General features: G+C 42.9%; 7 protein-coding genes, 3 long non-coding RNA genes and 3 pseudogenes across 73 annotated transcripts, besides 27 other annotated features; 6 read left to right on the top strand and 7 right to left on the bottom strand.

The window, feature by feature from the left end:
- Positions 6,465-6,665: a silencer, noted in NCBI's record as "peak204 fragment used in MPRA reporter construct". NCBI's record gives its function as "represses an SCP1 promoter by STARR-seq MPRAs in K562 erythroleukemia cells {active_cell/tissue: K562}" and the evidence as "EXISTENCE:reporter gene assay evidence [ECO:0000049][PMID:32103011]".
- On the bottom strand, positions 24,352-42,274 carry LURAP1 (leucine rich adaptor protein 1). The gene is made up of 2 exons (NM_001013615.3): positions 41,984-42,274; positions 24,352-25,909 (listed from the first exon to the last, which is right to left on the bottom strand). Exons 1-2 carry the CDS (start codon positions 42,179-42,181, stop codon positions 25,388-25,390), a joined length of 720 nt encoding a protein of 239 aa, NP_001013633.1. The 5' UTR covers positions 42,182-42,274; the 3' UTR covers positions 24,352-25,387.
- POMGNT1 (protein O-linked mannose N-acetylglucosaminyltransferase 1 (beta 1,2-)) lies at positions 25,303-56,925 on the top strand. Of its 12 annotated transcripts, NM_001290129.3 has the most exons (24): positions 47,174-47,272; positions 47,737-47,906; positions 48,059-48,300; positions 48,524-48,638; positions 48,759-48,877; positions 49,531-49,596; positions 49,684-49,797; positions 50,647-50,764; positions 50,957-51,055; positions 51,207-51,334; positions 51,683-51,753; positions 51,969-52,044; positions 52,220-52,303; positions 52,393-52,434; positions 52,650-52,708; positions 53,018-53,090; positions 53,172-53,300; positions 53,385-53,510; positions 54,824-54,888; positions 55,091-55,135; positions 55,619-55,754; positions 56,041-56,150; positions 56,251-56,366; positions 56,628-56,925. In NM_001290129.3, the coding sequence occupies exons 3-23, from the start codon at positions 48,247-48,249 to the stop codon at positions 56,336-56,338; spliced, it is 1,917 nt and encodes a 638-aa protein (NP_001277058.2). In that variant the 5' UTR covers positions 47,174-47,272; positions 47,737-47,906; positions 48,059-48,246; the 3' UTR covers positions 56,339-56,366; positions 56,628-56,925. The 12 variants fall into 12 exon arrangements, with proteins under 12 accessions (NP_001230695.2, NP_001277058.2, XP_006710819.1 ...); NM_001243766.2 differs by lacking the exons at positions 47,174-47,272; positions 48,059-48,300 and adding an exon at positions 25,303-25,903 and having other exon boundaries at positions 56,041-56,124; XM_006710756.2 differs by lacking the exon at positions 48,059-48,300 and having other exon boundaries at positions 56,041-56,124.
- Positions 25,678-26,178: an enhancer, noted in NCBI's record as "H3K4me1 hESC enhancer chr1:46685102-46685602 (GRCh37/hg19 assembly coordinates)". NCBI's record gives its function as "activates a minimal SCP1, AML or CMV promoter by ChIP-STARR-seq in naive H9 embryonic stem cells {active_cell/tissue: H9 hESC(naive)}" and the evidence as "EXISTENCE:reporter gene assay evidence [ECO:0000049][PMID:30033119]".
- Positions 26,952-27,453: an enhancer, noted in NCBI's record as "NANOG-H3K4me1 hESC enhancer chr1:46683827-46684328 (GRCh37/hg19 assembly coordinates)". NCBI's record gives its function as "activates a minimal SCP1, AML or CMV promoter by ChIP-STARR-seq in primed H9 embryonic stem cells {active_cell/tissue: H9 hESC(primed)}" and the evidence as "EXISTENCE:reporter gene assay evidence [ECO:0000049][PMID:30033119]".
- Positions 42,234-42,353: a silencer, noted in NCBI's record as "silent region_838". NCBI's record gives its function as "represses an Ori minimal core promoter by ATAC-STARR-seq in GM12878 lymphoblastoid cells {active_cell/tissue: GM12878}" and the evidence as "EXISTENCE:reporter gene assay evidence [ECO:0000049][PMID:35858748]".
- Positions 47,046-47,245: a silencer, noted in NCBI's record as "silent region_837". NCBI's record gives its function as "represses an Ori minimal core promoter by ATAC-STARR-seq in GM12878 lymphoblastoid cells {active_cell/tissue: GM12878}" and the evidence as "EXISTENCE:reporter gene assay evidence [ECO:0000049][PMID:35858748]".
- On the bottom strand, positions 49,119-70,521 carry TSPAN1 (tetraspanin 1). Of its 7 annotated transcripts, none has more exons than XM_047421003.1 (10): positions 70,199-70,521; positions 69,761-69,879; positions 64,950-65,082; positions 64,444-64,508; positions 61,211-61,417; positions 60,940-61,014; positions 60,725-60,823; positions 60,493-60,648; positions 60,300-60,383; positions 49,119-49,406 (listed from the first exon to the last, which is right to left on the bottom strand). In XM_047421003.1, the coding sequence occupies exons 4-10, from the start codon at positions 64,498-64,500 to the stop codon at positions 49,308-49,310; spliced, it is 777 nt and encodes a 258-aa protein (XP_047276959.1). In that variant the 5' UTR covers positions 64,501-64,508; positions 64,950-65,082; positions 69,761-69,879; positions 70,199-70,521; the 3' UTR covers positions 49,119-49,307. The 7 variants fall into 7 exon arrangements, with proteins under 7 accessions (XP_047276959.1, XP_047276878.1, XP_047276938.1 ...); XM_047420922.1 differs by lacking the exon at positions 69,761-69,879 and adding an exon at positions 67,787-67,949; XM_047420982.1 differs by lacking the exon at positions 69,761-69,879 and adding an exon at positions 67,787-67,922.
- Positions 60,962-61,011: an enhancer, noted in NCBI's record as "active region_995". NCBI's record gives its function as "activates an Ori minimal core promoter by ATAC-STARR-seq in GM12878 lymphoblastoid cells {active_cell/tissue: GM12878}" and the evidence as "EXISTENCE:reporter gene assay evidence [ECO:0000049][PMID:35858748]".
- Positions 66,002-66,101: an enhancer, noted in NCBI's record as "active region_994". NCBI's record gives its function as "activates an Ori minimal core promoter by ATAC-STARR-seq in GM12878 lymphoblastoid cells {active_cell/tissue: GM12878}" and the evidence as "EXISTENCE:reporter gene assay evidence [ECO:0000049][PMID:35858748]".
- On the top strand, positions 69,120-70,122 carry P3R3URF (PIK3R3 upstream open reading frame). The gene is made up of 2 exons (NM_001328655.2): positions 69,120-69,380; positions 69,979-70,122. Exons 1-2 carry the CDS (start codon positions 69,137-69,139, stop codon positions 70,020-70,022), a joined length of 288 nt encoding a protein of 95 aa, NP_001315584.1. The 5' UTR covers positions 69,120-69,136; the 3' UTR covers positions 70,023-70,122.
- Positions 69,120-205,468, top strand: P3R3URF-PIK3R3 (P3R3URF-PIK3R3 readthrough). The gene is made up of 10 exons (NM_001303427.2): positions 69,120-69,380; positions 164,858-164,966; positions 167,995-168,093; positions 178,517-178,697; positions 179,429-179,554; positions 183,537-183,679; positions 189,637-189,813; positions 198,983-199,057; positions 199,520-199,690; positions 201,737-205,468. Exons 1-10 carry the CDS (start codon positions 69,137-69,139, stop codon positions 201,933-201,935), a joined length of 1,524 nt encoding a protein of 507 aa, NP_001290356.1. The 5' UTR covers positions 69,120-69,136; the 3' UTR covers positions 201,936-205,468.
- On the top strand, positions 70,707-205,468 carry PIK3R3 (phosphoinositide-3-kinase regulatory subunit 3). 12 transcript variants are annotated; one of them, NM_001114172.1, is made up of 11 exons: positions 112,572-112,824; positions 113,652-113,761; positions 164,858-164,966; positions 167,995-168,093; positions 178,517-178,697; positions 179,429-179,554; positions 183,537-183,679; positions 189,637-189,813; positions 198,983-199,057; positions 199,520-199,690; positions 201,737-205,468. In NM_001114172.1, exons 2-11 carry the CDS (start codon positions 113,656-113,658, stop codon positions 201,933-201,935), a joined length of 1,386 nt encoding a protein of 461 aa, NP_001107644.1. In that variant the 5' UTR covers positions 112,572-112,824; positions 113,652-113,655; the 3' UTR covers positions 201,936-205,468. The 12 variants fall into 12 exon arrangements, 11 of the variants coding, with proteins under 11 accessions (NP_001315577.1, NP_001107644.1, NP_001315578.1 ...); NM_001303428.1 differs by having other exon boundaries at positions 112,813-112,909; NM_001328648.1 differs by lacking the exons at positions 112,572-112,824; positions 113,652-113,761 and adding an exon at positions 70,707-70,771.
- Positions 78,526-78,595: an enhancer, noted in NCBI's record as "active region_993". NCBI's record gives its function as "activates an Ori minimal core promoter by ATAC-STARR-seq in GM12878 lymphoblastoid cells {active_cell/tissue: GM12878}" and the evidence as "EXISTENCE:reporter gene assay evidence [ECO:0000049][PMID:35858748]".
- LOC101929626 (uncharacterized) lies at positions 106,527-112,237 on the bottom strand. The gene is made up of 3 exons (NR_125987.1): positions 112,218-112,237; positions 110,954-111,077; positions 106,527-106,741 (listed from the first exon to the last, which is right to left on the bottom strand). It is a non-coding gene; the product is annotated as an uncharacterized LOC101929626 (long non-coding RNA).
- Positions 112,197-112,426: an enhancer, noted in NCBI's record as "active region_992". NCBI's record gives its function as "activates an Ori minimal core promoter by ATAC-STARR-seq in GM12878 lymphoblastoid cells {active_cell/tissue: GM12878}" and the evidence as "EXISTENCE:reporter gene assay evidence [ECO:0000049][PMID:35858748]".
- Positions 113,667-113,716: an enhancer, noted in NCBI's record as "active region_991". NCBI's record gives its function as "activates an Ori minimal core promoter by ATAC-STARR-seq in GM12878 lymphoblastoid cells {active_cell/tissue: GM12878}" and the evidence as "EXISTENCE:reporter gene assay evidence [ECO:0000049][PMID:35858748]".
- Positions 140,433-140,658, bottom strand: COX7BP4 (COX7B pseudogene 4; annotated as a pseudogene).
- Positions 179,965-180,014: an enhancer, noted in NCBI's record as "active region_990". NCBI's record gives its function as "activates an Ori minimal core promoter by ATAC-STARR-seq in GM12878 lymphoblastoid cells {active_cell/tissue: GM12878}" and the evidence as "EXISTENCE:reporter gene assay evidence [ECO:0000049][PMID:35858748]".
- Positions 182,367-183,566: an enhancer, noted in NCBI's record as "MED14-independent group 3 enhancer chr1:46527714-46528913 (GRCh37/hg19 assembly coordinates)". NCBI's record gives its function as "activates an origin of replication core promoter dependent on BRD2, BRD4, P300/CBP and CDK7 cofactors, and independent of MED14, by STARR-seq in HCT116 cells {active_cell/tissue: HCT116}" and the evidence as "EXISTENCE:reporter gene assay evidence [ECO:0000049][PMID:35650434]".
- Positions 191,679-193,379, bottom strand: LOC124904171 (uncharacterized). The gene is made up of 3 exons (XR_007066061.1): positions 193,254-193,379; positions 192,461-192,603; positions 191,679-191,788 (listed from the first exon to the last, which is right to left on the bottom strand). It is a non-coding gene; the product is annotated as an uncharacterized LOC124904171 (long non-coding RNA).
- Positions 200,874-201,717: an enhancer, noted in NCBI's record as "OCT4-NANOG-H3K27ac hESC enhancer chr1:46509563-46510406 (GRCh37/hg19 assembly coordinates)". NCBI's record gives its function as "activates a minimal SCP1, AML or CMV promoter by ChIP-STARR-seq in naive and primed H9 embryonic stem cells {active_cell/tissue: H9 hESC(naive and primed)}" and the evidence as "EXISTENCE:reporter gene assay evidence [ECO:0000049][PMID:30033119]".
- Positions 201,718-202,562: an enhancer, noted in NCBI's record as "OCT4-NANOG-H3K27ac hESC enhancer chr1:46508718-46509562 (GRCh37/hg19 assembly coordinates)". NCBI's record gives its function as "activates a minimal SCP1, AML or CMV promoter by ChIP-STARR-seq in naive and primed H9 embryonic stem cells {active_cell/tissue: H9 hESC(naive and primed)}" and the evidence as "EXISTENCE:reporter gene assay evidence [ECO:0000049][PMID:30033119]".
- Positions 201,932-201,991: an enhancer, noted in NCBI's record as "active region_989". NCBI's record gives its function as "activates an Ori minimal core promoter by ATAC-STARR-seq in GM12878 lymphoblastoid cells {active_cell/tissue: GM12878}" and the evidence as "EXISTENCE:reporter gene assay evidence [ECO:0000049][PMID:35858748]".
- Positions 208,144-208,645: an enhancer, noted in NCBI's record as "OCT4 hESC enhancer chr1:46502635-46503136 (GRCh37/hg19 assembly coordinates)". NCBI's record gives its function as "activates a minimal SCP1, AML or CMV promoter by ChIP-STARR-seq in primed H9 embryonic stem cells {active_cell/tissue: H9 hESC(primed)}" and the evidence as "EXISTENCE:reporter gene assay evidence [ECO:0000049][PMID:30033119]".
- Positions 208,485-208,534: an enhancer, noted in NCBI's record as "active region_988". NCBI's record gives its function as "activates an Ori minimal core promoter by ATAC-STARR-seq in GM12878 lymphoblastoid cells {active_cell/tissue: GM12878}" and the evidence as "EXISTENCE:reporter gene assay evidence [ECO:0000049][PMID:35858748]".
- On the bottom strand, positions 209,486-441,996 carry MAST2 (microtubule associated serine/threonine kinase 2). 34 transcript variants are annotated; one of them, XM_011541059.3, is made up of 31 exons: positions 441,536-441,996; positions 421,028-421,175; positions 416,027-416,169; positions 363,213-363,244; positions 328,075-328,269; positions 286,131-286,222; positions 247,809-247,884; positions 244,629-244,649; positions 242,725-242,803; positions 239,213-239,367; positions 237,237-237,312; positions 234,669-234,878; positions 225,911-226,012; positions 223,526-223,658; positions 222,637-222,698; positions 222,290-222,375; positions 221,628-221,836; positions 219,793-219,931; positions 217,745-217,877; positions 216,675-216,840; positions 216,041-216,142; positions 215,655-215,777; positions 215,370-215,479; positions 214,847-215,001; positions 214,318-214,601; positions 214,023-214,217; positions 213,204-213,430; positions 212,890-213,012; positions 211,670-211,806; positions 211,342-211,535; positions 209,486-211,070 (listed from the first exon to the last, which is right to left on the bottom strand). In XM_011541059.3, the coding sequence occupies exons 1-31, from the start codon at positions 441,710-441,712 to the stop codon at positions 209,542-209,544; spliced, it is 5,613 nt and encodes a 1,870-aa protein (XP_011539361.1). In that variant the 5' UTR covers positions 441,713-441,996; the 3' UTR covers positions 209,486-209,541. The 34 variants fall into 34 exon arrangements, with proteins under 34 accessions (XP_011539361.1, XP_011539371.1, XP_011539363.1 ...); XM_011541069.3 differs by having other exon boundaries at positions 209,486-210,781; XM_011541061.3 differs by having other exon boundaries at positions 211,342-211,532.
- Positions 232,884-233,084: a silencer, noted in NCBI's record as "peak202 fragment used in MPRA reporter construct". NCBI's record gives its function as "represses an SCP1 promoter by STARR-seq MPRAs in K562 erythroleukemia cells {active_cell/tissue: K562}" and the evidence as "EXISTENCE:reporter gene assay evidence [ECO:0000049][PMID:32103011]".
- Positions 269,928-270,047: a silencer, noted in NCBI's record as "silent region_836". NCBI's record gives its function as "represses an Ori minimal core promoter by ATAC-STARR-seq in GM12878 lymphoblastoid cells {active_cell/tissue: GM12878}" and the evidence as "EXISTENCE:reporter gene assay evidence [ECO:0000049][PMID:35858748]".
- Positions 303,620-304,119: an enhancer, noted in NCBI's record as "H3K4me1 hESC enhancer chr1:46407161-46407660 (GRCh37/hg19 assembly coordinates)". NCBI's record gives its function as "activates a minimal SCP1, AML or CMV promoter by ChIP-STARR-seq in naive H9 embryonic stem cells {active_cell/tissue: H9 hESC(naive)}" and the evidence as "EXISTENCE:reporter gene assay evidence [ECO:0000049][PMID:30033119]".
- Positions 304,120-304,621: an enhancer, noted in NCBI's record as "H3K4me1 hESC enhancer chr1:46406659-46407160 (GRCh37/hg19 assembly coordinates)". NCBI's record gives its function as "activates a minimal SCP1, AML or CMV promoter by ChIP-STARR-seq in naive H9 embryonic stem cells {active_cell/tissue: H9 hESC(naive)}" and the evidence as "EXISTENCE:reporter gene assay evidence [ECO:0000049][PMID:30033119]".
- Positions 317,719-318,412: an enhancer, noted in NCBI's record as "OCT4-NANOG-H3K27ac hESC enhancer chr1:46392868-46393561 (GRCh37/hg19 assembly coordinates)". NCBI's record gives its function as "activates a minimal SCP1, AML or CMV promoter by ChIP-STARR-seq in naive and primed H9 embryonic stem cells {active_cell/tissue: H9 hESC(naive and primed)}" and the evidence as "EXISTENCE:reporter gene assay evidence [ECO:0000049][PMID:30033119]".
- Positions 319,997-320,291: a silencer, noted in NCBI's record as "tiled region #5403; HepG2 Repressive non-DNase unmatched - State 23:Low". NCBI's record gives its function as "represses a minimal TATA promoter and a strong SV40 promoter by Sharpr-MPRA in HepG2 cells {active_cell/tissue: HepG2}" and the evidence as "EXISTENCE:reporter gene assay evidence [ECO:0000049][PMID:27701403]".
- Positions 336,374-377,724, top strand: LOC105378694 (uncharacterized). 3 transcript variants are annotated; one of them, XR_007066060.1, is made up of 6 exons: positions 338,582-338,661; positions 349,968-350,073; positions 350,477-350,577; positions 368,769-368,915; positions 370,855-370,969; positions 377,637-377,724. It is a non-coding gene; the product is annotated as an uncharacterized LOC105378694 (long non-coding RNA). The 3 variants fall into 3 exon arrangements; XR_001738038.2 differs by lacking the exon at positions 350,477-350,577 and having other exon boundaries at positions 336,374-338,661; XR_001738037.3 differs by lacking the exon at positions 349,968-350,073 and having other exon boundaries at positions 338,581-338,661.
- Positions 377,577-377,871: a silencer, noted in NCBI's record as "tiled region #10352; HepG2 Repressive DNase matched - State 5:Enh". NCBI's record gives its function as "represses a minimal TATA promoter and a strong SV40 promoter by Sharpr-MPRA in HepG2 cells {active_cell/tissue: HepG2}" and the evidence as "EXISTENCE:reporter gene assay evidence [ECO:0000049][PMID:27701403]".
- Positions 397,889-400,265, top strand: TMA16P2 (translation machinery associated 16 homolog pseudogene 2; annotated as a pseudogene).
- Positions 406,280-406,781: an enhancer, noted in NCBI's record as "H3K4me1 hESC enhancer chr1:46304499-46305000 (GRCh37/hg19 assembly coordinates)". NCBI's record gives its function as "activates a minimal SCP1, AML or CMV promoter by ChIP-STARR-seq in primed H9 embryonic stem cells {active_cell/tissue: H9 hESC(primed)}" and the evidence as "EXISTENCE:reporter gene assay evidence [ECO:0000049][PMID:30033119]".
- Positions 422,964-423,164: a silencer, noted in NCBI's record as "peak201 fragment used in MPRA reporter construct". NCBI's record gives its function as "represses an SCP1 promoter by STARR-seq MPRAs in K562 erythroleukemia cells {active_cell/tissue: K562}" and the evidence as "EXISTENCE:reporter gene assay evidence [ECO:0000049][PMID:32103011]".
- Positions 441,729-442,168: a silencer, noted in NCBI's record as "silent region_835". NCBI's record gives its function as "represses an Ori minimal core promoter by ATAC-STARR-seq in GM12878 lymphoblastoid cells {active_cell/tissue: GM12878}" and the evidence as "EXISTENCE:reporter gene assay evidence [ECO:0000049][PMID:35858748]".
- On the bottom strand, positions 463,650-464,347 carry RPL6P1 (ribosomal protein L6 pseudogene 1; annotated as a pseudogene).

The raw sequence follows: 465,023 nt of genomic DNA, 5'->3' as shown, positions 1-465,023 counted from the left end.
CACAAATAACAATTACAAACTCTAGGGAAAAAAATATTTTGAAAAACCAATTATTCCAGGGCACTGGACAGTGGCCAAATTTAAGCAGGCTCCAGAAGGAAGTCTACCTACCCTTAAAGAACAACTGCAACTGGTGAGATTAGAAAAGCTGTGGCCTCTTACTTAGGGCATTCCCCAATCTGCAAGGAACTCTTGGGTGACACAGAGTTACTACCTGTGTGGGAACTCTGGTGGGAAGACACAGCTTTACTACCTTGAGGTGTCAGGAAACAGAGTTTGAGGCAGGTCAGGGAACAGAGTTTGAGGCAGGCAGAGCAACCAAAAAGTTACAGGAGAAATCCTAAAAAGGAGAGTATTGCAGAGGGGGTGAGCCCCAACATTTGGGTAAGACAAGTCCTCCCAATTCCTTGGTTGACTGCTTACGTATACATGTGTAGGGGTAACAAGAAACCCAGCAAAAAAAGAAAAAAAAAAAAAAGCAGCAGCTAGAAGGTAGAACTGGGTGAAGATTTTGGCTTCTGCCCTCTGCTGGAGATGATTGATTTGGAATTAAAAATCTAGCCAAATTAGCTGCCTGCCAGAACAAAAGCTGTTCTTCAGAGAAAAATTCTGCAAAGGGCATAAGAAAAAATTTTTGAGACAGAGTCTCACTGTGTTGTCCAGCCTGGAGTTCAGTGGCACTATCACAGCTCACTGCAGCCTTGACCTCCCAGGCTCAGTCTCCCACCTCAGCCTCTCAAGTAGCTGGAACCATAGGCATGTGCCACCATTCCCGACTAATTTTGTGAATTATTTGTAGAGTTGGGGGTCTCACTATGTTGCCCAGGATGGTTTCAAACTCCTGAGCTAATCTTTCTGCCTCAGCCTCCCGAAGTGCTGGGATTATAGGAATTAGCCACCATGCCCAACCTGGGATGAAAACATTCTATATATTGAGATGATGGGTTACATTGAGATGATGTGGCATTACAGTAGGTCTTTTTTTTTTTTTTTTTTTCAAACAGGATCTTGCTCTGTCATCCAGGCTGGAGTGCAGTGGTGCCATCACAGCTCACTGTAGCCTTGACCTCCTGGGCTCAAGCAAGCCTCCCACCTCAGCTTCCCAAGTAGCTGGGACCACGAGCATGCACCACCATGCCCAGTTAATTTTTTGATTGTTTGTAGAGACAAGGTCTCAGTATGTTACCCAGGGTGGTCTCAAACTCCTGGGCTTAAGCAATCCTCCCACCTTAGCCTCCCAAAGTGCTGGGATTATAGGGGTCAGCCACTGTGCCCAGCCTTTAATTAAAAAAAAAAAAAATGACAACAAAATACAATTTAAAATCAACAAAAACAGTAGATTCATCCCCACCAAACTTGAAATACTAAGGAAAATTCTTCACACTAAAGAAAATAACAGACTAGGCTTGGTGGCTCATCCCTATGATTCCAGCACTTTGGGAGGCAGAGGTGGGCAGATCGCTTGAACCCAGGAGCAGCCTGGGTAACATGGTGAAACCCCGTCTCTACAAAAAATACAAAAAATAGCCAGGCATGGTGGGTGTGCCTGTAGTCCCACCTACTAGGGAGGCTGAGGTGGGAGGATTGCTTGACCCCAGGAAGTGGAGGTTGCAGTGAGCTGAGATCATGCTCTTGTACTCCAACCTGGGTGACAGAGCAAGATCCTGTCTTAAAAAAAAAAAAAAATTAGCTGGGCGTGGTGGTGTGTGCCTGTAGTCCCAGCTATTCAGGAGGCTGAGGTAAGGAGGATCAATGAGCCCAGGAGGTTGAAGCTGCAGTGAGCTGTGATTGTACCACTGTACTCCAGCCTAGGTGACAGAGTGAGACCCTGTGCCAAAAAATAAAAATAGGCCGGGCGTGGTGGATCACACCCGTAATCCCAGCACTTTGAGAGGCCAAGGCGGGTGGATCACAAGGTCAGGAGTTCAAGACCAGCCTGGCCAACATAGTGAAACCCCGTCTCTACTAAAAATACAAAAATTAGCCGGGCATGGTGGCGCGCACCTGTAGTCCCAGCTACTTGGGAGGCTGAGGTGGTAGAATCACTTGAACCCAGGAGGTGGAGATTGCAGTGAGCAGAGACCACCCCATTGCACTCCAGCATGGGTGACAGAGTGAGACTCCATCTAAAAAAATAAATAAATACATAAAAATAAAAATAAATGACACCCAACAATCTATAGGAAGGAATGAGGATCACCAAAAATGGTAAATATGTGAATGTGGTAGACAGAATAACAGCATCTAAAAGACATTCATAGGCTGGGTGGCTCACACCTGTAATCCCAGCACTTTAGGAGGCCAGGCAGGAGAATTGCATGAGTCCAGGAATTCAAGACCACCCTGGGCAACATAGTGAGACCTCATCTCTACAAAAAATGAACAAAAGTTATCCAAGTGTGGTGGTGTGGGCTGTTCCTGTAGTCCCAGCTGCTTGGGAGGTACAGTAGGAGGATCTCTTGAGCCCCGGAGGTTGAGCCTGCAGTGAGCCAAGATCACACCACTGCACTCCAGCCTGGGCAACAGAGAGAGATCCTGTCTCAAAAAAAAAAAAAGTCATGCCTCAATCTCCAGAATCTGGAAGATGATAGGTTACCTAGCAAAGAAGAATTAAGACTGCAGATGGAATTAGGTTGTTAATTGTCTGACTTTCTTTTTTTTTTTTTTTTTTTTTTTATTGATAATTCTTGGGTGTTTCTCACAGAGGGGGATTTGGCAGGGTCATGGGACAATAGTGGAGGGAAGGTCAGCAGATAAACAAGTGAACAAAGGTCTCTGGTTTTCCTAGGCAGAGGACCCTGCGGCCTTCCGCAGTGTTTGTGTCCCTGATTACTTGAGATTAGGGATTGGTGATGACTCTTAACGAGCATGCTGCCTTCAAGCATCTGTTTAACAAAGCACATCTTGCACCGCCCTTAATCCATTTAACCCTGAGTGGACACAGCACATGTTTCAGAGAGCACAGGGTTGGGGGTAAGGTCACAGATCAACAGGATCCCAAGGCAGAGGAATTTTTCTTAGTGCAGAACAAAATGAAAAGTCTCCCATGTCTACTTCTTTCTACACAGACACGGCAACCATCCGATTTCTCAATCTTTTCCCCACCTTTCCCGCCTTTCTATTCCACAAAGCCGCCATTGTCATCCTGGCCCGTTCTCAATGAGCTGTTGGGCACACCTCCCAGACGGGGTGGTGGCCGGGCAGAGGGGCTCCTCACTTCCCAGTAGGGGCGGCCAGGCAGAGGCGCCCCTCACCTCCCGGACGGGGCGGCTGGCCGGGCAGGGGGGCTGACCCCCCCCACCTCCCTCCTGGACGGGGCGGCTGGCCGGGCGGGGGGCTGACCCCCCCACCTCCCTCCCGGACGGGGCGGCTGGCCGGGCAGAGGGGCTCCTCACTTCCCAGTAGGGGCGGCCGGGCAGAGGCGCCCCTCAACTCCCGGACGGGGCGGCTGGCCGGGCAGGGGGGCCGACCCCCCCCACCTCCCTCCCGGACAGGGCGGCTGGCCGGGCGGGGGGCCGACCCCCCCACCTCCCTCCCGGACGGGGCGGCTGGCCGGGCGGGGGGCCGACCCCCCCACCTCCCTCCCGGACGGGGCGGCTGGCCGGGCAGAGGGGCTCCTCACTTCCCAGTAGGGGCGGCCGGGCAGAGGCGCCCCTCACCTCCCGGACAGGGCGGCTGGCTGGGCGGGGGGGCTGACCCCCCCCAACCTCCCTCCCGGACGGGGCGGCTGGCCGGGCGGGGGGCTGACCCCCCCACCTCCCTCCCGGACGGGGCGGCTGGCCGGGCAGAGGGGCTCCTCACTTCCCAGTAGGGGCGGCCGGGCAGAGGCGCCCCTCACCTCCCGGACGGGGCGGCTGGCCGGGCAGGGGGGCCGACCCCCCCACCTCCCTCCCGGACGGGGCGGCTGGCCGGGCAGAGGGGCTCCTCACTTCCCAGTAGGGGCGGCCGGGCAGAGGCGCCCCTCACCTCCCAGACGGGGCGGCTGGCCGGGCGGAGGGCTGACCTCCCCACCTCCCTCCCGGACGGGGCGGCTGGCCGGGCGGGGGGCTGACCCCCCCACCTCCCTCCCGGACGGGGCGGCTGGCCGGGCAGAGGGGCTCCTCACTTCCCAGTAGGGGCGGCTGGGCAGAGGCGCCCCTCACCTCCCAGACGGGGCGGCTGGCCGGGCGGAGGGCTGACCCCCCCACCTCCCTCCCGGACGGGGCGGCTGGCCAGGCGGGGGGCTGACCCCCCCACCTCCCTACCGGACGGGGCGGCTGGCCGGGTGGGGGGGCTGACCCCCCCATCTCCCTCCCGGACGGGGTGGCTGGCCGGGCTGAGGGGCTCCTCACTTCCCAGTAGGGGCGGCCGGGCAGAGGCGCCCCTCACCTCCCGGACGGGGCGGCTGGCCGGGCGGGGGGCTGACCCCCCCACCTCCCTCCCGGATGGCACGGCTGGCCAGGCGGGGGGCTGACCCCCCCACCTCCCTCCCGGATGGCACGGCTGGCCGGGCGGGGGGGCTGACCCCCACCTCCCTCCCGGATGGGGCGGCTGGCCGGGCGGGGGCTGACCCCCCCCCACCTCCCTCCCGGACGGGGTGGCTGCCGGGCGGAGACGCTCCTCACTTCCCAGATGGGGCGGCTGCCGGGCGGAGAGGCTCCTCACTTCTCAGACGGGGCAGCTGCCGGGCGGAGGGGCTCCTCACTTCTCAGACGGGGTGGTTGCCAGGCAGAGGGTCTCCTCACTTCTCAGACGGGGCGGCCGGGCAGAGACGCTCCTCACCTCCCAGACGGGGTCTCGGCCGGGCAGAGGCGCTCCTCACATCCCAGATGGGGCGGCGGGGCAGAGGCGCTCCCCACATCTCAGACGATGGGCGGCCGGGCAGAGACGCTCCTCACTTCCTAGATGTGATGGCGGCTGGGAAGAGGCGCTCCTCCCTTCCTAGATGGGATGGCGGCCGGGCGGAGACGCTCCTCACTTTCCAGACTGGGCAGCCAGGCAGAGGGGCTCCTCACATCCCAGACGATGGGCGGCCAGGCAGAGACACTCCTCACTTCCCAGACGGGGTGGCAGCCGGGCAGAGGCTGCAATCTCGGCACTTTGGGAGGCCAAGGCAGGCGGCTGCTCCTTGCCCTCGGGCCCCGCGGGGCCCGTCCGCTCCTCCAGCCGCTGCCTCCCGGGCGGCGCTCGCCGGCGCGGCGGCAAAGACTGAGACAGCTCCGCTGCCCGCTGAACTCCATCCTCCCGGCGGTCGGGCGGCGGCGGCTGCGGTCGGTCGCGGCAGCGGCTCCGCTTCATATCTGCAGCTGGGGCCCGCGGGCGTCAGCGCCGCGACTGTCCTGGCTCCGCACTGCCCCGGGCCGCAGCGCAGCCGCGCCAACCACCAGCCGCGGCCACCATGGCCAGACAGGCTCCCTAATTGTCTGACTTTCATTTTATTTTATTTTATTTTATTTTTTTGAGATGGAATCTCACTCTGTTGCCCAGGCTGGAGTGCAGTGGTACAATCTCGGCTCACTGCAACCTCTGCCTCCCAGGTTCAAGCGATCCTCCTGCCTTAGCCCCGCTAGTAGCTGGACTTACAGGCACATGCCACCATGCCCAGCTAATTTTTGTATTTTTAGTAGAGACAGGGTTTCATCATGTTGGCCAGGCTGGTCTCGAACTCCTGACCTCAGGTGATCCACCTGCCTTGGCTTCCTAAAGTGCTGGGATTACAGGCATGAGCCACCACACCCAGCCAATTGTCTGACTTTTTGATGGGGAGATTATCCTGGGTTATCTGGATGGGCCCACTGTAATCACAAGGGTCCTCATCAATGGAAGAGGGAGGCAGAGGAGTCAGTGTCACCTGGAAAATTAAAGGAAATGGATTATCCATTAGAGCCTCCAAAAAAGAACACAACCCTGCCAGCATCTTGATTTTACCCTAATAAGACGTATTTTAGACCTCTGACCTCCAAAACTCAAATACATTTGTGTTGTTTTCCACCACTAATTTGTGTCAATTTGTTACAGCAGATATAGGAAACATCTGTTGGTTAATATAAAAGTCTGGCTTAAAAAAATAATTATTTTTAAAAGACATATGACATGTTAAAACAAACACTATAACTATATTCTGGTGTTTATAACATATGTAGGTGTAGTACATCTGAGAGCAATAACTCAAAGGACTAGGCCAGAGTGAAACCGCCTTTGCAAAAATTATAACTGACGGAGTTATGACAGTGAGAGATATCAGACCTAACCAACTCCATCTCACTTCTAACCTTTAATCTGTCCTTGTTCATTCCTGGGCATTGGCCAAACCAACTTTGGGAAGGAATTCAGTTCATGGTTTGACTCTGAAACAAAATTGATAATAGCCCTTTCTCAAAAAGACCCCCTTCATGCCTGGGGATAAGTCTGCCTTTGAGGGGTAATATGGTTTGGCTATGTTCCCACCCAAATCTCATCTTGAATTCCCACATGTTATGGGAGGGACCCAGTGGGAGGTAACTGAATCATGAGAGCAGCATCTTTCCCATACTGATCTCATGATAGTGAATAAGTCTCATGGGATCTGATGGTTTTATCTGGGGGAATTTCCCTGCACAAGCTCTCTCTCTTTGCCTGCTGCCATCCATGTAAAACATGACTCACTCCTCCTTGCCTTCCACCATGATTGTGAGGCCTCCCCAGCCATGTGGAACTGTAAGTCCATTAAACCTCTTACTTTTGTAAATTTCCCATTCGTGGGTATGTCTTTATAAGTAGTGTGAAAATGGAGTAATACACAGGACTAACAAATTAGCTACCAGATTAGAAATTATGGTTTAGGGATTGTGCAACTTCTGGTTCCAAGAGTCTGAACCTCCTCAAATTGTTCCTAGGGATAACATCACTATTGTAAAACCTAAGATCAGTGCCTGACATATTTTGCAGGCCCTGCACTGGATGGATCAGCTGACACTACCCAGACCAGTAATCTGGCTCACCCAGTTCTGCCATCCCACCCAGAAGCAAAACACAGCAAGAAAACCTCATTTTGACCCCCTATAATTCCATCTCCAACCTGACCAATCAGCACTCCCCACTTCCCAAGTCCCTACCTACCAAATTATCTTTAAAAACTCTGATCCTCGAATGCTTAGGGAGACTGATTTGAATAATAATAAAACTCCAACTCCAGTCTCTGGGTGTATTACTTTTTTTTTTTTTTTTTTTTTTTGAGACAGTCTTGCTCTGTCACCCAGGCTGGAGTACAGTGGTGCAACTCCACTCACTGCAACCTCTGCCTCCCTGGTTCAAGCGATTCTCCTGCCTTAGCCTCCCGAGTAGCTGGGATTACAGGTGTGTGCCACCATGCCTGGCTAATTTTTTTTTTTTTTTTTGAGACGGAGTTTCGCTCTTGTTAACCAGGCTGCAGTGCAATGGTGCAATCTCAGCTCACTGCAACCTCCGCCTCCCCGATTCAAGCAATTCTTCTGCCTCAGCCCAGCCTCCTGAGTAGCTGGGGTTACAGGGATGCACCACCACACCCAGCTAATTTTTTTTTTTTGAGATGGAGTCTCGCCCTGTCACCCAGGCTAGAGTGCAATGGCATGATCTCAGCTCACTGCAACCTCCGCCTCCTGGGTTCAAACAATTCTCCTGCCTCAGCCTCCCAAGTAGCTGGGATTACAGGTGCCCACCACCATATCCAGCTAATTTTTGTATTTTTAGTAGAGACAGGGCTTCACCATGTTGGCCAGGCTAGTCTCGAACTCCTGACCTGAGGGGATCCGCCCACCTTGGCCTCCCAAAGTGCTGGGATTACAGGTGTGAGCCTCTGTGCCAGGCCTAATTTTGTATTTTTAGTAGAGATGGGGTATCACCATGTTGGTCAGGCTGGTCTTGAACTCCTGATCTCAGGTGATTCACCTGCCTCAGCCTCTCAAAGTGCTGGGATTACAGGCATGTCCCACTGTACCCAGCCCATAAAGTTTAAATTTTTAAGTATTTTTCATGTATTGGTCCTTTTATCATTTTAAAATGTCCCTCTTTTTCTCTGGTAATACTCCTTGTCTTGAAGTTTATTTTCCTGGATACTAATTTCCCACATTTCTTTGATTAGTGTTTACATGATATATTTCCCCAACCATCTACCTTCAATTTATTTGTATTTTTGTATTTAAAATTAATCTCTTGACCAGGCAGGGTGGCTTATCCCTGTAATCCCAACACTTTGCAAGGCCAAGGCAGGTGGATTGCTTTAGCCCAGGATTTCAAGACCAGTCGGGGCAACACGGTGAAACCTCAACTCTATAAAAAAATACAAAAATCAGCCAGGTGATGGTGTGCACCTGTAGTCCCAGCCACTTGGGGGTCTGATGTAGGAGGATCACTTGAGCCCAGGAGGTCGAAGTTGCAGTAAGCCATCATTGCACCATCGCACTCCAGGCTGGGTGACAGAGTGAGACACTGCCTCAAAAAACTAAAACTAAAAATAAAATCCCTCTTGTAGACAGCACATGAATCTAGCTCTTTTTTCAGTCTGACAGTCTCTGTTTTTTAACTGTAGCGTTTAGTCCACTTACATTTAGTGTAATTATTGATATGTTTAAATTTAAGGCTCCATTTGCTACTTGTTTTCTGTTTGTTTCATCTGTTGACAGAACAAGTAGACAAAAATTCAGCAAATACATAGAAGACTTGAACAATACTATCAAACATTTGATCAAAGTGATACTTACAGAATACCCAACAACCGAAGAATTGATGTTCTTTTCAAGAGGGTATGCAACATTCCCCAGATGGGCCACATTCTGGGCTATAAAACACGTCTCAATAAATTTTTAAAAATCTTACAGAATATGTTCTCTGAATTACATGAGAAATCAGTAAGAATAGGCTTTCTAGAAAAGTCTCAAATATTTGGTAGTTAAACAATATACTTCTAGGCTGGGTGCAGTGGCTCATGTCTGTAATCCCAGCACTTTGGGAGGCCAAGGCAGGAGGATTTCTTGAGTCTGGGAGTTCGAGATCAGCCTGGGCAACATGGTGAGACCCTGTCTCTGCAAATAATAAAAAATTAGCTAGGAGTGGTGGCACATGCCTGTAGTCCTAGCTACTCAGGAGGCTGAAGTGGGAGGATCACTTGAGCCCAGGAGGTTGAGGCTGCAGTGAGCTGTGATCATGTCACTGCACACCATTCTGGGCTACGGAGCAAGACCCTGACTCAAAAAAAAGAAAAAAAGACTTCTAATTAACCCACAAGACAAAGAAGAAATAACAAAGGAAATTATAAGAATTTTATTTTATTTTTGTTTTTTTAAAAATTTGAGGCTGGGTGTGATGGCTCATGCCTGTAATCCCAGCACTTTGGGAGGCCAAGGCAGGTGGATCACCTGAGGTCAGGAATTCGAGACCAGCCTGGCCAACATGATGAAACCCCGTCTCTACTAAATACAAAAAAATCAGCTGGGCATGGCGGCGCATGCCTGTAATCCCAGCTACTCGGGAGGCTGAAGCAGGATAATCACTGGAACCTGGGAGGTTGAGGTTGTAGTGAGCCGAGATTGCACCACTGCACTCCAGCCTGGGCAACAAGAGCAAAACTCCGTCTCAAAAAAAAAAAAAAAAAAATTGAGACAGGGTCTTGCTCTGTTGCCCAGGGTGGAGTACAGTGGCTTGATCATGGCTTACTGCAGCCTCCAACTCCTGGACTCAAGTGATCCTCCCACCTCAGCCTCCTGAATAGTTGGGACCACAGGTGTGCACCACCATGTTTTGTTATTAATAATTTTTTTTTTTTTTTTTTGAGGTGGAGTCTTGCTCTGTCTCCCAGGCTGGAGTGCAGTGGTGCGATCTCGGCTCACTGCAAGTTCCGCCTCCCAGGTTCATGCCATTCTCCTGCCTCAGCCTCCTGAGTAGCTGGGACTACAGGTGTCCGCCACCATGCCCAGCTAATTTTTTTTGTATTTTTAGTGGAGACAGGGTTTCACTGTGTTAGCCAGGAAGGTCTTGATCTCCTGACCTTGTGATCTGCCCACCTCGGCCTCCCAAAGTGCTGGGATTACAGGCATGAGCCACCGCTCCTGCCCAATAATTTTTTAAATTTAATATTACTTTTTAGTAGAGCCAAGGCCTTGCTTTGTTGCCCAGGCTGGTCTCGAACTCGTGGCCGTCTGCCTCAGCCTCCCAAAGTGCTGGTATTACAGGCATGAGACACCACTCCTGGCCATAAGACATTTTTATCTGAGCAATAATAAAATACAATAGTCAAAATGTATACAGTGTAGATAAAGAGTGCTTAGAGATAAATTTATAGCTTACAAGAGAATAGAGGCTTAAAATCAATTATCTAATGATCTAAGTTTCTACCTTAAGAAGCTGGAGGGCCAGGCATAGTGGCTCACTCCTGTAATCCCGGCACTTTGGGAGGCTGAGGCAGGTGGATCACTTGAATCCAGGAGTTCAAGACCAGCCTGGACAAGATAGCAAAACCCTGTCTCTACAAAAAAAAAAAAAAAAAAAAAAAATTAGTTGGGCATGGTGACATGCGCCTGTAGTCCCAGCTACTCAGGAGGCTGAGGTGGGAGGATCGCATCAGCCCAGGAGGCGGAGGTTGCAGTGAGCCAAGATCACACCGCTGCCTGGGTGACAGAGTGAGACCCTCTCTCAAAAAATAAAATAAAATAAGCTGGGCATGGTGCCTTACACCTGTAATCCCAGCACTTTGGGAGGCTGAGGTGGGTGGATCATTTGAGGTCAAGAGTTCAAGACCAGGTTGGCCAACATGGTGAGACCCCATCTCTACTAAAAATACAAAAATTAGCTGGGTGTGGTGGGGCACGCCTGTAGTCCCAGCTACTCAGGGAGGCTGAGGCAGGAGAATCACTTGAACCCAGGAGGCAGAGGTTGCAGTGAGCTGAGATCACACCACTGCACTGTAGCCTGGGCGACAGAGTGAGACTCTGTCCCAAAAATAAATAAATAAATAAATAAATAAATGTGAAAAAAATAAAAATAAAATAAAAAACAGAAGCTGGAGGAAGCTGAGCAAATTAAATATAAAGTAGAAGGAAGGAGGCTGGGCATGGTGGCTCACGTCTGTAATCCCAGCACTTTGGGAGGCTGAGGCAGAAGGATCACTTGAGGCCAGGAGTTTGAGACCAGCCTGGGCAACATAGCAAGACCCTGTCCATACAAAATAAAAAATTAGCTGGAAGTGGTGGTGCATACCTATAATCTGAGCTACTAAGGAGGCTAAGGTGAGAGGATCCCTTGAGCCCAAGAAGTGGAGGCTGCAGTCAGCTGTGATTACACCACTAAACTCCAGCCTGGGTGACAGAGTAAGACCCTTCCTCAAAACAAAACAAAACAAAAACAAAAACAACAAAAAAACCAAAGTAGAAGGAAGGAAATAATAAAGATCAAGTAAAATCCAATGAAACGGAAAAGAGAGAAACACTAAGAAAATTAACAAAGCCAATAGATGGTCTTTTAAAAAGATAAAGAAAATAGATACACTTCTAGCAAGATAATCAAGAATAAAATGAAGAAGCATAAAGTATATATCAGGAATGAGAGGATGCCACTATAGATCCTATAGACAGACATCAAAGGACAAAGGGAGGAGAACTGGAAAGATGATGGCTATGTTAGCAGCTTTTCAATCTCTTTGAATTCCCAAATAAAAACTGAGAGACAGCAAATGTATAGTTAAGAAAAAAAACAATAGGCCAGGTGCAGTGGCTCATGCCTGTAATCCCAGCACTTTGGGAGGCTGAAGTGGGCGGATCACCTGAGGTCAGGAGTTTAAGACCAGTCTGGTCAACAGAATGAAAACCCCATCCCTACTAAAAATAAAAAAAATTAGCCAGGTTTGGTGGTGCATCCCTGTAATCTCAGCTACTCGGGAGGCTGAGACATGAGAATTGCTTGAACCCAGGAGGCAGAAGTTGCAGTGAGCCGAGATCACACCATTGCACTCCAGCCTGGGAAACAGAGTGAGACTCTGTCTCCAAAATAAAATAAAATAAAATAATTAATTAATTAATTTTAAAAATAAAATGAGGCTGGACGTGGTGGCTCATGCCTGTCATCCCAGCACTTTGGGAGGCCAAGGTGGGCTTGATCACGAGGTCAGGAGATCGAGATCATCCTGGCTAACACAGTGAAACCCCGTCTCTACTAAAAATACTAAAAATTAGCCAGGCGTGGTGGCGGGCGACTGTAGTCCCAGCTAGTCAGTAGGCGGAGGCAGGAGAATGGTGTGAACCCGGGAGGCGGAGGTTGCAGTGAGCCAAGATCGGGCCACTGCACTCCAGCCTGGGTGACAGAGCAAGACTCCATCATGAAAAAATAATAATAATAAAATAAATAAAAAATAAAATAAAATGAAATAGCAAGTGAGTGAAAGGAGCCCACAGTGAGAAGGACTAAAGGGCAGGAGCAGGTCTGGTTCCCTATAAACTGTCAAAACTGACCCATGAGGGCTTCCTTCTATTACCATGCCCCACACTGAGGATAAATTCCTGGGAGAGAGGATGTGCACAGTGGCTCATGCCTGTAATCCCAGCTCTTTGGGAGGCCAAGGCAGAAGGATCACTTGAGCCCTGTAGTGTGAGACTAGCCCAGGCAACATAGCAAGACCCCGTCTCTACAAAAATTAAAAAAACTAACTGGGTGTGGTGGCACACGCCTGTGGTCCCGGCTACTCAGGAGGCTGAGGTGAGAGGATCACTTGAACCCAGGAGGTCGAGGCTGCAGTGAGCAGAGATAGTGCTACTTGCACTTCAGCCTGGGTGACAGAATGAGACACTGTATCAAAAAATAAAAGAAAGAAAGAAAGCAATAGCTTTGAGTGGAATCAATATGTAGTAGGATGAGGACAACAGAGGAAAAATGAGGAGCTAAAGACCAACATGGAGGAGGGGAACAGAGCCAGGAAATTGCAGAAAGCTGCCACAGGAAACAACAGACAAGGGAGCTCTACAATGTTGTAAAAACTCTCCTGAACCCCACCTCATTCTTTCACTTCAGATAATTTCACATAAAATGAGCAACAGAAAAGTAACAAAGTCAAGGCTGGGCACAGTGGCTCAGGCCTGTAATCCCAGCACTTTGGGAGGCTTAGGTGAGCGGATCACTTGAGGTCAGGAGTTCGAGACCAGCCTGGCCAACATGGTGAAATTCCGTCTCTACTAAAAATACAAAAATTAGCCGGGCATGGTGGCTACTTGGGTCCCAGCTACTCGGGAGGCTGAGGCAGGAGAATCGCTTAAACCCGGGAGGCAGAGGTTGCAGTGAACTGAGATCTTGCCACTGCACTCCAGCCTGGGCAACAGAGTGAGACTGTCTACAAAAAGGCTGGGCGTGGTGGCTCACCCTGTAATCTCAGCACTTTGGGAGGCCGAGTCGGGTGGATCACGAGGTCAAGAGATCAAGACCATCCTGGCCAGCGTGGTGAAACCCTGTCTCTACTAAAAATACAAAAATTAGCTGGGCGTGGTGACACACGCCTGTGGTCCAGCTACTCAAGAGGCTGAGGTGGGAAGATCACTTGAACCCGGGAGGTCGAGACTGCAGTGAGCTGTGATCATGCCACTGTACTCCAGCCTGTCTTAAAAAATAAAATGACCAGAAGAATAACATTACTACAGACAATGAAAGTACACCAAAAAGATGTGCAACAAAACATATCAAAATACAAACAAGCTAAAGGACACCAAAAAAATGATATAATATATTCATGAAAGAACATAAATCAGAACTAGAAAAACTCAGAAATGAGATGACAGAACTAATTCTGAAAGGAATCAGGAAAGAACTGGAAATACAAGAAAAAAAGCATTGTAGAAATGAAGACTAGGGCTGGGTGCGGTGGCTCATGCCTGTAATCCCAGCACTTTGGGAGGCCGAGGCAGGAAGATCACTTTGAGCTCAGGAGTTCAAGACCAGCCTGGCTAACATGGCAAAACCCCATCTCTACAAAAGAAAAAAAAAATTAGCTGGGTGTGGTGGCTCGTGCCTGTGGTCCCAGCTACTCAGGAGGCTGAGGTAGGAGGATCGCCTGAGCCCTGGAGGTAGAGGCTGCAGTGAGCTGGGATCATACCACTGCACTCAAGCCTGGGTGACAGAGCAAGGCCCTGTCTCAAAATAAATAAGATAAAATAAAATAAAGTTATAGAATTAAGAACACCATTTTGCAATCTCCAATGAATTAATAAATACACGCAACACTTGAAAAAAATCCCAAGCATAGAGACAACTAGATTTATATGCCTTCTTTTTTTTTTTTTTTTTTTTTGAGATGGAATCTCACTCTGTCACCCAGGCTGAAGTGCAATGGTGTGATCTTGGCTCACTGCAACCTCCACCTCCCAGGTTCAGCGATTCTCATGCCTCAGCCTCCCCAGTAGCTAGGATTACAGGAACCTGCTGCCACACCTGGCTAATTTTTGTATTTTTATTTGAGACAGGGTTTTGCCATGTTTGGCAGCCTGGTCTCGAACTCCTGACTTTAGGTGATCCACCTGCCTCGGCCTTCCAAAATGCTGGGATTACAGGTATGAGCCACTGTGCCCCACTGATTCATATGCCTTCCAATGTCTTGCCAAAGTGATCAAATCAGAGTTTAATCCAGCCTCTGGATCCAACTACTAATTTGCAGGACATAGCAAGGACACAGAACATTTAGAACTGCATCATGAGTATGTAATCAGCAAAATCCAGACTGCAGTAAATTCTGTAAGTCAGATAGCCCAGAATCTTCAACAAACAAATTGTAAGAAATTAAGAGGCTGGGCACAGTGGCTCACGCCTGTAATCCAAGCACGTTGGGAGGTCAAGGCTGGCAGATTGCCTGAGGTCAGGAGTTTGAGACTAGCCTGGCCAACACGGCAAAACCCGGTCTCTACTAAAACTACAAAAAAAAAAAAAAATTAGGCAGGCATGGTGGCATGCACCTGTAATCTAGCTACTCAGGAGGCTGAGGCAGGAGAATCGCTCGAACGTGGGAGGCAGAGGTTGCGGTGAGCCAAGATCACACCACTGCACTCCAGCCTGGGTGACAGAGTGAGGCTCTGTCTCAAAAAAAAAAAAAAAAAAAAAAAAAATCCCACAAAAATTAGCCAGGCATGGTGGCACGCACCTGTAGTCCCAGCTACTCGGGTGGCTGAGGTGGGAGGATGGCTTGAGCCTGGAAGGCAGAGACTGCAGAGAGTCAAGATCATGCCACTGCTCTCCAGCCTGGACGTCAGAGTAAGACTCTGTTTCCAAATAAACAAATAAATAACAAAAAGAAAATTGTAAGAAATTAAGAAAAGGATGAAAGTGGAACCTTAAAAGTTAAGAGATTTGGCCGGGCGCGGTGGCTCACACTTGTAATCGCAGCACTTTGGGAGGCCGAGGTGGGTGGATCACCTGAGGTCAGGAGTTCGAAACCAGCCTGGCCAACATGGCGAAACCCCGTCTCTACTAAAAATACAAAAATTAGCCAGGCGCGGTGGTGGGCACCTGTGATCCCAGCTACTCAGGAGGCTGAGGCAGGAGAATCGCTTGAACCCAGGAGGCAGAGGTTGCAGTGAGCCGAGATCACGCCATTGCACTCAGCCTGGGCAACAGAGACTCCGTCTAAAAAAAAAAAATTAAGAGACTTGGCTGGGTGCGGTCGGTGACTCATGTCTGTAATCCCAGCATGTTGGGAGGCCAAGGTGGGCAGATCACTTGAGGTCAGGAGTTCGAGACCAGCATGGCCAACATGGTAAGACCCCCGTCTCTACTAAAAATAAAAAATTAGTTGGGTGTGGTGGTGTGCCCCTGTAATCCCAGCTATTCCAGAGGGTAAGGCAGGAGAATCACCTCAGAATCAAGAGATAGAGGTTGCAGTGAGCCGAGATCTCACCACCACACTCCAGCCTGGGCGACAGAGCAAGATCCTGTCTCAAAAAAAAAAAAAAAGAATAACAAGGAAATGTTACGATTTTTTTTTTTATATACAGGGTCTCACTCTGTCACCCAGGCTGGAGTGTGGTGGCACGATCTCAGCTCACTGCAACCTCCGCTTCCCAGGCTCAAGCAATTCTCCTGCCTCAGCCTCCTCAGTAGCTGGGATTACTGGCACCTGCCACCACGCCCGGCTAATTTTTCTTTTTTTTGAGACAAAGTCTGGCTCTATCACCAGGCTGGAGTGCAGTGGCGAGATCCCGGCTCACTGCAACCTCTGCCTCCTGGGTTCAGGAGATTCTCCTGCCTCAGTCTCCCGAGTAGCTGGGACTACAGGCGCACACCACCATGCCCAGCTAATTTTCGCATTTTTAGTAGAGACGGGGTTTCACCCTGTTGGCCAGGATGGTCTCGATCTCTTGACCTCATGATCTGCCTGCCTCGGCCTCCCAAAGTGCTGGGATTACAGGCGTGAGCAACCATGCCCAACTTAATTTTTTGATTTTTTGTAAGAATGAGGTCTCACTGTGTTGCCCACACTGGTCTTGAACTCCTGAGCTCAAACGATCCTCCTGCCTCGGCCTCCCAAAGTGTTAGGATTACAGGCATGAGCCACAACGCCTGGCCAGAAATGTTGTGAATAATATTATGCCAAAAACATCGACAATTTAGATAAAATGGACACATTTTTTGAAAAAAAAAAAAACCTACCAAAACTAAATCAAAATGAAAGTAAAAGTCTAAATAGCCTTATATCTACTAAAGGAAACTGTTATCAAAAACATCCCCCATACCAGTCTAGGCCACGTGGCAAAACTCTGGCTCTACAAAAAAAATACAAATTAGCCAGGCATGGTGTCACGCCTGTAGTACCAGCTACTCAGGAGCCTGAGGTCGGGGGATCACCTGAGCCTGGGGAGGTCAAGGCTGCAGTGAGCCATGATCGTGTCACTGCGCTCCAGTCTGGGCATCACTGTAAGACCCCGCCTCAAAAAACCAAAAAACGTCCCCGTAAAGAAAACTCTAGGCCCAGATGATTTCACTAAGTAAATTATGTCAAGTACTAAATACTACTACCAACCTTACACAAAGATAAAGCAAAGGAGGAGGAAACATTACTTCACTCTTTTTAGGAGGCCAGCATAACCCTGGTACCAAAATTTTTTTTTTTTTTTTTGAGACAGAGTTTCACTCCTTTTGCCCAGGCTGGAGTGCAATGGCACGATCTCGGCTCACTGCAACCTCTGCCTCCCGGGTTCAAGCGATTCTCGTGCCTCAGCCTCCCAAGTAGCTGGAATTACAGGTGCCTACCACCATGCCCGGCTTTTTTTGTATTTTTAGTAGAGATGGGGTTTCACCATGTTGGCCAGGGTGGTCTCGATCTCTCAACCTCATGATCCGCCCACCTCGGCCTCCCAAAGTGCTGGGATTACAGGCGTGAGCCACCGCGCCCGGCCCCAAAACTTTTAAAAATTAAGTCTGTGGGAAAATTAAACACCAACTATATTTTATTATACTGACAATTTATTAACTTTTTAGGTGCAATAATGGTAATAAAAATCCTTATCTTTTAGAGATACATGCTAAAACATTTACAGATTAAATTGGTATGATATCTGGTTTTGCTTCAAAATAATCTTGGTTAGGGGGAAAGTAGTTGAGGGAATAAATAAACCAAGATTGGCCATGAATTGATAATTATTGAAGCTGGGTCCCTGGGAATTCATTACACTATTTTCTCTATTTTTGTATATGCTTGATACTTTATATAATATAAAGCAAAAAATAATGGCAAATGATTAAACGACATTAAATGCATAAGAACTACAGGTTGTTTGAGATCATTTAAAAAGAGAGTGAAACAAAAAAATCATTGAACACCATTAGAAGTTGTTAGGACATAACTACTTTGAAAACGGTAAGGGAAGAGATTTAAGCATTTATCTTGCCATTCTGGTATGAATTTTATTTCGGAGTAATCAAATGGTCCTAGAGGATGTGAAAAAGGTTTTCTGTACAGAATTAGAGCTAATAAATGAGGAAAAATTAATAGCCTTAGAAAATCACCATTCTGTAATCCCTAGTGAAACAAGCAATTCATAAAATGATAATCAACGGATAGTAAAACAACTTGGTGAAAAATTGACCGGAAACTTTATGATGCTGGGATGAGGCTATCACCATCTGAAAATAAAAGAAGCCTGGGAGCTGGAGTGGACAGTGGAGGAGAGCTGTCCAACCAGAAACACCCGTGCCATGTAGAATAAGTTAAAAATAAATCTGTGGTGTTAAATCACTGAAATATGGGAGCAATTCATTACAGAAGTTGGCTTACCATAAAAGTATACCATTTATATATATTAAAACACATAGGCACATAATTACATATATTTTCAAAGATACATACATATCCAAACATATACTGACACAGGGAGAGGAATGAGAATAGGGATGAGGGATCAAAAGAAGAGGCCAGGCACAGTGGCTCACACCTGTAATCCCAGCACTATGGGAGGCTGATGCAGGAAGACTTCTCAAGGCCAGGAGTTCAAGACCAGGCTGAGCAACACAGTAAGACCCAATCTCTAAAAAAAATTTTTTTTTAATTAGCTGGACATGCTCGTGTGCACTTGTAGTCCTACTCAGAAGGCTGAGGTGGGAGCATTGCTTGAGCCCAGGAGGTCAAAGTTACAGTGAGCCAAGATCACATCACTGTCCTCCAGCCTGGGTGACAGTGAGACCCAGTCTCTTAAAAAAATAATAATTTTTTTTTTTGACACGGAGTCTCGCTCTGTCGCCCAGGCTGGAGTGCAGTGGCATGATCTCGGTTCACTGCAACCTCTGCCTCCTGGGTTCAAGCAATTCTCTTGCCTCAGCCTCCTGAGCAGCTGGGACTACAGGCATGCGCCACCATGCCCAGATAATTTTTGTATTTTTAGTAGAGATGGGGTTTCACCATGTTGGCCAGGCTGGTCTCGAACTCCCGACCTCAGGTGATCCACCTTCCTCGGCCTCCCAAAGTGCTGGGATTACAGGCATGAGCCACCGTGCCCAGTCTAAAATTTTTTTAAAAAAGAAGAAAATAAAATAAGAAAGGGGCCTGGTGATGGAATTCACTATGCTATGAGAAGCATGGTTTAACTATTAAATAATTAAAAATAACAATTTAAAAAGAAGACAACTAATCAATCTGCCCTTTCCAGAGAGAACCCAGGTTAGTTCACTGGGAATATAATTATCTTCAGCCTTGGGGAATAGGAGCACAGAATGGTTCTGGAGAGGAGACAGTGTTGAGGAATCCTCCACTGTGGTTACCAGGAAGGTCTCAGGTCTAAAACGATTCCTAAACTGAGGCTTTCTCCTAAGCCTGATCTTCATCTTTGGCTCTCCCTGGTGGTGATGGTACAGGAGGCATTTGACATTCTCTAGACATGGGGTCTGGACCTGCCACCTCCGCCTTGGTACCACCTCTCATTCCAGGCTAGGGGAGGCTGGACAAAGCACAGAGGTTCATTCTGGGCCTGGGTGCATCCTCCTGCCCACTTTCCACCCTGCCTGTGTCAGGCTAAAAGCCCCTCTCCCAAAGATGTCCAATTCCTAATCCCCAGGACCTGAGGATAAATATAAATTTTCTTTTAAGAGAAGAGTCTTACTATATTGCCCAGGCTGGCCTGAACTCCTGGGCTCAAGTGATCCTCCAGCCTCAGCCCCCTGAGTAGCTGGGACTACAGACACTCACCAGCTGCTTAACCTGTGAACATTTTATCTTAAATGGTAAAAGGGACTTTGAAGGCAGGATTTAATTAAGGATCTTGCCAATGGGAAGATGATACTGAATTATCCCAGTAGACCCAATGTAATCCTTACAAGTGAGAGGCAGTAGAATTAGAGAGATGTAGGGATGGAAACAGAGGTTAGAGAGGAGAGAAGATGCTCTGCTGCTGGCTTTGAAGATGGTGAAAAGAGCCACGAATCAAGCACTGCAAGCAGCATCTAGAAGCTGGAAAAAGCAAGGAAACATTCTTCCCTGGAGCCCACGGAAGGAGTGTAGACCTGTCAACACTTTGACTTTAGCCTGGTGAAGCTGATTTTGGACTTCTGAACTGTAACATAATAATTTTGTTTTTTGAGCCACTTTGTGGTAATTCATTACAGTGACAATAGGAAACTAATGTCCTGCCCCAGCTTCTGGGCAGCACTAATCTGTTCTCCTAGGAGAGTAGGGTCTAAGTGAGTGTATGGCATGGGTAGGGAATCAGAGGAGGCTTCCTGGAAGCCCCTGCAGTCAGGTTGATCTGGGTTATTACAGCTCATTTGTTACTTAACTGACCTTGAGCAAATTTATAAGTAAGACTATTGTTAACAATGCACTGTTTATAGGATTGCTAAAAAGTAAATTTAAAAATATTTTCAATTATCTAATTTGTAAATTAGCAACTTTTTTTTTCAGTCACATCTCCTTGTGGGCTTACACATATTCATTCTTCCATTCACTGAACAGGTGTCACGGAACACCCAGTGTGTGCCTGGCACCATACACACAATGAGCTTGTGTCTGCTACAACTCTCAAGCATTTCTCACTGAAGCTGTCACTGAGCTTCCAGTTAGCTCAGTGCTCAACCTCAATGCCTCCATCCTAAATGCAGGCCTCAGCCGGGCATGGTGGCTCAAGCCTGTAATCCTAGCACTTTGAGAGACCGAGGCGAGTGAATCACTTGAGGTTAGGAGTTTGAGACCAGCCTGGCCAACATGGTGAAACCCCATCTCTACTAGAAATACAGAAATTAGCTGGGTGGTAGTGGCGTGTGCCTGTAGTCCCAGCCACTCAGGAGGCTGAGGCAGGAGAATCGCTCGAGCCTGGTAGGCGGAGGTTGCGGTGAGCCGAGATCATGCCACTGCGCTCCAGTCTGGGCGACAGAGTGAGACCCTGTCTCAAAATAAATAAATAAATAAATAAAATAAATAAATGCAGGTCTTTACAATGCCCACTCCCATGGTCTCTTGTCTCAGCCAGCACCGCCCCCGCTTATCCCCCCAGGCACTGTTTCTGCAGCTTTCATGAGCAGCCTCTTCTTTGTCTTTACTCTGACCCCGGACAAAAGCCCCCAGTGCACTTGAGGGCAGTATGCGCCCTCTGATATTTTCCACACCCCGTTTTCATCCCATCCTCTCCTCTCTCTGCATTTCTGCCCTTTTTCTTACCTTCTCCTTCTTTGAGCTCCCAAACAGCTGTACCCTATAAGCCAGAAAAGTCTAGTTAGAGAGAAGCTGAGCCTCAACCAGCCAAGTTAGAGGCAGGTAGAAGGGACCAAAGATATGTGTTTACTGGAGTTTCCGGGCTTCTCTGGTGGTGAACTGAAATCTAAGGTATTCAGCCAGGATGCCTAGACCTAAGCGGAATACCCAGGCAGCCTCACTCACCCCAGCTTTCCAGCCCCACAACACTCTCAGGTGCTATCCAATTGACCCGTAATTCCCTGACCTGTGGAGCCACACCTACTTCTGCAAGACCCATCTAAGTTTCCTAATTTCACAGCTCCCCACCCCCACCTCTGCTTCTAACCTCCAGGTCTGAAATGCTGAGCTCTGTTCCTATGATGTCTGGAGCTACTAGCCCTCCTTCCCAGAAAAATGGTGGGTCCAGGATTGATTTTTCCTCCTATCTGTGATCCAGACTAGTGCATCCTTCACCCCTTCATCCAGTCCAGGCCCAGGGTTTTCTTTCCTGCAGCTCTTCCTCTAAAGACTAAGCTGCCTCTTTAGGAAGAGGTGAGAACGCAAACATTGTAACAGGGGCAAAATTGCTTTCAGTCCCTTTGGGCTTCAGTGGTGTTGACTGGCCAGGTGATGGAGCTGTGGGCATGTGGGCTTGTGATCTGGGTTTTCTGACCTGGACGTCGCCACAACTTTACAATGGGTGATGCTGGGCAAGTCTATGCCCTCTTTAGGTCTGACTCACTAGCCTTTCTGCGCACTGACGGGGGCTGGTCTTTAGAAGGCCATGTTTTATTTGAGCTTGGAGGTTCCACACAGCAACTCCAGCAGTGGTGCATAATGGCCACAAGAGGGCGGGCAACCTCTTCAGCTCATAAGTGTGTAGACTGAACAAGTGAACCTCAAATAAGAATACTATACAGTGTCTTCCAAGAAGGGTATAATTCCATGAACAATGTTGCTGAAGAGAAAAAAAAAAGAAATAAAGGCTGGGCATGGTGGCTCAGGCCTGTAATCTCAGCACTTTGGGACGCTGAGGTGGGAGGATTGTTTGAGCCCAGGAGTTTGAGACCAGCCTAGGCAACATGACAAAACCCTGTCTCTAGAAAAAATACAAAAAGTAACCCGGGCATGGTGATGCGTGCCTGTAGTCGCAGCTACTTAGGAGGCTGAGGAGGATCACTTCAGCCCAGTAGGCAGAGGCTGCAGTGACCCGAGATCGCACCACTGCGCTCCCGCCTGGGCGACAGAGTGAGACCCTGTCTTAAAAATAAAACAACAGGCCAGGCAGGTGGCTCACACCTGTAATCCCAGCACTTTGGAAGGCTGAGATGGGCGGATCACTTGAGGTCAGGAGTTCAAGACCAACCTGGTCAACATGGCAAAACCTCGTCTCTACTAAAAATACAAAAATTAGCCAGGCATGGTGGTGCACGTCTGTAATACCAGCCATTTAGGAGGCTGAGACAGGAGAATCGCTTGAACCCGGAAGGCAGAGGTTGCAGTGAGCCGAGATCGCGTCACTGCACTCCAGCGTGGATGACAGAGCGAGACTCCATCTCAAAAACAAAACAAAACACAAAACAAAACAAACAAACAAAAAAAAACAGGAAGGGTAATTAACCGAGGGCACACTACAAAATGACTACAGAGTAGGGACTGGAATAGGAGATTCAAATTCCCAGTCTGAGGGGAAGTCAGGAGTCCCAAGACCATAGGAGTGGTATGGAGAGGTCTTGTGAGCAGTGGAAGAAGCTGAGAATATACTTTGGACATTTCAATCATTTGAGGGGGTGGGAGGGGAAGAGAGGGTGTTTAGGGACAAGCCATGGACTGAATATTGCTCCAGAAGGACCGGGGTGGGAGTTTCAAAATGAGACTTGAGGAATTTAGGGAAGCAGAGATGATCAATTTGGCTTCCTTCCCTTCCCCAACACAGAATACAAAATAGAGAAATGGCACGAGTTATTCCAGGATTTGAGGAGGACGCCTCTTTTGCAGGAGGATGCAGTGAACAGCCAAAGTCATCTGACATCCTTTTCCATCTTTTTCCTTCTAGTATCCCAGTTTCAAGGCCCAGGAAAGGCAGGGACTAACATATGGAGCAGTTACCCCAGAGTTCAAAGGGTTAATCTCTAAGAATTCATTCTCTGACACCAGCCACAGCTCTTGTCCCCATCTCTGGGACCGTCCCCTCTGAGCCCCAGGTTGGCAGCTTCCCTGAATTCCTTCTATGATATAATTTGTAATTCGGCAGGGCTCTGGGACCCAGGCTCAGAGACCCAGGCTCTGCTCTCTCCTCAGTTTCCGGGAGTCAGGGCTTGCTCTAAGGGAGGAAGTAAACAGGCCTTTCCCTTGCTCCCTCTCCTTTTCCAGGATGGGGCCCCGGGACCAAAGAGCTTCTGTCTTTCCCTGCCACGCCCCCACGCTGCAGCCTAGACAAGGAGATTCCTTGTGTCCCGACCTCAGGCAGGCATCCTTGTGACCAAATGGTGGAAGGCTGGGGACAGGGTGGGGGAAGGGCAGTCACAAAGTCAGAAAGGATGACACCTCCCCTATCCAAGATTCTGGTACACCCCCAGAGCTCTGAGACCTTGAGGTTCTCTCTCCCTGGCTCCCATCAACAAAGGGCAGAGGAGGCCAGGACTCATTTGCATATAAAAGGCCTGGAGAAACTGAAAAGGCATGGACACACAGAAGCTGAACCTCCTGGAAGGGAGATATGGAGTCAGAATACAGGAATAGGGCCAGACACAGCAGCTCATGCCTGTAATCTCAGTAATTTAAGAGGCTGAGGCGGAAGGACTGCTTGAGCCCAGGAGTTCAAGTGCACCCTAGGCAACATGGTGAAACCCTGTCTCTGGAAAAAAATACAAAAATTAGCCAGGCATGGTGATGCATGCCTGTAGTCTTAGCTCCTTGGGAGGCTGAGGAAGGAGGATCATTTGAGTCCAGGAGGTCGAGCCTGCAGTGAGCACTACTGCACTCCAGCCTGGGCAACAGAGGGAGACCCTGTCACCCTATCTCAAAAAAAACAACAAAACAAAACAAAAAAATGGAATACAGGAATAGGGGCAACACAGGGACAGGGTAAGACAGGGGACCATGGCAGGGTGAGCCAAACAGACTTGAGAGAAATAAATGGAGGCCCCTGAAAGCTTCTCTCCCTAAAAGCAGTCAGGAGTGCTGGCCCAGACAGGGATGCAGGGATGGAGCCACAGAGGAAGTGAGATCCCCTAGGATAAAATGAGAACACTCTATTTAAAAAGTAAGACCTGAAAAGAAGCACAAACATCTGACAATGAGAAACTTTCCTGCCAGGAGGAGTGACATGTTACTGTTCACAAGAAGTAATGGTATGGACGATAAATAATGTGATCTCACTTAGCAGCAGGGGCTCAGATGCCCCTATATGACCTACTACCATCCAAGGACCCGTACAAAGGGCTACCCATCCTGGCAGGAAATGACATCACTCAGCAGGTAGGAAGGGGTGGGTCTACCAGCCCAAACGCTTCTGGGAGGGCCAATCCATAGAGGGTTAGTCCTGAAGGTCCATGTCCCTCCTCAATCCTCCATCTTGGCCAAGAGAGAGGCCAAGGCTTCTAGACTTTGGGTGAAGTAATTATGCCCCCATCTCTTCATCTGTTAACTCCAGGGAGTCCTAAATTCCTTAAATCCTTACTTAGCTGGGGGGAGTAGTGAGAGATACTAAATACCAAAAGCCATAGGTCAATCCTTTAGAGTCAATATCTCTATAGAAGTATCTCTAGGGGCTGGGCATAATCCCAGCACTTTGGGAGGCTGAGGCGGGAGGATCCCTTGAGCCCAGGAGTTTGAGACCAGCCTGGGCAACACAGGGAAACCCTATCTCTACAAAAAAAAAATAAATAAATAAACAATTAGCTGGGCATGGTGGTGCATGCCTGTGGTCCTAACTATGGGGGAGGCTGAAATAGGAGGATCGCTTGAGCCCAGGAGGTCAAGGCTGCAGTGAGCTGTGATCATGCCACTGCTCTCTATCTTGGGTAACAGCATAAGACCCTGTCTCAAAAAAAGAAAGAAAGAAAGAAAGAGCAAGCTAGCTCTAGGGACCCAATAATTGAGGGATAAAGGCAGAGACTCCCTAGGGACTAGAGAAATGATGAGCCAGGTTTCCATGGTAACTGATTTCAGTGCAGCCTCTTCCTAGTCTCAGACTGAGGGAGAATCAATTTTGGGGGAGACCACATCTAATGGATAAAAGAGCCACAGGATTACAAAAGGGTGGAATAGTTGTTACAAGAAGGTCACATCATCCTGGCACTGCTCCCAGAACCAGTGGGCCTCGAAGCCCAGCTTGGCACTCTCATCCTCTGGTGACTCAGGTGGTCCACCTTGAAGCCTCTCCCCTGGGGGCTTCCACACAGCTCTCAAGCTCCCTAGCCTGGTGGCTGCCACATCCACCTCAGTCCTGGCCCTCTCTCCACCAGCTATAACTTTTGCCCAGTCCATCTCGGAACGTGGAGCCCCAGGTGGGCCCTGTTCATCCAGCTCGCTGGGGGCCACTGTGTCCAGGAAGCTGCCAATAGAGACACTGTCCAGCCGGTCGGTGGTGCTGGTGTCTGGCAGGCTGTCCCAGCTGCCTCGCCTTGAGCGGCCTGGGCTCCCGCCTGTCAGGCTATATTGACTGCTGGTGAGGCTGCTGCAATGACTGGTCAACGTCCCCCGCTCCTCCAACAGCCAGCGCACTGCCTCGATGCCCTCATTCAAGGTCACCAGCTGCTGCAGGATCTTCACATCGATGGCTCGCAGGTAAGCCTGGGGGAGTGGGAGAAGGAATTAGTCCCAGTTCTGGGGCATGGGTTTCCCCAGCGTTTCCACAGGCCACTACCTTGTGGTTCAGCCAACCATGTTTCACTTTAAGACGGATGGAATTATAACGGCTTGCAGTGTAGGCTTCAGAAGCAGACAGACTGCTGCCTAACATTTCAGCTCTACCACTGATTAGACATATCTTCTTTGAGCCTCAGTCTCTTTGTTTGTAAAACAGGATTAAATCACTTACCTCACAGGGTAGCTGTGAGGATTCTGAAATGCTGTCTATTAAGTACTCAGCACAGTGCCTAGCACAGAGGAAGGTCTCAGTAAATGTTAAGTATTAAAATCCAATCCTATTAAGCTTTGAACTTCATATTTAGGGTACTTCTTTTTTTTTTTTTTTGAAATGGAGTTTCGCTCTTGTTGTCCAGGATGGAGTGCAATGGCGCGATCTCAGCTCACCGCAACCTCCGCCTCCTGGGTTCAAGCGATTCTCCTGCCTCAGTCTCCCAATTAGCTGGGATTACAGGCGTGTACCACCACACCCAGCTAATTTTGTATTTTTAGTAGAGACAGGTTTCACCATGTTGGTCAGGCTGGTCTCAAACCCTTGACCTTAGGTGATCCGCCCACCTCAGCCTCCCAAAGTGCTGGAATTACAGGCATGAGCCACCATGCCCAGCCACAGGGTACTGACTATTGAGCCTGCCCATATTCACCAGAAAGACATAGAAACAAAGAATAGCAAGATAGGGTGTTAATCAGGAAGTAGATTGGGCCAAAAGGAGGCAGGAGCTGGGGAATAAAGAGAGCTAACCTGGTTCCCTAGTCTTTTCAGGGCATTGGTAGCAGCCACCGAGAGGGGAAAGGGTTGGCCAGAGCTTAGAAGGATCAGAATCCCACTGGCTGGGCATTCAGGCCTTCTTGCCTGTACACACCAGTCTACCTGTCTGTACTGGAAGTAAATTTGACTTACAGGGTAATCTCAAGCGTCCGTTCCAGCTCAGATGCACTGTTACCTTCCCTAAGCACAAGTCTGAACCTGTCTCTCCCTGCTCAAGAGCCTTTATAGGCATTGCACTGCTCTTAGAGAGTGCCGAATCCGAACATCTACAATAGCAGGGAACTCCGCCCTCCTCTTAGAGAATGAAATCTAAACATTTTAGCAACTGGCATTCAAAAGCCTGTAACATGTGGCTCTCGCCCATCTCTATAGTTTCGCCTCTAGCATTCTGCTCTGTGAACCCAAGGTGCTGCCACAAATGACTTTTTAAAACTAGTTTTATTTAGTTTTACTTTTATTATTATTTTTTGAGACAGGGTCTTGTTCTGTCACTCAGGCTAGAGTGCAGTGGCACAGTCATGGCTCACTACAGCCTCCATCTCCTGGTCTCAAGCGATTCTCTCACCTCAACCTCCCAAGGAGCTAAGACCACAGGCGTGCACCACACCTGGCTAATTTTATTTTTTGTACAGACAAGGTCTCACCTTGTTGCCCAGGTTGGTCTCAAACTCCTAGGCTCAAAGCAATTCTTCCAAAAGTGCTGGGATTACAGGTGTGAGCCACCACACCCAGCCCAGTTTTATTTCTAATCAAAGTAACAGATGCACAGAGATTAAAGAGGCAAACAGTTCCACAAGATTATGAACATGAACAGTTCTCCCATCCTGGTCCTACTTCCCAGAAACAACTATTATTATTTATTTAGTTGTTTATTTTGGTATTTACCTCCTAATCTCCATATTTATATTGCTATTTCTTGGTATTTAAATTTCAGGCATTTTCTATTGATTTCCCACACTATATAAGATTAGGGACTTAACTTTCTTTTTTCTTTTTTGAGACAGAGTTTCTCTCTTGTTGCCCAGGCTGGAGTGCAATGGCGCCATCTTAGCTCACTGCAACCTCCGCCTCCAGGGTTCAAGCGATTCTCTTGCCTCAGCCTGCTGAGTAGCTGGGATTACAAGTATCACCTACCACGCCTGGCTAATTTTTGTATTTTTAGTAGAGACAGGGCATCACCAGGTTAGCCAGGCTGGTCTCAAACTCCTGACCTCAAATAATCTGCCCACCTTGGACTTCCAAAGTGCCGGGATTACAAGGCGTGAACCACCACGCCCAGGCAGGATTTAACTTTCATCCCACTCCCCACTCCCCTGCCATACAGATACCCTTCCCATCTTCCATCCTCCTAATAGGCAATAAAATTACTCAGTGTTTACTTTATTAGGATTTGGAAATGCTCTTCACAGCTAAGCCATGTAGTTTACTATAGTTACTTTTTATTTCTTACAACATTTTATCCTTAGAATTATTATTATTATTATATTGCCTAGTTTGCTATGTAGTTATCAGCAAGTCAACCTCAAACACTCCCTCAATTCTCTGAATTTCCCTCTCCAGGCTTTTGAATGCATGACACGTTCTATCTATTCCATCTTCTGAGAGGCATCTCTTAAGGAGCCCTCTGCTCTGCTTCCATCTGTCCTTGCTGCACAATTGCCCTCCAGGGATCTCCCTCCATTATCATCTTGGTAATTCCTTTGCCTCTTTCCTTAGCTGGATCCCTCGTTTCTTAGATTCCATATCTTCTTTTTTCATTTACTCCTTCATTTGGGTGAATGGTTCTTTCCCTCTAGTAGCATCCTGAGAAAGTTGGCATAAGAGGTAAATTTATTGAAGCTTTGCATGTTTTAAAATGTTATTACACATCCATAAGATATAATGAAATCATGTCCTTTGCAGCAACATGTATGCAACTGGAGGCTATAATCCTAAGTGAATTAATGCAAGAGCAGAAAACCAAATACTGCATGTTCTAACTTATAAATGGGAGCTAAACATTGGGTATATGAACATAAAGATGGTAATGATAGACACTGGGGACTGTTGGAGGAGGGAGAGAGGTGGGGGCAAGGATTGAAAAATTATTTGTTGGGTACTATGCTCACTTCCTGGGTGATGGGTTCAACAGTATCCCAAATCTCAGAATCATGTGATATACCCATGTAACAAACCTGCGCAGGTACCCCCCTCCGAATCTAAAATAAAAGTTGGGCTGGGCATGGTGGCTCTTGCCTGTAATTCCAGCACTTGGAGAGGCCAAGAGAGGAGGATCACTTGAGTCTAGGAGTTTGAGATCAGCCTAGGTAACAGAGTGAGACACTGTCTCTACAAAAAATTTAAAAATTAGTCAGGTGTGGTGGTATGTGCCTGTAGACCCAGCTCCTCGGGAGGCTGAGGTGAGAGGATTGCTTGAGCCTGGGGGGTCAAGGCTGCAGTGATCCATGGTGGTGCCACTGCACCCAGCCTGGGTGACAGAATGAGATTTCTCTCAAATAAGATAAAATAGGGCCGAGCGTGGTGGCTCATGCCTGTAATCCCAGCACTTTGGGAGGCCGAGGCGGGTGGATCACGAGGTCAGGAGATAGAGACCATCCTGGCTAACACGGTGAAACCCCGTCTCTACTAAAAATACAAAAAATTAGCTGGGCGAGGTGGCGGGCGCCTGTAGTCTCAGCTACTCGGGAGGTTGAGGCAGGAGAATGGCGTGAACCTGGGGGGCGGAGCCTGCAGTGAGCCGAGATCGCGCCACTGCACTCCAGCCTGGGCAACAGCGAGACTCCGTCACAAAAAAAAAAAAAAAAAAAAAAAGATAAAATAAAAGTTGAAATTATTTTTAAAAAGTTATTAATCTTTCCTCACACTATTGATAGTTTGGCAGGATATAGAATTCCAGGTTGAAAATAATTCTTCCTCAGGGGTTAAGGCATTGTTCCATTGTCGTATTTTATTTTTGAGACAGGGTCTTACTCTATAGCCCAGGCTGGAGTGCAGTGGTGGCACAATCATGGTTGACTACAGCCTTGATCCCCTGAGCTCAAGCAACCCTCCTGCCTCAGCCTCCTAAGTAGCTGGACTACAGGCATGTACCTACACCTGGCTAATTTTTAAATTTTTTTTTGTAGATGGGGTCTCACTATGTTGCCCAGGCTGGTCTCAAACTCCTGAGCTCAAGGGATCTGCCCATCTTGGCCTCCCAGAGTGCTGGGATTAGAGGCATGTGCCATGGCACCCAGCCTCCATGTCTTTTAATTTTCAGTGTTAGCCTTTAAAAATCTAATGCCATTCCAATCCCTGATCCTTTGTATGTGACCCTTTTCCCATTCTTGCTGAAAGCTTTTAGGATCTTCTCTTTGTTCCCAGTGTTCTGTTTTTACAGCAATTTGCCATGGTGTGGGTTATTTTCATCTATTGAGTTAGCCACTTGATGGGCCTTTTCAATCTGGAAACTGACGTTCTTCAGTTCTGGGAGATTTTTTAAAATTATTTCTTTGATGATTATCCTCCAGTATTTTTCTGTTCTTTCTGGGAATCCTATTACTTGGACAGAGGGTGTCCTGAACTGATGATCCTCTATGTTTTTGTTTTTGTTTTTTTCACTCTTGCATCTCTTTTTTTTTTTTTTTTTTGAGACAGAGTTTTGTTGTGTCGCCCAGGCTAGAGTGCAATGGTGCGATCTTGGCTTACTGCAAGCTCCACCTCCCGGGTTCACGCCATTCTCCTGCCTCAGCCTCCCAAGCAGCTGGGACTACAGGTGCCCACCACCACACCCGGCTAATTTTTTGTATCTTTAGTACAGACAGGGTTTCACCATGTTAGCCAGGATGGTTTCAATCTCCTGACCTTGTGATCCACCTGCCTTGGCCTCTCAAAGTGCTGGGATTACAGGCGTGAGCCACAGCACCCAGTCACATCTATTTCTATACTTGCTCTAGTTTCTGAAATATTTCAACTTGATCAACTCCTCTTTTTTTTTTTTTTTTTTTTGAGATGGAGTCTCACTCTTGTCCCCCAGGCTGGAGTGCAATGGCGCACATCTTGGCTCACTGCAGCCTCTGCCTCTCGGGTTCAAGTGATTCTCATGACTCAGGCTCCCAAGTAACTGGAATTACAGGTGTCTGCCACCACATCTGGCTGATTTTTGTATTTTTAGTAGAGATGGGGTTTCACCATGTTGGTCAGGCTGCTATTGAACTCCTGACCTCAGGTGATCCACTGCCTTGGCCTCCCAAGTGCTGGGATTACAGGCATGAGCCACCACACCTGGCCTATTATCAACTCTTTGGTTTTTCTTTTTTCTTTTCCCCGCCATGATGTGTTTATTTCCAAGTGCTGTTTCTAGTTCTCTGAATGTTTACCTTTTTACACCTTCTTGTTTTTGTTCATGGCTACAGTATTATCTTTTATCTCTTTAAGGATATGCTTAATGATTTTTATAAGTTCGTATCTCTCTGTATTATCTCCATTTCATTCAAGTTGCTTTTTCTTTTCCTTTTTTTTTTTCTTTTTGAGACAGAATGTCATTCTGTCACCCAGGCTGGAGTGCAGTGGCACGATCTCGGCTCACTGCAACCTCTACCTCCCAGGTTCAAGCGATTCTCATGCCTCAACCTTCTGAATAGCTGGGATTACAGGTGCCCGCTACCACAACCAGCTAATTTTTGTATTTTCAGTAGGGATGGGGTTTCATCATGTTGGCCAGGCTGGTCTCAAATTCCTGACCTCAAGTGATCATCCAGCCTCGGCCTTCCAAAGTATTGGGATTACAGGCCTGAGCCACCATGCCCGGCCTCAAGTTGCTTTTTCCTATTTATTTAGGTCTATATAGAGGGTCAGATGTCTATCATCTTTAACTGCTGCTCACCCTTCAGAGTGGATCTCTACAATGACTAGAAACCGTGTATGTATGAAGCTTGCCAACTCTGAGCCTCACTACAGGATGATCTGATTGGGCTGTTTAATTGGAGGTCTAAAGTCTGTATCTTTTTTTTTTTTCTTGAGTTAATCATATTCCCCATATTATACCACTCTAGAGAGTATAACGTAAGCAAGGCTGTCAGTATCCTAGGAGCCAAGTAGGGGTAAAGGCTTGGAGAGGTATTTCATGATATTTAGTACTTTTTAAAGTTTTTGTAGAGACAAAGTCTCGCTACGTTGTCCAGGCTGGAGTGCAGTGGCATGATCATAGCTCACTGTAGCCTCAAACTCCCAGGCTCAAACTCCTCACCTCAGCCTCCCAGAGTGCTGTGATTACAGGCGTAAGCCATTGTGCCTGGCCGTATTTAGTGTATTTTTATTTAGTCCCTCTTGTCCTCAACTATGCTCAGTGTCTTTTAATCTAGAGACCTTCTGTTCTATTCTCCATATATAAAGTCATTTGTCACGTAACAATGGGGATATGCTTAGAGAAATACACCAGCAGGAGGTTTTACTGCCGTGCAAATATGACAGGGTAAATGCACAAACTAGATGACATTTTAAAAAATTTATATACTTTTTAAAATATGGAAAACAAAATGTCCCAGCACAATTACTGAATATCAATCCCTACTTGATCTGCTATGCCAATATCAAGTGCCATATATCATATTTGTGTATATGCTGTGTTATAATCTTATGAAATCACTATGGTATATGCTGTTCATCGAAACATCGTATGTTTTGGTCGTATGATGACTGAAACATCATATAAATATTTGTGTATGTGTACACACTTATATACACATAAATGTTTATATATATGTGCATATATACACACATGATAAATGTTTATTTGACATATGTAGTCTATCATTGATCAAAATGTTTATATGGTAATCCCAGCACTTTGGGAAGCTGAGGAGGACAGATCACTAGAGGTCAGGAGATCGAGACCATCCTGGCTAACACGGTGAAACCCCGTCTCTACTAAAAATTACAAAAAAAATTTTTGCCAGGTGTGGTGGTGGACACCTGTAGTCCCAGCTACTCAGGAGGCTGAGGCAAGAGAATGGTGTGAACTCGGGAGGTGGAGCTTGCAGTGAGCTGGGATCATGCCACTGCACTCCAGCCTGGGCGACAGAGCGAGACTCTGTCTCAAAAAAATAAAATAAAATAAAATAAAATAAAAAATTAGCCAAGCATGGTGGCTCTTGCCTGTAATCCCAGCTACTCGGGAGGCTCAGGCAGGAGAATCACTTGAACCCGGGAGGCAGAGGTTACAGTGAGCTGAGATGGTGCCACTGTACTATAGCTTGGGTGACAGAGCGAGACTCTGATTCAAAAAAAAAAATTTGGCCGGGTGCAGTGGCTCACGCCTGTAATCCCAGCACTTTGGGAGGCCAAGGCGGGCGGATCACGAGGTCAGGAGATCAAGACCATCCTGGCTAACACGGTGAAACCCCGTCTCTGTTAAAAATACAAAAAAATTCGCTGGGCGTGGCAGTGTACGCCTGTAGTCCCAGCTGCTGGGGAGGCTGAGGCAGGAGAATGGCATGAACCCGGGAGGCGGAGCTTGCAGTGAGCTGAGATCGCGCCACTGCACTCCAGCCTGGATGACATAGCAAGACTCCGTCTCAAAAAAAAAAAAAAAAATTTACATGGTTGTTTATGTTATACATGGTCTGACATTGACCAAAACGTCATTATGTGTGTATGTGTATTTACATATACAGGTCAGATCCCGCAGGTCACACAAACACAGTAAATGTTTTTTGTATTTGAAAAATGTTTATTGAATTATTCAGGAAATAACTGCTTTATTCACATCTATGATAAACCAGAGTAAGACCATGCATTAATATTTGTACATTGAGGCCAGGTGTGGTAGCTCACTCCTGTAATCCCGGCACTTTGGGAGGTCGAGGTGGGAAGATCACCTGAGATCAGGAATTTGAGACCAGCCTGGCCAACATGGTGAAACCCCGTCTCTAATAAAAATACAAAAATTGGCCAGGCGTTGTGGCGCACGCCTGTAAGCCCAGCTACTCAGGAGGCTGAGGCAGGAGAATCACTTGAACCGAGGCAGAGGTTGTAGTGAGCCGAGATCACACCACTGCACTCCAGCTTGGGCAACAGAGCAAGACTCCGTCTCAAAAAAATATATATATATATTTGTACATTGAGAAAATTAGACACTGGAATTAAATGGACCTAGATTTGAGTTCCAGTTTTGCCATTAATGAGCCATATGAAATTAAAATTGATTTCTTTAAACCTTCATTTCTTTATTATAATATGAGGTACTATCTAAAGGTTTGTCATGAGACATCGAAGGAACATATTAACATGCATAGCATACCATCTGACAAGTATAATACTGTAAATCAATAAATGGTAGGCTATTTGGCTCTACATATTACTATGGTCGACTTATTTACTAGTTGTGATATTACTGTGTGTGTGTGTGTGTGTGTGTGTGTGTGTGTGTGTGTGTGCAGGTTTTCATCCAGTTTTTGGCTCATAAGCCCCATAGCCATTGTTACAGTGTTTGTTATAATGCTGGGGCACTCAGAAATAGGCTTCAGGAAACAGTCTCTTTCTGACCTTCTCCTGCTCTCCTCTCACCTTCCCAGAGTAGAACTCTAATCTGATTGTGGGTCATAAGACCCTCATTCCAGAGAAGGTCCTGACTCATACCCTGGAGGAAGGAATGCCGCAGAGAGAGGCCAATAAGAATCTAAACAGACAGGCTTTGCTGGGTTTTGATCAGACCCTTTTTGTCCAATAACATTTTGATATGGTTGTCCATGTTTCAATCGTGGACAACCAATAAAGTCTCTTTAAAAGGCCCAAAGGACCAGGCACAGTGGCTTAAGCCTGTAATCCCAACACTCTAGGGGACTGAGGTGGGAGGATCGCTTGATCCCAGGAGTTCAAGACCAGCCTGGGCAACACAGGGAAACCCTGTCTCTACCAAAAAAAAAAAAAAAAAATTAGGTGAGTGTGGTATTGCACACCTGTAGTGCCAGCTACTTAGGAGGCTGAACTGGGAGGATTGATTGAGCCAGAGAAGTACAGGCTGCAGTGAGCTGTGATTGAGCCACTGTACTCCAACCTGGGCAACAGAACCAGACCTTGTCTCAAAAAATAAAAAAAGGTCCCCACAACAGGATTCAGAGAGCGTCCAAGTAGCTGAACAGATGGAGGGTGGTGCACCCAGGGAGAGCACAGAAGTTCCGCACCCCTTCCCGTATGCCTTGCCCCATGCATCTCTTCATCTATATCCTTTGTAATATCCTTATAATAAACCAGTAAATGTGTTTCCCTGAGTTCTGTGAGCCACACCAGCAAACCAATCAAACCCAAGGAGGGGGTCATAGGAACCCCAATTTGAAGCTGGTTGGTCAGAAGGTCAGGAGGCCCAGATTTACGACTAGTGTCTGAAGAGGGGGACAGTCTTGGGGACTGAGCCCTCAACCTGTGGGATGTGACACTGTCTCCAGGTAGACAGAGTTGAAATTAAATTAGTAGACACCCAGCTGGTATCTGCTGCAGAACTGATTGCTTGCTTGCTGGTGGGAAGAAATCCTCATATATTTTGGGGTCTTCTGTATTAATGATTATTGTTGTGTTGCATTAAGTGAAAAAATTAAAAAAACACACACACACAGTTTAGGGTTTTCTAAACACTATGGCAAAAGCATAGAAAAAAATTTTATACCTGAAATTATTTGTGTTTTTGGAAGAATATCACAACTCTAATTCAATTGAACAAATGACTATTGGGTACATGGATTTGCTAATAATTACAAAGATAATGGAGAAATTGTTCCTGCTTAATAGAAGCTTGCAGTCTCAATAAGGGGAGATGAACATAAATAACTGCAATATCAGACTGTACAGACTATTAACTTGATAAAGGAGATTATCTTCAATTATTTCATCCTGGAGACAAATATATGAACAGTGAAGACAACTGTCCTAGTCCATGACCAAACTAAATACATTAAACAAAGCTCCTCATACTAAAAACACTTGTCCTGCTGTTTTCCCCTCCCTCCTTTCCTTCCTTTCTGCCTCCCTCCATCCCTCCCTTCCTTCCTCTTTCCAAAATTTACATCTACAGCCGTGCATGGTGGCTCATGCTTGTAATCCCAGCACTTTGGGAGGCTGAGGCAAGTGGATTACCCGAGGTCAGGAGTTCAAGACCAGCCTGGCCAACATGGCAAAACCCCGTCTCTACTAAAAATACAAAAATTAGCTGTGTGGTGGCGGGTGCATGTAATCCCAGCTACTCGGGAGGCTGAGGCTGCAGTGAGCTGAGATTGGGCCACTGCACTCTAGCCTGGGCAACAGAGCGAGACTCCATCTCAAAAAAAAAAAAAGAAAAAAAAAAAGAAAACAACAACAGAACTTACATCTCCAGTCTTCTGCTAGATAAAGAATTAGGTGGCACCTGGTTGCACAGTTAGGGAGGGGATCTTAGAATATGACTTTTAAACATTCAACCAGCCCTTTTGTTTTCAGCCCCACTTGTGCCCCCAGTTCCAGAAATACCTGGTGCTTCCAACCCCTAAGACCTTTAAGGGTTTTTGCAGTATAAAATGTGTTGCTTTGGCAGGGGGCGGTGGCTCTGTAATCCCAGCACTTTGGGAGGCCAAGGCGGATGGATCACCTGAGTTCGGGAGTTCGAGACCAGCCTGACCAACATGGAGCAACCCCATCTCTACGAAAAATACAAAATTAGCTGGGCATGGTGTCACATGCCTGTAATCCCAGCTACTTGGGAAGCTGAGGCAGGAGAATTGCTTGAATCCAGGAGGCGGAGGTTGCGGTGAGCCAAGATTGCGCCATTGCACTCCAGCCTGGGCAACAAGAGCAAAACTCTATCCCCCACAAAATAAAAAAGTGTTGCTTTTCAGCTTTCCCCACTGCTGGCTCGGGACTGAGCATTTTTTAGGTCTGAGTTAGTTACCACTCTTCCTTCTGAATTTCAGTTTCCAAAATTTTGTTCCTATTACCTTGTCTCTTATTCTCATTGTCATAACGGCTTCATGCCTTTTATTTATTTTATTTATTTATTTTTCTCTTTTTGAGACAGAGTTTTGCACAGTCGTCCAGGCTGGAGTGCAGTGGCACGATCTTGGCTCATTGCAACCTCCGCCTCCAGGGTTCAAGCGATTTTCCTGCCTCAGCTTCCCTAGTAGCTGGGATTACAGGTGCACCACCACGTCCAGCTAATTTTTGTATTTTTAGTAGAGATGGGGTTTCACCATGTTGGTCAGGCTGGTCTCGAACTCCTGACCTCAGGTGATCCGCCCGCCTCGGCCTCCCAAAATGCTGGGATTACAGGCATGAGCCACCGTGCCGGCCCTCAATCTGGTATCTTGAACTGGAATTCCCACTGACTTTATTCATTCTTCAAGCCCCAGCTCAAATGTCACCTCCTCGAGGAAGTCTTCCTTGCCCTTCCTCGAGATGGAATTAATCCATTCAGTTATGGAACCAATATTTATTGTTTCTTATTGGTGTGGCACTATGTTCGATGAAGAAAGAAAAGGCATCATTTCTTACCTTCAGAAGGTTCATAATCTAGTGGGTAAGATAAGACAATGAAGCAAGCACTTAAAATTCAGTGTGGTTGGCTTGGCATTGTGGCTCAGCCTGCAATCCCAGAACTTCGGGAGGCTGACACAAACGGACTGCTTGAGGCCAGGAGTTTGAGACTGGCCTGGGCAACATAGCAAGACCCTGTCTCTATTAAAAAAATAAATAAGGCTGGTGGGGTGGCTCACACCTGTAATCCCAGCACTTTGGGAGGCCAAAGCAGGCAGATCACTTGAGGCCAGGAGTTCAAGACCAGCCTGGCCAACGTGGTGAAACCCCATCTCTACTAAAAATACAAAAATTAACTAGGCGGGTGCCTGTAATCCCAGCTACTCAGGAAGCTGAGGCAGGAGAATCGCTTGAACCCGGGAGGCAGAGGTTGCAGTGAGCCGAGATCACGCCATTGCACTCCAGCCTGGACGCCAAGAACGAAACTCCGTGTCAAAAAAAATAATGATAATAAATAAATAATTTAAAAATGAAAAGTTCAGGCCAGGTGCAGTGGCTCATGCCTGTAATCCCAGCACTTTGGGAGGCCGAGGCAGGCAGATCACGAGGTCAGGAGATCGAGACCATCCTGGCTAACATGGTGAAACCCCGTCTCTACTAAAAATACAAAAAATTAGCTGGGTGTGTTTGCAGGTGCCTGTAGTCCCAGCTACTCGGGAGGCTGAGGCAGGAGAATGGGCTGAACCCAGGAGGCGGAGCTTGCAGTGAGCCGAGATCGCACCACTGCACTCCAGCCTGGGCGACAGAGCGAGACTCCATCTCAAAAAAAAAAAAGAAAGAAAGAAAGAAAGAAAAGTTCAGTGTGGCAAACGCTAGTGGAAACAACTGCTATACAGAGGACTGTAGATACCTAGAGGGCCATAACCTAACCAGGTCAGGAAATGCTTCCTAGGATAAGGGACATGAGCTGAAAATTTAAGGTTAAGAAGGACTCAGCTAGGATGGGCGCAGTGGCTCACACCTGTAATCCCAGCACTTTGGGAGGCTGAGGCAGAAGATCACTTGAGGTCAGGACTTCGAAACCAGCCTGGCCAACATGGCAAAATCCCGTCTCTACTAAAAATACAAAAGCTAGCTAGGTGTGGTGGCACATGCCCATAGTCCCAGCTACTCAGGAAGCTGAGGCAGGAGAACCGCTTGAGCTTGGAAGGCAGAGGTTGCAGTGAACCGACATTGTACCATTGCACTCCAGCCTGGGTGATGGGAGTGAAACCCTGTGTCAAAAAAAAAAAAATAGAAGGACTCAGCCAGACAAAGAGGTGGAGAGAAGCATTTCAAGCAGAGGAAACAGCCTGTGCCTCCTTCCAATTTGAAATCGACTTTCTAGAGCACAAACCCAACCACATCACTCTACAGTGAAGACTCTTCCAGGAGGCCCTTCCTGGGTTCTACCAGCACTTATCATCCTGTACTAGAAATGTTCTTCTGTCTCCTCCTTCCCTAACCAGACTGTGAGCTCCCTGAGAGCAGATCCTGCCCAATCCATTTCTGGTGCTTGGCCCAGTGCTAAGGAGGTCACATTCAGTTCTGTGATTCTCTTGCCTTTACTATCCTTGACCCCTTTGATGGTTCCCAGGATTCAGGGGTCTGGGTTGTAGTGTGTTGCTGGGAAATAAATCTGAGAGCAGATTCTATAATCCTGTGGCAGTGGGATTCCCTGACTGTGACAGCATCACTCCCAGAATAGAAGAAAGCAAGGTTTTCTTGCCAGAAAAAGAAACACTCTTTTCACACCATCTCTTGAAGAAAATAGAGTATAGGATAAACAGCTCAGGAGAGATGCAGCCTCAGAGGCGACTCCAAACCCAATTCTCCTTCCAAGGAGATTCAGGCTCCCTACTCCTCTCCTTAACATCTACATACCAGACTCTCTGCCCAGCGCTGGGGTCCTGTATGGTTTCCTCATTGCTCAATATAAATCAGGCCCTAGGGTAAAAGCCTGGAAATCCCAGTCCGAGCTCCCAGAGCGGGGACTATCAGAATATTGTTACTATAAAGGTTCTTAACAATCATCTGGTTTCACAGTCCCCATCTCCCTCTACCCCCTCCACCAAAAGGAGGAAAAACTGAGGCCAGGAGAGAGACAGAGTGCTGCTCAAGACCACAAAACGTTTCAGAAGCAGAGCCAAGACTTGAACCCGTGCATTCTTCCTTGCCTAAAGCTTTTTCTCAAACTGCCTCTGTGGAGGTGGGTTGTCATAGCAACAGTTCTTTGGGTGGGAGAACTAAGAAGAAGTTGCCACTGTTTCCCATTCCCACATATCCCAGTCTGGCTTGTTCACTCAACCTTTGAATGGAGGGTAGAGGAAGAAAGCAGGAGGGACGAGGCCTAGAGGCAGGACTGACCTTGGCCTCAAGGGTAGGCCTTCCCCCTTTGTGCAAGGAGAGCTGGGAGAGGAACAATTGAAGGACAGTCCTTAGAGGGCTTGAACCAGTCCTGCCTTCAGTAGCCCGAAGGCAAATCCCTTGCCCCACCCCTTGTCCTTCCTGGGTGCAACCCAGTAGGCAGGGCAGAGCACAAGAAGAGATTAATATTAATAACATCCTGGCCTGAGGAAGGAGAAAAAATAGGATGGGGATCTCTCCTCATTCTGGCCCCAGAAGGCTCCCTCCCTTGTGCCCTTTCTCGGGCAGCCTCAGGCCCCAGGCAAGCTGGGTCAAGAATACAGAGAGACAAAATCAAAAGTTAAATGCAGCCCCTTAAAGTTTACAGATAGTTTCCACCAAGGCAGAGAAGAGAGCCAGAGACTGGGCGTGGCTCTTCCACTGACTCCCTATGTGAGTTCAGAATCTGCAAGCACGTTTTATCTGTAAGATGGGAGAAATGATGACCAGTTTTCTCATTTCAATGACATAAAATGTTCAGACTATCTGGCACAAAGCAGGTCTCAAAGTAAAGATGCAAAGTGCAGTCAGATGATCTGGGTTCAAATCATGGCCCTGCTTTTTGCGTGATGTTGGGCAGTTATTAAACTCCCTGTGCCTCTGTTTTCTTTTCTTTTCTCCTCCCTCCCTCCCTTCCTCCCTTCCTCCCCTTCTTCCCCTTCTTTTTTTGAGACAGGGTCTAGCTCTGAGCTCTGTCACCCAGGCTGGAGTGCAGTGGTGCGATTTCAGCTCACTGCAACCTCCTCTTCCTGGGCTCAAGTGATCCTCCTGCCTCTGCCTCCAGAGTAGCTAGGACTACAGGCACACACCACAACACCCATCTAATTTTTGTATTTTTTGTAGAGACAGGGTCTTGCTTTGTTGCCCAGGCTGGTCTCAAACTCCTGGGCTCAAGCGATCTGCCTGCCTCGGCCTCCCAAAGTGCTGGGATTACAGGCGTGAGCCACCATGCCCACCCTGTGCCTCAGTTTCTCCATCTATAAAATATCACTTAACAGGGTTACTGTGGAGATGAAGAGAGCATCATGTAAAGTGCTCAGCAAGCTGCCTGGCACATGCACTGGGTGAAAGTTTTCAAAGCAAGTAGACAGTCTAGATAGGCTCTTACTAGGCCTTGAGCTAAAGTTTGTACAGTGAGGCAAAGGCAAGCCCCCGCTTAGGTGGGTACAGTCACAGCCTTGCTCTGGAGAATTGGGCACTCACCTCCAACCTTCAAGGCCAAGTGCACACTTGGCATTCAAGTCCTTCTCCCAGGGGGCCTTTCCTGACTGCTCCACCCACCAGACTCTCTTCCCAGCCTCTCAGCTCAGGCGTCGGAGCCCTGGCTGGTCTCAGAGCCCCCATGATTTCCTTCCCCTTCTCCTTCACAGACCAGCTTGGCACAGGCTGGGCACACAGGAAGACTTTAGCTGACGTACTCACTGTGGGCTCCTGGTTGTGAGCCAGGAAGCCGATGGCAATTCCTCAGTTCCCCAGAACTGGCTGCAAAGTAGTGGCAGGTGTAAATCACCCACTTCACCGGAATCAGGGCCCTGGGGAACCTGCCAGGGCCTCGGCTGCCCTTTTGGCTCTGAATCTAGACCAGCAGCAATAGAGAAAGGGGAGGGTTGCTGTTTCCTCTTCTCCCCAAGAATGTACAGATGAGATCCAAATATCCAGTTTACCTGGAAGACTGGCTGGGAGGAGACTGAGTCTGAGGCGAGGGAATCAGCACCAGTGGTGCTGCTACTCTCTGTCCCTGCTATGGGTCTAGGAACTTTCCATTATTTTAAGTAGGGCTGGGGGATGTAGAGGAAACGGAGAAGGTTTTCAGTGCCCCTGGTCCAGGTAGTTTTCAGCAGATAGGCCCCTTTACCCACTTCTTTTCTGTGCGGAACACTGCGGCCTCACAGGAACTTAAACCCTTTCCCGGTTAGCAGAAGGAGAAAAAACCGGTTGCCTTACAACGGGGACTGGCGGGGAATAGGTGGCCCATACAGGCGGGGGGAATTTGTGCTGCGTTGGGTTCTCAGTACTTCCCAGTCCTCATCTCTCTCCTCCCAATTATTTGGCAGGAATAACTTCCAAAACCCACTGCTCCCAACCCAAGTCCTCAGGACCATCAACACCCCACTCACTCTTGGGGGACAAGTAATGGACGTCACTCCATCTCCACCCCAGCGTTTACGGATTGATCTGGGAGGGATTCTGAGCAGTTAGGTGGAGAGTTTTAACTACCTCCTCTCCAGCTTAACTCTGGGAGCATGAGTTCGTCCCTCCCGGCCCTACACTAGGGACTCGTCCCCTTGGCCCATGGATTCAGCACTCACCAGCTCCATCTTCAGCGCCATGATCTTGTCCCCCAAGTCGTGGCCGGTGCTAGACGCCCCTGGGAGCAGCAGGGCGCCAGAGGTTCCCAGCTCACACTCGCCTCGCAGCCCGCGGAGCAGCCCTTCAGGGGTCTTCCTGCCCACCTTACCCTCCACATCCCGCAGGTCAGGCGTCTGGGACTCCACGGTCCCCTCCATGCGGGCCCAAGCCTGAAAAGGGCTGGGCGACCGGACGCCGGGGACCGGCTCCCGGGGGTCCTCCCTTCGCCGCTGCTAAAGCGGAGCAAAACCGGTGGGTCCCCGCCCGCGCGGCGCGGGGGCGGGAGGAGGGCGCCGTAACACTCAGAAAAGCCGCGCAGCACCGTCTGTGGATGTATTCGAGTGCTGCGCACACAACCTCTGGCCCTGGATTGCGTGGGGCTGGGCGATTCTGGAGTTGGACCTGAAAGAGCACTCGGAGACCTCAGCGCCTTCGCCCCACCCTGGCACTGAATCCAGCCAGGCACACAGCAGGCGCCCAATACATGTTTGCAGAATGAAGTCTAAGCAGCTTCAGTCAGAGATGTGGGAGTTTAAGGAACAGCGGTAACAGAGAGCTGCAGAGGGCTTGGAAGTCTTCCTGGAGCAGAGGAATTGGGTATAAAACGATGACTGGATTTTAGCTAGACACACACACACACACACACACACACACACACACACACCACCCCCCCCCCCCAGGGGCTAGAATTCAGGCTAACGGAGTAGAAAAGGGCAACCAGTACTGAAGCTGAAGAGGTCCACGTTGGGCTTACAAGCAAGATGCTCCTTAAGCTTGACTGTGCGTATGAATTATCTGCGGATCTTGTTAAAATGTAGGTTCTGATTTTGTAAATCTGGGGTGGGGCTTGAGATCCTGCATTTTTTTTTTTTTTTTTTTTTTTTTTTTGAGACAGAGTCTCGCTCTGTCGCCCAGGATGTAGCGTGGTGGCGCGATCTTGGCTCACTACAAACCTCTGCCTCCCTGGGTTCAAGCAATTCTCCTGCCTCTGCCTCCTGAGTAGCTGGGATTACAGGCATGCGCCACCATGCCCAGCTAATATTTTTGTATTTTTAGTAGAGACAGGGTTTCACCATGTTGGCCAGGCTGGTCTTGAACTCCTGACTTCAAGTGATCCGCCTGCCTTGGCCTCCCAAAGTGCTGGGATTACAGGTGTGAGCCACTGCGCCCAGCCAAGATCCTGCATTTCTAATAAGCTCCCAGGTGATGGCCATGCTGCTGGTCCACACTTCAAGTAATAAGGGACCACACTTTGAGTAACAAGGTTACAGAAAATGGTTCTGAGATGTTTGGGTTTTATTTAACAGGTAATGAACAGCCATGAAAACTCTGGTTTGTTTAGGCTTTTAATTCAAGTAATTCCAGCCCATGGTTGCAGAAGGATTTACAATGAGAAGATAGTTACCCCTACCCTACCCTTTCACACCTCTAGGCCCACTCCCAATTGGCAAAAAATAACTTTTAGTTTTTTTTTTTCTTTTGGTGTTCATACCCATAACGTTATTGTTTAGAGTTAACTAAAAGTGGTTGCCAATTGGGAGTGGGCCTAGAGGTGTGAAAGGGTAGGGTAGGAGTAACTATCCTCTTATTGTAAATCCTACCACTATTTTTTCTTTTTTAGAGACAGGGTCTTCCTACATTGCCCAGGCTGGACTCAAACTCCTGGGCTCAAGCAATCCTCCTGCCTCCCAAGCAGCTGTGACTACAGGAGTATGCCACCATGCCCAGCCACACTACTTCTCAATTTTAAACATTCATCTGCTGTTTATTGTCCTATTCAGATAAATATGGATATATGGGTTTAACTCACACTCTGTAGTTCCTTTCCCCCATTGGCAATATATATTTCTTTTCTTTTCTTTCTTTTTTCTTTTTTTTTTTTTTTTTGAGATGGAGTCTCACTCTGTCGCCCAGGCTGGAGTGCAGTGGCACGATCTTGACTCACTGCAACCTGCCCTCCTGGGTTCAAGCGATTCTCCTGCCTCAGCCTCCTGAGTAGCTGGGATTACAGGCACGTGCCACCATGCCCGACTAATTTTTGTATTTTTAGTAGAGACGGGGGTTTCACCATGTTGGTCAGGCTGGTCTCGAACTCTTGACCTCGTGATCTGCCTGCCTCAGCCTCCCAAAGTGCTGGGATTACAGGTGTGAGCCACTGCGCCCGGCCTGGCACTACATATTTCTATCACTCTTTTTAGTTCATCTAAGGTTACCTTTGTAATTAACTTTTTTTAAAATTTAGATAGAGTCTCGCTATGTTGCCCAGGCTGGTCTCGAACTCCTGGCCTCAAGCAATCCTCCCACCTTAGCCTCCCAAAGTGCTGGGATTACAGGCATGAGCCACCATGCCTGGCCTACCTTTATAATTTTAAGTAACATCATTTTCCTTGGTACTTTTTGATCCATGGAAGGGTTTTAAGTTAGAGATAGACAAAACATTTGTCTTTTTTTTTTGAGACAGAGTCCGGCTCTGTTGCCCAGGCTGGAGTGCAGTGGCACCATCTTGGCTCATTGCAACTTCTGCCTCCCAGGTTCAAGCCATTCTCCTGCCTCAGCCTCCTGAGTAACTGGAATTACAGGCACCTGCCACAACACCCAGCTAATTCTTGTATTTTTAGTAGAGACGGGGTTTCACCATGTTGGCCAGGCGGATCCATCCGCCTCAGGTGATCCACCCGCCTTGGCCTCCCAAAGTGCCGGGATTACAGGCATGAGCCACCGAACCCGGCAACATTTGCCTTAAAGAAAATCACTCTGGATTTTGCAAGGAGAAAAGGATAGGAGGAGTAAAAATCTAGAGTCAAGGAGACTGGCTGGAAAGCAAGAAACTGAAATGGCCTGCACTGGGGCTGATTGTGAGGTCAAAGAAGAATTAGACTAGAATGGAAGGCTCTTTAGGAGGTAAGACTGACAGGACTAGGTGACTGGTTACATTCATTTATAGTGGCATTCAATAAAAATTTGTTAAAAAATACAAATGAATGATTTCAACAAATGTTACGGAGAGCTTACTATGTGCCAGCCTTTGTGTGTGGTGTAGAGAATACAATGGTGAGCAAGACATACCTGGACTGGTCACTGGAGACAGACAAGGAGTCAAGGGTGACTCCCAGCTGTTTGGCCTGGTGCAGTTCACTGAGGAGGGGAACCCACAGGAAATCTAGGAGTGAAAGGAAATGATTCCAGAAGTTGTGCTGTTGCGTTAGAGGGGCCTGTGAAGATGTCCTGCTGGACATCAGGCAGCCTGGAGCTCAGGAAAGAGGTTAGAACTGCCAATGTCAGTTTGGGCATCTAGATTGGTAACAGAGGTCATGAGAGAATGAGATCATCCATGAAGAGTCAGTTTGAGGAGAAAAGAGGGTCAGGAAGGAACCCTGAGGGACATCTTTTAATTATTTATTTTTATTTTTTTATTTTTTGAGACGGAGTCTTGCTCTGTCACTCAGGCTGGAGTGCAGTGGTGCAATCTCAACTGCAACTTCTGTCTCCCAGGTTCAAGCGATTCTCCTGCTTCAGCCTCCTGAGTAGCTACGATTATAGGCGCCTGTCACCACGCCCAGCTAACTTTTGTATTTTTAGTAGAGACGGGGTTTCACCGCGTTGGGCAGGCTGGTCTCAAACTCCTGACCTCAACTGACCACCCCACCTCGGCCTCCCAACCTGCTGGGATTACGTGAGTCATGGTGCCCAGCCGGGACATCTTTTCAAATGTAATAAAATGTGTTGGGTTTTCTTCCATTCTTATACATACTTACTAGGAAAAATCATGTATTTCTTTAACTCCTAAGACAAGTACTGTTAACATTTCATTTTGGGGGATATTACCCCACCATTCAGGAAGCAGATGGAATACAGAAAGCTCAAAAAAATCTAACTGGTCTTCTGGCTTCCTCTGTCTGCTTCCAACCCATTCTCCACAAAAAAAGTAAAGGTTCTCTTAAAACAGAAATTGGATTATATTGCTCCCCTGCCTAAAACTGTTCTATGGCTATCCACTTCAAACAAGCATCAACATCACCTAGAAACTTCTCAGGAATGCAAAATCCCACCCTGCCCCAGACCACTGAATCTAAAACTCTAGGGATGGGGCCCAGCACCTCTGTTTTAAGAAGTCATCCAGGTGATTCTGACGCAAGCTAAAGTTTGAGAACCATTGTGTTAAGCTAACTGCTTTCTATGTATGATGTTATTTAAACCTGGCAATTCTTATGTATTGTTGCCAGCAGAGTGCAGTGGTTAAGAGCAGAATCTGGAGCTAGGCTGAGTTTCAATTCCACCTCTCCTAGCTTTGTGATATTAGGTCTTATTTCTTTATCTGCGACAGGGATAGTAATAGCGCCTATAGCCAGCACGGTGGCTCACTGCCCATAATCCCAGCACTTTGGGAGGCCAAGGCGGGCGGATCACTTGAGGTCAGAAGTTCAAGACCAGCCTGGCCAACATGGTGAAACCCCGTCTCTACTAAAAATATAAAAATTAGCTGGGTGTGGTGGCGCACGACCGTAGTCCCAGCTACTCAGGAGGCTGAGGCAGGAGAATCGCTTGAACCCAGAAGGCGGAGGTTGCAGCGAGCCGAGATGGTGCCACTGCACTCCAGCCTGGGCGACAGAGCGAGACTCCGTCTCAATTAAAAAAAAAACAATAATAATGATAATAGCGCCTACCTCATGGGGTTGTTGTGGAATTAAACATCATCAGTAAGGTGCTTAGAACAGTGACAGAACCTGGATTTTAATCTCCCTTGGCCTCCAATAGCTGTGCATGCCCCAGGACTAGGTAACGGCCTTGCCCAGGACGGGTATGGGGCGGGTGGTGTGTGCCCTGTGTCCAAGGGTTGCAGCCCCTCTGACCCTGGCGTGCCCTGTGATCTGGTCCAAGGTGCTAGGCCTCTGACTGGAGTCGGGCTTGCCATCGGCGGTGCTGGGGAGCGGGCTGCTCTCGTGCAGGCAGCCCCACCAGCCAGCCGGGCTGCGAAGCTGCCTAGCACGGTCTGAGCATTCGCCTTACTCGCTGGCTGCTTACACCCCGACGCCGCTGCCGCCACCGCCGCCGCCGCCGCCGCCGCCCTAAGCACCGCCCGTCGCCCTCTCACCCCGCGGCAGCGGCGGCGGCGGCGGCGGCGGAAGCGGGGGGGCGGGCCAGGCCGGGGCGGGGCCGCAAGCGGCATGGAGGAGGCGGAGGCCGCGGCGAGCCGGGCCGAGCAGTGAGGGCCCTAGCGGGGCCCGAGCGGGGCCCGGGGCCCCTAAGCCGTGAGTGCCTCCGCGTGGGTGTCCGGAACGGGTAGCGCTGCCGGTGCAGGTCTCCTGAGCCCTCGGGCGGCTCCGGGCCCTGGGAGGAGGAGAGAAGCTGGGGCAGATAGGATGGGACGAGGGTTGAAGACTGGGGCAGGAGAGGTCGCTCTTTGCTCACCACAGGCTTGGGAAGGCCTGGAACTTGGTCCTTGTAGGGGCTAACGAACTTTGAGCCGATTATTTGGCCTCCACCCTTGGACAGCCTTGATTCAGAGAGTTACTCCAGTCTCAGGGAATTTCCAGGTGATCCAACCCCACTGAAGGGTTTCCTGCCAGCCCAGAGAAGTTGAGCCACTTTCCCCATGTCACACAGTATGGGTGCTTGCAGGGAAGAGTTGCTGGGAGGTCCTCCCTCATCTCCCCAGAAGGCATCAGACTTTGGGAGGAGCATCTTACCCCATGTGGCCCTCTGGTCCCTTCAGATTCCTGAAGTCATGGGCTGGCCAGGACATTGGTGACCCGCCAATCCGGTATGGACGACTGGAAGCCCAGCCCCCTCATCAAGCCCTTTGGGGCTCGGAAGAAGCGGAGCTGGTACCTTACCTGGAAGTATAAACTGACAAACCAGCGGGCCCTGCGGAGATTCTGTCAGGTATAGAGATGTCCCAAACCCTCCCCACCGAGCGCTCCCTCCCAGCTTCCTCCCCACCTAAATCAGGCACTGGGACCCCTGTTGGCCAGCCCCAGTGGGAAAGGGGCAGCAGGTTCCTAGAGGGGAGACCTCTATGTGTCATGTCCCTATAGGTAATGATTTGAACCCAAAGTTCTGGAATCGGAACCCAAGTACAACTTCTAAGCTTCTGACGGAAGCCTGAAGTCTGATCAGGCTGGCTTTGCAGAGAGGCACACCCCTGTGAGGCAGTTAGGGCCAGGACCCAGGTCTGATCCCCCGCTTGGGTCCCTGGGCCTGGCTCCATCTCTAGAAACCAACAATGGAGGGGACCAAGGAAATCAAGGTCTCAAATAGAAGAATACAGGAGCACTGGGTAGGGAGGGCCCTAATGGAGGGGGAAGTGTCAGGGGAGGTTCCCTGGGGAAAGTGGCTGTGAAACTAGGCCCTGGTCAGGGGAGTAGAGCTAGGCAGACAGAGGAAGGGACAGGACCCAGTTTCTCTGGATGTCTTCACTGCAGCCAGGGCCCTCCTTTCAGAAAGACCCTCTAGGATCTGAAGGAGGTGCTCCTCTTAATCATCCCTACCCCTCCCCTCAGACAGGGGCCGTGCTTTTCCTGCTGGTGACTGTCATTGTCAATATCAAGTTGATCCTGGACACTCGGCGAGCCATCAGTGAAGCCAATGAAGACCCAGAGCCAGAGCAAGACTATGGTAGGGCTAGGCTAAGGATGGGGTAGGGGGCCTTGGATCTCACAGCTGGAGTGGCAGGCAGACCCTAAGCGGTGAGACTCTGCTGAGGAGACTATCTCCATGACCTGTTGTACCCCACAGATGAGGCCCTAGGCCGCCTGGAGCCCCCACGGCGCAGAGGCAGTGGTCCCCGGCGGGTCCTGGACGTAGAGGTGTATTCAAGTCGCAGCAAAGTATATGTGGCAGTGGATGGCACCACGGTCAGTGGGCCAGGGTCTGGTGTACAGTCACTCTATTCTGCTCAGGGCATGGTCCACTGGCAGCAGGGTCTACTGCCTAAGTGGGAACTGCAACTCTGCCAGTTTCTAGCTGTGTGACTTTGGAGTCCTCGATTCCTTATCTATAGACTGGGACTAATGATTTCTACTTGTCAGGATTCAATGAAAAGTTTGTGAAGTGTCTTGTATGTAGTGGGATCTCAAAAGTAATCATTCATAATAGTAGGCAGTCAATTCATTGATTTATTTTATAACCATCCCCTGGTCCTTTCTTTGGCCTCAGCCTTGTGCTGGGCACTGGGGACCTGAAAGTAATCAGACCTGGCCCTACCTTGAGGGGTTCAGTGTGGTGGAGGATTGTGATACTTCCAGGATGAAGCAGAGACAGCAGAGGCTCTAAGAGCCATGAAAGTCATGGAGGGGAGGGTTGTAGAAAGACGTGATCTCTTCTGATGGGAGTGCTATAGAGGCTTTCTGGAAGAGGTGGCCTTCGAGCTGAGTTGGAAAAGAACTGTGTGAACAGAAACATAGGCAGGAGGTGATGTTTCAAGCAGCTGGTGTTTTAAGTACCCCTAAGACAGAGACACCTTGAATGCCAGAGTGAAAAGCTGGACTTTGTCTCTGCCACTGTGTAGGTGCTGGAGGATGAGGCCCGGGAGCAGGGCCGGGGCATCCATGTCATTGTCCTCAACCAGGCCACGGTGAGTTTCTAGGGGTGGGTGACCCAGAGGGCTGGAGCTGGGCTCTTGCTGATGACACCAACTCACCAGAAGTATATCCCCTGCCAGGGCCACGTGATGGCAAAACGTGTGTTTGACACGTACTCACCTCATGAGGATGAGGCCATGGTGCTATTCCTCAACATGGTAGCGCCCGGCCGAGTGCTCATCTGCACTGTCAAGGTCAGTTATTCTGTCCTGACCCTGACCCCTACTCCCTAGCTCCAACCCTGCTTCTAGCCCCGGCTTCTCTGCCCCTCATATAACATAGTGGGAAGATTCTCTGAAGGAAGGTTACTCAGGTTCCAATCTCAGCCTTAACATTTGTATTAATTCAGCAAATAGTTATTGAGCAACAGCTGTATGCCAGGTACTTCTCTGGGTGCTGAAGATACAATGGGAAACAAGACAGAGTCCCCACCCTCATGGAGCTTATATTCCAGCAGTGGGAGGTCAACAGAAACAGCCAAGTAAATGTGGATAATGCTAGTAAATGATAACTTGTATAAAGAAGAAAATAAAGCAGGGGATAATGAATGATAGAGGGGAGGGGACATTTTAGAAAGAGAAGGCCCCTGCAAGGAGATGATATGTGAGCAGAAAGCTGAGGAATTGAGGAGTGAGCCAGGTGAGTATCTGGAGGAAGAGCATTCCAGGTGGAAAGAATGGCAAGTGCAAAGCCCCTATAGTGGGAAGGTACACGGCATATTTGAGGAACAGCAAAGATGCTAGTCGAGGTGGAGCAGAATAAGGGAGGAGAGTAGGAGAGTGGTTGGAAAAGAAGGCAGAGAGTGGCGGGAGAGAGAGGTGCAGATCGTGTGGGTTTGTGGAAAGGACTTATTAGCTGGATGACCTTAGAATCTCTAAGCCTTCAGTTATTATTTTATCTGTGAAAGAGAGTAACCATAGAGGGTTATTGCAATAATGTAATGAGCTATTTTAAGTAAAAGGTTGCTACATAGTTCGTGCTCTGTGAGGCCAGGTCTCCTGGAACCATGCCAGTCAGGCTAACTGCCTTCTCTGGTCCCCCAGGATGAGGGCTCCTTCCACCTCAAGGACACAGCCAAGGCTCTGCTGAGGAGCCTGGGCAGCCAGGCTGGCCCTGCCCTGGGCTGGAGGGACACATGGGCCTTCGTGGGACGAAAAGGAGGTGCCGGCATCAGAGGCCATCCACTCTGTAGTATCAAGAGCCTGGGAGGAGCAGAACCCTAGGAGATGGGGTGGGGTGGGGAACAAATAGGAGCCAGTGGCAGTGGGTTGGATGAAAGTAGGCAGGGAGATGGGAAAAAGCCCCCAAACTGGTGTCTGGGCCCCCATGGCCCTCATTCCTGCCTCCTGCCAGGTCCTGTCTTCGGGGAGAAACATTCTAAATCACCTGCCCTCTCTTCCTGGGGGGACCCAGTCCTGCTGAAGACAGATGTGCCATTGAGCTCAGCAGAAGGTGGAGTTAGTGGAGCATGGATGGGGCAGGGCCTGGGCTGGGGGTGGGCATTTAGATCTCTCTGTGGAGCTTTATTCCTTTGATTGTGTGCCTGGGGCTCTTCAAACCTTGCTGGCCCCATGCCTCCATGACAACCGCATCCTTCCCTCAGAGGCAGAGTGCCACTGGGCAGACACAGAGCTGAACCGTCGCCGCCGGCGCTTCTGCAGCAAAGTTGAGGGCTATGGAAGTGTATGCAGCTGCAAGGACCCCACACCCATCGAGTTCAGCCCTGACCCAGTGAGTGGGGCCTTAAGACAGTGAGGTTTGGACTCCTTCCCAGCTCAGCAGGGGGGCCCCAGGAATGATCTAGGTTGGGCTTTCCCTACCTGAGCCTGGGAGAGAACCAGGGGCAGGATTTACACTGCGCTCTGAAAGACAGGGCTGGGGTGAAGGGGCAGGCCATGTGAGTAAAGCTCAGCGCTAGAGTTGGGCTGAGTGTGTGGAGAGCCCAGAACAGGGAAGATCCTCTATCCCTTCCCTGTCTACTCCAGTCTGCACCTACCCTCACCTGAGAAGTCTTCCCTAGGTGGGGATCCCAGTTTGAAGGGGGAATAAGGCAAGAGCTAAACGCTATTTCTCCCACAGCTCCCAGACAACAAGGTCCTCAATGTGCCTGTGGCTGTCATTGCAGGGAACCGACCCAATTACCTGTACAGGTAAGCCTGGGAATGGGCTATACCCAGCACTGAACAGGAGGGTGCTTAGGTCATCTACCTCCAGGAGGAACTCTTGAGGTGGGCAGAAAGGCAATAGATTCTAGACGCATTCACCTCTGTGGGTAAGCATAGGGACTCTGGGCCCAGCTGTAAACACAGGGGAACCTGAGTTGAGGGGTGATGAAGTGACCCTAACCTATCCCTGGGCTCCCCAGGATGCTGCGCTCTCTGCTTTCAGCCCAGGGGGTGTCTCCTCAGATGATAACAGTTTTCATTGACGGCTACTATGAGGTGAGCAGGACTTGGGGGGTGCCTCGGGTGGAGTACAACATGGAGCAGCAGTGATTGCCAGGGACGGGCAAGGGAGACCGCCCAGGCAAGGGCTGTGAAATGTGAAGGCCTTGGATTGCAGAGGTGGGCAGAGGGAAAGTGACCTCACATGGTGAGCAGTGGCCATGTCCCCCAGGAACCCATGGATGTGGTGGCACTGTTTGGTCTGAGGGGCATCCAGCATACTCCCATCAGCATCAAGAATGCCCGCGTGTCTCAGGTACTGCATAGGCAAGTGGGGATGGGGCAGACACCTGGCTCTGCCTTCTACCCTAAAGCTCATGTGCCCTATTCCCACCCCACTCCCAGCACTACAAGGCCAGCCTCACTGCCACTTTCAACCTGTTTCCGGTGAGTACTAAGGATACAACTCTTGGGCCTGGGAGGGGGGAAACATGGGCATAAGGTCTGGGCCTGTTACGTGGCAAGCTCTTCCCCTCACTGGGCCTCATCCTTCACATCTGGAAAATGGGGGTAATGCTGCCTGCAAGAAGAGGGTTGGGGGCAAAGGAGATCACAGGATGGAGAGACCCCTTTGGGACCATGATGTCCCATTCCCCTTCTAGGAGGCCAAGTTTGCTGTGGTTCTGGAAGAGGACCTGGACATTGCTGTGGATTTTTTCAGGTGAGGGGAGTCTCTAGGTTTCAGTTGAGGTCCCTCAGTCTGCAGGGAAAGAGTCAGTGAGGTGTCCTAGAGAGCTTTCTGGAGGACATGAGCTCACAAGTGGGGGCGAAGCCTGGGCAAAGGTAGGATGGCAGGTGTTGGGGCTGCTGTTGAAGGTACAGTGGATGAATGGAGACAGTGGGGATTTGGGGGAAGGAGGTACTCCAGGAAGGAGGTGCTCCTGAGACCCAGCTCCAGCAATTCTAGCATCTCTGTGTGACTAGATTTATCCTTGTCCCTCCCTGAACTCTTTGACCCTGCCTCTCTCAGTTTCCTGAGCCAATCCATCCACCTACTGGAGGAGGATGACAGCCTGTACTGCATCTCTGCCTGGAATGACCAGGTAGGCTGGAATGACCAGGGTTTAGCAGGCGAGTTTATGAGGCCTCAGCTAATACCTCCCACTATGGCACCCTGTCCCCAGGGGTATGAACACACGGCTGAGGACCCAGCACTACTGTACCGTGTGGAGACCATGCCTGGGCTGGGCTGGGTGCTCAGGAGGTCCTTGTACAAGGAGGAGCTTGAGCCCAAGTGGCCTACACCGGAAAAGGTAACTGTCAGGGTAGGGTGAGGGGGCTGGAGTCCCCTACCAACTCGAAACATCTTAACCTTCATCGTGGTCCATGTCTGCCAGCTCTGGGATTGGGACATGTGGATGCGGATGCCTGAACAACGCCGGGGCCGAGAGTGCATCATCCCTGACGTTTCCCGATCCTACCACTTTGGCATCGTCGGCCTCAACATGAATGGCTACTTTCACGTGAGTGGGAGGCAGGGAGCAGGGCACAGTGTGGCATGACAGTCAAGAACAAGAACATGGACTCTGAAGCAATCTTAGCTCTGCTACTTGCTAGCCATGTAACCTTGGGGAAAGAGCTATCCTATTTTTGCCTCAGTTTCTTTATCTGAAAAATGAGGATAAAGGGCTGGGCGCGGTGGCTCACGCCTGTAATCCCAGCACTTTGGGAGGCCGATGCGGGTGGATCACAAGGTCAGGAGATCGAGACCATCCTGGCTAACATGGTGAAACCCCATCTCTACTAAAAATACAAAAAATTAGCCGGGCCTGGTGATGGGCGCCTGTAGTCCCAGCTACTTGGGAGGCTGAGGCAGGAGAATGGCGTGAACCCAGGAGGCGAAGCTTGCTGTGAGCCAAGATCACGCCACTGCACTCCAGCCTAGGTGACAGAGCGAGACTCCATCTCAAAAAAAAAGAGGATAAAATACTACTACCTCACTGGGTTACGATATTTTGAGGTTTAAATGAGTCAATATATGTAAAGTGCTTTGAATTATAAACATATATAAGGGTCAGCTGGTATTGTTTTTATTTTTACTATTTTTAGCACTAGACTGTGGGTGTCTGGGGAGAGTATTTCTGCCTCTAAGTACTGGTCCAGCCCTGCAATCTCTGCCCTTTCCTGTTTTGGCAAGTGCTGGAGCCTATGCTTCAGCCTGAGGAGAACAGGGAAGTCCTTAGGTACCGCCAACCCACCTGGCTGCATTCAGAGGACCATTCCCCAGTTACAGCAAGGGAGGCCTTGAGCCAGCCCAGCCCAAAGGAATGAATAGCGTCCAGCTTGGAACCTCCTAGAAGCCAGAGGTCCCTCAGAGGCTGACTAATACGCGAGCCCCATTCCTCTCCCAGAGAGGGGCAGGCGCTTCCCTCAGGTCACTCTCAGTACCAGAGTCAAAGTAGTTTTTTCCTTCCCAGCCCAGCCCGTCCCTTTGCCCACCACCTCCTGCAGGGCCTGTTTCTGACATCTGTGGCTCTAGAACAGCAGGCCCAGGGAGAACTACAAGAGGCAGGGACTGCTAGTTCATGGGTCTGTGGTGCAGTAGTGTGAGCTGCCGTGACAGCATGAGCTCTCCAGCAATGGTGGAGGCCAAATTAAAGCTAGTAAGAGCTTGCTGAGGATGCTGCAAAGAGGATGGAGAAGACGGTGGGAAATTAGAGGGCTCTTTACAGGTCTAGGACTTCATTTGTGTGTCTTATAGATGTCTGGCTGGTCAGCAAGTGGGTGTGGGCCAGACAATGTGAGGTGCTGATTTTCACTCTCATACCCACTCCAGGAGGCCTACTTCAAGAAGCACAAGTTCAACACGGTTCCAGGTGTCCAGCTCAGGAATGTGGACAGGTTGGGGCTGGCAGCAGGGCAAGGGGTGGATATCTAGGAGATTTGGAGGCCAGTCCCTGAAAGTCCCTTCCAATGCTGGGCCTGTGTGTTTACTCCAGCCCTGCGGCTACAGATTCCCATGTGACCCCTTGCCCTGCTCAGTGCTACCCATGGGACCTGAGGGCCTGCCCACTCCCCTGACCCATTTCTCCCTCCTCTTCAGTCTGAAGAAAGAAGCTTATGAAGTGGAAGTTCACAGGCTGCTCAGGTATGGCCTAGGACAATTGGGGTGTAGCAGGGAGCAAAGAGTCAAATACTGGGGATCTTGGCCCCATAATTTACAGGGTCCTGTGCAAAATGAAAATCAGGGCCCTCATCTCAAACATTAGGAACTTCAGGCCGGGCGCGGTGGCTCACGCCTGTAATCCCAGCACTTTGGGAGGCCGAGGTGGGTGGATCATGAGGTCAGGAGATCGAGACCATCCTGGCTAACACGGTGAAACCCTGTCTCTACTAAAAATACAAAAAATTAGCCGGGCGTGGTGGCAGGCGCCTGTAGTCCCAGCTACTTGGGAGGCTGAGGCAGGAGACTCCAGCCTGGGCGACAGAGCAAGACTCCATCTCAAAAAAAAAAAAAAAAAAAGAACTTCAAGGTGGCAACAGCAGAGCATTCAACCAAGTACAGGGTCCTGTGGGACACACCCATGAAGTGGGCCCTGTCTTGGCTATATTCTCCCACCCTCTACTGCAGTGAGGCTGAGGTTCTGGACCACAGCAAGAACCCTTGTGAAGACTCTTTCCTGCCAGACACAGAGGGCCACACCTACGTGGCCTTTATTCGAATGGAGAAAGATGATGACTTCACCACCTGGACCCAGCTTGCCAAGGTGCTCCAATACCATGCCCACCCTGGAGAACCCCTCCCCCTCACACACATACTGCCCCAAGATCCAGGGAGCCTTTGCTCTGGAATCTTCAACCTCAGAACCTCCTCTTTATACTCTTAGAACACCTCTTCCAACCTCCTTGTCCAAATTCATATTCTAAAAGATGCTATCTCTTACAAATTGAGGTGGTTTCTGAGGAGGGGTGGGGGCTGGGCCAAAGGGTCGTCAGTGACCCCTCCCTACAGCTCTCTGACCCATGTCTCTGTCTCCATCCCACCCTCACTAGTGCCTCCATATCTGGGACCTGGATGTGCGTGGCAACCATCGGGGCCTGTGGAGATTGTTTCGGAAGAAGAACCACTTCCTGATGGTGGGGGTCCCGGCTTCCCCCTACTCGTGAGTGACCCTTTTCTGCCCTGGGAAACAGGAGGCCTAGTGAGATCCAGGGATATAGCTAATGGCTTCTTCTCTATACATTCTTGTATTATTTTCCCAGAGTGAAGAAGCCACCCTCAGTCACCCCAATTTTCCTGGAGCCACCCCCAAAGGAGGAGGGAGCCCCAGGAGCCCCAGAACAGACATGAGACCTCCTCCAGGACCCTGCGGGGCTGGGTACTGTGTACCCCCAGGCTGGCTAGCCCTTCCCTCCATCCTGTAGGATTTTGTAGATGCTGGTAGGGGCTGGGGCTACCTTGTTTTTAACATGAGACTTAATTACTAACTCCAAGGGGAGGGTTCCCCTGCTCCAACACCCCGTTCCTGAGTTAAAAGTCTATTTATTTACTTCCTTGTTGGAGAAGGGCAGGAGAGTACCTGGGAATCATTACGATCCCTAGCAGCTCATCCTGCCCTTTGAATACCCTCACTTTCCAGGCCTGGCTCAGAATCTAACCTATTTATTGACTGTCCTGAGGGCCTTGAAAACAGGCCGAACCTGGAGGGCCTGGATTTCTTTTTGGGCTGGAATGCTGCCCTGAGGGTGGGGCTGGCTCTTACTCAGGAAACTGCTGTGCCCAACCCATGGACAGGCCCAGCTGGGGCCCACATGCTGACACAGACTCACTCAGAGACCCTTAGACACTGGACCAGGCCTCCTCTCAGCCTTCTCTTTGTCCAGATTTCCAAAGCTGGATAAGTTGGTCATTGATTAAAAAAGGAGAAGCCCTCTGGGGATGTCTTGTGATTGTGATTTTGTGTGTCAGGGGGGTGCTGGAGGGAAGTGGTGGAGAGAATACTTGTGTTGGATGGTGAGTTTTCCTTACTGTCCTCCACAGAGTTTATCTTCCATTTGGGGCCATTTGGCCACCAGGGGATGCCTGAGTCTCAAACTCCAAGGTTTTTCCCCAACTCTACCCTAGGACAGCTTGACTTTAGCCCCGCCCTACTTGAGGCTTGGAGCAGCCACCCTACCTCTTCCCCACCGTTTAACCACCAGCCGGGTTCCTGCTTATCTTGCCTGGGCCGGGCACCTGTCCCCAGAGACAGAGCAGGAGAGAACAAAAAGGGATACTGGGGAGTTGGAAGAGGAAATGAGAGAGCAGGTGTGCATAGTAGGGGTGGGAAGGAAGTGGATGGGACAGGACTGGGCAGGCATCATTCAAGAGACGGGCTAGGGTGCAGATGGAGATGTAGGAGCAAGGGTGTCTATGGCCCTTAGAGCACTTTGCTATTCAGAATTCTCTATCTGGGCATTTTTGTGGAGAAATGGGTCATGGTCTTCATCAGATTCTCACATAGCCAGTAACCCAAAGAGGTTAGGAAGATCTAAGTTAGTCATAGGGGCACCAGAAAATGGATGGGATTGTCCAGAGGGAGTGAATGAGAAAGCCTACGGCAGGGAAAAGAACATTTAAGGGATCTGTGAAGGGCCTAATGTCAGGAGGATGAGTGTGGAGCACCTCTTCAGAAAGGGTCTGCCTGCCTCTGTACAAGTACAGAACTCCAGCTGGAACTCCAGCCCTCCTGCCTGCTCTCTGCCCTGCCTCTTTCACAGGTGCTTGGAGCCCAACTCGGTGACAGCATGGGTGGTATGTCGCTTGGACATATCTCGCCACCCTGACGCCTTCAGTGTTTGTTGGAGCTGGATATAGTGCCTGAGGTGGCACAACAGCCAGGTTGAGCAGCAATTAGCCCATGATGAGGTAGAGGCCCGCCCTGGGCAAACAAATCCCATGCAGCCTCCACACAGGCACACGGCAGAGGAGAAGTGTGAGAGGCACAGTATGGTGGTGAAGGGGTGAGGCAGGCTAGCTCCTCCCCCTGTCCCGCACCCTAGCAGGCTCCTGGTCTGGCCCTCACAGACCAGCTCTAAGGCACTGTTTGGTTCTGGCCAGGTCCCTCTTCCTTTCTGGGCTCAGCAAGGGGGTGGTGGTTCTGGGCTGCCCTGGAAAAGCTCAGGAAGAGAGTTACAGGGGTCAAAGGGAAGTAAGGAGGGGGACTGGTTTGTTAGGCTGGGCTTTGCTTGGTAGCAGACACTGTACCCTCTTGCCATAGCCTCCCTCAGGCCTCTCACTCCTGGCTCAACAGTGATCAGGTCTATATCAGACATTCTGGCCAGCTGCCCCTTCAAGTGGAACTAGTACCATGTCAGCCAGGACTACACCAGGTGCTGGAGTTCTGGGCCCAAATCTAGGCTGAGCTCTTCACAGAAGCCTGTGGGACTGGGGCAAGTATCTTGGCCTTTCCGATCCCTAGTTTCCTACCTGGAGCATAGGGATAGTTAGGGCTAAAGAAGAGATGAGGTCTAGGTCAGGTGAGGTGGCTCACGCCTGTAATCCCAGCTCTTTGGGAGGCTGAGGCATGTGGATCACCTGAGGTCAGGAGTTCGAGACCAGCCTGGCCAACATGGTGAAACCCTGTCTCTACTAAAAATATAAAAAGTTAGCCGGGCGTGGCCGGGCACGGTGGCTCATGCCTGTAATCCCAGCACTTTGGGAGGCCGAGGTGAGTGGATCACGAGGTCAGGAGATCAAGACCATCCTGGCTAACACAGTGAAACCCCGTCTCTACTAAAAATTCAAAAAATTACCCGGGCGAGGTGGCGGGCGCCTGTAGTGCCAGCTACTCGGGAGGCTGAGGCAGGAGAATGGCGTGAACCCCAGGGGGCGGAGCCTGCAGTGAGCCGAGATCGCGCCACTGCACTCCAGCCTGGGCGACAGCGAGACTCTCTCAAAAAAAAAAAAAAAAAAACACAAAAATTAGCCGGGCATGGTGGCAGGTGCCTGTAATCCCAGCTACTCAGGAGGCTGAGGCAGGAGAACTGCTTGAACCCGGAGGCAGAGTCCGCAGTGAGCCGAGATCACACCATTGCACTCCAGCCTGGGCAACAAGAGCGAAACTCTGTCCCAAAAAAAAAAAAAAAAAAAGAAAAGAAAAGAAAAAGAGGTGAGGTCTGAAGAACACCAGGTAGGCCAGCAGCAACGAAAAAATGAAGTGCTTGCTGAGATCCCAGAAGCAGGGACAGATCTGGGGTTTTGCCTGAGTGGGAAAGGCAGGCAGCCTGGACCCTAGGAAGGGGGCTCCTGAAGGGCTTCCCAGAACCTAAGGAGTGACCCTTTCCCATTGCCCTGGTAAGAATTCGTCACAAGCTTGTTATTTTCATAGCTTTCCAGTCCAGTGCCCCTACCCAGGAGGGGGTAGTTTCAGTCCAAAGTTCTCCCCTTTATAAGGAGGCAGACTGGCCTAACCCAACTGTACTTCTTCATGCCCTCTCAGCCATCCCTCTTAGTTTCCCTCCAAGGCCTGGAACCCAAATGAAGGGGAGAAATAACCACTTCTGACCCCCAACCCCACCCTACTTCCCTCCTTTCCAGGGCCTTCTGAGTTGGCAGCCCCACAGGAATCCGTGGCCAGTTTAGGCCCCTCTCCCCAAGGATACATGAAGAGTCCAACTGGCAACATTGTAACAGGTTTATGCATTTTGAAGTGCCTTCTACACATCCACCCAGAGGCTCTGCTGATTTCACTTATGCCCAGGCTATAAAATGCCTTTCTCTCATCCCCCAGTAGAGCACTGGGATCACCACTAGGCCTAGGGGGCATATCAAGGGTTTAATAGACTGGGGGAATGGGCAACAGAACTGGCTACCTTAGAGGCTCTGGAATGCCCCCCACCCATCCACCCACCAATGGAAGGAAAGTCAGGCATCGCCTAAAAGGAGTGGTCCCTATCTAGCCCCAAGTCTGGAGCAGAAAGGGCAGGTCCATTCTGGCCCAAGTGACATTGTTAGATCCTGTCCCCTCCCCCAATCACTGCTGCTTGCCAGGGTGCCTCTTCACAGTTCCCATGTGGCAGCAGTAGTGGCAGAGGCAGAAGTGGACTTATTGTAGATTGCAGTACAGATACATGGACACAATCATGGCAGCCAGCTGGAGAGGGAGGAACAGGGAGAGATGAGGGAACATGATAGGGATCCTGAAGCCTGTCCCACAGACACCCTACCTGAGGCCCAGTTAGAAGTCTGTTTCCTCCAGAGAGGCCTCAGATGGGTTGAGCAGCCCTGGTCTCATGCCCATGTCCCAGTCCCAGCCTCCTCATCTGCTTACCTCGAGGCCCCCAATTCCAGCTGCCACACCACCCACGGTGACTGCATTAGTTCGGATGTCATACAAAAGCTGATTGAAGCAACCCTTCAGGAAGAGAAAAGAGCATTTATAGTTGGCAGCTGCCCTACTCCCATCCCCGTTTGCCACTCTGAGGCCATGAAAACAGTCCCCACCCACTCATGCCAGCCCACACCTCTACTTTTTGGTCGTGAGCCTTTTGCTTGGTGCAGGTTTCATTGGCTGTGTTGGTGACGTTGTCATTGCAACAGAATGGGGGAAAGGCACTGTTCTCTTTGAAGTAGGGTGAGTCCTCAAAATCCGTATAGTTGGTGAAGCCACAGCACTTGAGCTGGAGACAAGATGAGGGTGGAGGTGGGGCCTTGCTTCTTTCTCTCCACCCTAAAACCTCCCCCAGCCAACCTTACCCCTTTCATGGTGGTGTTCCACACTTGAGTGAAGTCTTCCTGGGAACCATAATCTTTCTTGATGGCAGGCACTACCAGCAACGTCAGGAAGTGCTCAGCCTGGGTGAGGCAGGCCAGTGTTTAGGGGCTGGTACAGAAGGTGGCCATTCACAGGCCACAGCCCACTCCCAGGGTTTTGCCCAATCTTCTTCCCTTCCTCCATCCCAGTGTCTCACCATTGTGGTGTACACCAAGGCGACCACAGCAGCTGCAACCTCAGCAATGAAGATGAGGAGGAGGATGAAGAAGAACTGAGTGGGGAACAGGGGTCTGGGTTTTAGGGAGAGACAGTCCCTCATGCCCTCCTTGCCCTAATCCCCCCCCCGGAAAAGTGAGACAGAAGCCTGAGCCTAGGGGGGTCCAAAGCAGGGTTTGGGAATCCCAGGGCCTGGTGTCAAGGGCGAGGGGACTCTTGGTCATCAGCCTGTGGAGCTGGGTTTCACACACCGTCACGAGGGCACACTTGCTCTCAGTCTTAGCACCATAGCAGCCCAGGAAACCAAGAGCAAAGACCACAACGCCGGCTGCGATGAGGAAGTAGCCCACGTTGACAAACTGCATGGCACTGGACGACAGTGGCCCGAAGATCTTCAGAAAGGATGCCCCATCGATTGACACCCAGATGCCCACTGCCAACAGGGCTGCACCACACAGCTGGGGAGAGAGAGGTCAGGCAGGCCTTAAACAGTGCTGGCAAGTAGCTTACTACCACACAGCTGAGTAAGAAGGATGGGAGCCGAGAAACTTCCCTCTTTATTGGCTAGGGAGTCTAAAACCTCATCCTGTAAGGAGGGAAACATCCTCTAGAGCCAGAAAAATGGGAGCTGGGATATGCATAGCTAGGACCAGGCTGCACACCTGGGCAGATATAAAGGAGATCAGGGGTTCTAGAAATATCCTCAGGGTGGGCAGAGGGGCAAGACTTTCCCTCACTGCTGCCAGGGTCCTGCCACATAGCTAGGATTGAAAACAGGCAGGTGAGGGCCCAGCCTCCTATTTCCTTTCTGGGCTATGGGTGCCTAGAACACCTCTGTCCTCTGATAGGTGGAGACGGGGGTGGTAGCAGAACAGGCTCAATAGTCACCATAGTAATGGAGGCGAGGCTGAGGTTCCACCTGCTGGCAACCTTGGAGAGGGAGGAGGTTGAGAAGGTTCACCCACCTGAGGCCCCATTTGGCTCCCCTCCAGAATCCAACTTCAGGCCCGCCCCTCATGTAGACAAGACCTCCTTGCCTCACAAGAGGAAAGTGAGGTACCAGTGGGAATACAGCCAGAGCTTCTCTTAAAGGCTGTCTAGCTCAACTCCAAACCTCAGGGGGAATTCTGAGGCCTAGATTGAGGAGGGCCCTGCGCAGTTCCCACAGATCTTAGAGGAAAGCCTCCCGGCCCAGGGCTTCAGTGGATGAATCAGCCTGACACCACCTTGGTGACTAGTCCTCACTTGCCAGCTATAAAAACTGAGGCTAGAACGGGAAGTGAGGTGGCAGATTGTGGCTGGATTCCAGGCATGTTTGCCCAAGGACAGAAAGCTGGACTTCTAGCCTGCAGGGTCAAATTTCATGGAGCTGGAGGTCTGCCCTATCCTGCTTTGCCCAGCCTGGCAAGGTCTGGGTAACAGAGGCCAGAAATCAAACCGGATTTGCCTTTAACCCTCTCAGGGCAGAGCCTCTCCTGTCCAAATCCCTGGAATCCTATTGCTTCCTCCAGATACAGGGATAAAGACTAGTTCAGGACTGGCACAGTGGCTCATGCCTGTAATCCCCGCACTTTGGGAGGCAGAGGTGGGAGAATCACTTAAGTCCAGGAGTTCGAGACCAGCCTGGGCAATATAGTGAGACCGCCTCTACAAAAAAAATTTTTTTTAATTAGCTGAGCATGGTGGCACACTCCTGTAGTCCTAGATACTCAGGAGGCTGAGTGAGGTAGGGGAATCCCTTGAGCCCAGGAGGTTGACGCTGCAGTAAGCCATGATCATGCCACTGCACTCCAGCTTTGGTGACAAAGCAAGATCCTGTCTCAAAGAAACAAACAACAACAACAACAACAACAAAAACACAAGTTCCCTGCAGCCGAAGGAAGCCCAAGGCACAGACCACATCAGAACTAGAGAGTCTACCCACGCTTCTAAACTAATCAATACATACATAAACTCTGTCGCCCAGGCTGGAGTGCAGTGGTGTGATCTTGGCTCACTGCAACCTCCGCCTCCTGGGTTCAAGTGATTGTCCTTCCTCAGCCTCCCAAGTAGCTGGGATTACAGGCATGCGCCACCACATCCAGCTAATTTTTGTATTTTTAGTAGAGACGGGGTTTCACCATATTGGCCAGGCTGGTCTCGAACTCCTGAGCTCAACTAATCTGCCCGCCTCAGCTTCCCAGAGTGCTGGGATTACAGTTGTGAGCTACTGCACCTGGCCCACTTCCTCACTTTCACTTACACTAACCTACTCTAATGTGGTTAGTGTACTACTCTCCTTGTTTTCCTCTCCCCCTCCCACTGCTCCTTCTCCATCTCCTTCACAGTGGCTTTTTTTTTTTTTGCTTATCCCTAATAAATTGGGTTTCCCAGAGTTCACTTTCCAAGTGTTCTCATCCACTCCCATGGCTTCAGTGGCTACCTGTGCGCACATGATTTTCAAATACCCATGGCCAGCTCCAATCTGAGCTGCACCTCCACTGGGTACACATCTGCTAGTGGGACACCCCTTCCCACAAACCAGGCCCCACCCCCTGCCATCTGGGTTGCTCATGCCAGAGATATGGGCGTCATCTCCAAGACCTCTGTCTCCCTTGCCCCTTCTTCTACCCCTCAGCCATCATCCTAGAGCTTTGTCCTTTGTCCACTTTGTCCGTTTCTCCCTATCTCCACCACCATCTCCAGGATTTACGCCTCATGGCTCAGCTTCTCAAACATGCCCTATGCAATCTGTTTCTGGTTTTCTGAACGATATCAAGTTTCACTACTTCTGGCCCTTTATGCATGCTTTATAACTCCCCCACCAAGTGCAATTTCCCAGCTTCAGCTATTTCCTCCAGGAAGTATTCTCCAACCAGGCTGAGTTCAGGCTCCCATAACCTCCGTCCTAAGCCCAAACACACTGTGTTGTTATTATCTGCCTATCTGGCTTATCGGAGCTGAGATCCTTCAGGGCAGAGAAAGGCTTTGCTTACCTGCCACCCCAGCACCCATCATGGTATCCTAGACAATGAATGTTTGTCGAATGAATAAGGACTGTTGCTCTGATGAGAGGTAGGCCCTCCCTCCTTTCAGCTCCCCGTCATACAGAAGAATTTCCTCTGTACTGAATTTCCTTCTGTGGTAGGTAAACTTGGGTGGAGCCCTTCTATTTTCTGGGCCCCCAGTGCCTATAAAGGGTGGAGAATCATTCCTGGTAGCTTACTCTGCCCTGCCTGAAGCCTAGGCTAAAGCTTTGTAGGAGAGAGGGGGTGCCCCTAGCTTCTCCATCCCCTTTTTCACACACGCACCTGTATGGCAGCCTGGCTGCTGCTGGGACTAGGAATCAGCAGCATTTGGGGAGACCTTTGCATCCCACTCATAAGGGGACACATGCAGGACGAAGCCTGGGCATAGCAGTCTCCCATTCCCCAGCTTAGTCTCTACTCAGCTTGTGACCTGCTCCTATAGGGAGCCCCAAAGAGTCCACAATGTCCGTACTTACAAAGATGAGCAAATTGAAGAGGATCATCATGGTCTTAATGAAGCTGAAGCACTGCATGGTGGCTCCTGGGAGGTAGACATGTGCAAGTTAGGGCCTTGTTTCCCCTGGGCCCACCTGGGCTGGCCCTGGCTTCAGATATTCAGCCAGATATGCCAGACCCCAGGATCCTGAACCCATATCTCACCAAGCTTCTCCTGTACCTGGTCTGACACAGACCTTTTCCCAGTTTCTATCCTAACACCCTTACCCCTCTATACTACCCAGGACCTCCACCAGCACCTGACACTCTGAGATCCTAACACCCCAGGTTCCTCCACCTGCACACCCAGCCTGACTCCCACACTGCAGGTCACTCCATGCTCTTTCCTAGCACCTGTATATCCTGTGCTCCCCCCCACACTAACCCCAGACCCTCCCAGAACCCTCACTAGAGCCCCTCCAGCTCCCCAGACCTGTTTCCAGATCGATATCACTTCACAGGATAATCTGTATCCCTATCCCATTACCTGTTCAGGGCTCTTGGCAGTGAGTTCTGAAAGAGGGAACTGCTGAGGCTCCACAAAGGACAAAACAGCTCCCGGGTGTTGCCACTGAGTGGGCAGGCAGAGGGACGCCTGGCTCTCACACACCACTGCTCACCTGCAGGCAGGGTAGGCGCTTTAAAGCCTCCTTCTGCCCGCCTGCTGGCCCCACCCGTGGCCAGTTAGCCTCTCCTTGACCCTGCTGCCCCCTGCTGCCTGGAGACCGATCCCCACAACCACTGCCTCAGCAGGCCTCCACCTGGCAACACCAGCCCTGGGCAACGCCCCTCCTGATCTCAAGAAGAAGCAGCCCAGGGGTGGGGCAAGTGGCTTCCCAGAATGTCTGCGTGCCCTCCACCACAACAGTGTAATGTGCTTCTTACCCTGCATCTGCTGATACACTCATACATACCCTCTGTGCTCATGCTCACATGCACATGCATCTGCTCATGCTGCCATCCATATGTTCATACAGCAAGCACCCAGTTACATACATAAACATGTGCTAGTGTTCCTGAATGCATGTGTGTGTGTGCGTCCGTGCGCACACACGCACACTAAATTCTTTGTGGACTGACTCCCAGCAACTAACAAACAACAGAATAATATCTGATGTACGTACTTAAGTATCTCTTTCACTCACACACACACACAAACACACACACACACACACACACACTCCCTCTTTCTCTTTCTCTGTCTCTCACTCACTTTCAAGGAAATGACTGAGATTTGGCAGCTTCCGCTCTCTCCTGCGAGTAGCAAATAGTTCCTAATCCTCTTCCCTCCATGAAACCTCACATTCCCCATTTTTCCCCTCCCTTCATCTTTCCATCTCCTCTCCTTCCCCATCTTTTTCTTTTTCTCCTTCCCAGTCTTCTCTTAGCGCTCTGTGTACACCCCTTCTCTTTCTGCCAGTAGGTGGCACCATGGTCTCATGAAGGAGCCACCCCCAGTTCCAAGGCTCTGTGATCCCATCTTTGTTACTCCTAGTGGGGCTGCCTGACCGCTTCCTGCTCCAGCACGCCTGATGTAGAGGTGCGGGGGAAAAGTCCTGGCTTCTGGGTCATTCAGACCAGGTGCTGGAATCCTGGCTCTGTCGCTTATGAACTGTGTGACCCTGGGGACTTTTCTTAGACTTGGTTTTAAACTTCTCTTTCCTGGTCTTCTGTGTAACAGAATAGTTCTGGGCTTTTCAAATGAGATTTTCTTCCTGCTCTAGAAGGAAGGGACAGTAGGGAATGAGCACAGAGCAAGAAGGTCAAAGTCGAGAGAGTCACAGGCAGTGGGGCTATGAGATGGAGGAAGTTGATTTTTTTTTTTTTTTTTCTGAGACAGGGTCTTGCTCTGTTGCCCAGGTTGGAGTGTAGTGGCAACATCACAGCTCACTGCAGCCTTGACCTCCTGAGCTCAAATGATCCTCAGCCTCCCAAGTAGCTGGGACCACAGGTATTTGCCGGCACTCAAGCAAATTTTTTTTTTTTAAACAGATGAGGTCTTGCTATGCTATCCAGGCTGGTCTTGAACTGGGCTCAAGTAATCCTCTGCCTCAGCCTCCCAAAGTGATGGGATTACAGGCATCAGCCACTGTGCCTAGCTGAGGAAGTGGATTTCTAAGTTTGTTTTGTTTTTATAGTGAAAGGAGGCAGCTGAAGAGACAGAAGAGAGAGGGGCTAATAGTATTACAGACTACACTAATAATACTGATCTTATTTTAAATGTCTTGCATATATTAAGGCTTTTTTTCCTCTTCACAACCATCCCATGAGATAGACTTTCTGATCTCCATTTTTAAATATGGGGAAATAGAAGCACCAAAGGGTCAGGTACTTGCCATGATCACAAAGCCTGTAAGTGGCAGAGCCAGGATTCAATCCCAGTTAGTCTGGCACCAGAGTCTACATCTTAACCACCAAGCAGACTGTCTACACTGATGGAATCTCTAAAGAGGCAGACAAGGCTGGCTTCCATAAAGAGCAAGGGAAGAGGCCTTGGTCTGACCTGAGGAAGAGGAGGAGCAGGGGCAGGTCGGTTTATAGTTACAGTTGCTAGAAGTTGGTGGAAGCAAGGTCATATTTTAAGACTGAGGATGGCAAGAGTAGAGGCTGGAGGAGGGGATGGGGGAAAGATGAGGTTTGTGAGGGTGGTACTAAGGGTGCCACAGAGTCCTCCACAAACAGAAAGGAGGATGAAGTTGGGAAGGGGGCATTTGAGGAGCAGAGTAAGGGGGAAAGGAAGAAGGGACTGAGGAGTGGAAGGAGAAGGAGAAGGTCTATTTTTTTTTTTTTTGACAGAATCTCACTCTGTTGCCCAGGCTGGAATGCAGTGGCGCAATCTTGGCTCACTGCAACCTCCGCCTCCCAGTTTCAAGCGATTCTCCTGCCTCAGCCTCCTGAGTAGCTGGTATTATAGGTGCACACCACCACACCCAGCTAATTTTTGTATTTTTAGTAGAGACAGGGTTTCACCATGTTGACCAGGCTGCTCTCGAGCTCCTGACCTCAAGTCATCCACCCACCTCGGGCTCCCAAAGTGCTGGGATTACAGGCGTGAGCCACCGCACCTGGAACCTTTCTGTTTCATTCTCAGGAAGAATTGGGACCAGATTACATTCATCTATGGCCCTGGTGCTTGGCACATAAGAAGTTGTCAGTGAACATTTCCTGAGTGAATGAGTGCAGAATAATGAGAGTTAAGTGCTCTGGGTTTTGGATCTTGATCATCATGGATTTGCTTCCTGCCTGCCTCTAATTGTGTGACTTCACCTCACTGAGCCCCAGTTTCCTTATACAGTGGATCCTCCTTATTCACAGATTCCATACCTGTGAATTTGCCTGCTTACTGAAATTTATTTGTAATTCCCAAACCAGTACTTGTGGTACTTTTGCAGTCATTCATGGACATGAGCAGAAAGGCAAAAAATTTCAGCCGTCCAACACACGTATTTCCAGCTGAGGTCTGTTGAGCAAGAGGACTCTCTGTCTTCTTATTTCAGTTTTCATAGAGTAAACAAATGTGCTTTTTGGTGGTCTATTTAGTGACGCATATTCTCACATTTTTTGGTGTTTTTTGCTGGTGATTTTACTGTCTAAAATGGTCCCCAGTTGTAGTGCTGAAGTGCTCTCTAGTCTTTCTAAGTGCAAGAAGGCTGTGATGTGCCTTATAGGGGAAATATGTGCTTTAGATAAGTTTCATTCAGGCACAAGTTATAATGCTGTTGGCTGTGAGTTCAATGTCAATGACTCAAATATAGATAGATAGTTAGATAGATAGATAGATAGATAGATAGATATATTTTTTTTTTTTTTGAGACAGAGTTTCACTCTTGTTGCCCAGGCTGGAGTGCAATGGTGCAATCTGGGCTCACTGCAATCTCCACCTCCTGGGTTCAAGCTATTCTCCTGTCTCAGCCTCCTGAGTAGCTGGGACTACAGGCACCCACCACCACACCCAGCTAATTTTTGTATTTTTAGTAGAGATGGGGTTTTGCCATGTTAACCAGGCTAGTCTTGAACTCCTGACCTCAGGTGATCTGCCCACCTCGGCCTCCCAAAGTGCTGGGATTACAGGCTTGAGCCACCATGCCTGGCCAACAATATATATTAAATAAGGTGTCTCCACACATAAAATCAGGTTATATGTATAGATCAGTTGACAAAAATATTGTGACCAGAGGGTTTCAGGAACCTAACCTTGCATTTACCCTTTGTTCAGTATTTAGTGTTTGTGGCGACTTTATAGAACATTACTGGGAATAATGAGAATTGACTGTATATAAATAGGTATAATGATGGCATATCCTTGTAAAGTAGCTGAGATTAAATGAGATAACGTTGGTAAAGTGCTCAGCACAGTGTCTGGCACGTAGTAAGTGCTCAAAAAACATTGTTAATATTGTTACTATATGGATAAGTGAGAAAGTGAGGAAGTGAGTTCCGCCTCTAGGGCCTCTTTTCCCAAGGGGCCAAACTGAGGCTGTCTGGCTCTTGGGCTGGCTTTTAGGCCAGACCCAATAAAGAAGATTGTGAAGGAGCCTGACCCATGAGGAGGGGCCAGGGCCCACGACTTGTAATAAAGGGCCCTGCCCTTATGCAGACTTTGTATGTCATAGAGGCCTCAGCTACCCTGGCCAACAGCACCCCCCAGGCACACTGCAGAAGCTCCCTGTGCCCATGGGGCCATCTCGGCTTGTCCGTGGCCCTCGGCCCCAGGGCATGCGTTCCCCCTACCGCAGGCCAGGTATGGGCTGGCCCAGGCCCCGATTTCCCAGGATGTTCAAGTGTAGCCGCAGAAGATATCAACAGGGTCTCCGAGGTCGAACTGCCAGCAGTGCAGCCATCAATCCTGCCACCAGGGCCATGGGTATCAACAACACCCACACTGACACCACCATAGTGTGGATCTTCCCACCTCAAGGTTAGCCAGGGGGCCTGTGAGCCAGGGTGGGGTTTTAAAAAACAGAGCCACTAGGCTGGGTGCGGTGGCTCATGCCTGTAATCCCGGCACTTTGGGAGGCCAAGGCGGGCAGATCACAAGGTCAGGAGATCGAGACCATCCTGGCTAACACGGTGAAATCCCATCTCTACTAAAAATACAAAAAAAAATTAGCCGGGCGTGGTGGCACACGCCTTTAGTCCCAGCTACTTGGGAGGCTGAGGCAGGAGAATTGCTTGAACCCGGGAGGCAGAGGTTGCAGTGAGCCAAGATCGCGCCACTGCACTCCAGCCTGGGTGACAGAGCTAGACTCTGTCTCAAGAAAAAAAAAAAAAAACCAGAGCCAGTGAAGATTTCCCTACCTGGTTCTGTTTAGGCACGCCAAAGGATGATCTCTGTGAAATAGCACCCCTACATATATGGGGGACTCCTGATGGCAGGCACCCCAAAGTGCTGACAGCCTTAATGGAGGATGGATTGGCTGGAAGCAGAGGGTTTGGGGAGGGGCTGAATCCAAGAGGCAGGGAACTTCCAGAACTGCTTCCTTCCTCAAACTCTTCCCTCTCCTTCCTCTCCTCAGTTCTCAGACATCTCAGGCAACCTGGGATTTTTCTGATCCTCTAGAAGTGCCCAGAAGCTAGCCCAGAAGCTTGGTTTGCCCTGGACCTGCATCTCCTAGGGGCCGTGTGGGTGGTGAACAACAAATACAGTCATTCTGCTCAAACTGCCTTATTCCACACAGAGGTGTTAACCAGCTGACTATGCAGGGCGTGAGGGGAGGGTTATGGCTGAATACTTACAGGGAAAGGCTTCAGTGACCGCAGCAGGGATCATAGTTTAAGACAGCAGGAGGACAGGACAAGGTCAGCAACATAGACCATCTTTGGTCTCAGCTCTTGATCTGCCCCATGAAGTAGGGGCTCTCTTGCCTTACACTCCTAACTGCACAGGGAGAAGGGTCTCTGTAAACATCTTGGAAGGTATTGGGAGGCACAGATCAGAGAGGGATAGGATGAAAGACTGAACCCTGAGAGTACACAAGTATGAGGTGGATGTGAGGTGGATGTGCCTCTGTGTGCCTGTGATGGTCAGCGTGTAGGTGTAGCTGCTGGTGTGTGTGTCTGAGGCCGGGAGAATAGGAGTATCAGTAGATGTGGCTGAATGTGCCTTTGTGATTTAATGTGCCTCTGTGACTGACTGTGAGTGTCAAGGAGCGTTTGTGAGGGTATGGGTGTGCCGGAGAGGACATCAGCCCTGGTAAGAAAAGTGAAGGTCAGGAGGGGGATGGGGAACAGCCTAAAGGAGGAGAACATGGAGAAGGGTGAGATTCTGAGAAAGGCATACTACCTTCGGCCCTTCAACCATTCTCTGAGGTCAGTGTTTTCCAGAACTGGCAGCTGAGCTGGGGTGCTTAGGGGTGGGGCAAGACTGAGTTTGAGCCCAGAAAGTAGGGAGGGTGCTAAGCTCTCTGGCCTGGGGATTTTCCATTTGGATTTCTGAGTGTGTGCTCATGTGTCACTGGCTGTAACCGGGTTTCTGTGGGGTTGTGTCTTAGTCGCTGGGAACATTTTGTAGGACTCTGTCTCGAATATGTTGCATCATGCATGGGCTAATACGTGTTGCACCGGTCCGAGATCTGGCTGCATTTCCAGGCTACCTTCCCAAGGGGCTAGGGAAGGGAGTGAACCCTGAGACCTTTGGTGGCCTGGCCCCCTGGGGTTCAGGAAGTGTGGCTAATGTCCTTTGCTGCCTGTGAAGGGAAAGTGAATTGTGCTTATGTCTATCTACCCCAACTCTTGCCAGAGACTGGGACCCTGAGGGGGGTTGAGGCAGAGAATTCACTGACACACCATGCCCAGACGGTGCTGGGCTCCTCAGGTTATGGGATGGGGGTTGCTGAACATCAGTCAAAGCTAGAAGGTGCTTGGGCCATGCTCAAGGGCCCAAGAGGGGCCATACATATAAAGATACATGACACAGTTCACAAACACATGCAGACATGTAAATATAAGTGAACTCATAGACACATACTGCAACAACCACACACATGCATGCAAGCACATACTATAAGCAGATATACGCAGACACAAATGCATAGATCCCCACACGATATATGTAACAACACATACGCATGCCTCTAAATGAACACAGACAGAAACATGCATGCACCCAGACACAAGCACACAAGCACCCAGATGCAGACACATGCCTTCACACTCATGCAAACCCAGGCACACACAGACATACACGCATGCAGACACACTCACCAGACTTCCCTGCCCCTGCGGCCCTGGGACCCAGAAGCCTCCCTCCCCTATATGAGTGTGTAGTATGTGTGTGTGCATGCACTCATGCCCACACTTGTGTCTGTGTGTATCTGTGTCTGTGAGAGTGTGTGTTTGTGCTCGAGTGTGTGTATGATGGGGGTGCTAAGCTGTGGGAACCAGATGACATCATCTCTTCCAGCTATTTTTAGCTGTATCTGCGATGATGGCTTCTTCACTGCCCCTCCCCCTTCAGGTTCCTAATTCTCCTCCCCATCTAGGCTCCCAGAGGCAGCAGCAGCCAGAGGGCACCCACCACCTCAGTTTAGGTGGCTCCCGGATGAGCGGGTGCAGCCCACTCTCTCCCACCCTGCCAGAGTTCCCTGGTGGCTGAGAACACCAGGCTCTCAGGCTGGAAGGGCCTGGGTTAGCTGAGCTGACCTAGATGGTCTCCACCCCTTAAGGTGCCTCTGCTTCTGCTTTTCAATCTGCAACTCTGTGTCAGTCAACAGTGCCTGCTATGTGCCAGGGATGGTACTAAATTCTGGAGATACAGCAGTGAGCAAGGCAGTGGGAGTTCTTTCCCAGAGGAATTATAGCTCAGTGAGAGGCACATTACACAGATTACACAAGCTCTTCATTAAATCGTGAGGAGGTCTCTGAGTACTTGTAACAGGGGCTCCGTTTGCGATGATGTTCTCTGCCTCTCTCTGTTCTTCCTTCTCCCATAGGTGAGATAACCTGAGGAAATCAGAGGGAATACAGCCCTTACCTTGCACCCTTCATCCTAACAACCATATCTCCAGAATTCCACAGAGCAGTGCTTCCTTCTCACACCCTAGGCTGTGCTCCCAACATGGCACTAACACACCATCCAACTAATTGGTGGCCCATGATACTCATATCTCCTTTTTCTTTGTTTGTTTGTTTCTTTTTTCTTTTCTTTTTTTTTTGAGACAGCGCCTGGCTCTGTTGCCCAGGATAGAGTGCAGTGGCGCAATCTTGTCTCACTGCAACCGTCTTCTCCCAGAGTCAAGTGATTCTCGTGCCTCAGCCTCCCTAGTAGCTGGGACTACAGGCATGTGCCACCATGCCTGGCTAATTTTTGTATTTTTAGTAGAGATGGGGTTTTGCCATGTGGGCTAGGCTGGTCTTGAACTCCTGGCCTAAAGTGATCCATCTACCTCAGTCTTCCAAAGTGCAGGGATTACAGGCATGAGCCACCTGGCTCAGCCCTTTCCCCTGCCTAGTTTTTAGGGACAGGGTCTCTCTCTGTCACTCATACTGGAGTGCAGTGACCTGACCTTAGCTCACTGCAGCCTCAGTCTCCTGGGCACAATCTATCCTCCCACCTCAGTCCCACAAGTAGCTGGTACTACAGGTGCAGGCCACCACGCCTAGATAATTAAAACATTTTTTTTGTAGAAACAGGTTCTCCCAGCTACTCAGGAGGCTGAGGCACGAGAATTACTTAAACCTGGGAAGTGGAGGTTGCAGCCAAGATCATGCCACTGCACTCCAGTTCTTGGGCTCAAGTGATCCTCCCGCCTCAGCCTCCCAAAATGTTGGGATTACAGACGTGAGCTACTGCTTGCCCCCTACCACCTCACTTTTCTTTGAAATCTTCCTGTAGTCAATCCCTGGGAGGCAGGCCACTATTCCTCATCTATAGATGAGAAAACCGAGGCTCAGAAATGGACAGCTCTGGACCACACCTCACAGTGCCTGGGGAGCAGCCCAGGGGAGATGGCAGGCAGGTGGAGAAGGAAGTGGTGGCACACTGGGACAGTTGGCACAGGTGCAGGAGGAGCAGGCCAGGCCAAGCCACCGAATCGGGAGGTGAGGGGGAGGAGGATGATGGCCTGAGGGTTCATGCCAGGAGGAGGGCTTCCCGCTCCAGCCAGCCTCAGGCAGCCACTGGAAAATCGGGTTTGGCAGCTTCAGCCATGTGCTGCAGGACTGGAAGAAGGTCCAGGCTGCTCCTGGGAGGCAGCCTAGCACGGGCTCTTCCTCTAGCCCTGAGTTTCACCACCTGGCTAGTTGGGGGAGTATTACTTTATAATTCTGGGACCCTTTGGACCGTGAAGAGAACAGCTCTGGGCTAGAGGCAGGAGCCCGGAGCTTCAGTCTTGGTTCTGCCCCAAGCCCTGATCTGATCCTTGGAGTGTCCTGGCCCCTCTCTTCGCCTCTGTGGCTCCGCTCTAGAGAAATAGGTTCCCCAGACCCCAACTCCTGCCCCCGAGATTTTCCTGGGAGTCTGACTCAGGCACAGGAACACAGAGTCAGTGGGTAAGGGCACGAACAGACAGCCCCTGGGGCGCCAGGCTGGAGGTCGCTTGTCACTAATAGGTCAATGGCCGGAAGCCCAGCTCCAACCCCACAATGCAATACCGGTCACCCCACCCTTACCAGTGCCCTCACCCACACCCCCACTTCCGGCCTCTGTTCCTTCCTCACCTCTGGGGAAGGCTGCAGGGCTCCCTAGGGAATGTCCCCTGGTTCCTCCACTGGCTCTCTGCCCAGTGCTTAACCCTTCTTCCCACACCTACCCATTCAGCCAGGGCAGTCTCCCACAAAACTTTCTCTCCCTGGACCATGGGGCAGTGCAAGGAGGACAGGAAGCTGGGTGGAAGGACTGCAAAGGAGACTGCTTTTCCTGCTACCCTCAGGTACTGAAGCCCAAGTAAGAGTTTTCAGTAGAGAGGGAGTAGACTGAGTGTTGGGCCCTAGGACTGGGCTTCCCTGGGTACTATCCCAACCCCTGAGCCTCGGGAGAGGTGGAAATGACCTTCCTCTGCACCGGCATGCCCAGAGAAGAGAGCCTGGAGCTGAGACTTGCAACTTCTAGAAAACAAACACAAAACTGAGGCCAAGAGAGTGCTGACTACTATTACCAACAAAATTCATTAAACACAATTTTAAAAAATCATGAAATTCTAGATTCATGGAGTTCACAGTTATGGAATCTTAGCATCACAGAATTCCAGCATGGTAAAATCTGGGTTATAGAAACTAAGAAATTCAGAATTGTGGCATTACTGAGTTCCAGATGACAAAATTAGAATATCCTTGAAATGGACATCTTGAGAAATCAATTAATAAAGCCCTTACATTCAGGTGGCTGTCTAAACTAGAGGATTTCCTGCTGGGGATAGGCAAAGGTGTCCACACATGAACACTGAGGGGAGGTAGGGAGCCTGGGACACATAAGCTTAAACCAGGCAGGGCCAGGCGCGGTGGCTCGCGCCTGTAATCCCAGCACTTTGGGAGGCTGAGGCTGGTGGATCACCTGAGGTCAGGAGTTTGAGACCAGCCTGGCCAATATGGTGAAGCCCCGTCTCTACTAAAAATACAAAAATTAGCCAGGCTTGGTGGCAGGTACCTGTAATCCCAGCTATTTGGGAGGCTGAGGCAAGAGAATCGCTTGAACCTGGGAGGCAGAGGTTGCAGTGAGCCGAGATCATGCCATTGCACTCCAGCCTGGGGGACGAGAGCTAGACTTTGTCTCAAAACAAACAAACAAACAAACAAACACCAAACCAGACAGAAGACAGACTTTGTCCATGAGAACACATTTCTGGTTCCTGAAGATGAGGGGCAGGGGGCAGCAGGTGGGGATAGAGAAAGCAGAATTATACAAACAAAGAAAACATAACCTAAAGAAAGAATCATCAAGTAGCATAATATGCTGACCCCAGCATCTCCAGCTTCCCCATAACTGCAGTTACCATCAGCCCAGGACATTTCCTTCCAAAGGTTAGTAAGACTTCTTATCATATTGGAATGGCTATCTTTTTTGGGAAGAAAGGTACCGAACAGAAAATACTCCATGCTTTTCTCGGGGTGGCTGGGAGGAATAGACTGTCTTCAAAGGTGCTAAGCCCTGAGCCACATGATGCACACCGAAGCCACTCCATGTGGTGGGGTTCAGAGCTCCCAGCAAGGCCCTGATAGAGGACCCTGTGGAGAGCACCTGGGTGGGGTTGTGCCTAGGGGGGCTGATCATCTCTATAGAAGGAGCCAATCTTGAGGCAAAATTTGTATGGGGACCCTTGTCCAATCTTTGGGGCTGGTTATTCAGCAAACAACAAAGGTATTTACCTAGCACTTCTGGGAAACTACTGCAAACTCAGGAACCCAGAAGGAGCAGTTCCAAAGACAGGCAAATGCCAGGCCCTGCTGGGCATGGGAAATGGGGCAATGTCAGCTGAAGGTCTTCTTGCTCAGCTGTCTGTCCTTGGATTCAGCTCAATACCTCAGCCCTGACCTCTACTCACACGCCCATTTGCCTCCCTCTCCTTGCTTGCCTGCTGTTCTACCTACTTATACCTGCTGTGTGAACTTTGGCAAGTTCTATCCCATCTCTGGGCCTCAAATCTCCTTTGCTGTCTTTTGAAGTCTAAAATTGTGTTTAAGTGCAGCTTTTAGGATTGTATATTCCTGCTTTTGTCCAGAGAAGTTTTAGCTTCAGGTATCTCCATTCCCAGCTTCCAGAAAAAGTATCAGGCAGCTTCAGGGGAGAATGCAGGGAATAGGGAATAAAAATAATGCCCACATTTGACATCCTAAATGTGTCAATGCCTATGATGGGTGTTTTCATAAATCTTACGCCCACAACCACCACTCTTTGTGTATAAATCATTGCTCCCATTTTATAGATGAAGGAACAGAGGTCCAGGGAGGGTAGATAAGATGCCTAAGATCATCCAGCTAGGGAGTAACAGAACTGGAATCTCAACTAAGTCTGTCTAAATCTGAGGGCTGTGGTTTCAGATTAGCATTACTCCATGAGGCTTCAATAGGTAAAATGTAAGTCCATGGATGAGAGTTTCAGGAAGAAGTGGTCCATGCAGCCCTGAGAGGCAGTGAGTTCCATTCGTAAGTGCAATAGGGGCTGACAGCTTTTTGTGCTGTGAAAAAAGCTGAACCAAGGTTCCTTCTATTTGGGAACTCTGGGTAGTCTCAGCTCAGATTGGAGATAGCTGGGCTGAACTGGGGGTGAGGAGGTTGGAGTGGAGAGTGGAATGGTCCTGAACTGGTCTTCAGGGAGTTGAGGGGCTATGCCACTGTTCCTGGAGATAGTGTGTGTGTGTTGAGGAGGGGGTGTAAAGGGGGCTTCTTCACTTTCTGGGATGTGCCAGTTCACCCTCCCCACCATCCCCAGCTGGAGCTAGTTGTCAGGCCTCCAGAGCCAGGGGCAGGGGGACTTTCCAGCTGGGATAGCATCATGATGTGTTGACACCAGATTCACTGCCTTGAGGTTCCCAGCAATCTTGCACAATTGCCTCAGTTAACTGATCCAAGGGAGGTGGGAGGATTTCAGATCCCCTGATTCCAGCCCGGCTCTGCCCTGCCCAAGGTTGGGTTATGATAAGGAGGCTGGGTAATCCAGCCACTGGCTGATAGGGTCACTGGCTCATAGGGTCAGGGCTGGAGGCAGCCCTGGGGGTCATCTCATTTAGCTCCCTCACTGGAAGGGTGAAGGAGTCTGAGGTCCAGAGAGGGAACAGGCCCTTCCAAGGGTCACACAGAACCACTGCTGTCCCCAACACTCCCCTTGGCACCAAGGACACAGAACTGAATCAGTCGTGGTCCTTGTTCTTGAGAGCTTGCACCCTAATGGAGAAAACAGACTAGCAGACACACCAAGAAAAATGTCAGGGCTAAAAGAGAGGCTTGGACTTAGTATACTAAGAGCTTAGAGAAGTAGGGACACAGACCTCCTAGAGGCTCCACAGAAGATAGCATAGGTATTTTTTTTTAAATTTAATTTAATTTAATTAATTTATTTTTTTGAGATGGAGTCTCGCTCTGTCGCCCTGGTTGGAGTGCAGTGGTGTGATCTAGGCTCACTGCAACTTCCGCCTCCCAGATTCAAGTGCATGCGTCAGCCTCCCAAGTAGCTGAGGTTACAAGCATGCGCCACCACACACAGCTAATTTTGGTATTTTTAGTAGAGACAGGGTTTCACCATGTTGGCCAGGCTGGTCTCAAACTCCTGATTTCAAGTGATCTGCTGTCCTCAGCCTCCCAAAGTGCTGGGATTACAGGCATGAGTCACTGCACCCGGCCACAGGTAGTTTTTAAATTGGGCTTAAAGAATGGGCAAAATTTTAGCTAATGCAAAGGGGAAAGAACTTTCTTGATTGAGAAACAGCGTGAGTGGAAGCCCAGAGCGGGCACTGATTGGCCGTGTGAGATGACTGAAGGGCAGCAGTATAGCCAGGGCCAGGACTTGAGGTCAGGATGCCTGTGCTCTGTGAGCACACAGTAGTCACCAAGGTGCAGGCCTCAGGGATATGAGGACCCCAGAAGGAGCAGGTAGGGGGAACCTGGTGAGACTACAGCTGGGAGATTCTTAACAGTAGAGGTGGGGGCTGTTATACTCACCACCTCCAGGCTGGCAGTTTCCTTTAATCCAAGACACACATACACACAAAGCCTTTACCCTTATCTCCCTCCACGAGAACCCAGGCCCACCTCGAGATCTGGCCTAGAGGAGGAGGCTGCTCCTCACCTAGCTAGCTGCGCCTCCACCCAGGTTTCAAGGCCAGGGTGCACACCCCCTCCTTGCAGTAGCTTCCTCCCCACTGCCCCATTTCCCATCCCCCCACACCCTCGTCTCTGGACCAGGAAGGGATGGGGACATCCAGAGCTTCGGAGCTTTGGCAGCAGCTAGCCTTCTCGCGGCTGCTGTGATGCAAATCCGCTCCGGATTTATTCGCGGGGCGTTCTTTCCGTAAAGCGAGGCGCACCCGGCGCCAGCGCTTGGCTGGAAGTGCCTTTCCTGGCCCTGACCCAAGGTCGCCAGGGCCCAGAATTGGGGGTGCCTTCCCCGCTAGAGTCCCGCAGCTAGGGTCCTGGGCGCGCGGGTGGGAGCGAAGCAGGTAGTCGCGGGGTGGGGCTATAATTAACCGCGCCGGGCGCGGAGTCAGGAAAAGGAAGCCAAGATCTTGAAGGACCTCCTGAGCCTGGTTGAACGCAGCTAGAAGTGCGGGGTCTGGGGAGCTCCTTAAACAGGCTGGACCCTGGTCTCGAGGTCTGAGCCTGGGTTTTGGTAAAGAAAATTTGAAGGTTTGAGGCTGGCAAGCATGTTTAAGGTTGGGGGCGTGGGGTGGAGGATGTAGAATCCACGTCCCCTATCCGGAAAGCGGCTCCATTGTCTTGCTTGTCCCTGTCTAAACGCAGTTTGGACACGACTAGCGAATTCGACCGATTACTGTTCTCATCCTCGAGGTACCCTCGCAAGGAAGCGAAGTGGGCTCACTAGCAGTTACTACTCAAGGGCCTGACAGCCTGAAGCTTCTGGGGACCGGAAGGAGGGGTGGGGGAAGGGCATGCCGAACTAGGGGTGTGCTGTGTACTTCCAGAGGCTCCAGCTTCAGAAAAGAGAACTGCAGTTTGTGGTGTAAAAAGCTTGTATGACCTGGCCAGGTGTGGTGGCTCACGCCTCCCAGCACTTTGGGAGGCAGAGGCGGGCAGATCACTTGAGGCCAGGAGTTGGAGAACAGCCCGGCCAACATGGTGAAACCCCGTCTCTACTAAAAATACAAAAATTAGCCAGGCATGGAGGCGCACACCTGTAATCCCAACTACTCGGGGGCTGAAGCACAAGAGTCGCTTGAACCTGGGAGGCTGAGGTTGCACTGAGCCAAGATCATGTCACTGCACTCCAGCCTGGGCGACAGAGCGAGACTCTGTCTCAGAAAAAAAAAGAAAAGAAAAGAAAAGAAAAGAAAAAAGCCTATAAGCATAGGAATAGACAGATGGTATTATTGAGTGCCTATGCATACCAGATGAAGTGTGTTCACCAAATTGACCAAAAAAAGAGTGCTTCTTATTTTTTCTTGGTACCTTCATAATAAAAGGACAGGCCGGGCACGGTGGCTCACGCCTGTAATCCCAGCACTTTGGGAGGCCGAGGCGGGCGAATCACGAGGTCAGGAGATCGAGACCATCCTGGCTAACACAGGTGAAACCCCGTCTCTACTAAAAAAAATACAAAAAATTAGCCGGGTGCGGTGGCGGGCGCCTGTAGTCCCAGCTACTCGGGAGGCTGAGGCAGGAGAATGGGTGAACCCAGGAGGCGGAGCTTACAGTGAGCCGAGATCGCGCCACTGCACTCCAACCTGGGCTACAGAGTGAGACTCAGTCTCAAAAAAAAAAAAAAAAAAAAAAAAAAAAAAAAAAAAAAGGACAAAGCAGCAGTTTAAATTAAAAATAAACAAATAAATAGACCTGGGTTTCAACACTGCTGAACCACTTACGGTTTGGCCCTGGAAAATTTGCTTCAACTTCTCCAAGCCTCAGTTTTCTTATCTGTAAAGTAAGAATAATAGGGGCCAGGCGCAGTGGCTCACGCTTGTAATCCCAGCACTTTGGGAGGCTGAGAACGGCGGATCATCTGAGGTCGGGAGTTCGAGACCAGCCTGACCAACATGGAGTAAACCCCGTCTCTACTAAAAATACAAAATTAGCCAGGCATGGTGGCACATGCCTGTAATCCCAGCTACGCAGGAGGCTGAGGCAGGAGAATCACTTGAACCTGGGAGGGGGAAGTTGTGGTGAGCCGAGATCACACCATTGCATTCCAGCCTGGGCAACAAGAGTGAAACTCCATCTCAAAAAAAAAAAAAAAAAGAAGAAGAAGAATAGAAATACCTAGGTGTTGTGAGGGTTGAGTTAAGGCATCAGAGGTGTTTGAATAGTGCTCCCTAAATGGCAGCAATAAGAACACATAGCCTAGTTTGGGGGTATGTGTGGCAAACTGGGGAGCAAAAAGTCTTCTGGAAGAGTAGAAATCTGAGCTAAATCTCAAAATATGAGTAGGAGCTGGTCTGGGGGAAACAAAGGGAGGAAGTTACTCGGGAGACTGAGACGGGAAGATTGCTTGAGACCCGTCTGGGCAACATAGTGAGATCCTATCTCTAAAAAAAAGTAGAAAACTTAATTGGGCATAGTGATGCACCTGTAGTCCCAGCTACTTGGGAGGCTCAGGCAGGAGGATACTGTGAGCCCAGGAGTTTGAGGTTGCAACGAGATATGATCATGCCACTGCACTCCAGCCTGGAACACACAGTGAGAACCCCATCTCAAAAAAAGGGATGGGGGAGTGGGGAGGAAGAGAAGGATGTTAATGACAGAGGGAATAGCATAAGCAAAACCAGGTAGGTAAGAGCCAGGACAGAAAATCTGGGGAAACTACAGGTGTAAGACAGGAAGTAGAAAGAGACGAGGTTAGAAAGGTAAGCAGGGACCAGACTGGGGCAAGGTGGGGGGCTTGGAGTTATTGAGGCCAGTTTTTTTTGTTGTTGTTGAGACGGAGTTTCGCTCTTGTTGCCCAGGCTGTAGTGCAATGGCGCAATCTCGGCTCACTGCAATCTCCGCCTCCCGGGTTCAAGCGATTCTCCTGTTGAAGCTGGTTTTTATCCTGAGAGCCCTTGAGGGGTTTTCAGCAGAAGCAGGAGATAAGCTCCCTGTGGGGCAGTGGGGAGTCAAGGAGACCTGTGAAGAGGAGGCTGTGGTAATGCCTCAGGGGAGAGGGATCGTGGTATGAACCACAGTGTTGGCCCTGGGATGGAAAGAAATGGATGGAGCTGAGAGGTAAAAGTGACAGGTCTTGGTGATGAATTGAATGGGAATTGAGTGAGAGGGAGGTATGAGGATGATATCCTAATTTCCAGCTTGGGTCCTGGGTGGTGCTATTCACTGAGACAGGGAGCAGGAAGAATAACATATTTGGCAGGAGGCTTGAGTTCAGTTTTGGACATGCCTATGACCACACCCCTAGATAGATCCTCAATAATTGGAGTCCTGTAATCCTCCTACCTGTTAACTACTCTGTCCAGAGATGGGAGAGGTATTATTCGTCAGTGCTGGTTGTTTGTTCCCTGGCTGTGGCTCACTGGAGGTCTGACTGGCAAGGCCTTAGAGGTAGGGGGTGCCCCTGCTACCACTGGGCTGGTCCTAGTGCATCTCCCTTTGTGGTCTGGTCAGCCAGGCAGTTTCTCTGGGCACAATCATGTTATATGAGCTCAAGGACTGGGTTGTCAGACTGTTCCCAAAGAGAATCCAAGGAGGGGGACAGTGCTCTGTGCTGTGGAGATTACCGTCTCTATTTTACAGCTGAGGAAACTGAGGCTCAGGAATTGAGTGGCAGAGCCAGGAGGTGAATGAAGGTCTGTGTGACGTCTTCTCACAGTACCAGTTGCCACATCATCAATGGTGACATCTGCTCTAAGAGGGCAGGGAAAGCACCAGGGCCATGGTTCCTTGGGGGAGGAATGCCATCTGGGGAGTAGTAGGGATCAGGAAGGAGACAGGGAAAGCTTCCTGGAGGTGGTACCATTTGTGTTGTCCTAGAAGCATCATCTTGTTTTCTGTCTCTCTAGCTAGTAATCATTGACAATCACTTGTTTCCTGCAGTGAGGGAGACCTTTTTGTCTGAAGGACCTCTAGGCAGAATGTGTCCTTGGACCTCAAAAAGTGGCAAGCTGGAATTCCTGCAGACAGCTCCCACAGGCAAGCCTGACATGGGGGCACTTCTACCTCAGTCTCTGGCATTGGTCAGCTGGGGCATCCCTTTTGCACTGGTACTTCACTAGCAGCTGGAAACCCAGTTGTCTATTCATTTTCATATCAGGGTCAGCACAAGTTTATGTTCTGTTCTCCAGTTTTATTTTACTTTTTAAAAAAGCATCATGTTATGAAGTGATAGATTCTGTCTAAAGAAGGACTGGCAATTATGAGAAAAACTTTCTGTGGATAATTGAGGGAAGGTTTTAAGACATAAAAGAAATGTCGCTAACCTTCATCTGTCATCCATCAAGCATTTTCCCTCAGGTGTCCAAAAGGCTGAAGCAGCCTGATGTGGTATAAAGGGGTGGCCATATTCTTCATAGGTAAGAACAGGTGACTTCCAAAATAATGTTTAAGTAATGTTTGTTCATTGTAGAAAACTTGAAAAATACAGGCAAATAAAAAGAAAAAATATATAAAGTATCCTTTAAGAAATAAACAGTGCGGTCGGGCATGGTGGCTCGTGCCTGTAATCCCAGCACTTTGGAAAGCTGAGGTGGGTGGATCACTTGAGGTCAAGAGTTTGAGACCAGCTTAACTAACATGGTGAAACCTCATCTCTACTAAAAATACAAAATATTAGCCGGGTGTGGTGGTGCACGCCTGTAATCCCAGGTACTTCGGAGGCTGAGGCAGGAGAATCACTTGAACCTCGGAGGTGGAAGTCGCAGTGAGTCGAGATTGTGTCACTGTACTCCAGCCTGGGCGACAGAGCAAGACTCTGTCTCGGAAAAATAAAAATAAATAAACACTGCTCTAATTTTTTATATATGGAAATCAGAGTATCATGTATTTTTAAATTTTGGGGTATATGTGGTTTTCTTTTACATTATTAATATTATACCACATAGACAGTTTTGTATCTCGCTTTAATTTAATTAATTAATTTATTTATTTGAGATGGAGTCTCACTCTGTCACCCAGGCTGGAGTGCAGTGGGACGATCTCGGTTCACTGCAACCTCTGCTTCCTGGGCTCAAGTGATCCTCCTGAGTAGCTGGAACTACAGGCACACACCGTCACTCCCAGCTAATTTTTATATTTTTTTGTAGAGATGGGGTTTTGCCATGTTGTCCAGGCTGGTCTCTAACTCCTGGGCTCAAGTGGTCCCCCACCTGGGCCTCCCAAAGTGCTGGGATTACAGGCATGAGCCACCCCACTCAAGCCACCATGCTTAGCCTATTTTACCAAACTCTTACCCTTAGACGTATAAATTGTTTCTAATTTTTTGCTATTCTAAAAATACTATGAAGAAAATCTTTTTTTTTTTTTTTTTGAGACGGAGTCTCACTCTGTCGCCCAGGCTGGAGTGCGGTGGCGCGATCTCGGCTCACTGCAAGCTCCGCCTCCCGGGTTCACACCATTCTCCTGCCTCAGCCTCCCAAGCAGCTGGGACTACAGGTGCCCGCCACCACGCCCAGCTAATTTTTTGTATTTTTAGTAGAGACAGGGTTTCACCATGTTAGCCAGGATGGTCTCGATCTCCTGACCTCGTGATCCGCCCACCTTGGCCTCCCAAAATGCTGGGATTACAGGCTTGAGCCACCGTGCCTGGCCTGAAGAAAATCTTTATGCATGAATCTTTGTTGATATTTTGGCTTACATTCTTTCCTTCTTTTTCTGAAATTGGGTCTTGTTCTGTTGCCCAGACAGGAGTGCAGTGGCTATTCACAGGTGAAGTCATAGCACATTATAGCCTCAAACTCCTGGGCTCCAGTGATATTCCTGGCTCAGCCTCCCAAGTAGCTGGGACTATAGGTGCATGCCACCATGCCTGGCTTGGATTATTTTCTTACAATTTTTTCTGGAAGTGAAATTACTGGATCAGAGGATCAAAATATTTTTAAGGATCTTGACATATATTGCCAAAATGCTTTCCAGAAAGGTTGTGCCAATTACATGCCATCACCCTGATATTAATGTACCTGTTTTATGACATAGCACTGAGTATTAACATTTTAAAAATCCTTGGCTGGGTGCAGTGGCTCATGCCTGTAATCTCAGCACTTTGGGAGGCCAAGGCAAGAGGATCACTTGAGGCCAGGAGTTTGAGACCAGCCTAGGCAACATAGTGAGACATTGTCTCTACAAAAAAAAAAAAAAAATTAGCTAGGTATGGTGGGACATGCCTGCAGTCCCAGCTACTAAGGGAGGCTGAGGTTGGGGGATCATTTGAGCCCAGGAGTTCAAGGCTGCAGTGAGCTATGATTGTGCCACTGTACTCTGAGTGACAGAGTGAGACCCTGACAAAAAAAAAATCCTTGCAAATTTGATAAGTGAATCATTACTTTTTGGGTGTTTAGTAGTTTCTTGGAGGACCAAGAGGCATAGTTTCATCAGGTCAATGATGTGGTCCAATCTGACTGGTGAATTCCTCTACTGATCAGACTATCTCCTTAACTACATTGATGCGGTTTGGCCATTATTGTTTTTTACACTCCTGGGAGTCTCTCCTCCTTTTGGTTACGGTCTCCCCATTTTCCTTTGGGGAACACTCCTCCCCATCTTGGTCCATGTGTTCCAACTGGGCCTAGTCCACACCTGAATTCCAGGGATGGGCACTGAAATCCTATCTTGGCCAATCATGACAAAAATTGGTTTAGTGATGGGCATTTCACCCAAGTGGGGCAATGAGTGCCTTTTGCTGGAATAAATGGGACAGACGCCCTCTCTCCTATTACGGGATTAAGGATAGAGGACTGAAGCTGAAAAATGTAGTTCTGGAGATGGCTGTTGGTCATCTTTGCCATTCAAGGGGACAGCCTATACTTGAGATGGAAGTCAACATTAGTTAAGAGATGCCAAGAAATGGAGAAGACACATACCTGAAGATTTTTTTGAGCTCCTGGGTTCAGCTGCCTGGGTTTTCTGTTAATGAGGCAACAAATCCTCCCTTTTAAAAAGACAGTTTGAGCTAGGTTTCTATTATATGCAACTGAAAAAGTCCTGTGGTTTTGCATGGTGTTCAGAAAAGGCAAATGTGCCTAATTTGTTACAGAATCGTAGGTTCTGAAAGTTGAAGAATCTTCACCATCTTCTTCTTCCATGTTTTATACACAGACCTACATGTATTTTAGTTAGATATCAGTCCAGTCTTTGCTTGCTTAAATCCAAGGATGGAGTACTCACTGTCTTAAGAGGTCATCTGTCCCATCACTGGAGAGTCAGTGCTGAAGGAGAGATTTTTGGTTTTTGTTTTCTCATAAACTGGAAGAACTAAATAAATTATCCCCATGCCTGAAAATAAGACAAAGGATAAGAATAACCTAATCTGATGAACCAACTATTTTGGACAAATCATTGGCTGTGCAAAAGGAGAGGCTAAAGAACTAAGTTTAGGGACAGAACAGAGCTACATGATTTGAATAAAAAAATGAGGTTTTTGTTTGCTTGTGTGTTTTTGCTTTTGAGAATCTGGGAGTCAGGAAGAGAGGGCTGGAGAGTAAAAGAGGAGGAAAAGGAAAGTAAAAAACAACACGGCATAGCAGAAAGGTAATGACAAGAATTTAGTATTAAATTTGGGTAGTTTCCTTTGGCTATGCTAAATCTCATGACAGTGAAGTTTGGTAACAAATGCCCCTGGTAAGTGATTTGTTTTTCTGTGTGTGTGTGTGTGTGTGTGTGTGTGTATGGTACTCATAGAGAGGGTTGAGAACCAGGTGCAGGACGGGGATAACACATGTGGCATGTGTGGTGATCTACAAGCTAAATTCAGATAGTGGAAGCTGAAACTTAGAGCCGGAGGTGATGATGACAATGTAATTGTCCTGGGGATTTTCTGTAATCTCTGGAAATATTTTGGGGAATCTTTGGGAATGAGGGCTTGAGCCAGTCTTATCTGGTCCTTAAGGGGCAGAGAGAGCCCCAGCTAACAACTGGATCATGCTCAAAATCCAGTCTTATTATAATATAATTTTGTCTTATATTAAGGCAAAATTAGCCTCTCTAAAGCCTTCCTATGATGAAAGGTATTTGCCTTTAAGGGCCATGGAGAGTCTGTTCCCTTTGTTCCACATGACTGTAACTTTATCATCTGACTTTGGAGTCAGAACTGAGTTTGAATCTGGGCTTTGCCCCTGACTGTGTGACCATGGAATTTATAATCTAGTGGAAAGAGACTGAAAATAAACAAATGAATAAAATAGGTAGTATTACAGATGGAGATAAGTGCTATGGAGTTAAAGCAGGTAACGGGGAGACAAAGTAGGTAAGGAGAGTGCCATGGGGATTATTTGCCATTTTATTTTATTTATTTATTTATTTATTTATTTATTTATTTTTGAGATGGAGTCTCACTTTGCTGCCCAGGCTGGAGTGCAGTGGTGCCATCTCGGCTCACTGCAACTTCTGTCTCCCAGATTCAAGCAATTCTCCTGCCTCAGCCTCCTGAGTAGCTGGGATAGCAGGCACGCGCCACCACGCCTGGCTAATTTTTTGTATTTTTAGTAGAGACGGGGTGTCACCATATTGGTTAGGCTGGTCTCGAACTCCTGACCTCGTGATCCACCCGTCTTGGCCTCCCAAAGTGCTGGGATTACAGGCGTTAGCCACTGTGCCTGGCTGTAATCTATTGTTATTAAGATGACAACTTAGTCTTCAACCTTGTCAACCATTCTTTTTTGATAATGATTTGTGATTCTCCCTCCATCCCAGTTCTGTTTCTCTGACTCATGATCTTTTTAGCTTATCTTTCTTCTGCAGTTTGTTAATCAGTCACTAAATGTACCAGCACCTGCTATATGCTACACACTAGGTTGTAGGACTTTCTTAAGATGCCTACTGTCCCATGGGGGAGAGAACAGCTGTACATTAGTAGCCACTGTATAAAGCAGAGCAGGCCCAAGAGAATAACAAGTGCAGTGCTCTAGGAGTTCAGAGGTGAGCTCATGGAAGGCTTTCTGGAAGAGGTGGCACTTGGACTGACCTCTGAGGGTGGATGAAGATGAAGTGGAGAGGGCATTCCAGGAAGAAGGAAAGGCGTGAGACGCTAGCATGCGCAAGTCACAAGTGGGGTGGGGGAAACTGCCTGATAGAGTACAAGCATGGTATGTTGGAAGGTGAGAAGTGGAGAGCAGACTCTAAAGTGAGTTAATTAAGTTAGGGAGTTTGGATGTATTCTGAGAATGATAGAGAGCCATTGGACACTTTTAGACAGGGAGTGAAATAGGCACAATTGTGTTTTCAAATGATTTCTCTCACTGCAGTGGAGGAGGACAGCTTAGATCAGCAGGAATGGGGGTGAGAAGGAGTGGGATGGGGTGACCCAGGAGGCTGTAACAGCTGTCATAGTGAGTACTGATGAAGCCTTAGGAATGGAAATGGAGAGAAGTGATGATAGAAATGCAGGGAGAAACAAAGGATGTGCTACCTGCTCCCCAAGGATTATCAGGGAGCATGTAGGAATTGCCCAAATACGATTGCAATAAAAATGTGCTGTTAACTCTTCTGAAATTGGGCTTTAGATGGTTGAGGTCAGCTATTTTCAGTCCCCTCCATAAAGGTATTATGAAATACCTTTCAGAAGGGAAGATAGAAGGGAATAACATGTGTCTGCCCTGGGCACCTTCTTGTTTTGGTGTCTGATAACTACACAAAGCTTCAGCACCCTTGGGCACTTCGGCCATCACCCAGTCCTTCAAAGACCAACTTTCTGAACAGGGATTTCTCTTGGAGTCCCTGCTGACTCTAAGCTTTCCTCCTTCACTGCAGCGAGAGGAGCTTGAATTGAGAGACGAAGAATTGAGTTTTGGCCCTGGGAATATAAGGTTTAAAGTGAATAAGGCTGATTTCCACATAATCATTCCAAAAGGCTGTTTTGACTTTCTAAATGGGCCATCCAGCTGAAGAAATTAAAAATCATCCCAAATTTGATAATTTGGGGAACTCTGGATCTGCTGAGCCACTAGTTCCTTTTAAAGAGGAAAGCCAATCTATGGTCAGGCACAGTGGCTCATGTCTTGTAATCCCAGCAGCTTGGGAGGCCGAGGTGGGCACGTTGCTTGAGCTTATGAGTTCGAGACCACCCTGGGCAACATGGCAAAACCCTGTCTCTACAAAAAATACGAAAATTAGCTGGCGTGGTGGTATGTGCCTGTAGTCCCAGCTACTTGGGTGGCTGAGGTGGGAGGATGGCTTGAGCCCAGGAGGCAGAAGTTTCAGTGAGCTGAGGTTACACCACTGCACTCCAGCCTAGGCGATAGAGTCAGACCTTGCCTAAAATAAATAGGAAAGCCAATCCAAACCTCAGGCCCTGGGATTTATGATTCTAGTTGCCTGAATCCATAGCAGCAACGTCAGGAGGATTGAGAGGCTTTGGCCTTGAACATAGGTGACTGTTCCATCACTTCCTGTGTAATTTTCCTATTGACAGATAGAAGGAGTCCTGTGGGCAGACTTTGGAGTGGAGGGAGTTGCAGGGAGTTGAGGATCAGGAGACAAATATCATAATAGCCCAGCTGAGCATTTTTTTAGCTTCAAGTGTTTTGTTCACATTAGCTAATTAACTGACAGTTTGTCCAAGTGGAGTTGAGGCATGGTAGGAGATGGGAACTCATGGCCGATCATGCTTCCAGGGTCTGGAGGGAACTGATAACGTGACTGCAGTACCAGGGCCAGAGTGTGGGTTTGGACAGCTAATGGACAGAAGCTAATTGACAGGCGCTTGGGCCTGTGTGCATGATGGTCAGCTGGTTTGTCCACAACAGTGTGATAAATGCCCCATTCAGTCCAGGGGCAGTTGTGGCTCAGAGAGACCCGGTCAGGCTCTGTTATTGATCTGATAACAAGTGCATGGGGTATTAGCTACTTCACCACAGATGTCTTCTCTGGATAACTGTCTCTGTGTCCAGGAGACTGAATGAGATTCTTCATGGTCAGAAATGTCACATACCTTTTTTTTTTTTTTTTTTTGAGACAGAGTCTCACTCTGTTGCCCAGGCTGGAGTACAGTGGCACGATCTTGGCTCACTGGAACCTCCGTCTCCAGGGTTCAAACGATTCTCCTGTCTGCCTCTGGGAGTAGCTGGGATTACAGGTGTGCACCACCATGCTCGGCTAATTTTTGTATTTTTAGTAGAGACGGGGTTTCACCATGTTGGCCAGGCTGACAATTTTTTTTTTAAACAGGAAATTTTTGCATCAAAACCCAGCCAGCAATGAATTCCTATTATTCACTGTCTATGTTCTATGAGAAAAACCAGGAAGAACATGCACATTTATAGAAATGTGTATGCCAGCACAGCTCATAATAACTCAGTGTAGGCATCTATAGTTTCACATTTTAAGATACACGTTTTACAACTTATATAAGTAAATTTTACTCTTTTTCATGTACATTACTATTACTAAACCAGGGGTCGACAAACTTTTACTGTAAAGAGCCAGATAGTAAATATCTTAGGCCTTGTGGACATACAGTTTCTGTTATAAATACTCAGATCTGCCAGGCCTCCACAGACAATACGTAAATGAATGAGTATGACTTTATTTATGGATACCGAAATCTGAATTTATAATTTTCACAAGATATTATGCTTCTTGAGATTTTTTCCCAATCGTTAAAAAATGTAGATGTACCCATAACAATTAAAATTTTTTAAAAAAATTAGGCTGGGCATGGTGGCTCACACCTGTAATCTCAGCACTTTGGGAGGCCAAGGTGGGCAGATAGCTTGAGCCAAGGAGTTTAGGACCAGCCTGGGCAACTTGACAAAACCCCATCTCTACAAAAACAAACAAACAAAAAATATAAAAATTAGCTGGGTGTGCTGGCACGTGCCTGTAGTCACAGCTGCTCAGGAGGCTGAGGTGGGAGGATCACCTGAGCTTTGGTAGATTGAGGCTGCATTGAGCTGAGATTGTGCCACTGCATTCCAGCCTGGGTGACAGAGTGAGATCTTGTCTCAAAAAAAAAAAGGAAAAAAAGAAAAAGGAAACAAAACTTGTGGAGCAGCATTCTAGGCACTGGCTATACAGAGATGTAAACCATATATCTGACTCCGCAGAGTTTCCTGTTTTTTGTTTTTTTTTTTCTTTTTTGTTGTTGTTGAGACAGGGTCTCCTCTGTCATCTAGGCTGGAGTGCATAGTATGATGATCATGGCTCACTGTAGCCTTGAATGCCTGGGCTCAAGTGATCCTCCTACCTCAGCTTCTGGAGTAGGCGGGACCACAGGTGCATGGCACCACCCACAGCTAATTTTTTGTATTTTTTGTAGAGATGGGGTTTCGCCATGTTACCCAGGCTGGTCTTCAACTCCTGGGTTCAAGTGATTCTCCCACCTTGGCCTCCCAAATTGCAAGGATTTCAGGTAGGAGCCACTGTGCCTGGGCAGAATTTACTTTCTAGATCAAGATATAGGCATTGAACAAAAAACATAAGTAAAGTTATTTCAGATTGTGATACATCCTAGTAAGACATTAAAATAGGAATAAAAGTTGATATGGAGAGGGCTTCTTTGGCTAGCACTGTGAGGGAAGGTCATTTTGAGGAGGTGAAATTTGAGCTGAGACCTGAATGAAGAGAAGGAGACAGTTATAGTGAAGATCTGGGGGAAAGAACATTCTAGGTAGAGGGAGAGCAGGTACCTATAAAGAACCTGAGGCCTATCAAATCCTGACAGATAAAAGGCTGAAGCAGATGTGAATGAGTGGTTGTGTGTTGGGAGGGTGAGGGTTAAAAGGAGATGAGGTGAGAGACAGGGGAGCTTCAAAATGAGGCCTCCACTTATCTCTATTCCTCATTTCCTCAGTTCTGTCTCTCACACTTTAGTTCCTAGGATTCTGAACTTAACTTTTCTTTTGAGACAGGTATTGCTCTGTCACCCAGGCTGGAGTGCAGTGGCATGACTATGGCTCACTGCAGCCTTAACCTCCCAGGCTCAAGCAATCCTCCCACCTCAGCCTCCCAAGTAGCTAGGACTACAGGTGTGTGCCACCACGTCTGGTTAATTTTTTTATTTTTTTGTGGAGTTGGGGTCTCGCTGTGTTGCTAGTTCTGGTCTCGAACTGCTGGGCTCAAGCAATCTGCCTGCCTCAGCCTCCCAAAGTGCTGGGATTACAGGCGTGCACCACCATGCTCAACAGGATTCTGAACTTTTCTGTTCTCCAAACAAGCTGTTCTTTTTTATATTCATGAGTTTTGCATAGGCCTCAAGCTGGAATGCATGGCTGTAACCACTGTCTCCTTCTTCCTTTCAGCAATAGAATTTCCCCATGTTTTAACAGGGCCTATGTTTAGAGCTTCCTACCTAACCTGAACTACCTGCTTATTTCTGGACTGTTACATGACAAGAAAACAAACTTCTGTCTTGTTTGACACACTGTACATGCAGTGTCTTTATTATGTGACTTACCCTTTACTCTCACTTTCGCTTATCTGCCTAGTGAATTCTTACTTATCCTTCTAGATCAAGTCCTAAGTACTGCTTTTCCTATCCTCTCCAGGAAAAGTTATCTGATCCTGACAGATGATTTTCTTTATTGCCTCATGGTACTTTGTATGTCTATCATAGTATTCCACTAGTTAAGCAGCACTGACTAGGAGTCTAAGTCATGCACTGTGTGGTAAATAAGGAGTTTGTGGTTTAGAGGGAAAGACAGACATGTGGCAAATAATTGTGAATGGTGATAGTACACTCTCTGTGAGAAGTGAGTTGGGGGGAGTACAGACATCCTTCATTTTTCCTTTCTCCTCAATTCCCACATCCGATTCTAACAAGATGAAAAAGTCTGTATTGCCCAGATCTTGGGAAAAACATTGGGAAAGAGAGGAGGAAGTCAGGTAGTATCAGGACAGCAGTTACAAGTCACACCAGCCTTAAGGAGGCAGATTTCAGCCCCATCAGCAGAGGTGGCAGCAGCCAGGACAGAAAACATTGTCCCCGCTGGAAGCCAAAATAGGTTGCTGCTTGTGGTCACTATTGGAGATGCAGCAAGCTCCTGGGAGCCATCTGCTATAGAAGCTGAACAAGTAGTATGCTGGCAAGATGACTAGCCATTCAAGAACTTATTCTCAACTCAAGAGGCCCTGGAGAAACTCTTTAAAATGGCTGAAGGACACTTTGAGGTAGGGTTAATTCCTACAAGTAGGAAAGTGGGTGCTCATCCTAGAGTAAGTTGGGTAAAAAAACTTATTAAATAATATCTAATTTTGTCTTTACAGGCAAATGAGGCTGAGGATATATGGATTATATTTTGAATTATTTTGAATCTTATTGAATTTTATATCCATTCCATGGACTCATCATTACCTCTAGAAATAAAGCCAATTGATATTTAGGGCAAGGATGAAGATAACATTGGAAAATTTGCACGTGGAGGTAGATATAGACTTCCAGAAGCCTCTAAGAATTGTGAGATTCAAAATAACTGTGAAAAAATAAACACACATAAAATTGAAAAGACCGTGCAAATTCTCTTAAGTTCCTGAACAAATAAAGAGAGCCCAGCAAGGTCTTCAGGAGGGGGAAAACACAGCCTTACTTAAGTTTGCTAAAGATGTTAATCAGGCTGGGCGCGGTGGCTCATGCCTGTAATCCCAGCACTGGGGAGGCCGAGGAGGGCAGATCACGAGGTCAGGAGATCGAGACCATCCTGACTAACACGGTGAAACCCCATCTCCACTAAAAATCCAAAAAAATTAGCCAGGCGTGGTGGCAGGCACCTGTAGTCCCAGCTACTCGGGAGGCTGAGGCAGGAGAATGGCGTGATCCCAGGAGGCGGAGCTTGCAGTGAGCAGAGATCACGCCACTGCACTCCAGCCTGGGCGACAGAGTGAGACTCCATCTCAAAAAAAAAAAAAAAAAAAAGATGTTAATCAGCGTACAATCCAAGGGAGATACCAGGGAATGGAGTTGTTGTGTTAGATATGGTTAGACAATCTCCATAAGAAAACAACCCAATTGCCACTAAAATCGTTGGCCTAGTTATTGGGGGAGAGGTGAAGGAAAGACTATTTAGTTAATCTAGAGACTTATGAGGATCTGAAAGTTGAGGGTATTTTTAGGAAAGGTCACCCCTAGCATGGGGAAAGAGTGCTCTTGGCTGGGGTACTACTCTACTGAGATGCTGTGGGCGGTAGATACCCGATATGGAGAAGTGATGGCAGAACCTCTTAGTCTGGCAAGGGGAATTTTCAAGCCTCAGTGTTAGTTGGCTGAGTGTTGAATGCTCTGACAAAGCTAGCAGTGGGGAGGGTTTATAACCACAGGGATGTTCTGAATTTTTCTCTGTTGTATCAGAGGGTGAGAGAAAAGATACTTCTGAACCAGGACTAAAGAAACTCTTATAGAAGGCAGAGGAAACAGGAGCTAGAGATGCGAACAGCATGAATCAGGTCTCCTGTATAACAGGTGAGTTTTAGTGCTGTTCCAGGATAAGACTTTGGGGTTTTCCCAGCTGCCAAACCCAGGGTGGTCTTTTAGATTCTTCTACTTTTTGAAACTAACATGAAAAATGGAGGAGGAGAGGCAGCTCAAGCTATGGAGTAGAGAAAACTCAATCAATTGAGGTGATTGTAGATACCCAGCAAGGACTCCAATGACTACTATACATGAAGACTTCATGGGACAGATGAAAGGGCTAATGGAGGCCCTTTAGGTTTTGGGGAAAGAGATATAACCATGGACACCTCTGAGTCCCTAAAAAGCAGAACACTGGATAAGCTGGGGATGAGAAGGCTCCTGGCCAAGAAGAAATCCCAGCTATAGCATTCCTAAAGTTGAAGAGCATCAGGGAACAAGAGACCAGGAATGGGCCTAGAGCTTGATCTGTCTTTATTATTATTATTTGCAGAAATGGGGTTTCATTATGTTGCCCAGGCTGGTCTCAAACTCCTGGCCCAAGTGACCCTCCCACCTTGGCCTCTCAAAGTATTGGGATTACAGATGTGAACCACTGTGCCTGGCTGGGGTTTAACTGTCTTCAACCTGCAAAAGAGGAGGCCTCTGCCAGGCAAAGATCCCATCTTTTTCTTGTGGAGGGATAATCCTAGAAAGAGGGGCAGCCATAAAAGCACCAACTCTCAAGAGGTGCTTAATGACAAATTCACAAGTAGCAAGCACCCAAGCCACCTCCCATCACAAAAATGGAATGGATCAGATGTGGTTTTGGGACAAATTGTCAGGCTTGAGTTTCCTATAGGACTTGTGGAGATGGGGGAAGAGATGAAAAATCTGTGGGTATATGTTGGCAATGTTCAGGAGAGGTAGGTACATTGGTGGGGATCAAGTCTAGACTCTTTAAAAAATGTTTACCAGCAGCCGAGCACAGTTGCTCACGCCTGTAACTTCAGCACTTTGGGAGGCCAAGGAGGGTGGATCACCTGAGGTCAGGAGTTCGAGACCAGCCTGACCAACATAGTGAAACCTCGACTCTACTAAAATACAAAAAAAATTAGCTGGGCACAGTGGTGCATGCCTGTAATCCCAGTTACTCCTGAGGCTGAGGCAGGAGAATCGCTTGAACTCGGGAGGCGGAAGTTGCAGTGAGCCGAGATCACACCATTGCATTCCAGCCTGGGCAACAAAAACAAAACTCTGTCTCAAAAAAAAAAAAAAAAAAAAAAGAGTGTTTACCAGAAGCATGTAGGAATAGAGTATCTAGATGTTTTATCCTTATCCAGGTGTGGAAGCCACAGCAAAATAAAGGGAGGGAAGAGCCAATAATTCCCATTTTCTCTGCTTCCACTCTGGGTTCTCTAACTTAGAGTTTTAATTTGGGGGATTCCCCAAAATTCAAAAAGTAGAAAGAGAAGTTGTCATGGAAGGGCCAAACCAGGAGTAGTTTTCTCTCTCCAAGAATGGGGCTTAGTATAATGGGTTTAGGGTAAGCAGCATAAGTTAAAGTACGGGAAACCCAGACTCTTTAGAAAATGGTACAGAAAGTCTGTGTTATCTTAGATGGATGATTTTTGAAATCACCTCAAAGACCTACTGATTAACTACATTAACTCTGGATTCCATATCCTATATATTCCATTTAGTGATAGTGAAGGGAAAAAATCAGGTAAGATCTGAGTTTGTGTGGATTTCCTGGCTCTCAACAGACATTCCACAATAGCCCAGCACACTGTGTTCCACATACAGGATAGCTTAGCCACTTCCTATGGAGTGAGTTGTTTCCAGCAATGAGCGTCAGAGAAGGTATTATAATATCCCTACAACTGCATAAGAGGACATAGACGGGGGATTTTGTCTGTCTTGTATAGGTCATCAATATGAAGGGATGGGGGTTTCAGGAATCCATGTTGTTACCAGAAAGGGGTTCTGATCCAGACCCCAAAAGGGGGTTCTTGGATTTCGTGCAAACAGCTACTGATTAATGGCATTATCTTTGGATAACAGAAGCTGTCTTACTTTATTAAGAAAGTAAAGGGATAAAAGAATGGCTACTCCATAGGCAGAGCAGTAGTATGTGCTGCTTGACTGAGTATACTTTTGGTTATTTCTTGATTATATGCTAAATAAGGAGTGGATTATTCTTGAGTTTACACGGATTTCCTGGAAATCTTCCTTTTAGAACATATAAGGTAACTTCTTGGCCGGGTGCGGAGGCTTAGGCCTGTAATCCCAGCATTTTGGGAGGCTGAGGCAGGTGGATCCCTTGACGTCAGGAGTTTGAGATCAGCCTGGCCAACTTGGCGAAATCCCGCCTCTGCTAAAAGTACAAAAAATAGCTGGGTGTGGTGGTGCATGCCTGTAGTCCCAGTTACTTGGGAGGCTGAGGCAAGAGAATCGCTTAGACCCAGCAGGCTGCAGTGAGCTGAGATCGCGCCACTGCACTCCAGCCTGGGTGACAAAGCAAGACTCAGTCTCAAACAGAAACAAAAACAAAAACAAAAACCACACACACACAAAGAACATATAGAGTAACTTCTGGATGTTGCCATGGTATTTATAAACTGTTATGGCACTGCTGGGAGTGTCTTTTTTTTTTTTTTTTTTTTTTGAGACAGAGTCTTGCTCTGTCGCCCAGGCTGGAGTGCAGTGGCACAATCTCGGCTTACTGCAACCTCTACCTCCTGGGTTCAAGCAATTCTCCCGCCTCAGCCTCCCAAGTATTTGGGATTACAGGCACCTGCTATCACGCTCGGCTAATTTTTGTATTTTTGTAAAGATGGGGTTTCACTATGTTGCCCAGGCTGGTCTTCAACTCCTGACCTCAGGTGATCCACCTGCCTCAGCCTCCCAAAGTGCTGGGATTACAGGCGTGAGCCACTTCCGCCCAGCCGGGAGTATCTTTTAGCATGCTAATACATTATAATTAGCATAAAATGAGCAGTGAGGGACCAGAGGTCATTTTCATAGCCATCTTGGTTTTGATGGGTTTTGGCCAGCTTCTTTACTGCATCCTGTTTTATCAGTGGAGTCTTTGTGACCTGTGTCTTGTGCTGCCCTCCTGTCTCATTCTATGACTAAGAATCCCCTCCTGGGGATGCAGCCCAGCAGGTCTCAGCCTAATTTCACCCAGCCCTTATTTAAGATGGAGTTGATCTGGTTTCAATGCCTAAAGGTTGATGGAGAAAGTCATTTATCATTTGAATTTATCTGGAGGCATTTTTTTTTCATTTATATATTCATTCTCTCTTCATGTCTCTCTCTCTCTCTCTCTCTCTCTCTCTCTCTCCAAAATCTTGGAGAAGCACGAACAATGGTTCTTCAAGAGTAGTAAATATGTTTTGTTCTGCTCAGATTTTATTTGAGAAATGCTCTTCTCCAATTCTCAGTCTCTGTAGCTTGAGTGCAACTGATCCCTGCACTCTGCTTCCAAGGGTGGCTACATGACCTAGGCCTGGCCAATTAAAACATTCCACCTAACTGGACTCTGATTGGTTCAGGAGTAAGCATGTGATCCAAGCTAGGCTGATGAGATTCAACTCCAGAACTTCGCAGTTATATGGAGAAACTTGCACTCTGCTGGAAAGAGTTGCTAGTTGGATGCAATGTAACCCTGGAACTGCCTGACAGGATCCTTGTGACCTCTTGGGGAAACAACAGAGGGAAGGAGAACTGGGAACGAGTCTGGTTCTTGCTAACATTGTTTGAGCACCTCCACTCAGCTGTTCCTGAAGTGAGACTACCCCTTTATTTGTCTTAAGCTAGTTTTCTGTCACTTGCAACTGAAAAGTCATGCTAATACCACAGTGATACTGGACCATATGGAAGACTCGAGCCTGAAGTTGTCCCTTTACAGCTTCAGTAAATTTGCTTGATCTCAGTGAAAGGTGTAATATCACCAAGTGGGTAAGCACAGGCCATGAGAAGACCTCCATTATTAACACTGGTCCCTCTCCATCACTGAAAATTAGAAGCATTCATAATGTTTACGAAAAACTCTTCCAAGATTGCAAAATTCTTTAGTGTTTTAACTTGGCATTATCAGTGCAGATCCAGGGCACCAATTTAGAAGTCAGCTTAAAATCCAGAAGGAAGTCAATTTTCTTACTCCCTTTTTTTTTGAGAGTTCAATGCCTTGGTAGTTTTGGTGAGTTACTTGGTTGAAGCTTCTCCTAGCAATTGCTGACCCACATGGATGTTTGGAAGGCATCATGTTAGAAAAGTGCGGAAGAGCGAAAATCTGTTGTTTTCATTAGCACAAATCTGTCTGATAGTGAGGTGCAACACTATTTAAAAAAACAGAGTTCTGGCTGGGCATGGTGGCTCACGCCTGTAATCTCAGCACTTTGGGAGGCCAAGGTGGGCGGATCACGAGGTCAGGAGATCGAGATCGAGACCGTCCCGGCTAACACAGTGAAACTCCGTCTCTACTAAAAATACAAAAAAAATTAGCCAGGCGTGGTGGTGGGCGCCTGTAGTCCCAGCTACTCGGGAGGCTGAGGCAGGAGAATGGCGTGCACTCGGGAGGCAGAGCTTGTAGTGAGCCGAGATCGCACCACTGCGCTCCAGCCTGGTGACAGAGCGAGACTCCGTCTCAAAACAACAATAACAACAAAAACAGAGTTCCTGGCCGGGCGTGGTGGCTCACGCCTGTAATCCCAGCATTTTGGGAAGCTGAGGCAGGTGGATCACTTGAGGTCAGGAGTTCAAGACCAGCCTGGCCAACATTGGTGAAACCCAGTCTCTACTAAAAATACAAAAATTAGCTGGGCCTTGTGGCAGGCACCTGTAGTCCCAGCTACAGGCTGAGGCAGGAGAATCGCTTGAACCTTGGAGCAGGGGGTTGCAGTGAGCCGAGATCATGTCAATGCACTCCAAAGTCTGGGCGACAGAGCGTGATTCCATCTCAAAAAATAAATAAAATAAAATAAAAAACAGAGTTCCTGCTGCAAAAGTAGGAAATCACAGGTAAGTTCTGAGAAAGCAGGAGTGTCAGGTGCTAGATTACCCTCCCTCCAGTCCCTGCCCATTTGTTTCCCAGTGCTAGGCTGGTTGCTTCTAGTAGAGGCTACTATAGGTCCGTGAGGGTACAGATGTTTTCTCTTCACTGGTATACTCAGGCCACTGAGAGTGAGGCTCTGAGGCAGGTCTAGCAGGAAGCTCCTGTCTTGAATACCAGGCTTATGGTGGCATTTGACTGTGTGGTCCATGGCAGATCATTACTACCCCAACCATGAGTATAGAATTGGAGAGAGGAGAGATGGGCAGGACCAAAGCTGTGTGTGTGTGTGTGTGTGTGTGTGTGTGTGTGTGTGTGTGTGTGTGTGTGTGTGTGTGTGTGTGTGTAGAGTTGGAGGGGAGGGGGGCTGTCCCTAAAATACTCAAGGCTTCCCAAGGGAGAGAACTGGAGCCTCCTCCAAGGGAGATAGCTTCAAGACCTGATCGATGAGGTTGTAGGGAACATTTGACATTTTTGGCTGCCTAGCATCTGAACACCTTTCCCATTTTGGAGGACTTCCAAATCAGATGGGAGGCAGGGCCCTTAAACTCTGATATGATATTGAGTATGTTGCCAGAAGATGCAAGAATAAAATAAAGTATGATTTTTAGAGTTTGTGGCTGCCTATTAAGTTCAAAATCTCTAATTGGAGGTAAAATGTATAGACTGTAAGTGGGTGAGGAAAGTCACAGTGATTGACCAAAATAATTTACCACTGATAGCACAGCCCATGAAAAAAGCTGCATCCCTGCTTCTGTCACATTTGGTCAGCATTAGAGTTCACGAGGAAGCCCTCTCCCAGGTACTACTCTGGGATCTTTGGGGAGCAGAGAGAAAACTGGACAGTGGTTCAGAGGGTAAAGGGAACTTAGGATTCTTGGGCTGCAAGTAACAGAATGTAGTTGGAGTCTCCTTAAATAAATAATACATTTGTATAAGCAGCCCCGTTAGACATGAAAAAGAGGGACTCCTGCCCTGGGCCCCATGTCTAGAGGGCCCGGCTTTGGCTCTTCTCTGAGCCTACCTCTCTTCATAGGATGAGAAATCCATATGGCCAAGGGTGCTTCTCCACCCAGATAAGTATTCCGCTTATCTCACCTCCCTCTTCTCAACTATGCTTAGTATCCTGAGTCCTGGAATTCTCTGCCCAAATGGACTTTAGCCTGTTTCTAGGAACTGCATGGGCCTTTTCCCTGGATCTGTTCTCCTAAGGAGAGCATTGTCAGTATCAGCACCTTTAGAACCAAGAGGTGGTCAAGGAACAGCTATTTGTAAGGCGATTGCTATGGTTTGTATGTGGTTTATTCCCATCAAAACTCATGTTGAAAATTGATCCCCAACGTGGCAGTGTTGGGAGGTAGGGACTAGTGGGAGGTGTTTGGGTCATGGAGGAGGATGGGTCACAAATATATTAATGCCTTCCTATAGGGGTGAGTGAGGTCTTGAATTCATGGGAATAGATGAGTTAAAAGAGCCTTGTTTCCTTGGTTGCTTTCTCTTGTGTCCTCTCTCACCATGTGATCTCTGCACATGCCAGCTCCCCTTCCACTCTGCACCATGAATGGAAGCAGCATGAGGCTCTCACCAGATGTGGCTGCCCAATTTTGGACTCTTCCAGCCAACAGAATCATGAGTCAAAATAAATATCTTTTTTTTTTTTTTAAAAAGTTATCCAGCCTCAGGTATTCTGTTATAGCAACACAAAATGGACTAAGACAGGGATGGATGGAAGCAGCTTGGACATGTATACAAAGACTCCCTTGACAGTCTCACAGTGCAGGATAGAGCCAAGGGTAGGAAGAAAAAGGGGTCAGTTCTCTCCCTCCCATCTCCCCCATGTTTTGTCAGAACTCTAAGGATCTGTGAATTCTAAATTTTAACCCAGTCTTCTTCTTTTTTTTTTTTTTTTTGAGGTGGAGTTTCATTCTTGTTGCCCAGGCTGGAGTGCAATGGCGCGATCTTAGCTCACTACAACCTCCGCCTTCTGGGTTCAAGCGATTCTCCTGCCTCAGCCTCCCGAGTAGCTGGTATTACAGGCATGCGCCATCACACCTGGCTAATTTTGTATTTTTAGTAGAGATGGGGTTTCTCCATGTTGGTCAAGTTGGTCTCAAACTCCCGACCTCGGTGATCTACCCGCCTCAGCCTTCCAAAGTACTGGGATTACAGCCATGAGCCGCCGTGCCCAGCCTCAACCCAGTCTTCTAAGTTTGCATGAAGATATATTTGGCAAGATAGGAGAATTGAGTCGTTTTTTTTTTTTTTTTGAGATGGAGTCTCGGTCTGTCATCAGGCTGGAGTGCAGTGGCACGATCTTGGCTCACTGCAACCTCTACCTCCCGGGTTCAAGTGATTCTCCTGCCTCAGCCTCCTAAGTAGCTGGGACTACAGGTGCGTGCCACCATGCCCAGTTAACTTTTGTATTCTTAGTAGAGACAGGGTTTCACCACGATGGCGAGGATGGTCTCAATCTCTTGACCTTGCGATTCGCCCGCCTCGGCCTCCCAAAGTGCTGGGATTGCAGGCATGAGCCACCGCACCTGGCCGAGGATTGAGTATTTTTTATTTAATGGTTGGCCTGATTTGTAACTTTCAAGTATTTTGACATATGGTATATGGCTCTCCATTTATATTCTCATCCTGGGCCCTGCAAATGTTAGGTGTAGGCCTGACCTTAGTATAGGAACCAAGCTGGGCCTTAAGAAGCTCTATACTCAGGAAATTGATTACTGCTCGTATTCTTTCCATTCCTCACCTCTGCTCCTTTCAGAGCATTTCTTTCATCCTTCCTTGGCTTTCTGAAGACCGGCTTCCTTTGCAACTCAGCCTTCAGGGTGAACATGGCCATAATACCTCCAGAGATTGATTCCGTGTTATAGGTCCAAACCCCTGAAGAGCCTAGATCTTGTTTTGGGTACTATTTCCAAATATTTATGAAAGAAACTCTAATCAATTTAGCCTAGGCCCTACCAGCTATGGCCAGGGACACAGTCATGTACAAATTGAGAAGGGGGACATCATGGTGAACTGGCCAGAGGTACTAAAAAGTATCCACTACAATGATAGATACCAGAGACTGGGAAAGGGTGTGTGGGTGGGAGAGGGGGATGAAGGGAGGTTGGTTAACAGTGAGATAGAAAATGTAAGTTCTAATGTTCAACAGCAGAGTAGAGATGCAAGTATTATGTATTTCAAAGTAGCTAGAAGACTTTAAATGTTCCCAACACATAAAAATGATAAATACTCAAGGTGGTCAGGCATAGCAGCTCACATCCATAATCCCAGAACTTTGGGAGGCCAAAGTGGGAGGATTGCTTGAGTCCAGAAATTTGATACTGGCCTGGGCAACATGGTGAGACCCTGTCTCTAAAAAAAAAAATTTTTTTTCTTAGTTAGCTGGGCATGGTGGCATGTGCTATAGTCCCAGCTACTGGCACTGAAGAGCAGGGGTGGTGGTGGGGAGGGCAGAGGTGGGGGGATCACTTGAGCTTATGAAGTCAAGGTCGAGGCTGCAGTGAGCTGTGATTACACCACTGCACTCCAGCCTGGGCGACACAGTGAGACCCTGTCTCAAAAAACACAAAACAAAACACTCAAACCTAATGGATACACCAAATACCCTGACTTGATCATCTCACATTGTATATACTAAAAAAAATCACATGTAACCCATAAATATGTAAAGTATTCTGTATCAATTAAAAAAATAAACACAAAAAAGGTATCTACTACAATGGAGCAATTGACTGACCAGCCTGGGTCATTGATCCACTCACACCTTTAGGCCTTAACCCATTAGCAGTGATCTTGGAGCTAGCTGATCTACCCAGTGAGGTCCTGGAAATGAATGAATCACACGCAGAAGCGAAGGAGAAAAATACTACCAATGAAGGGAGAGATTCTCCACAAGAAAGGCTGTAATTTCATTATTGAGTGGCCCATTCTTTAGGGTGGAGACATGCTGGTTACCTAATCACTCATTTAGTGTGGCCTTGTCTACCTCCTAAGCATCTCTCACATCTACACAAATCTACACAGGACTCTTGATCGTTTGCCCACGTTGTTGCAACAATGTTTTCCAAGTCTTCAAAGTTTGCCCCTTCAATCCATTTTGCAATCTGATGATTCTCAAATGCAAATCTCATCACAACACTCCTCTGCTTAAAACTCCTAAACTCCCCCCATTGCTTGAGCATAAAGTACACATTCCTATCTTGACTTATAAGCCTCTTCATGCCTACCCTGTAGCTTCATCCCCACCACCCTTTACCTCCTTTAACATTAGGCCAGCCTGCAATTACTTTCTTTTTTTTTCTTTTCTTTTTTTTTTTATTTTGAGACGGAGTCTTGCTGTGTCGCCCAGGCTGGAGTGCAGTGGCGTGATCTTGGCTCACTGCAAGCTCCGCCTCCCGGGTTCACACCATTCTCCTGCCTCAGCCTCCCGAGTAGCTGGGACTACAGGCGCCCGCCACCACGCTTGGCTAATTTTTTGCATTTTTAGTAGAGACGGGGTTTCACCGTGTTAGCCAGGATGGTCTCGATCTCCTGACCTCGTGATCCACCTGCCTTGGCCTCCCAAAGTGCTGGGATTACAGGCGTGAGCCACCGCGCCCGGCCTCTGTAATTAATTTCAATGTCCTCAAAGAGCGATGTGCTCTCCTCTGGGGTTTTGTACATGTTTTCTTCCTGTCTGGCCTATATTTTCATCTGGCCCTGTCACCTAACTAGAAAAGGAACTAGCTCAGATATGATGATTTTGAAACATTTGTGTGGCATCCAGTAGGCATTTGGATAGACAGGAGAGGGGGTAGGACTGGTTTTAGGAGGCTGAAGAGGGTGCCATCCAGAGGTCAAATCTAGTGATTAGCTTTCAACTCCAGGAAAGACATGCTTCTTCAGAAAGGAAGGCAAGGAAGCAAGAATGGGTACAGGTTTACAGGCTTTTGAAGGGATGAATACAGGAAGGGAGTATTATGCCTGTTGATTTCTGTCAAGTAAAAGGAGAGGTCACATTTACTGATCTGACAGTGGAAGGTAGTCACTTGAGATGAGTAGTGAAGGTTTGGAGTATCAGAATAAGCAGATACAGAATGAGCCAAAGGAATCCCAATTATGACCAGAGACCAGCCCAGAGCTAAGTTGGTAAACTTGGTTTTCTTTACCTAAGCCCAACTACCTGGGCATAAGAGCAGAAGTAGACTGTTGTTTTGGCCTGGGATTTGGCTTTGGCTGGCTGACTCTTTTGGAAAGACAGGAGAGAGACATTTGATGACACTGGGAGAAAATGGTTAAGATTCACGTTGGGATTAGGTTTCTGGTTTCTAGGACTAGAGCTAGTCTATGACAAAGTTTTATAGGTTTGAGCACTATATTTAATGTGACTTACAGTCATTCATTGGGAAAGATGATCCTTTATTCTAAAATTATATGATCTCTACATATTGATTTCAAAATGTGTTTGAAGGCTGGACGCGGTGGCTCACGCCTGTAATCCCAGCACTTTGGGAGGCCGAGGCAGGTGGATCCCCTGAGGTCAGGAGTTCAAGACCAGCCTGGCCAAGATGGTGAAACCCCATCTCTACTAAAAATACAAAAATTAGCTGGGCGTGGTGGTGGGCGCCTGTAATCCCAGCTACTCGGGAGGCTGAGGCAATGAATTGCTTGAACCCGGGAGGCGGAAGGTTGCAGTGAGCTGAGATCATGCCACTGTACTCCAGCCTGGGTGACAGAGTGAGACTCTGTCTCAAAAATAAATAAATAAAATAAAGTAAAATAAAATGTGCTTGAAAAAAATTAAATTATGGTGGTTGTATCATTTCCTAGGGCTGCCATAATGAATTACCACAAACTGGGTAGCTTAAAACAACAGAAATCGGCCAGGTGCAGTGGCTCACGCCTGTAATCCCAGCACCTTGGGAGGCCAAGGTGGGACGACCCCTTGAGCACAGGAGTTCAAGACCAGCCTGGGAAACAGTGAGACCTCGTCTCTACAAAAAGAAAAAAAAATTAGCCAGGTGTGGTGGTGCACACCTGTGATCCCAGTTACTCAGGAGGCTGAGGTGGGAGGACTGTTTGAGCCTGGGAGTTCAAGGCTCCAGTAAGCTGTGAACATGCCACTGCATTCCAGCCTGAGTGACAAAGCAAGACTCTGTCTCAAAAACAAAAAAACAAAAAAACAAAAAACAAAAAAACAAAAAACAAAGAACAAAAAAAACCACAAGTTTATTCTCTCACAATTTTGGAGGCCAGAAGTCCAAAACAAGGTGTTGGCAGGGTTGGTTTCTTCTGAGGCTCTGAAGGAGAATCCACTCCATGTTTCTTTCTTAGTTTCTGGGGGTTGCAAGCAATTCTTAGTGTTCCTTGCCTTATAGATATATCACTCCAATCTCTATTACTGTCTTCACATTGCCTTCTCATCTATGTCTATGTCTCCAATCTCCCTCTGTTTTTCTTATAAGGACACACTGATCATTAGATCTAGGATCCACCTTAAATCCAGGATGATCTTATCTCAAGATCTTTAATTTAATTATATCTGCAAAGACCCTCTTCCAAATAAGTTCACATTCAGAGCTTCCAGGGTTTAGGAGTTGGACATATCTTTTTTGGGTATCACTATTCAGCTCATTAAAATAGTATTAGTGGTAATTTTTCCCCAATGTCTGTGCTTGGCCAGAAAAAAAAAATGGTGGGGGTTGGCATAGGTCAAAGAGAGTCATCTATTAAAGATTTCAGAGAGGGGACACGGTGTGGTGGCTCATGCCTGTAATCCTAGCACATGGGAGGCTGCGGCAGGAGGATAGCTTGAAGCCAGGAGTTTCAGGCCAGCCTGGACAACATAGGGAGACCCTGTCTCTACAAAAAATAAAAATAAAAAATTAGCCAGGCATGGTGGTGTGCATCTGTGGTCCCAGCTACTCGGGAGGCTGAAGCAGGAGGATTGCTTGAGCCCAGGAGGTCAAGGCTGCAGTGGGCCATGATCACACCAGTGCATTCCAGCTTGGGTGACAGAGCGAGACGCCATTCCTCTTGTCCCTCAAAAAAATTTCAGATGGGGAGCAGTTCATAGGTATGACAGATTTGTCTGGTTCTTGTTTGCAGGGTCCTGGGAAACTCAGCAGAAACACCAACCACATGCCCCTATGTCAGGGTAGGATACTGAGCTAGATTCCTCCATTGTCTTGGAAAAGAAGATAGGATCCAAGTGGTATGTGTGAGTTGTATTTAGGGAACAGAGTCAGAAGTCAATGCTGCAAGAACAGAATCAGTGAGAAGTGTGAGGTTAATACTCAGCAGTCGAGGATGCCAGGAAGAAGCTGAGAAAGAGTGTAAGGCTGTTGAAGAGGAAAGACGAGGAGGATGGGAATTCTCTTGTCCTGATCTTATGGTCTTAGGGAGAGTTAGTCCGTTTAGAAGCACATGGGTAAGGCCGGGCACAGTGGCACATGCCTGTAATCCCAGCACTTTGGTAGGCCAAGGTGGGTGGATCCCCTGAGGTCAGGAGTTCAAGACCAGCCTGGTCAACATGGTGAAACCCCATCTCTACTAAAAATAGAAAAAATTAGCCAGGCATGGTGGTGGGCACCTGTAATCCCAGCTTCTCAGGAGGCTGAGGCAGGAGAATTGCTTGAACCGGGGAGGCAGAGGTTCCAGTGAGCCCAGATCATGCCATTGTACTCCAGCCTGGGCAGCAAGAGTGAAACTCCGTCTCAAAAAGAAAAAAAAAAAAAGAAGCACGTGGGTCAGCAAAAGTGTTCTCATAAGTCTCCCTTAGTAGGTGGTGGGTTCATAAAGGGCAGAAATAGTGTCTTATGGGGTACTGAGCAAAAGATCTGACCCACGGGAGGGACTCAGTTGAATTAAACTGAAAGAGCTTGTCATTTTGAACTGTTCTTCCTGTTTACCATTAACATTTAATTAATCTACTTTAGGCACAATTATCATATTGCATATTTGGTATATGTGATGGCCAATTATATTTTTTGTTTATTTGAAAATATATTGCTTTTGAACGTATACACCCATGACATAATTTAGAATTTCACACACTGACATCAACAGGGAAGGAATAGGGTCCCGAATGAAGTTTGGAGAATAGTAGTGATCTTCACCGAATGTCTCCTTTCCAAGAAGTGTAAGATGAGCAGAATGGAAGGTAGCCTCTACCCTGGAAGAAAATCACTGTAAGTGTATCATTTTCAATCAAATGCTCAAAGCTGAGGACACAAACAATCATGTTCATGCCTTTTACATTCCATGCTTATACTTTCTTACCCAAGTGGTGATCTTTAAACCCTAGAAGTCACACCATTTTCCCAGATTTCAAGAATGATGCCCCTGCAGAAGTGTTTGGGGAGGCTGCAGGACTTTGTTTTTGAGACAAGGTCTCACTCTGTGCCCAGGCTGGGAGCAGTGGCACTATCTTGGCTCACTGCAGCCTTGACCTTCTGGGCTAAAGCGATCCTCTGGCCTCAGCCTCCCAAGTAGCTGGGACTACAGGAGCACACCACCACACCTAGCTGATTTTTTTAATTTTGTAGAGACAGGGATCTCCATATGCTACTCAGGCTGGTCTTGAACTCCTGAGCTCAAGTGATCCTCCTGCCTCAGCCTCCCAAAGTGTTAGGATTATGGGCGTGAGCCACCATGCCTGGTCTTTTTATCTTTTTAAACCAAAATTATCCAATAAGGGAACTGGACTGATATTGCCCTCTAACAATGAAACGTATAAAATGGTTTTTAGATTTGAGACCTGTGGAATTACAGGGCAATTATTGGACATTCCAGAAAGAAGGCATAAACTACAAGTTGCTCAAAGCTATTGAAATAATGACCACAGGAAGTGAGCATGCTTTAAAGCCCTATATGGTGTTATATTTCAGAAAAAAGCTGAGCTGGAAAATGAAACCAGTTTCTCTTCTAGCTGCTGAATTTTCCTGAATTTCCTACAAACTGCTTGGAATTTTGCAAACAATTCACAGCTGATAAAATAAAAGGGCAGCGGAACTCAGCGTCTGTGGTGAAGACCCTAGGGTCAGCCAGAGGGAGGGAAAGGTCATTGTCTGCCCCTCTTGGTTCCTGTAGCCAAAGAACTGTACAAGTTTTTGGTTTTCTTTTCCTCCGTTTAAATAAACAAAGTCAGCTGAATACCTACAGAAAGGATTACTAGGATAATTTGAACTTAGACTCCCCAGAGCCTTCCTGGAGAGTTTACTTGCACTTTTGCTTATTCGCTCGAAGAATATTCACTGGCTACCCACTGTGTGCCAGGCCTTGGGCTGGGCATTGATGGTTAAAGGACCATGAGGAACCACTGTTGTCCAACATGAGGAACTCTAAAGAGTGATAGGAGAGAGAACTGGAAGCAAACACTTTGAACATGGTGTGCCAAGGGCTGTGCAGAGGCCAGCACAGGGGTCTGTGTGAGCACAATGTATAAGATCAGATGCAGAGAAGTAGGAGTTTGCCACTTTCTAATGGAATCAGCTTTCGACGAAACTTTTTCAGGCTTAGAGTTAATTGTGAATTGCGAAAACTGAGAAGTAAAGGACCACACATTTAAAGCAGGTGCATGCAAGTCTGGGGCAGCCAAATGTCACCTCTTCCAGGAAGCTTCTACTCACCTGCACATGGTTAGAGATCAGCACTGTTTTTGGGGCTCCCCCAACACACTTTGTCAAATTCTTGATTATAGCGCTTATTGTGTCTTTAATTATTTATTCCTTTGTTGGTCCCTCCTCTATGAATTCTGGACTCAATGTTAGGGACTCAGTCTTATTCACTTTTGTATCTTCAGTGTTTGGAAGCACCAACAAACATTTGCTAAGTGAGTGAATGGGAGAGGAAGGCTGTGTGGTGCAGCGGGAAAGGCAATGAACTGGTAGTCAGGACATGGGGCTCTAATCCTGACTCTGCTACTAGTGACTGCATGACTTTGAACAAATCCCCTCATTGCTCTGGGTCTCAATTTCCTCATCTGTAAAATGAGAATAAAAATACAGCCTTCCACCCCAGGGTTATGGAGATTAAATGAGGTAACAGAGCTTCACCAGCTGCCTGCCCTGTTTGTGCCCTGTCCTCCTGAAACAGCCTGGACTATTGTTCCTGCCATTTGGATCTAATTTGTGCTCTCTCCCCTGGTGAGAGCTGAGCTGAAATCTGTTGCCTTGTTGGAGGGGAAGTTTGCAGCAATGGCATACATATTATCCAGTTGGCCCCTGTGTTACTACAAGGGCAGACATCAAAAGTGAGGAAGATGTCAAGCTAGAGAGATTTGCTTCTTTTGTTACCCCTAAACCTAAATGAGGACCCAAAGTGGGAAGAGTGAGGCAGAGCAGATCTACATCACATGCTGAGGTGTATAAGTGAGGCCTCAAACATTGTCCCCTAAGCCCTGGAATTCAGCAGCATCTAGGGGAATGCCACTTTAATGAAGTCTACTCATTCATATAATGTCATAATTTCTCAGTGCCTTGGGTTAAATGATTAACTCTATCATGGGTATTCAAGTGCTAAGAAAGATGAGGAAAGGTAAAAAATTGCAAATGCCAAATACAAGGAATACCATTTGGAAAAAATGGAAAATCACGATTTTAGACACTGCTGTCTCAAGAGATGACTATTGATTTTCAGGTGAGATGTCTTTCCAGAAGATCCACTAACATGGTTCTTTGTACATTGTGAAGGCAAACTTTTCCATCAAAACTTGATATATCTTCTACTTACAAGTCAAGTGTCTGGGGAGGCCCTAAAAATCTGCAACTGATAATTTGTAGGGCTTTCTGGGAGTCATATTTGTTAAATGAGTTTATTTAATTGCATGGACTGGGCCTTATCACAAGACAAGTGGTCAAGGGAAAATGGTGAGAGAAGAAAAAGAAGGTATTGAGGCTGGTAGAATCCCTACCCAAAGTCTAAAGTCAGTTCTGGTGCTAATGCTAGTGATCAAAAAAAAAAAAAAAAAGTATATTTCCATTTTGCAAGGCTTTTTTTTTTTTTTTTTTTGAGACTGAGTCTCGCCCTGTTGTCCAGGCTGGAGTGCAATGGCGTGATGTCGGCTCACTGCAACCTCTGCCTCCTGCATTCAAATGATTCTCCTGCCTCAGCCTCCCGAGTAGCTGGGATTACAAGCGCTTGCCAACATGCCCAGCTAATTTTTTTATTTTTAGTATAGACGGAGTTTCACCACGTGGGCCAGGCTGGTCTCAAACTCCCGACCTCGTGATCTGCCCACCTCAGCCTCCCAAAGTGCTGGGATTACAGGCATGAGCCACCGTGCCCGGCCCCATTTTGCAAGGCTTTTAAAAAAATATTGTGCGCTCAGATGGCACCTTTAATCACGAAGAACTTCTGGCTGAGTTCCAGACTGATTCTGCTGGCACAGAGAGCTCTGAGATCATACCCTATATTCAGAGCACAGAAGAAATATTTCATCCATCTCTGAAATAAAGAGGAAGAAATGAAGCATATTTGAACAGTTGCAGAAAAAAACCATACCAGGGTGAAAAGTGAAGGGCATCCTAGCCATTTGGAGTTACAGAAAAGTACTATTAATCCTAAATACTTAAGTGGCATATTTTTTCATTCTAAGTGTTTCACTATAAACTAAGCAGCTTGCATAAATCTATTTCATAGATATATAAATGAAAGCAGATTTCATGATTTACCTAAGACTACTTTAAATTAAAAAAAGAAAGGGAGAGGGCAAAGGAAAACAAGCAGCTCCCAAAGTAGCAGGTTGTGACCCAGGAGCTTGAGTGCTTAGAGCTGAATTTAATCCACACCCAGGTCAAATATAATTCTCCAACTTGGAAGTGGTCCAGGACACCCGAGCTAACATTTTTTACCTTTGCCAAAGAGCCTGGGGCAGTTTGGTGACAAGCAATCACAACCTCACTTCTATTTCTCAACTGAAAGAAAGACCAGAATCATCTCACAGGTGCTTTCCCCCATGGCAGGGCACTGGTTTAAGCTCAAGGACTAAGAAAGTTTGCTTCCCCTTGATTCATCATTGCCTCTTGCATCACTTATTCTCTGGAGATATATTCAAAGGTCTATTTAAGTTGGAGAGTTGGGTCATACAATTTTAGGTGGAAAGACTGAATCACAGCTTTACTCCATGTGTCAGCCTTGACCACTTGATTATATACTGTGCTTGGACGTCACTTCATCTCTCAAAGCCTTAGCTGTGGGAAAAGCCTGGGTGATTGCTCTGTGTATTAGAAACTGAAACCCCACCACTAAATGCTGAAAAGTGGTCCAGGCAAAAGGTGCTGTGGAAATCTGAAAGCCATTATCTTTTCCACACTTCCTCTCTCTTCACCCTCATTTTGTTTGGGAATGCACATGAACACCCGTGAACAAAAATAAACCAACCCACCCTTGACTGATTGTTCTGTCTTTTGAGTTATCAAACTTGAGTGCTTCTGGCTCCCAGATATGCTGAAGTAGAGACTGCTGGGAAGGCAGCCACAAATTAGAGTTGATCTTCCAGTATCTTCTACCTGTAAGGAATGGTTCAGGAAATTATAATTAATGAGTCCTGCCCCAAAGTTGAAATCATATTTGGATTTCAGAAATAATAAGAAAGCATATAAGAATCCTGGTGTCTTTTCTTAGCTCAACCATGTCCATCCATACTTTCTGGCCCTTTTAAACCAGTTACTCTATACCCAGTCCATATACATTTTGACTGTCTGCCCTCAGGAACTGTCTCAACTCAGGGCATCTTTAAGGAAGGCAGAACCACCTTAGGAGGTAGAGGGTGAAACGTGGCAACTCTTCCATAGGCGAATCAATATAGCAGACATGCTCAAGGTAGGAGGTTTTGCTAGGGCTTAAATCAGGCTGTCAACTCAAACACAATGGGCTTTGTTACTCCTGTGTAAAGAGGAAATGGAGCAGTTTTTGGCCTCCTCAGACTGTATTGTAGGGTATACAGGATGGCAATTCCAGGCACAATCTTCAGGAGACACAAATCTGCTTTTAGCTATTCAGTGTTCCCCAGCAAGTTAATTAGCTGTTTCTGAAATGCATGGAAATATTCAGCATTTTCATAGTGAAGCCAATCTCCCAGATTTAAGCTTTGGGGGTGGGAATGAGTATGTGAGGAAGAGGGTCTGTCAGGGAAACAGAATAGAGCCCTTTTGGTGAGAGATTCCAACACCTGTGACTTATCTTAGAAATTACACATGCACTGTAATTCCAAGACTTTTTTTTTTTTTAATTGGTTTGAGCACTCGAGCAGGAGGGCTTGCTGAGACCTCTCACTATTTTAGGCGTGGGGAGTTACCTCTGGGTTCAAAAGTCTTTGGGTGGGAAGCACAGAGGAACTGCGAAATGCCTCCCTCAGAAATGTCCAATTGCTCAAGGGGAGAAGCAGGGAGTGGGGTCAGGTAGCAGCCAGGAAGGTTGCAGGGGCCACGGGCACATCCTCTCCCTGAGTGGTAAGGTGGCAAGTGGGTTTGGGGACCATTGCTTTGACAACTTGTCAAGGGTGCGGAGAGGGCTGTCCCAGCAAGGTGAAGAGGTCTGTAGGAAAGGAGTCTCCCCAGAGACCTCCTAAGGACCAGAAGAGCGCGCACCCCGCCAAGTGACAGAACGTGCCCCCTCTGTGTCCGCTCCCTTCCCCCGCGGCCAATCACCGGGCAGAGGCGTCTCACGCCAGCAGGTCCTCCCTGGCTCCTCTCCTTACTCGTCCGGGCGGACCAAGCCTCAGCAGGAGCCCCGCCTGTCTCCAGGCAGTTTGAGCCCCCGAGCGCTCGCCCAGCCTGTCAGTAACCGCCGTTTGCGTTTTCTTCCTTTCTTTCTTTCTTTTTTTTCCTCCTCTTTTCTTTTCCCCTTCTGCCTTTGTCCCGCTTAGTAACTGGGCTCTGACCAATCGCCGCCTTACCGGCCGGCGCCGGCTGTCTCCTGATTGGCCCGCTTGGGGCGCGCAGCCGTCTCCCGCTCCTTCGCAGGAGCAAGGCAGACAAAAGACGCAGGCTCCAGGCTCCGGCAACCGGCCTCAGCCAATCACCACCCACCTTGCCTCTCTTCCCTCGCCCCACTCCCTCCTCGCCTGGCTCGCGTGCTCCCGGCACTGACTCCTGGAGTGCGGCCAGCGCCCGGATCGTACCATTCTGATTGAGGCTGGGGGAGAGCGCGGATGGCTGATTGGGGAGCCGAAGCCTAGAGAGCGGTGGGGAGACGTGAAAGTCGAGATGGAGAGCAGCTTTTTGAACATGTTCTCAGGCACTTGACAGAATCCCGGTACATCGAGGCGGGACGGCGTGGAAGGGGCGGTGGTGATGCCTGCTGTCCCCCCTCCCGGCGCGGTTGGGTGGCGCCTCAGCGGGTGGGCAGCATGGGGCGGGGAGGGTGTCCCCTCCGCGCCGTTAAAATGAAACTCTAGTGGCTGGAGTCCGGGCAGAGCTTGAGGGCAGTTGGTGCGGTCGGGTTGGTTCTTACACCCCGGCGGGAGCGCCCAGACAAGCCGAGCTGACTGGACTTCTCCGGCCGGCCCCATTCCCGAGGCTGCGGCAGCTTCGGTTCCGAGACCGACCGGAGAGGAGCCCGAGTCCCGGCCTCTGGGGGATTCGCTCTCTGCAGACCAGTGGGACCCCGAAACTTGAACGCAATCTCCAGCCCCCTTTTTTGCCTTCCTTTGTCACTTGCCCGGGTTTCTCCCAACGTGTTCTTTTTTTTCCTCTTCATTCTCCCTCCTTCGAAGGACACAAAAGTGGCTTCCGCGGAAAGATTTGGAGGCGGTGGGAGCTTTTCTCCCCGGAGAGCGACTGTGTAGAAAGGATTTTTGGGAAGCCGCTTTTTAACACCTCTGCTCTCCGTCCCCCAAGCCTCTGTGTAATCCTCTGAGGAGAAAAGCCCATAGCTTGAAAGTTCGGGGGCATTTTGTTGTGTTCTGTAGGAGAGAGGGGGAGGACCCTGTTCGGGTAGTTTGGCCGGACTGGTACTGGCCGTTGGAAAACCCGAAGTACATTTCCGTGTGGAACTTTTGCAGATATATATTTTTAGATTTTTAAATACCAGATAAAAAATATATGCCTTCTATATATCTCCTGGCGACCTGCCCCTGACAGCGCGATGTACAATACGGTGTGGAGTATGGACCGCGATGACGCAGACTGGAGGGAGGTGATGATGCCCTATTCGACAGAACTGATATTTTATATTGAAATGGATCCTCCAGGTACTTGGGAGAAAAAAAAAAAGAATCTCGTGATGGGTCTGATTTGTATTTACCAAGAGCTTGCTGATGTTTTCAGGGCAGAAGTATTCCTGGGTGCGCTAGGTTCGGGATGAGGAGATTTGCAGTTACAGCTGCGGTAAAACTGCTTCTGGTTTACACGTTTAAAGTTTGCAGTTAGGACCCTGATCCTATTGTCCTGCGAAGGTGGGGGTGGGGGCTGGAAGTGGGGGTGGGAGGAGAGACCCCTTTTTAAAATTATCATTATTTTTTACTTTGCCTTTGCGTGTCGTTCAGGTTTTTCTTGTGCCCGCCACTTTATTTTATTTTTTTCTTTTTCAATTAAAGACTCTTCTACCTGCAAAGGATGTTTTATATCCCGGGGTTAAAACCAGTCTTTCACTTTGGGCGAATTCTTGAAAGCTTGTCCTTTCATACATTTGTCTAATTTGGTTCGTTGTGTTTTACCCCGGTTAACTTCTGAAACTGAGTTATGTGATTATTCATTGTAAGACTCCCTTTTTCTCTTGCAGAAACAAATGCCGGTTAGTGATTTTTTTTAGGGATTGGGCGTTCGTATTCAGCCATGGTCTTAGTCTGAGGTTTTCCTTCTCAGAAGATAGTCGCTCAGAGAAATCTACGTGCAATATTTTATTACTCTTTAATTTAATGATGATTTAACTTAATTTATGGGATAGGGTTTAATGTAACTTCAATTCCTAGAATAAAGAAAAAGCAAAAACAAAAACGAGGGAACCTTTCTGTTTCCTGTGAACGTGTGATATATACATATGTGTTCCTATACACGTAATGTAAAGTATACATATATAGCACTATATTTTTATTTTAAAGCTCTGTCTGACGCTATTACAGACATTTTGTGTATCTGGTAGGAAAGGAAAAGGAAAGCAAAATGGAAAAGTTGGCTTTTTTTTCCTTTAAAGTCTACCCCATTTTATGATTATTAGCTGTCAGATTTTCTCAAACCCTGTTTGCAGTTACAGATGGTGTTTTATGTAATGATTCTGAATAAGTAGAGAGCCTTTGTGACTCCTTGTTTCTGTCGAGGATGAATTCTTTATGTATTTTAAAACGTGTTATGGCTAAGTCTACAGAATAAAATGTGTGTCATTGGGGAACCTCGTTTATTATAAGACTGTATTTTTGGAAACGTTTGAAAGGATTTGAGCCATGCAAGTGTGAAGAAGTGTAACTGTCTTATAGAAGGTATGTAGAAATTGTTTCCTGTGTCCTTGCAAACGGTGAATTATCCTGTTTTTTTTTTCAATTAGTCAGTGTTAAATGGTGCTGTACTAAAAACTAGTATTGAATAAACCTTTTTCACTCTTGATGATCACTTAGAATTTTTTTCTTTTCCTTTATTTCAGAGCTTTATTTGCTTTTATAATTGTGACTGCAATCCAGATGCAGCTTTTCAGTGTTTTGTAAAGTTTGTAAGATTTGCCACCCATCTATTGTGTCTTTCCCCCTTTGTTTCCCCCTAACGGTAAAGCATGTTAGATACATTTGTCATACATATGAATAGAAATTTAGTACATCACTGGTACTTTTATTGTAAAAAGTAAGGTTAATAATTCTAGATTCCTGTTATAAGAATTATATATTCAAACTGCCTTAGAATTATACTGCATTATATAGTACCTTGCCTTGCAGACATACAAAGGGAATTTGTTGGGTGGGAGGTGAGTAGGGAGGAGGGGAGAAAATGAAGAATGCACTTATGGTTGAAATATATTAGCCTAGTAGAAAAATACTGGTCAAGTTGAGTTGAGTTGTCCAAAAATAATTTTAAGAAAAGTTGACTGTTATAACTATATGGAGACGTGGGTCTTATAAGGTTGTATAGAAAATTCTGATCCAAACTTTATTTTCCATGGAAATAAACATTTGAGTTTAAAATGTTCATCCTTGAATGAAATTGTGCATACTGAGATTCTATTGAGAATACTGAAAAATACATATGCTGTTCTTTATTACCCCTTTTGTAGCTTTAATGTAGAATATGGTTAGTTATTCCTAACAGCTTTTTGAAAACGAAGCACACTTGAGTATGCTGAAACATTGCCTATGAAGTGAATGGTTTTTCATGGAAATAGTGTGAATGTCAACCTTGTTTTATGTGATAAATTAAGTTTTCAAAACATTTAAAACTGTATCATTAGTGAAGTGGTTGCAGCATGTTTTGTAGGTTTTTCCTAGCTCCCACCCCACATCAAGCTCTTATTATTTCCTTCCTGGACTGCTGTGATAGCGTACTAACTGCTCTCCCATTTCTATCCTGTTCAAGCCACGGTAATGTTAAGAGTATCATCTGATGATTTATCTTACAATGATAAATCTTCCAATGGGTTTAAAAACCTCTGAATGGCTTCCCTTTGCCTACAAAATAAATAAATAAATAAATAAATAAATAAATAAATAAATAAAATCCCCCAATTGCTTACCCTCTCATATAAGTCCCTCTAATTTTTGCTTCCAACTTAATTTTCTAGTTAATTCTCCTCCTGGAGTGCATCATAAATTCTATAGAAGCAATTTTGTATTTGCTGTTACTTGAATGTATGCTTTTTTTCCTCTTCCTGGGATGCCTTTCACTCACAATAGTTACATGTTGAAATCTTATATGTATGTGTTTTTAGGACCCAGGTCAGATACCTTTGGTGTCAGAATATGTTCTCTAAACCCTTCTGTTAAAAGTCATCCCTCCTTCCTCTTGCCTCCCTCTTCTAGCACTTCTTCTTCTTTTTTTTTTTTTCCTGAGGCAGAGTCTCACTCTGTTGCCCAGGCTGGAGTGCAGTGGCGCCATCTTGGCTCACTGCAATCTCCGCCTCCTGAGTTCAAGTGATTCTCCTGCCTCAGCCTCCCAAGTAGCTGGGATTATAGGCATGTACCACCACACCAGCTAATTTTTGTATTGTTAGTAGAGACAGGGTTTCACCAGGCTGATATCGAACTCCTGACCTCAGGTGATCTGCCTGCCTCGGCCTCCCAAAGTGCTGGGATTACAGGCGTGAGACCCCGCGCCTGGCCTACTCTTGTAGCACTTCTCAGATGAAATTTTTTCCATTCTGTCTAGAGAAGCTACTGTACTATTTATGTATGCTTCTCCCTATGAAATTGGCTTCCCACCTGGTCATGAGCTGCTTAGCTTGCCCAGGGTCTTGCAAGTAGTAGACAATTTAGTCAGTATATGTTTAATTAGTAAATAAGGAACATTGTTTCCTTCTAGTCTTTAGGTGCCTTTCTACTTAAGGTCCTTGCTCAACTCATTGCTTGGCTATTGTAGTAGCCTAGGGCTAAATAACTTTTGAATTAGACATTTGTTGACTTAGGGCCCTTAACTGTAATGGTGCCAATATTTTTATATGTTTTTTCATCTTTATTTTATTTTCAAGACAGAGTCTCGCTGTGTCGCCCAGTCTGGAGTGCAGTGGCTCTATCTCGGCTCACTGCAACCTCCACATCCTGGGTTCAAAGGATTCTTGTCCCTGAGCCTCCCGAGTAGCTGGGACTACACAGGCGCATGCTACCATGCCTGGCTAATTTTAGTATTTTTAGTAGAAATGGGGTTTTGCCATGTTGGCCAGGCTGGTCCTGAGCTCCTTGCCTCAAGTGATCTGCCCACCTCGGACTCCCAATGTGTTGGGATTACAGACGTGAGCCACTATGCCTAGCCTTTCATCTTAATTTTAGACTGAGCCATAAATGCCAAGTTTTATCTATTATTGCTTCTAGTGGCCTCAAAAACTATTTTTCAAAGATGTTTCCCTCTAGCCTATCTTTTCAATAACTAACATTGTTGTGCATCCTGAAGGTTCCTAATAACTGCATGGATTGGTGTATCTACAGTCATAGTAATGTAAAAGTTGAATCCAAATGGGAGTTTAATGTCTTAATGTTTGTGTATTTCCTGGCAGCAGTAGATATACTGAACTGTTCAGATGAAACATAAAACTTTTTATTTTTGGCTAGGTGTGGTGGCTAATGCCTGTAATCCCAGTGTGCTTTGGAAGCCCAAAGCAGGAGGATCGTTTGAGGCCAGGAGGTCTAGACCAGAACAGCTTTGTAGAGATGCCATTTCTACAAAAAACAACAACAACAAAACTTTTATTGTAGAAATGTTAAGATTGTAGTACAGAGAATCGCCTATAAGCATCTTGGTTAGTCTTGCTATGACTTCGGGAATTGGGATTATTCTGTAGCAAAGCTGGATAGAGGCCTCTCAAAGAGCGTCACCTTTGGTCTTTTGAGGATTACCTATACACAACTGATTATAACTCATACACAAAAGGTTGTAGCTAGTGGTCTGTTAGCTCAGCACTTTAGTTTTGACGTTGTTATTGTTTTCATTTTAGGAAAATGTAATAAATAACTTCCTTTTTAAATTAATGGACAATTCTTTTTTAAAAATTGTTGGCTTTTTTTTGTTCTTATCAAGACAGACTTCTGAAATTATGTATATATATATATATTTTTTTTTTTTTTTGAGGCAGGGTCTCACCTTTGTTGCTCAGGCTAGAGTACAGTGGCATGATCATGGCTCACTGCAGCCTCAACCTCCTGGGCTCAAATGATCCTTCCACTTCAGCCTCTCTAGGAGATGGGACTGTAGGTGCTTGCCACCACACCCAGCTAATGTTTTAAAAATTATTTTTTGGTAGAGACAGGGTTTTGCCATGTTGCCTAGGCTGGCCTTGAACTCCTGGGCTCAAGTGATCTGTCTGCTTCAGCCTCCCAAAATGCTGGGATTACAGGCATGAGCCACCGTGCCCAGCCTAAAATTATCTTTAGGGCAGCAACGTCTCTTCCTTAGATAATTAGAAAATGAAAAGTTTTGTTTTGCAAAACATGAATATAGGAAAGTCTAGAAAAGTGGTTCTCAATTTTTTTTGGTCTCAGTACCCCTTTTAGACTTAAAAAATTAGAAGACCTCAAAGGGCTTCTCTTTAAGTGGATTATATCTATTGATATTTGTAGTATTAGAATATAACTGAGAAATTAAAATATATTTAATTCATTAAAAAATAATAAAGCATTATACATATGGCTTTTTTTTTTGAGACAGGGTCTTGCTTTGTTGCCCCAGGCTGGCCTTGAACCCCTGGGCTCAAGTGATCCTTCTGCCTCAGCATCCCTCTGCGCCACCATGCCTGGCAAACATGTTAGCATAATTTTTCTAAATGAAAAAATAACTATATTTTCTAAAAGCAAAAAGAGTTAGTGGGAAGAATGGCATTGACATCTTTACTATCCAGCTTCATAGAAGACTTATTTGGTTTTTTTTTTTTTTTGAGACAGGGTCTCACTCTTTTGCCCAGAGTGGAGTGCAGTGGCGTGATCTCAGCTCACTGGAACCTCCATCTCCCAGGCTCATGCAATTCTCCTGCCTCAGCCACCTGAGTAGCTGGGGTTACAGGTGCCTACCACCATGCCTGGCTAATTTTTGTATTTTTAGTAGAGACGGGGTTTTATCATGTTGGCCAGGCTGGTCTTGAACTCCTGACCTCAAATGATCCACCCGAGTCGGCCTCCCAAAGTGCTGGGATTATAGGTGTGAGCCACCATGCCTGGCCAATAGAAGACATTTAAATTCTCATCTCTGCTGCTGCATTGAGTCTACTGAGATATTACAGGTTATAACCTCTGGAAAACACCCCTGTACAGTTATAAGAGAATGAGAGTGAAAATGGCCAATAGTATCTTAGTGATACTATGAAAATAGTTCTGACCTCTTGGACCCTCTGAAGGGTCTTAGAAACTCTAGATTGCGGCAAAGCGCGGTGGCTCATGCCTGTAATCCCAGCACTTTGGGAGGCCGAGGCAGGCGGATTACGAGGTCAGGAGATCGAGACCATCCTGGCTAACATGGTGAAACCCTATCTCTACTAAAAATACAAAAAGTTAGCTGGGTGTGGTGGCGGGCGCCTGTAGTCCCAGCTACTCGGGAGGTTGAGGCAGGAGAATGGCATGAACCCGGGAGGCGGAGCTTGCAGTGAGCCAAGATGGTGCCACTGCACTCCAGCCTGGGCAACAGAGTAAGACTCTGTCTCAAGAAAAAAAAAAAAAAGAAACTCTAGATCGCATTTTGAGACCTACTAGTCTAGAAATTAGACTATATAGTTTGGTGGACAACCTAGTAAAGTATCTTCTGACTTTGAAGCCAGACACAAAGGTGGTTTCGAAGAAGCTTATTTGCTTACCTTGACATACTTGGTATTTTCAACCTGGCACAATTTAGATTAAGTAACATTTTGGTGGAAAACTGGTACACTGGCCCTATGGTTGGGGAAAATATCTGCTGAGAGCTACATAGAATAAATAGGTCATCTGCCACTTCATGATCCTTACTGTTAACAGGTTAAGCAGCCTTATGTGGTTGAATTTTTATTTTTAACCCTGCACATTTGGATTCATCTTATATAAATACTTCTCCTGTGTGTAGTAAGATGTTTCTTTTATGATCTAGTTGTCAGTTTTTAATGATATTGTCGTTTGGGACAAATGCTTATATAATCAAATGATGTAAAAGCCATGCCAGTTTTTTTGTCTTCTTATTGAAAAAGATTAGTCATTGCTTTCATTTAATATATTATAATGTATAGTGTATCCAACTATGTTTCACTAGAAGTATGGTGATTCTCCCATTTGATAATGCTTTTAAAATTTATTCTCATTGTTTTGATGCTGAATGCTTTTTTAATTTTAATTTTAATTTTTAAAATTTTTTTTGAGACAAAGTCTCGCTCTTGTCCCCCAGTCTGGAGTACAGTGGCATGATTTCTGCTCACTGCAATCTCCGACTCCTGTGTTCAGGCAATTCTCCTGCCTCAGCCTCCCGAGTAGCTGGGATTACAGGTGTGTACCACCACACCCAGCTTATTTTTCGTATTTTAAGTAGAGACGGGGTTTCACCATGTTGGCCAGACTGGTCTCAAACTCCTGACCTCAGGCAATCCACCCGCCTCGGCCTCCCAAAGTGCTAGGATTACAGGTGTGAGCCACCACGCCCGGCCTTTTTTTTTTTTTTTTTTTGAAAAAGAGTTTCACCCTTATTGCCCAGGCTGGAGTGCAATGGTGCGAGCTCGGCTCACCGCAACCTCCGCCTCCTGGGTTCCAGCGATTCTCCTGCCTCAGGCTCCCAAGTAGCTGGGATTACAGGCATGTGCCACCACGCCCAGCTGATTTTGTATTTTTAGTAGAGATGGGGTTTCTCCATGTTGGTCAGGCTGGTCTCGAACTCCCAACCTCAGGTGGTCTTCCCGCCTCGGCCTCCCAAAGTGCTGGGATTACAGGTGTGAGCCACTGCACCCAGCTGATCATGAATACTTTTATATTTTTCTTAGAATGTAGAAAAGATAGGACGTGTTTATGATTGCCATATTTAACAAGATAGGTAGAAAAATATAAATGTATCTATGTGATATGATATAATTTTTTATTGGTATTAAAGGGGGAGACAGCCTGAGTGTAGTAGAAAGAACACAGGCTTTGGAAATAGATGACATAGATTACAAAACTAGCTTTGCTTCTTATCCTGCCCAGAGAAAACCTCTCTGTGCATCTGTTTTCTGTAAAATTGAACTCTTACCTTTGTAGAGTTGTGGGGATTAAATGTACCATATCAATATCTAGTATAGTATTTGACATATATTGTGTACCAAATAAGTGTAGCTTGTATTTAGAGCTTCTTATTGAAAACATGTAATTATCCCATGTCTACCTCTTTGGGTACTCTTGCAGTCAAAACCTTTGAGCTATTTTGCCCCATTCTTTTCTTCCTTCCCAGTGTTTACTGGGGCCACATTTTATCCATTTTGGGTTTTGGAATTGTTCTCTAGGGTCTTTTCTAGTTATAACGTTTCATGAGTCTATGGAAATGTCAACCCAAGTCATCTTTTCCTTTTAGTTTCTATTGCCTCTTGTCCAGTTCCTCAATACCTCACCTTAGAAATGATTTGTAATGAAGGTAATAGTTGCTAACATTTGTTGAAGAAATTATTATAGTCCAAGCACTATGTTAAATGCTTTTATATGTATTCTTTTAGCCACACAACAACCTTATAAAATTGGCATTGTTATTATCCCACTCTACAGACAGGAAACTGAGACTTAGGTTTAGTAACTTACCAAGTAGCAGAGCAGGTCCATCTGCCTAACTAAAGCCCAGGTTCTTAACCAGTACCTCTAAACTGGTTGCTCTGTTTCCGATTTCTTCTACCCCTCACTATAAGTTTGTCCCAAATTCTTCAGACAGGTTAGTTCTACTGAAATGTTATTTTCATTGTTTTACTGTTCTTTTCAAAAATAATCAGCTCTTCATTTCTTTTAAGTAGAGATAATATTCTTAAACTTGGTATACATAGTCTTTAGTAATATGGCACCTAACTTACATATTTATAACTTTATTACTAATTTTCTATTCATACTTCTAGTCGAATTCCTTCTAGCCCAATACCCTGATTGCTCATTCCTATCTCAAGCTTTTGCTTAAGCTGCTTCCTATGTAGAATATGCCCGTCTCACCTCCATCTTTAAATCAAGAGCCTGTCTGCGTCCCCTTTCCTTCTTAAAACTTTCTCCAAAAATTCTAGCACTGTACCCTTTTATATGTAGGGCTGTCTCTGTTATTTTGACTTGGAATCATGTGTTATATTATGATAATTATTTCATGAATATAATTCACCTCCCAAACAAGATAAGTTTCTTGAGGTCAGGCTGTTGTATTTCCTTCATATCTTTTTTTCTTTTTTCTTTTTTTGAGACAGGGTCTCATTTTGTCACTGAGGGGTGCAGTGGCTCACTGCAGCCTAAACTCTTGGGCTCAGGTGATCCTCCCACCTTAGCCTCCTGAGTAACTGGGACTACAGTCATGTGTCACCATGCCCAGCTTGTATCTTTTTTCCCTAAACATCCAGTGCCCAAGTATTTTGTTAAATTTTAGGCCCATGGATCCAACTAGCTTCATTTTGTGACTTAAGCTTTAAAATGTTAATATTATTTATTATCAGCATGTGACCTCTAAACTTATGAAGATAATTGGCTGGGCACTTATTGTAACAAAGGGAATAATGAAAAAAAATGCAATACTTAATGTTATTAGCAAGATTTATATAGCTCTGAGTAAAATTGTGTTTGAAACTTTGAACAATTAGAAATGAATAGGCCGGGCGCGGTGGCTCACACCTGTAATCCCAGCACTTTGAGGTGCCGAGGTGGGTGGATCACTTGAGGTCAGGAGTTCGAGACCAGCCTGGCCAACATGGTGAAACCCTATCTCTACTAAAAATAAAAAAATTAGCCAGGCGTGGTGGCGCGCCTGTAGTCCCAGCTAGTCAGGAGGCTGAGGCAGGAGAATCGCTTGATCCCTGGAGGCAGAGGTTGCAGCAAGCTGAGATCGCGCCACTGCACTCCAGCCTGGGTGACAGAGCGAGACTCTGTCTCAAAAAAGAAATGAGTAGTAAGTTTTTCACAGTGTATTAGGTTAGTTTTAAATAACACAGGGCCAAACGGAGAGTTTTAAGTTATCCAGTGTGTTATTATACCACTTAATTTTACTGTGTGTAAGACTTGACTTTTAACAAGTAAAGTGAGCCATCAAGCCTTATTAAAGATCAATTTCCACATTGCTTGCCCATATATGTTGTATGTATTGTTCCTTGTGCATATTTGTAAATTCACATAAAGTAAAAGGGTTATCTTATTGTTTTCTTTTTCTTTTATTTATTTATTTTATTTTATTTTATTTTATTTTTGAGATGGAGTCTCGCTCTGTTGCCCAGGCTGGAGTGCATTGGCATGATCACAAGTTACTGTAGCCTTCCCACCTCAGCCTCCCAAGTATCTGGGGCTACAGGCATGCACCACCACACCTGGCTAATTTTTAAAGTTCATTATTTTAATAAAAGAGGCAGTAGGCTACGTCCAGCCTGCCAAATCATACCATTTTGCATGTCGCATATCAGTATGAAAACTGCCCTATGAGTTGGTATTGATGAGCCAACACAAAGCCAAAGTCAATACCATCTACCCTTATCCATACTTGGACTTCCTGTTTCATGTTCTGTTTGTGGGCCAGATTGCCTATCCTTACCTGAGGATATGTAACAACAAATCCAGAGCATGCAACTGTGTAATCTTAAATATTGTGATAATTTTTATTTATTAACTATTTATTTTTAAATATTTATTATTTTTTAAATAGAGGTAGAGTCTTTCCAGGTTGCCCAAGCTTGTCTCGAACTCCTGGGCTCAAGCAATCCTCCCACCGCAGCCTCCCAAAATGCTGGGATTACAGGTGTGAGCCACCGTGCCCAACCCGTATTTATTTATAAACTTAAGAAAAATTCAATTATGAATCAAAATTAAAAATCTGAATGAAAATTGCTCTGAAAAAGGTCTTGCTGAAAGGAATTGTTGTGCTGGAAATATATTGCTTTAGATTCTGTTCTTACATATGTATTAAGCTTTTTTTTCCATAGAGGATAGAGTGACCTTTTTACAACAGGGTCACTCAATATGGTCTAATTTATGTTGAACTTCTAATAGACATTTATAGAATTAACCACAACCTTTTTTTCTGATATTAGTTCTGGGATGTATTTTATAAAAAGTGTTTAATTCATATGTTTTCAGCTGCAAGCAACAGAACTAATTCAAAATGGCTTTAAAAATAATAAATTTTATCTTCTCATTTAATAGAGTTAGTTGATTTCAGTAGTTCAACAATGTCAGTATAAACCCATATTTTGCTTAGCCATATATTGCTCAATTCTGCCATCCTTGGGACTGGCTTCATCCTCAGGCTAGTAGCAAAATGGTTGCGGTGATTCCAGGCATCATATCATATCCATAAATAACAACTTCCAAAAGAAGAGGAAAAGTATCTCTTCCTGTGCCACTGTTTTTGGATAGAGGAAACTTTCTACAAAAACCTCTAGCAAACTTCTTTCCCATCTTTTTGGCCAGAATTGGGTCATAGGCTAGTTCCTGAACCAGTCACCAGTAAATAACCCTTAGGTTAATCACGTTTCTCAATCTGGAATGGTGTTGGCTTCTACTGAGGTATATGGTTGTATTGGGGAGAGATTCTGTTAAAGAGGAAGAGGGAGAGAATTGATGCTAGGAAAGTAATTTGGAAAACCATAACTCTCTTCAGTGTTATTGTCTTTGTCAATAAACAGTATTAGCAAGTTATTTTTTACTTTTTCAAAGTTAAAATCTAGCTGTGGGAAATGCATTCTCATTTTCTATTTTTTTTGAGACGGAGGCTCCCTCTGTCGCCAGGCTGGAATGCAGTGGCACGATCTCAGCTCATTGCAACCTCCACCTCCCGGGTTCAAGCGATTCTCCTGCCTCAGCCTCCTGAGTAGCTGGGATTACAGGCGCCCACCACCACGCCTGGCTAATTTTGTCTTTAGTAGAGATGTGGTTTCACCATGTTGGTCAGGATGGTCTCGATCTCTTGACCTTGTGATCCACCCACCTTGGCCTCCCAAAGTGCTGGGATTACAGGCGTGAGCCACCGCGCCCAGCCACATTTTCATTTTCTAAGTTGGACTTCATAGGGTCACATAGTATTGAGTTAATATAAGACAGACCTTTTTCTATCTTGTTGGTTGCTTACTAGAAGATGAGGAAGCTAACATCTCTGGTTTACAGTTAACTAATTTGAGGAATATAGGCATTGGAATAGTGTTAGTGTAGCAAGTAAATGAGTGTAAGAGAACATTTTGCAAAACTATACACTTAAAATTCTAAAGTTCAGTAAATTAAGTAAACTTGGGACCTGTGGAATGATTTATGATTTGAAAGCTAGCCTGAAAAATTAGGAGCCGTCCAGACTGGGCAACATGAAGAAACCTCGTCTTTACAAAAAATACAAAAATTAGCTGTGCATGGTGGTGCATTCTTATAGTCCCAGCTACTTGGGAGGCTGAGGTGGGAGGATCACTTGAGCCCTGGAAGTCGAGGCTGCGCTGAGCTGTGATTATACCACTGTACTCCAGCCTGGGTGACAGAGCGAGACCCTGTCTCAAAAAAAAAAAAAAAAAAAAAATTAGGAGTTGGTTACAATGGCACATACCTGTAGTCTCAGCTACTTACAAGGCCAAGGTGGAGTTTTGCTTGAGACCAAGAGTTGGAGATCAGCCTGGGCAGCATAGTGAGGCTATCTCAAAAAAAACAAAAAAATGGAATACTACTTTAAAGTAACCTGTAGATTATATCTTTCAATTAAAATGTATGATGTGCCTAAGTATTGATTTTTCTCAGTATGTTAGAAATCTAGAGGCAGTATAGTGGAGTAGTTAAGAGAGGGGTCTCTGGAATCAGAACGCCTGAGTTCAGATTGTGCCTCTGCCACTTCTTAACATGTGTCCTTTGGCAATTTACTTACCTTTTCTGTGTTGTGGTTTCCTCACCCAAAAAGTAGGGTGATAATGGTCATTCAATAGGGTTATGAGGATTTAGTAGATTAATAACTGTCAAGTACTTAGTGTGGTACCTAGAACATAGTAAACACCTGTAAATTTTTTTTGTTTGTGTGTTAATTCATGTTTTTCAACAAATATTTGACTGCCAGGCACTATTCTAAGTGTAGTAGTGAACAAAACAGCAAAAATGCTTCATGGACTGTACATTTCTAAGGGAGTGAGGAGAGCAGAGAATAAACAAATTCATAAGTAAAATACCTAGTGATGGTGTTAAATGCTGTGGAGAAAGAAACAGAGGATAAAAATAGAGTACAGGGTGAGAGATCTGCTATTTTAAATAGGAGGCCAGGGAGGGCCTGACCTAAAGCAATGGGAGAGCAGGTCATATGGAAATATAACAGGTGTGAGGATGGGGGTTCCAGGTAGAGGATATCAGATGACCTACCCTGAGGCAGGAGCATCTCTGTGATATATTCAGGGATCATCTAGGAGGCCAGTATGGCTAGAATGGAATGAGGGGAAAGTAGTAAAAAAAGACAAGTGGCTGGGCGTGGTGGCTCATGCCTGTAATCCCAGCACTGTGAGAGGTCGAGGTGGGCAGATCACCTGAGGTCAGGAGTTTGAGACCAGCCTGGCCAACATGACAAAACCCTGTCTCTACTAATAATATAAAAATTAGCTGGGTGTGGTGGTGGGCGCCTATAATCCCAGGTACTTGGGAGGCTGAGGCAGCAGAATCGCTTGAACCCGGGAGGCAGAGGTTGCAGTGAGCTGAGATCGTGCCACTGCATTCCAGCCTGGGTGGCAGAGGGAGACTCCATCTCAAAAAAAAAAAAAAAAAAAGACAAGTAATGGTATGGGTGGTGGGGCTTTCCCACCATGTATGCCATTGTAAGCCATTGTAAGAACTTTGGCTTTTAAAACTCGTATAAGATGAGAAGCCATCAAAGTGTATTGAACAGTGATGTACTATGATTCTTGGCTTAAAGAATCATTCTGGCTGCTGGTGGAAAGAGGGAAAGGTAGAATTAGAGAAACTGGTTAGGAGGCTATTGCAACAGTCAAGCTGAGGGGATGATGGTGGCTTGGACAAGGGTAGAAGCTGTGAGGTTGTAAAAAGTGGTTGCGTTCTGAATGTTACTAGTTATATAGCTTGTCATTTCCAAACTGACTTACTCACTTTATTTTCTAATTTCTTAGCTTTGTATTTCTCCATATGCTATATATGCTTTAATAATTAATAAGTCTAACTTTTAAAGTAATGCCAAAGCTATTTATATATATTTTGATGTATTTTTCTGTGTGGGTTTTTTTGTGTGTGCGTGACTGGGTCTTGCTGTGTTGCCCAGGCTGGAGTGCAGTGTCACCAACAGCTCACTGTAGCCTTGACCTCCTGGGCTCAAGTGGTCCTCCCACCTTAGCCTTCTGAGTAGCTAGGACCAACTACAGGCGTGCACTACCACACCTGGCTAATTAAAACAAATTTATTTTTGTAGAGACACGATCTTGCTGTGTTGTCCAGACTGGCCTTGAACTCCTGGCCTCAGGCAATTCCCTTACCCTGGCCTCCCAAGTGCTGGGGTTACAGGCCTGAGCCATTATGCCTGACCTATTTTTCTCTCTTTCTTTCTCTTTCTTTCTTTCTTTCTTTCGAGACAGGTTTCACTCTGTTGCCCAGGCTGGAGTGCAGTGGCATGATCTTGGTTCACTACAGCCTTAACCTCCTAGGCTCAAGCAATCCTCTTACCTCAGCCTCCCGAGTAGCTGGGACTACAAGTGCATGCCACCATGCCCAGCTAATTTTTCTCTTTTTTGAAGTGTTAAGTGATTCAGATCTCTGACATCCAGTTGCCAACTAACAGTATATGTGGCCTTAGTTGTTTGATGAAAGCTTGTTCATGAGTTACTTTTTAAATAAACATTAGTTGATAAATTTAGATTGTACTATAATTTACTTTTTTTTTTTGGATACAAGATCTTGCTGTCACCCAGACTGGAATGCAGTGGCACAAACATGGCTCACTGTAGCCGTGACCTCCTGGGCTCAAGTGATCCTCCTGCCCCAGCCTCCTGAGTAGCTAGGACTATAGGTGCGTGCCACCATACCTAGCTAATTTTTTGATTTTTTGTAGGGATGAGGTCTTACTGTGTGGCCCATGCTGGTCTTGAACTCCTGAGCTCAAAGGATCCTCCTGCCTTGGCGTCCCAAAGTGCTGGGATTATAGATGTGAGCCACCACACCCAGCCAATTTACTTTCAGAAGTAACTTTGGAAAAGAAAATTTCCTGATGTTCTTAATTTTTTTGGTGGGCTGTGAAGGGGAGAAGAAACTAAAGAGAACGAAGCCATGCCATACATGTTTCATTTTACTTTATGTGCTGAAGTTCTTGCTTTCTGAGAATAATTAATAGAGATTTATGTTATTTTCTTTTTGGCATAATGTTTAAGTGCTTGAGTATAGATAGATATTGATATAAAATGGGTAAAGTATCTGTGTTTAAGAGCTCCAGACTCAGGTTGTTGGGATTTCCTATTCTAGCCCTGCCTATTTCTAGTTTGTGACCTTGGGCAGTTTTCTAATCTGTATAGCATAGAAAAGAATATTAATCCTGCTGTAGGGTTATTGTGAGAATTATATGGAATAGTACACATAAGACACTTAGGGCAGGTATCTGTTATTGTTGTTGTTATTTTTATTATTTATTTATTTATTTAAAACAAAATTTTTTTTTTTTTTGGATGGAGTTTCGCTCTGTCACCCAGGCTGGAGTGCAGTGGTGTGATCTCGGCTCACTGCAACCTCTGCCTCCCGGGTTCAAGCAATTCTCCTGCCTCAGCCTCCCGAGTAGCTGGGACTGCAAAAACACATTTTTGAAAAAGAGATAAGGCTTTAACTCTGTCACCCAAGCTAGCATGCGGTGCCCTGATCATAGCTCACTGCAGCCTTGAGCTGCTGGGTTCAAGGGATCCTCCTCCCTCAGCCTCCCAAGTAGGTGAGACTACAGGTATGCACTACCATGCCTGGCTAATTTTTTTTATTTTTAATTTTTGTAGAGACGGCGTCTCACTGTGTTTCCCAGGATGGTCTCAAACTCCTGTCCTCAAGTGATCCTCCTGCCTCAGGCTCCCAAAGCAGTGGGATTATAGGCATGAGCCACTGTGCCTGGCCTATTTTCATTATTATTGATAAAACTGGGATGCTTTGTGGCTCATCTCCATAGCGTCCCATTCAGAGGAAGAACCAGCCTAATATTCAAATTAAATTGAAAAGTAATTTAAGTATTTATTCCATCCTCTCAAAAATGCCAAAGGGGTTTACATTCATAAAACTACAATACTACTTAAAATCCTATTTCTTCATGTTTGGCATGGTTAATCCCAAACTTTCTTCTCTCTTAAAACTTACCAACTCATGACAACTTGAGCAGTCTTATTTTTGCGTTTCTTTTGTAACCCTTCTCAAACCTATTAAGTTTCTATTCCGTGAGTACCTGTCTCCCATTAAACTCTCTCCTTTGCCCGTGTCATTATTCTGATCTGTACAATAAGGGCCAGGAACCAAGAGAGCAAAGAAAAGAAGCTATGAATACTCAAATATAGCAACATTTTTGTTTCTGTCACACTTATCTGTGGTAGAGGATATAATATGTTTTGGCTTTTGGAAAAAAAGTCTGTTTAGTTTTAGAAGGACAACGAGGTGGTTCAGACCTGTTGCAGGACATTAATTCGGGACTTGGAATTTAGTTTTTCTCCAGATAGTCATAAACTATATAAGAGCTGCTATCATATCTCTCTAACTGGGACTGGTTCCTAGTGTTCAGCCCTTGAAATTTAGTATTGCCAGATAAAATATATGCAGTATGGACCATGCAGTATTATTCATTGTTTATTTGAAATTCAAATTTAACTGTGTGTCCTATATTTTTATTTGCTAAATCTAGCAACCTTAATTTAGAGAGAGGATGCTGACTAGGCTGTATTTTCTAGTACATTTTCTATGGTGTTTAAGAGTACATGTGTAACTTGATGTGGTGGATATGAGGATACTTTCAGTTTTGATAACAGAAAATGCAACTCAAATTAGTTAAAACAAAGGGAATTTGAATTTGAATTACATACGCTTATGTAATTGAAAAGACCAAAGGGAGTGAGGGCCCCTGGCATGGTTTGATGAAGGGTACAGGCTTTGGCCCTGTTTTTCTATAATTCTCTTGGCTTTACCCTGTATTAGCTTTTTTTTCTCAAACGGGCTTCCCCAGTAGTACAAGATGGCTGCCTTTGTATGTTTCCTCATTCCTGGAGAGAAAGTAGATGCTTCCTACAAATACAGTGCAAAATCCTAAGCTTGACACTAATTGAACCATCTTGTGCTCCAAAGGATCACTGTCTTAAAATCTGGGTAGCTTTCTGTGTCTAGACCAGTGGCTTTTAAACTTGAGTGTGCATTAGAACTACCTGGAGGACTTGTTAAATTACAGATTGCAGCCAGGCACTGTGGCTCATGCCTGTAATCCCAGCACTGTTGGAGGACCAGGCGGGAGGATTACGTGAGTCCAGGAATTCAAGATCAGCCTGGGCAACATGGTGAAACTCTGTCTCTACCAAAAAAAAAAAAAAAAAAAAAAATTAGTGAGGCTTGGTGGTGTATGCCTGTAGTCTCGGCTACTTGGGAGGCTGAGATGGGAGGATTGCTTGAACCTGGGAGGTCGAGGCTACACTGAGCTGTGATTATGCCACTGCACTCCAGCCTAGATGACAGAGAAGATGCTATCTCAAAAAACAAAAACAAAACACACAAATTGCTAGGTCCTACCCCCAAAATGTCTAGTTGAGTAGGTTCCGTAGGCTTGGTTCCAAGAAGTTATATTTGTAACACGTTCCCAGATGTTACTGATTTTGCTGGTCACAAACCACACTTTAAGAACCACTGTTATGTCAAATCAGGGCCTACTTCTGGAGCTGAGGAAGGGGTCAATCCCACTTAAACTTTTTACCAGTGAGGGGAGGCGGTAAGATGTTTTGGAAGATAACAACAATGTCCACTGAAGAGAGGACTGCTGGTTTTTTTGCATATCTACTTTCTCTTCCCTCTTCCCTCTTATTTAGGTAAGAACTTCCTGATTTTTCTCTTGGAACCACTCCTCCTTCATTTGGAATGATGTGGCTTGGGTGGTTGGCCTAACCCATTGGTTTAAGGGTGGGCACGTGATCTAGGCCTCGTCAATGAGAGCACTTGCATAGTCACAGTGATCAGCCCAGGAGTGAATAGGGCAGTGATCTTTGTAGTTTAGTCAGTGTACGTTACTATACGTTGCTGTTTACTGTCCTGGCTAGGGATATGAAGATTACATAATCCCTGTCCTCAAGAAGCTCAGACTGTAATTATGAAAGACATATCTGTAAATATACCCATGCATCGCTCCTCTTTATAATTCCTTCTCTTTCTCCTGTCATCTAAGATATATTTTTAATAGATACTGTACTACCTACCACCTTTATAATCCTTAACCATACTTATTATCGTTTAGTGTCTTTAGTCCTCATTAAATTATAAATTCCATCAGGATAAGGACTGAGTCCATAATTAGTTGCTGGATCTTCAATACCTAGCCCTGTCTCTGGCACATACAAAGTATTCAGTAAATATTGATTGAATGAATGTCAAAGTATAGCAATAGAAGAATATATAAATGAAATAGGGAATGATTGGTTTACTGGTGGAGTAGGAGACGTAACAGCCTGAATAAATGCATAAAGTTATTAAAACACCTTAAGTTTTGTTGAAGACAATGTATGAGATAGGACGTGGCCTGCGCATGGTGGCTCATGCCTATAATTCTGGCACTTTGGGAGGCTGTGGTGGGAGGATCTCTTGAGCTGAGGAGTTTGATACCAGCCTGGGCAACATAGTGAGACCCCCATCTCTTTAAAAAAAATCTGGCTGGGTGTGGTGGCACATGACTGTAGTCCCAGCTACTTGGGAGGCTGAAGTGGGAGGATTCCTTGAGCCCAGGAGGCTGCAGTGAACTATGATTGGGTCATTGCACTCCAGCCTGGGCAACAGAGCATAACCTTGTCTCAAAAAAAAAAAAAAAAAAAATTGAGAGATAGGAAGTGGTATTAGATGAATCTGGACCACTAGGTGCGGTCCAGATCATGAAAGGCCCCGAAGGCTATATTTAGGGGTTGAATTTTATCCTGCAGGCATTTGGGAAGCCACTGATTGGTTTTAAGTAGGGAAGAGAGTACAGTGGCTGTAAGGTAAAAAATAGATTGGAGGAGAATAAGATTAAAGAAGGAAAACTGGTTAGGAGGCTATTTTAGTACAGAAGAAAGATGTTATGAAAGCCTAAGGCTAAGATTGTAGCAGTGAGAATGAATAGTAGAGTTGTTTAAAAAGTAGGATTGGTGGGCTTCGAGGCTATTCTGAGGAAAATGAAATAATCTAGAATGACTTTTGGTTTTCTAGCTTGGTAGATGGTGGTAGTATAAACCAAGAGAAGCAAGTTGAGGAAGAAGGACAGATTTGGATTATATGGCCTCTTACATAAAAATGAGGGAATGGTGAAATGGCCCAGGTTCTCTCCTTTTGGTGGGATTCTTTTTCTCTTAGGCTTCACTTGGGCAGGAGAGGAGAGTGGCTTCTGCTACTTCTAGGTTTGGGGACTAGAGCGGATGATAGTAAATCAGATATTACTGAGTTCGTAGGGTGGGGGAGAGATCACAGTGAGAATGGAATGCTTCCAGGTTTTAGTTGCTAAAGTAATTTTTAGTTTTCAGATGTTTAAACTGCCTCATCCTTTTTGAAAGCAAGTGTATAAATTATAAGAAAATTAACTCTTAAGATTCATGAATTAGCTTCACTATTGGTGGAGATGTGAATTGCTGCAGCTGTTTTGGAAAGTTTGTCAATATATAGTAAAATAGCTCTTCTGGGAATCTGTTCTGTAGAAATAAAAGTATCAACATATAAAGGTATATGTATGGATATTTTTATAATGTTTCCAATATTTGCTACTAAAAACAGCCTGAATATCCATCAATAGTAGGAAGTATAAATTGTCATTTACCTGTACTGTGGAATATTTCGCAACTCAGAGAATGTGTTATAAGTCTGTATGTATTTACCTGGAGGGATGTCTGTAATAGATTGTAGAGTAAGACAAACAAGTTATAAAGAAATGTGTATAATAAGATCCCATTTTTATAAAAAACCAAAAACAATGTTTCACATTCTTTTTTAGGATTATAGGAACCTGAAGAAAGGTGTAAAGGTGTATTTTATTTCAGGTTCTCTTTCCATGGCATATCACAGTGAACAAAACAAAGTCCTTGTTTTACGTAGGAGGACATGTGACAATAAATAAGAAGTGAATATATAGTATGTTAGGTGGAGATAAATATTATAGAGAAAACAACTACTGGCTTAAGGGGGATGGAGGACAGAGATGGAATTGCTATTTTATTTTGGGTAGTCAGAGGAGGCCTCACTGATATGGTGACTTAACTTTCTTTTTGTGAAATACAATAATACTAAAAAGTGTAGGAAACATAAACATACAGTTTGTTGACTTCATATAAATTGAACAGCTACTTAACCACCACCTAGATAAAGATTTTATAGATAGCCAGCTTCTCAGAGACCCAAAACATGCCCCCCCACCCTTTTTTTTGAGACAGAGTCTGGCTCTGTCACCCAGGCTGAAGTGCAGTGGTGTGATCTCAGCTCACTGCAATCTCTGCCTCTGGGTTCAAGCAATTCTCATGCCTCAGCCTCCTGAGTAGCTGGGATTACAGGTGCACACAGCTACACGCGGCTAATTTTTGTATTTTTAGTAGAGATGGGGTTTTATCATGTTGGCCAGGCTGGTCTTGAATTCCTGGCCTCAAGTGATCTGCCCGCCTCAGTCTCCCAAGGTGCTGGGGTTACAGGTATGAGCACTGCATGGAGCCTAAAACATGCCCTTTTCTAATTATATTCCCCTTCTTACCCCCAGAGGTAAGAAGGCAGCGGTGGGGCATGTTTTGGGTTTCTGAGAAGCTTTGTGTACATGCTGCCTTGAGAGGAAGAAGTATTGTTAGAAGACTGGTTTGAATTTGGTCTGCTTACCAACTATGTGACATTGAATGGTTGTCATATAAAATGGAAGTAATAATACTTAATTCACAAGGATTTTTAAATAAGAATTATAATATTTATGTGCCCATATATATATATTCACATATATATGTAATGAAATAACACCCAGTATCTGGCATATAGCAGGTACTCTATACATCTTTTGTGAAGGTCAGTGTTTTCGTGATATAGTAATAGGGAAATGTGTAGAGCTTGTGCTAGAGATTTTGTTAGAGGCAGCTACGTATCTTACTTGCTAGAGGCTACTTGGCTCTAGTATGTTTGGCTCTAAGATCAGGATGGGTAAAATCTTGGGACAAGAGAAGCAATGTAGCAAGTGTGAGTGACCATCTTTCTTTTTTTATGGGTCATTTCAACTTTTTCTATGGGAAAATTAAAAAAAAAAAACCAACTTTTTCTGTTCCCAGGCTGACCCTCCCCCCTCCGCTTTTTTTCATTTTGTGTCTCAGTAAAATTCCACTGCTGTTCAGCATAATTACTTCTTGGATCTTCACTTCCTCTCTATGGTAAGCCTAAATGCTGACCATCTCAAGCAGTAATTCAACAAATATTTATTGAATGGCTTCTATGTGTGAAACACTTGGCACTGGAGATACAAAGATGGGTAAGAAAATATGTGCCCTAAAGGAGCTCATAGTCTTTGAGTACAAAGATAGGGTTCAACAACTAAACTATAATCACTAAACTTTAGATTAGAAGGTTGAGAAGAGCTCTGTAGAATCAAAGAAGAGGTATTACTTAACAAGGCCTGAGAATATGAGGGAAAGTTTCATGGAAAAAAACATGCATAATTTGAGTCTTAAAAAAAAAGTAGCTGGGCTGGGCGTGGTGGCTCAGGCTGAGCCTGGTGGCTCACACCTGTAATCTCGGCACTTTGGGAGGCAAAGGTGGGTGCATAACTTGAGGTCAGGAGTTCGAGACCAGCCTGGCCAACATGGTGAAACCTCAACTCTACTACTAAAAAAAAAAAAAAAAAAAAAAAGCCAAGCCTGGTGGCATGTGCCTGTAGTCTCAGCTACTCGGGAGGCTGAGCCAGGAGAATCACTTGAACCTGCGAGGTAGAGGTTGCAGTGAGCTGAGATCGTGCCACTGCACTCCAGCTTGGGCAACAGAGTGAGACCCCATCTCAAAAAGAAAAAAAAAAAAGTGGATGAGGCAGGTTGGTAAAAGAGATAGGGATGGGCATTTTATGAGGTACAGGATATGTGCAAAGGCATGAGAAAGAGTTGTGTGTTTGGATGAGCTGCAGGTATTGGTGTATCTAGGGTGAAAGGTGCCTGTGGGAAAGTAATAGGAAAATGAGCTTGGAAGAGTAAGCAGAGACTGGACCATGTAGGGCCTTCTATGCCATGCTGAAGAGTTTGAACTTTATCCTGTATGTGGTGGTGGAACTCTTGAAACATAGTGTGCTAAACCATTATGGTTAGATTTGAAACTCAAAAGAAGCAGAGAAGGGTGGAAAAGAACCAGGAGATTGGTCGGGCGTGGTAGCTCACGCCTGTAATCCCAGAACTTTGGGAGGCTGAGGTGGGCGGATCATGGGGTCAGAAGTTCGAGACCAGCCTGGCCAATATGGTGAACACATCTCTACTAAAAAGGCAAAAAAACTAGCCGGGGGTGTTGGCGGGCGCCTGTAATCCCAGCTACTCGGGAGGTTGAGGCAGGAGAATCGCTTGAACCCAGGAGGCAGAGGTTGCAGTGAGCTGAGATTGCGTCACTGTACTTCAGCCTGGGCAACAGGCGGAGACTCCATCTCAAAAAAAAACAAAACAAAAAACCAGCACATTGGTCTCTGGTAAGCCGGGTAGAGATTTTTCAAGAAGGAAAAAATGGCTAACAGTGTACAATTTAAAGTGATTAAGTGAAATAATGATACAAAAGCTACTGCTGGACTTTGCTATTGAGACAACCTTAACAAGATACATATTTATGTAGTGATTAGGGTAGAAGCCAAATTCCAATAGAAGAGTAACTGGGAGGTGAGAAAACAGACTGCAAATGTAGACCATTTTTAGAAAACTTGCTGTGAAGCAAAAGTAAGAGGTAGTTAGAGAAGTAGAGCAGAGAAACATAATTTTTTTTTTTTTTTTTTTTTGAGACAGAGTCTCGCTTTGTCACCCAGGCTGGATGGAGTGCAGTGGCGTGATCTTGGCTTACTGCAAGCTCCACCTCCCGGGTTCATGCCATTCTCCTGCCTCAGCCTCCCCAGTAGCTGGGACTATAGGCGCTCACTACCATGCCCGGCTAATTTTTTGTATTTTTAGTAGAGACACGGTTTCACCGTGTTAGCCAGGATAGTCTCGATCTCCTGACCTCGTGATCCGCCCGCCTTGGCCTCCCAAAGTGCTGGGATTACAGGCGTGAGCCACCGCGCCTGGCCGAGAAACATAATTTTTTTGAAGATGAAAGTTAAGCATGTGTTATGTTTTGGTGGAGTAGAATAGAGTTAAGACTGAATATTTAGGGCTGTGTGATTTGATGGAACAGGAAGGTGGTGGGTGTGGAGGCAAGAAGGGATTACTGTGCTAGCTCAGGGAAGGAGGAGATAAACCTTTGCCTAACATTTAGAATGAAGGATATGGGTATGACGAAGAGTGTAGGCTGGAAAATGGGGTGAGGTCAGATTTATTTTTTCTGGTAAAGGGCAATTGTGAGAGAAGAGATGTATAGAGTGTTTGGCTTGAGATTTAGAGTACCCATTGATTACTGTCTGGGATGGAAAAGGTCACTGATCCTGAGGCATGTGGATGAATTACCAACAGGATAGTAATCTCAGTTAGGATTAGAAACTGTAAATTTGTAGTGGAATGAATTCCTAACCTGTTATGATTTTCTTCAGCAGGACTCAGTAGCTGTGGTATGGGAATAGAGGAAGCAGGCAGTTGGATTGATCCTCCTCGTTCAGAGATTTACTAGCTAGTGTGGCAAAAGAACCATAGGGAGCTGGAGAGATCCTGGCAAGAGAGTGGGTGATGTTCAACATTAAGTGAATAATTAAGTAAATGATGATACATTCATATAAAAAGCTGTGTTTCTGCTATTAACATTTATGTTTATGAAGAGTTTATAAAAGTACTTATTTTATAATGTTAAGGTAATAAAAGTGCTGTATATTGTACAAAGGGTTAGTAATAACTGTAATATTCAAGAGATTGTTTAGGGCATAATGATGAAAAGATACAAAACCATTGTATTGGTCACACCTATTCACATGAAGACAATTATTTGACAGAGATTATTAGTTCTTCTTTATAGGTGAAGAAAATGAGCTTTAGTAAGGGTGAATTGTTCAGGGTCACAGATTTGGTAAATGGCAAAGAGAACTATTATAATTTATGGAATAGTTACTGTGTCAGGCATTGTTTTATCTATGTAGTATTAATATTTTTCTCACATATTGCTCTAATTTTAATTTTTAGTTAAAAAAGCACACTCAAAGGAGAGTAACAATATAAGCAATAGATAACTAAGTATGAATTATCTAAATAGTGGATTCCAACTAACTTTGCAAGTTGCAAAGAGTGATACCAAGTGCTAGAGAAGTTCAAAAGAAAGATGTAGGCTAGAGTCGAAGAAAGACTTTGGAGATAATCATATTTGAACTTGGACTGTGAAGGATAGGTAGGATGGTCTTTTTAAGTAAATGATGATACAGTCATATAGAAAGCTGTGTTTCTGTTTTTGTTTTGTTTTGTTTTGTTTTGAGATGGAGTCTCGCTCTGTCACCCAGGCTGGAGTGCAGTGGCGTGATCTTGGCTCACTGTAACCTCCGCTTCCTGGTCTCTTTGATTTATTCCTTTCCATATTAAAAAAATAATAGTACTCTGTAATAGTCTAGTATCTCATGTATCTGGAGCCTTTGCTTAGATAAAAAGTCTTGCTTTTTTATTTTATTTTTTTGAGACAGAGTCTCACTCTGTCACCCAGGCTGGAGTGCAGTGGCATGATCTCAGTGGTGCAATCTAGGCTTACTGCAACCTCCCAGGTTCAAGCAATTCTCATGCCTCAGCCTCCGGAGTAGCTGGGATTACAGGCACCTGCCACCATGCCTGGCTAATTTTTGTATTTTTAGTAGGCTTTCACCATGTTGGCCAGGCCGGTCTGGAATTCCTGACCTCAAGTGATCCACTCGCCTTGGCCTCCCAAAGTGTTGAGATTACAGGCATGAGCTGCTTATTGTTTTTAAAAGACTAAGGCAGCCGGGCACGGTGGCTCACGCCTGTAATCCCAGCACTTTGGGAGGCTGAGGCGGGTGGATCATCTGAGGTCAGGAGTTTGAGACCAGCCTGACCCCGTTTGTACTGAAAATACAAAATTAGCCAGGCGTGGTTGCACGTGCTTGTAATCCCAGCTACTTGGGAGGCTGAGGCAGGAGAATTGCTTGAACCCAGGCGGCAGAGGTTGCAGTGAGCCGAGATCACGCCATTGCACTCCATCCTGGGCAACAAGAGTGAAACTCTGTCAAAAAAAGAAAAAAAAGACTAAGGCAATCAATCTGTGGATATCATAAAGGACTCAACATTATTTGCTGATCCCTGGGGTATCATTTAAGATTGCTTTGGAAGGAATGGAAGAAATATGAGTTCCAACTAACTTTCCAAGTTGAGTCATGAACTCCTTGATAGGCCTTCTAGAATATATTTAAAGTGTAAATATAATGTATCTATCCATCCATTATCTAAAGTTATTTTTCTGCTAAGTCGTTTATATTTGATTATTATTTTTTACTATGGTTAGTGGAAGAAAAGCAATTTGAAATAACTACTAAAAACCATTGAAACCAAAGATTGAGATTTTTGAGGGGGCAGGGAGATAATCATCAAGAATATATCAGAAAGGATTTAATGGTTGAGGCTTGGTATGATAGCTTATGCCTGTAATCCCAGAACTTTGGGAGGCCAAGGTGGGTCTATCCACTTGAGCCCAGGATTTTGAGACCAGCCTGGGCAACATACCGAAAACTTGTCTCTACACACACACACACAAAATTAGCTGGGTGTGGTGGCATGCACCTGTAGTTCCAGCTGCTAGGGAGGCTGAGGTGGGAGGATCATTTGAGCCTGGAAGGTCAAGGCTGCAGTAAGCCATAGTCGTCCATTGTACTCCATCCTGGGCAACAGAGCAAGACTGTGTCTCAATAAATAAATAAATAAACAAATGATTGCCCTGTACTCAAGGTTAAAATAGGGAATGCTGTATGTGGATTTATTATTCATCAGTTTTTATATTTGAGATGCCTATAATTGCCATGTGTAAGTTAATTTCCACAAGAAGCAGTCATCATTGTAATTTTTTTGAAGGTTTCAAATATACTTTATTTCTTCATTTATGCCATATCTTAATGGGTACACAGTGCTTTTACTTGGCTTCAATTATGAGCTGTTTTTTATTTAATTAATTAATTTATTTTTTTGAGGCGGAGTTTTGCTCTTTTGGCTAGGCTGGAGTGAAGTGGCGCAATCTTGGCTCACTGCAACCTCTGCCCCCACCTCCCCCTTCCACCCCAGCCCCGGGGTTCAAGCGATTCTCATGCCTCAGCCTTCTGAGTAGCTGGGATTGTAGGTACCCGTGACCACACCCTACTGATTTTTCTATCTTTAGTAGAGATGGGGTTTCGCTGTGTTGGCCAGGCTAGACTGGTCTCGAACTTCTGACCTCAGGTGATCCACCTGCCTCAGCCTTCCAAAGTGCTAGGATTATAGGCATGAGCCACTGTTTCCAGCTGATGAGCTGTTTTTTGTTTTGTTTTGTTTTGAGACAGAGTCTCACTCTGTCACCCAGGCTGGAGTGCAGTGGCGTGATCTTGGCTTACCGTAACCTCCGCTTCCTGGGTTCAGTTCGAGCGATTCTCCTGCCTCAGCCTCCCAAGTAGCTAGGATTACAGGTGCAAGTCGCCATGTCAGCTAATTTTTGTATTTTTAGTAGAGACGGGGTTTCACCATGTTGGCCAGGTTGGTCTCGAACTTGACCTCGTGATCTGCCCTCCTCGGCCTCCCAAAGTTCTGGGATTACAGGTGTGAGCCACCGTGCCCAGCTGATGAGCTGTTTTTTAAACAATTCAGTATTACACCAGCTGGGATGATTACTGATCTCTCCATTCCTTCGGAGTGACTCTCCCATCAGGGGACAGGTTCCATTCTATTCCAATTTGAGTTGCTACATAAGTCCATACAGCAATAGAGAAAGTGGCTCCACTAGCTAATACAGCATTACTGTATTTGTCATGAAAATCAGGTGTATGTTTCTGGTGGCTCTGCCTTGCGATTGTTTGCAGAATGCTTTGAACTTGGAGATGACTTAGTGTGTGTTTTTTTTTTTTTTTTTTTTTTTTTGATGGAGTCTTACTCTGTCACCCAGGCTGGAGTGCAGTGGCGCAATCTTGGCTCACTGCAACCTCCACATCCCGGGTTCAAGTTCCCTGCCTTAGCTTCCTGAGTAGCTGGGATTACAGGCGCTTGCCACCATGCCCAGCTAATTTTTTTGTAATTTTTAGTAGAGACAGGGTTTCTCCATGTTGGTCAGGCTGGTCTCGAACTCCTGACCTCAAATGATCCACCTGCCTCAGCCTTCCAAAGTGCTGGGATTACAGGTGTGCGCCACTGTGCCTGGCCATTAGTGCATTTTCAACCAAGGGAAACATTGTGAAGGTGAAGATAGAACTGTGGTAATGCAACTGCTGCTTTGGTGCAAATTCTTATGATTGTAATCTGTCTCGTTTGTAGATGTTTCATTTAATGGATTATGGCTTCAAATGGGTATTTGATACTTTCTGATAGGATTTACATGGTAACTACACAGAATTAAATATTAGACAATTTAGTGAGCTATGAAAAGATAGCTTTAATAGGGAAAGCACTTTTTAAAAATAACTAAGCAAATCTTACCAAAACTGACTTGAAAAGAAGTTGAAAATCTTTTTAATTTTGTCACCATAAAAGAAATTTAATTAGTGATTTAAAAAATCTACCAGAACAATTCTAGGCCCGTACGATTTCCTTTTTTTTATCATTGCAGTTTTAAAAAACTTCATGTCCAGGCGTGGTGGCTCACGCCTGTAATCTCAACACTTTGGAAGTCCGAGGCGAGTGGATCACCTGAGGTCAGGAGTTTGAGACCAACCTGGCCAACATAGTGAAACTCTGCCTCTACTAAAAATACAAAAAAAACTAGCCAGGCATGGTGGTGCATCCTGTAATCCCAGCTATGCAGGAGGCTGAGGCAGGAGAATTGCTTGAACCCGGGGAGCAGAGGTTGCAGTGAGCTGAGATCACGTCACTTCACCCCAGCTTGGGCAAAAGAGTGAGACTCCATCTCAAAAAAACAACAAAAAAAAGACCTTCACATAATATAAAATATACCATCATGGCCGGGCGTGGTGGTTCATGCCTGTAATCCCAGCACTTTGGGAGGCCGAGGCAGGTGGATCACAAGGTCAGGAGTTTGAGACCAGCCTGGCCAACATGGTGAAACCCCATCTGTACTAAAAATACAAAAAATTAGCTGGGCGTGGTGGCAGGCACCTGTAATCCCAGCTACTTGGGAGGCTGAGGCAGGAGAATCACTTGAACCTGGGAGGTGGAGGTTGCAGTGAGCCGAGATCGTGCTATTGCACTTAAGCCTGGACAACAGTGCAAGACTCTGTCTGTAAATAAGTAAATAAATAAATAATACCATCATAAACTTTTTTTGAGGCGGAGTCTCGCTCTTGTTGCCCAGGCTAGAGTGCAGTAGCACGGTCTTGGCTCATGCAACCTCCACCTCCCGGGTTCAAACAATTCTCGTGCCTCAGCCTCCTGAGTAGCTGGGATTACAGGCACCTGCCACTGTGCCTGGCCAATTTTTTGTATTTTAGTAAAGACGGGGTTTCACCATGTTTCCCAGGCTGGTCTCCAACTCTGGAGCTCAGGCAGTCTGCCTTCACAAAGTGCTAGGATTACAGGTGTGAGTCACCGTGCCTGGCCCATCATAACCATTTTCAAGTGTATTGTTAAGTGATACTAAGCATATTAACATTGTTTTGAAGCAGATCTCCAGATTTCATCTTGCACATCTGAAACTCTGTACCCATTAAACAGTGACTCGTCGTTTCCCCTATCACGCAACCCCTGGTAACCAACCTTTACTTTGTTTCTATGATTTTGTCTACTTCAGTTACCTCGTATAAGTAAGTGGGATCATGCAATATTTGTCTTTGGCTTATTTCACTCAGTATAATGTCTTCAAGTTTCAGTTATATTGTAGCATATGAAAGGATTTTCTTCCTTTTTAAGGCTGAATAATATTCCCTTTATGTATATACCACATTTTGTTTATCCATTAATCTGTTGATAGACTTTGGGTTGCTTCCACCTCTTAGCTATTGTGAATGGTGCTCCTGTGAACATAGGTCTGCTACTATAATGTCTCTTTGAGACTCTGCTTTCAGGTTTTTTTTTTTTTTTTTTTTTTTTTTTTAAGATATATACCCAGAATAAGAAGGATTGCTGGATCATATGGTATTTTAAAAATTTTTTTTGAGGAACCTCCATACTGTTTTCCATAGCAGTTGCACCATTTTACAATCTCACCAACAGTGCTCAAGGGTTCCAGTTACTCCACTTCCTTACCAACACTCTTCTTTTCTTTCTTTTTTCTTTTAGTAGCCATCTTAATCCGGCCCATATAGATTTATAAATGAGTTCTACCAAACATTTATAGACAATCATAATTTCATATAAATTCTTCCTAAATCAAGAAAAAGAAGAAACATTCTCATTCTCATTTAAGTATTTAATGGGTTATTCTAAGATAAATACTGTATAAAAAGCTAAAGATAATTTGCTGATATATATGAAATAAGGTTGTTGGATCCAAGACCACTATACAGTTGGATTCCTTTATACAAGTAGCAGATAACAAATGTAATTTTTAAAAAGCTTTATTGAGATATAATTCACATACCATACAAATCACCAATTTTAAGTATACAATTCAGGCCGGGCGCTGTGGCTCACGCCTGTAATCCCAGCACTTTGGGAGGCCGAGGCGGGCGGATCACGAGGTCAGGAGATCGAGACCATCCTGGCTAACACGGTGAAACCCCGTCTCTACTAAAAATACAAAAAATTAGCCGGGCGAGGTGGTGGGCGCCTGTAGTCCCAGCTACTCGGGAGGCTGAGGCAGAAGAATGGCGTGAACCCCAGGGGGCGGAGCCTGCAGTGAGCCGAGATTGCGCCACTGCACTCCAGCCTGGGCGACAGCGAGACTCCGTCTCAAAAAAAAAAAAAAAAAAAAAAAAGTATACAATTCAATGTTTTGATACATTACATTGTTAATTTTTTAAAGTTATAAAATACGAATGACAAAATTTTTCATTTTAACTGTTTGAAGTGTACAATTCAGTGGCATTAATTACTTTTACAGTGTTGTGCAGCTGTATTCATCTTCCATATAGAAACTCTATAACCATTAAGCAATAACTCCCTCATTCTCCCTTCACTTTCAGCTCCTGGTAAATTCTGTTCAACTTCCTGTATGAATTTGCCTATTCTAGATATTTCATGTAAATTGAATCATACAATATTTGTCCTTTTGTGTCTTCTTATTTCATTTAGCATAATGTTGGTGTTCATCCATATTGCGGCATGTATCAGAACGTTACTCATTTTTATGGCTGAATAATACCGCATTGTACATATAGACCACATTTTGTTTATTCAGTCATCTGTTGGTGGACATTTGGGTTTTTTTTGTGTTGTTGTTTGTTTGCTTCTTTGAAACAGAGTCTTGCTGTGTTGCAAGGCTGGAGTGCAGTGGCGTGGTCTGGGCTCACTGCAACCTCCGCCTCCAGGTTCAAGCGATTCTCCTGCCTCAGCCTCCCTCAGCCTCCCGAGTAGCTGTGACTACAGGCGCATGCCACCACACCCAGTTACTTTTTTTGTATTTTTAGTAGAGATGGGGTTTCACCATGTTGGTGAGGATGGTCTCCATCTCTTGACCTTGTGATCCGCCCACCTCAGCCTCCCAAAGTGCTGGGATTACAGGCGTGAGCCACCACGCCCAGCGCACTTGGGATGTTTTTACAAATTTTTTTTTTTTTTTTTTTTTGAGACGGAGTCTTGCTTTGTTTCCCAGGCTGGAGTGCAGTGGTGTGATCTCAGCTTGCTGCAACCTCTGCCTTCTGGGTTCAGACGATTCTCATGCCTCAGCCACCCGAGTAGCTGGGATTACAGATGTGCCACCACACCCAGCTAATTTTTGTATTTTTAGTAGAGACAGTGTTTTGCCATGTTGACTAGGCTAGTCTTGAACTCCTAGCCTACCTCAGCCTCCCAAAGTGCTAGGATTACATGCATGAGCCACAGTTCCTGGCCTACAAAATATATTTTTAAAAAGATACTCATTATAGCAGCAACAGCTACAATGACAACAATTGAAAGGTACCAGTGAACAAAATCAGCAAAAGATGCACATGACTTTTTATGTTGAAAAGTATACAATTTCCATTAAAAGACATGAGAAGAGATGTAATTGGGATACCATATTAACTGATAGGAAGACCCAGTGACATAAACATGTCAGTTCTTTCCAAATTAATTTATAAGTTCAATACACTTCTGTTTAATATAATGACAGGGTATTTCATATAACTTGACAAGCTCTAAAATGTATGTAGGAGAGTAAACTGTCAAGAAAAATTAGGAAGGAGCACTTAGTCTTTCACATAGCATTATTTATAAAGCCATATTATTAATATTTAAGGCAATGTGGTATTGGCACAGGATAGACCAACCTCTGGGAAGAATAAAGAGCCCAGAAATAGAACCCCCGAATATAAAGAAACTTAATACATGACAGTGAGCATTGAAGATGAGTAAGGAGATGATGGACTGACTAAACAGTAAATGATAATGGAACAATTGGTTATTTATATGGAAAATAAAATGAGATTTCTACTTACCATATTAAAAAATGTATGTGATGATTAAAGATGTTAATGTGAAAAGTTAAACTTTTAGAAAAAAGTGGGAGAATGTTTTTATGATACTAGGGCAGGGAAGGTAGAAAGGATTTCTTCAACAAGACTTGAAATTTGAACTGTAAAAGAAAAAGATTGATAAATATGTCTAGATTAAAATAAAAAATGTACAGTTATTGAAATTCAGCATGAGATAGATAACCCATCTGGGAGAAAATATTTGCAGGAAAAATAACTAAAAAGGATTAATAATCAGGATATATGAAGAATATTTTACCAACCAGTAATAATAATAAGACAGTAGATTGGAAATTCATAGAAGATGAAATACAAATGTCCTGCAGACATGAAAAGGTGTTCAACTTCTTTAGTAGCCATGGAAATGCAAATTAAAACTTCAATGGAATAATATTTTACACTCACCATTTTGGTGAGGATGTAGAATAAGGAAAACTCTCTTATACTTAAGTGGACAGTGGAGTATCAACTAGAACCTCATTGTAGAGAGCAACTTAGCAATATCTAGTAAAGTGTATACCCTAGGGAAACTCTAGAAGATGGACAAGAGTTTGTACCTGGGACAAGTACCGTTAAGTTCATAGCAACATTGTTTGTAAAAGCAGAAAACTACAAGCAGCTGAAATGTCCATCATTAAGAAAATGAAGAAATTATAGAATATTCATGTAATGGTAGAGAACGGTGAGAAAATAAAAATACCTACTTGTATCAACATAAATTAATCTAAAGATGTAATGCAGAATGAAATGCTGTGGAAAGATTCCTCCTGTATAAAGTTCATAAAGATACAAAATATGTTAGGAGATGGAACCCCTGGGGAAAAATAAGGGAATTTGGGAGGGGTAAAAAGCAGTGGTGGAGGAAGAAAAGCCTGAGGGAAAACCAACCTTGCATTCCAAGGAATCTAAAAAGGAGCAGCCAGAGATTAGAACCAGGTAGTTTTTCTGTCATATAAAAAATTGTACTAGGTTGAAGTAAGTCCTGAATTGAAACATCTAATTCTCTCTGATTGATCTTTGTGTATGTATTTTTGTGTTTTATTACAACTTAAAAAGATCTGATAAAATTCTGTTTTAAATTAGGTAGAATTTTGAAAGTACCTTTGACTACTTTTTCTGTTATGATATAATTCACATGCCATATATCCACCTTTTAAAAGTGTTTTTAACCACATCAGTGGTTTTTAATATAGTCAAATAGTTGTGCAACTATTACAACTATCTTATTCCAGAACATTCTTATCACCCCAAAAGAAGTCCTGTAACCATCAAGAGTCACTCTAGGCTGGGTGGGGTGGCTCATGCCCATAATCCCAGCTCTGGGAGACTGAGGTGGGAGGATCAATTGAAGCCAGGAGTTCAAGACCAGCTTGGGCAATTTAGCGAGACCCTGTCTCTACAAAAATAAAAAAAAATTAGCTAAGCATGGTGTCGTGTGCCTGTAGTCCCAGTTACTTGGAAGGCCAATGTGGGAGGATCGCTTGAACTCAGTAGTTTGAGGTTGTCAGCTATGATAGTGCCACTGCACTCCAGCCTGGGTGGATAAGTAAGATCCTGTCTCAAAAAAAAGAAAAAGTCATTCCCCATTCTTCTTAGCCTCAGTCTGTGGCAACTATTAATCTACTTTCTGTCTCTATAAGTTTGCCTATTATGGACATTTCATGTAAATGGAATGACATGGTATATGGCCTTTTGTGTTTGACTTCTTTCACTTAGCATAATGTTTTCAAGGTTTATCCAATTGTGGTATGTATCATTACTTCATTCCTTTTTATGGCTAAACAATATTCCACTCTGTGGATATTTGTTTTCCCATTCACCAGTTAATGGATATTTGGGTTGTTTCCACATTTAGCTATTTTGAATAATGCTGCCATGAACATTCATTGCAAGTTTTCATGTGAACTTAGTTTTCAGTTCTGTTGCGTATACATGTAAGAGTAGAATTACTGGGTCATATTTTACTTTCATGACAGCAGTGTGTTATGGTTTCACTTTTTCCACATTGTCACCAAGACTTGTTCGTTATGTATCTTTTTGATTATAGCTATCCTAGTGGATGTGAGGTAGTATGTCACTGTGGTTTCGATTTGCATTTTCCTAATGACTAATGATGCTGAGTATCTTTTTCATGTGCTTGTTGGAATGGGATTTTTTTTACATTTCATTTTTGGATTGTTCATTGCTAGTGTGTAGAAATACTCTTGATTTTTGCATATTCCTTGTATTCTGCAACCTTGTTGAACTCTTTTATTAGCTTTAGTAGTTTTTTGAGTATTTCTTATGATTGAGTATGCAAATAGAGATCGTCATTTTCCTTTTCTCTCTGGATGCTTTTTATTTATTTTACTTCCCTAATAGCCCTGGCTAGAATCTTTTTTTTTTTTTTTTTTGAGATGGAGTTTCCCTCTTGTTGCCCTGGCTGGAGTGCAATGGTGTGATCTCAGCTCACTGCAACCTCCCCCTCCTGGGTTCAAGTGATTCTCCTGCCTCAGCCTCCTGAGTAGCTGGGATTACAGGCGTCCACCACCACACCTGGCTGATTTCTTGTATTTTTAGTAAAGACGGGGTTTCACCATGTTGGCCAGGCTGGTCTTGAACTCCTGACCTCAGGTGATCCACCCGCCTCGGCCTCCCAAAGTGCTGGGATTACAGGTATGAGCCACCACGCCCAGCCCCTGGCTAGAATCTTAATTATAGTGTTGAATAGACGTGGTGAGAGCAGACATCCTTGTGCTGTTTTTGATTGTAGGGGAAAGCATTCAGTTTGTCATCATGAATTATGATGCTAGATGTGGGTTTTCTGTAGATACTCTTTATCAGGTGAGGAAATTCCCTTTAATCTAGTTTTTGAGTATTTTTATCATGAGTAGGTGTTTAATTTTTGAATTATTATTTTTTTGTGGAGGCAGGGTTTCACAATGTTGACCAGGCTGGTCTTGAACTCTTGGCCTCAAGGTGTCCTCTCGCCATGGCCTCCCAAAGTGCTAGGATTATAGATGTGAGCTACTGCACCTGGTAGGGTGTTTAATTTTGTCACATGATTTTTCTGCATCTGTTGAGATGATTATGCTGGTCTTTGTCCTTTATTCTGTTAATACAGTGTGTTACCTTGATTGATTTTTGTTTGTTGAGCCAATCTTGCATTCCTGGAAGCAAATCTCGCTTGGTCATGATATATAATCCTATTTATATGTTGCTGGAGTTGGTTTGCTAGTATTTTGTTGAGGATTTTTTTGTCCGTGTTCATAAAGGATATTGGCCTGTAGTTTTTTCCTCCTGTTTTTTTTTTTTTTGTTTGTTTTCTTTTTCTGGTTTTGGTATCGGGAAGACTGGCCTCACAGAATGAGTTGAGAAGTTCCCTGAATACTTATCTGATCTTAGTTTTCTTCAGTTTTGTTATTGACTTCCTCTTCTTTTTTCTTTCTTTTTTTTTTTTTTTAAGACAGAGTCTCGCTCTGTTGCCCAGGATGGAGTGCAGTGACACTATCTGTGCTCACTGCAACCTCCACCTCACAGGTTCAAGCGATCCTCCCACCTCAGCCTTCCAAGTAGCTGGGATTTCACCATGTTGGCCAGGCTGCTCTCTAACTGTTGACCTCGGGTGATCGGCCTGCCCGTCTCCCTAAGTGTTGGGATTACAGACGTAAGCCACTGCACCTGGCCAGTTTTATTACTGCCTTCTAAAAATATATTAATGCTGTTCTTTTGTTCCAGTTATTCTTTTTAAGAACACACAGAAATACTTTGTTAGATTCTAATTTAATTTAGCTTACCTGTGAGGAATGACTTGTGGCACCCAGCAGAATATTACGAAATTTCTGGTATTCCAGTGAAATCTGCCTAGTATACTGTCTTTCAGATGGCTGAATATAAAAGTCCATAAAAATTAGAGATGAGAGAGACTATGGTGATATAATCAACCATTTTACAGATAAATGGACCAGATTGTCCAAAGTTACACTGCTAGGTTACCTGGCTGAGCCAGGAGATTTTACTTTGGTAGTTTTTACTCACCAATGATTAGTAGTGTGTGAAAAGGATAGGTTTTTTAAAAAAAAGTTTAATTTCATCTGTGTGTTTGTGAACAATGCTAAGAAACAAATACAGTATTTATTTGAATGACGTAAGTGTATATGCGTGCCCACTCATTCTATACTCCAGCTGGAGAAGCCCTAGAACATATAATTAATCCATTGTGTCGGGCACGGTGGCTCACGCCTGTAATCCCAGCGCTTTAGGAGGCCAAGGCAGGAGGATCATTTGAGTCTGGGAGTTCAATACCATCCTGGGTAACACAGCGAGACCCTGTCTCCATAAAAAATGAAAAATATACATATAATTCATTGCTATCAGGAGGAAATTTATTATTAATATCAACAGCATTTTGGGAAGTCTTCAAAGCAATTAACTTTTAACTGAAGAAACTATTTACCCAAATTATATCATATGAGTGGGTGGTATCAAAATGAATTGAAATCTTGAAGAAACTGTCTCCAACTTGGAAAGAGATATAGAGGGAGAATCACATTAATGTATCAATCTAATATATCAACCTAAATGTGTCAACCTTTAACTTTTAATTAATTGTTCCCTTCTAATTGTTTTTTTCCTTCTACTTTTAAGTTCAGGGGTACATGTGCAGGATGTGCACGTTTGTTACATAGGTAAACATGTGCCATGGTGATTTGCTACACAGATCATCCCATCACCTAGGTATTAAGCCCAGCATCCATTAGCTATTCCTCCTGATGCTCTCTCTCCCCCTACCACCCCGCGACAGGCCCCAGAGTGTGTTGTTCCCTGCCATGTTGTCCATGTGTTCTCATCATTTAGTTCCCACTTATAAGTGAGGATAAGCAGTGTTTGGTTTTCTGTTCCTGCGATCCTCCTGCCTTGGCCTCTCAAAGTTAGTTTGCTGAGGATAATGGCTTCCAACTCCATCCATGTCCCTGCAAAGGACATTATCTTGTTCCTTTTTATGGCTGCATAGTATTCCATGCTGTATATATACCACATTTTCTTTATCCAGTCTATCATTGATGGGCATTTAGATTGATTTTGTGCCTTTGCTATTGTGTATAGTGCTGCAATGAACATACACATGCATGTATCTTAATAATAGGATGATTTATATTCTTTTTGGTATATACCCAGTAGTGAGATTACTGGGTCAAATAGTATTTCTGCCTTTAGGTCTTTGAGGAATCGCCACACTCTAGTTGTTGAAGTAATTGTTTATTTTGATTGTGAAACAGTTTTTAAAAAATGTATTTTCAGAGAGAAATAGTAGTATAATTTTATGAAAATATCATATGTGTCTCCAAAGATAAAATCATCGTTTAATTTTGCTGAGCCAAGAAACTCAACTAAAACTACCTGCTGGAAATGGCACAGTTTTCTCTCTCAACGTCAGTAACATACGATCCAAATTCTACGTTGTGATTGGCTGTTGTACCATTTTCATTCAGAGATTAGTTTTGCCAACAGTGTCTGATTTGGGATTGGGATTTAGCTCACAAAGCAGTTGGTTGTTGGGGTATAGGAAGGGGTTAGTGTTACTAATGAGCACACTACAGAGAAATCATTCCACTGGGGAAAAATAGCATTTGTCCATGCATGAGCAAAGTTGTTGTGTAATTCAATGCTGGATGCCAAATAGTCAGTGAAGTTTGGATTTGGATGTGGCAGCTCACTGATGCTGGGGGGAAATTTTGTTTAATCATTGTCTTTTAAAATGAACTTGGTAAAAGCTGTCAGTTTTTTCCCTTTTAGAAAGATGAAATGTTTTTTGTCTTTTTTCTCTTTTCCTGTTTCCATAATTTTATTTTTAGGCTTTCAAAAAGCTGAAGATTTAATTAAAATAAATGTTTTCCCCTTGGTTAGCTTGATTAGTCTTTTTTTCCTAAGCATTATTCTGCATCTAAGATTATATCCTAACATCCAAGATAGTTCTAATTCACTTCATTTTTTGTTCCTCTAAAATAAAATAGATTTGTGAATTTTAGGAAGTATATATTATCACATTATTTTGTTTTATTTTGTATTTTGAACCTTTTATAATATCTAGTTATCACAAATAGATATCTTTGGGATTTTTTTCTTGTTTCTTGGTTCTTTAACAGATAGTCAGAATTTAATATCTGATGGAATATTTTAGGTTTGTTTTGTGTCTTTGATAACATCGTTCATCTTCGACACTTTTTTTTTTTTTGAGACAGGGTCTCACTCTGTTGCCCAGTCTGGAGTGCAGTGGTGCAATCTTGGCTCACTGTAGCCTCGACATCCTGGGCTCAGGTGATCCTCCCACCTCAGCCTCCTAAACAGCTGGGACTACAGGCACACACCACCATACCCGGCTGATTGCTGTATTTTTTGTAGAGACAGTTTCTCCATATGTTGCCTAGGATGTTTTTTTTTTTTTTTTTGAGATGGAGTCTCACTCTGTCACCCAGACTGGAGTGCAGTGGCATTATCTTGGCTCACTGCAAACTCTGCCTCCTGGGTTCAAGCGATTCTCCTGCCTCAGCCTCCCAAATAGCTGGGATTACAGGCACCTGCCACCACGCATGGCTAATTTGCCTAGGCTGGTCTTAAACTCCTGGACTCAAGTGATCTGCCCGCGTAGGCCTCCCAAAGTGCTAGGATTACATGCATGAGCCACCACACTTGGCTGACAACATTTAACATAATAATTTATGTTCTTAGTATTTAAATGCCCTCAATACTATATAGCAAAGATTTATGTGACTGAAACATTTTTCTTAAACTGAGCATTTTCATATCAAAGATATTTGTAGAAGATTGCATTTACTATTTGGAAGGTAAATATTAAGAATTTTTTAGAAAGCAAATGTGAGAAGTTGACAGAGAAGGAGAAATTAGGGGGCATTGCAAATCCCTTACAGTATTTCTTTTCAGTAGATTGACCAAAATGAGTAACTAAATATAGCTTAAATGAGTTAACTGCAAACCAGAAACATGAATTAGTAATAGTGTCTTTATTTCTTCCTAATGAAACTTAAAGGCAAATTCTGATCTACTAGTTTATGATCTCTAGGATACTAAACTACCAGTACCAGCTAATTAAGCTGGAAGTACTGGGGACTTTTTCCTAACACAAGAATAATACTTTTATGTTTGCCGTTTTTGGTTCTACATATGTTACTTAGGGCTGGTTCAGGGAGGTAGAATATGATTTTGAAGTAGCTTATAGTGAAGAATGGGAGAGAGGTAAATTTAGGGTAAGATTTTTGGATTGTTTTGAGGGTCCACTTATGGTTGGAGACCATTACTGGTGAAACCAATTGAAGATGATGTAACTTTTTCCCTCTTTATTAGCCGAGAGAGAGAGCAGTAAAAGCATGAAAATGGATTGAGCTATAGTCGGGGTCTTGCCAGACAGGTACAGTGGGAGGATAAGAGAGCAAAAGAGATGATAGTATTAGTTGAGAGAGAGAGAAATGAAGACCAGTATGGGATAGAAAGAAAGTACTAAGTTTGAGGAATTAGAGGTCTTACTGAGGTGAAAGAACAGTGGTAGTATTGCTGTAAATTGGAGGTCTCATTGAGGTGAAAGAACTGGGATTATTGGAGTAAGTGGTAAAGATGTAGAGAGAGGGCCAAGCGCGGTGGCTCACTCCTGTAATCCCAGCACTTTGAGAGGCCGAGGCAGGCGGATCACGAGTTCAGGAGATGGAGACCAGCCTGGCTAACATGATGAAACCCCTTCTCTACTAAAAATACAAAAAATTAGCCGGGCGTGGTGGCACGTGCCTGTAGTACCAGCTACTCGGGAGGCTGAGGCAGGAGAATTGCTTGAATCTGGGAGGTGGAGGTTGCAGTGAGTCGAGATAGCACCACTGCACTCCAGCCTGGGCGACAGAGCGAGACTCCGTCTCAAAAACAAAACAAAACAAAACAAAACAGAAGTCAAGGAGTACGTTTGTGAGGTTAGGAATGTGATTCTTATTCTAGTTTTATACCAGAATTACCAATTGCCTTTTTTAAAAAAACATAGTTGCCCAGGTCTCATTCTGGATCAATGGAATCAGAATCTGTAGGGAGTTGGGCTAAGGCGCCTTCATTTAAGATGTTATACAGCTGATTAAAAAATACTTCAAAATTTGCATACAGTAAAGTTTATACTCTTTGGTGTACAGTTCTTTGAGTTTTGACAAATGCATAGTGGTGCCCTTTATCAGGATAGGGTGGATAGGACAGGTGAGGAAATATGGTGGGCCCGCTGTATTCACAGATTCTGCATTCTCGGATTGAAATAACAAACAACTGTGGATTAGAAATATTCAGGGTGTGTGTGAAAAAAACCAATAAAAATAACAATACAACAACAAAAATAATACAAATAAAAATATAGTATAACAATTATTTACATAGCCTTTACATTGTATTAGATACAAGTAATCTAGAGATGACTTAAAGTATATGGGAGGATGTGCATAAGCTATATGCAAATATTACGTCATTTTATAAAATGGACTTTGAACATCCTTGGATTTTGGTATCTGCAGGGGTCCTGGAAGCAATCCTATGAGGATACTGAGGGATGATTATATATGTTTGGTTTTGAATACCCTCAAATTTGCTCGTTGCACTAAAGCTACAGCCATAGAATTCAGAAGAGTGGAGATTATTACAATGAATTAATATTTTCTCTACCATTTCCTTAAGTCTAGATCTGGAATTGACATTTTTTCTGTAAAGAGCCATATAGTAACTACTTTAGGCTTTGCAGGCCACAAATGGTCTCTTTCACATTCTCTGTGTGTGTGTGTGTGTATGTGTGTGTGTGTGTTTATAACCATTTAAAAATGTAAAAATGGGCCAGGCATGGTGGCTCATACCTGTAATCCCAGCACTTTGGGAGGCCGAGGCAGGTGGATCACCTCAGGTCAGGAGTTCAAGACCAGCCTGGCCAACATGGGGAAACCCCGTCTTTACTACAAATACAAAAATTAGCTGGGCGTGATAGCACGTGCCTATAGTCCCAGCTCCTTGGGAGGCTGAGACAGGAGAATTGCTTGAATCCGGGAGGTGGAGGTTGCAGTGAGCCGAGATTGCACCATTGCACTCCAGTCTGGGTAACAGAGTGAGACTCTGTCTCAAAAAAAAAAAAAAAAAAAAGTTAAAATGCTGGTCACAGTGGTGCATGCCTTTAGTTCCACAGCTACTCAGGAGGGTGAGGCGAGAAGATGACTTGAACCCAGGAGTTTGAGACCAGCCTGGGCAACATAGTGAGACCCTCCTCTCAAAATAATAAAAAAAGTAAAAACTATTTTTTGCACCTTGGAAAACAGGCAGAGGGCCATAGTTTGCTAACCCCAGGCAGATCATCAATACCACAATAAATCAAGCTCTGATTTGTAGTATTTGCTGATTTCCAAAGTATAAATACTCCCACTGTGGCTGATTTCAGTCTACTAGTGTGACTGACATACCAAATGCAGAATTTGAAAGAAATCCTCAGTAGCACACAGTATTTCCATTATATAAATACAATAGATGTTTCTTAAAAGCATAGTTAAATACAGTATTAATGAAGCAATGAGTTTTGAGTATTTTTAACTTTATTTTTAATATAATTTAATTGTGAACTTACATGGTTTAATATTTAATAATGACTGTGTGGAGGCTGGGCATGGTGGCTCACGCCTGTAATCCCAATACTTTGGGAGGCCAAGGCAGGTGGATCATGAGGTCAGGAGTTTGAGACCAGCCTGGCCAGTATGGTGAAACCCCCATCTCTACTAAAAATACAAAAAAACTAGCCGGGCATGGTGGCACACACCTGTAGTTCCAGCTACCCGGGAGGCTGAGGGAGGAGAATCGCCTGAACCTAGGAGGTGGAGGTTGCAGTGAGCCGAGATTGCGCCACCGCACTCCATCCTGAGCAATAGAGGGAGACTGTCTCAAAAAAATAAATAAATAAATAAATAAATAAATAAATAAAAAAGACTGCGTAGAACAGCAGTTTGCAAAATTCCTGAAAATACAACAATCAGCTCTCACTAGCCTGTACAAGTTGAATTCAACATAGCATGAAACTTAAGGTTCAGAGAGGTGAGATAATTTACCAAATCTAGTTTAAGTGGTGGAATCAGAATAAACTCTAGGTTTCTTTTTATTTTTATCTTAAAACAATATGGGTTTATAGTTTAAAAAGTCAAAAAGTACTACAAGGTTTATAGTACAAAATCATCAGTTGCCTGTCCTACCCTCTCTTCTGCCACTTTCTAGCCCCTAGGGGCAACACTTAACTCTTCCGGCCTTTTCTTCTGGTGTTTTACCTCCCTATTTTTTGTAATACGGTAATACTGCTATTTATAATTTTTCACTTTTTGATGTTATTTATTCCTTCTAAGGAAGATAGTGATTTACTTCTCTTATGCCATACACTCTTTCCTTCTATGCATTTTTCCAGTGTATTTATATCACAATTATAACTTTCTTAAATTATCTTCCAATATTTACACTATTATTACTGTACAGTGTTCACAGCTAAGCCATTAGTATACTATAATTGCATCCTTTCTTTTTTTTTTTTTTTTGAGATGGAGTCTCACTCTGTTGCCTAGGCTGGAGTGCAGTGGCGTGATCTCGGCTCACTGCAACCTCTGCCTCCCAGGTTCAAGCAATTCTCCGGTCTCAGCCTCCCGAGTCGCTGGAACTACAGGCACACACCACCACACTTGGCTAATTTTTTACATTTTTAGTAGAGATGGGGTTTCACTGTGTTAGCCAGGATGGTCTTGATCTCCTGACCTCGTGATCCGCCCACCTTGGCCTCCCAAAGTGCTGGGATTACAGGCGTGAGCCACCACACCTGGCCTCATTTCCTTTCTTTATATAAATTTAAAGACAGAATTTTATGGTTCTGACAGAGCCATATAACAGAACCATAAAATTCATCACAGTATGGTTAAACATCAAATAATTTACCATTTCCATTCTTTTCTTAAACATACCCTCTAAACTGCCCTTCATCCTCCTGTTTGAATTCTAACTTGTTTTCAGCTGTCATCCTAGTACTGCATTCAGCATTATGCTGGGCATTGCCATTGCTTCTCTCTTGTGTTGGCATCCATTTTCCTGCATTTTACACCGCCTGGTTTCCTAGTTTATTTCTTCATTTTGGTGGAGCACATCATTCAGGAGCTTCCTAAGAAAGGATGCTGAGAGATAAGTTGGTTGAGATCTTGTATATCTGAAAATATCTATTCTACCATCATATGTAATTGATAATTTGGCAGGATATATCATTCTAGCTTGAAAAATCATTTTCCCTCAGATTTGGAAGGTTTATCTTCAGTGTTGCTAGTCTCCAGTGTTGTTGAGCAACCCAAAGACATTCTTTAGTCCTTTGTGACCTTTTTTTTTTTTTTTCCCCTTGTGATAGATTTTAGGACCTTCTCTTTTCCCCCAGTGTTGTGAAATTCCACAGGGGTGTAGCTTGATATGGATCTTTTTCATTCATTGTGTGGCATACTCTGTGGGCATTTTCATTCAGGAAATGTGTGTCCTTCAGTTCTGAAAATTTTTTCTTATTTATTTTAATGTTTCTCTTCCTGCTTTCTGGAACTTCTATTAGTTTGATGCTGGATCTTCTGAGTTGATCCTCTGATTCTCTTATCTTTCTCCTATTTTTTCATTACTTTCTCTCTTTGTTCCACTTCCTGGGAGATTTCAGCTTTACCTGCCAGATTGTGAACAACTTAAAAATTTTTCTAGCATAATTTTAATATATAAGGGCTCTTGTTCTTTGAATGTTACTTTGATATAGATCTTGTTTGTCTTTCATAGATGCAGTCTTTCCTTTTATATATCTGAGATATTATGCTGTCTTTGTGTGTCTGTGAAGTTTTTTTTCCCTTTAATTCTCTGGTTACTCCCAAGTTTCTTCTTGTTTTGGTCACCTTTAATGTAATGGCTTTCCTCAAATGTCTGTTGTTTTTTTATTTTAAGTTGTGGTAAATATATGTAACATGTAATTTATCATTTTAACCATTTTATCTGTTTCTTTTAAAATATTTATTTATTTATTTTAGAGATGGGATCTTGCTCTGTTGCCCAGGCTGGTCTCAAACTCTTGGGCTCAAGCAATACTCCTGTCTTGGCCTCCCAGAATGTTGAGATCAGAGGCATGAGCCATCACACTCAGCTGTTTTTAACCATTTAAAAATGTTTAAATTCTGTGGCATTAAGTACATTCATACTGTTGTGCAACCATCACCACCATCCACCTCCAGAACTTTTTCATTTTCCCCAGTTGAAACTCTATACCCATTAAATACTAACTTCTATTCCATCCTTCCCTCAGCCCTTGGCCAACAGCATTCTACTTTCTGTCTCTACGGATTTGACACTTTAGTAGCCTCATGTAGGAAGAATCATAATACTTGTCTTTTTGTGACTGGCTTATTTCACTTAGCATAATATTTTCAATGTTCATCCATTTTGAAGCTCCATGTGAGTGGGCAGGAACTTGTTAACTGGAGGCCTTCACTGAGAAGTGATAAGGTGATGAATACCTGCCAGGTGCAGTGGCTCACACCTGTACTCCAGCACTTTGGGAGGCCAAGGCAGGAAGATCATTTGAGCCCAGGAATTCGAGACCACCCTTGGCAATATAGTGAGACCCTGTGTCTACCAAAAAAAAAAAAAAAAAAAAAAGATGAATATGTTTTTCATTGGGTAACCCTAGAATATCTGTATTTTTAGATGCTTTTTAGGGTCCTGTCAGTTTCTGTGGAAAAAATCTCCCAACTCCTGACTGGGGGTATATGCTTGACAGCTCATTGTTTAGGTAACCAGAAAGGGATAGGGGAATCTACCTGTTTGGTAAACTTTTCTTTAGTTATGCCGTTTTCAATATAGGGCTCACCCCTATTCTCAGCGAGCTTGGTGTTCCCTGAGTCCAGAGCCTTTCTTTTTTCTTTCTTTTTTTTTTTACATTCTAAAACACAGCACTGAGCATGCTGTATCTTTCTTTTTTTTATTATTATACTTTAAGTTCTAGAGTACATGTGCACAACGTGCAGTTTTGTTACATATGTATACATGTGCCATGTTGGTGTGCTGCACCCATCAACTTGTCATTTACATTAGGTATATCTCCTAATGCTATCCCTCCACCATTCCCCCACACACGACGGGCCCTGGTGTGTGATGTTCCCCACCCTGTGTCCAAGTATTCTCATTGTTCAGTTCCCACCTATGAGTGAGAACATGCAGTGTTTGGTTTTTCTGTCCTTGCGATAGTTCGCTCAGAATGATGGTTTATGTCCTTTGTAGGGACATGGATGAAGAGTCCAGAGCCTTTCTGATTGTTTCTCTGGACTGGTGAGTTGACAGGCAGCCTTTATCTAGGGTGGAGGATGGGTAGTTGCCTGGTTGCTTGGGCAGGTAGGGAGGAGAACTAAGGACTTAACTGCTCTTTCTATAGATTGTCAGCCAACTCTTCTGTTTCTGGCCACATGACTCAATCCTCCCTTCAGAGATGCATTGTGCTTCCAGTTCCTGGCCTTTCCAGAGTACAGTGGTGTGAATCAGATTGCTTTTTTTTTCTTAGACAGTCTCACTTTGTTGCCTAGGCTGGAGTGCAATGGCACGATCTCGGCTCACTGTAACCTCTGCCTCCCGGGGTCAAGCGAGTCTCCTGCCTCAGCCTTCCGAGTAGCTGGGATTACAGGTGCTTGCCACCACTCTCAGCTAATTTTTGTATTTTTAGTAGAGACAGGGTTTCACCGTGTTGGCCAGGCTGGTCTCAAACTCCTTACCTCAGGTGATCCACCTGCCTCGACCTCCCAAAGTTCAGGGATTACAAGTTGGAGTGCAGTGGCTATTCACATGTGCAATCATAGCACACTGTGGGTTCGAACTTCTGGCTTCAAGCAATCCTCCCATCTCAGCCTCCCGAGTAGCTGGGGGTATAGGTGCACACCACTGCACCTGGCACCATTTTTGTTGTTAAAACATATAAAGAAAACATATACAATATACATACATACCTACAGTGTTCTCTGCTGTTCCCCATCCCTATTGTATTCACTATTAACAGTTTGTGTACTCTTCATATGTTTCTATGCACACATATCTATATGCACACATACACACACTTAAAACATCTATATGTCTCTATGTTTCTTCATATAGCTACATATTAATTAAAACGGAATTGAAAATATCTTTCTGTATTGCTAATATTTTAAAACTTGTTAATATAGGCCAGGCGTGAGTGGCCCATGCATATAATCCCAGCACTTTGGGAGGCCAAGGCGGAAGGATTACTTGAGGCCAGGAGATCGAGACCAGCTTGGGCAACGTAATGAGACCCTGTCTCACAATTTTGAAAAAAACCCAAACTTGTAATATAGTTTCTAAAAATGGAAAGAGAAATATTTTTCATTGTCTACTAAATGGAAATAAAAGTGCTATATATTTTATGGATACTCATTTCAGAAGGTATTTGCTTAGGTGCACCTAACTTATCACTCAGCATTGCAGTGCTCACCTAATGCAAGAACTACTTTGTCAAGGAGTTGAAAAGATAACTAATGTATCCTAATCAGTTTTTCCCTCAAGATAGTCCTTTTGAACTACTTAAAAGCTTAATGATTTGGAATTATTTTACCTTTATTTATAATATCACAACCTGGAAGATAGATATAAATCTGCTTATCTTCATGCAATTAGGAGGTTATTAGGAGATAAATTTTTATTCACATTTGCCCAGTATATTCTACAATCTACATGGGAGGGTGGGGAGCAACTCTCAGAGAAGGTAAAACATTTAGATGGAAGATTCAGTTTAGTTTGATAGAGCTACATTTGAGTGTACTCACAATTTTAGGAACAATGAATTATCTTGAAATTTATCCTTTTGGATTATAAAGTCCATATGTATGGAGACTGTGTCTATCTAATCTAGTTCATTGTTATGTTCACAGCTTCTGGAACATGGGAGGTGTTCAATACATATTTGCCTATGTATGTGTGGAGTGATTATAGATAGTAGGAATGTAGAAATAGGCCAGTATTGCATTCAGTTCAGATCTTATGATTGTGTTCTTTTAGCAACTTTATGTAGCAACTGCCTTTATAATAATTTCATTCTTCTTACATTTCTGTAGTTGAGAACAGCAAGATACAAGGAGGCAGCCCTCTGTAATAGATGTGAAATGGTCATTACATGTTTGTTGGTGGTAGAGCTGTCTGTGAACTATCATTATCCATAAATAGCAGCTTCCTCATGCAGTCTGGTCAGCTCAACTCATCTCAATATAGAGCTCCTCCAGTGAAGGGATGTAGAAAAGTCTCCATAACACCGTTTGAAGGTGATTAGAGTGTAACCCACCTGCTGATACAATGAAGCACATTGGTTCTTGAGCCCTGTTGGTCATGTACTCAAATCACTAAGGACTAGATTTGAGAAGCTTAGTGTTTGACCTTAAAGTTTCCCTTTTGCTGGGTTTCTGTTACAATTTGCTTTTTACCCCATTCTGATGAGTATTATAGTTAGGTATTTCTATGTGTCATTCTCTCTGGATTTGTTCTTTTGAGTGCAGGGAACACCTTGTCTTTGTAACTTTTCATAGCTATAGTGCAGTGCTTTGTATAGCACAAGTTTACACTGTTAATTCTTGTGTTAAGTGGGTAAGTAGAAGAATTATAAATTTTGCTAAGTTATAGTTCAAACTGTAGCTACTTTTATAAGTCACATAAAATCCTTTTCAAACAAGATGGTTATTTAGCTACTTTGAAAAAAAGTATGGATTATAGCAAATCCACCCCCATCTGGTAATGTCAGAAGCCTGATATTTATTTATTTTAAAACAGCTTTATTGAGATATAATTCACATGCCATGCAGTTCACCCACATTGTATAACTCAGTGATTTTTAGTATCTTCACAGAGTTGTACAACCATCATGATAGCCAATTTTGGAATATTTTCATTACCCTGAAAGAAATCCTTTATACATTAGCAGTCACTCCCTATTTCCCACTTTACTCCCCAGCCCTAGCCAACCATTGATTTACTTTCCGTCTCTATAGATTTGCCTATTCTGGACAATGGGATTATATAATATTTGGCCTTTCATGACAGGCTTCTTTCACTCAGCAAAATGTTTTCAGATTCGTCCATGTTGTAACATATCAGTACCTCATTCCTTTCTATTGCTGAATAATCTATTGTATGGATATATACCTCATTTTATTTATCTATTCGTCTGTTGATAGATATTTGGGTTGTTTTCCATTTTTGGGCCATTATAAATAAAGCTACTATGAACATTCATGTGCAAGTTTTTGTGTAGATACATGCTTCTTTTTTCTTGGGTATATGTAAGAGTGAAATTGCTGGGCAACTCTGCATTTAACCTTTTGAGGAGGTTAGACTGTTTTCCAAGCAGCAGCATCATTTTACATTCCCACCAGCAGTCTATGAGTATTCCAATTTCTCTACATCCTCACCAACACTTGTTATTATCTGTCTTTTTTATTATAGTCATCCTAGTGGGTGTGAAGTGGTATTTCACTGTGGTTTTGATGTGCATTTCTCTGTTGGCTGATTATGTTCAGTATCTTTTCATGTGCTTATTGGCCACTTGTTTGTCTTTTGGAGAAATATATATTCAGATCCTTTCCCCATATTTAATTGGGTCATTTGTCTTTTATTGAATTGAAAGGATTCTTTTATGTATTTAGATACAAGTACAAAAATATATTTATAGATACATTTACAAATATTTACAAAAATATATTTTATCATTTCTACTTACAAAAACGTTCTCCCATGCTATAGGTTGTCTCTTCACTTTCTTGGTGATGTCCTTTGAAGTACAGAAGTTTTTAATTTTGATGCAGTTAATCTATTTTTTTCTTGTTTGTTATTTTCAGTGTCATATTTAAGAAACCATTACCTAATCTAAAGTCACAAAGATTTAAGCCTATTTTTTCTTGTAAGAATTTTATAGTTTTAGGTCTTGATATTTAGGTCTTTGATCAATTTTTAGTTAATTTTGGTGTGAGGCAGGGATCCAACTTCATTCTTTTTGCATGTGGATATCTGCTTGTTCCAGAACAATTTGTTAAAAAGAATATTCTTTCCCTCATTGAATTATTTTGACATCCATGTTGAAAATCAGTTGACTAAGGGACTTTATTTCTTTATTTGTTTATTTTTGAGACAAAATCTCACTCTGTCTCCAGGCTGGAGTGCAGTGGTGCAATCTCGGCTCACTGCAACCTCTGCCTCCCGGGTTCTAGCAATTCTCCTGCTTCAGCCTCCCGAGTAGCTGGGATTACAGGTGTGCACCACCACGCCCAGCTAATATTTGTATTTTTAGTAGAGATGGGGTTTAATCATGTTGGCCAGGCTGGTCTCAAACTCCTGACCTCGAACTCCTGACCTCAGCTGATCTGTCCGCCTCCACCTCTCAAAGTGCTGGGATTACAGGTGTGAGCCACCGTACCCGGCCAACTAAGGGACTTCTCTTTGGGGGGAAATATTCACATTGTTCTCCTTCCCCCCAAGATTGCTTACAATTTTTTGGTTAAATTAAGAAAAAAGAAACAATCTCAAAAAAGTTACAAGTACAGTTCAAAGAACATAATTTTTTTGAATCATTTGAAAGTAGATTGTCAACGTGATGCCATATGATGACCATGTTGTGTGTATTTCCCACAAACAAGAACATTTTCCTACAGAAGCACAATATAACCATCAAAATCAGAAAACTAACACTGCTGTACTACTACTATGTCATACTCAGATCCCATTCAAGTTTTGCCCATTGTCGCAGTGTTGTCCTTAATAGCAAAAAATATCCAGTCCAGAATTACACATTGCATTTAATTGTCAGGATTCTTTAGTCTTCTTCAATCTGAAACATTTCCTCAGTCTTTCCTTGACCCTCATGACCTGTACATTGTTGAAGATTACAGGTAAGTTATTTTGTAGAATACCCCTCAATCATGGTTTGTCTGATGTTTCTTTATGATTAGATTCAGTTTATACATATTTGGCAGGAATGTCACAGAAGTGATGTTACATCCTTTTTAGTGTATTGTATTGGGGCCCACAGTTTTGCCATTATTTCTAATATTAACCTTGATTCTTGATTAAGGTGGTATTTGCCAGGCTTTTTCACTATTATTGTTTTTCCTTTTGCAGTTAGGATTTTGTGGGACAGTATATTGAGATAACAGTAATCTTGGTCCTCATCGATCTTTGTTTCTTTTATTTATTTATTTATTTATTTATATCTGCATGAACACATATATTCCTATTTTGTTTAATGAGTTATATTTCTTTACTATTATTATTTGTATTGATATGCCAGCTGTTCCAGATTTGGTCAGTGAGAGCCCCTTCCAGTTCGCTGTTTTGTTCTTTTAACATAGCCTCTCCCATTCTTTGAGCACTTCCTTCCTTTTTGGCACATGATGATGTTCAGGCTCATTTGGTACTTGCTCTATTCTGTCCCTGGAATCAGCAATTTCTTCAAAGAGCCCTGGTTCCTTTTAGTAGAGAATGGTATTAGAAAGCAAGGTCTAGGTGCTCAGTGTACATATTGGGGTGTTGTTGCCCCCAGGACCTCTCAGGGCAGCAGTCCCCAACCTTTCTGGCACCAGGGACCAGTTTCATTGCTGGGGTGGGGTTAGGCTGGGGGTATTGGTTTCAGGATGAAACTATACCACCTCAGATCATCAGGCATTAGTTAGATTTTCATAAGGATCACACAACCTCGATCCCTCACATGTGCAGTTCACAGTAGGGTTTGTGCTTCTATGAGAATCTAATGCCGAAGCTCAGGCAGTAATGTTCACTTGCCCACTGCTCACTTCCTGCTGTGTGGCGCTTTTCCTAACAGGCCGTGGACCAGTGCCAGTCCGCAGCCCGGGGGTTAGGGAATCTCTGTCTCGGGACAGAGCTAGGGAATATATGTATTCTGTGTATAGACATTTACATATTTATGTTTATATACATTGAAATTCATGAGTTGATATCTGTAGCTCTAATTCTAGTCCAAGACAAGGGGGTTCATTCTATTACAGTTGAGCAAATTATTAATAACATAACCATCATTTCATAGTTACCCTTTTTTTTGGTAGTAAGAATACCTAAAATTTACTCACTTGGCAGATTACCAGTATATAATACAATGTTATTAACTATAATCCTCATGTTGTACATTGGTCACTTAGTGGCTTTTGGACTGAGTTGTTTGGAAAAGGGGTTGCATGTTGTCTTTTGAGAGATGTGAATGAAGTTTTACAGACTTAGAAGTCAATGTTTCATAAGAAGGAAAAAAACAAATATCTTGACGTTTTCACTTTTTAGGCAATCAAAAGGATTCCTTCTGTTGCTAACATTTAACATAAAATAATACTCAATTTGATTGATAATTATTAGAATCTTAACATACCTTGGTTAGTGAGCTGCTCCTGAGGAAATTAGAAAACAGTAAATAATTTACATCTACAGAGTAATATTCATTTCTCTTCTAGCTCTTCCACCAAAGCCACCTAAGCCAATGACTTCAGCAGTTCCAAATGGAATGAAGGACAGTTCTGTTTCTCTTCAGGATGCAGAATGGTACTGGGGGGATATTTCAAGGTAACTAGAATGCTACTGTAATTGAATGCAGTTTTTTAAAAAGTCATTTTTGAGAATTAGTAGTTAAAGTAAACCATTTTAAGCTGGGCATGGTGGCTCATGCCTATAATCCCAGCAACTCAGGAGGCTGAGGCTGAAGAATCACATGATACCAGGAGTTCGAGGCTGTAGAGAGCACTCTGTTGCACTCCAGCCTGGGCAACAGAGTAAGACCCCCAACTCTCAAAAAAAAAGAGCATTGTAATGCTCTACTAATTGTTATTTAAAGATTACCATTTAAGGCCGGGTGCAGTGGCTCACACCTGTAAGCCATGCACTTTGGGAGGCTGAGGTGGGTGGATTGCCCGAGCTCAGGAGTTTGAGACCAGCCTGGGCAACACAGTGAAACCCTGTCTCTACTAAAATACAAAAAATTAGCTGGGCATGTTGGCATGCGCCTGTAATCCCAGCTACTTGGGAGGCTGAGGCAGGAGAATTGCTACAACCTGGGAGGCGGAGGTTGCAGTGAGCCGAGATAGTGCCACTGCACTCCAGCCTGGGCGACAGAGTGAGACTCTGTCTCTTAAAAAAAAAAAAAGAAAAGAAAAAGCTCACTTAAAAAATTTTGCATGGGAACGCTTCATTAGTGTCTTAATACTTTTCTTCCCATGAAAAAGTGACAAGAAAATCTTCATTATTTATTTGTTTTGAGATGGAGTCTCACTCTGTTGCCCAGGCTGGAGTGCAGTGGCATGATCTCAGCTTACTGCAACCTCCGCCTCTTGGGTTCAAGCGATTCTCCTGCCTCAGCCTCCCAAGTAGCTGGGATTACAGTCATGCATCACCATACCCTGCTAGTTTTTGTATTTTTAGTAGAGACAGGGTTTCACCATGTTGGCTAGGCTGGTCTCGAACTCCTGACCTCAGGTGATCCACCTACCTTGGCCTCCCAAAGTGCTGGGATTACAGGTGTAAGCCACTGCACCTGGCTGAAAATCTTTAAATTATGGGTGTGATTATTACTTCTAATACTATATTGAGGATGGATTTCTAAATAAGTGACATGTAGACATTTAGGATAGTTACATGTGTTTTAGAATTAAAAATATTTGTGGGTACTTAACATTTCTGTACCTTTCTTTCTCTTAAGCCAGTGGTTCCAAAGTCTTTGCATGCACAAAAATCAATTGAGGTGGAGCCCAGGAATCTGCATTTAATAGATTCCCTGGGTGAATTTGATGCAGTCTCTTTACACACCCCAGTTTGATAAACAGGACTCTAGGACAGATTTGTTTTCTGGGTAAAGTGTAGTTTTAGGTAATTTTGAACCTAAAGAGGGAATTATATACATTTAATTTGAATATTGTATTTTCTTACTAAATTTTTTTCTTGTTAAACTTGCTTTAGTGGGTCTCAGATGTATTTTCTTTTTAAAGCCCTATCCATTTCTGTCAAATCAGTTTCCAGGTTGATGCTGTATTCCTCAGAACACTTACCTATCCCTTTCTCTTCTCTGTTCTCTTCCTCTACCAAAATGGTATTTATTTAATTTTTTTTTACCCTTACGATTTCAACTATTTTAAGAGTACATTTGCATTGTTGTGCAGCTATCATCACCATCCATCTCCAGAACTTTTTCATTTTCCCTAACAGAAATTCTGTACCCATTAAACAATAACCCCCCATTCTCCCCTCCCTCAGCTCATGGCAACCACCATTCTGCTTTCTGTCTTATGAATTCAATTGTAGGTACTTTGCATAAGTGTAATCATATAATAATTGTACTTTTGTGACTGGCTTATTTCACTTTCTTCATACGTCTTCAAGGTTCATTCATGTTGTAGCATGTGTCAGAATTTCATTCCTTCTTAAGGCTAATATATGTATATGTTATATATTTTTTTAATCCATTCATCTGGACATTTAGATTGTTTCTAATTTATGGCTGTTGTAAATAATGCTGCAATTAATATTGGTGCACACATATCTGAGTCCCTGCTTTCAGTTATTTTGGGTATATACCCAGTAGTGGAATGGAATTGCCAGGTCATATGGTAGGTAATTCTGTGTTTAACTTTTTGAAGAGGACTTAATATGTTTTATTAAAAAAATTTTTTTTTTGAGATAGAGTCTCGTTCAGTCCCCCAGGCTGGCGTGCAGTGGTGCAGTCTCAGCCCACTGCAACCTCCGCCTCCCAGGTTCAAGTGATTCCCCTGTCTCAGCCTCCCAAGTAGCTGGGATTACAGGCGCTTGCCCTGCCACCACGTCCGGCTAATTTTGTATTTTTAGTAGAGACAGGGTTTCATCATGTTGGCCAGGTTGGTCTCGAACCCGTGACCTCAAGTGACCTCTCTGCTTCAGCCTCCTAAAGTGCTGGGATTATAGGCGTGAGCCACTGCACCCAGCCATTTTATTTTAAAATTGGTTAGAATATTTCTATTTTAATATTGTACAATAAAAGTCTTTTTTTAAATTTTAAGATCATGTGGTTCTGATATGATTCAAGGGTCTTTTATGCCCTGCCATTTCCTTTAAGTGTTCTAGTGTTGTGCCTTAAAGTCCTAAATCAACTCTACAGAAGGAATTTGTTATCGGGACAAATTCAAACTAGGAGACTATCCTATTGAAAGGTTATGAACTTAGTGAATTTTCCCCCTTCTGTTCAGAAACAGCTGCCACTGTTGCTTAAATATAACCTTCTTTCTAAACAGCCACTGTTTTTTTCCTGAAACTTTACAAGTTCAGACCTGCCTAAGGAAACCCTTAAAGGCTTGATGGAAACAGTATCTCTTACACACATTTGAAATCTGGAAGAGTTTAAAAATCAAATAGCTCTTCTGTAGATTGCGTAACACCAAAAATCAAAACAGAAAGAGCATATTTAATGCAGGGAAGAACTAAATGACCTCTAAATGGCTCCGTTATTCTATAACCTCAGGCACACCTACTGCCGAAGCTGCCTTAGTAGTAACATGTAAAGAAGGCACACCTACTGCCGAAGCCACCAGTGTTGACATTTTTTCATTTTTCTTATAATTCTGTTCTTCAGGGAGGAGGTAAATGACAAATTGCGGGATATGCCAGATGGGACCTTCTTGGTCCGAGATGCCTCAACAAAAATGCAGGGAGATTATACTTTGACTTTGCGGTAAGTACTTTTCAGTCTTTTGGCTAGTTCTCTACTGATGTTATTTTAGTTCTGGGTATACAGATATTTCTGTATTTAAATCTTTATCTATACAATTTTTCATATTTTCATTTAATTTATGTACATAATTTCCAGTCTGGCTAATTCTTTTTTCTATACATTAAGTATTTAAACATTTTGTATAAAAATGGCAACTTAAAAAAATGTAGAAAGAAAATGAAAAGGTTAAAATCCCAAAATGTAAGGGAGTAGGAAGCATACTGTTGACCTTATAAAGGAAGTAGAAGTCATGGGCATATTCTAAGGGTAAAAATGAATCTATCCTTTGAATAACCCTATTATCTTCCTTAATGCAGACTTTAGAAAGCAGAACTCAACATAATTTTGGTTGATGAGGATATGCTGAAGATAAAGCAGTTCCTAGCGTATATCATGCTTTTCATATGGGCATATTTAGAGTCTTTTAAGTGATGGATATATGATTTTTTAATATTTGCACATATTTTTAAAAGGTTAAGAAAACTGCATGAGAAATTTCCACATTTAATTTTAATAATTAAAGTAGCCCAGTTACAATAAAGCCTTATGATTTTTTTTAAAAAGGAAATATTTAACAAAAAGAAAATAACAGTAACAATAACAATGACTAACTTTCTTGTACTAAGGCCTTTACATGCAATAGATCATTTATTCTTCACAACAACCTTATGAGGTAGGTATTATTACTATTCCCATTTTATAGATGAGGTAACTAAGGGTTAACATGGTTAAGGAACTTGCCTAAAGTCACATAGTTAGAAAGTGGTAGAGGAAGAGTTTAAATCCAGATTCATCTGGCTGTTTGCTGCCTTTCCAGCCTAATATCTTTAGGAAAAATAATGCCTCATTTTATGCTAGTATGGCATAAATTTGGAGGCACTATTTTAGTTTCTGGTAAAGAGCTAAAGAAATTAATACCTTTGCACTTGAATTGTGCTGACTAATCAGTGTTCTACAGTAATTCATTGAACACAATTTTTCCTCTACTCCACTCAGGCTTCTGTCTCCACCACTCCACGGAGACTGCTAAACACTTTTCTCTTCTTACCTTACTTGACCTCTTAGCAGCATTGGTCATAGACACTTCTTCTTAGAAGCAGTTTATTGTTTTGGCTGTTAAGACGTCACACTTTCCTGATTTTCTTCCTAACTTTAAGCTATTTTGCTCAATATCTAAATTTTAAGTGTTCCAGGGCTTGGGACCTGGGCCTCTTTTTCTTCTCTGTATTCATTCTCTTAAGGTGAGCTTGTCCTGTCCCATGGCCTTAATATATGTGATGATTAATTTAAGTGTCAATTTGGCTGGATTACCTAGAGAACTGGTAAAGCATTATTTTGGATGTGTCTGTGAGGGTGTTTCCAGAGCAGATTAGCATTTGAGTCAGTGGACTGAGTAAGGAAGATCGCCCCTCAGTGTGAGCACCATCCAATTGGCTGAGGATAGAACAAAAAGAAAGAAAAAAATTTTATCTCTCTGTCTTGGAGCTGGAGCACACTCTTATTCTGTCCTTGGAAATCAGAACTCCAGCCTTTGGACTCCAGGACTTATACCAATCCTCCTCACCCCCTATGGGTTCTCAAGGCCTTCAGTCTTGGACTGAGAGTTATACCATTGGCTTCCTGGGTTCTGAGGCTTTAGGAATTGGACTGAGCCACACTACTGGCATGCCAGCTTGCAGATGGCCTGTAATGGGACTTCTCAGCCTCCATAAACATGTGAGCCAATTCCCCTGATAAATCCCCTCATATTTATCTTTGTCTCTCTCCTATTGGTTCTGTCTCTCTGGAGAACTCTGATTAACACAGATTTGGTACCAGGAATGATTCTAGAGGAAGGTAATTTTTTTTTTTTTTAACACAGGTTATTGCTCTGTCTCCTAGGCTGGAGTGCAGTGGCATGGTCATGGCTCACTGCAACCTTAACCTCCCAGGCCTAAGTGATCCTCCTACCTCAGCCTCCTGGGTAGCTGGGACCAAAGGCGCATGCCACCACACCCAGCTAGTTTTTGTGTTTTTTATTTTTTGTAGAGATGGAGTCTCCCTGTGTTGCCCAGGCTGGTCTCAAAACTCCTGGGCTCAAGCAGTCCTCCTGCCTCGACCTTCCAGTGCTGGGATTACAGGCGTGAGCCACTGTGCCCAGCCTGAGGAAGAGAATTTTAAGGATGAGTTTCCTTAATTAATTTTGGGGTTCCCGGAATTGGCTCTCTTAATTTGATGAGACTTAAAAATGCTAAGGACCCTACTTCTAATAGTACAGAGAGCACTGACAGTCCATGCTGTGAACTGTTTATATAGCGATATGCTAAATATCTGCATTTGATACTTCTAATTTACCACCTATAAGAGGCAAGGAACTTGGCAACCCTGTATTTGATACTGTCAAACGTTTGTAGAAAACCAAGGTTTTCTAATATTGCTGGACGAAGTGATGAAAGAAAAGGGTGAGCTCAGGGTTTTGATTTCCTGGCCCCAGCTCTGCCATAAATAGCCCAAGAGCTTCTAAATATGCCCTAAGTCAGAATCTTCTCTTCTGTTGCCAAAGGTCTGAAATTGCACAAAATCAAACACATACTCTCATCATGTGATTAGCTGAATTACAATCAAAGGTGAAATATCAGCCTTGTAAGGTATCTGCTGTTAAAATGAGGGCATTGGTTGGGAAAGATGGAATTCTATACGTTTGGATGGGGATGTGTGGGAAGACCCTGATGAGGCTGGGGACGTTGAGCTCCTAAATTCTGATGAGTCTTGTTTGCCAGCAGAAATGGCCTCCCACCCCCAGTAACAGCATCCCCCCTACACTGGCCTTTCCACCTTTGTCTGAGGGGATTGACTCTGCATTGCCTGAGGAAACCATAATGGCCTTCCTCTAGGCAGCTGCTAAGCCAGAGGATGCTGAGTCTTCTCAGGACCCACCCCCACCACACCTCTTTGCTTCTAGACCTATAGCTAGACTTGAGTCCCAGCAGCCCCTAAAGATGAGGTACAAAGTTTTACTCATGAGGAGATGTGCTACATGGTAAAAAAGCTACTTGAGGTTTCTAATTTATACAAGGAGAAATCTGGAAAATATGTATGGGAATAGATATTTAGGGTGTATTTAGGGTGTGAGATAATGGTGGAAGGAACATAAAGTTGAGTCAGGCTGAATTTATTGGTTTTTTTTTTTTTTTTTTTTTTTTTTTTTTTGACGGAGTCTAGCTCTGTCGCCCAGGCTGGAGTGCAGTGGCTGATCTTGGCTCACTGCAAGCTCCGCCTCCCAGGTTCCCACCATTCTCCTGCCTCAGCCTGCTGAGTAGCTGGGACTACAGGCGCCCGCCACCACGCCCAGCTAATTTTTTATATTTTTAGTAGAGGCGGGGTTTCACCTGTGTTAGCCAGGATGATCTCGATCTCCTGACCTCGTGATCCGCCCGCCTCGGCCTCCCAAAGTGCTGGGATTACAGGCATGAGCCACCGCGCCCAGCTGAATTTGTTTTTGGCCCACCAAACACATTCTGCATTTAATATTGTGGCTCAGGGAGTTAGAAAAGGCAACAGTTGGCCGGTCATGGTGGCTCACTCCTGTAATCCCAGCACTTTGGGAGGCCAAGGCAGGCGGATCATGAGATCAGGAGTTAGAGACTAGCCTGGCCAACATGGTGAAACCCCGTCTCTACTAAAAATACTAAAAAAAAAAAAAAAAAAAATTAACTGAATGTGGTGGCATGCGCCTATGGTCCCAGCTACTTGGGAGGCTGAGGCAGAGGAATCGCTTGAACCTGGGAGGTGGAGGTTGCAGTGAGCCAAGATCGCGCCACTGCACTCCGGCCTGGGTGACAGAGCAAGACTCCATCTCAAAGAAAAAAGAAAGGCAACGGTTTATTTGGTTAGTTGGCTGAAACATGGATGAAAAGATGGCCTACTGTGAGCCAGCTGGAAGTGTCTGATCTACCTTGGTTAACACAGAGGAAGAGATTCAAAGGCTTAGGCAGGAGACTGGGTTGCTACAGTGGATTTGTCACTTAAAATCTACTTATTTACACTGGGTGAGTCCAGATCACATACTTTTCAGCAGTACTTTGAGAAACAGATTTGTGAGGAGAACCCCATCATCCCTAAATGCCATGATTGCCCTTCTCTGTAGGCCGGACCTTAAAATGGAAACTGCAGTCACTCAATTGAAAAATTTAAATGCAATGGGAATAACTGGATTCCAGGGTAGCAGAGGCCAAGTGAAGGGACTCATTTGACAAAGGCAAGGTGGACATGGTTATCATAACAGACAGCAGAAGCAAAGCAACAGTCAGAATAGTCTGACTCATGTAGACCTGTGGCATTGACTAATTCACTGTATGGGCAGCTCACTGTCTATTTTCTTCTCCCTTCCCACCTAGTCTGTCTTGGCCTACTACAATTTAAATTATCTGAGGTTGGGGATTTTGTTTAATGATTGCTGTATCTCCAGTGTCTAGATTAGTGCCTGATACTGGGTAAGCATTAGAGAATGGATGCCTAATATATATATATATATATATTTATTTATATTTGTATTTTTGAGACAGGGTCTCTCTCTGTCACTCAGGCTAGAGTACAGTGATGTGATCATAGCTCACTGAAGCCTTGAGGCTCCTGCCTCAGCCTCCCGAGTGGCTGAGACTACAGGGGTGTGCCACCATGCCTGGTGGCTAATTTTGTAAAAATTTCTTTGTAGAGATGAGGTCTCACTATGTTGCCCAGGCTGGTCTCACGCTAAGGGTCTCAAGTGATCCTCCCACCTTGGCCTCCCCAGTCCTGGGATTACAGGCATGAGCCACCATGCCCAGCTTATAAATACTTATTTAATAGATGAATATGCTTCTTATTTATCTGGAAAATGGTTTTAATCCCACACTAAGTTGTGGAATTTCATTCCTTTTAAGGCTGAATAATAGTCTGCTATATGTATATACTACATTTTGTTTATCCATTTATCACTTGATAGCATTAGCAAGAATGTTTGAAAGTTTTCATGTATCTATCACAAGGTCTGACATACAGTAGGTGTTTGATAGGTGTTGAGTAAATGTTTGAATGAAAGAATTAATGAGAGAAAGACAGAGAGAAAGTTTCTCGCAGGAAATGACAGTTGAGCTAGGCCTTGATAGATTTTTGCAAGGCAGAAGAGTGATGATCTTAATTCAATTTAATAAATAGTTGCAACTTAGTGCTAATTACTCTGCAGGGTATCTAACAATGAGTTAAAACTTTTGTCTCTGGGAATGTATAATCTAGTGAGGACAAAGGGAATGAGAAAATGGCTTTGAGTGAAAGTTTAATAGCAGGAGAGTTTCACAAAATATGCTTTGGTGACTGAAAGGAGGAAAAGAGATATCTTTGTTAAGAGAATGTAGAAAACTGACCTTCACAGAAGAGATTACATTTGCAGAATATCTTGAAGGGGATAGGTTTGGACATGTAGAAAGTGGGAGGGGAGTAGCAGGAATAGATAACAATAGGAGCAAATATACGGAGGTGAGATTTTATAGCTGCTTTCTGTGAGATGTAGTCCTGTTTGGCTAAAAGATAAAGTTTGTGAAGAAGAAGTGGTAGGGGATAGGAGGTAGGAAAGGGGTCATGTTTAAGAGGGCCTTGAATTCCAAAACTTGGGAGTTTGTATTTAATGTATTTAATGTTGTAGGTAGGTGGGGAGAACCACTGCATTTTTTCGGCAGGGAAATTGTGATCAGGCGCGCGCTCTCTCTCTCTCTCTCTCTCTCTCTCTCTATATATATATATATATATTTTTTTTTTTTTTTTTGGAGACAGAGTCTTGCTCTGTTGCTCAGGCTAGAGTGTAATGGCGCGCAATCTTGGCTCATTGCAACCTCCGCCTCCCAGGTTCAAGTGATTCTCCTGCCTCAGCCTCCTGAGTCTGGGATTACAGTCGTGTGCCACCACGCCCAGCTAATTTTTGTATTTTTGGTAGAGGCAGGGTTTCACCATGTTGGCCAGGTTGGTCTTGAACTCCTGACCTCAGGTGATCTGCCCGCCTCGGCCTCCCAAAATGCTGGGATTATAGGCGTGAGCTACCGCGGGGATAGATGTTGACTTCTAGCTGCTCCAGAACCGCAAGGTAAAAATGTATCTAGGATATAGCTAGAAATTTAGGTTTAATGCTTAGGAGAGAGTACAGGACCAGAGAAAGAGTCAAGCTACCATATGCATAAATGGGATTTTTATGGAAAAAAATATATAAAATTTAAAAGGTGGAGGCTGAAGGCAAAATTTTTTTTTAGGGAATAACTAGGGTTGGAGGAGACAGGAAGAGTGGTTTGAGAGGTTGAAAGAAAATAATAATTTCATCAAAGTTATGGAAGGATGAAATATTAAGAAGGGAGAGAGTGAGGGAGAAGGAGGGCCTGGGATAAAGGAAGGGGACAGAGTCTGAATTTGTTCAAAGTCATTGGTGACTCTTAAATGAGAGGAATGAGAGTAAAACCAGACTGCAGAGAGTAGTAGGTAGTGAAGAAATAGAGATTTTTCAGTTCAATAGCTCTTATTTTTTAAATTGGTAAATAGTATTTGTTGTAGAAAATCTGGATACTTAACAAATCTTTAAGAATCTGCTATCTGCCAGGCATTGGACTAGGTGCTGAGATACAAGGAGGACTAGCATGACCTTCAGTTCCTTTCCTTCTCTCATCTCTGCTTAGAGTCCATGTACATTATTATTAAAATTACCCATGTGAATATATCCTTAACAAACTTGCTCCTCTCTTCCTCCAGTGTAGTCACCAGACTAAATTCCAACACGGTATTAAATTCAGTTCTCCACTTAGTCCTTCCCTATACTTGAGCTGCTGAATGTGGAGAAGGGGACGTGACCACATGGACTGGTTTCACATTAATTATGACCACTAACCTTAAGTGACCTTTAAAACTGCCCAGCTTAACTTCTGCATTTCCACAATGCATTCATCCTGCTTCCTCGTCAGTTTCGTAAATGACAATTTCACATGTTCTTTTTTTCTCTTTTAAAGGACAGCCTTTCTTCCCACTTTTAACTATAGAACTTGCTTTTAATTTCACTGATATATGGACACAGTCAGACGAGAACTCCTTCATGCTCCTATTACCACAGCTATCAACATATTTACACATTAATGTGAATAGTCTGCCGCTTTTCTGTTCCAGTGGATGACTGTTCATGTCCTTGTCCAGGGTCTGCTTCTCTGTTTGTAGACTGGATCCCATCCCATCCCTCTAATCTACTCAAGGACATCACTCTAGGAATAATCTTGTCCTCTTTGTTGGATCAACAATTTTTGTCTATTGAGTCATTCCCATCAGCATATAAATATACTCTATTATCTCCCATTTAAGAATAGTAAATAATTGACCCTATATCTCTTTCTAGATACTTCCCTATTTCTCTGCCCTTATTTATAGCAGTGTTCCTCGAGACACTTGTCTATGGGCATTTCTATCTTCTTTCATTTTCTTGAATCCATTCCAGTCAGGGTTCTATCCTTACCATTTCACTGAAACCATTTAGTCAGTTCATTTAGTGCTATCTACTTTGCCAAACCTAATTATCATTGGACTTGGTTGATAATTTCCTCTTTGTTGAAGTGCTTTTGTACGTATTGGTTTTTAGGATATCACACTCTTAGTTCTCCTCTCACTTCATTAATTGCTCCCTTTTGGTTTCCTTTGCTGATTCTTCCTTCCATGTCTCTGACCACCAAACATTGGCATACCCCAGTGCTTAGGCCTTGGACCTCTTTTTCTGTCCAGCTATGCTCACCATCAAATAACATACATCGGCTGGTAACTCCTGAATTTCTATCTTTAGCCCAGACCTTTCTCCTGAACTTTAGATTCTTTAAGTAGCCTGCTGGATCATCTGCTTTTGAATGTTTAGGAGGCATCTCAAACTTAAAGTGTCTAAAACCAAACTTTTTCCCCCTTTAAACATATTCTTTTTTTTTTTTTTGAGATGGCATCTTACTCTGTACCCCTGGCTGGAGTGCAGTGGCGTGATCTCGGCTCACTGCAACCTCTGCCTCCTGGATTCAAGCAATTCTTCTGCCTCAGGCTCCTGAATAGCTGGGATTACAGGTGCCCTCCACCACGCCAGGCTAATTTTTGTATTTTAGTAGAGACGGGGTTTCACTACATTGGTCAGGCTGGTCTCGAACTCCTGATTTCAAGTGATCTGCCTGCCTTGGCCTCCCAAAGTGCTGGGATTACAGGCGTGAGCCACCGTGCCTGGTCTAAACACATTCTTTTTAAATAGCCTTCTTCATGTCAATAAATGACAATTCCATTCTTCTGATTGCTTATGACAAAAACCTTGAAATCATCTTTATCTTGTCTCTCTGTCATATTTGTATCCAAGCCATCAGCAAATCCTGTCAGCTCTATCTTCAAAATATGTTAAGAATCTCACTATTTCTCATGACCTCTACTACTGCTACCCTCATCCAAGACACCATCATGCCTTGCCTAGATTATTATAAAAGTTTCACAAGTGATCTTTCCACTTCTACTGCTGCCTCCTTTGAACAGTCTTTTCTCAACTCAGCAGCTAGAGTGAATCTTTTAAGCCACAAGATAGATTATATGATTCTACTGAAAACCTTTTTGTGCCTCCCCTTCTCACTCAGTAAAAGCTAAAGCCCTTACAGTAACCTACAGACTGTTATTACATAATCTAAGCTCCTTTTACATGTCTTACCTAGTCTCCTATTACTCTCCCTTTTGGTCATTCAGGCCCAGCATCACTGGCCTTCTTGCTGTTCCTCGAACATGCCAAGCATGCCCTTACCGCACCTCTCTCTAGGAAACTTCCCGTACATATCTGCTGTACTAGCTCCCTCACTTCACTTAGAACTCTGTTCAAATGTCACCTGAACAGAGAGGTTTTCCTTGAGCAGTACAAACAATTCCTCCATCACAAGAACTCCTTTCCCTTTACTCTGCTTTATTTTTTTTCCCAACAGACTTATTACTATTTGGTATATTTAGTTGTTTATTTTTGTGTTCTATCTTGAGAAGTTTGTTATCTTCCTTAATAAACTGAAAGACAGAGATATGTTCCTTATGCTGTTAAACTGGAAGCTCCATGAGAGCATGGACTGTGTCTGGCTTGTTTATCATATATCTGTAGTGCATTGTGTAATTCCTGGCACATAGATATTCAGCACATAATTTTAAATGAATGAATGTCTTTTAACTTTAACAGAGAGGCCAGCTTGCAATTATTGTATGTGTGAGTGTACACATTTATAGTAACTGTATATGATTAGATGGTCCTTCTCATGTATATTTAATAGAAATAATTTATCATCCATCTAAAAACTGACCTAAACATTGTTTAAATCAGCTTATAGGGTCAATCTTACTGTGTTTGACCTTTTACAAAAAGGTCATTTATATAAAATGGTCATTTATGTAAATGCTATTTATATAAAATGGCATGGCATAAAGAGAGTTAGGGGCATAAGCCTGCGTGCTGCTGTAAGAATGGTTGAATGGGAATGGTACAGCATTTTGCTATGAATCAACCTGCTGTGGTTTTAGATTATGCCTTATGGGACTTGCAAAACATTGCTATTTTAAACTTTAGTTATAAATTATCTTTTAAGGGTCCATTTAGATATGACTCAGTAAACAAAGGTGGCCTGAACTGTCCAAGCATGAAATTACATTCATCTAATATACATAGCTCTTCAAAAGCTATACTTTGTAAAACAGTTGAATGACTTGAATCATTTACATGTTGTGATTGCCTGAACAGTCATTTCTGAGAATTATAAGCAAGTGTAAAAGACAAAATAGTATAAGGTTCTAGATTAATTATGCAGCTATAAATCATAGATTAAGGAGCTCAGTTATGTTTGTGCATTAACAACAAAACCTTGAGTATGTTGGTGATTGTGTGACAAATGTTTATCATTCCCTTCATATAGAGATGGCTTCTGCTCCCCCCACAGAGACATACAACCACATATCTTTAGGTCCTTAAGAGATTTTTTCTGTTCTTCCTGATAAAAATATTGATAGAATTTAAATTTGAAAATTCATTCAGAATATAAACAAAAATAGAATTTACTTCTGTTTTATTTTTCTTAAGTGATTTTTTTTGCTACATTTGTTCATACTGAATGCTGTGTAGATATGTTGACCTTTAATAACCAAAGTATTTTATGGACAAAACAATGCAAAATGAATTATATATATATATATATATATATATGTTCACACACAGAATAACATGCCTTTTCACTCCTTCCAGCCTCATTAACATAGTAAAACTTGTTTATCATGTGACACCAAGCTTTCACGTCTCCATATGAAAGCAGTAGTTCAGTTGAATTTGGGGGAAAAAAATCCACAGTTGTTGTCTTGTTGTTCACAGGAAGGGAGGCAATAATAAGTTAATAAAGATCTATCACCGGGATGGTAAATATGGCTTTTCTGATCCTCTGACATTTAATTCCGTGGTGGAGCTCATTAACCACTATCACCATGAATCTCTTGCTCAGTACAATCCCAAACTTGATGTGAAGCTGATGTACCCAGTGTCCAGATACCAACAGGTATGATTATGGAAATCCTTGCTAGCTATTGAGCAAGTGATTATTTAACAGCCTTATTTGATTTTATTTACCAGGCTTATCAGTTTTAAAAAACTAGCCATTTTGTTATTTATTTATTTACTTTGAGACAGGGTCTCTGTTGCCCAGGCTGGATTGCAGTGGCATGAATATGGCTCACTGCAGTCTTGACCTTCTGGGCTCAAGTGGTCCTCCTGCCTCAGCCTCCCCGGTAGCTGGGATCACAGGTGCATGCCACAACTTCAGGGTCTTGCCATGTTGCCCAGGCTAGTCTTGAACTCCTGGGCTCAAGCAGTCATCTCACTTTGACCACCCAAAGTGTTGGGATTATAGGCATGAGTCATTGCGCCTAGTGCATACTTAAGATTTTAGATATTTTTGGAACTTATTTTGTGGCTACCCTTCTGTAATATCTTATTGCATGTACTTGTTACCTTTATATAAAAATACTTATGTTTATGTCTCCCACTTCATTTCTTAATTTTTAAAGTATTAATCATTTTGATGTGACTTAAAGGCTGATCTTAATATTATCAAAGGATTTGGTACATTTGTGTGCTTGATATTAATACAGTGGCTTAAAGTTGTACAGTTGAAATATAGTTTAATAGATGGTTGAGGTGATATTTTCCTTTAAAAAATAGATGTGGAAAATCTATTTCCACATATGTCAGAATTGTTAACATTCTTTATTTTTTTCTTTACCTGTATAGGATCAGTTGGTAAAAGAAGATAATATTGATGCAGTAGGTAAAAAACTGCAAGAATACCACTCTCAGTATCAGGAGAAGAGTAAAGAGTATGATAGGCTGTATGAAGAATATACTAGAACATCCCAGGTTGGTATATTATGTTGTTTTTGACTAATATGTGTGCAATGTTTTAGTTACATCAAATTTTCGATCATTCACTTGATGATCTTTAGCTGTTTTAATGTCTTAAAGGCTTAAACAGCCTTTTTGAAACTTTAATGATATAAATTCCCCTCCCTTCTTAATTGGTTAAGGATATAATTTGTATCAGTTAATATTAACTGGTCACAAGTGACAAAATAAAACCAAAGGCTTCAGATAGAAATTTAGTTTTCTTTCATGTGTATATAGGCACTACAGGGGTGTTAGGGTAACTCCACCATCCTCAGAACTTATAGACATTTTCTGTCTTGATGCTTTGCTATCTGTGGAAGAGGGCTTACTCTAATATCAGCCATCACAACCATATTCTAGTAAACAGGAAGTAAGAATAGGAAGGAGAAAGGAAGGTTCTCTATCTTTAAGACAACTTCCTAGAAGGAGCACACTCTGCTTTCACTTTTATCCCACTGGCTAGAACTAAGTCACATGGGCATACCTAGCTACAGGTCACAGCTAGCTGTAGGGGAGGCTGAGAAATCTAGTTTTTATTTGGTCAGGTGTGTTCAGCTAATGTGGGGATTTACTGAGGAAGAAGGAGCTGATGGATGGAAATTGTGGGCTTACTAGTAGACTTAGTTAGCTACACAGTTTTTAGATCATTAACTTTAATAGCCAGTAATACTTTTCATATTTATGATATAGAGCAAAATTCTGTTGAATAATCTAGTTTCTTTCCTAGGACTTCTTAGGCCTGACTACTTTTTAGATTGTTTTTTAGCTAGACTTGGATTGGTTTAATTTGCCCTAAGTTGTTACATAGTTTGTCAAAAGTGTTTGGAATTTTGATGAAGGTGAATATCTTCAGAGAAGTTTACCTTTTATAATATTTGGGTAGAAGTGGCTTAGGAAAATGTATTTAACTGTATTTCTCATGTACATTGTCTTGGAACACAGGTTATTATTTTGAATATCAAATGATTTATAGAAGCATTAGTCTATGTTGATTCGACTTAATTCCTAGTGAATTCTTAGTGCAACAATAACTTACCTTGGGCTCTTTCTAGTAGATAACAATAATGGATTTTTTTAGTGTTTACTTTCTGTTTCATGAATTTCTGCTCTTTCTAATTTTTTTCTGCTTGCTTTCAGTTTAATTTTCTCTTTTCCTAGCTTCTTAAGGTGGAAATTTTGTTCATTGGTTTAAAAACTTTCTCTTTTCTAAAATAAGCATTTAAAGCAATACATTTTCCTTTAAGCACTGTGTATATGCATCTCACAAATTTTATCATACTGTTTTCCTTATTATTCAGTTTTTAATATTTTCTATTTTTTGTGATTTCTTCTTTTGCCCCTTGTGTTTTTAATTTCTAAATATTTGGGACTTTCAAATATTTATTTCTAATTTAAATTAGTTTTGTTGTTAGTAAATATATTCATTAAAGTTATATTCTTTTGACATTTATTGACCTAAATTTTATTTTATTATTGATATTTTTATGAGACAGAATCTTGCTCTGTCGCCCAGGCTGGAGTGAAGTGGCACCATCTCAGCTCACTGCAACCTCCGCCTCCCGGGTTCAAGCAATTCTCCTGCCTCAGCCTCCCGAATAGCTGGGATTACAGGCGTGCACCACCATGCCCGGCAAATTGTTGTATTTTTAGTAGAGACAGGGGTTCATCATGTTGGCCAGGCTGGTATCAAACTCCTGACCTCAGGTGATCCGCCCATCTCGGCCTCCCAAAGTGCTGGGATTACAGGCGTGAGCCACCGTGCCTGGCCAGCTCTTTTTTTATTTTTATTTTTTATTTTACTTACTTATTTTTTTGAGACAGAGTCTCACTCTATTGCCCAGGCTGGAGTGTAGTGGCACGATCTCGGCTCACTGTGACCTCCATCTCCCAGATTCAAGTGATTCTCTTGCCTCAGCCTCCTGAGTAGCTGGGATTACAGGCATCCACCACCATATCTGGCTAATTTTTGTATTTTTAGTAGAGATGGGATTTCGCCATGTTGGTCAGGCTGGTCTTGAACCCCTGACTTGAAGTGATCGACCCGACTCAGCCTCCCAAAGTGTTGGGATTACAGGCGTAAGCCACCGGTGCCCAGCCATAAACAACTCTTTAAGAAGCTTATCTGTGATTTGAAGAGAGTTTTGGAATAAGAATGCTTTTTTTTCAAAGTGTTGTTACCAGAGCTTGTTTATATGCTGCTAAGAAGGAACCATTAGACTGGGAGAGTTAATGATGTAAAAGGGGTTAGCTGATACGATAGAGTGAAGTACCCAGAAAGGAAGGGGAGCTGAGACCCAGAGCACATGTAAATAAAGGGAGGGGAAGGAAGAGAGGAGGTGAACAGGTAGGTTTATAGTTTTGGTGGCAGGTGTAGTGGTATAGTGGCATTGTTGATGGGGGAGGTGCTGACTTAGTAGTGATATCAAATACTTTTCCCTTTGCTGTTCTACTTACCAATATATCTACCAGTGTTAATAAAGTCTAAATTATTAGTGTTTTCTTTGAAGATCCAGGGCCAGAACTTTATAGGTAATTTCTAACTTGGCAAGGGAGCTAAAGCTCTCCACTATAATTTAAGAGTTGTAGAATTAGTACCAAGATATTTGGCATATGGGAATTCTAGTTACTTTTTAGTATTAAGATACATATGATGTAATCTTAACTGTATGGACTATCACAAGGTTCCAGCCTCCCTCATCTGCTAATCCTCTAATGTTCTAGCCCTACTGGGCAATTACTAATCCTTGAACATGCCTTGTTATTTTATGTATACATTATACCATGCCTCCTTTGTGCAGTGCTGTATTTTCTTCCTCTATCTCAGTTCTTTAAGACCTAGCTTAAGTGTCACCTCCTCTGTGAAGTCTCTGTAAAGCAATAAATAACTAGTTAATAAATAACTGGTTGCCTCTTCCATGACATGAAACCAAACCTTATTAGAGTTCAGAAATCTGTTCCACCTGTATATTCTGAGTCCTGGAGGGCAGACTTCACGTTTCACAAATCTCTATCACCAGATGGTAATTTCTGTATAGTGGATTCTCAGTAATCAATTGCCGAAAGTGACAAATGCTTAAGCTAGGTGTGTGGTGCCCCCCTAAAGTCTCAACTAGTTGGGAAGCTGAGGTGGAATGATCCCTTAAGCCCAGGATTTCAAGTCCAGCTTAGGCAACAGTTTTAAAAAAACCAATCCACCCACCCACCCACCAACCAAAACTGAAACCGAAACCGAAACCAAAGCCAAAACCAAAACCAAACACCCCAGCCTAGTAAGTGCTAGATAATGTAGGAATTATCCCATAAACATCAAAACTTCTAGAATTGTAAACATTCAGGACAGCAGTTTTTCTAGACCCTTATGCATATTTATTGCCTTTCTAAAAAGCAAACTGAACAAAATTTAACCTGAAGATTTTTGGGGAATTGTGATTCAGATGCCTTTTTGTTTTTTTGAGACAAAGTCTTGCCCTGTCGCCCAGGCTGGAGTGCAGTGGCACAATTTCAGCTCACTGCAACCTCTGCCTTCCGGGTTCAAGCAATTCTCCTGCCTCGGCCTCCTGAGTAGCTGGGATTACAGGCGCCCGCCACCACGCCTGGCTAATTTTTGTATTTTTAGTAGAGACGGGGTTTTGCCATGTTGGCCAGGCTGTCTTGAACTCCTGACCTCAAGTGATCTGCCTGCCTCGGCCTCCCAAAGTGCTGAGATCACAGGTGTAAGCCACCACGCCTGGCCTATTTTATAGTTTAAATGATGTATTTTACATACAAGTAATAGAGTAGGGGTTGAATAAAAGCTCTTGTTTTAGTCCTCCTAAACAAGGAGAAGACTTTTGAAAGACTAGGTGTTATATGGGATTACATTAATAACTGGAATTACAAAATTTGTTTAAGACCAAGGTTAGAAGAAAATAATAAAGATAATGAAGCCTGTGTTTTTTCTTTTTCTCTCCTGTAGGAAATACAGATGAAGAGGACTGCAATAGAAGCTTTTAATGAAACAATTAAAATATTTGAAGAGCAGTGTCACACACAAGAACAACATAGCAAAGAATATATTGAGCGATTTCGCAGAGAGGGGAATGAAAAGGAGATTGAACGGTAAGTCTACTTAGTACCTCCAAGGGCATCAGTGAGACAGGATTTCTTTTCTTCCCCAATAATTTCTGTCTTGTTTTCTTTTACCCCCTCAAACTGCACAGCCCTACTATTGGAACCACTTGCTGTTTCCACTAATGGCACCAAATTGAACTTCCTCTCTCCTCTGCTCTTTGTTCATTCTCCCAAACGGATAAACTCCTGCTTATCCGTTAGGACTTCAGGTTAGATATCATCTTTTCTAGAAACTGTTCCCTGATTCCGGAGACCAATTTAGGGGCTGTATTTTGGGTCCCTACAGTGCCTGGTCCTGATCCCTAGTGTAACATTTACTGAATGCCACGCCCACTCAACTGTAAACTCATTGAGAGTAGGCATGGTGGCTTATTTTCCCTGGTAGCCCTAGTACCTACTTATGTATGGGAGTACATAATGGGTGCTCATCGAATATTTTTTTGAATTGAATATCAACTTTGGCAGCAGTCTGAGAATAAATTGTAGTAGAACAAGACTGTAGGCAGGAACACCAGCCTGACTTGCACATGACTGCAACAGTTGTGGTCATCAGGTTAAACGATAATGAGGGCCTGGACTAGAGAAATAGCAGAAAAGAAGCGGGAGGTCATGGGAATGCTAAGGACTTCATGCCTGACCAGATATGGTAGGTGTGGGAGAAGTCAAAGATTATTCCTAGATTTCTGGTGTGAGAGACTGGAAGATGGTGTTTTTCACCAAAATAAGAAGTACATGAGGAGAGTTTAGGGTTGGAACCAGTGAGTTTGAGGTTCCTGTGAGAACACAAATGGAGCTCACTAGGGGGCAGGCAGCTGATTATTTGGATTTGGAACTTGGTATAGAAAGGATTTGGGAGGCATAGGTGTGTAGTTGATGGTAGATGCTAAGAATGAAATTACACAGAAAGGATGTGGCAGGAGAAGTAATGGATTTGATAACTAAAAGGATATTGAAATCCTATCAAAGCAAATTTAGTGGAGTATTGGAAGACTAAGCTAGATTATAGTGGGTTGAGTGCTAAAGTGGATAATAAATACAAGTAATTAATATGCAATGGAAAAGCAAAATTATTTCTCATATTAGGACCACAGTATTAGTGTATTTCTGTGTGCATGAGTTTAGAGCTAAGCACTGTGAGGCAGTGTAGCTTAATGGTTAAAGTGCTGTGAGACAGTGTAGCTTAATGGCATGAGTTTAGAGCTAAGTGCTGTGAGGCAGTGTAGCTTAAATGGTTAAAACTATGGGCTTGAATTCTGAATTAGCCATTTATTAGCTGTATAAACTTGGGTGAATTACTTAACTTTTCTCAGTCTGTTTTCTCTTCCATAAACTGAATAATATCTTGTTGGAATGCTAGAGAATTAAGTAATATATATCCTGGCACATGATGTGCTTTCAGTAAATGATAATTATTTATTTATTTATTTATTTGAGACGGAGTCTCTGTTGCCCAGGCTGGAGTGCAGTGGTGCCATCTTGGCTCACTGCAACCTCTGTCTCCTGGGTTCAAGCGATTCTTGTATCTCAGCCTCCTGAGTCGCTGGGATTACAGGCACCCCCCACCATGCCCGGCTAATTTTTGGTACTTTTTAGTAGAGATGGGGTTTTGCCAAATTGGCCAGGCTGGCCTTGAACTGCTGACCTCAGGTGATCCACCTGCCTTGGCCTCCCAAAGTGCTGGGATTACAGGCTTGAGCTACTGCGCCTGGCCTAATTATAATTATTATTAACGATGAAGAAACAGAAAAGGATTTGTAGTTTTGTTGCAGAGGGAAGTAAAGTAGCATGATAACGTTTTGTTTTATTTATTTATTTTTGAGACGGAGTCTCGCTCTGTCGCCCACGCTGGAGTGCAGTGGTGCGATTTCGGCTCACTGCACCCTCCGCCTCCTGGGTTCAAGTGATTATCCTGCCTCAGCCTCCCAAGTAGCTGGGATTATAGGTGCATGCCACCACACCCGGCTGATTTTTGTATTTTTAGTAGAGATAGGGTTTCATCAAGTTGGCCAGGCTGGTCCTGAGCTCCTGACCCCAGGTGATCTGCCCGCCTTGGCCTCCCAAAGTGCTGGGATTACAGGCATGAGCCACCGCGCCCAGCCTATTTTTAATTTTTTTTATTTTTTGAGGTAGGGTTTTGCTCTGTTGCCCAGGCTGGAATGAAGTGGCATGATCATGGCTCACTGCAGCCTCAACCTCCTGGGCTCACGGGATCCACTTGCCTCAGCCTCCCGAGTTGCTAGGACTACAGGCAAGTGCCACTGCATTGGCTAATTTTTAAAAATCTTTTTGTAGAGATGGGGTCCTGAACTCCTGGACTCAAGCAATCCTCCCCGCTCAGCTTCCCAAAGTGCTGGGATTACAGGTGTGTGTCCAGCATATGAAGTTTTAATAGTAATATAAAGCCACATATTGAGTGACAAGGGAATAATGTAGACAGTCATTACCATAAGGGTTCAGAGTATAGCAAAACGTTGTGTGTTGGAAAAGCTTATAGCTGTCATCTGTTGCGTGCTTACCAAGATAATGTCAGGGAATGTTTTTGTCCTTTACATGTATTGTCACATTTAATTAACAGAAAAACCCAGTGAAGTAAGTACTGTTGTAGGTACCCATTTGTATTAGTCCATTTTCATGCTGCTGATAAAGACATACCTGAGACTGGGGTAGTTTACAGAAAGAAGAGATTTAATTGGACTTACAGTTCCACGTGACTAGGGAAGCCTCACAATCATGGTGGAAGGGAAGGAAGAGCAAATCACGTCTTACATGGATGGCAGCAGGCAAAGAGAGAATGAGGAAGATGCAAAAGCAGAAATCCCTGATAAAACCATCAGATCTCGTGAAACTTACTCACTACAATGAGAACAGTAGTGGGGAAACCGCCTCCATGATTCAGTTGTTTCACCTTGGTCCCTCCCACAGCATGTGGGAATTATGGGAGTACAATTCAAGAGGAGATTCGGGTGGGGACACAGCCAAACCATATTATTCTGCCCCTGGCCCCTCCCAAATCCTTTATCTTTACATTTCAGAACCAATCATGCATTCCCAACAGTCCCCCAAAGTCTTAACTCATTTCAGCATTAACTCAAAAGTCCACAGTCCAAAGTCTCATCTGAGACAAGGCAAGTCTCTTCTGCCTATAAGCCTGTAAAATCAAAAGCAAGCTAGTTATTTCCTAGATACAGTGGGGGTACAGACATTGGGTAAATACACCTGTTCCAAATGGAAGAAATTGGCCAGAACAAAGGGGCTACAGGGTCCATGCAAGTCTGAAATCCAGCAGGACAGTCAAATCTTAAAGCTCCAAAATGGTCTCCTTTGACTCCATGTCTCACATCCAGGACATGCTGACGCAAGAGATGGGTTCCCATGGTCTGGGGCAGCTCCGCCCCTGTGGCTTTGCAGGGTACAGCCTCCCTCCTGGCTGCTTTCACAGGGTGGCCTTGAGTGTCTGCGGCTTTTCCAGGCACACGGTGTAAGCTGTCAATGAATCTACAATTCTGGGGTCTGGAGGACAGTGGCCTTCTTCTCACAGTGCCACTAGGCGGTGCCCCAGTAGGAACTCTGTGTGGCGGCTTCGACCCCGCATTTCCCTTCCACACTGCCCCAGCAGAGGTTCTCCATGAGAGCCCCGCCCCTGCAGCAAACTTCTGCCTGGGCATCCAGGTGTTTCCATACGTCTGAAATCTAGGTGGAGGTTCCCAATTCTTGACTTCTGTGCACCTGCAGGCTCAATGCCACATGGAAGCTGCCAAGACTTGGGGCTTGTACCATCTGAATCCATGGCCTGAGCCCTATGTTGGCCCCTTTCAGCCATGGCTGGAGTGGCTAGGACGCAGGGCACCAAGTCTCTAGGCTGCACACAGCTCAGGGACCCTGGGCCCAGCTCACGAAACTCCTTTTTCCTCTAGGCCTCCAGGGCTTGATGGGAGGGGCTGCCTTGAAGACCTCTGACATGCCCTGAAGACATTTCCCCCATTGTCTTGGGGATTAACTTTTGGCTTTTTGTTACTTATGCAAATTTCTGCAGCCGGCTTGAATTTCTCCTCAGAAAATGGAATTTTATTTTCTATTGCATTGTCAGGCTGCAAATTTTTCAAACTTTTATGCTGTTTCTCTTTTAAAACTGAATGCTTTTAAGAGCACCCACGTCACCTCTTGAATGCTTTGCTGCTTAGAAATTTCTTCCGCCAGATATCCTAAATCATCTCCCTCAAGTTCAAAGTTCCACAAATCTCTAGGGCAGGGGCAAAATGCTATCAATCTCTTTGCTAAAACGTAACAAGAGTCACCTTTGCTCCAGTTCACAACAAGTTCCTCATCTCCATCTGAGACCACCTCAGCCTGGACCTTATTGTCCATATGACTATCAGCATTTTGGGCAAAGCCATTCAACACTAGGAAGTTCCAAACTTTCCCACATTTTCCTGTCTTCTTCTGAGCCCTCCAAACTGTTCCAACCTCTGCCTGTTACCCAGTTTTAAGGTCACTTCCCCATTTTCGGGTATCTTTTCAGCAGTGCCCCATTCTACTAGTACTAATTTACTAAATTAGTCCGTTTTCATGCTGCTGATAAGGAAATACCCAAGACAGGGCAATTTACAAAAGGAAGAGGCTTAATTAGGCTTACAGTTCCACGTGGCTTGGGAAGCCTCACAATCATGGTGGAAGGCAAGGAGAGGAGCAAGTCCCGTCTTACATGGATGGCAGCAGGCAAAGAGAGAATGAGGAAGATGCAAAAGCAGAAACCCCTGATAAAACCATCAGATCTTGTGAGACCTATTCACTACCACGAGAACAGTATGGGGGAACCGCCCCCATGATTCAGTTATCTATTCCCGGGTCCTTCCTACAACATGTGGGAATTATGGGAGTACAATTCAAGATGAGATTTGGGTGAGGGCACAGCCAAACCATATCACCATTTTAAACAGATGAGGAAATGAAGGCACTGAGAAGTTAAATAACTTGCCCATGGCCCCACAGCAAGTGACAGCAGAGATTCAGATGTAGGTAGGCTAATTGCAAAACCATTGTTCTTAACTGTTGTGTTATGCTACCTCTGGAATATCAAATGTATAGCTTTACTTGTTCAGTCATTGCTGGATTCAGGGCCCAAACAAGGTTATTGGGATTCTCTCTCATGTTGTATTTTGGCTCAGTTTTTCTCTGGGTTGATTTTATCCTCAGGCAGGCATTGCCGGTGAAGTGACAGTATAGCTGCTGGGATGAGAACTGCATATTCATAATTTAGCAATTTGTGTGGAAAGAGAGAATTTATTTTAACAATACAGTTCTAGCAAATGTTCTAGAATTGACTCTCATTGGGTCAGTTTGAGTTTTATTCCTATTCCTGAACCGTCACTGTGGCCTGAGGGTAGGGATGGGATAGAGTGGAATATTCTTATTGGCCAGTCTGGGCCATGTGTGTTTCCATCCCTGGATCTGAGACGGGGGAATGAATCCTTACCTCCAGGGAACATCAGGGTGCTAATACCAGAAATGGGAATGGATATGGGCCAGGCAAAAACAAATGTTCACCACGCTTAAGATATTAGGACCTCACTGGGTGCAATGGCTCACGCCTGTAATCCCAGTACTTTGGGAGACTGAGGCAGGCAGATCACCTGAGGTTAGAAGTTTGAGACCAGCCTGGTCAACATGGCAAAACCCCATCTCTACTAAAAATACAAAAATTAGCCGGGTGTGGTGGCATGCGCCTGTAATCCCAGCTACTGGGGAGGCTGAGGCAGGAGAATTGCTTGAACCCGGGAGGCGGAGGTTGCAGTGAGCCGAGATCATGCCACTACACTCCAGCCTGGGTGACAGAGCGAGACTCAATCTCAAGGGAAAAAAAAAAAGGATATTAGGACCGTGCTCACCCAGTAGGATCTGTCTGCTTGATTTCTATTTTAGCCTTAACATGTCAAATATTTTTACAGAATTATGATGAATTATGATAAATTGAAATCACGTCTGGGTGAGATTCATGATAGCAAAATGCGTCTAGAGCAGGATTTGAAGAATCAAGCTTTGGACAACCGAGAAATAGATAAAAAAATGAATAGCATCAAACCTGACCTGATCCAGCTGCGAAAGATCCGAGATCAACACCTTGTGTAAGTAGTCTGGGAGTGTATGGGGAGGGAGACGTTAGTGCCAGGTTACTACCAGCACTAGAGACACTAGAGGTGGAAGAAGAGATTAGAGATTTGTAATTGAGAATTGGCCAGTAAGATGGTAAGAATTTAGGAAAGTGTCCTTGGTAGTTGTAGGGGGTACCAGAGTTAATCTGAAGTTAATATGTGGAGCAAACCAGAATGTAGGACTCTTGATCCATACAAATGCCTTGGAAATCTCAGAGGCTGGCTGTGGCATGAGTAAAATGCTATATCTTAACAAGAACAGATTAATGTTTGCCTAAAACATAAAAATCAGAATCTTTGTTTACATACTAGAACTGAGTGGGGAATTTCTATTTCCTCTGAGGGGAAGTAGGTTCTAGGCTGGGCACTGTGGCTTACGCCTGTAACCCCAGCACTTTGGGAGGCCGAGGTAGGCAGATCATCTGAGGTCCGGAGTTCGAGACACCAGCCTGGCCAACATAGTGAAACTCCGTTTCTACTAAAAATACAAAATTAGCTGGGCGTGGTGGCACATTCTTGTAATCCCAGCTACTCAGGAGGCTGAGGCAGGAGAATCACTTGAACCCTGGAGGCGGAGGTTGCAGTGAGCCGAGATCACGCCACTGCACTCCATGCCTGGGTGACAGAGTGAGACTCCATCTGGGAAAAAAAAAAAAAAAAAGATGGTGAAACCCTGTCTGTACTAAAAATACAAAAAATTAGCTGGGCATAGTGGTGGGCGCCTGTAATCCCAGCTACTTGGGAGGCTGAGGTAGGAGAATCGCTTGAACCTGGGAGGCAGAGGTTGCAGTGAGCCGAGATCGTGCCACTGCACTCCAGCCTGGGCAACAGAGTGAGTCTCAAAAACAACAACAAAAACAAAATGACATTCTTTATTTAAATAACAGAAATGTATCTATAGAAGGCACTTGAGGTAATTTGAGTAGTGAAACCTAATTCTTTAGTATGAGGGAAAACTATATAATTTAGCCAAATATAGGCATAATAGAGATAATATACAAATATAAATGGAAAGATAGTATCAGAATAAAATGTGTGAATTATATTTTTAGAAACATAAATAACTGCTTCATAGGACAGAATGCATGAGAAAGGAAGATCCTGGATATTGGGCTTAGTTCTGGGTAACGAATAGACTGTTTTGAAATGCATCTATGGGTGACCTTGATGCATGTAACACCACTCAATTCAAACTACTGGCAGGAGAAGACAGAGCAGAGACCTCTGAATCTGGGTTTTCCATAGACTTCAGGGTTCTTTGTGTGAGAAAGAGGGAGAGGATGAAATATACACCTAGAGATTGGAACTGTGGCAGAAGAGTTTCAGTAGAGGAAGATTTAAGGTGATTTTTTTTTTTTTTTTTTTTTTTTGTGAGGCGGAGTCTCACTGTGTCACCCAGGCTGGAGTGCAATGGCACAATCTCAGCTCCCACTGCAACCTCCACCTCCTGGGTTCAAGTGATTATCCTACATCAGCCTTCCGAGTAGCTGGGAATACAGGCATGCACCACCATGCCCAGCTAATTTTTGTATTTTTAGTAGAGATGGGGTTTCACCATGTTGACCAAGCTGGTCTTAAGCTCCAGACCTTAGGTGATGTACCCACCTTGGCCTCCTAAAGTACTGGGATTATAGGCATGAGCTACTGTACCCAGCCTAAGGTGATATTTCTTGGGGTAAACAATTACAACTACACCATGCTGAGTAGTTTTTAATACCAGCTCTCTCAAGAGATCATTTTAGTTTGCTATTGTGGCCAAAAGTCAAGCCAAGTGTATATAGCATACTGAAGAGCTTTGTAAACAAGGCAAGGAGGGTGCTCTTATCTGTAAATGGGGTGTGTCTGCTCTTGGAATGCTCACGTGGTTCTGGTCACATCATGAAGCTGAAGAAAGGCTCAAAAAGGCTATGCTATACACCAAAACAATGAATGGAAGTCCTTCTTTGCCCTGAAAAGCAATAAGAAATACAAGGAATATACCATCCCAAGGGGCGTGAATAAGTGTGGTGTCTTAGTCTGTTTAGGCTGCTATAAAAAAAATCATAAATTGGGTAGTTTGTAAATACCAGAAATTTCTCACAGTTCTAGAGGCTAGGAAGTCCGAACTCAAGGCACTGGCAGATTTGGTGTCTGGTGAGGGGTGAGGATCTGCTTTCTGGTTCATAGATGGCACCTTCTACCTATGTCCTGGTAGAAGGAGCTAGGGGGTCTCTATCAGGCCTCTTTTATAAGGGCACTAATTCCATTCATGAGGGCTCTGCCTTTATGACCTAATCACCTCCCAAAGTCCTCACCTCCTAATACCGTCACCTTGAGTGTTAGATTTTCAACCTATGAATTTTGGGAAGATACTAACATTCAGACTATATAGCATGTGGCAAACCAGACCTTGGAAGTTTCTTTAATGGGTTGTATAAACTAAATACAGAAGACAGAAAGAAAACAACAGCAAAAAAAGACAACAAAAACCATACACACCAAAAAAAACCACAGAAAACAAAACAGTGACACCACAACAACAACAACAAATATAAGAGTTTAGATAACATCATGGATGACAAATTCATAACCTACAAGTAAGGACAACTCAGAAGTGTAGGGAGACACAGACAGCCATTACCTCTTTTGGAAGGGCTGCTTCCAGGAGAATAGTTCAGTGTCCCATGGTCCATGCTTTGATGTTTCTAACAGAGAATTGTCTCTGGGCTTGGTGGATTTGATCTATTCTAATGCTGGAATTTGTATAGTCGGTCCTGAAGAAGACTGGTAGTAAAATACGTGTCTCATATTAGCATTGCTGCATGATACTGAGTATGATCTCTCTCTGGTCTTGTTTTAAAGGAATAGGGTGGAATTCTGTGATACCTACCTAAAGACTGTCATTAGTTCTTTAAGCCCTCTTTGGATGTGGTCATTTCCTTGACTGGCCACTCCATAGCCCACAAGGATTCTATGTGATTGTCTGCTGAGAGCTTGGTGTACTACTAGTAGGATATTCTTGAGTGTTTAAATACAGAATTTCATTGCTTAAATATAGAAAAAAAATTCTAGGATATTATTCCATTTACTGGAAGCTCAAGAATAGGTAAAACCTATCTATGATGATAGAATTAAAAATAGTGATTATTTATGGTGGGGGTTTTGATGGGAAAATGGGATGAGGAGCCTTTAAGGGTTCTAGAAATGTTCGAATCTTGATATGAGTGGGGTTCCATGGGTTTATACATAGGTAGAAATTTATCAGTACACTTAAGATTAATGTGCTTTATGTGTATTATAACTCAATAAATACATTAAAAATTTCTTAGGTATCAATTTTTTAAAAAATTCCTTTTCAAAAAAAGGAATTTTGTTGTTAATATGCAATTCTTTTTCCTCATGAGTTAAGGCTAGCTTTCATGATTACCATTTACCTTTTTTGGTATTGTAGTCCCCCTTGGTCCATGGTTTTGCTTACTGCGGTTTTGCTTTCCGTGTTTTCTGGTATCCCCAGTCAGCCACAGTCTAGATAGGTGAATACAGCACAATAAGACATTTTGAGAGACCACATTCACATAACTTTTATTCCAGCATATTGTTATAATTGTTCTATTTTATTCTTAGTTATTTATTTTATTTAATTTTTTTTTTGAGATGGAGTCTCACTCTGTCACTCAGGCTGGAGTGCAGTGGCGCGATCTCAGCTCACTGCAAGCTCCGCCTCCCGGGTTCACGCCATTCTCCTGCCTCAGCCTCCCGAGTAGCTGGGACTACAGGCGCCTGCCACCATGCCCAGCTAATTTTTTTATTTTTTTAGTAGAGATGGGGTTTCACTGTGTTAGCCAGGATGGTCTCAATCTCCTGACCTTGTGATCCGCCTGCCTCGGCCTCCCAAAGTGTATTATTTGTTTTTGTTAATCCCTTACTATGCTTAATTTATAAATTAAATGATCACAGGTATGTATGTGTAGGAAAAAACAGTATATATAGGGTTTAGTACTGTCTGCTTTCAGGCATCTATTTGGTTGTCTTGGAACTATTCCCCATGGATAAGCAGGGGCTACAGTATTCATAAACCAAAATTCATAAATTTAAAATAATAACGGCCATAACAATATAGGTACATAATGATGATGGGTTTTTTGATGCATATTCTGCTTAGGGAATTGATGAGTTTTGAGTAATATATATATAGGGGAGTTTGCAGATAAAGGAGTTAGTTCTATGTGGCCGGGTGCAGTGGCTCACACCTGTAATCCCAGCACTTTGGGAGGCTGAGGCAGGTGGATCACCTGAGGTCAGGAGTTCGAGACCAGCCTGGCCAACATGGTGAAACCCTGTCTCTATTAAAAATACAAAAATTAGTCAGGCATGGTGGCGCATGCCTGTAATCCCAGCTAGTGGGAAGCCTGAGGCAGGAGAATTGCTTGAACCCGGGAGGTGGAGGTTGCAGTGAGCTGAGATCGCCCCACTGCACTCTAGCCTGGGCAACAGAATGAGACTCTGTATTAAAAAAAAAAGAAAAAAAAGTTCTGTGGAGGGTGCTGTGTTCTGGTTTTATTTTTTGCTTTTACAACTTTATTGAGATACAGTTTACATCGCATACAGTTCACCCATTTAAAGTGTATTATTCAATGTTTTTAGTATGTTCACAGGTATTTTGTCATCACCACATATTTTAGAACATTTTCATCACCTTAAAAAAAACCCTGCACTGTTTACTTAACATCCCTATCACCTCTTTCATTTAGCCCTAAACAACCGCTAATCCACTTTCTGTGTCTATGGATTTGTCTATTCTGGACATTTCATATGAATGAAAATAATGTAAAATGTACTCTTTTGTGACTGGCTTCTTTCACTTAGCATGGTGTTTTCAAAGTTTGTCTGCGTATGTCAGTATTTCATTCCTTTTTATGGCCAAATAATAGTCTGTTGTATAGTTATACCACATTTTGTTTAATCATCATCAGTTGGTGGACATTTGGGTTGTTTCTGTCTTTTTGGCTATTTCAGTAATGCTGCTGTGAACATTTATGTACAGGTTTTTGGATGGATGTGTATTTTCATTTTTCATGGGTATATGCTGAGGAGTGAAATTCCTGGATCATATGGTAATTATCATTGTGTAGTGGTTGCACTATTTTACATTCACACCAGTAGTGATAATTGGGGTTTCTTAAAGTAATGAATCATTCTTTAATACATTTCTTTTCTTTTTTTGAGACAGATTTTCGCTCTTGTTGCCCAAGCTGGAGTGCAATGGTGCAATCTTGGCTCACTGCAACCTCTGCCTCCTGGGTTCAAGCAATTCTCTTGCCTCAGCCTCCTGAGTAGCTGGGATTATAGGCGCATACCACCACCTCCAGCTAATTTTTGTATTTTTAGTAGAGATGGGGTTTCACCATGTTGGCCAGGCTGGTCTCGAACTCCTGACCTCAGGTGATCCACCTCCCTCAGCCTCCCAAAGTGCTGGGATTACAGGCATGAGCCACCGCACCTGGCTTCATTCTTTAATATATTTCTGATAACTAAATTTTTATAAGTGATTTTTCTTTTTAAAGTATTGTATATGTTATCCCACTTTGTTTTTATGTAGAGAATATGTCTGTCCATAAAATTTGGTGGAAGACAAGTTTCATTCCTCATTTTTTTTTTTTTTTTTTTGAGACAGAGTTTCACTCTTGTTGCCCAAGCTGGAGTGCAATGGCACGATCTCGGCTCACTGCAACCTCTGCCTCCCAGGTTCAAGCACTTCTCCTGCATCAGCCTCCCAAGTAGCTGGGATTACAGGCGTGCGCCACCATGCCTGGCTAATTTTTTGTATTTTTAGTAGGAACGGGGTTTCACCATGTTAGCCAGCCTGGTCTCGAACTCCTGATCTCAGGTGATCCTCCTGCCTTGGCCTCCCAAAGTGCTGGGATTACAGGCATGAACCACTGCGTCCAGCTCCATTCCTCATTTTTTTTTTTAATTAAATTTATTCCAAGCTCCCACTGGCCTGGTTACATTAAAAATATTTGATCTCTGTTATCATTCATACCTCCTACACAGACTGACACTTGGATCATGTAAGAATGTCATCCTGAAGTAGTGCCAGAAAATTAGAGGAGCACAAAGTCCTTTGTGCCTCCCTCTTGACTGCTGTCATTGGGTGCTCCTCTGCCTAATCATTGGGTCTTGCCATCTGGCTATTTTAGAAAATTCCAAGGTGTCCTTCACAGTAATCTCATCACTGGCTACCAACAGATGCTGCATCTTAAAACCTCATTCTCCATCCAGGATGCCCTGTGCCTGAGGCACCGTTTTCTGTCACCCCGTTTTCTACTTCAGCCAGGCTCTAAGCTTCTGCTTTCTTCCAGGACGAAGGCGTCAGCTTCAAAGTCGTTTCTCCTGTCCTTCTCTCTCAGGGGCTTCCCAGCTTAATCCTTTTGTCTTAGACTGAAACACAAACTCTCTTCTTAAAGTGTGGTAGTTGGGCTGTAAAACCAATTAGATCTTTAGAAAGGACACTATATAATACATATTTTTTCCCTTACTTGCTGGGGTAGGGCTAGGAAAAGATATGCTAACACCAGCTATTTTTAATCTATGGAAGTAGTATTTTCCTTTTTTTTTTTTTTTAAGAAGAGATTGCTGGGCCAAAGAGAGATGGGTCCAAGACCATGCCAAAAAATATGTATATATAGTATCTTTTCTAAAAATCTAATTGGTTTTACAACCCAATTACCACACCAACAGAATCAGAGCTGGATGTTAGGTCTTTGAATGTTTTGCCTCAGATTTTTCCTGTAGAATTTATTGCATCTATTTGTGATCAGTGCATGATTCGATAACATTAAATGTGAATTAACGTATTTACTAAAGCTATTTGAGGTTTTTGAAAATGGTTTTTAAAATCTAATCAACTCCTGGCATTGTTAATAGGTTTGTAAGGACTCAGAACTAGATAAGTCTTTGAAATGGACTTTTAGGAGATTGGAAAAGTTGCCTAAGTCAGAAGGTAGGCACCATCATAAATGGAGGGTGGAGCAAAAGCAATTTTTCTTTTTCTTTTTTTTTTCAATTAGGAAAGTGTTAGGAAATGAGTTCCTAACATTGTGTGTGGCAGAAAGGGAGGCTCAGTTTAAAGAGGTTGGTGGTTAAAAGAAAATGGGGATTCAAGAGAAAATGTCGTGCATTCATTCAACTCACACTTTTTTACCCAGTGTGCATATTTCTTTGATAAAGAGAAGGTCAGTTTCTTTAAGGATAGAAAACTTTGGGTGATAAGAATGCTTAGAGGAGGGCATCTGGATATTTTGATGACAGACGCGATGGTGTGGGGGAGGGGGTTTGTTACTAAATCAGTTGTATCAAGATCACATATTATCTATTTTCCAGTTTTGCTAAGAATAAAAAATGAAATCCAAGTTAACTAAAGGGCAATTCTTACTGAGAAAGACTGTGAAATCTGTCTAACAGAACTTTAAAATTAGGTGTGATGCCAAGTTATCTTGTATACTTGGGGAGATACAGGATGATCCTGGAGTTGTGAAGATTTTGTTAAAAGCAGCCCACCAGCAAATATTTACTGACAATTGAATGTCTATGTGCATGTGCTGTTTTAATAATTGGCAACATAGCCATGAACAGGACAGACCACTTTCATTACAGCAGCTTACATTTTATTGGGGAGACAGACATAAACAAATACAAATATAAAATAGGCCTGGCACGGTGGCTCATGCCTGTAATCCCAGCACTTTGGGAGGCCAAGATGGGCGGATCACCTGAGGCCAGGAGTTCAAGACCAGCCTGACCAACATGGTGAAACCCTGTCTGTACTAAAAATACGAAAATTAGCTGGGCATGGTGGCGCGTGACTGTAGTCCCAGCTACCCTGGAGGCAGAGGTGAGAGAATTGCTTGAACCCTGGAGATGGAGGTTGCAGTGAGCCGAGATTGTGCCATTGCATTCCAGCCTAGGTGACAGAGTGAGAGTCCGTCTCAAAAAAACCCCAACCAACCAACCAAACAAACAAAAATATAAAATAATGGATTTTAGCTAAGTGCTATGAAGATGATAAAACAAGGTAAAGTGTAGAGAGTGACTGGGGACTGCCTTAGTTGGGACAGTTAGGATAGTCCTCCCTGAGGGGATGGTGTTGATGATGAAACCTGAATGATAGGAGCCTTGCTTGGTGGGTAATGATGAACGAAGATGCTTTCCACTCCACTCTAGTTTTAGACTATTGGCCATCTGAAAGGAACAAAGTGTGCTGGTTTACCTCATTTTACATTTAAAATACTAGCACATTTTAAGATACTATGATTTTTTCTTTTCTTTCTTTCTTTCTTTTTTTTTTTTTTGAGATGGAGTCTCGTTCTGTCGCCCACACTGGAGGGCAGTGGTACAATCTCAGCTCACTACAGCCTCCACCCCCTGGTTTCAAGCAATTCTCCTGCCTCAGCCTCCCTAGTAGCTGGGATTACAGGCATGCACTACCACACTTGGCTAATTTTTGTATTTTTAGTAGAAACGGGGTTTCACTATGTTGGCCAGGCTGGTCTCAAACTGCTGACCGCAGGTGATCCACCTGCCTTGGCCTCCCAAAGTGCTGGGATTACAGGCATGAGCCACCGCGCCCGGCTTGGATACTATGATTTTCTTGGTAATGAAGTTCACTCATATTAATTACTCAGATTGCCACCCTGAATTTCTTGTGGCCTGCTTAAATGCAAAAATAGATCTTGAAGTTTTTAGTTAAAATATTAAACTCAATTCAGTAGGTCACACAGGAAGTGTGTCCTCAGGCTTAGTGGAGATTGCAAATGTGACACCATGCTAACCTAATGTTTTCAGAAACAAATGTCCCACTGTGAGTGCGAGTATGTGTGTGCTTGTGGTGGCACATCCTCCAGAAAAGAAAAATGAAAAGTGAAGGGCCTAATTTCAAGTAGCCCTCTATGTTTCTGCCTTTTTCTGGAAAAGATCAGTTCATCTTGATAGTAGTTGAAAGAAAAGTAATCGAGAGACTAATTTTGGGAAATCTTTGCCCATTCTGTGGGATTAGGAAAAACAAGAGGTGTCTAGACTCTAGAAGTTTAGTTGGCTCAGACATACCTACTTTGTCCAGTCAGAGTTTGCATGGATACTGACACTGGTGTCTTTCCTCTGGCAGATGGCTCAATCACAAAGGAGTGAGACAGAAACGCCTGAATGTCTGGCTGGGAATTAAGAATGAGGATGCTGATGAGTAAGTTCTCTCTATACCTTTCTGTCAGAGGGCTTTGTTATCAATATAAGACATGCGCCTTGTTTATACGTGGTAAATATTGGTTGTCATTGTCACTTGAGGACATTGAATCTAGAACTTTGACTATCTTTTGAATTGAATTGCCTGAAGGTACCCTATAGGCACTGGAGTTCAGAGACCTGCTTCTGAACTCAAAATCTGGATGTGTAAGCTACTTTGAGTATAGCTACCCAAAATCTGGATGTAAAAGCACTTTTATTCAGATGTTCATATTTCAGCTTATTGGATGAAACATGAATTCTTTGCTTTATGCACCATAGCAAGTAATGAAGTTAACACCCAAATAATTGCAATTTTGCTTTGTTATTTGTGGTTTAAAGATTTAGAAGAGTGTTTTATTTATGAATTTGCTTTTAGATAGAAGTAACTTGTTAGAATAATATACTAATATTTAATTTTTAGGAACTATTTTATCAATGAGGAAGATGAAAACCTGCCCCATTATGATGAGAAAACCTGGTTTGTTGAGGATATCAATCGAGTACAAGCAGAGGACTTGCTTTATGGGAAACCTGATGGTGCATTCTTAATTCGTGAGAGTAGCAAGAAAGGATGCTATGCTTGCTCTGTGGTGTAAGTCTTCTCTGGGGATATAACCTTTTGAAATCTTTTGCATCAATTATTATAAAATCAACCCCTCATAAAATTCAGATGAAATTAGTTAATGTACAGTAACGAGGACCCATGGCTCGGACCATAACTATTAGTACAAAAAAACCCAGCTTTATGAGAAATGATATCTGAAATTATCTTGGAGTTTTAATTTACGTGGTAAGTAGATTAGGCCCCGCAGTATTGCTGTTGGATTTCAGGTGTCTGTGAAAGGTAATGTGAGATCTTAAATTGAAAAAAAAAAAAAAAAAAAAAAAAAAAGCACTTAATTGTTTAGTAGTATCCTATATGTCTAGTATGGTCTCCAGTGTCAGATTAGGAAAAGCTTGATTAAATAGAACTGTTTTTACTTCAGAAGGAAAACTCTATCTAAAATTTTAAATTACATATTATTCTGTTGATGTAGTGACAGGAAATGTGGGCGTGTTTTCCATAAGATAATCGTGACTTTTTTGAGAAAAGCCTATTTTCCTTTTAATGGAAAGTGAAATTTTGGGGATAACTAACTGTGCTTCAGTCAGATTTTTGCCTGAGTGTGGAATATATTCTTTAAGAAGGCAAACATCTTCACTGACAAAAGCCACACTTAGAAAAGAGTTATGATGGTGCCAGATATACTGGGTTCAGCTCCTGGCTCTACTGCTTACTAGCTGGGTAACTTTGGGTAAATTACTTAATCTTTCTTTGCCCAGTTTCCTTATCTGTAAAATAAGGATAATACCTACTTTAGGGTTTTTGTGAGGATTAAATGAGTTAATCTGTGTAATACAATATGCTTTTAACAGTGCAGGGACATAAGAAGTAAATGTCACCTACTAATATGATGATGATGCTACTGATGGATGTGGCAGAAGTCAAACAAAGTGACAAAATGATTGTGCCCTTAGAGGGCAAGGTGGAGAAGGTAGGCGAAAGGCATTCATATTAACAGACTGCTCAGTGCTTTATGTGATCATCTTGTTCATAGTGCTCTACTTGTATCATGGAGTCAGAGTTTGAATCCAAGTTTACCTGGTTTCAAAACCCACATTTTTCTATTGCACCAGGCTTTTTTCATTTCACCAAATATCCACAATGAATAGAACCACTGTGAAATAAGTATTATTAGTAGGCTGTGCACATGTGGAAGCATTAATTTTAGTGGAGAAAGAGCGGATTGGGAGGTTTTGTGGAAAAGGTATCTGAGATGGACCTCAAAAAGATGAATGGGATGTCTTATGGGCAGAAAATGGGGGAGGAGTTGAAAAGTGCATTGGATTACTGTTATCCAAGGATAGAACTACTTGCAACATTTCATTTCTCCTTGACTTGGGCTGTTGAAGTTATCTGAGTGGAAATGTAGGCGAGAATGGTTCTTGTAAGACTTAGGATCTTCTAAGAATAATAAAAAGAAGGAAGGCAGTAAGCCCAGTCGCTCACTGTCACTCAGGTTATTGGGTGGCAGCCTGTAGGTTCAGGACTTGGCTGCAGTCCTTACATAAACTGATTAATCAAAAACTACCCTTGGCTGGGCGTGGTGGCTCACACCTGTAATCCCAGCATTTTAATAGGCTAAGGCAGGAGGATTCCTTGAGCCCAGGAGTTCACGACCAGCCTGGGCAACATAGCAAGACCCCATTTCTACTAAAAATAAAAAAGTAGCTGGGCATGTGGCTCACACCTGTAGTCCCGGCTACTTGGGAAGCTGTGGTGGGAGGATCACTTGAGCCCAGGAGTTCAAGGCTGCAGTGAGCTGTAATCAAGCCACTGTACCCTAGCTTTCGTGATAGAGCGAGACCCTGTCTAAAAAAAAAAAAAAGAAATAAATAAACCCTTACATTTGTGGTTGTTTTAACACCCGTATCTGTGGCCAAGTCTGTAGGGAATGGGAACGCAATTTCACAAGCTTTGCCTGGTTAACAAAAAACACTTGTTTGCATAACAATTGCTCTCAGACTTCTGGCCATTTAGTGTCCTTTTATCTATTGTTACCTACCTTAACATTTCTTCTGTGGTTTGTCATTGCAGGGCCGATGGGGAAGTGAAGCACTGTGTGATCTACAGCACTGCTCGGGGCTATGGCTTTGCAGAGCCCTACAACCTGTACAGCTCTCTGAAGGAGCTAGTGCTCCATTACCAGCAGACATCCTTGGTTCAGCACAACGACTCCCTCAACGTCAGGCTTGCCTACCCTGTTCATGCACAGATGCCCTCGCTTTGCAGATAAAGAGGAAGTGGGAAGAGAGGTGGTTCTCTGGCATTTTTTTCTACAGTTTTTATTAGACTACGATGAGGGCATTCTTTCTACATAGACTGCTTGTTTTGCACAAGAAGTGATTTTGTGAATGTGAAGTGGAGAGGCCGAGCAGCAGCCGGCCGGGATGGGGGCATTAGAGGCCTGAGGTTCTCTAGGACTCAGCCATGCCGCTGCACTGACATACTAAGCTGGAAGCAGATGTTTTTTTTGAAAGTCTGTTTCATTGGGGTTTTTGTTTTGTTTAGCCAGACACCCTCAACAGAATATTAGGCTTGATGGTTATAGCGGGTGGGGTTGTATTTGGAAGCCTCTGAAGAGACCATGTCTTTTTAAAATCTAACTCTTGAGAGTGCAGCAGGGGCATGGCTCTGCTGGGAGTTGTGTTTTGCTTTGGCAGTCTCTCTTCCCCCCACGAAGAAGGCTGTTTAGGTTTTGTGATAGAATGGGATTTGATGAAAAAGACAACCAAAGGAAAATGGGGAGGCTTGGGATTTCATTTAAATAATCTAAGCCAAGATGATAAAAAAAACCTTCAACTGAAGGTATTTTGTTTCTTACCAACATAATTTAGGCTTCAGCATCTCACCAGCCCCTCCCTCTGAAGAAGTATTATGTTCAGAAGCCAACAAAACAGTTTGTTGCCAGACCAATGTTTGATGGGAAAACGTGGCACTCATAGTTGAATGTATACTTCTGTACCAAAACTTGAACATAAAAAGACTAGAATTTGTGAGTTTTAGCAAACGCTAAAATTGATCACTGTAACTAACCCCTTCTGTCCTTCCTGCCTGTTTCTCTGAGATGAGGAATAGCATTCTTTTTGTGGGGATGGTGAGCTTTGAATCATAAAATGAAGTTGGTGCTTGTATGGTGTTTCCTTAGCCTAAAGAATGATCTGTTGTTTGAAACCTTTGTAACTTGTTTGTATGAGTAAAGAAAAGGTGCAATGCAGTGCTTTTAGATGGCTTGATATACCAAATAACAATATAGAACAACATTATTATATGTGCTTCCCCAAGTTTAAAGGCCCTGCAGAAATAGTAAACATGGTTTAATTTCCCTTCATTTCCCCCTCCTTTGCTGGATGGGGTTTTGGGAGCTATAGGTTGCTAAGGAGGGGAGTCAGATTGTGGTCAGGTGCCTCAGTAAATCACAGACCCAGGGGCCCTGTGGTCCAGGGTGAGAGTCACACCACATTACACATGTGCTTCCATACAGTGGTTTCTGAAGCTTTTGCAGGGAGAGAAGATGGCTTAGTGTTTAGACTGTTAGTAGAAGCCATCTGGAAGCTTTTCTCTTTGCCTTTTTTTGTGATCCTGCCATTAAGGCTATGTGCAGTCTGCCCTCCTGCTCCAGTGGCCTTGATTTTAGGCCAGGAATCTTCTGCTCCATGTGGCTTAAGCCTTCCAGCTGAGTGAAGCTAGGCAAATGGAGTGGGGGCAGGCATCTATTCCTGCCCCCATCATGCCCCACACCCATCAGTCAACACTCATTTGACAAATAGAGTCCAGCTGCCTCTGAGCCAATCCTGGGACCATAATAGGCTCAGAGTGAGTCAGCTGTTTGAACCCAAAGCTGTGCAGTCAGGCACCCTGGCTGAGCTAGAGAAGCCAGTACCTGCATCTTGGTTTATAAGGCTTACAGCTAGGAAAGCTCTAGTTCTGGGGGTGAAAGAAAAATATTAGTTTACCTGAGCACTTATTTCCATGACAGGGTCTAAAATATGGACCATGATGTAGACACAGATTTTTAATTTTGGAAAAACCTCCAGTTACTAGTGACGAGGATAGAAAGGGAAGTGCTTCTCTTTGGCTTTTTCTTGGTTACACTGCAGTTTCAGGATTGGGTGAGACAGAGACAAATGAACCCCCCTCTAAAGTCATTTAACTAATAGCCAGCACATCCCTTCCCCAAACTGTCAATTGAAATCTTAACTGAAAGTTTTACTGAATAATACCAAGCTAATTGCTGTTGGGCACACCTGGATGGCTTTGCACCTGGTGTTGAACCTGCTGAAGCAGGTGGATGCTCAAGATTACGTGCAAGGAATCCCTCCCATCTGGTACTAAAATTTCAGTGTGTTCTGAGTGTCTTTTAAACCAAAATGGAAATACAGATACAGGGCTGTAGTATTCAGTAATGTGTCTGCTCCTTGTTGGGCAGACACCAGCGGTGTGCAGGGAGAGACCAAGTACCATCTTTATCTACACTTGGGCTGGCTTGTGGAGAAGGGCTGCTTTTTTTCAGTCCTACATTCCTTCATTTTTTTTTTCATTCTTGAATTCATTGTTTTGTGGGATCTAAGACCCAGGGGTCATTTGAGAGGTTTGACAGTATCTTTTCTGACCAGTTGCCACATGACTTGCTTGACCCTGAGCCTGTGGAAATGGCATAGGGACCAGTCTACTACCCACTGGGCCTGGTGTGTAGAGGGGGAGAGGGTAGCAAGGTGCTTCTCTACGCCCATGACTTGGGAGCAGGTCTTGGCCTCCTTCATGAGAGTCTAGTGCCATGTCCTGTCCCATGATCTGGACCCTGGGACTGTCTTGGCATCTTAACTGCAGTTTCAATGAGGCAGAGGGCAAAGAGAGACCAAGATCAGAGGGGTTCATTATACCCCTGGCTAGAGAACCCAGCTACTGACATGCAAGCAGCTTGGGGCTGGCTGGACACAGGTACTAGGCCCATTGTTTCCAGGTGAAGCTTTCATCACAGAACAGTGTTGTCTCCACCTGGCCTTAGATGGCACGCCATGATTCGGGCCTGGATAGACTGCCTGCGTCCTTACCACTGATCTGGCCAAGAATGAGGCCCTCCCAACACTTTCACTCCCTCTCCAAGCCTTGATGGGACCTCCACTTATTTAGGCCTCATGTGCTTTGAAGAAGCTTTGAGAGCCAATGTGTCTTCCACGGGTCTCTTTTTTGCTACAAGTAATCAGCCCCATGTGTTCTCTTAAACTGAGAATTGCACCTGGGCAATTCCTGTTTTCTAAGGTGGTCTCTGCTGCTATTTAACAACCCAGAGTAGGCCTCTGTGAGGCTTCAGTGGCCTCAGAAACCAGAGGGTCCAGATAGGGGGCCTGCTTGGGCCCTCTGCTGCCAACTGCTCAAACCTGCTTTAGCTCCAGCCACTTGTGGCAAACAACCTCGTTTCCTTACAAATTCCAGCATGTGACTTTGGTGCCGTTACTTGTGAAAAATCTATTCTGTTGTCTTTGATGTGTCCAAGAAAATTCGTGTAGTTTACGTAAAAATATCTGACTCACAAGAAAGCCAACTGTATGTCTTGTGATGGGACAGTTCATAATGTAGTTGCTAGACCACTTTACAAATTGTTCTTGTCACCAGATGTGTTCAGACATTGCTGTGCAATTGTTGGGGAGGGTAGGGGGAAAGGCGAGAGGAGATACTTATTGGTCTTTTTGTTTAATACCTTCCCCAAGAGGGGACAGTCTGGCCAACTTGCTCCAGTAATGCAATAAAGACATTGCAATAAAGTAATTTTTTGTCTTCATGCTATGAAGGGGTGGGCTGGGGGCAGAGTGGGGGTCAAGAGAGAAGAGTACTCAGGTGTTGAACAGCCCTTGAAACTTCCAAACCTTCTCTCCAGTAAGCACCAAAAGACTAGTACTGGGGCAGCCAGAGGCTCTTTTCTTCCTAGGGGAGGACATTGACTCCAACTAGGCATGATGCCAGAGTCCTGTCCACCGAACACAGACACAGAAGTCTTAGATACTGACTCTGAGAAAATTAAAACTGAATGCCATTTCCTCCACACCTCACTGCCCACTCCTAATAAGCTGTTTATTGGTTCTCATATTTCTGCCCAGAATGAAGTGTTTCCACATTCTACTCTGGGGGAGGGGGAAATGGGCCCAGCTTTATAATCTATCCTCTTATTGCCCCAGGCCCTTGTCATCTCCTGCCAAGGCACACTGTTGAGCTTCCTGTATTCTGGGAACGTAATGAGCCAACATGCGATAACCTCTTGTTGCATAGGATATTGCAGCGCTCATCCATGTCTCAGGCCCCACCCATGTGTACTCAATTATAAATAAGTCAGATTGGGCAGGGAACAGCCTGTTGTTCTAAGTGACCTTGCCTATGTCTTTTCTCCCCACTACACTTTAGCTACACAGCATCCCAAGACCACTGCCAGGAACTATGGATTTCTCCTAATCCCAGAGTTGTTCGCACTTCTGTGTTTAGGATGCTCAAATTCCTAGCTCCTTCCCAGTTCTTTCTTCTGAACTCTACCCGCTGGCTGGATGTTTCCACTGGGCTCCTGGGTATCTCACCGACACTTCAAACTTGTTTACTTGGGGCTGGGCGTGGTGGCTCATGCCTGTAATCCCAGCACTTTGGGAGGCCGAGGCGGGTGGATCACCTGAGGTCAGGAGTTCGAGAACAGCCTGGCCAACGTGGTGAAACCCCGTCTCTACTAAAAGTACAAAAATTAGCTGGGCGTGGTAGCATGCACCTGTAATCCCAGCTACTCGGGAGGCTGAGGCATGAGAATTGCTTGAACCTGGGATGCAGGGGTTGCAGTGAGCTGAGGCCGTGCCACTGCACTCCAGCCTGGGCAACAGAGCGAAACTCTGTCTCAAAAAAGCAAACTTGTTTACTTGTCAGAAAAAGTATGATTGGCTATGAATTTCCTCACCTTCCTACCACCAAACCTACAACCTTATCTATATCTACATAACTATTCTCCCTCCCATCTGTTAAATTACAATAGTCCCCTCCAACTAAAGTCAATCCTTCCACATGTATTTTGGAATCTATTTTCTTCCACCTCAGGAATCTCCCAAGATTAAGATCAATTCTTTCTCTACTTCAACTGGATCATTTCCACTGACACTTAAACATGGTTGGTTGGTTCTCATTCTACTCCCCTAATCCCTACTCAATCATCCCATATACCTTTATCTCTTTTCTCCTCTTCAAAGCCAAGCCTTTGGAAAGAACTGTCTTAAATTTCCTTATTTCCCCATCTCAAATATTTCAGTACTGGTTCCACCACTGTTTGAAACTGCTTTTCTTGATGCCTTCAATAACCATCGCTGTTAACTATCCTGTCCATGGAAAGCTCCTTCATGGACTCTATCACAACTCACTAATCTAATATTCTTCTGACATCTGACTGTTCTTTTACATCTCCTGGATTCCTTCAGTTCTCAATGCCATTTTACCTGGCAGTTTTATCCACAGCCATGAATCCACCTACCATCTCTAGGCTGATTACATCTGTTTATTTCATTTGCCCAGACCTCTATTGGAAGCTACTTCATATTTAGCGTATGGAATGCAGCACTGAACTACTTAGCCCTGGTTCTCTTCCTTGTTTCTTATTTCGGTGAATGGAAATACAATTCATCTGGTTATATAAGTCAAAAATGTAGTCAGTCATCATCCTTGATAGCCCTCTGCTTCATACCTAAAGTCCTTCACCAAGTGTCAATCAAAACATCACTTCTAACTTCACTGCTTCACTACCATCTGCACCCTTCATCCTGGAAGGCCCCCCTTCTTCCATTCTTGTCCCCCTCAGATCCATTCTCATTATAGCAACCAGTCATCTTTTCAAAATACAAATCTGAACCGATGTAAAACATTAAATAAGTCTCCATTGATCTTAGGGTGAATTACAAAATTAGATGGTCTGGCTTCTCCCTGATTCAGGATCTCAATCCCCACCTTCAACTTTTCACTGGCTCTATCCCCCTCAGCTAGTGCCAGTATTTCGGGACTTCTTCCTCATTCTGCGTATGTTCCCTGGACAGTCCTCATCTCCTGTGGCTTTCATTGCCCTCTACTTCCTGATGGCTCCCAAATCTAGATGTCCAGCTTCCCACCCTTTCCTTCCTTACCTCCTCACTGTTGCTGTTCTAGTTCAGACCACCAAAATGGGTCACTACATCCTCTGTGGTACGCTCACTCCACTCCAGCCTCTCTATACTGCAGCGAGTGATCTTCCTAAAGCAAATGATAATACCACTTCCCTGAAGTTACCTTTTAGAAACTCTTCACTACCCTCAGGATAATCCCACCAGTTTCTCAAGGGGAACACCACTGACACTTGGGGCAGTTGCCCAGTGTGGTATAGGATGTTTAGCATCTCTGCTTCCTCCTCCCATCCCCATTTCCAACCCTCTAGGAGGGCAGTTCCCAACATCCTTTTCACCTGTGGTATGGTGCTTCTGACCAGATCCCTACATGCACGGGGCACTTGCTACCTCAGCCATGCCCCTGCCATTCTCCAGCTCACAACCTGTGATCTGTCTGCCCAGGTCCCGGTACATTAGCCCAGGGTCCGCTGTGAATGAATGAAGAAGTGGAGAGGACTAGAAGGCTGAGGGGCCAAATATCTGCATAAATGGGCTCTGCCACTGTGGATACAGTGCGCCCTCTGGTGGCCACAGCCTTCCCAGGCAATGGCCCAGAGGCATTTTCGTCTTCAGGCCTCCTAACACGTCTTCTTCAGACCTAGGCACTGGATTGTGGGACGATCAGTGCAACCAGTGCAAGACAGTTTCTCAAGTCCTCTATCACTATGGAGACAAAGCCTTGGTGCTCTACCAAGCCCCACTGCCTGCCCTGTGATGCCACCTCCTGACTCCCCTGGCACTGGTCCCACTTATGTCCTCCCCCTTCCTCCCACACTACCATCAAATGAAGTTCTACTCAATGCGGGCTACACACACGATGTCCATCCACCTCCAGTGCTGAGGCCTCTACCTACAACAGCCCAGGAAGAGCTCACTGGCTACAATTATGAAGGGCTTGTTACTAAATACGACTGGCAGCTGTTTTAATCTCGCCCTCACCTCGGCATTTATCGTTAACTTCTCTGTCCATTTTAAAACTCCTCCCATAGACTTTATGACTCTGCTGGTTGCTGCTTCTGTCTTCTCTTTTATCTCAAACGCACCCAAAGTTAAACTCTTTGCCTTCTCTCACTTCTTCCCCTCCTCATTTCCTGGCTGAGGCAATCCTAGTTAGGAGAGATGTGAGTTCCGGAGTCCAAGGGAGACCTACGTTCTAACCCCCGTTCTACCCAAGCTACTGTATTACCATGGGCATCAAAGTCTTAGTGCCCTTATCTATGAAGGAATTTTAGTTGCTACATGGTATTTTCTGGTTCCCCATCACCTTCACGAAGTCAAATCTCCTGGAAGACCATTAGACATGGCCCTTGCCTCACTTGCCAGACCCGTTTCTACTTTGAATTATCTTTGGTTCCTTGACTATGCCAGGTATACTGCATGTGCTAAACGTTGCCTGGACAGCCTTTCTTATGCCAACCTCCACTCTTCCACACCCAGCAAACTACTACCTATCATCTATTCTTCATGTTTGAGCTCAAATGTCAAAGCCTTTGGGAAGTCAAGCTGGGTTAGGTGGCCCTCCCCTGGTGGTGGAAACTGTTTTATTCACCACTATATTCCCAGCAGCAACACAGGACCTAGTTACATGTGGGTTGACCGAAGGAAAACAAGCAAGCAAAAGACATAAAGATGGTTTCCAGGAGCATATATTACACAGGTCTGAGTGCAAGAAATGGCAAACAACTGCTATGTTTGCTTTAAAAGCTCATCTGGAACCAATGCCAAATCCCGATGCTTTTGATGGCCCCCTGGTTCTTGGCCCCTCCTGAGGCTGGGCTCAGACTTCTGGGTGAGGGGGCAGCCTCGGCATGGAACGTCCTGCCTTCTGTCACCTGAGGCATCAGGCACTTGGGTGATGCTCAGGGCTGGATCCTCTTTCACTGCTTGTGCACACTCAGACTCCCATAGCCAGCCCTGGCTGGGATCCTCATAAGATGGATGGGCCAGTCTGGGGGCACTAGGTGGCTGTGTCTTCCCCTGCTCCCTGGGAGACAGGTTCTTAGGCTGGGCTGGAGTTGTGTTTTCCAAATCCTGGAGGTTGGCTAGCCCACCTGCCATGGTTGCCTTTCTGCTTGGGGATGCCCTGTCTGGGCCCTCAATAAGGGATTTCCAGGACCACATGCTCAGCTTCCCAGAGGTGGAGCTGGGAGGAGAGCAACTGCTGGTGGGGGTGAGTCCCGAAGTGCTGGGAGAAAGTGCTGTTAGTGCCTGGGTGTGGAGGTGCTGGGCCTTCCAGCAACCTTCAGGAGGGATGGGGTCTGTGGCTCCAGACTGACCTAGGTTGGGGCCTGCTGAGGAGGAGCTGGCAGCCTCCTCAATGGCTTGTGGGCTCCCGAGCCTCCTGTGGGGACCACTGGGACTTTCCATTCTGGGAGGCCCCAGTGTGATCCCTGTCAATAGGCTTGGGACCATTGGGCCCAGGCTCCTAGGGTCTCTGGACGGGAAAGGATCCTCTTCCCCACTCTCTCCTGCTCCTTTAGGGGCCACACTCTGGCTCACTTCTGGGTGAGGTGCCAAGCTCAGCTCCTGTGCACCCTGGCTGTTCTCAGGCCCTTCCTCGGTGTCGTCCTCTGAGGAGTCCACCTCACGAATGGCTTCTTGCTTCTGCAGCGACTCCCGTCGTTCGGCTCGGTCCTGCCGGAGGGTGCCTAGGGCCCGTGAGGGAGCAGGCTGCAGCACCCCCTTCCCTGGCAGGGCCCCCTTGCCAGACAGCACACTCCTGGCTCCAACTACCTCCAGAGGGCTCACTTCCCTGGGCGGCAGTTCCTTCTTTAGTTCAGAGTGGGGCAGGTCAAGGCTGTGCTTGCGAGAAGTGGCTAGCTTCTTCTCAGAGGCGGCAAGTGCTGCTGCCAGTTTCTCAGCCGACTGCACCCTCTTGAGTAGTGGTGAACGGGGTGGCTCCGCACTCTTGGGCCGTGAGAGTTGCCTGCCCAGGGGAGGTGACAAGTGAAGCTTTGTGGGAAAGGCCTGGGCTACATGGCCAGACAGGGGCGATGGGGACCGCTGAGGTGAAGCTGTTGGGGGTGGGGGAGAAGGGGTGTGGGCCAGTGGTGACAGTGGGATGCTGCCTGCTGACTTGCGCCGTGGAGAGCGGTACTGGCGTTGGAGCTTGGGTGCCAGACCGTGGAGGGAGCTGGGCCGTGTGTGCCCAGAGCCGGCTGGGGAACTGGGCACGCTGGAGCTGGGGGAGCTGCTCTGTGATGAATTCCCTCCCACTTTGTACAGAGACAGACAGACAGACAGACAAAAGCAGAGCAGTGTTAGCTGTTAGAAGTGACTCAAGGGCAAGACAGGGCTTAGCCCTGTTATGTCCCAGAAACCAAGCTACCCCCTTCCCCATCAATTAATTCCTCCCCAAGACTACAGGATCTTTCAGGGGGTGGGCTAAATGAGAGACTCAGAGTGGGATCTGTCAGAAGCACACAGGGCCTAGGAACTTTCCTATTTCCCAGGGGTTGTCACTGATCTGCAGGGAGCCCTTCGTACCTGAATGCACAGCATCGGGGGTCACCCGGTAGCCTTGAGTGGGAGATCGGGGGGAAAGGCTGTGGCTGTGTGTGGGAGAGCCTGGCCCACTCTCCCCTGATGACAAGGAGCGGTTAAGGGAAGAAAGGCTGCGGCTGGTGTGGAGCAGGGATGCTTGCTTGGTGATCTTGCGGAACAGGGAGCTCCTTTTTCTGCTGCGGGGATAAGGGTCAAAGGCTGAGTCGGTGCAGTGAGCACAGCACACACTGGACCCCCAGGGCCAAGGCACCCACCACGTACCAGCACTCATGTGGCTCAGAGAAAACCCTCTTCACTGCGCCTGGCTCACCTTTCTTGCCCATCCTTGCCGCGGCTCCTCTTGCTCCTTCGGGCCATCTTGGCCTTGTAGCTGCCCTTCCGAGCTGGCCCCACTTTAATGGATGTGTTCTCCAGGGGAGTTGTTGAAATGGCCACCTTGTTTCCACTCTGGGGAGCAGAGCATGAGGCCTAGGCTAAGCTGGAGCCATATTCTTGCCCCTCCCCTCCCCCAATCCTTCCCTTCTGGCATGGCTATACCACAGCTCCAGCTTTTTGTCCCTGCACCAACACATCTGAACCACAGGCCTATATTATTGTTTTTACAGATGAGGAAATGGCTCCCATTGGAGCCCCAGAGTGGTTTGGGGTAAGAAGGTAGAAAACAGGCTAATCCGTCCCATTCTGCAGCCCTACCCACAGCTCAGAAGGATCCCTGGGCCTTAGTCAGGGAGGGTACTGCCTTGTGGAGAAAACTCTCTGTTGTGCCACATTCAAGTTCTGTGTGTACCTACATCTTTTTTTTTTTTTTTTAAGACAGAGTCTCACTCTGTCACCCAGGCTGGAGTGCAGTGGTGCGATCTCAGCTCACTGCAACCTCTGCCTCCTGGGTTCAAGCACTTCTCCTGCCTCAGCCTCCCAAGTAGCTGGGATTACAGGCATGTGCTACCACACTCGGCTAATTTTTTTTTTTTTTTTTGGAAACAGAGTCTTGCTGTGTCTCCCAAGCTGGAGTGCAGTGGTATGACCTCAGCTCACTGCAAACTGCCTTCCAGGTTCAAGCAATTCTCCTTCCTCAGCCTCCCGAGTAGCCGGGATTACAAGTGCCTACCACCACGCTTGGCTAATTTTTGTTATTTTTAGTAGAGTTTTGCCATGCTGGGCAGGCTGGTCTCAAACTCCTGACCACAGGTGATCCACCCGCCTCGGCCTCCCAAAGTGCTGGGATTACAGGCGTGAGCCACCACACCCAGGCATTTTTTTTTTTTTTTTTTTGTATTTTTAGTAGAGGCAGGGTTTCACCATGTTGGCTAGGCTGGTCTCAAACTTCTGGTCTCAAGTGATCCACCTGCCTCAGCCTCCTAAAGTGTTGGGATTTACAGGCATGAGCCACCGCGCCCGGCCTGTGTGTACCTACATCCATACTCGGTGTAGATGTGTGTGCACCCAACTCACCCACTCCCCTAACTGCCATCACAGACTCACAGGCTGAGGTCATTCAGGGACCATGCAGGCAGCACGCCCAGCACTAACCTTCAGGATCAGCTCTACCACCTCCGTGTGCACCAGGCCATGCACAGGTTCCCCATTGACATGGGTGATGAGGTCACCTTGACGAAGCCCTGCCTCACTGGCCGGACCTCCATCCTCCACGTGCTGTGCCAGGAAGAGAACAGTACTCAGACTGGAGCCTGAACACGAAGTATGGGGCCTGGTTCTGGACATTAAGCTGTGAGCCCCTTCACCACCACCCTTTGACCCCCGAGCAGGGACAGATGGGCTCCACAAAGGGGAAGCTGGAAGGATGATGAAGCAGGGAGACAGCAGGTCTGGATGGTCAGACATACCCACACCATATGGTGCACGGTGTAGACATCGGAGTCACCCATGTAGACGCGAATGGCCCGCAGGGTGAAGCCATACTTCTTGCCAGCTCGGTGGATGATGATGGGAGGCCTCATGCTGCCAAGGGCTGGCAAGAAGTCCCTGCTTGGAGAAGAGTCCCGGGATGATGGGTTGGACGACTGAGAATGTGGGGACATGGGGCTGGCCAACGGGGAGCAGGTGTGGTGTTCTGGAGAAGGAGAAGCCAGGACTTAGTGGGTCAGAGGGCTTTGGCCTGGCCCCTGGTCCAGTCTGTTGATGTCAGCACAACTCTAGTCACAGACAGAGCCTGAGCCTAGGTCCATTTTCCCCACAGCCCCTGACCTGTGAAGCCCTCTCCCGTGTCCAGACCCCAAGAGACGGTGGTGGTGATGAGAAATGGCAGCTAGCATTTATGTGTGTATCAGGGACTATATAAGCTTGTCATATATATTTAAATGTCACAACCTATCAGCTGGCCTCTATTATATCCACATTTTTGGATAAGAAACTTGAGGCTTAGAGAAGTTAAGCAACTTGCTCAAGGTCAAGAGCCTGTTAGTGATGGAGCCAGGATTTGAGTGTGAGCTCTCTACCCCAAAGCCTGCACTTGTGACATGGTGCTGTCCTGCTTTCTGGCACATGTATACACAACCCCAGACACCAATACACACCTTCAGAGACCACAGTCAGATCTGTGCTTAACACACACACACACACCTGCCACGTGCAGAACCCTCCCAAGGCCTAGAGATTACAAGGCCCTTCCTGTGAGTTTTATCCCAGCTCCCCAGGGGCCTCACCCGAAGGAATGAGGAGTGAGAGGGCTGTGGCTGAGGCGGACTTGATCACTTTGTTGACAGGGCGAGCAGTGCGCTTCTCTGTTGAGTCCCCAGAGAGCAGCCGGTGGCGGGCCCTACGCACAGCCAGGTCACTGATGGCCTTGGCTGTGGCTCCCTCAGCCAGCTGTGAGGTCCCACGGCCTCGGGTCTCCATAGCTGTAGGCCCAAGTAAGCAGTGAGACCCGCGATGCCGCTGAGCCTCCCTGCCCTGCAGTATCCTCCAGCTTAGGTCGTTTGGCCGCCCACTGGGCCATACCTGGACTGGAACCACTGCTCCGGCCAACAGCTTCCTCATCCAGCTTTGGCCGCTGCTCCCCTGAGTGTTCAGTGACAGGCCCAGATACCCCCTCTCCAGATGGGGGTGTCAGGACCCATATACCCTCCTGTGGTTGCCTCCTGAGGGTGCTGCTGGCCTCCTCAGGGCCCTCCGGGAACCGAGGCGCATCCAGGAGGCCTGAGCAGCGGCGTCGCACTGTCATTGGAGGGCTTGAGTCACTCTCTGTGTGGGATGACTCAGACACCGACAGCCGCTTCCGTAATCTATGAGACACAAGGCCTGGGGTGAGTGACCCAGGTGGTCCCCCTCCTCCTGCCAGGTCTCCTTAGGGGCACACAAGGGTTATAGTAACAGAACTTTCCTCCGCAGACATTCCTCCAGGAGCCACCCTTGTGAATGCCCCCTCCCTGCCACCTGCACTCCTCCCTGGCATCGGAATCTCTCCCATGATCTGTGACAATGCAGGGATAGCTGTGTCGCCCACCCTGGGTGAACTCTGGGTGCTCACATCTCAGGGGAGCCAATCACCCAGCTCCGGTCTCGGCCTTTGAGCCCTGCCAGGCCATCTGAATGGTCCTCCTTCTCCTCACTCAGGCTGCGCTTGGTCGGGGGTGGTGTCCGGCGCTCCTCGAGCAGTGAGAGCCGCTCCATGCTGCTGTACACCTGTGGGCACAGGGGATGCGCTGGGGATGGGCTCTGGCAGCCGTACCTCCCAAGTGGCATAAAGCATCCTTGGCATCGGAAACCTAGGAATTTGAACCAGTCGGTTCCATCCCTCCTTCACACACCCCTGCTGAATATTTGGGGAAGGAGTTATTCCACTGATCTGACCTGGCATCTCATGTCAGGGACAGCAGTGGTTCTAGAAGCACCTATATATAGCTATATGTAGCCCCAACCCTTAGCTCCTCTTTTTCTAGAGGTGGCCCCAACCCCAACTCCCTGAGCCTGCCCCAGGTGTGCCCTTTGACAGGCCCTCTTCTTCTGATCCTCCAGCCTGTTCTGCCCATTCTGGGCCTCCTCAGTCACACCTTGTTGAACCTTGGAGAGCAGGAAGAGAACTGGCGGATCTCAAGGCAGCCATCCTCACTCACTTCTTCCTCATCCTCCGAGTCCATGTGGTGGTATCGCTCTGAGCGGGCTGGGCCAGACATAAAGGACACTTTCCTTCAGAGCCCTGCTGGTGGCCTCCTTGTGACCCCATTAGATTTCAGCAGAGCCCTGAGAAGTTGCTCCCAATGCAATTTCAGTGTGCACAGGTGTTTCTAGGCAAACAGGTAGGACCCATCCTCCACCCCACCCATCGGTGGCCTTACTGTCAAAATAGCTAGTATCATCCTCTGACTCCAACTGAGGAATAAATTCAGCCTTCTGGCGGAGAAGTCCTGTCCAGTCCAGACCAGTAAAGAATGGGTGCTGCTTCACCTCATAGGCACTGCCTGTGGACAGGGAGGACATGGGCAAGGGGGTAGGATGAGCAGCATGGAGTCTAGGTCAGCAAATCTAGCAAGAAGCCAGACCTTCAGAAGCTATACCTAGGGGATCAGCTCAAGCATCTTCCCTTTTCTGCCTACAGAGCAGGGCAGAGTTTCAGGATCCAGAGGGGCTGCCCGTAACCGAAGCCTGAACCTCCAGGGTACATGACTCAGCCTCCCTTACCCCTTTTCCAAGTAGTGAGAAAAGTTAGCAGGGCCTGCCCTACCTGTGCCAAGTCTCTCCAGAGGGTTCTGGTGGAGCAGTTTGGAGGTGAGGTCCTGGGCGTCTGGGGGCAGTGCCTCATCACCCTCAGGCCACACAATCTCATCTGAAGTCATCAGGGGTGAGAGGGAAAGGAGAAATTGTGGGTAGAGTGGAGAGATGCAGAAGAGGGTCCCAGAACAGTGAAAGGAAAGGAGGCAAAAAGGACCCAGCCTGGAGCCCCTGAAAGCCTTGCCTGGGACCCCAGTCCTTAAATTCTATAGGTTCCTAGACCATAGCTTGATCTTTGATCCACAGCAGGCACTGCAAAGCTCTAGCTCACCCTGCTTTTATACTCCACAAAACATACACAGACGTACCCCTCACACTTATGGGATGTGCACATACACAGACAGGAACACCCAGGTGTATATGAGAGACCAGGTGTCTATGAGAGACATGTGAAGCCCCAAGGGACACAGTGTGCACATGTATGTACATGCAGAAACACAGAGACACCCATCCCCAAAGCAGCAGACATCACAAACACACATGATGAGTTCAGAACAAGAGCTCACAGGCCTCACGAGCTGCCTGCATACATCATATTTGTGGATTCAGACTCTGTTTCCCCACTGGGCCAGGGGCATAGTACCTACCACTGATCACCTGCCCAAAGAGCTCCTCCGGAGTATCTCCAAAAAAAGGGACGCAGCCCACCAGGAACTCATACAGGATAATGCCCATGGCCCACCAGTCCACTGGCTTCCCATAGCCCTGGCGCAGGATCACCTCAGGCGCAATGTATTCTGGGGTCCCGCATACCTGGGCACAGAAAAGCCAGGCTGGCTCAGCCTCCTGAGGCTGCTGACTGGCATGACAGCCGGAGATGGGGGATGCTCCCATCTCGAGCAGAAGAATCTCTGAATGAAGACTCAGCCCACCTTAGTTAATGAACAAGATCAACAGAAGCCCCAGGGAACAAGAGTCGGAACTGTCAGTAGGTATTTCCTAATTAACAAAAATGTCTCATTCTAGCCCGGAACTACCATCCCTTAAGCCCTCAACACCCACCTCTGGCATGTGATCCCACAATGGGCCTCTGCACTCCAGCCTCTAACAAAACAGACCCTATCAGTCATGTAACAACTACAGGGACCGGTGAACAGTCACAACCTGAAATGTCAAACCAGGGAACATCCAGAGGCTGCCTCTCAGGACACTGGGCCACAGCCCAATGGAAATTCAGAGCTGTGTTCCAAGAACCTCAGGCTCCAGGAGAGCCTTGCCCTTGATTCAGGCTGGGAGATTCAGGACTGATCTCATATGAAACTCTGTGCTAACAGTTATATGACCTATTTTCCCCAAACCCTGAGGAGGAAGATGACTTTGGATTTTATATCCATATGATTCTCAAGGCTCATCCTGTTTTCCAAATGTGCTACCTATCTCAGTGCCTCTCTGGAACCCAAAGGTAGAAAAGATAGGGGTTCCCAATCTTAACATCTAGCTACAAGGTAGGCATATGGCCCCAAGGCCTTATTCTAGGGCCTGGAATCTATGTATGTGTACACAAATGTAGAGATGGGGTCTCACTATGTTGCCCAGGCTGGCCTCAAGCGATCCTCCTGCCTCAGCCTCCCAAAGGGTTGGGATTACGGGCGTAAGACACTGCGCCAGGACAAGGGCCTAGAATTTAACCCCCAGTGTATCAACTACCCTTCCTTACCTGCTTGTCCAGGAATTCCCGGGCATCCTTTTCAATATGACCCTCATACAAGTTCGTTGTCAGACTCATGAGGCCAATTTTGGACAGTCCAAAGTCCGTGAGCTTGATGTGCCCCATGGATGTAATTAGGAGGCTGGAAGAACGAAGAAATAAAATTAAGAAGTTATTCCTGGTTTTCTGAGAGTACTGATTTTAGTATATGCCCAGTTTCCCCACTCAGGCTTCCATGGGGGTACTGTGAGACACAAGCTGGGTAGCTTCAGCTGGGGGGACAGGCAGGTGTGGACACGTAAATCGCTCTGGCTGTGTGAGTGCTGCATTCTGCACAAGCAACGAACCTGCCTTTTGCCCATTCCCACAACTCCATTTCTGCTTATTGCCCTAACTGTATTCTATGTTGGGGGCAGGAGTCATTCAGTTGAGGAACAGAGTTTCTTCTACAGAGCTGAGATCAGCCTCATCCTAAGGCAGCTGCTGGAGCCATTCCTAGTCCCCTCTCCCAATCTGAGTGGCCCATAATACTCCTGTTTCAGGGAGAGGGGCAGGGGGCACACATAATTTTGTTCCATGTCCATGGCTGGTCTTGGGAGGAGGGTTAGTTGGGAGAAACTAGAACTAAGATCCCTTTATATACTCTGCCTGAGCCACTCATTTTGTGCTGAAGGCTTTACCCTGCCACCCTTTTATTCTAATGATTCCCCAAATAGTACCTCTGGCTCTGACTTCCTTTTTGAGCTCCAGGCCTACCCAACTGCCCATGTGTCTTACAGGCTCCAGAAACTCAACCTGTCCAAAACAAAGTCATGCCTCCCAACTGGTTCCCCTCCTCAGTGAAAAACAATAATTTTGGTTATCTGTTGAGCTCTGTGCTAAGTGCTTTAAAAATATTCTGGCCCCTGAAATGTTTTCTAGAGTAACACATCAAAGGTAGGTGTAATTATTCCCTATATTAGAAAGGAGGAACGTGAGGGTCAGGGAAACTTTAATTAGTAGACTCAAACTCAGACTTAATAAGCAGAAGAGTGGCCATTTGAATTCAGGTCTGTCTTATGTCAAAGCCACTTTCTTCCACAGAGGCTTATCACCCTGCACCAGTCCCAAGCTGGAAATCTGGAACACATCCCAGCCTCTTCTGTTCCCTCACTTCCCTTCCTACCCCCACCCCAGCCTGATCCTCTTTCCTTTATACTTCCCCACACTACCCCTCTTCTTTCTATCCTGACTCCCTGTTCTGCTGCAGGCATTGCTGTCTTTCCCTGGTCTCGGTATCTCTTTGGCAGTGGTCTCAGTGTCTCTTTTCACCGGCAGAGTGAGCTTTCTAAACCTGAACCATAATCTGGGCATGCCATTCTATCATATCTTTGGTTAGCAGACCCTTCCAAGACTCTCTAGGCCCCTTTAGAATAAAACCCAAATATAACAAAAGGGCCCTTGATGAACTAGTTCCTGCCTCTCTCTCTAGCCTTTTCTCTTACTACTCTCTCACCATCTAAGCTGTCGCCATATTGCACTATTTGTAGTTCCTGAACAAGTGCTGTTCTCTTGCACCTGTGTGACTCTGCACATTCTGCTCTCCTGCTTTAGAAAGCAGGTCTTCCTTTTTCCACTTGACTAATACCCTCTGAGAAGAAGCCTATATACATATATTTCTGTCTCCCACTGTAGACTTAAGTTCTACATGCCAGGGACTACATTTAAAAACCCACAATATAGTGCTGGCACAGAGTAGATGTCAGTAAACGTCAGGACACTTGTTTAGCCATCTACTAGATGTGCTTATTCTTTTGTTCTTGCTTGGTTTCTTCAGTGGGGCTCCTCAATGACTCTTCCATGTCACCGAAGCCTTATAGTGTTCCAGCCAGACCTTGAGGCAATGATCTGCATCTGGGGTGGTCGGGGGGCTAGAGAACTAGGCCCAGATGGACACACACAGGAGCATGTTTTCCCGGTAGCCATCTGGATAGATTTAGAGCTACTGTGCTTGCCAACATTTTATCTGGAGACCCAAGAGGGAGACCCTGGACAAGGGACACAGACTGTGGACATACTTGTCAGGCTTGAGGTCACGGTGCACGATGCCATAGTTGTGTAAGTACTCCAGGGCCAGCACAGTTTCCGCAAAGTATAGACGCACCATGTCCACAGGCAGGGCCCCAATATTCTTCAGCAGAGTGGCACAGTCTCCCCCTGCAACAAGCCCAGGCTACCATGAGGAAAGGATTCAGTTCCCTGCTCTAGCTAGCCAGCTCCCATCTGGCAGTTTCTGAGGTCCCAGAGGAGACAGCTTCATGGAATATCCTGGTGCTGGAGACTCTGATTCTAGCCCCTTTGCTGCTGGCATGGGTGGGAGACAGGGTGATATGGTTTGGCTGTGTCCCCACCCATAGCTCATCTTGAATTGCAGCTCCCATAATTCCCATGTGTTGTGGGAAGGGACCTGGAGGGAGATAACTGAATCATGGAAGTGGGTCTTTCCCATGCTATTCTCGTGATAGTGAATAAGTCTCATGAGATCTGATGGTTATTTTTATTTATTTATTTTTTTGAGGCAAAGTCTTGCTCTGTCACCCAGGCTAGAGTGCAGTGGTGTGATATCAGCTCACCGCAACCTCTGCCTCCCAGGTTCAAGCGATTCTCCTGCCTCAGCCTCCCGAGTAGCTGGGATCACAGGCGTGCACCACCACACCCAGCTAATTTTTGCATTTTTTGTAGAGACGGGGTTTCGCCATGTTGGTCAGGCTGGTCTCAAATTCCTGACCTCAGGTGATCCACCTGGCTCAGCCTCCCAAAGTGCTGGGATTACAGGCATGAGCCACCACGTCCGGCCCATCTGATGGTTTTATAAAGGGGAGCTTCCCTGCACAAGCTCTCTCTTGTCTGCTGCCATGTGAGACATGCCTTTCACCTTCTGCCATGATTGTGAGGCCTCCCCAGCCACATGGAACTGTAAGTCCACTAAACCTCTTTCTTTTGTAAATTGCCCAGTCTCTGGTATGCCTTTATTAGCAGCATGAAAATACACAGGGTATGGAGGGGGGTGGAAAGTAAAGTGAATCTGCTAATAGCTGTCATGGACATTTTTCAGGCCAGAGAGGGAAGGAACCCAGGCCTTTATTAAAAGTAATGGCAAACATGCAATTACTTTTGTACCAGCCTAATGTTTTTTAGGACAGGAATACTGCATACTGTAAACACATCTGGCTGAGATGTTAACATCTGTTCATGTTACTTCCTTCTTACTGGCTTTTAGTTTCTGAGTAAAGTAACACTATGAACTCCCAGCATGTACCCAGTAAACACTAAAGGACAGTTTTGTTCAGCTTCAGCTTCAAGACTAGGCACAGTATCTTTGGAGGCTGTACACACAGTGAGAAGGTGAGAGGGAAGGGAAACTGGCAAAGCTGCTGCCTCCCTCCAGAACTATGCCCCATGTTGCTCTTCTGTTCTATTCTCAGAGCATTTTGCTTGGTTTTAAGGGGTGTCCCCTTTGCAAGCCAGTCAGGGTAATTAATGGCTTTCCTTTCTTCTGAGGGTCCAGATGCAAACCTCCTAGCACCTAATCCTGGGCTTTTGTAGCTCTGCTGCCTCCTCTGTTGCTGTCTGATACCAGCAGTAGAGAGCGTGCAGGCTTTGGGGTGCAAGATTCTATAGCTGCTGGCCTGCTACATCCTATCCCAGAATGCCTCTCATGGTAGAGGCAGGGAGCTTTGTGCCCACTGTGGCCAAATGGTCTCTGTGATCCTGAGGCAGAAACCAATGCCAAAGGTGGACTGGAAAGCTGGGCCCTGAAACTTCACCTCTGTACAAAGCTGCTGGTCCCTGTTTAAGGCTAAGTCTCAGACTGTGCCTTGGCCTCCATGCCAGGCCACCTTTGCCTCAGTACCTTCAACGTACTCCATCACCATGCACAAGTGGCGCTTGGTATCAAAGGAGCAGAACATGCTGACCACAAAGGGGTTCTCAGCGAAAGTCAGTATGTCACGCTCCACGAAGGCCTGCTGGATCTGGTTCCGTAGGATCAGGTTCTGCTTGTTGATCTTCTTCATGGCAAAGCGCTGCCGGGTGGACTTGTGCCGCACCAGAAATACAGCCCTGGGAAACAAAGTCCGGCCCATCCCCCATGGACCCTCAGCACCTGAGCTGTGCTCTCTGCCACCCAAACTGCCTTCTCTCACACCTTAATTAATGCACAGAACAAGGGGGCAAGGGCATGCATATCAGTGAGAAGGGTCTGGGACCCCCTGGTCCATAGAACTCTTAAACTTCTTGATAGACCATGTCCTGATGACACGGCTCAATGCTTCCCCAGAGCTCAGGGAATGGAGGATGCGTGGTAGTAAGAGGCGTGGGAATCTTGTCTGGGAAAGGAACAATGATCGGATGTCAGAGGAATCTGAACTCCTGCCCACCCAGGAGGCTTCTGGGAGTGAGAAGGTCCACCCCGAGGCATCTGCCCAGAGGACTGGGCAGCATACACTCTCACATGGAAGAGATCAAAGGCTGACCCGGCTTCAGTCCTGGCCACACCCTGACCCCTGCCTTTACCCATAGGCGCCATTGCTGATGAGCTTAATGGTCTCGAAGTCCTCTTCAGAGGGTGTCTTTTTAGATGGCAGAGATGCCCCATGGCCCTGGAAGACAAGGGAAAAGGCAGGAGACAGGCATGCTTCTCAGAGCCCATATCCTTGCAGAAGCTGTGGCTCTAGCATCTTCTCAGCTGTCAGCTCTAGTGCAGTCTCCTGCTCATTCTTCTGGGAGTAGAATGACTTCTCAGTGTTTGCTGTCACCAACTCCCCCATCCCTTCCTCAGATATTCTCTTAAAGAGAATTCATAGCTCTTTGCTTCATAGGGCCCAGGCTCCAGGAATGGGGTAGGAGCTCAGGGTTTTTACCTCAATAGAATCATCTGTCTCTGGAGTGTCAGGACTGTCACAGCTGCTCAACTGGGCCATTTCTGGAAACAAAGATACAAGAGAAGAATGTGCGTGGCAATGTCAGGTATCTCAGCAGTATCCTCAGATCACACAACAGGTGCATGTAGGGTAGTCATTAATGCTTTTTGCATCAGCCTAGGATGTGAATTCAGTCCCATGGCACTATACCCAATGTAGTCCCAGCTTTTGGATCAGGAAACAAGCCAAATCCTACTGCTACTCCCATTTCCAGAAGTCCATTGCCATTCACAGGGCCTGGCAAATTCTATAAACTGGGGACATTTCCTGGAAAACAGGGCCTGAAACTGGGTTACTAGTTCCCATCCTGCTGGCCAAGACTGCTTCACTGGATGGGGCTGGGAAGCACAGAAGGCAGGAGCAGGATACCTACAGACCAGGGACTTGGAAGCCCATGGTTGCTGCAGGGGTTCAGCAGGAAGCCCAGAAGAATGGCAGTATCCTCTGAAGCCCTGTGTTGGACTACCCCAAAGACACAGGAAGACCTGTAAGGTGGCCAAGAGTAGAGGCAAGTTGCAGAGGAGGTGACCATTTTTGCAAATGTGATTGTGGCCCTTTGTTGTTGACCTCTTTGGAACTGAGGTTCTAAATGCAACTCAGCCGGGCCAATGCAATCCAGGTTGGGATCTATCAGGCAGATGTGAACAGCAGTTCCAAAGTAAAGACTGTTTTGTCACAGAGATCACAGGGTATCTCCTAAAATCCTGAGGCCCCCGGGGCCATGTTGTGTCCATGTCCAAGCTAAGTCTCTTTTCCAAGCAGCTTCCCTGCTGTTAGAGCTTGCCAGCAGCAGTGGGGCCTCTTTGCAGCCACTAGGCAGCATGCTCACCTTCTAGGGGATCCCGGGTGAGGCCCAGCTGGCTAACGATGTAGCGGGGAATGTCACATTTAATCCCTTGTCCCTCTTTGGCGTGGCCCTCAGCTGCTTCTAAAAGGTGGTAGAACTCTTCAGGGTCAAACTCCTGTACCAAGGGAGAGAGATAGTCAGTGGTGACAGATATAAGCGAAAGCTGCTGGCATCTTTGGTTTTACAGCATATAGTAGACTGAGATGAACAAGACTTTCTCTGTGATAGGACACTCCCACCCCTGAATATTCAGAAACAACATGATTCAGGGATCACAGGAATGGGGACAAAGATGTCTTACAGGTCACCTCCAGATTGGACATGCTAAGCATATGCTGTCTTCCTGGCAGTAAGAACTAGAGGTTTTACTCTAAAGAGAGCTCAGCCTATTGATCTGGTCCCATGCTTTCCATCAGCCAGGTGGCACTGTCTGGTGTATTCAGATGCCCAGTCCACAGCTGTCCTGGCACACACTCAATTATGGCTCACAAGAGCTTTGGCAAAGCCCTACTGGTGCATGTATACCTTCAAATATTTACTGGGCACCTCCTATGTGCTAGAGGCTGGAAATCCATTGAAAAGCACAATCCTTGTCTGCACATAATAACTGAGTGCCTACTAAGTGCCACACACTGGGTTAAACCCTCTAGCAACTCTTTGACCTCACTGAGGAAATCAAGGCTTTCAGGGATGCACTGATTTGTCCATAATCACAGTAGTAGGAAGGAACAGAAAACCAGCATTCAGCCCAGGTCTGACTCCAAGCCCCTGCTTAGCCAAGGACTTCATGTTCCTGAGGGAGAGGCTCTCTGCTCTATCACAGCATAGCCTCTGCCCTGAACTCTGTTCTCATTCCCTGTGGCCTCACTGTTTTGGAGAACTGTACCTATCTGGATATAACCTACGCCAGACCTGGAAGTCCTTTTAACTTCTTATCCTTCCTTAGCTCCTATTTGGTCAGAATGTCTCTCTCATAAATACCCCTCTAATCCACCTCTTTCTCTCTATTATCCTACCATTCACTGTCTGAGTTCTGGCCACCCCATCTCACATGAATTTGCTTTGAGTACCTCTCCCCTGATGTCCCTGGCTCATCCTGCCCTCTCTTCCAATTCACTATCCATGTTGCAGCCAAAGTAATCTTTCTTAGGACTAAATCTGATGTAATATTTACACAGAAATAAATAGGAACCAATTACTGATACATGCAACAACATGTATGAATTTCTACAAACATGCTGAGTGAAAGAATTCAGAACATACTACAGAAACCACACAGAAACATGGTTTCATTTCTAGGAAACTGTACAAAAGGCAAACCCATCCCTAGTGAAACAAAGCAGTTAAGTTATTGTCTGGGAGCAGGAGGAAGAGAGGACTGACTTCAAAGGGGCACAAGGGAACTTATATGACAGAAATATTCTCTATGTCAGCTGTGGCCACGATTCTACAAGTGTGTATTTGTTAAATCTCAATGAACTGTACCATCAAAGGGATATATTTTATTGTATGAAAATTATACCTTAATAATATTTTTTAAGAAAAAAGTAAATGCGGCCATGTCACATTCTTACCTAAACTTTCTGGTGTCTCCAAGTGGCCGTAAGGGTAATGAAAAACTCCAGAGCCGAGAACCCGACACCCTCCATGACCCTGTCACAGCCTACCTTCCAGGCTTACCCCTCAGCACTTCTTCAAACCCACCCTGTGCCCCACTGAATGCTCCTTCCCATGCTCCCGATCTGGGAAACTTAGACTCATCCTTCAGTTTGCTGAATAAGCCTCACGTCCCCCAGGGAGCATTCACTGAATGTTCCTTCCAGGGAAGACTAAAGCACTTCCTTTTCCAGGTTCCCGTTACGCTGTGTACTGACCTCAACTGCAACACTTCTTGCAGTATTGTAATTACTATTTACATGTCCTCATGCCTCATGCTTCCCAACTCCACTGTAGAGGAAACATCCCAAGATCAGAGACTGTGCTTTATTCATGTCTGTATCTCCAGTGTCTAGCAGGAAGTAGGTACTCAGTCAAGTATTGCTGAAGATAAAATGAAGGACTCAACTTGTACAAACTAAACTGGGCTATGCTCCTGACGCTTCTCACCCCCAAGACCCCCACTGATGTGAGCCCTGCTCATGTGGGGGTGGCCTAGACTAATAATTCTCCCTGCCGCATCCCCTCAGGACCATACATTTGTCCTCACAAAAACCTGTTTAGTCCCCCAATGGTGGCAAATCATATTTAAATAAGGACCTAAGCAACAGAAATGGCAGTGGTTACCACCACAGTTTTGCTGTCATCAGGATACTTCCTCTATAGTCCTCCTCTAAATCTGCCCACCTGACTTTCCTAGAGTCCACTCACCAGGCATTCCAGGAGACGTGCTGGGCGGGCAATGATAATCATCAGCTTTTTCACCAGCTGCATCACAAAAGCCACTTCTGAGCTCTCTGAGCGCTCATGAGCCTATAGAGAAAAGAAGCGTTGCTTAATCTATTGGCCCAGTGTGGCTGGGCTAAGCAGGACCAGACAGGGCAGAGCTGACTCCAGGGAGAAACAATTCGGTAGCATAGAGAGCTCCGCAAAGCAAGGAACTCAGAGAAGGCTGGCTGGCTGTGAGAGGGAGCGAGTTGCTCATAGGGAACCATTTCTGCTTTAGAACACTACATGACACCAAGAAATGCCACACAGACATACAGCTGTACCTGCTCCTCCATCCAACAAGCCTCACTTACCCTCCAGACCCTAGCTCAAGGGGCAGCTCTCAATGGTGCCTTCACTGATGTTCACTTTCCACCCTAGACTGTAAGGAGTAGAAAGACCTCAAAGCTGAGGAGTCATATGACCAGAAAGTACTTCAGAAGGATCACTCTGGCTGCAGTGTAGAGAGTACACTAAAGAGGGCAAGGCTAAATGCAGGAAAACCCATTAGCAGGCAACTCTAATAATTCAGATGAAAAAGGCATAGGTCAAGGCAGAAGAATGCAGACAAGGGGATAGACGTGGGTTACTACAGAAGCAGATAAGGGGTGAAAGAAGCACGACAGAAGGCAACTACAACTTCAATTTTAGGAAAATTACAATGAATAAGTGAAATAGTAACTATAAGAAGCCATTTAGGTGATAGGTAAAGAATGTACTGCATTTGGTTTTAGAGAAAGAACAGCTAGGCAGAAAAGATAAGCTCAGTTCTGGGCGTGCAGTTTCAGGCACCTATATGAGAGTCTCTTGGGTATCTGCTTGGCCGATGGGCCTTTCTCTTTTTTCCTGAGAACTGCTCTGGTTTCTAGGAGCCACATTTGTACTGTGTGTCTGTACCTTCCCTCCCACCTCTAATAGCTGACCAGAGAGGATCACTTTCCTAGGAATTTAAAAAAGGATAGAAAGACAACTGTTAACGTCAGTGTGGCAGAACCGTTTAAGAACTGTGAAAAGAGATGCATACCTACCATGGAAATAGAGGAAAAGATGCATACAGAAAAAGGAAGAATGAAGACTTCCTGAGCTTCCTGGAGCTTCTGGTTTCTAGTTCTGGTTCCTTCTTAAGGCCTGGTTATATCCCTCGCTTCAATTCTCTAAGACCTACTCCTTTTACTCTTATAATGTTTCCCTTTACTGTTTAAACTATTCTGAATCAGTTTCTATTACGTGCAACCAAAGAATAAGAACCAATATAGGGAAGTCAAAGTGGAGGAGTCCAGCAGGCAGCTGGGTGCACTGATCTGAAGCTCAGGAGAACAGTAAGAGTGGCAGCCACATGTGGGAGTCCTCAGCGTAGAGATGACAACTGAAGACATGGGAGCAGGTGGCAAGACATCAGAGAGAGAGTGGAGGAAAGAGAAAGGGGAGACCAGGCATGCCGGATGGTGCCCTGTGACACACCAGTAGGAAGAGGTGGGCAGCAAAGGAACTTGTGAAGAGGCAGCAAGAGTGGTGAGAACAGTGAATTGACAACTGGGGAAGGAAGTTTAGGAAGTATTCACTGTGCTCCACCGAGAGGTGGCAGAAGATGGGAACTGAAAGTGGCCACAGGATTTGGCAATTGGCCAGTGAGTTCCTTGGTGAATTTTGCCTGAACAGTTTTGGTAGACTGGTGGGAAGGGAAACTGGAAGGCAGAAGATTGAGTAGTAAATAGGATACAAGGAAAGAAAAACAGTAAATGCTATTGTGAATAGTGCCGCAATAAACATACGTGTGCATGTGTCTTTATAGCAGCATGATTTATAGTCCTTTGGGTATATACCCAGTAATGGGATGGCTGGGTCAAATGGTATTTCTAGTTCTAGATCCCTGAGGAATCGCCCCACTGACTTCCACAATGGTTGAACTAGTTTACAGTCCCACCAACAGTATAAAAGTGTTCCTATTTCTCCACATCCTCTCCAGCACCTGTTGTTTCCTGACTTTTTAATGATTGCCATTCTAACTGGTGTGAGATGGTATCTCATTGTGGTTTTGATTTGCATTTCTCTGATGGCCAGTGATGGTGAGCATTTTTTCATGTGTTTTTTGGCTGCATAAATGTCTTCTTTTGAGAAGTGTCTGCTCATGTCCTTCGCCCACTTTTTGATGGGGTTGTTTTTTTCTTGTAAATTTGAGTTCATTGTAGATTCTGGATATTAGCCCTTTGTCAGATGAGTAGGTTGCGAAAATTTTCTCCCATTTTGTAGGTTGCCTGTTCCCTCTGATGGTAGTTTCTTTTGCTGTGCAGCAGCTCTTTCGTTTAATTAGATCCCATTTGTCAATTTTGGCTTTTGTTGCCATTGCTTTTGGTGCTTTAGACATGAAGTCCTTGCCCAAGCCTATGTCCTGAATGGTAATGCCTAGGTTTTCTTCTAGGGTTTTTATGGTTTTAGGTCTAACGTTTAAGTCTTTAATCCATCTTGAATTAATTTTTATATAAGGTGTACGGAAGGGATCCAATTTCAGCTTTCTACATATGGCTAGCCAGTTTTCTCAGCACCATTTATTAAATAGGGAATCCTTTCCCCATTGCTTATTTTTCTCAGGTTTGTCAAAGATCAGATAGTTGTAGATATGCAGCGTTATTTCTGAGGGCTCTGTTCTGTTCCATTGATCTATATCTCTGTTTTGGTACCAGTACCATGCTGTTTTGGTTACTGTAGCCTTGTAGTATAGTTTGAAGTCAGGTAGCATGATGCCTCCAGCTTTGTTCTTTTGGCTTAGGATTGACTTGGCGATGCGGGCTCTTTTTTGGTTCCATATGAACTTTAAAGTAGTTTTTTCTAATTCTGTGAAGAAAGTCATTGGTAGCTTGATGGGGATGGTGTTGAATCTATAAAAATTACCTTGGGCAGTATGGCCATTTTCACGATATTGATTCTTCCTACCCATGAGCATGGAATGCTCTTCCATTTGTTTGTATCCTATTTCACTGAGCAGTGGTTTGTAGTTCTCCTTGAAGAGGTCCTTCACGTCCCTTGTAAGTTGGATTCCTAGGTATTTTATTCTCTTTGAAGCAATTGTGAATGGGAGTTCACTCATGATTTGGCTGTTTGTCTGTTATTGGTGTATAAGAATGCTTGTGATTTTTGTACATTGATTTTGTATCCTGAGACTTTGCTGAAGTTGCTTATCAGCTTAAGGAGATTTTGGGCTGAGACAATGGGGTTTTCTAGATATACAATCATGTCATCTGGAAACAGGGACAATTTGACTTCCTCTTTTCCTAATTGAATACCCTTTATTTCCTTCTCCTGCCTCATTGCCCTGGCCAGAACTTCCAAAACTATGTTGAATAGGAGTGGTCAGAGAGGGCATCCCTGTCTTGTGGCAGTTTTCAAAGGGAATGCTTCCAGTTTTTGCCCATTCAATTCAGTATGATATTGGCTGTGGGTTTGTCATAGATAGCTCTTATTATTTTGAGATACATCCCATCAATACCTAATTTACTGAGAGTTTTTAGCATGAAGGGTTGTTGAATTTTGTCAAAGGCCTTTTCTGCATCTATTGAGATAATCATGTGGTTTTTGTCTTTGGTTCTGTTTATATGCTGGATTACATTTATTGATTTATGTATATTGAACCAGCCTTGCATCCCAGGGATGAAGCCCACTTGATCATGGTGGATAAGCTTTTTGATGTACTACTGGATTCGGTTTGCCAGTATTTTATTGAGGATTTTTGCATCAATGTTCATCAAGGATATTGGTCTAAAATTCTCTTTTTTAGTTGTGTCTCTGCCCGGCTTTGGTATCAGGATGATGCTGGCATCATAAAATGAGTTAGGGAGGATTCCCTCTTTTTCTATTGATTGGAATAGTTTCAGAAGGAATGGTACCAATTCCTCCTTGTACCTCTGGTAGAATTCAGCTGTGAATCCATCTGGTCCTGGACTCTTTTTGGTTGGTAAGCTATTGATTATTGCCACAATTTCAGAGCCTGTTATTGGTCTATTCAGAGATTCAACTTCTTCCTGGTTTAGTCTTGGGAGGGTGTATGTGTCGAGGAATTTATCCATTTCTTCTAGATTTTCTAGTTTATTTGCGTAGAGATGTTTGTAGTATTCTCTGATGGTAGTTTGTATTTCTGTGGGATTGGTGGTGATATCCCCTTTATCACTTTTTATTGTGCCTATTTGATTCTTCTCTCTTTTCTTCTTTATTAGTCTTGGTAGCGGTCTATCAATTTTGTTGATCCTTTCAAAAAACCAGCTCCTGGATTCATTAATTTTTTGAAGGGTTTTTTGTGTCTCTATTTCCGTCAGTTCTGCTCTGATTTTAGTTATTTCTTGCCTTCTGCTAGCTTTTGAATGTGTTGCTCTTGCTTTTCTAGTTCTTTTAATTGTGATGTTAGGGTGTCAATTTTGGATCTTTCCTGCTTTCTCTTGTGGGCATTTAGTGCTATAAATTTCCCTCTACACACTGCTTTGAATGCGTCCCAGAGATTCTGGTATGTTGTGTCTTTGTTCTCGTTGGTTTCAAAGAACATCTTTATTTCTGCCTTCATTTCGTTATGTACCCAGTAGTCATTCAGGAGCAGGTTGTTCAGTTTCCATGTAGTTGAGTGGTTTTGAGTGAGTTTCTTAATCCTGAGTTCTAGTTTGATTGCACTGTGGTCTGAGAGACAGTTTGTTATAATTTCTGTTCTTTTACATTTGCTGAGGAGAGCTTTACTTCCAACTATGTGGTCAATTTTGGAATAGGTGTGATGCGGTGCTGAAAAAAATGTATATTCTGTTGATTTGGGGTGGAGGGTTCTGTAGATGTCTATTAGGTCCGCTTGGTGGAGAGCTGAGTTCAATTCCTGGGTATCCTTGCTAACTTTCTGTCACGCTGATCTGTCTAATGTTGACAGTGGGGTGTTAAAGTCTCCCATTATTATTGTGTGGGAGTCTAAGTCTCTTTGTAGGTCACTCAGGACTTGCTTTATGAAACTGGGTGCTCCTGTATTGGGTGCATATATATTTAGGATAGTTAGCTCTTCTTGTTGAATTGATCCCTTAACCAACCCAAATGTCCAACAATGATAGACTGGATTAAGAAAATGTGGCACATATACACCATGGAATACTATGCAGCCACAAAAAATGATGAGTTCATGTCCTTTGTAGGGACATGGATGAAATTGGAAATCATCATTCCCAGTAAACTATCGCAAGAACAAAAAACCAAACACCGCATATTCTCACTCATAGGTGGGAATTGAACAATGAGGACACATGGACACAGGAAGGGGAACATCACACTCTGGGGACTGTTGTGGGGTGGGGGGAGGGGGGAGGGATAGCATTAGGAGATATACCTAATGCTAAATGATGAGTTAATTGGTGCAGCACACCAGCATGGCACATGTATACATATGTAACTAACCTGCACATTGTGCACATGTACCCTAAAACTTAAAGTATAATAATAATAAAAAAAAGAAAAATACATAATCAAATTAAATAGTATTAAAAATCAATGAAAACGAAGATATAATTACCAATAATATCTTAGATTCTAATGGCTATTATTTTCAAATTGTACCACATTTTCCTAAATATCTTCCCATGAATGCCTAATTAGGATTATTTTTGCTTACAAATTATTTTAAAATTATTTTTCTTCGGAAAAAAAACACAGTAAATGAGGACTTTTCTTCTTTTAAAGTATTGGTTATGAAATGAAGAGAAAGGTTGAGCAGTTGGTGAAATCCCATTTATTCTTTTAAAACCTGTCTCCTGTTCCCAACACACATATACACACACACGAGAAGAAAAAGAATTGCTGTCTTTAACATGTTCTCTTGGCTGTTCATGCATACCACATGGTACTGTCATGCTGTTTCATAATGAGCTGTCTGTCTCTACAGCTACACTGCTGGGCCTAGTGAGTAAAGAGGCTCTGTGTCTTTTTCTTTTCTTTTTTTTTTTTTTGAGACAGAGTTTCACTTTTATTGCCCAGGCTGGAGTACAATGGCATGATCTTGGCTCACCGCAACCTCCACCTACTGAGTTCAAGCGATTCTCCTGCCTCAGCCTCCCGAGCGGCTGGGATTACAGGCGTGCGTCACCATGCTCAGCTAATTTTGTATTTTTAGTAGAGATGGGTTTTCTCCATGTTGATCAGGCTGGTCTGGAACTCCCGACCTCAGGTGATCTGCCTGCCTCAGCCTCCCAAAGTGCTGGGATTACAGGAGTGAGCCACCGCACCTGGCCCTGTTTCTTTCCTCAAATGCTAAGCCTAGCAGAATGCCTCCTATACAGCAGATGTCAGTCAATGTTTGTTGACTGTTTGAAAATGTATGATCTTAGGCTCTGGAATAAGCCAAATCTGGGTTGGGTCCTGGTTTTGCTACTTAAAAAAATCAGTTATCTTGAGCTAACTTAGTTTCCTTATCTGTAAATTTAGGAAATAATATTAAGTACCTTTCTTACACGGTTGTGAAGATTTAACCAGATAAATTAAATGAGGTAATGCAGTGTCTAGCATGTATTAAATGCTCCATAAATGTTACTGACTTTTATTATTCTAAAATCTGATCAGGTCATTTTTCAATTTGTCACATTGGATGATACCCACTGCCTTCACGATACAATCTAAGCTCCTCACAAGGCCGTTCAGCATCTGGCCCCCAGTCCAACTCTTCAAATTCATCTGCCAGCTGGTCATTTGTAGCAGCTCACACCTGTAATCCCAGCACTTTGAGAGGCCGAGGCAGGGCGATCACTTGAGGTCAGGAGTTTGAGACCAGCCTGGCCAACATGGTGAAATGCCTGGCTAGTGTAGAGATGGGGTCTCACTTTGTTGCTCAGGCTGGTCTCAAGCTCCTGGGCTCAAGTGATCCTTCCATCCTGGCCTCCCAAAGTGCTGGGATTACAGGCATGAGCCACTGTGCCCAAGCAAAAGGTTGTTTATGCTGTTTTCTAGCTTCAGTGAACTCCTACCTGTTAAGATCTAGCCTTCCCTGAACTTTCCACAAAGAGTCAGCATATCCTCCTCTGTGCTCAGAACCTACTTATCTCTAGTGCTCGTCAATCACATTGTATTGCAGTCAGTGGAAGTGAGAGAATTCATATAAAGTATTCAGTATAGTAATAACTTATTTTTATTAAGTACATGTTGATGGGTCTGTAACCTCACTGATGGCAAATTCCCTAAGATAGAGCCTGCACTGAATTCTTTTCTGCATTCCAAGGGCTTCACAAATTAGGGAACAGATGAACAAACTGGCTCCAAATTCAGTGCTCTTCCTATTGTATCAAACAACCTAACCACACAAGCAGTCAATCTGGGAAAATGCCTAAAGGTTTTGGGCAAGGCTCTGACTTTAGCATTTTAGAAGATAAATCTTAAACATACCAGGAAACTTGGAAGTTACTCTACATTAATCCTTTACCTGATGCAGTAATCCCTGATTCCTATATGTCTCTGGGGTACCCCTTTCCATTGCTGGAAAACTGTCAGAAACCTTTTCTTGAACAGAAACAAACAGCTACCAGTGATTTTCATGGGACTCTGGCTTTCTAAAGTTATACTTCTACAATGTTTTATTTTAAGTATTTCTTTTGAAATCACAAAAAGGTATTTTTGTAGAAGGAACTACTTTTTCACCTATTAAATCAAAACCTTTCTCACTGTAACTTCTGCCCACTGGACTAATTATGTCTTTCAGGGGTATTAAGAACAATCTGCTCTCTTTTATATGTGAGAAACTTTCTACTACTTGACAACAATAATCATGATCATCTTTAGTCACCCTTTCTCTAGATTCAACTGTTCTCTGAAAATTTGTTTAAACTCCCTGCTCCTTCTTATTTCTAGACGAACACACTGATGTCCTTTTGATCATTAGCCCTGGGCCCTCAGCTCAGTTGGTACTACTCCAGAGAGAGAGGTCTTGGTCTGGAGGTAATAAGGGGTTCTGGACTGGGAAATTCTCTAGTGATGTGATGAGCTCTGCGGGGACAGGCATATCCTCTCTCTCCCAAACTGTATTAATGGATAACATGGAGCCGCTGTGGTCTGAGTGAGATGGCATCTGGCCACCTTAATCAAGAGGCTGATAGCAAAGGAAGCACTCGTGCAGGAAGCAGTGCTTAAGAACTCTCATGTGCTTTGGTCTTGGCCATCTCTGGATTACTTTACCTTTAGCCTCCCAGAGATTTTTTCACACCAGCGAGGACCAGGTCTCAAAACATGTAAGTCCCAACTAGAGAACTTCTCACCATGCAAATGGCTAAACCCATTGTGCAAGCCTCATACCTGTTTTCCCTTGGCTGAGGATAAATAGTCTGAAGGCTCTGCTTAAACCAGTATTTCCAGTAGAAGAAAGCCCGTCACAGCCACTGGAGCCACTTTTTGGCTTTGGGTAGCAAACCTCCTAGTCAAATACTTATGACTACTACCCATGGTGGAGCTTCGCGTAATACAACAAAGTAATATAATTTTGGATTTAGAAAAGGAACAGAAGTGACTTCCTTTGATACCAAGCAGGCTTCTCTCAGTATTGCAGGGGACTGAGGAGGAATCTAAGTCCCTCAGCTCTACCTTTGAGGGTGGGTAACAAGCAGTCTGTGAAGACTGAGAATACCACTAATGCCCTAATCTTAGCTTGGGATTACAAATCCAATACCAGGTGGAGGTTTTTTCAGAACCCCAGCACAAGGACACTCACATCTTGTAAAAGTTTCTCCAAATTATCTTGAAGTTCGTAGAAGTATTGTGATGTAATGAGGCCACTCCGAGATTTATCCAGGCAGTCTCGGGCCATCTCAATCACCTGATGATGAATAAAGCTCAGGGCTCCATCTGCCAAGGGCAGCACGCTGTCTGGAGTGTTGGAGGAAATAAACTCTGCTAGTCGCTCTTCCATTTGTGCGGTGGCCTGGGAAGAAAAGCAAGAAAGAAACACTTCCCTTCTAGTTCCAGCTCAGTTGGAGCTAAGCCTGAAGGACCTGGAAATAGCAAAATAATGGGCTCCCTCTGATCCTGGTTTCCTTAAACTGCCATTTGGGAAACCTGATAACTGAAGACATTAATAGATCACCTTCAAGTAAAGTCAACTCAAGATGCCTTAGCTTTATATTCAAGGCCCTCTTTCACCTGGTCTTGCCCATCTCCCCCAACTCCCTCCAGGGCAAGCTCTTTTGCTGTACGGACACACAGGTGTTTGCTATCTTCCTCCTTTACTATGCTGTTTCATGCCTGTCTGTTTATGCTCTTCCCAGTGTGTGGCTTTTTCACCCTGCCAAGCCTGCCTGACAAACTCCTAATTCTCCTTCTAATCTCAGTTCAAATATTGTGTCTCCTCTGGGAAGTCTTTCATTTCCCCAGGCAAATGGGTTTCCATTCCTCTGTTCTTCCACTGGACCTCCCAACTGTGTAAACTTAGTGTATGGGCACTGCTGGTTTCTAAACCGGGAAGTTTGTTAAGTGAGAGAGAGTTTCATTTAACTCAGGATCCTCTTACTTAACCTTAGGACCCAAGGGAGTTAGGCAGGTGCTTGGAGAGCTGCTTAGTGAACCTGTCTGGTCACAGATGGTGAGTTGGAATGGGGGGACTGTGGATAGGAACATGAGCCTGGCCTGGATCCCCAGCAGAGGAGAATGGAGGTCTGGCTCCAAACCTCTTAGGGACCTAACTACACAGTCATGTCAAAATGACAGATACACATCTGTGAACGAGTTCTTAGCTGCCTATCTAAGCTGTCTATCTAAGACTCTGCCTTATTTCTTTTGCTACCAGGTGGTGATTTCTGATTTCCAGTGTGTGTTTAGGCAAATGTATACCTACATACATATATATGTGGTGTGTCTACATGGAGAATGAAAGAGGAAGAGGGTGAAAAAGTGGGAGTAGAGGAGAAAGAAGGAAGTGAAGGAATCTTAACACATTTTCTCCAACAATAGTTCATCCTATAGGAAGGAACTGGAAACATGCCTATAAACACAAACATCCAATGCTACAAAAACACCTAACATACAAGGAGGAGGAGGACAAGCATGAGATACATTTCTCAACATTATATACTTGCAAACTTCATAAACACCATATACGTCAAAATGAATTGCTAGGTGTTTGTTCTGCCTCCTTCTTCATGCTTATTGTCTAGTGCCCACTCCAAAGCTGGAAAGCACAGACCACAGGGCACAGGTTCTGCAGTCCAGTATCCCCTCTCAGTCAGGAACAGGGCCTATCTTCAGGAGGCCAGGTCAGAGCGTACAGGCATGTGGTGTTGAAAAGGACATGCAAATGGGGCCAGGTACAGTGGCTGGCTCATGCCTGTAATCCCAGCACTTTGGGAGGCTGAGGCAGGTGGATCACCTGAGGTCAGGATTTCGAGACCAGCCTGGCCAACATGGCAAAACCCATCTCTACTAAAAATACAAAAATTAGCCGGGCGTGGTGGCGCATGCCTGTAGTCCCAGCATCTCGGGAGGCTGAGGCAGGAGAATTGTCTGAACCCCGGAGGCAGAGGGTGCAGTGAGCCGAGATGGTGCCATTGCACTCCAGCCTGGGTGACAGAGCAAGACTCCATCTCTTAACAAAAAAAGAGACATGCAAATGGGAAACAAGATCCTAGTTCCATATACAAGGAGGTTCACAGCCAAGCAGCAGAGTTACGAATGCTACTTCTCAGCTATCTCAGGATAACAACCTACTTTCCTTCCTCAGCATTTTCCTGCTTGAAAATGAAAATTCAGATGTTAGCAAGCAACTCTGAGATCTGTCTCCCACTCCTACTGCTCTCTCTGGCCTTCTTGCCAGTGCAGCCTACTTCTGTCTGTGTACTCTCTGACACCTGATAATGAGGTGCTGCTTAAGAAATCTCTATCAAATGAATATGCCACCAGAGGGCAAATCCTGTAATGAGTGAACCCTGACTCATGGATCCTCATGTGCACAGTGAGAAGTAAAGCCTCCAGTTCTTTCTTTCCTCTTTAATATATGGTGGGCTACCTTTCTGACATTCCCCTCTGGATAACTCTACTTCTGGGTAGTGAAGAAACAAAGGCTCTGCAAATACAGTTCCCAAACTCATAGCTTCCTGCTGTCTCCTTCTCAAGCAGTCTGGAAGCCCTTGTTGCTGTGTCCACAGCCTCCTGGCTGACTTTCTGTTCTTCTTCTTGGTTATCTCTGGAGGTAGCACTTCATTCCTTCACTCCAGAGTCTCCCATTGGGGCTGGCTGTAGGCAGCCACCCGGAGGGGTATTGCCACTCTCCTTTTAAATGGATCCTTACCTTTGGGAATCTTTCTTTGTAAACATGATTCATCATTATTATTTCACTGTCAAAGGATACTGGGGATCGTCCGGGACTAAAAAAGAAAGAAATGATTGTGTTACTTTAGTGCTATGGAACTATCAAGAAGAAAGATGGCCATCCCCAGAGACCCTGCCCCTCCCACCATCTTCAGCAGCTACATACTCCCACTTTAACGGGTACTGAGTTCTAGAGCCTTTCTTATTCCTGGAGTTTCCAGTGTACCTTGTTCAGTTCAAAATGGTACTATATGGAGCTAGGCTTGGTTTTCACAAAGACCTCTTCTAGGCTAGAAAGACCTAGAAAGGGACCTACTCCTAAGCTCACTGGTGGCTTTCCCAGGATAAACTCCCCTGGAGTAGGATTCTCTGTGTCTTCTTAGTTTTGGTCAATAGGGTTGGGTGTGCCCCAGCATATTCTTGGGAACAAAACAAATAAAAAAACTACCAAAGCAACCAAAGGAAGACGGTGCACACGTACATTTTTTTTCCAAACTAGCTGCAGCCATGGACCTAACTTGGGGATGAATGAGGCCAGTCCAGACTGTTGTGAGTTATACATCTGGGTGATTTACTGAAGGCAGCCGATATGTTTTCTGCCTTAATTTATTGTCTTCCCTGATAACCTAAATCTCCCCCTCTGGCTCATGTGTCATTGTATCTCCTTAAAAAAATTTCAAAGTTGGAGCCACACAGTTGAATGGGTATGTGGGTCTTGCCCAGTTTACTGCCCCTGACACATGATCCCAGATGTTCTAGGTTCACAACTGTCCCACTCTGTCTTTCTTCCCTGGAATGTGCCATGTTTTGCCTGCTGTACTGCTGCACATTACCAAGGATTTAAGAGTAATATAGCATGGATTTCTCTGAGCATCACTGTGGGCCTCTCAATCTCAACTGGCCTAAAAGGTACCCTTCTCTGTGTATGGGTTGTTGAGAACACCAAGACTCAGGTGTTCCTCTGTGACACAGAGAAAGGCACTGGAGCCTCAGATACCATCTTCATCAATCTCTACACCTGAACCAGTCATTGTGGTCTGGCCCAGCTTACTCCCTGTCACTCCTGGTGCAGTGCCAGCATTACCTGAGGGGATTCTTTCTGGGAGGAACTGCTGCTCCTCTGGGATCCTACCCTGCACATCTTAGCCAATTAATTACTTCTTAGGGACCCTGCAAAACTGAGCTCAGTCATTAAAGTCATGTTCATTTTAATCTCCATCACCTTCCTTAACCTAAAATTCTGGCACTGATTTACCAGCTAATGCCAAAGAGAATCGAAAATTAATCAGCAGCTGTTAAGGTTAGTTTGGTTTGATGAAGATGTGCCCAGGTGATTCACAGAATAAAGACATATTCAAATGGACATTTAATTCTGCTTTTGAAATGGGCTTCTTCCCCACGCCAGCAACCTGTCTTCAGCAGCAACTTTTTTAGCTGGCCTAGATCATACACCCAGGGCCAATGGGTTCTGGAGCCAGATAACCATCAGAATTGATGATACCATTGTTCTCCTTTTACCAGATGTAATCTAAAGTATATTTCTGCTGCTAACTACCTTTAAACAGAAAAAGAGAGGGACCACTTGACAGTATTGTTAAATACCTCCTGGGGTGATGGGTTGAGCTGTACCTGAAGCCAAAAATAGCTTGGGCTTTGTTGAACTTGACTCACTCAAGCTGGCCAATGTATTATGCCAGGGGTTAGCAAATTACAGCCTGCAGACTAACTATGGCCTGCTACTTTTTTTTTTTCTTTTGTAAATAAAGTTTATATATTATTTGTGGATACTTTCATACTACAACAGCAGAGTTGAGGAATGTGACAGAGATATATGGCCTATAAAGCCTAAAAATATTTACTATCTTGGCCCCTTATAGCATAGTGTGCCCACCTCTGTGTTATGCAAACAAGCTGAAATCCACATGCACTGGAACAGTGGGCAGAGAGCACCCTCACCTGAGGCTCCGGGAGCGAGGCCGCATGGCTGGGGACTGCCGTCCTTCCTCATCTGGTACGCTCTCTGTGCTGAAATGCTTCGTCAAAAAGTGCAGCTCATCAGCTGTAGGCTGGAAAGGCAACTGATGCAGCTTTTCCTGTGAGGAGCATGATGACTAGAGGGGAAAACATTAAGAAGTGGCATTAAAGACATGTCCCAGAGCAGTCCAAGAATGGGGAAGGACTGAAAATGGTCAGGGAACTTCCCAGTCACTATAAACCCAAAGCAGGTCTTCTTTCCCCTACTCCCTTAGCCTTGCCTGTGCTTGATCCTGTTTTTCTCCAGCCCTTCAGAGCCCTCAGCCCTGAGGAATTCAATATACTGGAGTCCTTCAAGGGTTGTGCAGGGAGTTGGGCCCAGACCTTCATGGAATTTTAGAGCTGCAAAAGTAGTTAATAAATCATGCTTCCTCACTTGGGACATGTTTTAGGTGTACCCAGCTGCAAATAACATCCTCTTAAGTTCGCCCTTCCACAATCTTGAGAGAGCCACCCTGGGGGCAGCTCAGCAATGTTTCCTTTTGGCTGCTATCTGGAGGAGAAGTGCCTTTGCTGGGGCTGTGAAGGCTGTGCCCAGACTCACTCAAGCTGGCCAATGTATTGTGCCAGGGGTTAGCAAACTACAGCCTGCAGACCAACTATGGCCTGATGTCCAGCAGGCAAGAAAATCCAGCAGGGAAGAAAATTACTTTTACATCTGGACCTGAAGATTAGGCTTGACCTGAAAACACTCATGAATTCTAAACATGGCTCAGTGACTGAGGATTCCTCACAACAGCACTGCCAATCTCAACAGGCCATCTGAGGGAGGGTGCTCGGCTATCACAGGACTTCTACAGGCGCAGCTAATGCTGAAGCACCCATTCAGTCCCAGGATCAGGGAACTCCCCCCTCCATTACCTGACAAGACTGACAAAGAGAACAGGCAAGTCAGGGCCAGCCCAAGTTCTATTTACCAAACTAATCAATGATCTGGGGTTTTTTTTTTTTTTTTGAGACAGAGTTTCGCTCTTGTTGCCCAGGCTGGAGTGCAATGGCACGATCTTGGCTCACTGCAACCTCCGCCTCCCAGGTTCAAGTGACTCTCCTGCCTCAGCCTCCTGAGTAGTTGAGATTACAGGCATGTGCCACCATGCCCGGGTAATTTTGTATTTTTAATAAAGATGGGGTTTTTCCACGTTGGTCAGGCTGGTCTGGAACTCCCGACCTCAGGTGATCTGCCCGCCTTGGCCTCCCAAAGTGCTGGGATTACAGGCGTGAGCCACCGCGCCCAGCCTGTTTGTTTTTTTAGAGACAGGATTCTGTTCTGTTGTCCTGGCTGGAGTGCAGTGGCGTTATCATAGCTCACTGCTGCCTCAAACTTCTGGGCTCAAGTGATCCTCATGCCTCAGCCTCCCAAGCAGCTGAAACTGCAGGTGCATGCCACCATGTCCAGCTATTTTTTTTTTAAGTGACAGGGTCTTGCTGTGTTGTCCAGGCTGGTCTTTTGGAACTCCTGCTTTGACCTCTCAAAGTGCTGAGATTATAGGCCTGAGCTACTGCTCCCAGAGCCAAGGTTTAAATATCTAAATCCATTTAAGAATCAAAGCTAAAGCACCACACTGAGATAACTCTGTTGTCACAGGCTCAATAAACAAGTGAGAAATCAGCATTTCTTTTTTGCTAACAGTGCACATTTTCTCTCATAGAATGCTATAATACATGAAGTTATAAACAGCGAGTGAGATGTCTCCACAGGGTTATTTCTTGGCCCCATTTTAATAAATGATTTGGATCAAAGTTGCAAAAAATATTCTTACCAGCTATAGCTAACATGAAACTAGTGAGGCAATGTAAACTACAGTGGGCAAAACTGGTATTTTAAAGAATCCTAATAAGCTGGAGCAATGAGTTAAGTCTTAAAATTTGCAGATGAGACTTACCTTGGTTCTAAAAAAATCACTTGTTTGAGTGAAGAGTTATGGGAAAGGGGATTTTTTTTTTTTTTTTTTTTTTGAGATAGTCTTGCTCTGTCACCCAGGCTGGAGTGCAGTGGTGTGATCTCGGCTCATGGCAATCTCCGCCTCCTGGGTTCAAGCGATTCTCCTGCCTCAGCCTCCTGAGACGCTGGGACTACAGGCGCCCACCACCACGCCCAGCTAATTTTTTGTATTTTTAGTGGAGACGGGGTTTCACCATGTTAGCCACGATGGTCTCGATCTCCTGACCTTGCGATCAGCCTGCCTCAGCCTCCCAAAGTGCCAGGATTACAGGTGTGAGCCACTGCGCCTGGCCCGGGAAGGGGAATGTTTATTAGAGAAAGATCTTAAACTTAACAGTTGCCAAAGACCAATGACATCTTTGGATTAATGTGATAGTAGTATCTAGGTTGGGAGAGGAAATGTACTCCTTTTCCCTGCTCGAGATTCAGGAATAAAGGCACACTGAGCAGGGAAGACCTGAAGAATGCTGCAAGTAATGGGGATGGGGTCAGCAGGTCTACGGCCTGCTTCTGTATGGCCTTCAAAGACTAAAACATTTACTCCACGTTGGGCTCTTTACAGAAAAAGTTGGCCAACCTTGTCACTGTGGTTTTAATAAAAAGTTGCTCGGCTGGGTGTGGCAGTTCACGCCTGTAATCCTAGCACTTTGGGAAGCCAAGGCAGATGGATCGCTTGAGCCCAGAAATTTGGGACCAGCCTGGGAAACATGATGAAACCCCCTCTCTACAAAAAATTAGCCTGCTACAGGGTGGTGGCATGCCCCTGCAGTCCCAGTCTACTTAGGAGAATGAGGTGGGAGGATCATCTGAGCCTGGGGAGGTTGAAGCTGCAGCGAGCCGTGATTGCGCCACTGCACTCCAGCCTGGGTGACAGTGACACTCTTTCAAAAAAAAAAAAGTTGCTCAATGAGGGCTTAAGGGTCAATTGTGCATAGCAGCAATTAGTACAGCTCTTGTGTTTTAGGCTAAAACATTCTCCAAAAGAAATAAACGTTTTAGAGACAGGTCCAGCTTTTTGCTTCATATGCATCAAACTTGGATATCAAATAACAATCACTCTTCCCTTCTTTTTTGAAAGAAAAAGGTGAAAAAGAGGGGAGAGTCTACCAAGTGCTTCAGATATGAGAAAGGTGATCTGCTCTTGGTTCCAGTTCTAGAAATAAGGATGGAGGAGTAGGGGAAGTGTGCTTAGGAGTCCCCATATCTGGTCTCACTGTCAAAGCAAAAGTTCATCCTCAAGCTCTCCTCTGCCTCCACTAGAAGTAACTGATTCCCAGAGAGGGCACTGGTCATCCTTTCCGAAGGCACTTATGGAGCTGGCTATGGTTGGGAAGGGACCCCAGCCCTCTGTTGCACCCAACATCATCTCTCAGCAACCTCTCTGAGTTTGACTTTGGAGAAAAAGTTGAGAACCATTTTGTGACACTAGATAACCCAAAGGGAAGTACTTCCTTAGGGTGAAGGAAGTATGGCCACAGATTTGGCTACTTACTGAGACAGTGGAGCTAGGAGTGTTAGTTCCATATCCTGAAGAGGGCAAAGAGGCCAAAGACCAGCGCCGCCCATCAGTCCTGTATGCAAGAAAAAGTATTAGGCAGTTTCTGCAGGACTACACCCTGACCCACAACCTGCCTGTCTGTTCATCAGCATTTTGGGGGCAGTTGATTCACTGTAGGGCTCCTCCTTAAGACATTACTGCTCAGTCCAGTACATGCTTTTATATCTCTCCCCTACAGAGGGCTTATTGTTGTTTTCCCTGCAAAGACAGACATCTCTGACTATAAAATAGTCCATAACTTTGTATAACAGAAGAACATCTGTCATATAATACTGTGGTTTTGGAATATATATTTTCATACTCTCAACTTACTTTCATAGAAACAATGACAGAGGATTCCAGCTATAGGCAACATTACAAGATAGAACTGCCACTGAAATGCAGCTATTTCCATTTGTGAAGGCTCCGTGTTAAGGGCTCTTTGGTCTTCCCCAGGCCACTGGCTGACAACAGGAAGAAGTGGGCCACCATCTGGGTCTGAACTGAGCTAATCAATGGGAAACAGTTATAGGCTGCCTAGGAGCCGTTAGGACTCATAAAACCAATATTTGGGAATGTCTGTCGAAGAGTGACAGTAACTTTATGAAAGAGAAGGGAGGTGACATACCCTTAGCTGTATATGAGACTTTGGGGGAGGCTTCCTGCTGCTCTCAAAAGGATGCTCCCCACAGCTCTCATCAAAACAAACAAACAAAACATGCCCCCCCACCCCGCCACAGTTATTTGCTTTACTGTAGAGGGGAAAGATCAAGCAGGGATCTAGTTTGAAACTTTTATAATATGAACGTGTGATTCTTTGCCTGGACTGTGGGATGTGGTGTATTCTTTTTTGTAGAGCTTAAGGGTACAGCCTGCTCTGGTTGAAGTTAGATACAAAGTTTTTTTGCTGTTACTCACAGAACCTGAGACTATCAGCAATGGAGGATCTTTATAAGTTCATATTACAATTTACAGAGAAAACACTAAGATCCTGAGATTTGGGTGGTTTGTTCAAGGCTTCATGGTTATGGCAGGGACAGGGAGAAGAAGAAGCAAAAAGGAATAAATCTTGCTGGGGCTTCTCCCTTCGAAGCACTCCTCCCCACCCTCACCAATACCTAGCAGCTTTTCTACTCTGTTCTGTAAGGGGTGAGCCGCAGGTTCCATGCCACATGCACATGACTCAAACTTCATGCCACCCTGGCAGCAGCACATATAGGCTATAACTCTGCTGGAACCTAGTCTCTGAGGTTCAGACATGTCCAGGAAGGTGCTCAGACATGATGTTCTCTTTGACCTCTTTGCTGGGTCCTGGGAGCACCACACAATAAAACAAGTCGGTTCCAGGAAATAGCTCAGCAAAGATGAGACAAGTATAACTCAGGGATGGATTTCCCAAACCCTTGTCAAATACACTTTTGTACATGTGAGTTTTCCTCCCCTTAGATAGAAATGAAAACTAGCTGCATGGCAGCAATTTCTCTGTATAATGAACAGCAGGGGCCACCAGAGTCAGGAAGAAATGCCACCACATGATGCCTCTATTTCCTCTATCTGGTCACTGCAGTCATCTGACTGTGCAAAGCTGTGGGAATAAGGGTGACTTGTCCCTAAGCTCAGAAGTTTGGAACTATTCAGCAATTCCTGCCTCCAAGCATATGAGCTCTGAGCCTTGGTTCCAGCAGGTAGAGGGAGATCCCTTTGGGCCTCTTTGCAAGACATGAAAGGCCCAATGTTCATACCCACAGTCAGAGAAGAATCATCACAACCAGTTTTCACCAACCACAACATCACAAACCATATTGTCTGGCCATGCATAGCAGTTTCCCAGCCCCTCTCCCCATTATACCCGCTATTACCTGTCAGCTCTGTGGCTATGGCTGTAGTAAAAAAATACACATTATAGTGAGAACCAAAGGAACCAGAGAGAGTGATCTTTTTGAATCTTGGTATTTGGTCTAGCTTGGCACATTCCTTCTGTTTAGGAATGTGTGATAGTTTGAAGTGAAATTGTAGGACCAATGGGTCTATCCTTAGTGTTCAATTCAATCTGTCTTTTGTTTGACATTGCAAACCAATGTGATCCTCCAAAGCGCCAGCCAGTAACACAGAAACAAACGATTCCTGATACTCTGTTTGGCAGGGTTGAAACACTTCTCCCCATCCCACCAATAACCAGCAGCTTTTCTTACTATGTTGTATAAGAGGACAGCCCAGAGATCCATGTTCCATGCACATGACTCAAATGTCATGCCACTTAGCATAGACCTGTTTGGGTCTCAGTGGTAAAAAACCAGGCCCTGAAGCCTCCTAGTTGGTCCTACTCCTAAACCCAGGCAATGAAACAGACCCATGGTATCAATGGAACAGGCTGTTCCCTCTGCCTGGAATGGTCTACACACACCTGGGTCCTCGCACCTAACATGGCAGCTGCTTCTCATCCTTCAGAGAGGCTTTACATAGCCACCCAGTGGAGGTTCTCTGGCTTTAGTCTCTTCCTGTTCTTTTTTTGTTTTGTTTTGTTTCAGATGGAGTCTTGCTCTGTCGCCCAGGCTGGAGTGCAGTGGCACGATCTCGGCTCACTGCAACCTCTGCCTCCCGGATTCAAGTGATTCTCCTGCCTCAGCCTCCCGAGCAGCTAGGATTACAGACCTGCACCACCATGCCCGGCTAATTTTTGTATTTTTAGTAGAGATGGTGTTTCACCATGTTGGCCAGGCTGGTCTCAATCTCCCGACTTCAAGTGATATGCCTGCTTCGGCCTCCCAAAGTGCTGGGATTACAGGCGTGAGCCACTGTGCCCGGCCCTCTTCCTGTTCTTTCATGCAGCATCATGCTCTTTCCCTCTATGGTGCTTGTCATAATTTATAAACATATATTTGTTTGTCTTTCTCTCCCACTACTCATTTGTCTTCCCGCCAGGACACAGCTTTCAACAAATGAAGGTATCTCTATTAAAGGTGACTTGACTGTGGTTGAATTGAGACAGAAAATATGCAAATAAGATAATATCAGGAATTGAAAAGTACTAGTTTGAAAATAAAATTGGATGATTTGATGGAGAAAGACAAGAAGGCCCCTTTAGATTGAATGTTTAGGGAAGGCCTCTCTGAGGAGGTGACATTTAAGATGAGATATGAATCATAACAATGAGTTAGCTAAATGAAGATCTGAGGGAACAGCATTCCTTACAGAGGAAACAACCAGTACACAGACTCTCCTACATCCTGAGTTTCAGGGAAGTAGGGACTATGTCTATTTTGTTACCACTACATAACTAAGCACCCAGCCGAGTGCGCCTGACTCTAGTTGGTGGTGCTCAGCAAATATTTATCAAATGAATGAGAAATAACTCAATGCCACCTATGGGGATCTAGCCACAGGTCTTGGTGTCCCAGCTCGTACCTACTCTGAGAGTACAGTTTATATATAGTCCAGGCAAGAAGTCTGGGATAAGTCTTTCCAGCTGGGTTGGACAAACAAATGCATCAAACCAGCATATTCTTATACTGTAAGTGATCTTATCTGGATCCTTGCTTAACAAATTGGAAGTTCCATAGGGTAGGAGAGATGAGCCCGTGGAACAAACCTGGATAAAATTTGTTTTGAATAAGGTAAGTGGGTTGAAGGAGGAAACCCACGTCAGCTATCAAACTTATCCCAACCTGTTCATGTTCTTTTCAGCTGCAAAGAATCCTGGAAAGAGGATGGATTTATTTTGGGTTATCATTGGAATAGTGAGTTAACACCATTTCCAGGAGCCTCTCTTTTTCCTAATATGTCTTTTTTTAAAAAGTAGTCTAAGTAGGCCGGGCACGGTGGCTCATGCCTGTAATCCCAGCACTTTGGGAGGCCGAGGCGGGTGGATCACGAGGTCAGGAGATCAAGACCATCCTGGCTAACACGGTGGAACCCCGTCTCTATCAAAAATACAAAAAAAGAAATTAGCTCGGAATGATGGCGGGCGCCTGTAGTCCCAGCTACTCGGGAGGCTGAGGCAGGAGAATGGCGTGAACCCGGGAGGCGGAGTTTGCAGTGAGCCGAGATCATGCCACAGCACTCCAGCCTGGGTGACAGAGTGAGACTCCGTCTCAAAAAAAAAAAAAAAGTAGTCTAAGTATTAAAACTGTCCTGGTCTCCAGCTATATTACATTCTCCATCCATTAAAGGTTACAAATCTGGAACCATAATTTTCCTGGAGGTCTTATACCAGGGACTAACTCTAACCAAGAACAATTTTAAAAATTAAAAAATAAAATAAAATAAATATAAACTCTGGCAAAGAATCTTAGAAAAGTTCTGACAAGAAATCATGTGTGTATAGAGCCTAGGTATGTGATTTGGATGGATTAATCTCATTCAGCTTTCTCTAAAGGCCTGATGATATTCCAGCCACAGGCAGAGCTGTCAGCGTTGCTGCCATGGGCCAGAGACAGGTTTGTTATCACTCTCAAGAGGGAAGAAACATGGGAGGAGGACTGTAAGCATGGCTCTGTATGCACCAAATCTTTCTAAATTCATAGAAGGAAAAGTGAAGTCCCTGTAGTGTCTTTATCCCCCAAACGAACTCCAGCTCAAAGTCAAGGAGAGAGGCACAAAGAGCCCTTTCAGCTGCTTTAAACTAGCTGAGTTAGAGAGGACAAAGAGTATAACTTTGGGTCCTCCTGGAGGAGAGCTTATTTTCTCATTCATCACTGTAGGACAGTTCTAAATTGAGAGTATAATGCTTTGGAACATACCCGTAGGACATCAGGGACTTAAAAAAAAAAGTGAATTATACAAATAAATCTACTTTTACTTAATATCTACTCTCCTGTTTAAACATTCAAACACAAATACATGGGGCACCTATAAAGCAAAACCAGAACACGATCATTACAACCTAGGAGAGGAAAGCAAAGACAGAGTTTTGATGGATGGGAGCTTCAGGTAATACACTTGAAAGAGTAGTGACACTTAAAGGAGGAATCTGACATTCAATTAACCCTCATGCAAGTGCCACATGTGCTGGTCCCAGAGGAGGTTTCCTATCAACTTACCTACGGGCAGGAACAAAAGAAAAGTGAGCAGGTGCATTTGGAGAGAAATTCCGGGGGCTGTCCAAAGGACTGTTACCTGTGGATGGGAAAAGAAACAAAACTCTGTGAGGTTTGCTTGTGAGGAGGGTGGACATGACTTTCGGGCAAGAAATATTCCCCTAGCACTGGCAATTATATGGTTATTTTCTCAGGGCCACTATCAGTTTAATGAGTCTCTTTCTGTAAAAGTTTCATAGCCCAGAGGTTTTCTCCCTTGTTCCCAAGTTTGCTGTAACAACCCATGTCTCTCAGATAACCATTCTAGATCTAGCAGCAACTTGACTATTTCCTGCCCTCCTAGGAACACACCTGAGACTTCAATCTGTCTTTGTCAAGTGAACCAACATTCAGAAGGCTTAAAGAGCTCATTCAGTCAGAGGGTATAGCCAAATGTTCACACTTTCTCAAAGGGCAACAGGACCCCTAATCCAAAAGTTTCTTGCATATATATCTCTGCGCACTGTATCCAAGGGCTAAACCAGGAACATGTGTGTTTTAAGGGGAAAGAGAAGTTCTCAGGTAGGGACTCAGGATAGTAGTAAACCTTAAGATAGTTCGTAATCAAGGCCCCCAAGTCTACAAAGCATACCGCCATTTCTTAATTAGTATTCACGTGTTCCCTGTAACTTGCTAACTTAAAGCTCAGAAGCTTTGAACAAAACTGTAAGTTTACCTTTGCATTAATCCCAATGGTTCTTAAACCTAAGCCTGCCATACTTCTCTGGGCTATCTTCCAGCTGGGGACTGGTACGTAGGAGCCCCTTGTTGGCAGTTGTTAATATGACTCTACTCAAAAGGCCATGTTGAAGTAAGCACCATACTCCATGCTGTGCTGGCTCCCCTCTAACCCCTGTCCACCTCCTCACTTCTGTGCTTACCTCCCAGGGGCCTGGTACTTCAACATGCGCTGGCTTTCTCTTGGATAGTATGTTTCCTGCACAGTGTATGGATGTTCCAAGTTGCCAAAAACCTACCCCTTTGTTTCCCACTATCTCTATCCAATAGGGCTTATATAGCACTTAACGTCTTTTTATACTGATCTAGTAGAAACCAGCCTCTCAATCAGTGCTCCTACTACCCTATGCAGCAGCACCTCTGTATCAATTATATAATGGCATTGTTTTTGGTTGAAATAATAAGAGGCATTTTCAGTTCTTCTCACCCCCAGGTGCATAAAATATACAACTTCATCCAGTGGATCTGCTCTCAACATTGCATGAACTCTGGGTTTTCCATGCTCTGTGTCAGGGATATCTGTTATGACCTCTCCCCATCTTCTGGCTAGTGGGCACCAGGATATAAGGGAAGTGATCCTGAGTAGCTGTTTCCTTAGCCAGGACTTAATAAGGATCAGGCCTCCTCAGAAGTATCAAAGCTTATTTTTTTAAAAAAAATTCTGTTCTTTTTTGATAGTGTCATCTCATGTCAAAGATTAACAAATACCCACAGTTTGATTCTTGACATGCAAAGTCAGATGCCCTTTGTTGGTTCCCAAAACTACCCAGCTAAAGCCTCAAGGAGATGCCTGGACATGAGCATCCTACAATGACCAGCCTTCCAAGGATCGGTCTGGTTACAGAGGTACAAAGAATCTTCCAGGTGCGCATAGTACAGCTAGGGTTACATAACACACACGTATGTCAGAAATAGCTAACACCGAGAGGGGAAAAAAAAGCAGCAAAAAAACTAAATAAACAGCACCACTGAGCTGTAGGACAACTTCAAGCAGGGGGAGGGGAGAGCAGGGGATACAGAAAAAAGATAGGAAGAAATAATGGCGGACCATTTTGCAAATTTGATAAAAACCATATACCCACATGTTGTGTGATGGGTCCTTTACCAGATTACTTAAAGGTACATATGTTCACTGCCTGAAACCTGAAGGCTAGGCCCATGGCAATGGTACCCAGCTGAGGAGCAGGTATCCCTGAGAACCAACCAAACATCCCAGAGAGTATCTGAGAATCTCTCAAGAAAAACAGTATCATTGTTCAAACACAGTAGGCAAAGATCCAGAAAATTAGCTTAAAAGCAGTTTAGAGGGAGCCGGGTACAGTGGCTCACGCCTGTCATGCCAGTTTGGGAGGCTGAGGAGGGCGATCACTTGAGTCCAGGAGTCTGAGACCAGCCTAAGCAACATGGCAAAACACCCCATGTCTAAAAACAAACAAACAAAAAATGCGGTTTAGAGACAGGAGGCAGCGTGGATCTCTAGAGCTGTCCTGCTGCCGTCCAGGAGTGCCTTGTATGTAAGTTGAATAAACTCGTCTACTCATCAAGTTAAATTTGTCTGAGTCATTCTTTGGTCTCATGGCTCCTTCCCAGTTTAGATGGGACGTTGCAGTCCCAAGTTTTTCTTGTAACATCACAAATCTAAGAATCTCTAAGAATCCCAAACATGAGAAAGAAGAAGAGAAGTACATCAAAGAATACCCAGTCAAATCGCTCAAAACTCAAGATACAGAGAAAAATCTTTAGAGTGGCTAGAGCTTGGTGGAGCTCAGTAAAGTGAGAAGAAGATATGTTATACAGAGGAACAAAGACAAGGATTATAGCAGATTTCTCGTTGGAAACAATGCAAGAAGACAGCAGAGCAATATATTTAAATTATGGAAGATATGGGCCAGGCGTGGTGGCTCACGCCCGTAATCCCAGCACTTTGGGAGGCTGAGGTGGGCGGATCACGAGGCCAGGAGATCGAGACCATCCTGGTTAACACAATGAAACCCTGTCTCTACTAAAAAATACAAAAAAATTAGCCGGGCGTGGTGGCGGGCGCCTGTAGTCCCAGATATTCGGAAGGCTGAGGCAGGAGAATGGCGTGAACCCAGGAGGTGGAGCTTGCAGTGAGCCGAGACAGTGCCACTGTACTCCAGCCTGGGTGACAAAGCGAGACTCTGTCTCAAAAAAAAAAAAAAAATTATGGAAGATATGGCTATTCTCCTGCCAACCTAGAATTCTAGACCCAGCTGTTGTGTAGTAAAGAATTTGACTGGCCTTAGTACCCAGTTCCTGGGAAGGAGCCTGTAAATCCTTGGAATTTCCCAAGTGATAGGAGTGCTTTTGTTATTTATGACAGGGCCTGATACTTTACGCTAATGATATAACTCAGGATGGGGACTGGCCACACCTGAAAGACCAACCATGTAATTGGAGGGTTGGGGCTTTGAGGCTCACCTAGCACCAGGGAGTGCTAGCACTCACCTAGCACTTTGGGAGGCCGAGGCAGGCAGATCGCCTGAGGTTAGGGGTTCAAGGCCAGCCTGGCCAACGTGGCAAAATCCCGTCTCTACTAAAAATACAAAAATTAACCGGCTGTGCTGGCACATGCCTGTAATCCCAGCTACTTGGGAGGCTGAGCCAGGAGAATTGCTTAGAACCTAGGAGGCGGAGGTTGCAGTGAGCCGAGATCATGCCACTGCACTCCAGCCTGGCTGGGCAGCAGAGTGAAACTCCTTCTCAAAAAAAAAAAAAAAAAAAAAAAAAGAGGGTTAGGGCTTTGAGCCACTTGCTATCAGTCTGACATAAACCTGACTTCCCAGAAATGGAGAGGGGCTAGAGATTAAGTTCAGTCATATGGCCAATGAGTCAATCAATCATGCTTATAAAATAAAACCTCACTCTGGACACAAAGCTCCTGTGAGCTTCCCTGCTTAATAATAATTTGTATGTATTGTTATACATCCATGTGCTAGGAGGGTGATGCATCCTGACTTCACAGGGAGAAGGCACTGGAAGCTTTGTGTTGGGACCCTCCCAGACCTTGTCCTACACATGTTTTCTTTGGCCGGACCTGATTTTTATGTTTTTTGCCACAATAAAATTGTAAACCTAAGTATAGGGGTTTTCTGAGCTCTGTGAATCATTCTAGTGAATTACTGAACTCAGGAGGTAGTAAGAAACCTCAAATTTGTATCCATTTTGTCAGAAGTATGGGTGACCTGGGAACCCCCAAACTTCTGCTTGGTGTATAAAGTGAGGGCAGTTTTGTAGCAGCCTGGGCCCTTGTAAAGTTTGGCCTAATTTGGGATAGTTAGTGTCAGAAGTCATTGTACCAGCAAAAAAAAATTTTTTTTTGAGATGGAGTCTCATTTTGTTGCTCAGGCAGGAGTGCAATGGCGCAACCTTGGCTCACTGCAAGCTCTGCCTCCTGGGTTCAAAAGATTCTCCTGCCTTAGCCTCCCAAGTAACTGGGATTACAGGCACGCGCCACCATGCCTGGCTAATTTTTCTATTTTTAATGGAGACGGTATTTTACCATGTTGGCCAGGCTGGTCTCGAACTCCTGACCTCAAGTAATCCTACTGCCTCAGCCTCCCAAAGTGCTGGGATTATAGGCAAAAGCCACTGCTCCCGGCCTCAGCAAAAATATTTTTAAAAGACAGAGGTAAAAAATAAATACTTTTTCAAACAAAAAAACTAAATAAAATTCTCAACAGCAAACCACACTACAAAAAAATGTTTTAAAAATGTCCTTTAGGCAGAAGCAAAGGATGCCAGGTGGAAATATGGATCTGCACAAAAGAATGAAGAGCAATGGGAAACTTAACTACATGGAAAAAGATGCATGACATTTTCTTATTATTTAAATCTCTTTAAAAAGCAGTAAATGTTTAATTAATAATAATATTATTACTATTAAATAATAGTGTGGGATTTACAACACATGAGGATCAAAAGTTTGAAAACAACTATATAAAGGCTGGAAGGGGAGAAATGGAAGATTCTTATCCTGTATGTGAAGTGGTATAATATTATTTGAAGATTGATATGAGGGATATGTTAAAGATATACACTATAAATGCTAAGGCAAACACTAAACAATAAAGGGTTATAGCCTATAAGCCAATAAAGGACATAAATGGAATAAAAATACACACTTAACCCCAAATAAAGCAGCAAAAGATCACGGAAGGAGAAAAAAACAGGTGGAATAATTAGGAAACAAATAGGGAGGTGGTAGACATAAACAAACCACATCAACAACCACATTAAATGCCCCAATTAAAAGGTAGAGCTTGTTAGATTGAATTTTAAAAAAAGAAAGACTCCATTAAAGAAACTGAGTCAATAGCTAATCATCTCCAAAAAAAGCACCTGTTTCAGATGTTTCACTGATTAATTCTACCAAACATTTATAGAAGAAATGATACCAATTCTCTACAATCTCTTCCAAGCAAAGATGATTGTAACATGATTCCTAACTCATTCCATGGGGCCAGTATTACTCTATTACCCAAACCAAATAAAGATATTGTAAGAAAAAAACACTACAGACCAATACCTCTTATGAAAACAGATGCAAAAATTCTCAATATTAGAAATATCAAATCCAACAATGTATAAAAAAGTTATATACCATCACCAAATAGAATTTACTCCAAGTATGCAAGGATGGCTCAACATTTGAAAATCAATTACCTACCACATCAACATACTAAAGAAGAAAAATCATATGGTCACATCAACTGATACAGAAAAAGCACTTGACTAAATCTAAAACCCATTTAAAACTTTTTTGATAAAAACTCAGCAAACTAGGAATACAGGAGAACTTCCTCACTTGACCAAGAACATCTACAGAAGACATACTTGTTGTTAACATAATACTTCATGGGGAGAATCCGGGTATTTTTTCTCCAAGAACAGGAACAAGGCAAGGATGGCCTCTCACTACTCCTATTCAGTATCATACTGGAAGTCTTAGCCAGTGCAATAAGGCAAGAAAAGACGACTGGGTGCAGTGGCTCATACTTGTAATCCTGGCACTTTCGGAGGCTGAGTTGGGGGGATTACTTGAGCCCAGGAGTTCAAGACCAGCCTGGGCAACATAGTGAGACCCCATTTCTAAAAAAAATACATAAATTAAAAAGCAAAACAAAACCAAAAAGGCAAGAAAAGGAAATAAAAGGTAAATACATTGGGAAGGAGGAAATAAAGGTGTTTATGTTTAGAGATGACATGATTGTCTATGTAGAATATTCTAAAGAATCAACAAACAACAATCCTGTAACTAATAAGCAATTACAACAAGGTTGCAGGATACAATGCTAATATTAAAAAGTCAATTGTGTCCCTTTATACCAGAAATGAATAATCAGAATTTGAAATTAAAAACACAATACCATTAACAGAAAAACTGAAATGCCTACATATAAATTTAACAAATACACTGAAAATCTATACACTGTAAATTACGAAACTCTGATGAAAGAAATCAAAGATCTAAATAAATGAGACTTGCATGATCATAATGGAAGACTCAATATGACTAAAATGTTAATTATAAGCAATTTGATCTACGGATTAAATGCAATCCCAATCAAAATCCAAGCAAGTTAGTTTGTGAATATTGACAAATTGATTCTAAAGTTTACATGGAAAGGCAAAATAACCTAAACAACCAATACAATACTGAAGAAGAATAAGGTTAGAGGACTGATATTACCTGACCTCAAGACTCACTATAAAGCTATAGTGATCAAGACAACATGGTGGAAGAACAGATACATAAATCAGCAGAACAAAGCAGAGACTCCACAAACAGACCCATACAAATATAGTCAACTGATATATGACAAAGGAGCACTGGCAATTCAATGAAGAAAATATATATTCTCATTGACGAATGGTGCTGGAACAACTGAATGTTCATATGCAAAAAAATGAATCTAGATACAACCTTTTACAAAAATTAACTCAAAATGGGTCATGAAAATGATCCGAATGTAAGATTTACCTAAATGTAAAAACAAAAAACGATAAAACTTGTATATGATAACATAGGACAAAATCTAGGTGACCTTGGGTTTGGCGATGAATTTTTAGGATATGAAACCAAAAGCAAAACCATGAAAAAAAACATTAATAAGCTAGACTGCATTAAAATTAAGAACTTCTGCAAAAGATACTGTTAAGAGAATGAAAAAGACAGACCATAGACTAGGAGGAAATATCTGTAAAAAACACATACTTGGCTGGGCATGGTGGCTCATGCCTGTAATCCCAGCACTTTGGGAGGCTGAAGATGGAGGACTGCTTGAGCCCAGGAGTTCAAGATCAGTCTGGACAATACAGGGAGATCTTGTCTCTACAAAAAATTTAAAAATTAGTTGTGTGTGGCAGCCTAACGCACCTGGTCTCAGCTACTTAGGAGGCTGAGGTGGGAGGATCATTTGAGCTTGGGCTGTAGTGGGCTGTGACTGCACCACTGAACTCCAGCCTGGGTGACAGAGCAAGACCTTGTCTCAAAAACAAACAAGAAAAGTCAAGTCCCAACCCCCAACCCCCAAAACAAAACAAAACCAAAAACCCACATACTTGATAAAAGACAAATGTGTAAAGAACTCTTAAATCTCAACAAGAAAACAAACAACCCAATTTTAAAAATGAGCAAAAGATCTGAACAGCCACCTCACCAAAGATATACAGATAGCAAACAAGTATATAAAAAGATTCTCAACATCATTTGGCATAGGACATTGCAAATTAAAACTACAATTGGATACTCATACATACCTATTAGAATGGCTAAAAAGGATGGGGAACAACAGGAACTCTTGTTATTGTTAGTAGGAATGCAAAATGGTACAGCCACTTTGGAAGACAGTTTGGCAGTTTCTAAAAAGCTAAACACAGTCTTCCCACACAATCCAGCAATTGCTCTAAATAATTACTTACTTGGGTTGAAAACTTGTCTACACAAAAACCTGAACATGAATGTGTATAGCAAGTTTATTCGTGATCGCCCAAAACTGGAAGCAACCAAGATGTCCTTCAATAGATGATGGATAAACATACTGTGGCACATCCATACAATGGAATATTATTTAGTGATAAAAATAAACAAGCTATCCACCTACGAAAAGACAGGAACCTTGAAGGCATATTGCTAAGTGAAAGAAACTAATTTGAAAGGCTATATGTCATAAGATTCTGACCTTGTGACATTTTGGAAAAGGTAGGTATAACTATGGAGACAGTAAAACAATCAATGGTGCCAGCGGGAAATGATGAGGGACAAATAGGTGAAGTACTGTGCACTATTTTAGGGAAATAAATCTACTCTGTATGATACTGTAGTGGCAGATACGTGACATTACGCATTTGTCAAAACATACAGAACTTTATAACCTAGAGAGTAATGTAAGGGAAAAAAAAATTTAAGCCTTGGTTTGTCACCTCTAAAGGCAAATTAAAAAAAAATAACTTATGAGATCAGAGGATCCCAGAGAAGAATGCAGACTATGACAAGAGAATCTAACTGTATTACAAATGTATGAAACAACATCACTGAAGAGGGTGAAGGGAAAAGTGCTGACGTAAGAAACTTTGGAAATGAATGAAATCAGTTAGACTAAAGATCAAAGGAACTACAGGTAAGTACTGAACTCAACTTGATAAAGTTGTTTCTCAAGGAGTATGGGTTAATAATTTTGATACTGCTATACACGTACACTGGAACTGAGTAGTTTATGTGTATGGATGGTGGATGATGGGACCCAGGTTTCTCATTGTTGGAGTGGAAATTTACAGATCAGCAAAGGGAAGAAGAAGCTAGAATGATCCATGTGATATTGAATTGGAGCCAGAGACATCAAGAAGAATTCATGTTTAATATAAATACAGACAATTACATATAAAATATTTATAGATATGTGTATATTCACAGGTTAGTATACATACTAATACTATATGTCTTTGGTCAATCAGCTAAGAGGGACTAGAAAAAGGACACCCCAGTAGAAACAAGCATTCCTAGAACCCAGATCTTGATTTGTAATACTGTTCTCCAATTTAAAAATCCAGACCTCTTGGAGAAACGGCTGATTCTAGGACTGGGGTCAGAAATATACAACATGAGCCTGGAATATCTTATAATCGCAGATAGTAAGGAAGGGATAAAACAACAACAAACCAAAACCAAAACCAACCAAACAAAAACCACCAAATTGATCTAAGTCAAGGGGGGAAAGGAGCCAACTGAAAGGACCTTGATGGCCAAAACGGAACAACTTAAGCAAAAAAACTAAAGTATTAATGGATTACAGTCTGATCTAGATAATAAATACCTATTAGTTCATACTGATATAAATGATTGAATAAATAAATGGGAAGATCAGTGAGGATGTAGAACACTTGAACAACACTACCAACAAACTTGACATAATTGACACTTACAGACCACTACCAAACAGTACTAATATACATTCTTTTCAGGTGAACACTGAACATTTGCTAAGAAAGATCACACTCTGAGTCATAAAACAAAACTCAATAAATTTTAAAAGGATTCAAGTCATATAAAATATGTTTTCTGACTACAATGAAATAGAATTAGAAATCAGTAACAGAAACATCTCTGGAAAATCCCCAAATATTCATAAACTAAACAATATACTTCTGAATAATTTGTGGGTCAAAGAAGAAATCAAAAGGGAAATTAGAGGCTGGGTGTGCTGGCTCATGCCTGTAATCCTAGCACTTTGGGACGCCAAGGTGTGGGAATCCCTTGAGGCTAGGAATTCAAGACCATCCTGGGCAACATAGCCAGACCACGTCTCTACAAAAAATAAAATAAATTAGCTGGGTGTGGTGGCAGGCAACTGTGGTCCCAGCTACTTAGGAGGATGAGGCAGGAGGATCGCTTAAGCCCAGGAAGTCGAGGCTGCAGTAAGCTATGATCAGGCTACTGCACTACAGCCTGGGCAACAGAGCAAGACTATGTCTTTTTAATAAAAATGAAAACACATGTCATACCACTAAAGCAGTTCTTAGGGGGAAAATTATATCACTACATTATATTAGAAAGGAAATTATATCACTACACTATATTAGAAAGGAAAGACTAACTCCCAGCACTTTGAGAGACCAAGGTGGGAGGACCACCTGAACCCAAAAGTTCAAGATCAGTTGGGGCAACATAGTGAGACTTGGTCTCTAACAAAAAACACCAAACCAAAAAAAAAAAAAAAAAAAAAAAATCAAAAAAAAAAAAACAAGAAATGCTCTCACTTTCTACCTTAAGAAATTTAAAAAAGAGGAGCAAATGAAACCCAGAAGAAAGGTAATCATAAAGACCAAAGTAGAAATCAATTAATAAAAAAACCACTGGAAAACAAGAGAGAAAATGTATAAAACCATACACAACGCCAGGCATAGTGGCTAACGTTTGTAATTCCAGCACTTTGGGAAGCCAAGGCAAGAGGATTGCTCGAATCCAGAGGTTCAAGACCAGCCTGGGCAACACGATGAGACCCCATCTCTACAAAGAATTTAAAAATTAGCTGGGTATGGCGGTGTGCCTGTGGTCCTGGCTACTTGAGAGGCTGAAGTGGGAAGACTGCTTGAGCCCAGGAGGTTGAAGCTTCAGTGAGTCATATTTGTGCCACCCTACTCCAGCCTGGGTGACAGACCCTGTCTCAAAAAACAAACCAAAAAACCCAACAAAGAACATACACAGGTTTTTGAGATCAATAAAATTAAAATGATAGACTAATCAGGAAAAAAAAAGACAAAATAGAAATTACCAACATCAAGAATGAGAAAGGTCACATTTCTATGGATTCTACAGTTATCAGAACAACTTTGTCAATTATTGTAAACAACTTTATGTTAATTAATTTGACAACTTAGAGGAGACTGAAAATTCTTTGAAAGATATACACTACCAAAGCTCACTCAGTAACAGATAACCTAACTAATCCTATATCTATTAACAAAATTAAGTTTATAATTTAAAACCTTCCCACAAATTCTAGGTTCAGAGGCTTCACTGGACAATTCTGCCAAACATATAAGACAGAAGTAGTAACAATTCTACACACTTCCAGAAAATTGAAGAGGAGGGAATACTTCCCAATTCATAACTATGAGGTCAGCATTACCCTGACACCAAAACCAGACAAAGATATTATAAGATAACTACAGACTAATATTCCTTATGAATATAGATGCATACATATTAAAATTTCAGCAAATCAAATACAACAACATATAAAAAGACTAATACAAAAGAATATTCTTTTTTTTTTTTTTTTTTTTTGAGACGGAGTCTCTCTGTGTCGCCCAGGCTGGAGTGCAATGGCGCAATCTCGGCTCACTGCAAGCTCCGCCTCCCAGGTTCACACCATTCTCCTGCCTCAGCCTCTGAGTAGCTGGGACTACAGGCACCCGCCACCACACCTGGATAATTTTTTGTATTTTTAGTAGAGACGGGGTTTCACTGTGTTAGCTAGGATGGTCTTGATCAGCTCCTAACCTCGTGATCCGCCCGCCTCGGCCTCCCAAAGTGCTGGGATTACAGGCATGAGCCACCGTGCCCGGCATAAACGAATATTCTCTAAATAATGGGAGGTGGGAGCAAATACATCATGACCAAGTAACGTTTATCTCAGGAATTCTAGTTGGCTTAAAATCTGAAAATCAATCAATATAAGTCACTACATTAGTAGGCTAATCAAGAAAAAAACATATAATCATCTCATTAGACATAGAAAATGCATTTGACAAAAGTTCAATAATAATTTTTGATAAAAACTTTTAGCAAACTAGGAATAGGACACATTCTTCAGTTGATAAAGGGTATCTATGACAAACTTAGAGCTAACACCACAGTTAATAGTAAAGACAAAATGCTCTAAGATCAGGAACAAGGCAAGAATATCTACGATTACCATTTCTATTCAAAATTATACTGGGAGTTCCAGCCCAGTGGAATAGGCAAGTTGTCTTTCTTCATGGACAACAGGAGTATCTCCAGAAAATACAACAGAATCTACAATAAAGCTACTGGAATAAGAGAGTTAGCAAGGCTGCAGGATAAAAGATCAATATACAAAATCAACTACATTTATACATACTGTAAATAGAAATGAAAAATAACAATACCACTTATAATTGCATAAAAATATGGAACACCTAGTGATAAATTTGACAAAAGAGGCATAAGAACTTCAGAAAACATGTTGAGAGAAATTAAAGATGATCTAAATAGGTGGAGAAACAAAGCATGTTCATGGGTTAAAAGATTTGATATTGTTAAGAAGTCAATTCACTCCTAACTGATCTACAGATTCAGCACAATCCCAATAAAAATACCAGCTGCCTGTCTGATAATCTGATTTTTAAATTCATATGGAAATACAAAGGACAAGACGCCAGACAAAAAACACAGTACATACTATATAACTCCATTTAGATAAAATTCTACAAAATCCAAAGTAATCTATGAGTGACAAAAAGCACATCAGTGGTTGCCTGCAAGTAATTACAAAAGGACCTAGGGAAACTTTAGGAGATGACAGATGTATTCACAATTTTGATCGTGATGATGGCTGCACAGATGTGTATACATAGGTCGAAAGCTGGCTGGGTGCGGTGGCTCACGCCTGTAATCCCAGCACTTTGGGAAGCCAAGGCGGATGGATCACCTGAGGTCAGGAGTTCAAGACTAGCCTGCCCAACATGGTGAAACCTGGTCTCTACTAAAAAAAAAAAACACACACACACACAAAAATTAGCAGGATGTAGTGGCAGGAGCCTGTAATCCCAGCTTCTCAGGAGGTTGAGGTTGAGGTTTCATTCAAATGAATGAAAATCATTTGAACCCGGGAGGTGGAGGTTGCAATGAGCTGAGATCACGCCACTGCACTTCAGCCTGGGCAACAAGAGTGAAACTCCGTCTCAAAAAAAGAGAAATTTATCTAATTTTATACTTTGAATACTGTATATCAATTTTATCACAGTAACATTTGTTTAAAAATAAATATAAATAAGTAAAACAAATATATTAAATACCTTACATATTCATGGTACAAAATTTTTTACCTTTTCATTTAGAATGCAATGTGATTGAAGATAGCTCATATTTATGTACTCATTTACTCATTTTTATGGATTTTTTTTCTGAGACAGGGTCTTGCTCTGCCACCCAGGCTGGAGTACAGTGGCTCAATCACAGCTCATTGCAGTCTTGAACTCCTGGGCTCAAGCAATCCTCCCGCGTTGGCCTCCCAAAGTGTTGGGATTATAGGTGGGAGCCACTGTGCCTGATCAGATGGCTCTTATTTTTAAAAATCTTAGGTCTAAACCCTTCTGTGGTTTGGTTTTTTAATTTAGATTTTGACTTGCTTTTATTATAGATAAAAAATAGGCCAGGGGTGGTGGTTCTTGCCTGTAATCTCAGTACTTTGGGAGGATGAGGCAGGAGGATCACTTGAGGCCAAGAGTTCAAGACCAGCCTGGGCAACAACACAGTGGGACTCTGTCTCTACAAAAATTTAAAAAATTATTAGCTGGGTGTGGTGGTGTGCATCTGTGGTCGTACTTAGTTGGGAGGCTGAGGTGGAAGATCACTTGAGCCCAGGAGGTCAACGCTGCAGTGAGCCACGATTGTGTCACTGCACTGTAGCCTAGTTGAAAGAATGAGACTCTGTCTCAAAAAAAAAAAAAATTAAAAATTAAATAAAATAAAATAAACCTCACAAAGACATGTAGCTCCCAATGGAAGAAGTGCATTGTTGGCTGTATTTATTAAATCATGATACTTGTTTTTCAATTCCCTCCAAGGGATGATAAATTTTTATCTTCTGTAATGTCAGCAATTTTTCTTGGAACCTAATGAAGAGGTATTATAGTTTTATATTTTTAAACAATAGATCAAAAATTGAACCTTTCTTTTGGAAGATTAGAAACATTCTATTTCCAATGTTTTCAAATGATAGACTTACCAGCTTTTGGAGGAGGCATAACATTTTTCAACCAAAATCACATATAGATGGTAACATTTCTAAACGTCCATCTTCAAATTGCTTTTTTCATGGCACAAATTTCTTTTAAAGTGTAGCTACCTTTGCACTCAATGATAAAATATCACCTTCGCCCTAAAAAGAGTGTTTGTGCCCCTTATCCCAAATCTCCTAGGGAGTATACTACTAAAAATCACTTGTTAGCACAGAAAAAGTTGGCATATTTGGAACATATTTTGTAAAAGAAAATTGGGCCTGTAATCCTAACACTGTGGGAGGACTTCTGGAGTTCAGGAGTTTAAGACCAGCCTAAGCAAAATAGTGAGACTCCATCTCTACAAAAACTAAAAAAAATTAGCTGAGGGTGGTGGTGCACACCTGTAGTCCCAGCTATTTGGGAGGCTGAGGTGGGAGGACTGCTTGAGCCCTGGAAGGTAGAGGCTGCAGTGAGCTGCGATCATGTCACTGCACTCCAGCCTGGGTAACAGAGTAAGATCTTGTCTCAGACAAAAAAAAAAAAAAAAGTGTCTTACTCTAAAATTTAGAATGGACAGAATAGAGAGGGAAAAGGAGTTAGGGGGTATCTTCGATAAGCCAAATGAAAAGTGATGAGGGCTTCCATAAGGCCATGATAATGAAATCAGAATGTGCTTAGTTTACAACACCTTCTAAGTCAAAGACTTTTTCTGAGTCTTATATTGAATTCTTGGTGACACCTACCAGAATGAAAGGCATCATATGATAAGTCTTTGCTCTTATATAAATAAGGTAAATACTGTACTTATTAAGTAATCAATTTTTAAGGTTCATTTATTTATTAGGATTTTTAGAGCTGATTCACAATTCAACATTCTACATTACCAAATATGGCCAACGTTGGAGAAAAGAAATGGTTTCCAAGTTATGGAGTTGTTGCCAGGGTAATAGCAAAAAACAGACCACTATATATGTGATGGAAATCTTTGGCAAAAGGCATCTGTAATGCAAGGGGAAGTAATGATGAATTCCCACCAACTGCAAGCAACAATATAATAAACAAGCATTCTTTCCAACTGGCCAGGCTCTGCAGACTTTTCAGAAGATGCTATTCTGACACTACCTCAAGTTGGGTATACTGCAATTAAACTCTGATGCCATCCATATAGAGTTAGCATAGACCCCACAGTTTAAGAGCAAAGTCCTCAACAAGACTGCCGCACTTCCAACACCAGTCATAAGTCTTTGTGGGGATGGCAGGGGGAGGGGCCAAGACCACCAGCATATCTGGCTGACTAGCTGCAAGTTCAGGGAGTACTCACAGCCCTCCCACATTCAATAATTTACTAGAACAACTAATAGAATTCAGAGAAGCACTATACTTATTATTACAGTTTTATTATAAAGGATACACAAAGGCAGGGTGAGGTGTGGGAGGGGAAGTAGAGATCCTGTGCCCTCTCCTTGTGGAATCCGGGAGTGTCACCCTCCTGTGTTCACCAACCAGGAAGCTCTACTGAGCTTAAGGTTGTCCAGAGTTTTAATTTTCATTACATAGTCATGATTGATTAAATGATTGGCTAAATGACTGAACTCAATCTCCCGGCCTCTATCTCAACCTTCTAATAATGTGGTTTGTCTTTCTTGTGATCAGTCCCCAACCTGAAACTATCCAGGGGCCCACTACGAGTCACCTCACTGGTATAACAAGACAATCCTATGTTTCAGGAAATTCCAAGGTTTTCAGAGGCTCTGTGCCTACATCTGGACCAAAGATCACAGAAATTCTTTATTCTACCACAGATGCTAAGGCCTAAAAATGTGTGCTACTTTTATTGGGTTTTCTCTATTTCTCCAATATACATTTACCTTAAAAGGCCAAAATTACAGCCGGGCGCGGTGGCTCACGCCTCTAATCCCAGCACTTTGGGAGGCCGAGGCAGGCAGATTGCCTGAGGTCAGGAGTTTGGGACCAGTCTGGCAAACATGGTGAAACTCCGTCTCTACTAAAAATACAAAAAAATTAGCTGGGCGTGGTGGTGTGCACCTGTAATCCCAGCTAGTCGGGAGGCTGAGGCTGAGGCAGGGGAATTGCTTGAACCAGGGAGGTAGAGGTTGCGGTGAGCTGAGATCATACCACTGCACTCCAGCCTGGGCAACAGAGCAAGACTCTTTCAAAAAAAAAAAAAAGCCAAAATTACCACCATTTTAAAGTTTGTTGACAGAATAAAATCAATAATTTTGAAACTGCCTTTGCCAAAATTATGACAGTGAGAAAAATCTGACTAGGAATATTATGACAATGAAAGAAATCTGACCTAACCAACTCCATCTTGCTTCTAACCTCCAAGCTGCCCTTGTACATTTCTGAGCTTAGGCCAAAACTAACTTTGGTAGGAATTTAGTTTACTTTGAAACAAAGAAGGTAACAGCTCCTGCTGGGAAAATACCCTCTGAAGGATTGGGGACCAGACCACTTCGGTAAAACTGACAAATTGGCCACAAGGTTAAAAATTATGGCTCAGGAGTTATTCAGCCAGAGGCCACAAGATTCCTAACCTCACAGATTCTCCTATAGATAACATCATCCCTGACTCAACTACTCAACATTCCCCCATTCCCTAGCCCCCTGCCCACCAAACTATCCTTAAAAAACCCTAGCCTCAGCCAGGTACAGTGGCTCACACCTGTAATCCCAGCACTTTGAGAGGCCAAGGCAGGTGGATCACCTGAGGTCAGGAGTTTGAGACCAGACGGGCCAACATGGTGAAATCCCATCTCTACTAAAACTACAAATATTAGCCAGGTGTGGTGATGCACACCTGTAATTCCAGCTACTCAGGAGGCTGAGGTGGGAGAATCATTTGAACATGGGAGGCAGAGGTTGTAGTGAGCCGAGATCGCGTCACTGCACTCCAGCCTGGGCACTGGAGTGCAATTTTTGAGACTCCATCTCAAAACAAAACAAAACAAAACAAAACCATAGCCTCAGAAATGTGGGGGAGGCTGATTTCAGTAATAAAACTCCAGTCTCCTGTTTGGCCAGCTCTGCGTATATTAAACCCTTTCTCTATTGAAATTCCCCTGTTTTGATAAATTGGCTCTATCTGGACAGTGGGCAAGGAGGACCCATTGGATGGTTACAATTTGAACTGGTCTTATTTTGGGGGAAGGAAGATTAAGATGTTATAACAACATTCTGGGCCAGCATGGTAGCTCACACTTGTAATTCTAGCACTTTGGGAGGCCAAGGCAGGAGGATCACTTCAGCTCAGGAGTTTGAGGCCAGCCTGGGGAACACAGTGAGACTTTGTCTCTACAAAAAAATTAAAAAATTAGTTGGGCATAGTGGTGCGCACATGTAGTCACAGATAATCGGGAGGCTGAGGTGGGAGGACTGTTTGAGCCCAGCAGGTTGAGGCTGCAATGAGCCGTGATCATGCCACTACACTACAGCCTATGTGACAAAGCAGGACCTTGTCTCCAAAGACAAAAGCAAAAACAACAAAACATTCTGAAGAAAATATTTAAACTGATTCTTTAAAAATTCACATAAAAAATAATTTCAACTTTTATTTTAGATTCAGCGGGTACACTTTCAGGTTTATTACCTGGGTATATTGCGTGATGCTGAGGTTTGGGGTACGATTGATCTCATCAATCATGTAGTGAGCACAGAACGCAATAGCTACTTTTTCAACTCTTGCCCCCTCTAAGTAGTCTCCAATCTTTTGTTGCCTTTTTTTTTTTTTTTTTTTTTTGGAAACACAGTCTCACTCTGTTGCCCAGGCTGGAGTGCAGTGGGGCGATTTCAACCTCCATCTCCTGGGTTCAAGCGACTCTCCTGCCTCAGCCTCCTGAGTAGCTGGGATTACAGGCGTGTGCCATGACACCAGGCTAATTTTTGTATTTTTAGTAGAGATGAGTTTTCTCCAGGTTGGCGAGGCTGGTCTTGAACTCCTGACCTCAAGTGATCCACCTGCCTCGGCCTCCCAAAGTGCTGGATTACAGGCGTGAGCCATTGCACCTGGCCTGTTGCCATCTTTATGGCCATGAGTAACCCGCTGTTTAGCTCCCACATATAAGGGAGAACATGCAGTATTTTATTTTCTGTTCCTGCCTTAATTAACTTAGGACAATAGCCTCCAGCTGCATCAGTGATTTCATTCTTTTTTATAGCTACTTTTTTTTGTTTGTTTTGGTTTCAGGTAGGGTCTTATTCTGTCACCCAGGAGTGCAGTGGTGCAGGCATAGCTCATTGCAGCCTCAAAACTCCTGGGCTTAAATGATCCTCCCACCTCAGCCTCCTGAGGAGCAGGAGCTACAGGTGTAAGCCATCATAAAGTGGAAAAGCCAGATAATTTTTTAATTTTTGGAAGAGATGGGGGTCTCACTATGTTGTCCAGGCTGGTCTCAAGCAATTCCCCTACCTTGGCTTCCCCAGGTGTTGACATTACAGGTGTGAGTCACTGTGCCCAGCTAAGCTGATTGTTATTAATGACTTACATTCACGGTTCTAGCTCCAGAAAAAATGACATTATTGAGAAGAATCCTTCCTTAAGGATGGCAATAACTGGCTCAATGGGACCAAAAAAAAAAAAAAAAAACAAAAAATCTGACAGAAAATCTAGCAGCCTAGCAAGCAGGCTTTTTCCACTTTAAGAATCGATTTTAGCAGCTGGAGGAGACAGTTCAAAGGTAAGTGATGATTCATCCCAGAGAAACAAGTTATAAACAAAACTGGGAGCAGTCAGTTGACCTTGAATCAGCTGCTTCATTTATACAGTTTAACTAGTTATAAAGGAATATAATTATATAGCAAGCACCTGTGTAAACACCATCTAGGTTTAACAATGCCATCTTCCAAAATCCCTCCACATAATCCCTCCTGATCAAAACCCCTCCCTTTACCCCATCTAAAGTCAATATTATGATAATCATTTCCTTATAGCTTTACCAACTAAATATGCAACTCTAAACACTCTAGTTTTTCTCTCATACAATTTTAAAAGTGAGATATAACTTTCATGTAACATTTACCCTTAAGTGTGCAGTTTAGAGGTTTTTAGTATATTCACAAAGCTATGCAATCATAACCATTATATAATTCCAGAACATTTTTATCGCCCAAAAATGAATCTATACCTGTTAGCAGTCACTCTTCATTTCCCTCTACTCGAGTGTTAGCAGTCACTCTTCATTTCCATCTACACGAGCCCCTGGCTACTACTAATCTACTTTCTGCCTCTATGAAATTGTGTATCCTGGACATTTCATAGAAATGAGATTATATAATATGTGTCCGTTTGTGTTCTAGTTTGCTTGTTTCTGTACTTTACGTAAGAAAACACCAAGCTGTTTTGCAAAATAGTTGTATTAATTTATACACTCACCAGCAGCACTTATGGATTCCTACTGTTTCACATACTCATCTATACTTGGTTTTGTCACTCTTTAAGCCATTATTGGTCATATAATATCTTTTTGTGATTTTATTTTGCATTTTCTTTCTTTCTTTTTTGAGACAGAGTCTCGCTCTGTTGCCCAGGCTGGAGTGCAGTGCCGTGATCTTTGCTCACTGCAACCTCTGCCTCCCAGGTTGAAGTAATTCTTTTGCCTCGGCCTCCTGAGTAGCTGGGATTACAGGTGTGCGCCACCATGCCCAGCTAATTTTTTTGTATTTTTAGTACGGACAAGGTTTTGCCCTGTTGGCCAGGCTGGTCTTGAACTTCTGGCCTCAAGTGATCTGCCCACCTCGGTCTCCCAAAAGGTTGGCATTACAGGCGTGAGCCACCGCACCCAGCTTCTTTTGCATTTTCATAATTACTAATGAGAGTAAATTATCTTTTCATGCATTTATTGACCACTTGGATCTCTTTTGTGTGAACTGTCCAAGTCCCTTGGCCATTTTTCAATCATACTATCTTTTTATTTTATTGATGTACAGGTTTTTTTGTGTGGTTTTTGTTTTTGTTTTTTAAATATAAGAGATAGGGTTTCACTATGTTGCCCAGGCTGGTCTCGAACTCCTCGGCTCAAGTGATCCGCCCACCTAAGGCTCCCGCAGTGCTAGGATTATAGGAGCCACCTGTGCTGGCCCCAGGAGTTCTTTATATATTCTGAACCCAAGTCCTTTGTTACTTTTATGTGTCACATTATCTTCTCGCACCTTGTGGCTTCTCGTTTCACTCTTTTCATAGTATCTTTTGATAACCAGAACTTTTTTTTTTTTTTTTGAGACAAGAGTCTTGCTCTGTCACTCAGGCTAGAGTGTAGTGGCGCGATCTTGACTCACTGCAACCTCCGCCTCCTGGGTTCAAGCGATTCTCCTGCCTCAGCCTCCCGAGTAGCTGGGATTACAGACACATGCCACCATGCTTGGCTAATTTTTTTGTACTTTTAGTAGAGACGGGGTTTCACCGTCTTAGCCAGGATGGTCTCGATCTCTTGACCTTGTGATCCGCCCGCCTCGGCCTCCCAAAGTGCTGGGATTACAGGCGTGAGCCACTGCACCCGGCCTTTTTGTTTGTTTGTTTGTTTGTTTGTTTGAGATAGAGTTTCCCTCTTGTCGCCCAAGCTGGAATGCAATGGCGCCACCTCGGCTCATTGCAACCTCCACCTCCCGGGTTCAACCCATTCTCCTGCCTCAGCCTCCTGAGTAGCTGGGATTATAGGCGCCCGCCAGCACGCCTGGCTAATTTTTGTATTTTTAGTAGAGACCGGGTTTCACCATGTCAGCCAGGCTGGTCTCGAACTCCTGACCTCAGGTGATCCACCCGCCTTGGCCTCCCAAAGTGCTGGGAATACAGGCATGAGCCACGTGCCCGGTGAAATTCTTCATTTTAAATGTAGTCAAATTTAGGAATCTTATCCTTTATATCCTGTTTTTAAAAAATTTCCCTATTTTAAGGCCATGCAGATTTTCTTCTGTACACCTTCTAAAAGTTTTACTGTATTACCTTTCACATTTAAAATTATAATTCACCTGGAATTGATTTTCTTGTGAAGAGCCACGTTTTCCAATTTCTCTATACAAACATCCAATGGATTTTGCCTACAGCTCTATAGTGCCACTTTTGTCATAAATCAAGTGTCTGAATACGTGTAAATTTGATCCTGGGTTCGTCTTCCTCCCCCTAACTCTTCTCTTCCTATTAGTATTCCTTATCTAAGTTAAGGGTATCAACACATGGCATTAATCACTCAGGGAATCTGAAGACAATCAATCCACATGCCACTGATTTAATCTCTTACATTTTTCTCATAGTCATATATTTTCTTTATTTCAAACATTCCCCTAACATCTTGATAATGGCAATGGCCTCTTAACTGGTCTTCCAACTGCCAGCACTGCCCTCTGTTAATAACTTTTATTTTAACATTTTTATCGTACAATTCACAAATTCTTATGGCCAAAAACCGTAGCAAATTGAATAAAAAGTTAAAGCTGCTTTTTTACTTTTTTCCACAGGTAATCACCACTAGAACAATGTGATTTTAATGTTTCCAGAGTTTTCCTTGCATTCTTCTCACATGTTGTGGCCCCTGAGTAGCTGGGATTACAGGCATGTGCCACTATGCCTGGATAATTTTTGTATTTTTAATAGAGATGGGGTTTTATCATGTCGACCAGGCTGGTCTCCACCTCCTAACCTCAAGTGATCTGCCCACCTCAGCCTCCCAAAGTGTTGGGATTACAAGTGTGACTCACTGTGCCCGGACCACTTTGCCTCTTCAAGCCTTAAAGAGTATTTAGTTTTCCCCGGGTGTGGTGGCTCACACCTGTAATCCCAGCAATTTGGGAGGCTGAGGTGGGCGGATCACCTGAGGTCAGGAGTTCAAAAGCAGCCTGGCCAACATGGTGATACCCCGTCTCTACTAAAAATAAAAAAAAATTTGCTGGGTGTGGTGGTGCACACCTGCAGTCCCAGCTACTTGGGAGGCTAAGGCACAAGAATCACTTGAACCCAGGAGGTGGAGGTTGCGGTGAGCCGAAATTGCACCACTGCACTCCAGCCTGGGCAACAGAGAGAGATTCTGTTTCAAAAAAAAAAAAAAAGTATTCAGTTTTTAGATTAAAAAACCACCTTTGGCAAATCTTGCCTCCACAAGAAAATGAACATATATACAAAATTGGGAATATAATTTTAGGGGATTTATGGCACTTGTAAAACCACTCAGGGTCCATGGATCTTAGGTAAAAAAGAGTCCATGCCATGGACTCCTCATACCTCATCCCTTTAGCACTGCATATAGCCCTCCGTGACTTTCTGCCTACCCATCCATATTTGATTAGCAGTTTATAATCTAGTAACAAACGATCTGTACTTTTTTATGGTCTGTGTTTTTTTTTTTTTTTTGAGACAGAGTCTTGCTCTGTTTCACAGGCTGGAGAGCAGTGCAGTGGCGTGACCGCGGCTTACTGCAGCCGTGACTTCCTGTACTCAAGCGATCCTCCCTCCCACCTCAGCCTACTGAGCAGCTGGGACTACAAGTGTGTATTACCACACCTGGCTTTTTTTTTTTTTTTTTTTTTTTTTTGGAGAGACAGGGACTCACTATATTGCCTAGGCTAGTCTCAAACTCCTGACCTCAAGTGATCCTCCCACCTTGGCCTCCCAAAGTGTTGGAATTACAGGAGTGAGCCATCGTATCCAGGCAACTATAATGCTGTGGACTGTTAATTTCCTAATCATATAATTCTATTTCATACGGATCTTAGAATGAGCTTTCTACCTCATTCAATGAGCTACCTCCAAAAAGAACACCTTGCTTAATGACTAGCTTGGGTTACAAATCTTTACTTTTGTACTCCCAAGCACCCTGGACACACATTTAGTACAGCCCTTAACATACCCTGAACAGGTTGCAACTTGACTGTCCCCTGTGGATGCAGCTTCCTTGGCAGCTCTCTCAAATGATGGCTGTTGGATTTCACATGCCCTTTGTACCACTAGACCTAGAGGTGGGGTAGACATCCTGCTGGCTCATTTCATCTTCAGGCATTCTCCCTCTGTTCTCCATAAAAACACCCAGGTTTGAAATGATGTCATCAGACTACAACAACCATTACTCCTCCTTGCTAAAAGTCACATACAAACCTTTGGGAAATCCCCTTCACTCTTTAAGGATTTTATTCCTGTATCACTCACATTCTTTTTATCATGCCTTCTGTCAGGAGTAATTTCAGTATCTTCACACAATCTTTCCAAAATCCTAGCCTGAGAAGTTTCAGAAAGTCATATAGAAAAGCTGACTAGTCTCACTTTATGTGTATGATCACTAACTTTGGCTCTTCATACTACTGGAAATCAGACCATACTTCTTAGTGTACTCTTTCTCCCATCCTTTTAAAAGACTGTATCATACTTTATCCTCTCTCTTCAGGCTCAGCTAATCACCTCACTTTCCATTTTAGTGAGAAAAAAATATTTTTTTGAGACAGGGTCTTGCTCTTTCTCAAAATCACAATCACAGTTCCGTGCAATCACAGCTCACTGCAGCCTCGAACTCCTCAGACTCAGATGATCCTCCCACCTCAGCCTCCCAAGTAGCTGGAACTACAGGTATGCAACACCATGCCCAGCTAATTTTTGTATCATTTGTAGAGATGGGGTTTCACCATGTTGCCTAGGCTGGTCTCAAACTACTGGGCTGACATGATCTCCCGCCTTGGCCTCCTGAAGTGTGGGGATTACAGGCGTGAGCCACAGCACCTGGCCTCAACTAATCAGAGAAGAACTTCAATAAGCTATCTTTACCACATCTACCCAGCCATAATCTGCACTGTATTCCCCACATCCTCCCCTATTCCTAGAGAAGGACTGTTTGTGCTCCTAGCTAGGCTAACCTACTGCTTATTTACTAGATCCCATCCCCTCTCAACTATAGAAGGACACTGTGCCAGCCATTCTCCTTTCTCTTGCATTATCAGATCTTCTCTTGCTGTTGAATCACTTCCATCAGTGTATGTACATAGACACTGTTACTTTTTTCAAATAAGAAAACTCTCTTGATCTCTCTACCCATCTTTGCATTTCATTTCTGCTCTAACAGCAAAACTCCTTGACAAATTATTTAGTTATTATCTCCATTTTCTTTTTCCCTTTCTTTCTTGACTCACCAATTAGGTTTTGCCCCCACCATTCCATCAAAACAGCTAATCAATGTCAACACTGACATTACATTGCTACATCCCACTGGCAATACTCAGACTTCATGTCACTTGATCTGTCTATATCATTTGGCTCAGGTGATCACATGCTATTTCTGAAATACTCTTTTTATGTGGTTTCCAGGACACTATATATTCTAAGTTTTCCTCTTTCCTTTTGGGTCTCTCCTCATTCTTTTGGTCTCTGAAAACTGGAATGTCCCAGGGTTCAGTCCTTGTACCTTTAGTCCTTTCTGTCTATGTTCACTCCCTAGGTGATGACATCTAGACACACAGATTTAAGATCTTTTTATATGGTGAAAGTCCAACATTTGTATCTCTAGCCCTATTTTTTCCTTGAAATCAAGACAAACATACTGAATTATTCACACAGATGTCTGGAAGACATCTCAATATAGTTATCGAAGGTTCCCAAGGATTAAAGGTCCCAGGATCAAATGACTGTTTTTCAAAGGTGGGGTTTCTAGATGACACAAGCTATAGAAAGATTAGAGGTGGTGCTCAGAGAGCAGGAAGAAGGAAACTGAAATTATGGAGACAAGGTCTAAAGTACAGATCTAGGGCATAAGTGATTGAGGTAGGGTAGTGGAGAGGTTCACTGGAAGACAGGAGTTCAAAGAACAGAAAGTCTTAAGAACTGGAGTTATCAACTACGGGTGTATCGAAACCACCAAGAATAACACATTACAGCTCACAAACAGACTGAAAAAAAGAATAATACAGGAGTAGAACTGAAGAGAGTAATTGGAGTCAAGAGCTAAAATTTTTACAATTGCAATGTATGAAGAGTTTTACAGCTGCAATGATAGGTACTAAATGATACAAATTAATGATATGTAAGATTCTAAGTTTGGGGAGATTAGGGAGAAGACAGTGAAAATAATGAAAAAACAGAGGACATCTACCCTTACTACTAGACCCAATGCTTTGAGATTATGAGAAAAGGGTTAACACTTGAGTAGTCTGCAGATAATCAGTGTTCTAAGCTCTCCCTCTTCCCCTATGATTCCACTAGAACAGGAAGAAGAAAGAATGTTTAGAGAACAGATTACGAGACAGATCTTGCTGATAAAGAACTGGAATTCCAAAAGGTACACTGGAAGGGTTTCCAGAGTCAGGGAGGGATAAGACAGAGCAGGGAATGTTCAGAGGTTTAGATGAATTAAGCATGTAGATGATGGGGTGCGGGTAACCTGAGGGTTCCTGTGGCAATGGGCATAAACAGGAGTAAGGGATAATGAAATTAGCCCAAATAGATTCAATGCAGATAGAGGTGAGGAGTCTATACGTGTCAGGGAGTAAAGAGGGATGGATTACTGGCTGTAAGGGATGTAGCCGTCACATGACCTGCCACCCCTCTCCAAGACTACCCAATTAGTGGCCTGGGTCTAAAACTTTCCCTCATAAGGAAGCTGTGTGGCAAGCTGTCACTTGGCCACAGATTCTTCTTCCTTATTAGCAGAAACTTTTCCCCTCTTCTGGGTATGGAGTAAACTTCTTTGTATTGCTTAAGTGTGTGTGGCATGTGGCACACGGCCAGCCCCACCAGTGTATCTGCCCACCACAGGATGGAATGGGATCTTTGCCACTGGTGCACATCACAGACTCTGATCTTGTTGTATCTGTCCTTTCTGTGAGTGAAATGCTGTTCCAACCAGTGTGCTGAATGTTGAGTCCTCCTTGACAGCTTCAAACCCAAAGAAGATGCAGTGGGCCGAGGTCTGTGGACTCCTACTGACGGCTGGCATTATTACGATCTTAGTCATCTTCCATGCAGCAGGAGTCCTCACCTGGAATTGGCAGCTGGATCTTCCTGCTTGACACTAGGGCTTGAGCTTGACCTTGAATGATAGGGACTGAATGCTTTTATGGAAGGCACACTCTTAGTTCCAGAATACTCATGTAAAATCAATTAGATGATATGTAACAAACAACATTAAAATATGCATGCCTCCTGACCTATTGATCCTACTCCTAAAAATTTATACAGTTTATTCCAAGACTTATCAATTCCATGCCTCCATATATATGCCAGAAAAAGTCTGTGTACATATATACAAAAAGAATATGAAGAAGGATGTTTCTGTAGCATTGATGACTATAATAGTGGAAAAGTATAAACAATCTAAATGTCTATGCTGGTTATCAATTTAATGCCACTAAGCTTCAAATTAATCCTTCAATACCTGCTCTGAGATAAAGAAGAGAATTCCTTTAAGCATCATCTATCCTCTACAGTGAGCATGATGTTAAACTTTCTCAGTAGAGGGTATTGGAGGCACACTGCAGAAAGAACAGGCTCTTGGTGCTAATTCTAGCAACTGCATTATCAGTCAGTGGTGTGGGAACGTGGATATGTGGGTTGCTCTGCCCCAATCACACAGACACCTTTCCACAGCCTTACCTACAAAGATACTGTGTGCTCCAGGCCTGTCCCCACTGACTCTCTCTGTTTGCTTGCTCAACACCCCGACCCCCAGGATTTGTCTTTCACGTCCTTCCTGAGGACACAAAGTGCTCACAGCAGCACCTCTACTTTCTCTCTCTAGGCCTGACCACTGGCTGAGACTCACCTGTGCTCCAGAGGGCTATTCCCTGATTGCTGAGTAACTGTGGACCAGCTTTGGTCTGGGCAAACCAGAAAACATCTCTGCCATCCAGTGGGCTGCAACTACATCCAGTGGGCTGCAACTACAACAAGTCCTGAATCCAGCCTAGAGAATCCTCCTTCCAAGTTAGTTCTTCCTTGAGAACTCTCCTTCAGCTCTATGGTAGCCTATGGAAGTTAGGCTCTTATTGTCATAGTTTGTATTACTTTTATTAAAACTTTTTAAAATCGCTTGTCTGTTATCTGTCTCCTGATTGGGCCTAGACTGATGCAATATTCACCAATAAGAAAATGAATACATTGTGGTACAGTTATACAATGAAATACTCTACAAGTTATAAAAATAAATAAACTGACTTCCAGTTCTGGCCTGGCATGTAAAGAGCTTAGGAGTTGCCACTCTGTTTTAACAAGTAAAAAGCTGAACAAACTGGAGGAGAAAAAAAAAAAAAAAAACACTTCTTAGTCTGTCAGCGAAGTGACATCACAGGATGAACCACTGCCCCCAAAACTGGACAGACAGACAGCAGACACAGTGAGGTACAACTTACCAGAGCAGAAATTCTTTTTTTTTTTTTTTTTTTTTTGAGACAGAGTCTTCCTCTGTTGCCCAGGCTGGAGTGCAGTGGTGCGATCTGGGCTCACTGCAAGCTCTGCCTCCTGGGTTCAAGCCGTTCTCCCGCCTCAGCCTCCTGAGTAGCTGGGACTACAGGCAGCTGCCACCACACCCAGCTAATTTTTTTTTTGTATTTTTAGTAGAGACAGGGTTTCACCATATTAGCCAGGATGGTCTCGAACTCCTGACCTCGTGATCCGCCTGCCTTGGCCTCCCAAAGTGCTGGGATTACAAGTGTGAGCCACCGTGCCCGGCAGGAGCAGAAATTCTTAAGCAGAAACCTCCATAGCAACCAGTGCCAGGGCAGGAAGACCTGAACTGTAACTGAGGAATTGCTGGAAGCTCAGTGTGGATTATGCTGAGAGTTAAAAACTCCAGGGGGATCTAGTCATGGGGGGGCTCCCAAATTTTTGTAAGTTTTATCCAAAGGAGCCTTACTGGATCCTCACAGTGATTACTGAAGAAAATCTCATGATTCCAGCAGGAGGAGGGAAAAGGAACTGTTTTGATACGCGCCGGAGCATTCTGTTCTTAACAAGCCTGTCCTTGGGAGAAACTATTTTGTTTGCATCTAACTTGCTGGGATTTCATCAATGCCAGCTCTACTTGGGGGAAGAAATACCCAATTCCAGCAGCCAAGAACCATCCTGTCCCAGCTATGGTGTGGGGGAAATACTGAGAAGCACTGGAGAAGTTCACAGTCCAGGGACAAAGGCTCATCAAAAGACTGAGACCTAGTCACAAGACTATAGAACAGCATTCCCCAACCTTTTTGGCACCAGGGACTGTTTTCATGGCAGATAATTTTTCCATGGACCAGGAAGTGGGGAGGCAAGGGGTTTACAGGATAATTCAAGCACATTACATTTATTGTGTACTTTGTTTCTATTATTATTACACTGTGATGTATAATGAAATAATTATACAGCTCACCATAATATAGAATCAGTGGGAGCCCTGAACTTGTTTTCCTGCAACTAGATGGTCCTATCTGGGGGTCATGGGAGACAGTGACAGATCATCAGGCATTAGATTCTAATAAGAAGTGTGCAACCTAGATCCCTTGTATGCACAGTTCACAACAGGGTTCATGGTCCTATGAGAATCTAAATGCTGCAGCTGATCTGACAGGAGGCAGAGCTCAGGCGGTAATGTGAGTGATAAGGAGCGGCTGTAAATACAAATGTAGCTTCACTTGATTGTCTGACGCTTACCTCCTACTGTGTGGCCTGGTTTCTAACAGGCCATGAGAAGTACCGGTCCGTGGCCCAGGGGTTGCGGATCCCTGCTATGGAACACTTCTCCTCCCCTACACCTTACCAATACATTACTAAAGGCCTATTTATCACAGCTACTTTTACTCAGTTCATCTCGTCCACCTTTTAACAAAAAAATTACAAAGCTCACTAAAAAGCAAAAAATAGTTTGAGGAGACAGAAAAAGCATCAGAACCAGAGTCAGATATGACAGGAATGTTGCAATGATCAGACTAGGAATTTTTCAAAACGATGATTAATTATGCTAAGCACTTTAATGGGAAAAGTAGACAACACGCAAGAACAGATGGATAATATAAATAGAAATTCTAAGGAAGAATCAAAAGAAAATGTTAAAGATCACTGTAACAGAACTGAAGAATGCCTTTGATGGGCTCATTAATAGACTGAACACTGCTGGGGAAATAATCTTTGATCTTGAGGATATGATAACAGAAACTTCCAAAACTAAAAAGCAAAGAAAAAAGGACCGAAAAAAAAAAAACCAACACCAGAACATCCGAGAACTGTGAGACAATTACAAAAGGTGTGATACGTATGCAGCAGTAATACAAGAAGAAAAAGAGAGAAAGGAAGGGAATTATTTGAAGCAATAATGACATAAAATTTCCCCAAATTAAAGTCAGACACAAAGCCATAAATTCAGGAAACTCAGAAAATACCAAGCAGGATAAATTCAGAAAAAAACTGCACTTAGACATATCATACTCAAACTATAGAAAACCAAAGGTACACAAAAATCTGAAAGAAGCCAGAGGGAAAAAACACCTTATCTTCAGAGGAGCGAAGACAAGAATTACATCCAACTTCTCACAAACCGCACAAGCAAGAAGATAGTGGAGTGAAATATTAAAACTGTTGAGAGACAAAAAAAAAAAACAACAAAAAAACCAAGCAAGCAACCTAAAATTCTGTACCCTGTGAAATTATACTTCAAAGGTGAAGAAGAAATAAAGATTTTCCCTAACAAAAAATGGGGGATTCTATAGCAGTAGATCTGCCTTGCAAGAAATGTTAAAAGAAGTTGTTCAGAGAGAAAATTATATAGGGGAGAAAGTGAACTCTACATGAAACAAGCAAGCACACTGGAGAAGTGATGAAGGTAAACTAAAAACTTGTTTTTCTTATTCTTAATTTGTCTAATAGATAAGTCTGTTCAACATAATATAGGATAAGTATCCCTTATCAGACCAGAAGTGTTTTAAATTTCAAATTTGTTTTCTGATTTTGAAATATTTGCATTATACTAACCAGCTGAACATCCCAAATCTGAAAGCCCAAAATCTAAAAGGCTCCAACAAGCATTTCCTGTGAGGTTCATGTTGGTGCTTAAAAAGTTTTGCATTTTGGATTTCAGATTTTTGGACTGGGGGTGCTTAATCTGTAACAGCAACAATGTATGTGATTAGGTATGCTTTTACATACATTATGCACACACGTACACACATGTGCTTATATATAAGTGAAATGAATGACAGCAAAATTACAAGGTACTGAAGAGAGGATTTAGGTGTATTTTGCCATCATAAGGCAAAGTGGTATAGTGGTATTTGAAGGTTGATTTGGATTACAGTGGACCTTTGAACAACACAGGTTTGAACTGTACGGGTTCACTTATACACAAATTTTTTCAGTAAAAGTTGTATGCCTGCCACTCCTGCATCCCTTTCCACCTCCTCCACCTCTTCTGCCTCTGCCACTCCTGACATAGCAAGACTAATCCTTAATCTTCCTCAGCCTACTCAATGTGAAGATGATGAGGCGAAGACCTTTATGATGATACACTTCCAATTAATGAACAGTAAGTATATTTTCTCTTCCAGTGATTTTCTTAACAAATTTTCTTTTCTCTAGCTTATTTTGTTATGAGTATCGTATATAATACATAAAACATACAAATTATGTGTTAATTAACTATGTTATCAGTAAGGCTTCTGGTCAACAGCAGGCTATTAGTAGTTAAATTTCGGGGCAGTCAAAAGTTATATGCAAGGCCAGGTGCAGTGACTCACGCCTGTAATCCTAGCACTTTGGTAGGCTGAGCCAGGCAGATCACTTGTGGTCAGGAGTTCAAGACCAGCCTGGCCAACATGAAACGTCATCTCTACTAAAAATACAGAATTAGTTGGGTGTGGTGGCACACACCTGTAGTCCCAGCTACTCGGGAGGATGAGGCAGGAGAATCGCTTGAACCTGGGAGGTGGAGGTTGCAGTGACCCAAGATCGCATCACTGCACTCCAGCCTGGGTGACAGAGTGAGACTCTCTCTCAAAAAAAAAAGCCTGCCTGGGCCTCCCCAAAGTGCTGGGATTACAAGTGTGAGCCATCGTGCTCCGCCAGGAATTGAAAATTAAATGAGATACAACTACGCATAGATTAGAATAGCCAAAATCTGGGAGCCTAAGAGCTCAAGGCTGTATTGAGCTGTGACTGTGCCACCATACTCCAACCTGAATGATGGCGTGAGACCCTGCCTTAAAAAAAAAAAAAAAAAAAAAAAGACCCAGATCCACACACTGACACCACCAAATGCTGGCAAGGATATGATGCAACAGGAGCTATTCATTTACTGCTGGTGGGAATGTAAAATGGTACCACCCCTTTGGAAGGCGGCCTGGGAGTTTTTCTTTTTCTTTTTCTGAGACAGAGTCTCACTCTTTTGCCCAGGCTGGAGTGCAGTGGCACAATCTTGGCTCACTGCAACCTCCACCTCCCTGGTTCAAGCGATTCTCCTGCGTCAGCCTCCCAAGTACCTGGGATTACAGGTGCACACCACCATGTCTGGCTATTTTTAGTAGAGACGACATTTCACCATGTTGGCCCGGCTTGTCTTGAACTCCTGACTTTAAGTGATCTGCCCACCTTGGCCTCCCAAAGTGTGGGATTACAGGCGTGAGCCACCACGCCCAGCTTGAAGAGTTTTTTTTTTTTTTTTTTTTACAAAATCAAATACACTCTTACCATTCAATATAGCAATTGTGCTCCTTATTTACCCAAATAAGTTAAAAATTAACGTCTACCCAAAAACCTATACACAGATGTTTATAGCGGCTTTTTCACAATTGCCAAAACTTAGAAGCAACCAAGATGCCCTTCAGTAGGTGAGTGGATAAAAATAAACCGTGGTATAACCAGACAACAGGATATTATTCAGAAAGAAATGAGCTATCAAGCCATGGAAAGACATGGAGGAAACTTCAGTACGTATTACTAAGTGAAAGAAGCCAGTCTGAAAAGGCTATTGTATGATTCCAACTATATGACATTCTGGAAAAGGCAAAACTGTGGAGACAGTCAAAAGATTACTGGATGCCAGGAGTTAAGGGGAGAAAGAAATAAATAGGCAGAGCACAGATAATTTTTAGGACAGTGAAAAGACTGTATGATACTATAATGGTAAATGATAATGTTGCCCAGACACACAAAATGTATACCACTAACAGTGAATCTTAATGTAAACTAGTGCCTGGGTGATGTGTCAGTGTAGGCTCATCAACTGTAACAAATGTAGCACTCTGGTAGGGAGCTGATAATGGGGAGCCTATATATAGGTGAGGGCAGGGGGTATATGGTTTATCTCAGTATCTTCCTCAATTTTGCTGTGAACCTAAAACTACTCTAAGAAATAATTAAAAAAAAAATAAGGTAGGGAGTTTCCATTTCTCGAATGGCTGGGTATGTACCTACTGAACTGACATTACTGACACTGTAACCTACTTATGTAGTAGATATTTAATACTGAATACACACATAGGCTCAAAATAAAGGGATGGAGGAAGATCTACCAAGCAAATGGAAAACAAAGAAAGGCAGGGGTTGCAATCCTAGTCTCTGATAAAACAGACTTTAAACCAACAAAGATCAAGAGAGACAAAGAAGGCCATTACATAATGGTAAAGGGATCAATTCAACAAGAAGAGCTAACTATCCTAAATATATGTGCACCCAATACAGGAGCACCCAGATTCATAAAGCAAGGCCTTAACTTAGAGACTTACAAAGAGACTTAGACTCCCACACAATAATAATGGGAGACTTTAACACCCCACTGTCAACATTAGACAGATCAGCGAGACAGAAAGTTAACAAGGATATCCAGGAAATGAATTCAGCTCTGCACCAAGTGGACCTAATAGACATCTACAGAACTCTCCACCCCAAATCAACAGAATATACATTCTTCCCAGCACCACACCGCACCTATTCCAAAATTGACCACATAGTTGGAAGTAAAGCACTCCTCAGCAAATGTAAAAGAACAGAAATTGTAACAAACTGTCTCTCACACCACAGTGCAATCAAACTAGAACTCAGGATTAAGAAACTCACTCAAAATCGCCCAACTACATGGAAACTGAACAACCTGCTCCTGAATGACTACTGGGTACATAACGAAATGAAGGCAGAAATAAAGATGTTCTTTGAAACCAACGAGAACAAAGACACAACATACCAGAATCTCTGGGACATATTTAAAGCAGTACGTAGAGGGAAATTTATAGCACTAAATGCCCACAAGAGAAAGCAGGAAAGATCTAAAGTTGACACCCTAACATCACAATTAAAAGAACTAGAAAAGCAAGAGCAAACACATTCAAAAGCTAGCAAAAGGCAAGAAATAACTAAGATCAGAGCAGAACTGAAGGAGATAGAGACACAAAAAAACCCTTCAAAAAAATCAGTGAATCCAGGAGCTGGTTTTTTGAAAAGATCAACAAAATTGATAGACTGCTAGCAAGACTAATAAAGAAGAAAAGAGAGAAGAATCAAATAGACACAATAAAAAATGATAAAGGGGTTATCACCACCGATCCCACAGAAATACAAACTACCATCAGAGAATACTACAAACACCTCTATGCAAATGAACTAGAAAATCTAGAAGAAATGGATAAATTCCTCGACACATACCCCCTCCCAAGACTAAACCAGGAGGAAGTTGAATCTCTTAATAGACCAATGACAGGCTCTGAAATTGAGGCACTAATTAATAGCTTACCAACCAAAAAAAGTCCAGGACCAGATGGATCCACAGCTGAATTCTACCAGAGGTACAAGAAGGAGCTGGTACTATTCCTTCTGAAACTATTCCAATCAATAGAAAAAGACGGAATCCTCCCTAACTCATTTTATGAGGCCGGCATCATCCTGATACAAAAGACTGGCAGAGACACAACAAAAAAAGAGAATTTTAGACCAATATCCCTGATAAACATCAATGCAAAAATCCTCAATAAAATACTGGCAAACTGAATCCAGCAGCACATCAAACAGCTTATCCACCATGATCAAGTGGGCTTCAACCCTGGGATGCAAGGCTGGTTCAACATACGCAAATCAATAAACGTAATCCAGCATATAAACAGAACCAAAGACAAAAACCACATGATTATCTCAATAGATGCAGAAAAGGCCTTCGACAAAATTCAACAGCACTTCATGCTAAAAACTCTCAATAAATTATGACAAACCCACAGCCAGTTTTGAATGGGCAAAAACTGGAAGCATTCCCTTTGAAAACTGACACAAGACAGGGATGCCCTCTCTCACCACTCCTATTCAACATAGTGTTGGAAGTTCTGGCCAGGGCAATCAGGCAGGAAAAAGAAATAAAGGATATTCAATTAGGAAAAGAGGAAGTCAAATTGTCCCTGTTTGCAGATGACATGATTGTATATCTAGAAAACCCCATTGTCTCAGCCCAAAATCTCCTTAAGCTGATAGGCAACTTCAGCAGTCTCAGGAAACAAAATCAATGTGCAAAAACCACAAGCATTCTTATACATCAATAACAGACAAACAGAGAGCCAAATCATGAGTGAACTCCCATTCACAATTGCTTCAAAGAGAATATAATACCAAGGAATCCAACTTACAAGGGATGTGAAGGACCTCTTCAAGGAAAACTATAAACCACTGCTCAATGAAATAAAAGAGGACACAAACAAATGGAAAAACATTCCATGCTCATGGATAGAAGAATCAATATCGTGAAAATGGCCATACTGCCCAAGGTAATTTATAGATTCAATGCCACCCCCATCAAGCTACCAGGGACTTTCTTCACAGAATTGGAAAAAACTACTTTAAAGTTCATATGGAACCAAAAAAGAGCCCGCATTGCCAAGACAATCCTAAGCCAAAAGAACAAAGCTGGAGGCATCAGGCTATCTGACTTCAAACTATACTACAAGGCTACAGTAACCAAAACAGCATGGTACTGGTACCAAAACAGAGATATCGACCAATGGAACAGAACAGAGCCCTCAGAAATAATACCACACATCTACAACCATCTGATCTTTGACAAACCTGACAAAAACAAGAAATGGGGAAAAGATTCCCTATTTAACAAATGGTGCTGGGAAAACTGGCTAGCCATATGTAGAAAGCTGAAACTGGATCCCTTCCTTACACCGTATACAAAAATTAATTCAAGATGGATTAAAGACTTAAATGTTAGACCTAAAACCATAAAAACCCTAGAAGAAAACCTAGGCAATACCATTCAGGACATAGGCATGAGCAAGGACTTCATGTCTAAAAGCAATGGCAACAAAAGCCAAAATTGACAAATGGGATCTAATTAAACTAAAGAGCTTCTGCACAGAAAAAGAAATCACCATCAGAGTGAACAGGCAACCTATAGAATGGGAGAAAATTTTTGCAATCTACTCATCTGACAAAGGGTTAATATCCAGAATCTACAAAGAACTCAAACAAATTTACAAGAAAAAAACAAACAACCCCATCACAAAGTGGGCGAAGGATATGAACAGACACTTCTCAAAAGAAGACATTTATGCAGCCAACAGACACATGAAAAAATGCTCATCATCACTGGCCATCAGAGAAATGCAAATCAAAACCACAATGAGATATCATCTTGCACCAGTTAGAATGGCGATCATTAAAAAGTCAGGAAACAACAGGTGCTGGAGAGGATGTGGAGAAATAGGAACACTTTTACACTGTTGGTGGGACTGTAAACTAGTTCAACCATTGTGGAAGTCAGTGTGGCGATTCCTCAGGGATCTAGAACTAGAAATACCATTTGACCCAGCCATCCCATTACTGGGTATATACCCAAAGGACTATAAATCATGCTGCTATAAAGACACATGTACTTGTATGTTTATTGCGGCATGACTCACAATAGCAAAGGCTTGGAACCAACCCAAATGTCCAACAATGATAGACTGGATTAAGAAAATGTGGCACATATACACCATGGAATACTATGCAGCCATAAAAAATGATGAGTTCATGTCCTTTGTAGGGACATGGATGAAGCTGGAAACCATCATTCTCAGCAAACTATCGCAAGGACAAAAAACCAAACACCGAATGTTCTCACTCATAGGTGGGAACTGAACAATGAGAACACTGGACACAGGAAGGGGAACATCACACACCGGGGCCTGTTGTGGGGTGGGGGGATGGGGGAGGGATAGCATTAGGAGATATACCTAATGTAAATGACGAGTTAATGGGTGCAGCACACCAACATGGCACATCTATACATATGTAACAAACCTGTAAGTTGTGCACATGTACCCTAGAACTTAAAGTATAATAAAATTATCTATAAAAAAAAAGATTTGAGGATATAATCTAATGCCATGTGGGATCTGCGTGGAACAATCAGTGCTGCCTGTCTCAACAGCTGGATAAGTATAGTCTACAGTCACAAACTGGGCTTTTATGTCCATTCTTGCCCCCTAGATTTTCTGCAGTGATTTGCTAAGAGATAATACAGATGCTAACATTTGTAAAGTACTAAGCATGTTACACACATTAACTCAAAGCTGGAGTCTACAGATCCAGGCAGGCTGAAAAGGCCAGGTGGTGTTCTCAATCAAATCCACTTGAGTAGGAAGATTTAGTTCTAAATGCTAACTGTGGAGAATCTAAATAGAGAGATAATCATCTAGAGAAGAGCAGCCAGTAGTAACTACTGCTCAGTACTCACATTAGTTGTGCAACTATATACAAGGTCTAGACATGTTAAATTTATTCCTATATGATAAAAAGGTCAGGTCAGATAGATGTATGCTGAGTTTCTCTAAAAATCTAGGATGTGCTGTTTGAGCTAATCCAGCTAATTTCAGTCAATTTTTTTAGAGGAAAGCACCTAAGCACAATGAGAGCTTTGCTTTAAAGGTCAAGTATGTCTCCAGTTCCCTGGGATCCCTGTTCTCTTGGTGGTATCTTCTAAAGTGACAGCTTGTGATTGAGAGATTTACTGATTCTTGGAAAGGGGCCATCATCACACTAAAAGGCTGGCTTCTAGGCTAAGAGAATCTGAGCCAAAGAAGGTGAGATCCTTCTCCCAAGGACAAAGTTCAGTTTCAGAATCACCAGACTCTCAGGACCCTCAAATACTCCACATGTACCCTCACTTTCTCCCTCCAAAGACAGTAAACTGTGAGCAAGGAAACAAATTCATGGAGAATATACACATCTTACTCAGCTTGATGCTGACCCATTTCACTGCTTTGATATCCTGCTTTAACGCCCAAAGACAGACAAGGTCCAGGCTTAGGACAACAGTGACCATGGCTTTCTATGCCCAGGCAGCAAGCTCTGAACAGTTCTAAGTCTGTCAATTGCCACTAACTGTAGGTTTAGATCTTCCATTATAAAGAGTGTAGCAATGAACTGCACAGAAGTGCTGCAGCCCTTTCAGCAAAGCTGAGTCCCGTGGCCTGGTTCCCCTGGGATACAAGAATATACCTTCTACACAGAAGCACATGGCTGACTCCGATGAGGTCTTTCTTCTGCCCCTCTCTGGGAAGGACAATGTGCCAGAATCAATGGAAGCCTCGTATTTCTTTTCTTTTCTTTTTTTCTTTTTGAGATGGGGTCTCATTCTGTTGCTGCCCAGGCTGGAGTGCAGTGGTATGATCTCAACCTCCATGGGCTCAGGTGATCAGGCGATGCTCCCACCTCAGCCTCCCAAGTAGCTGGAACTACATGTGTACACCACCATGTCCAGCTAAGTTGTGTATTTTTTGTAGAGACGGGGTTTTGCCATGTTGCCCAGGCTGGTCTCAAACTCCTAAGCTCAAGCAATTGGCCCATCTCAGCTTCCCAAAGTGCTGGGATTACAGGCGGGAGCCACTGTGCCCAGCTGCCTCATAATTTTTATCTATTCTTCAGAGCCATGTAAATCAGTCCTTATACTGTCGGGAAGAGCCCATATTCCAGGGCTAGAGCAGCCTGAATCCATGAGGTCATTTGCTTTAATTCCAGTATGTAATATCAGTATCATTATGAAACAAATACTCCAACCCGGGTGCAGTGGCTCACACCTATAATCCCAGTACTTTGGAGGATGAGGTGGGAGGATCACTCGAGCCTAGGATTTCAAGACCAGCCTGGGCAACATAGAGAGACCTCGTTTCTATTTAAAAACAAACAAACAAACACATACTCCTCTTGCTTTTGTTATCTCCTAATCTAAGAGCAGGAAGGTTAACAGGAGTCCCATTAGACGAAAAACCCTCTCTGTGAGCCCTAATCCTTGGGCACGGTAGTACAAAATATTAGTGGACTCCTCATCAAATGACCCAAGACGAATGGAGCTGTAACACACTAGAACACACTAGAACAGAGGCCATAAACCCAGGACACATACCTGGCCCCAAGATATGTACAAGACTAAAAGGAATGTTGAGAGAACAAGGTAAGAAACAACTAAGAGTCAAAAGCAGGCTAACTCATTCTCGTACAGAAAGCAAGCCCATGAGCTCTGTCTGCTTCAGTCAGCCAAGTAAAGTGACAATGTAATATACGGAACTGCACAACATGAGAAGTAGGAAAGAAATTGGGCATCTGTGGCCACTCTTTCATTCAACCTTTCTTAACCTTCAAGCACTCACCTGTGTGGCCATGGAGTGGTGAGTGTGGCCGTGGTAGTGTAGGTGATGTGCTAGAGGTCACAATCAAGCTCTTGCGGTTACTTGTCCGACAACTGCAATGAAAACAAAATATGAATTATAATAGGGCCACACCATGGGCCCAGAGACCTTGAGTGGTTTTTAAGGAACTAAAGAGGGACACCATTCCACGGGCCGCACAGTATACTTCTTTAAACTGAACTGGGTCAGCAATTACACTCGGCACCAGTTAGATTCCATAAAGCACTGTGTTCCTCCTTGGAATAACTTTTTTCACTGCCTTGACTTTCATCTTGTATTGCCACTGTGCTTTTCCAATGTTTAGTTTTATTTCCCAAGCAAACACAAGGAGCTCCCTACGGGCAAAAACCATGTTTTAAACAGTATCTAATGAAGAATGACCACTGCAAATTGATTTACAAAATAAAAAGCACAAGTCAAAATATTCTCATATTCTCTAAGAACCCCCCAAAACTATTAATCTATGAAATTATTATTTTTAGAACGTTTAGTCCGTGAATTAAGTAATATTCTCATTTCAGAATAAATGTCAGAACAGCCCTGGGTTTCTTCTATAAACGGGCTTTCCACTACATGTTAATGTCTGAAGCTTTTTCTTCTGGTTGGAGAAAACCAGATGGTGATGAAAAGCCATTTCATGCAACATCTATTACTGAAAAGTCTATATCAATTTATTTGAAAGTCAGTCTATCTTTTGAAGGCATTAGGGAAGTTTGCCATTTATATTCATCCAAATATTTATTGAACACCTACTACACACTAGGCAGTGTCTTAGGAGGGAAGCAGTAGGGAACAAAAGAACAGTCTCTATCCTCATAACTGGAGTGAACAGTGCTGTGGGAAAAGGAAGAGGAAGAAAGAACAGAAAGAGGGAGAGAGAGGGAGAGGGGGAGAGGGGGATAGAGGGAGAGAGAGAGAGAGGGAGGGAGGGAGAGGGAGAAAAGGAGAAAGGAAATAAGAGACTGGTGTGGGAGTGCTAACTAGGGAAGTGAAGTCTGATGAGAGAGCTGAATGATATGAAGGACTCAGACAAAAGTAGAGCTGAGAGGCAGAGAGAAAAGTAAAGGTAAAGGCACTGAGACAAGAACAAATTTGGGATGTTCAAGAAATAGCAAAGAAGTCAAGAGTGGATGACAGGAGGGGAGAATGACAGAAAAAGAAGTAGGTTATAGAAGCTATGGGGAAGGCCACAGCCAGACTCTGTAGGGCTGATGGAAGGAATGAGATCAATCTCAAGAAAGAGATTATCATTAGAAATGATAACCATTTTCCCCTAAGAAACCATCAGGAGGAATCCAATCATGCCCATACCCCTAACTACCTCAGTCACCATGGAATGCCTTCCACTCTCTAACCTGACAGTCTCCCACTACTCTGAACCTTTGAGAAAAGCTTATACTTTGCCTCCTTGAACTCAGTATGTCATCAGCAAACTGCCTATATCCCCAATTTCTCTTCTGAGTGTCTGCTTTAAATTCTAGCTCCAAATGAAACGTTGCTACCTCCCAAGGACACCAAAGTCCTGGCGAAATCCCAACCCTTTACAACCAAGCTTCCCATCTATTTTGCAACTGCACCTGGGAACTTAGAGTGACTGAAGAAAAACCCAGAATCATGCTGGCTGATGTGTCTTTATATTCACAGTGACAAACATCAAGTGGGGCCTCATTACTGCCTGACAATCTTAGCACATTTACCAGAGTAATGTGTTTGCTCACTCTCCAAGACAACTAATTCACATTTTCTCCTTAAACCTCCAATACCCCTTTTCCTTCCTCAAATCTGTACAGAAAATAAAAATTAAAAAAAAATAGCTGGGCATGTTGGCACATGCCTACAGTCCTAGCTACTTGGGTGACTGAGGCAGGAGGACTGCTTGACTCCAGGGGTTCATGGCTACAGTGAGCCAATGATTGTGCCAGAAAAAGAAGAACACGTACAGTTGGGCCAATTAGAAAACAAATAACATATTTAAACCCAATCATACCAATAATCATATTAAATATAAATGTTCTAAGTACACAGCCAGTTAAGGCAGAGATTGTCAGACTGGATAAAATAGCAGGATCCACTTATATGCTGTTATTTGTGAAAGCCCGAAACTACAAACCACCTAAAATATGCACCAACAGATGAGTGACAAACAAATCACAGTATATCCATATAATGGAATTCTACTCAGCAATAACAAGGAATGAATAATTGATTCACACAATGGATGAATCTCACAAATAATTATGCTGAAAGCAAGATGCCAGACAAAAAAGAGTATGTTGTATGCTTTCATGGATGAGTTGAACAATTTGCCTCTCAGGTGTATTCAATCAAAAAATTTGTCCCTGGATATTTATACTAAAATATACTAAAAACAAAAGTCAAACATAATGTTACTTAACAGGAGACTGTTCTGACACATGCGCTAAAAGGGAATTGAAAACATTATTTCCAAGTCAATCATCCCACATAAATTCGACCAAATACGAGTCCAACACATTGTGACGAATTCCTCTCATGGTCTTGCACTTTGCTTTGCATTTATTTCAATAGCACTAGATGTTTTGGGTATGTATGCCAAGAGATGATATGAACTGTGCTCAACTAGGCACTGCAAAATAGGTGGCAAGGTTTGGGCAGAACAGTCACCAAAAATTTCCAAATAACCAATAGCTGGCTGATGGGTGTATCCACCATACCAAAAGCCCATTATTTCTCTCTCCAGAGCATGGCTATAGTGACACTTGATTTCGTGGCTAAAACAGGACTCACTGATTTGCAAGTAATGACCTAAACCACTAAGCTGTATCGGATGTAGTTCAAAGTAATGCTTGCATACTTTGTGACAGAAATTGTGGACACTGACCATAGTATGGACTGAAATTCCAGTAACAGCAGTAGTTGCTCTCTCTGTGACTTCCATAGACCATAACAAGGGAAGATGAAGCCACTTATTCAGGGAAATGCTGGATTTTGTGAAAAAATAATCCTTTCAAAGACAGACTCATGCTGATTGGCAATTGCAGTGAACAAATTTCCATGAATAGCTGTCTTTATTATACTGGCATTGTACCACCCACAGTAAGGGTTGGTGATATGAGGAACATTTAGGAGCCATAGATAACAAATTACACTCCTTCAAGAAGTCAATGATTGGCAGGTTTGAAGTGTTGACAATAGGTTGCAATGTATCTTGAAATAAACATCTATCCATTGGGAGAGGTGAAATAAAAATTTTCTCAAAAGTAGAACCACTAAAAAAATAAAATTTGAATTTGACCCACCACAATTAAGAAATTTCACTGGTGGGACTCACAAGGACAAATTGTTTAGTTGATCCAATTCCATTTATATAAAATTATAGAAAATGCTAACTAATCTATAGTGACAGACTGCAGATTAGTAGTTGCCCAATGAGAAGCAAGGAATGGATTATAGATAGTCATGAGGAAACTTCTGAGAGTTATAGATCTGTTCATTATCTTCATGTTCATTATCACAGTCATACAATCTATTATATTCCAATCATACCTCAATAAAACTATACAAAAATTTTAAAATGTAAGCAACATCATGTCCCTCTTCCATTTAAAATTCTCCTTGTCTCACTGAGAGAAAAAGCCAGTTCTGATGATGGCCTACAAGGCATTATATGGTCTGGATTCTCCATGACCTCTCTCCCTCCTGCTCACTCTCCAGCCACACCGGCCTCCTCGCCTTTCTTAGAAAATGCCAAGCGAGCCACCCATCTCAGGGCCTTTACAATTGGGATTTCCTTTGCCTATGTTTCTCCCAGGTTGCCTCAAGGCTTGCTCCCCTCTTCCTTCAGGTCTTTGCTCAAGTACAATCTTCTGGGTGAATTTTCCCCGATCATTCTATTTAAAATTGCAAACCCTCCCAAACTCTCTATCCCCCTTTCTTGATATATTTTTCTCCTAGCACTTATCATCATCTAACACACTACAGTCAGCATGTGGGTTCCACATCCATGGATTCAACCAACTATGGGTGGAAAATATTTTTTAAAACTTTTAAAATAATATAAATTTTAAAAATATAGTATAACAGCTATTTGCAGGGATTTGCTTTGTATTAGATATTATAAATAATCTAGAGATGATTTAAAGTATACAGGAAGATGTGTATAGGTTATATGCGAATATTATGTATGCTCTTTTATATAAGAGACTTGGGCATCTGCAGATTTTGGTATCCGTGTGGGTCCTGGAACTAATCCCCAATATATATATGATGGTATATATTTTGCACATTCATTTTGTTGTCTCTCTTCTCATCAGAAATTAAACTGTATGAGGGCAGGGGCTTTTGTATGCTTTGTGTACTGCTGCACTCCTCAATACCTAGAACGCTGCCTGGCACACAGTAGGCTCTCAATAAGTATTTGTTAAATGAATGGATGAGTATGATTTGTTACAAGGATTAAAATAAAGAAGATACATGTATACCTGGCCTATGAAAGGTAAATCAAACTGTTATATCTAAATCCTTGTGTCTGAAAGTGAAAATGTCTTGAAACTTCAGGGACGGATAATTAATTCCAGCTTCATTTGCCTTAACCTTATTTAAAATTTAAAATAAAAGCCAAAACACTAAAGATCGTATTTCCAGGCCACATGCCTTTTTATAAAGGTACACATAATCTCACTTGGCAAATCTTTAACAGCTGCCAGGGGAAAAAAAGGTCAGACACTCTGCTACAGATACCATGACTCAGCTGAGATCCACAACAAGGAACTGGCTAATTTTTCCATTTCAACAGGCTCTGGCCATTTCCCCAGGATCCTAAGAAGATAAAGGGCAAGTCTTAATTCTTTCATTCCAGTAAGATGAAGTACTGGATATCTGCAGAGTTGGGTACACTAACTCTCAGCGGACGGGTGGTAGCCTGGAAGCCCCCGGAGCTACCTCATGCAAAGACTGGTGTTAAATCATCCCAGTCACTTGGCTACTTGGAGTGAGACTTGGCATTTCAATTTCTTACATACCTCGCCATGGTCATCTCAGTCAACAGCAAGAACAAGGGCTAAGGCATATCGTGCATTCTCTGTGACAATGTTGAATTGTAACCACATTTGGAGAGTAGTAGATCGTTTCTAGCCTTCAAAAACCCCTCCCTCCAGCAACTAGCAGGCACTCGGAAAATCTGACCCCTGCAAGAGCTGCTGTAAATTTACTTAGGAAGCCTGCTTCCCACTGTGAAGCAACAAAGGGTATGGAATAAGATGTCTGGTTGCAGATCCCTTAGGTCTCTCCAGTCTCCAAATCTCAGAGGTCTAGCTGCTCCTAGGAACTTGAGCACTCCGTGACTGGATAGTACTTGGCAGGCACCTTTTAGAATTTAGAATGAGGAAAAGATCACTTCTGTTTCAGTAAGTGTAAACAATATAAAGAAGAATGTGGAGCTGGTTACAGTCAAGCACTTCCAGATGCTATAATATTTCAGAGTAACAACCAAGATGTCCTGGTTAAGATGGGGAAGTGAGAGTGGGAAAAAAATACATATTCCCTCCCCAATAAAGGGAGATATTATTACGTATCCATTATATTATTATTGATATATTATTTATTGCTTACCTGGATTTCAATACCCTCCTAACTAGTCTCTCTGGTTTACTCTTGTCTTCTACCCTAATCTGTTCTTAATATGAGCAAGCCACAGTGATTCTTTTAAAGCACACATCTGATTATTTCATTCCTCTGCTCAAAACCTTCCACAGGCTGCTAATTTTGCACAGGCACTTCTAGCTACTAGGACCAGCGTTAACTGTTCCCTTTACTTGCAATGTCCTTCCTTCAACTACACAATGGCAAAATCCCTCACTCCTTCAAGGCTTTATTCTAATGTCACCTTCCCAATTTTCTGTTTTCCTGAATCCCCTTTGGTCTACCTTTTTTCCCAATAGCATTTGTCATCTTCTAACATACTACATAAACTATGTTTACTGTCTGTTTCTTCTTTTCTAGAGTGAGCTCTAAGAGGTATCCCAATCACCTAGAAATAGTACACAGGGCATAGGAGGTTTTCGACAAGTGTTTATTGAACAAATGAATGTATTTCCACAGAAGCAGGTAGTCAGAATTCCCCGCAAGGGCAGCAGGCATCAGAGGAACTAGGAGAAAAGTCTTTGCTCTAAGGTAAAGTTTTCCTCCAAGTCTGATGGCAACTCTCCTTGAATTAATCAAGTTTTTTTTTTTAACCTCTGCTCTATTGGTTTAGAAATTACATATTGTTTTGTTTTTTTCTGTCCTAAAGTAGTTGTTATTATTCAAGGTTTAATAGGTGTTCTTGTCTCAACAATGTCTAAAGTTAACCAGCACCTCAACTCTCTTTCTGAACAAAATTAAAAGATCCTAGATCGCTTTTAACTCCAATCCTCCCACTCCCTTTCAACTTACCTATTATTACAATCTATTATTTCAGGTCTATCTTACTTTTACATTGCCAAATTAGTAATTATTATTTTATACAATAATTGCTTGCTTAGATTTACTCATGTATTTTCTAATTTCACTGCTTAACATTCCCTCTTGGGATCTCATGTATTTCTTCTTTGTTTCTGAAATATATCCTGTAGTAATTATTTCAGAGAGGATCTGATAGTAATAAATCTTCTCTATAGATTTTGTTCTCTTGGTTTTTGATGGTCTGAAAATGGCTTTTTTTGGTCACTCACTTCCACTGCTAATTTAGCAAGTATGGATAATTCTAGTGTCTTGTTCAGAGTAACTTTTTTCTCAATACTTTAAAAATATTATTCTGTAGTCTTATGGCTCCTGTTATTGCTGTTGAAAAGCTTACTCTTAGCATAAGTGCTGTTCCTTTGTACTTAATTTTTCTTTTTCTGTCTGGTTGCTTTATTTTAACCATTAACTTATTTTTTTAGATATATTTCCAACAATATAAAATTCACCCTTTTAAAATGTACAACTCATTCATTTTTAGTATATTCACAAGGCTGTGCAAGCACTGCCACTATCTAATTCCAGAATATTTTCATTGCCAAAAAGAAACCTTGTACCCATTAGCAGTCATTCTCCATCCCATTCTCCCCACAACCAACCACCAACGTACTGTCTCTATGGATTCACTGTCTCTGTGGACTCTACGTATTCTGGACATTTCACAGAAACTGAATCATACATTATGTAGTCTTTGGCTTCTTTTACTCAGCATGTTTTCATGCATGTTGTGGCATGCATAAATTCTCCATGCCACAATTGTTAATCCTTTCATAAAATGACAAGGTATTTGGGTTGTTACTACTTTTTGGTTATCATAGATGCTGCTGCTGTGAACATTTGTTTACAAGTTTTTGCATGAACATATATTTTCAATTTTCTTGAGTGAACTTTCTTGCTGAGCTCTTTTACTTTAGTGAATTCTTGAGGGTTCTTTAAGATATTCTCTTTGTTTTCATGGCTCTGCAGTACTGCAATGTATCTAGATGGGGATTTATTTTTATTTATTATAGTGGGGACTCACCATGCTTCAAGATGTTCCTTGTTTGTTTCTAATCAGTTCTGGAAGGTCTCAGTCATTATCTCTATGAATACTGCCTCTTCCCATTTCTCCATATTCTGTTGGACCATCTGATCATATCTTCTGTATTTCTTAGCTTTCATTCATAGTTTATATCTTCCCATTTCTGTCTTGCACTCTTGATAAAAATTTTACTTTGTCCACAGCTCTATTATTTAACACGACTGTTGCATTTTCAATTTCAACAACACAATACATATATTTTATTCCTCGAATTCTAATTAGCTTTTTGTCCAAATATATTTGGTCTTTTTTTCTCTTGTTTCTGTTTCCTTCTTTTATATTCTTTTTTGTTTGTTTTGAGACAGGGGATCACTCTGTCACCCAGGTTGGAGTGCAGTGGCTCAATCTCCACTCACTGTTGCCTCTATTTCCTGGGCTCAGGTGATCCTCCCACCTCAGCCTCCAGGGTAGCTGGGGCCACAGGCCCATGCTACCATGCCTGACTAAGTTTTGTATTTTTTGTAGAGACAGGGTTTTACCATATTGTCTGGGATGGTCTTGAACTCCTGGGCTCAAGTGATCCGCCCGTCTTGTCCTCCCAAACTGCTGGGATTACAGGCATAAGCCATCATGTCCAGCCTCCTTCTTTTATATTCTTAATAATTTTAAATATACTAATCTTACAGTCTTAATCTCTAATGTTACTTTGTTTTTCTTTTTGAGACAGGTTCTCACTCTGTCATCCAGGCTAGGGTGCAATGGCACAATCACAGTTCACTGCAGCCTTGACCTCCCTGACACAAGCAATCCTCACCTCAGCCTCCCAAGTAGCTGAGAAAACAAGCATGCACCACCATGCCCAGCTAATTAAAAAAAAAAAAATTTAGTAGAGATGAGACTTCACTATGTTGTTCAGGCTGGTCTTGAACTCCCGGGCTCAAGCGATCCTCCCACCTCAGCCTCCTAAAGTGCTGGGATTACAGGCATGAGCCACCACACTCAGCTAACATTCGTATTTTTTTGTAGAGACAGGGTTTGACCATGTTGCCCAGGCTGGTTTCGAACTCCTGGGCTCAAGCAGTCCACTCGCCTCAGCCATCCAAAGTATTAAGATGAAAGTTGTGAGCCACTGTGCCCACCCTCTAATGCTACTTTCTGAAGTTCCAAACTGTTTCTTTTATCTATTGATTTTCACTTAGGGGAGATTGGTTGGTTGGTTTGTAATTTTGTACTACAAACTTACCTTCAGTGAAGCTGCATTTATGAGAATCCTATGATACCTGATTTGAGGGTATGTCACTTAATAGAAGTGTTAAGTTTGTTTCTGACAGATGAGCCAGAGTTATTACCAGCCCAGAACCAGCTTCTAGACCACACAAAGAGTATAAACTCCAACCCCCAATTTCAGTTAAGTGAAGGCTTACAGGTAGAAATTTTCAAGGGAGACGTCTTTCCTTTATTAAAAGCCCTATTTAAAATCCAGATGAGATTAAGAAAGTTCTTTTTATCTGTACATGCCAGTGGTTTTCCTAGTCCATTCCTGCACTGAGGGTGAAGTCTTTTGAGGGTCCTAATTGTATGTAGGGGGTGTCCATTCTAATTGCTTACACTAAACAAGCCAAGACCTCATCTTTTTTCCCCTCAAGGTTATTGAGACTAGCACATCTCCTCCCTGACCCCATTTTTGGAAGCTTCAAAGCTGGCTCCCACTGTTATTATTATTATTTTTTAGGTTCAGGGGTACATATTCAGGTACATAGGTAAACTCCTGACACAGGGGTTTGTTGTATAGGTTGTTTCATCACCCAGATATTAAGCCTAGCACCCAATAGTTACTTTTCCTGCTCCTCTCCCTCCTCTCTCTCTCCACCCCCAAGTAGACCTCAATGTCTGTTGTTTTCCCTTCTTTGTGTTCATGAGTTATCTTCATTCAGCTCCCACTTATAAGTAAGAACATGCGGTATTTGGTTTCCTGTTCCTGGGTTAGTTTACTTAGGATCGTAGCCTCCAGCTCCATCCATGTTCTCGCAAAAGACATGATCTTGTTCTTTATGGCTGCATAACATTCCATGGTATATATGTACCACATTTTCTTTATCCCATCTATCATTAATGGGCATTTAGGTTGATTCCATGTCTTTGCTAATGTGAATAGTGCTATAATGAACATTCGTGTGCATGTGTCTTTATGGCAGAATGATTTATATTCCTCTGGGTATATACCTAGTAATGAAATTGCTGGGTCAAATGGTACTTCTGCTTTTAGCTCTTTGAGGAATCACCATACTGCTTTCCACAATGGTTGAACTAAATTACACTCCCACCAACAGTGTGTAAGTGTTCCCTTTCCTCCACAACCTTGCCAGCATCTGTTATTTTTTTACTTTTAACAACAGCCATTCTGACTGGTGTGAAATGATAGATCTCATTGTGGTTTTGATTTGCAGTTCTCTAATGCTCGGTGATATTGAGCTTTTTTTCTTATGCTTGTTGGTCGCATGTATGCCTTCTTTTGAAAAGTATCTGTTCACGTCCTTTGCCCACTTTTTAATGGGGTTGTTTTTCTCCTGTAAATTTGTTTAAGTTCCTTATAGATGCTGAATATTAGACCTTTGTCAGATGCAGATTGCAAATATTTTTTCCTATTCTGTAGGTTGTCTGTTTACTCTGTTGATAGTTTCTTTTGTTGTGCAGAACCTCTTAAGTTTAATTAAACTTGTCCATTTTTGCTTTTGTTGCAATCGCTTTTGGTGTCTTTGTCATGAAATCTGCCCATTCCTGTGTCCAGGATGGTACTGCTTAGGTTGTCTTCCAGGGTTTTCATAGTTTTACGTTTAAGTCTTTAACGCATCTTGAGTTGATTTTTGTATATGATGTAAAGGAGGGGTACTATGTAGCTTCAGTCTTCTGCTTATGGCTAGCCAGTTATCCCAGAACCACTTACTGAATAGGGAGTCTTTTCCCCATTGCTTGTTTTTGTCAGCTTTGTCAAAGATCAGGTTATCATAGGTGTGTGGCCTACGATTTTAAAACCCCTGATTTTTAAAATAGGCTCTCTGTTCTGTTCTATTGGTTTATGTCCCTGTTTTTGTACCAGCACCATGCTGTTTTAATTACTGTAGCCCTGTAGTATAGTTTGAAGTCAGCTTTGTTCTCTTTGCTTAGGATTGCCTTGGCGATTTGGGCTCTTTTCTTGTTCCATATGACTTTTTTTTTTTTTTTTTTTTTTTTTTTGAGATGGAGTCTCACTCTGTCGCCCAGGCTGGAATGGAGTGGCATGATCTCAGTCCACTCCAATCTTCACCTCCCAGGTTCAAGCAATTCTCCTGCCTCAGCCTCCCAGGTAGCTGAGACTACAGACACACACCACCACATGCAGCTAATTTTTTGTATTTTTACTAGAGATGGGGTTTCACCATATTAGCCAGGCTGGTCTTGAACTCCTGACCTCATGATCCACCCGCCTTGGCCTCCCAAAGTGCTGGGATTACAGGCGTGAGCCACCGCACCCGGCCCGGTTCCATATAATTTTTTAAATAATTTTTCTAGTTCTGTGAAGAATACTCTTGGTAGTTTGATAGAAATAGCATTCAATCTATAAATTGCTTCAGGCAATATGATCATTTTAATGATATTGATTCTTCCTATCCATGAGCATGGTATGTTTTTCCATTTGTTTGTGTCCTCTCCGATTTCTTTGAGCAGTGTTTTGCAATTCTCATTGTAGAGATCTTTCACGTCTCTGGTTAGCTGTATTCCTAGGTATTTTATTCTTTTTGTGGCAATTGTAAATGGGACTGCCTTCCTGATTTGGCTCTCTCCCTGGCTGCTGTTGGCGGATAGGAATGCTAGTGCTTTCTGCTAGTGATTGATTTTGTATCCTGAAACTTTGCTGAAGTTGTTTATCAGCTTAAGAAGCTTTTGGGGCCAGGCGCAGTGGCTCATGCCTGTAATCCCAGCACTTTGGGAAGCCAGGGCAGGTGGATCACGAGGTCAGCAAATCAAGACCATCCTGGCTAACATGATGAAACCCTGTCTCTACTAAAAATACAAAAAATTAGCCGGGTGTGGTGGCGGGCAACTGTAGTCCCAGCTACTCGGGAGGCTGAGGCAGAAGAATAGCATGAACCTGGGAGGTGGAGCTTGCAGTGGGCCGAGATGGGCCCTCTACACTCCAGCTTGGGCGACAGAGCGAGACTCCGTCTCAAAAAAATAAAAGAAGCTTTTGGGCTGAGACTATCAGGTGTTCTACATATAGAATCATGTCATCTGCAAACAAGGGTAGTTTGACTTCCTCTCTTTCTATTTGGGTACCCTTTATTTCTTTCTCTTGCCTACTGCTCTGGCTAGCACTTCTACTCTTATTGATTAGGTGTTGTTTTCTCTCTCTGATTTGGGTCCCTCAGGGTTTTCCTCATGTTCTGCTGAAATCAGCTATGCATTTAAAACAACAATGATAATATCTAACAATTACTAAGAGCTCACTGGGCTTGGTTTAAAGCTAACTTGTCCAACTGGCAGCCCACAGGCCACATGCAGTCCAGGACAGCTTTGAATGTGGCTCAATACAAATTTGGAAATTTTCTTAAAACATTATGAGGTGTTTGGGTTTTTTTTTTTTTTTTTTTTTTTTTAAAGCTCATCAGCTATCATTAGTGTATTCTGTGTGTGGCCCAAGACAATTCTTCCTATGTGGCAGAGGGAAGCCAAAAGATTGGCTTGTAAAACTAACAACCCTGGTTTAAAGCATTACATGTAGTATCTCACACCCTATGAAGCAGCGACTATTATTATCCCTTTATTTGGACAAGGAACTGAAGGCTAAGAAATGCTACATAGCTTTCCCTAAGTCAAGATAAAATAATAACATTATTTGAAGGCCTAATCTAACTTGAATTTTCTTTGCCCTCGGACTTTCTTAGTGTGGTGCTTCATCCTCAAATGATCTAAAAGTCAAGTATCCAGAAAATCAAGGGCATTTTATGTGGCCTAACTTCATGGACGAGAGGACAGCAATAAGTACCCTAGGGACTGGTGCAAAACTCTGACGTAGGCACAAATATTGGGGAGCAGGTCTGCTATGACAGAGACTAAGGAAACAGTATGCTCCCACCAAAGTCTTTAGTCGTGACCACCTTGACTACTATTGTGACTATCAACCCTATATCAGGACACAATAAAGAGAGCGCTATCTTGAGCCAGACAAAAAATAAAGAGGTACAGATTATCTCTACACTGAACAATCCTGAATCCTTTCACTATATCTTATAGCAGAAAAGACCACCAGCAATGCAAAGGAAGCATAATTCAGTCCCAGGCAGATTATACCAGCCAAATCTAAACATCTCTGCTACATGTTCCTGCAACAGTTACAACTTACAGGGAAAAGAAACAAATACAGGTCTAAACCTGGAATGCCAAGCCCAAGATATCATGAATTTAATAGACTAAGAACACTTGGAAGGAATCAAGGGTTTTAAAGAAAAGACATAAAGAGAGGGAGGAAATTGGCCAAATATAAGCCAGTACAATCTTCTGCCCTGGAATAATTTATGTGACGTAGTAGCAAGTTCCCTTCATGACAGGCAACTTGTCTCCATCCCCAGTCTCAAGATGAGGATAGGATTTTCCACCACACCTTAGTAAATCTCCCCACCACCAAGAAAACAAGATAATTCTGTCTTTGATTATTTGCAGTTGACATTCACACAGTTCTAATGGAATCAACCTGGTAAAAGAGATAGGAGAAAAATTTAAAAACCCTAGACTGGGCACTGCCTCAGATTCTGGGTATTCTAGGCATGCCTATATTTCCAGTGTCCAGGACAGTGCCTGATACATGTTTATTATTTGGAGAATTAATGAATGGGAGAGACTGGAGAATTAAGGAAAGGGAGATAATGGTTTTGTAATGTATTCTTAAAGCAGTACATCTCTTGGTAATCAAAGGAAAGCAGCCAGTGAGACTATAGATTTTTTTCTCTGAATGGAGTACACTTCCACTACTGAGGCCATCCACAAACATGGGCCTTGGAACTAGTATAGACTGCCCTGATAACATAGTGTCTGGGAAGTTGTGGTATATTTGGTTTGTCTTTACTAGTTCCCATGGCCTCTGGATTTCTCTGGAAGCTCCAAATTATAAGCCCACTCACAGGTTACATTTCTAGACCAGTAGCTTTGAGAGCTAGTGGTTGACAGGAAATGCAAAATGTCCTGTAATTACTATGTATTTTGGCCCAATACATACATAGTTTAAGTGTTACTAATACATACTTTAATCTGTTACTTAATACACAGTTTAATCTGCTACTAATACAGATTAAACCCATCCTGTATTAGTAACAATCCTTCTTTTCTACCTCCTTCCTCAATAAATTGCCCAGCTGTCTGGCCTGTGCCCAAATTTCCATAGCAGAAAAGATTAGAACACAGTTAGTTTCTACGAGGCAGCCATGGGTAGAGACGCTACATAAGGACCAGGCCCCCCACTTTCAATAGACCAGTATCATCATGGTCATTTTTATGGTTGTTGTTTTATCTTTTTATTATTCTGTTTTTTCTTTTACCCTCAATTTTTTATTTTTTATTTCATTTGTATTATTTGTCACATGCCATGATCAGAAAACACAGTCTTTTTGAGATAGGGTTTCACTCTGTCACCTAGGCTGGATTGCAGTGGTGCAATCTCAGTCCACTATAGACTTGACCTCCCAGGATTAAGTGATCCTCCAACCACAGCCTCCTGAGCAGCTGGGAATAAGTGCACACCACCACACCTGGCTAAATTTTGTTTATTATTTCATAGAGACAAGATCTCACTATGTTGCCCAGGCTGGTTATGAACTGCTGGGCTCAAGTGACCCTCCTGCCTCAGTCTCCCTAAATGCTGGGCATTACAAAGGCTTGTGGCAGGAGCCACCACACCTGGTCCACAGTCATTTTTTAATGACAGCTAATTGCAAGGTTCTATGTCAGGCACTTAAAATACTCAAAAAGGTGCAAGTATACTCAATCCTTGGCCTTCAGAGGCTCATAGCTGAAGAGACTTAGATATGTGAAGAAGAGAACTCACAACATATTTTGGCACAGGCAGTCGTGGCACAGAAGGACAGGAGGCTTCCAAGAGGAAGGCAGAAGATCTGAGGAATTCAGAACCCACAGTAGAGAGAGATACTGGAAATACCATGATGGCAAATAAATATGCAAGGGGACTAGAAAATAATCACTCTGAGTTGGAGGAGAAGACGAGAAGGCTCTAGAAGAAATGTTTCTGGAAGGATGGAGTATGGTGGGGGAGAAGATTAAATTAGGAGATTAAATCATCTAATGTAATATACTGAAAAACATTTTGGAGCTCTGATAGAAAATTTGGGGTGAATAAATGATTGCTACATAGAATATAAAGCAATGCAAAAGTGAGACCATTATTACCCTCAGGAAAACAAAAAGTTGCAAAAGAAAACAGACATAATCATAATGCACAATGACTTTATTAGAAATAATATTAAGTTGTATTAATTTGACACTGAAATAGATAAAAAAATTTAAAGTAGTTGGTTTCAATAAATAAAAATCAAGGATGGTAGGAATGGGGTAAGGGAATTTCAAAATCCCTTTATTAGCTTTAAAGAACTAACAGACTTTTGAAATTATGTCCACATATTTCTTTGACAAAATAAAAATTAAATTTAAAATGTGGGTGGCTTACACGTATGTAAAGAGTACAAGAAAGGAAGTGATATTACCTAGGTAGGAGAATATGATGGCAGTAATTATTGTGCATTTTAGTTGGTACAATCATGGCTCAAATCCAAGCTATAGTGGCATGTTTAAAGAAGACTGTCGCTAGAAAAGAGGTCTTGTCTGAGACCCCAAGAGCAGGTTCTTGGATCTCATGCAGGAAATAATTCAGGGTGTCACAGAGTATAGCGAAGTTTATTAGAGACTTCTCTATTACAGAGCAGGACATCCTCAGAATTCAAGAGGAGGAACACCCCTACCTTAAACATACTGCTTGCTTATATAGGTTGTTAAGGATAGTGTACTTCATTACAAAGGCTTGTGATCAGCTGTGACAGGCTATCAGTAGTGTTATTTCCCTATGTTACTACGGATTTTAGCAAAAATTCATGAGTGCATTATTATCTTTAAAGCAAAACCTATTTTTTATTTATTTATTTATTTATTTTTTGAGACAGAGTTTTGCTCTTGTTGCCCAGGCTGGAGTGCAACGGCATGATCTTGGCTCACGGCAACCTCTGCCTCCCGGGTTCAAGCGATTCTCCTGCCTCAGCCTTCCTGAGTAGCCGGGATTACAGGCACGCGTCACCACGCCCAGCTAATTTTGTATGAAAGCAAAACCTATTCTTAAACTAAGAATGCTTTTTGATCTTCAAGTACTGAAACATTTCATAAGTTTCATAAGCATCTTTTCGTTAGTTAGCATCATTAACTTGTTCCCTCAACCCTAAACATCTTGTGACCAACAGTGTCCAACCCCTTGGGAATGTAACCCAGGAGGTTTGGCTTTATCTGGCCTTTAATCAAGATGGAGTCACTCTAGTCTGGATGCCCCTGACCAAACTATCAGATGATCACATAAATCTCCTGTTCAAAATCCTCCAACTGCTATGGCCAAATAAATAAATAAATATCCAAATTAGTGATGAGCATGACAATCAAGACTCTTCATGGTATAGCCCCCTGCTAATTTGTCCCACCCATCATCATGCCTCCAAGAATCTACCATGCACACACTTTACATCCAGTAGTAAACAAGGCCATACCATTATGTCTCTATTCTCTTGCATATGCTACTGTTTCAACTTAAATACCCTTATCCCAAATGTATACCTAATACATGTTAATTTTTCACTTCTCAGCTCAAATTTCCTTCTCTCTGAAGCCTTCCCTGTGTTCTCCAGGACAGAATTGGGGATTGATTGGCTTCCATACACTGACACTGAATCTTGTATTATTCTTCTAAAGGGGACCAGGAAATGTTATCCTAAAGTATGCCACTTTGGCTAAAGACACTAAGAAGCAACAAACTCTCTGCCTTCCCCCTTTCTGCCTAAAAGTAAGGTATAAATTTCCCTTTTGTAAAAGTAATATAAATTTGCATTTGTAAAGGTGTTCTATCTCATGTACCAGGAAGATTCTTAATCACTGGAGATCATTCTTATCACTAGAGACAGCAGTGACTTGAATCTACATGACAAGTGTTACTAAACCCTTATTTACCAAACATTTCCTAGTCACCTTCACACAATTTACTGCCCCTAGCAGCCCAAGCCTTTGTCTAGTTACTTCACAATTAATCATCCTTTGTTAAAATGGTATATAATACCCCCATAACATGCAATTTACCTATATAACAAACCTGCATATGTACCCCAAACCTAAAAGTTAAAAAATAAATAAAAAATAAATGAAATGGTGTACAAGCACCGAATTCTCAGCACCTCTTTGAGTTACTCATCACTGAGTTTTCCCACATGAATACATGTTGCCAAGTGTAAAACTCTATTATGCATCTCCATGTCCTCATCACCACAGGTAGCTTTACTGAAGAAAACTAAAAAACTTTCAAACAAGTGGTCTTTGTCTTATAAAGTGCTGGAAAATAGAATAAAAGAAAAAGCTGCTTAAGTTAATTTACAACATTACTGTAATTTTGATTCAAAGCCAGATAGCAACAGTCTAAGAAAATTACAGTTCCATATCCTTTATAAACATACATGTTTTAATTCTGTAAAACTTGAGCTGGTTCAGTTAAAAAAAAAAAAAAAGAAACCCACTACAATCAAGCTGGACAGTGATTCTCAAGGTATGGTTGGCAAACCTCTTGGGGTCCCTGAGACTCTTTCAGGAGGACAGCAAAGTCAAAACTATTTTCACAGGAATATTGAGACATCATTTACCTTATTCACTGGGTTGGCATTTGCACTGATGTTATAAAAGCAATGGTGGGTAAAACTTCTCGCACCTTAACAAAAGCAAACCTAAACTGTTCTAGTAGCGAATGTATTACTCTCCAAACACTTCTTCATAATTGTGTTACAATATATTACAAGAATAAAGGACAAAAACTACACAACCATCTCAATAGATGCAGAAGACATATTTGACAACAAGACTGAATGCTTTTCTCCCTAAGAGGAGGAACAAGGCAAGTATGTTGGCTTCTACCACTTCTATTCAACATTGTACTAGAGGTTCTAGCCAGTGCAATAAGGAATAAACAAATAAAAAAACAAAAAACAAATAGGAATAAACAAATAAAAAAGATTGGAAGATAAGTAAAACTGTTATCATTCACACACAAAACAATCCTATATGTAGAAAATCCCAAAGAAATTTTTAAAAAACTATTAAAACGGCCAGGCACGGTAGCTCACGCCTGTAATTCCAGCACTTTGGAAGGCCAAGGTGAGTGGATCACAAGGTCAGAAGTTCAAGACCAGCCTGGCCAAGATGGTGAAACCCCGTCTCTACTAAAAATAGAAAAATTAGCTAGGCGCAGTGGCAGGCGCCTGCAATCCCAGCTACTCGGGAGGCTGAGGAAGGAGAATCACCTGAATCCAGGAGGTGGAGGCTGCAGTGAGCCGAGATCCCGCCACTGCACTCTACCCTGGGTGACAGAGCAAGACTCTGTCAAAACAAACAAAAACAAACAAATAAAAAAACAAAAACACCTAATAAAACTTATATAAATAAGTTTGGTCATGTCACCAAATACATGTGTGAAAAACTGATTATATGAATTGGAGCTATCTTGTCATACCCAAGTAGAATCAAGACAAGAGGAAAAGAAAAGCACTCAGGGCACAAAGCACCAACCCAGAAATTATACTGCAAGCTAGCTGCCAAAATAACCTGCTAAAACCTTAAGACCAGTTTTATCTACCACTGTCATTCACCAATCAGAGCTTGCCAGCTTCTAAAAACTTTGCAAGTACCAATGACTTTTCTTTCAAAACAATATGCAACAATTCTCTTTCTAATAAAATCCTCATAGGCCAGGCGCGGTGGCTCACGCCTGTAATCCCAGCACTTTGGGAGGCTGAGGCGGGCGGATCATGAGGTCAGGAGATCGAGGCCATCCTGGCTAACACGGTGAAACCCCATCTCTACTAAAATACAAAAAAATTAGCAGGGCGTGGTGACAGGTGCCTGTAGTCCCAGCTACTGAGGAGGCTGAGGCAGGAGAATGGCGTGAACCCGGGTGGCGGAGATTGCAGTGAGCCGAGATCGCGCCACTGCACTCCAGCCTGGGCGACAGAGCGAGACTCTGTCTCAAAAAAAAAAAAAAAATCCTCAACCTTCTCTTTGCTCTGTAGACACACTGAAGACTACTCTACTCTGTTTGTATGCCCGAAATTACATTTCTGTTTTCCCAAAGAAAACATTTTGTTTAGAGATTTATCTCTATATTTTTATTTGACTTTGACACAGATAGACAAAAGTCAATGTATTTCTATATTCTAGCAACAAACAACCCAAAAATGAAATTAGGAAGGCAACCCCACTCACAATAGCATTAGAAATATTAAAATACTTAGAAATAAATTTAACAAAAGAAGTATGAGACTTGTATGCTGAAAACTATGAAACACTAAAAGAAAATTTTAAAAAGCTAAATAGGCCGGGCATGGTGACTCATGCCTTTAATCCTAGCACTTTGGGAGGCCGAGGCGGGTGGATCACCTGAAGTCAGGAGTTCGAGACCAGCCTGGCCAACACGGCAAAACCCCATGTCTACTAAAAATACAAAAATTAGCCAGGCGTGGCAGTGGGCACCTATAATCCCAGCTACTCGGGAGGCTCAGGCAGGAGAATCACTTGAACCCGGGGTGGGGGTGGTGTGGATGCTGCAGTGAGCCGAAATTGTGCCACAGCACTCCAGCCTGGGCAAAAGAGCGAAACTCCATCTCAAAAAAAAAAAAAAAAAAAAACCCTAAATAAATAGAGAACTTCCGTTCTTGGATTAGAACTCAGTGTTGTTGAGATGGCAATTCTCCCTCAAACTGATGTATAAATTCAAAGTAATCATTATCAAAATGCCAGCAAGGTCTTTTGTAGAAATTGAAAAATTGGGCCAGGCACGGTGGCTCACACCTGTAATCCCAGCACTCTGGGAGGCCAAGGTGGGCAGATCACGAGGTCAGGAGTTTGAGACCAGCCTGGCCAACATGGTGAAACTCCGTTTCTAGGAAAAATACAAAAAAATTAGCCAGGTGTGGTGGTGCATGCCTGTAGTCCCACTGCTTGGGAGGCTGAGGCACAAGAATCACTTGAATCCAGGAGGCAGAGGTTACAGTGAGCTGAGATCGCGCTATTGCACTCCAGCCTGGGCTACCAAGCAAGACTGTCCCCTGCGACCCCACCCCCCCAAAAAAAAATTGAAAAATTGATCCTCATACTTATATAGCAACACAAAGCACCCAAAACACATAAAATAATTTTGAAAAAGAACAAAGTTGGAGGAATTATACCACCTGATTTCAAAACTTAGTATAAAGCCACATTAAACAAAGATAGTGTGGAATTAGCACAAGGATAGGCATATAGATTAATGGAAGGCAAGAGAGAGTCCAGAAATAAACTGTTAACACTTGTGGTCAATTGACTTCAACAAAGGTGTCAAGAGGATTCAATAGTAGAAGGATACCCTTTCCAGCGAATTCTGCTAGAAAAATTGGACAGTCACACACACACATTTGACCTCATACCATACATAAATATTAACTCAAATGGATCATAAACCTAAATTTAGGAGTAGAAAATGTAAAACTTCTGGAAGAAAATGGAAAAAAAAAACAGCTTGGGTTAGGCAAGTAAGTTCTTAGATACCAAAAGCATGATCAATAAAAAATAAAAAATTATCAATTTTTGCATTTCAAACGACACCATCCAAATACATGGAAAGAACCACCATAGACAGGGAGAAAATAATTGCAAATCATATAGCTAATAAAGGGCTTGTATCTAGAACATACAAAGAACTCAAGGCTCAATATTTAAAAAAAAAACGAACAGATTTTTTAAATGAACAAAAATATTTGATCAGACATTCCACCAAAAAAGATATACAAATGGCTAACAATGAGATAAGATGCTCAGATCATTACCCATTAGGGAAATGTAAATTAAAACCACAGTGATATACTACACACCACTAGAATGGTTAAAATCAAGAAGAGAGAGTAATTAGTGCTGGTGAGAATGTTAAAAAATAAACTCTGTGAATGTGAAATGATGCAGTCCACTGCAGAAAACAGTTTGGTGTTTTTTAAAAAGGTAAACATAGTTTGGGCGCAGTGGCTGACACCTGTAATCTTGGCACTTTGGGAGGCCAAGACAGGAGAATCACTTGAGCCCAGGAGTTCAAGACCAGTGTAGGCAACATGGTGAGACCTCATCTCTACAAATAAAAAAATAATAATTAGCTGGGTATGGTGGTGTGCACCTGTGGTCCCAGTCACTTGGGAGGCTGAGGCAGGAGGATTCCCTGAGCCCAGGAGATTGAGGCTGCAATGAGCCATGATCACACCACCACACTCCAACCTGGATGACAGAGTGAGACTCCATCTCCAAGAAAAAAGAAAAGTAAACATAAACTTACCATACAACACAATTCTCTGACTCCCAAAAGAAATAAAAACATATGTCCACACAAAGATATGCATGGAAATGTACACAGCACCATTAATGTGATACTCCCAAACTGCAAACAATATAAATGTCCATCAACTGGTGAATGGACTAACAAAATATGGTCTATCCAATAATAAAACATTATTCAACAATAGAAAGGAATGAATATGCTACATGTATAAAGTTCAAAAACATTATGTTAAGTGAAAGAAACCAGAAACAAAAAACTACATTTAGCAGCACATAATACAGAACCAAAAAGCAGATGAGTTATTGCTTAGAGCTAGGAATTAGAAGAGTAGGATTAACTACAGGTGGGTACAAGTAAACTTTCTGAGTGACAGAAGTGTTCTAAATTTGGATTATGGTGACAATACATAATTATATAAATTTAGTAAAAACCATTGAATCCCTTACACTGAAGAGATTACAATAGGCAATTAAATTTAGTAAAAAACCATTGAATCGCTTACGTTGAATTGCTTACAATGGGTAATTTTTTTTTTTTTTTTTTTTTTTTTTTTTTTGAGATGGAGTTTCACTCTGTCTCCCAGGCTGGAGTACAGTGGTGTGATCTCGGCTCACTGCAACCTCCACCTCCCGGGTTCAAGTGATTTTCCTGACTCAGCCTCCCAAGTAGCTGGGATTACAGGCACGCGACACTACACCCGGCTAATTTTTTTGTATTTTTAGTAGAGACGGGGCTTCACCACGTTGGCCAGGCTGGTCTCGAACCCCTGACCTGAGGTGATCCACCTGCCTCGGCCTCCCAAAGTGCTAGGATTACAGGCGTAAGCCACCGTACCCAACCACAATGGGCATATTTTATACTTTGTAAATTTTGTCTCAGCCAGGCATGGTGGCACACTCCTGTAGTCCTTGCTACTTGGGAAGCTGAGGTGGGAGGATCGCTTGGGCCCAGGAGTTTGAGATCAGCCTGAGCAACAGAGAGATCCCATTTCTAGAAAAAAAAAGTAATGAACAAGCAAGTAAATAAATAAAATTTTAAAATGAAAATAAAAGTGACTGTAATTAAAAAAAAAAGCTGCCCATGGTGGTGCATGCCTTTAGTCTCAGCTACTCAGGAGGCTGAAGTGGAAGGATCACTTGAGCCCAGGGGTTTAGGATCACCCTGGGCAACGTAGTGAGATCTCATTTCTAGAAAGAAAATAAATAAACAAACAAATAATATTAGAATAAATAAAAACAAAAGTGACTGGAGAAAAAAAAAAAAAAGCCCAGGCATGGTGGTATAATGCCTTTAGATCCAGCTACTCAGGAGGCCAGGTGGAAGGACTGCTTGAGCCTAGGAGTTTGAGGCCAGCCTGGACAACAAAGAGAGGACTCATCTCTAAAAAATAAAGAAACTTAAAAAAACTCAAGTCAGATGTTTCAAAATGTGCAGGCCCCTGAGACTGAATCTGAGGTACTTAGGGGGCTTTAGAATCCTCCTTCCTCTCCTTCTTTCCTGAATAATTCAGTCTAGAGGCCACAAGATGATGATGATGATGGTGGCCATGTGGCTGGGTTGGGGTTGAGGTACCTGGCCTGGGATGTCAGAGACTGATGGGGATAAGGAAGTTGTCTGCTTGAAGAGAACAGTGGTGCCAGTCTTTCATGGGGTATTGGAGACCCAGTGAAGTGAGAAGGGCATACACACAGAAGGCTGGTGGTTACAAAAGGAGATTAGTTACACAGAGGAAAAAATGATCAGACAATCAAGTACCTCAACAAACTAAGCATCAAAGGAACATACCTCAAAATAATAAGAGCCGTCTATGACAAACCTGCAGGTAACATCATGCTGGGCAAAAAACACGGTCCCCTTGAGAACTGGAACAAAACAAGAATGCCCACTCTCACCACTCCTATTCCACATAGGAAGTCCTAGCCAGAGCAATTAGGCAAGAGAAAGAAACAAAAGGCAAACTCTCTCTCTTCACAGACAATTACCATTCTATATACCTAGAAAACCCCACAGCCTCTGCCCAAAGGTTCCTAGATCTGATAAACTTCAGCAAAGTTTCAGGATACAAAATCAACATACAAAAATCAGTAGTGATTCTACACTCCAATGACGTCCAAGCTGAGGGTCAAATCCAGAATGAAATCCCAATGACAATAACCACATAACGAATAAAATACCTAAGAATATGGCTAAAGAGGGAGGTGAAAGATCTCTACAACAAGAATTAAAAAACACTGCTGAAAGAAGTCAGAAATGACACAAACAAATGGGAAACTATGCCATGCTCACAGATAGGAAGAATTAATATTGTTAAAATGGCCATACAGCCCAAAGCAATTTACAGATTCAATGTTATTCCTCTCAAACTACCAACGACGTTTTTCACAGAGTTAGAGAAAACTATTCTAAAAATCATATGGGACCAAAAAAGAGCCCAAATAGCCAAGGCAATCTGAAGCAGAAGCAAAAAGAACAATTCCAGAGGCATTATACTACCTAATTTCAAACTATACCACAAGGCTACAGTAACCAAAACAGCATAGTACTGGTACAAAACCAGACAAACAGACCAATAGAAAAGGTTAGAGAATCCAGAAACAAAGCCACACATCTACAACCTTCTGATCTTTGACAAAGTGGACAAAAGCAATGCAAAAAGGAATCCCTATTCAATAAATGGTGCTGGGATAACTGGCTAGCCGTATGCAGAATGTTGAAACTAGACCCCTTCCTTTCACCATATACAAAAATCAACTCAAGATGATCAAAGGCTTACAGGTAAAACCTAAAACTATAACAACCCTAGTAGAAACCCTAAAATATACCACTCTGGACATAGGCCCTGGAAGACTTCATGATGAAGACACCAAAAGCAATTGCAACAGAAACAAAAATTGACAAATGGGACCTAATTAGACTAAAGAGCTTCTGCACAGCAAAATAAATTATCAACAGAGTAAACAGACAACCTAGAGAATGGGAGAAAATATTTGCAAAATATACATCTGACAAAGGTCTAATATCCAGAATCTACAAAAAACCTTAACTGAACAAGCAAAAAACAAATAACCCCATTAAAAAATAGGCAAAAGACATGAACAGACACTCCTCAGAAGACACACAAGCAGCCAACAAACACGACAACATGCTCCACATCGCTAATCATCTGAGAAATGCAAATCAAAACCACAAGGAGATACCATTTTACACTAACCAGAATGGTTATTAATAAAAAGCCAAAAAATAATGGATGCTGGCGAGACTGCAGACAAAAGGAAATTCTTGTACATTATTGGTGGAATTGTAAATTAGTTCAGCCTCTGTGGAAAGCAGTTTGGAGATTTCTCAAAGAACTAAAAGTAGAATTACCTTTCAACCCAGCAACCCCATCATTGGAAATATGCCCAAAGGAAAATAAGTCGTTCTATCAAAAAGACATATGCACTCACATGTTCATCACAGCACTATTCACTATAGCAAAGACACGGAATCAAATTAGGTGCCCATCAACAGAGGACTGAATAAAGAAAATATGGTACATATACACATACCACAGAATACTACAGAGCCATTAAAAAGAATGAAATTGGCCGGGCACAGTTGCTCACTCCTGTAATCCCAGCACTTTGGTAGGCCAAGACAGGTGGATCACTTGAGGCAGAGTTTGAGACCAGCCTGGCCAACATGGTGAAACCTCTTCTCTACTAAAATACAAAAAGTAGTCGGGTGTGGTGGCACACACCTGTGATCCCAGCTACTTGGGAAGCTGAAGCATGAGAATCACTTGAACCCAGAAGGCAGGGGTTGCAGTGAGCTGAGATCATGCCACTGCACTCAAGCCTAGGCAACAGAGCTGGAGTGCAGTGGCACAATCTCAGCTCACTGCAAGCTCTGCGTCCTGGGTTCAGGCCATTCTCCTGCCTCAGCCTCCCGAGTAGCTGGAAATACAGGCACCTGCCACCAAGCCCGGCTAATTTTTTTGTAATTTTTAGTAGAGACGGGGTTTCACCGTGTTAGCTAGGGTGGTCTCGATCTCCTGACCTCATGATCCGCCCACCGGAAATTATGTTCTTTACAGCAACATGGATGCAGCTAGAGGCCACCATCCTAAGTGAATTAATGCAGGAACAGAAAACCAATTACTCCATGTTCTCACCTATAAGTGGGAGCTAAACACTGAATATACATGGACACAAGGAAGGGAATAATAGACACCAAGGCCTACATCAGGGTGGAGGGTGGGAGGAGGGAGAGAACTGAAAAACTACCTATTGGGCACTACGTTCATTACATGAGTGACAAAATAATCTGTACACCAAATCCCCACAACACACAATTTACCCATGTAACATATCTGCACAATACCCCCTGACCCTAAAGCTAAAGTTGGGGAAAAAAAAAAAAACTTAAAATTTTTCATTAAAGTAGAAGGATACAATATTTTGTTTACTAAAACAAATTGAGGAAAATAAACTAGTAATTAGAGACTAGAAAAAAATAAGTAAATATATCAAGGGTAATGGGGGGTCAGAGTTCTCACTTTCTCTTTTTTTTTGAGACTGAGTTTTTGCTCTTGTTGCCCAGGCTAGAGTGCAATGGCACGATCTTGGCTCACTGCAACCTCCGCCTCCCAGGTTCAAGCAATTCTCCTGCCTCAGCCTCCCGAGTAGCTGGGATTACAGGTGCCCACCACCATGCCCAGCTAATTTTTTTTTTTTTTTTTTTGCATTTTTAGTAGAGACGGGTTTTCACCATGTCAGCCAGGCTGGTCTCAAACTCCTGACCTCAGATGACCTACCTGCCTTGGCTTCCCAAAGTGCTAGGATTAAAGGCGTGAGCCACCGTGCCCGGCCAGAGTTCTCACTTTCAAAGAAGGAAGTTACAAATATAAAAACAAAAACTAGAACCAAACTAGAATTAGAAGTGGAGGTATCAGTGTGAGCTTATAGTTTTCAATAACAGAAATTAAGAAATAAATACATGTGTGTTACATGTATACATTTCCCGGGAGCAGTGAACCTAAGTATGGGCAACCATGTCTACCATCAACATTTGCCCCCCCCAACCCCCCCGCTTTTTTTTTTTAAAGAGACAGGGTCTTGCTCTGTTGCCCAGGCTGGAGTACAGTGATGTGATCATAACTCACTGCAACCTTGAACTCCTGGGCTTAAATGATCCTCCTGAGTAGCTGGGACTACAGGCATGTGCCACCACACTTGGCCTTTTTTTTTTTTTTTTTTTTTTTTTAAAGAAATGGGGTCTCACTAAGTTGCTCAGGCTGGTCTTGAACTCCTCAGCCCCCTAAAGTGCTGGGATTATACCATGCCTGATTCATATTTTGGCTTTTAAAAAGCATTCTCCACTAAAAAGAACTATGCTGCCTAGAGAAAAAGCTCAAGGGCTAGTGAGGGTACAAAATAAGCCAGCCAGGAATATCTTCTCAGGGCAGAAAGTTACGTAGTTCTCAAAGAATGACAGAGACATCAAAAAGACACAAAAGTCAGCCTGAAGAAACTTCCCTTGACCAGATATGATACAATTTTGAGCATCAAAACTAAAATGGTATTAACAGATTATATAACCCATCAAATAAGACAAATCCACTAAATTTTTTTTGGAGTGGGGAGGGGGCAGTTGAAAGACAGAGTCTCACTCTGTCTCCCAGGCCAGAGTGCAGTGGTGCGATCTTGGCTCACTACAACCTCCGCCTCCTGGGTTCAAGCGATTCTCGTGCCTCAGCCTCCCATGTAGCTGGGATTACAGGCGTGAGCCACCACGCCTGGCTAGTTTTGCATTTTTAGTACAGACAGGGTTTCACCACGTTGGCCAGGCTGGTCTTGAACTCCTGACCTCAAGTGATCCACCCACCTCAAAGTGCTGGGATTACAGGTGTGAGCCACAGCGCCCAGTCAAAAGTCCACTGAATTTATACAGTATAATAAAGTAAGTGAAAAATGAATAGGGAGAGGTGAAAGCTTTTGCTATGGTGAAATGCCAACTGATGGGTATAGAAAGAATTATGAAATTGTAAAAATACCATTTGGTGACCAGCATAGTATAATAATGCAACCAGGAACATCAATGGATCCTAAAAACAGAGGGTTAAAATTTGATGAGGAATGGGGTACTTACATAATTTTAAGAACATTCCCATAAAATACTTATTAATTACAAAGGGAAAAAAAGAGTAACTTCACAGCAGCAAAACTTTACAGCAGCAAAACACCACGTTAATAAAGTGATCAAGGTTAACTTCATAGTAATGGGACAAAACGAAAGCCTGTATCACCTAACAGGACACAATGAGAAGAACACAACATTGCTGGGTGCAGTAGCTCACGCCTGTAATCCCAGCCCTTTGGGAGGCCGAGGCAGGAGGATTACCTGAACCCAGGAGTTCAAGACCAGCCTAGGCAACACAGCAAGACCCTGTCTCTAAAAAAATTTTTTAAAACTTAGCCAGGCATGGTAGTGTATGCCTGTATTTCCAGCTACTCTCCTCAAGAGGCTGGGGTGGGACTGGGCATGGTGGCTCACACCTGTAATCCCAGCACTTTGGGAGGCTGAGGTGGGCGGATCACCTGAGGTCAGGAGTTCGAGACTAGTTTCACCAATATGGTGAAGTCCTGTCTCTACTAAAAAAAAACACAAAAATTAGCCAGGTGTGGTGGCGGGCGCCTGTAGTCCCAGCTACTCAGGATGCTGAGACAGGAGAATCGCTTGAACCCGGGAGGTGGAGGTTGCAGTGAGCCCAGATCATGCCACTGCACTCCAGCCTGGGTGACAGAGCGAGACACTCTCAAAAAAACAAAAACAACAAAAGAGGCTGGGGTGGGAAGATCACTTGAGCCCAGGAGGTAGTGACTGTGCCACTGCATTCCAGCCTGGGCAACAGAGCAAGACTCTATCTCAAAAAAAAAAAAAAAAAAAAAACAGAACACAATACCACCTTTTTGTGATATTTCTGCCAAAGGTTCATAACCTGATTCTAATCCTGAGGAAATAACAGACAAATTCAAATTAAAGGACATCCTATCAAATAAACTGGTCTGTAATCTTCAAAAGTATTGAGGTTATAAAAGTTGAGGAAATAACTACAAAACTGCATCAGATTAAAGGAGATAGAAGACGAATAACAGTAAAATTCTAACACATGATCCTGGATCGGAGCCTTCTGTTACAAAGGATATTACTGGGACATTTGGTGAAATATGAATTAAACTTGTAGATTAGATGGTAATATTTATTAATGTTAATTTTCTGATTTTAATGGCTGTACTGTTATGAAAATGTCTCTGTAGGAAGTATACACTAAAGTGTTCAGGGCTGATGAGATAACATATCAGGAGCTAATTCAGTATGGGTTAGGACAAGGGCTGTCAAACTTTTTCTGTAAAGGCCAGATAATAAGTATTTTAGGCTTTGCAGGTCACATGTGGTCTCTGTCACATATTCCTTGTTTTTTGTAAATATCCCTTAAAAAATGTAAACTTCATTATTAGCTTGTGGCTTGTATAAACACAGCCCACAGGTCACATTTGGTTCATGGGGTTTATTTTGCTGACCCCTGGTTTGGGGGGTGAAAAGCTCTTTGAACTATTCTTGGAATTTTGACATTAAAAAAATATTTCTGCTAACATCCAGAGAAATCACTTGAAAAGTTCTGGGAATGACTGAATAGGGGTGAATAAGGCTGAAAGCTTATGAAATAAAAAGCATCCCTTTTACTCTACCCCGTGCTGCGAAGTGTTCTATTGCCTATGTGGGCATCTTCTCCTGCTCAGAGGGCCTAGTATGCAGTTGAATGTATGAATGAATGAATGAATGAATGCATCTATCTCAATTTCCCAGGACAGGAAACTGATTCCCTTCACATAAGATAAACAAAACAAAACAAAACAAAACAAAACAAAACAAAAAAAACAAAAAACAGGCCAGGCGCGGTGGCTCACATCTGTAATCCCAGCACTTTGGGAGGCCAAGGCGGGTAGATCATGAGGTCAGGAGTTCAAGATCAGCCTGGCCAAGATGGTGAAACCCCGTCTCTACTAAAAATACAAAAAAAATTAGCCAGGCGTGGTGGTGGGTGCCTGTAATCTCAGCTACTGGGGAGACTGAGGCAGAGAATTGCTTAAACCTGGAGGCGGAGGATGCAGTGAGCTGAGATCGCGCACTCCAGCCTGGGCGACAGAGAAATTCCATCCCCCCTCAAAACAAACTTCATCCTTTAGGAATATTTTAATATGACTTTTTACTTGGCTACATTGAGATACCATTTTTTAGCTCTCAGATTAGCAAAAATTCAAAAGCTTGACAATCATATTGTTGGCAAGGCTGTGTGCAAATAGACATTATCTTAAACTGCTGATGGAAATGTAAAATAGTATAACCATAGACTGTGAAGGGAAACTGGACAATATCTAATAAAACTACATATACATTTAATTTTTGACTCAGCTATCCCAGTTCTAGTAATTTATCCTGAAGATAGCCCTCCAAAAAAAAAAATCCATCTATTTACACACACATATGTATATATTAACAAACAAAGCCATGAAAATTAATTCTTCTGTGTCAAGGATCTATTATTGTAAATTAATCGTTTCTCTGACTACTCCAGTATGCTAGTTTCTTAACAGCAGGACTCTCTAGCCCTAAGCCCATCCTATCTACCAAAATGAGGCCATCAGGATCAGCAATGGCTCCTCCTCTTGTGGCATCTAGGGACATGAAAGAAAAGCTGCTGCCTTCTAGATGCATTCTCACCTCTCAGAGTCCCAGAGTCTACATAACAAGCATGACTACTACAGATAATTCCTCTTTCTACGTGGGCCAGAAGAGGAAGCCAAGGTTTTCCTCAGCTGAGCAATCAGTTAGCTATGTAAATGGCAAACTCCAAGGGGCTTCACCACCAACAACTCCCCCCCTGCTGCTCTGGGCAAACAATCTTCACAACGAAGCAGTAATAAGCAGGTATGAAACACTGACCAAGGAACTGAGGACACTCAGGCTTTAGGCTGAAGACTCAGGAAAGAGTCTAAGCTGAGTCAATGCGAATAAGGGTAATTATCTGTACTTCAGGGTAAAAAAAAACAGATAATGAGGAGAAAATTCTTTTGTGTAAGTACTGTAGTTAATAAAGGGAAGGAGAATCATCTTTTGCAAACTCCTAAGAAAATAATGAATCTAGGTGATAATTATCAATGGCCACTACTAACAAAACAAGGGAGAGACTTGACATTACCCGCCTCCTGACAGATATACACTGAACCAACTGTTAAGTATTCTTCCCACCCCCTCAACCCAACCAAACCACAATCAGGTCAAGCCCCCAGTTTATAGGAAATACAGAGCTCATAAGAACATGTCAGAAAAAAACCTCTGAAGGATGCAATCAGCAAAATCCAGAATGTGGGAAAGTCTACAAGAACAAACAACTCGGTTTCTGCAACAAATAAATTGCAAGGAAAAAAAAAAAGGTGAGAACACCCTAGATTAAAATAAACTTTGCAGTACAGCCTGGGCAACACGGCAAGACCCTATCTCTACAAAAAATAGAAAAAATTAGCCAGGCTTCTGGTGCATGTCTGTAGTCCCAACTACTTGGGAGGCTGAGGTTGGAGGATTGTTTGAGCCTGGAGTTCAAGGTTGCAGTGAGCTGTGATTGTGCCACTGCACTCCAGCCTGGGCAATAGAGAGAGACTCTGTCTCAAAAGGAAAAAAAGAAAAGAAAAAAAAAAAAAGAAAGAGTGATCAGACATCCCAATTATTTTATTTAACAGGTTTATGTCTGTTGTCCCAGTAATATTAACAATCCTCTTTCATTATATAAAATTTCCTAGTTTAGACACTAAATTGTATCACCACCCTACTTAAGAGATGTATTAACCAAATACACTGTGCTGACATAGTTTGGCTACTGATTCCAAAAAACCAACTGCAAAAAAAATTTGAACATAAACTGGATATTTGATTACATTGATAAACTATTGTTTTAGGTGTGGTAATAATACTGTGATTACATTTTTCAGGAGTCCTTACATTTAGAGATACAAATATGTATAGATGAAATGACATAAAATTTGAGATTTGCTTCAAAATAAGCAAGAGAGACAGAGAAAGAAAATAGGTGGGGATGTAGATGAGATAGTATACCATGAGCTGACAATGTAGACGATACTGGGGATGTAGTATGAGTCTTTCTACTTTTGAACATTTTTGAGATTTTTCCATAACACAATGTAAAATTTAGTAAATAAAATTTTCCTAGTTCTAGAAACAGAAGTATCCTAGAAAGCTTCAGCTTCCTGCTCTTAGGCAAGTATTGCAGGAAGTCAGGGACCCCAAACAGAGGGACCGGCTGAAGCCATGGCAGAAGAACATGGATTGTGAAGATTTTATGGACATTTATTAGTTCCCCAAATTAATACTTTTGTAATTTCTTATGCCTGTCTTTACTGCAATCTCTAAACATAAATTGTAAAGATTTCATGGACACTTATCACTTCCCCAATCAATACCCCTGTGCTTTCCTATGCCTGTCTTTATACTTTAATCTCTTAATCCTGTCAGCTGAAAAGGATGCATGTCGCTTCAGGACCATGTGATAACTGTGTTAACTGCACAAATTATACAGCATGTGTTTGAGCAATATGAAATCTGAGCACCTTGAAAAAAGAACAGGATAACAGCAATTGTTCAGGGAATAAGAGAGAGAACCTTAAACTCTGACCGCCGGTGAGTCAGGCAGAACAGAGCCGTATTTCTCTTCTTTCAAAAGCAAATGGGAGAAATATCGCTGAATTCTTATTCTCAGCATGGAACGTCCCTGAGAAAGAGAATACGCGCCTGGAGGTATTGGCTTATAAACAGCCCCCCTGGGCGTGGCCTGTCTCTTATGGTTGAGGCTGCAGGGGTGAAATAGACCCCAGTCTCCCATAGCGCTCCCAGGCTTATTAGGAAGAGGAAATTCCCGCCTAATAAATTGTGGTCAGACCGGTTGATCTCAAAACTCTATCTCCTGATAAGATGTTATCAATGACAATAGTGCCCGAAATTTCATTAGCAATTTTAATTTCGCCTCGGTCCTGTGGTCCTGTGATCTCGCCCTGCCTCCACTTGCCTTGTGATATTCTATTACCCTGTTAAGTACTTGATGTCTGTCACCCACACCTATTCGCACACTCCCTCCCCTTTTGAAAATCCCTAATAAAAACTTGCTGGTTTTTGTGGCTTGTGGGGCATCACGGATCCTACCAACGTGTGATGTCTCCCCCGGACACCCAGCTTTAAAATTTCTCTCTTTTGTACTCTGTCCCTTTATTTCTCAAGCCAGCCGACGCTTAGGAAAAATATAAAAGAACCTACATGATTATCGGGACAGGTCCCCTGATAGGCAAGAGCAACCATTTGGCATCTAGCCATACAGGATTATATCTTCATTCAGGGTCACCTGGAGCCAGGGTCTATGAAAAACTATCTGTCGCATATAAGGGTTCCTGAAGTTAAAGCACAGCACTAGTCTTCATTATTTTACCTTTTCAATGAAAAAACAAAAAAAAAAAATCAAAAAACCTTCCCTACTCTAACAAGAGAATCACTTCTTCTGAAGATACTCTCAAGATGCGCTTTCCCTGCTGTAAGAGGAGAAATGAAATACCTTGAAACCGTTTTGATGGACTTTCCTCATTGCCAAAAAATGGTCTTTTAGAAAGAATGTAATTCAAAGTGTTTTTCATTTCAGTCCATGTCCTGCTGAGCCCCAACAGGCCAGTTTTCAGCAGAAACAATTAGTGAGAATGCATGAGAGGGCAGGAGGGCACCCAGCTGCCACTGCCTCACCTAAGCCAGTAATGGAGCTTCTGCAGTATGGACATATGGTAGGCAATATATCCAAGGGAAAATAAGAATATGAGAAAAGTAATAGAAGCAAAGAAAAAAGTAATGGAAGCAAAATGAAGTGCTAAGAATTAGCAACATCTGAGTCTCCCAACAATGGAAGCAGCAAAATAACCAGTCTAGCAGCCCAGGTAATATCTAAACAATTGTAGATGTACTGACTCACTTAATTCTTACTATAATCCTTGAAATACTATTGTGAGTCCCATTTTAATAATGAAGAGAACTGAGGTAGAAAGAAGTGAAGTAATCTGCCTACCACCACTATGCAGCAGGGCCAGGATAAGAACAAGTTCTGGGAGATGTTCCTCTTTTGAAATTACTCTGAAAAGCAGTTGTTTAAAAAAAGACAAGACAAGAAAAGCAGGTGTTGGTAAAATGAAAATAGTGCTTTCTCTTTGGCAGGAAATAATTTTGACACTACCAAAAAGGGGTTTCAAAGGTTGCCTAGTTCTGGAGGAGGCCCAAAGGAACACCTGTCCATTTGCCACGCAAGTCTACCAAAAGTCTCTCATACGTGTGACATAGGAGGTGCCAGAGAACTAAATTGGTACCACTGGATGAAAGCTTTGAGAGTGAACTGCTTGTTGCTGAAGATGTTCAAGCAAAGGCTGAATAGCTTTTTGCTAGACATTGTATGGAAGAAATTCCTATGCAGTAGGAAGCAAGATAAAGCTAGAATGCTTCCAATATAAAAATCACTCTAGTAAGGATTTCCTGCTGCAAGCCCTCCTACTTCAGGGCTGACAAAGTCTATGGCAATTCAAAACTGATTCAAAACCTAAGTCATTCTGTGTTCCATTAAGCTGTTAACATCAAACTTCTCTCTCCAGCAGGCCTACAGCTGGGCCAGTGAATAGCCAGAGACACAACTGCCTCCTCTCTTCAAGGACACCACTTACAACACAAAGTCAATCTAGCACTCTTACTCTAAAAATGCAACACCCCCATCTGAGTGCCAATCAATACTCTGGAATCATTTTCTTAGAAGACATGCAAATGGAGTAAAGGTTAGTGGTTATTTAATTTAACCCAAATCACAATGAAATTTATTATGCCTCTTAAGGTTCATCATACCCATCTGAGACACTTAAGAGCTAGCATCAACGTTTGTTTATAACAGACTCATTCCTTCCAATCAAGGCATAAAACGCAATGTATTACAGAGCTAGAGTGGGTATCATTTCAAGACTGTATCTTCATTGTCCTTCAAATTATTACGGGCAACAATTTGTAAGGTCCTAAGACCATCCCTAAGATACAGTCAATAAAGAGGCTTAAGACCTTAAGCAGGGCTAGTCCTCACTACACTATGATGCAAGGGGACACTGTTTTCCAACTCTGGGGCAATGCAGCCAAATGCCTCAATAGCTGTGTTGGTTTACTAGGGTTGCCATACATAACCAAGTATCACAAACTGGGTGACTTAACCAACAGAAATTTATTTCCTCATAGTTCAGGCTAGAAGTCCAAGATAAGGGCATTAGCAGGGTTGGTTTCTTCTATGACCTCATTCCTTGGATTCTAAATGGCTACCTCCCTTTGTCTTTGCATGGCCTTCCCTCTGTGCTTGTCTGTGTCCTAATCCCCTCTTCTCGTAAGGACACAAGTCATACTGGATTAGGATCTATCTCAAAGACTTCATTTAACCTTAATTGCCCCTTTAAAGATCCTGTCTCCAAATACAGTGACGTTCTGAGTTACTAGGGGTTAGGACTTCAACCTATACAAATTTTAGTAGAACATAATTCAGCCTATAATAGTTATACTCATCAAATTAAAAAAAGAGAGATAAAAAAGACATCCTAATATGGCCACTGACATGACTCTGGCTGCAGTGGGGTACAGGAGCAGGCTACGGGTCCTCAGGTGCAGATGCCAAGGTGGGCAGTCCCTGGAACCCGCCCCTGGAAGTCCCCCCTCCTAGTTCCCTCTCTTCTGGAACTCAGAGTCAAATTCACTGCCAGTAGCACTCAATTTTCAGTTCTTCACTTATGCACATTGTTTACTGGAACCATTTTTCTCATCTTTCTACTTTACTTGCTAATTTGCTTAATAAATTGAGTAAGAGAGGTTCATCATAAAGATGTTGCAGAATGGAGGTTCATCACCGTTTTCACTAAGCACAGATTCTGTTCTGGACTGTGAATTTGAGTACAGAGAACAAAACTAAATTAATAGATGACAGTAATGAGCAGGGGTAAAATGGAATGATACAGGCCTAAAAAAACAGAGGGATTTTTTTGCCGAGTGTGGTGGCTCATGCCTGTAATCCCAGCACTTTGGGAGGCTGAAGTGGGCAGGTCACTTGTCAGGAGTTTGAGACCAGCCTTGCCAACATGATGAAACCCAGTCTCTACTAAAAATACAAAAATTAGCCAGGTGTGGTGGCGGGTGTCTGTAATCCCAGCTACTGGGGAGGCTGAGGCAGGAGAATTGCTTGAAACTGGGAAGCAGAGGTTGCAGTAAGCCGAGATCATGCTACTGCACTCCAGCCTAGGTGACAGAGTGAGAACTTGTCTCAAAAAAAAGAACAGAGGTTTTTACAAGAAGGTAATAAAGGTAATGACCTAGAAGTGACAACAGACTGTGGGAATACCAATTCCCACCCCCAGGATTGGAGGATTTATTAAACAATGTTATTAATACATCACCTTGGGAAAAGACCCAAGGCTGCAAAAACTACTTTGGTTCAGAACGTATGATATTACATAATGAAAATATCTCAGATGGAGACATGGAACAGTGTGGTTGTTAAGAATGTGATCTCTGAAGCCAGACTACCCAGGTTTCTATCCCAGTTCTGCCACTTATACAGCTGTGTTATCCTGAGCAATTTATTTAATCTCTCTGCACCCTCGCTTCCTGTGTGAAATAAGTACAATGATAATCTCTCTCACAGAACTGGTGTGAGAAGCAAATGACCTTTACATTTTAAAGTGCTAAGAACAGTGCCTGGGAGCTAGTAAGTGCTCAGAGTTTGTAAATTTATTAAATAAATTCTCGATTGCATATGGTTCATCAGAAACATTACAGTGATGGCAGTGGCAGCCCGTCACTGCCATGAAGCAGTCACTGCCATGACGCCGGCTGCAGTGGGGTACAGATGCAGGACACGGGTCTTCCGGTGCAGACGCCAAGGTGGACAGTCCCTGGAACCCTCCTTTGGAAGCCCCCCTACAGGCCCACTGCCCTGGGAACCCACCCCTGGGAACTGCCACAATTGGGCCAGGCTGAGCTGAGCCGTCCGCCAGTGGGAGAGAAGTGCACAGAGGAACAGGCAGAGAGGGGCACTAGGGCAGAGCTGGGCCCAGGGTGGTCCCGTGCTTGCACATGGGGCACAGAGGTCTGGCCCGAGACACAGAGCTGGGGCCATGCTTCAGGGGCCCAGGGTAGGAAGTGAAAGCGGCACCCCACAGCAGCAAGTACAGCATGCCCACATTGTTCACCAGCCCCATGGAGCAGATCACCATGTAAACAACTGGCACGGTCACCACCAGGAGCACCAGACTCGATGCGTTGGAGCAGCCCAGCACCTGGCCCAGGACAATGCATCAGACCTGGAGCCCTTGCCCAAGACTGCTAGGAGATGGAGCTGGGGCTGCATGCTCTACAGAGTCGGTGGGAGCCAGGGAAAAGTGGGAGCCCCACCCCTTCCGAGTTGGTGGGGTGGGAGCCCCCCAGGTGCAGCCACCACCGCCCTGCTGCAGCTTCAGACCCAGGCATCTCTGAACTCTCGGGCCTAGGAAGGCCCCTGCCCCTCGCAGGCTCAGAATCGTCCGCTCCCGCTACCTGGCTTCTCCCCTCTGTCAGTGCCTACTCCAACCTCGGAGCAAAGTTGGGACCCAGCCCGGGAGCTGTCACAGCCCAGCTGAGTGTGCACATGCTCGGGGTAGTGCTGACATGCCAACCCCCTTGCCACTTTGGCCCCCTCCAGGCTTTGGGCACTGACAAGCATGGGAAGGAGGCTGAGGGGTGCACTGAGGACAGCCCAGTGCTGGCCTGCAGGCACCCCTTAGCATGAACAGCCTGGTCACCATGAACAGCAGCAGGAGGCAGACAGGCTCCTGGGTGGAGAGAAGCTGGTCCACAGTGAAGACCCACCTCCAAGCCAGGGAAAGCCTGAAGCCTGGGGGATGGGTCGCCAGTCCCAGAAACCGCAAGGGCAACTTGTGGTGCTTTTCCCTGGGCCCACCCATGGCCGCCCATGGACCAACCAGCATGCACTTCCTCCCCTCTGAGGCCCATAAAAGCCCCTGGACTCAGCCAGGCTTGGGGAGAGGAGGGAGGGACCATAGGGAGATAATGGGACCACCTGCCTGCAGAAAGGAGCCACCCACTCCAGGACCTCCTCTCTGCTGAGAGCTGAACACTCAACGGGAGGACCTGCCTACAGATAGGAGCTACCCACTGCGGGTCCCCTCTAAGCTATTATATCACTCAATAAAGTTCCCCTTTGTCTTGCTCACCCTATATTTGTCTGTGTACCTCATTCCTTTTGGATGCAGGACAAGAACTCGGGACCCACCGAATGGCAGGGCCAAAAGAGCTGTAATACAAACAGAGCTGAAACATGCCCCTTGCTCAACACATTGTGGGCGACAAGAAGGAGAGAAGAGAGAAGGAGAGAAGAGCTGCAGCCCTTTGGAGAGACCAGACCTGAGAGCTCCCCGAGCCTGAGCTGTGACTCCTGCTTTGGGGCCTGGTGGCTCCTAAAGTCTCCAAGTTTCTGGGCACCACCGCGTTCCCTTGTGCCAGCTGTGGAAGTTGCTTGCGTGGCGCCTGGTCCCGATGCAGCCTCACAGTGAGCTAGCACCCATGCCAGCCCTTGGAGCTAGCTGCCCTGCTGCAGCAGTTGGCATGCCTGACTGCGTGCAGTGGCCGGACCCTATGCTCACTTGCCACACACCCTTCACTATTCCGCTCCAGTCTCTTTGGAGGCATGGGATCCAGGCTGGTAGCTTGAGGCAAGTGCAGCCTGCTGGGCCAACTGGGCCCAGCAGGCCTGAGCAAACAAAGCTCAGGCAAAAGCGTCACCAGCCACAGAGGTTTCTAGCTAGAAAAGCAACACCTCCCAGGATCCCGTAACAACAGCTGAGGGGTTAAGACCACAGACATAGGCTGGGCACGGTGGCTCACACCTGTAATCCCAGCACTTTGGGAGTCCGAGGTGGGTGAATCACGAGGTCAGGGGTTTGAGACCAGCCTGACCAACGTGGTGAAACCCCGTCTCTACTAAAAATACAAAAATTAGCTGGGCGTGGTGGCGGTCGCCTGTAATCCTAGCTACTCAGGAGGCTGAGGCAGGAGAACTGCTTGAACCCGGGAGATGGAGCTTGCAGTGAGCCGAGATTGCGCCACTGCACTCCAGCCTGGGTGACAGAGTGAGACTCCGTCTCAAACAAACAAACAAACAAAAAACACCACAGACATTGGAGTAAGATACTGTGGGGTTGAATGGTAGTTTCTACTACTTATTAATAACTTCCTTAACTTCTCTGTACTACAGTGTCTTCATCTATAAAACAGATTTACTCAGATTATCCACCTCATCGAAAAAAAAATGAACATGTGTCACCCACCTCATCAGAGTATTTTGAGAATTAAATTTAACAAATGTAAGTCATTTTAAAAATGTTAAGACATAGTAAATGCTCAGCAAATGTTACCTATTCTTATTCTTTTGACATTACATTTTCCAACTTTTCTTGACTAAGGAAGATAAAATAATTTTAAAATAATCTGCTTCTATTGGGCTTATGCAACGTGAATCAGTCAACCAATAATCTCATAAAGCAATAAGAACAACTAATGACAGAAGCATGAGCTCAAAATATTAGCAAGACTAGACTTCTGCTTCTCATCATTATGGGGAATCAGAGATCAGATTTACCCTTGCACCTTAAAAACAAAAAAATTAGATGAAATATATGAAACAATAGTTTGCAGACACTGGACCGATGGGAAACATGCAAAATAAGCCCTAAGACTGCATGCCTAGGAAGCAGCAAAAGGGGGTACTCAAACAGAGTCCAGCAGTCTCCCTGAGTTGAGAAGACAGAGTTGAGAACTTGGGGAGGCTAAGGTGGCTAGAATTTTCAAAGCAGGGTACCAGAGAAGACAGATATACAGAGGGGAACTCTGGAGATCTGCAGGGGCTTCCTCTGAGTTTTTAGCTGAATATCTATCAGCATATGTGGATAAGGAAACTATCCAAGAACATGAGCAGGTACCCTCTTCAGGGCTCACTAAGGACCCAGAATCGTTCATGCTCCCATCAGCCTGAGTGGAAAAAACTCACAATACATGGGCATCAAATAGAGTACTCAAAGTATTGCCTCAGTAGTAAGAAAAAATTAGCCTCAAGTGCTGCCCTGGTCTCACCAAACAAAGCCTGAAAGTATTCCTTCAAAGGATCAAACAATTTCTAAATAACTGCATCCCAGATTCTCAAGAATGTTTAAAGGAATATAAAAATATCTAGCAAACAACAAGCTAAAATAATCTTGTCATATCAATGAACTGGCACTTTGCATGGCATGGATACAAAAGAAGAATGGAATGAAGCACTAATACAGTGACCACACATGTTAGTAAGTCTATGAAAAAAAAAAAAAAAAACATGAAATTTAACAAGCTCCAAAGCTGTAAGATGTTGCTCCAGGTTGTGTGTTCTGAGACCATAGTCATCAAGAGATACTCAAAACCATGTGCCAGGACTGGGTACATCTTGGGGGCTACCCAACTTACAATCTTTCTCAGCCTCATACGCCAAGCGCTAGTACGTCTAGAAGAGGTGCCTTCAGAGAGAAGTTAGCCTCTAACATTGTCCTATGTCAGTCTATCACTGTCCCAAACTGTCTGTGGAATTTAAGCTCCTGTATCAAATAATGTCACTTAAATCTGTGTGATACATTGTGTTTCACTTAAACTTTTAGTTTTTCAGGTTACTATTCTCTAACAAAAAGCTTAACAAATACCTACTGATCAATCACGCTTTCCTTTTTTAACATTTTTTTTTCAACTGGCTTCTAAGATACTTCTCCTAGTCCTTGTTCCTGAATGAATAGCTAATTCATTTTAGTCTAATTCCTCACTATCGCCCCAACCTCTAAAACTTGCCCCAGAGCTCAATCCTTGGATATCTCTTCCTCCTCTATCAATTCTACCTTTAAAATAATCCCCAAATCTGACCACTTCTTATCTGAATCATCATGGGTTCAAATAACCATTGTCTCTTACCTAGTGGCCTTCTAACTATAACCAGAGTGTGTTTTTTTGTTAGTTTTTGTTTTTTTGACAAGGTCTGGCTCCAAGGCTGGAGTGCAGTGGTATGATCTCAGCTCACTGCAACCTCCACCTCCCAGGCTCAAGCCATCCTCCCACCTCAGCCGCCAGAGTAGCAGGGATTACAGGTACGCGCCACCATGCCCAGCTAATTTTTGTATTTTTTGTAGAGATGGGGTTTCACCATGTTGCCCAGGCTGGTCTCGAACTTGTGAGTGGTCTTGAACTCAAGCAATCCGCTCACCTCGGCCTCCCAAACTGCTGGGATTACAGGTGTAAGCCACTGCGCCCAGCCCAGCGTGATCTTTTGATCTACGTCAGATCATGTCATTCTTATTTAAACCTTCCAGTGGCTACTTATCTCACCCAGCATAAAAACAAAAGTCCTGGCCAGTAGTGGTGGCTCATGCCTGTAATCCCAGTGCTTTGGGAGGCCGAGGCGGGTGGATAACCTGAGGTCAGGAGTCTGAGATCAGCCTGGTCAATATGGTGAAACCCTGTCTCTACCAAAAATACAAACATTAGCTGGGTGTGGGGGCAGCCGCCTGTAATCCCAGCTACTCGGGAGGCTGAGGCAGAAGAATCACTTAAACCTGGGAGGCAGAGTTGCAGTGAGGAGAGATTGTGCCATTGCACTCCAGCCTGGGTGACAAGAGCGAAACTCTATCTCAAAAAGCCTCAAAATTGTTTAATCTGGCTGCCCACTACACTTCAGGCCTCATTTCCCAATACTCACCACCTAACTTATTCTGTACCAGTATCACTGGACTCTGTTGCACAAAGAATACATGGAGCAAGCTCCTAGATCAGGCCCCTGGCACTTCATGTTGCCTCCACCTGGAACACTCTTCTTCCAGATATCTCCATTCAGGCTCTATGACTTCCTTCAGGTCTTTTATGTCAACTTACCACTGAGGACCTACCTGACCACCTTATATAAAATGTCAAGCCCTGGCCTCTACATTCTCTTATCCTACTTTATTTTTCTCAGAAGCACTGTCTATCCGTTATGTTACATATTTACTCATTAACTTGTCTCTCTTTCTCCACTAGAATCTAAGCTCCCTGAGGACAGGGATTTTATTGCTTTATGTTCACTGCTTTGTTTCCCATGCCCAAAACAGTGTCCTAGCAGATAGTACGTAATCAAATAATGTTGAATATAAGAAAAGGAAGACAGAAAGAAATGGGAGAAGGGCTATTTTCCTCAACCTGAACAAACCATTTAACTTGTTTTGGACTCAAATTTTCCCATCGTGTAAAATGTGAGGTTTGAACTTTTTTACCTCCTAAGAGTTCTAGCACTCTGCCATGCTATGGGGTGGTCACAGGTCATAGTTCACAAGGCTGTCCAATGGTCAGGATGGGCACACAACTTATAATAGCCTCAAAAATCCAAGTACTGATAACCTACCCTCCTTTCTCCTGACATTTTGAATACAACAGAAATCTGTGATATTTATTTTACTCTTCTCTGTGACAGAACCAAGACTCTTACTCCATTTCTCCCCATTATTAAGGAGTAAGGTATGCGTTTTACCATTTGGCCAGAAGCAATTGTCAAGGCCCAGATTCACAGCAAGTTTCCTTACCTCCACGGCAGTGGGCGGCTGGAACAAGGAGTGCCAGGACTGCTGTGGGCTCGTGGGTTCAGGAAAATGGCAAGAGGAGAAGTAGCCAAAGCACAATCAGCACTAAATGGGACTTTAGTGAGGAAGAGGGCTGGAGCAGATGTGGGTGAAAACATGTGCTGGTTTACTTCAGCTCCTCGGCAAAGGGTAGAGATTCTGACAAGGTACCACAATAGGAAAAAAACAAGGTCAGTGATAACTTTTCAACCAAAAAGAAACATATTCAAAGTGGCTTGGTTTAGGCAAAAAGCTCAAGAAAAGTAAGTGGTCAAAAATCATTCTCCAATATCATACTTCAGTACCAATGTTGGTACAGGATGACAACAGAGACAAAAACTTAATCCATAAAATTAAAATACAACATTTAAGATTTGGCTATTCAACATATTTGTTATTTATTTTTATTTTTATTTTTTGAGACAGAGTTTTGCTCTTGTTGCCCAGGCTAGAGTGCAATGGCACGATCTTGGCTCACTGCAACCTCTGCCTCCTGGGTTCAAGCGATTCTCCTGCCTCAGCCTCCCAAGTAGCTGGGATTACAGGCATGCACCACCACACCCAGCTAATTTTGTATTTTTAGTACAAACAGGGTTTCATCATGTTGGTCAGTCTGGTCTCGAACTCCTGACCTCGAGTGATCCACCCGCCTCGGCCTCCTAAAAGTGCTGGGATTACAGATGTAAGCCACCGTGCCCAGCCTGAAGTATTTAGAATTGGTTTCTGGGCAAACCAAACACTGCAAATTTACTACATCAATTAGCAGGCAACAGTTAATATTTAATATTCAATGACTAAAACTTCCTAAAGAAATGTATATGTCCCTAAGAGTAAAACATTCTGAATAGTTTATAAATTATTGATTATATCAACAATAATACCAATTTGTTTAGCTAACATTTCTCTAATGAATGTATCATATAATGTCAGTTAACTATGTATTTTGCTTCTACTTAAATTTTAGATTCCCAGGTTATTTTTTCCCATAAAAACAATCTAGCCATTTTGATATGTTAAGTCCTATCGAAGATTATTAAATAAATAAGATCATTAGATTGAAAACAGGTAATAAATAGATTTCTAATTTGCTACCATTAGTAGAAACGACACATGATAAAAATAATATTCATAATATTTAATTTGCTACCTTATTGGCATGGCTTTCTATACACACACCATTATTTAATTTCCAAGGTAAAAAAATTACTTAAGTATCACATAAGTACCTGATCTAATTCAAAATGATAACATTGTTAGTTTCTCGTATTGTTATTTCTGACTGTTTATAATATGGATACAGTGACATTCTACTTGTGCTTGCTTACATATATTCAAAGGAAATCTTCACTTTCCTAGTCATTATCACTCTAGTGGTCTTCAGTTTACTTCTCAGGTGGGTACACAATATGGGGTAGTAACAGGATAGAAAATAGGAGGGCACACAACTATTTAAAATTACAGTTATGCCCACATTTCCACAAACTCAACATTTTTTTAAAGTTAAAAGAAGTAAAAATGTTAATTTTAAGTTAATTTCTCATTTTCAAAAAGAATTTTCACTCTTCCAAAGAACTATTTCAAAGTTAAGCTCCTTCATATATATGTTAGAACTAATTAGAACATTAGACAGCACTTACTTGTTAACCTGAATAATATGCTTGTACAAAATTTTGAAGCCTTAAGTCTTATCACATAAAATGAGGTTTAGACATTTTGTTCAATATATAATTGAAATTATAAAAATCTATGAAAGCCAAACTTCATTTTCTTTCCTTTTTTTTTTTTTTTGAGACAGAGTCTCACTCTGTCACCCAGGCTGGAGTACAGTGGCGCCATCTCGGCTCACTGCAAGTTCCGCCTCCCAGGTTCACGCCATTCTCCTGCCTCAGCCTCCCGAGTAGCTGGGATTACAGGCGCCCGCCACCACGTCCGGCTAATTTTTTGTATTTTCAGTAGAGACAGAGTTTCACCGTGTTAGCCAGGATGGTCTCGATCTCCTGACCTCGTGATCCGCCCGCCTCGGCCTCCCAAAGTGCTGGGATTACTGGCGTAAGCCACCGCGCCTGGCCGGCAAATTTCATTTTCTTTTTGCCCCTAATTACTACTCTGCAAACTGGTTATACAATGGGTCTAGAGTCTAAAAAGGATTGTTTGAAACAGGAAAAGGTGATATACAAACTACTTATTAGCTCCTCAGGGGGTATTTTTCTAACTCAAAGTCAGTAAAACAGAGAAAATGATTACCAACAGCAGTGTACCCACATTTGAAGAGCATGATTTGCCAGGTATGGTAATCTCAGCACTCTAAGAGGCTGAGGCAAGAGGATCACTTGAGCTCAGGAGTTCCAGACCAGCCTGAGCAACATAGAGAGACCTTATTTCTACAAAAAAATTAAAAAATTAGCCAGGCTTGGTGGTGCATGCCTGTGGTCCCAGCTGCTGAGGTGGAAGGATCCCTTGGGCCCAGGAGGTCAAGGTTTAGTGAGCTGTGATAGCACCACTGCCCTCCCGCCTGGGCCATAAAGTAAGACACTCTCAAAAACAAAAACAGAACCATGATTTTTGACCATTTAAGTTTTCTTAAGCTACAAACTCCATTTAAAAATTTTTAATTTTGTTAACAAGTGACCTTTACTTTAAATAACACATTAGTTGATGAAGTCTGTTTTTAAATGGTCTTTTACTTCTGTGTCAGTATGGTAATAAAAGGTTTTTTTTAAAGTGTGTCAATACTACAACTATATACTTCAAACAAATCCTGTTTCTTAAGGTCTAATAGAATCATTAATTCAATCAATAAGCATCCACAGACACTGAAGGGCAACATCACAAAGGAAGCCCACTGAAGAAGCCTGTCTGTCTCAGGGCAAGCAGTTTGACTCAGGAAGAAAATCTGAAGTACACTCCCTTAGCCCTGTGGGTTAAACAAAGGCAGTTCAAGACAGATAATTGAGGTGAAATGAATTCTAGGTCTCTTCTTTCACTGGTTCTCTAATTTACTGATGAATTCACTTGGCACTTCTTCATTAAATAAGCCTGAGCTGCTCTTGGAAAAGTCACCCTGAAGAGGAAGCCTTCTTCCACTCCCAGCTTTGATATTCTCACCTAATAAAGTTTATTTCTATATTGGCCAATATAGAAATAAAATAGAGGTCACACCCTAAAGGACCCATGCTTGAATCTGCAAGGGCAGATCTGAGGTCCTGAGCTGACAGGCCATGGGCAGAAATACAATACCCTCTCTAGTCAAAGGAGGAGGTACTTTTTGTTTCCATTGGTTTCTCACATTCACGGGGTTTGTATTTGCAGCCTTGACACTAACTTTAAATAAACATTTGCTTTCAAGGGAAGAAAATAATTGTCTTCATTTTTTTACCCAGTTCTCCAAGTATTCAGGAACCCCTAAAATGACATCTAATTCAGTTTCTGGAATTGGAAACCTCATATGCCCCTGCCAAGGACCACTGTTTTGACCTTGAATTAATCAAGCCAGCTCAGCCCTCTTCCTGACAGGCATCTCCAAAACAGTCTTCATCCAAATGAACGAAGCTGTGTTAGTTGGCATTAGTTTTTTTTCCTGACATCTGCCAGTTTCCATAGAGACCCCAACCTCCTTACTGAATCCGCAGACATGGTGCTCCCAGTCTCTCTTGCCTCCGTTTCATCATTCTCCTGGCTACTCAAGTTTTGCCCTCACACTGGAGTCTTGGTAGGAAGTTCTCTCACACAAGGGGTATGCAGTTCTGTCAGCCAAAGGAAATTATAAAAGCTTCCCAAACTTACGGCAAAAATTAAAGTACTTTTCTTCAAAAACATGATCTTCAGAACACCCCTCCCATCCCCCCACAAAAGACCTAAGAGCCCACGAGGCAGCAGTGGGACAGTGACAAGTTCCAGATCCCAAATGAATCAGCTGTCCTCTGATCTGCCTGACATCATTCACACTCAGCCAGCAACAAATCAGAGCTACAGAAAGCACCTTGTTCCTGCGTCAGTGACAAGCACCAAACTCCCTCCCCCACAAATCAGTTGCAACCTCCAACCCTGAGGCCTGGCGGCAGTAAAAACTCTGGCAGAAATTATACATAGCAACTTGAAAACTCACACTGTGTCAGAAATACTATTAACCCAGAAGGCATGGGCCAGGCTAAACAGCTGTTGCAGTGGGCAAGGGACTGGAAGAAACTGGTAAAATAATGAGCGAAGACTATGTGGGCGTTTCTGCAGCATTATTCATTCTCAAACCCAAGCCTGAAGGAAGACTACAGGGCTTTAATGTTAGGGCTCAAAGCACAGTCATTATTCAAATGCCGAATCTGACCAACTTAACTAAACTGTACTCCTTCAGACAAAGTTCAGTGCCATTTTTTGTTCAATTTCTATTACTCTCTAATCATTCTTGTGGTAAGAAAAGCCATAAGGAAAGTTAAGAAAATAAGCCCAGAAACTAGCTTAATTTCATCCATTAATGTTTAAGGTAAGTTGCAGAAGACCTCTATTGAAGGGTAAGCTAAGCATACTTCTGTATGCTTTGGTTTCCCCACCTGTAAAATGAAGATCATTAAGGTACCTAATATATAGGTTGTGGTGAGGACTAATACATGTAAACAGCAAAGTGCCTAGCACAGAGAAAGCACTATAAAAGTGTTAGCTATTACTGTAAGTCTTGCCCTCTTGGAGCAATCTCCCAGTCTAAAGGAAGAGATTAGTCCCAACAAATAGGAAGACATCTGAGAAAAAGAACCTAGACTCAAGAAAACCAAGTGATCAAGTAAACTGTGGAGCTAAACCCTGGCAGCTAAGAGAGCCAAAGAGAAGCAAGTCTTGTCCCCTGCTTCAGCGGCTCTGCCAACTCTGAGGGGCTTCTCTCATTCACCTAGATGACAAAGCGTATCAAACTGTTTTTTCTAGGGTAATGTTCAAAGGACTAACTCATAGGCAAACCAGTGCTTTTTCAAATGTGGGTCACACCTCTTTAGTAAGACATTATATCAATTTAGGAAGTCAGGATCAACATTTTCTAAAAAGGGAAACTACCTGCACACAAAAAGTACATATACAAATGAAATAGAATAGAAAAGAAAATATTAGTCCTTCGCACACAGCAAGGGTAAGCACTGTTTTGTGAAATGTGTGTTTATGACATCCATTACTGAAATACATACAAATATACAAATGCGAACGTGTGTGATGGGTCATAATGTAAACTTTATTTGTTATTGAAGTCAAAGTCTAAAAAGTTTGAAAGCCACTGTTCTAATTACCCAAGCAAACTCACCCACCTAGTAGCCACAAGCCCTCACTTTTCCTCTCCATGTATTAGTCCAATTATTCAGCCCTCTCAGCACCCTCTTTTTTTCAGAATCCCCAGTTCAGTAGCAGGTCCTAAAGATAACTAGAACACCTTAGAAATCTAACAGTTCTCAACAAGTACTGGCTCCTACTTTGGAAAGCCTTGTGATGATATCAGGGTCAGTTGCCAAAAGCCCCAACCTTGGGTCTATCCTCCCATCCCCAGCTAAGGCTTGCAGTTATGGCTGAATCCTAAGTTTCTACTCAATATTCTCCAATTCTCTAATACCCGAGACCAGGCTACATAATAATAATAATAATAATAATAATAATAATAATAATAATAATAATATAACAATAATAATAATGACATAACAGCAACCAACATTTATTAAGTGCTTAACTATTAGGTTCTATTCTAAGCATTTTACACATTAATATTCATGTAGTACTCATCATAGCCATATGATATATGTACTATTATTCCATTATTATTATTTTTAAAATTATTATTATTTTTTAAAGACACAGAGAAGTTAAGATCATGCCAATGGTAAGTAGAAAAGTAGCATTTCCTCAATATGTTGGCACCTGGTTACCTATATATGAATTATACTAGCCAGAAGTGTCTTCAGCCAAGTTGGTAAACTGGAGCAGTCTAACTCAAGTTTCCAATGCTATAAATCACTGCGCTTTACCTTTCAGTAGAAATTTCTGACAACAGCAGCAAATGGATTCTTTCTAGCCTGCTCTGCATATATTGAAGAGCAGTACTATTGCAGAGCAGTACTCCTTGGGTGGAGGAGAGAGAACACGGAGCTCCTTAAATAATGCCAAAGTGAGAAAATATTTGTTTGATTTTTAGAGAATGAAAGCCATATTTTACATCCTTTATCTGACCAAAGAAGATATTACTTTTACCTCCAGGTAACACATCCCCACACAGAGTACTTTCTTTAGTGGCATTAGAATCCATTTGTGCCAATATTCCTGTGACTTTGCCAGGACTAGGAAGGCCTAACATTTCCCTGGGACTGGTGACAGGGCTCAATAATTTGCAGTATGGTGAAAGAAACACCTGCCTTCTCTTATTCATTCACACATTTATTTATTGACTGTAGAGCCAGAAGAAAGGCCTCTGCTATGGGCTTCTCACTTTAGAGATCCTGCAAAATAACACACACACACAAAACAAATTAATTAAAGAAATGGGGTTTCCTCTGTCACAAGATTCTGCACTGGCAAAGCAGAACCCTAAAAATCCATTCTTGCAAATTGTACAGTTCAGACCACAGGAAAACCTTTGTCCACATATTTCTTCCCATGTCCTTTAAAAGAGAGGCAACTATATCAGAACGCCATTTATGGGCTGTGAAACTGCAAACTTCAGAGAACTCTGCCTGAGATTATGAAATATTTGAGGAGCACAGGGTGTCAGAATAAAAGACAAGACAAATTAACTGTTATATCCTTCCTGTCAAATAACATCAATATCATAGATACCTTTCCTAAGAAAGTATTGTCTCCTAACAGAGTCAAACATCCATTTATTTGATTTCTTCCTGTTCCAATTCACAGTTCTGAAGGTACTCATAATTTAGCTCACTATTCCTAACAGTAGCACACAGCAATTGAGGAACATTTTGCAGAATTAAGGAATTCACATTACTAGTAAATGTATTTATATGCAGGTCTAGAAATGGCACATGTAAGGCAAGGAACCAATTTATTACACTGATAAATGGTTGAACAGTTAATGCTAGAATTACAATTTATTTTTATAAAAATATGTACTTACAAAAATTTTTAATTCAGCTTATTTAAATTAATTTTGAATATTTAAAAGAAAAATAACTTTTAAAAGAATAAAAAACTTCCATTTTTTACGCTTTATATTTTTGATGAGAATATATTCAAACTTTGTACTCTGTGGATATAACTACGTCTTATTTTTAAATCCTACAGATCACTGAAAATGAGTACGTTGTGATCCCAACATAGACAGAAAAATAAGACAGTGGAGCTTAGAAGAGGAAAAAGAGAAAATCTACAAATAAGCTAGTCTGCTTAAATTTGGGGAAAAAAAAAAAAAACAACTGCACACAAAAAGTACTTACACAATTACTATCACTGAAGATTGGAAACACAGAAAATAAACCAGAGTATTCAAAAAAGACAAGTAGCTGGGCACAGTGGCTCATGCCTGTAATCCCAGCACTTTGGGAGGCCGAGGCAGGCAGATCTCTTGAGCCCAGGAACTCGAGACCAGCCTGGCTGAGGCAGGAGAATCACTTGAACCCGGGAGGCGGAGGTTGCAGGGAGCCGAGACGGCACCACTGCACTCCAGCCTGGTCGACAGAGCGAGACTGTCTTCAAAAAAGAAAAGAAAGGGCCAGGTGGGGTGGCTCACGCCTGTAATCCCAGCACTTTGGGAGGCAAAAGTGGGTGGATCACGAGGTCAAGAGATCAAGACCATCCTGGTCAACATGGTGAACCCCCGTCTCTACTAAAAATACAAAAATTAGCTGGGCGTGGGGGCGCATGCCTGTAGTCCTAGCCACTTGGCAGGCTGAGGTAGAAGAATCACTTGAACCCAGGAGGGGGAGGTTGCAGTGAATTGACCACACCACTGCACTCCAGCCTGGCGACAGAGCCAGACTCTGTCTCCAAAAAGAAGGAAAAAAAAAAAAAGACGATATAGAATGATGGTGTGATTGTTCTTAAAAGCATAATATTATATATACAATATTTAGCCAGATTCCCCTCTCCTCCGATGGTTTAAAAATAGTCACAGAAAACAATGGAAAATTTATAGGTTTAACGTAAATGATATTGAAAAGTAACGTTAAAATGGCTGCACATATAAGAATGATTTTTAAAATGATAAAACAGTCACTGCCTATGATAAAGCCTTAAATGAAATTATTTATTTAACTGATAATAAAGTGAGAAAAAGATACCTAACTTTTTTAAGTAAATATTATTCAGTTCTATAGATTATAACAGGGACAAAAGTCATGTTAAACAACAAACTTTACATACTGTCGAGTTACCTAAAGAAGAAAACAAGAAAGTAGAAATAAATGAGAATTTTATAGCTTTACATTTGATGTAAAAAGTACACGCTTTGTCTTCAGTGAGAACTAAAGAAAAAAAGTTTCGATTTTAGGCAGGGACCTAAAGATTGGCAAACTTCCACCTGTAACTATGACATTACCGAAAGAGAACTAGCCATTCTACTACAAATTACCATAAGAATAGACAAAATATACAATGTAATAGTTTTCAGGCACTGGGACACATGTAATGCAAGAAAGAAAACCCAGAAAGAAGGGAAACTCAAAAGTCAGGCTGCTCCCTCCTCAGCTGCCTGGGAGCAATTTTCTTACAAGGGCAGACAGCTAGAGTTCAAGCAGAGCACAGTAGTTCCACTAAGCTGAGGAGGCATGGGCTAGAGTTCAGGTAAGCTAATCAAGCAGACATTGCATGTTCACCAAGAAAGACCACATGCTAGGCCATAAAAAAAGTCTCAAGAAATTTCAAAATATTGAAATTCCATAAATTATGCTGTCTAACCACAACAGAATTAAATTAGAAATCAACTACAATAAAATATAAAATCTTCCAATATTTGGAAACGAAACCACATATTTCTAAATAATCTATTGGTCAAAGATGAAATGACAAAGAAAATTAGAAAATATTTTGAATTACACTATAATAAAGACACACACACCAAATTATGGAATACAGTTAAAGGAGTGCTTAGAGGCACATATATAGCTTTAAATGCTTATATCAAAAAAGGAAGACCTGAAATCACTAATCCATACCTCTGCATTAAAAACTTTAAAAAGTCCAGGGAGGGATAGCATTGGGAGAAATACCTAATGTAGATTATGGGTTGATGGGTGCAGCAAACCACCATGGCATGTGTATACCTATGTAACAAACCTGTACGTTCTGCACATGTATCCCAGAACTTAAAGTATAATAAAAAACAATTTAAAAAAACTTAAAAGTAAATTAAATTCAAAATATAATAAAGAAAAGAAAGCAGAAATTAGGAACAGAAAATAAAAAAATTAACAAAACCAAAAATTGGTTCTTTGACAATATTAATAAAATTAATAAAACCACAGTAATAGACATCAAGAAGAAAAGGAGAGAAAACATAAATCATCAATATCAGAAATAAAAGATGAGTTATCACAACAAATCTAAAGACAGCAAAAGAATAATAAGAGAATAGCAGGAACAATTTATGCCAATACATTCTATAACTTATTTAAAATAGACAAAAAGTTCAAAAAATAACTTACCAAAACTGACTTTAATATAGATGTGCATTATGCTAAGTGACATAAGCCAGACACAAATGAACAATACTATATGATTCCACTGATATGAAGTATTTAGAAGAGGCAAATGCATAGAAAAAGAAAGTAGAACAGAGACTGCCAAGGCCTGGGGTAAGGGAAGAAGGGTGTTACTGCTTAATGGGCACAGAGTTTCTACCTGGGACCATGGAAAAGTTTTAGAAATAGATGGTGACAACAGTTGCATGACATTGTGAATATAGTTAATGTCATTACATTGTATACTTAAAAATGGTTAAAATGCCAGAAGTTGAGGCACAAGAATTGCTTGAATTTGGGAGGCAGAGGCTGCAGTGAGCTGAGATCACGCCACTGCACAGCCTGGGTGATAAGAGCGAGACTCTCTCAAAAAAAAAAAAAAAAGTTAAAATGGCAAATTTTGTTATATATACCTTGCCATAATTTTTAAGACTTTAAAGAAATTAATTCAAAAGGAGTTAAGATTCAAACATAAAAGCTAAAATTACAAACTTCTAGAAGAAAACATTGGAGAAAATCTTCATGATCTTGGGATGGGCACAGATTTCTTGGACAGAATGAGTGAGTACTAACTATAAAAACTCACAAAGAACATCAAAATTAAGACCTTCTGCTCTCTGAAAGACATCCTTCCAAAAAGGAAAAGACAAGCTGGAGAAAAATAAGTCACAATATATATAGTGATGCATCACTTAACAACAGAGATACCTTCTGAGAAATGCATTGTTAGGCGATTTCATCATTATGTGAACATCATGGAGTATACCTGCATAAACCTAGATGGTATAGCCTACCACACACATAGGCTATATGGTATTGTATAGCCTATAGACTGCTTCCAGGCCGCAAACCTGTATAGCATGTTACTGCATTGAATACTGTAAGCAACTGTAACACAATGGTAAGTATTTGTGCATTTAAACATAAAAAAGGTACAGTAAAAATACATGTAAAAGATAGAAATGGTACACTTGTATAGGGCACTTACCATGAGTGGGGTTTGCATGACTAGAACTTGCTCTGGGTGACTGAGTGAGTGGTGAGTAAATGTAAAGATCTAGCACATTACTGTCTACTACTGTAGACTTTATAGAAACATTGTATGCTTGGGCTACACTATTTAATATTGCATAATAACATTATATAAACATATAATATAATTATTATATGTTACAAACTTATATAATTATATATTATATAATTGTATCATATAAAATAACATATAATATAATTATATAATAACAATAATATATACAACATTATATAATAATAACATATAAACATTGTACACTTAGGCTACATTATTTTTTTAACAATAAATTAATCTTAGCTTACTGTAACATTTTCACCTTAAATTCTTTAAGTTTTAACTTTACCCTTAAAACACATATTGTACTGCTCCACAAAAATATTTTTGTTCTCTACATCTGCAGGCTATAGGCTGTTTTTTATTTTTAAATTTTAAATTTATTATTTCTTTTTAAATGTTTTTGCCAAAAATGAAGACACAAACATACACTTTAGCCTAAGTGTACACAGGGTCAGGATCATCAAGATGTCACTTTCAGCTCCTTTATAATCTTATGGGATCACCAGTGTCTATGCAGTCTGTTGTTGACCAAAACATTGCATGGTATTGCATGACTATATATATCTGACAAAATATCTGCATCTGAAATATATAAATAACTTGTACAACTCAGTAATTTTTTATTCTTTTTTTCAAAATAAGCAAAATATCTGAACACATTTCACAAAAGATTCACAAATGGCAAATAAGGACAGGAAAAACATATTCACCATCATTATTCATCTGGGAAATGTAAGTCAAAACCACAATGATATACCAGTATACACTCAATAAAATGGCTCAAATCTGATCATAACAAGTTTTGATGTGGACGTGGGCCAACTGGAACCCTCGACATCCCTAGTAGGAAAGTACAACAGTATAAACATTTTGGAAAATTATGTGGCAATTTTTTAGAAACTTAAACATACACTTACCAGTTACCATTTGATGGGGGTTAGGGGTAGTATCCTAAATCTAAGTTTGGCATTTTTTTTTTTTTGAGACAGAGTCTTGCTCTGTCTCCCAGGCTGCAGTGCAGTGGCGCGATCTCAGCTCACTGCAAGCTCCGCCTCCTGGGTTCACGCCATTCTCCTGCCTCAGCCTCCCAAGTAGCTGGGACTGCAGGTGCCCGCCACCATGCCCAGCTAATTTTTTGTGTTTTTAGTAGAGACGGGGTTTCACTGTGTTAGCCAGGATGGTCTCAAACTCCTGAGCTCGTGATCCGCGCCTTGGCCTCCAAAAGTGCTGAGATTATAGGCGTGAGCCACCGCGCACAGCCGGCTCTTTCATTTTTTAAAAGATTAAACATGCCTATAATCCCAGCACTTTGGGAGGCCAAGACGGGCAGATCACTTGAAGTCAGGAGTTCGAGACCAGCCTGACAAACATGGTGAAATCCAGTCTCTACTAAAAATACAAAAAAATTAGCCAGATGCGGTGGCGCATGCCTGTACTCCCAGCTACTTGGGATACTGAGGCAGAGGAATCACTTGAACACTTGAACCTGGGAGGTGGAGGTTGCAGTGAGCTGAGATGGTGCCACTGCATTCCAGCCTGAGTGACACAGCAAGACTCTGCCTCAAAAAAAAAAAAAAAAAAAAGATTAAACATATTTTAGTCAAAAGGGTTTTCATGTACCAGATACTACAACAAAAGTAACTTTGTGACCAGGTGCGCTGGCTCATGCCTACAATCCCAGAACTTTGGGAGGCCAAGGCAGGAGGATCACTTGAGCTCAGGAGTATGAGACCAAGATGAGCAACATAGGGAGATCACCTATTTATAATAAAGTTAAAAAAAATTAGCCAGGCATGATGGCATGTCCCTGTGGTCCCAGCTACTTGAGAGTCTGAGGTGGGGGACTCACTTGAACCCGGGAGGCTGAGGTTGCAGTGAGCCATGATCACACCACTACACTCCAGCCTGGGCAACAGAGCAAGGCCTCTCTCTCAAAAAAAGTGGCATTGCAATAAAATACACAAAAACTAAAAGCAAGAAAATGACAGTCTGGGTTGGGTGCGGTGGCTCGTGCCTGTAATCCTAGCACTCTGGGAGGCCAAGCAGGGTGGATCACTTGAACTCAGGAGTTTGAGACCAGCTTGGGCAATATGGCAAAATCCCATCTTTACAAAAAATACAAAAATTAGCTGGGTATGGTGGCATGTGTCTATAGTCCCAGCTACTTGGGGGGGCTAAGGTAGGAGTACTGCTTGAGCCCAGTTCAAGGCTGCAGTGAGCTGTGATTGCGCGAATGCACCCCAGCCTAGGCAACATAGCCAGACCCTGCCTAAAAAAAATTTAAGGCCGGACACGGTGGCTCATGCCTGTAATCTCAGCACATTGGGAGGCCAAGGCAGGTGGATCGCCTGAAGTCAGGAGTTCTAGATCAGCCTGGCCAACATGGTAAAACCACACCTCTACTAAAAATATAAAAATTAACCGGGCATGGTGGCAGGCGCCTGTAATCCCAGCTACTCAGGGGGCTGAGGCAGGAGAATCGCTTGAATCTGGGAGGCAGAGGTTGGCAGTGAGCTGAGATCACGCCATCACACTCCAGCCTGGGGGACAAGAGTAAGCCTTCGTCTCAAAAAAAAAAAAAAATTAAAAATTAGCTGGGTGCAGTGGCACACACCTATAGTCCCAGCTACTAGGGAGGCTGAGGTGGGAGGATCACTTGAGACCAGGAGTTTAAGATTGCAATGAGCTATGATACTGCTACTGCATTCCAGCTTAGCCAACTGAGACCCTGTGTCTAAACAAATAAATAAGCAAATAAGCAAGCAAGAACATAGGAAAAGTGGACTTTCATGATGTATTAGTTTTCTATTGCATAACAAATTAGCAAAAACTTAGCCACCTAAAACAATACACATTTACTATCTCACAGTTTCTGATTCAGGAATTCAAGCACAGCTTAGCTGGGTCCTTGCTTAGGGTCTCTTAAAGCTGCAAGCAAGGTGTCACCTGGGCTATGTTTTCATATGGAGACCCGATTCAGGAAGAATCCACTTCTAAACTCATTCTCATGTGCACACAGAACATTCTCTAAAATTGACCACATGTTCGGTCATAAAGCTAGTCTCAATAAATTTTTCAAAAATAAAAATCATATCAACCATCTTCTCAGACCTCATGGAATAAAATTAGAAATCAACATCAAGAGGAACTCTCAAAACCACACAAGTACATGGAAACTAAACAATTTGCTCCCGAATGACTTTACAGTAAACAATGAGATTAAGGCAGAAATCAAAAAATGTTTTGAAATAAATGAAAATAGAGACACAACATACCAAAACCTCTAGAATACAACAAAAGCAGTGTTTAGACTGCTAAGTTAAGTTTAGGCCAGGCACAGTGGCTCATGCCTGTAATCCCAGCACTTTGGGAGGCCAAGGCGGGAGGATTGCCTGAGCTCAGGAGTTTGAGACCAGCCTGGGCAACATGGTGAAACCCTGTCTCTACTAAAAATACAAAAATTAGCCAGGCATGGTGGTAAGTGTCTGTAATCCCAGCTACTCAAGAGGCTGAGGCAGAAGAATTGCTTGAGCCTGGGAGGCAGAGGTTGCAGTAAGCCGAGATCACGCCACTGCATCCAGCCTGGGCGACAGAGTGAGACTCTGTCTCCAAAAAAAAAAAAAAAAAAAAAGACAAAAATTTATAGTGCTAAATGCTTAACATCAAAAAGAAAGATCTCAATTAACAACCTAACATCATAGCTAAAGAAACTAGAAAAGCAAAAACAAGCCAAACCCAAATCTAGCTGAAGAAAAGAAATAAAGATCAGGGCAGAACTAAATGATATTGAGACCAAAAATATGACATAAAGGAGCAACAAAACAAAAAGTGGGTTATTTCAAAGGATAAACAAAACTGTTAAACTGCTAGGTAGATTAACCAAGAAAAGAGAAGATTTAAATAAGCACAATCAGAAATGACAAAAGTGGCATTACAACTGATATCACAGAAACACAAAAGCTCCTCAGAGACTACTATAACATCTCTATGAGCATAAACCAGAGAAACCTAGAAGACATGAATAAATTCCTCAAAACACACAAACTCTTAAGAATGAACCAGGAAGAAATGGAAATCCTGAACAGACCAATAATGAGCTATAAAACTGAATCAGTAATTTAAAAATCTACGAACCAAAAAAAAAAGCCCAGGACCAGAAGGATTCACAGCCAAGTTCTACCAGATGTACAAAGAAGAACTGTACCTCTTACTGAAACTATTAAAAAAAAAAATTGAGTATGAGGGATTCTTCCCTAGCTCGTTCTACTAAATCAGTATCATCCTGATACCAAAATCTGAGAAGGACACAACAAAAAAACTACAGGCCAATATCCCTGATGAACATGAATGTAAAAATCCTCAACAAAATACTAGTAAACTGAATCCAGCAGCACATCAAGATGATAACTGGATCATGATCAAATGGTTTTATGCCTGGGACACAAGGATGGTTCAGCGTACACAAATCAATAAATGTGATTCACCACATAAACAGAATAAAAAACAAAAACCATATGATCATGTCAACAGACACAGAAAAAGCATCTGATAAAATCCAACATCACTTCATGATTAAAAACCTTCAACGAATTAGGCATTGAAGGAAGACACCTCAAAATAGTAACAACCATATATGATAAACTCACAGCCAATAGCATCATACTGAATGGGCAAAAACTGAAAACATTCCCTCTAAGAAATGGAACAACACGAGGATGTCCACTCCCACTACTCCTATTCCACATAGTACTGGAAGTGGTAGCCAGAGCAATTAGGCAAGAGAAAAAAATAAAAAGCATCCAAATAGGAACAGAGTTAGTCAAATTATATCAGTTCACTAACAACATAATCCTATACCTAGAAAACCCTAAACATTACTCCAAATGATTCCTAGACCCAATAAACAATTTTAGTAAAGTTTCAGGATATAAAATTAATGCACAAATCAGTTGCATTTCTATATACCAACATTCAAGCTCAGAATCAAATCAAGAACTCAATCCCATTTACAATTGCCACAACCAAAATAAAATACTTAGGAATACATTTAACCAAGAAGATGAAAGACCTCTACAAGGAGAGCTAAAGAACACTGATGAAAGAAATCACAGACAACACAAACAAATGGAAAAACATCCTATGATCATGGATAGGAAGAATCAATATCGTGAAAATGACTACACTGCCCAAAGCAATTTTAATCAAATTACCAATGTCGTTTTTCACAGAATCAGAAAAAACCATTCCAAAATTCATATGGAACCAAAGAAGAGCCCACATAGTAAAAGCAATCGTAAGCAAAAATAACAAAGCTGGAAGCATCACACTACTCGACTTCAAATTATACTACAAGGCTATAGTCACCAAAACATCATGGTACTGGTACAAAAACAGACACACAGCTCAATGAAATAAAACAGAGAACCCAGAAGTCAATCCATACACCTACAGTAAAGTGATCTTCAACAAAGTTGACCACAATAATCAATGGGGAAAGGACACTCCATTCAATGAATGGTGCTGGGAAAATTGGCTAGCCATATGCAGAAGAATGAAACTGGACCCCTATCTCTCACCATATATAAAAATTAACACATGATGGATTAAAAATTTAAATTTAAGACCTGAAACTATAAAAACCCTAAAAGAATACCTAGGAAAAACTCTTATGGACATTGGCCTAGGCAAATAATTTATGACTAAGACCTCAAAAACAAATATGACCAAAACGAAAATGGACAAATGAGACTTAATTAAACTAAAGAGCTTCTGTACAGCACAAGAAACAATCAACAGAATAAAAAGACAACCCATAGAATGGGAGAAAATATCTGCCAACTACGCATCCAACAAAGGACTAATATCCAGAATCTATAAGGAACTTAAATCGTAAGAAAAAAACAAATAAATCTGCTAAAAAGTAGGCAATAGAAACGAACAGACACAAAAGAAGACAAGTGACCAACAAACTCATGAAAAAAATATCCAACATCGGCCGGGCGCGGTGGCTCACGCCTGTAATCCCAGCACTTTGGGAGGCCGAGGCAGGTGGATCATGAGGTCAGGAGATCGAGACCATCCTGGCTAACAAGGTGAAACCCCGTCTCTACTAAAAATACAAAAAATTAGCCGGGCGCGGTGGCGGGCGCCTGTAGTCCCAGCTACTCGGGAGGCTGAGGCAGGAGAATGGCGTGAACCCGGGAAGCGGAGCTTGCAGTGAGCCGAGATTGCGCCACTGCAGTCCGCAGTCCGGCCTGGGCGACAGAGCGAGACTCCGTCTCAAAAAAAAAAAAAAAAAAAAAAAAAAAAAATATCCAACATCACTAATCATCAGAGAAATGAAAATTAAACCACAATAAGATACCATCTTATACCAGTCAGAATGGAAAATGACAGATGTTGGTGAGGATGCAGAGAAAAGGGAATGCTTATATACTGTTGGTGGGAATGTAAATTAGTTCAACCCCTACAGAAAATAGTATAGTGATTTCCACAGAACTAAAAATAGAACTACCATTTGATCTAGCAATCCCACTACTGGCTATCTACCCAAGGGTAAATCTTTTTTTTTTTTTTTTTTTTTTGAGAGAGAGAGAGTCTCGCTCTGTCGCCCAGGCTGGAGTGCAGTGGCACCATCTCGGCTCACTGCAACCACTGGCTCCCAGGTACAAGCAATTCTTCTGCCTCAGCCTCCCAAGCATCTGGGACTAAAAGTGCACACCACCATGCCTGGCTAATTTTTTTATTTTTAGTAGAGACAGGGTTTTACCATGTTGGCCAGGCTGTTCTTGAACTCCTGACCTTGTGATCCACTTGCCTCAGCCTCCCAAAGTAAAGTGCTGGGATTACAGGTGTAAGCCATCGCGCTGGGCCGGGAAAAGAAATCTTAAAAAAAAAAATTTTTTTTTAATTGTAAAGCTCTTTTTTTCCCCTTGGGCCTGATGACATAGCATAAGAAAATTATTTTATCAAAAAGACACCTACACTGGTACATTTATCGCAGCACTATTCACAATACAAATTCATGAAATCAACCTAGGTGCCCACCATCAGTAGATTGGATAAAGAAAATGTGGTACATATATACCATGGAATACTATGCAGCCATAAATAGAATGAAATCCTGTCCTTTGCAGCAATGTGGATGTAGCTGGAGGCCATTATTCTATATGAAATAACTCAGAAACAGAAAATCAAATACCATGTGTACTCACTTATAAGTGAGAGCTAAACAATGGGTACGTGTGGTCATAAAGATGGAAACAATAGACACTGGGGACTCCAAAAGGGGAGAGGAGGTATGGCAAGCATAGAAAAACTACCTATTGAGTATTATGTTCACTATTTGGCTGATGGGTTCACTAGAAGCCGAAACCCCAGCATTACACAATATATCCATGTAACAATCCTGCACATGTACCCCTGAATCTAAAAAAAAAAAAAAAAAAAAGAAAAGAAAGGAAAAATATTTTTGGCCAATTCTAATTTCTATTGCTTCAGCAGAGCAAATCTCCTCCAAATAAAATTTAATTAAAAAAAATTGATCAAGAGCTGTTTGGTTCATGGATGGCAATTCCAAGGTAAATGAAAACCATCATCCTGCTTTGGAAGACTACTCCTCTGATCAAAGAAGGTAAAAACAGATCTGCTTGGTGGGCTGAATTGCATTATATTTTTCTAACAGTGACTGATGGAAGAATTGAACAATGGTAGAAGCCCCTGTGTTTGAGTCTTTACTGACCTCATGCAATGTAACCAATGGCTTGGCTATATACTCAGGTGAGAGGACAATGGAAATCTGGCCTGTTAAAAGAATGCCCATATGGAGCATGGCCCTAAGGAGATTTGAGGGATGCATTAAGGTGACAGGGATGGATAAGTAGACATCCCATGTGCTCCCTTGAGGTGGCCAACTCAGTCCCTGAAAAAAAGTGAGTATGGGGGCAATGCAGCAGTGCAGAGGTGAGCTGAATCTAGACATGATCCTTTTGCACCCTTTCAGGTACAAAATGCCAGAAAGAACTGTTCTGTTTCTCAGCAACAGAGACAGAGATTGCTGATGGCTATGGCGCAGATTCTCTGGTAGGAAGGCCCTGAACATGGCTGGCAAATGAGACTGATGCCGGTAGCCCTGGGAGCTACAAAGGGGTCTTGACAGGAATAGACACTGACTCTGGAGTGGGCTTTGCTTATCCCATGGAAGATAAAAATTCTCAGAGTAAAAACAAAAACAACAACAACAAAAAAAACAGAACGGAAGATATTGCATGGATTTGGATGGCCCACCATCATTCTTCAGACCAAGGAACACACTATACAGCCCATAATGTCCAACAATGGACAGAGTGAGATATCCTCCTTAGAGTAATAGTTTGATAGAGAAGTAGAATGGGCAATTGAAACATTGGTTGTCTAAAACAGGGGGAGATAAAAAGCATGAAGGGCTGGCTTACAGGCGATCATAAGGACGTATGTGCTCATACTTAACGTGGGACTTTTTCTCTGTTTTTCTGGTTGATCTGAGGAAGAGGGGATGGGGAGGATGCTAGTATGACTACACAATTCTTACCAGGGGAGGAGCGCACTTGTATAACTACTATAATTTTTTCTTTTTCTTTTCTTTTTTTGGTTTCGTTTGTTTGTTTTTGAGAGACAGAGTCTCACTCTGTCGCCCAGGCTGGAGTACAGCGGAGCCATCTCGGCTCCCTGCAACCTCCACCTCCCAGGTTCAAGCGATTCTCCCACCTCAGCTTGCCAAGTAGCTGGGACTACAGGCATGCACCACCATGCCCAGCTAATTTTTCTGTATTTTTAGTAGAGACGGAGTTTCACTATATGTTGGCCAGGCTGGTCTCGAACTCCTGACCTCAGGTGATCTGCCTGCCTTGGCCTCCCAAAGTGCTGGGATTACAAGTATGAGCCACTGTGCCTGGCTCTATTTGTTTTTTTAAGACAGGGTCTTGCTCTGTTGCCCAGGCTGGAGTGCAGCGGCGTGATTATGGCTCACCGCAACCTCCGCTTCCAGGGCTCAAGAGATCCTCCCACCTCAGCCTCTCGAGTAGCTGGGACCACAGGCAAGTGCCACCACACCCAGCTAATTTTTTGTATTTTTGGTAGAGACAGGTTTTGCCATGTTGCCCAGGCTGGTCTCAAACTCCTGAGCTCAAGCAATCCTCCTGCCTTGGCCTCCCAAAGTGCTGGGATTACAGGCATGACCACTTCGCCTAGCCTATAGTTTTTTCTTTCCTCCCCAAATCACCTTTAAAAAATTTATTTTTTCTCTCCTACCTGATGCAGTGGTCCTAGGACCAGGGTTGCAACTACAAGTGCTGAAACATCAGAGATGATTTCTAAGAAAAAACTGTAACTATGTTTTTAAACCTAATGGCAAAATTCCTAAGAACATTACTGGGGTGAGTAGTGCTTTCACCCCATTTAGCAAAAGTGGGACTAACAGTGAATGCAACTATATTGCCTGATGGTAAAAATAGCTCACTAGTTCTGCTCCTATATAACTTTACCCTATCTGAATGGGAGTGGACTGAGGAAGACCTACTCCTAGACTTGTATTGCTGCCTGCAATCTGGAACAGCACAAGAAGATTCTAATGTCCCTTTCAGAGGTGAAAAAATTTGGGTATAAACGGAAAGAAGGAGAAACCATAGCTGAAAGTAAAGAAGTGAATAAATGAGTTAGGGTTACTAACTGAGGAAAATTCAATGTTATGTTAACAGCCCAAAAGAGTCTAAGAACAAAAGATGATACTATCTCAAGCTCAATTATTCCAGATGCATGAAAGTATGAAGCTGTGTGTTTACCAAGGCCAATCCTGCTTTTGGAACTTGACAAGATTTAGGAAACTTGCAAACCGGAATGGCCTCATCCTGGGAGACATTCATACAATATGATGTACTGGACTAATGATTAATGACTGCATATACAAATATTGTTTGATATAAAAGATCTGTGGTCACAAACTAGGGGGTGACCTGTGGTGTTATGATATACATACTGGTTTTAATCTACGGTTTCTGGCTTACAACTCCCATAGCCCTAGTTACAGTCTTTTGTTAGAATGTTGGCTGCGTTAGGCCTCAGGGGCAGGCCTCTGACCTTCTCCAGCTCTCCTTTCACTTTAATGTTCCCCAACCTTTCTGACTGTGGGTCTTAAGGCTCTCCCATGAGAGAGTTCCACCCTACACCTGGGGCAAGAAATATTGACTTCATGAAGCTTCCATAAAAACCCAAGAGGACAGGGTTCAGTGAGCTTCAGGATGGCTGCACACATGGAAGTTATTGAAGTGACACGGCTGGGGAGGGCACAGAAGCTCCCTGCCCCTTCCCTAGTAACTCACCCTATGAATCTCTTCATCTCTATCCTTTGCAATATCCTATAAACCGGTAAATATTAAAATAAAAATCTAAGAGGCTAAGTACAGTGGCTCACACCTGTAATCCCAGCACTTTGGGAGACCAAGGAGGGCGGATCACTTGAGGTCAGGAGTTCGAGACTAGCCTGGCCAATATGGTGAAACCCCCATCTCTACTAAAAACACAAAAATTAGCCAGGTGTGGTGGCACCCATGTCTGTAGTCCCAGCTACTCGGGAGGCTGAGGCATGAGAATTCCTTGAACCAGGGAGGCAGAGGTTGCAGTGCCACTGCACTCCAACCTGGGCAACAGAGCAAGACTCGGTCTCAAAAAAAAAAAAAAAATCTAAGAAATATAGTCATTCAAGAAAGTCTGTTTCATTTGGCATTGTTATTAAAAGAATACAATTTACAAGAAATTATTGATTACAAATAACAATTTTGGTAAAAATAAAGCCAAAGAAAAGTGTAAATATTTTAATAATTTATGAATTTGCCTTTACTTTATTGCTCATTTAAATAGATGAACACATAGACATGTGCAGTGTTAATTCAACTGTCATTTTTGACATTTTGCCATTTTCAATTGTATAAAAATTGATAATGGAATTGGTTGTAATATTTGCCTGTTTCTCTCTTTGATGATATGCTGTTTTTCTTTCATCTTTGAATGTTTTCATTTTATATCTGGATGAAAGCCATGATTTTTTGTTTTTACTTTTTTTAAAAAAACTGTCTGTTAAACAGTTTTGGAAGTCTTCCACCAAATGTCCAAAGAATTAACCTGTGAGTCACATCAGAGAAGTACACCTCACGTGGACCATCCATGTACATCAGTGCTTGGTTCCCACAGGTAAATCTGAAGTGGTAATCTGAAGTTGGCTCCCAGATGAACAAAGAAGTTTACGGAATCTCCACATTTCTAATTTCAATTTTTCTTTACATAACTGGGTTTTGTTTTGTATTTATTTATAGCTAAGTTATTCCCATTTGTGGCAGCAGAGTGGGACACTGATTTTATGGGCTGACCAATCCCGGGTATGTACCCAAGAGAAATGAAAACATATGCCCATAAAAAAAAAACTTATACATGAATGATTATAGCAGCTTTATTCATAATATCCAAAAACTAGAAACAACCCAAATATCCATCAAATAGTGGTATAGTCACAAAAGGAAACACTGAAACATAAAGGAAGCCAATTACAAAAAAGCAGGTCATTTGTCATTTTCATTTATATGAAATTCTACCACAGGCAAAGCTAATCTGTAGTGCCAAACAATAGATCAGTGGTTGCCTGAGGCCAAGATGTGGAAGATGGGATTGACTGCAAAACTACAGAAGGAATATTTGGGGGTAAGAAAAATGTTCTATCTATTAATTGTGGTTGTAGTTACATGGGTATATATATTTGCCAAAATTCATAAAATGAAGGACCCCAAATTGTTTCTGTGGGATATAACCATCAATAATTACAGTATTGAAAATGGAAACTGAGACATTAAAAAACACTTACTGATTCATTTGATGATAACACTAAAAATGCACTGCATCTTAATAACATCTTAGTACTCATTATCAAATTAATTGTGACCTTGAGAACCCCTAAAACTTGTACTCAAGTAAAGCATAAGTCTGTTCCAGAGTATGAAGACTAATGAAGGGCACAACTCGGAATGTGAATTTTGGCTGTCATGGTTTATAATACCTGAGTCTGAAAAGCTAAAACTGGTTAAAATTTTAGCAAATAATTTATTCAGTTTTGGTGAGTCCATGTCCTTGGTTTACTGTTTACTGCCATCCATTACCTACAATATTAAAGTATATTCTTTTGCTATGTAATACGCCTAGTTAGCAAATATTTTGTGTCTTGCTAGAAAAATTTTCTGTGCTTTATGCTGACTTATCAGGTCCTTAATCAAGCAAGCATAGGGCTCCTCATAAAAAAAACTACAGTTATTTAAAATTGTGTTACTTTCTATGTTTGTTTATAAATGTTTTACCGTCACTTCGGTTAAATAAGTAACCAGGTATTATTTCTCAAGCACCAACAATCCTATCTTAAGTGTTTCCACTAACGATTATTTGAAGATTTGTCTTTCCCAAATCAGATCCTACGTGTAGAAAATAATAAAATAAAACTTTCAGTGTAATTTTTTTTTTTTTTTAATTTGAGACAGGGTCTCACTGTCACCCAGGCTAGAGTGCAGTGGCATGATCTCAGTTCACTGCAACCTCCACCTCCCAGGCTCAAGCAATCCTTCCACCTCAGCCTCCCAAGTAGCTGGGACCACAGGTGTGCGCTACCACGTCCAGCTAACTTTTACATATTTTTGTAGAAATAGGGTTTCAACATGTTGCCTAGGCTGGTCTCAAACTCCTGAGCTCAAGCAATCCTCCCACCTTGGCCTCACAAAGTGCTGGGGTCAGTGTATTTTTAATACCAAAAACTATCTCTGAGATATCCCAAAACATCCTTGGCAAAATCACAAAGACGTGTTTTCTCCTTTTTAGAGAAATGTTAGAAATAATTAGGTTTAATATTTTGTTATTAATGAATTTCATGAGAAAAGTTATCTACCAGAAGACATGTTCAGTGTTCCCTAGGTTAAAGTTGTATGGGTAAAATGCTATTACTATAAATATTCTAGTTATTGTATGATTAATAGAAAACTCCTAGAGATTTGTCAATGTCCTCATTATCCATAACGTTTCTGAGTCCTGACAGAACTCTGCCAGATTTTAGGAAACAAAAGTTTAGTGTTTTCAGTCTTTTTTTTTTTTTTTAAAATATCCTACAGGAAGAAGTGTTTTCAGTCTTAATTTCAGTTATTATCTAAAATACTGGCCAGGTGCGGTGGCTCACATCTGCAATCCCAACGTTTTGGGAGGCTGAGGCAGAAGGATCACTTGAGCCCAGGAGTTAGAGACCAGCCTAGGGAACATTACAAGACCCTATCTCTACCCCGCCCCCTGCAAAAAATTAAAATAAAATAAAAAATAAATTAAATGAAATAAATAAGCTGGGCATGGTGATGCATGCTTACAGTCCCAGCTACCTGAGAAGCTGAAACAGGAGGATCGCTTGAGCCCAGGAGGTTGAGGCTGCCGTGAGCTATGACAGAGCCACTGCACTCCAGCCTGGGCAACAGAGCAAGACCTTGTCTAAAATAAATAAATAAATAAATAATAAAAACTGAAAATGTTTACTTGGTAACAACCTTACTTTTAACATTTCAATCCAGCACCTTCTAGGTCAGTGGAGTTTTATAAAAATATAGATGTATAGGACTGGAGTTTTATAAAAATATAGATGTATAGGACTTATTCCAGACCCATTGAATCTCTTTACTTGATGTCCTTAGTATATTCTTGGTATGTTTTTGGTGTCTGTATAATACCACAAGAATATTATAAGTTATACATAAAGATTTTTCCCTCTCTAAAAATTATGTTTATCTATGTTTTCTAAATCAGATGTAACCTTCACTGTCTTATTTGCAATAATCTCTTACAGTTTGCTATAAGTTTTTGGACTGGCCTTATTACTCTCATTTTACATGTGACAAAAACAACTTAATTTCCTTGTTAGTTGCATTATTCTTATGATATGAGACTCTGTCACATGCAGAGAGATTCTGTTTTGTGCTGAGGCCTGTCTGAAGGCTCTACAATCAGCTAGAAGCCAGAGTCTGTGTCTTCAACAAAGAAGGGTTGTCTCAGAGCTCCACGGAAAAGGACTGCGGCAGGTATTTTAAAACTACTGACACATCAAAGAATAGACAGGCTTCCAATAGCATTGCTTGGACAACTGGACAACTTCCAGATCATTCCAGTGGAATGAGTCAGAATTTCCAGAACTTTTTTTAGTTAAGAAGCCGACTACTAACGTAAGATCCAGTGAAATGAGAATTAGGTACACAGAACGGTATGAACTATAAGAAATGATTATAGTAATTTGTTTGAAATATTATTTTAATGTCCATTTTCTAATATGCAAGGGAGCCAGTTGTATTCCTTGTTAGGCTATCTATAACTCTTAACAATTGAGTAGACTTTGCTCTTGTAAAATGAAACATTCCTAAATCACATCTGATTCTCACTGACCCTCCCCTAACCCAGAACTAAGAACGTCTTACTGAGTCTCCTTACAGTTCAAGGCAATATGGTTATTTGAATAGGGCTAAACAAGAATCTGTTCTCCTTTTGACCAGAATATAATTGTAAAAAATGGTTGTCCAACAAAGAGCTTGCCTGAAAGGTCACATTTGAGAATCATGCTTATTTGATCAGGTATAACAAACCACTTTTAAGGAACTATGGTTGACTTTATGGAGCCAATACTTACAAAACCTTCCTGGGAAAACTGGCCTGGTATCTGGCTTTACAGGGTCCAGACTTACAGATGGTAAGGAAGGCCACTTCCTGGAAGGCCCAGGACCCTTAGGAATTCACCCAAATTTATAGTTATTACAAGTGAAATGTGGTATTTCTTAGGCTTGCCTTCCTAGCCTCAAAATACAAATAATAGAGGCCTTTAAAAGTCCAATCTGAGATTCTTTATAAAAATTTACAGCAAAGTAAATTTAAGAAGGCTTTATGATAAATTAATATTCTGGCCACACTATGCAAATAATCAGGCCAAACCCAATGAGACCACCCTTGTTTTGTGAACAAAAACGTTTCAAATTATTTTAGATGAAAAGGTAGGAGATTATAAAAAAAAAAATTGGAAAAAGTTAAAAAAGAAAAAAAGGTTACTAGATATTTCCAATAAAAAACTATGCATATTGTTTAGAGAATACTCTTCTAGTTTGTCTTTTATTGTCTTTGAGCTACTTTACAACTCTGTAAGTTATAGGTAGGTAACTGACGTTATGTGAAATAATTTCTTTTTTTTGTTTTGTTTTGAAACGGTCTCTCTCTGTCACCCAGGGTGGAGTACAGTGGCACAATCACGGCTCACTGCAGGCTCAACCTTCCCACTTCAGCCCCCTAAGTAGCTAGGACTACAGGCAGTCACCACCACACCTGGCTAATTTTTTTAAAAAAACTTTTGCAGAGACAGGGTCTCACTACATTGCCCAGGCTGGGCTCAAACTCCTGGGCTCAAGTGATCTTCCTGCCTCAGCCTCCCAAAGTGCTGGGATTACAGGTGTGAGCTAGTACATCCAGTGCACAAAATAATGTTTGTCTATAGACATGCTGATCAATTCTGTACAGTGAAGGTGCAACTGACTTCCCTTCTCTCCATGGAAAAACTCAATTTTATAATAAATAATACATTTATTTCAACACTACACATACACATACCACATATCACTTTGTGGTTCTTTTACTTCTTTGAACTGGCTAATATATCTGCCAGATTTCCTTACTAACAATGAGTTAAATATTTAACATGTGCTTATTTTTTAAAAATCAATAGCTTTACACATATTTCAAAATTTGTTATTATGCAACTATATTTCTAGAGGTAGGAGGACAAAGCATTTATTTTATTTTACAATTTGGTAGCTCTATTTTAAATGATTAAACGTGTATACCTCTATTTGTATTCTTGTGCCAGACCATACCAATGTTTGGAACAAGTTCAAATGATTGCCAATTTGTGTTAAACTCTATAGTAGGCTCTGGGATCAGCATATTGTACCGCACAACATGGTCCTGACCTCACGGAGCTTACCATCTGCTATGGACTAAACTGTGTCTCCCCAAAATTCATGTTAAAGCTTTTACCCCCAATCTGACTATATTTCCATATAGGTTCTTTAGGAAGTAATTAAGGTTAAATGAGGTCATAGGGGTGGCTCTAATCCTATAGGACTGTTGGGCTTGAAAATGAAGGAAAAAATAAGGAAGGAGGGAGAAGGAAGAAGAAAAAGAAGAAGAGACAGATCTATGCCCCTATCCTCAGGCTGGTGTACCACATAAAGGCCATGTGAGCACACAGCAAGAAGGCCACTCTCTGCAAGCCAGGAAGAGAGGTTTACCAGAAACTTAGCATGTTGTCACCTTCTTGGACTACTAGTTTGCATAACTGTAAGAAAATAAATTTTTGTTATTTAAGCATGTGGTATTTTGTTACAGCAGCCTGAGCTAATACTTACATACTACACAACGGGAAAAGGCAGACAAATAGTTCTTTATTTACAACTGATGTAAGAGCTATGAAGAAAAAGTAGAGGCTTTATTGAAAGTATGTTCTGGGAAACCCAACTTAGTCTACAGACAGCAAGGTTTGGGTGAGGTCAGGAACGCCTTTCATAAGGAAGTGAGGTGTAAGCTGGGACTTGAAAGGTGTGTAGGAACTAGATTGGTATAGATGGAAAAAGAACATTCCAGCTGGGCACGGGGGCTCATGCCTGTAATCCCAGCACTTTTGGGAGGCCGAGGCAGGCGGATCACGAGGTCAAAAGATTGAGACCATCATGGCCAACATGGTGAAACCCTAAAAATATAAAAATTAGCTCAGCGTGGTGGAGCGCACCTGTAGTCCCAGCTACTTGGGAGGCTGAGGCAGGAGAATTGCTTAATCACCTGAGGTTGGGAGTTCGAGACCAGCCTGACCAATGTGGTGAAACCCTGGCTCTACTAAAAATAAAAAAAAAAAATTAGCTGGGTGTCATGGCGTGCACCTGTAGTCCCAGCTACTCAGGAGGCTGAGACAAGAGAATTGCTTGAACCCAGGAGGTGGAGGTTGCAGTGAGCCAAGATTGCGTCACTGTACTCCAGCCTGGCAACAGAGTGAGATTCTGCCTCAAAAAAACAAAACAAAACGAAACAAAACAAAAATTCCAGGCACAGAGAACACATTGTGTAAAACATGGAGAAAAATATAGCAACCACACTGTATAGATAGTCAGGTGTGATCCTAAGAGTAAGAAAAAATTCACCAAAGGCCAGGTGCAGAGGCTCACACCTGTAATCTCAGCACCTCGGAAGGCCGAGGAAGGCAGGTAGTTTTAGCCCAGGAGTTTGAGACCAGCCAGGGCAACATGGCAAAACCCCACCTCTACAAGAAGTACAAAAATTAGCTGGGTGTGGCGGCGTGCACCTGTGGTCCCAGCTACTTGGGAGACTGAGGTGCGAGTACCACCTGAGCCCAGGAAGGCTGGGGCTGCACTGAGCCGTGATCGCACCACTGTACTCCAACCTGGGTGACAAAGTGAGATTCTGTTTCAAAAAAAAAAAAATTTCACCAAAAAAGTTTAAATTAATATCTAATAATGAAATCCGCATTTTAAAAAGCTTTTCCTGGCTATTGTATGATAGTTAGGTAGACTGAGGGTGAGCAATGCCAGATAAAGAAAGGCCAGTTAGGAGGTTATGGCAGTAGCAGAGGCAAGAGATTACAATGGCTGTGACTATCTGGACAAACCAGTGGTAGTATAAAGAAAGAGAGAACACCAGCCGGGCACAGTGGCTCAGGCCTGTAATCCCAGCACTTGGGAGGCCGAGGCGGATGGATGATGAGGTCAGATTGAGACCATCCTGGCTAACGTGGTGAAACCCCGTCTCTACTAAAAATACAAAAAATTAGCCAGGCGTGGTGCACACATCTGTAGTACCAGCTACTGGGGAGGCTGAGGCGGAAGAATCACTTGAACCTGGGAGGCGGAGGTTGCAGTGAGGCGAGATTGTGCCATTGCACTCCAGCCTGGGCGAGAGAGCAAGACTCCATCTCAAAAAAAAAAAAAAAAAAAAAAAAAAAAAAAAAAAAGAGGCCGCGCGCGGTGGCTCACGCCTGTAATCCCAGCACTTTGGGAGGCCGAGGTGGGTGGATCACAAGTTCAGCAGATCGAGACCATACTGGCTAACAGAGTGATACCCGGTCTCTACTAAAAACACAAAAAATTAGCCGGGCGTGGTGGTGGGGGCCTGTAGTCCCAGCTACTCAGGAGGCTGAGGTGGGAGAATGGTGTGAACCCGGGAGGCGGAGCTTGCAGTGAGCCCAGATGGCGCCACTGTACTCCAGCTTGGACCACAGAGCGAGACTCAGTCTCAAAAAAATAAAATAAAATAAAAATAAAGACAGAACACCAAGAGATATTTGAGAGGTATAACAGAAAAGACTTGTGAGTGTAAGGAAGAGCATGGCAACAAAAATAACTAAATTTTCTATCTTGAGGAAGCAGTACCATTTAATAAGCTAGAGTATAAGAGAGGACCTGATTTTTGAGAAAGACAATGACTCAGATTCATAAATGCTGCAGTTCAGATGTCTCTGAAATATTCAGTCACATTATGGTGAATGGACAGTTATGAGATCTAGCGATATAAATGTGGGGATAATGAGCATGACAACTATTCTCAACATACAGTAACAAAAACAGGTTCTCAAGGATTTTCAGATCCCACCTACACAGGTAAAGCTCGCCAACAACTACATCCATTTTTTAACAACAAACTGGTTCCCTGTAGGGATATGAGTGATGACTATGGCTACTTCCCTCCCAACCTCTGCTACGTCCTGCCTTCCCATTGGACACTTAGAGAATCTATATGAAATTACTTCCCACCAACTTTTAAAAGACAGGGTCTTAAATGTAACACAAAGCTATCACTCTGGGCTTTAGAGTCTTGAAAGATTGCAAAATTTCCTGATTTTCAAAGCCCCACAGAAAACCTAAAGCCCTATATCAGACGCCACTGATACCTCAACAAAGGGTTTATTATGTGTATGCAGCAGGTGGTATCTCTTTTTAGCACATTTTCCAGAAGCATTGATCCAGGCATCAAGTTGCATCAGAATGGGAAAGTACATGACACTGTCAGTTTCATAGGAACAAAGTTTGACACATCACATCCCTGGGGCCCAGGAACTCCTCCCTGCCCACTATGCAGTGCCTATCACTGCAGACACCAGACATTAACTTTCATCCAATATCTGGTATCTAAGTCCACTGCCCAAATGAATAAGCTGACAAAATAAAAGGTTAACTATCCCCAAGGGCTCTAAAGACTACAAGCCAGCAATGCCAATAATATCAACACACACATATACACATACCCCATGATGAATGCAACCAACAGCTACCTCTCCACTCCTACAGTCTGTTATCTCAATTGACTGCTCATAGCCTCTAAGAAATAAAGCAAGACATTTCATGAAATATGAGGAAAATTATCTTAAGCCTAATGGGTATTAGAAAAGCTTTACTTTCAGGGTAACTGGAGACATAAGCATTATTTACATTAAGCTCCCAAATGCAGGGTCTAGGTACTGGTGCTGAAATTCACAAACAAAATAAACAGTCGCCAGGCATTGTGGTTCATGCCTGTAATCTAAGCACTTTGGGAAGCCAAGGTAGGCAGATAGCTTGAGCTCAGGAGTTCCAGACCAGCCTGAGTAACATAGTGAAACCCCATCTCTACAAAAAATACAAAAATTAGCCAGATGTGGTGGCAGGTGCCTGTGGTGCCAGCTACTCAGGAGGCTGTGATGGGAAGATCTCCTGAGGCCAGGGAGGACCAGGCTGCAGTGAGCTGAGACTGCGCCACTGCACTCCAGCCTAGGCTAAAGAATGAGACCCTGTCACAAAAACAAACAAAATAACAACAACAGCAAAAGAAACAATCCTATTTGAAAGGAATCATCAAAAAGAGGCCCCCACTATAGCATTGGGCAAGAAAAGCCATTCAGAGCTGCTTCAATTATGAAAAAGTAAAATATAAAACCCTTCTAGCCTGGGTAAACAGATACAAGTAACTTTAGAACTTCAAAATCTTCTTTTCACAGATATTGTACTTTGAACAAAGTTATCAACTCCCTTAGGTCTGATATTCTAAACTACATTTTTAATGCATTAAAAAAATACCCAGATGGGTTTAAATATGAAATAGCTTTCTAAAAATGAAAATGATTTAGTTTCAGGAAGCTACATCTAAAATAAATGGTATGAGCCAGGCCAAAAGAACTTTCATAACCACCTTGCCCCAATAAAGCCCTTATCGTGGCAGGCATAGATGATGTTTGCATTTTGCGTATTAGAATGTAACAGCTCTCTTCCCTAATCTGACCAATGTCACTATAAATGTGTGTGTGTGTGTGTGTGTGTGTGTGTGTGTGTACTTATAGATACATATATAAATATGTATACAATATATAAATATATATGTATACTTATATAAGTATATAAATATATATAATATATACATATATATTTATCGATCTATCTCTATCTCAGTATCACTCATTCCAGACTCCTGTTCTCTGCTCAAATGTTGCCTTAATGAGAAAATTCCTGGACAATACAAAATTTTTTGATTTTTAAAATTTTTCTGTAGAGACAGGGTCTCACTATGTTGCCCAGGCTGTTCTCAAACTCCTGAACTCAAGCGATCCTCCTGCCTTAGTCTCTCAAAGTGCTCGGATTACAGGTGTGAACCACCACACCCAGCCTAGACAATTCAATTTAAAATTTAAAATTTAAACCCTCACCCCCACAGAAACACACATCCTCCTCTCTGATATCTGGCTTTATTTTTCTTCATAGCAGTAAGTACCATATGGCATATCATACATGTTTTTGTCTCTCTTAAGTAGAATGGAAACTCCATGAGCACAGGGACCTTGTCTGCTTTATTCACTACTGTATCTCCAGTATCTAGAATAGTGCCTACACCTAACTGGAACTAAAATAATATAGTATGATGGATGCATGGATGGAAAGATTTGAGCAAATGACAAAGTGAATGGAGGCAAAAAGACAAAAATATAGTAACTGATTTTACCAAAAAACATCTAGTAAGTAATAGTGCCGTGACTGAAACCCACATCTGCCTGACTTGCAAACCCAAGCTGTTAATTTTTATGCTATACTTCCACTTACCAATTTGGAGACTTTGGAGGAATTACTTGTTGAGTGGAAGAATGTGTATTTTGTATAATGCCAAGTTGTCACATAAGTCTAGAAACTCATATTTGAGTTCCTGTCCATTTTAATGCAACTAACATATTACGTGAAAAGCACAGCAATTGAAAGCCTCAAAAATTAATTAACAAAAACGCTCTCTCAAAGGACAAGAACACCAAACTAGAGGCAAATTCTAAATTTCTCTATGTCCATGAAGGATATATCAGAGGAAACGGGCCTTTATAACCTGGAATGAGCACACCATAGGATTCGCTCTTGGGAGAACCATTCTAAGAAAGGCAAACAGGGACACAAATATGATGCCCCCTCCTTCTGACCAAGACTTAAATGACAATTATAGAAACTTTAAAAATTTTCCAGATCAGGCTATGAGGACGAGAAACAGTGGAGCAAATGGTAAGTCACTCATTTTATTAACATCAGTTTTTCCACACAACAAATTTTGTAGTAATTAAACTTATTCAAATATTTGTTTTGTGGTTCTTACCTGTTTTCTTTACTACAAATGCTAAGCAGTACTTTGCCTCCTACTGCACACTCCCTACAAAGACTTGCCCAGCTCTGTGTACAAGAGGTACCATGGAACTTTAACTGTTTGGGGAGATGACTAAGCATAGAGATCAGGTAGCCAATCCCTTCATTTTACAAGTATGGCAATTCAGGTCCAGAAGTGGGAGCTCCTGTTTTAAAGCCACACATAATTTGTTAGTGGCAAAGCCTATATTAGTACCCATGTTTCCTTGCTTCCTTCCAGAACAAAACTTTTTCGACTCCTCTAATGTTAAAGATAAGAAAGGATATTGTTTATATTAAAGAACTGAAGAACTTCTGGCTTACTTAAGTGTAAGCTCTTCAAAAGAGAAGAATTTATCTAATTGAATCTTAACAGCCTCAGAACTTAGATCACTCTACCCAGCACAGAGTAGGCTTTTTTATTTATTTATTTATTTATTTTTTGACGGCGCATCACTCTGTCGCCCAGGCTGGAGTGCAGTGGCATGATCTCAGCTCACTGCAACCTCCGTCTCCTGGATTCAAGCAATTCTCCTGTCTCAGCCCCCTGAGTAACTGGGACTACAGGCGCACGCCATGACGCCCGGCTAATTTTTATTTTTATTTTTAGTAGAGACAGGGTTTTACCATATTGGTCAGGCTGGTCTCGAACTACTGACCTCAGGTGATCCACCTACCTCAGCCTCCCAAAGTGCTGGGACTATAGGTGTGAGCCACCGCACCTGACCCAGAGTAGATATTACTGTGTATTTACTGAGTGATCAATTGTTTAAATGTGAGTTACTTTATCAAAAAAGAGGAGGGAAAATCTATTTCTGATCCTTATTAATTAAACGTTTTTAAGGCAGTTAGAGTAGGCCTAACTTTAGATATCACTAAAATGACCAAAAAATTATTCTGGTATAAAATAAAAATAAGAATACTCCTCCTTCTCCTTCTTCCCAGCAACTCCATTCATTGAGGACACACATTTCTGCAAGAAGCTACCTGTCTCAGGCCTTAATTTATTTCACTTAATACTAAGAAAAGGCAAATCTCAGGCAGTTTTCAAATAGAAGCAACCAAAAAAAAGCGGGGGGGGCAGAAATAGTAGAAAAATGACCAAGTACAAATATTTCCTGACTATGATGCTGAAAAGCTACTCCTTTTCAGTTATGCATACCTATTTGGTGTCTCATTCCTCTAAGAGTCCTGGTAGAGCCCTTGCCATTTACAGAAGACTCAGGACACTTGTGAAGCTAGACTGAATATCCACTGCTAGAAACTGAATTTAAAATTTAAAATGTGCCTCTTAAATAATAGAATTCATCCAAATTTAACCCATTAAGAATTCTAAAACTAATATATATTAAAATTAAACTATAAGTAATAAAGCACTATACATATATTAAGTGATCCTTCTAACAGGCTTAGTAAGAAGAAAACACAGGTAACATTATCTTCATTTTATAGATAAGGCAACTGAGGTTTAAGAAGATAAAGTGATTTGTCTAGGTTTACAAAGCTAGTTAAATGGCATGGTCAAGACTGAACCTTATGAGTTTTCTGACTCAAGCCTCTTCATATCAAACCAAAATAAGTTTTCGTAAACAGCCCAAAAGGCTTCACAAAAACCTCAGAGGAAAATTTAATCACTAGAGCATTTTTCACAAAACAAAATCCTAAAATGGACAGTAACAGAAAGAATTACTACATGTTTCATTTAAACATTTAAAAATTGCATATGATGTGTATATAAAGTATACTTAATAAATATGAATGCTGTTGTGATCTCCTCCTTAATTACATCTCTTTTTTTGTTAAGGAAAAGTTTAAAAGCCATTGTTTTATCACAGCTCTATTTCCTTAGGGTTCCCCAGATGTGACTTTACTAGTAAATCATGGTAAATATGAGTATGTTTTAGGTATATACAGTACAGGTTTTTGGGCCCCAACACAGAGATTTTAATGCATTAAGTTCACACTCTGCACTTTAACAAACATTCCAGGAGATTCTGATTGGCCAAATTTCTAATACTGCCCCAACAGAATTCCTAGAGGAAAAGCAGTCCAAGAGAATTTAAGAAATTAAAATCCAGGGGCAAAGACTATTTATTAATCTCCCCTAACCCTGAAGCCAGAAAAAAACCAAACAGGTTGGGAACCTATTCCATTCAACATAGTCTCCAAACTTAGCTGGCCTTGCCTCAACTTATCAGAAAAGTTGGTCTTCTCCTCATACCATGTTACCGGATAGATGTAAATGCAAAGGGTTTCCATTTTAATATTCCTACTTCCTTAGCTTGAGTCTACGAAAACTCAGTAAATCCCAAAGCACAAGTATAAGACTGTGATGAATATTTAAGTTGTAACTTTCCCAGAATGCTATGTAGAAACTGAGAGGGAAGAGGTTTGGAGGTCGGGAGGAATGGGGAGGAGGGGAAGATCTGACCTAGTGGGAGAAGTCAGTTGGCCTGCTGGCTTCCCTAGCTCAGATAGGAGTACACAGAAAGAAATTGTGTACTGAGCGGGATTCCTCCACATGATAGTGGGAAATGTTCCCAAGAGGGGTTCCTAAGTAGGAGATCATAATCATAATGGTAATAATCATCTACTTACAAGCTGCCTCTTCTTGGAAGGCTCAACTCCTTCTGAAAAACAAAACATATGCAAGTTAGAAATAAGAACCCATCTGAGTCCTGTTGGTCTACCTAAATGTCCTAGGAAATTCACAGCATTATCTTAATAATGGAAAAGGCCACATATTTCTAAATAACAACTTTTTCTTTGCCTCTTAAATTTTATTTATTTTTTTTTTTTTTTGAGACGGAGTCTCATTTTGTCTCCCAGGCTGGAGTGCAGTGGCGCAATCTTGGCTCACTGCAAGCTCCACCTCCCAGGTTCACGCCTTTCTCCTGTCTCAGCCTCCTGAGTAGCTGGGACTACAGGCACCCGCCACCACGCCTGGCTAATTTTTTTTTTTTTTTTTTTTTTTTTTTTTTAGTAGAGACGGGGTTTCACCGTGTTAGCCAGGATGGTCTCGATCTCCTGACCTCGTGATCCGCCCGCCTCGGCCTCCCAAAGTACTGGGATTACAGGTGTGAGCCACCATGCCCAGCCTGTCTCTTAAATTTTTGTGAAATAAAAGCACTCAGGCAAACTATTACTTCTTTATCCTTCCTTCCTAAAAGGAATGTCTCATAGAATACATGCAACATTTTTCCCACTAGATGGAACCATCTCCCCAGTGTAGATTACAGGCACTCTAGGCCAGCCATTAACTGCTGCTGAATTGTAAAGGGCATTAGTGGCAAGCATACAGAAGGAATGAAATAGGATTAGGGGCAGTGGGTGATAACTAGAAAATATTTTAGACAAATAAAGTAGTATAGTTAATAATATAACAAAGAGATGACTTCACACACCACTGGCATAAGAAATAACCTTTACGATAACAGCTGGGGCCCCTGTGACTTGCTTTCCAAGTGTATCAAGTCCCACCTCCCACCAGTCCTAAATTAACAACTATTCTTAATTTTTTAAATATTTTCAATACGTGTTTTTGGATTTGTAAAAAATTAGTAGTATTGTTTTACATGTTTTAAAATTATATATACATGGTATTATATTATATGTATTCCTCTGTTGACATCAGCCAACATTATGAAAACTGGGAGATTCACCCATGTGGATATATTTCACTTTAGTTCACTGATCTTCAGACAGTGGTCCAGTCTATGAATATACCAATATTTATTTATCTATTCTCTAGTAAATGGAAATTTAATTTTCTTTCCATCTTTTTCTTCTCCATTAAAACAATACTCTTGTAAACATTCTTGTAGTTGTTTCCTAGTGCGCATGTAGAAAAAGTTTCTTGGATGTTGAACTACTGAGTCATAAAGTACTGGATATTCCAAATTGCTCTCCAAAACAACTGTCCATGTAAGAAATATATCCCTCATACACAGTCATGAATATATGTGCTTATATTTTCTTCTAAACATTTTATAGATTTGCTTTTTTCTTTTCTTTTTTTTTTTTTTTTGAGATGGAGTCTCACGCTGTCACCCAGGCTGGCCGATCTCGGTTCACTGCAACCTCCACTTCCTGGGTTCAAGCGATTCTACTGCCTCAGCCTCCAGCTGGGATTACAGGCATGCACCACCATGCCCAGCTAATTTTTTTGTATTTTTAGTAGAGACAGGGGTTCACCATGTTGGCCAGGCTGGTCTCAAACTCCTGACCTCAAGTGATCCTCCCACCTTGGTCTCCCACAGTGCTGAGATTACAGGTGTCAGCCATCACGCCCAGCCGGTTTACTTTTCACAATAAGTTTAATATGCCTTATTTTTGTAAAATTCGCTTATTTTATAAAATTATTTTTGCTAAAATTCAGTATTTGATTGCAATTCTTTTGTGTGTTTTTCTAGGTAAATTTACAAACATTCAACTGTACAAATCTTAAATTACTTAATCTTACGTATGCCAATTGATAAGTCTGTTAAGTACATATACTCAGATAACCTAAATCTCTATCAAAATATAGAACATGTCCATCAATCCAGAAAGTTCCACCATGTCCTTTCTTCGTAAATCCCCAAACAAACCACTATCTTCCTACCCCAAGCAAATATTATTCTCATTATGTCACCACAGATTACTTTTACTTCCTCAAAACTTCATATGAATGGAACCATACAAATATAAACCTTTTTACATAGGCTTCTTCAACTCAGCATAGTATTTGTGAGATTTATCCATGTTGTTGCAGGTAACAATGGCAATATGAATAATATACCCCAGTTAATTTATCGTTTCTCCAATTCCATTTTTCAGCTATTAACATTCCTATAACATGTTTTTTGACAAGCTATATTTCACTTCTCTTGGGTAAATCCCTAAAAGTGTAGAATTACTCAGTTAAAGGGTAGATATATATTTAGATTTATAAGAAGCTACCAGACCTTTTTCTAAAGTGATTATACCATGCTACATTCCCATTAACAATGTATGAGAGTTTCAACTGCTTCACATCCTAGCTAATACATGTTATGTTCACATTAATAATATAAGAAAGTTCGAACTACTCTACATTCATGCCAATACATGGTATCAGCTTTTTATATTTTAGTCATTTTACATTTTAGCCATTTAGGTGTGTACGGGTATCTCATTGTGGCTTTAATCATTTTCCTGATGACTAACGATGTTGAGTATCTTTTCATGTGCTTATTAACCATCAATATATATTCCTTTGTGAAGTATCTTAAAATTTTTTTACCTTTTTAAAAATTGAGTTATCTTTTTACTATTGAATTATAAGAGCTCTTCATAATCTTCTAAATACAAGTCCTTTGTCATATGTGTTTTATAAATATGTTCTAATCTGTGGCTTGCCTACTAAAGTTATTGGTGGTGCCTTTTTTTTTTTTTTTTTTTGAGATGGAGTCTCGCTCTGTCACCCAGGCTGGAGCGCAGTGGTGCAATCTCGGCGTGCGGCAACCTCCACCTCCTGGGTTCAAGTGATTTTCCTGCCCCAGCCTCTCAAGTAGCTGGGATTACAGGCACCCATCACCATGCCCAGCTAATTTTTATATTCTTAGTAGAGATGGGTTTTCACCATATTGGTCAAGTTGGTCTAGAACTCCTGACCTCAGGTGATCCACCTGCCTCAACCTCCCAAAGTGTTGGGATTACAGGCGTGAGCCACCATGCCAGGCCAGTAGAGCCTTTTGATGAGTGAAAATTAATTTTGAGGTAGTATGTGAGATGAAATTAAGGTTCATTTTTTTTCATATGGATATCCACTTATTTCAATACCATTTATTGAAAACACTGTCCTTTCCCTAACAATTTTTTTTTTAACCTTTCTGGGCTCTCTATTGCATCCTACTGATCTATTTTTCTGCCCTATGCAAGCACCACACTATCATGATTCTGTGGTTTTATATTTAGTCCTAAAGTCAGATTGTACAGTCCTTTAACTTTATTATTTTCCAAGATTGCTTTAGATATTCTAGATTCTTGCATTTCGATTTGAATTTTTGAATCCAATTATTAATTTTTACCAAAAAAAAAAAAGCCTGCTGGGATTATACATCAATTTGGAAAGAAGTGATATCTCAAAATATCAAGTCTTATAATACATGAACATAGTACTTCTCCATTTACCGAGTTCTTTAATTACTCTAAGCAATGTTTTATCGTTTTTAACAAAAACACCTTGCACTCCTTTTATTAAGCTCATCCCTAAGTAGATTTTTTAAAGCTATTATAAATAAAAACTTTTATTTCATTTTCCAATTGCTTGCATGTTTATAGAAATTCAATTAATTTTTATATTGACCATGTATCCTATACTTTGGTAAAATTATTATTAATCATAAATGTTTTGTACATTCCTTAGATTTTTTCTATATAAACAATCATATCTTCTATAATAGGGAGCTTTACTTCTTTCCATTTTCTAGAATTTTCTATAAGATGTTAAATGAAGTGGTAGACATCCTCGTCTTGCTTCTCATCTGATCTTACAAGAAAAGCATTTAACATTTTGAATATTTAATATTATGTTAGTTATAGGTTTTTCATGGATAACTTTTTATCAAGTTCTCTTCTATTCCTAATTTGTTCATAGTCTTTCTCACAAATGGGCATGGATTATGTCAAATACTTTCTCTGCATCTACTGAAATGCTTACATAGTTTTTCTCTTCTGTTAATGTGGCAAATTACAGTGATTGATTTTCTAAGATTAAACTAATTTTGCATTTCTGAGTTAAAGTCAACTTTTTTTTTTTTTTTTTTTTGAGATAGAGCCTTGCTCCATCACCCAGACTGGAATGCAGTGGCGTGATCTCTGCTCACTGCACCCTCTGCCTCCCAGGTTCAAGTGATTTTCCTGCCTCAGCCTCCCAAGTAACTGGGTTTACAAGCATGTGCCACCATGCCTGGCTAATTTTTGTATTTTTAGTAGCGACGGGGTTTCACCATGTTAGCCAGGCTGGTCTCAAACTCCTGACCTCAGGTGATCCACCCGCCTTGGTCTCTCAAAGTGCTGGGATTACAGGCGTGAGCCACCGTGCCCAACCTAACTTCAATTTTATCAAATACATTGCTAGATTCTATTAGCTAATATCTTTTTAATGATTTTTGCACCTATTTTCATAAGGGATAATAATCTCTAATTTTCTTATAATTTCTTTGTCAGATTTTTATATCACAATTATGCCGGTCTCCTAAAACTGACTGGGAACTGTTCCTTACTCCTCTATTTTCTGAAAGAAATTATGTAAGACTGGTGTTATTTCTTCCTTAAATATTAACAGCTTTCACTAATAAAAGTATCTAGGCCTAGAAACTTTTATTTAGGATATTTGCCTGTATGTTAATAAGTAAGACTGGCCTATATACTTTCTCGTCTCAAATTGTTCTTGTCCAATTTTGACTTCATACTTATACTATCCTCACTGCTAAGGTTTCAATGTTTGTGTCTCGTCCAAAATTCACATTGGACTTTAAAATCCAATGTGATAGTATTACGAGGTGGGGCCTGTAGGAGGTGATTAGGTCATGAGGCCTTCTCTCTTGTAAACGGGATTAAGGCCTTCATAAGGCTTTAAGCCAGGCATGGTGATGTGCACCTGTAGTCCCAGCTACTCAGGAGATTGAGGCAGGAGAATCCCTTAAGCCCAGGAGTCTGAGGTCAGCTTGGCCAACAGAGCAAGACCCCATCTCAAAAAAATCAAAATTAAAAGAAAAAAAAGAGGCTTCATACAGCTTTCAGCCCTTTTTGCCTTTCCATCCTCCACCATGTGAAGAAACAGCAAGAAGGCACTCACCACACAAATGCCAACACCTTGATCTTGGACTTCTCAGACTCCAGGACTGTGAGAAAATAAATGTCTGTTCTTTATAAATGATCCAATCTGTGGTATTTTTTTATAGCAGCACGAACAGACGAAGACACTCATAAAATGTGCTAAGGTAATATATCCTCTTTTTCTACTTTCTGAAACAATCTATATAAAACTGGAAATATTTGTTCTTTGAATCTACATGACAGTTCTGACTTCTTGAATAGTTTAAATGGGTAATATGGTAGACTACAGTTTTGGCTAACAATAATAAAATTTCCTAAAATGCATATATGCCCCTCTCTGCATTCCTTTAGAGGCACGGAAGCGCATCCGTGGAAATCCATCCCTTCCGACTTCCTTACACCTATACAAAAGCCTGCATTTGATGCCCAGGACTCCAGATCAGTACATTCTGTGACAACTAAGGCACAGTGGAACAAGAAGGGCCCAACCACATAAAGGTAGTCCAAGGAGCAATGATTTCTCAATCCTCCTTTTCCCAGGGAATATTCACAGCAAGTTGGGGAGAAAAGCTACACAATCAGGAAACTTGGCTGAGGCAAGAGTACTCCCATTTAGACAGATAACCATAAATTATTTTACTCATAACCTTCCAGCAACTAGGCTGGTAATACCTGGTAATACATTACAATATCAGGTGAAGCCCATTCCATTCAGCCTTCTCTGATCTACTCATTATCTCTTGACTCTTCATGTTCTTAATGATCTTCCTGATTAGCATTCTGAACACATTCAAGTCTATTCCAGCTTCAGATAAGGAAATAAATTCCCTTAATAACTACACATCCCTCTTCAAATACTGCCTTATCAATTTTATTTCCCTTCACAACCACACTTCTTGAATGAGTTATCTACATCCAATGTCTCTAATTTCTCACTTCCTACTCATTCTTCAACACTCTATAAATATCCCTAGACCTTACCAGCCCATTTAAACCATTCTTGGCACACTGCCAATGTAATGTATAACGCCAGGGTAATGAAGCTTCACTGCATTTTTAGTCCACCTATCTTTTTTGGCTCCACTGCTCAACAGCACCTGATAGTATCATTCACTCTTCTGTCCTGGAAGACTTTTCTTGCCATGAAGCCACATTCTCTTGTTTTTCCTCTTATCCCCGCAAACACACCATTTAAACATCTTTGCAGGCTCATCCTTCATCACCTTAGACCCTTAAATGGGGACTGTCCTTTTAGTTCTGCTTGTACACTCTCCTTTCTCTATATATTTTACAATCTCAAATTTGTATCTCTATCCCAGATCTTTTTGCTGACCTCTATAGTTGTACATACAACTACCTTGTCCTTAATATGTCTAAAACTCAGCTGATCTTTCTACTCAGTCTCGCTCCTTCTCTGTTCTCTATTTTGATGATGGTACCACCAAACCCAGGGTCATTCTTCATTTTTCACTTTCTCTCACTCTCTACATCCATTATTCATCAAGCTCGGCCAATTCTACTTCCAAAATATCTATCTTTAATCTGTCAATTCACTTCTACTTCCCCGGGCACAAGCCACCATCATCCTATAACATCCTCCTAATTGGTCTCCCTTTCATTCAGTTTTGTCCCCCTTGATTAATGTTATATCAATGTAAATATCATATATAGTACCTGTTTTCTGAGTGATAACTGTGGGTATAATGAAATAAATACTGAAGTCAAAAATAACTTTTTATTTTTTTGAGATGAAGTCTCGTTCTGTCACCCAGGCTGGAGTGCAGTGGCGCGATCTTGGCTCACTGCAACCTCCGTCTCCCAGGTTCAAGCGATTCTCCTGCCTCAGCCTCCCAAGTAGCTGGGATTACAGGCATGCGCCACCACGTCCGGCTAATTTTTGTATTTTTAGTAGAGACAGGGTTTCCCCATGTTGGTAAGGCTGGTCTCGAACTCCTGACCCCAGGTGATCCACCTACCTCGGTCGCCCAAAGTGCTGGGATTACAGGCGTGAGCCACCGTGCCCGGCCAAAAATAACTTTTTTAAATGTGTCCTTTCTCTCTTATAATTCTGCAATGGATAAAGTCTAAAATCCTTTCTGTAGTCTACAGGGCACTACTTGGCTCTGACTGCCTCCCTCCTCAGTATCATTTGCATAATTCTCCAGTCTTATTGGAGTTTTGGACTCAGACTTGCCATGCTTTCTTTCACCTTCAGGTCTTCACACTTACTGTTCTCCTGGTCTGGATTACTTTTCTTTATCTCTTTTTATACATTCCTGGACTTCAGCTTAAACTTCGTTTCCTCTGGCAAGTTTTTCTACAGTTTCCCCAGCCTCCTTCCATATATTATCCAAATATTCCTTTAATTCCTCAATCATACCTACTTCACTGGTTACTATAATTATTTGCTAAATTATCTGTTTTCTTTGACTGTTAGCTCCAGGAGAGTAGGAATTAGTCTTGCTCTCAAGGACATTCCTGGCACCCAGCAGAATACCTAGCCTAGTAGGCAACAAATGAATACTGGATGAATAAATCTATGAATCCATCAAGTAAGTAAATGGTTCATACTATTATTGTTATCATCATTATAAGGCAATTATAAGACAATAGGGTCCTGCCTACCAGTTTGGAGTTGCATTGATGAAAACTATCAATTGCAATAATTTCAGCAAGAAGCTTTACTAGGGGAAGAATATGCTCTATTATCACATATTATTTACTGACAGTCTCCTGGCTGGTAGTTACTCCATGGAGAGTCGGAATGCTTTAAGAAGAGAAAAATATTACCGAGGAAGAAAATCTATGTTAATATCATTTACTATCTAGTCTTAAAAGGAACATTATCTCCTGACCTCGTGATCCACTTGCCTCCGCCTCCCAAAGCGCTGGGATTATAGGCGTGAGCCACCATGCCTGGTCAAGAACACAAAATTTAAAGTTTGGAAAACTAGGCTTCTGTCGTGGCTCAAAAACATGTAACTGTGTGACCTGGGATTCCATCTACCTCAAAGGCTTAGATACAGCAGTTGTAAAAGTCAAATAAAGTAACGTACATGAAAATACTTTAGACCAGTCACAGTGGCTCACACCTGTAATCCCAGCACTTTGGGATGCCGAGGCGAGAGGATTGCTTGAGCTCAGGAGTTCGAGACCAGACTGGGCAACATGGTGAAACCCCATCTCTACAAAAACTACAAAAAATAGCTGGGCATATTGGCATGTGCCAGCAGTCCCAGCTACTCAGGGGGCTGAGGTGGGAAGATCACTTGAGCTTGGGAGGCAGAGGCTGCAGTAAGCCAAGATCACACCACTGCACTCCAGCCTGGGCAACAGAGAGAGATTCTGTCTCAAGAAGAAAAAACAAAAACAAACAAACAAAAACCTTTATTCTATAAATAATGTGTTATTCTCATTTGAGTTTGATGAACAGCTTGATGATATTAACAGGATATTTCTACATGGTATAAAGAAACTAGGACTCAGAAAAATATGTGAATGCAATTCTGCTACTTACTTCCTTATAAAATCTTGGTCAGTCATTAAACCTTTCTAAACCTCATTATTCTTACCTGTTCACCTGAGATAAAAATACCTACTCTGCCTTTCTCACAAAAGTTATTCCTAGGCTTGAATTTTTAAAATAAACTTAAAAGTTTAAAGTAAGACACTTTGGATTAATAATAAGAAATTGACCAGGTGTGGTGGCTCACACCTGTAATCCCAGCACTTTGGGAGGCTGAGGCAGGAGGATCCCTTGAGCTCAGGAGTTCAAGACCAGCCTGAGCAACACAGTGAGACCTCGTCTCTAATAATAAAGCTCAAAAAAAATTAGCCAGGAGTGGTGGTGCACGCCTGTAGTCCCAACTATTCAGGGGACCGAGGTGGGAGGATCGCTTGAGACCAGAGGTGAAGGTTGCAGTGAGCCAAGATCATGCTACTGGACTCCAGCCTGGGTGACAGAGCAAGACCCTGTCTCAAAAAAGAGAAAAAAAAAAAAATAGGAAGAAGAAACTGCATTTTTCTAATCTAACCCACCAGTAGCGAAGCTCTAAAGCTAAGTGATAAGATGCTATTCTCTAAAAACTAACCCCACCCCCAATACTCCATCCCTATCACTCCACCCCAAATATTCAAGGTATATTGTTTTAACAGTCTCCAAAATTTTATTACCATTTGGACCCTCAAATTGATACACTTTGATACTTTCTGCCAATGATGATATTTCCCAAAGAACTTTAAGTAATGTTTGACTATATTGAACAAAATAAAAGATATTAAACTATATTCTGAAGTTACAAAGAAAGTTATACATACTAAATCCTAGAGAAATAACCAGTCACTCTCTTTCATTGTCCACAAAGCAAACTTCTAAAGGTATTAAATAAAACATGAAATGGTGCTATTCATGGCCAGGCGTGGTGGCTCACGCCTGTAATCCAAGCACTTTGGGAGGCCGAGGCTGGTGGACCACCTGAGGTCGGGAGTTTGAGACCAGCCTGACCAACATGGAGAAACCCCGTCTCTTCTAAAAATAAGAAAATTAGCAGGGCGTGGTAGCGCATGCCTGTAATCACAGCTACTCAGGAGGCTGAGGCAGGAGAATCTCTTGAACCCAGCAAGTGGAGGTTGCGGTGAGCCGAGATTGCCCCATTGCACTCCAGCCTGGGAAGCAAGAGCAAAACTCCGTCTCAAAAAAAAAAAAAAACCACGAAATGGTGCTATTCCCACAGATGAGGATTCACTGCCTATATGCACTACTCATTATTCACAATGACTAAAGCCATAAAATATTTCCAAAGAAAAGACAAAGGCCAAGTGTCCAAAGGCAGTAACCGCTACCCCCACAAGTAAATATGCAAGCCAGGAGTCACAAGGCTGGTCCTTGTCCTTTATGTCAACAGTCACCAGCGTGGAGATGACTATGGGTCAAAGCTGTCTATGCCTGAGGCAACTCCCTCCCTGGGACTCAGCCTGGCTCATTTGCTATTGAATTCTCACACTATACGTATATTGATCCCTACTGCAGTAGCAGCACTCTTTCCAGAGAAGGAAATTAACAGACTCTAAGAAACATAACCCAATAATCCACTCCATTGGAAGTGGATAGAGAATTGGGTTTTGGAGACAATAACTTTTCAACTAACATTTAAAATCAACGAGGCAAGGTGCTGTGGCTCACGCCTGTAATCCCAACACTTTGGGAGGCCACGGTGGGAGGATCACTTGAGCCCAGAGTTTGAGACCAGCCTAGGTAACATAGTGAGAACTCAAGAAAAACAAACAAATCAATGATGAAAAAAAGGTATTCTCTGCCACTAAAATATTATATGTCTCTTGATATAACTCATAATTAAACCCACATAATGTAACTAACATAAATAACACTGCTTGGGCTTAGGGTAGGAGTGGTGAACATTCTAGGGCCTACTCAGAATCCACTGCTGATGACAATACCATTGTCAAAGGACAAAATTACAACAGATTTAGTTTAAAGATCAAACTGACTTTCAGTTTAAAGATCAAACTGACTTTTGTTTGCAATTCTGTAACATCTCATTCTTAAAAATAGAATGCGTGTTCTGCTGAGCTAAGCAGAGGGGGCTGGCTTTCTAAGCAGAAAATGGGTTAAGAAAGCACAAACAGGGAACAAAAAGCAGATTATTCATTACAAAGTGACTCTCCTTATAGAGTTAAAACAGAACTTTCTTATCATGCTAGCTCAGGTAAACTGGGTCACCTCTGGTTACAGTGAATTTCATGGTTTTGTTGTTGTTTTTTAAACTGGCCTGTTTCAGTTCAGTTTGATTACATGGCCAAATAAGTTTGGGGGAGGTAATAAGAGACATGGAGTGCTTGTAGTGTTCAGGAGGGGGTTAAAGTTTGAATTTGTTCTAACACACCAGTAGAAATAGAAAAAGAAAATAAGAAAAAAAACTCTACCAATATTTTTAAAGGGTAAAAAAAAAAGGGGACAGTAAGGCATAGAGATGTAGGATATGGAATACAAAAAATAATATGGCACAAACAAGTCCAAATATATCATTAATCATAATAAATGTACACAGACAAACTTTTCATTACAAACAGGACTTTTTTTTTTTTTTTTTAAAGAAAACCTACTGTATGCCATTTGCAAGAGATATACCAAAAGCAAACTGATATGAAAAGGCTGAAATAAAGGGATAGTTGGTTTCTGGAAAAACTAACAACAACAAAAAAAATCTTCCATGAATTTTTGTTGTTGTTATTTTAATTTTTTTTGAGACACGGTCTTGCTGTCACCCAGGCTGGAGTACAGGGGCACAATCATGGCTCACGGCAGCATCGACCTCCTAGGCTCAAACGATCCTCCCACTTTAGCTTCCCAAATAGCTGGAACTACAGGTGTGCACCGCCACGCCTGGCTACTTAAATTTTTTTTTTTTTTAATTTGTACAGACATCTCACCATGTTGCCCAAGCTGGTCTCCAGCTCCTGGGCTCAAGTGATTCACCCACCTGGCACTCTCAAAGTGCTGGGATTATAGGCATGAGCCACTGTACTCGGCATTCCACTGATACTTGATAATGAAAAAAAAGAGTCTTAATACCCAATATTAGAAATACAAAGAGAAACAGAAGAACAAATCAGCAAAGGTTTAAAAGAACAAAAATTTTATATATATATATATATAAACAAATTGATCTCAATAAATAACAAAATAAACAAAATGGACAAACTCTTAAAAACATATACCTTACCAAAACTACCTCAAGATGAAAAGTAGGAAACTTACATTATATACATGAGCATTTTAAAAAACTGAATCATACATTATTCCTGAGTTGGGTTTACCAACAAAATGTGAATGTGGTTATACAATAAAAAATTCACAAATGTTATATACCTCAAATAAATTGAGAAAAAATAAAACAATATCAGATGATACAGAAAGGCATGTCAAACAGGTATACAAAGAATCAAAAGCTGGGCGCAGTAGCTCATGCCTGTAATCCCAGCACTTTGGGAGGCCAAGGTGGGCAGATCACCTCAGGTCAGGAATTCGAGACTAGCCTGGCCAACATGGCAAAAGCCTGTCTCTACTAAAACTACAAAAATTAGCCAGGCATGGTGGCAGGAACCTGTGATCCCAACTACTCAGGAGGCTGAGGCTGGAGAATCGCTTGAACCCAGGAGGCGGAGGTTGCAGTGAGCCAAGATTGCACCATTGCACTCCAGCCTGGGTGACAAGAGCAAAACTCTGTCTCAAAAACAAACAAACAAACAAACAAACAAAAGAATCACAGGAACAGAGATCTTCAAGACTTTAGAAAAAGGAAAGGGAGAGAGCTAAAAAAAGGTGGAGGTCTTTACATTGAGAAACAAATGGTGCAAACTCAAATGCTTTAATAAGCCAGTAAGGTAATATACTGTACTTTATCAAATCTGAAAAACTATCAATTGCAAAAGACACTGTTATTTTTTGTAACAGTAAGAAACATTTTTTAAAATGCAAAACAAAAATAAGCCTGGCCAATTAACGTATAACACACCATCAAGAGTAACACCGCTATTTCAAAGCTGTTATAAAGTAAAAAGATGTGAGCCTTAGAATAGATGAAATTCAGTAAATACATAAAGCAGCAGAGGATAAAACAAAAGGGGACTGATAGAGACTATGTTGGTTGATTTTTCTTTAAATCTCCAAAGGTGGCTAAATAAAATATATCTACAGGAAACAGTCACCAGACCACCAATTTGTGATCTAGATTTACACAGAGAACACCAGAATTTAATTCAGAGGTGATCAAGGGATGTAACTGTAAATCACTGTAAGATTTCTGAATCAAACAGTTCCCTCTACAGAATACATGGCATCTACAGGAATGTATTGTTAACACAGACTCCAGATAGCCAAGGAACTCTAAAGATCTGAGGCTGGACTGATTATCCTTGTCTACAAAGATACTGGAGTTACCCATAATGACTATAATATTTGAAAATTAGGTACTCAGGTTTTAACTGCATGGGGATTATCAGAAGGTTGATAGGTAGAAAAGGAGGATAAAACCACTCAGGAATGGGGGGAATGTCAGAAAAAAATGACTATGAAAAAAACAAACAAAGGTACAAGACTGGTGTAGCTGCAACATAGAATAGGAATACATGAGTCAGGGCAAAGAAGAGGGACAAGAGTGAGATAAATTCCTTAACCTTCAAAGCCATCTAATTTACTGACTTGATGAAAATATCTTAGTGGTACTAAAAACTGAAGAGTACAAACTGAAATGTTTCTTTTATCAAGCTTCCCACAGAAAAGAACAAGGAAATGTAGAACAACAGAAGCAAATAATTAGGTTACATTTTTATCCATGTCATCAGCCTTTTTAAAATGAAATTTCAAGAAGAAATTGAATGTTTGAAATCTACCTGGTTCTTGAAGATTTTGTTTTTAAAGACTAAAAATTAGCTGAATCACATTTTGTAAGATGACCATAATTTATGACAGTCATAATTTGCAAAATAAAAAAAGTCCCAAGGCTTTCTCAATAATAATGCTTCCCAGTATGCATTATGTTGTCATATATCCTCCAAAATAATTAAGTACCCGTAAACAATGACACTCTAAGTACTCTCGTTTTTGAACAGCAAAGGCAAAAAGCAAGCAGGGGGTTGGGGGGGGTGCATAAAAATACTATACAATTTAGTTTTTGCCTGAAGGCAATAATTTTATCAGCACAACAAATATTTTCAATTCAGAACCTGGGAAATTGCACTGTCTATACAATGAAGACAGATTACTATATGTGCCTTATGGGCAAATAATGTGGAAATTATGGCACTAAGAGAGTTGATAACAAAAATTTGCTTATGGTGGCTAGTCCCTGACCTTTCAAAGTTAAAATCATCCCCCATAAAGTTGATTGGGAAACAGGGCAAGTATAAAAGCACCTCCTTCAATTCACAAGGAACTTCAATCTCAAATGTCTCTCCATGTGTAGATGCTTCAAAAGTAGATGTAAGATGAAAGCCAATTTTTACCACAAAAAAGACCCAACTTGAACAGCTTTTCAAGCAAAACAGTGTCAATTCCTACACCGACAGAGGCTCCTCCAGTGTAAAGAAAAGATGCTCACACATAATCTCCCAGATGTCCTTTTACCATTAAGATGTAGGGATGTTGTAGTGTGTGACTGTGCAGACTGAAACTGCTACAGTTCTTTTTCTAACACATAGGAAGCAAGCTTGAGAATGAGGCCAAAACACAGAGGAAGGCAAAAGAGCAATGAAGCTGAGCAAATACACCAGACTACCCAACTCTGAAACCCATCCAACCTCTGGACTTCATTGTTGTGAGTCAATACATTTACCTAACATTTAAACCACTCAGAGTCAAAATTTCTGTTACTTGTAGTTCAGAGTACCCTAACCTATACATCTAGCCTGGCCATACACCTACTTGTCTGTCCTTGAGGAAGCTACTGAGCTTCACGTATCTGTAAAAATGGCCAATAAGAAAGTCCTCCACATCGTCCACTGCTATCACCCCTCCAATCTGTTATTATTTCTTGCTTTTTTTGACCACAACAGTCTCATAATTGGTCTTTTTGCTGCAGCCCTTGCCTCCACTGTCTACTCTCAATATACCAGTGGAGTACAGAAATGAAATGAAATTTGGCTGTGGTTATATGACTAGAACATGGCAGAACTGTAATTTGAACAAAATAGACAAGGTCTTTGCTGTCACGGAACTTCTAAATGCCCTATTTACTATTCTGCTACCTCCCCAAGAAACTCTGCGGAAAAACCTGGAGGTATCAAAGTAGGCTGTGTCTTAGCTGATCTTCTGGAAAAGTTTTAGGAAATCTATTTCACCAGAAAGCAATTAGCGAAGCCAAATATTTATTTGGATTTTCACCTTCAAATCTGAGGTTACCCAGTAGATTACCTGTACCACCAGGCACACTTTACCTTTGTGTGTTTATTTATATAAATCTATTAATAAAACTTACCTTTAAATCTTTATATTATAATGTAACTATTTAAAACAAATAATCTAAACTGCTGCTTTTCAAGCGTTAGCTCTGTTTTGGAATGTTCCAAAGCAATCTTCTGGAGAATGAACCTTAAAGTTTATTTTTTAAAAATAGGCAAAATAGGCTGGGTGCGGTGGCTCACATCTGCAATCCCAGCAATTGGGAGGCCGAGGCGGGTGGATCACCTGAGGTCAGGAGTTTGAGACCCGGCTGGCCAACATGGTGAAACACCGTCTCTACTAAAAATACAAAAAATTAGCCAGGTGTGGTGGCACATGCCTGTAATGCCCCAGCTACTCGACTCCGGAGGCAGAGGCAGGAGAATCACTTGAACCTGGGAGGCAGAGGTTGCAATGAGCCAAGATCACGCCACTGCACCTCCAGCCTGGGTGACAGAGTGAGACTCCATCTCAAAAAAAAAAAAGTAGACAAAATAAATAGGGGAAAAATTTTTTATAAGTATAAGGCTGTAGGAAAAGATCTTCCAGTGCTATGTAATCTGGCAGTTTAGAACTCCTGCTAGATAGAAACAAAGACTCGAGAGGAAGGGCATCAGTAAACAAGGTAGCAAATACTAGAGACTGACTCAGGCATCAGGGAGAAAATGAATGATTTAACACAAAACAGAAAATATTTCCCATTCAACAAATAGGATTCCCTTTCTGAATCCTAGCAACTAAAGAGAAATAAAGATATAAATAAGCAGTGCAACTAAATGGGCTTACAGAGCCAGCCATTTTTAATTAGCAGCTGCTTGAACATACATCACTACTTATGAGAGGTCATCTGAGTACAGTACTAAATAAATACTACTCAAAATAACCCCAAGAAATCAAGGGACAAATCTCATCGAATCAACTGTGCTAACAGGAGAAATTAGTATAAGGCGCTGGAGTTTATGTTATTGACTTTTAAAGCCCAGGTCATACTGGTCAACTGCTAAAGATTCAGTGGGTTCTCCCTACGGGCTCTGAATGTTTACAGCACCATCAATAAGAAGTACATATAATAACTAGAAACAATACAATTTGTTTAAATTTATATTTTAAGTTTACTAATCCTATACATTTTCTACCTGAGAACTTTAAAGAAACTAAAATAATGTTAATTCATGATAATTTTAAAATCCTTAGGTATTTTGTACAAAAAAAGTGCTTTATAAATAATGTCAAATAAACAAAATGAAAACAACAGAAATAGCTACATTTCATGACTAAACCATCACAGGTTGATTGATTAGCTCAGTGATTTACACTAGAATCTTCATTATGTCAATTCTCAAAAACATTTAGTGATAGACTAGAAGCTGGCTTGCTCTTTGCTAACAAGACTAAGATGAGATAATCTACAAAGCATGAAAAAAATAATCATCAAATTTGGCATGTATTCTTTTAGTGCTAAGGATATTCATTAAAACTCAGTTGAAGGTTGCCTATCAGTCTATTTTCATTCACTGTTATATCTTACATACCTCTTCATCTAACAAACTACCTATGATTTAAGAAGGAAAAGATGGTAGGTAGGTAGGTAGGTAGACAGACAGACGGATGGATGGACAGACAACACAGACAGACAATAGATAAGTGGATGGAATGTGTATATGCCAAGTGATAATTTAGAAAAGTTCTTAAAACTATGCATAGAATCAAGCATATACTACCATACATGTGACTTAATGGTGGGCAGATCAGGCATGGTGGTCAGGAACAGAATATGTTCACCGTAAACAATCTGTCAGCAGTAATGTCTAATGTTCTAAATTAGGCTTGTATCCCATACAGGTCTGATTTAGTTGCTCTACTCACTAAATACAGTGTAAATAAGCCCAAGCAGCATTTTTCTATCAAAATAGCAAGATTTTAGATAAGTTCTCTAATTATAACTATACATCAAAGAATAAAGAGGAACTTAGCTGCACTCCACTCTGCCTCCTACCTCAAATGAATTAAATACATTATAACAATCTGTTCAGTACATTTACAAGAGACATTAAAAGGAAGGAGATCAGTGAAAAAGGTTTTCTTTTACTCACCTGTAACCCTCTCCTTCTCAGAATACTGGAATCATCCATAATAGATATCAGACAAAAAAAAGCCACTCCCCAGACAGTCAACTACTAGTGCCTACTTACTGCTGGATAAAGAGGCAAACAATCCTTTCAGCACACCACTAACCCACTGTTCCACTAAACCAGTTATCCCTCTGTCCAGCGTAAGTATACAATCACTGCCTCATATCAGAATCACGTCTTTCTTCACAGAAGTATAGATACATCTCATCTGAAGCACTGCCAAATAGCGGAAAGACTTCATATTTGTTTTCATTTTCCATGCATACCCCTTTGGTTGAAATTATTTGAAGTACTAAGAAAAGAACAAAAGGTTCCGGGGGAAAAATTCCAATCTTTGATATCCTGACTTTGCTGCTTATTAAAAAGGTTTAGCAAACAAAACAAGAGTCTCCACCTACAGCTACTAAGCTTATAAAATCCATGTCACGTTTTCCTTTCCAGAAACAAAACCACTCCACATACGTTTTTAAAAAGATGACAATTCTTCAGAAATACAAAGAAAAACATACGATTCTGATGCCTGTATTTTAGACTCAAAATGATATAAAACCAGTTATTGTTTTGACTAAGTCGGCAAAATTCCTTTCATCCTTTGTACAGACAAAGCAAATGTCAGATTCTTTCGATACTGTCAGGGGCTCTTTTGTTTCTTTATCGCTAGACTCACTGGTCTTCACTTCTTGGACAGTAACGAAAGCCTCTTTCTTCAGGAGCTAGATCATTGCTAAGGTCGGTTTCCCTGCTCTTTTATGTGCAGGAGGGGGCTAGTCCACGTGTTGTGAGTTCTGAGCATGGACAAATTCATTCAGCTGTTTATCACTTACAGTGCTGTCACAGGAAACGCTCCCCATTCCCCCAGACTTCTAAAAGGGCACAGCATGAAAAAGTCTCATTTTATCCAAGCTTTAATGATCTCAAGAATTGTTTCTTTGGTTACTGGCTGCCATTTTTAAAGTAGAACTTCAGCCAAGTTTAAAGATGCTTCTGTTTCTTAATTCATGGCTCAAAATACATAATCTTTTAGATTTTAAGAGTGAAAGATTGTTCTCATGATATGATTCTGTTCCTTACACACTCCATAAGCAACGTTTAAACTTTCCAACTTTATGGTAATTGTCAGAATCTTAGTAAACACAAAGGAAAGTTGCTGATCTTTCTAACAAGTCACACACACAAAATTGTTAGTGAAGGCAGCATTATATTTTTAGGAAGTGAGTTTAACACATTAAATTCAATCATTTTTTCCAAACTATAAGACATGCTACAATAATTACTCTCCTACAAAATTCAGGAGACACGAATCCAAATTCCCTAATTTGACAGATAAAGGTATGTATAAAGCACACAATCAGCCAGTTATACTACCTAAGGTGTAAATATAGCAATAGCTAAAGGCCAGATTCAGTCTGCACCCAAAAAGGAAGAAAAGCAGTCCCTCCTATAATTATGACAGCTGCAACCAACAGTCTAGGGCTTGAAGGAAAGTCTATTTACAAGATCATTTTCTGGTCTTTTTACAACTGATTATAGTCATAAGAAATTGCCACACTGCTGAAAATAGCACAAAAAACAGGATCCATGTCCCTTTCATTCAGCAGAAATCTTCTAATCCTTAGCATAACCAGTGTGGTCTTTCATTGTGAGAGCTAATAAATCCACATTTCCACGGATTCCTTCTCCCATCTGCTGCTTTGAATAACTAACGGCTGGATTATGTCTATGGGGAAAACAAACACAAGACCTGAACAGACAGCTGATTTGCATAGGGTATGCTGTACACTGTATGAGTGTCTGCAAAGTCATAGGCCTTTAAAGTCATAGAACTCCTCTATCAAAATAGGTTTAACTAGCTAAAACATATGTATCAGCAGAGAGGAAGTAGGAGTGGCTTCTAATTTATTCAACCCGGTAATCAGTAAAAATATAAAAAAGATGCATTCTGAGAAGCTATTCAGACAAAAGATTCAAAATTCAAACTCTTTATTCATTTACTAATTCAAGAACCATTTATTTTGCCAACCACTGAGATAGGGATGAGGAAAGATTACCAAAATCAACATTAACCATAAACTAATAATCCTATTCTAGAAGAGCTAAAATCCAATGGGGAAGCCAAATACAAACAAGTAATTATGACACATGAGAAGTGTGCTAAAAGGTATGACAAAGTGCTATGGGAGTGTCAAAGAAGGCTCAATTCATTATAGTGGAAAGCCTACAAAAAGGCTTCAAGTGGAAGTGCCATTTGGTCACTAAAACTAACGTTATGGGATTATCAACCTTTCACCAAGACAGGTTTCCTTTCCCAAAACGTTGTACACAGCTTAAAAATCTTCAACCTGGCCAGGTGCAGTGGCTCACCCAGCACTTTGGGAGGCCGAGGCAAGTGGATCATCTGAGGTCAGGAGTTCGAGACCAGCCTGGCCAACAAGGCAAAACCGTGTTTCTACTAAAAATACAAAAATTAGCCAGGCATGATGGCAGGCAGCTGTAATCCCAACTACTTGGGAGGCTGAGGCAGAAAAATCATTCAAACCCAAGAGGCAGAGGTTGCAGAGCTGAGATCGTGCCACTGCACTCCAGCCACTCAAGGTTAAAAAAAAAAAAAAAAAATCTTCAGTCCTCACTATCTAAAAAATTAAGTAAAAAACGTCTCCCCTTGGCATTCAAGACACGCCATATCATGGAAACAACAGATTTTATCTTCAGTAGTACCTTATTGTAACTTAACCTTCCAATTGGAAAGAACAAGGCACAGTTTCCTGAACATACCCCATCTTTCCCCACCTCAAATCCTTTGTGGATAAACAAGAATACAACCATCTACCTTATAAGGTTGTTGAAAGGAATCATTTATGAAACATGTATGAATGATTCACAACTTTTTTCAGTATCTCTCACAGAGTAGTGTGTAACCTGCTCAAAATTTCCTGCCACAACCTGGTTTCCTTAAAGCCTGTTTGGTTCTCAAAATTTATGCAAATTTTGCATTCTTCTCTGTAAGATAATAAACCTTTATTTGTTTATGTTACAGTAATATTTGTAGTAACTGATTAAACTGTAGGAAACAGAAGAAGAGTAACCAGAGAGGTGGAAGGAAATCAAGACTGCAAATGCTATTAAAGAAGCCAAGAAAAGATAGTCAGGGACTGCTGAACAAATGCTGCCTGGAGGCCCATCATTAAAGAATGTCATCCAATTTAACTGACTTGAAGTCAACTGGTACCCTTTGTAGGAACAATTTCAGGAGTGGAGGAGTGGTAGGAGCAAAAGCCCAACTCCAGTGGGTAGGAGATGAGGAAATAAAGACAGTGAATCTAGACAACTCTTCCAGCTTGCATTTAACTCTCCATACTCTCTGCAGCCAAAGTTCTCAAAAAAAAAGTTATTCTTGAAAAGGAAGGGAGGGGATTGAGAGCATAAACAGTGATAGAAGGAATATTTCTTCCACCACAAAAGATGAAAAGGAAGGAAGGGGATTGAGAGCATAAACAGTGATAGAAGGAATATTTCTTCCACCACAACAGATGAAAAGGAAAAAGCAGGTACAGGTAACAAAATATTTGTAACTTTAGTGGTAAAGAAGCTAAAGAAGCTTCCACATTATAGCTATTTTCTCCATGAAATAAAAAGGAAATCAGCAGAGCAAGGAAATTCCAAATTTGAGATGAGTAAAAAAAAAAAAAAATTGAGAGATAATACAGAGAACAAGAAAATACGCTGAACAAAAAGTAGAATTGGTAAGCAGCGTTAAGGACTGACCTACATCATTCATCATCATTTTACAGTCCCACCAATCTGCTCCGTTGTGTGGCTTTCTTCAGTAGACTACAGTAATGCAAAGGCAAAGTTTTACTAAACAGCTTTACCAGATAAATTGACCAAAAATGGGGCAAACAATTTATGACATGGAATAGAGAGAGTAACAATGGAATCTAAGCTAAAAGAGGAGGAAAGTAAAGACGAAAAGACAGGAAGAAAAGATTTAATAGAGGTGCTGGTAAGTCTGAGAACTGGTATACTTTAAGAATAATTAAATGGGGAAGCTAAAAAAATTATCAGGTTGTAGTGAGGAGGTTACCTAGAGTTACGATTTTAGTGAAGGAACATTTCAGAGGTATGACAAGGCAGAGAGCTAAGTGGACTAGAAATGATAATGAGGTCAACAACTATGCCAGGATATTATTGGATGGATTCATCTACATGGTTGCTGAAAATAACAAAGATAATAGCAGGAGTTGAGAGGAGTAGTAAGATTTTTTTTTTTGGAGACGGAGTTTCGCTCTTGTCGCCCAGGCTGCAGTGCAATGGCATGATCTCGGCTCACTACAACCTCTGCCTCCCAGGTTCAAGTGATTCTCCTGCCTCAGCCTCCTGAGTAGCTGGGATTACAGGCACCCGCCACTACGCTTGGCTAATTTTTGTATTTTTAGTAGAGATGGGGTTTCACCATGTTGGCCAGGCTGGTCTCAAACTTCTGACCTCAGGTGATCCGCCTGCCTTGGCCTCCCAAAGTGCTGGGATTACAGGCATCAGCCACTGCGCCCGGCCAAGAGTAGTAAGATGTATACTGGATTATAGAATCTAACATGAAACAGGAAGAATAATTAAGTTGGTAAACAGCAGCCAGGAAGGGAAGGACTGCCAAGAAAAATTACCCTAATGGGTCATATATGTATTGATTCTTGCTTCACATAAATTTTTTTTTTTTTTTTTTGAGACAGATTCTCACTCTGTCACCCAGGCTGGAGTGCAGTGGCATGATCTTGGCTCACTCCAACCTCTGTCTCCCAGGTTCAAGTGATTCTCCTGCCTCAGCCTCCCGAGTAGCTGGGATTACAGGTGCCCGCCACCACTCCTGGCTAATTTGTGTGTGTGTGTGTGTGTGTGTGTGTGTGTATTTTTAGTAGAGACAGGGGTTTACCATGTTGGCCACGCTTGTCACAAACTCCTGGCCTCAAGTAATCTGCCCATCTCAGCATCCCGCCACCTCAGGATTGCAGGCATGAGCCACCCCGCCCAGCCCAGATAAATTTTTATCAATGTGGATATGCTAATTTACCTCAAATCCCCTATTTTACAACTGGAGAAATTAAGACCCAGGAAGGAGACGTAACCTGCTCAGAAACAGTGTAGTAGAAACTTGAACCCATGCTTCCGACTAGAACATTCAGCTTTATTCAGCTTCAACTAAAAAGAACAGAAAGAGCAGGGTTTCTTGTCCAAGAACAGATGAATAAAACATTTTCATCATCTTCTCTACTATGTTATTAGTATTGAGAGGACTATCAGCCAATGACTAGATAAAAAGTCAAACACCTTGCAGAAATAAAAGTAAATACATAAATTCTCAGAATAGGCTGCATCTAAACATTTCCTCAACATAAATTATCCTTTTATTTATCAGTAAGTGAATAAAATATAACTAACCCCATGTGGAAAGCTATAAGGTTCTTTACATGGTAAGCAAGCCAAGATAAGCACAATGAAAAAATTAACTTTAGGCCTCCCTGATCAGCTCATCTTGATTTTCTCCCTCTCATGTTGTGTCTGGCCACAACAAATTATGAGTACTTCTCTTGCACGCACCACTTTGTTTCACTGCTTCATGCCTTGGCACATGTTCCCACCTACTGGAGAGGTTCCCTACTTCAGCTCTTACCTAGTAAACTCCTATTCATTCTTCAAAACCCAGCTCAAGGGCCAGGCGTGGTGGCTCATGCCTGTAATCCCAGCACTTTGGGAAGCAAAGGCTGGCGGATCACTTGAGGCCAGGAGTTTGAGACTAGCCTGGCCAACATGGTGAAACCACATCTCTATTAAAAATACAACAATTAGCTGGGTGTGATGGCACTTTTTGTGCCTGTAGTCCCAGCTACTCATCAGGCTGAGACAGCTGAATCACTTGAACCCAGGAGGCGGAGGTTGCAGTGAGCCGAGATACCAATGACTTTCTTCACAGAATTGGAAAAAACTACCTTAAAGTTCATATGGAACCAAAAAAGGGCCCGCATTGCCAAGACAATCCTAAGCCAAAAGAACAAAGCTGGAGGCATTATGCTACCTGACTTCAAACTATACTACAAGGCTACAGTAACCAAAACAGCATGGTACTGGTACCAAAACAGAGATATAGACCAATGGAACAGAACAGAGCCCTCAGAAATAATACCACACATCTACAACCATCTGATCTTTGACAAACATGACAAAAACAATGGGGAAAGGATTCCCTATTTAATAAATGGTGCTGGGAAAACTGGCTAGCCATATGTAGAAAGCTGAAACTGGATCCCTTCCTTACACCTTATACAAAAATTAATTCAAGATGGATTAAAGACTTAAATGTTAGACCTAAAACCATAAAAACCCTAGAAGAAAACCTAGGCAATACCATTCAGGACATAGGCATGGGCAAGGACTTCATGTCTAAAACACCAAAAGCAATGGCAACAAAACCCAAAATTGACAAATGGGATCTTATTAAACTAAAGAGCTTCTGCACAGCAAAAGAAACTACCATCAGAGTGAACAGGCAACCTACAGAATGGGGGAAAATTTTTGCAATCTACTCATCTGACGAAGGGCTAATATCCAGAATCTACAAAGAACTCAAACAAATTTACAAGAAAAAAACAAACAACCCCATCACAAAGTGGGCAAAGGATATGAACAGACACTTCTCAAAAGAAGACATTTATGCAGCCAACAGACACATGAAAAAATGCTCATCATCACTGGCCATCAGAGAAATGCAAATCAAAACCACAATGAGATACCATCTCATTTCAGTTAGAATGGCAATCATTAAAAAGTCAGGAAACAACAGGTGCTGGAGAGGATATGGAGAAATAGGAACACTTTTACACTGTTGGTGGGACTGTAAACTAGTTCAACCATTGTGGAAGACAGTGTGGCAATTCCTCAAGGATGCAGAACTAGAAATACCATTTGACCCAGTAATCCCATTACTGGGTATATACCCAAAGGATTATAAATCATGCTGCTATAAAGACACATACACACGTATGTTTATTGCGGCACTATTCACAATAGCAAAGACTTGGAACCAACCCAAATGTCCATCAATGATAGACTGAATTAAGAAAACGTGGCACATATACACCATGGAATACTATGCAGCCATAAAAAAGGATATGTTCATGTCCTTTGTAGGGACATGGATGAAGCTGGAAACCATCATCCTTAGCAAACTATCGCAAGGACAAAAAAAAAAAAAAAAAAAAAAACACCGCATGTTCTCACTCATAGGTAGGAAATGAACAATGAGAACACTTGGACACAGGAAGGGGAACATCACACACTGGGGCCTGTCATGGAGTCGGGGGAGGGGAGAGGGATAGCATTAGGAGATATACCTAATGTAAATGACAAGTTAATGGGTGCAGCACACCAACATGGCACATGTATACATATGTAACAAACCTGCACATTGTGCACATGTACCCTAGAACTTAAAGTATAAAAATAAGAACTAACTTTAGTTACAAAATCCAAGTCCTGCAGCAGTCTCAGAGACTCATCAGGCCCATCACAGTGGTGCCCCATCCAGCACAAAGTACAGAACCTGGAAACTTTACAGTCTGTGGTAGCTTCTCAACAAAGGATTCTTTTTCATTTGTTGCTTAAACAGAGAGTCAATCAATCAAGTAAAATTCCTTCCAAATAGAAAGGCCTTTTTATAGAGGACAAATATGCTCCTCAGGGTAAAAGGACAATGACTTTCCTGCTATTCCATAGGGATAATATTTTATCATTTACATAGGCTTATGATTAAGATTCCTCATTCCAATATCCTAGAAATCACTCTTTTCAAAGTAGTCTTCCTTTCATTGATTTACAAATTAAGTATTCTCTATGTACCAGATGATATCATGGGCCTAGCTATACAACTGTTAATAGAAATAGATAAAAATCCCTGACCTCTTAAAGCTTACATTCAAGTGGATGTAGACAGGCATTAAACAAAAAATGAATACATAAAATATACAGTATGTTAGAAGATAATAAATGCAATGAAGAAAAATAAAACAGGGAAGGATTAGGGGTTTGGGAGAATATTTTCATGCAAATTTGACGTTTGAGATACTGAACATATTGATGAAAAAGCTATGCTAATATTAAGGCAATATGAACACTTAAACAAGTACTAATTCCCTTGCTAAAGTATTATTTAAAAATAACTAGCTTAAGTCTACTCCCTACATATGATGCACATCTCCTCCCCAGCTCAGCCCAGCCCACTACCCTCATGACATATACATTCAAGCATACTCACATAAAAAAAAAAAACAGATCTAAAGGATAACTTCTCCCCACGTATATACAAAACATGGTTCCATGATTCTTTTTTGTTTGTTTTGCTCTTCCTCGGTATAATTGCTCATTTATTTTACTGTGCCCTGTAATTTAGAATTCTCCTAACTTAAAACCAATTAGATAATGGTATCTTTTCAAAAGACAGAACGTTTTTTTAACATACAGAAGCAAGCCAAACCAAACGACATGTAACACTCAAAGAATAAAGTGTCTTGTTAGTAAAACATGAAACTTACAAGGCATGCAAGTAAACAAAAATAAACAAAAATGTTTGATGTCAAAATCACATGTGCAACTGCGTGTGTGACTGCAAATAGTCTCACATTTGTCATTTCAACCTGAGTTACACTATACCTTGTCTGAAAAGGTTTTCCCTAGACTTCTTATATGAGAAGAAGCCACATATTAGTTCCATTTATTCATTTAAATATTTGCTCAACAAACAATTGTAACTGTTATTATTTTTAGATACGGGATATTGCTAGGTTGCCCAGGCTGGTCTTGAACTCCTGGCCTCAAGCAATCCCCCCACCTCAGCCTCCCAAAGCATTGGATTACGGATGTGAGCCACCCATGCCTGACCTCAAACATTAATTACAAGTTTGCTGTGTACCAAGCCCTGTATCTTCAGAACTGTCTTCTTCAAGAAGCTCACACTCAAGGGAGGCAAATAAATAAAAATTATATTGCACTGTGTATACACTCAGGACAGAGCTTTTCCTGCCTTCAGCATATTCAAGATCAATATTCAAGATCAATCCAAGTTAAACTTCTGAAGCCCAAGAGAAGCCGAAGATCTGAAACTGTAATGATAAGGTGAGTAAAACTAGCATTTGCTAGTCCCAAATTAGGCTCCTGAAGTCAGCACTACCAGAATAAAAATTCAGTGTTTAATTAAATCCTAGCCAGAGCAATAAAGAAAGAAAATGATAGAAAAGGAATATATAGATTGGAAAAAATAAAACTGTCCTATTTGAAAATGACATGATTGCCTATGTAGAAATGCTCAATCTACAAGAAAAACTCCTAAATGAGTTCAGCAAACTCACCGGATACAAGATCGGCACACGAAAACCAACCATATTTCTATATACTAGTAGCAACAAACATGTAAAAACTAAAATTTAAAATACAACATCATTTAAAGTTGCAAAAAAAAAAGTTTCATCTCATTTCTTTTTTCTATCTGACCTCTTAAATTTCAACCCCACTTGAAATAAATTACCAGCGCTGAGGGACTGAGACTGTTCCTGGCAAGCAGCATGAAAATACAAAAAGATAAAATACTTAGAGACAGAAATGCAGCAAAACACATACAAGATATGTATGCTAAAAATTACAACATGCTGATGAAAAGAATTAAAAATCTACATAAATGCAGAGACACACTATTTTCATGGGTCAGAAGAATCAAATAGAAAAAAAAAGCCATTTCTCCTCAAAACTTATTGTGATATCGTGATTTATAATAAAAATATATATTTTTTGGTCTTCATCCTAGTTCTTGACACAGAGCTCCCAATCCATTAGAATTTATTGGGTGATAGACATGCCTTCTGTTCTAACAAAGGGAATGTTAACTGGGCTCCTGTATGGAGGCTGTGCACCAGAAAGACCAAGCCATGATTAGAAAATTGGAACTTTCCACCTCACCCTCCAATCCTCTGGGAAGGGGATCATGCCTATGTGATAAAGCTGCCATGAAAATCAGTGAAGTACAGGGTTCAGAGAGCTTCCAGGATCCTGACCACATGCAGGTACCTGGAGGATAGTGAGCCCAGAGCGGGTGAAGCTCCACACTCCTTCCCACCTGCCTCATCCTATGTGCTTCTCCACCTGGTGGTTCATCTGTATCCAATTTATAGCTGGTCAGTCAAAAGAACAGGTAAAACCAGCTAGGACTGAAACTGGATCTAAAGTAGGGGCAATCTTATGGGACAGGGCCTTAGCCTATGGGATCTGATGCTTATTCCAGGCATGCAGTATAGGAGTTGAGTTAAATTATAAGGCACCCAGCTTCTGTCTGCTGTTTGGTGTACAGGGAAAAAAAACCCATAAATGTGGTGTCAGAAGGGTCCTGTGTTGTGGTGAGTTTGAGAGTAGGTAAAAGTTTAGTTTTTCCTTTATCTCATATTTCTTTATAGGTTTAATGTAATTCCTATCAAAATCCCAGCAAGACTTTTTGTAGATATAAAAAAGCTTATTCTAAAATTTATGTAGAAAGAAAAAAAATCACTAAAACCATTTTGAAATAGAACAGTAAGTGTAAGGAATCACTCTACCCAATGTTAAGACTTACTATATAGCAGCAGTAATCAAAACATTGTGGTAATGGCAGAAGGAGAGTCCCATAAGTGAACTGAACAGAAAAGAGAACCCAGAAATAAACCACACAAATATGTCCAATTTTTTTTTTTTTTTTTTGAGACAGAGGGTCACTCTGTCACCCAGGCTGCAGTACAGTGGTACGATCTCAGCTCACTGCAACCTCTGCCTCCCGGGTTCAAGTGATTCTCCTGCCTCAGCCTCCCGAGTAGATGAGATTACAGGCATGAACCATCACTCCTGGCTAATTGTTATATTTTTAGTAGATAGGGTTTTGCCATGTTGGCCAGGCTGGTCTCGAACTCCTGACCTCAGGTGATCTGCCCACCTTAGCCTCCCAAAGTGCTGAGATTACAGGCATGAGCCACTGTGCCCGGCCTGAATATGTCCAACTGATTTTTGGCAAAAGTGGAAAAGCAATTCAATGCAGAAAGGACACACTTTTCAATAACTTATACTAGAACAACTGGACATCCATGAGCTGAATAAAAAAATAAGCTTAACCTACAACTCACACTATACACAAAAATTACTTCAAAATTGATCATGAGTTAAATGTAAAAAATAAAACTGTAAATTTTTAAAAGAACACAGAGGAGAAAATCTTCAGAACCTAGGAATAGGTGAAAAGTTCTTAGACATGACACCAAGAACACAATCAGAACTTCATCAAAATTAAAGACATTTTTCAACCTAAGAAAGCTGATTGAAAAAAAAAAGAGATTGTACACATAAAGGTAGTATAAAAAATTTTTCTTTTAAGAAACAGAAAAACAATTTTAGGATGGGCACAGTGGCTCACGCCTGTAATCCCACCACTTTGGGAGGCCGGGGTGGGTGGATCACTTGAGGTCAGGAGTTCAACACCAGCCTGGTCAACATGGTAAAAACCTGTCTCTACTAAAAATACAAAAATTACACAGGCGTGATGGTACACACCTGTAATCCCAACTACTCAGGAGGCTGGGCAGGAGAATCACTTGAACCCAGGAGGTAGAGGTTGCCGTGAGCCGAGATCGAGCCACTGCACTATGGCCTAGGTGACAGAGACTCTGACTCAAAAAAAAACAATAATTATTTTTAAAAAATTAATAAATGTGTTATGCAAAACACTCTGTTAAAAAGAATAAAAAAGTTATTTGCAAACCACATATCCAACAAGGAATTTATATTTAGAATACATACAAAACTTTTAAAAGTTTATAGTTTTAGGGCATGGGGCTCATATCTGTAATCCCAGCACTTTGGGAGGCCAAGGCAGGTGGATCACCTGAGCTCAGGAGTTCGAGACCAGCCTGACCAACATGGTGAAACCCTGTCTCTACTAAAAATACAAAAATTAGTGAGCATGGTGGTAGGCGACTGTAATCCCAGCTACTCGGGAGGATGAGGTATGAGAATCACTTTAACCTGGGAGACAGAGGTTGCAGTGACCCAAGATCATGCCACTGCACTCCAGCCTGGGTGACAGAGATACCATCTCAACAAAAAATAATTGTTTTTAATTTAAAAAAAAAGTTAATAGCTTTAAAAAAATCCATTGCCAGTGGTGCAGATTCAAAAAACAAACACATAAAATCTATCAACATGTGAGTAAATAACCAAGTGATGTGTGACCATACAATGGAATACTACACACAAAGAGGGAAAGAACTGAGTGGATACATGCAACAATTTAGACGGATCTCAAAAACATTATACTTACTGAAAAAAATCTCAAAAGGTTATATACTATATGGTTCCATTTATATAATATTCACATAAAGGCCAGGCATAGTGGCTCACCCTTTTAATTCCAACACTTTGGAAGGCTGAGGGAGGAGGATCACTTGAGCCCAGGAGTTCGAGACCAGTCTGGGCAACATAGCAAGACTCCATCTCTACAAATTAAAAAAAAAAAAAAAAAATTAGCCAGGCATGGTGGCTTGTGCCTGTGATCCCAGCTACTCGGAAGGCTGAGGCAGGAGGATCACCTGAGACTGGGAGATGGAGGCTGCAGTGAGCCATGACTGCAAAACCACACTCCAGCCTGGGGGACAGAGTGAGACCCTGTATCAAAAGGAAATATAAATATAAATATAATTCACATAGAGAAGAACACATTAGTGGTTGCAAGAAGATAAAGACGGGGTGGGAGTGCAAATATAAAAGGGCAGCCCAAGCGAATTCCTTTGTAATGACAGTACGGTTCTGTATGTTGATTGTGGTGGTGGCCATTACACAAATCTATTCATGGGATGAGATTGCATGACTTGTACATACACACACAAACATATACAAGTGTATATAAAGACCAAATAAGGGCTATAATCTAGTTAATGATATTGTACAAATGTCATTTTCATGGTTTTAATATTGTATTATAGCTATATAAGATGACACTATTGGTGAAAGCTGGGTGAAGGGTTCATAGTACTCTGCACTATTTTTGCAACTTCCTATGCAACCATAAGTATTTTTTTAAAGGCTAAATAACTGAAAAAAAAGGAAATTCCTATATTTTCATTTTAGTATCTCCCTATAAATGCATGTTACTTTATTCCCAAAATGCCCCAACACATCTCAGAAACGTTTCTGTTTGGAGCTTTTTGCCCTCTTTAAAAAATAGTCCATTAATTCTATTTGCCAGCAGCAATCTCAGTCCCTCAGCTCAGGTAATTCATTTCAAGTAGGGCTGAAAATTTTTTCTATTAGGTCAAGCAGAAAAAAGGAAGTCAGATGAATAGATGTAGAAAAAGCTTTCAATAAAATCCACCATCCCTTCATGATAAAAACCCTCAACAAACTAGGCATCCAAGGAACATATCTCAAAATAAATAAAAGCCACCTATGACAAATCCACAGCCAACATCATGCTGAATGAGAAAAACTGGAAACATTCCTCTTGAGAACTGGAACAAGACAAGGATGTCTACTCTCCTGACTGCTGGTCAACAGAGCACTGGAAGTTCTAGCCACAGCAATCACACAAAGGAAAGAAAGAAAAGGCATCCAAACAGCAAAGAAGTCCAGCTATCTTTCTTTGCAGACAATATGATTTTATACCTGGAAAACCCTAAAGACTCCGCCAAAGGCTCCTGGAACTGATAAATGGCTTCCCAGTTTTAAGATACAAAAGCAATGTACAAAAATCAGTAGCAATTCTATATACCAGTAACATTCAAGCTGAGAGCCAAGTAAAGAATGCAGTCCCATTTACAATAGCTACAAAAAAAAGAAAAAGAAAAAGTACCTAAGAATACATCTAACCAAGGAGGTAAAAGATCTCAACAAGGAGAACTACAAACACTGCTAAAAGAAATCACAGGTGACACAAACAAAAGGAAAAAAATTTCATGCTCATGGATTAGAAGAATCAATACTGTTGAAACAGCCATACTGTCCAAATCAATCTACAGATTCAGCATAATTCTTATCAAACTACCAATGTCATTTTTCACAGAACTAGAAAGAACTATTCTAAAATTTACATGAAACCAAAAAAGAGCTCAAATAGCCAAAACAATCCTAAGCAAAAAGAACAAAGCTGCAGGGATTACATTACCCAGCTTCAGACTATACTATAAGGCTACAGTGTTTAAAAAAAAAAAAAAAAAAAAGCATAGTACTGGTACAAAAGCAGACACATAGACCTATAGAACAGAATAGAGAACCCAGAAATAAAGCCACACACCTACAATCTTCTGATCTTTAGCAAAGTCAACAAAAATAAGCAATGGGGAGAGGACTCTATTCAATAAATAGTGCTGGGATAGCTGGCTAGGCACATGCAGAAGAATGAAACTGGAACCCTACCTTTCACCACATACAAAAATTAACTCAAGATGGATTAAAGATTTAAATGTAAGACCTCAAACTGTAAGAATCCTAGGGAAAAAACAAACAAACAAACTAGGAAACACCATTCCAGACACTGACCTTGGGAAACAATTTATGACTGAGTCCTCAAAAGCAATTGCAACAAAAACAAAAATTGTCAAGTGGGACCTAATTAGACTAAAGAGTTTCTGCACAGCAAAAGAAACAATCAGTAGAGTTAACAGCCTACAGAATGGGAGAAAATATTTGCAAACTATGCATCTGACAAAGGTCTAATATCTAGACTCTATAAAGAACTTAAACAATTAAACAAGCAAAAAACAACCCCATCACAAAATGGGCAAAAGACATGAACAGACACTTCTCAAAAGAAGATATACAGGCAGCCAACAAACATGAAAACATGCTCCACATACTAACCATTTGAGAAATGCACATCAAAACCACAATGAGATACCATCTTATGCCAGTCAGAATAGCTATTATCAAAAAGCAAAAAAACAACAGATGCCGGCAAGACTGCAGATAAAAGGGAACACGTATACACTGTTGGTAGGAATGTAAATTAGTTTAGCACTCTGGAAAGTAGTTGGGAGACTTCTCAAAGAGCCTAAAACTGAACTACCATTCAACCCAGCAATCCTATTACTGGGTAAATATACAAAAGAAAACAAATCATTCTACCAAAAAGACACATGTACTCACATGTTAATCACAGCACTATTCACAATAGTAAAGACATGGGATCAACCTAGGTGCCCATCAACAGTGGACTAGATAAAGAAAATATGGGCGGGGCACAGTGGCTCACGCCTGTAATCCCAGCACTTTGGGAGGCTGAGGCAGGCAGATCACGACGTCAGGAGATCCAGACCATCCTGGCTAATATGGTGAAACCCCATCTCTACTAAAAATACAAAAAATTAGCTGGGTGTGGTGGCGGGCGCCTGTAGTCCCAGCTACTCCAGAGGCTGAGGCAGGAGAATGGTGTGAACCTGGGAGGTGGAGCTTGCAGTGAGCCTAGATCGCGCCACTGCACTCCAGCCTGGGTGACAGAGAGAGACTCCATCTCAAAAAAAAAAAAAAGAAAAGAGGGGGTCCAGCTTTAATCTTCTGCATATGGCTAGCCAGTTATCCCAGTATCATTACTTGTTTTTGTCAGTTTTGTCACAGATCACATGGTCATAGGTGTGCAGCTTTATTTCTGCCGGAAATAAAGTTCCATTGATCTATGTGCCTTTTGTACCAGTAACATGCTGTTTTGGTTACTGTATCCCTATAGTACAGTTTGAAGTTGGGTAACGTGAGGCCCCCAGTTTTGTTCTCTTTGCTTAGGACTGCCTTGGCTATTCAAGCTCTTTTTTGGTTCCATACGAATTTTAAAATCGTTTTTTCTAGTTCTGTGAAGAATGTTCTTGGTAGTTTGATAGGAATAGCATTGAATCTGTAAACTGCTTTAGGCAGTATGGTCATTTTAATGATATTGAGTCTTCCTATCCATGAGCATGGTGTGTTTTTTCATTTGTTTTTGTCTTCTCTGATTTCCTTGAGCAGTGTCTTCTAATTCTCATTGTAGAAATCTTGCACCTCCCTGGTTAGCAGTATTCCTAGGTATTGTATTCTTTTTGTGGTAATTGTGAATGGGATTGCCTTCCTGATTTGGCTCCCAGCTGGGCTGTTGTTGGTGGATAGGAATGCTAGTGGTTTTTTGTATGTTAATTTGGTGTCCTGAAACTTTGCTGAATTTGTTTATCAGTTGAAGGAGCTTTTGGGCCAAGATGATGGGGTTTTCTACACATACAATCATGTCATCTACAAACAGGGATAATCTGACTTCTCTCTTCCTACTTGAATGCCGTTTATTTCTTTCTCTTGCCTGATTACTCCGGCTATACCCTTAACTATTTTCATAAATCCTTCAAAGACTACCTGTGTCAGGGGTCACCAAAACCATCCCCAGGTTCCATGATCCTCCAGGAGTACTCACAGGACCCTGCATATAATCAGCATATGGAAAAGGTGCATGAGGCAAAGTCTGGAGGAAACCAAGCACAAGCTTCCCAGAGTTCGCTCCCAGTGAAGTCACATAAGACACACTTATTTCTTCCAGCAACACCTAGTAACTATATCCATGAAATGTTGTCTACCAGGAAAGCTCACCAAAGACTCAGTGTCCAAAGTTTTTAATGGAGCTGCTCACACAGGCACCCTCTTGCCTACTACATACCAAAATTTCAGACTCCCAGAAGGTAAGTAAATGTTCAGCATAAATCACATTGTTTGCACAGTAAGTCACTCTTATCATTCAAGGAAATTTTTATCAGTGTAGGAAACTGTTTACCATTCAAGTTTCCAGATACCAGCCAAGGGTCGGCCTTCCGCACAAGCCTTTCTAAGGATAGTAGTCTCAGGACTGCTATATTAATGGTTTATTGTACACTACTACTATTTCTTAACATTGCTATCTCTTAAGGCCACCAGTCTACACATGCTGAAACCAGCCTTGTTCCCTATACATTCTATAGATAAGACATATTGCAAAAATGAAGAATGACAACTCAATGTTCTGGAGAAAATAAAGGAGAACATACGTTAAACTAGGAATAGGGTCTAGTAAATATTAGTTCTCTATTGCAACTAAACTATCACTAGTAATTATATTGTCTATATGATAGAATGCACCAGTAGCACTGCTTTTCAATCTTTGCTCAGCACTGTAAATATACCAGTGCGAAGCAACACATGACAATAACAGCCTAATTAAAAGACTAGTACTGGCCGGGCATAGTGGCTCACACCCTTTGGGAAGCTGAGGCGGGGAGATGGCTTGAACCCAGGAGTTCGAGACCAGACTGGGCAATATGGCAAAATCTCATCTTAAAAAAAAAGAAAAAGGGAGGCCCCAGGGGGATTTGGCACGGGTACTCCTGTGAGCTGCTGCTCTTGTGGTTGGTGAGACTGCCTGGGTCTAGAGTGCAGAGCTCCTCTGTGGCCGCGAGGACGTCACTATACCTAAAGCACCAAAGGGAAAAAGTGCAGGATGGGAAAAAAAGTCATTCATCCATATAGTAGAAAAGCAGCTCAAATTATGAGAGAGGCCCACAAATAAGAAAAAAAGGAAAAATTGAAGAATGAAAAGGCCTTGTGTTTCAATCTTATTGGTGAAAAACTGCAATGGTTTCAAAATCATCTTGATCCCCCCCAAAAAAAGATATTCAAACAAAGATGCTTGTGAACTAACTGAAAGGTACTTAAATTAAATTGATTTAGCAGTGAGTTGGAGCAGATTGAGTTACATAACAGTATCAGGGACAAGCAGGACAGGCAGCACTGTTCCCAGGACACCATCATCAAGCAGACGATGGAGCGGGAGGGACAGCAGTATAAAGGATGTGGCTTTGAGATTCCAGACATTCTAAATGCAAGTAATCTGAAAACATTTAGGGAATGGGACTTTGATCTGAAGAAATTGCCAAATATTAAAATGAGAAAAATCTGTGCTAATGATGCAATTCCCAAGAAGTGCAAGAGGAAAACTATTATAACTACAGACCAAGATTTAGTGGAATTGGAACTAAACGATGAATCAAATGACTCAGAAGAGGAAATGACTGGATTAGCCTAATCATCTTCACTTGAATTCAAAATAAATAATTTGAGAGCTTCAAATTATATTCATTGATTATGGTACATAATCATCAAGATACAAGAATTTGATGTTGACATTCTCTTATATGATGAGAGTTTCATTTGCAGTTTCAAAAATGGTGTTATTAATTTTTTTTTTTTTTTAAGACGGAGTCTTGCACTGTCACCTGGGCTGGAGTGCAGTGGCATCATCTCGGCTCACTGCAACCTCTGCCTCCCAGGTTCAAGCAATTCTCCTGCCTCAGCCTCCCAGGTAGCTAGGATTACAGGTACCCGCCACCACGCCCAGCTAATTTGTTTTGTGTTTTTTTAGTAGAGACTGGGTTTCACCATGTTGGCCAGGCTGGTCTTGAACTTCTGACCTCGTGATTCACCTGCCTCGGACTCCCAAAGTGCTGGGATTACAGGTATGAGCCACCGCACCTGGCCTATGATATTTATTTTAAAATGAAGATTGCTTTTCATTTATATTAAGTTGCTAAAATAGATAGACGTGATCTGCAAAAGTTGTTTAATCTTTTTCATCTAAATTTCAGGCCGGGGGGAGCAATATAACTAAGGACAGAAAATGTTTTGATTTTCTTGTATATTTATGATCATCTAATTTCACATTTTGTGAAACGGACAGTAACCTGTTTCCTAAAAGATTCCTGTCACTACTTTTTGAGCTGTGATAACAGCAAAATTGTCTTTCAGTAATAATATCAAATTAATCCTTCTTTAAACATTAAACCTATTTTCTTTTTTTTTACAACATAAGGGAAAATGTGATAAAAAATTTGTATACACTGGTGGATTATAGATTATTATTTATCTTTTGAACCAGAGTTAAATGGTTAAAAAAAAAATCAGTGATGATTGTTATGTTGATCTCCCACAATTAATTTATCTTTTGAAACGGGATAAAGAGGCCAGGCACAGTGGCTCATGCCTGTAATCCCAGCACTTTGGGAGGCCGAGGCGGGCAGATCACAAGGTCAGGAGTTCGAGACCACCCTGGCTAACACAGTGAAACCCCGTCTCTACTAAAAATGCAAAAAACTAGCCGGGCATGGTGGTGGGCACCTGTAGTCCCAGCTACTCAGGAGGCTGAGGTGGGAAAATGGCGTGAACCCAGGAGGCAGAGCTTGCAGTGAGCCGAGATCGCACCGCTGCACTCCAGCCTGGGCGACAGAGACACTCCGTCTCAAAAAAGGAAAAAGAGGATAAAGAATTTCAGTTTAGCTCCTTTTAATTGTATATTATTTTTTGCTTTTTTATTGTGAAAAGTGACAGGTTTTATTTGTGGAGAGAGAACTAAAGATTAGAGACCCAGTGATTTTAATTATGTTACTTTTTCTTCTAAGAGATAAATTAAATTGACATGTAATTCAGCATTTTCAGCATCATGAAAAACATAAATGTTGTACAATGTTTTTCCTAAAAAACTTGTTAAATACAAGTATCCTTAATATGTTTTTAAAAGAGCACAATGCAGGTGTATTTGAGTCTCTTCAAGAAAATAATAAAAACATTAATGCTGTATTAGGTTAACTGGATATCAACTAAGTCTTGTTAACAGTTTAAAGTATCATAACTTTTTTTAACCTCTGAAAATTAAAAATAAAATTTATTTCTGCAATTTCAAAAAAGAAAAAGGAAAAAAACAAAAAGACTAGCACTGATATTTTTTGTATAAGAGTAAAAACAAAACCTGCTCTTATAACTTTTTACTAGTGGTTTAATAATGCCGTTCTCCTTGACATATATGACACCTTACCAAAAACTTGCATAAACGTTCTCCCATGTATTCTAACCATCAACAAATTCAGTAAGATCTCTTTCTGTAACCTCAACTGCTATGGTATGAATGTGTTCCCCAAAATCCATGTGCTGGAAATTTAATTTCCAATGCAACAGTGGTGGGAGATTTGGCCTTTTGAGAGGTGTTTAAGTCATGAAAGCTCTGTTCTCATGAATGGATTAATGTCACTATAAAAAGGGCTTACAGGAATGGATTTCTTCTCTATTGCCCTTCCACCTTCTGCCACGTGAGGAAACACCAAGAAAGCCCTCATCAGATGCTGGTACCTTGATCTTGGGCTTCTGAGCCCCAAGAACTCTAAGAAATAAACCTTGATTCCTTATAAATTACCCAGTTTCGAGTATTCTGTCATAGCAGCACAAAACGGACGAACAAACCAATCAACCAACAAATTTATCTAAAAAAATTTTTTATTTTAAATGCCTTTTAAAAATTTAGATGCTTGGCAGGTGCAGTGGCTCACAACTGTAATCCCGATAGTTTGAAGTCTGAGGCAGGATTGCTTGAGCCCAGGGGTTCGAGACCAAACTGGGAAACACTGTAAAATCCCACCTCTACAAAAAGTTTAAAAATAAAAATTAAGCTGGCCGCGGTGGCTCACACCTATAATCTCAGCACTTTGGGAAGCCGAGGCAGGTGGATCACTTGAGGCCAGGAGTTTGGGACCAGCCTGGCCAACATGGTGAAACACCATCTCTACTAAAAATACAAAAAATTAGCTGGGCATGGTGGCAGGCGCCTGTAATCCCAGCTACTCAGGAAACTGAAGCAGGAGAATCACTTGAACCTGGGAGTCGGAGGTTGCAGTGAGTCACTGCACTCCAGCCTGGGCAGCAAGAGTGAAACTCTGTCTCAAAAAATAAATAAATAAAAGTTTAAAAATAAATAAAAATAAAAATTAGCCAGGCATCGTGGCCCATGCCTGTAGTCCCAACTACTCAGGAGGCTGAGGCAGGAGAATCACTTGACCCTAGCAGGTTGACACTGCGGTGAGCCAAGGTTGCACCACTGCACTCCAGCCTGGGTGACAGAGCAAGATCCTGTCTCAAAAACAAAAACAAAAAAAAGTAAGGCTGTCTATAATTTTTGTAAGACAAATTCAAGATAAGAAAAAAATTTGACGTCACTATTTTTAAGGTATCTTAAATTCTTTACAAATTAACACAAAAGAGATGATAAAAATGCTTAACTATTCAAGATGAAATTCAGCTCCGAATTTGTTCAGGCAAAGTATTTAATGTGTTCTTTTACTTCTCTCTTAAGGATGCTCTTGAGAGTAAGCTAAGACTGCCAATATACTGCTCAAGTCTCATGAAATTTCAAAACTTTTATTTTAAAACCTCTTAACATTACTCATATACCCTTCAAAAGACACTAGATGGCATTAGAAACAAGTTCCTCTTACAAAAAGAAAAACTAAGAGTGAAAAGGACAGCAATTCTCAAGTGAATGCACTTTATCTAAACTCCTACAGTTCTTATCTAAGTTGAATACTTCACTGTCTAACATTATCTATCCTTTCACATGTAATTTTTTCATGTTCCCCTACATTCCTTTTATTTCTCTTTACTCTCTCCCATGGTGATTTAATCCACAGCTTCCAAGTCCACATCTATAGCCCTAAACTGCTGTACTTTACTCTGGACATCTAACTCTTGAAAGGATACCTAAAAAGTGATATCCACATGCAAAAAAATAAACTCTTGCCTCACACTGAATATAAAAACTGACTCAAAATGGGTCGATGAAGTAAATATAAGAAGTAAAACCATAAAATTCATAGAAGAAAACACAGAAGTAAATCATGACCTTGGAGCTGGCAATGGATTCTTAGATATGAAACCAAAAGCATAAGCAATAACAGAAAAACACAGATAAGTTAGACTTCATCAAGGGCATTTTTAAACTTCAAAGGACATTACCAACAAACTAAAAAGACAACACACAGAACAGGAAAAAAATTTGGAAATCATATAACTAAGGGTCTAATACCCAGAATATATAACAAACTTAAAACAACAAAAAAATTCAATTAAAAAAAATGGGCAAAGGACTTGTATAGACATTTTTCCAAAGAAGATATATAAATGGTCAAAAAACACATGAAAAGATGCTCAACATCATTAGTCATTACAGAACTACAAATCAAAACCACAATGAGGTACCACTTCATACTCACCAGGATAGTATAACTAAACAATAATTTTTTAAATGGAATATAACAAGTTGACAAAGATATAGAGAAACTGAAACCTTCAGTACATTGCTAGTGGAACTGTAAAATGGTAAGCTATTACAGAAAACAGTTTGGTTATTCCTCAAAAAGTTGAATTACCGTATTTCTTTGTGATTCCACCCCAGGTATATCCCCAAAAGAACTGAAGACAGGTACTCAAGTACATGTATACATATAGTTCATAGCAGCACTATTCACAGTATCCAAAAGGTGGAAACAGCCCAGTGTCCATCAATGGATAAAAAGTTGTGTTGGACACATACAACGAGATATTATTCAACCAAAAGAAGGAATAAAGTACCAATATATGCTAGAATGTGGATGAACATCCAAACATTATGCTAAATGAAATAAACCAGATACAGAAGGTCACATATGTATAATATTATTTATATAAAATATCCAGAATAGAGAAATCCATAGAGACAAAATGCAGATTGCATGGAAGGGGAGTGGGGAGAAAGGGCTTAATGGATAAGAGGTTTAAATCTAAAGTAACAGGCAGGTTTTGCAGCTAGATAGAGGTGGCAGTTGTATTGTGAAAAACAAATCTGCCAGTACTAAATGCCACTGAATTGTTCACTTTAAAATGGTTGATTTTGTTATGTAAATTTCATATCAATATTTTTAAAAGGATATGTACACCAGATTACCTGTCATCATCTGAGAATCAAACTCATTAATTTTCTCCCCCAAACCTGTTCCTTTTCCTGTATTCTCAATTTCAGATAAAAGTAACAGCCAGGTACAGTGGCTCATTCCTATAATCCCAGTACTTAGGGAGGCCAAAGCGGGTGGATCACTTGAGCCTGGGAGTTCGACACAGAAGAATACAACGATCACCTAGTGGCAATCAAGCAGACCATCCGAAGACAAAACTCCTTATCTGAAAAATTGAAAAGTAATTAGACTTCTCTATTATCTAAAGCCAGCATCTGGTACCAGGCTTCTTTCCCAAAAATTTATAAGTAACTAGAATTTCTATACATCTCCAGAATGCATGAATGTCAAAACTTATTTTGCAACCCTTGCTAACATCAAGGCACCCAAAGTCTACAAATGTAATAATTTACCATGACCTACATAACTAATATGGTCCAAATTACCCTAAGGTCCTGCTTTAAAGTCCATAAATACCCCTAAGGAAAATCCACCGCAACACACTCAGTCCTTTTTGCTGAATGAAGCACTGTACTGCACTCTGCTGCAGCATTCTATCTAATAAAACTTTCCTTTCTAAACCTATACTGCTGTCAGTAAATTCTTTTACCACCAGTGAGCCAACCACTCTCCACTGCCGGGTTCTGACACCTTGCCCAGCAGAGACTAGCCCGCACAACATGGCGAAATCCTGTCTCTACAAAAAAGTCAAAAAATTAGCCAGGCATGGTGGCATCCACCTGTGGTCCCAGCTACATATATAAGGAATACATGTATTTCTTACTGTATCACAGTAATTATATATATATACAGAAGAAATATATATATGTATATATTTCTTTATACGGTAAGAAATATACACAATATTTCTTACTGTATCACAGCTACTAATAACTATTTGAAGTACCGAGGCATAAAAAGAAAAAAATATATACATTTTGTTCATATTGTTAAATGACAAACCTGAGACAAGTTAAATTTAATGACTTAATTGAACAAAAAACAGATTTGCCAGGTGCGGTGGCTCACCCCTGTAATTCCAGCACTCTGGGAGGCAGAGGTGGAGACTGGAGGATTGGTTGAGCCCAGAAGTTTGAGACCAGCCTGGGCAGCACAGGGAGCCCCCACCCCCAACCCCCATTACAAATAATAAGGAAATGAAAACTGTGGTCCCAGCTTCCGGGAAAGGTGGGGAAGGGAGCAGCCTGAGGCAGAAGCATCACTCAAGCCCAAGAGGTCCAGACTGCAGTGAGCCATGTCACTGCACTCCACCCTGGGTGACTAAGCAAGTCCCTGTCTCAAAAAAATAGAGATTAATGAACCAGTTAGCATCCAGTACCAAATGCAGTTCAGAATGTTCCATCCCCCAATGCATGTAGGCTATATTTATAGCCAGAGAAACAGAAATGACATACAGAAGTAGCCTGATGGGCTGCAGTTCAGGTGTTTGCCTTATTTGAACATGCTTTGGCAATATTCAGCCTATATGACTGGCTGAAAACTTGGCTGCTATGCTTGACTGAGGCTCAGCTACTTGTTACAAGAGTATACTCTTAGGTTAGGTTGCAGGTAGTTTATATATTAAATTAGGTTATAGTTCACTATGTAGGGAGGTAGCTTTTGGCTGCCTCTAAATTTAACTATAAATCTGGCACTATGCTATTTTAAATGGATTGTCTCATTTCATCCTAAAAACTGCATGAGCGAAGTCTTAATATTATTTTGATTTTAAAGATGAGAAAACAGAGGCTTAAAGAGGTTCAGTGACTTGTAGAGGGTCATATGATTACTAAGTGGCAGGAGTAGGATGTGGAACACAGGTGTACAGCCTGAGTTTGTATTTACTTTTGTAAAGTAGAAGGCATTCACAATGATTTCATTCAAATATATTTTCTTGAGTAGAAATGAAAAAAGTATAAATTAACGGGTAAACCCACAGGAGTTGCATGCAAAGAACATTCATTATGACTTCTAGATTTCTACCTCCAAAGGTAGAAGGTAGTGATATGTATTAAAATCCAAACAGACAACAAAATCTGTTAATAACTCTTTAACACAAGTTTTACTCATCATTCCACCCCCTTGTAGATACACTTCAATTTGTCTTCATTCCATTAAAAATAAATACTGAAGAGCAAAAATTTTTCTTTCTGATAAAAGCCAATTTTTTTCCTTTTATAGGTTAAGCTTTTTTTACTCCAAGAAACCTTTGCCCCACCTAAAATCACAAAAATTTTCTCGTTTTCCTCTACACATTTTATGATTTAAGCTCTTACATTTGTTCAATTACCCACTTCAAGTTAATTTTTGTACAGCATGAGGTAAGTATAGAGGTTGATATTTTTGTGTGAATTGTTTCAACACCATTTGTTATGAAGACTACCTTTTCCCCCATTAAATTGCCTTGGCAAATTTGTCTATTTGGTTCCAGTGATCTATATATCTATCCTTATACCAATAATCACACTGACCCGATTACTGTTCCTTTATACAAAGTCATAAAATAAGTTTGATTCCTCTAACTTTGGTCTTCTTTTTAATATTGTTTTGGTTATTCTAGGTCCTTTACATTTCAATACACATTTGAAATCAGCTTGATATTTTCTGAAAAATACTACCTGGGTTTTGATCGGGACTGCATTAAATCTATAGCTTAATGGAGAAAATTTACATCTTCATGATATGAGTCTTCCTAGACTGGGCACCAGGTGGTTCATGCCTGTAAGCCAGCATTTCGGGAGGCCAGGGCAGGAGGATTGCTTGAGTACAGGAGTCCAAGACCAGCCTGGGCAACATGGCGAAACCCCATCTCTACAAAAAATACAAAAATCAGCCAGATGTTGCTGGGCGTGGTGGCTCACGCCTGTGATCTCAGCACTTTGGGAGGCTGAGGCGGGCAGATCACGAGGTCAGGAGTTTGAGACCAGCCTGGCCAACATGGTGAAACCCCATCCCTACTAAAAATACCAAAAACTAGCCAGGCATGGTGGCAGGCACCTGTAATCCCAGCTACTGGGGAGGCTGAGGCAGCAGAATCACTTGAACCCGGGAGGCGGAGGTCGCAGTGAGCTGAGACCATGCCATTGCACTCTAGCCTGGCAAACAGAGCGAGACTCCGTCTCAAAAAAAAAAAAAAAAATTTGTGATGGTGCCTGTAGTCCCAGCCACTTGGGAGGCTGACATGGGAGGATCACTGGAGCCCAGGAGGCGGAGGTCGCAGTGAGCCAAGATCACACCCCTATACTCCAGCCTGGATGACAGAGTGAGACCCTGTCTCAAAGGAAAAAAAAAAGAAAAGATATGAGTCTTCCAATACACAAAAATGTTGTATCTCTCCATTCATTTAGGTCTTCTTTAATTTGTCTCAGTAATGTTTTGTAGTTTTCAATGTACTGGTCTTCCAAAATGGTTTCTGGAATTTATCTTCAAGTAGTTCATATTTTAAACTATTGCAAACAGTCCTGATTTTTAAGTTTTGATTTCTAATTACTCATTGTTAGTATAGAGGGATACAACTGATTTCCACATTTTTCGTATATAAATATTTGTGTAAAACTGATAAGAAAATGAAAATGTAAGTCACAGACAGGGAGAATATGTTTAGAAGGCATATATTTGATATATAACTTGTATTCAGAATATACGAAGATTCCTGAAACTCAATAAGACAAAAAAAATTTTTTTTTAAATAGACAAAAGTTTTGAACAGACATTTGATCATAGAATGTATATATATAAAAATAGCTGACTGGGCGCATTGGCTGACACCTGTAATCCCAGCACTTTGGAAAGCCTAGGCGGGTGGATCACCTGAGGTCAGGAGTTCAAGAAGAGCCTGGCCAACATGGCAAAACCCCGTCTCTATTAAAAATACAGAGAAAATTAGCCAGGCATGGTGGTGCATGCCTGTAATCCCAGCTACTCAGGAGGGTAAGGCAAAAGAAGTGCTTGAACCCAGGAGGCGGAGGTTGCAGTGAGCCAAGATCATGCCACTGCGCTCCAGCGTGGGCAACAGACCGAGACTCCATCTCAAAAAAAAAAAAAAAAAAAAAAGAATATATATAATTGGCAAATAAGCACATAAAAATATGTTCAATCTCATTAGTCATTAGAGAAATGCAAATTAAAATTAAAACCACAATGAGAAACTCCCACACATCCACTAGTATGGCTAAAATTTAAAAAATGATAGCCGGGTGCGGTGGCTCACACCTGTAATCCCAGCACTTTGGGAGGCTGAGGCGGGTGGATCCCCTGAGGTCAGGAGTTCGAGACAAGCTTGACCAACACGGCGAAACCCCACCTCTACTAAAAATACGAAAATCAGCTGGGCGTGGTGGCGTGCGCCTGTAATTTCAGCTACTTGAGAGGCTGAGGGAGGAGAATGGCTTGAACCCGGGAGGTGGAAGTTGCAATGAGCCGAGATTGTGCCACGGCACTTTAGCCTGGGCAACAAGAGTGAAACTCCATCTCAAAAAAAAATATATGATAATACCTAGTACTGATAAGATGTGGAGCAACTGCTGGTGGAAATGCAAAAATGGTATAGCCACTTTAGAAAACAGGTTGGCAGTTTCTTATAAAGATAAATTTACACTGGTAAATATACATTCCACCAGTTTCATTCCTAGGTATTTACCCGAGAGAAATAAAGCATATTCCACACCAAAACAAAAACAAAAAAACTTATATGAACTTTCACAGCAGCTCTCTCTCTAACAGGCAAAAACTGGAAACAACCCATATGGTCATTAACTAGGGAATGGAAAAGTCTATATACCCATGCCAATGGAACACTTTTCAGCAATAAAGAGGAACAAACTATTGATACTCAAAACAACATGGATGAATCTCAGGAGGATTATGCTAAGTGAAAAAAGACACAAAAGACTATATACTGTATGATTCCATTCCTATGAAATTCTGGAAAAGGCAAAACCACAGTGACAAAAAGCACATCAGTAGTTGCCAAAGGCTGGGCCTGGGGAGAGAGAACAGACAGCAAAGGGACACAAGCGAACTTGGGGTGGCAGATATATTCTATACCAGGTCCATGGCCTGTTAGGGACCAGGCCACATGGCAGGAGATGAGCTGTATGAGGGTGAGCATTATATATTCTATACCAGGTCCATGGCCTGTTAGGGACCAGGCCACATGGCAGGAGATGAGCTGTATGAGGGTGAGCATTACCGCCTGAACTCCGTCTCCTGTCAGATCAGCAGCACAGCATTAGATTCTCGTAGGGGCATGAACCCTATTGTGAACTGCGCATACGAGGGATCTAGGTTGCACGCTCCTCATGAGAATCTAGCTAATGCCTGATGATCTGAGGTGGAACAGTTTCATCCTGAAACCACCTCCCATCCCCCCTCCACCCATCTGTGGAAAAACTGTCTTCCATGAAACCCGTCCCTGGTGCCAAAAAGGTTGGGGAATGCTGTTCTGTTCTATACCATAATTCTTATATAACTATATCATAATTGTGGTGGTGGTGACACAACTGTATACATCTGCCAAAAGTCATCAAACTGAACACTTAAAACGGGTGAATTTTATTCTATGTAAATTATACCTCAATAAAGCCAACTGACATATAGATATAGATATCTCCACCTTTCACAGTAGAAAATGCAAAACTACAGCAGCAGAAAGGTAATACTGAAAGGGGAAGTGCTGAATTTGGAATCTCTTTATAATACTGAAGTAGGTAAAACAAACGTCTATGGGTTTTTCCTCTTTGAACTCGTGAAAATTAAGGAAAAATAAATTAAGAATGATGGGATTACTTTTCAACTAAAATAATATAAATTAAAATAAGAATCTTTTTAATGATGAGAAAAGGTTCTAGGTTCTAAGAAAAGTCTTGGAGTTTTGTTATTTCCTTTAACAGCATACTCCATGTGACCTCAACAGACAGTTCTAAAATATTATTAAAATATAATACTAATCAAAGCCACAATAAGACACCACTTGACACCCACTATGATGGCTATAATCAAAAACACAGAAAAGTACTGGCAAGGATGCAGTGAAACTGGAACCCTCATATATTTCTGGGAAGAATATAAAATGGTGTAGCAAACCAAAAGTGTGGTAGTTCTTCAAAAAGTTAAACAAAGAATTACTGTATCATCCAACAAATCTACTCTTAGGTACATACCCAAAATACAGAAAACAAGTATTCAAAACAAATTCATGTACACAAATACAGCAGTACTATTCACAATGGCTAAAAGGTGGAAACAACTCAAATGTCTATCAGCAGACAAACGGATAAAAGTGTGGTTTACCCATACAACAGAATCTTATTCAGCCATAAAAAAGGAATAAAGTATTGATACATGCTATAATGCAGAAAAATCTTGAAAGCATTGGGCTAAGTGAAAAAAGCCAGGCACAAAAGGGCACATATTTTATGATTCCATTTATATGAAATATTAGAATAGGTAAATCCACAGAGACAAAAAGCAGATTAGTGGTTGCCCTAGCTAGAATGAGGGTGGAATGAATAATGACTGTTTAATGGGTAGAGGATTTTTTTTGCAGGGGATGGTGGTGAACATGTCTTAAAACTTGATAAAGGTGATGGCTGCACACATTGTGAATGCATGAAATGCCACTAAAATGTACACTTTAAAATGGTTAATTTTATGTTATCTGAAAATCTCATCTCAACAAAATTCAATAATAATATGGCACCCAAAATGACATCATATTCAACATGAGAACTGATGATAAAATGTTCAACAGAATATCACATCTTTTGTTCTGGTTAGAAATATTCCCAATTCAGTTTAAGATTATAGCAGTTTGCTATAATCACAGTATCATGTTAGAATGGTTATTGGTAATCATGACTTGAACATTTTAGATTACTTCTATTCTCACACTGTTTTTTAGTAGAATTGTTTTCTAACGAAAATCACTCCTTGATCATGGCTCTCCCTGTCAGAACTGTGTGCACTCTGTAACATCTGTAGTCAAAGTAGTCTTACTTTCCTGATAACTTTGTTAATGTGATGCGAAAGATTGAAAATTTGAGTATGTAGTATATATACTACTAACTTGTGAACTGGTAGATTGGTAGGATGTATGTAACACTTGACAATACTGGTATTTTCCTTAGGATACTTGATGGCCTCCTAAGGAAAATTTGCCTCCAAATTTTAAGCTGGAAAGTCACTGGAATAACTGTTTAAAAAACAAATACAATACATGGCTTTTTAGATTTCCAGTAGATATGTTAAGAACTGTGTACAAATGGAAATGTCTGTGTACTGATCCTCAACACTACCAATAAAATTTCAATTATGGAAAAAAAAAAAGACAGGGAATGAACAAGGAAGAACTGGCTTGGGCGGATGGAAAGACAGTAGACAGGTAGGGTGAGTCTTAGAATGGTGATACAGCCAAGTGGATTTACATCAGAGATACAGAAGGCAAAGATCAAAACTGCAGATACTAGTTAACATACTCAGGAGAAAGCAAAGCAGGAACTGACCTCATTTTACAGATGAGAAGAACATAGGCTCCAGTATGTTTATTCAGATTCACATAGCAGCATCAGAGCTTGGTCTTCTGATTTCTAATGCAGGGGTCTTTCTCCTATGCCACTTTTAACAACAGATTTTAACTGTATATATATTTTAAGAATACAAATAATAACTAATCTTGAACAAGACGCTATCTAAGTTTTACTCCATCCCTAAGAACATATAATAAATAATATGATTCTACGATCTGTTTTAGAACATGCCCTGGGAACCACTAATTAGGATCATGGTTCCTACATATATGGGGAAAATAAGTCCTCTGAGAAATCCTCTCAATAGACATCAGAAAATGAAGAGTCCAAAAATCTCTTCATAAAAACATCATCTAGATGGCCTCAAAATGGAAATATTTGCAACTTTAAGGCTTTTGCTTATCTATTCTCCAGACTCTGGTCAAGTCTAACCTCCTACCAGTTATCATTCCAATAATTATAACTAGTATAATTCTTGCCCCCTTTTGTTACTATTTAAATAAAAATCAATACAATATTTATTTAAATGTGATGTTTTATTATTTTTAAATAGTTGTCCTATTATATGTGAATCCTGTTCTGCTAACCCAAAAGTTCTTTGGAGGCTGGGTCCATGTACTATAGACGGCCGTTACTCCAAAGAGAATACATTCTAGTTAAGATTTTTCAGAAATGTCACAGCCAGAAGCAGGGTAGACACTGAGGTTTATTCCAGTATGGGTGGTCAAAGCAGAAATAGGTATTTAATACCAACTAGCAAATGTGCCACCTAACATAAAATATTCAACTGAAAATCTTTAGGCGGGAGAATGGGAAGAGAAGAGCTAGCTTGAAGTTACAGTAGGTAAATAAGTAGCTCAGGAAAAAAAAAAAGCACAAGAGAAAACAAAAAGCAGTTCCCTGGGAAAGAGAAGAAATTGGATTCAGGTCTAAAGAAACAATTATTTTACAAACTTACAATAAAAGAAACATTCAATTTTAAAAATGGCCAATAATCCAAATAGACACTTCTTCAAAGAAGACAAACAAATGTCCGGTAAGCACATGAAAGATGCTCAACATCATGAGTCACTAGAGAAATGCATATCAAAGACACAAGATATCACTTCCCACCCACCAGGATAGCAAGGATGTAGAGAAATCAAAGTTCTTCAAATGATTAAATACAGTTATCATATGACTCAGCAACTTCTCTCCTAGATATATATCCACGAGGAATGAAAACATATATCTACATTAAAATTTGTACATGAATGTTCATAGCAATATTACTTATAATAGCCAAAAGGCAGAAACAACCCACTGTTAACAACAGATTTTCACTCTATGTAATTTTTTTTTAAGAAGAAGAAGAACTAATCTTGAACAATATTCCACCTAAGTTCTCCTCCATCCCTAGGCACATATAATGATACGATTGTATGATCCTTTTTAGAACATGCCCTGGTAATCACTAATTAGGATCATGATTTCTACATATATGGGAAAAATAAGCCCTCAGATAAATCCTCTCAATAAACATTAGAAAATGAAGGTGAAGAATGAAGGAAATGAATCAACTGATGAACAGCTAAACAAAACATGATATATACATACAACAAAATACTATTCGGCAACAAAAAGGAACACATGCTGCAACATGGATGAATCTTGAAGACATTAGACTAAGTGAAAGCAGCCGCCACAAAAGGCCACATATTTGATTTGATTTATATGAAAAATACAGAATAGGCAAACCTATAGAGGTGGAAAGTAGATTAGTGGTTGCCTAGTGTGGGGGCGGGGTTAGGGATGGAACAATGAGGAGGTGATACCTGAAGAGTACAGTTTCTAAAGTAAAGAAAATATTCTTAAATTGACTACAGTGATGGCTGTACATGTCTGTGAAATACACCAAAAAATACTGACCTGTATACTTTAAGTGGGTGAATTATATCATATGTGAATTATATCTCAATAAACTGTTAATTTAAAAAAAACTTAATTCAGGAATATTCTAGCTCACTTGGCCTAGGTTCCAGTAACCTCAGTCCGGGAATCCCTTCTGCAACATACCACCTTAAAGTGGAATATTCAGCTGTATCATGGTGGCAGTAGTTCTCAAAGAAGTACGTTGTTAGAATCAGGGTAACACTTTAAAGAAAATACAGGCCAGGCACAGTGGCTCACACCTGTAACCCCAGCACTTAGGGAGGCCAAGGCCGGTGGATCACTTGAGGCAGCAGTTCAAGACCAGCCTGGCCAACATGGCAAAACCCCATCACTACTGAAAAGACAAAAAATAGCCAGGTGAGGTGGCACACATCTGTAATCCCAGCTACTCGGGAGGCATGAGAATTACTTGAACCCAGGAAGCAGAGGGTGCAGTGAGCTAAGATCATGACACTGCACTCCAGACTGGACAACAGAGGGAGAACCTGTCTCAAAAAAAAAAAAAGAAAGAAAGAAAAGAAAAGAAAACACAGATGCTTGTGACTAACCCCAGACATCTGGATCAAAATCTCTAGGAGGGTACACTCATCCATTTTTGCTTGTTTGTTTGTTTGTTTTAGGTTCCAGAGGTTAAAAGGGAAGCAGGCGAGGCTTTAATAGACATGTTGGGACCAAGTAGGAAAATCTCAATATGGTCTTCACATTATTAGATGTTACTATTAAAATGATGTGGCCAGGTGCGGTGGCTCACGCCTGTAATCCCAGCACTTTGAGAGGCCGAGGCAGGTGGATCACTTGAGGTCAGGAGTTCGAGATCAGCCTGGCCAACATGGTGAAACCCCATCTCTACTAAAAATACAAAAATTAGCCAGGTGTAGTGGTACGCACCTGTAATCCCAGCTACTTGGGAGGCTGACACAGGAGAATCATTTGAACCCAGGAGACAGAGGTTGCAGTGAGCCAAGATCACACCACTACACTCCAGCCTGGGTGACAGAGCGAGACTCAGGCTCAAAAAAAAAAAAAAAAACTATTAAACTTCTTAGATCTGGTCATATATTGTAGTTATTTAGGAGAGTATCCTTCACCTTAGGAGAAATACTTAAGGATGAGGTATCGTAATTAGTCTGTGACTTGCTTTGAAATGCTTCGGGAAAAAAATACATATATACACACAGAAAAAACAAATATGGAAAAAATGTACAAATTAGTCAGTCTAGGTAAAACTTACATGGGTGTTCACTGTACCATTCTGTCTATTTTTCTGCAGATTTCAAAATTTCAAAATAAAAAATTAAGGAGGTAGGAATTTTCACAAATGATCCTGATTCTCTCTGTGGCCTGAGAATCACAAACTTCGGTATTATCAGGATATCCTTTGATCCAAAAATTAGCCTCCCACCTGCTACACAAAGACATCCTCCCCGCTACTCCCACTTCCCATATTGAACAAATGGACAAAACTTTCTACTCCACATATGTTGACCCAAAAGGCTTATATCTTCAAGTGTAGATGAGACTTTAATAGTAACAAGTTTCTGTTATTGTACCCTACAAATTAGTAGGTGCCTAGACCTAAGGATAGAGGGAACAGTGTGAGATGAGCAGAAAGCCAGTGGGTGCCTTTGGTACAAAAGCAAGTTTGAGGATAAAAGGGTATAATTTGTAACAACAGGCAGAAACAAAGCAACCTGCCCAGGCTACACAGCTTTAATTTTGTAAGGCCCTGCCTATCACACAAAGCCTAGACAAACAAAAGGCTTTTTTTTTTTTTTTTTTTCCAGACAAGGTCTCACTCTGTCGCCAGAGTGTGGTGGCACAATCACAACTCACTACAGCTTCAACTGCTCAGGCTCAAGCGATTATCCCACCTCAGCCTTCTGAGTAGCTGGGACTACAGGCACACCCCACCATCCTCGGCTAATTTTTTTTTTATGATTATTATTATTTGTATAGACAAGGTCTCAACTATGTTGCCCAGGCTAGTCTTGAACTCCTGGGCTCAAGCGATCCTCCTGCCTCAGACTCTCAGAGTGCAGGAATTAGAGACGTAAGCCACTGCACCCGGCCCTCATTCTTATACATATACTTTAAGTACCCATGATGTGCCAAACAAGTTCCCTGTCCTCATGTACTAAATATGTATACCACAGAGCTGTAAACCAAAGCAGCACAACTGTACCAGATTTAGAATCATTTCTATAAAAAGAATGTTCTTTCCCAGGAAAATTTACTCATTGAAGTTACAACCTTACAGAATCTTTTCCTTGACCCTCACTATACAATTAGTACCAGTGACACTGACAGCATGAGAGGGCAATCAAAATAGACTTAATTGGGCCAGGCACAGTGGCTCAAGCCTGTAATCCCAACACTTTGGGAGGCTGAGGTGGGTGGATCATGAGGTCAGGAGTTCAAGACCAGCCTGGCCAACGTGGTGAAACCCCATCTCTACTAAAAACACAAAAACTAGCGGGGTATGGTGGCAAGTGCCTGTAATCCCAGCTACTTGGGAGGCTGAGGCAGGAGAATCACTTGAACCTGGGAGACAGAGGTTGCAGTGAGCCGAGATTGCACTACAGCCTGGGCAACAAAGTGAGACTCCATCTCAAAAAAAAAAAAAAAAAAAGATTCAATTAAAATTTCATTCTTAAGGCCGGGAGTGGTGGCCCACACCTGTAATCCCAGCACTTTGGGAGGCCGAGCAGGGAGGATCACCTGAGGTCAGGAGTTCAAGACCAGCCTAGCCAACACAGTGAAACCCCATCTCTACTAGTAATACAAAAAAATTAGCCAGGGGTGGTGGCGCACACCTGTAATCCCAGCTACTCAGAAGGCTGAGGCAGGAGAATTGCTTGAACCCAGGAGGCAGGTGAGATCACATCATTGCACTCCAGCCTGGGTGACAAGAGCAAAAATCCAACTCAAAAAAAAAAAGAAAAAAAAAAATTTCATTCTTAGCCTGATGCCATGACATGTACCTGTAGTCCCTGCTACTTGGAAGGTTGAGGCAATAGGAATACTACAGCCAAGGAGTTCGAAGTCAGCCTGGGCAACAAAGCAAGACCCTATCTCTAAAAAAAATAATAATAAATTCATTCTCTTCCATACTTCATTTTGGGAAACTGAATTCTCCAAATCCTAAAAAGGAAAAAGAATAGATGTTGCAATGACAAATGACAATTATGGATTTTTCATAGAGCAAAATGCCACCTTTATGAACACTTACCAGGCCAGCAGTAAGAGAAGGTGCAGACTGTCCAAGGGACTGGTTTCTCATTCGAACCAGGTTTGATGCTTCTCCTGACGACTGCCAAGTCACCTGTCCCACACTGCTATGTACACTGCTGGACAAAGGGAGCAGCTGCTTACCTTCAAATACAAGGTTTGGAAAATATACATGTAATTATTTATTGATAAACAAATGAAAAAATACAAATACAGTGATATCAAGTGGATAAAACCATACTGATACAAAGTAAAATTGTTCACATCCATTTTAGAATCTATTAAAATTTCCAACTATCCATTAAAAATTGTGACTGTCTTGGTGGTGATGATAATGGCAAGTGGAACACTGAAATGGATTAACTATTTTATGTTCTCTATAATATTCACCACATGCCAGCCTCCCACTCTAACACCCAAACTAGCAGTCTAGGAGTTTTCCAATCCCTTCTAGCCTACATAGTTTCTCATCACCTCAATGTAACATTAGAGATGCAAGTTTCCAGCAGGCAAACAATGAACCTATTCTGCTCTCACTAGACTCCATGTGCTCAGTTCAGGTTTACTGTCTGCCTTAATCTCAATGAAAGAGAGTCACTTATAAAGACCAAGTATAGGGAATTCCAATGATTTTTGTTTTTTGGCTTTTTTTTTTTTGAGACAGAGTGTCACTCACTGTCGCCCAGGCTGGAGTGCAGTGGTGTGATCTCAGCTCATTGCAACCTCTGCCTCCCAGGCTCAAGCGATTCTCCTGCCTCAGCCTCCTGAGTAGCTGGGACTACAGGCATGCACCACCACACCTGGCTCATGTTTTGTATTTTTAGTAGACATGGGGTTTTGCCATGTTAGCCAGGCGGGTCTCCAACTCCTGACCTCAGGTGATGTGCCCGCCTTGGCCTCCCATAGTGCTGGGATTACAGGCATGAGCCACCACGCCCGACCTGCAATGACTTTATAAATGAGGTGAAGGTCTCATTTCTCCCCTTCTTCCCACCATTCTTCACACTTTTGCTTGTGATCTAACCAACAAAAATGTGTTCATGTCATTTCCTTCCTTAAAAGCCTCTGATGGCTCCTTACTATTTGAAGATATTATGCCAGACATTTTGGCATATGAAAAAGACCCTCCATAAATCCAGATTATCTTTCTGGTCTCATCTCCTTCGACTCTTTTCCACACTTATTCACTCACTCAACTTCAATATTATGCCCTGCACTTTCCCCTGGCTTTATCATGATCACTCAACTCACTTGAAAATCCTTTCTGTGCCTGGTAAAATCTTAGTCATGAAAATACCCAATGTAGTAAAGATGTTAAGAAAGGGCTTGGGGGATATTTTTGTTTTTGCTGCCAACAAAATATGATACAATTCATTTGGAGAACAATTTAGCAAAGCTAACCACAGAAGAAAATTAAGACATAGAAGAAAGTAAAAATTAAGAAAGACTTCAGGACAGGTGTTGTGGCTCACACATGTAATCCCAGCATTTTGGGAGGCCGAAGCAGGAGGATCACTTGAGCCCAGGAGTTCAAGACCAGCCTCCGCTACATAGCAAGACCTCATCTCCAAGAAAAAAAAAAAATTAGCCAGGCATGGTGGTGTGTGCCTGTGGTCCCAGCTACTCAGGAGGCTGAGGAGAAGCGGGGAGGATCACCTGAGCTCAGGTGGTCAAGGCTTCAGTGAGGCATGGTCATGTCACTGCACTTTAGCCTGGGAAACAGAATGAGAAGCTGTCTCAAAAAATTTAAAAAAAGGAAAGACTTCACTTTGACATAATGCATGTTTTTGTAGTGACATTTTTTATAACTAGCATGTTTTACTAGAAAATTACAATATACTTTTAAAATCTAGTTAAGTTTTCAAGTCTCAAATGTACCTTTTACTGGAAAGTCTTTCCATAAAGCCCTCCATAAAAAAAAAATAATGATGATGATGATGGTGTTCTGCTCAAAACTTCCATAAGCCCAGAGTAGAGCCTGCCTGCCTTCTTTCCTTCATTCTGCAAATGTGCATTTCTCCAGATGACCTGCCTACTTCTCACCTATTAATTCTAAAGGGAAGTCAGCTTAACTTATCCTATTTACACAAAGATTACTATCATCTCTCTCTTCAAAATAAAGGCCTGTTGGGAAAGAGGCTTACACACTGTAGAAGAAACCTATTTGACTCTGTACACCAGTAAAGACTGAAGCATACCGCAGACTGCCAAGAACTTGAGGAAAATAAATAAAACGGAAGGAACAACATAAACAAACAGAATAACAAGCAGCTCTTTAGTAAATAAATAACACAGAAAAAAAGAAAACCTCTTAAAAATTCTAATTACTATTCTTATAATAATTCAAGAGGCTAATGCATAAAACATTCTCAGTTAAAGATGGCAGACCAAGCACATGCTTTTATCTTTTGTCCTCCAGGAAACACCATAAAAATGAGACAAAAGAAGTAACCTGGGCAGAGCGTGGTGGCTCCCGCCTGTAATTCCAGCACTTTGGGAGGCCGAGGCAGGCGGATCACGAGGTCAAGAGATTGAGACCATTCTGGCCAACATAGTGAAACCCCGTCTCTACTAAAAATACAAAAATTAGCTGGGTGTGGTGGCATGGCACCTGTAGTCCCAGCTACTTGGGAGGCTGAGGCAGGAGAATCGCTTGAACCAGGAAGGCGGAGGTTTCAGTGAGCCGAGATCGCGCCACTGCATTCCAGCCTGGTGACAGAGTAAGACTCCGTCAAAAATAAATAAATAAATAAAAATAAAAAGTAAGCAAACAAAGGCCATAATGACAGAAACAGCCAGACACTGATAATGAGGGGGTGAAAAAACTGTGGGGAAATCTAAAGCAGATAGATGGACTGTAACCAATGCAACTGGGCAAAGAAAGGTATAAGCTATAGTAAGCATGGAGGGGATTGCAATTAAGTGGAGTATCTGGCCTGGCCTGGTTGCTCAGGTCTATAATCCCAGCTCTTTGGGAGGCCAAGGAAGGACTGCTTGAGCTCAGGAGTTCAAGACTAGCCTGGGCAACATGGCGAAACCCCCTCTCTACTAAAAATACAAAAATTAGCTGGGTGTGGTGGTGCACACCTGTAGTCCTACCTACTTAAGAGACTGAGGTGGGAGGATCACTTGAGCCCAGAAGGCAGAGGTTGCAGTGAGCTGAGATCACACCACTGCACTCCAGCCTGGGCGACAGAGGAGACCCTGTCTCAAAAAAAAGTGAGGTATCATCTGCCCTGCAAACTCTTAGACTAAGCACTCAGAAATGAAAAGCACCCCAAAAGTCATAAAGTAAGACACGAGCTGCAATCAGATAAATGGAAAATTCCATAGAAAGAACAGTCAAACACAACCACATTTCAACAATGTACCCGGCAGCCATGCAATTACCTCACAGGATAAAAGGGATTTAGCATTTTAGAACAAAACACTGAATATTCTGGTTGTTAGATGCTCAAAAGAAAGAGCTGATCCAGGTAAGAAAACTTTACTTTTTTTTTGTTTGGCTTTGTTTTGGAGACAGAGTTTCGCTCTGTCGCCCCAGCTGGAGTGTAATGATGCTCACTCAGCCTCCACCTCCCAGGTTCAAGCGATTCTTGTGCCTCAGCCTCCGGAGTGGCTGGGATCACAGACACATATCACCATGCCCGGCTAATCTTTGTATTTTTAGTAGAGACGGGGTTTTGCCATGTTGGCCAGGCTGGTCTTGAACTCCTGACCTCAGGTGATCTGCCTGCCTTGGTCTCCCAAAGTGCTGTGATTACGGGCGTGAGCCACCACACCCAGCCACATTTTTAAATAAAAAATCTAATTTACTCATGACAATCAGAAGATAATCACATCCCAGGCAGGCGTGGTGGCTCACCTCCCATATGTAATCCCAGCACTTTGGGAGGCCAAGGCAGGCGGATCACCTGAAGTGAGGAGTTCAAGAGCAGCCTGGCCAACATGGTGAAACCCTGTCTCTACCAAAAATAAAAAAATTAGCCAGGCATGGTGGTGCGCACCTGTGATCCCAGCTACTCAGGAGGCTGAAGCAGGAGAATCACTTGAACCTGGGAGGTAGAGGTTGCAGTGAGCAGACATCATGCCACTAAACTCCAGCCTGGGCAGTAAAGTGAGACTCTGTCTCAAAAAAAAAAAGAGAAGATAATCGCATCCTTTTAAAAAAAGAGGAGAATGTTATGAAAAACCAAACAAGAAATGGCTCTATGTAACTAAATATATGACCAGCAAAAATAAAAATTTAAATATAAGAGGCTGGGCGCGGTGGCTCACGCCTGTAATCCCAGCACTATGGGAGGCTGAGGCAGGCGGATCACAAGCTCAGGAGATCGAGACCATCCTGGCTAACACAGTGAAACCCCGTCTCTACTAAAAATACAAAAAATTAGACAGGCATGGTGGCGGATGCCTGTAGTCCCAGCTACTCGGGAGGCTGAGGCAGGAGAATGGCATGAATCCGGGAGGCGGAGCTTGCAGTGAGCCGAGATCACACCACTGCACTCCAGCCTGGGCTACGGAGCGAAACTCCATCTCAAAAAAAAAGGAAAGAAAAGAATTATGCCACAATGTACAATGTAATTGCTTCCTTTTGTACTGTGACTTCTTCGTATAATTTTTTCCCCCTGAATTTTTTAAGTCTTTTCTTTGAAGGCGGTAGAGGCCACTATGAGTTTTAGGTTTTGAGAATGAAGGAAAAAAGAAAATCTACAGAAGCAAAGAATATAAAGTTTACAGAAATAGGCAGAGAGCAAAAATCAGAGTAAGAGAGAGTGACCACTAGTGGTGATCAACCAAGAAATATCTATCAGGTCCTACAGGTTAGCAATCAGAGATTCCATGAGGAAGAAGTAAGGAGAGGAAGACAGCCTTACCATAAATGTTCTATACAAGACTACTACCAGAGAAGAAACTGTCAAGATGCCAATTCAATTAATATACACTTAAATATTGACCACATGGTCCCACATTTCTTAAAACAACAAAATCAGATATTTACCCGATAGAGAGCTGGCCAGGTTTCCTCTCCATAACTTACAATCATCCTGACTCAGTTGTCGCTGAAGTTTAACTTTTCCAGTGGATGAAAATATGTCAGGATTACTGAGTTTCCTGAAGAGCAGGGGACTAACTCCAGTTACTACATCCTTCAAAGAGAAAAAGAGTAAAACATGAGTCTTTAATATCTCCTCTGAAGTATAAAAACTTTATATTAAACATCTCTACAGCATTCACTACAATTTAAAAGTGCCAAAATATTATACTTCCCCCTCCATAGCTAAAACCAGAAACATATTTCTTAGTAAAAGCTAGGTATGCTGTAAAGGACACAGGATATTGATTATTAAAATGCCAAAGGAAAAATAGGTGAGAAAGGTCATGGGATGACAGACATTTTGACAGGATATAGTATTCATAATGAGTACACTTCTTAGTTAAGTTTATTTATGTTTATCCTTTTATTCATACCCTTCCTATATCCAATAAAGAAAAGCATATTTTAGTTTAAAAAAAATCATTAAATGGTAGACTTTACCTGGCATATAAAGTCAGAAATATCTCTAACATTCAATTAATGCTAAAATTAATATTAGAGCTTTCTTTATATGCCTATAAGAGGAGCTAAATACAGGTTTTCAAAGTATAAAAGTACTATCAGAAAATACAGGCAATACAAAACATTGACAGAACCTTCCCATTCCACTCCAACACCTCTTTCTCCTCATTCAGTAAGCAGTGTCCAATAATATCATCAACATGTAGACATTTTTAAGCCAACACCCACCTAATCAGGAGTATTATAATAAATAAGAAACTTTCGAAAAAAATCAGCCCGATGAGGTATATCTATTATATGTCAATGAAGGAAGCTGTAACAAATACAGATAAGTAACACATCAAACTGATCTAGACAGTACAGAGACAAGAACCATTAGAGAATAACTGGGCCGGGTACAGTAGCTCACACCTGTAATCCCAGCACTTTAGGAGTCTGAGGCAGGTGGATCATGAGGTCGGGAGTTCAAGACCAGCCTGGTCAAGATGATGAAACCCTGTCTCTACTAAAAATACAAAAATTAGCCAGGCGTGGTGGCAGGCACCTGTAACCCCGGCTTACTCGGGAGGCTGAGACAGAGAATTGCTTGAACCCAGGAGGCAGAGGTTGCAGTGATCCAAGATCATGTCACTGCACTCCAGCCTGAGCAACAGAGCGAGACTCCGTCTCAAAAAAAAAAAAAAAAGAGAATAACTGACCCCATGTCACCTGCCATTTGAAAAACAAGCTTCAAGTAACTGGCACCATAGCAATACTAAAAGCCACAAGGGGCAAAAAAGGAGGAAATTTCCAGTTCTCTAAGATTAAAAAAAAAAAAAAGAAAAAAATTCTATACAGTTATATATTGTGATTAGTGAGTTCAAAAAAATGGGTAAGTACTAATATTGGTTGGTGGTGACTATCCAAAACATGATTTACAAATGCCCAAACATAAAAAGAAGAGTGAAGTTGGTGAAGAAAAATACCTGAAAAGAAGAAAAAGACAATTTCAAAACATGGTGGTAAGTGAATAAAAGGATAAAGGAGGATATTGTGGCACTGAATCAAACAATTGATGTGTCCAGGCACCTAACTGTAGCAGGACTGAGCAGTGAGACGGGGAACAGGAAATAGAACTTAATGCAAAAACAGAAGGTAGCAAGGGAACAGCTTGTATTTGCACTATTTGGCATGTCAAGGATGAAACAGTACCTATGGATCAAGGAGAAACCAGGGAAGGAAGCAGACTTTGGACTAATGCTGGTAATCCATTAAAGAGGGTTGGCCACTCACAAAGGTGACAAGCACAGCAAGAAGCTCTAGGTAGAGAGAACTGAGGAGGCCTTGGAAGACATCAAGCTAAAGTGGATATCCTCTATGAAGACAATGTGGAGAGGGAAAGATCCTATCTCAAAAAAACTTACAACCAGCTGCATGGGAGAACCAGCATTTGGATGCCTGCTACACTGTATGGATGAATAATCCGTCTTAGCCAGAGAAAGAACAATCAAGAAAGAATTTGATCAGTACCAATTAAGAGAAACACATACACTTTTCAATTTCCCTATTCCTTCCCACAAGACACCAAAGTAAAGAAACCAGATAACAGAGGAGAGGAGAAAAGAAAGAGAGGATCACACCCCTTCTTACTGCAAGTCTCTTCGAGTCAAAACCTGGCAAAGGAAAGGAAATATAAATTAAATATGAAATTTGAACTTTTAAGCTAGGATTTTTAACTTTTACTGAAGTACATTACTCATTTTAGAAAAGTACACATACCTAAGCATAGAACTCAATGAATTTTCACAAATTGAACAGACCCACTAAGCAGCATCAAGATTAAAACACTGAAAATAGCCAGGCACGGTGGCTCATGCCTGTAATCCCAGAACTTTGGGAGGCTGAGGTGGGTGGATCATTTGAGGTCAGGAGTTCAAGACCAGCCTGGCCAACATGGCAAAACCCCATCTCTACTAAAAATACAAAAATTAGCTGGGCGTGATGGCACGTGCCTGTAATCCCAGCTACTTGGGAGGCTGAGGCACAGGAATCGCGTGAACCTGGGAGGTGGAGGTTGCAGTGAGCAGAAATCACACCACTGCACTCCAGGCTGGGTGACAGAGCAACACTCTGTCACCAAAAAAAAAAAAAAAAAAAAGGTGAAGGTGAAACAATATATGAATATGGGAATTCTAGAAGAGAAGGGGGCAGTAAGAACATGTGAAGAGGCCGGGCACCATGGCTCACGCCTGTAATCCCAGCACTTTGAGAGGCCAAGGCGGGCAGATCATGAGGTTAGGAGTTTGAGACCAGCCTGGCCAACATGGTGAAACCCCGTCTCTAATAAAAATACAAAAATCAGCTGGCGTGGTGGTGCATGCCTGTAGTTCCAGCTACTCGGGAGGCTGAGGCACAGTTATGACTTGAACCCAAGAGGCAGAGGTTGCAGCGAGCCAAGATCCTGCCCTGCACTTCAGCCTGGGTAACAGAACGAGACTCTGTCTCAAAAAAAAAAAAAAAAAAAAAAAGAAGAAATAACATACCAAAACTTCCCAAATGTGATGACAGATACAAATCTACACATCCAAGAAGCTCCGTGACTTCTAAGCAGGTTAAATTCAAAAAGGTTCATATGGAGACACATGATAACCAAACTGTCAAAGCCAATGGCAAAGAAATAATATTCAAAGCAGCAAGAGAAAAGCAACTTGTCAAATACAGGAGATCCTGAATCAGACGAACAGCTCATATCTCATCAGAACTGTGGAGTCCAGAAGTGAGTAGGATGACATACGGAATTCTATCTTGAGCATAACTGTCCTTCAAAAATGAGGAAAAAATAAAGGCTGGGTGCAGTGGCTCACACCTGTAATCCCAACACTCTGGGAGGCCAAGGTAGGGAGATTGCTTGAGCCCAGGAGTTTGAGATCAGCCTGGGCAACATGGCGAAACTCTGTCTCTGCAAAACACATAAAAGTTAGCTGGGCATGGTGACATGTACCTGTGGTCCCAGCTACTCAGGAGGATGAGGCAAGAAAATTGCTTGAGCCCAGGAGGTCAACACTGCAGTGAGCCAAGATTGCACCACTACACTCCAGCCCGGGAAACAGAGCAAGACTCTGACTCAAAAAAAAAAAAAAAAAAAAAAAAGAGAAAGAAAGAGAAATTGAAATCGAGGCATTTTCAGATTAAGAAAAAAAAAAAAAAAAGCAGACAGAGTCCATCACCACTACATATGTTCTACATCAAATCCTAAAAGGCATCTTCAAGTTGAAATGAAAGGACACTAAACAGAAACTTAAGGCCATCTGAAAAAATGAAGATCCAAAAAATAAAAAATAAAGATCCCCAGCAAAGGTAACCATATGGACAAATATCACAGCCAGTATTATTCTATTTTTGTTTTTCAGCTCCACCTTTTTTCCCTATATGACTTAAAAGACAAAAGCATTAAAAAATTATAAATCTATGATATTTAGCACACAATGAATAAAGATGTAATCTGCCACAAAAACAACTTATCAAGGAAATGGAGCTATACAGGAATAAAGTTTTTGTATACTACAGAAGTTAAACTGGTACCATTTCAAACTAGACTGTTATAAATTTAGTATGTTACATGTAATCCCCATAGCAACCAAAAAAAAATTCTAAAAAACACACACAAAAGGAAGTGAGAAAAGATCCCCTTGATCCAGTTTTGCTTTGGTTGCCTCTGCATGTGGGGTATTTATTGCTCAAGAAATTTTTGCCCAAACCAATGTCCTAGCAAGTTTCCCCAAAGTTTTCTTTTAGTAGTTTCAGAGTTTGCAGTTTAAGATTTAAATCTTTAATACATTTTTGATTTTTGTATATGGGAAGAGATAGGGATCTAGTTTCACTCTTCTGCATGTAGATATCTGCATATAGATTTCCAGTTTTCCGAGAACCATTTATTGTACAGACTGTCCTTTTACCAAAGTATGTTCTTGGCACCTCTGTCAAAAACCAGTTCACTGTAAATGTATGGATTTATTAATGGGTTCTCTATTCCGTTCTATTGGTCTCTGTTTGTTTTTATGTCAGTACCATGTTGTTTTGGTTACCATAGCTTTCTAGTATCATTTCAAGTCAGGTAATGTCATTTCTCCAGTTTTCTTCTTTATGTTGAAGATAGCTTTGGCTATTCTGAGTCCTCTGTGGTTCCACGTAAATTTTAGAATTGTTTTTTCTATTTTTGTGGAGAATGTCATTGGTATTTTGAATATGGATTGTATTGAATCTGTAGATTGCTTTGGGTACTATGGACATTTTAATAGTGATTTTTCCAATCCATGAACATGAAATATCTTTTCATTTTTTTAATGTCCTCTTCAATTTCTTGCATCAGTGTTTAATAGTTTTCATTAGAGAGATCTTTCATCTCTTTGGTTAATCCCTAGGTATTTTATTTGCAGCTACTGTAAATGGGGTTACTTTTTTGATTTTTTCAGATTGTTCACTGTTGGCATACAGAAACACTACTGATCTCTGTGTGTTGACTTTGGATCCTGCAACTTTACTAAATTTATCAGTTCTAATAGTTTTTTGGTGAAGTCTTTAAGCTTTTGCCAAATATAAGATCAAATCATCTGCAAACAAGGATAATTTGACTTCTTTTCCAATTTGGATACCCTTTATTTCTTTTTCTTGTCTAATTACCATAGTTAAGACTTCCAGTACTACTAGGTTGGTACAAACGTAATTGCGGTGGTTTGCATGATTAGAATTTGTCATCTGATATTGGAATACATTCTTTTTTTTTTTTTTTTTGAGACAGACTTTGCTCTTGTTGCCCAGTCTGGAGTGCAATGGCATGATCTCGGCTCACTGCAACCTCTGCCTCCTGGGTTCAAGCGATTCTCCTGCCTCAGCCTCCCAAGTAGCTGGGATTACAGGTGTGTGCCACCATGCCTGGCTAAGTTTGTATTTTTAGTAGAGACAAGGTTTCACCATGTTGGTCAGGCTGGTCTCGAACTCCTGAACTCTGGTGATCCACCCACCTCAGCCTCCCAAAGTGCTGGGATTACAGGCATGAGCCACTATGCCCGGTCTTGGAATACATTCTTAAATAAATGTCATTATATTATACATCATTTTAATGTTCATTTTTTATGTTTTTTGGCTAGAGACTTATTTACTTGCTGTTTATGTTTTAGACTATGGGAATGAAGTTAGATAAAAAGCAAATATGAGCAATTTTTGAATAAGTTCAAAATGGGTCGTAAAGCAAAGGAGACAACTCACAACATCAACAATGCATTTGGAGAGGAACTGCTAACAACTGTACAGTGCAGTGGTGGTTCAAAAAGTTTTGCAAAGGAGGCAAGCCTTGAAGGTGAGGAGTGTAGTGGCCGACCATCGGAAGTTCACAACGACCAATTGTGAGCAATCATCTCTTAGAACTACACAAGAAGTTGCCGAAGAACTCAACATCGACCATCCTACAGTCATTCAGCATTTGAAGCAAATCGAAAAGGTGAAAAAGCTCGTTAAGTGGGTGCCTCATGAGCTGAGTGAAAATCAAATAATCATCATTTTGAAGTGTCATCTTCTCTTATTCTACAGAACAATGAACCACTTCTCGATCACACTGTGACATGCAAGGAAAAGTGGACTTTATATGACAACCTGTGACAACCAGCTCAGTGGCTGGACTGAGAAGAAGCTCCAAAGCACTTCCCAAAGCCAAACTTGCATCAAATAAAGGTCACGGTCACTGTTTGGTGGTCTGCTGTCAGTCTGATCCACTACAGCTTTCTGAACCCCAGTGAAAGCATAACATCTGAGAAGTATGCTCAGCAATCTTAATGAGATGCACCAAAAACTGCAACGCCTGACACCAGCATTGGTCAACAAAAAGGACCCAATTCTCCACAACAACACCCAACTGCACATCACACAACCAAGCTTCAACAAGTGAACGAATTGGGCTATGAAGTTTTCCCTCCCGCCATATTCACCTAACCTCTCACCAACCAACTACCACTTCTTCAAGCATCTCGACAACGTTTTGCAGAGAAAACATTTCCATGACCAGCAGGATGCAGAACATTCTTTCCAAGAGTTCGTCAAATCCCAAAGCATGGATTTTTACACAACAAGAACAAACATTTCTCATTGGCGAAAATGTGTTGATTGTAATGGTTCCTATTTTGATTAATAAAGATGTGTTTGAGCCTAGTTATAATGATTTAAAATTCACAGTCCAAAACCACAATTACTTTTGCAACAACCTAATACCATACTATGTCTGGAAAAGTTGTTGTAGTTATTATTCTTGATCAATTCATCTTTTCATGATATGAGTCGTTTATACACCATAATTATTGTTATTAATATAGTATTCTGTGTTTTTCTGTGTACTTACTATTACCAGTCAGTTTTGTACCTTCAGATGATTTCTTATTGCTCATTAACATCCTTTTCTTTCAGATTGAAGAACTCCCTTTAGCATTTGTGTGGGACAGGTCTGGTGTTGATGAAATTACTCGACTTCTCTGTCTTATGAAGTCGTTATTTCTCCTTCATGTTTGAAGAATATTTTCACCAGATATACTATTCTAGGGTAGAAGTTTTTTCCTTCAGCACTTTAAATATGTCATGCCTCTCTCTCTTGGCCTGTAAGGGGTTTCCACTGAAAAGTCTGGTCCCAGACATATTGAAGCTCCATTGTATGTTATTTGTGTTTTTTCTCTTACTGCTTTTAGGATCCTTCATCTTTTACCTTTAGAAGTTTGATTATTAAATGCCTTGAGATAGTCTTCTTTGGGCTAAATCTGCTTGGCATTCTAGAACCTTATACTTGAATATAGAAATCTTTCTCTAAGTTTGGGAAGTTCTCTGTTGTTATTCATTTCGATAAACTTTCTACCCCTATCTCTCTACCTCCTCTTTAAGGCCAAAACGCTTAGATTTGCCTTTTGGAGGCTATTTTCTAGATCTTGTAGGCATGCTTTTTATTCCTTTTTATCTTTTTCTTCTTTTGTCTCCTCTGGCTGTGTATTTTCAAATAGCCTGTCTTCGAGCTCACTAATTCTTTCTTCTGGGGCCAGGCACTGTGGCTCACGCCTGTAATCCCAACACTTTGGGAAGCCGAGGCAGGTGGATCACGAGGTCAGGAGATCGAGACCATCCTGGTTGACACGGTGAAACCCCGTCTCTACTAAAAAACAAAAAAATTAGCCAGGTGTGGTGGCACACACCTGTAATCCCAGCTACTTGGGAGGCTGAGCCAGGAGAATCGCTTGAACCTGGGAGGCAGAGGTTGCAGGGAGCCATTACGCCACTGCACTACAGCCTGGGCAACAGAGCGAGACTCCATCTCAAAAAATAAATAAATAAATAAATTCTTTCTTCTGCTTAATCAGTTCTGCTATTAAAGGACTCTGATGCATTCCTTAGTATATCAACTGCATTTTTCAACTCCAAAATTTCAGCTTGGTTCTTTTTAATTATTTCCATTTCTTTGCTGAAGTTACCTTAGGGGATTCTGATTTCCTTATCTGTGTTATCCTGTATTTCTCTGAATTTCCTCAAAATGGGTATTTTGAATTCTCTGTCTGAAAGGTCATGTATCTCTATCTCTCCAGGATTGGTCCCTGGTGCCTTACGTAGTTTGTTTGGTGATGTCATGTTTTCCTGAATGGTCTTAACGCTTGTGGGTATTTGTCAGTGTCTGGGCATTGAAGAGTTAAATATACATTGTAGCCTTTGCGATCTGGGCTTGTTTGCATCTGTTATTCTTGGGAAGACTTTCCAGGTATTTGAAGGGACTTGGGTCTCTCTCTCTCTCTCTCTCTCTTTCTCTCTCTCTCTCCCCCCCACCCCCAATACCAAGCTGCCTTTCTTGGGGTTGCCAGAGACTACCTCTGCCACAGGCTGCAGAAAAGCTTTTCCAGATCTCCTATCTGTGCTTGGGAAAAAGGCCTTTACTTGCATTCAAAATTGTTATAACTCAAAACTCTGTGTGTCTACAAGGAAAAAGAGGAGGCTATGGTTCCAGGCTGTCTATAACCAAAATAAATGGATTTCTGTATGGTTCTAAGCTAAGGACTACATTGGGGTTTGAGTCCTGTGGCAGGGACTAGTTAGATGTTGATCAAGCATGATTCACCTTCCTCCTAGGCACAGGCCACATGACATTTCCCAGCCCTCCAGTAGTTAGGCATGGCCCTGAAACTGAGTTCTGGCAATGGAATATGAGTGGAAGTGATTAATCCATTTCTAGGATTGGCCCATCCTCCACTTTCCTCAGCTGAACTTGGAAGCCATGTGTAGAAAATGGAAGCACCTCAATCAAGGGGTCCTTGTGAATCAGTTACAGCAAGTAATGTTCTTTAATATAAAAGACCAAAGACTGAGCTAGTCACAAAGTATCACTTTCTCTTACTGGTTAAAGGTAGAACTTAAATGTTCCTGGGTCATTTAAACAAAAATCACCTTGGTAACACCCCTATGAAATAACTTAAGGACTTTAAAAAAAAACTATTAACAACTATTTCTAAATCCTCTGCTTTTCAAAACATTCCTGAAAGCCTAACAGATAGAAAGTCTGACCAGTCACGGTGGCTCACACCTGTAATCCCAGCACTTAGGGAGGCTGAGGAGGGTGGATCACCTGAGGTCAGGAGTTCAAGACTAGCCTGCCCAACATGGTGAAACCCCATCTCTACTAAAAACATAAAAATTAGCTGGGTGTGATGGCATGTGCCTGTAGTCCTAGCTACTCAGGAGGCTGAGACAGGAGAATCACTTGAACCTGGGAGGCAGAGGTTGCAGTGAACCGAGATCACGCCATTGCACTCCAGACTGGGAGACAGTTTCAAAAAAAAAAAAAAAGAAGATCTGACAAAACTATATTACTTCTGCTTTGCTGAAATAACGGCAAAGAAACGATGTAGCTTATTAATCTCCAACAAATTAATGGTTAAAGGATATATGCATCTACTACTCAGGTTCACTCTTAAGGAACCTACACTCAAGCTGGTACAACTAAGATGGTATCACCTAATTTTAACACATGGTTCCCTTGGGCTGAATTTTTCTTAATTACATTCTAAAACCTAGGGAGACTATTCTATCTTCTAAGCCAGTTACTTAATAAAAAAATCCATAAAAGTTTCCCTGAAGGGGAAAATGCACAAATTAAAGTCTCCTTTCAAGCTGAATAAAATAAAAGAACAGTTTAATAACACCAACAAATCAAAGGTCAAGATAGCTTTTTCTTTTTATTTTTGAGATAGAGTTTCGCTCTTGTCGCCCAGGCTGGAGTGCAATGGCGTGATCTTGGCTCACTGCAACCTCCAACTCCCGGGTTCAAGCAATTCTCCTGCCTCAGCCTCCCAAGTAGCTGGAACTATAGGCGTGCGCCACCACGCTGGGCTAATTTTTGTATTTTTAGTAGTGACGGGGTTTTGCCATGTTTGCCAGGCTGGTCTCAAACTCCTGACCTCAGGTGATACACCCGCCTTGGTGTATGTGTTTACATTATACAAAATATTTTCTTTCATTATCCTTATTATATAAGCTTTCTTCTATTAAAAAAATTTTCTTTTTTTACTTTTTAAACTGTTTTGTTAGAAAGTAAGATACAAACATACGCACTAGCCTAGGCCTACACAGGGTCGAGATCATCAATATCACTGTCTTCCACCTCCACATCTTGTTCCATGGGAAGGTATTCAGGGGCAATAATGGAGCAATAATGGAGGTGACATGGAGCTGTCATCTCCTATGGTAACAATGCCTTCCCTGGAATTACACTGAAGGACTTGTCTGAGGCTGTTTTACAGTTAACTTTTTTTTTTAATAAGTAGGGGTACACTCTAAAATAACAGTAGAAAGTATAGTATGGTAAATACATAAGCAAGTAACATAGTTGTATATTATCATCATTAGGTATTATGTGCTGTGCATGCACTAACTCTATGTGCTGTACCTTTATACCACAGCAGTGCAGTAGGTTTTACACAGGCATTACCATGAACATGTAATGTGTTGCACTACAATGTTGTAATAGCTAGATGTCACTAGGCAATAGAAATTTTTCAACTCTGTTATAATCTTATGGGAAGCCAGGCATAATAGTTCATGCTTATAATCCCAACATTTTGGAAGGCCAAGGCAGAAGGATTGCTTGAGGCCAAGAGCTCAAGACCAGCCTGGGCAACATAGCAAGACTTCATCTCTATTTAAAAAAAAATTTTAATAAAAAAATTATAATCTGGCCAGGCGCAGTGGTTCATGCCTATAATCCCAGTACTTTGGGAGGCCGAGGTGGGCGGCTCACCTGACGTCAGAAGTTCGAGACCAGCCTGGCCAACATGGTGAAACACTGTCTCTACTAAAAATATAAAAATTAGCCAGGTGTGGTGGCAGAAGCCTGTAATCCCAGCTACTCGGGAGGCTGAGGCAGAAGAATTGTTTGAATCCGGAAGGCAGAGGTTGCAGTGAGCCAAGATCGTGCCACTGCACTCCAGACTGGGGGACAAGAGCAAAACTTCGTCTCAAAAAAAAAAAAAAAAAAATTGGCCAGGCGTGGTGGCGGCTGCCTGTAATCCTAGTTACTTGGGAGGCTGAGGCAGGAGAATTGCTTGAACCCAGGAGGCAGAGGTTCCAGTGAGCTGAGATCGCACCACTGCACTCCAGCCTGAGCAACAGAGCAAGACTCGGTCTCAAAAAAAAAATGATAATAATAATAATAATCTTATGGGACCCCCATCTTGTATGTCATCCATCATTGACTAAAACATAATTATGCGGAACATGACTGTATGCAGAGAAAAAGAAAATGAATAGTTCCATCTATACTGAACATGTATAGATATTTTTTTCTTGTCACTATTCCCTAAGTAATAGAGTGTAACAGTTATTTACATAGCATTTACATTGTATTATATATTATAAATAATCTGGAGATGATTTAAAGTACATGGGAGGATATACATAGGTTACATGCAAATACTATGCCATTTTATAGATAGAACTTGAGCATACCAGAGTTTGGTATCTGCAGGGGGTCATGTACTCAATCCCCGAGAGATATTGAGGGACAACTGTAGCAGCAAACAGACCTGAGGGGCTGAATGTGGAATACAGGTAAGGTTAAGAAAAAAATCAAACACAACCTCCAGTTTTGTTCTGGTAAATGAGTAGTGCCATCTATTGACATGAGGCAGACTGGGGAAGAAGCAGACTAGAAAGTGAAAATCAAGACTTCATTTTTGGACATGTTAAGTTTGAGAGGTCTCTGAGCTATCCAAATGAAAATGTTACACGGACTATTAAAAATAGGAGTAGGGCCAGGCACAGTGGCCGATGCTTGTAATCCCAGCACTTTGGGAGGCCGAGGTGGACGGATCACCTGAGGTCGAGAGTTTGAGACAGCCTGACCAACATGGAGAAACCTAGTCTCTACTAAAAATACAAAATTACCCAGGCGTGGTGGCACATGCCTGTAATCCCAGCTACTGGGAGGCTGAGGCAGGAGAATCACTTGAACCTGGGAGGCGGAGGTTGCAGTGAGCCAAGATGGTACCACTGTACTCCAGCCCGGGCAACAGTGCGAGACTCCGTCTAAAAAAAAAAAAAAAAAAAAAGGCTTACAGATTGATCTTTAGGCCAAGAGACATCCAGAACAATGATGGGAAAACTCTGTAATCACATGTGTCCTACCCTCATCAGGGAACATTTGCCAACCTGCTTCAAGCCACCATAGACTCTCTGCTCCCAGTACTTTTGATGAAACTAAATATTTCAAAGTTAACACCTTTTTAGGAGCTAGCCCTTACCCATACCCTGGATAAGAGGGAAAGGAGGTCAAATAAACTTTTGCACTGAAAACTCGGAAGATTTCTCAAATGCTCATGTCTCAAACAGCATGTCCTGCATCCTATCCTCCACACAGTTGCCAGAGTAATCCAACTAAAACACAAATAAGAATATACTGCTCCTGTGCCGCGCGCGGTGGCTCACACCTGTAATTCCAGCATTTTGGGAGGCCAAGGCGGGCAGATCACCTGAGGTCAGGAGGTCCAGACCAGCCTGGCCAACATGGTGAAACCCCATCTTTACTAAAAATACAAAAATTAGGCCAGGCGCAGTGGCTCACGCCTGTAATCCTAGCACTTTGGGAGGCCGAGACAGGCGGATCACGAGGTCAGGAGATCAAGACCATCCTGGCTAACACAGTGAAACCCCGTCTCTACTAAAAATACAAAAAAATTAGCTGGGCGTGGTGGCGGGCGCCTGTAGTCCCAGCTATTCGGGAGGCTGAGGCAGGAGAACGGCGGGAACCCGGGAGGCAGAGCTTGCAGTGAGCCAAGATCAGGCCACTGCACTCCAGCCTGGGTGACAAAGTGAGACTCTGTGTCAAAAAAAAAAAAAAGCCGGGTGCGGTGGCTCACGCCTATAATCCCAGCACTTTGGGAGGCCAAGGAGGGCAGATCACGAGGTCAGGAGATCGAGACCATCCTGACTAACATAGTGAAACCCCGTCTCTACTAAAAATACAAAAAAATTAGCCGAGCGTGGTGGTGGGCGCCTGTAGTCCCAGCTACTCCAGAGGCTGAGGCAAGAGAATGGCGCGAACCCGGGAGGCGGAGCTTGCAGTGAGCCGAGATCGCGCCACTGCACTCGAGTCTGGGCGACAGAGCGTGACTCCGTCTCAAAAAAAAAAAAAAAAAATACAAAAATACAAAAATTAGCTGGGCGTGGTGGCATCCCAGGTACTCGAGAGGCTGAGGCAGGAGAATTGCTTGAACCCCACAGGGGGAGGCTGCAGTGAGCCGAGATCGTGCCATCGCACTCCAGCCTGGGAGACAAGAGCGAGACTTCGTCTCAAAAAAAAAAAAAAAAAGAAATATACTGCTCTCGGCTAGGCACGGTGGCCCACGCCTGTAATCCCAACACTTTGAGAGGCCGAGCCAGGTGGATCACTTGAGGTCGGGAGTTTGAGACCAGCCTGACCAACATGGAAAAACTCCGTCTCTACTAAAATACAAAATTAGCCAGGCATGGTGGCCAATGCCTGTAATCCCAGCTACTTGGGAGGCTGAGGCAGGAGAATAGCTTGAACCTGGGAGGTGGAAGTTGCGGTGAGCTGAGATCGTGCCACTGCACTCCAGCCTGGGCCACAGAGCAAGACTGCCTCAAAAAAAAAAAAAAAGAATATACTGCTCCCCTACTTATTATCCTTTTTTTTTTTTTTTTTTTGAGATGGAGTCTCGCTCTGTCGCCCAGGATGGAGTACCGTGGCGCGATCTTGGCTCACCGCAACCTCCACCTCCCGGGTTCAAGCAATTCTCCTGCCTCAGCCTCCCAAGTAGCTGGGATTACAGGCGCCCACCAAGACGCCTGGCTATTTTTGTATTTTTAGTAGAGATGGGGTTTCATCATGTTGGCCAGGCTGGTCTCAAACTCCTAACCTTAGGTGATCCACCCACCTTGGTCTCCCAAAGTGCTGGGATTACAGGCGTGAGCCACCACACCCAGCCAATTATCCTTTTATATCACACTAAAGACCCTCAACAATCAAGGCTTCTTTAATCTCTAACCTAGCATTTACACCTTCAACGTAAAGCTCTGGGTCTGGCAATAACAAACCGATTATAGTTCCCTATATATATTACGCAGCTTCCCTTCTGTGTGCTTTCTGCCCTATGCTTTTCCCAATGTACTAACCCTGTAATGCAGAGGAAAGAGGTTCTGATTTCCATTAAAATAATTTTTTAAAATTTCTGTCACACTGAGGGTATTTTAGGAACTAAAGTTGAACTCATCTTCTGCCATCCTCAAAAATATTCTATTTCCTTTGTCTACTCCTATCATATAACCATTATTACTCAAATTACCAAAATTCAAAATATTTGAATCATTCTCCATTCATTCATTCAATAAATAATGACTGAGCACCTATTGTGAGCAAAGCCTTTAGCTCTGCATTGTTAGACAAAATGATGACATAGTTCTTACCTTCAATAACATGCAACTTAAAAGCAAAAATGAAATACAAATGAACACAGAAAGTTGAAAGTGCTAAAACACTGATTCATCCTTTCATTCAGCAAATATTTATTCAGCATCTACTTTATATGACCAGGAATGGATCAAACAATATGTTACAGAAACAAAATGAGATAAGACTACTTATTAAGCACCTACTTATTATGTGCTTTCCAGTCATTTTTGCATTTGATCTCTTGGAACCTAAGCTTTCACTTTTAAACCACAGAATTTTGAGAACTGGAATTTCAGGACATTCACAGATTTCCTGAAGCCCAATTAAGGATCCTCCTAGGATCCCATGTGGAAAAACAACTTTGCAGAAGAGTTTCTTTTTGGGTGTGTGGTTTTGTTTTTGTTTTTTGTTTGTTTGTTTTTTGCTTTCTTTACGAGACACGGTCTCATTCTGTCACCCAGACTGGAGTGCAGTGGTACAACCTTGGCTCACTGCAGCCTCAACTTCCAGGGGTCCCACCTCAGCCTCCCAAGTAGCTGGGCCCACAGGCGCGCACCACCAACCCCGACTAATTTTTGTATTTTTTGTAGAGATGGGGTTTCACCATGTTGCTCAGTCTGGTCTCAAACTCCTGAGCTCAAGCAACCCGCCTGCTCAACCTCCCAAAGTGCTGGGATTACAAGTATGAGCCACCACACCTGGCCTCACAGAAGTTTCTGTGGCATTTGAGTTAGGCCTGGAAAACTGAGTAGAATTTTAATATGCGGAAGCAGAGAATAAAGAGCTTCTCAAACTGATGACTAATTAAAGTATATCAAAGTGCCTAACAATAAACAATTACTTACTGAATGTCTATTACATACCAGTTAAAATACTAGAGGCTGAAGATACCATGATGATTAAGACAGCCTCAGAGGAATTCATTTGACTGACTTACAATCAATTAGGACATTGAGCAAATATCTATGTTTCTAATAAATACACAAATAACTATGTTTCAAGTACTATACTAAGCCCTAGGTATACAGAAGTAAATGGAACAGTCTGACTCTCAAAGAACTTACTAATGAGAGAAACAAGATAATTTTAATATTGTATGCCATGATCGAGAAAAGCAGACGGTCCTAAGGAACCAAGAGAAGTGGCAACTAACTGACTCTTCTAACAAAAAGTGCTAAGTATCAAGTAGATCTTGAATGCCAAGGTCTTCAGGCTTAATTCTATGGGTAATAAGAAGCTAATGAAGGTATATGAATAAGGAGAAATGAAATGAACATTTAACGAGTATTTATAAAGCACTTACCATTAGCCAGGGAGGCAATGAGTTCCAATCTTTTGTTAATAGAACGTGAAATATATTAGAGGTTAAGAGACTGAAGACTGAGTAAATACAGTTAAGATACTGCAACAACCAAGACTAAAGTTTATAAATATGAAATTAAGGTAGTGACAATGGGAATAATGGTTTGAAAGATTTCATGAAGGCAGAATCGAGAGAACCTAATGCCAGACTGGCTAAGGGAGTCAAAGGAGAAGAAGTAAAAGACTACAGATGTGGGCCAGGCACGGTGGCTCACGCCTGTAATCCTAATACTTTGGGAGGCCAAGGCGGGTGGATTGCCTGAGCTCAGGAGTTCGAGACCAGCCTGGGCAACACAGTGAAACCCCATCTCTACTAAATACAAAAAATTAGCCAGGCATGCGCTACTCAGGAGGCTGAGACAGGAGAAACGCTTGAACCTGGGAGGCAGAGGTTACAATAAGCCGAGATCGCGCCACTGCACTCCAGCCTGGGCGACAGAGCAAGACTCCATCTCAAAATAAAACAAACAAAAAAAGCCATGGATATAATTTCATGTTGGATGACAAAAAGGAAAGATACAGAGAGAAGCACATTTCAACACAGAAATTATTCTATTTTCATGATACAGTAAACCACTGACCTTCTGGAGATCCAAGTCCTACATCCTGATTAGAACGTATTCTTAAATACTAGTATAATAAAAACTGTAACAAGCACTGTTCCATGTCATGAGAAAGGGAAAAAAAAGTTACGTGTGAGATGTAGATGCTTGCTGATCAGCTGGGCTCTTACTACCCAAATAAATAGAATTCAACCAGTCTCGACACATACAATGAAAATTTTGGCCTTTTTAAAATCATAAATTATTACAAATTATGAACTTTCAAGGTCACTATCAAATTATAAAACTCACAAATGTTAGGCCGGGCACAGTGGCTCACACCTGTAATCCCAGCACTTTGGGAGGCCGAGGTGGGTGGATCACCTGAGGTCAGGAGTTCGAGATCAGCCTGGCCAACATGGTGAAACCCCGTCTCTACTAAAAATACAAAAATTAGCCAGGCGTGGTGGCGGACGCCTGCAATCCCAGCTACTGGGGAGGCTGAAGCTGGAGAATCACTTGAGCCTGGGAGGCGAAGGTTGCAGTGAGCTGAGGTCCCACCACTGCACTCCAGCCTGGGCAACAAAGTGAGACCCTGTCTCAAAAAAAAAAAAAAATCACAAATGTTAAGAACACAAATGATGAGTCTACGGTGGAAATGTTAAGCACAAAAATGGAAATGTAGAGCTAAGGAAAGAGGTCACACCTAAAGAGACTCAGCTCACTTTACAAGGATGTTCTGTGACACAATGCCATAAATAAAGAGGACTGCAGACCCTTGTTCTACATCCTCAACATCTACAAACAGAATGAGCCTGCTAAATAGAGCACAATAAAGGATCAAGCTAAGGACAGAGGACATGTCCTCAAGGAACATTTCAGGAACAGGAAGAGAAAACACAAGACAAAGACACACAAGAGAGCAGTTAGAGAAGCAGTAACAGAATGGATATTATAATATTAAAAAAGAAAAAAATGTCAACAAGGAACACACAGTCAACAGTGACAAATAGTTCACAGAGGTCAGACAAGATGAGGAAAAGACTATCAGATTTAGTAATTTAAAGGTTCCCAGGACTTTTACATATTTCTCTCTGTAACTATTTCACAATGAAAACTTTTCACAAGTAGCCATGAATTATATTTCAATTTGAAAAACAAACTGGGCACTCATGCCCATAATCCCAGCACTTTGGGAGGTCAAGGTGGGAGAATCACTTGAGCCCAGGAGTTCGAGGCTAGCCTGAGCAACATGGTAAGATACCACCTCTACAAAAAATAAAAAATTAGGCCGTGGTAGTTCACGCCTGTAATCCCAGCACTTTGGGAGGCCAAGGCGGGCAGATCATCTGAGGTTAGGAGCTCGTGACTAGCCTGGCCAACATGGTGAAACCCCATCTCCACTAAAAATAGAGAATTAGCCAGGCATGGTGGTGCATGCCTGTAATCCCAGCTACTCGGGAGGCTGAGGCAAGAGAATCGCTTGAATCCGGGAGGCAGAGGTTGCAGTGAGCTGAGAATGTGCCGCTGCACTCCAGCCTGGGCGAGAGAGCAAGACTCTGTCTCAAAAAGAAAAAGAAAAAGAAATTAAAAAATTAGCTGGGCATGGTGGTATGTGCCTATGGTCCCAGCTACTTGGGAGGCTGAGGCAGGAGGATCACTTGAGCCTGGGAGTTCAAGGCTGCCGTGAGCTATGACGGCACCACTACACTCCAGCGTGGGTGACAGAGTGAGATCCTGTCTCAAAAACAAAAATAAGTTTTAGTAACCATCACAATACATTCATACAATGGAAAATTACACAGCAATGAAAAAGAACTGTTTCTACAAGCAACAACATGGATGAGTCTCAAGACATGATCCGAATGAAAGAATCTGGTCACAAAACAGTACACACTATGATTCCATTTATATGAAGTATTAGTTCAAAACAAATCTATAGTGACAGAGGTGGTGAGGGAGGTTACATCTGTAAAAGAGTAGTGCTAGGAGAAAGCACAGGGAGCATTCTAGGGTACTGGGAATGTTCTCCATCCTGATGTGAGTTGTGATCATACAGGTACTCATTCTGTAATATTTCATGGACTGAATGAACCTTTGATTTGTCAAACCTCAATAAAAAAGTAATCCCACACAAAAAAAGCTTTCGGTGACCTTAAAGACATCAGTTTTGGGAAAGCATAAGTGAAGAAGCCAAACCATATTAGAAATGTATACAAGGTGAGGAAGCTAAGACACTGAATACAAACTCATTTTTCAAGAAGGTTGTTGGGGAAGCAAAGAAGAGATAACAAAGTAGTTTGGGTAGGTTACACAATTCAGGGAAATTATGTTGTTTTGTTTTTATTTGTGATATAAAACAAAGAGAGTAACAAGGGTCTAAGGCAAACAAAAGAGGATGAAATCAAGGACATAAGTAGAGAAATTAGCCTCGGAGAGGAGGATGAGTACTTTTCTCTGAGACTGAAGCTAAGGATGAGAAAACACAAAAATCATAAAATAAAGAGGAGGGAAAAATCAAGTAATCTTGAACTCTACCATGAAATACGCAGTAAGGTCAACTGGACAGGTAAACTGAGACAGGAAAGGACCTGGACTTGAAGTTCATTGTACAAGTTTTGACTAGATGATACTGCAGAGAATGTAAAAGATAAGTATTAGGCACATGGGGGAGTAAATTGCAGCAAGAGGACAATGCTCAGCAGCTAGAAGCGGGGCAGAGATGGTCAATGGTGCAGTCTCCTCAGGGCTCAGTGGGGAATAAGAGGTGGAAGAACAAAAGGGGGGAAAAGTCCAAGGGCTACCTAGCATGGTATATAATTTTTAAACTGTCTAAAGGGCCGGGCACACTGGCTCATGCCTGTAATCCCGATTACCTGAGGTCAGAGTTCCAGACCAGCCTGGCCAACATGGTGAAACCCTGTCTCTGCTAAAAATACAAAAAAATTAGCTGGACATGGTGGTAGGCACCTGTAATCCCAGCTAGCCGGGAGGCTGAGGCAGGAGAATCGCTGAACCCAGGAGGTGGAGGTTGCAGTGAGCCGAAATAATGCCACTGCACTCTCCCCTGGGCGACAGAGCGAGACTTCGTCTCAAAAAAAAAAAAAAATGTCTAAGGAAAATGCTAATTTATCTGAGAGAAAAGAGGTAAGAGACCTATAAGAAGTCTTAAAACATTCATGGATGAAGTCAGTAGGATCCCGAATAGAGCTGAACAAAAGGAAAGCTGTCACTAGAGTTCATTACTACAGAACATTTTTCTGTAAATCCAACAAGACCAAGGATTACTTATTCTCCTTTCACTAAACTTATTACCGCTACTAGTGGCAGCTTCTCCTGCCTGATAAAACTGACCTTTATCCCCTACTCATAAATACACCTACTCTTGACTAATAAATTACATAAACATATCCTGTTCATTCAGAAACTCCATGAATATTTGTATGCTGCTGTGTTTTCCCAGTAATGTGTTTTCAGTGGAAAACTAGCAGGCAAACCATATATCTACGAATTCTGTTCACAAAATTGGGCTTAACACTGCTCACATGCAGGTGTTTCACAAGTGCTTTCTTGTGAAATAGATGGTTGGTAAAGAGAGCCTTAACAATGATTGTGAACACACTGGTACAAAAGTATAATGATGGCCAAATCAGAGAATGCTTGGGAGTGTCATCCGTTTTTACAATTTTAAGGACAACCTCTAGAAAACAGGATAACACTACATCAAATTGACTTACATCTTACTCTATTTACTCCTATGGATAACTCCTCAACGCCTCTTTAGTAAGCCTACTCGTTGCAGCTCACACACTCAGCCCACATTCCAGCGTCCTTTCGCCCCATCCAGAACCCCTGACTATCTCTTGCACCAATTTTTCATTCTTCTACACCCCCATTTCCAATACAACCCCAGGCCACCACTTCCATTTCTCCACTCCCCATTTCTCGGCCTCCCCAGACCTCCCACTCCTCCCCGCGAACTACTCAGACCCCACCCCTCCAAAGCTCCAGCCCGGGTCCTCCCGCCGAAGATCCCCTCCCCCACGGCTTCCATTCAGGTTCACCCTCCCGGATCCCAACCCGCCCTACCTGCTCCTTGCCCTCGGGCCCCGCGGGGCCCGTCCGCTCCTCCAGCCGCTGCCTCCCGGGCGGCGCTCGCCGGCGCGGCGGCAAAGACTGAGACAGCTCCGCTGCCCGCTGAACTCCATCCTCCCGGCGGTCGGGCGGCGGCGGCTGCGGTCGGTCGCGGCAGCGGCTCCGCTTCATATCTGCAGCTGGGGCCCGCGGGCGTCAGCGCCGCGACTGTCCCGGCTCCGCACTGCCCCGGGCCGCAGCGCAGCCGCGCCAACCACCACCCGCGGCCACCATGGCCGGACGGGCTCCCTAAGCCACCGACCCCAGCCCGCGGCGCCTTCGAGCCTTCTGGGGCCTCCGGCGCCGCGACCTCCTCTGCGCTCCTCACGGAAGAGACAGCATCGCTGACGCCTCGCCTTCTCCCACCCAGCACACGTTGGGCAGGCCACCCGCCGCCGGCTCAGCCGCCTGCCTACAGCCAGCCTTCGGCCGGCCCCGCCCCTCACGCGCGCGCACCGGGAGCCCGCCCGCCACCTCCGGCCGCGCGCCGCCTCCCGCGCACGCGCCAGCGAACGGTCGCAAAGGACCCGCCCGTGGCCCTGGCGCGCAGTCGGAGGACCAGAAGCGAGCGGGGCTCTCGGCGCGCCGTCAGCGGCTGCGGACTCCCATTGAATCTTTCATTCATCCATTCATGAAACTGCTGGGCCAAGCTCAGTGCTGGGGACCCAAAAATGAGTTCGAGTCGATCGGTGTCCTCAAAGAACTAGGGAGAGAGGGGCCGGGAGCAGGAAGGAGACAGAATAACACAACTAATGAATAGAAGGCTAATGCATGCTTTTTTATTTAGTGCCTGCCAACTCTCACCTAATTCTCACATCACACTTAGGAGGCAAATCTGCGCATTCTCATATTACAGATAAAGAGACTGAGGCGAAGTGAAATGCACCAGGTCACCCAGCAAATCAGTGATCAAACTAGACGGAATTCTGGCTCTTCTGTCCCTTTCCACCGTGTTTGCTCTTTCCGGACAGTAAGACAGTGTGGAAACGCCTATAAAAGTGGAAAAAGTGATGGATTCCTTCTGGGAGGAGGAGAGGACAAAAAAGGCATACAATGAAGTCATCGTGTAGAGCCCAGCCCAGTCTGCTGTGGCCTGGGTAGCCTGACCTGCTGCCTGCAGTGACTCATCTGCTCAGCAACATGTGGTGGTAGCTCAGCTCTGGCCTCCCTCTGGCTTCAGCTGGTCTGCCACATGTTGTGTTTTTCCTCTTTTGACCTAGAAGCCTTGCTTAAAGCCTTCACCCATTTGTCCTGGGCCTCTTCCCTGACCCCTTTCTGAGTAATAAAAATAGCCAACACTATGGAGTGCCCACTGCATACCACACACTGTGCATTCAATTCAGACATACACAAACAAGAAGTAAGTTGTATTTCCATTTTACAGTTGAGGAAATAGGCTCAAATTACATAATATGCTCAACATCACACAGCTTATAAGTCCAGAGCCAGGACTCAAACCCAGGTCTGCCAGATCCGGACAGAAAGACAGTGCGGAAACACCTATAAAAGTGGAAAAAGTGATGGATTCCTTCTGGGAGGCCGGGAGGATGCACATAACCAATGTGCTCTACGGCCTGTCACCAGCCTGCTCCTCTATTCCCTGTCCCAGTTCCTTACCACCCATCCAGTTGCCTCAACCAGAAACCTGGAAATCATCCTGGACTCCTTCCTTGTCCTTTCCTCACATCCAATAAATGAACAAGTCTTATTGCCTCTATAACCTCACTATTTCTCCAATCTGCCTCCTCTTTCCGTCCCATTGGCACCACCTCAAGTTTCATCTTCCCTCACCTACTTGACTGAGAAAGCCTTCAACGGGTTCACTTATGCCAGTCTCATTGTCTTTAAACTCATCCTTCAAAAAGCCCTCACAAGACTCTTCCTATATGTTACTTGCTTGCTTAAAACAATTAAATGGACCGGGTGCAGTGGCTCACGCCTATAATCCCAGCACTTTGGGAGGCCAAGGCGGGCAGATCATGAATTCAGGAGATCGAGACCATCCTGGCTAACACAGTGAAACCCCGTCTCTACTAAAAATACAAAAAAATTAGCCAGGCGTGGTGGTGGGTGCCTGTAGTCCCAGCTACTCAGGAGGCTGAGAACTGCATGAACCTGGGAGACAGAGCTTGCAGTGAGCCAAGATCGTGCCACCGCACTCCAGCCTGGGTGACAGAGCAAGACTCCGTCTCAAAAAAAAAAAAAAAAAAAAAAAACAGTTAAATGAGGCCGGGCACGGTGGCTCACTCCTGTAATCCCAGCACTTTGGGAGGCCAAGGCAGGTGGATAACGAGGTCAGGAGATCAAGACCATCCTGGCCAACACGGTGAAACCCTGTCTCTGCTAAAAATACAAAAAATTAGCTGGGCGTGATGGCGGGCGCCTGTAGTCCCAGCTACTCGGGAGGCTGAGGCAGGAGAATGGCGTGAACCCGGGAGGCGGAGCTGGCAGTGAGCCAAGATCGCACCACTGAACTCCAGCCTGGGCGACAGAGCGAGATTCCATCTCAAAAAAAAAAGCAATTAAATGAATCTCAAGATGAAGTGTAAACTTACTATGGCTGGCAAGGCCATCCAAATCTGGCCTCTACCTCCCTCTCCTTCTCCCATTAATCCATGTGGTGACAACTAATTATAATTATTCCAGCTACATGTACAGGGTCTGTCACATCCTTAGTTACAAATAACAAACAACTCTGACTATCTTAAGCCTAAGGGGTAATTTCTTAGAAGGCTACATAGAATGGATCACAGAGCTGAACAGAGATAGGAGAAAAAGGCTTACGTAGCTGGCAGGAAACAAGGAGCCCCCACAGACTGAACCTTAGGGACAATCTCAGGACACTGCTGTCACAACCACCAGGCAATGAGCTGCGCTGCTACTGTGCACCCCTGCAAAGTAATTCTAACCCTCTCTTCATAGTTGTATCATCATTACAGATCAACAGTCTCTGGCAGGAGAACCCACTGACTCAGCCTTGGTAACTTAAGGACCAGAACCCATTCTACCTTCTCACCTTCCATACTGGTACTGCGAGAGTTATTGGGCAGATAGACTCTAAGCTAGTCCTCCTGCTCTACCTGCTTCCCAGTATTTTACACGTTTATGTAATCCCTTCCCATGAATGGAGATGAGGACTGTGACTTGTTTCCAACCAATAGAATACAAAAAAAGTAACAGGATATCATTTCCTTGATTATGTTACATTATATAAGACTCTATCTTGCTAGAAGACTCACTCTTGCACTCCTAATGGCCTTGACAAAGCAAGCTGTCATTCTCTGAACTGCCTATGGAGAGGTCCATGTGGCAGTAAACTCCAGGCAACCTCTAGGACAGCCTCCGGCCCAACAGCACCAAAACAAAACAAAAAACTCTGTAGGTCCAATCCTACAAGCAGGAGGAAATGAGTTCTCCTAACAGTGAGACTGAGCTTGGAAACAGGCCCTTCTCCAGTTGAGCACCCAGATGGGAACACAGCCCACACAACTTGGTGGAAGCCTGATGAGACCCTGAAGCAAAGAACCGAGCTAACACAAATCTAGACAGAAACTGTGAGATAATAAATGCATGTTATGTTAAGCTTCTAAGCTTGTGGTAATTATATATTTGTATTACATGTTAATACAAAACTAATACAGCCAGATACTTTCTCAGCCTCCCATCAGCCAGAAATGGCAATGTGACACAATGTGGCCCACATCCACTTTTTTTTTCTTTTTTTTTTTTTGTGATGGAGTCTTACTCTGTCACCCAGGCTGGAAGTGCAATGGCTCAATCTCCACTTACCACAACCTCCGCCTCCCAGGTTCAAGTGATTCTCCTGCTTCAGCCTCCAAGTAGCTAAGATTACTGGCGCATGCCACTGCACCCGCCTAATTTTTGTATTTTTAGTAGAGACGGGTTTCTCCATGTTGGCCAGGCTGGTCTTGAACTCCTGACTTCAGGTGATCTGCCCACCTCGGCCTCCTAACGTGCTGGGATTACAGGCGTGAGCCACCACGCCCGGCCCCACATCCACTTTTATACTTGTCTTCACCAGCTCAATAAGTGACAAGTCAATTTTTTTTTTCAGTTGCTCAGGCCAAAACCTCGGAGTGATCCCTGAGTTCTCTCTTTCTCACATACTTCATATCCACTCCACTGGCAAATCCTGTGCAAATTAGTAGGATATTATAATTAGCTGAGGGAGAGGTGTTAGTGACTAGTACTGAGACAATGATAACGGGGACGGACGAACACAGGTGGACTTTAGAGAGATCCAGAAAGTAGAAACCACAGGACCTGTTAACTGCATCAAAGGTGCAGAGAGAAAGAAAAAGCCCTAAGAATGATTTCCAAGTTTCTGGCTTGGACAACTGAGGTAGGGAACAGAAGAGGGAAAAAAAGTGTGAAACAGATTATGGTCAATTCCATTTTAGATGTGTTTGCTCTGAAGTGCCAGTGAGATATCCAAGTGAAGATGTCTAGTAAGCTACTGGTTACACCAGTGTAGAGCTCAGAACTGAGGGCCACCCATAGTTAGATGTTTAACCGATATGAACAATACCATACTCTTAGAATATAAATGTGATCACATTACTTTTCCTTATTCTAGTTAGGCCCCTTATGTCATATTATTAGGAAGCCTAGTATCTCCTCCTTAATTATCTAAGAACTCCAAAATTGTTTTATATTCTAAAAGTTAAGTATGGGCTGGGCACCGTGGCTCACACCTGTAATCCAGAACTTTAGGAGGCCAAGGTGGGATGATCACTTGAGCCCAAGATTTTTTTTAAAATTATTATTATTATTATACTTTAAGTTTTAGGGTACATGTGCACAATGTGCAGGTTAGTTACATATGTATACATGTGCCATGCTGGTGTGCTGCACCCATTAACTCGTCATTTAGCATTAGGTATATCTCCTAATGCTATCCCTTCCCCCTCCCCCCTGAGCTCAAGATTTTTGAGACCAGCCTAGGTGACATGGCAAAACCCCATCTCTACAAAAAATACAAAAACTAGCTGGGCATGGTGGCACATGCCTGTAGTCCCAGCTACTCAGGAGGCTGAAGTGGGAGGATCACTTGAGCGTGGGAGATGGAGGTTGTAGTCAGCCAAGATCACACAACTGCACTCCAGCTTGGGTGACAGAATGCGACCCTGTCTCAAAAAAAAAAAGGTAAGTATAGCAGTTATCTATTGTCATATAACAAACTGTCTCAAAACTTGTGGCTTAAAACAACAACCATTTATTTAGCTGACATTTTTGTGAGCCAACTGGGCAGTTCTTATGGTCTGGTCCAGTTTATCTAATCACTGCTAGGCTTGCTTATGCATCTGCAGTCGGCTGAGGGCTGGCTGGCTGGTGGCTAAGTCATCTAAAATGGCTTCTGTCACACATATGGCAATTGGCAGGCCATTGGCCATGGCAGTGGGAATGACTAACCCATATAGCTCTCACCATCCTTCAGGCTTACTTGGACTTCTTCACATGACAGCAGTGGTAGGGGGTCCTGTGAGGAGGAAGAGACAGCGAGCCGCAATGTGAAAGCACTTTTCAAATCTCTGTTGATGCCACATTAGCAACTGTGTCATTGCCAAAGCAAGTCAGTGTGGCCAGGGACTAAAGTTACATGGCAAGGGGGAATAGATTCAGGGAGGGGAAGAACTTGTGGCTGTCTTTGAAATCTACTTCAGGAAGATCAGTCCAACTTCCATAGCCAAATTCAGCTATAATTAGATCAGTCCATTGGCATCTTTGCTCCCTGGGACCATATTATGGACTGAATGTTTGTGTCTCCCCCAGATTTGTACGTCAAAGTCCTAACACCTAGTGTGGCTGTATTTGGAGATGAGGCCTCTAAGGAAGTAATTAAACTTAAATGAGGTTTTAAGGGTAGGGCCCTAATCCTATGAGATTAATGTCCTTATAAGCGGAGACACCAGAGCACTCACCCTCTCTCGAGGCACATGTACTGAGGAGGGCCATGTGAGAACATAGTGAGAAGACAGCTGTCTATGGGCCAGGAAGAGTGCCCCCACCAGAATCCAAATTGGCTAGAACCTTGATTTTGGATGTTCAGCCTCTAGAACTGTGAAAAAAATAAATTTCTGTTGTTTAAGCCACCTAATCTGTGTTCTTTTGTTATGGTAGCCCAAGCAGACTAACACAAACCACATAACATTACTTTCAAGAAAGGTCCTTCTGATTCAACAGAGATTTTTTTGAAGGAGGACAATTTCCCTCAGTACTAAGCTCAGTCAAGGATGCCCAGGCCAGAGTTCCCATAATTGAAGCTTAGTCCTTCACTTTTTCATGTCCCATGCAAAGCACAGTCATCTCCCAGGGAAACAAGCAGCCCCAGCACAAATTCTCCCAAGAAGTCCACTTCCTAGGGACTTTCTGCTCTTCCTGTTAAACACTCAATACAGAAGGGGAGGCCAGGTGCAGTGGCTCACGCCTGTAATCCCAGCACTTTGGGAGGCAGAGGCTGGTGGATCACGAGGTCAGGAGATTGAGACTATCCTGGCCAACATGGTAAAACCCCGTCTGTACTAAAAATACAAAAATTAGCTGGGCAAGATGGCCCATGCTTGTAATTCCAGCTACTCGGGAGGCTGAGGCAGGAGAATCACTTGAACCCGGGAGGCGGAGGTTGTGTTAAGCCAAGATCACGCCATTGCCCTCCAGCCTGGCAACAGAGTGAGACTTTGTCTCAAAAAAAAAAAAAAAAAAGAAGGGGTAATTATGCTCCTTTTTCTTAGGCAATGATTACTTGCTAATCCTCTTAAAGGAGATTACCCTAGCGGGCTGGGGAATCTACACATACCCTCCAGGAGAAGGCTGCTTTCAGTGATTCTAACACTCCCTGCTCTTCTAAGACTCCCTAGGTAGTTCAAAAGGGCCCATATTACTCTTCGAAGAGTCAGCTTTGCGCTGGGCACAGAGGCTCACGCCTGTAATCCCAGTACTTAGGGAGGCCGAGGTGAGCAGATCACCTGAGGTCAGCCTGGCCAACATGGCGAAACCCCGTCTCTACTAAAAATACAAAAACTAGCCGGCTGGGCGTGGTGGCAGCCACCTGTAATCCCAACTACTCAGCAGGCTGAGGCAGGAGAATCGCTTGAACCTGGGAGGCGGAGGTTGCAGTGAGCTGAGATTATGCCATTGCACTCCAGCCTGGGCGACAGAACAAGACTCTGTCTCAAAAAAAAAAAAAAAAAAAGAGCCAGCTTCAGTGATTTCTGTATTATTACAGAAATAATGAAAAAAACAGATAGTTGTCCCCCAGTATCTATTCTCCCCTTCTTCTTATTGTTGGACACATGGACACCGAGAATAAAGACAAATTTCTTTGCCTTCTTTGTGACTAAATATAGTCATGTGACTAAGCTGTGGCCAGTGACATGTGAGCATAAGTGATGAGCGCAGCTTCTAAATTATGCTCTTAAAAAGAAACACATCTTCCCTTTCTTCTTTTGGCCCTTCTTTCATCCTGTTTCTTAGAAAGTATCATGGCAGAAATTGATCTTGGACCACAGGAATGGGAAAAACATCCTAGGGATGACAATGCAACAGTAAAGAAAGTTCCTAGATGAACTGACAGAGCAGAACTGCCATACTTGCCTTCTGTACTATATGTGAGAGAGAAATACACTCCTATCTCGTTGAAGTCAGTTACTTTGGGTATCCGTAACAAGTAGCCAAACTTTTCTTTCTTTCTTTTTTTTTTTTTTTTGAGACAGTCTCACTCTGTCACCCAGGCTGGAGTGCAGTGGTGCCATCTCGGCTAACTAACCTCCGCATTCCAGGTTTAAGTGATTTTTGTGCCTCAGCCTCCTGAGTAGCTGGGATTACAGACATGCACCACCGTGCCTAGCTGTTTTTTGTATTTTTAGTAGAGACAGGGTTTCACCATGTTGGCCAGGCTGGTGTCCAACTCCTGACCTCAAGTGATCTGCCCGCCTTGGCCTCCCAAAGTACTGGGATTACAGGAATGAGCCACCATGCCTGGCCATGAGTAACCAAATTTCTATCTTAATGATTTACTATGATGATTCTGATTCCTCTTTTGCTAGAGAAGCTAGTGGGTCACAACTTTTTTTTTATTTACTTATTTTAATTTTTTAAAAACTTTGTTTTGTAGAGACAAGGGTCTCACTGTGTTGCTCAGGCTGGTCTCAAACTCCTGGCCTCAAGCAATTCACCCACCTCAGCCTCCCAAAGTGCTGAGATAACAGCCATGAGCCGCCATGCCGTGACTTTAAAAAAATTTTTTTAGGCCGGGCGTGGTGGCTCATGCCTGTAATCCCAGCACTTTTGGAGGCCAAGGCGGGCAGATCACCTGAGGTCAGGAGTTTGAGACTAGCCTGGCAAACTTGATGAAACCCTGTCTCTACTAAAAATACAAAAATTAGCCAGGCATGGTGGTAGACGCCTGTAATCCCTGCTACTCGGGAGGCTGAGGCACAAGGATCACTTGAACTTGGGAGGTGGAGGTTGAAGTGAGCAGAGATCATGCCTCTGCGCTCTAGCCTGGGTGACAAAGCGAGGCTCTGTCTCAAAACAAACAAAAAAAATTATTTATTTATTTATTTATTTTTTGAGACAGAGTCTCACTCTGTCACCCAGGCTGGAGTGTAGTGGTGCAATCTCGGCTCACTGCAACCTCCACCTCAAGTGATCCTCCTGCCTCAGCCTCCCAAGTAGCTGCGAGTAGTACAGGTGCCCGCCACCACGCCAGGCTAATTTTTGTATTTTTAGTAGAGACGGGGTTTCACCATGTTGGTCAGGCTGTTCTCGAACTTCTGACCTCGTGATCTGCCCACCTTGGCCTCCCAAAGTGTTGGGATTACAAGCATGAGCCACTGTGCCCAGCCAAAAAAAAAATTTTTAAGATGAAGTCTCACTCTGTCATGCTGGAGTACAGTAGCATGGACATAACTCACTGTATCCTGGAACTCCTGGGCTCAAGAGATCCTCTACCTCAGCCTCCTGAGGAGCTGGAACCACAGGCTTGAGCCACCACACTCATGTAATTTTTTAAATTATTTTTATTATTATAATATTTTTGTTTAGACAGACTGGAACTCATTCCAACTAAAATAATTGGATTCCCCACTCCTACTTTTGTCTTCTCCAATCTATGCTTCATCCAGCACTGGTTTCTAAGAAATATAAGTCAAGAGGCTTTGTTTAATGTACAAAGCTAAGCACGTGTTTTTACAACTTCCCTTCCAAAAGTCCCATGGAATTTGTACCAAAAATAAATAAAATAAATCCAGTCTGTGATAAATTCCTAAAAGACTAAAAGCAGACAAATACAATATCTAATCCCATACAATTATTAAAAAAAGAAGACACATTTTTTTTACAGAGATAGGATCATAATGATGGATAAACTAGAGTTGAAAAAGCCACAGTCCAGAACAGCAGTCCCCAAACTTTTTGGTACCAGGGACTGGTTTCGTAGAAGAAAATTTTTCCGGGGGGTGGGGGTGGTTTCAGGATGAAACTGTTCCACCTCAGTTCATCAGGCATTTGTTAGATTCTTACAAGGCAGGCACAACCTAGACCTGTTGCATGCCCAGTTCACAATAGGGTTTGTGCTCTTATGAAAATCTAATGCCGCTGATCTAACAGGAGGTGGAGCTCAGACAGTAATGCTCATGTGCCTGCCACTCACCTTCTGCCATGCAGCCTGGTTCCTAACGGGCTGCAGACCGGTACCAAGTGGTCCAGGGGTTAGGGACCCCTGGTCCAGATTATGCACAGAAAAGGCTAAAATGGGAGTGGAAATAGACTTCCTGGGAGAGAGAATTTCTAAATTGAAGTTAGCACGAACAGAGAACATCTGAGAAGGGAAACAAAGATCAAAATAATAAATCGGAGCAGTCTTTGGAACAGCTGCACTACTTGACATCCTTCTCTCTAACCATAGACAGCCACAAACTCCCCTGATACTTCTAAATATATCCTGAGAATAAATGGAAGAATCACCCTAGGAGATTTGGTGCCCTAAGGCTCCTTATTTTGGTATTTGGGTGGGGGAAATTTTATTAACTAATTCCTTCCCCATTATAATTATTTATTTTCCTTTGAAAACAAGCCCAAACATCAAACTTATCAGTTACACTTTTGGAAATTTAGTTGTTCAGAAACTTCATCTTCCATGTACTCTTCTTGAAAAAAAAATTCATTACAAGTGTGTATTCCAGCAAAAAATATAAATAAATCTTTTAAAAAAAAAGGTTGATATGGGGAGAAACAATTGACCTAATATAAAAATACAATGAAAAGAAATATCAAGATTTAGCTACACAACAAGCCTAAAGTGTAATTGTTCCAAATTAGAATAAAAAGTCAAAAGTTGGACCGGGCGCGGTGGCTTACGCCTGTAATCCCAGCACTTTGGGAGGCCAAGGCATGAGGATAACAAGGTCAGGAGATCGAGACCATCCTGGCTAATATGGTAAAACCCCGTCTCTACTAAAAATACAAAAAATTAGCCAGGCGTGGTGGCACGCACCTGTAGTCCCAGCTACTCGGAAGGCTGAGGCAGGAGAATTGCTTGAACCCAGGAGGCAGAGGTTGCAGTGAGCTGACATCGCGCCACTGCACTCCAGCCTGGTGACAGAGCAAAACTCCGTCTCAAAATAAATAAATAAATAAGTCAAAAGTTAAAATGGGTCCTAGCCAGAGAAATTAGTCAAGAAAAGAAATAAAGGATCTCTAAACTGGAAAGGAAGTAGTCAAATTGTTCCTGTTTGCAAATGACATGATCTTACATGTGGAAAACCCTAAAATCTCTACCAAAACACTCCTAAAATTCATAAACAAATTCAGTAACATTGCAGAATACAAAATCAACATACAAAAATTTAGTAACATTTCTATACACAAACAACAAACAAATATAAAAAGCAATCTCATTTAACATAGCTACAAAAAAGTAAAATACCTAGGAATAAGTTTAACCAGAGAAGTGAAAGATCTCTACAAGGAAAACCATAGGACACTGATGAAAGAAATTGAAGAGGAGGTTGGGTGCAGTGGTTCACGCCTGTAATCCTAGCACTTTGGGTGGCCAAGGCGGGAGGATAACTTGAGGTCAGGAATTTGAGACCAGCCTGGCCAACATGGTGAAATCTTGTCTCTACTAAAAATACAGAAGTTAGCCAGGCATGGTAGTACGTGCCTGTAGTCTCAGCTAATTGGGAGGCTAAGGCACAAGAATTGCTTGAACCTGGGAGTGGGGGACTGCAGTGAGCCATGATCGCACCACTACACTCCATCCTGGGCAACAGAGCAAGACTCTGTCTTAAAAAAATAAAAGAAGAGAAGAGGAGAGGGGAGGGGAGGGGAGGGGAGACAAGACAAGACAAGAGAAAAGAAAAGAAGAGAAAAAAGAAAAGAAAAGAAAGAAGTTGGAGAGGACACACAAAAAAATGGAAAGACATCTCACATCTCATGTTCATGGATTGGAAGAACCAGTAACATAAAAATGATCATACAACCAATAATGTCAAAATGATCATACTACCAAAAGCTGTCTATAGATTCAATGCAATCCCTATCAAAATACCAGTGACATTCTTCTCAGAATGTTTCACAGAAAAAAATCCTAAAATTCATATGGAACTACAGAAAACTCCTAATAGCCAAAGCAATCCTGAGCAAAAAGAACAAAGTGGGATGCATCACACTACCTGACTTCAAAATATACTACAAGGCTATAGTAACTAAAACAGCATAGTACTGACCTAAAAATGGATATATACACCTATGGAATGGAATAGAGAACGCGAAATAAATCCATGTATTTACAGCCAACTGATTTTTGACTAAGGCACCAAGAACATTCATTGGAGGAAGTAAAGTCTCTTCAATAAATGTACTAGGAAAACTGGATATCTGTATGCTGTAGAATGAAACCAGACCTTTATCTCTCACAATATACAAAAATCAACTCAAAATGGACTAAAGACTTAAATGTAAGACCTGAAACTATGAAACTACTAAAAGAAAGTATAAAAGAAACACTCCAAAACATGGGACTGGGCAAAGATTTTATAGATAATACCTCACAAGCACAAGCAACAAACTCAAAAATAGCTGGGCCCAGTGGCTCATGCCTGGAATCCCAGCACTTTGGGAGGCCGAGGCAGGTGGATTACCTGAGGTCAGGAGTTTGAGACAAGCCTGGCCAAAATGGTGAAACCCCATCTCTACTAAAAATACAAAAAATTATTCAGGCATGTTGGTGGGCACCTGGAATCCCAGCTACTCAGGAGGCTGAGGCAGGAGAATTGCTTGAACCCGGGAGGCAGAGGTTGCAGTGAGCTGAGGTCATGCCATTGCACTCCAGCCTGGGCAATAAGAGCAAAACTTTGTCTCAAAAAAAAAGAAGCAAAAATAGACAAAAGGGATTATTACTATATCAAACTAAAATCTTCTCCACAGCAAAGGAAACTATCAACAGAGTGAAGAGACAACCAGTAGAATGGGAGAAAATATTTTCAAAATATTAATCTGGCAAAGGATTAATACCACGAATATACAAGGAACTCAAACAATTCAACAGCAAAAACACCCAAAGAATCCAATTTTTTTAAATGGGCAAATGAGTTGAATAGACATCTCTCAAATGAGACATACAAATGGCCAGCAGGTATATAAAAGAACGCTCAACATCACTAATCACCAGGGAAATTCAAATCAAAACCACAATGAGATAACATCTCACTCCAGTTAGAATGGCTACTATCAGAAAGACAAAAAAATAACAAATTCTGGAGAAGATGTGGAGAAACGGGAACTCTACATATTGCTGGAGGGAATGTAAATTAGTACAGCCATTATGGAAAACAGTATAGAGGTTCCTCAAAAAATGAAAAACAAAGCGGGGCACAGTTGCTCACGCCTGTAATCCCAGCACTTTGGGAGGCTGAGGTGGGCGGATCACGAGGTCAGGAGATTGAGACCATCCTGGCTAACATGGTGAAACCCCGTCTCTACTAAAAATACAAAAAATTAGCTGGGCATGATGGCATGTACCTGTAATCCCAGCTACTTGGGAGGCTGAGGCAGGAGAATAGCTTGAACTCGGGAGGCAGAGGTTGCAGTGAGCCAAGATTGCGCCACTGCACTCCAACCTGGCGACAGAGTGAGACTCCGTCTCAAAAAAAAAAAAAAAAAAAGAAAAGAAAAAAGAAAAACAGAGCTGTCTGATGAGCCAGCAATTGCACTACTGAGCATATATCCAAAGGAAATTATGTTATCTGCACTCCCATGTTTTTTGCAACACTATTCACAACAGCCTATGTATATCTATAGGTTATATACAGATATATATAGATAGATATCACATTTTCTTTATGTGTATATATATATATATATATATACTCCATTGTGTGTGTGTATATACTCCATTGTGTGTGTGTATATACACATATGCACATATATATACACATATGTGTGTATGTACATACATACATACACACATATATAATACATACAATGGAATATATATATATACACACACAATGGAATATATATAGACACACACACAATGGAACACTATATCTATATACACACATACGCACACACACAATGGAATATATATATACACACAATGGAATACTATATATATATATACGCACACACACCCCCACAATGGAATATATATACGCACGCACGCATATATATACACATACACTTAATTTCCCTCACACACACAATGGGATACTATTCATCGGTAAAAGAACAAAATCCTATCATCTGTGAAAACATGAAAAAGTTACCTGTAATCTCAGCTACTCGGGAGGCTGAGGCAGGAAAATGGCTTGAACCCGGGAGGCGGAGCTTGCAGTGAGCTAAGATAGTGCCACTGCACTCCAGCCTGGGCAAAAGAGCGAGACTCTCTCTCAAAAAAAAAAAAAAAAAGAAAAAAAAGAAATATCACGCTGTACCCAGTAAATATATATAATTATTGTGTCAGTGAAAAATAATAAAAGCAAAAAACCCTTTTTAATGTTTTAAATAGTTAAAATGGAACAAATGCCAATTAAATGATAGTATGTTTATGAAGATGAAAGATTTTATTGATATGGCAACAAAGACAGTAGCTTCTAACAAGATTAAAAGAATGGCTATTAGAATTACCTAGCTAGCACAGTGGCTCATGCCTATAATCCCAGCACTTTGGGAGGCCTAGGCAGGAGGAGCAATTGAGGCCAGGAGTTCATAGACCAGCCTGGGCAACACAGCGAGATCCTGTCTCTACAAAAAATTTAAAAATTAGCCAGGCATGGTGGCACATACCTGTAGTCCTAGCTACTTGGGAGGTTGAAGCAGGAGAATCCCTTAACCCCAGGAGTTTGAGGCTGCAGTGATTTATGATCATGTCACTGCACTCGAGCCTGGGAAACAGAGTTAGACTCTGTCTCTAAAAAACAATAAAATAATTTTTAAAAAGGAATTTCCAGAAAAACATAAAACCATGGTTTAAAAATGAAACAAATTAAAATGCTGCTTCTATTTTAGCAATCAATGGATAATAAGATAAGAAAACCCACATGGTCCTGACATTTCTATTTCTGTTTTTAAAATTTTATAATTTTGAGGTTAGATTTTTAAAAATCCTGATAGACTTGGGAACATCTTTGAAAACGTCAGCCATTATTAATTATGCTTGTCTCCATCCATTTCTTGTCCTTCCTCTACACTGCTGTACACTGCAGAGGACTAGCTGGTGCAAGTTATGTTTCTTTTTTCTTTCTTTTTTTTTTTTGGATACAGAGTCTCACTCTGTCACCCAGGCTGGAGTGCAGTGACACAATCTCGGCTCACTGTACCCTCCACCTCCCAGGTTTAAGCGATTCTCTTGCCTCAGCCTCCTGAGTAGCTGGGATTACAGCTGTGCGCCACTACTTCTGGCTAATTTTTTTATTTTTAGTAGAGACGAGTTTTCACCATGTCGGTCAGGCTGGTCTCAAACTCCTGACCTCGTGATCCTCCTGCCTTGGCCTCCCAAAGTTCTGGGATTACAGGCATGAGCCACTATGCCCGGCCACAAGTTATATGTCTTTCTTTTTGTTTTTGTTTTTGTTTTGTTTTTTTGATACAGAGATTTGCTCTTATTGCCTAGGCTGGAGTCCAATGGTGTGATCTTCGCTCACTGCAACCTCTGCCTCCCAGGTTCAAGCGATTCTCCTGCCTCAGCCTCCCACGTAGCTGGGATTACAGGCATGTACCACCATGCCCAGCTAATTTGTATCTTTAGTAGAGAGGGGGTTTCACTATGTTGGTCAGGCTGGTCTTGATCTCCTGACTTCAGGTGATCCACCCACCTTGGCCTCCCAAAGTGCTGGAATTATAGGCCACTGTGCCCGGCTGGCTGGCTGGCTGGCTGGCTTGCTTGCTTGCTTGCTTTTTTTTTTTTTTTTTTTTTTGACAGTGTCTCGCTCTGTTGCCCAGGCTGGAGTGCAATGGCACCATCTTGGCTCACTGTAACCTCCTCCTCCCAGGTTCAAGTGATTGTCCTGCCTCAGCTTCCCGAGTAGCTGGGACTGCAGGCGCCTGCCACCACGTCCAGCTAATTTTTGTATTTTTAGTAGAGATGGGGTTCCACCATGTTGGTCAGGCTGGTCTTGATTTCCTGACTTCAGGCAATCCACCCACCTCGGCCTCCCAAAGTGCTGGGATTACAGGCATGAGCCACTGCGTCAGGCCCGCAAGTTATATTTCTAAAGTTCTTTCACCTGGTTACTTTTGGTTAATGGGAGGGATATTGGAGGATTTCTGCTTCAGCCAGCATCTTCAACATTGACTGTGTCTTTCTGATCTCACCAGAGTCTCTTCCTCCTTATCTTGCTTCCACGGGGTGGTCCTTCCCTTAGTGGTTTCAGTTCCCATTGAGTGGTCCCAGCTCATGGGTTCTGTAACCACTACCTCCTCCGCTGATTCTCCAGCCCTCGGGGTGGTAGAGGCTTCCTGCTGTTGCTAATTTCTGAATTGCTTCCCCATTCCCTATTTCACTTCCAACCCATTTGTAACTACCCTCCTGTATAAAATTCCTTCTATTTAACAACGTGGCATAGACTCCATTTCTGTTTCTCTGACTGGACCCAGATGTAATTAATCTAAGTAGTGTATATGGACCATGGGAATTAATGCCATTCAATCAACCATCAAAAGACAAGGAGAGGCCGGGTGCCATGGCTCATGCCTGTAATCCCAACACTTTGGGAGGCTGAGGCAGGTGGATCACTTGTGGTCAGGAGTTCAAGACCAGCCTGGGCAGCATAGTGAGACCCTGTCTCTACAAAAAAAAAAAAAAAAAAATAGCCAGGCATGATGGCTTACACCTGTAGTCCTAGCTACTCAAGAAGCTGGTGGGAGAATCACTTGAGCCCAGGAGTTCAAGGCTGCAGTGAGCCATGATCGTGCCACTGCACACTTCAGCCTGGTTGACAGAGTGAGACCTGTCTCTAAAAAAGTACAAAGAAAAAAGAAATAAAGAAAAATAGAAGCCTAAAAGATTTACTGTCTGGCCATTTACAGAAAACATTTGCTGACCTCCATATTAGGTAATGGAGTAGCCAGGCTCAGAGACATGCTTTGAGAAGGCTGGTTGTGCTTGTATAATCATTCCAAGCAAGGTGGAAATTGGTGGTAGAGAGGCTAGTGGGGAACCCAATGCAGTAATCCAGAAGGGAGATGAGGAGGACTGTATTAGTCAAAACTTTTTGATTGCAAGTGATCAAAACCTAACCTAACCAGACAAGCAAAAGTGAACATGGAACAACCTGCAAGTTGTCTCTCCAATATCCATTCCTTGTCTTGCATACTAAGAAAAGCCCAATTTAGTATGGGTCAGCAGTATATGTAGTAGCTAAAATATTTACCTTTCCAGAGTGCAGGTTGGGATAATCTGCACTTAGGGGAGACCATATGACCCAGTTCTGGCCACTGGAAGAATAAAGGAATTTTCAAAGTTAGGCTTGCAGAGGTACATGCCTGGTATGCTTGTTCTTTCAGCCCTTTGTCCCTCATCTTTTCCCTCTCTTCTTGCTAAGAAAGCAGACTCCATTTGGGATGTACAGTCACTATCTTGCCTCACACTGAGAATAGTGGAGCAGGCAAACATAGAAGCCTGGGTCTTTTATGACATCCTGTAACCTGGAGCAACTGCTCTAACCCTGGAATGCCTACCTCTAAGCATTTTTTTTTTTTTGAGACGGAGTCTCACTCTGTCACCCAGGATTCAATACAGTGGTGAGTGGTGTGATCACGGCTCACTACAACCTCTGTCTCCTAGGTTCAAGCAATTCTCCTTCCTCAGCCTCCCTAATAGCTAGGATTACAGGTGCCCACCACCATGCCGGACTAATTTTTGTATTTTAGTAGAGATGGGGTTTCGCCATGTTGGCCAGGCTGGTCTCAGACTCCTGACCTCAAGTGATCCACTGGCCTTGGCCTCCCAAAGTGCTGGGATTACATACATGAGCCACTGTGCCCACCCCATCTATTGATGGGAAGAAAATTAACTCCTATATGGATAAGCCGTGTTAATTACTTGCAGCCAAACACATCCCTAACTGATACAGAGAATTTGTTGGAAAAATCCTAAAGTAACTCAGATTATTCAAACTGAATCCCATTACTGTCTTTTGCATATTGGATTCATTTTCTTTTCTTGCACTCATCTGGCTTTCTTTACTCCTTGATCCACATGGCAGAAAATACGGCCATGGCTGGCTGGGCGAGGTGGTTCATGCCTGTAATCCCAGCACTTTGGGAGGCTGAGGCGGGCGGATCACGAGGTCAGGAGTTTGAGACCAGTCTGGCTAACATGGTGAAACCCTGTCTCTACTAAAAATACAAAAATTAGCCAGGTGTGGTGGCACGTGCCTATAGTCCCAGCTACTCAGGAGACTGAGGTGGGAGAGTCGCTTGAACCCAGGAGGCAGAGGTTTCAGTGAGCCAAGATCGTGCCACTGCACTCCAGCCTGAGTGACAGAGCAAGACTCCGTCTCAAAAAAAAAAAAAAAAAAGAAAGAAAGAAAATATGGCCATGGCCAACAACAGCTTCTATGTTTTACACTGTATATCTACAGTCATTGAAGAGAGATTAACCACACTCTCTTGGTCCTAAATATTAAAAAGTAAGAAGAAACTCACTGTCCCACTTCGGGCCACATGACTGCCTGCAGACCTATCAACCATAGACAGATAGGGTAGGTCAAATATGGGCATGCAATCTCCAGTAGGAACCACATGAATAGAATGGGAGGAGAGGCAGTGCCCACCGGAAGGAAGACTCCTGACAGACAAAACCACAGATACTTACTACAAAACCTGAACGAGGGTGGTGGTAGCAGAGTTAGAAGACAGATTCAAAAAATAATTAGGGAGAAATCAATAGTTGACTGATTGGTTTCGGGGGAGGGCAGTGAAAAAGAAGGAAAAGTTAAGAACAACTTCAAGGGTTTTGTTTCTTGTGAAAAAAAAAGAATTACTGATTGAATCAAAATGAATTATTATTAACAGTAACTTTGGCTGTCAGTTCTTCTCTTTACATACTTCACACAGATTTTAACACCAGATTCTAACCTTAGTTCCTAAAGATTCCACATGTCAATATGAAAATCACAAAGCTGCTGGGCGTAGTAGCTCATGCCTGTAATCCCAGCACTTTGGGAGGCTGAGGCAGGCAGATGACGAGGTCAGGAGTTTGAGACCATCCTGGCCAACATAGTGAAACCCCGTCTCTACTAAAAATACAAAAAAAATTAGCCGGGTGTGGTGGTGTGCGCCCCTGTAGTCCCAGCTACTCGGGAGGCTGAGGCAGGAGAATCGCCTGAACCCGGGAGGCAGAGGTTGCAGTGAGCCAAGATTGCGACACTGCACTCCAGCCTGGGTGACAGTGCAAAACTCCGTCTCAAAAAAAAAAAAAAAAATCACAAAGCTTCCAATGAATGAAGGAGCAGAAAGCAGGGAATAGGTAGTTCACAAAGGATGAAATTAAAGAAGTCGCTGGGCACGGTGGCTCACACCTGTAATCCCAGCACTTTGGGAGGCTGAGGTGGGCAGATCACTTAAGTCCAGGAGTTCAAGACCAGTCTGGCCAGCACGGCAAAACCCAGTCCCTACTAAAAATGCAAAAAATTAGCCAGGCGTGGTGGCACGCACCTGTAGTCCCAGCTGCTTGGGAGGCTGAGGCACCAGAACCACTTGAACCTGGGAGGTGGAGGTTGCAGTGAGCCAAGATCACACCACTGCCCTACAGTGTGGGCAACAGAGCAAGACTCTGTCTCAAAAAAAAAAAAAAAAAAAATTAAAGGGGTTAACAAACATGAAAAATGTTCTAACTTACTAGTGATCAAAGAAATGTAAATCAAAACAAGGAGGTAAGTCATTCTAAAAAGCTTATTAGATTAGCAAGTGGGCTGGCTACTGAGGCAATGTGCTAGACCTGGGTGCTCAGCTGTGTTTCAGATGACAAAGGCAATAGGCACAGCCTTTAGAGTAAGTATTGTGGCCAGAGTTATTCATGAACCATAGAGATGTTCCACTCCCATGATTTCACCACTGAAAAAAGATCCTAAGCAAATAATCCAAACTGTGGAAAAAAAGCCCTATGTATTAAAGATGTTTTTCACAGCATTGCTTAAAAGAGTAAAAATAATTTACAAACTAATAGTTGGCCGGGTGCGGTGGCTCACACCTGTAATCCCAGCACTTTGGGAAGCCAATGAGGGCTGATCACGAGGTCAGGAGATCGAGACCATCCTGGCTAACACGGTGAAACCCCATCTCTACTAAAAATACAAAAATTAGCTGGGCCTGGTGGCGGGCGCCTGCGGTCCCAGCTACTCAGGAGGCTGAGGTAGGAGAATGGCATGAACCCGGAAGGCGGAGCTTGCAGTGAGCCGAGATCCCGCCACTGCACTCCAGCGTGGGCAACAGAGCGAGACTCTGTCTCAAAAAACAACAACAACAACAACAACAACAACAACAAAAACCTAATAGTTAAGTACTGGCCTAATAAATTATGATATCCTGTTACAATGCAACCTTATGCAACCATTAAAATGATACCAAATAAAAAGGATATAGCAACACAGAAAATGCTTTTGGCCGGGTGCGGTGGCTCATGCCTATAATCCCAGCACTTTGGGAGGCTGAGGTGGGTGGATCACAAAGTCAGGAGTTCGAACCAGCCTGGCCAATATGGTGAAACCCTGTCTCTACTAAAAATACAAAAATTAGCCAGGCATGGTGGCGTGCACTTGTAGTCCCAGCTACTAGGGAGGCTGAGGCAGAAGAATTGCTTGAATCCGGGAGGTGGAGGTTGCAGTGAGCTGAGATTGCACCACTGGGTGACAGAGCGAGACTCCATCTCAAAAAAAAAAAGAGAGAAAGAAAATACTTTCAATGTAACCTTAATTATATTAGCAATGTTCCATGTATAAATTCAAATAAACCCAAAGCATATGAAGTAATAAATGAAAATTCACTTCAGGGTAATTATTACTAGAAGTTTTGTGTGTCTGCAAAATTTTTCTATGCACACAAAATTGTATATCTCAATACTTTTACTCTTCGTGTGTCAAAAATTTTCCATGTCATTAATAGTTCTCTAAAACATTAAATGGCAGTTTGATAATGTACTATGCAAATAACTTGTAAGTATGTACTCAATATTCCCATTATTATCAGTAAAGTATGATACAATTTTGGATGCAAATAATCAAAACTCACCCAAGCTAGCTTAAGGAAAAGATATAAGCTGCTATAAGGATACTGAAGTGTTTCTCAGGATGCAGAAGTAGGAATACAAAAAGTGACTAGAATGTAGGTGAAATGCTCCAGAGAATATTTTGTCTCTACATCTTATCTCTGCTTCTCTCCACATCTCTGCCCCTATTCTCCTCTCTCTGCAGACTGGCTTTCTCTGTTTTTCAGTCTATCTGGAGGACAATAGCCGTGATACAGTTCCTAAATTTTCACACTCCTTCCATTCTAGATATCAGTCCAAACTAAACCAGAATTCCTAGGTGAGAAAGACAATACAATTGACCTAGTTTGGCCAGGTGTCTACCCCAGTCTAATCAACAGTGGTCAGTGGATCAAGGTTCTGCTTCTGAGGCTTGAATAAGAAAGGTGGTGATGTGAATCAGTTCCACTATTCTCAAAAAATGGTGAATCATTTGTGAGCTGAGAAGATACCCCAAGAGATGTCTACTATAGCCTCCATGTGTCAATTTCTCTTCTTAGAATGGATAGATTAAGTGAAATTATTAGGTCAAATGATATGAGCATTTGAAGACCAATTGCTTTCCAATCTACTTTTATTTTTTATTTATTTATTTTTTTTGAGACACAGTCTTACTCTGATGCCCAGGCTAGAGTGCAGTGGCATGATCTCAGCTCACTACAGCCTCTGTCTCCCAGGTTCAAGCGATTCTCACGCCTCAGCATCCCCCATATAGCTGGGATTACAGGTTTACACCCCCCCACCCCCAGCTTATTTTTTGTATTTTTAGGAGAGACAGGGTTTCACGATGCTAGCCAGGCTGGTCTGGAACTCCCGGTCTCAAGTGGTTCTCCCACCTCGGCCTCCCAAAGTGCTGGGATTACAGATGTGAGCCACTACGCTCAGCTCCAATCTACTTTTTTTTTTTTTTTTTTTTTGAGATGGAGTCTCGCTCTGTCACCCAGGCTGGAGTGCAGGGGTGCTATCTCAGCTCACTGCAAGCTCCACCTCCCAGGTTCATGCCATTCTCCTGCCTCAGCCTCCTGAGTAGCTGGGACTACAGGCGCCCACCACCATGCCCAGGTAATTTTTTGTATTTTTAGTAGAGACGGGGTTTCACCATGCTAGCCAGGATGGTCTCGATCTCCTGACCTCGTGATCCGCCCACTTCGGCTTCCCAAAGTGCTGGAATTACAGGTGTGAGCCACCTCGCTTGGCCCCAAAAGCTTCTTAAGCTGATAAACAACTTCAGCAAAGTTTCAGGATACAAAATCAATCACTAGCAGAAAGCACTAGCATTCCTATCCACCAACAACATCAGGTGTCTGGGCTTCCACAGCTTCTTCTTCTTGAAGTAAGTATCAATAAGATGTTTGGGGATTTTTACATTGCCGATATCAATTTTGGTTGAGGTGGCAATGACAAATTTCTGGTATGTTCTTCGTAGAGGAATTCGATTGAGGACCAGAGGTCCAGTCACAAGTAACAAACCACTAGCCAGCTGCTTCAGGAAAACCACCTTCTTGCCCCTATGGCATCCAGCGAGGATGATGAGAATGGTCCCGGGAGTGATGCTGGCTCGCAGTTTTCTCACGTGCTGACTGAAGGATTTTTTGCCATGGCTCAACAGCTTTCGAGGCACATCTTCAGTAGGATAATATCTAGGCATTTTGCGAAGTTTAACCACCCGGGCACCGCCATTCTTGTCACAACCAACTGGTTTTGTAACAGTTGCAAGAACCTTCTCCTTCTTTTTCTTTTCAACCTTAGATTTAGCGGCTGAGTACTTCCTCTTGTACATGGCCTTTCTGGAATACATGGCAGATCGGCAATACCTGCCAATTCCTCTGACAAGGACAGGGTTGCGGCTGCAATGGGGCTTTCCCTTCTTGGGCTTTTTAGCCTTGAGGTTACCCTTTTTCACCTTGCCACCAACATCAGCCTTCTTGGCTTTGGGTTTCTTCTCTTTAGCATCTGGCTTCTCAACTTTTTCACCCACCATCTTGCAAGATGGGAAACAAGTGTCTGCATTTCTTCCAGTCTGCCCACACCTGTTCTCCAGCCACTGCTGTCTCCTGCCTGGTTCCCCTCTCTGCCCTGCCACCAGTTCTTCTGGTCCTCTTCTCCTCCCTGGGAGCCATAGCTGCCTTTGGGCTATACAGGTCTCCCAGCTCTGTTTTCTGGAAAGACAATATTTGTAGAGAAAGTTCAGAGGTCCTCATTAGCAGGAGTCAACACCGCAGCAGTCTATATTGCAGAACAGAAGCTGGGCACTTACATGTGGTATCAAAGCATCAGCTGCCTGGAGAACTTTTCTTTGCTAGTGCTGCAGATAGAGCATGCAGTTATGCAGACCAAAGTTTCATTCTCCTGCCCTGCATCTCTCCATGATTTCACCCGCCCCACCCACAGACTCCAATACACAATTCAATCATTGCATTTTGTGTATGGTGTTGTCATTATCTATCTCCCCCTTAAAGTACTAACTCCGGCCGGGTGTGGTGGCTCACGCCTGTAATCCCAACACTTTGGGAGGCTGAGACGGGTGGATCATCTGACATCAGGAGTTCGAGATGAGCCTGACCAACATGGCGAAACCCCATCTCTACTAAAAATACAAAAAAATTAGCTGGGCACGGTGGCAGGCGCCTGTAATCCCAGCTACTTGGGAGGCTGAGGCAGGAGAATCGCTTG

Source organism: Homo sapiens, chromosome 1 (assembly GCF_000001405.40).
Source record: "Homo sapiens chromosome 1, GRCh38.p14 Primary Assembly".
NCBI classification, from domain to species: domain Eukaryota; kingdom Metazoa; phylum Chordata; class Mammalia; order Primates; family Hominidae; genus Homo; species Homo sapiens.
This window is presented reverse-complemented; position numbering and strand designations above follow the sequence as displayed.

Bases quoted from the DNA above. Each gene is read 5' to 3' on its own strand.
- LURAP1 (NM_001013615.3), bottom strand. From the start codon at position 42,181: ATGGAGGGGACCGTGGAGTCCCAGACGCCTGACCTGCGGGATGTGGAG. The intron at 25,910-41,983 runs GTGAGTGCTGAA...CCACTCCCCCAG, and splicing joins TGGCGCTGAAGATGGAGCTG to GCTTACCTGCGAGCCATCGA.
- POMGNT1 (NM_001243766.2), top strand. From the start codon at position 47,787: ATGGACGACTGGAAGCCCAGCCCCCTCATCAAGCCCTTTGGGGCTCGG. The intron at 49,597-49,683 runs GTGAGTTTCTAG...ATCCCCTGCCAG, and splicing joins TTGTCCTCAACCAGGCCACG to GGCCACGTGATGGCAAAACG. The intron at 52,304-52,392 runs GTACTGCATAGG...CCCCACTCCCAG, and splicing joins AGAATGCCCGCGTGTCTCAG to CACTACAAGGCCAGCCTCAC.
- TSPAN1 (XM_047421003.1), bottom strand. From the start codon at position 64,500: ATGCAGTGCTTCAGCTTCATTAAGACCATGATGATCCTCTTCAATTTG. The intron at 61,418-64,443 runs GTAAGTACGGAC...CTCTCTCCCCAG, and splicing joins TCTTCAATTTGCTCATCTTT to CTGTGTGGTGCAGCCCTGTT. The intron at 60,824-60,939 runs GTGAGACACTGG...TGCCTCACCCAG, and splicing joins CCTTGGTGTACACCACAATG to GCTGAGCACTTCCTGACGTT.
- P3R3URF (NM_001328655.2), top strand. From the start codon at position 69,137: ATGGGGCCATCTCGGCTTGTCCGTGGCCCTCGGCCCCAGGGCATGCGT. The intron at 69,381-69,978 runs GTTAGCCAGGGG...TCCTCTCCTCAG, and splicing joins GTGGATCTTCCCACCTCAAG to TTCTCAGACATCTCAGGCAA.
- P3R3URF-PIK3R3 (NM_001303427.2), top strand. From the start codon at position 69,137: ATGGGGCCATCTCGGCTTGTCCGTGGCCCTCGGCCCCAGGGCATGCGT. The intron at 183,680-189,636 runs GTAAGTCTACTT...ATATTTTTACAG, and splicing joins AATGAAAAGGAGATTGAACG to AATTATGATGAATTATGATA. The intron at 199,691-201,736 runs GTAAGTCTTCTC...TTGTCATTGCAG, and splicing joins TGCTATGCTTGCTCTGTGGT to GGCCGATGGGGAAGTGAAGC.
- PIK3R3 (NM_001303428.1), top strand. From the start codon at position 112,863: ATGCCTGCTGTCCCCCCTCCCGGCGCGGTTGGGTGGCGCCTCAGCGG. The intron at 112,910-113,651 runs GTGGGCAGCATG...TGCCCCTGACAG, and splicing joins GTTGGGTGGCGCCTCAGCGG to CGCGATGTACAATACGGTGT. The intron at 164,967-167,994 runs GTAACTAGAATG...TCTGTTCTTCAG, and splicing joins TACTGGGGGGATATTTCAAG to GGAGGAGGTAAATGACAAAT.
- MAST2 (XM_011541059.3), bottom strand. From the start codon at position 441,712: ATGAAGCGGAGCCGCTGCCGCGACCGACCGCAGCCGCCGCCGCCCGAC. The intron at 286,223-328,074 runs GTAAGGAAACTT...TTTTCATTGCAG, and splicing joins AGCCGCCCACTGCCGTGGAG to TTGTCGGACAAGTAACCGCA. The intron at 216,841-217,744 runs GTAAGGAAGGGT...TTCTGTGCCCAG, and splicing joins GGGAATTCCTGGACAAGCAG to GTATGCGGGACCCCAGAATA.